Genomic DNA, 576,716 nt, shown 5'->3' with positions numbered 1-576,716 from the left:
ATGTATGTAACCATTATGTCGTTCTGGCAAGGCCAGTGACAGCCAGGAATAGACTGGTTGACGACCATGAACAGAGTGGTGACAGCTTGGAGAGACAGCGGACAGCGCGGAAAGACGGCAAACGGGGCAGGAAGGGCTAGCAACCAACCTGCATCTCCTGAGAGGAAGAACCCAATTTAGCTATGAAAAGTCCCAAAGAGACATACCCCCAGGGGAGCCCGAGAGGGGTGGAGAATGAGTACCCCAAACGGACGGATAACCAGGTAACGACCTATGCAAATGGACAAGTGACAACGAATGCCGTATGCGTATACGGTAAGAGCTGCAAAAACCCACGGGGTCTGAAGATTCATCAGACCAAGATGGGATGTTTGAAGAATGTACAGTTTGAGCAGTGCTCAAGGAATAGCCTCAGAGAGACGCAAGAGGAACTAGGCCGGGGATTATCCCATAGCGGCCAGAACCCCTGTGCTCCAGAGGGCCTTGGTGAGACGCAGGAGGAGCCGGGCCGGGAGTCATCCCACAGATCCCAGAGCCTCCAAGCTCATGGAGTTCAAGCTTCATGCATTCCACATCATCGGCGGGTCAAGTGGCCTCCAGCTAGTAAGGGGTACGAGTGGTGGAAATTTGATGACGATGTTGATGGTATCCTGGAAGCTACCATGAGGGGAGGGGCAGATAGGAAACTCCAAACGATGGCAACTGTGATCATCAGTATCGCCACGGAAAGGTTTGGGTTGGCAGAAAATAGTCATTACAAACCAGTACTCCAAGAACCGCAGGGCAGAAAAGATCTCACAGCTACGCCAGGAACTACGACTCCTGAAGAGGCAGTTTAAGGGAGCAAGTGAGGACGAGAAGTTAGGATTGGTAGAACTTCGAGGTCTTCTTAGGAAGAGGTTGTTGACCCTCCGGCAAGCAGAATGGCACAGGAGGCGGGCCAGAGAGAGCCAAGAGACGTGCTGCCTTTCTGGCAAACCCGTTTGGGTGTGCCAAACAGTTGCTAGGTCAAAAACGTAGTGGCCACCTTATATGCTCAAAGGAGGAGGTAGACTTATATCTCCATAATACCTATAGTGATGCAGGCCGGGAGGAGGACTTGGGTGAATGCAGAGGCCTGATTAATCCGCCTGTTCCGATGACTGCCTTTAACATCAAAATACCTAGTTTGGAAGAAATCCAAGCTGTTGTCAAGGCTGCCAGGTCCAGGTCAGCACCTGGACCCAATGGGGTACCTTACTTGGTGTATACGTATGGATTTGGTTAATTCAATAGTAATTGAATGAAATTGTGCTGCTTTGAATCCGTACTGAGGTAGTACTCACAATGTGTGTCATCTGTACTACTGGTGAATCCGCAGCCTGACTGCAGCGAAAGTTCTGCATGCACTAAAACCTCTACGGCGTGTCTGCGTGCTCCTAAATTCGTACTGAGGCAGTACTTACGAAGTACGGATCTCCAAATTTAGCCCACGTTTTTGCAAGTAGACTGCACGCACGTGCAAGTACGGCGGGTTGTGACCACGGCTTAAAGAAAGTCATTTGCCTGCCTTGAAGCAGTCCCCTATTCATTGATCTTAAACAAGTCTAAGTTTGCCCCCACCTTCATGCTATTGCAGAGTTTTTAACTAAGTGGTTTTCATGACTCTACTACTTGGGTATTATGTCAGTACTGGAGGAAATGGTTAAATTTTATTTATTTTTTTTTTTTTGCTTTGACTCTTGGAACTAGTAAGCTGTAGAGTTATGTAACACTGCAGAGGATTTTTCTTTTCTTTCTTTCCATTTTGCTTTCTTGCAACATTGAGATGCTGCAGGCAACTCTTCAAACAACTAACGATTATTTTTTGGTGGTGAAAAATCCCTCATAAATTCCACCTCTTTTGCATATTTGAATTTTGTCTTTTTTACTGTTGTCTACACTCACACCTGCGTGACCTGTCTTGTGAAACAACAGGTTTCATGATGATCATGTGCACATGTCGACAGTCGCTTTTACAGTACAATCTGTGACTTCATCGCATATTGTGTTGCCTCAGTGATTATCTGATGCTGGAATTCCCTCAGTCACATGGTCACTCAGTAGAGCATATTTGACACTGCAGAGCCTCTGTGTCAGACACACACACACACACACATCAGTGACTCATCATCCTGTTGTTGCTGTGTTTGGAATTCCATTCAGGTTGAGTCACACATTAATTGGTATTTTGACACATCATGATTTTGTCTTTTGTCAGGTTTAGAGGTAGTCATTCATTCTCAGGGTGTTGTAGTGAATGCATTTAGTCTGCAGGATAAAATATGTCTGTTTTTACAGTGGTTTCATTTCAGTGACTATGTAATCTGGAAACAGTCATTTTGATCTCTGCCTGCTTTCTATTGATGTAATACTGTTATCACAAAAAATGTTTTCTCTTCATCAGCCAAATCCAGCTTTGGGCTGGATTTTGATCACCTAAACAGTACAACATGTGTATCAGTTGTTTGATTGTTATTGCAGTGCCTTTAGGAAATTTGTATTCCCTTAGAAAATTGGAAGCTAGTAGATGGTTGTATGAGGCTGTGTTTGAAGGTGGGATGTAGAAAGAGGTGTACTTATGTTATATTATTATTTGAATATAGTAGTTCATATTATTTAAAAAAAAATCTGTTTTATTATCAATTACATGAAAATAATAGAATTCCTATTAAACAGGTTATTTGAAAAAGAGTCAGACAAAATTAAACAACTTTTAGAATATTTGAAACAGCAAATCAGTATCCTACCTCCTGAACAGAGTTATTTTTAATTGAACTCACAGCAAATATAAGATTTTATTCAGCTTATGTACTTAATGAAACGTTGTACAAATTGTAGGAAATTTGTTGGTGTTATCAAAAAGCTGATTTTAGCTAATGTCTCCTTAGTTCTGTCAAGTTAAACTCAGTCGCAAGGAACACTGACAGCATGCCTTTTACAGTAATAATATTTGCTGGGATGCTGGCATTAAACGTTTTATTGTGAAACGTGCGAGCAACATGAATTATCTGATGTTGTTTAACTTTGCTACCAGTAATATCAACGAGCCATGCCATCTTGGAAGTATGAATGTTACCATGTTAATCAAAATAAAGGTTTTAAAAATGAATCCCCAAAGGTTTCATTATAAATAATGCAAATCATTGTGCCATGTCCGAAAGCCGAGGCCGAACTGATAGTCGGAGAGATATGCGAGCCACCTACCCACACACAGACATTTCTTGCTTTATAGATAGATGAAAACTTTAGAAATTGCAGGAGCTGCCCACATGAACAGTTACAGCTTTTTGTACTGAGTATCACCAGCCTGTTCAAACACTGACTAGACATTGTGTGTTTGTGCAAGGCATCACAGAAACTGCAGATCCTACTGATGTAGAATTAACAATGTATGTATGTAACCATTATGTCGTTCTGGCAAGGCCAGTGACAGCCAGGAATAGACTGGTTGACGACCATGAACAGAGTGGTGACAGCTTGGAGAGACAGCAGACAGCGCGGAAAGACGGCAAACGGGGCAGGAAGGGCTAGCAACCAACCTGCATCTCCTGAGAGGAAGAACCCAATTTAGCTACGAAAAGTCCCAAAGAGACATACCCCCAGGGGAGCCCGAGAGGGGTGGAGAATGAGTACCCCAAACGGACGGATAACCAGGTAACGACCTATGCAAATGGACAAGTGACAACGAATGCCGTATGCGTATATGGTAAGAGCTGCAAAAACCCACGGGGTCTGAAGATTCATCAGACCAAGATGGGATGTTTGAAGAATGTACAGTTTGAGCAGTGCTCAAGGAATAGCCTCAGAGACGCAGGAGGAACTAGGCCGGGGATTATCCCATAGCGGCCAGAACCCCTGTGCTCCAGAGGGCCTTGGTGAGACGCAGGAGGAGCCGGGCCAGGAGTCATCCCACAGATCCCAGAACCTCCAAGCTCATGGAGTTCAAGCTTCATGCATTCCACATCATCGGCGGGTCAAGTGGCCTCCAGCTAGTAAGGGGTACGAGTGGCGGAAATTTGATGACGATGTTGATGGTATCCTGGAAGCTACCATGAGGGGAGGGGCAGATAGGAAACTCCAAACGATGGCAACTGTGATCATCAGTATCGCCACGGAAAGGTTTGGGTTGGCAGAAAATAGTCATTACAAACCAGTACTCCAAGAACCGCAGGGCAGAAAAGATCTCACAGCTACGCCAGGAACTACGACTCCTGAAGAGGCAGTTTAAGGGAGCAAGTGAGGACGAGAAGTTAGGATTGGTAGAACTTCGAGGTCTTCTTAGGAAGAGGTTGTTGACCCTCCGGCAAGCAGAATGGCACAGGAGGCGGGCCAGAGAGAGCCAAGAGACGTGCTGCCTTTCTGGCAAACCCGTTTGGGTGTGCCAAACAGTTGCTAGGTCAAAAACGTAGTGGCCACCTTATATGCTCAAAGGAGGAGGTAGACTTATATCTCCATAATACCTATAGTGATGCAGGCCGGGAGGAGGACTTGGGTGAATGCAGAGGCCTGATTAATCCGCATGTTCCGATGACTGCCTTTAACATCAAAATACCTAGTTTGAAAGAAATCCAAGCTGCTGTCAAGGCTGCCAGGTCCAGGTCAGCACCTGGACCCAATGGGGTACCTTACTTGGTGTATAAAAGGTGCCCCAAGCTCCTGCGGCACCTGTGGAGGATCTTGAGGGTGATCTGGAGGAGGGGTAAGGTGGCCCAACAGTGGAGATCCGCAGAAGGGGTTTGGGTTCCAAAGGAGGAGAGGTCAACCACCATTGAGCAGTTTAGAACCATCTCACTGCTTAACGTTGAGGGGAAGATATTTTTCAGTATCCTCTCCCAGCGGCTGTCAGTCTATCTCCTGAAGAATCAGTACATCAACACCTCAGTGCAAAAGGGGGGGATCCCAGGGTTTCCATGATGCCTGGAACACAGTGGTGTGGTAACACAACTGATTAGAGAGGCCCGAGAAGGGAAAGGAAACCTGGCGGTACTATGGTTGGACTTAGTCAATGCGTATTGTTCCATACCTCACAAGCTAGTGGAGGCGGCATTGGAGAGGCACCACGTCCCGAGCAACATCAAAGTCCTCATTATGGATTATTATAATAGCTTTAACTTAAGGTTCACTTCTGGCACAGTTACATCAGAGTATCATCGGCTGGAGAAAGGGATTATCATGGGATGTACTATTTCAGTGATACTCTTTGCCCTGGCCATGAACATGCTAGTCAAGTCTGCCGAGCCGGAATGTAGAGCCCCCCAAACTAAGTCTGGGATCTGGCAGCCTCCTATCAGGGCATTCATGGATGACCTGACAGTAACAACAGTGTCAGTTCCTGGGTGCAGAGGGATCCTCCAAGGTTTGGAAAGGTTAACCACTTGGGCTCGGATGCGCTTTAAGCCAGAAAAATCCAGGTCACTGGTCCTGAAGAGAAAGAAGGTGACTGATCGGTTCCACTTCTGTCTAGGAGGTACCTGTATACCATCTGTCACAGAGAAACCTGTGAAGAGCCTTGGAAAAACCTTTGACTGCTCCCTAAAGGATGCCGCCTCCATTAGGGCAACTAATGAACAATTAGAGAGTTGGCTGACAACAGTCGACAAGTCAGGTCTTCCGGGTAAATTCAAGGTGTGGTTATACCAGCATAGCATCCTGCCTAGAATACTGTGGCCATTGCTCGTGTATGAGTTTCCCATCTCTACGGTGGAAGGGTTTGAGAGGAGGATCAGCAGCCGTCTGCGTCGTTGGTTGGGCTTACCTCGAAGCCTGAGCAGCATTGCCCTTTACGGCAATAAGACCAACCTGATGCTCCCTATCAAAAGCCTTACTGAGGAGTTTAGGGTTATCAGAGCAAGAGAGGTGCTCCAGTATAGGGATTCTAAGGACATGAAAGTATCCCAAGCAGGTATTGAGGTGAGGATTGGCAGAAAGTGGAAGGCACAGGAAGCTGTGGACCAGGCAGAAGCACGGCTGCGTCACAAGGAGCTTGTGGGTTCTTTGGCAATCGGCCGGGCGGGCCTGGGTACTATCCCAACAATCCACTATAACAAAACTGAGGGCAAGGTAAGGCAGGACCTGGTTCAACGCGAAGTGAGAGCTGGGGTTGAGGAGCAGCATGCAAGCCAGATGGTGGGATGGAGACAACAGGGCGCATGGACCAGATGGGAGGGAGCCATAGAGAGGAAGATCTCTTGGCTGGGGTTGTGGAAGGCAGAACCCTACTGCATTAAATTCTTAATCTAGTCAGTTTATGATGTCCTACCCAGCCCGTCGAACCTTTTCACTTGGGGCAAGGCTGATACCTCAGCATGCCCCTTGTGCCAGGGGAGAGGAACTCTGGAGCACATCCTCAGCAGCTGCCCCAGAGCGCTGGGGGATGGTCGCTATCGTTGGCGCCATGACCAGGTGCTGAAAGTAGTTGCTGAGTCCATCAATACTGCTATCGTCCAGTGCGAGAGATTGAAACCATTAAGGCAGCAAATCTCGTTTGTGCAAGCTGGAGAACAACCACTCGCCTGACCGAAGGCCCAGACAGGTCTCCTTGGTGCAGGGAAGGACTGGCAGTTGAGGGTGGACCTGGGGAAACAGCTTCGCTTTCTTGGAAACCAGTCTTAGACCAGACATCGTTCTGTTTTCAGAGTCATCTAAGCAGGTTATTATGCTGGAGCTTACAGTGCCCTGGGAGGAGAGAATGGAGGAAGCCAGTGAGAGGAAGAGGGAGAAGTATGCTGAGCTGGTGGAGGAGTGTTGCAGACGGGGGTGGCATGCGAGGTGCCTTCCCGTCGAAGTTGGAGTAAGGGGCTTTGCAGGAAAGTCACTCTGCAAGGCCTATAGCCTCTTGGGTATCACCGGAGCACGCAAGAGAAAGGCCATCACTGCAGCATTCGAGGCTGCAGAGAGAGCTTCACGGTGGCTGTGGATCAGGAGGGACAAGCAGTGGGCCTGAAGTTGAAAGACCCGAAACCCCCCATGACCCCAGGTACTATCACTGATGATGTGTCCAAGATTTTGCATTATGAAGTGTATGTAACCATTACCATCAAACCCTATCTTTGGACTGAGTCTGAGGAAAGTTCCAGTGTCTGCAGGGAAAGTAGTGCTGACAGCTCTACTCTATCTCTCAAGCTTAGCTGGGTTTGTTCCCCAGTAGCTATGTTCCTTGTTGATTTAGTTTAGCCATTTTAGCTCTGTGTGCCTACGTCCGTATAACACACGAGTTCACAAGGGTGGTGCAGAGCTGCTGGATTTGGTGGGTATGCTGAGATGGTGCTACTCTTGGTCCCACTACACTGCAAAGTGTATTTAAAGATTATAAAAGGAAAAACAAACAAAAAAAAATCCCAACAAAGAAAACAAGGTGGCAGTAACTATGATAACCTAGAAGGTCTGAGCATGATTGAAGGGTGAGTTATTTTTCATTATTGGAGTTTATTTACTTAATGTTTAGGGTATAAAATATCTAAAATTGGAAACGCCGCGATCACAACTTCAGATTTCAGAATGTCTACAAATGCTTTGCTGTGTGGGTGGATAGTCCAAAGAAGTACCAAGGCCTGTTTCCACTGCAGGAATGCAACCTATTCCCCAGATTTCAGGGACGGGTCCATAGTCCATCGACCAAGCAGGTTTTCAGTACAACTTAAGGGAACTAAATGACACCTTAGAATCCAGCCTCAGTGTGCCATGACCTACACAAAAATGTATGATAGCTGTCTTGAAAACTATATCACATTATTTGTCTGAACATAGATTCCAAAAAGGTATAGTTTGGACTATCTATGACTGAAAGTTAATATGGGGTAAAAACAGCAACAACGGTGACAGAGGTCAATTTCAGTTTGTACAGGGGTCAAAAGTTAAAGTTGCTCCAATTTGGATAAACTCTGATGCTAATTATTGGTTGAGTTAATACGGTTTTAAAAAAAATAGTTTTCACCATGTCATGCTTTGTCACGTCATAGACTCCAATGGGTGTCAAGATTGTTTGACCTTTACTTTGCAGACCAAGCATTCAGCACAGTCAAAACTATTCCATTTATTAATCCTATTGCTTCAGCCAGTAATTTGCACCACTTTTTACATTTTTTTTTACCAAAATTAAAGCAACTTTAACTCTTGACTCCTGTGCAAACTGAAATTGGTCTTTGTCACCATTCTTGCTGTTTTGACCCCATAACTCCGTGCGCTATTCTCTCAGCAGGTTGGTCCAAAAATTGTAAATGGAACACTAATGGTTTACAGTGTTTTTTTTTTTTCTTCTTTTTACCTCTTTCATAATAAATGTTTCTATATGTAGCTAGTGGATCAGAGTAGATTTTGTTGCAGCTCATGATGATTACAGCCATTTGATGTCACAAACATGGTCATCTCGGGGTCTGTGGAATGATGCACACACATCTGTTCCGCTGCATCAGTGTTCTGCTGTGCGCGAACACAGACAGCTATGCTTTGTGCCGGCAGAATGCATCATAATTATTCACCACTTTGCTTAAATGCAGTGGATAGAAACAATTAAATCTCTGAAATAGGAGATTATTATTATTTAATTTTTGCCTGCACATGACCATGCTTAGTTATGTGTTAGAGTGCGTGCATGGCAAAGCACATACTGCAAGTGAATGTGCTCCTCATTTAGCATCAGAAGACAGCAGAAGGCATCACAGGAAGGAATTATTTAAAAGAAAGTTATGTCTGGATTTGAGGAAATTCTTGTTTACAGTAAGAGTGGTGGACACATGGAACAGCCTGCCAGAGGACATGGTAACAGCACAGGGCATAATCAGTTTTAAAAATGCATTACACTGTCATTGGAAATGATCTAATGATGATGGTAAAAATAATATATATGTCAGTAAAATGTATTGCTATTAGGATGCTGAGTTGTCTTCCATGTATATTAGATCTGGATAAAGAGCACCCAGTAACTCAAGTGGATGCTTTAATTTCATTTTGCACTTACAGTCATTAACATGGGCAAAATCCTCATTTGCATGCTGCGGTCTACTACCTGCTATCAATTGTGTATTTACTCGTAGTAAATCACCCGCAAAACTGTCTCCGCTCCAACGGGTAAAAATTTGGTTTGCCCGCACAATTTCTCACTCGTTATGTGAGACCTTAGTAAGTCAGGCCCATTGTGTCTTTTCCAAGGACACAGACAGGGAGCATGACCAGGAATTCAATGCAGAGCTACATGTTGGTACCCCAACTCCTATCTCACTAAGCTACCTGGCAGTGTTAATTTCGTCAGACGAAATATGCTTGTTTTTCTCATGACTAAGATGAGATGATGACGAGACTGCACCAATGTTCTAAAAACACTGACTAAAACTGTGTAAATATGCGTTATTGTTGACAAATAAAAATGAAAGTTTAGCAAGAAATAAAAAATAAACAAAAACTCCCTCCTTGTTTTTGTCTACTACACAAGAAGAAACGCAACATCTAGTCCAGCTGTCATGCGTTTGTGCCAGCAGTTCTTCTGCTCTACTGTCTGCTACGTTATGTTGCACGATTCTGTGAAAATTGCCCACCGCTTCATACGAACAGTTTTTATTCATTTGTCATTAACGTGCCTTTTTTGGGGGCAGCCAGCGACGCGGTTCTCTCCCGTGGACTGGAACATTAATATCTCCCACTTCTCTGGTTCATAAACTAAAGTTACTGTCCCTCATGAAAATAATAATAATAATATCGTCCGGTGTGTGTGTGTGTTGTTGTTGTTGTGGGATTTGCTGCAGCTCTCTGCCGAGTAAAGGTGGAAAGCAATCATTAACTTTAAAGCGAATTGCCGTTTTAAATCAAATAACACCTCTTTCCAAACATTGTAAAACAGACAGCATACTACAACTGACCAAAGCTGTTTTCCCCCAAAAATAGACGTCCTCCGTTTCGTCGGGGAGAACTTATCCCAGTGTCAAAGTCTCAATGCTCCAGTCTGAGCACAGCCACGCTGCAGTGCTCCAGTCGCGACTATTGTAGGGGAGGCCGGGGTCAAAGTAACATTTTACATTTATATCCCTCTGAATCTGCTAGGCTGTAAGAGTCATATTATTTAACACCAGTTTTTTTTTTTTTGTGGGTGTTTCTAATAAATATAAAACATCAGAACAAGTGCATCATTTGTAAATGTGTATTGAATCAACAAACATGACACTTTTAGCAAAGTTGCATTGAAGATTCATTTATTTCAATTCATTCAAGATGTTTGTTATTCTAGACATTTAATATTTCAGCTGTGGAACACAAGTCAACTGGAATGAATAAACAAAAATTATCTCTGAAATAAATAGAAAAAGATGAAAATGTTTTCACTAAAACTCGACTAAAATACCTTGAGTTCTCGTTTGACTAAAATGTTGAGACTTTTAGTTGACTAAAACATGACTAACAAAAATGATCTGTGAATAACTAAATGTGACTAAGAATGAACTATGACACAAGACTAAGACGAAATTGAAAAACGGGTGACAAAATTAACACTACTACCTGGTCTGTCCAAAACCCAGGGATAATCATTTTTCAGAACATAAAAGGCAAAGCAAATCATCACATTACAGAAACTGCAATCAGACAGTATTTGTCTGCTGAAAGGTCTAAATGATTACTTGATTTTTAAAAAGCATAGTTGCTAGTTGCTTTTATGTTTATCAATCCGTTAATCGCTTCAGCGAAACCACCCTCTTCCTTTAGTGTGTACTCGTGAGAACACACCTGTCTTTATTTTAGCAAAAGCCAAAGACGACCTTTCAAGTGACACTTTATTAGGCGCACCTTTCCACAATAAAGTGCTTGGTGTGTTAGTGTGTTCTCTGAGCGTTTTCTTACCAGAAATATGTGCGATATACAACTTCAGCCATAGGCAAAGAAACAGAATTGAGCCAAGTGGTAATGGAAACTGATTTCTGGGTTATTCCTTTCATGGGAAGCATGGTGACATTGGCTTACACTTGTAGCATTTATGTGTGGAAAGTAGGGCGGGCTTTGCACCGCGAGCAGTATTCCAGCCTGACTGCTCAGTAGGAAACAGTGAAACATGGGAAAATTTGACCAACAAAAATGACTCGTCTGTGTGATACGTCGTTCTGCTATTTTTACATTCTGCTCGACACTTGAAAGCTTAAAGATATATTCACCAGATGGTTAACAGTCTATGCTGCAGGCAAGAGAGTTTTTAAATAATGATTTTTCAGTTTAAGTGAGTTTTACACAAATCTCTGTTAGGGTAACTTCACCTTAGTCTAAATGGTGTGCAAGCAAGAGGAAGAACAGAGAAAAAGTGCTTATTCTGTGCACACCTACATCTTTGAGTTATTCTAACCATGTTTGTTGAAGGTTGGGTACTCCACAGCAGACACCCAACCCAAGCCCTCCTCAGCTTCAGTCTGACAAAGCTGTTCTTTATGGAGACATACTGAGAGTGATTTTCCTCCCCAAGGTCACCAAGCAGGCAGTTTGTCGTCGTGTTTATTTATTTATTCGGGGGGGGGGGGGGCAAAGACCTATAGAGAATCACTATGTATACAGCAATGAAGGCTGCAGATGTGGTGATACGGATGCACATAAAACGTCACAGGAAGGAGTGGAAACTACGCCCTCAAAGTCAGCACAGGGCGGCTCCTTTTTTTCTTCTTCTTTTTCTTTAGGGCTTCCCTGTCTCCTTCCCTCCCTCTTCGTCTCTGTTGGTATTCCAATTTTGTTTGAGCGTATTTGGTAGGGCGGGCCGAGCGGGTTGCTAAGGAAGACATGAATCACTGGTTGACTGTCAAAGCTGCACTTCATAACCAAGAGGCCTGTTTTTCATGACACCAACCTGCCTGTGTTTTTATTTGTCTGTATATCAGAGAAACTTTGGTCGACATCAAGACTGAGTTTTGTAAAAGGATCTCATTTGTCATTTTGTTAGCTGCCTTGCATTCAGGAAGATTAATTTCCAGTTTAAATAACTATCCAGGTGTTTTGTTCCTTACGAGGTCTGTCAATAAAGTATAGGTCCTTTTTATTTTTTTCAAAAACTATATGGATTTCATTCATATGTTTTTAGGTCAGACATGCTTGAACCCTCGTGCGCATGCGTGAGTTTTTCCACGCCTGTCGGTGACGTCATTCGCCTGTGAGCACTCCTTGTGGGAGGCGTCATCCAGCCCCTCCTCGGAATTCCTTTGTCTGAGAAGTTGCTGAGAGACTGGCGCTTTGTTTGATCAAAATTTTTTCTAAACCTGTGAGACACATCGAAGTGGACACGGTTCGAAAAATTAAGCTGGTTTTCAGTGAAAATTTTAACGGCTGAGAGATTTTGAGGTGATACTGTCGCTTTAAGGACTTCCCACGGTGCGAGACGTCGTGCAGCGCTCTCAGGCGCCGTCATCGGCCTGTTTCAAGCTGAAAACCTCCACATTTCAGGCTCTATTGATCCAGGACGTCGTGAGAGAACAGAGAAGTTTCAGAAGAAGTCGGTTTCAGCATTTTATCCGGATATTCCACTGTTAAAGGAGACTTTTTTAAATGAAAGACGTGCGGACGGATTGCAGCGTCGGCTCGCAGCCGCCGCGACGCTCCGCCACAGGAAAAACACCTGTTGGAAGCCTTAAGGACAAGTTGGAACATGTCCAGCTGTTAAACAATTTCTCATATACTCACTCCACTGAAAGCCATCAAAAGCTGCCTGGATTTTACAAATGGTTATCAACACGGAGGTGTTTTTCCTGTGCCGCCGCACCGCGTCGGCTGTGTCCCGACGCGTGGACCTGTCCACACGTCTTTCATTAAAAAAATCTCCTTTAACAGTGGAATATCCGGATAAAATGCTGAAACCGACTTCTTCTGAAACTTCTCTGTTCTCTCACGACGTCCTGGATCAATAGAGCCTGAAATGTGGAGGTTTTCAGCTTGAAACAGGCTGACGATGGCGCCTGAGAGCGCTGAGCGACGTCTCGCACCGTGGGAAGTCCTTAAAGCGACAGTATCACCTCAAAATCTCTCATCAGCCGTTAAAATTTTCACTGAAAACCAGCTTAATTTTTCGAACCGTGTCCACTTCGATGTGTCTCACAGGTTTAGAAAAAATTTTGAATATACAAAGCGCCAGTCTCTCAGCAACTTCTCAGACAAAGGAATTCTGACGAGGGGCTGGATGACTCCTCCCACAAGGAGTGCTCACAGGTGAATGACGTCACCGACAGGCGTGGAAAAACTCACGCATGCGCACGAGGGTTCAAGCATGTCTGACGTAAAAACATATGAATGAAATCCATATAGTTTTTGAAAAAAATAAAAAGGACCTATACTTTATTGACAGACCTCGTAAAGCGGTTTCATCTGTTTCATCCAGTTTGCGCAAATGGATAATGTAGTATCTAAATTGAATTATAAATGTTTTCTATGAGGTGGTTCTTTTTTCCTCACAGAGTTGATGGTTCTCAAAGTATTCCAGTTTATTTTATTGCCTATAACTGCTAAATGTTGATCATGTGTCCTTCACGCAGAATTTCTGCACTGTGTATCTAGTTTGACAATAGTGTTACAGTATTTCATTGATTAATCAAATGGACATAAATGTTATCACCTATAGTCTCATTGTATTATAAATAAATAACCAAATATCATGGTATTTTGATGCTCTATGGGCACCAGTTCGCCCCCAAGGACCACATGAGTTGCCTGCAGAATGTACCAGAAACACACACGTCTTCCTTCTCTCTCTGTTACTGTCAACAAAGATATGCGTGGTTTTAAAGTTACATATAGGTTGAAAGGTGCTTGTCTGGGGAGCCACCAAGACCAGTGCCGTTTGCCTAATATTTTATGCACAAAAGATAATTAAAAGTGACATTTTAATTGATAGTGAAAACAAGAATGATACTTAAAGTGAATGCCTCTACTCAACTCAAAAATACCCTGTCTTTCATTGTATTAAAAAATTAACCTGTTTGCCCCCCTTTTTTGTGGAGTTGCTTGAAAATGTAGTTTCCATTCCATGTTATGGCCCAGTCACACGGCACTTAACGAAGGGCAATGAAGCCCTGACGAAACAAGAAATCTGGACTTTCGTTGACTTTCATTGGCATCGTTTAACCTTTGTGCAGCTTCATTCCTTTAGCTGGCGCTTCGTCAGGATTTTTAAACTGTTGAAAAATTTTAACGAAGGGTAACGAAAACCTCAATTCGTCTGTTTTGTTTTGCTGTCGTTCTTGACCTTTAATTGTTTGTTTAGTTTTTGTAATGTTATTGTGTAATTTGACTTCCTTGGAGCAGCTGAATGTTTTCACACAGTGCAGAAGCCGGTTTGTGAGCACTGAGGCTGCTGCTGCTTCATGTACCGTCGGAAATTACAGGGCAAACTCAGCCTGCTTGCTTGGATTTTTTTTTTTTTTTTATGTGTGTGTGTGTGTGTGTGTGTGTGTGTGTAATGGGCTCAGGCACCTTACATAGGCCAGAATTAATCTTTTGTGTGGATATAATTAATTATTTTGCCACAAGCAACTGTTGAATTTGAAACAACAAAAACATTGTGTAATTTCTGACGGTACTTGAATGCATCATTAGCAGCAGGAGCAGCTGCTGCGTGCGCTTATTATTTTGTATTAAATATAACTGAGTGTAAGAATGACAATCCAGTCCTTCTGTACATGTGGCAACAGGTAGATGAATCAAAATGATTATATAAAGAGCTGTTCTGGAAGGAAGAATTCACGTTGTGGATCAGTGATCAGCTGGTGGAAATAACTGCACGTGAGTTAATGCGCGCGCGTTCACACGCACTGATTAATTTACTGCTCTGATATATTCAATCATCTTTACACTTATATTTATATTTATTCTCCCTTTTGACAGTTTTCTGTTATAAATCAATATATATGGCTTAGAACATAATACAGTGATACAGCAGTGACCACGGCACACTTTTTTCTTTTTTTTTTAAATCAGTAAGGGTTCTGATGATGATGGAGATGATCCCTCTTTTGTTCTGGACGAGGAACCAGAGCAGGTGGTCCACTGACGTGCACACAGATCTCTACAGCTTCTTTTATGCAGACGTTTCTCCAGGACTCAGGCGCTATGAGCTCCGTCCCAGGGCTGAGTCCTGGAACGCAGAGATGCAGACACACACTGCTCCACCTGTGGCTCCAGGTACTTTTCGTTAAAGCGTCGAGATAGTGATCTTCGGTTTTGTTAAGTTTCTCTTTCGTCCCTTTTGCGCTCTTGCTTCGCAGGCTTTTCGGTGATGAAGCTCTTTCATCCACCTTTTCTCAATGAATTGTGACTTTTTTTACTCTTTCCCTTCGTTCAGGAATCGTTGTGCCGTGTGACTGGGCCATTAGACCTTGAACCTCCCGATCACATTGAGAGAACAATCTTTTTTTGACCTGTAGCTCACTAAAACAACTAACCAAAGTAGGAAGTTTTAAAACCTTTGTAATCCACACTAATTTATTGGTGTGTGGTGTGTTACTACAGGGTGTGATTATTGATGGATTAGAAAAATAGAAAGAAAATAAGATGGGGAAAAACTACATATAGCAGGCCATGGAGTCGAGGAATCCAGAATACTGTCAGTCGCTCCTTATTCTAATATGAGCTGCATGTCATGCTGGCATTCTGACACAAACTGGTTTCACATTTCACTTTTGTTACTATAAGATTCTTGTGAAGTAGAACTGCTCTGGTGTCATGGGTATTACACCTCGTGTGGTTTCCAGCATTCCCTTAGTTGTCTCAGGACACACGTGGAGATCGTCTGCCTGGTCTCATGGGAGCACGAGCACAGAAGCTGCTTTGTATGTCCGGGTCATAGAACTTAAGTTGTCCTCTGTGGACTGTTGAAACACTGACACGAGCCCAGGAAGATTAAGTTTCAGCTGATGAATGCTGGTGCCCGTTGCGCGCGCGTGTGTGTGTGTGTGTGTGTGTGTGTGTGTGTGTGTGTGTGTGTGTGTGTCTGTGTGTGTGTGTGTGTGTGTGTGTGAGAGAAAGAAAGAGAGAAAAGTGGTTAATATGTCAAATCTGTATTTTCCTCCCAAGGGTTGACAAGGACCGGAGTGGAGTGATATCAGACTCAGAGCTTCAACAGGCTTTATCAAATGGTATGTGTTCCAGTTTCCCCCTAATTTTCACTTTCTGGAGTTTTTCTCCCCCCGGCTGTTTTTCCGTGTTTGCTTTCCCATCTCGCTTTGTCAGTCTTTATGGGGCTTCTTCTCCTTTGCTCTCTCTCTCACTTTCCTTTTTGTTTTTGTTAATCAGTCTCCCACTGGCTCTTTGAGTGATCTTTCTCTCTCTCCTATCTCCTCATTACACACTATTGGTCTTTGGCACGCTTTCATTTAAGTAGCTGCCAAACCAAAGCACAAAATGCATTGTGCATTTATTTTTATCCCTGAGTAGTGCAACCAAATAAAAATGAATGAAACTATTTTTGTCCCATTACAACTGACAAAGGAATGGAAAATTTATCAGCTCTTACACTACCATTTATGAGCATCGGCATGTTTCTGTGACGATGACCAATTTATCAGTGCAATAGCTGGTTATAAAAGGGTGATTCTTAGACTACGGGCACTTATTATGTCCTTTGACCATATTGTATGAAAAACAGAAAAAAGGGGAAATTTCACACTTTTATAGTTATCTTTACAATGAAAGTGTGTTAAGAAATTTGTTCTAGTAGTCTATGATGACTTCACCTTTTTTCAGCATCATTATATGCAAATATTGCCGTTTTGTGCTTGTCTCACACCCAGACTTTTGATCTTCAATGATAAAAATGAATGGTAAAGAAACGTTTTTTTCTAATATTTTAAAATATCTCTGAATAAAATATCAGTAAAATAATCAAAACATAATTGGGGTATTCAATGTCATACAACTGTTGTGATTTTTTAAACAAAATGTAGTTGTCCCACACTATTGCCGTAATTTCCACCACAACACTGTAATGTCCCTTTAAACAGTTTGTATGAAAGATTGTTTGGGTAGTTTCTATGGAGAAAAACAGTGACATCAGAGCACATGTATATAGCGCCAAATCACAACAAACAGTTGCCCCAAGGCGCTTTATATTGTAAGGCAATGGTGTGGTGGAAATTACATTTACAAGGCCAATAGTGCCCGTAAAGAATCACCCAAAAACGTCACAAACTGACCAACTTTTTACAGCCCAGTCTGTTTTTTTTTTTGTCCTCCGGTCACGAAATGAGTCAAATTTTCGTTAAAGGGTTTTATTTAACTCACTATTACTAACCCTACTCCTACAGCCAACCCTGACCATAACAGCCCCCGACCCTACCCCCCGCTTCACTTTTAATTTTGTGCAGCCATCACAAAATGAATTAGAATGAATTTTGTGCTGCCGTGATGAAAGTGAGGCGCTTTTGGTTACAATATCACTAACCAATAGATTAATGTATATTTCGTACTGCTGAATCACGACTTGCCGTGAGACCAGGTTGCTAATTTTTAAGGGTCCCGACATGACTGTAACATCTGAGTTGTTTGATAGCTGTTTGATCAAATTGAAGGAATTGCAGTTTACCCACTGAATCTCAAGCAGTTTCGGAACATTTTGTGTTCTTGTTTCATTTTTACTCACTGGGCTCATTTTTTACTGCACCTGCAAGTCTCGCACCTCCATGGAAACAGTAATCATGACTAGAATTAGGTATAACTGAAAAATGTCTTTTGTGCAGTATAATCAGTTATGTAATAAAAGAAGAAAATGTGTGTATAAAAATATATATATATGTATATGTATGTATGTATGTGTGTGTGTAATATTAGGGTGGTCCTCTACAGTATGTCAAAAATAAAAATGTGACTTTCTTGATGTGCTTTGTGACAAAATTGTTTATCTTGATGGATGCGAAAATGTTTTGTGCAAAATTTTATTTCGATACGACTGTTCTAACTACTGCGGCATGCGGGGTGGAAATTGCAATGGTTGAGCATATTAGCTCAAACCAGCAATAGTAATGTACGTGTTTATAAATTAAATGCAGATTGAAACAACAGTCCTTTCTCTTTTAACTGGCGATACAGGAGAGATAAAGTATTACACGTCACTGTCCCCCTATTTGGTGAAAACAGTCATGGTGTCTGGTTCCGATTTTCTTTGCCTCCGGGAACTGATGTCGATTCCACTCAACAACTTGCACAAGGTATTCGCGCTGCTGTTCATCCTTCATTAGGATCTGATTGTAATCCTGGATAAGTGCAACTCCTCGCTCAGAAGAATCATTGACAGCAGCAATGTTATCCAGGACCTGCTGTGACGACTGGAATGACGGGTCATCCTCCCACTCTGAGGGGTCCTTGATGAGGAAGTTCTGGATTAATGTATCCAGTCCATACCTCAAAATGTCACTCGCATGTCACAAAAACAGGGGGCGGGCGTCAGTATTTAATATTTTTCAAATCTCGTGAAATTTTACCCAATTTATTTTTACTCCCAAAGGAACCAAAAAAAATTTTTTATATATATGGGAGAATTTAGTGCGGCTTAGGCATACAGTGAGGGCCGCAGGGGGTTCTGGGGGAGGATGAAAAATTTTTAAATTTATAACCCTCTGAAACAATATTTCCTACAATTTGAGGGCTAAATTTTGTGAAGTAAAGCCAGAGGGTTTTTTTTTTTTTTTTTTTTTTTGTTACAGCTGTACTTTAAAACTGTTTTTTAGGAATTTGTGATGGGTCATGATAAATGAAGTTAGAGAGCTACTCAGCCTCGCCAAATTAATACTCAGACACTGTATATGAGAAGAAATAACATTTTATTCAAAATACTGCCACAATGTTTCCTCTGAGGCACACAAAAATACACTGTTTTCCAGTCAGCTTTACATTTGGCGTACACACTAAGCACTAAAAAAAAGTCAAGAGTACTCGTGTTAATATGCCTGAACATTCACAATTAAGCCTAGCTGAAGAGATTAACTTTAACCCAGTATGTGGCAAGTCCAAGCATGTGAAAAGAAGAGGCTTAAATGAGAGTGGTGATACTGAGCCTCCATTTGCACATGTTGGCCCAGTTGTCACACCGGGATTACTTTGTGCACTTCCGTGACCGGTCTCAACATATACAGCATTCACAACAAACAGCTATGTAGGCTGCCAAAAACAAAGTACTTGTGAGTACTCATCTTTCCGACAGCATTTACGTAGCTTTGAGGAAATGTCCCAGTGCATTGTTGAATGGAATATAGCTGTTAACATTAAGAACAAAGCTGCAGAGTAATTGCAAAGTTTACATAATGTTGTGATGTTGTGTTATGACTTGTTTTTTCAGTGGTAACTGTTCATTTTGGGGCAGTTGTGGTAAAAGCAGCAGTCGCTCTTCACTGAGAAATCCATCATGACTTTTAAAAACAATCTGTGCTAGAGGCTCAGCTTTGTGCACGTGTGTGTTGTCATCAATATAACTGAATCTCAGCAATAAATCTGTGTGATCAGGCAGCCTGAAAAACGGTGAAGAGTTCTGCATGCATGTCCACGATGGGAGCAATAATGGGGTGAAAACAGCATGATGCTCCAGTACAGAGAACAGACTCTGCACACATTGAGATCCAAAATCCAGCAGACTCTCTTAAAGTGAAATAAAAATAACAAAGCCTATCAGTTCTACTGATGAGAACAAAATAAAAAAGGAAGAAAAAAAATGAACAGGACACTCACCCACTTGTAGAATGATTTCCAAGATTAAATATGTAAAGTCCACACCATCAAAGAAGTCATCACGCACTGTTGCCAGCCAGAGAATAACGTCTACGCCTGCTCCATCAAAGAGGTCCCAATTGTCACCGTTACAGATTGCATGCAATTGCCAGTGGGAGAACCATGCCCTCCTGTGGACAGATGTCCTCCATTGTTCTGCACACTCCTCTGCGCAGGGGCTGACCATGGCTGCTAGCATGAAATGTTTTCCCATTGTGGTACTGATTTAGAAAAAAGGATAATCCCAGCTGGTGTGGACAGGTGTGTCCAGCCCACTGACTATGAGCAACGATTTCTGGAGTGTCTCGGCCACTTCCAATAATGGCTCTCTCCTTCGATCATCTCCACTGTTTTGATGTGCTCCCATGGCAGCTCTGCCGTCAGCTTCTCACAAAGTTCTCTCATGATTCTGGCATGTTAGATGGAAAGTCCATTATCTCCTGAAAATGTGTTAAAACCGCGCTCCCCCAAATCACAGTCACCTTGGTTCAATGATTATCTGCGTGACCTCAAGCATAAAGCAAGTGGTCTAGAACAGAAATGGCGTCGTTCAAAATTAGAAGTATTTCACCTTGCGTGGCGTGATGCTATCTTAGACTATAAGCATGCATTATTGGCTACAAAGCGGACATACTACTCTGATTTGATCAACAAAAACAAGCATAACTCAAAGTTCTTTTTCGACACGGTGGCAACACTTTTGCCACCTGTAGCTTGCTCTCCTTAAACAGCACAAGATTTCCTAGATTACTTTGGGAAGAAAATAGAAGACATCAGGTTAAACATATCCCGGCATGCCTTAATCCAGCCACTACACCCTGCTATTGATGTGGGCACCACTACTGAGGTATTACCTAGATTTACAGAATTTGACAGTATCTCACTAGGCATGCTGACAAAACTCGTAATGTCAACAAAAAGCACAACCTGTTTATTTGATCCTATACCAACAGAACTGTTTAAGGACCTGTGGCCCACTCTTGGGCTGACTGTGCTGGAAATTAATCTTTCTTTAACTTCTGGATCTGTTCCTAAATGTTTCAAATCTGCAGTGATTAAACCATTACTTAAGAAACCTAATCTTGACCCTAGTGTATTGACAAACTATCGGCCGATATCAAATCTATCATTGTTATCAAAAATTCTGGAAAAAGTGGTGTCACCGCAGCTCGTAGACTATCTTACTGAGAATAATCTCTTTGAGCCACTGCAGTCTGCTTTTAGAAAATATCATTCCACAGAGACGGCTCTCACTAAAGTGGGATTCGGACACCACTACGGTTCTGTTGCTGTTAGATCTCAGTGCTGCATTTGATACAGTGGATCATCATATTCTACTTGATAGGCTGGAAAATAATTTTGGGATTACTGCGAGTGCCCTTGCATGGCTGACGTCATACTTAACCAGTTGTTCTCACTGCGTTTTGTACAGTAACACTACCTCTAACCTTAGTGACATGAAATTTGGGGTTCCATAGGGGTCTGTCTTTTCTCCCTTTATATAGCACCCCTTGGGCACATATTGCGGCGTTTTGGGATTACCTTTTACTGCTATGCAGATGATACTCAGTTATACATGCCGATAACTGCTGGTAATCTCGTTCACATAAAGTCCTTAGAAGATTGCCTTGCAGCAGTGAGAAGTTGGATGTCTAGAAACGTGCTACTTTTAAACTCTGATAAGAATGAAATGATGGTTCTTGGACCAGTGAGACATCGGCATCAATTTGACCAGTTAACGCTCAGCCTCGGCTCGTGTGTCATACATCACACTGACAAAGTGAGGAACCTTGGGGTAATTTTTGATCCTTCGTTGTCCTTTGGCCTCCACATTAGAAATATTACTAGGACTGCTTTCTTCCACCTGTGAAATATAGCGAAGATTCGTCCCATCCTGTCTATGGCTGATGCTGAGACCCTGATCCATGCATTTATCTCTTCTAGATTGGACTACTGCAATGTTCTATTTTCTGGTTTACCGCAGTCTAGCATTAGGGGTCTCCAATTGGTTCAAAATGCTGCAGCCAGACTTTTGACACGAAGTAGAAAGTTCGACCACATTACACCCATTTTGGCATCCCTTCACTGGCTTCCTGTCCCAGTGAGATCAGATTTTAAGGTTCTGCTACTAACCTATAAAATTATTCATGGACTGGCACCCTCCTACCTAGCTGACCTAATTAAACTTTACGTACCGGCCCGGGCTTTACGTTCTCAAGGTGCAGGACTACTTTGTGTCCCTAAGGTGAATAAGAAGTCTGCGGGTCACAGAGCTTTCTCTTATCGTGCCCCTGTTCTGTGGAATGATCTCCCTGCGTCAATAAAACTCACATTCTGTGGAGACTTTCAAGTCCAGACTTAAGACACACACTTATTTTCCCTTTCATATGGCTAGCATACTGGTACAGTTTTGTTTTACGCTTTTTACTCTTAATTCATTTTATTAGTAATTGGAGTGGGCCGCGGCCTCAACTTTACCTAAATTCTGGGTCTTTTAGTGAAGTTTAGGACTAGTGGCCGGCGATCACCTTAGTATTTCTCTATTTCTTGTTGTTTAATGCTGACAAATTATACAGTATTTTTCTGATGCCTGATTCTGTTTTTTTTCTCTCTGTTTAAAGCCCAGGTTACACATAGACGTTTTTGTCGGTGGGCAGTATGTAGACCGAAGTTCGCGGTAGTTCCGGCTGTTTTCACTGTGGAAAGGGGCAGAGCATTTTGCTGGTGTTTTGAGCGCCGTACTAGCCGCAAATGCGCGGACAAAACGCCGCTAAATCCGCCGAATAAAGTGGCGTTTTGACGCCGTAGCATCAGGCACACGTCAGGCAACGGGGTTTAATACCCAGTTCTATCCTTTACAATCCCAGGTTAAGACGCGCGTGAGAACGGTGGTGTTCTGCTGCCGCCGATAATGCCCTGTGTACCGCTGGATTTATCCAGGCAAATCCTGCGTTACTTCAGGAACTTTTGCATATAGGCACCGCCCCCAGAGTATAATAGGCTGAAGCAGCTGTCACTTCAGGGGGAGGGAGCTCATCTCTCAGCCTTTTATTTTCCTTTCCCCCTCCTCAATGTGTTGCTCGTCTCCACTACAGGGCTCTCCTGTGCTTCTGAACCAGACCTCTTGGTATGTCCTTGCCGCTGCCAATTTTCTTTTAGGAGGCATACTGGAGCTTCTCTGCAAAAATATCTGGAGCTTGCCGCGAGTGAGATGCCTGCATGCAGCGCGCTAGCGTTTTTATATTGACCGCCGCCTATCGGCCGTTTGGAACACCATTAACTGGGAGGTGGCGTTTAGAACGACGTACTGTCTGCTAGCGCCGCCGTTTTGTCTGCCTCTGTCGCCGGTTAAAACGCCTTTGAGGACGCCGATGTGGGCTCTATCGCCGTTTACATGCCGTTGGTTAGGGATATTACGGCGGTGTAAACTGCGGCACTACAGGAAGGAACAGGATGACACGGCGATTTAAAAAGTATCAAACGCCGTTGTTCGCGTTGTCTCCGTCGTCACGCGAATTCTCCGGGAGCGCTCCCGGAATTATTCGACATGTTGAATAATTTTTTCGACGATTCCCGGTAAAGCCAGAATTAAGCCACACCCCCTAGTGCCGATGTTGACAACGGCTTTTGATCCTTAAGACGGCCAAAAACGCTTCCGGGAGCTCTTACCGTCTATGTGTAAACGGGGCTTAAGGTGCAGCTCCATCCAGATATGGGAGTTGTGTTCGTGTTGGCGATCCTCCTGTCCTGTGCGCCAATAGCATTTCTTGTATATTTGTCCGTGAATTGTTCTGTAATTTATGTTTTGTAGCATGGCCCAAGCAGAGGGTCACCCCTTTGAGTCTGGTCTGCTTGAGGTTTCTTCCTCAGAGGGAATTTTTCCTTACCACTGTTGCTCTGGGGGTTGGTAAGGTTAGACCTTACCTGTGTGAAGTGCTTTGAGGCAACTCTGTTGTGATTTGGCACTATATAAATAAAAATAAATTGAAAATAAAGTAGTCTGTCTTTTTCCAATGTAAGAAATACATCTGCATGTTCAGGCAGCCTGTTAAAACAGCGTCTTGGCGACATTCCACATGTGCATTCACGGTGGCCGTAAAATAGCATCCCCCATTATCTATGGGGAATCCCCATAGATGATGGGGGGGGGGGGGGGGTGCCACTCAACCTTGTTGCCCTAGAGCTGCTAAGGGCCGTCATGATGTAATAATATCTTGTGTTGTCTGCAGTGATCTCTGAGTGAACTGCACCTCGGTTTGTGCAAACCAGGCGTCAGTTTACAGAAGTGACTTTGAGCAAGTGTGGAAAAAGTTCCAGCAGCAGCGGACATTTGCGTGTGAACAGTGTTGATCCACAGAGGTGTAATCTATGAAAACAGAAAACCCAGTGTGATCGCAAATGGCTGCATTCTCTTCTGAACAACATTTGAGTCGCTGAATCATGTATGAGACAGTCCTTTTGTGCGTGCGTGTATGTGCATGTGCACTACAACACATCCAAACACTGAATGCATTCATCCAGAGTGAATCAGCTGGAGAGAAGGTAAAGCACACGTGTGTCTGATCCATGTACCCAGCGCCTGTGCGTGCATGATCAGAACTGTTAATCGAACCTGCGCGTGCATGCGTGTGACTGACTGCTTGATCACACAGCCGCAGCCCAGTGATCAGAAACACCAGGGTTTTGAAAAAAAATGCAGAGACCGACAACTGTATCTCTCGCTCTATTCCCCCCCCATCTTGCTCTCAATGCTGAAACAAGAGACGGGAAGTTTTAAGTTTGCTTGTGGCTTTAAACGGCAATATTTTCTACTTTTTTTGGGGTGGGACACATAAGGACTCTGGACTGTGCAATCCCCCCCCCCGTCTGCATATATAGTAATGGTAAATGCCACACTGGCAGAACCATTTCTGAACATTAATACCCATATATGCAATTTATTCTTGCAAGACAGAAGGTATGTAGTGCATGAGTGAATGTGGTGTGTGTGTCTGTGTGTGACCCCCATCCGCCTTTCCCGATCAGCCTACAACATCTATTCAAAGCCAACCGACAACTTCTATCAGGAAGGCCCGACCACCAAAACAACACAAAGACAGACAAGAATGAGAAAGTGGTAAAGACAATAACTGTGACGTGAGACACCGAGGAGACGGGGCCCCAACCATACAACATACCATGACAAACAACCACACATGAACAAACAGTGACAACGACAGTCTGTTGTCTAATTAGTGAGCCTCCATACCCTAATCTAGAACACCGTAGTGAGCACCCAAAAACCAAAGTGTGGTGACGGCCACAAATATGCAACCATCCACACACAGAGACCCAGATCACAGCTAAATATCCGATCACTATTGTGGCTGGTGTGTTGGGCCAAGGCAAGAGTACAGAACCCTACCATATGACATGGACTACTCCGGCACGTCAGAAGCCATACGGCCGGCAGCGAGCACCGATGGAAATGGGTCCAGGACGCAGGGCCCCGGGGGAACCAGGTGAAAAGGGGCAGCGGAAGGGCACAGGGGCCAGGAAGGGCAGCCCCCAGTGCCACTGGGCAGCACAGCAAACCAACTGGGGAGCGGCCCGATGGTGCCGGAACACACCGCCTACACTCCCCCCCCCCACGGAGGCACAGGGAGCAGCCCCATACCCAAGGGAAGCACACAGGGCACCGGCATAGGCCCACCAACAGGGGGAGCCCCAGGACCACACCATGAGGGTCACAGCCCCCGAAGACGGGAGCGAGCGGCGGCAAGGACGGGGGGCAAAGGAGCCACTGCAACCAAATCCAAAGCACAAGGTAGGGACCACCGAGCCATATGAGGGCGGGGCCCGGCCCCCAGACAAGAGGCGAGGCCCAACCCCGGGGGCCAGGAAGAGCACAAGGCCCCCCGACACCCAGACTCCCCCAAACACCAAAGCCCATGATCGGGAGACCGCCCAGCGAGAGCGGGGTCCATCCCATGGAGACCACGGCCCCCCTCCCCCCAGCAGCCGCCAACCTGGACTTTACAATCTGATGTTCCTAGCCCTGACAAGAAAGCAGTGTGTTCCACTGTACATCTGGAAACCTGAGTGCCGTTTGCTTTACCATTTTGGGAACGGAGCCCATTTCTACAACGCAAAAAAAAAAAGACAGGAGTGTGTCAGGAGCTACACACGACAGTGCACATACATTAAAAGCAATCATACGCAGCTGTAAGCAAATCTACGAACGCAACAGTGTACAAAAACGCTGAGTACGTGCACATTTCGGGTGTACAGACTGTGATTAGAGTTTTGGTATTTGAGAGATTTGAGAAATATTTGGTGTGTTTGGAGTGTTATTTTGGTGGAGTATTTACAGTGTGTGGTTAGTGTGGTGGTGTTTTTGTTTTGTAAAAATGAGGCGTCTTATGAATGTTGAGCAAGCACTTCAGTTTGTTTTTTTTTTATTTGGAGCAAGATGGAGCGCGCAGCGTGTCGTCAGTCTGAACCAGACAGTGAAGATTCTGATGGAGATGATCCCTCTTTTGTTCTATATGAGCAACCAGAGCAGGTGGATCCACTGACATGCGCACAGATCTCCACAGTGGGTCGGATCGCGCGCTTCTTTTTGCACCTTCTCCAGGACTCAGGTGCTATAGAGCTCCGTTCCAGCGTCGAGTCCTGGAACACAGAGCAGGATGGAGTCACACACTGCTCCAGCAGTGCCTCCAGACATTAGCTTCGGTTTTGTTTTGTTCCTCTTTCGTTCCTTTTGTGTTCTTGATTCACAGGCTATTCAGTGATGGGAAAAGGCAACAGCTCATTCATCCAACTTTTCTCAACAATTTGTGAGTTTTTTTTTAACTTTTTTTCCTTTGTTCAGGAATCGTATGCCGTGTGACCGGGCCTTAAAGTGGCTGTCTTTGGTTTGCCACATTCAGGGATATGTGTGAACCTTAACGCCATAATACAGTGCAGGCAGCAAGCAGCATTTTGTTAATCATCGCCTGCCTCGTTTAGATGCTGGGTCTGAGTACAGTTTGGAAAAATAAAAGCCCAGGCTTTTAATTAAGGAAATGCAGTACCTACTTTCTTTGAATCGGTGAGTGTCGGTGCTGAACTTCATTTTGTACCTTTGTTACTGGGCACATCGAGACTGCTTTGTCCGGTATATGTGAGGGTTTTTTAATGGAAATGTATTGCGATGGGACAGGACGTTTTGTCCGATGTGAGCGAAAATCTGCTATACAACATTTGGTATATAGAGTGTTTATTGCTTGGAAAATCATACAAAAACATTGGGACTTTTACTTTTGTCTCGTAAGTGTGAGTATCCGATTTATATGATGATGGTTTAGACGGGTTTTACTATACAACATTTCAGTTAAAATATTGCTGAATTTTTGTCATGTCATTTGGTCTTAGCTGAGTCATTCAGCTCCTGTTATTTAGTAAACAAAACTAGTCTGTCCTTGGTGTACATTAAAACCAGCTACAGAAAACAGCAAACCTGTATTTCAGGAACTAGAACAAGTAAAAAAAAAACAAACCCTTTTTGTTAGCGTCTTATTTGTATCCCTCAACCGGTAAGTGTGCTGTCTTCTTCAAACTTTCACATGAGTGATGAAAACAGTGACAAACCTCCATAAACCAATAAAGGTTATTTTATGTCAAATAAATAAAAAATTGAAGTGTGAAATTAAAAAAGATAGAAATGACCCAGAGATTAAACAAAAGGATTATGTACAGCTATTAGTGTGGGAACGCATGCAGCTCAGTACAGATAAGATTAAAGAAAACTGGCAGTTCTCTTCTTCTAAACGAGAAAGCAAACTTGATATTCTGTGAGGCACTTTGGAGACAGGTGTTGAATAAATGTTACAGTGCATCTTCTCCACTCCCATTCTGGCAGATGAAGTATTTTTTTAATACTGGTTTGGACTGACAAGTGCTAAATCTGTTTTTCTTGCCTGCAAAGCAATAAGTCCTGCTTATTGTTTTTGGGCTCAACGTGGCTGGTTGTGATGTACAATAAGGAGGAGGTGGTTATTTTGGGCAGCAATTGGCATTAGAGATGGTGACACACCTTGATGTTTGTTCTCTCATTAAAATGTAATGTTTCTTCCATGAAGTTGGTGGATGAATCACTCTCAGATGCTCGGGGATCTTTTCAAAGACTTTTGAACAGATTACTTTTCTCACAAACCAATTTTTCTGAGCACTTGGGGCAGAGTGGAGTGTCGAAGCCGGCAGCACTGAATGATGCTCTTATCTGGCTGTGCAGTGCTCTGGATCTGCATGCTGATTTTGTGTTTGTGCATAAATGCAAGAACATTTTGTGTGCTTGTTTCAACTGTTTTTGGCAAACTGCTTCAGTGAGGAGCCTGTTTGTCTTACAGATTGGCGTGTGTGTGTTTGTGCATGCAGTGAATGTACGGCTGTGAACAGCAGGTTTCCCGGTTCAGCCTCAACCAGCTCAGGCTGCCTGATGAGAAATAAAGCCAGAGAAGCTGAACACAAACTGCACTACATCTTGTCATCCAGTTACGTCTTTAAAACCATCAACCATAAGACCGTTGGAGAGCTACGGACACTGCAGTTACTGCTTTTATGTGCTTTCAAAGCTAGATTTCTTTCAGCGGATGGATACATGAACACTTTCATCTATCTGATTACGTCTTGGACTTCATTTGCCTCAATCATGATCTCCGTCAAGGAGGTAATGGTTTCAGTGCAGTTTGTCTATCTGATAGCAGAATCACGCAAAAACAACCAAACTATTTTTCTAGAAACTTGGTGAAAGGGTGGGGGTACAGGACAAAGATGAAACAATTGCCTTTTGAAGCAGATTTGATGAAGGTGCACATCCAGGATTTTTTCTTTCATCATGTTTAATGTTGTGAGATGAGGCATTTTTTACTGTTACCTCTTGAATTCATGAAAATGTTTAAAAATATCCTATGTCACAATGTTGAAGTTAAAAACTAAATTCCTGAGTCCTCCAACTTAATCGGATCAGCTGCAAAAGTTATTGGTTTGTTCTGGGACCCATACCCACCCTTACAAGTTTTAAGAAAATTGGTTTGGTGGTTTTTGGGTAAACCTGCTTGCATTCATATTACATTAGCAATATGATCAAATTTGCATTGTTTAGCAAAAAAAAAAAAAAGAAAAAATTCCTCTGTGACATCCTAGGTCATGTGGGGGCTTTCTCAGATTTGCACCCTAAAACATTGTGGAAGATGCTCCAATACCACAGTGTTTGTGTAAATCTAAGATGCTTCTCATTTATTATGTAAAAGCTTGCAAGAAATAAACGCTTTTAAAATGAGAAACACTGTTTTTGTAACCGAATAACACTTCTGGAGTAATTTACAAGACATTTCACGGATGTCAGCATCCCCTGTCACGTCAAGGTAACTTCCAGTCTTTTCAAAAGCTCATGCATGCGAGGGCGTGCGTGCGCACACACACACACACACACACCCACACACACCCTCTCCTGCAGACAGCGTTAAAAAAGAAAAAAAAATCGTTATGAAATTCCTCCCAAATAGATTTTCTCAGCGTAATGGGATGGAAAAATGACCTTAAAAAGCCGGAGGTTTGGGGGATGATTAGGCTTCATGCTCCCCCCGGAGCTTTTGCATTATGGGCTTATAAAGGGCCTTCTTTGTCATTCTAAATATACCAAAATCTGAAGTACAGACGGAAGAAGAGAACATCTCTGCTCTTCAAAATGTGAAGAAAGTGTCTCCAAGAACTCCACCAATTTGAGGTTGAAGCTGCAGAGGAGACCTTCATCTGGTTAAATTTCCTGAGGGTCCAGCTCACCTATAGTCTCTGCAAACTCACACCTGCTTCTGCACTTCTAAATAAAACAAAGGCTCTCAACTATTTTATTCTTTGGGAAAGCTGTTTTCTTTTATATTTTAACATTAAATTAATGAATCATTAAACATGTCCATTCGGCATGTGGAGATTAATTGTTATGAATCAGTCTCTAGATACAAACGTGCGAGATACGAGGGCATTGATTCAGTTGATGGGTTGAATCGTTGCATCGCTCGCTGCCTGCTTGCATCGACCCCCCCCCCCCCCCCCCAGGCTCAAGGGCTTTATTCTTGAGGGTGTTTATCGAGAAAATGATTATTTATCTACGTTGATTGCAGACTGCAGCGGGTCTGCTTGAAGCATTGAACCAGTGCTTCGACCCGCTATTTGCTGGTTCACTGCTTCGCTGGTTTAAGAAGCGGTAAGTCCACTAATGTGAGCACCAGCCAGAGATGTCCATCAGGTAAAGGAAATAATAATAATAATCCTCTGTTTTGTGGGACTAAGTGCACAGCTCCAAAGAGCCGCACAGATTTTGGTTGGAATTAATAAATTCAAAGCGAATCGCTGTTTTAAATCAAATGACACCTATTTCTAAATGTTATTATACAAAACTACAACCGGCCAAAACTGGGTTTCTGACGTCCTGCATTTTTTTATGAATTAAATCCTAACGTGCAGTGCAGCCAAGAGCTCAGCTCAGATTCTATGGATTTAAATTGTTGCCATTAATATCTGAAAGGAAATGCTTTTGACAAAAACTACAGATTTTGTTTATTTCTATTTATGTCCAGAGATTTAGGATCCACCATGTACATCAAGGATCCAGTGACCATGTACAGATTTTATTTTTTATTTATGTCCAGAGATCAAGGATCCAATGACAGATTTCATATTTATTTACTTTAAGACTCAATAAAATGTTCTTGGCATAGAAAACCTGTAAAGCCTACTTTTAGTACACTGAAAAGTCACAAGAGGTATTGATATGGGAATCGATAAAGAATCTGATCGATAAGCAGAATTGATAATGGCAATCTTAGCAATACCCATCCAGTCGTATCGCACCAAATCGCATAGTATCGCATTGTGAGGGATTGAATCGCCATAAAATACATATGAAATTGCATTGAATCAGGAACAGGGGTGAATTGTATCGTCATACAATATGTATTGTATTGAGGTGTGTATCGAATCGTTGTCAGTGATGAGATTCACATGCCTAATGTCCATGAAGATGCAGTCAAAAAGACATTTGCACATGTAGAAGAAGCCCTGCCCCTATTGTGCATAATTTTAAAACATTCACAATCATGAGAAGAGTGAAATTTATTTTGGTAATTACTCTGCCCTGATTACAACATTTAAAGCAATCACATAGTCAATAAGGATGTAATTAAATGTTGAAATTACTAAACTTAAATATTTAATCGAGGTTTATGTCACATTGAGAAATCCTAATTAACAAACACAAATGTGTGTGTGTGTGTGTGTATATATACACGGTGTCTTTTTTTTTCCTGGTTGAAATGCAGATAGGAATGAAGGAATGTATCAGTCTTAAAATATATATATTACTTTTCATGCTATTTTGTCTAAATAAATCAATGCCCAAGGTTCATTATCACGTTAATCAAGAAATCCTCACATCTGAAACAAGAAAAATAGATGGTTTTAATTTACAAACATGAAAGACAAAAAGAATTTTTTTTTTTTACTTAACTACTTTAATTGCAAGTTATTTAATGTAAAAAAAACAAACAAAAAAAACCCTTTTTTTAAACTTCAAAATATAGAATTTAATCTTGAAGTTAAAAAAAAAAAAAAAACTAAACACATGAGGATTTTCTATTAACTGCTCTGTATAAATTAGCAGTTGTGATGTTCCTGACACATGTCTACACGGTTCTGTGTTTTGGCTTGATGTCTCATTTCTTTTGGCTTTAAAGTAAGGCTGTAACAAAGATTAAAAAAAAAAAACTATGGCTTTACTTCACAAAATTTGGCTCTCAGTAACTGTCAAATTTGGCTCTCAAAATGCAGCGTTTCAGAGGGTTATAAATTTAAAAATCTTCTGGGGGCAGCTGCTCCCAATCCTCTATTACAACCCCAGTTCCAATGAAGTTGGGAAGTTGTGTGAAATGTAAATTAATAACAGAATACAATGATTTGCAAGTCCTCTTCAACCTATATTCAATTGATTACACCACAAAGAGGAGATATTTAATGTTCAAACTGACAGACTTTTTTTGTTTTTGTGCAAATATTTGGTCGGTGCGTGGCTCGCTGCAGGAGAACTGTAGCGAGCAGGAGAACTTTTCCCCAGCTCGGTGCGCGGCTCACTGTAGGAGAACTTTAGCAGGCAGGAGAACTTTAGTGGCTGCAGAAGAACTTTTCCCCCAATAACTTTTCCCATAGGTGCATATCGATCGCTGTGGATAAAGTTGTCCCCCATTTCCCACTAGAGAACCTTTGTACACTGTCCCACGGGAAAAGGCACGTTATGAGGAATGGGAAAAAACCTACGTTGTGAAACGGTGGACGATTCTCTTTTCTTTCCCCACAACAGACGAGAATCCAGTAGCGACTTTAATCATCAGAAAAGTGAGTCACGAGTGACATCTTTAAATGGCTTTAACTGAGGTTGACTAGAGGTTAGTAATAACTGTTGCATTTGTACCTTTTTATTAAGATGTCACAGAAGAATTGATTTAGTGTACTAAGCATTTTGTTTTGGATTGACTGTGTGGAGCTTTCTCACTGTGTTGCCCCTGTTTTAAATCTTGTTCAGCCATTTATGTTCAAACCTTTCTGAATCAAATTTATTGCCAAGGAAGTTCTCACATACAAGGAATTTGATCTGGTGTCACTGGTGCATAAACAATAGTAAAAAGGAAAAAATACTTCTGTAAGAAGTAGTTGATGCATAAACAATTAAAATGAAAAGGAAAAAAATATTTCTGTAAGAAGTAAAGGAGTCAAATAGACAAGTAGGCAAAACTATGTTCACTGTCAAATAAATGTAACGCAGTGGAATGGGGCTGTGCAAAGGCATGCGGGTGTACAGTACCTTTCAGTGCAGGGATGATCAATCTGTACTTGGAGTGTTGGGGAGGCAGGGTAAGTGGGGGTCTCTGGCATTATTTATAAGTCTAGCTTTCAACGGATAAGATGTTAGATACAAACTTAACACTGTTGAGCCACTGACTGGAGATGGAGGAAGTGAATCCGCACCAGTGCTGTTTATGACTATTGAATTTCTTGAGTCTACCACTCAACAGCACAGACTTCATTAATGTCTATCTTAAATGAAAAAGGCAGGGATAGAACATGTCTTTGACTAATTATAAAACAAATTAGCAATTATATGATTTATATTTTATTATTGTGAATGACTGTCATGCACAATGTCAGAACCTTTAGTACAGAATTTGAAATATGTAATTTCTACAAATAACTGGAAAATAAAGACTATATAATGTGGTTGACAGACGCAACAACACTTTGAAATTAAGACAACACTAACAAATGCAGAAAACATTATGCCTGCATTAATTCAGCAAGTAGTTGCATGGAAAAATGTTTTGGAAATTCAAAAACCACTTGCAAATACACAGAACACAAACAAATATAACCTGCAACTTTACAGTTTAATTTGGTTTCTGCTTCAGTCAAAATCACAATGCAGACACAAACTCAGACATGTTACAAATCCCCACAACACAACAGAAGTACTGTCAGCACAAAAAATATTCAGTTTGGAGGATTTTAGTGATGGACTGATCAGTACATCGTGGCGCTCTGCTCTTTATTGCTACCTGCTTTGCAGAGTTGAGTAACTTCATTTAGTTGCTGTATTGACTATCTCTAGCTAGGTGTACTTCACATTCTGTTGTATTTGTGATGCATTGAAGAGTAGGACTTTTTGTATGGTGCATTTTCTGAATTTGAAGCAGAAATGATTAAATTATATTACATGTGCTTTAGGTTATATTTGTATTGTCTGCATTTGCAAGCTTTTTAAAAAAATTCTAAGATATTTTTTGATGCAACTACCTGTTGTTGAATTAATGCAGGTAGTTCTATGTATTTGTTTTCTCCATTTGTTCGTGTTTTAATTTTGAAGTGTTGTGGCCTCTCTCAGCCACCATACTATAATTACGTTGACAGTTGTGATAGAACTATTAAGACAGAGGTTACTAAAGGCCCGGTCACACGGCACTTAACGAAGGCAACGAAGCCCAAATGAAACAAGAAATCTGGACTTTCATTGAAAACGTTTAATTTTCATGCAGCTTCGTTCCTGCAGCTGGCCCTTCGTCAGGATATTTAAACTGTCAAAAATTTGAACGAATGCAGCTGAAAACCTCAATTCATCCATATTTCGTTTTGCTGCTGTTGTTGGTGGCTTTTTATTGTTTGATTAGTTTTTGTAACGTTAGCTTTTAGTTCGACTTCTTTTGACCAGCTGAATGTTTTCATACAGTGTAGATGCCGATTTGTGAGCGCTGCTGCTGCCGCTGTGTTCATGTGCCGTCAGAAACTACAAGGCAAACTCAGCCTGTTTGCTTGGATTTTTTTTATCTGGGTGGGGGTTCAGCTTCATTGGACTCAGGCATCTTATATATGCCAGAATTAATCTTTTATGTGGACGTCTTTTATATGACGATTTGAAACAATAAAAAAGTTGTGTAATTTCCGATGGTACTTGAACACAGCGTCAGCAGCAGGCATAACCTCCTGCGTGCGCTTATTTTTTTTTTTATTAAATATAACTATGAATGTAGAAATGACAATCCAGCCCGTATGTACATGTGGCAACAGGTAGATGATTCAGATGATTTTATAAGAGCTGTTCTGGAAGGCAGAATTCATGTTGTGGATCAGTAGCAGCTGGCTGAAATAACCGCACATGGGGAGTCAATGAACAATGTTCATACGGACTGATCAGTTTACTGCTCTGATATATTCATTCATCTTTATATTTATTACCCCCTTTGACAGTTTTCTGTTTAAATCAAAATATATATGGCTTAGTAACATAATACAGCGAAATAGCAGCCACTACGGCAAACCAGCGTTTTTTTCTTTTTTGAATTGGAGCAAGACGGAGCGCGAAGCGCATCACCTGTCTGAACCAGACAGTGAGTATTCTGGTGATAAAGGAGATGATCCTTCTGTTGTCCTGGACAAGCAACCAGAGCAGGTGGATCCACCGACGTGCGCACAGATCTCCACAGTGGGTTGGATCACATGCTTCTGTTTGCAGTTGCTCCAGGACTCAGCCGCTACAGAGCCCCATCCCAACGCCGAGTCCTGAAATGCAGAGATGCAGACACACACTGCTCCAGCTGTGGCACCAAACGCATTTAGTTTAAAGTGTGGAGATCGTTAGCTTCGGTTTTGTTTTGTTCCTTTTGCGGTCTTGATTTGCAGGCTAGTCAGTGATAAAGCTCGTTCGTTGACCTTTTCTCGACGATTTGTGACTTTTTTAAAACTTTTTTTCCCTTCGTTCAGAAATTGTCGTATGCTGTGTGACCGGGCCATATTATTTATTACTTGGTTTCCTTACTTTGTGGAGCAGGTAGCCCAATGAGAGAAGGAGTTAGACTATCTGGGTTCGATTCTTGGACACACTGCCTGTCTGTGTTCTTTGGCAAGGCAAGACACTGTTCCAGTCCACATAGCTGTAAATAGTTGCCAGCCTAGGCCGGGGAAGCAACCTATGTCGGACTTGTTTCTCAGCCAGAGGGAATCAGAGCTTCTCAGATGAGTCACACTGCTGAATTTGGCGAGAAGCATGGTGTTCTTACTTCTTTACTTTCTTTATGTTAATGTACATGTTTTGGTTTCTGTATGCAAAACTACTTCATAGGAGTGTTTTGGATCGATGTTAATATTGTGTTCATTTTTCTAACTACATGTATAAGAAACTCTGTGAACCCCATCAGGGATGTGGTTTGAGTATGGAAATACATTGCTGTCCGTTGACTGCTTTTCCTCCATATGGTCTCTCTTCCTGTATTCTCTCTGTGACCTCCTTGCTTCTCTCTCTACCCACTTCACCAGTGACAGGCTCACCTCTGAGAGAGCCCAGTGTGTGCACAAGACAGGAGGAGCATTGTCACAGCTGGCCATCACACACACCCTCTCACAAACATTACAGCCATACTGACCACCTCGCAGTATACAGCCGCAGTGTGTCTGGCAGGAATTTGCAACCTCATGCTGAGTGTGTGGTTGAAAAACTGTGCATGTGTGTTTCAGAGTGTAGGCTGGACCACACTGTTTTTTGGGTTCCATCCAGCATACATATGGATGTGAATCCCGGGAGCAGTCATTTCTTGCCTCGTGTTCCTGGCGTACTTGAAGCAAAAAATTCTTTGCTCTGACACACCAATCCCATGGTGTAATTGTTTACAATCTGGACTCTTTTCAGAATTCTCTTAAAAGACAATTGACTTCTTCACTTTGAGTGGTGATATGTCTTGAAACAAAAAAGTCATGCATTTTATCCCAGTATGGATTACAATTGTCTTCTGGATCATGCTCATGTGAACACCAACAAAGAAGTCTGTGTGGAGAGTAGGGCTGCAGCCAAGCAGCAACACTCCAGCTCATATTTTGACCCCACCCAGGAAATGCATTTCCTTGGCTGGCTGTTTGTGTCTGGCTCCAAATTGGGGTGGCGGCAGCGGCGTGTTCAGGCTTTTGTCATCACACACAGAACCACCAATGCTCTGCCCCTTAATGTATTGAGTTTGTGAATTCGTGCAGGTGGGGCTCAACATGGCAACGCCCAGAAAAAGGGTCATTTCGGCTTTTCCGCGTATCTATGGAAATCCAATGGGTGATGTCACAGGCTTTGTCCAGTATATAAAGTCTATGGCTGAAGCTAATGATTATTTTTGTTATTGATTTAATCTATTGAATTATTTTATTACTTGATTAATCTAATGTTTTCCATTATTGCATTGATTATTTTGTAATCAGTTGATTAGTACTTTTGTTAATTTTCCAGTATATAACCATAAATTGTACCAATAAGTTTCAGTGTTTATTCAAATATTTTGAGTGTATTTGTTTTGCAAATATAAAAAAATATAATATAAATAATAGTAATAAAAAAATCCAAACACATAATGCTATAGAAGGAAATAAAAAACAAACACCCCCCCCCCCAAAAAAAAATAAATAAATAAATTCACCCCCACCACAACAACAAGAGCATTGTAAGTACATTAGGCTGCTCCCTTGTTTTTCACTCAGGTCACCACAGCAAATATGAGGTGGATCTGCATATTGAACTGGCACAGTTTTTAGACAGGATGCCCTTCCTGATGCAACTCCATGTTACATGGAGAAATGCGGTAGGGGTGAGGTTTGAACCGGGAACCTTCCACACTGAAACAAAGTGCACTAACCCCCAAAAATCATCTGAGGAAAAATATATGAAAAAAAATTCTGCACACAGCTTGGCTTTTCCTGAGACAAAAAACAAAACAAAACAAAAAAAAAAAAACCCACAGACATGACATTGTATATCAATCAATCAATCAATTTCTTTATATAGCGCCAAATCACAACAAACAGTTGCCCCAAGGCGCTTTATATTGTAAGGCAAGGCCATACAATAATTATGTAAAACCCCAACGGTCAAAACGACCCCCTGTGAGCAAGCACTTGACTACAGTGGGAAGGAAAAACTCCCTTTTAACAGGAAGAAACCTCCAGCAGAACCAGGCTCAGGGAGGGGCAGTCTTCTGCTGGGACTGGTTGGGGCTGAGGGAGAGAACCAGGAAAAAGACATGCTGTGGAGGGGAGCAGAGATCGATCACTAATGATTAAATGCAGAGTGGTGCATACAGAGCAAAAAGAGAAAGAAACAGTGCATCATGGGAACCCCCCAGCAGTCTACGTCTATAGCAGCATAACTAAGGGATGGTTCAGGGTCACCTGATCCAGCCCTAACTATAAGCTTTAGCAAAAAGGAAAGTTTTAAGCCTAATCTTAAAAGTACAGAGGGTGTCTGTCTCCCTGATCTGAATTGGGAGCTGGTTCCACAGGAGAGGAGCCTGAAAGCTGAAGGCTCTGCCTCCCATTCTACTCTTACAAACCCTAGGAACTACAAGTAAGCCTGCAGTCTGAGAGCGAAGCGCTCTATTGGGGTGATATGGTACTACGAGGTCCCTAAGATAAGATGGGACCTGATTATTCAAAACCTTATAAGTAAGAAGAAGAATTTTAAATTCTATTCTAGAATTAACAGGAAGCCAATGAAGAGAGGCCAATATGGGTGAGATATGCTCTCTCCTTCTAGTCCCCGTCAGTACTCTAGCTGCAGCATTTTGAATTAACTGAAGGCTTTTTAGGGAACTTTTAGGACAACCTGATAATAATGAATTACAATAGTCCAGCCTAGAGGAAATAAATGCATGAATTAGTTTTTCAGCATCACTCTGAGACAAGACCTTTCTGATTTTAGAGATATTGCGTAAATGCAAAAAAGCAGTCCTACATATTTGTTTAATATGCGCTTTGAATGACATATCCTGATAAAAAATGACTCCAAGATTTCTCACAGTATTACTAGAGGTCAGGGTAATGCCATCCAGAGTAAGGATCTGGTTAGACACCATGTTTCTAAGATTTGTGGGGCCAAGTACAATAACTTCAGTTTTAAAGCAGGAAATTAGAGGTCATCCATGTCTTTGTCTGTAAGACAATCCTGCAGTTTAGCTAATTGGTGTGTGTCCTCTGGCTTCATGGATAGATAAAGCTGGGTATCATCTGCGTAACAATGAAAATTTAAGCAATACCGTCTAATAATACTGCCTAAGGGAAGCATGTATAAAGTGAATAAAATTGGTCCTAACACAGAACCTTGTGGAACTCCATAATTAACTTTAGTCTGTGAAGAAGATTCCCCATTTACATGAACAAATTGTAATCTATTAGACAAATATGATTCAAACCACCGCAGCGCAGTGCCTTTAATACCTATGGCATGCTCTAATCTCTGTAATAAAATTTTATGGTCAACAGTATCAAAAGCAGCACTGAGGTCTAACAGAACAAGCACAGAGATGAGTCCACTGTCCGAGGCCATAAGATCATTTGTAACCTTCACTAATGCTGTTTCTGTACTATGATGAATTCTAAAACCTGACTGAAACTCTTCAAATAGACCATTCCTCTGCAGATGATCAGTTAGCTGTTTTACAACTACCCTTTCAAGAATTTTTGAGAGAAAAGGAAGGTTGGAGATTGGCCTATAATTAGCTAAGATAGCTGGGTCAAGTGATGACTTTTTAAGTAATGGTTTAATTACTGCCACCTTAAAAGCCTGTGGTACATAGCCAACTAACAAAGATAGATTGATCATATTTAAGATCGAAGCATTAAATAATGGTAGGGCTTCCTTGAGCAGCCTGGTAGGAATGGGGTCTAATAAACATGTTGATGGTTTGGATGAAGTAACTAATGAAAATAACTCAGACAGAACAATCGGAGAGAAAGAGTCTAACCAAATACCGGCATCACTGAAAGCAGCCAAAGATAACGATACGTCTTTGGGATGGTTATGAGTAATTTTTTCTCTAATAGTTAAAGTTTTGTTAGCAAAGAAAGTCATGACTGCATGACTGCAGCCAGTGACCCCTTTCATTAATGATTAATCTCATTGTTTTCTGGATTAATCAATTTGGTCCAGTTTGGTCCATAAAATGTCAGGAAATGGTAAAAAAAAAAAAAAAAAAAAAAAAAAAAAATATATATATATATATATATATATATATATATATATATATATATATATATATCAGTCTTACTCAAAGCCCACAACAAAGTCCTCAAATGTCTTGTTTTGTCCACCACCCAAAAATATTAGGGATGTCCCGATCAGGTTTTTTTAGACCTGATCCGATTCCGTGTCATCTGATTTTGAGTATCTGCCGATACCGAGTCCCGTTCCGATACTTTAAAAAACTGAATGAACAATGAACAGATGCTAAATATATCATTTCATTTTAATCACCTTATTTTTATATATCGCTTAAACAGTGCACTTCTCCTTGAGGTATCTTGAACAATCAAGTAATAATCTACCAGACTTAAAAAATGTACAAATTTCCACGTTATTTTATTTGTCTAAAAATAAATGTCAAAGGTTCCTTATGTTAAACAAGAAATTATCTAATCTAAAATAACAGGTGGTTTTAATTTATAGATGAAAGGTTTTTAAAGAACGATTTATTGATTTAGCTGTTTTAATTACAAGTGTTCTAAACTTTTTTTAAACAGTAATCTGAAATTTTGAGGTAACAAACAACAACAAAACATTTCCAAGGATTTTTCTTCAGGCACGTGGTTTCCGCACTGATCTGTGGTTCAAATCCCTGCCTGACTGAAAAAATCACTAAGGGCCCTTGGGCAAGGTCTTTAATCCCCTTTTGCTTCCGGTGTGTAGTGAGCACCTTGTATGGCAGCACCCTGACATCGGGGTGAATGTGAGGCATAATTGTAAAGCGCTTTGAGCGTCTGATGCAGATGGAAAAGCGCTATATAAATGCAATCCATTTACCATTTGTACAGATCAGTGGTTTCTGCCACTAGTCTTCCGTGTTTTGGCCCGACGCGTCGTTCCTTTTGGACAGCGCGAAGCTACGTCACAGCTCAGAGCGTCGAAAGTTCAAAAGTCAAGTTGAAAAGTAAAAGGAAAAAAAACTTACATTTGCGTCCTGACAGTCCTCAGTGTACCCCTCTGATGCTTTATCAGTGTTCACGTTCAGAGCAGCACAGTGAACGTGAATGAAGACGGAAGCTCTTTAAAGTAGACCTGCATTGAAATAAATGTGGTCAGATTTCAGAAACAGCTGATATGTAATAATAATAATAATAATAAGACCCTTGTGAATGCAGTAAAGTAAATCTGTAAGCCCAAATTTGTAATTCAGCGGAGAAATCTTCGTTTAAAAATGACAAATTTGCAGCTAAAATTTAGCCCTCTGTGAAAACAGTTTGTACAGCCGTATCATTTCCATGACGTCAGGGACAAGACGACGCGCTCCCGCCTTCAGTTCGATCCCGCATTGAAATTGATTTTATTTGTTAGTAATGTTACTTATACACGTCCTGGTTTCAGCATCCAAAAGTAAGCTGCAATGAATGTGAGATACAGATCTGTGTGCTCAGATCAGCAACGACATCGACAGCGGGCGCCGTTCTTTCTCTCCCGCTCTCTGCCTCCGCTGCGCTTAAGTCTGCGGGCTCGTTAACAAGCTCATTAACCGCCGACGCGGGCCACTCACACTGCCCGTGTCTGCTTTGCAGCCGGTGTTGTACCAGATTCAGCGCACAACACCGGCATCACCTCTCTGTCTACTGAATGGAGCTGCAGCCAACTTGGAACAAGTCCTGAGATTACGCTCGCTGTTTTAATGCGAAGCGGCCGGTACACCTGTTGCTGCAAGGACAGACTTCTTGCGGCAAAATCCACAGCACCGCACGTCTCGGCAATCAGAGCTCCAGAGCTCCATGGACGCTGAGAGAGGTTTATATATTTTTAATGACTGGGATTCTTTACGGGTCTCGCCTCCATATCCCGCGATGGTACCGGAGGTGAAAGACAGTAGATTTTCATTGCGATACCACTCAATCAAACGGGCGTATGAAAAAGTCCCCCAAAATAATTTTCAAGCACAAATAAAAGAAATGTGTACTCACCAAACGTGCCGCAAGACAGTATGAAGTTTTAAAAAAAGTAGATCCTTCCGTATAAGACAAGAAAAAGGTGCAGATGCAAACTGACGTAAATCCACAAATTACAATTGGCGCAATGCATGCTGGGAGAGGGTCTTGTCCGTGACGTCTCGGCAGCGTCCATGATGAGAGGGACAATTTGCGGAGGGCTAAATGTTAGCTGTAAATTTGTCATTTTCAAATGAAGATTTCTCCGTTGAATGACAGATCTGGGCTTGCAGATTTACTTTACTACATTCAGAAGGATCTCATGTGTAAATGTAAGTCATTTTTTGTTCAAAAAATCTGACTGCATTTTTTTCAATGCAGGTCTCCTTTAAGACGCGCTCCTACATGTGATGAGTGTGCACGTTGCTCGTGCGCACATCATCTCTCGCTCCGTTTTGCAGACAGACGATCACAGGACAAGTTGTTTTCTTTTTGTTAATCAGATGACAGATCATCGTCCTGAGGACTTGGCCAGCACTGGGTCCTGCTGTGCATGGAAGGATGACTAGCAAGAGTTCCGGTGGGAAAGTGTCCATCACCCTCTTGTCATTCCATCGAGGCGTCAGGCTGAGCGCGTAAACACACAAACAGCAGTTCTGCGAAAGAAACTTGGCGCGCGTAACTCCCCCCACCTCTGTCCGGTTGAACTTATGTTTTTTCTTTTGTTCAATTAAAAAAAAAAAAAAAAAAAAAAGATTGGGTTGATCTTTGACCGCGTCAGCCTGCCGACAAGCGGCAATGCACGCTCCCGTCAGAAGCGTCACGTCAAAAGCCGAGCTAAAGCGACGCTTCTGACGCCTCTAAAAAGCAACGCGCCTCATGCCTCTGACGCTTCCGACGCCTGAAAGGCCCATTAATCTGCAATAATGAGCCTGAAATAGCGCTGATCAAAATAATGAGGATAGAATCTATATCAGATTCCTGATCGGGATGCAACGTCAGATTTCGATCAAGTCTGAAACTACGTGATCGGGCCCGATTTCCGATCATGTGATCGGATCGGGACATCCCTAAAAAATATTCAGTTGACTGTCAAGGGAGGAGTGAAGAAAGTACTTAAAAACAAAAAACAAAACTCAAATACATAGAAAATATTTCCATTTCAGAAAACTGAAATTGGAGAATTTGTACTCATAATGATGATCAAAATTGGTGGTGATTAATAATCTGTTAACTGTTGCAACTCTAGTGGAGAGTCTAGTTCTTTTAAGTAAGATAGTGATCGGTTCAAAGTAAAACCTGTCTCACAAACAACAAATCGACTCATCCAAGGCCCAGGGAGCATCTCTTCACTAAATTTCATTCATCGTTACCATTATGAGTTGCATAAAACACAAAAAACAGAACTTGTTAATTGCATAACCTCCATCCCTCTTCCAGATGTGTTCAGAGGTTGCAGCGCCTCCTACCCTCCAGGGGTTGGTCCAACTAAAGACCACACAACAACAATGTAAAAACATCTGATGTTTTGTTATGTACAAAACACACTGCCATCAGTCATTTCATTTTTTTTTTAATGTTGCCAAAAATCACCATTTTATTGGGTTTCATCTCTTTTTCTGAAAATGTTTTCACCGGACAGCAGTGAGCAAACACATTATTCTGGTTTGTTCTACAAATTGGTCTCATATCAGTAGTGTGACAGTTTGTGTGTTGCTTTACACCAATAATTAGTGTCAGAATATAGATTCTGGTCTGAATCCCAGCTTCTCTGAGGGCCTCTGACTCGCTCAGAGTTGGCGTTCCAGCTACAGTCCCACGCAGCCGCGCCTATTGACAAAACAATCTGTGGAAGAAAGAATACAGTTTTCATTTATTCTAACACAGAACCAAAATCTGGAACATGTTCTCTGTCACATAATCATTTATACAAGTCACCCATACATTTGAATATCTTGGATTTTGACTTTGTCATGTTATTAAAGACCTTTTCATGCTGAATGTGGCTAAAATGTCAAAAGGAATCCTCTGTTGAACAGATTTTTTTTTAAGTTGCTCCTGTTGTAAACTTGCCTGCATAGTAAAAGTATGAAGGGAATTGAAAAAACAAGTCATCAGTAGCATTGTGCTGTCAGACAAGCTAATCAGATGTTAAATGTGTACGTGGAGAATGTTAATTAGGAAAAGACTGATTATGTCAAATTACAACAGAACCCCTTTGTCATTTCTTAATGTGTTTTCTGTTGTAATTTATCATGGCCCTGGATTTCTCCTATTTTTTTCTCTTTCATGTTTTCTTGTCTCGTCTGTGCATCTTCCTACACTTTAAAAACAAAAATTATTTCTCTTTCTGAGCAGTTAGCCTTTCTGTAATAATGAGACTGAGAGTCATCGTGGACTTAGACACTCTGGTCAGTCTCACCACCACGAGGGTGCAAAGAACACTCTGATGTACAAACACCATGCCAACTTCAACACCCAATAAGTCAATTTCTCACCAAATAACTGTCACCGTATGTTCACATAAGTATTCACCAAGAGGTGATCATAGCTGTACTGTGTCTCTTACACAATCTCACAGCACCTCCTTATACAGGTGCGTCTATAAGAAATTTGAATATCATGGAAACGTTCAGTATTATCAGGTATTTTTACATTTAAATTTTTACATGTTCTAGCTTCAGTACATAGAAACTAAAATGTTTCAGTCACTTTTTAAATTTTAATAATTACAGCCTCCTGCTCCAAAAAAAACAGAAAATGCATATCTAAAATTTTTATTTCGTCATTATTTATGCAGTATGAATACCATGAATCTCCCAAATTTGGATCAGTGCACACAACCACAATCATGGGGAGGACTGCTGACTTGACAGTTGTCCAGAAGGCACTCATGGACACCATCCACAGAGAGGTTAAATCACAGAAGGTCATTGTTGAAAGCTCTGGCTGTTCAGAGTTCTGGATCAAAAAATATTAATCGAAAGGTGACTGGAGGGGAAAAGTGAGATTGGAAAGATGCAGAAGCAATGGGGATGACCGCAGCCTTGAGAAGATTCTTAAGTAAAGTCGATTCTAGAACTTCAGGGAGCTTCCAGAAGAGTGGACTTATGCTGGAGTCAGTGCATCAAGAGCCAACACACACAGAGGTCTCCAGGAAATAGACTACATGTGCTGTAATTCTGATGCCAAGCCTCTCCTGAACCACAGACAATGTCAGAAAATATCTTACTTGGGCTAAGGAGAAAAAGTTCTCTCATCAGATAAAAGTAAATTTTACAATTCATTTGGAAATTATTTCCCAGAGTCTGGAGAAAGAGTGGAGATGCTCAGAATCCAAGCTGCTTGAAGTTCAGTGTGAACATCGCACAGTCAGTGATGATTTGGCACCATGTCATCTACTGGTGTTGGTCCACTATTTTTTATCACGTCCAACATTAACCCAGCTGTCTACGAGGAGACTGTAGAACACTTCATGCCTCCATCTGCTGATAAGCCTTATGGAGATGCTGATTTCCTTTTGTAGCGGGACTTGGCACCTGATCACATTGCCAAAACTACTGTTAACTGGTTTGCTGACCATTGCATTGTTGCAGTTGATTGTCCCCATAGATAATCCTTCATAAATTCTCTAGGGGTATTGTCAAGAGGAAGATTAAAAACACATGCAACAATCCAGCCGATCTGAAGGCTGCTATCAAAGTAGTCTGGACTTCCAGAACACCTCAGCATTGCCACAGGCTGATCACCTCCACGCCACACTGCACTGATGCAGGAATTTATTCAAAAGGAGCTGTAACCAAATACTGAGTGCATAAATGAACATACTTTTCAGAAGTTATACATTTCTTTATTATAAATCCTTAAAAACTGATCTGCTGAAATATTCTAATATTTTGAGATATATGTATTTTCTATTTTTTGGAGGTGGAAGCCGTACTTATTAAAATGAAAAATTACTGAAAGATTGTACTTCCTATGTATTGAAACCAGAATATGCAAAAATTTCACTCTGAAATACCTGACAAAAAACAAAACAAAAAAAACCCCAAACTTTTTCACAATATTCCAATTTTTTTGTGTGTGACTTGAAACTGGTCATATTAGGAACTGTCATTTTATCTGCATCTCATATTTAAGTGTTTGAGATTTCATGTTAATGTGGTAAAAATCCCACAGTTTTGTTAATGCAGAAACCACCTGGATACTTGCATAATTTAGGCTGAAATGCCTCATTTTGTACCCTTGTGACATATATGACTAGTTCTGTATCTGGACTCTACAGTGATCGTGATGAGCAAAGCCTGGAAAGACGGGCCTTCTCTGAAGGCCAGTTAGATGTGGGAAAAATTGAAATAGAAAATTGAATGGAGCACCTTTCAGTTTAAAGTGACAAGCAAAGAAATTATTTATTTTTAATTATTTATTTTTGCAGATAAATGAAAATTGGGTATTTATTTTTAAGATACCTGTTGGTGTAACTCCTGCATTTTACAGGACATTAACTGCCAGAGATGGAAAGGAAACTTGGACTGTTTATCGAACCTCGGCTTCACGACAAATTATGCAGGTTCCGTTCTTGCCCGGCAGCAGTGGAGCAGCTCATTAGGTGTGGTTTTACCTCACATTGATAAGAATGGGCCAGTATGAGGGCTGTTGCTTGTGTAGGTTGGCACTGTTGCCACATTTGGGCACATCACAGACAAATTCTGAACAATATGGACAACTACGAGTGTGAAAAAAATGCATGTGGACAAATGAAGAGAACTGGAGCAGGAGAAAGTGGGTGTGAGTGTTCTCCAGTGAGCAAACACACAAAGCAGCTTCTGTTTGTGTTCTTCTTTGCATGAGTTTAAGAGTGTGTTTGTCTTGAGAGATGGACAGGGAAAACAAATGCAGTATGACCCTGTAATAACTTATTAAACTCTGCATCTTTTTCTTTACCAAGCCTTTTTGCAGTAAAATGTCAGGCCCATTTTAAAGCCCCTATATCTCAAAAACCAGTAAAGATAAAAGGCTGACATTTTGTATGGTGTTTACTGAGAATAACCTTTTAAAAAAGAATCATCTTTTTTGTAAACAAGAAACAACACACCAGCATATATTCAAAAGTATAAACACAACTAAAACAAAATCAACCAGCTACAACTCAAACATCCAGTCCTACCATACCAACCACAGGCCCCATGAAACAACAATAATAATAAAAACAACCACACACACGCATGACAGTCGGCTTAATCAGGTCCCAAAGTTTACATTGAGCCAAGATAACCGATACAAGGTTGCCATAGTGTTAGAAACTCATCAGCCCTCCCTTTGAGTCTAAACTTGATTCCCCCCCTTCCCCCCCACTTAAAAAAAAAATGAGGGATGGGGGACATGGAGCTTTGCAGGATAATATTCTCAGTGATGAAAGTTTTCTGGAAATTCCCGGGAAATCCAGCTTTTTACTGACATGGTGAATGTTCCCGGGTTATTTTTGATAGCATACATCAGACTCCATTAATGTTCCATGCCCAAACAGTTGGTGGCCATAATACGTGTTGGATTGCAAACCGCCAATAAACTTGAAAGAACGGTTATTTTTGTTTTCCTGGCCCGCGTTCGATGTAGTCTGTGGTCTGTATCTGTATTTTCAAAAGGAGGCTTAAAGTCTGCAGACAGTGCAGCTCTGATTTTTCCAGTAGAAGGCGAGTCTCCACCATAGTTACAGGTGCACAAAGCGGCAAAATTTCTTTGTCTTGTTTGGACTTGCTCTTTGATTTGGACATTTTGCAGGTGGTCAAACAGCGGTAAATAAGAAAAAATAAAACTGATTACAAACAGTGTGAGGTTTGCAAGGCAAAAAAATAAATAAATCAATCAATTTAACAGTATAGCGGACCCAGTAGAATCCGCATTTACTCACTAAATGCCATACCAGAAGTCTCCAAATGATTTATTTTGTGAAAGTATGGAGAGACAAAAATCAGAGATGCCTTGGGAACATTTTCTGAAATCTTCTGATTTGAGGTGCACTTTGCACCATGGAACCACCAACAGTTATGGCTTTGGTGTGCAGTTTTTGTTGTTAATAAAGGAACAAGGAACTGTTGATGTCCAAACACATGGGCGGTCTGTCTTGAACCCACCATATCGTCATGAAGTAAAATCCAAGAGTTAATCTTGTAGGGATCCACGAGGTGCATTCATGTTTACTCATACAGTGTGCACAAGCTTTTGCTGCTTGGTAAATACTTATCTGTTTCAGTGTGTAAGAAAGATTAATTCATGCTTACTTCATTTCTTTCGTTTTCTTGGTTGTGTGTTTGTTTCTAAAAATTAAGGCCAATTTGTGTGTTATGATGTGCTTCTACCTCGTTTCGTCTTTTATTCATGTAATAGAGGCTAGCAGGTGGCGTTATGCAGTAAGTAAACCAAGTAAAGCTTATTCCAAGATGCTAAAAGAGGTTTTCATGACAAATGCAAGAACCCTTGCATTTTAGCCTTGTGGTTAGAATGTCTGCCTCTCATGCTGGTGACTGTGTGGGAATGAATATTTTGAGGGGAGTAGTGCAGATTACATCAGCACCGAACATCCAGTTTTAGTGAAGAATGAGTGTCTAGGCTGCACATGACTCAAAAAGGTTTTGTTGTCCTGATCAAGTCCACAATGTTGTCATCCACATCATAGGTTATGACCAATGAGAGTCACTGGGAGTGAAATATGCCAGAGGCCGTACTAAAGAAAGAGTTGTTGAGTGTTTGACCGAGACCCAGCAACTCACTGTCTAGATGGTGACCGAATGAAATGCCCAAAATATCCGTATGCTTTCAAATGTGATTAACGAAGTTTCGATAGAAGGGTCATCTGCATTTAGGGGAGGTGATGGTCTAGTGGTTAAGCGTTGGGCTTGAGACCAGAGGATCCTCTGTTCAAATCCCACCCTGACTGGAAAATCACTAAGGGCCCTTGGGCAAGGTCCTTAATCCCCTAGTTGCTCCCGGTGTGTAGCGAGCGCCTTGCATGGCAGCAGCCTGACATCGGGGTGAATGTGAGGCATTGATGTGTAAAGCGCTTTGAGCATCTGATGCAGATGGAAAAGCGCTGTATAAATGCAGTCCATTTACCTTTTTTTTTTTTTTGCATTTGGATGTACTGGGCTTGACGTTTTGTTAACAAACCATATTAACCTTCCTTTACAATATTGTATAAAAATTAGGATTGTTTCATCAATTGTCTTAGCCTACTGTTGATATTTAGCTTAATGCTAAATTTTTTTGGCTTCTCCTTTTTTGCTTGGTGTCAGCACAGTGGATCGGCATGTTTATTTGGCACACATTTTACACCAGATGCTCTTTCTCATGCAGTTCCAGGTTGAGATTGACATAGAGAATGGGCATGCAGGTGGCCTTGAACTGGGGACCTTCTATTTTGGAACCAAGCACACTAACTGCTTGTGCTGCTGTGCTGCTCTATTTAGGGTACTGCTAATTATTTAATCTGAATAATGGATCAGTCCATGTAAAATCTCCAGAGATGTTATTGTGGTCTCAGGATTGTCATTTAGTGAGATGGCTTGTCCAGATTCTGTCCTGCAGTCTATTTTTAATTTGGTGGTGTGTTTGTACTGTTGGCCAGTGCCACCCAGCTCTGGGTAATTGTTGGAAAATGGATGATTGGATGTGATGACAACTTTATTACTACAGTTGTTTTTAAACCAGTGCTTTGCTTTCAATTCAAGGTTGTTTTTTTTAATATATATACTGAAATACTGTTAGTAACTGGATTTAAAAGCTTGCTTCATTCAGAACTGATGTGATTTATGGCTTTTGGCTGTGGTTACCCTCTATTCTTTACACTGCTTTGTTGTTGGTGGCTCTTGTGGACAATGAAACAGACCTCTGTCCTTTATCTGCACAGTTCATCATAAAATCAGTCATGCAGCATCATTGTTTACAAGTGAAGCATGCATTGCAGATTTAAATCAAAATTCAACAGTAAACTTTAAAACGATAAATAATTTGACAGGTACACACAGACATCCATTTTATTCCAAGTTATTTTAAATACTTTCAGTCATTAAGCATCCATGTTAATTAACATGCACTGGAAAGTTTTTAGATGAAAGTTTCTTTCCCTTCTAACCTAACCTGGACTTCACAAGCAACAGTTTTTAGTTTATGTGCATCTTTGTCATTAGGTGCTGTACATACCTACACTGAACAAAATAAATAACACTACTGTTTTTACTCCCATTTTTCATGAGCTGAACTTGACCTAAAACATTTCGTACATACACAAAAGACCTATTTCTCTCAAATATTGTTCACGAATCTGTCTAAATATGTTATTGACCACTACTTCGCCTTTGCTGAGGTAAATGCTGTAAAGATCGGTTTGTAGATCCAAAGAATTTCTGCACAAACTGTCAGAAACCATCTCAGGGAAGCTCATCTGCATCTTTGTCATCGTTTTTGGGGTCTCGACCTGACTGCAGTTCTCGTCATAACCACCTTGAGTGGGGAAAATGCTCACATTTGATGGCATCTGGCAACTGATCAACTCTATGCAAAGGAGATGTGTTGCACTGTATGAGGCAAATGGTGGTCACACCAGATACTAACTGGAGTGCCCTGTATTTTTCTTTTATTAGGCTATATGTAAATAATATAAAATGTTATTATATTGTGTACTCATGTTCTTTTACTTCTTAATTTTATAAGATTTTGTACAGTACCTGTTTTGTTTGTATTTGATGCATAAATAAAAAAGGGCTTACATGGACTGCAAATGCTGTACCTACCTGTTTTTGGTTTGCTTTTAAATAAAATAAGTAAAATACAGGCAGAAATAGCGGGGCTTCAGGATCATAACACCCGGGCTTAACATTGATGTGGAAACACTCGCAACTCGATTGTCGCTAAACACAGCACAGTGCATCATGCATTGTAAATAAATTCACAGGTAAACTCTCGTGCTGTCATTGTCCCAAGATCCTGATGACATGAAATTTCCAGCTTACCACAAAATAATGCTCGAAGCACACGTCTGGAGTTGAGTTGATGTGGTGTTCGAGTGAATGCGTAATCCAATCCAACTAAAATCTATCCAAGTAAAAGTCCAAATCAAAATGAACTGTCTGAAAACACAACAGCAGCATGATCACACCGTATCACTTGTAGCATTGAACTGTGCAGTAAACATCGCTTTCTGCCCTCTGCAGAAATGGCTGCACATGCCACTTGTCAGAACATGACCAGGCTTGACTCTGCCCTCTGGTCTTCATATATGTAACTCTGTGATCCTTATACACTTCAGAAGTCATCCATCTGCTTCTGTCACACTGTCAGTAAACACTATTGACCCAGTGCCATTGGAAGCCATGCATGACCATGCCATCACACTGCCTTCATCATGGTTTTCAGAAAATCTTGTGTGTGTTGGATTATGAACTGTTTCAAGCCTTTTCTGTACTTTCTTCTTCCCATTATTCTGGTACAGGTTGATCTTGGTTTCATCTGTCCAAAGAATGCTGTTCCAGAACTGGGCTGGCTTCTTTAGATGTTTATTGGTAAAGTCTTATCTGGCCTTTCTGTTTTTGAGGCTAATGGTTTGGACCTTGTGGTGAACCCTCTGTATTTGCTCTCATGAAGTCTTCTTTTTATGGTAGACTTGGACATTGATACACCTACTTCCTGGAGAGTGTTCTTCACTTGGGTAAATGCTGTGAAGGGATTTTTTTTTTTTGTTTCACATTGGAAAGGTTTTTCAGTTGAGCTGACCAGTGTGCCCCCCTTCCTCCAAATGTACCAAACTGTTCATTTGACCACTCCTATCATTTCTGCTATCTCTCTGATTGATTTCTTCTTTTTCAGCTGAAGGATGGTATGTTTCACTTACATTGAGTGGTCCTTTGACCACATGTTGTGGGTTCAGTGCAACACCTTCCAAATGCAAATGGCACACTTGGAATCAACTTCAGGGCCCGGTTTCATAAAACAGTCTAATCTTGTTTAGAGGACTAAACTCACTTAGCCGACTCATCTTTACGGTAGTCATTGCACAATGTGCTTAGTTGGTTAAAGTTTCGCGTTAGCCTGGTACAGAGGAGACTAATCTTATTTTAGTCGACAAAACTTCAGTGTCTTACTTAAAAAAAAGGCAGCTATCGTGTACCACTTGATGGAGGAGGAAGGAAGGAGACACTTGCGGCGGGAGCTGGTGTTGTGGGACTGGACTAATCCATTGGAGATGTTTACGGTCGCAGAGGATGTGTGCCCTTCTCTGCTGCGGCAGACTCAGCCATGTTTGTAGCAGATGGACCAACCCGAAAGTAAACAAAATTGTCAGGCATTAGAGGCTTTTCTTGGCAACGGCACTCGCAAGGCTGCTTTGACCGTAAAAATCATCAACTAAATTAAAGATGAGTCTGCAAGGGCGCAATTTAGAACTAGAAATTGGGGGAGACAAAGTGCTAGGCCCGCAGGGCTGAAACCCACAGGCGGGGGGTCTGGGGGCCGCTTTAGGCCCCCAGAAGCCAACGGTTTCTAGATTAGCTCAGATGCATTCTGAGCATCCAGAACAGTAATTTTAATGTTTTGAGAAGACCATAAAGTGGACACCATTTGACTTATGTAATTTGAAACTGTAGATATAAGTACGAGTACTTTATTCTGAGAATAGCCAGCATTGATTTTATTAACATCCTGGTGTAAATAAGGTATCACCACATGTGTAGAACTCAAAAAGAATGATAGGTTGAGTTTTCATTAAAAAAAACTGCAATATGATAAAATGTATTCAGAAATATGAAAGAACAGGCTCTTAATAATTATTAAATATCGCATACTGTATTTTTTCCTAAAGATTTGTTTTTGCATAAGTTTGAAAAAACAACAGATCATAAGTTTAGGATAAATTACTTATCATGAATTTAATTTTCAAAGTGGCACTAATGACAACACTCATACTGAACATAATTTTGCTTGCATAGACTGATTTTGGAGATCAAGCAATAATTGCAGATGGGCTTTCTGAGGTCCCAGATAGTTTTTCTGATTTCCTTTTCTAACTTTCAGAATTTAGTAAATTAGCATATGGTCCATTGATACTTATGTGTAGACCTAGTCCCTACAAGCAACTATTTTTGATTTCAAATCTGAGCAAATGCAGTCCCAGAAAATTCTGAATGTGACAAACAAGAAACAGGTGTTGTAAACAAGTCAGTGCTGCTAAAAATACAAACTTGCAGAAACAAAGATACTATTCTGACATGGTTTTGCACATAAGACTGACATGGTTTGCACATAAGACTGACATAGCATGTTTCAAATACACACATATATGTCAGAAGGGGGGGGGGGGGACATGTCCCCCCATCCCCTACCAAATAAGGCCCATGAGAGTCTGTACTTTAAGCCCATGTTGATTATATAACCATATCTTGAATATGTTTTGGTAAACACAGGTCTTGCATATCTATAAAATATTGCAATTAAGGCTTTTTTTTTATTGGACCCAGAAGATTCAGATTTCAAAATGTGCCCTGGCATTAATTTTTGGAATAGCTGGATTAAGAGCTGATGTGATCATTGTGTATTAAATTACTGAAACTTTTAAATATAAAGTACTATAAACTTATTTAAGTGTCTTGAAGTGAACTTGGCAGCAGTGAGAACTTGCTCCTGATATATTAACATTCTTTTGTCTATTAGGTACATGGACTCCTTTCAACCCAGTGACGGTGCGGTCTATAATATGTAAGTCACTGCTGGTGCTACTTTTTCTACAACTGCCTTTTGTATTCGCTCTGTGCAAGTAGATGTTTGTTACCTCTCCACAACTGAATAAGTTGATTTAGTTGTGGTTGGGCATAAGTGCATTCACTTATGTAATTGCTGGTCTTCTGAAATTCTGTAGCCACAAATAACTGGAGCACATACAAGCATTGGCAATAAAATGGAAAAGCAAATATACCAGGCGTTCCTGGCTGTTATAAGCATTTTCATTTACAGTGGTCCCTCGCTATAACGCGGTTCACCTTTCACGGCCTTGCAGTTTCGCAGATTTTTTTAGTGCAATTTTGCATGCTTTTATTTATTTATTTATTTTTATTTTTTTAACAGCACATTGTGTTCTGCGTCCTTATTAGGCGGGCCGGTCACAGCACCGGTCGGCATCATTGTGATTGCTCTCACTGCCTCCGATGCACTTACTGAGTCTGTGGGCTCGGTAAACGCAGCAGCGGGCCACTCACACCGCCCTCCTGTCTGCTGTGCGGAGCTGCACCAAATCTGGCAACATGTCCAGAGACCGCGCTCGCTGTTTTGATGTGGATGTTGACTGCAGCCGTAGAGCTCCGTGTCCACCGAGAGAGGACTTGGATTCTTTGCGGGTCCCGCATCCGTACCTCTGGAGGCAGTGAGCGAAGGGAGAGTTCTGCGTGTGTCTGTTTATAATCTTCTCGCCCAGAAGAAAAAAGTGTTTACACAGGAGAGAAAACTGAGAAAATGTTAATCCTGTTTGAGAGAAGTGTATAAAGTGTGTAGTGAGGGGTTTTACAGCCTTAGAACATCTATAATAATTGCAAAAAATAACGCTGACTAATTTGCGGATTTTGCTTATCGCGGGTTATTTTTAGAACGTAACTCCCGCGATAAACGAGGGACCACTGTATAGAGTACGGTATTTGAATTTGATTTCTGTTGGTAGAAATGGATTTTTTTTTTTTTTTTAAACAAATTGAACACAATTTGAACCCCTGGTGCACCTCATTCTTAGTTCTCAGTTGAAAAATTTTTGTTTGGAGTAGGCAGGATGCACAAACAGAAGCAAGAAGCCAGTTGTCGACTTGTCGTGCTGTATTGTGAGTGTATGTCCTCACTGTCACTTCCTCTCTGCTTCAGCCATGTTTGATAGGGAAAATAAAGGTGGGGTGAATTTCAACGAGTTTGCTGGCGTGTGGAAGTACATCACAGACTGGCAGAACATCTTCAGGACCTACGACAGGGACAACTCTGGCTTCATTGATAAGAATGAGCTGAAGCAGGCGCTGACTGGATTTGGTGAGGAGCCAAGTATACTTTGATATTTGTGTGATTGTTGTGGTGGAGGGCTTCCTGGCTGTTGCTAAGATTGTGCTTCTTTTCTGGGTTAACAGGTTGTGACAACTTTTCAATAGATGTCTGTGCATTTTTGGTAGCCCGTCTGTTACGTGCCACAGTCTAGGGCACTGGCAACGCAACTGACAAATACAAAAAAAAGAGAAAAGAACGATGTTATCCTTCCCCTTCTTGTGTACGATGCGCAGGTTGTAGCTCTGAGCCAGGAGGGCCCACCGCATCAGCCGTTGTTTCTGATTGTACATCTGGGCTAAAAAAAACAAGAGGGTTGTGGTCTGTTGACACAGAAACTGGAACATTAGTAGAACCAACATACACATTAAAATGCTGAAGGGCTAGGAGCATAGCCAATGTCTCCTTTTCAATTGTTGAATAATGGAGTTAGTGCTTTTTAAATCTGGTAGAAAAATATGAGACTGGATGAGGAACTCCAGCCTCGTCCTCCTGTACAAGCACAGCACCAGCACCAATGGCACTAGCATCAACTTCTGAACTGAAAGGTTTAGAGCAATCTGGGGCTAAAAGAACCGGGGCACTACACAGAAGTGACTTAGCTGCCAGAAAAGCCTTTTCACATTCTCCGGTCCAAGCGAATGGTACGGACGGGCTACAAAGAGCAGTGAGAGGGGCAACTAGCACAGAGAAATTGTTGCAAAAACACCGGTAGTAACCGACAAGGCCCAAAAATCAGTGCAACTCTCGACGAGTAGTAGGAGTTGTGTAGGAAAGTATAGCCTCAACTTCTGCATTTACAGGCCGTACCTGTCCATGACCGACTATTTTCCCAAGATAAGACACGGTAGCCCTGCCAAAATCACATTTAGCCAGCTTTAGCGTCAAGTTAGCTTGAGACAAACGCTCAAAAACCTCATGTAGGGTACGAATGTGCTCAGCCCAAGTATCTGAATAGACAACAATATCGTCCAAATACACATTACAGTGAGCTACATCACTTAACACTAAATGCATAAGCCGCTGGAAAGTACCTGGGGCATTTCTCATGCCAAACGCCATCACTGTATACTGCAAGAAATGATCAGGCGTCACAAAGGCAGAGATCTCCGAGGCTCTAGCTGTGAGTGGAACTTGCCAGTAGCCCTTTAACAGATCTAACTTCGTGATGTGTACTGCCGGACCAATACGGTCTATACAGTCCTCCATACGGGGTAGGGGAAAAGAATCTGGTACCGTGACTGCATTAACTTTCCGAAAATCCGTACAAAAGCGTGGGGTCCCATCAGACTTTGGTGCAAGGAGGCAAGGGGAGCTCCAAGGGCTACGACTGGGCTTTGCAAGGCCATTGTCCAAAAGATATTGGACCTCCTTCTTTATGGCCTCACGTTTCATCAGAGGGCAACGATATGCATGATGTTTAATAGGAGCAGTGGAACCAACATCTGTGTCATGCTCAAGTACAGTAGTGCGAGAAGGAATGTCACCAAATAAAGAAGGGTAAGACTGTAGCAGAGCCAAGATATCACAAAATTGATCCTCACTGAGATATGACAGATTGACACCTATACTGGACATAAACTCAGAGTTGGACAGCTGACCACATGGCTGAGCCACACTAGGCTCTTCCAAGTCTCCCTCGAGCGGCACATCTGAGAACATAGGAGAAAGACAAGACACAGCCAGTAAGGACTGCGCTGGTTTCTCATCCCGCACATAAAAAGGCTTTAACATATTTACATGACATAGACGGGTTTTCCTCCTCCTCTCAGGAGTAAGAACAAGATAATTCGTATCTGATACCTTTCTCTCAATGACATAAGGTCCCGCAAAATGAAATGAGAGAGCAGGACCAGACGTAGGAAGCAGCACCAACACTCTATCACCGGGCTGGAAATGTTGAACCACAGCCTTTTTATCAAAACGCTCCTTCATGTCGCCTTGGGAAGAAGAAAGTGCTTCTTTAGCTAGTTTAACAGCCCGCTGTAACCGTTCCTTAGTCCTAAAGACAAATTCTGACACGTCCCCCTTTGGTATTTTCCTGGACAAAAATTTTTCCTTGAGCGTTTTCAAGGGGCCACGAAGGTTATGACCGAACACAAGCTCGGCTGGACTAAAACCAGTGGATTCTTGAGTGGCATCCCTAATAGCAAACAACATAAAGGGAAGGCCCTCATCCCAATCTTTGCCAGTCTCAAAACAAAACTTGCTCAACATAGACTTGAGAGTTTGGTGCCATCTTTGGATGGACCTTGTGACTCTGGATGATAAGCACTGGACACGGAGTGAGTTACACCAAATGACTGTAAGGTCTCCTCAAATGTACAAAAAGTTTGTTCCTTGGTCAGTCTGAACAATCTTTGGGAGACCAAATGTAGTAAAAAAATTAATAAGTGCTTTTATGATAGAGGAAGCAGTGATTCTTCATAGAGGAACAGCTTCAGGAAAACGAGTGGTAACACACATCATGGTCAACAGAAATTGGTTACCAGATTTGGTTTTTGGTAAGGGGCCAACTCAATCCACAATTACATGCTCAAAAGGCTCACCAACAGCAGGCACAGGACGAAGTGGTGCCGGCGGTACCACCTGGTTTGGTTTTCCCACAATCTGGCAGGTGCTACAGGATTTACAAAAATGAGCCACATCAGTTTTCAGACCGGGCCAAAAGAAATGCTGTAGATCACGATTATAAGTTTTAGTCACACCAAGATGACCAGACCACCAATGTTCATGGGCTAGAGATAGCACATGAGGTCAATAACATTTAGGGACCACAATCTGGAACACCACACACCAACCATTGGAATCATCACTGGTCTCTGACCAAGGAACCCACTTACACATCAACACTCCCTGATCCAGGAAGTAGGGGTTGTTATCTGTTGAGCTCTCTAAAACAGAAAAACATTTCATTAAAGTAGAATCAGCTTTTTGAGCTTCAATAAGAGCTTCCCGTGTTAGTGGAGGGGACATAAACGAGCCTGTCCAGAACTCCCCAATGTGCACATTACTCTTTTTGTCCTTCTCATCTTGGCCAGAAGATGGCGAACCATCCCCATACAAAACAGGGGCGAGCACAGAGTCACCTAAACCAACATCACCTTCCGGTGTTCTCTTTGCCTGGAAACACGCCAGGGTGATTTGTGGCCAACTCATTGTTTTCAGATCCTGGAATAGGCTGGCTGACAACTTCAGGAACCGCGTAGACTTTTCCACCTGCAATGTCATTTCCCATGATAAAATCTACTCCCTCAGTGGGAAATTGGTCACGAACAGCCACCGAAAATACGCCACTAACCAACTTGGACTCAAGACGGACATTATGCAGTGGAGCCGGGACATAAGTAGAGAAGAATAAAACAGAACCCACTCCAGCTTTTGTTGGCTTCTGTTTTATTCTTCTCTACAAGAGTCAGACAGAAGTCAGACTTCCAGAGCAAGAATTTTAGCTGAGGAAGCTTCTGCGATTTGAAGCGAAACGTCCTCGCGTCAAGCAACCCAGTCCAGTCGAAGATTCAAGCTTCTCTACAACCATTAGTGAACCAATTAGCATCCACTAAATGTAGCTCCACTAACTTTAAATTGGCTAAAAAACAAACAGGCTAGTGTTTAAAAATGTTTGTAAACCCTAAAATCATACATGGTTTTTCCAGTTGTAGCATATACACAAATCCAATAAACGAAACTGACAGATTATGCAAAGACAACAAGCATCATCTCGAGGAGATGGAGGAGCAGGAGGCCAAGACAGAGTAAATGCATAAACCACATTATTATTATTTTATTTTCTATGTGTATTTTTACATCTTAACATTTCCTATTAATTTAATACTTACTGTACTGTGAAATGTGTATGTTGAATGTATACTATTTTAAGTTAATTTGTTGATTTAATTATTTATGTATATCTTGATCATCTGATCTTGGCTTGCTGAACCTTTTTGAGAACCTTGTTTATGCTAAAACAAAATGTTAACTCTATAGGTCTGTTTTGCAGGTTGTTAGAGCCAACAAAACCAAGCTAAAGTCGTAAGTCAGTTATCTGTAGCTGAACGTTTGACTGGTTTATCTGTTGTCACAGTTAACACTGACACAAAAACACTTATTTCCATTGTGGTCCATTTAAAAATCAAATGACAAAATAGAAGTAATAATAATGATAGTGTGTGTATATGATAAGAACTTAAACAATTTATACATTAAGACAGTAAATTAACATTAAAAAATTACGTTAACTAACAGGAAAAAAAGGGTTGACTTCTAAAAACTGTTGAGGTCTAAGGTTCTAAAACCATTCTGGACTCGCACGCCAATGCAAGTCATAATAACTTTGCATAATTTATTGCCACCCTTGAAAAATGTCAGCTACCTATTTTATTTAAGTGTATGTATGTATATTTTATTTAAGTGTGTGTGTGTGTGTGTGTGTGTGTGTGTATGTATGCATGCAGTGGTGGGCACAGCTAACCAAAAAGTTAGCTTCAGTAACAGATAATCAACTAACTGAAAAGTTATCTTTTATAAAGCTAAACTGATAAACCACCCAAAAATTTATCGGAAGCTACAGCTAACCGATAACTTTCAGTATTGTCTCCAGTACACTTACAACTGCTAACTAGCTGATTTTGAGTTTTAACACGACGATCACTTCTGGTAGCATCAAAGACGACCACAGACCCAAACAATGAGTCAGCATTTCTGTCTTTGTGCGCCCTGCCCACTGCTGGAAGGTCCTGTTTACTACATAACGTGCAGCAGTGAAACAGTTGAGAGGAGCAGCGAAGCTTAACTCTCTACTCAATAGCAGTGTCGCCGTGAGGCGGAGGTCTTGGAAAATAAAGCAGTGCTGACTTATGGTTTGTGATTTATAAATAGGGGGAGGTGATGGTCTAGTGGTTAAGGTGTTGGGCTTGAGACCAGAAGATCCTCGGTTCAAATCCCCGCCTGACTGGAAAATCACTAAGGGCCCTTGGGCAAGGTCTTTAATCCCTATTGCTCCCAGTGTGTAGTGAGCGCCTTGTATGGCAGCACCCTGACATCGGGGAGAATGTGAGGCATAATTGTAAAGCGCTTTGAGCGTCTGATGCAGATGGAAAAGCCCTATATAAATGCAGTCCATTTACCAAATAAAATTAATACGAATAAAATAACTATTATAAATAAATAACAATTCTGTCATTTGTACAAAGTTAAAATATAACACATCTTTTAATTTTAAATAATGCACTAATTCTGAAGTTTTGTAACAAACACAGACAGATACAAAAGGGATTATGGGTAAATGAGCCTCCACTAACACCGATTGGTTGACTCATTCATTCTATGTAAAAACTAACACGTTAATGTGACGTGATGTGTGTGTTGGTATTTCAATGTGCTTTTGTGAAATATGCCATTTTATTTATATGTAAAAAAAAAAAAAAAAATTTGCCATGTGCAAAAGCCAACTAAGTCAAGTTGTGATTTGAAAACCGCCTGATGTAACCAGGGTCAAAATGCATAGAACACTGCCATCTACTGGCACCCAGACGCTCAGCCCCTTACCCATAATCCTTTGCGTACCAGTTTTTTTAACAACAAAATCCACGATAATTGTAAATGAACATTATGCAACCAAAATGTATACTTTTGTTTCTTTAGCTGCAGTAAGAGGCTGCAACAACTCTCAGGCGCCCAAAGAATTATAATTTATGGGATATCTCAAATTAGGGCGAATACTGCCATGAACACTACTGGCCAGTAGATGGCAGTAGAGACCGTAGAGCAAACAGGAAAATATTGGAAAAGCAGCCTGAGCATCTTCTGACATTTAAAACAAACACAATAACAAGTAACAACGTCTATAAACCCAGAGAATATATTCATAAGAGTTTTAGGCACAATATACAAAGAGTTTAATGCTGTTGTCTGTGTGGAGCCTGATCAGAGTGTCTCAAATGCATTTCTCCTGTCGTGACTGTACCCATAATGTACTGGGCAGCAGAGCATGTCCACAGTAAAACCTTCAAAATTGCTGCAGTACTTTAAAACTAAAACATATAGCTGATATTTTCACGTTATAAAACTTCAGAAGTGATGTTAACTTAAATAACATGTCCAAAATTAGTTTGGTTAAAATTTTAACCATAAGTTAAAACTGTGTGCCTCTGGATGACTTGGCTGGTATTGCTGGTGAATTAGATATATATGCTCAGTAAAGTTACTTAGCATTACAGTGCGTCTTAGTCCTTGTTTTGTTTGGAAGGAGATCTATTCATCTCGACACCCAAACATTTTCTATGGTCAGTACTATATATTGAATGTGACTTTAAATGTAAAATACCACAATGCTTTTTAATGTTTGAGGATTTTTGTTGTCATATTGTTGTTTGCAGGTTATCGTCTATCTGACCAGTTCTACAGTACACTGATAGAGAAGTTTGACCGCCAAAGGAAGGGACAAGTGGCCTTTGATGACTTCATCCAGTGTTGTATTGTACTACAGGTAATAGATTCATATTAATTAATGTTAAAATTGTGTGTGTGTGTGTGTGCACCGTAATCTGTCTGTGCACTTGTTTGGCTGGAGCTAGGTAGAATGTAAATACATAGATGCTGTCAGGTCCATAAGTACTTGGGACAGTGACACAACTTGCGATTTTGAATCTGTAAAGTATCGCAATAGAGTTGAAATGAAACATTTCAGGTTGGTGATTGGTAGTGATACGATTTTGTCGATGATTATGCCAGTATCGATTCCACTTATCGCTCCGGTTCTTCACTGCGTCCCTTATCAATACCTCCTGTGAATTTTCTGTGTACTAAAATTAGGCTTTACAGGTTTTCTATGTCAACAACATTTTATTGTCTTAAAGTAAATAAATATGAAATTGGCCACTGTGTCCTTGATCTCTGGACATAAATAAAAATAAATAAAATCTGTACATGGTCCGTGGATCCTTGATCTCTGGACATAAATAGAAATAAATAAAATCTGTAGTTTTTGTCAAAAACATTTCCTTTCAGGTATTGAGACATATTTAACCCTATAGCCCTCAGCTGCGGTCTTGCAGTCGACTGGGCTGCTTGACAAGATCAGTGTATACATTGATGAATTAATTTATAAATGAATTTTTCAATTATAATTCACAAAAAACAGAGATGTCTCACTTTGGGGGAAAAAAACGGTTTTGGTCTGTTGTAGTTTGTTGTCTGTACAGCGTTTGGAAAGAGATGTCATTTGATTTAAAATGGCGATTCACTTTGAACTTATTAGTTCCGACCAGGATCTATCATTCCAACATTTGGAGCCGTGCAGTTAGTCCCACAAAACAATTATTATTATTATTATTTCCTTTACCTGAAGGACAGTAACTTCAGTGCGCTGCCCCACGAAAATTTAATGAGCAACAAATAAAAACTCTGGTTGTGGAAGGAACGGAGGACGATTCTTGTTTCTTGCCCACAACAGGACAAGAGTCCCAGTTAATGACTTTGATCAGCACAAAGGTGAGTCACAATTGACATCTTTCGGTGGCTTTGAGGGGGGGGGGTTAATGAAGAAATTACAGACCTGCTGCTTTTCAGCTTGAAGCAGCGAAGCAGCACTGCGACATACTGCTTCCATCAAGGAAGAGAAATGATCATGTTCCCCAAAATGATCATTTTCCCCGATACACACGTTAAAAACATTCGCTCCAGCATAATGTACATAATGTGAACTGTTGAACCGATAAAGGCATCGTTCAGCAAAAAGGCTATTGATGTCAGTAGATCGAATAATTTTTTTATCGATTCTTAACAGGAACCGGTTTTTGATACCCATCCCTATTTAAGATGTGCTTGTAGTGTGGCCTTTTAGCTTTAATTCAAGAGTTTTAACAATAATATTGCATTAATCATTGAGGTAATACAACCATTTTTATACAGAGTCCCTCCATTTTCAGAGCTCATAAGTATTTAGACAAACTAATCAAGATTGTTAATACAGGTCATCACTTTTACAGCCAGTTTTCTTAAGGCAGAACAGGAACATTTCCAAGTTAATGAATATCTTGAATTTAATTTGCATCAGTCTTAAAAACAAACAAACAAAAAAAGGACTGTAAGGTGCCATGTGATGAGTCAATCTAGAGTCTGCAGCTCTCAAAAACCAAGTTACCACACAAGAAGTAGACTAGTAACAAACAGTACTCAATCTTCACACATCCCTTTGAGTCTGATGAGCTGAAATCAAAGTGAAATTGGTGTGTGTGTGTGTGTGTGTGTGTGTGTGTGTGTGTGTGTGTGTGTGTGTGTGTGTGTGTAAATGTGACATATCATTGTAAAATGTTTTGAGCATCTGCTAGTAGATGGTGCTATAAAAAGACGGTCCATTTGCTGTTCATAAAAGGAATCACTGTAGCTCTAGGAGTAATGGTTAATGTTCTGTAGCACTTTTTACTGCCTGATTTTAGTGAGGGTGTCTCACTATCTGCATGTAAAATTGCATTTAGGTTAAACGAATCAAGTGGTTATATTACTACCCACTGTTGATGCATGGGTAGGTTTGAATGGTCCTTATTCTCTCTGTATTTGTCCTTGTTTGTTGCTCACAACAGATGTATTTCAATCCACCCAGGAGACAGTGGTGCTGTAGCTATTGCAGCATTTCAAAAATGGGGATGAATATCATTTATCAATTGTCAATATTTTATATCAATGAAGGGTAGTTTGACAGCTTCTATGTCAAGTATGCATCTAATATTTTGCTCGTCTTTCCACAGAGACTGACTGATGTGTTTAGGCGGTACGATACAGACCAGGATGGCTGGATCCAGGTTTCATATGAACAATATCTATCCATGGTCTTCAATATAGTATAATGCACATAGATCAACGTAGAAGCACACAACTGGACACAACTGTGCCAAAGCCTTCGGCACCTCCTGGATGTTTGCTATGTTGGACACTATAAGATATTTTTTTAACCCAGTTTTTAGCCTCACTGGTTGCACACAAATTTCTAAATATGATAGAAGGAATCTCAAGGAGGTGCAATTATTTGGGGTTTGAGGACCCTTTTGATGACAGCATTTGCAAGAGTGATTTAAGCTGAGGGGGGGAAAAAATCCTGTAGTGTTAATTAAATGGCCAATCAGAGCAACATCTCTATTGGGGACTGTGGGTTGGAGGATGTACATTCAAATTATAAAAACCTGTCTTTCTGTATGTCAGTCTCTTATTGCCAATATTTTTTAAAATGTCTTAATTCTAATTGATACCATTTAAAAACAGTTCTCTATTGAGAAAAATGATGTATTATAAATATGATTTGATGCATTGCATGCTGTTCAGGGAACTGCCCCCATGTTGAAGCATGTGCTCCCCCCTCCCTTTTTGTTTTGACATATTTTGCTCAAAGCCATGTTTACAAATACTGTGAAAGCAGGTGATGCTCTGCTTTGAGATTCACTGATATGCCAGCTTAAATGCCATATTTGTATCAACTTATTTTTAACAGCAGCTCTTTAAATGTATGATCATATAATATTTGGTAGAGGATAAGTACATGCCTTTAATGTCTTATGTTTTCTGCATGATGCCTTAAAATGTGTAAAAACATGAGGATTCTTTATTAAAAATGAACAATTCTATGTGGCGTTTGCATTTTATATGCTTCATTGTACCCTTCAGTGTCTTTTGGTGCACATAATCTGTTGTACAGTATGAACATTGTTGTATCTTTAAAAAAGGCCCATGTTTAAGAGCTTTAAATAAATTAGGGCAGCATTGAATTCCAACTTCAAGCCACTGTTGCGCCAACCTTTGTTAGGTCCTTACTCTTACCCCAATTATAAAGGTGACGGTCTAATCTGCGAGATTATATTAATTATTTGTTTTTAACTCTAATTCTCGTGACACTGAAAGTGTTGCAGTTTTTTTTTTTTTTTTTTTTCCTTGTTTTGCATTACATAATTGCCTTCAGTGAAAAACTGCCAGGGGGGAAGGAGCCTGAGCTTGTGTGGGAGGTTGAGAGATACCGACTAGAGATAGTCGGGCTCACCTCCACGCACAACTTTGGCCTTGGTTCCCAACTCCTGGAGAGGGGCTGGACGCTTCATTTTTCTGGCATCGCCCATGGGGAGAGGCGGAGAGGTGGGGTCGCATTGCTTATTGCTCCCCAGCTCATTCGCCAATTGTTGGAGTTCACTCCGGTGAACGAGAGGGTCGCGTCCCTACGCCTTCGGGTCGAGTACAGGTCTCTCACCGTTGTCTCGGCCTATGGGCCGAGCAGCAGTGCAGAGTACCCAACCTTCCTGGAGTCCCTGGGAGGGGTACTAGATAGCGCTCCGACTGGGGACTTCATTGTTCTCCTGGGGGATTTCAACGCCCACGTGGGCGGCGACAGTGAGACCTGGAGGGGGGTGATCGGGAAGCATGGACTCCCCGATCTGAACCCGAGTGGTGTTCAGTTGTTGGACTTCTGTGCTAGTCACAGTTTGTCCATCACGATCACCATGTTCGAGCACAAGGGTGTCCATAAGTGCACGTGGCACCAGGACACCCTGAGCCGGAGGTCGATGATCGACTTTGTAGTCGTATCATCTGACCTTCGGCCACGTGTCTCGGACACTCGAGTAAAGAGAGGGGCAGAGCTGTCGACTGATCACCACCTGATGGTGAGTTGGATCTGCTGGGAGGGTAGGAAGCCGGTCAGACCTGGCAGGTCCAAACGTATCATGAGGGTCTGCTGGGAATGACTGGCGGAACCCTCTGTCAGCGAGGTCTTCAACTCCCACCTCCGGGAGAGCTTCTCCCAGATCCCGGGGGAGGTTGGAGACATGGAGTCCGAGTGGACCATGTTCTCCACCTCCATTGTCGATGCGGCTGCTCGTAGCTGTGGTCGCAAGGTCTCTGGTGCCTGTCGCGGTGGCAATCCCCGAACCCGGTGGTGGACACTGGAAGTAAGGGATGCCGTCAAGCTGAAGGAGTCCTACTTATCTTTGTTGGTAGGTGAGACCCCAGAGGCAGCTGACAGGTACCAGCAGGCCAAGCATGCCGCAGCCTGTGCGGTCGCAGAGGCAAAAACCCGGGTGTGGGAGGAGTTCGGGGAGGCTATGGAGGAGGACTATCAGTCGGCCTCGAAGAGATTCTGGCAAACCGTCCGACGCCTCAGGAGGCGGAAGCAGCTCTCCACCAGCACTGTTTACGGTGCGGGGGGGAGCTGTTGACCCTGACTGGGGATGTTGTTGGGCGGTGGAAGGAGTACTTCGAGGATCTCCTCAGTCCCATCGTCATGTCTTCCGAAGAGGAAGCAGAGACTGGGGACTCGGAGGCGGACTCATCCATTACCCAGGCCGAAGTCACCGAGGTGGTTAGAAAGCTCCTCGGTGGCAAGGCTCCTGGGGTGGATGAAATCTGTCCTGAGTACCTTAAGTCTCTGGATGTTGTGGGGCTGTCTTGGCTGACACGCCTCTGCAACATCGCGTGGTGATCGGGGACAGTCCCTCTGGATTGGCAGACCGGGGTGGTGGTCCCTCTGTTTAAGAAGGGGGACCGGAGGGTGTGTTCCAACTATAGGGGATCACACTCCTCAGCCTCCCCGGTAAGGTCTATTCCAGAGTACTGGAGAGGAGAATTCGACCCATGGTCGAACCTCGGATTCACGAGGAGCAGTGTGGTTTTCGTCCTGGTCGCGGCACACTGGACCAGCTCTACACGCTCCATCGGGTGCTCGAGGGTTCATGGGAGTTTGCCCAACCAGTCCACGTGTGTTTTGTGGATCTGGAGAAGGCGTTTGACCGTGTCCCTCGGGGCACCCTGTGGGGGGTGCTCCGGGAGTACGGGGTCCGGGGTCTTTTGCTAAGGGCTATCCGGTCCCTGTACGACCGCAGCAGGAGCTTGGTTCGCATTGCCGGTAGTATTTCAAACCTGTTTCCAGTGCACGTTGGCCTCCGCCAGGGCTGTCCTTTGTCTGCGGTTCTGTTCATTATTTTTATGGACAGAATTTCTAGGCGCAGCCAGGGTGTAGAGGGTGTCTGGTTTGGGAACCACAGAATCTCATCTCTGCTGTTTGCGGACGATGTGGTTCTGTTGGCTTCGTCAAATCAGGACCTTCAGCGTGCACTGGGGCGGTTTGTTTTTAAAGCGGAAGAAAATGGATGGATGGATGGAAAAACTGCCAGACTTTTCTTTCTTTTTGTAGTGGACAACAGGATCTTGTACTAACTGGACCATACTTTTGAAATAAATCTGTGAAACTCTTGTACCTAACAGAGGACAGAAATGCATTGCCTGGTCTCAAGAGGATATGGTGTGATAGCTAAAATAACAAATCTGTTGGATACAAGCAGTGACTGTAATAATTGTTGATTTGGTTATTGTGCAAGAGGACACTATCATGGGCAGGCGTATTTGCTCTCCAAGTACCATTTGTGATCAGCGGCCAAGAATGTATCCTTCGTGGCATTCGTGACTTGCCATCTCGGCTTTCAGTGCTTACCAGTCAAGTGAGTATAAGAGAAATTGTGGAGAGCTGGGCATGTCCCAACTTGTCCTTTAACACTCCGAAACAGAGGTGTTCCTTTGTCTCGCTTCACAGAGAAATTGCACACGACGGTCCCAGCTCCACACAGCCATCCGTTTAGAAATGATGTGGTGGTTTCTGCCTCTCGATGGAGCGCGGAGCGCCATCCGCCATTGTGGGCCATCCTTAAAGCTGTAGTAACACTCGTTATTTTTTGTGAAGCCCGTAAAAGTTTTACCGAAAGCCAGATAAATTTTTCGAATGGTTTCCAGCTGCCTGTCTAACAGTTTCTGAAAAAATTCTGATGGGGAAAAAAAGCCGAAATCATTCCGCCATTTCCTCGCAATGAAACGACGAGAGGGGTGGACCAGTGCTCACTCAAAGCCTGCCCACAGGTGAATGACGCAACCGACAGGCGTGGAAAAACTCACGCATGCGCACGAAGGTTCAAGCTTGGCTAATGTAAAAACATATGAATCAAATCCATATATTTTTTGCATAAAATAAAAAAGGTCGGATACTTTTCTCACAGACCTCGTAGCGGCGTCTTAGTAGTGGATATGTGATAGATGAAAACGTGGGTCATTCTTCGAATAATCACTACACACCCATTCCTGGCTCATTATTCGTGTCTTTTTATTCGGAAGGACTGAGGCTGAAGGGTTTTTAAACTTGACGGGGGAGTTCATCTCGACAGAACACTGACCCGGCTGCAGAGCAGCTACAGAGTATTGTAAAGAGGACGATGAGACAGACTCGATAACAGACGAGCTGACTGCTGCTATCAAAGTAACCTGAGCTTCCATCATGCCTCAGCAGTGCTACAGGCTCATCGCCTCATGCAACGCCATGTTAATGCGTTCATTTGCACAGATGGAGTCCCAACAAAGTACTGAGTGCATAAATTAACATTTTTCAGACATTTGTGTATTATCAATCAAGTTTTATTTCTATAGCACTTTACAAGTTTTCACTGAACCAAAGTGCTTTCCAATAGCACCAGCTAGAGATAATACGAAAAACACAAAACACGATAAGAGCATCCAAAATAGAATAAAAATAGACAAAAAAGTGTCAAAGCAATTATGTGCAAAAAGCTGCCCTGAACAAGTATGTTTTTAACTTAGCTTTAAACAGAGGCAAGCTATTAATGGACCTCAGTTCAGGAGGTAATGCATTCCACAACTTAGGACCTGCTACTGCAAAAGAAGGGTCACCCCATTGTTTGACCTGGGAACTTCCAGCAAGTTTTGGTCAGCAGACCGAAGTGCTCTGACAGGGTTGTGTGTTTTTAACAAGTCACATAAATAAGAAGGTGCAATGCCATTTACAGCTTTAAAAACAAACAACAGTTTAAAATCAACTCTAAAACGGACTGGAAGCCAGTGCAGGGAGTAACGTACAGGAGTGATGTGGCTGTGCTTCCTGGTATTGGTCAACAGGCGAGCAGCAGCATTCTGGACCAGTTGGAGTCGGTTTAGAGAGCCTTGAGTGATACCAACATAAGTGCATTGCAATAGTCAATCTGGGAGCTGATAAAAGCATGCATAGCCTTTTCAAGGTCCTTTAGACTTAGAAAGGGTTTGACTTTTGCCAGGAGTCTCAGCTGGAAAAAACTGGCTCTTACCACCTTGTCAATTTGTTTCTCAAATTTTAAAGAGTCGTCAAACAGCACACCAAGGTTCCTTACCACAGCCCTATGATAAGGAGCCAGGGAGCCAAGATCTGGCTCAGTTAGTTTTAGCGCCAAACAGAATACACTCTGTTTTGGCTTCATTAAGGTGCAGAAAATTCTGAGCCAGCCAGTCCTTAATATCCTTAAAAAAGTTATGTATGGAGTCCAAAGCACTTGTATTATTAGGCACAACTGGCATATAAATCTGGAGGTCATTGGCATAAAAATGAAACTGAAGATTGTGTTTGGTGATGACCGAACTCAGTGGAAGCATGTACAAAGAGAACAAGAGCGGTCCAAGGATACTGCCCTGGGGCACACCAGTGGTCAGAGGAACTGTGGAGGAGGAGAAGTCATTAACCATCACCCTGAAAGTCCTGTTGGTCAAATAAGACTGAAACCACTCCAAGACAGTCCCCCGGAGGCCAACCTGCTGGGACAGACGTTTGAGGAGGATTGAGTGGTCCACAGTATCAAACGCAACTGTTAGATCCAACATCACCAGCAGCACAGGTGTTTTAGAGTCCAACGATAAAAGAATGTCATTTTGTACTTTTAAAAGAGCTGACTCAGTGCCATGTCGAGATCTAAAACCCGACTGAAATTTATCTAAAACAGAGTTGTGTTCTAAAAACGATTGCAACTGATTAAAAACAACTTTTTCTAAAACCTTAGATAAAAACAATAAGTTTGATACTGGTCTAAAATTAGATAAAACTGAGGGATCTAGGTTGGGCTTTTTAAGAAGAGGCATGTTTAAAATGGGCTGGAACTGTCCCGGAGCTGAGGCAGCTATTAATAAAAGAGAGCAAGCTCGGACCCACAGTGTTAAAAACCTCTTTAAAAACCTTTCCTGGAATAGTGTCCAGTGAGCAGTAACTGGGTTTAATGCTCTGGACAACCTCAGTGAGGAATGTCAGAGTAACCGGCTCAAAACTATTAAAAACAGCAGATGGTTCAGGTGGAGTGTAAAGGCTATTAAAAACCGTGTTGCAGTTTAAAATATTCTGTCTGACACTGGCTACTTTCTCTATAAAAAACTTGAGAAATTTTTCACATGTAGCCTGCGAAATGTCAGACAATATGGTGGGTGGGTTTAAAACTGACTTGATTGTGTCAAATAACACTCTGACAGAACTACTGGCTATAATACTTGACAGATATTGGGTTTTTGCCTCCTTCACAGTATTATTACATCTTATACATATTATAATACACTTTTGTGATGGATCTTGTGAAATTTTATCATAGAGAGGTGTTTGTTTTATTTGAGCTCAAGGCCGTAATTATTACAAATTTAAAAAACAAAAGGCTGAATTTGGACAAAAACTCATGGAATGTGTGAGGTTTAAAATGAGGGTTATGTAATGTATGTAATGGTTATGTAATTTGAATTTGAGGAAGAACTTTTTAAACATGAAGGTCACCGTCCAAGCTTTTGCCCAAAAATACAGGTGATATTTCAAAGGGCTATTTTGAAGAACTGGTTAAAAATACCCCTAAAATTAAACACCAGTATGAAATCATCATAAAGGGCAGCACAGAAGGTCCTGGAATCGCTCCACCTGGTCCTTTCTGTGTGGAGTTACATGTTCTCCCCATGTTTGTATGGGTTTCCTCCAGGTGCTCCGGTTTCCTCTCACTTCCAAAAACATGTAGGTTAGAATAATTGGTGACTCTGAATTGATCGTGAAGGTGAATGAGTTTGTCTACATGTGGGCCTGTGATCATGTGAAACTGTGCGTAAGACTACTAAACCCTCTAGGGGCCTATCAATGGCCACAGAGTGGATAGTGGTATATTTAAATTGACTTAAAAATTAGAATATAATTATGTTTAATGGTGTAATTTTGCTGTAATAATTGCATTTATCATATTTTTCCATTGTTTAAAATAAGTGCAGTACATACTTTAAAAAAAAAAAAAAACGTGATTTTGGACGTCTTTGATCAAATTTGCAGAACCACAGAGGACACGTTGCATTGCAGGGGAATGTGTTGATCTTCAACGTGGCTCAGTTGCGTCCTCTGCAGGATGCCTGCGCTTTTTACCACTGCAATGCACCAAGTATGTGTCGGAAGCTTTTGCAACGTTTTATTTGTTTTCGGGGTGAGTTTAAAGTATTACACCTCTTATTTGTAGAGGGTAACAACCGTTTTAGAAATGTGTTTTTGTAGTGAAGCCATACGTGACCCGTTTGTACAAAACTTACTGAAACAAGTTTGATTTAGTCTGACAGTCTCTAAAAGTTCGAAGTTCTGCTACAGTTTTAACAGCTACATGTCGCATCATGCCCCCTCCCTTTTTTAAAAAAAGCAAACCATTGATCAGAGGCAATAAAAAGGCACAAAACAAGGACCAAAGCGCATTTTTACGAGCAAAACTTTTTAAAAAAAGCGCATAAAAATGAAAGGAACAATAAATAATACTGACGTAAAAACAAATATTTTCACACTTATTTTATTTGCAGATGTAATTTAAGTGGCAGTCCATAATTTCTTTTAAACCACAATTTGGATCTCAAAAAAACCTTACATGCCTTAATGGTGAAACAATGAACATAAGTAAAAAAAATAAAAAATATTATTTTTACAGCTGTCTTTGCAGTTCTTTCAACTGCAAACTTATCAGCTTGTAAAATGTGATAAATGAGAGGATCTGGAAAGTGTTGAAATGGATATCTTGTGTTAATCTCTTTATTAACACTTAACTTCTTTCACCATGATTATTAACAGTTTCCACACCTCTGTGTTGTATGTGAGTGGTGAAGTAACTTTAGTTTTTACGTGTTTCGTAGGTCTGCACTTCCCATTCATGGCATGAGCTGCAACTGTGACAGTTATTTGAACACAAGGTTAGACCGGATAAGTCACTTTTCCATCTGATATGTTTGCATTTTTTGTATGTTTATGAAGTTACCAGCATTAGAGTTTTTGCAGATGTCTGTGATATTTGACATTGATATGCACTCATTTCAGATATTTTCTATCTTGTTCACACACACACACTAAAGTCTGTGCATCCGTGTTTTGTTTTCTGAGTTGATAAAGTGAATACATGTTTTGAAACTTTGAAATTCTGACCTTGGGGTTCTGGTATTTATCTGCACCTTGTCCAGATTGCATTTGGTGTCCAACAGATTTCATCTGTATTCGGGTCATTTCACAGTGATTGATAATTTTCCTGTGCAGGAAAAAGATTAAATTTAGTTTATTATTGTTTACCTAAACATGAATTAATATTGACATAAGGAATGTAGATCGAATATTCCATAGCTAAACAGTGCACTTAATGACTTCATACCATAATAATAATTGCAATACCACAACAGCACTGATATTAACATCACTGACAAAACCTTGGAAAAACACATGCCATATGCTTTAGTGTGCATATTTTTGCTTACAACTGGATAGTATCTGTGCCTATAAAGCTAATATAGCAACATCACTGAGTCACATTAAGTATACTGGTCAAAATATCTGTGAAACTTAACCTATTTGAACAAACCAGGCTCTCCTGGCTGTCGTTTTGAACTTCCCTCAAGTGCCAAAGACAGTGAGGACCATCTATTGGCCAAGTGAGGAACTGAGGAAGGTGTTAATTCAGCAACGGAATACTTGTTTGGTAACAGCACTGACATGAGAGCTTAGGGGACATAGGTAACACAACAACAAATAAAAAACTATGGGGGAATTCCATACTTAATCCAGTGGAATGTGAATTAATACCATCTGCTTTCAGCTGCTCCCGTTAGGGGTTGCCACAGCAGACCAGTTGTTTCCATCTCTGTAACTTCCTTTGTCACATCAACCACCTGCATGTCCTCCCTCAACACATCCTCTGTGGCCTCCCTCTTCTCCCCCTCCTTGGTGGCTCCATCCTCAGCATCCTTCTCCCTATATACCCTGGGTCCCTCCTCTGCACATGTCCAAACAATCTCAATCTCTCCTCTCTGACTTCGTCTCCAAACCATCCCACCTGAGCCATCCCACTGATATGTTCATTCCTAATCCTGTCCATTCTCGTCACTCACAAAGAGAATCACAACATCTTTAGCTCTGCCACCTCCAGCTCTGTCTCCTGTCGTTTTGTTAGGGCCACCGTCTCTAAGCCATACAACATAGCTGGTCTCACTACTGTCTTGTAAACTTTCCCCTTCACTCTTACAGATATTCTTTGGTCACAGATCACTCCTGTCACCTTTCTTCACCCACTCCACCCTGCCTGCACTCTCTTCTTGACCTCTCCACCACACTCTCCATTACTTTGGACGGCTGACCCCAAGTATTTAAATGCATCTACTTTCACCACTTCTACTCCTTGTAACTGCTCCACTGGGCTCCCTCTCATTCACACACATGTGTTCAGTCTTGCTCCTGCTGACTTTCATTCCCCTGCTCTCCAGAGCATATCTCCACATCTCCAGGCTACACTCAGCCTACTTTCTACTCTCACTACACAACATCACAATGTCATCAGCAAACATCGTAGTCCATGGAGACTCCTGTCTGATCTCATCAGTCAACCTGTCCATCACTACTGCAAACAAGAAAGGACTCAGAGCTGATCCTTGATTTAATCCCACCTCCACCTTGAATGTTTGTCATTCCTACTGTGCATCTCACTGCTGTCACACTGTCCTTGTACATGTGCTCCACTACCCTCACATACTTCTCTGCCACTCCAGACTTCCTCATACAATACCACAAATCTTCTCTTGGCAGCCTGTCATAAGCTTTTTCTAAATCTAAAAACACACAATGTAACTCCTCCTAGCCTTCTCTATACTGCTCAGTCATTATTCTCAGAGCAAACATTGCATCTGTAGCACTCTTTCTTGGCATGAAACCATATTTTTGCTCACAGATCTTCACCTGTATTCTAAGCCTATCTTCTACTATTATTTCTCATAACTTCATGCTGTAGCTGATTTAACTTTTTGCCTCTGTAGTGACTGCAGCTCTGCACATCACCCTTGTTCTTGAAAGTAGGAATCGGCACACTTTGTCTTCACTCCTCAGGCATCCTCTCACTTTCCACAATTTTATTAAACAATCTGGTTAGAAACTCCTCTGCCAACTCTCCAAGACATTTCTATGCCTCCACTGGAATGTCATCTTGACCAACTCCCTTTCCACTCTTCATCCTCTTCATAGCTGCCCTCACTTCATCCTTACTAATCCCTTGCACTTCCTGATTTACTCTCTCCACATTATCCAGCCTTTTCTCTCCCTCTTTCTTATTCATCAGCTCCTCAAAATATTCCCTCCTCCACTCACCACATTGTCCTTTCTTGTCACCACTTTACCATGTGCATCTTTTCCCACCCTAACCTGCTGCACATCCACTTTCCAGCTCTGTCCCTTTGTCTGGCCAGTCGGTACAAGTCCTTTTCTCCTTCCTTACTATTCAGTTTCTTGTACAGCTTACTAAATCCCTTTTCCTTAGCTTTTGCCACTTCTCTTTTCACCTTATGCTGTATCTCCTTGTATCTCCTGTATCTCCTTTCCTGAACTTCTTCATTCTTCCACCAAGTCTCCTTGTCTTCAACTCAAAAATGGTATTTTTATTTTTTATGTTTTTACAAAATGGATGAAATGCCTGAGTAGGACTCAATTTGCAACCAAGGGTGTTGGGGACATCACTGTTAGCCATTCATCTTTGATTTGAATTTATCATATTAAATGTATTACTCATGTAGAGTGGTCTTTATTTGTGGTAATTCTTAAGAATATGCCTTTTACGTCATATTTACACTGTTTGTGGACCTGAAGAAAAAAACTTATCTTTTGAGGGTTCTATGAGGCAGGACACAAAATAGTCAATTACTACGAAATGACCCATTCACCAGTTCAGGTACTGGTATAGGTTCAGGTTGGGGACTGCACCTCTAGCAACAGGGCTTACTTTATTAATAATGACGTTCAGATGCCTGCCTCTTTTCCTGTCTTTAGATGTTAGTCTGTGGTCTCACAGTGAATGGAACCTGTGCTTCCTGTGGTGATAAATTGGCCTGAGGTGTGAAACAATGAACCTATGGCATTTATTAGATGAGCTGTAAATCTTTGACAGTGACCCAGTCCTCAATGAGATTGTCCTGCATGGTAATGGTAAGAAAATTCATGCACATGAAACTAGAAAGGTACTCAGTAGAGTGGAGTGCATATCTCTGACAAGGCCCCACAGTCACAATAAATTAAGCAGCACAGCAGAATCAGTGTCAGTGGAATAAGTGTTGAACTGATGACCAAAAAGACTGGCATTTGGCATTTTGTCTGTTGGCATTTTGTCTGTTGGTATTTTGTCTGTTGGTAAAGCATGGTTTACACATAGACGGTTTTGTCTGCAGGTAGTATGTAGACTGAAGTTTGCGGTAGTTACGGCTGTTTTCGCGGTGGAAAGGGGCGGAGCATTTTGCCGGCGTTTTGACCACCGTACTAGCCGCAAATTTGCAGATAAAACGCCGCTAAATCCGCCGAATAAAGCGGCGTTTTGACGCCGTAGCATCTGGCACACGTCAGGCAACGGGGGTTAATACCCAGTTCTATCCTTTACAATCGCAGGTTAAGACGCGCGTGAGAACGACGGTGTTCTGCTGCCGCTGATAATGCCCTGTGTACCGCTGGATTTATCCAGGCAAATCCTGCGTTACTCCAGGAAATTTTGCATATAGACACCGCCCCAGAGTGTAATAGGCTGAAGCAGCAGGAATACATGCCTCTGTCACTGCAGGGGGAGGGAGATCATACTCAGCCTTTTCTTCTCCTTTTCCCCTCCTCAACGTGTTGCTCCGTCTCCACCACAGGGCTACCCTCTGCTTCTGAACCAGACCTCTTGGTAAGTCCTTGTCGCTGCCAATTTTCTTTTAGGAGGCATACTGGAGCTTCTCTGCAAAAATATCTGGAGCTGGCCGCAAGTGAGAGGCCTGCATGCAGCGTGCTAGCGTTTTTATATTGACCGCCGCCTATCGGCCGTTTGGAACGCCGTTAACCGGGAGGTGGCATTTAGAACGGCATACTGTCCGCTAGCGCCGCCGTTTTGTCTGCCTCTGTTGCCGGTTAAAACGCCCTTGAGGACGCCGATGTGGGCTCTATCGCCATTTTACACGCCGTTGATTAGGGATACAACGCCGGCTGCCAATTACGGCGGTGTAAACTGCGGCACTACAGGAATGGGCAGGATGAAACGGCGATTAAAAAGTATCAAACGCCGTTGTTCGCGTTGTCTCCGTCGTCATGCGAATTCTCCGGGAGCGCTCCCGGAATTATTCGACATGTTGAATGATTTTTTCAACGATTCCCGGTAAAGCCGGAACTAAGCCACGCCCCCTAGTACCGGCGTTAACAATGGCGTGTGATCCTTAAGATGGCCAAAAACTCTTCTGGGATGCTTCCGGGAGCTCTTACCGTCTATGTAAGAATGACAGCCTCAACACTGCATTTAATCTATTATTAGACTCATTTGGCTTTGCTCAAAATGTAAATGAGTCCACCCACCACTTTAATCATATCTTAGATCTTGTTCTGACTTATGGTATGGAAATTGAAGACTTAACAGTATTCCCTGAAAACTCCCTTCTGTCTGATCATTTCTTAATAACATTTACATTTACTCTGATGGACTACCCAGCAGTAGGGAGTAAGTTTCATTACACTAGAAGTCTTTCAGAAAGCGCTGTAACTAGGTTTAAGGATATGATTCCTTCTTTATGTTCTCTAATGCCATATACCAACACAGTGCAGAGTAGCTACCTAAACTCTGTAAGTGAGATAGAGTATCTCGTCAATAGTTTTACATCCTCATTGAAGACAACCTTGGATGCTGTAGCTCCTCTGAAAAAGAGAGCTTTAAATCAGAAGTGCCTGACTCTGTGGTATAACTCACAAACTCGCAGCTTAAAGCAGATAACCCGTAAGTTGGAGAGGAAATGGCGTCTCACTAATTTAGAAGATCTTCACTTAGCCTGGAAAAAGAGTCTGTTGCTCTATAAAAAAGCCCTCCGTAAAGCTAGGACATCTTACTACTCATCACTAATTGAAGAAAATAAGAACAACCCCAGGTTTCTTTTCAGCACTGTAGCCAGGCTGACAAAGAGTCAGAGCTTTATTGAGCCGAGTATTCCTTTAACTTTAACTAGTAATGACTTCATGACTTTCTTTGCTAATAAAATTTTAACTATTAGAGAAAAAATTACTCATAACCATCCCAAAGACGTATTGTTATCTTTGGCTGCTTTCAGTGATGCCGGTATTTGGTTAGACTCTTTCTCTCAGATTGTTCTGTCTGAGTTATTTTCATTAGTTACTTCATCCAAACCATCAACATGTCTATTAGACCCCATTCCTACCAGGCTGCTCAAGGAAGCCCTACCATTATTTAATGCTTCGATCTTAAATATGATCAGTCTATCTTTATTAGTTGGCTATGTACCACAGGCTTTTAAGGTGACAGTAATTAAACCATTACTTAAAAAGCCATCACTTGACCCAGCTATCTTAGCTAATTATAGGCCAATCTCCAACCTTCCTTTTCTCTCAAAAATTCTTGAAAGGGTAGTTGTAAAACAGCTAACTGATCATCTGCAGAGGAATGGTCTATTTGAAGAGTTTCAGTCAGGTTTTAGAATTCATCATAGTACAGAAACAGCATTAGTGAAGGTTACAAATGATCTTCTTATGGCCTCAGACAGTGGACTCATCTCTGTGCTTGTTCTGTTAGACCTCAGTGCTGCTTTTGATACTGTTGACCATAAAATTTTATTACAGAGATTAGAGCATGCCATAGATATTAAAGGCACTGCGCTGCGGTGGTTTGAATCATATTTATCTAATAGATTACAATTTGTTCATGTAAATGGGGAATCTTCTTCACAGACTAAGGTTAATTATGGAGTTCCACAAGGTTCTGTGCTAGGACCAATTTTATTCACTTTATACATGCTTCCCTTAGGCAGTATTATTAGACGGCATTGCTTAAATTTTCATTGTTACGCAGATGATACCCAGCTTTATCTATCCATGAAGCCAGAGGACACACACCAATTAGCTAAACTGCAGGATTGTCTTACAGACATAAAGACATGGATGACCTCTAATTTCCTGCTTTTAAACTCAGATAAAACTGAAGTTATTGTACTTGGCCCCACAAATCTTAGAAACATGGTGTCTAACCAGATCCTTACTCTGTATGGCATTACCCTGACCTCTAGTAATACTGTGAGAAATCTTGGAGTCATTTTTGATCAGGATATGTCATTCAAAGCGCATATTAAGCAAATATGTAGGACTGCTTTTTTGCATTTACGCAATATCTCTAAAATTAGAATGGTCTTGTCTCAGAGTGATGCTGAAAAACTAATTCATGCATTTATTTCCTCTAGGCTGGACTATTGTAATTCATTATTATCAGGTTGTCCTAAAAGTTCCCTGAAAAGCCTTCAGTTAATTCAAAATGCTGCAGCTAGAGTACTAACGGGGACTAGAAGGAGAGAGCATATCTCACCCATATTGGCCTCTCTTCATTGGCTTCCTGTTAATTCTAGAATAGAATTTAAAATTCTTCTTCTTACTTATAAGGTTTTGAATAATCAGGTCCTATCTTATCTTAGGGACTTCATAGTACCATATCACCCCAATAGAGCGCTTCGCTCTCAGACTGCAGGCTTACTTGTAGTTCCTAGGGTTTTTAAGAGTAGAATGGGAGGCAGAGCCTTCAGCTTTCAGGCTCCTCTCCTGTGGAACCAACTCCCAATTCAGATCAGGGAGACAGACACCCTCTCTACTTTTAAGATTAGGCTTAAAACTTTCCTTTTTGCTAAAGCTTATAGTTAGGCCTGGATCAGGTGACCCTGAACCATCCCTTAGTTATGCTGCTATAGACTTAGACTGCTGGGGGGTTCCCATGATGCACTGAGTGTTTCTTTCTCTTTTTGCACTGTATGCACCACTCTGCATTTAATCATTAGTGATTGATCTCTGCTCCCCTCCACAGCATGTCTTTTTTCTGGTTCTCTCCCTCAGCCCCAACCAGTCCCAACAGAAGACTGCCCCTCCCTGAGCCTGGTTCTGCTGGAGGTTTCTTCCTGTTAAAAGGGAGTTTTTCCTTCCCACTGTCGCCAAGTGCTTGCTCACAGGGGGTCGTTTTGACCATTGGGGTTTTTACGTAATTATTGTATGGCCTTGCCTTACAATATAAAGCACCTTGGGGCAACTGTTTGTTGTGATTTGGCGCTATATGAATAAAATTGATTGATTGATTGATTATGTGTAAACGGGGCTTTAGACAGACAAAATACTTAATCTGCATTGTCTCCTTCCACTGAGCTGTCACAGGTGCCTCTCTGTGTTGGAGAGTAACCTGTGATGGATTAGCCTCTCAAACAGTGGAACGTAGGCTTTCATCTGGTTTGTGGTCTGGAATTTAGAGAAAAGTAGGGGTCTGAGGGGCCTCAGGATGATTACTCTCTCCTTCAAACAAAATTCCAATAGGCATTCCTGTTACAAAAATACATTTTAGGTCACTTGATATGGACGAAAGTACACCTGTGGATGGCCAGTCGTGGGATACTTTGATCCTAATCTTTGTTACTACTGGAGGTAGATCTTGTTCACTTACCCTTTGATCTGGATTTCTGACCTATAGTACTGATTACTTATTTTTGATCCTGATCAATAACAACAACAAAAACAAAACAGAACATTTATTCTTAAGCATTTGTGTTAATTCTTGTTTGTGGGTTTTGATGTACATATTTCATCATTAGCATGTCAATAAAAAACAAAAACAAATTGTCTAAATGTTGACTTTCAAGATGAATAAGTTCCGAAAACATGAAATGTTAGCTCATTTATTTATTTTATTAAAGAATGAGTATTCTAACGAACTTAGAACTTTTGAGGTTAATGAAAATAAAATTATTTTGCAGCTTTACTGTTGCATTTATAATTCTGCAAACACAATAAACATGAAAATAAACAACGAATCAGCATACCAAAACCACGGAAGCATTAAACCAAAATAATTTAGTCAAGAGGAGTCATAGAAAATATTTACTTAGTTTAGTTTTCATGCTTCACACTCTTGATTCTACATTATTTCCTGTTTTTAAGCTTTTGGTTTTATAGCATCTGTGCTTTCAGATTTCTGTTTTTAAAATCATGCTTAAGATTTTTTTCTTGAAATGCTGAACAGAAATCTTGTGCACAGTCATGACAGAAGTGGAAATTTGTCGTCCAAAGGAGACAGGATGACTGCACCGTATTGAAGGGAGGATGGATGGGGTCATGTATCGCGAGATTTTGGCAAACAACCTCCTTCCATCAGCAATGAAGATGGGTCATGGCTGGGTCTTCCAGCATGACAATTACCTGAAACACACAGCCAAGACAACTAAGGAGGGGCTCCGTAAGAAGCATTTCAAGGTCCTGGAGTGGCCTGGCCAGTCTCCAGACCTGAACTCAATAGACAATCTTTGGAGGGAGTTGAAACTCGAAACTTGAAAGATCTGTAGAAGATCTGTATGGAGGAGTACAGCAAAACTCGGTCAAGAACTACAGGAAACGTCTGACCTCTGTAACTGCAAACAAAGGTTTCTGTACCTTAATATTAAGGTCTGTTTTTCTATTGTATCAAATACTTATTCCAAGCAATAAAATGCAAATTTAAAAATCATACAATGTGATTTTCTGGATTTTTTTTTTTTTAGATTCTGTTTCTCACAGTTGAAGTATACCTACGAGAAAAATGACAGACCTCTCCATTCTTTGTAGGTGGGAAAGCTTGCAAAATTGACAGTGGATCAAATACTTATTTGTCTTTCAGTAGGGAGTCCTCTCATGGTGATCCAGTGTAACTATCCTTTGGTGCTGATTAACGATCTGTCTGTTCGGAGATGACCGGTGGGGAGGTTCCATGTTCAAAACTGAGTGAATGATGGAGTCAAATTAGGACCAGCACACTTTATCATGCAGGTCTTGTTTTCCCATCGTGTGTAATTAAGAGTAATTGCCTCCGCCAGGTTTTGAATCTGTTCTTACCAGTGGTGGGCACAGATAACCAAAAAATGAACTTTGATAACAGATAATCAGATAACTGAAAAGTTATCTTTGATGAAGATAAAATGATAAACCACCCAAAAATGTATCGGAATTACAGATAACTGATAAATTCCAGTATTGTCTCTGGTACATTTGCAACTATTAACAAACTTGAATTTGAGTTTTAACACCATGATCACTTGTGGCAGCATCAAAAGTGACAACAGACCCAAACAACGAGCCCACACTTCTGTCTTTGAACATCTTGCCCCCTGCTGGAAGCTCTTGTTTACTACATGGCTTCCAGCACAGAAGCAAGTTGAGAGCAGCCGCAAAGCCCAGCTCTCTACCCAATCACAACTCTCCGGTCAGGCAGAGGTGTTGGAAAATAAAACCATGCTGAGTTATGGTTTGGTGTATAAATAAAATGAATACTGATAGAATAACTCCATTAATGTCAATTCTGTCATTTGTACAAAGTTAAAATACAACATATATCTTTTAATGTTGAATAATGCACTAATTCTGAAGTTTTGTAAAAAAAAAACACAGACAGATCGCAAAGGATTCTGGGTAAAATGTGCCTCTTCTGCTAAACACTGATTGGTTGAGTCATTCATTATGTAAACCAACGCGTTAATGTGGCATGTGTCGTGTGTTGGTGTTTACAGATAAATGTGCTTTTGTAAAATATTCCATTATTTATTTGTAAAAACAAGCATTTTTATGGAGCCCTGGAAGTGTCATTGCAAAATTTTTGCATGTGGAGAGAATGTGCGCTCATTTTATTATATTGTATGCATGTTTTATGATTTTGTGCGCACGTTTTATGATGTTGTAAAACGTACACTCAATATTGTCTTGAGACTTGACATAAATGTTGGTTATTCGCTCTATTGACATTTCAAATCCTGCAAAACTTCGAAGAGGTCGCCGCGCTGCGAGATCTCAGTAACATTGAGAACTGCATTGAGACGCTCTGATCACGCTGCACTTTAACCACTGCACACAGACAACACCATTAACATCGCAACATAAAACTATTTTTATATTGTGCCTAAAACTCTCGTGAATATATTCTCTGAGTTTATAGACGTTGTTATTGTGTTTATTTTTATTTTATGTAAACATGCGAGAATCACAGGCTGTCTCTCTGTTATTTTCAATGGGAGCTGCTGTGAGCTACAATCGCTTCCTGATCATGTCATTCTGGGGGAAAGTGAAGTTTGCTCTTTAACGTCTTGATTATTGTTCTTTACAACACTGTTTGTCCTCTTTGTTTGAGACTAATATATATAATATGTCTGAAATTTGGTTCGCGTTTATTAAATTCCACACAGATTAAACGTAACACTTCGTGTGCACTGAGCCGTCATTTCCAGATGTCAGTGAGAGGCTGGCCGGCAATCAGCTGAGAGGCGCCTTGTTGTGCTGTGTGCATGCAGACATGGCTGGCTGGTCCTCGTGAGCTTGTCTGTACATAATTATCAGCATGTCACGCTCCCCCCCTGTATGCCACGTGTTGGGGGGACACACTGGCACGCCACGTGTTGGGGGGGAGTTTGGCACAGTCACACCCATGTTTGTTGCTTGGTAATGCACACTCATGTCACATTCAGACAGCTTTCACAGACAGCTCGAATGTGAATATCTGCTCTCTACTCTCGTGCCCAGAGGGCGAATAGCCCCGCCTTTTCTAAGTGTCCAGTGAGTGGTGTTAGATGTTCCTGTGTGGCACCTGGAATTTGGCTGACACTTGTCGAGAAGGGGCTGAACGGGCACACGCAGGGCACTTGCTGTCTTTCAGCTGCTGCTGTGCGCGAGTAATTGTGGCAACAGCTATACAAGGCGTTTGAGGCGGCTTCGATTTTTCACAAGTGGCATGCAATTCCTCCATGCGCCAGTCGGCTTCAATGGTGTTATGTGTGAAAGGGCCCTTATGTATGCGTGCACGTTTCTCCATCATTCACACAGGCAGGCGATATCAGCTCATCTAGCTTGGTTTGGGTCCGTGTGTTATACATCATACGGACAAAGTAAGGAATGTTGGGGTAATTTTTGATCCTAGGTTGTCCTTTGACCTGAGCATTAGAGATGATACGAGGACTGCTTTCGTCTATCTGCAAAATATAGCGAAGATTCGTCCCATCCTGTCTATGGCTGATGGTGGGACTTTGATACATGCATTATCTCTTCTCGATTGGATTATTGCAATGCTTTATTTTCTGGTTTGCCGCAGTCCAGCACTAGGGGTCTTCAACTGGTTCAGAATGCTGTTGCCAGACTTTTGACATGAAGCAGAAGGTTTGATCATATTACGTCCATTTTGGCATCCCTTCACTGGCTACCTGTCTCTGTGAGGTTGGATTTTAAGGTTCTGTTACTGGCCTATAAAATTGTTCACGGACTGGCACCTCCCTACCTGGCGGACCTGGTTAAGCCCTAAGTACCAGCTTGGGCCCTGCGTTCACAGGGTACCTGACATTTTTGTGTTCCCAGGGTGAATAAGAAAATCGGCCGGTCACAGAGCCTTTTCGTATCGTGTAAAACAATCTCCCACTCCACATAAGGCAGTCGGACACTGTCGAGACTTTTAAATACAAACTCAAGACCCGCCTTTTTTCCCTGTTTTATCATTAGTATTTTATGTATGTTACTATGGTATTATGTATATTATATTTTAAATTTTAGTATTTTTTATGGGTTGCTTTTTTTTATCATGTTTTAATCTTTTAATTCTTTTGTTGTGTTTTCTGTGGTGTTGTGTGAAGCGCCTTGAGGTGATTTTGTTATGAACTGGCACTATACAAATTAATAAATTTGATTTGATTTGATTTAAGCAAAAAGGCTAATGATGCCGGTGGTTAGAATTTCTTAATGATTCTCAAAATGAACCGGTTCATGAGACCCATCCCTCGCACCCCCCTGAAGAACTCTGGATTGCCTGGCTTCACTGAAAAATTGGCTATCTAGAAATTTCTTATACTTTAATTCTGACAAGACAGAAATGATGGTCATTTTTCCTGCAAGACAGACAGTCCTGCTTTGATCAGTTAACATTAACTTTGGATGTATGTTATTCAACACACTGACAAAGCGAAGAATCTTGGGGTGTCCTTTGATTACATATTGTTCCTTGGCCTATGCATTTGGGAATTCACAAAGAATGGTTTCTTTCACCTCTGTAATATTACAAAGTTTTGAGCTATTCTGTCTATGCAGAGACATTTGATGCATTTGTCTCTTCTAGGTTGGATTACAGTAATATCCTATTTACTGGCTTACTGCAGTCCAGTATCAGAGGCCTCTAAATGGTTGAAAATGCTGCTGCTAGAGTTCTGACTATGAAAAGAAAGTTTGACCATATAACCCTGATTTTGGCTTCTCTTCACTGGCTTCATAAGGTCAGATTTTAAGGTTTTGTTATTAACATACCAAATCCTCCATGGACTCATCACTCATCTTCAACCGCTTATCTGGGATTGGATCATGGGGGCAACAGATCCAGCAGGGGATCCAAAACTCCCCTTTCCTGGGCCACATTAACCACTTCCGGCTGGGGGATCCCGAGGCGTTCCCAGGCCAGTGTGCAGATATAATGTCCCCACCAGTCCTGGGTCTTCCCTGGGGTCTCCCTGAGATGGACGTGCCTGGAACACCTCCCTAGGGAGGCACCCAGGAGGCATCCTTACCAGATGTCTGAACCACCTCAGCTGGCTCCTTTCAACGTGAAGGAGCTGTGGCTCTACTCCGAGCTCCCCACGGATGTCCAAGCTTCTCACCCTATTTTTAAGGGAGACACCACCCACCCTCCTAAGGAAGCCCATTTCGGCCGCTCCATGGACTAATGCCTCCCTATCTGGTTGATCTAATTAAACCTTATGTACTCTGCATTCTCACCCTAAAGTGAGATTAGCTGTAAGCAGCTGCAACTGACAGAAGCTGTGATGAACTGCCATTAACTTTGAATCATCATGAGCATTTTGCAATGACAAGACACAACATTTGCTTTGACGGCAGCTAGACGGGGCCAAAATAGATGAGAAGTTTATTATATGCAAATGCCTAGTGACGCAGTACGGTGACTTCCAATCCGAGTAAAGGGAGCATACGTCAGCTGGTTGCTCACTCAAACAAAAATAATCCAAGTTGGCAGAATATGTGCTGATAACAGCTGTAATTTGGTGTATAAGTAGAAATATGTTTGCTGTTTTTCCTCATTTTGTAAAGATTAGGGATAAATAAACACTTCTAAATCTAAAAACTCCCTTACCAAAAAATAGTACTGATAAGTATATAAAAAGTAAACTAGAAGTATACTTCAAACATACTTGCATATACTACTTTTTGGTAAGGGCTCTGTTTCTGTAACCAGATAATATCGCTGTAGTGATTCACAAGAGTTTGTACGGAGATGTTAGCATGCTAACTACTGATACAGGAACTTCACAGTGAAAGACGTTAGACTGAAACAAAACAAGCTAACGCTGGTTCTGTTAAGCATTTGAGCATGGAGGAAAAACTCATATTGAAAGTGTCGGCTTTCCCCACCCATTAAACAATTGTGTACATTAATGCCAAGCAACCAATTAGCTAGCCACACCTTGGGAACACCCATCAAGTGACAAATACCAACTGCTTGTTGTCGTAATTTGCAGGTAATCTGCCTATAGGGATAGTATGTAGGATTATTGTATGTTACAGAGGTTATAAAGAAGTCAGCTGGTCACAAAGCTGTGCACCTGTTCTGTGAAACAGTCTGTTGAGATAAAACTGATTCAAATCCAGATTAAAGATCCCTAGTGTCACACTGACCTACCTTTCCCTCCATCTTTAATAATGTTAGTAATAACGGAGCTGAAGTCAGTCTCATCATATCTAAATTTTTGGGACTGTTAGGGCTCACATCCGGCAAACACATTAGCCGCCTCCTGTCTGTTACTCTGCGACTGAGAAATAATGTTCTCTGTTGTTCGTTCCAGCTGATTGATTTCTCCTCTGTCTCTCTGTTCAATGTCTTGTCGATGAAGTCTTCACTGATGACTGCAATGGAGAAGAGTGCCCATCTAGGGGTTCCCCGACTGAGCACATGGTGTCTGGACTGAAACCCCTGGACAGTTGAACTTTGCCACTCGTGATGAACTGTGGGTCATGATGCCCACTGGACTTTATTATGGGGATGCTTGTGATTGTAAGATCTTTTATGCATGTTTGACAGTTCTTTGTTGTATTTTGTTTATTTGATTTTTGTTGTTGTTAGTATGAACAAAACAGTTGGTCACCCCTGTGATTCTGGTTTGCTTGAGGCTTCTTCCACAAAATACCTGAGGCAGTTTTTCCTTACTACTATTGCCTATGTGCTTGCTCAGGAGTATTGGTATAGTTAGACCTTACCTTTATGAAGTGCCTTGGGGCAACTTGCACTGTCATTTGGTGCTATAAATTGAACTGTTTAGTTGCAATCTGGATATGGATGCAGGAGTTTACATGTTCTTTTTCCATTTGAGGATCTTTGTCAATTACTGATGCATGCTTTTTCCACCTTGATTAAAGCTGGAGGTCATGTGAGTCTCACAACTGGCTGTGCAGAAAACATAGTTTGGTCCATATCTTGGCAAATATCAAAATATATATATATTTTTACTCTGACAGAGGTCTGTACTCTTGAGTGCTGCTCATTTCCAGTTCTTTGCTCACCTCTTGTGACAGTTCTAACATGACGGCAACTCTGTTTTTGTAACTCCTGGAGACATTTGGTTGCGTTGCGCTGTTGAATGCTTAAAATATCTCGGTCAGTTCACACTGTTGGTTCAATAACAAACCTCATCCAAGTCTGTAGAATACCATGACATCTTAATTAAAAACACCAGGGCCAGAGGTGTAAATGATGTGTACATCCAAAAAAAACCAGAACAACAAAAACATCTCCAAGCCATTTCTCACAGAGAAATTTAAATTTACAAGGAAGATGGCGTGAATGTGCGTACTTAACACCAACTGCACACAGTTTTCCAGCATGACCCAAGTGTGATTATATTTTAGTAGAAAAGGACAGAAATACGGTGACATAGTGAATCCAACATGGGTCGCTAGAATTTTAGTATCTAAACTCATGTGAGTGAGTGTGTATGTGTGACTACAGTCAGTTGTAAGTAAGGCAGTGGCTATAAAAAGTCTGCACCTGTTGAGGTTTTATATATGTTTTTTATTCCTAGGTTTTGGAAAGGTCCAGGTACAGTATGTGTACTCTAAAATGCAGTGATTGAACATACAGATACATGAGCTAATTCTGTTCAGTTTAACAGGATAACTCAGAAACAATAAATGGTACATCTTTTATCTCACCAAATTAAAAGGGCATATAATGACTCGTACGCTCATCACAGTGCATGGAGGGTTCCACCTGAAGTCCAACACCCTCAGGCTGTAGGATGAGTGATAAGAGGGTCTCTGAGGTTAATTAGTATCAAAGCCTCCATCCAAGATGAAACAACATCCACGAGTATGTCAAGAAGCTGGTCCCCAGAAACAAATCAGTAAGTAAGTACCTCTGACAACAGAAGACAGATGTTGTCATGGAAGACAAGACCTGTCCATGGGATCTACCACAGGCAGAGAGAGGATGTAGGTGAGAAGAACAGGCCCATGAGCACCAGGTCCTTAGAGGCTGCCCATAGCAGAGAGGACCTGAGGTGCTGGCTGTGCAAATGCCACAGTGGTCCCAGTGGTAACAGGAGCTCTCAAGGTTGTGATTCTCAAACTGGAAAAATGGCAGCAGATTTCAGGTGCAACATCTGAGGTCTCCCAGGCCACTGGCAGAGGACCAGAGATTAAGGGAGACACACACAAACTGGGGTGAAAGGTTTATATACATCATCCCATGCTTGAGTCATGTTGGATATTTGCCTTGCTGAAACTCAGTGTTTCTTGCTCTGGGTGGTTACTAGAGTCTGTTTTCAGGTGCATCAGCCAATGGGCCTCAGTGTTATGGGATGCCTCCTTCTCCCATATGTCTTTCCAGTATTGTTCCATCTGAGCTCTGGGTGGGTCTGTTTTTGGGCTATTGTTTCTTTGCAGCTGTGAGTGCACTTTGTATGGTTCTCGAGAAAACAAGCACATGTGTGTGTGTGTCTGTGTGTGTGTGTTTGTTTGTGTGAATGAGAAAAGATGTCACCATTTTGGGGTGCACCCACTCCATCGATCCATGCACACATTGCTAGACTGGACATCAAGCGATTTTTGTGATGCAGGGCAGCTCCATTTGAAAGCTGACATTTTGCCATGCAGATGATTTGGTGGGGGGGGGGGGGGGGGGGTGACTTTGGTGTTGCACTATTTGGTCAGTTCTGACACGTGTGTTGTTAGTATTTGGCTCTTCCTCACTGTGAGTACTGTCACTGCACTCACTGCATATGCTGAATTTTCCAGCCTATAAACTTGGCTTTAAAAATAGTTTGGCAGGTCCTGATGCTTTTATATTGAAGCAACATGTATGTAAAAAAATCTGGGATGTAGTGGTACACAAAACTCAGGGTTCAGTGTGTTTTCAGTACTGTCGTAACAAGAAACAACTAAAACTGCTTAAAAAAACAAAACATTAAATAAGAGAGGGGGGTCACTTACTTTTATCATGCATTCAAAACCTGTGCCAGGTCAACATGCGGATCCACCTCAGATTTTCTGTGGCGACCCCGAGTGACGATCAAGGGAGCAGCCGAAGAGACATTACTATATATAGTATACCGTATAGTCAGATAGCCACTGCTGTAAAAAATGCTTAAGGCATTTGTTATTACTTTGGCTGAGTCTGAATTGTCACAGTTGCATGTAGGTGCCTATGAACCACGTCCAATCAGCATAAACCAGACTGGTCAAACTAAGTAATAAATAATAGATAGATGACTTGCAACCACAGCCACATCCTGCTGATTTTACTTCTGCTGAGTGGCACACAGTAACCACATAGAATATCGTCCTGCTGTTTGACGCCGCCTTAGGCAGTGCTAACTGTTAGCTCTCCCATTGAGATCGCTAAAACCTCCATCCGTTGTAGTCATCTGACACAGTTTCATCGCCAAGCCTTCATAGTTACACTCCTCCAAATTGGACAAATTCATGCAGCTTTCTTTTAGACACATATAGAAATAAATCAGTAACGCGAAACTACTCACGGTGTAAATGTGACCAGATGTTTGGTGGACTTAAAAACAAACAAACAAAAAACATTGGATGTTGAAGATGCAATGCATTCTAGGTCCATTCTGCCTATATACGATAGGGAGAATTGTTAACTGCCTGTTCCGTAGATGAACAGTATGGCTAGATAACATTTGTTTTATCAATGTGTCTTTGTTCATTGTTATAATTATTAAATGAACTGTGGCGTTTCAAACAGCACAGGCCAGGCTGCACACATGGCCTATAATAACAACATCCTTCTGTTGCGAAAGTTGCTCACGCAAAATGCATTGTTACAAAGTCAGTTCCAGACAGAACAAAACTTCTGCCCTGCTGTATTCATTTGTTACACGTGTGCCAAACTGAAAGACACGTACTGAATTTCTCTGTACAGTTACACGCACAGCTACACCCCTTATCAAAAATGTTTAACTTTTAAAACGTGGCTCCATGTAAAGTCTTATCTATAGTAAGGAAATGGAAAAGTAAATCATCTACAGATAGTGACAGATTAGATATGACAATTGTTAAAAGAACTATTGACTGCATTCTTAAGCCGCTGACCTATATTTTTAATCTTTCCATACAAACCATTGTTTTTCCTGAGCAAATGAAAGTGGGTAAAGTGATCCCTATTTTAAAAAATGGGGATGAACACAAATTTTTAATAACTATAGACCAGTGTCGCTGCTTGCACAGTTCTCTAAAGTTCTTGAGAAGTGTTTCACACAAAAACTAACTGATTTTTTTGAGAAACATAAATTAATTAGTGAAAAATCATTTGGATTTAGATCTCAACGATCTACAAGCTTAGCACTCATTGAATTAATAGAAACAATTAACAACAGTCCATTAACAGTCATTGTCATTTCAAGCAAATATAAATAAATATCTTTACCAAATAGCAAAACAATAACACCAATGACAGACAACATAAACATTTGTTTTTGCGTGCTGCTAGCACAGATGCTTTGCCAACTCGGGAGCACACACCGAAAAAACAGAACTTTAATAACAGCGATTGATGGTATAGTCCATATTGTAGTAACAGCAGCATCACATCCAAGATAAGTTACAGCAATAACACCTTCACATAGCAAGTCCTCTACAACACTATAGAGATGTACTGAGAATGATCTGATGCCAAAAAACTCTGTTAACTCACTTACTCACACCATTTGCGCACTTCTTTCTGTACATATCAGCACATGGCATCTTTGAACAAAAACAAAATATGCAAGAATGATGGAATGATAGGCTAAAGGATCAGAATGCTACAATGTCAGAAAAATCCATTCAGGTTCTGTGGATTCTGCTTGAGATTCATGACAAAATGTCTAATAACTGCTAGCAGATACTACAACTGATTTATCACAACCATTTCAGCCAAACATCATGTCCTGACTAAAATAGTTTCATATCCACAGCAAAAAATAAAGGTCATTAGAGAAGTAAGACACTGTAATGTGTAGGGCAACCAGTAACCTGCAGGCACCCACGCGTTGGGGCAGTGGAGTTCCCACTAAGTGATTATTAATTTACAGATATATTACAGACTCTCTAAACAGCACACAGCAGGTTAAGATGTGATTATTTCTATCTTCTCTTCTCCTCTCGCTCTCAGACATGCACAAGCCAGAGGGTGTTGTGTGTTGGGGGGTTTGGTTGGACATTTTGGTGTTGTTTTCTTTTCTTTGAAGTTATACTCACTCTGGAGTCTTTATGGTTTGAATGTTTCACTCTGTGTGTCTGTTTCTGTGTGTGTTTGTACTCGTAGATTCACATCATAATCACACCTGTTACTGTTCTCCTCATGTGTCACAGGTTAACCTCCGTGGTATAACTCACAAACTCGCAGCTTAAAGCAGATAACCTGTAAGTTGGAGAGGAAATGGCGTCTCACTAATTTAGAAGATCTTCACTTGGCCTGGAAAAAGAGTCTGTTGCTCTATTAAAAAAGCCCTCCGTAAAGCTAGGACATCTTACTACTCATCACTAATTGAAGAAAATAAGAACAACCCCAGGATTCTTTTCAGCACTGTAGCCAGGCTGACAGAATCAGAGCTCTATTGAGTCGAGTATTCCTTTAACTTTAACTAGTAATGACTTCATGACTTTCTTTGCTAATAAAATTTTAACTATTAAAGAAAAAATTACTCATAACCATCCCAAAGACATATCGTTATCTTTGGCTGCTTTCAGTGATGCCGGTATTTGGTTAGACTCTTTCTCTCCGATTGTTCTGTCTGAGTTATTTTCATTAGTTACTTCCTCCAAACCATCAACATGTCTATTAGACCCCATTCCTACCAGGCTGCTCAAGGAAGCCCTACCATTAATTAATGCTTCGATCTTAAATATGATCAATCTATCTTTATTAGTTGGCTATGTACCACAGGCTTTTAAGGTGGCAGTAATTAAACCATTACTTAAAAAGCCATCACTTGACCCAGCTATCTTAGCTAATTATAGGCCAATCTCCAACCTTCCTTTTCTCTCAAAAATTCTTGAAAGGGTAGTTGTAAAACAGCTAACTGATCATCTGCAGAGGAATGGTCTATTTGAAGAGTTTCAGTCAGGTTTTAGAATTCATCATGGTACAGAAACAGCATTAGTGAAGGTTACAAATGATCTTCTTTTGGCCTCAGACAGTGGACTCATCTCTGTGCTTGTCCTGTTAGACCTCAGTGCTGCTTTTGATACTGTTGACCATAAAATTTTATTACAGAGATTAGAGCATGCCATAGGTATTAAAGGCACTGCGCTGCGGTGGTTTGAATCATATTTATCTAATAGATTACAATTTGTTCATGTAAATGGGGAATCTTCTTCACAGACTAAGGTTAATTATGGAGTTCCACAAGGTTCTCTGCTAAGACCAATTTTATTCACTTTATACATGCTTCCCTTAGGCAGTATTATTAGACAGCATTGCTTAAATTTTCATTGTTACGCAGATGATACCCAGCTTTATCTATCCATGAAGCCAGAGGACACACACCAATTAGCTAAACTGCAGGATTGTCTTACAGACATAAAGACATGGATGACCTCTAATTTCCTGCTTTTAAACGCAGATAAAACTGAAGTTATTGTACTTGGCCCCAGAAATCTTAGAAACATGGTGTCTAACCAGATCCTTACTCTGGATGGCATTACCCTGACCTCTAGTAATACTGTGAGAAATTTTGGAGTCATTTTTGATCAGGATATGTCCTTCAATGCGCATATTAAGCAAATATGTAGGACTGCTTTTTTGCATTTGCGCAATATCTCTAAAATTAGAAAGGTCTTGTCTCAGAGTGATGCTGAAAAACTAATTCATGCATTTATTTCCTCTAGGCTGGACTATTGTAATTCATTATTATCAGGTTGTCCTAAAAGTTCCCTGAAAAGCCTTCAGTTAATTCAAAATGCTGCAGCTAGAGTACTGACGGGGACTAGAAGGAGAGAGCATATTTCACCCATATTGGCCTCTCTTCATTGGCTTCCTGTTAATTCTAGAATAGAATTTAAAATTCTTCTTCTTACTTATAAGGTTTTGAATAATCAGGTCCCATCTTATCTTAGGGACCTCTTAGTACCATATCACCCCAATAGAGCGCTTCGATCTCAGACTGCAGGCTTACTTGTAGTTCCTAGGGTTTTTAAGAGTAGAATGGGAGGCAGAGCCTTCAGCTTTCAGGCTCCTCTCCTGTGGAACCAACTCCCAATTCAGATCAGGGAGACAGACACCCTCTCTACTTTTAAGATTAGGCTTAAAACTTTCCTTTTTGCTAAAGCTTATAGTTAGGGCTGGATCAGGTGACCCTGAACCATCCCTTAGTTATGCTGCTATAGACTTAGACTGCTGGGGGGTTCCCATGATGCACTGAGTGTTTCTTTCTCTTTTTGCTCTGTATGCACCACTCTGCATTTAATCGTTAGTGATTGATCTCTGCTCCCCTCCACAGCATGTCTTTTTCCTGGTTCTCTCCCTCAGCCCCAACCAGTCCCAGCAGAAGACTGCCCCTCCCTGAGCCTGGTTCTGCTGGAGGTTTCTTCCTGTTAAAAGGGAGTTCTTCCTTCCTACTGTCGCCAAGTGCTTGCTCACAGGGGGTCGTTTTGACCGTTGGGGTTTTTCCGTAATTATTGTATGGCTTTGCCTTACAATATAAAGCGCCTTGGGGCAACTGTTTGTTGTGATTTGGCGCTATATAAATAAAATTGATTTGATTTTATTTAACTTTGCCACAGTGCTTCTCTAGTTGCTGGATACACTGCATCTGGAAAGTATTCACAGCAATGCACTTTTTGCAGATTTTTTAAAATTAATTTTTATCCTCAAAATAATGCACACGATACCCAATAATGACAAAATGAAAAGTTTTTTTTTAAAACAACAACAACAACTAAGAACTCACGGCCTTTTCCATGAAGCTCAAAATTGAGCTCAGATGCCTCTGATTTCCAATGATCATCCCTGAGATGTGTGTGCAGCTTAAATGGAGTCCACCTGGGGTTTATTCAGTTGATTGAACATTGTTTGGAAAGGCAAACACCTGTCTACATATAAGGTCCCACAGTTGACAGTGTATGTCAGAGCACAAAGACAGGTTTGCCTCAAGGCACAAATCTGCAGAAGGGTACAGAAACATTTCTGCTGTTTTGAAGGTCCCAATGAGCACAGTGGCCTCCATCATCTGTAAACGGAAGAAGTTCGAATCCACCAGGAGTCTTCCTAGAGTGGGCCGCCCATCTAAACTGAGCAATCGGGGGAGAAGGACCTTAGTCAGGGAGATAACCAAGAACCCGATGGTCACTCTGTCAGAGCTCCAGCATTCTTCTGTGGAGAGAGGAGAACCTCCCAGAAGGAAAACCATCTCTGCAGCAATCCACCAATCAGGCCTGTATGGTAGAGTGGCCAGACAGAATGCCATGCATCATGTTTGGAGGAAACCAGGCATCATCATTACAGTGAAGCATGGTGGTGGCGGCATCACACTGTGGGGATGTTTTTCAGCAGGAAGAACTGGGAGACAAGTCAGGATTGAGGACAATGACCCAAAGCATGCAGCCAAAATATCAAAGGAGTGGCTTCAGGACAACTGAATCCCAGACCTGAATCTGATTGAACATCTCTGGAGAGATCTGAAAATGGCAGTACACCGACACTCCCCATCCAACCTGATGGAGCTTGAGAGGTGTTGCAAAGAAGAATGGGCAAAACTACCCAAAGATAGGTGCACCAACCTTGTGGCATCATATTCAAGAAGACTTGAGACTGTAATTGCTGCCAAAGGTGCAGCAACAAAAGTATTGAGCAAAGAGTGTAAATACTTACGTACGTACTATTTCTTAGTTTTTTATTTTTAATAAATTTGCAAAAGTTTCTAAACGTTTTTTCATGTTGTTATTATGGCTTGTTGTGCGTAGAATTTTGAGGGAAAAAATGATTTCCATAACAAAATGTGGAAAAAGAAGTCCTGTGAATACTTTCTGGATGCGCCATATGTTGTTCTTGTCCATGATGTTTTTCCATGTTCTTCACTCCTGTTACTCATCATCTCTCTGACACTTTTACTGATGAAGCACCTCCTATGCTTCTGACATTTTAGATGGTTCCCCATTTTTTGCTTTAAACAGTAAGTAAGAAACTATTTATTTCTACACTTCCTGTGTGGTTGGCTGTCTGTATTTTGGGTTCCATTTAACACAAATCATAAAAAAAAACATTTAAAACAGTATGAACTCCCATCACAACATAGACCCATTAGCTTCTTCTTTTTTTTTTTGGAGGGGGGGGGGGGGTCTTGCTCTCCCTCCCTGATGGGTCGGGTTTGTGTCCATAATCACTGCACATTTTTGCGTATTGGGTGGTGTGGCTTGACTCCCGTGACAGTTTGGGTGGGTGCATGTGTTGTGTAGGCCGCTGAAGAGGAGGTACTGCTGGCCCACCATCACCAGATGGTGCCCTGCTTGGAGTGCGGGCTTCAAGCACGAGAGGGCGCCGGAGCCACTGGGAGTGACAGCTGTCACTCTTCATCAGCACCAGCTGTCACTCAGCCAACTCATCACCACCTCCATAAAGGCCGGACTGCGACTCCACCTCCTCGCCGAGAAATCAACTACCAATCAGGTAATTTTCTCTGCTGAACAAAACATTGTGTAATAGTCTGAACTTCTTTTGCAGCCGTTATCCTGTGGTGTTTGCCTTATCTGTGGGATTGGCGTTTTGTGTGATCAGCGACGGCTTCGCTTCACACCCCAACCAGATAAGTGGTTAGACAGGAGCTGCACGAGTGTGTGATTGGAGGTGGAGGTGCTCCCTCCTTACTGAATACAGACTGTGGGATTACTGAGTGTGCGACCTCACACTCATCAGGACTGTCTCTGTTCTCTGCCAGCAGTACCGGGTCTGACTGCTGAAGACAGCGGCCACCTGGGGCGCAGGGCTTGGCGGCTCCGGTGTTCTTCAGCTCCGTTGGCGGTGGAAGCTGTGTGGATCTGGCTCTTCTCTCGCCAGGCGTCTTCTATCGTTGAGCCTGCCCACACGTCACCTGGTGTATGATTGACAGTCACTATATTGTTGTTGTCTGTACGTTGTTGTGTGATTCACAACATTAAATTGTTACTTTTGGCTTATCCATTGTCCGTTCATTAACGCCCCCTGTTGTGGGTCCGTGTCACGACACTTTCACAACAGGATTCTCGGCCAGCGTCATGGATCCTGAGGGGCGTCAACCATCGCTTGAACAGCCAATGGAAGAGCGAGGTGCACAGGCGCCAGCAGGAGGCGTGTTGGATGAGCTGCAGCACATCTTAACCGCCTTTACCTCTCAGTTGGACTTAGTTACCGAACAGAGCAGTGTTCTCAATCGTAGGATGGAGGCTCTCACCGCCCAGGTGGAAGCGCATGCTCAGGGCGCTGCTGCAGCACCTCCTCCTGCTGACCGTGTGCCAGAAACAGACATTCCGCTGGTCGTTCAACGAACCCCCCCACCTTCCCCTGAAGCATACATAAGCCCTCCGGAGCCGTACGGAGGCTGTGTGGAGACGTGCGTGGACTTCTTGATGCAGTGCTCACTCGTCTTTTCACAGCGTCCCGTCATGTACGAGTCAGACGCTAGCCAGGTGGCTTACGTTATAAATTTGCTTCGAGGAGAGGCACGCGCCTGGGCTACGGCGCTTTGGGAGCAGAATTCACGGCTCCTAACGGTTTATACTGAGTTTGTGAGGGAGTTCCGACAGGTGTTCGACCACCCTCATAGAGGCGAGACTGCTTCAAGTGTGCTGCTGTCGATATGGCAGGGGCGTTGGAGCGCAGCGAAGTATGCAGTCGACTTCCGCATCGCGGCAGCGCGAGCCGGCTGGAATGCTGTTGCGCTCCGCGCCGCCTTTGTAAACGGACTGTCTCTGGTCCTTAAGGAGCACCTGGTGGCGAAGGACGAGCTGCGGGATTTAGATGGGCTTATCGACCTGGTTATACGGTTAGACAACCGATTAACGGAACACCGACGGGAGCGAGGCGAGGGGCGTGGTCAAGCACAAGCCGTCCCTCTTCCTCCCGGGTCCGAAAGGAAGCCGACTTCCCCACGCTCCACTGCCAGGGCTCTCCACGTGACAACAGCTCCCCCTGCTGACGTTGCTATGGAAACGAGCAGAGCCAAAAAACGATCAGACCAGAGACAAAGGAGGCTGATCCGTGGAGAGTGTTTTCTCTGCAGCTCTACCGAGCACACACAGAGAGAATGCCCCAAACTGTCAAAACAGCAGCACTCGTCCTTAGAGACTGGGCTAAGGGTGGGTCACAACACCCACGTGGGGAGACTCCGATGATCTGCACGTATCCCAGTCACGATCCTGAGTGGGGATCTAACCATTCACGCCCCAGCACTGGTGGACACGGGGTTGGAGGGGAATCTGCTTGATAGCAGATGGGCAAGGGAGGTTGGGCTCCTTCTAGTGGCCTTACCGTCACCATTGTCGGTGCGGGCACTAGATGGCACCCTTCTTCCAATAATCACACACCAGACACAGCCAGTGACATTGGTGGTGTCTGGGAATCACAGGGAAGAGATTGTGTTTTATGTAACACCTTCTACCTCCCGAGTAATTTTGGGTTTTCCATGGGTGTTAAAACACAATCCCCGGATTGATTGGCCGTCTGGGGTTGTGGTACAGTGGAGCGAAACCTGCCACCGGGAGTGTTTAGGATCCTCGGTTCCACCCGGTGTGACAGCTAAGGAGGAGGTTTTAGTCCCCCCCAATCTGGCGGCGGTGCCAGCCGAGTACCACGACCTTGCTGACATCTTCAGCAAGGATCTGGCACTCACGCTGCCCCCGCACCGTCCGTATGATTGTGCCATTGATTTGATACGGGGCGCTGAGTACCCGTCCAGCAGGCTGTACAACCTCTCACGTCCGGAACGCGAATCAATGGAGACCTACATCCGGGATTCGTTAGCTGCCGGGTTGATCCGGAACTCCACCTCCCTGATGGGTGCTGGTTTCTTTTTTGTGGGTAAGAAGGACGGCGGACTCCGTCCATGCATTGATTACAGAGGGCTGAACGAGATCACGGTTCGCAACCGATACCCGTTACCTCTGTTGGATTCAGTGTTCACGCCCCTGCATGGAGCCCAAATTTTCACGAAATTGGATCTTAGGAATACTTATCACCTGGTTCGGATCCGGGAGGGAGACGAGTGGAAGACGGCATTTAACACCCCGTTAGGTCACTTTGAGTACCTGGTCATGCCGTTCGGCCTCACCAATGTGCCCGCGACGTTCCAAGCGTTGGTTAATGACGTCTTGCGGGACTTCCTGCATCGGTTTGTCTTCGTATATCTAGACGATATACTCATCTTTTCTCCGGATCCTGAGACCCATGTCAAGCATGTACGTCAGGTCCTACAGCGGTTGTTGGAGAACCGGCTGTTTGTGAAGGGCGAGAAGTGTGAGTTCCACCGCACTTCTTTGTCTTTCCTGGGGTTCATAATCTCCTCCAACTCCGTCGCCCCTGATCCGGCCAAGGTTGCGGTGGTGAGAGATTGGCCCCAACCAACGAACCGTAGGAAACTACAACAGTTCCTCGGTTTTGCAAATTTCTACTGGAGGTTCATCAAGGGCTACAGTCAGGTAGGTAGCCCCCTGACAGCCTTGACCTCCACAAAAGTCCCCTTCACCTGGTCGGATCGGTGCGAAGCCGCGTTTAGGGAGTTGAAACGCCGGTTCTCAACTGCACCAGTTCTGGTGCAGCCCGATCCCAAGCACCAGTTTATTGTTGAAGTGGATGCCTCTGACTCAGGGATAGGAGCCGTGCTGTCCCAGAGCAGGGAGTCCGACAAGGTTCTCCATCCATGTGCCTACTTTTCCCGCAGGTTGACCCCAGCTGAACGGAACTATGACGTCGGCAATCAGGAACTTCTTGCGGTGAAGGAGGCTCTTGAGGAGTGGAGACACCTGTTGGAGGGAGCATCGGTACCATTCACGTTTTTCACAGACCATCGGAACCTGGAGTACATCCGGACCGCGAAGCGTCTGAACCCCAGGCAAGCCCGCTGGTCGCTGTTCTTCGGGCGTTTTGACTTCCGGATCACGTACCGCCCCAGGACAAAGAGCCAACGGTCTGACGCCCTGTCCCGGGTGCATGAAGAGGAGGTCAAGACCGAGCCGTCAGACCCCCCTGACACCATCATCCCCGAGTCCACTGTTGTGGCCACCCTTACCTGGGACATGGAGAAGACCGTCCGGGAGGCCCTGACACGGAGCCCGGACCCGGGGACACGTCCGAAGGACAAGCTGTATGTCCCACCAGAGGCCAGGGCTGCGGTCCTTGACTTCTGTCACGGTTCCAAGCTCTCCTGTCATCCAGGGGTGCGAAGGACCGTGGCAGTGGTCCGGCAGCGCTTCTGGTGGGCGTCTATGGAAGCCGACATCCGGGAATATGTCCAGGCCTGCACCACCTGTGCCAGGGGCAAAGCCGACCACCACAAGACCCAAGGCCTCCTCCAGCCTCTGCCCGTGCCTCGTCGCCCCTGGTCTCATATTGGCCTGGACTTTGTCACGGGTCTCCCGCTGTCCCAGGGCAACACCACCATCTTAACGATAGTGGACCGGTTCTCCAAGACGGCCCACTTCGTGGCCCTCCCGAAGCTCCCGACGGCCCAGGAGACTGCAGACCTCCTGGTCCACCACGTCGTGCATCTGCATGGGATTCCAGCAGACACTGTCTCAGATCGTGGTCCTCAGTTCTCCTCCCAGGTCTGGAGGAGTTTCTGCAGGGAACTGGGGGCCACCGTCAGTCTCTCGTCTGGGTACCACCCCCAGACGAACGGGCAGGCAGAGCGGACTAACCAGGAACTGGAGCAGGCCCTCCGCTGCGTGACCTCCACGCACCCGACGGCCTGGAGTGACCATCTGGCCTGGATCGAGTACGCTCATAACAGCCAAGTCTCGTCTGCCACCGGCCTCTCCCCGTTTGAAGTGTGTTTGGGGTACCAGCCCCCATTGTTCCCGCTAGTGGAGGGAGAGGTCGGGGTGCCCTCGGTCCAGTCCCATCTGAGAAGGTGCCATCGGGTGTGGCGTACCACCCGCTCTGCCCTGCTCAAAGCCCGGACGAGGGCCAAGAACCATGCGGACCGCCGGCGTGCCCCGGCCCCTGCGTATTAGCCTGGGCAGGAGGTTTGGCTTTCTACAAAGGACATTCCCCTGCAAGTGGAATCCCAAAAGTTGAAGGACAAATACATTGGACCTTTCCCCATACTCAAGATCCTCAGTCCAGCCGCAGTGAAGCTGAAGCTGCCAGCTTCACTGCGGATCCACCCGGTTTTTCATGTGTCACGCGTCAAACCACACCACGTTTCACCCCTCTGTACCCCCGGACCGGCGCCGCCTCCTGCCCGGATCATAGATGGAGAGCCTGCCTGGACCGTGCGCAGGCTCCTGGATGTCCGTCGAAAGGGCCGGGGGTTCCAGTATCTGGTGGACTGGGAGGGGTATGGACCCGAAGAACGCTCCTGGGTGAAGAGGAGCTTCATCCTGGACCCGGCCCTCCTGGCCGACTTCTACCGGCGGCACCCGGACAAGCCTGGTCGGGCGCCAGGAGGCGCCCGTTGAGGGGGGGGGTCCTGTTGTGTGGGCCGCTGAAGAGGAGGTACTGCTGGCCCACCATCACCAGATGGCGCCCTGCTTGGAGTGCGAGCCACTGGGAGTGACAGCTGTCACTCTTCATCAGCACCAGCTGTCACTCAGCCAACTCATCACCACCTCCATAAAGGCCGGACTGCGACTCCACCTCCTCGCCGAGAAATCAACTACCAATCAGGTAATTTTCTCTGCTGAACAAAACATTGTGTAATAGTCTGAACTTCTTTTGCAGCCGTTATCCTGTGGTGTTTGCCTTATCTGTGGGATTGCCGTTTGGTGTGATCAGCGACGGCTTCGCTTCACACCCCAACCAGATAAGTGGTTAGACAGGAGCTGCACGAGTGTGTGATTGGAGGTGGAGGTGCTCCCTCCTTACTGAATACAGACTGTGGGATTACTGAGTGTGCGACCTCACACTCATCAGGACTGTCTCTGTTCTCTGCCAGCAGTACCGGGTCTGACTGCTGAAGACAGCGGCCACCTGGGGCGCAGGGCTTGGCGGCTCCGGTGTTCTTCAGCTCCGTTGGCGGTGGAAGCTGTGTGGATCTGGCTTTTCTCTCGCCAGGCGTCTTCTATCGTCGAGCCTGCCCACACGTCACCTGGTGTATGATTGACAGTCACTATATTGTTGTTGTCTGTACGTTGTTGTGTGATTCACAACATTAAATTGTTACTTTTGGCTTATCCATTGTCCGTTCATTAACGCCCCCTGTTGTGGGTCCGTGTCACGACACTTTCACAACAGCATGTTTAAAATAAATAGATAAATAAATCCTGATCTGTTTGTCAGACGGGCAAGAGAAAGTTTCACACATGTTTAGAGTGAGAGGATGGAGGGAGGGAAGGAGGGACGGAGATGTCTTACTTTATTTGAGGCTCACATCATGACCTTTCTAGAACGCAAGCAGCTTAGAGGACATGTTGCACAGAATTCATAACAACTCAGATTTTGGCTGTTAGCGGTCATGTGATGACACACCTGTATCAATTTGTGCGCCTCTGTGAACCGTCTCTAAGCATACACCAGTCAGAACAAACGGCTGCCAACAACAAAGTATGTACTCACTAGTATTCATTTTTCCGTGTGTTTCTGACCATGTTTATGTCACTCTGAGCAAACGTATCAGTGCGCCGGTGAATGGAGTGTAGAGAAACTGCTGCTAATGTTAAGAACAGAGCTGCGGATTAATTGCAAAGTTTATATGTGTGACGTTGTGTCATGATGACTCATTTTTTTAAGTGTTAATTTTGATACAGTCACACTAAAAAATCAAGCATTGGGAGTGAAGTGTGTCATCTCCTCTCTGTACGGAGCACTAAACCGCGCGGTGTGCTTCTACATCCGTGAGCTCATAGAAAGTCCATAGTTCCAGAAAATAACATATTCCTGACTTTTTCCAGTGTAAGAAATACAGGCGCATTTTCAGGTAGCCTGTAAAGACAGAAAAGAGGCAGAATTTCAAGAGCATTTAAAAGCGCATCGTGGAGAGTTCCACGTGCACGTTCATGGCAAAAGTTATAACGGGATTAAAAGAGCGTCCTGCTCCACTACATACAGCAGACTCTGTACACATCTATATCTGAAATGTGACAGACTCTCTCAAAACATTTAAAGAGTTGGAGGTGAAGGGTGTCATCTCCACTCTGTGCGGAGCCCCCAACCAGCCCCCAACCCCCAACCAGTAGAAAGTCCATATCTCCTGACATGATGAAGCTGCTGGAGCGGACTTTGGGCTGGCAAGAAATCAGCCCAAATACTGAGCAAATCAAGGGTGCGTGCCATCACACCGGTGACTGTCTTCACTATGAAGATGAATGGAAGCTGATGCTTCTGACAGTTTGGATTTTCAAAAACAAGACCATTTATAGCTAAATCCTGTCTGTTTGTTGTAAGTATTGCATGCTGTTTCTGCACTTTGCAGCACCAAAGTTTAAAACACTATTCAGAATAAGAATTGAATTTATTGCCAAGTAAGTTCACACATACAAGGAATTTGATCTGGTGTTATTGGTGCATAAACAATAAGGAAAAGAAAAACCCTTCTATAAGAAATAAAACAAGTCAAATAGACAAAACTATATTCACCGTTAAATAAATAAAATGGAATGGAATGGGACAGTGCAAACACAGGTGATTGGAGTACAGATGTAATGGACCTTTCAGTACCAATCTGTACTTTATGGTATTTGGGAGGGGGGCAGAGTAAGTGGGGGTCTCTGGCGTTGTTTATGAGTCCAGCTGCGGATGGAAAGAAGCTGTTTTTGTGTTGATATTTCTTTATTTGAAAATATTTAAAATTATTAAAAATACTGTCCAAAAAAATTCACATTTTATTTTTTTAAATTTTTTTTTTGTAATTGTAAAATATTTATTTATACCAGTCTTCCCTGCATGTAGCACACAGTAAAAGTGTTCAAATGTGAACTTTTGTAAGATATGTGACAGGCAGAATTGCAGGGCTTTGTGCATGTTTAACATGAAATCTGATCACAACTGTAAAAAGTAATTTACACAATACGAGATCTATTAGAAAAGTATCTGACCTTATTATTTTTTTCAAAAACCATATGGATTTGAATCACGTGTGATTACATCAGACATGCTTGAACCCTCATGGGCATGCAAGAGTTTTTTCACGCCTGTCGGTTACATCATTCGCCTGTGGGCAGTCTTTGAGTGAGGAGTCGCCCACCCTCTCGTCGATTTTTTCATTGTTTAGGAATGGCTCAGAGACTGCTGCTTTGTTTGATCAAAATTTTTTCAAAACTGTAAGGCACAACTGAGTGGACACCATTCGATAAATTCAGCTGGTTTTCAGTAAAAATTTTAACGGCTGATGAGAGATTTTGGTCTGGTAGTGTCGCTTTAAGGACGGCCCACGGCGCCTGATGGCGATCTGCGCTTCGAGGCGGCAACGTCTCGCCGTTTCAAGTTGAAAACTTCCACATTTCAGGCTCTGTTGACCCAGTAAGTCGTCAGAGAACAGAGAACTTTCAGAAGAAGTCGGCATGAGGAGTTTATTCGGACATTCCATTGTTAACGGACATTTTGTAATGAAAGAACGTGCGGGCAGAGTCGCATGTCGGGCCGGACCCGACCGCGGGGGGTTGCGACAGGAAAAACACCTCCGTTGGAAACCTTAACGGGCAAGTTGGAACATGCCCAAGCTGTTAAACAATTTCTCAGTTACTCACTTGTTGAAAGCCATCCATAGCCGCCTGAATTTTACAAATGGTTTTCAACACGGAGGTGTTTTTCCTGTCGCGGCGCACACAGATTCGCCGAGTCGTCACGGAAACGACTCAGCGAATTTGCGCGCACGTCTTTCATTAAAAAATGTCCTTAAACAGTGGAATGTCCGCATAAAGTCCTCATGCCGGCCTCTTCTGAATCTTCTCTGTTCTCTCACGACGTCCTGGGTGAATTAAGCCTTAAATTAGGATGTTTTCAGCTCGAAACAGGCCGACGACGGCGCCTGGAAGCGCTGCAGGATGTCCTGCTCCGTGGGAAGTCTTTACAGCGACAGAAACACCCCATAATCTCTCATCAGCCGTTAAACTTTTCACCGAAAACTAGCTTAATTTCTCGAATAGTGTCCACTCGGATATTCCTCACAGGTCCAGAAAAAATTTTGATAAAGCAACGCGCGCGGTCTCGAGCAGCGTGTGAAACAAAGGAATTCAGCCGAGAGGGCGGGACCACATCTCACTCAAGGCCTGCCCACAGGGAAATGACGTCACTGACACGCGTGAAAAAACTCACGCATGCGCACGAGGGTTCAAGCATGATTGGTGTAATCGCACGTCACTCAACAAAAATATTAACGCAACACTTTTGGTTGTGCTCCCATTTTGTATGAGATGAACTCAAAGATCTAAAACTTTTTCCACATACACAATATCACCATTTCCCTCAAATATTGTTCACAAACCAGTCTAAATCTGTGATAGTGAGCACTTCTCCTTTGCTGAGATAATCCATCCCACCTCACAGGTGTGCCATACCAAGATGCTGATTAGACACCATGATTAGTGCACAGGTGTGCCTTAGACTGCCCACAATAAAAGGCCACTCTGAAAGGTGCAGTTTTGTTTTATTGGGGGGGATACCAGTCAGTATCTGGTGTGACCACCATTTGCCTCATGCAGTGCAACACATCTCCTTCACATAGAGTTGATCAGGTTGTCAATTGTGGCCTGTGGAAGGTTGGTCCACTCCTCTTCAATGGCTGTGCGAAGTTGCTGGATATTGGCAGGAACTGGTACACGCTGTCATATACGCTGGTCCAGAGCATCCCAAACATGCTCAATGGGTGACATGTCCGGTGAGTATGCCGGCCATGCAAGAACTGGGACATTTTCAGCTTCTAAGAATTGTGTACAGATCCTTGCAACATGGGGCCGTGCATTATCCTGCTGCAACATGAGGTGATGTTCTTGGATGTATGGCACAACAGTGGGCCACAGGATCTCGTCACGGTATTTCTGTGCATTCAAAATGCCATCAATAAAATACACCTGTGTTCTTCATCCATAACAGACGCCTGCCCATACCATAACACCACCGCCACAATGGGCCACTCGATCCACAACATTGACATCAGAAAACCGCTCACCCACACGACGCCACACACGCTGTCTGCCATCTGCCCTGGACAGTGTGAACCGGGATTCATCCGTGAAGAGAACACCTCTCCAACGTGCCAAACGCCAGCGAATGTGAGCATTTGCCCACTCAAGTCGGTTACGACGACGAACTGGAGTCAGGTAGAGACCCCGAAGAGGACGACGAGCATGCAGATGAGCTTCCCTGAGACGGTTTCTGACAGTTTGTGCAGAAATTCTTTGGTTATGCAAACCGATTGTTTCAGCAGCTGTCCGAGTGGCTGGTCTCAGACGATCTTGGAGGTGAACATGCTGGATGTGGAGGTGTGGTTACACGTGGTCTGCGGTTGTGAGGCTGGTTGGATGTACTGCCAAATTCTCTGAAACGCCTTTTGAGACGGCTTATGGTAGAGAAATGAACATTCAATACACGAGCAACAGCTCTGGTTGACATTCCTGCTGTCAGCATGCCAATTGCACGCTCCCTCAAATCTTGTGACATCTGTGGCATTGTGCTGTGTGATAAAACTGCACCTTTCAGAGTGGCCTTTTATTGTGGGCAGTCTAAGGCACACCTGTGCACTAATCATGGTGTCTAATCAGCATCTTGATATGGCACACCTGTGAGGTGGGATGGATTATCTCAGCAAAGGAGAAGTGCTCACTATCACAGATTTAGACTGGTTTGTGAACAATATGTGAGGGAAATGGTGATTTGTGTATGTGGAAAAAGTTTTAGATCTTTGAGTTCATCTCATACAAAATGGGAGCAAAACCAAAAGTGTTGCGTTTATATTTTTGTTGAGTGTAGTTTAAAAAAAAAAAGTGTCGATTTCTTATCTAATAGACCTCGTATGTTCCTTTAAGGAACCCAGTCGCGTCACTGCTCCCATTAAACAGCATAACAGTTTTTTTTTTCTTTCTCTCTTTCTCTGATTGCCCTGTGCTGACCTATAGCTGTAATCAAAGCTCCCAGTTGACGAGTGTTACTGACACATTTGTTATAATAATTTTCATTGTGGCGAGAGAGAGAGAAAGAGGGATTTTATGAGCCCCTGCCTGAGCTGTGACATAGTGTGTAGGCCTCTTGGCCAGTGTTGTAATTACCACATGAATCCAGCGGAAGGGGCTGTGGTTTGAGAATGTTAGTCTTCCATTAATGAGAATGTTTTGTATGTGTTTGAGCACATGCATGCCTCTGTATCTGTGTGCATGTGTTGGATTTGTGCTCATGGGGGAAGAGAAGCATTTGTGTGTCTAAATTGCAGCCCTCAGACTTCAGCTCAACTTGTTGTTTTTTTTTCATCCTCATCATTTTCCCTTCCTCTCTGACTTTCCAGATGCCATACCTTGTAATTTTGTGGTTTCTTCCAGGAGGGAATTTCTGCGCTGGATATGATTTGAAAGAGCCGGCCAATCACATAGCCACCCTCAAATTGGAGCAAGATGTCACCAGGGGTCCCAGCCCGATGTTTGAGGAGTGCTTAGGCTGTGCATGTGTGCACCAGTCATTGTCACTGTAAAGTATCTCTATGTTCTCGTGGTGCTATCCAAAGGGTTACACTGAATATGGGCATCAGTGATTGAGGGTATTTGTCGGCGTTAGGGAAGGCAGATAGTGGTGAAGCCTTGTTTTCAGGGAAAGATGTGGATCAGACGGAATGTTACATTTTGTGTGTAGGCCTTATTGTTTTGGCAAGCCACTATCAGCACACACAGAGGAGAGATCATGACAAAAATGATGTGCTGTAATAATATAAAAATGAAGACACCATAAAAGCTTGCACGTTAAATCCAGAGAATTAAGTTGTCCTCCTGTGCAGAAATTTATAGCATTGCATACACTGTGCTTGGAAGATGTACTAAGCTTTTAACATGTTTACACATGAATCATGAACAAAGTGTAAAATGTCTTAGTTCACCCATACAGCATGAAAATAAGTAGATTTTATGAGTAGTAATGTGCAAAATCTTTAGGCAGCCCAAAATACCCCAAAATGCTAAGATATTTACTAAAATTAGTCAATGTAAATTTTATGAGTAAATTAAAATAATTAAAATCTGTCTGTCTGTCTGTAATGGATCACAAACTCATGGTCCAAACTGGATCACCATTTTTAGTCACAGATCATTTTTATGACCACAAAAAAAGAGGGTGGGGGAAAACAAATATAACCTATAGCTTGATATTTTTCAAAAGAGCTTAAAGAAACTTCTGTCCATAGTCTTGAATGAAAACAAAAACAAAAAATACACCTTAATACACGTATCATCTTTATTTAGATTTAATAAACACTTTGATTTCCACGATCAGTCGTATTCAAATTTTTTACGTTCCAGGATCAGGGCTCGTCTTCATTTCTGTAAAGTTTCCTTTCTGCTTGACATGTCATTGTTGTTTTAAGGGGTATGGTTTTAAACGGTCTTCGAAGAGCACTATGCAGTCCATTGTAGATATATAGCTTTTGTTTGGAACCCATAAGCATAAGTGAAATTGTATTTGCACAATTTACATGTCTGCAGTGTCGTGAAAATTCTGTGGTAACGACCACAGCATATAGTTCTCACTGAAGGCAGAAGTTCCTGGTGGCCTTTACACACAACAGATTTTGCTTAAATGGAATTTTCACCCCGAACGTCAGATTTAAAAGGTATTTATCACACTGGCTGATCTGAGTGTGGTAGAGGATAGCACCAACCCTGGGCTTGTTCTGAAACAGTGTAGTTACTTCTGTACTGTAAAAAGTGATCTATAGCTGAACAACTGCTTTTGCGTTACCTCTGCTGAAGAGGTTACATTCCATGTGTATCCATTACTTTGTTAGTACACAGTAAAATCACCAGTGTTATTAACACTGGTGATTTTACTGTGTTGAATTACTTACTACCTAATGAACAGATTTTCACCAAATTTGATAACTCTAGCCACTGGGAGACAAACCACTCCAACTTGGTGTCATTCCTAGCCTGGAGGAATAAACAATGTTTTGACCGATCATTAAGAGAAATGTATTGTGTTCTCTATAAATTATGTCTGAGAGTGCAGCTACAGAATGGTAATTTGACTATTTATAAAATGCTTTCCCATGATACATCACATCTACCATTTACATACAATTCCCTCAAAAAGTATTTGGAACAGAAAGGCCAATTCCTTTGTTTTTGTTGTTCACTTTGGGTTTAAGACAAAAAAGAGAAAAATGAAACAAGAGTTCAGAATTTCAGCTTGCATCTCCTGGCATTTACATTTAGATGTGTTAAACAACTTAGGATATACGGCCTTTTGTATTAGACCACAATATTTTTACATGAGCAAAAGTAAAGGAAAATATAAAGCAATGCTAAAATACCTTCGGCTCTATGAGCATAAAAATAGGAAAATAGAATGTGACCTTTTTACCTCTTAAAATACGTGAGTCAAGGTTAGCCATAGGAAACAAGGTGCATTTTAAAAATACAGTTAGTCATTTTTATACAGTCAGTTAAAGGAAGAGGAACTCAGCCCTTTTATTTATTGTTGAATTTTAGTTCAAATGTTTAGCCTGTCTTCTAGTCCATTGTTTTTCTAGTCCTAATTTTGGTGCTAGATTTGTTGTTGTGTGTACATATCTATAAATATAGAGTTGCTATTTGCATTAATTATTAAGATCTTATTGTCTTTTTTATAATTTGCACTTGTTTAATTGGTATCCCAGTGCAAATGCACGATCCACATTTTTTCACTTCCAATCCGATCCTCATACCTGAATTTGGATATCTGCAGATACCGATACTATTCCGATACCACAACTTTATTTGCTTTAATATTATTATTGTCATTATTCCCAGTCCCAGCAGAAGACTGCCCCTCCCTGAGCCTGGTTCTGCTGGAGGTTTCTTCCTGTTAAAAGGGAGTTTTCCTTCCCACTGTCGCCAAGTGCTTGCTCATAGGGGGTCGTTTTGACCGTTGGGGTTTTTCTGTAATTATTGTATGGCTTTTGCCTTACAATATAAAGCGCTTTGACTGTTTGTTGTGATTTGGCGCTATATAAATAAAATTGATTTGATTTGATTATTGTTGATTTTGATATAAGGATATTTTGTATCCCCAGTTATACAGCTTCATGATGAAGTGCCATAGAGGAGGATTTTCTTAAACAGAAGACCTGAACGTTCAGCTGCAATTTTCCAGAAGATACAGCTAAGATGCAAGCCCAGATTTGATTTTTTGGTGAAAGAATTAAGTACTTTTATTTATTTTTTGGTGGTTTCTTGTGGTATTTTGGAAATGTGGAAATGCTCTCCTTCTTCAAAATGGTACATGTACTCGTACGTCATTTTTGGGGTGCCACTGTGAAAAAAATCAAGTGCACCCAGTGACAGGGTGATGTTTTTTCCCCCCGTCAAGTTGAGCTCCCCATAGCGGAGCACGTTTACATGACCATAATAATCAGATAACTGTTAGTAATTGGATAACTGTAATAATCTGATCTCTTATGTTTACATGCACTTCAGTAATCAGAATCAATAATCAATAATCAGAATCAATAATCAGTAATCAATAATCAGAAAAACCTGATTTACATGATTTTAATTCATAAGTTGGATTTCTTCTGAAGTGGAGAAAAGAGAAACAGTGGGGCTTGAACAAAAGCATAGACTTTATAGAGAAAAGACAGCACTTTCTGTCTGTCTGTCTGTCTGTCTGTTTGTCTGTCTGTTTGTCTGTCGCTCTTTCTCTCTCTCCAAGAAATTAGCTCTTTAGAATGCTGAAATGTGCAAATGTAAAGGAACAAAATAAATCTGATTCATGATATACATGCTTATATGTACATGTAAAAATGCAACAAGAAAGCATCAAAAAATAAATAAAAGTATTTAATTTACTCATATTTGGAGTCAGTCTGGGTAATTCCTCGTACCTTCCCTGCCGGCTCCTTTAGTCTTTCTACCAAACATCGTTGTGCTCGTTAATGTGTTGCTTTTTCAAATGTTTGATTTATCTCACTGTTTTTGTAGGTTGTGAAGGAGCGTCTGCCTCTCGGTACAACGGCTTTGCAAACATTGCATGTTGCTGTGTTGCTTTGCGGTGTTTCAGCAGACATGTTGTGATGAAAAGTTGGTCAGCGACATGACTCCTCAGTCCTCATCTGTTAGCTGGCTGCAAACTGCGGAAGGGATTTCCTGAACGGAGGTGTGTCTCATTAGTCCACGTCTCATTGAGACACACCTGCATTCAGAAACTCCACCCCCACGCACTCTGCAGCCAGCCAGCCAACAGCCAGCAGCACTTGTGGAGACGTTTCAGTACAAAACACACACACACAGATGTGGCTCCAGGTTGTATCCGAAATTTCCGATCCATGAATTACACTGGTATACCAATAATGGATCAGCTCGGCCCATCCCTAAACATTATCTCCACCATGCTTCTGCTTCACAGAAGATAGATAAGCAGTTCCTTTGTTTCTCCATACTTTGGTTTTTTGATCACTTTGGTAGAGATTAATCTTGGTCTCATCAGTCCACAAGATTGTGTTCCATAACTTTTGTGGCTCATCTCTGAAAATCTTTACAAATTCTATTCTGGATGTCCAATTATTACTACTGATGAGTGGTTTGCATCTTGTGGTAGGGCTTCTATATTTCTGCTCTCGAGACTCTTCTTCGAATAGTGGACTGTGATACCTTCAACCCTGCACTGTGGAGGTTGTTGGTGATGTCACTTACTGATGTTTTTGGGGTTTCTTCACAGCTCTCACAATATCAACTTCATCAACTACTGTTGTTTTCCTTGGCCAACCTGTTCGTTGCCTGTTGCTCAGTACACCAGTTTCTTTCTTTTTCAGGACATTCCAAATTGTTGTCCTGGGTATGCCCATTATTTGTCCAGTGGCTCTGATAGATTTTCCTTCTTTTCTCAGCTTCAAAATGACTTGCTTTTCTCCCATAGACAGAACTCTGGTCTTCATGTCATGTTCTGACATCAGTGTGTGAGTGTGTCTGTATGAATGGGTGAATGTGAGGCATAATTGTAAAGCACTTTGAGTATCTGATGCAGATGGAAAAGTGCTATATAAATGCATTCCATTTATTTACCATTTACACCTGGACAACAATAAACACCTGTCAGTTACATGTTCCAGTAGTTTTGCTCACTTGAAAAATGGGTGTGTTCAAACAGAAGGTGGTATGCCCTGAGTTGTTTAACACATCTAGATTCACATACATATACATACATACATACATCTTCAACCGCTTATCCGGGATTGGGTTGCGAGGGCAACAACTCCAGCAGGGGATCCCAAACATCCCTTTCTTGGGCCATATTAGCCACCTCTGACTGGGGGATACCGAGGCGTTCCCAGGTCATTGTGGAGATATAATCTTTCCACCTAGTCATGGGTCTTCCCCAGGGTCTCCTCCCAGCTGGACGTGCCTGGGTCACTTCCCTAGGGAGGCGCCTTGGAGCATCCTTACCAGATGACCGAACCACCTCATCTGGCTCCTTTTAACACAGGAGAGCGGCAGCTCTACTCCTCACGACCTCATGACCGAGCTTCTCACCCTATCTCTAAGGGTCACACTACCCACCCTCCTGAGGAAGCCCATTTCGGCTGCTTGTACCCGCGATGTAGTTCTTTCGGTCATGACCCAACCCTAATGACTTAGGTGCGAGTGAGAATTAAGATTGACCAATAGATCGAGAGCTTTGCCTTTTGGCCCAGCTCCCTTTTCACCACAACAGTGCGGCAAAGTGAATGCAATGCCATCCCTGTTGCGATGATTCTTCGGCCAGTCTCACACAAATTGTCCCCTCACTCGTGAACAAGACCCTGGGGCACTTGAACTCCTTCACTTGGGGCAAGACCTCATTCCCTACCCAGAATAGGCAATCCATTGGTTTCCTGCTAAGCACCATGGCCTCATGTTTAGAGGTGCTGATCCTCATCCCAGCCGCTTCACACTCGGCATGTGAATCGACTCAGTGAGTGCTGGAGGCCACAGACCGATGAAGCCAACAGGATCACATCATCTGCAAAAAGCAGTGATGAGACCCTGACCCCACCAAACTGAAGACCCTCCTCCCCATGACTACGCCTCGATATCCTGTCCATGAATATCACAAACAAGATTGATGACAAGGCGTAGCCTTGGCGGAGGCCAAACCCCACCGGAAACGAGTTTGACTTACTGCTGAGCACCCGAACACAGCTCTCGCTTTGTGAGTACAGATTGGATGGCCCAGAAATGGGACCCCTCCCTCCATACTCCCGCAGCACCTCCCATAGTACAGGAGTATGATCGGGTACCCGATCATATGCCTTCTCCAAGTCCACAAATCACATGTAGACTGGATGGGCATACTCCCAGGTCCCCTGCAGGATTCTTGTGAGAGTGAAGGGCTGGTCAGTTGTTCCACGGCCAGGACAGAGCCCGCATTGTTTCTCTTCAATCTGAGGTTCAACTATTGGCCCAGCCCTCCTTTCCAGCACCCTCGATTAGACTTTACCAGGGAGGGTGAGTTGTGTGACACCCTTGTAATTGGTACACACTCTCTAGTCACCCTTTTTTTTAAATATGGGGACCACCACCCTGGTTTGCCACTCTTTAGGCACTGTCCCAGACCTCCATGCAATGTTGAAGAGATGGCTCATCCAAGACAGCCCTCCATACTCAGAGCCTTCAGCATTTCTGGAAGGATTTCATCAATCCCCGGGGCTTTGCCACTATGGAGTTGTTTGACTATCTCAGTGACTTCCACTTGGGAAATTGATAATGATCCCCCATCAGGTTCCAGCTCTGCCTCTACTACAGAGGGCGCTCCAGTCTGATGCAGGAGTTCCTCAAAGTGTTCCTTCCAACGCCCGATTATCTTTTCAATTAAGGTCAACAGAGTTCCATCCTTACTGTAGACAGCTTGGATGATTCCCCGTTTTCCTCTGCTGAAGTGACTCATGGTCCACCAGAAGTACCTTGGTGCCAACCTTCTCCATGGTTACTCTGAACTCCTCCCACACCTGCTGCTATGCTTCCTTCACAGCAGAGACTGCCACCCTTCATGCCTGACGGTACCTTGCAACTGTCTCCAGAGTTCTCTGAAATAACATATCCCATAAGGACTCTGTCTTCATTTGGACGGCTTTCCGGACAACTGGTGTCCACCATGGTGTTCAAGGGTTGCCGCTCCTTGAGGCACCTAAGACCTTTCGGCCACAGCTCCCTGCTGCAGCTTCAGCAATGGAACTTTGAATGAACTTTGAACATTGCCCATTTTGGTTCAATGTCCGCAACCTCTACAGGGATGGCAGAAAAGCTCTGCCAGAGGTGAGAGCTGAAGATCTTTTGAACAGTGGGCTTCTTCAGATGCTCCCAGTTCCCCTGCACTATCTGTTTGAGCTTACCAGGTCTGTATAAAAGTCCTCCCCCACCCTCTGATCCAACTCATCACAAGATGGTGATCAGTTGACAGCTCTGCCTCTCTCTTCACCCGAGTGTCCAGAACATGTGGCCTCAGATCAGATGATATGATCACAAAATCTATCATTAATCTTTGGTCTAGGTTCCTCTGGTACCATGTACACATATGAGCATCCTTATGTTCGAACATGGTGTTTGTTATGGACAATCCATGACTAGCACAGATGTCCAGTAACAAACAATCTCTCGGGTTTAGATCAGGGAGGCTGTTCCTCCCACTCACAACTCTCCAGGTATCTCTGTCATTGCCCACGTGTGCGTTGAAGTCCCCTAGCAGAACAATGGAGTCCCCCACCGGAGCTCCATGCAGGACTTGCAGTCATTGACTCCTAAAAGGCCGAATACTCTGAGCTGCTGTTCGGTGCATATGCACAAACAACAGTCAGAGTCATGGGGGCCCGTGTGTTGGGGAAAGTGTAGTGACACGGACCCACAACAGGGGGCGCAAATGAACGGTCAATAGATGAGCCAAAAGGTAACAATTTAAAGTTGTGAATGTGCACAACGATTATACAGACAATCACAGAATCTGACAGCAGTCAATACACCAAGGTGACGTGTGGGCAGGCTCGAGGATAGAAGACGTCTGTCCTGAGAAGAGCCGGGACCACACGATTTCCACCACCACAGAACCTGGTGAATACTGGAGCCGCCAAGTCCCGAATTCCCAGGTGAACACCGTCTCCGACTGTCGGATCTGGTACTGCTGGCGAGGAGCACAAACAGTGAGATGTGGGTGTGCGCACACCCAGTAACAAAAACAGTCAGAAGGTGGAAAGTCACCTCCACCTCTAATCACACACTCGTTCAGCTCCTGTTACACCACTTATCTGGTTTGGGTGTGAAGCGAAGCCGTCGCTGTTCACACCAAATGCCAATCCAGCAGATAACGCACACCACAGGAAAGCGGCTGCAAAAAGAGTTCAGACTATGACAGTTTTAGATACAGCAGAGAATATTACCTTCACAGGTAGATGATATCTCGGCAACGAGGTGGAGATGACGTCCGGTCTTTATGGAGTGAGATGATGTAGTGTAGATGGGTGACAGCTGTCAAGAGATAATGAGTGACAGCTGTCACCCCCGGCTGTGTCCGTGGCGGCAGCGCCCTCTTGTGCCTGAAGCCCGCACTTCAGGCAGGGCACCCTCTGGTGGTGGGCCAGCAGTACCTCCTCTTCTGGTGGCCCACACAACAGGACCCCCCCCTCAACGTGCGCCTCCTGGTGCCCAACCAGGCTTGTCCGGCTGATGGCGGTAGAAATCGGCCAGGAGGGCCGGATCCAGGATGAAGCTCCTCTTCACCCAGGAGCGTTCTTCGGGTCCATACCCCTCTCAGTCCACCAAATACTGGAACCCCCGGCCCATCCGACGGACGTCCAGGAGCCGGCGCACCGTCCAAGCCGGCTCCCCGTCGATGATCCGGGCAGGAAGTGGCGCCGGTCCGGGAGCACAGAGGGGTGAGGTGTGGTGAGGTTTGATCCTTGATACATGAAAGACCGGGTGGATCCGCAGTGAAGCCGGGAGTTGGAGCTTCACTGTGGCAGGACTGAGGATTTTGAGGATCTTGTATGGCCCAATATACCTGTCCTTGAGTTTCGGGGAGTCCACCTGGAGGGGGATGTCCTTCGTGGATAGCCACACCTTCTGCCCGGGCTGGAAAGCAGGAGCCGGGGATCGCCGGCGGTCTGCATGGGTCTTCGCCCTCGTCCGGGCCTTCAACAAGGCAGAACGGGCGGAGCGCCACACCCAACGGCACTTCCGCAGGTGGGCATGGACCGAGGGCACACCGACCTCTCCCTCCACCACGGGAAACAATGGGGGATGATACACCAAACACACCTCAAATGGGGAGAGGCCGGTGGCAGAGGACACCTGGCTGTTATGCGCATACTCAATCCAGGCCAGATGTTCACTCCAGGCCGTTGGGTGTGCGGATGTCACACAGCGCAGGGCTTGCTCCAATTCCTGATTGGCCCGTTCTGCCTGTCCATTGGTCTGTGGGTGATACCCAGATGAGAGGCTCACAGTGGCCCCCAGTTCCCGGCAGAAGCTCCTCCAGACATGTGAGGAGAACTGGGGACCACGATCAGAGACGATGTCGGTAGGTATCCCATGCAGACGGACGACATGGTGGACCAGGAGGTCTGCAGTCTCCTGGGCCATGGGGAGCTTCGGGAGGGCCACGAAGTGGGCCGCCTTGGAGAACCGGTCCACTATCGTGAAGATGGTCGTCATGCCCTGGGACGACGGGAGGCCCATGACAAAATCCAGACCGATGTGGGACCAGGGGCGATGAGGCACAGGAAGTGGCTGAAGAAGTCCCTGTGCCTTCTGATGGTCTGCCTTGCCCCTGGCACAGGTGGTGCAGGCCTGGATATATCCCCGGACGTCGGCCTCCAGGGACGCCCATCAGAAGCGCTGCCGGACCACTGCCACGGTCCTTCGCACCCCTGGATGATAGGAGAGCTTAGAACCGTGACAGAAATCCAAGACAGCAGCTCTTGCCTTTGGTGGGACGTAGAGTCTGTTCTTCGGCCCTGTTCCGGGGTCCGGGCTCCGTGCCAGGGCCTTCCGGACGGTCTTCTCCACGTCCCAGGTGAGGGTGGCCACGATAGTGGACTCCGGAATGATGGGCTCCGGTGGATCCGACAGCTCAGTCTTGACTTCGTCTTCATGCACCCGGGACAATGCATCCGATCTCTGGTTCTTTGTCCCGGGGTGGTAGGTGATTCGGAAGTCAAAATGCCCAAAGAACAGTGACCGGCGGGCTTGCCTGGGGTTCAGCCACTTGGCGGTCCTGATATACTCCAGGTTCCGATGGTCAGTGAAAACCGTGAAAGGCACAGATGCTCCCTCCAACAGGTGTCTCCACTCCTCAAGAGCCTCTTTCACCGCAAGGAGTTCTCGATTGCCGACGTCATAGTTCCGTTCAGCTGGGGTCAACCTGCGAGAAAAGTAGGCACACGGGTGAAGAACCTTATCTGTCTCTCCACTCTGGGATAGCACGGCTTCTATCCCTGAGTCAGAGGCGTCCACTTCAACCACAAACTGGCGGCTAGGGTCGGGCTGCACCAGAACTGGTGCAGACGAGAACCGGCGTTTCAACTCCTTGAACGCGGCTTCGCACCGATCCGACCAGGTGAAGGGGACTTTTGGAGAGGTCAGGGCTGTCAGGGGGCTAACTACCTGACTGTAGTCCTTAATGAACCTCCTGTAGAAATTTGCAAAGCCGAGGAAGTGTTGCAGCTTCCTACGGCTTGTTGGTTGGGGCCAATCTCTCACCGCCGCAACCTTGGCCGGATCAGGGGCGACGGAGTGGAGGAGATGATGAACCCCAGGAAGGAGAAAGAGGTGCGGTGAAACTCACACTTCTCGCCCTTCACAAACAGCCGGTTCTCCAACAACCGCTGCAGGACCTGACGTACATGCTGGACATGAGTCTCAGGGTCCGGGGAAAAGATGAGTATGTCATCCAGATATACGAAGATGAATCGGTGCAGGAAGTCCTGCAAGATGTCGTTTACCAATGCTTGGAACATCACGGGGCGTTAGTGAGGCCGAACGGCATGACCAGGTACTCAAAATGACCTAATGGGGTGTTGAATGCCGTCTTCCATTCGTCTCCCTTCTGGATCCGAACCAGGTGGTACGCATTCCTAAGGTCCAGTTTGGTGAAAATTTGGGCTCCATGCAGGGGCGTGAACACTGAATCCAACAGGGGTAAAGGGTATCGATTACGAACCGTTATGTCGTTCAGCCCCCTGTAATCAATGCATGGACGGAGTCCGCCATCTTTCTTGCCCACAAAAAAGAAACCTGCACCCATCGGGGAGGTGGAATTCTGGATCAACCCGGCAGCTAATGAATCCCGGATGTAGGTCTCCATTGATTCGCGCTCAGGACGTGAGAGATTGTACAGCCTGCTGGACGGGAACTCAACGCCCGGGACCAAATCAATGGCACAATCGTACAGACGGTGCGGGGGAAGGGTGAGTGCCAGATCCTTGCTGAAGACGTCTGCAAGATCGTGGTACTCAACCGGCACCGCCGTCAGATTGGGAGGGACTTTAACCTCCTCATTAGCATTTACACCGGGAGGAACCGAGGATCCTAAACAATTCCGGTGACAGGTTTCGCTCCACTGAGCCACAACCCCAGACAGCCAATCAATCCGGGGATTGTGTTTAATCATCCATGGGAAGCCCAAAATCACGCGGGAGGTAGAAGGAGTTACAAAAAACTCAATCTCCTCCCGGTGATTCCCAGACACTACCAGGGTTACAGGTAGTGTCTTGTGTGTGATAAATGGGAGAAGAGTGCCATCTAGTGCTCGCACCCTCACTGGCGAAGAAAGCGCCACCAGAGGCAGCCTTACCTCCCTTGCCCATCTGCTATCCAGCAGATTCCCTTCTGACCCCATGTCCACCAGTGCTGGGGCTTGAAGGGTTAAATCCCCGCTCAGGATTGTAACTGGGAGTCGTGTTGAAAGATGTGTGTAACCCACGTGAATGTTTTGACCCCCCCTCAGCCCAGTCTCTAAGGGCGGGCGTTTGTGTTTTGACCGTTTGAGGCAGTCTCTCTGCTGATGCTCACTCAAGCCACAGATAAAGCACTCCCTGCGGACCAGCCTCCTCTGTCTGAATGTGGCCCTGCTCGTGTCCCTAGCATCGTCAGCAGGGGGAGCTGTAGCCACACGGAGCACTGTGGCTGTGGAGCGTGGGGAAGACGGCTCCCTTTCGGACCCGGGAGGAAGAGGGACGGCTTGTGCCTGACCACGCCCTTTGCCTCGCTCCCATCGGCGTTCTTCTAACCGATTGTCCAATCGTATAACCAAATCGATATGCTCAGCCAAATCCCACGGTTCCTCCTTAGCCACCAGGTGCTCCTTCAGGACCGACGACAGTCCGTTTATGAAGGCGGCGCGGAGCGCAGTCATATTCCAGCCGGATCTCGCAGCTGTGATGCGGAAGTCGACTGCATATTCGGCTGCGCTCCGGCGCCCCTGTCTCATTGACAGCAGCACGGTAGACGCGGTTTCGCCTCTGTTAGGGTGATCAAAAACAGTTCTGAGCTCCCTCACAAACCCAGTATAAGAGGCAAGGAGCCGTGAACTTTGTTCCCAAAGCGCTGTAGCCCAAGCGCTTGCCTCACCTCGAAGCAAATTAATCACGTAAGCCACCTTGCTGGCATCAGACGCGTACATCACGGGACGCTGTGCAAAGACGAGCGAACACTGCATAAGAAAGTCCGCGCACGTCTCCACACAACCTCCGTACGGCTCTGGGGGGCTTATGTATGCTTCAGGGGATGGTGGGGGGGGGGTCGTTGAATGACCAGTGGAATGTCTGTATTCGGCTGCAGCAGCGCCCTGAGCGCGCCCTTCCACCTGCGCGGTGAGAGCCTCCATCCTGCGATTAAGGATGATGTTTTGCTCGGCCATCAGGTCCATCCGAGCGGTAAAGGCGGTGAGGATGTGCTGCAACTCACCAATCACGCCTCCAGCCGACGCCTGTGCACCCTGCTCTTCCATTGGCTGTCCAACAGATGGTTGACGCCCCTCGGGATCCATGACGTTGGCCGAGATATCCTGTTGGGGAAAGTGTAGTGACACGGACCCACAACAGGGGGCGCAAATGAACGGTCAATAGATGAGCCAAAAGGTAACAATTTAATGTTGTGAATGTGCACAACGATTATACAGACAATCACAGAATCTGATAGCAGTCAATACACCAAGGTGACGTGTGGGCAGGCTCGAGGATAGAAGACGTCTGTCCTGAGAAGAGCCGGGACCACACGATTTCCACCGCCACAGAACCTGGTGAATACTGGAGCCGCCAAGTCCCGAATTCCCAGGTGATCACCATCCCCGACTGTCGGATCTGGTACTGCTGGCGAGGAGCACAAACAGTGAGATGTGGGTGTGCGCACACCCAGTAACAAAAACAGTCAGAAGGTGGAAAGTCACCTCCACCTCTAATCACACACTCGTGCAGCTCCTGTTACACCACTTATCTGGTTTGGGTGTGAAGCGAAGCCGTCGCTATTCACACCAAACGCCAATCCAGCAGATAAGGCACACCACAGGAAAGCGGCTGCAAAAAGAGTTCAGAGTATGACAGTTTTAGATACAGCAGAGAATATTACCTTCACAGGTAGATGATATCTCGGCAACGAGGTGGAGATGACGTCCGGTCTTTATGGAGTGAAATGATGTAGTGTAGATGGGTGACAGCTGTCAAGAGATAATGAGTGACAGCTGTCACCCCCGGCTGTGTCCGTGGCGGCAGCGCCCTCTCGTGCCTGAAGCCCACACTTCAGGCATGGCGCCCTCTGGTGGTGGGCCAGCAGTACCTCCTCTTCTGGCGGCCCACACAACACCGTGCTTCCTTTGGGTTGGGTCATGATTCCTCATCCTCATTTTTCCATGGAGTCATTGCAAAGCATTCTTAGTCTGGCCCCTTGCCTGAGATCAATTTGCCATGGGAGACCCTACAAGGAGCACGAAGGCTCCAGACAACACAGCTCTCAGGTTCATAGGGGCACACAAACCTATCCACCATGAAAAGGTGATGGTTCCCGAAGAGGATATCTAGCTGTAAATACCAGCAAATAAAAGCTGAAATTTTGAATTCTTGTGTCATGTTCATTTTTCGATCTTAAATCCAAATGTCAGTGAACAACAAAAACAAAGGAATTGGCCTTGCTGTTCCAGTACTTTTGGAGGTGACTGTATGCATGTATACCAATGTTAGGGTCAGGTTAGGTTAGGTCTGGGAGCATGGGCTGGGGCCATACATTGCCATAGCTACCACTTTGCATAACTGCTTTGGGCCCTGGATGGCACCCACCTGGACAACCAGACCATTGTCACCTCAAAAGTCTAGCTACTTCAGATGTCAACACCAAGGCACTTGTGTGCTGAATGAGATCCCGTGAAATAAGCCACCTGGCTAAAATTTTGGTCCCTCACAATGAAAGTGATACTCCTCATCTAAGTCTCCCTTAGTAGCCATTAATTTTACATGTCATTAAAGCAGTACCCAAGGATCTTCAAAGAGATCCAGTACTGAAGCCATCTATTCATCACCTTATGTCACTAGGTTACCATCCAAGTTTCATAACCATACAGTAAGACAGGAAGTAACAGAACACTAAAGACTTAGGCATTCATTCTCCTGCAAAGATATCAGCATCATCAAACACATCTTTCCAGCAAACTCATGACTCCATCAGCTCTTCACAGGCATCTCCTTATCTCAAAGACTAAAGCCCCAGAGACATGAATATGACTGCTGAGGTGGCAGAGCACTGCCATAAAAAGGACTCAACTACACACCAGGGCCCAGTTTTATAAAGTAGTCTAAGCTTGTTTAGTCAACTAAACTCACATAGTTGACAAATTTTTTGGCTTTAGTCACAAAGTGTTTAGTCAGCTAATGTTTTGCGTTACCCAACTACAGTTTTTAGCCTGGTACAAAGGAGGCTAATCTTATTTTAGTCGACAAAACTTCAGTGTCTTATCTCAAAAAATGGCGACTATCATGTACCATCACTTGAAGGAACACTCAAGAGCACCCCTACATCGCTCATATTCCTCCAAAAGGAGAGCTTCCTTTGCTCTTGGCCATGGTTGCAGCAGATGACAACTGTCATGATGTGTTTGTGACAGTTCTCACATTAGCCACAGGGTGTCGCTGTTATGTTGAGCAGCATTGTGTGCAGAAAAAGGCTTGACCGAAAGTATAGAAGAAGAAACTGAATAGTGAAACTGCTAGACTAAGAGCTAAGCACATTGTTCTGCAGTTCGTATGGGTCTGTAAATATTAATAAAGCAAGTTAATGAACTAAAGCTGGATAGTTCATGACAGCGATCAACATGGAACTAAACAAAACTGTTGCGCATTGGAGGCGTTTCTTGGCAACAGCGTTCACAAGGCCATTATGCCCATGAAAATCACCACTAACGTAAAACGGCTAATCTACAAATTTAGCCGTTGCTGTGAAACGGTGATTAGATGGATAATATTGGGTGACTAAGTGTTGTTGACAAAGTTTAATAGACTAAAAGATTAGGCTGCTTTATGAAATCAGGCCCAGGACCAACTTCAGGATAGTGGACCTTAGTGATAGTAATGAGAGTGAGACACCACCTACATTTTCCTGTCTAGTCAGGGGTTGAACTTACGACTTGACCTTTAGGTCAACACTTCCTCATAATACAGATACAGACCTGAGAAGCAATGACAAGGTGATCAGATTTAGTCAACAGATCTAGTTGATATAAATATCTATTAATTTGAGATGTGTTGTTATATGGGCAGGGGCAGTAAGATTATCTCCACCCTCTTCTGTTGGTGGGTGGATGTAATTAACTGAAGGTTGTCCCATCAGTGCTCTTATTCAGTTTGGATAGTGGTGACTCTTAAGGACACTTTGGATTTACCTCCACTCCCTCTCGCTTTAAGTTATGTTGCTCTCTTTGTCTGTTTGTTTGCTCCTCTAGTTATATCTGTCCATGAAAGTATTATGTTTATCTTCGCCTCTGAGCATACATCATCCGTCTGCAAATGCCAGGAAGTCAACCTTGTTTCTATTTTTCAACTTTGTTAGTCTTTCTGTAATCACTCCAGCCTCCGCTTGTTTGTGTGAGAGGACGGAGTGATAACACCAGTGACCGTGACCTTTTGGCATCATGGCCTAAGTCTGCTGGGCAGCCGCGATAAGTAGAAGAGGAAGCAACCAAGTGCCAGGTTTCCACGACAGGGCTAAACAGATCTTACATATTATTTATGTCTCACAATTTCCTCATAAACATCATTTTCCTTTTATGGCGCCTTGTACTTGTAGCTAACTGACAAAGTTTGCTTCCTGACTAGGCTGTAGTTTTAAGAAAAAAGGTTTACTTTAGCACATATTATCAGTTCAAATAATGTGTTTCACAGCAAGACTGGGTTGGTTTTACAACCCCAAATCAGAAAAAGTTGCAATGATGTGGAAAATGCCAAAAAAGAAAAGAAAAGCAGTGATCGTTACTCTTGCTTTGATTTCTGTTGCAGACAGCATGAACCCAAAATGTTTCATGTTTTGTATGGGTGATCTTTATTTCATTTGTTAATGTACATGAAATGCAACTTATTCCAACAAAAGTTGGGACTAGGGCAATTTATTCTAAATAAAAGGATTAAATAATCTCTTTTACAGCCAGTTTTCTTGCACAGGCAGTCTGCTCTGTGTGAGCCTGATCCTGTCATATCTCAGAAGCTAAGTAGTGTGGGTCCTGGTTAGTACATGGATGGGAGACCCCTTTGGACCACCAGAAGCTGTGTGTGTGTCTCCAGTTAAAACTGGAGGTCCATCAGGAAGGGCATACAGCATAAAATGTGCCAAATACCAATGTGGGTCTGTGTCCACTGTCGCGACCCTGGACAAAAATGGGAGCAGTCGAAAGGACAACAACAGCAACAGCCAGTTTTCTTGTGACAAGTCAGGGGATGGATACATGAACATTTCCTAGTAACTGACTATGTCTTAGACTTCAACTGCACCAATCATTAAGAAATACAAACAGTATGGTAACGTACACTCACCAGCCACCTTATTAACCTTTTAATGTTAAGCTCACCCATTTGTTAGAGCATGTGAGATCTACTGCGTTCTATTGAAAAATGTGTGGATGTTAAAGGGTTAAATACACATTGCTCACCTTGCTAGTACCGGGTTGGACCCACTTTGATTTCAGAACTGCCTTAATTCTTTGTGCCACAGATTCAACAAGGTGTTGGAAACATTCCTTAGAGATGTTGGTCCATACTGATATGATAGAATCACAGTCGTTCATTCAACCAGTCAGCCTGTTCTCATCTGACGTCAACAAGTCATTTTCATCCACACAACTGCCGCTCACTGGATATCTTCTCTTTTTCAGGTCATTCTCTGTAAACCCTGGAGAAAGTTGTGCGTGAAAATCCCAGTAGATCAGCAGGTTCTGAAATACTCAGACGGGACTGTCTGGAACCAAAACACATGCCACATTCAGAGTCACTTAAATCCCCTTTCTTCCCCATTCTGAGGCTCAGCAAGTTGTCTTCATCACGTATAGATGCCTAAATGCATTGAGTTGCTGCCATATGATTGGATGATTAGCTGTTTGTATTAACAAGCAATTGAACAGCTGTACCTAATAAAATGGCTGGTGAGTGTATGTAAATCTATGTCAAGTTGGAAGTTCTCAAAAACTGAGTGACCGTGCTGCAAGGAGACTTGGAAGGGAAGCCACCAAGACACCCAGATATCACTGAAGGACTTATAGGCTTTTGTGGTTGTAGTTGGATAAACTGCACATAGTTCATCTTTTGTCTGTTTCATCACCACTTATACAGGTTCATGATGAAGTGTTAGAGAGGAAGATTTTCTTCAAAAGAACAAGGAAAATTTCGGCTACAGTTTGCCAGCTACGACACACTGAAAACCAGATCTTAGATTTGATCTGTTTTCCTGTATTACAGTCCTCTGCTCCACTCCAACATGAAGCTATGAATGGGGATACAGGATGTAAATGTTGCACCATTGCCTGATATATATATATATATATATATATATATATATATATATATATATATATATATATATATATATATACAAACGCAACACTTTTGGTTTTGCTCCCATTTTTTATGAGATGAACTCAAAGATCTAAAACTTTTTCCACATACACAATATCACCATTTCCCTCAAATATTGTTCACAAACCAGTCTAAATCTGTGATAGTGAGCACTTCTCCTTTGCTGAGATAATCCATCCCACCTCACAGGTGTGCCATACCAAGATGCTGATTAGACACCATGATTAGTGCACAGGTGTGCCTTAGACTGCCCACAATAAAAGGCCACTCTGAAAGGTGCAGTTTTATCACACAGCACAATGCCACAGATGTCACAAGATTTGAGGGAGCGTGCAATTGGCATGCTGACAGCAGGAATGTCAACCAGAGCTGTTGCTCGTGTATTGAATGTTCATGTCTCTACCATAAGCCGTCTCCAAAGTCGTTTCAGAGAATTTGGCAGTACATCCAACCAGCCTCACAACCGCAGACCACGTGTAACCACACCAGCCCAGGACCTCCACATCCAGCATGTTCACCTCCAAGATCGTCTGAGACCAGCCACTCGGACAGCTGCTGAAACAATCGGTTTGCATAACCAAAGAATTTCTGCACAAACTGTCAGAAACCGTCTCAGGGAAGCTCATCTGCATGCTCGTCGTCCTCATCGGGGTCTCGACCTGACTCCAGTTCATCGTCGTGACCGACTTGAGTGGGCAAATGCTCACATTCGCTGGTGTTTGGCACGTTGGAGAGGTGTTCTCTTCACGAATGATGCAAAGGAGATGTGTTGCACTGCATGAGGCAAATGGTGGTCCCACCAGATACTGACTGGTATCCCCCCCAGTAAAACAAAACTGCACCTTTCAGAGTGGCCTTTTATTGTGGACAGTCTAAGGCACACCTGTGCACTAATCATGGTGTCTAATCAGCATCTTGATATGGCACACCTGTGAGGTGGGATGGATTATCACAGCAAAGGAGAAGTGCTCACTATCACAGATTTAGACTGGTTTGTGAACAATATTTGAGGGAAATGGTGATATTGTGTATGTGGAAAAAGTTTTAGATCTTTGAGTTCATCTCATACAAAATGGGAGCAAAACCAAAAGTGTTGCGTTTATATTTTTGTTGAGTATATATATATATGCACCTGCTAAATGACGAACACTGCAATGGCTGTGAATTGTTACTTTTACCTTTCACTCCTTCCTGTTGTGTGGGCCACTGAAGAGGAGGTACTGCTGGCTCACCACCACCGGATGGCGCCCTGCTTGGAGTGCGGGCTCCAAGCACGAGAGGGCATCAGAGCCGCTGGAGTGACAGCTGTCACTTATCAGCACCAGCTGTCACTCATCACCATCACTACAAAGGCCGGACTGCAACTCCACCTCCTCGCCGAGAAATCAGCTACCACTTAGGTAACCTTCTCTGCTGTAATTTTCAGTGATTAAACATTGTTCTGTGTGCAGCCTTTTCCTGTGGCTACAGTCTGAAACTGGATTGGCGGATAGTGTGAGTGCGACGTCTTCGCCTCTCACTCCTTCCAGGGAAGTGACTGACAGGAGCTGCACGGGTGATTCTGTTTCTGGAGGTGGAGATTCTCCCTCCCGGAGGAACTGAGTACGGAGAGATTACTGGGTGTGTATCCACGCACCCACCATTAACTGTTTCTGTTTCTGCCAGCAGTACCAGGTCTGACAGCTGGAGACGGTGGCCACCTGGGACCCAGGACTTGGCGGCTCCGGTGTTCTTCAGATCCGTTGGCGGTGGAAGCCGTGTGGGATCCGGCTCTTCTCTGGACAGACGTCTTCTATCCTCGAGCCTGCCCACATGTCACCTTGTGTATGATTGACTGTACTCCCCAACTGCAACTGTCTGTATTCCGTTGTGCAATTCACAACATTAAATTGTTACTTTTGGCTTTATCCATTGTCCGTTCATTACCGCCCCCTGTTGTGGGTCCGTGTCACTACACTTTCACAACAGGATTTCTCGGCCAGCGTCATGGATCCCGAGGGGCGTCAACCATCGCTTGAACAGCCAATGGAAGAGCGAGGTGAACAGGCGTCAGCAGGAGGCGTGTTAGGTGAGCTGCAGCAAATCTTAACCGCTTTCACTGCTTGGTTGGACTTAGTCACTGAGCAGAATGTTATTCTCAATCGGAGGATGGAGGCTCTCACCACCCAGGTGGAAGCGCATGCTCAGGGCGCTGCTGCAGCACCTCCTCCTGCTGACCGGAGGCCTGAAACAGACATTCCGCTGGTCGTTCAACGACCCCCCCCACCATCCCCGAAGCTTACATAAGCCCTCCGGAGCCATACGGAGGCTGTGTCGAGACGTGCGCAGACTTCTTAATGCAGTGCTCGCTCGTCTTTTCACAGCGTCCCGTCATGTACGAGTCAGACGCCAGCCGGGTGGCTTACGTAATAAATTTGCTTCGAGGAGAGGCACGCGCCTGGGCTACGGTGCTCTGGGAGCAGAATTCACGGCTCCTAACAACATATACTGGGTTTGTGAGGGAGTTCAGACAGGTGTTCGACCACCCTCATAGAGGCGAGACCGCTTCAAGCGTGCTGCTGTCGATAAGACATGGGTGCCGGAGCGTAGCTAAGTATGCAGTCGACTTCCGCATCGCGGCAGCGCGAGCCGGCTGGAATGCTGTTGCGCTCTGCGCCGCCTTTGTAAACGGACTGTCTCTGGTCCTTAAGGAGCACCTGGTGGCGAAGGACGAGCCGCAGGATTTAGACGGGCTTATCAACCTGGTTATACGGTTAGACAACCGATTAACAGAACACCGACGGGAGCGAGACGAAGGGCGTGGTCAGGCACAAGCCGTCCCTCTTCCTCCCAGGTCCGAAAGGGAGCCGTCTTCCCCACGCTCCACAGCCAGGGTACTCCACGTGACGACAGCTCCCCCTGCTGCCGTTGTTAGGGAAATGAGCAGGACCAAAATAAGATCAGATCAGAGAAAAAGGAGGCTGGTCCATGGGGAGTGTTTTCTCTACACGCAGAAAAACTGCCCCAAACTGTCAAAACAGCAGCACACGTCCTTAGAGACTGGGCTAACGGTGGGTCATAATACTCACGCGGGGAAACCCCGACGATCTGCACGCATCCCAGTTACGATCCTGAGTGGGGATCTAACCCTTCATGCCCCAGCACTGGTGGACACGGGGTCAGAGGGGAATCTGCTGGACAGCAGATGGGCAAAGGAGGTTGGGCTCCCTCTAGTGGCCTTACCATCACCATTGTCGGTGCGTGCACTAGATGGCACCCTTCTTCCACTAATCACACATCAGACACAGCCAGTGACAATGGTTGTGTCTGGAAATCACAGGGAGGAGATTGTGTTTTATGTAACACCTTCTACCTCCCGAGTGATTTTGGGTTTTCCATGGGTTTTACAGCACAATCCCCGGATTGACTGACCTTCTGGGGTTGTGACGCAGTGGAGCGAAACCTGCCACCGGGAGTGTTTAGGATCCTCGGTTCCACCCGGTGTGATGGCTAAGGAGGAGGTTTTAGTCCCCCCCAATCTGGCGGCGGTGCCAGCCGAGTACCATGACCTTGCTGACGTCTTCAGCAAGGATCTGGCACTCACGCTGCCCCCGCACCGTCCGTACGATTGTGCCATTGATTTGATACCGGGCGCTGAGTACCCGTCCAGAAGGCTGTACAACCTCTCACGTCCGGAATGCGAATCAATGGAGACCTACATCCGGGACTTGTTAGCTGCCGGGTTGATCCGGAACTCCACCTCCCTGATGGGTGCTGGTTTCTTTTTTGTGGGCAAGAAGGATGGTGCACTCCATCCATGCATTGATTACAGAGGGCTGAACGAGATCACGGTTCGCAACCGATACCCGTTACCTCTGTTGGATTCAGTGTTCACGCCCTTGCATGGAGCCCAAATTTTCACAAAATTGGATCTTAGGAATGCTTATCACCTGGTTCGGATCCGGGAGGGAGACAAGTGGAAGACGGCATTTAACACCCCGTTAGGTCATTTTGAGTACCTGGTCATGCCGTTCGGCCTCACCAATGCGCCCGCGACGTTCCAAGCGTTGGTTAATGACGTCTTGTGGGACTTCCTGCATTGGTTTGTCTTCGTATATCTGGACGATATACTCATCTTTTCTCCGGATCCTGAGACCCATGTCAAGCATGTACATCAGGTCCTACAGCGGTTGTTGGAGAACCGGCTGTTTGTGAAGGGCGAGAAGTGCGAGTTCCACCACACTTCTTTGTCCTTCCTGGGGTTCATAATCTCCTCCAACTCCATCGCCCCTGATCCGGCCAAGGTTGCGGCGGTGAGAGATTGGCCCCAACCAACAAACCGTAGGAAACTGCAACAGTTCCTCGGTTTTGCAAATTTCCTACGGTTCCTAAGGTTCATCAAGGGCTACAGTCAGGTAGTTAGCCCCCTGACAGCCCTGACCTCCACAAAAGTCCCCTTCACCTGGTTGGATAGGTGCGAAGCCGCGTTTAGGGAGTTGAAACGCCGGTTCTCGACTGCACCAGTTCTGGTGCAGCCTGATCCCAATCGCCAGTTTATAGTTGAAGTGGACGCCTCTGACTCAGGGATAGGAGCCGTGCTATCCCATAGCGGGGAGTCCGACAAGGTTCTCCATCCATGTGCCTACTTTTCCCGCAGGTTGACCCCGGCTGAAAGGAACTATGACGTCGGCAATCGGGAACTTCTTGCGGTGAAGGAGGCTCTTGAGGAGTGGAGACACCTGTTGGAGGGAGCATCGGTACCATTCACGGTTTTCACGGACCATCGGAACCTGGAGTACATCCGGACCACCAAGCGTCTGAATCCCAGGCAAGCCCGCTGGTCACTGTTCTTCGGACGTTTTGACTTTCAGATCACATACCGCCCCGGGACGAAGAACCAATGGTCTGACGCCCTGTCCCGGGTGCACGAGGAGGAAGTCAGGACCGAGCTGTCAGACCCTACGGAAACCATCATCCCTGAGTCCACTGTCGTGGCCACCCTTAGCTGGGACGTGGAGAAGACCATCCGGGAGGCCCTGACACGGAACCCGGACCCGGGGACTGGACCCACGAACAAGATGTACGTCCCACCGGAAGCCAGGGCTGCAGTCCTTGACTTCTGTCATGGTTCTAAACTCTCCTGCCACCCAGGGGTGCAAAGAACCATGGCAGTGGTCCGGCAGCACTTCTGGTGGGCGTCTCTGGAAACCGACGTCCGGGAGTACGTCCAGGCCTGCACCACCTGCACCAGGGGCAAAGCCGACCATCACAGGACCCAAGGCCTACTCCAGCCTCTGCCCGTGCCTCATCGCCCCTGGTCTCACATCGGCCTGGACTTTGTCACGGGCCTCCCGCCGTCCCAGGGCATGACTACCATCCTGACGATAGTGGACCGGTTCTCTAAGGCGGCCCACTTCGTGGCCCTCCCGAAGCTCCCGACGGCCCAGGAGACTGCAGACCTCCTGGTCCACCACGTCGTGCGTCTGCATGGGATTCCATCAGACATTGTCTCAGATCGTGGTCCTCAGTTCTCCTCCCAGGTCTGGAGGAGTTTCTGCAGGGAACTGGGGGCCACCGTAAGTCTCTCGTCCGGGTACCACCCCCAGACGAATGGACAGGCAGAGTGGGTGAACCAGGAATTGGAGCAGGCCCTGCGCTGCGTGACCTCCGCACACCCGACGGCCTGGAGTGACCATTTGGCCTGGATCGAGTACGCTCATAATAGCCAAGTTTCATCTGCCACCGGCCTCTCCCCATTCGAAGTATGTTTGGGGTACCAGCCCCCATTGTTTCCGCTTGTGGAGGGAGAGGTCAGGGTGCCCTCGTTCCAGGCCCATCTGAGGAAGTGCCGTCGGGTGTGGCGTACCGCCTGCTCTGCCCTGCTCAGAGCCCGGACGAGGGCTAAGGCCCATGCAGACCGCCGGCGTTCCCTGGCCCCTGCATGCCAGCCCGGGCAGGAGGTTTGGCTATCCACGAAGGACATCCCCCTGCAGGTGGAATCCCAGAAACTAAAGGACAGGTACATAGGACCATTCACCATACTCAAAGTCCTCAGTCCGGCCGCAGTGAAGCTGAAGATACCAGCTTCACTGTGGATACACCCCGTTTTTCATGTGTCCAGACTCAAACCCTGCCATGCCTCACCACTGTATGCCCCTGGACCGGCGCCGCCTCCTGCCCGGATCATCACCGGGGAGCCCGCGTGGACAGTACGGCGGCTCCTGGACGTCCGTCGAAAGGGTCGGGGTTTCCAGTATCTGGTGGACTGGGAGGGTTATGGACCTGAAGAGCGCTCCTGGGTGAAGAGGAGCTTCATCCTGGACCCGGCCCTCCTGGCCGACTTCTACACCCGGCACCCAGACAAGCCTGGTCGGGTGCCAGGAGGCGCCAGTTGAGGGGGGGGTCCTGTTGTGTGGGCCACTGAAGAGGAGGTACTGCTGGCCCACCACCACCAGATGGTGCCCTGCTTGGAGTGCGGGCTCCAAGCACGAGATGGCGTCGGAGCCGCTGGAGTGACAGCTGTCACTTATCAGCACCAGCTGTCACTCATCACCATTACTACAAAGGCCGGACTGCAACTCCACCTCCTCGCCGAGAAATCAGCTACCACTTAGGTAACCTTCTCTGCTGTAATCTTCAGTGATTAAACATTGTTCTGTGTGCAGCCGTTTCCTGTGGCTACAGTCTGAAACTGGATTGACGGATAGTGTGAGTGCGACGTCTTCGCCTCTCACTCCCTCCAGGGAAGTGACTGACAGGAGCTGCACGGGTGATTCTGTTTCTGGAGGTGGAGGTTCTCCCTCCCGGAGGAACTGAGTACGGAGAGATTACTGGGTGTGTATCCACGCACCCACCATTAACTGTTTCTGTTTCTGCCAGCAGTACCAGGTCTGACAGCTGGAGATGGTGGCCACCTGGGACCCAGGACTTGGCGGCTCCGGTGTTCTTCAGATCCGTTGGCGGTGGAAGCCGTGTGGGATCCGGCTCTTCTCTGGACACACGTCTTCTATCCTCGAGCCTGCCCACACGTCACCTTGTGTATGATTGACTGTACTCCCCAACTGCAATTGTCTGTATTCCGTTGTGCAATTCACAACATTAAATTGTTACTTTTGGCTTTATCCATTGTCCGTTCATTACCGCCCCCTGTTGTGGGTCCGTGTCACTACACTTTCACAACACTTCCTCTCCCATTATATTTTAAAAGCTTTTGCAGTGTGCAAATCAGTTATATTTCGATTATGGATCAAATACGTTTGGCAGAAATTCTGCAAATATAACTAACGTTACAACACAGAGTTAAAAAAAAGATGCTCAAATGACCCACAATACTTGGAGGGAAATTGCACATACCGGTAATGTTGGTTTGGAGGTTGATGATTGTATAATGAATTGGAGCTCACTGAGGGAAAAATTGATCCAGACAAACCCAGTGTTCCTGCGGTAAATTGCATTAAGACACCGACCAATGCGACGGAGAACTTTAAAAGTGTCACGCGCACATCAATGTCATTGCTTGGCCACAGACATACAGAGTTGTAGAAGCATAAATCTGGCTTTAGGATTTTAAGATACCACTCCACAGTTGACTTGGAAAAAAGAGTGACTCAACTAAATACAATCTTTTTAATGCACATAAGGACAAGCTGGTCTCACGGCAAGTCATGATTCAGCAGCATGAAATATACAATAATGTATTGGTTCGTGATATTGTGACGAAAAGCACCTCATTTTCGTCACAGCAGCACAAATTCATTCTAATTCATTCCGTGATGGCTGCACGAAATTAAAAGTGAAGTGGGGGTGGTGGTGGTGGTGGTGGTGTGTGTGTGTGTGTGTGTGTGTGTGTTTTGGGGGGGGTCGGGGGTGGTTATGGTTAGGGTGGGGGGAAAGAGTAAGATTAGGTTATGGTTAAGGTTAGGGTCGGGAGTAGCAGTAGGGTTAGGAACAATGAGTTTAAAAAACCCTGTCATGAAAATTTGACTCATTTCGTCACGGGAGCACAAAAAACAAACAAACAAACAAAAAAAAATGTGAGACTGGGCTGCATAAGGACCAACACTTACTTAAGGCAGGTGTTTATTTTTTTCAGAGGAAGTTTTGACCTGGTCATTAAATGAGGCAGGCATTTAATCAAGGAAATACATAAGCCTAATTGGTGCCGGGGATTCCCAGTAGATTGTTCGGCACCTCCTGACTTATACAGTCATATATATATACAGTGCGATTTTGCAAGTTCTCCCACTTAGAAATCATGGAGGGGTCTGAAATTTTCATCTTAGGTGCATGTCCACTGTGAGAGACATAATCTAAAAAAAAAAAATCCGGAAATCACAATGTATGATTTTTTTTAAATAATTTATTTATATGTTACTGCTGCAAATAAGTATTTGAACACCTGTGAAAATCAATGTTAATATTTGGTACAGTAGCCTTTGTTGTTGTCAAACGTTTCCTGAAAATTTTCACCAGGTTTTCACACACTGCAGTAGGGATTTTGGTCCACTCCTCCATACAGATCTTCTCCAAATCTTTCAGGGTTGGAGTTTCAGCTCCCTCCAAAGATTTTCTATTGAGTTCAGGTCTGGAGACTGGCCAGGCCACTCCAGGACCTTGAAATGCTTCTTACGGAGCCCCTCCTTAGTTGCCCTGGCTGTGTGTTTGGGGTCATTGTCATGCTGGAAGACCCAGCCATGACCCATCTTCAATGCTCTTACTGAGGGAAGGAGGTTGTTTGCCAAAATCTCACAATACATGACCCCATCCATCCTCCCTTCAATACGGTGCAGTAGTCCTGTCCCCTTTGCAGAAGAGCACCCCAAGAGTATGATGTTTCCACCCCCATGCTTCACGGTTGGGATGGTTTTCTTGGGGTTGTTCTGATCCTCTAAACATGGTAAGTGGAGATGATTCCAAAAAGCTCTATTCTGGTCTCATCTGACCATGACCTTCTCCCATGCCTCCTCTGGATCATCCAGATGGTCACTGTCACCAGTGACCATCAAACGGGCCTGGACATGTGCTGGCTTAAGCAGGGGGACCTTGCTGCCCTGCAGGATTTTAAACCATGACAGCATCATGTGTTACTAATGTATTCTTTGTGACTGTGGTCCCAGGTCTCTTCAGGTCGCTGACCAGGTCCTCCTGTGTAGTTCTGAGCTTTCTCAGAATCATCCTTACCCCACAAAGTGAGATCTTGCATGGAATCCCAGACCGAGGGAGATTGACAGTCATCTTGTGTTTCTTCCACTTTCTAATAAATAATCATAACAGTTGTTGTCTTCTACCAAGCTCCTTGCCTGTTGTCCTGTAGTCCATCCCAGCCTTGTGCAGGTATACAGTTTTGTCCCTGGTGTCCTTAGACAGCTCTTTGGTCTTGGCTATGGTGGACAGGTTGGAGTGTGATTGATTGAGTGTGTGAACAGGTGTCTTTTATACAGGTAACAAGTTCAAACAGGTGCAATTAATACAGGTAAAGAGTGCAGAATAAGAGGGCTTCTTAAAGAAAAATTAACAGGTCTGTGTAAGCCAGAATTCTTGTTGGTTGATATGTGTTCAAAAACGTATTTGCAGCAGTAACATACAAATAAATTATTAAAAAAAAAAAACATACATTGTGATTTCCGGATTGTTTTTAAAAATTATGTCTCTCACAGTGGACGTGCACCTAAGATGAAAATTTCAGACCCCTCCATGATTTCTAAGTGGGAGAACTTGCAAAATCGCAGGGTGTTCTATCTATCTATCTATCTATCTATCTATCTATCTATCTATCTATCTATCTATCTATCTATCTATCTATCTATCTATCTATCTATCTATCTATCTATCTATCTATCTATCTATCTATCTATCTATCTATCTATCTATCTATCTATCTATCTATCTATCTATCTATCTATCTATCTATCTATCTATCTATCTATCTATCTATCTATCTATCTATCTATCTATCTATCTATCTATCTATCTATCTATCTATCTATCTATCTATCTATCTATCTATCTATCTATCTATCTATCTATCTATATGATGAAGTCAGTCATGCATTTGTGTATCTGTTATTCCATGTGGTAACAAAATAGCAATAATATTGAGAATTTTGATCCAATTTTGACCAAGTTTGTTTGAATGATTATGTGTCAGCCAAGTCTAGGAGCAAGCACTGGCACTGCTTGGCTCCGGAGCCATGTCCCAGGACTGTCCCAGGACCTGGACAACAAACACACAGGAAGGCTTTGGATACATCCACAACTCTTGAAAGTAACTATCTCTCTGCTGCTGCCATGCAAAATAGATATTCTCCGGGCTTTCTCCAGGCTCTGGGGTCCTCAGTACTGAGGCGCCGCACCCCTGTGTGCTGGATCATATCCAGAGAAATTTGCCATCTATTCATCATGTAGTTGTCTTTCCCTCACAATGCAAGTGATAATCCCCATCGTAGTCTCCCTAAGTAACCTTTTGTTTAACAAAAAGCCATAACAGCGGTGCCCAAAGATCCTCCAAAGAGACCCATGTATATGTTGTTTCAACTAAAAAAATACCACTTAAAGGGTTACAGGACTGCTTTAAAATTCTAAGCTGAGTGAACAATAGTTTGTTCTTAGTTGTACATGTCTTTAATCAAGATAACATAAAGTCATGTTAGAAGAACAAATTATTTTGTTCACTCATCTCAGAATTTTAAAGCAGTCCTTTCACACTTTCAATGGTATTTTTGAGTTGAAACAACATGTTTGATTTTACAGTGTAGTACAACTACATCTAGTCATAGCCTTAGGTCAGTTGTTAGCATCCAGAATTTAGAACCATAAGACAGGAAGTACCAGCAGTCCAAAGATTGGAACCTTCATTCTGCCGAGATATCGGCATTGCCAAATACCTCTGTCCGGTGTCCTTGTGACTCCATAAGATCTTCCGAGGCATCTCAGTCTCAAACACTGAGGAAGCACAGACATGAATGTCACTGCTAAGATAAGTGAAAGTCTCTTCACGTTTGACACTTTCATAGGATACGATACACTTTGGACGGCTGAGTCCAGGAAGTCATTGAAAGCATGGATCAGTTTCTTCAGCAGACAAACTACATGTACGTTCAACCGCAGTTGTTTGCAACTTTTCACACTCAATCACACGTAAGTACTCACCATTACATTTTGATGAATACAAAAAGATAAACAACCATTTCAGCTATTAGTGTTTGTGCACTTTGGGATGTAAATGGATCCAACATTCATTCATTCAGTCATCATTCATTTTCTGTTGCTTATCCGGATCCGGGTCATGATGGTAGTAGACCAAGCAGCTCATTCACGCTTCCCCATCCTTGGCCAAGTCCTCTAACTCTTCCTGGTGGATCCCGAGGTGTTCCCATCTTAGTCAGGTGGGAAATATAATGATGCAACAACTCCGTGGAAGTCACTTGGCTAAAAACTGTTTGGGCGGTAGAACTGACCATCACTGTGGTTTTGATTTAATTAGATTTTTTTAAAGGTAAGCTTCTTGATTGCTGAACATTAAAGCCCCCATCACACATAGCAAGAATGTGCAGGAACCAGCCCAACATGGCAAATATTGCCATAATCAGACGCAGTCGGAGGAAAAGAGGTGTGGTCAGCAGTGTCAGAACGCATCCAGATTACCTTGTCCACACCTGCACAATGGCACCCAAAGCATATTTAGACAACAGGTAGATGACACAGACTGCTGTCAGACAGCCATAAAAGGTGCTGAAGACTGCCTGATGTCCAAATGTCTGGATGGCAAACACAGGACCGCAGTGGGAGGGAACGCTGTGTTCATCCCTTTGCACAGTCCCTGCCGGTACTGGACCCCGTAGTACAACCATTGTATGGACCAGACTCACGCCATATGTGTCAAAGCCGGCATGGTGCGGTCACTCACTGAGTCATGCAATCACACCTCCGCTTGTCCTCCACTTCCCAGCGCTACTGACCTCAAGTGCATGTTTGTTTGCGTGTATGTGTGTGTAGAGTAGGTGCTAGACTGATGACATGATTGCTGAGTGTGTGTTCATAACGGCTGAATGAGCAGCTATGCGTGCGCCTGTGTGCGGGGAATGCAGTGCATGCTGTTGCCAGCTGCCTGACACAGCTGGCAGTGGGCCATGGCGTCCCCTGCGTCAGACGCAGTCTTTCCAGGGAACTTTAATTTCTTTTTTTGTGTGTTTTGGCTCACTTCAGCAGCACAACACAACTCTGGACACCACAATGGTTGGATTATCACATGGGATTTATTGTTGTGTGGTTGATTACAGCACACAGCAGCCAGGTGAGAGGATTTTAACCACAGGCTGCGGCCCCGGCTCCATGTCCACTATGCGCTTTGAAACACTCCTGGGCCGTTGTTGGAGGTGACATTTATGTTTATTAATGTTGTCACGGCCTGGCACAACAGTTCTATGGCATATCTCCTACAGAGTTAGAAGGTGATCAAGTAATAATGTGTATATTACAGAGGTGAGATCCATTCAGCTCTGAGCCTGACGCGTGCAATGATGCGTTACCGTGCATGAGACCACAGAGAGGCGCAGCTGCCCGTGGTATATACAGATATGATGGAGACAATAGTTCACATTATTTATGTCGTCCATGAGAAGGAATGGACAAATGTCTGTACTGTAAGGTTTATTGTGGATATAACAGCCTGTTCAGATTTGTGACGGCGTGCGCACAGTAGCGCATGGTGCTTTCTGTTTGATGGCGCACTGTTCACATTCACTGTACGTGATGAAGCGTGCCACATACATATCAACAGTTCCTTTGCGCTCACGGTGAAGGTGGGGGGGGCATTGGAGGTGGACATTATTATAAGTGGCACCTGCAGGTCATACCGGCAGGCTTTGCTGTGCCAGATCCATCTCTAGGTTCCCTCGCATGCGCTCAAATCATTTTGGATCCCACCATCAGAATATGTAAATTGCAGTCAAATGGTGCTCAGATTACACATGGACCGCTGTCACATAGGTGTCCCATCTCAACGGAGACCAGATGGTTTTGAACATGTGCAACACACTCAGGGCCGCCGGCCGATTGGGACCAATTGTGTGGACTCTTCCAGATGTCTCTCAGAACGTTTTGGAACTGCAACTCAAAACTTTTGGGTTGTGGGCCGAATTGTCATTCTGATGCCGTTCTGCGTGATTCTGGCTATGTGTGATGGGGGTATAAGTGTTGTTTGTCAGCACATTTGAGCTGTTTCCTCCAGATTAGTTCAAATTGCTGTGGCTTTTCAATGAGAGTAATTATTGTTTTGGTTTTGAGCATTTTTCACACCCATTCTTTGTGTCGTGCAGCCAGCTTCCTGTCAGCCCTGTAGTTACTGTTGTTTAAAATGTGGGTTAGTGTGAGGGAACATTACAGCTCATTAGCAAAATTTAATAAGCATGTGTCTTTGGATGCTGTTTCTCATTAGAATTCAAGTTAATTAAAAAAAAAAGAAACAGAGTAAATGAATCTGAATTTCTTTTTCTTTGCTAACAAACAAATTTTAAAAATATGCTTTTCTCAACAATTTCATCACAAACAGTGCTGTTCTGTGGGCGCAACCGTTTATCTGAAGATCCGGTTTTCCCCTGAAACTTTGTGTTTTAATGGACACATTTTGAAACATTTTGTGGGTTGGGGACAGATTGGGAACAGCCAGAGGGAATCCCTGGTCGCTTTGGAGTTGAGAAACCCTCAGAGCCTCGCTGCGCCACTCTGATGTGGGCCAATGGCAACCACAAGGATCTGACAGCTTTCTGGCATGTGATTGGCTACTGGACCTGTGGCTTCCTGTCTGAGGCCCCTCTGCCCTGCTGAGCAGGAAATGAGAAGGAGGAGATGGTTGCGTCACAGGGGTTTGGTGCTCTGAGAATGTTAAGAGACATGAATTTATAAAAAACCCACCATGCACCTGATTTCCTGATGTCATTTTGTATCTTAAAGCTTTTGGAACATCACACTAAAAAAGCAAAGTTAGCAGACGAAAGGGGAAAAGCTTTTTTTTTTTTAATGGAAATGATAAATCAAGAAAGTTTGGAGGCTGTGGAGGACGTAAGGGTTCTTTGGACATTTTGACTTTTGTTTTTACAAATGCAGACCACTAACAGAGCCACACATCATCCAGCATTTCTGCTGCACTTTTAAGTCCTGTGTCTTACCTCAGACAAGGATGGATGTGCTGTAGCAGGCCAAAGAAGAAGCCACATGTGTAATGGAAGTCATACCTCAGTCCAAAGATGACATAACAGCAGCCAATCCAAACACCTGCTCAGTGAATTTGAAATGAGGTGACATAGTGCAGTGATTACATCACCTCACTACACAACTGTCATTCCATTTTAATCTTGAGGTTGTCTTTTCTCTGCAGATGGTGCATGCACAGGGTATTAGTGAGGAGATATGGAAAGCAGTCAGCACTCGGACTGGATAAATGTCAAAATCTGGGTCAGACTTGGTACAAACACGAATGACTTCATGCTGGCCCAAAGATAAAGATAAAACAGTTTTATAAAATGTCATTTAAATACTTTCACTTTCAATTGTTTATATTATGGCATGCCAAACAGGAAAGTATGAGAATTTGTGTAAAAATGAGGTGTGGTCTGAGGCTGTGATGCTGCATTGATACAGTCTGTCAAAAGATTGTGGATCACATAGAACCAGATCTAAAGAGCACAGCACTAAGACACGCTGTTGTGAAAGTGTTGGAACACGGACCCACAACAGGGGGCGCAAATGAACGGACAATGGAGGAGTCAAATAACACTGTTTTTACTGTTGTGAAACAGGCACAACAAACACAGCCGATTACAATATTGAAACTGAGTCCAATTACAACGGTGTCGTGTGGGCAGGCTCGACGATAGGAGACATCTGTCCAAGTCGAACCGGAACCAACCCGATTTCCTCTGCCACCGAACCCCGGGAATACTGGAGCCGCCAAGTCCCGAACTCCCAGGTGGCCACTGCCTCTGCTCGTCGGATCCGGTACTGCTGGCAAGGAACAGAAACAGTCAGGTGTGGGTGCGGCTGCACCCAGCAACACGGAGGGTGGAGATTCCACCTCCACCTCTCGTCAACAACAATAAAGGAATGTAGGAAGGTGAGTACTTATCCAAGAGTTGTCCAGTAGTCAGCTATCCTACAAACAATCAACAAGAATTACAACTGTAGTTAATAGCACGTTTGGGCAGAGATTGTTACCTCTTTGATAGGGTGATATCTCGGCAATGAGGTGGAGATGCCGTCCTGCTGATGTACCTCCCTGTTGATTGGAATCAGCTGTCTCAGGTGATGGGTGACAGCTGTCACCCTGGCTGCTCCTGTGAGGCGGCAGCGCCCTCCGGTGCCTGGAGCCCGCACTCCAGGCAGGGCGCCCTCTGGTGGTGGTGGGCCAGCAGTACCTCCTCTTCAGCGGCCCACACAACAGGACCCCCCCCCCTCAACGGGCGCCTCCTGGCGCACGACCAGGCTTGTCCGGGTGGCGACGGTAGAAGTCGGCCAGGAGGGCCGGGTCCAGGATGAAGCTCCTGTTCACCCAGGAGCGTTCTTCGGGGCCGTACCCTTCCCAGTCCACCAGATACTGAAAACCCCGGCCCATCCGTCGGACGTCGAGGAGCCGGCGCACAGTCCAAGCTGGCTCGCCGTCGATGATCCGGGCAGGAGGTGGTGCCGGACCCGGAGTGCAGAGGGGTGAGGTGTGATGAGGTTTGATCCTGGAGACGTGGAACACTGGATGAATCCGCAGTGAGGCCGGAAGCTGAAGCCTCACTGCGGCGGGATTGATGACCTTGAGAATCTTGTACGGACCAATGTATCGTTCTTGTAGTTTTCCAGGCCGATGTGAGACCAGGGGCGATGAGGCACGGGCAGCGGCTGTAGCAAACCCGAGGTCTTGCGGTGGTCGGCCTTGCCCCTGGCGCAGGTGGTACAGGCCTGGACGTAACCCCGGACGTCGGCCTCCAGGGACGCCCACCAGAAGCGCTGCCGGATGACTGCCACGGTTCTTCGCACCCCAGGATGACAGGAGAGCTTAGAACCGTGACAGAAGTCCAGGACTGCAGCCCTAGCTTCTGGTGGGACGTAGAGTTTGTTCTTCGGTCCGGTTCCGGGGTCCGGGTCTTGTGTCAGGGCCTCCCGGACGGTCTTCTCCACGTCCCAGGTGAGGGCGGCCATGATAGTGGACTCCGGGATGATGGGATCCGGGGGATCCGACGACTCCATTCTGACTTCATCTTCATGTACCTGGGACAAAGCATCCGATCTTTGATTTTTGGTCCCGGGACGGTAGGTGATCCGGAAGTCAAAACGGCCGAAGAACAGTGACCAGCGGGCTTGCCTGGGATTCAGCCGCCTGGCGGTCCTGATATACTCCAGGTTCCGGTGGTCAGTGAAAACCGTGAATGGCACGGACGTTCCCTCCAACAGATGTCTCCACTCCTCAAGAGCCTCTTTCACCGCAAGGAGCTCTCGATTGCCGACGTCATAGTTCCGTTCGGCTGGGGTCAACCTGCGGGAAAAATAGGCACACGGGTGAAGGACCTTATCGGTCTTCCCGCTCTGGGACAGCACGGCTCCTATCCCTGAGTCCGAGGCGTCCACTTCAACCACTAACTGGCGACTAGGATCGGGCTGCACCAGAACGGGTGCAGACGAGAAGCGCCGTTTCAACTCCTTGAACGCGGCATTGCAACGATCCGACCAGGTGAAGGGAACTTTTGGTGAGGTCAGGGCTGTCAGGGGGCTAACTACCTGACTATAGCCCTTAATGAACCTCCTGTAGAAATTAGCAAAGCCTAGGAACTGTTGCAACTTCCTACGGCTTGTGGGTTGGGGCCAGTCTCTCACCGCTGCAACCTTGGCCGGATCAGGAGCGACGGAGTTGGAGGAGATGATGAACCCCAGGAAGGACAAAGACGTGCGGTGGAACTCACACTTCTCGCCCTTCACAAACAGCCGGTTCTCCAACAACCGCTGCAGGACCTGACGTACATGCTTGACATGGGTCTCAGGGTCCGGAGAAAAGATGAGTATATCGTCTAGGTATACGAAGACGAACCGGTGCAGGAAATCCCGCAAGACATCATTAACCAACGCTTGGAATGTCACGGGAGCGTTTGTGAGACCGAACGGCATGACCAGGTACTTAAAGTGACCTAAGGGGGTGTTGAATGCCGTCTTCCACTCGTCTCCCTTCCGGATCCGAACCAGGTGATACGCATTTCTAAGATCGAGCTTGGTGAAAATTCGGGCTCCATGCAGGGGTGTGAACACCGAATCCAACAGGGGCAACGGGTATCGATTGCGAACCGTGATTTCGTTCAGTCCCCTATAATCAATGCATGGACGAAGTCCGCCGTCTTTTTTACCCACAAAAAAGAAACCTGCACCCATCGGGGAGGTGGAATTCCGGATCAACCCGGCAGCTAACGAGTCCCGGATGTAGGTCTCCACTGATTCGCGCTCAGGCCGTGAGAGGTTGTACAGCCTACTGGACGGGAACTCACTGCCCGGAACCAAATCAATGGCACAATCATACGGACGGTGGGGGGGAAGAGTGAGAGCCAGATCCTTGCTGAACACGTCGACAAGGTCGTGGTACTCCACCGGCACCGTCCCCAGATTGGGCGGGACTCTGACCTCCTCCTTAGCCTGGGAGCCGGGAGGAACCGAGGAACCTAGACACACCCGATGGCAGGTTTCGCTCCACTGAACCACTACCCCGGACGGCCAATCAATCCGGGGATTGTGCTTCAACATCCAGGGAAATCCTAAAATCACACGGGAGGTGGCCGGAGTCACAAAAAACTCGATCACCTCCCGGTGATTTCCTGACACCACCAGAGTTACAGGTGGTGTCTTATGCGTGATTGGAGGAAGTAGGGAGCCATCTAGTGCTCGAACCTGCACAGGCGAGGTAAGCGCCACCAGAGGGAGCCCTATCTCCCTGGCCCATCTGCTGTCCAACAGATTCCCCTCAGAGCCCGTGTCCACCAGTGCTGGGGCCTTCAGGGTTGATTCCTCATAAAGGATCGTAACTGGGAGTCGTGTGGCAATGTGGGTGTGTCCCACGTGAATGTCTCGGCCCACCCCTAGCCCAGTCTCTAGGGGCGGGCGTTGGTGTTTAACCGCTCGGGGCAGTCTCTCACGTGGTGCTCTATCGAGCCACAAACAAAACATGCTCCGCGGGCCCGCCTCCTCTGTGCATCTGGTGCCCTAAATGTTGCCCTGCTCGTGTCCATAGCTTCGTCAGCAGGGGGAGCTGTAGCCACACGGAGCGCGGGGGCCGTGGAGCGTGGGGAAGGCGGAGCGCGGTCGGAACCGGAAGGGAGAGGGACAGCGCGTGCCCGGCCACGCCCTTCGTCTCGTTCCCGACGACGTTCTTCTAACCGGTTGTCTAGTCGTATGACAAGATCGATGAGCCCATCTAAATCCCGCGGTTCGTCCTTACCCACCAGGTGCTCCTTAAGAACCAAAGACAGTCCGTTTACAAAGGCGGCGCGGAGAGCAGTGCTATTCCAGCCGGACCTCACAGCCGCGATGCGGAAGTCGACTGCATAGGCAGCTGCGCTCCGACGCCCCTGTCTCATTGACAGTAGCACGGCTGAAGCGGTTTCTCCTCTATTAGGGTGATCGAACACGGTTCTGAACTCCCTCACAAACCCATCATATGTTTGAAGGAGCCGTGAATTCTGCTCCCAGAGCGCTGTAGCCCAAGCGCGTGCCTCGCCGCGAAGCAGGTTTATTACATAAGCTACTTTGCTTGCATCAGTCGCATACATGACGGGACGCTGTGCGAAGACGAGCGAACACTGCATAAGAAAATCTGCGCACGTCTCCACACAGCCTCCGTACGGCTCTGAGGGGCTTATGTAAGCTTCAGGGGAAGGTGGGAGGGGTCGTTGAACGACCAGTGGAACGTCGCTGTTACGCACAGGGTCGACGGGAGGGAGAGCCGCAGCGGCGCCCGGGGGGCGCGCTTCCACTTGTGCGGCGAGAGCCTCCACCCTGCGGTTCAGGAGGACGTTCTGCTCGGTCATTAAATCCAACCGAGTCGTGAAAGCGGTGAGGATCCGCTGCAACTCACCGATCACCCCTCCCGAGGACGCCTGCGCGCCCTGTTCTTCCATTGGCCGTTCAACAGCCGGTTGACGCCCCTCGGGATCCATGACGCTGGCCGAGATATCCTGTTGTGAAAGTATTGGAACACGGACCCACAACAGGGGACGCAAATGAACGGACAATGGAGGAGTCAAATAACACTGTTTTTACTGTTGTGAAACAGGCACAACAAACACAGCCGATTACAATATTGAAACTGAGTTCAATTACAACGGTGTCGTGTGGGCAGGCTCGACGATAGGAGACGTCTGTCCAAGTCGAACCGGAACCAACCCGATTTCCTCTGCCACCGAACCCCGGGAATACTGGAGCCGCCAAGTCCCGAACTCCCAGGTGGCCACTGCCTCCGCTCGTCGGATCCGGTACTGCTGGCAAGGAACAGAAACAGTCAGGTGTGGGTGCGGCTGCACCCAGCAACACGGAGGGTGGAGATTCCACCTCCACCTCTCGTCAACAACAATAAAGGAATGTAGGAAGGTGAGTACTTATCCAAGAGTTGTCCAGTAGTCAGCTATCCTACAAACAATCAACAAGAATTACAACTGTAGTTAATAGCACGTTTGGGCGGAGATTGTTACCTCTTTGATAGGGCGATATCTCGGCAATGAGGTGGAGATGCCGTCCTGCTGATATACCTCCCTGTTGATTGGAATCAGCTGTCTCAGGTGATGGGTGACAGCTGTCACCCTGGCTGCTCCTGTGAGGCGGCAGCGCCCTCCGGTGCCTGGAGCCCGCACTCCAGGCAGGGCGCCCTCTGGTGGTGGTGGGCCAGCAGTACCTCCTCTTCAGCGGCCCACACAACACATGCCTTACATAAGTCAGTTCATCACAAACCTACACTCTGTGCACAGCGATGCACAATATCACGTAATTGTTCTATGGAATTGAAGTTTACACAAAAATTAACAATAAAATAAAATTAATGAACAATGAAAAAACACGAATAAGTGGTTTGTCAACTGCTGGTAATCTCATACACATCAAGGCTTTAGAGGATTGCCTTGCTTCAGTGAAAAGCTGGATGTTGACCATTGTTTTACTTTTAAATTTGTAGAAGACTGAAATGATGGTCTTTAGTCCAGTGACACATAGACATCAGTTTGATCAGCTAACACTTAACCTAGACCTGTGTGTCATACATCACTCTGACAAAGTGAGGAACCTTGGGGTGATTTTTTTTTTTGATCCTATGTTGTCCTTTGACCTATATATTAGAGAAATCACAACCACTGCTTTCTTCCACCTTTGTAACATAGCAAAGATTTGTCCCATCCTGTCTATAGCTGATGCTGAGACCTTGATTCATGCATTTGTCTCCTCTAGACTGGACTACTGCAATGTAGTCTCTGGTTTACCATAGTCCAGCATACTTGTCTCCAATTGGTTCAAAATACTGCTGCCAGAACTTTGACAAGAATCAGAAAGTTCGGCCACATTACACTGATTTTGGCCTCCCATCATTGGCTTCCTGTCTCTGTGAAGTCAGATTTTAAAGTTCTGTTACTAAAGCCTGGGTCCCACGGAAATGAAGGATGAATAATGAGCCACGCATGGATGTGTCAGCGATTATTTGAAGAATGACCCACATTTTCATCTATCACGTATCCGCTACTAAGGTGCCTCTATGTGCCTCTCTGTACCCCACATGTGCCATGTAGTAGCCTCTAGTGAGCCACCGACCTGTCATTAGAGCCTCGAATGGCTCGCATCAGCCAACACTAAGCCATGTAGTGCCATGATAGCGCCATGATAACACCATGTTGATGCACGTTTAGGCATGGGTTTGATCCAAACCTCCAGCCCTCCCACACCTGGACCCTTTAAAGTGTGGGTTTTCAATTCACAGATTCATAGCAGCATTTAAAGATGTCACATTTTTTTAAACACAGTCCAAAAATAGACACTCCAGTACAGACCCGCGGTTGTGCGCTGTGCGCCAGGTTGCTGTCGACCTGTAATGCACCAGACCACCTAGAACCTAGAACTCTGGACAGGCAGCTCTGTGCTCCTTGCTGGCTCTGTGGCTTGCTGGCTTTATTTTTTCCCTGGCTTTAAACACACACACACACCGTGATCCCACTTTTAACTTTGTATTCGTCCATTTATTTCTACAAAATCGTTCTTTTGCACACGCTGCTGTTCTCCATTCATGGACAGTCACCTCTGTGCTCCTTCTCACTGGCTTCCTTTCCATCCATGGCTTGCTGGCTTAAACACAGTCATTTTCACACTGTGATCCCACTTTAACTTTGTGTTTGTCGGTTTATTCCTGCCGTTGTGCATACACAATGAGGTGGTCGCTTTAATTATATACACCTGCTGCCACAACTCATGTGGATCACTTAAAAAAAAAAAAAAAAAAAAAATATATATATATATATATCTTTATTTCTTCTGCAGCATATATATTTCTTTATTTCTTCTGCAGCTTACTAGTCACCGTGATACAACTTTTAACTTTGTGTTACAAAATCTGTCTTTTGCGCGCTCTCCTTCTGTGTTGCTGCACAGCTCTGCTCTGCTTTTAGCGGCTTCACTGGAGTTATTTCTTCCGCAGCTTTAAACACACAGCCACTTTCTCATAGTCATCCAAATTTTAACTTTGTGTTCATCCAATATTGATTGAAAAATCACTTTTTGTGAGCTAAGGTTCTGTCTAAGTGCTCATTAGAAGCCTGATGAGTCACTGCCTCAGTGCACAGCAGAGCTCAGGCAATCTATTAACAAGATATTAAATCAACTATAGACATACTTTTACAGCTAGGAGCTGTTTTATCAAGCTATAAAAACATTAAAAATAGTTACCTTAAGATGTTCAAAATACATTCCACATGGAGCAGGAAAGAGAGGAAAAAAAAAGCGTCCAGATGAAACAGTCCTCTGTGATAACAGAAGCCATTAGAGGTGTTTTCAGCATCCAAGGTTTGGCAGAAAATGATTAATCCACTACAAAATAATTATTTTATATATAGCATCCAGCACACAGAGCAGGTGGAATTGTATGTGCAAGAGGGCAGCCGCTCCAAAAATAGCCTCTCAGGTCCTGCGTAGCTGCCAGGTGCACAGATAATGGGCTTTTAGCAGACTTGTAAGCACCACGCACATGCCTCTAAAACCTTGTACACAAACTGTGCCACGCTGTTATTGTTAAATTTTGAACATCTTGAAATTAGCTTCACGCTCAGAGAGGAGCCTCGTTAAAGTCAAATCAAATCAATTTTATTTATATAGTGCCAAATCACAACAAACAGTTGCCCCAAGGCGCTTTATATTGTAAGGCAAGCCCATACAATAATTACGGAAAAACCCCAACGGTCTAAACGACCCCCTGTGAGCAAGCACTTGGCAACAGTGGGAAGGAAAAACTCCCTTTTAACAGGAAGAAACCACCAGCAGAACCAGGCTCAGGGAGGGGCAGTCTTCTGCTGGGACTGGTTGGGGCTGAGGGAGAGAACCAGGAAAAAGACATGCTGTGGAGGGGAGCAGAGATCAATCACTAATGATTAAATGCAGAGTGGTGCATACAGAGCAAAAAGAGAAAGAAACACTCAGTACACATTGGGAACCTCCCAGCAGTCGAAGTCTATAGCAGCATAACTAAGGGATGGTTCAGGGTCACCTGATCCAGCCCTAACTATAAGCTTTAGCAAAAAGGAAACTTTTAAGCCTAATCTTAAAAGTAGAGAGGGTGTCTGTCTCCCTGATCCGAATTGAGAGCTGGTTCCACAAGAGAGGAGCCTGAAAGCTGAAGGCTCTGCCTCCCATTCTACTCTTACAAACCCTAGGAACTACAAGTAAGCCTGCAGTCTGAGAGCGAAGTGCTCTATTGGGGTGATATGGTACTATGAGGTCCCTAAGATAAGATGGGACCTGATTATTCAAAACCTTATAAGTAAGAAGAAGAATTTTAAATTCTATTCTAGAATTAACAGGAAGCCAATGAAGAGAGGCCAATATGGGTGAGATATGCTCTCTCCGTCTAGTCCCTGTCAGTACTCTAGCTGCAGCATTTTGAATTAACTGAAGGCTTTTCAGGGAACGTTTAGGACAACCTGATAATAATGAATTACAATAGTCCAGCCTAGAGGAAATAAATGCATGAATTAGTTTTTCAGCATCACTTTGAGACAAGACCTTTCTAATTTTAGAGATATTGCGCAAATGCAAAAAATCAGTCCTACAGATTTGTTTAATATGCGCATTGAATGACATATCCTGATCAAAAATGACTCCAAGATTTCTCACAGTATTACTAGAGGTCAGGGTAATGCCATCCAGAGTAAGGATCTGGTTAGACACCATGTTTTTAAGATTTGTGGGGCCAAGTACAATAACTTCAGTTTTATCTGAGTTTAAAAGCAGGAAATTAGAGGTCATCCATGTCTTTATGTCTGTAATACAATCCTGCAGTTTAGCTAATTGGTGTGTGTCCTCTGGCTTCATGGATAGATAAAGCTGGGTATCATCTTCGTAACAATGAAAATGTAAGCAATGCCATCTAATAATACTGCCCAAGGGAAACATGTATAAAGTGAATAAAATTGGTCCTAGCACAGAACCTTGTGGAACACCATAATTAACCTTAGTCTGTGAAGAAGACTCCCCATTTACATGAACAAATTGTAATCTATTAGATAAATATGATTCAAACCACCGCAGCGCAGTGCCTTTAATACCTATGGCATGCTCTAATCTCTGTAATAAAATTTTATGGTCAACAGTATCAAAAGCAGCACTGAGGTCTAACAGAACAAGCACAGAGATGAGTCCACTGTCTGAGGCCATAAGAAGATCATCAACTGAAGATAATGCCTCTAAGAGCCACTATTCTCCCACGATAGTTGAGGAAACCCTCTCGTAGCAAAGAAACCATGCTGTGTGGCTCATTATTCATCCTTCATTATTCGGTGGGACCCAGGCTTAACATAAAATTATTCATGGACTAGTGCCTTCCTACCTAGCTGACCTAATTACACCCTATGTACCAGTCCGGGCTGTGAGTTCTCAAGGTGCAAGACTACTTTCTGTCCCTAAGGTTGAAAAAAAGTCAGCAGGCCACAGAGTCTTCTCTTGTCATGTTCCTGTCTTGTGGAATGATCTCCCTGCTGAGATAAAACATTCAGATTCAGTGGACTCATTCAAGTCCAGACTAAAAACTCATTTGTTCTCCCTTTCATATAAGTAGCATACCGGTGTAGTATGGAATTATGTTTCCTCTCCTTTTAATTCATATTATTGGCACAGGAACAGGTCTCAGCCTTACTACATCTAAATTCTGGGTCTGTTAGTGAAGCACAGGGCTAGCTGCTGCCAATCACCTTAGTAATCTCTCCGCCCCCCTGTCAATTTACCTTAGGCAGGGTTCTAGCCACGGCACCGGGCGCCACCACCCAGTATTGCAAATTTCCGCCCGGCTCTCAGGTTCAAATTGGCTGTCCAAAAATGAACTGAAATGAAATCCTTCCGAGATTCCCCTACAAACTGATCTCCTATGCATTCATGGCCATCACATTATGAATCTCCGTTGCATCAGAAATGTTCAGAATGTCTAGCATTGCTACGTGACCCGGATGTGAAATTATGGGATAGTGTAGTCTCTAGCCTTCCCCGAAGCAACACATGTTCGTGTTAAGCTCATAAATTGATTTTGTGAAAGGTTGAACTACAAGAACACGCGTTTGACAATTATTGTCTACATTCACTCATGGATGGGAGAGATAATGGAAACGGAGGACTTTTGTTTGTTTGGATTTTAAATCCTGCGGTGGGTTCTTTATCATGGCACAACAAAAGCTTGAGGACACTTTGGCGAGGGAAACACACAATGGAAAAGAAGAGAGAAGGAGAATGAGGAGATGTGTGGGGATGTTTAGTCGGGGGTTCAGCCATGTTCATCGCAATCATCCGATGCGGCATCACATTCCCGCATTAATGCAGCTAAGACTAAAAAGAAACAGAAGCATCAACATTAATGGACCCCCTCTAAAAGAATTCCCATGCACTGAAGCTGTCAAATTATGGGCACAAAAGAAAGAGAGGAGGTACAAAGTCAGACATGTGTAACAAGTATACAATCGTATATAGGTAAGTTTTACAGAATAAAATACACTCAATAATAAAGCACAAACACCTTCATTTCATGTAGTAACTGTAATTTATTTTATTAACTTGGATTTAGACAGAAACATGCAAAAAGAACTTTGATATTACAATTTGATATTGCACGATGAATACATAATTAACAGAGTTATTCAGTTCTAAAGTTACTCAGAGTTGTGTGCAATATTGTTGAACATCTTGTGCAAATGTCTTAATAAACATTATTCACTGTTTACTGTCACTGTTTCAGTATTCTGGCAAAATAATTTCATTCGGGGTAAATAAAGTTGATCTTATTGTTATTCTTATTCTTTTAATGCATCTGAAACCACTCAAAATTATTTAAATTAGGGCTTGCCAGTAACCTTTTAGAGGTATAAAACCCTGAAGCAGACCCATGGATCCCTGGCCGTGAGCCGAGAGAGCTAGGCTTGCTGTGCTCACTATGCTTTGCAATCACATAATTTATCCCAGGTGGACTCCAGTTAAGCTAAGAAACTTCTCAAGGATGATCAACGGAAACAGGATGCACCTGAGCTTAATTTTGAGTTTCATGGCAAAGGCTGAGAATACTTATGCACATGTAATTCATTAGTTTGTTTATTTTTAAATAAATTTGCAAAAATCAAAAATAAATAAATAAACAGATCAATAAATAAAAACAAACCAAACTTTTTCTACATTGTCATTGTGAGTTATTGTGTGTAGAATTTTGAGGAAAAAAAATTTAATCCATTTTGGAATAAGGCTATTACATAAAAAGTGGAAAAAGTGAAGCGCTGTGAATACTTTCCGGGTGCCCTGCACATCGAATAGCCAACATGAATCACTTGTCACTATGTGGTATTAGTGATGTTATCCAATAAACAGATTTCCTGGATACTTGCAGTATTATGTGCACACATAGAGAATGCATCACCCTTTCAGTGCCTTTTATTACCACTGAGATTTTAACAGTCCAGTTTTTGCTGGGTGCCAAAGTTATGGCTAACTTCACAGCTGCACCTCCACTGCAGCTTTTTTAATGCCACACAGTGATGGTGTTTCCTGATTATTTCCTGACCGAATACAACTGACAGCAGCAGCGAGAGAAAATGTGCAGTGCAGGGGGTCTTTGAGTACCAGGATTTGAAAAACACTGCCTGAGCCACATTTAGTTGCCTTTATGGAAAACCTCAAGAACCCTCCTTATTCCTTCTTAAGGAGATGTCACTTCTAATTTACTGCCAAAAAAGACTTCACACACATACTGAATGCTAGCTTGCCTTTATGTTTCCAACCAGTATAGTTTTTCCATGCAGTCTTTTATACATTCTAAAACCTTTGTTCCATTGCTGGTTTTAGATACCTGATTGTCTACGGTATCAGAAAAAATCAGACAGCCCCTCCCCAAACAAAAAACAAACAAACAAAATAATCCAAATCGGATACCAAATTGAGGCCTGAAATAAGGGGTAATCAGTGGTGAACCTAGCATTGTAGAGCACTGTTAGCAGTTGGGAAAGGTTTAAATTGTTTTAAAAAATTCATATTGTTGAGATGAATTGTGATCCGAAAAAATGAATAATTAGATTTAATTCGTGCAGAGCATGGATAATCTTGTGTAAAAGTGGACAGTTGGGTACAATATATAACAATCAGGATGTCCCCTTCTCTGGACAGAAGCCTTCTTCTGATCCTCCTCTGCGACATGTAACACTCTTCAACAGAAGACAGTTTTGAGATTTTAAAAGCAATTTTGGAAAAGTGCAGATAAAATGCTTTAGCAAATAATGTTTTGCTTACACAATGTTGCATGTGCAAACAAATTGTATAGTGCAAATCGTACTTAACCGATTGTTATCAGCACTAATTGGTTACAATCCTATGTAATCTGATATGAAATAGTTGGTAAAACTAAGAACTATTGATTTTGGCTGCGATTTAAATGCATCAGACCTTATTACCTCAATTTTGAAATCAGGAAAAAATTGGTGCCAAATATCAGTAATGGGAGATGCCCCGAAGAAATGAAATGCTACACTTTCCTAGTCTAGTTATGTCAACCGGTCCCACTTAAGTAGGAACTGCATGATGCACAGTATCACACAGTGTGTGTGTTTCTGTTTCATGCAGTTTTGCACATTCTTATTCGCCACGTAACATGTGTTAATGCATCCTTTTTCATCCTTGTTGTTCTTACAGAATTGTGTGCTCTAAATGATATAACAGACGGGCCTGATAGTAAATCTAAAGACAGGAAGTGGTGCTTTATATTGTGCGGTGCTTATCTTTGTCTCATTCTGTTGTATTATTGTCGGTGCACATTTCAAAGCATGCCTACATTTGAAGTTCTTTTATCCTTCTGCTAGTTTACTTGGAATTTTGTGGAAATGGTTAATCCACATCAAATCATGTTACCCTCATGTGTGGTCACTGTAGTTGGCTTTGCTTTGATGTGGTGAGTTCAACACCTCGGTGTGTCGGGGTCTGTGGTCAGGGTTCTCACTCTGTTCTCATCTTATTAGTCACTGCAAGCCTGTGGAAATCTCTTCAGCTAGAAGATTAGTACCATCAGCAACAAAAAGGAGAATTATGCAGTTTATTTTTTCATTTCTACAAGTTCCTAGATATTTCATCCAATGAGGATTTCAATATCTTGCCCATGGACACACCAACAGGGTGGATACCAAATAGTAGTAGGTTTTAAACAAAATCTGCATTTATTTTTATTTTATTTTAATAAACTGCACTCTTCCATTTTAATTTTTAGCCATATAATAAACATACATATTTTAAATAATCATATAGAGAAAGAATATACTAAATATATGCAAGCAAAACAAATTGACCTGCAACATTTGTTGTTAACATTTCATAAAACACATCTATAAAAAGCACCAGACCCACTGAATGTACATCTTTTGTTGTGTTTTAACATTGATTAAAAACAACAAAATAAATAAAATTCAGCATCTTGTAAAACAAACAAACAACAAAAAACTTTATTCCCCCTGAACCAAAATCTCTACATTGTCTAAAACACAAAATTTAAGAAATATAATAATAAAGTAATTAATCGCTCATTGTATAACTACTCCCTCTTTTAATATTAAATCACTCATTCATTTTTCTGAACCTGCTTCCAGTTAAGAGTCACATGCACTCTTAGTTGATTCCCGGACAGGATGGTGGACGCGGAGATGAATGAACAGGCCCAGTCTTGACTGTTTCTGACTGCATGTGGTTGCTGCAAGATGCTTCTGCCAGTCAGGATCTTGCCCTCTCTCATTCCTCTTTCTACTCTTCTCCTCTGTGTTGTCTACATTTTTTCAAAGACTTCCACTCCCGTGTGGATCATTTCTCACCAGCTTGCTCAGTCCCTTGCTTGTTCTTCCCAGGTCTTCTAGTTGATGGAGCAGGTCTTGAGGTTGTTCTTCAGGAGGTCCTTTTCTTTTGTCCTCTTCTAGATCAGTTTCTTTCGCTCAGCTGGAGCAGAAGATCTGCTTGGGAATCCGGCTGTCATCCATCCTAACGATGTGGCCCACTCACCGAAGCTGGTTATTAATGATGACACACTCGATACTTTGGAGCTTGGCCTCAGCCAGGATGCTGATGCTGGTACGGTAGTCATCCCACCTGACGTGAAAGGATGCTCCTCAGGCAATGTTGGTGGAATCACTCGTGGGTCTTCAGGTGGCGGCAGTAGGTGGCCCAGGTCTCAGATCCATACAGCAGGGTTGATATGACAACAGCTTTATAGACGTCAACCCCTCTCAGCTTCTGCAGTGGTCATCCAGCTAGGTTTTTGGGCGTTGCGATATACACTGAACAAAAATATAAATGCAACACTTTTGTTTTTGCTCTCATTTTTCATGAACTAAACTCAAAGATCTAAAACATTTTCTGTATATACAAAAGACCTATTTCTTTCAAATATTCTTCACAAATCGGTCTAATTCTATGTTAGTGAGCACTTCTCCTTTGCCGAGATAATCCATCCCACCTCACAGGTGTGGCATATTAAGATGCTGATTAGACAGCATGATTATTACACAGGTGTGCCTTAGTCTGGCCACAATAAAAGGCCACATATGCAGTTTTACTTTATTGGGGGAGTCTGGGGGGTCATTTTCCTCAAGCAATGCAACACATCTCCGTTGCATAGAGTTTAACAGGTTGTTGATTGTAGCAAGGAGAATGGCTGTGCAAAGTTGCTGAATATTGGCAGGAACTAGAACACACTGTCGTATACACTGATCCAGAGCATCACAAACATGCTCAGTGGGTGACATGTCCGGTGAGCATGCTGGCCATGCAAGAACTGGGATGTTTTCAGCTTCCAGGAATTGTGTTTTCATGGGTCTCTTGGTGGCTTCCCTCACCAGATCCCTTCTTACATGTTTACTCACTTTTTAAGAGCTGCCTACCAAAGATAGATTGATCATATGTTGCCACAGAGGCTCCATGCTAAACCTTTCAATCACTGTCCTAAATATGACACATCCACGTGTATATGTTGCAGATGTGGACTGATTATCATACTAAGAATTTCACAAGCCAATGCTGCCGGCCTCACCCGGTGGTTTTTCAAACCTAACATGCTTTTTGAGTTCAAACTACTTCAAGGAGATTCCTCTTGGCTCCTACTCATATGGGACAAAGCACAGGTCTGTGCAAATTCCTGCAAATGGGACACACATCAGAGATGAGACTATCAGAGGGAAAGAATAGGAGAAGGGTGAGGGGTGGAGGTGCTGGAGACGAGTGCCGTGGATAAGAGGGAAGATCCTTCCGCTTGCTGATAGCAGTGGTGCCAACAGCAGCAACAAAGGCAGACATACTGTAGGCTGGCCTTTATGCTGTTGGTTTCTTTTTTAAATCACTCCACCAGTACTGTTGTTCTCTGAAACACTCCTCTTTATCTGTTTGCATGCCCATTTATGATATTTATTGCTGTCATTTCTGTACTCCTGCGTGATAATTATAAACGCAGCATACACAGCAAACTGATTGTGTGTCCTTGTGCATGTGTGTTGTGGTTTGATATTTTTTAATTGCATTTCTGCAAAAAGGGCTTTCTCAGACATTTGTGCTTCGTATTGACAACAAACTGCATATATTTTGGGCTGAGATCAGCCATAAGTTTTCTTACAGGGGGGGTGAGAGGTACACCCTAAGAAGCGGGGTACACCGTGGACAGACTGCCAGTCTATCACAGGGCCAAAACTCATATATGGACAGAAAAACATTCACACTCACAGCTCCAGTTAGTTTATAGCCCAGTCTCACAGTACTAGATTGAGATGCCATCATGAAATGTAATTGATTTTGCTGATGGGTTGGTTTAATCCTAACCCTAATGCCCCATGGCGGGTATGTAAAGCAGGCCAGCCTCATGGCAGTTCGGATTTCTTAGATTGTGAAACCACCTTGAAAATCTACACCATCTTGTGAGAGTATCACGATCTAATAGTATACAAATAATGAATGTTTATGAGTTCAATGGTATGAATATTTCAGGAGGTGAAAGATGCAATGTTGGAACATTGCATCTTTCACCTCATGAAATATTTGTACTATTGAAAGAATGTAAAAACAGTCATTATTTGTTTTATATAACGGCTAAAATAGATCCTTGTCATTTGATATAATATTAATTTATAAACAACAGAAAAGGGACTTACATTTTGGTGTGTGTCACTGGTGCTTTGACATCAACAGTGCAACATGAACTTTGAATAGGAGTCCAAAATTGTTCTCAGTCAACTTGGAAAAACAGTTAGTTTAAAATAATTCTGACAATGTAGTCCGTCATACTTCAAAAAAAAAAAAAAAAAAGACTTTGTGTGCTTCCTCAGTCCAGTGAAAAATTTGTGTCAGAAATTTCTTCAGATTTTCATCCTAACAGCTTTTCATGCCTCCAGACGGCTTATCAAAATCAAATCAAATCAAATCAATTTTATTTATATAGCGCCAAATCACAACAAACAGTTGCCCCAAGGCGCTTTATATTGTAAGGCAAGGCCATACAATAATTACAGAAAAATCCCAACGGTCAAAACGACCCCCTGTGAGCAAGCACTTGGCGACAGTGGGAAGGAAAAACTCCCTTTTAACAGGAAGAAACCTCCAGCAGAACCAGGCTCAGGGAGGGGCAGTCTTCTGCTGGGACTGGCATAGTGCTGGGGCTTATGGCATAGTGGATTTGTTTTTGTGTGTGTGTTAGAAGAATTAGCTTCATCAATTAGGTTGTTCAAATTGTCGTCCATCAGCAAAACAAACTCTGCCATGTTTAGCTAAATGCCACCCCTACTAGTGTGTGCATGGGTGGGGTTTGTAGCGTGCAATGGTACAAAACGTATGGAACCATATTTGCATGTTAAATGCAACGCAACACAAATGGGATGAATAATCCATGTTACATGACATAAAAAGCACCAATCAAATGACAAGGATCCACTCAGCCGTTATATAAATCACTTTATGTGATGCTGTCACAAACTGCCATGGGACTGTGTTGATTAAAAAAACAACAACAAACAACTTGTGAACCACCTCGCTATCCAAATATCCAAAACAAAATGTGTGCTTACCAACAGTGTTTTACAAACTACAACCTAATAATGACAAATGCCATTCCGTGCGTGTCTCTCTTACCATCTTGATAGGAGGAATGTGATATTAGTTTTAAAATGTGATATTTTACCATATACTGAAGGACCACTAGGGATCACGGATGACCAGTGGTCCGTGGACCACTCTTTATGAAAGGCTGCTTTAGAGCCACCAATTAATTTAACCTCCATGTCTTTCAAAGTGGGAGGCAACCAGAGCACCCATAGGGAACCCTTCCAAACATGGAGAGAACATGTACTCCTTAAGTTACATGCTGAGAGCTTTAAATTAGAAGTGTCTGACTCCGTGGTATAACTCACAAACTCGTAGCTTAAAGCAGATAACCCGTAAGTTGGAGAGGAAATGGCGTCTCACTAATTTAGAAGATCTTCACTTAGCCTGGAAAAAGAGTTTGTTGCTCTATAAGAAAGCCCTCCGTGAAGCTAGGACATCTTTCTACTCATCACTAATTGAAGAAAATAAGAACAACCCCAGGTTTCTTTTCAGCACTGTAGCCAGGCTGACAAAGAGTCAGAGCTCTATTGAGCTGAGTATTCCATTAACTTTAACTAGTGATGACTTCATGACTTTCTTTGCTAACAAAATTTTGACTATTAGAGAAAAAATTACTCATAACCATCCCAAAGATGTATCGTTATCTTTGGCTGCTTTCAGTGATGCCGGTATTTGGTTAGACTCTTTCTCTCCGATTGTTCTGAGTTATTTTCATTAGTTACTTCATCCAAACCATCAACATGCTTATTAGACCCCATTCCTGCCAGGCTGCTCAAGGAAGTCGTACCATTATTTAATGCTTCAATCTTAAATATGATCAATCTATCTTTGTTAGTTGGTTATGTACCACAGGCCTTTAAGGTGGCAGTAATTAAACCATTACTTAAAAAGCCATCACTTGACCCAGCTATCTTAGCTAATTATAGGCCAATCTCCAACCTTCCTTTTCTCTCAAAGATTCTTGAGAGGGTAGTTGTAAAACAGCTAACTGATCATCTGCAGAGGAATGGTCTATTTGAAGAGTTTCAGTCAGGTTTTAGAATTCATCATAGTACAGAAACAGCATTAGTGAAGGTTACAAATGATCTTCTTATGGCTTCGGACAGTGGACTTATCTCTGTGCTTGTTCTGTTGGACCTCAGTGCTGCTTTTGATACTGTTGACCATAAAATTTTATTACAGAGATTAGAGCATGTCATAGGTATTAAAGGCACTGCGCTGCGGTGGTTTGAATCATATTTGTCTAATAGATTACAGTTTGTTCATGTAAATGGGGAATCTTCTTCACAGACTAAAGTTAATTATGGAGTTCCACAAGGTTCTGTGCTAGGACCAATTTTATTCACTTTATACATGCTTCCCTTGGGCAGTATTATTAGACGGTATTGCTTAAATTTTCATTGTTACGCAGATGATACCCAGCTTTATCTATCCATGAAGCCAGAGGATACACACCAATTAGCTAAACTGCAGGATTGTCTTACAGACATAAAGACATGGATGACCTCTAATTTCCTGCTTTTAAACTCAGATAAAACTGAAGTTATTGTACTTGGCCCCACAAATCTTAGAAGCATGGTGTCTAACCAGATCGTTACTCTGGATGGCATTTCCCTGATCTCTGGTAATACTGTGAGAAATCTTGGAGTTATTTTTGATCAGGATATGTCATTCAAAGCGCATATTAAACAAATATGTAGGACTGCCTTTTTGCATTTACGCAATATCTCTAAAATCAGAAAGGTCTTGTCTCAGAGTGATGCTGAAAAACTAATTCATGCATTTATTTCCTCTAGGCTGGACTATTGTAATTCATTATTATCAGGTTGTCCTAAAAGTTCCCTAAAAAGCCTTCAGTTGGTTCAGAATGCTGCAGCTAGAGTACTGACGGGGACTAGCAGGAGAGAGCATATCTTACCCGTGTTGGCCTCTCTTCATTGGCTTCCTGTTAATTCTAGAATAGAATTTAAAATTCTTCTTCTTACTTATAAGGTTTTGAATAATCAGGTCCCATCTTATCTTAGGGACCTCGTAGTACCATATTACCCCATTAGAGCGCTTCGCTCTCAGACTGCGGGCTTACTTGTAGTTCCTAGGGTTTGTAAGAGTAGAATGGGAGGCAGAGCCTTCAGCTTTCAGGCTCCTCTCCTGTGGAACCAGCTCCCAATTCAGATCAGGGAGACAGATACCCTCTCTACTTTTAAGATTAGGCTTAAAACTTTCCTTTTCGCTAAGGCTTATAGTTAGGGCTGGATCGGGTGACCCTGGACCATCCCTTGGTTATGTTGCTTTAGACGTAGACTGTGGGGGGGTTCCCATGATGCACTGTTTCTTTCTTTTTTTGCTCCGTATGCATCACTCTGCATTTAATCATTAGTGATCGATCTCTGCCCCCCTTCTCGGCATGTCTTTTTCCTGGTTCTTTCCCTCAGCCCCAACCAGTCTCAGCAGAAGACTGCCCCTCCCTGAGCCTGGTTCTGCTGGAGGTTTCTTCCTGTTAAAAGGGAGTTTTTCCTTCCCACTGTGGCCAAGTGCTTGCTCATAGGGGGTCGTTTTGACCGTTGGGGTTTTTCATGGTTATTGTATGGCCTTGCCTTGCAATATGGAGTGCCTTGGGGCAACTGTTTGTTGTGATTTGGCGCTATATAAGAAAAAAGTTGATTGATTGATTGATATTAGTGACTGGGTGAATGTGAGGCATCACATCATCTGCTTCAGACAGAAATTCAGTCCACTTTATCAGGCGTGATGGACAGGAATGGCTGGACACAAATGCACGACTCAACCACAAAGCGCTGCAGATTAAAACGGTTTACTGAAGTACTTAGCTGGGGTCGGTACATGGTCACTGGTATCATTTGGAATATCCCCATCTAAACAGCGACGCATGGACACCGTCCAGACGCACGGAGAACGTCATGACGCAAATATGCGTCATTTCCTTTTCTTCTTCCCCTTTCTACCATCAATAAAAGACATTATATTTGTGTCTTTCACGATACTAATGAAGTATTCGGTTTCCTCCTCTCTCCAAAAGTGTGGTGCTGTGCTGCCACGTCTGGATTTCCCCATGTTTGTTTACCTCTGCTTCTGTGGTGTCCGGTGGGTTGCGCGTGCCGCATACAAGTAGTTGCCGTACTCAAAAGACCAAGATTCCTTGTGGATAGAACATGCGCAGAACACAAAATAATGTTCCTTTCTATGGGGATATTCCGATGCGCGTTTATATGACCTGATATTCAGGTTAGAAAAGGAGTAACCCAGGTGTCATATTTGAGTTTTTAAAAACCAGAATATGAGCATATTCAGGTTTTTGCGGGTGTTTACATGGCCATGTTAATACTAATACTCATACTCCGGTTATGAAAGGGTTATGAAAGGGTTATTGGCTGCATGTAAATGTGGTCAATGTAAAAATAATCAGGCAAAGGCGTGGTCAGGTAAACAGGCAGGTGATCAAAAAACACGATGAGGCCGGCAGGATGAGGAAACACAGAAACAGAGCTTTAGAGAAGGCACAAGGCACATCAATGTGGCGAGAGAGACAAGTGCAACCAGTGGAGCTTAAATACACCCAGGAACAGACAGAGTGAAACGCCCACCACCAAGTACCAGGCAACAGACAAGAGAGATAGGGGAAGAGGAAGCCCAAGCAGGAAAGAGACCAACAAGAGCCTCAAGTGGCCATTCATGCAAATGTAAGATCTGGCACTTTCGTATTGGCTTCATTATTCAGCATCGGACGTTGCTGCATGATTTTGTAGTACTTGGTTATTCTATGTAATTTACAGTTCAGTCAAATGTACTCCAGTAATAGGGGATGACTGAAAAATGGACTGAAATCTCGTATTGCTGGACAGTGTAAGACCACCATCCCCCTCCAGCTAATCAGTCTTCTGCCGTAGCACATGTGCTGACTGTCTGAAACCACAGCCGGCCTCGCAGCCTCTCACATGTATTAACACTGCTATTCTGTGTATTCCAGTTTGATTTATTTGAGCATCGTAGAGTAAGAGTAGCTTGTAGAGTATGAATACAATCATAATATTTCCACGACCAACCTGCGTGCAGCTCCCCACAGAATGAGACGGGAGGAGAAAAGTGAAAGCTAGTATGATGATTTGGGGTTATGAAAACATGTCGGACACATGTGCTCTCAATAAGGGGCGGTCAAACAGAATCAGTGACTCAGAGGAATTAGGGAGTCAGGATTGTGGCGTGGAACTTGGGAGCGCTGAATGGTCTAAAGTATGCCAGTTTCAGCTTGTGCTCTTTAAAAATTAGGACAGGTGCCAGAGACTTAGTGCAGCTCACAGTGCAGTCTCACTCTCGTTCCTCATTTCTCGCTCTCTTTGTCTCTTGTGGACACAATAATAAAGCAGATCTGTCCAGTCAGACAGTTTGGGATTTCAGACAAAGAATGTTTGCAGACTTGCACTTAAGGAGAAAATGTGTTGTTAATCTTTCATCCCCTGATAGCTGAAACAAATGAGTTGTGTGGTGTTTTTCACACACGTTAAGTGGTCTGAACTCAACATCTCAAGATATCCTGTTTAATTTTCTCTGGTACAACGAGTTTCAAACATGACAGCACAGGAAGGTGTTAAGATTTTAAACTGGGAGTGAATATTAATAATAATAAGAAAAAAATATTGAAGAAGTCTGTTATTACAAAACAGAAAAGTAGAGCACTGCACTCGTAGAGTGCAAATCTGTGCCAACATTAGTTTCCAATTCCACAAAATTTTGCCTTGGAAAAATTTTTTAAGGTTAAAGTCCTGTTAGAAGTGGCTTTTCATGAGATAAATTAGATGTGATCAAATGTCAGGAGTGTGTATTTAGTTCATGCACTTGAATCACAGTTTTTTTTTTTCTGGTGTTAGGGTTTTTTCCCCAACGTTTTCAGTTTCTGAATTCTTTTTTAAATAATTTTCACAGAACGCTGGTTTTCTCTGCTATGCACAATTTGTCATTGCTTTTTGGCACTTGGTTTCTGACTGATAACTGGAAGACAGACAAACAGGCATAAAATTGGAGCCTCCATCCAATTTTGGTGGTGTAGGTAAAACTATAATAGAAAAATTAGAGTGACTGAGGCACTTTTGATTGAGATATAATGTAAAATGTACACCAAATGGGCTTTTCAAGATTAAATTAAAATGTCCATATAATACACAGTCTGGATCAGATCTGGATCAAACAATGTCAGGCAACAGTGAGTGCCAGTCTGCACCTCACTTATAAATATGAAAGTGACTGGGGTACGTTTGATTAATATAGAATGTAAAATACGAGGTCTATTAGATAAGAAACCGACACTTTTATTTTTTTTAACTATATGGATTTGAATGACGTGCGATTACACCAATCATGCTTGAACCCTCGTGCGCATGCGTGAGTTTTTTCACGCATGTCAGTGACGTCATTTCCCTGTGGGCAGGCCTTGAGTGAGATGTGGTCCTGCCCTCTCGGCTGAATTCCTTTGTTTCACACGCTGCTCCAGACGGCGCGTGTTGTTTTATCAAAATTTTTTCTGGACCTGTGAGGAATATCCGAGTGGACGCTATTCGAGAAATTAAGCTGGTTTTCGGTGAAAAGTTTAATGGCTGATGAGAGATTATGGGGTGTTTCTGTCGCTGTAAGGACTTCCCATGATGCGGGACGTCGTGTAGCGCTTCCAGGCGCCGTCGTCGGCCTGTTTTGACCTGAAAACATCCTAATTTAAGGCTTAATTCACCCAGGACGTCGTGAGAGAACAGAGAAGATTCAGAAGAGGCCAGCATGAGGACTTTATGCGGACATTCCACTGTTTAAGGACATTTTTTAATGAAAGACGTGCGCGCAAATTCGCCGAGTCATTTCCGTGACGACTCGGCGAATCTGTGTGCGCCGCGACAGGAAAAACACCTCCGTGTTGAAAACCATTTGTAAAATTCATGCGGCTTTTGATGGCTTTCAACAAGTGAGTAACTGAGAAATTGTTTAACAGCTTGGGCATGTTCCAACTTGCCTGTTAAGGTTTCTAACACGGAGGTGTTTTTCCTGTCGCGACCCCCCGCGGTGGGGTCCGGCCCGACATGTGACTCTGCCCGCACGTTCTTTCATTACAAAATGTCCGTTAACAATGGAATGTCCGAATAAACTCCTCATGCCGACTTCTTCTGAAAGTTCTCTGTTCTCTGACGACTTACTGGGTCAACAGAGCCTGAAATGTGGAAGTTTTCAACTTGAAACGGCGAGACGCTGCCACCTCGAAGCGCAGATCGCCGTCAGGCGCCGTGGGCCGTCCTTAAAGCAACACTTCCAGACCAAAATCTCTCATCAGCCGTTAAAATTTTTTACCGAAAACCAGCTGAATTTATCGAATGGTGTCCACTCAGTTGTGCCTTACAGTTTTGAAAAAATTTTGATCAAACAAAGCAGCAGTCTCTGAGCCATTCCTAAGCAATGAAAAAATCGACGAGAGGGTGGGCTACTCCTCACTCAAAGACTGCCCACAGGGGAATGACGTAATTGACAGGCGTGAAAAAACTCTCGCATGCCCACGAGGGTTCAAGCATGTCTGATGTAATCACACGTGATTCAAATCCATATGGTTTTTGAAAAAAATAATAAGGTCAGATACCTTTCTAATAGACCTCGTATACATTAAATGTGGTTTTCAATGATAAATTTAAATGGCTACAAAATCTGTAATCTGGATCAAATCCGGATAAATCTTTGTCAGCCGATAAAGGATGCCATCCTACATAATGCTGTCAATTATGAAAGAAATTTTTGACAGAGTTATGGAATTTTGAATATTGGTTCAATGTTAAAAATAGAGATTTTTCCAATTTTCCAAGATTTTTCCTGACTTTGACCTTTGCCCTATAAGTTTGAAAATCGAATCAGTTCTTGCCTATCAGGATTATGAATCTTCAGTAAAAATGTCATAATCATATATGAAAAATTGTGGATTCCGGCTGTTCACAAACAAACAAACAGACAGACAGACAAACGGGCGAAAACATAACCTCCTCCAACTTCGATGGTGGAAGTAAAGCCCCCGTTACATATAGCAAGAATGTGCAGGAACCAGGCCGAAATGGCAAAAATTGCCATAATCAGATGCAGTCGGGAGTAAAAGAGGTGTGGACAGATGTGTCAGAATGCATCCAGATTACCTCATCCACAATTGCACGATGGCATGCAAAGCGTATGTAGACAACAGATAGATGACACAGACTGCTGTCAGATGGCCATAAAAGGCACTGAAGACTGCCCGATGTTCAAACGTCTGGATGGCAAACACGGGACTGGAGTGGGAAGGAGCACTGTGTTCTTCCCTTTGCACAGTCCCTGCTAGTATTGGACACCAGAGTACAACCAAGATATGCACAGAACTCACACCATATGTGTTATGCTGGGTTTGATGCATGCTGCGACTGCTTGGCCCACTGCCAGCAAACTTTCAGCAAAGGTGTGCATGAGTGCGCAGCACGCGTGTATGCGGGGCGCATGCCACTGGACACCTTTGCTGAAAGTTTGCAGCAGTCACACCAAGCGTCAGACACATCCTTTCCAGCGAACTTTAATTTCTTTATTCTTTTTTGCTCACTTCAGGAGCACAACGCAAGTCTGTGCACTGTGATGTTGGCTGGATTATCACATGTGATTTCATTTTTGGCTGGTTATTTGTGGCACACAGCAGCCAGGTGAAACTTTTTACTACAGGCTGTGGTTTGGAACCTCTGCGCTCTGCGCTGTCCTGGTTCCGTGCTGGAGGTGAGTTTCATGTTTAATAATGTTGTCATGGCCTGGCAAAACAGTTCTGTGTCACACCTCCTATAGAGTTTAGATGTGATCAGGTAACAATATGTATATTACAGCAGTGAGATCCATTCAGCTTTGTGCCTGATGTGCGCTATGACGCATTACTGTCTATGAGACCACGGAGAAGCACAGCAGCACACAGTTCTTTCGGTTTGATTGTGCGCTGTTCACACCCACTGTACATGATGAATGCCTGCCACATACATGTTATTACATATGAACATTTCCTTTGCCCTCCCTGGCCGGGGTCCAGTGGAGGTGGACATCCCACAACATGTCGGCAGGCTTTGCTGTGACCGATCAATCTCAGAGCTCAATCAACTGCAGTCAGATCATTTCAGATGCTGTTTTCGTCAGAATATGTAAACTGTGATCAGATGATGCAAAAACTGCATATAGACTGCTGTCAGATGTACGTTGCATCTCAATGGCACCAAGAATGTACTGAACATGTGCAACACACTCGGGACAGCCGAGCGAATGGTACCAAATATGTAGATGCTCACAGACTGTCGTCTGTTGGTCTTCAAACTGCAAGTCAGTATTTCTCGATTGTGGCCAGATGCATCATTCTGACGCAATTTGGCCTCAATCGGCATATATGTGATGGGGGTATAACAAAACAAAAACATCCTCAGCTCAATTTTAGATGATGGAGATTTGGTTGCCAAAATAATGATGGGCAGGTGAATAATAATCTCTGCAAATTATTAAATCATTCACCGACCTACGTTCATGATCTATGGCATAGGTCATAACTTACATAATGGCATAACTTAGATAATGCAACTGCAATTGCGGTGTGGTGCAGCTTGCTAAGCAGTTGTAATTATTTACTTACTTAATCATGCGTGTGTTTGGCCTGAACATGAAATAAATCTATCAGATTGTCATCGCTTATTAGCTTTAATGCTATGGGATCTAGGAATATTTTCTAGATTGTACCATGCTTTCAGTAATTCCCAAATTAAGGCACTTTTTTAGTATCGTGACCATGTGTTGCATATCAAAATGTTCACAACAGTCTCAACTTTCAGAATATGTGTCACATATTTGTCAAGAATACTGTATATAGAAATATTTTGGCTCTAAATCTGAAAAAAATTAAATGCATTTTTTGAAAATTCTTCAATTTTTTTTATTGAAACTACACCTTTATTCATGTGGACTAACTGTTTTGGTGCTAGAAATGGGTTCACCAAAGTCTTTTGCTCACAAAAGTAGTGTAATATATGAAGAAAACTGTGTATCAGTGTAACATAATGTTAAATTAAATCAAATCACACACCATTTCCATTTGGATGTTTTCTGTTTTCACTCTATGTAGAAATGTCCACAAATATCTGCCATTAGATGAAAAATGGGAAGTCCATCATTTAAAAAAAAAGCCCATTTACTTTTTGGAGGGGGAACTTGTAGTGGAAAAAGAAAATAGCCCATTCTCATGTCTTTTTATGACAGTGTGCATTGTGTGTAGGACTGAATAAGAAGTAAATTGCAGTTTGCAATTCAGTTTTGTTGTGTGTACAAGTCACAGGCCATCATGCCCACTGGTGCACAAATGAGTGTAACTAAACTTACTATTTAAAGAATGTGAACGCTGGGAATGAACATCACAAGTGCCTGGTTGGAAACTAGAAATGGCACCTGTTTTCAGCTGCCCTCTACCTTACGGGCCCCTTCACACATAACATGAAGTTGGGTAAAAGAAACAGGAACCAGCTGAAAAAGAGCGAAAAAAAAAAAAAACTTATTTGGCAAACAGTGAAAAATTCTACCTGCTGTTGGGAGGGACACATGGTCAGACAGGTGTGAACGAACCTGCAGCGGCGGTTTCATGCACTCTTGTGAGCACGTGCACGAACACAGTGCAAGATTGCATATTGCGTTCAGAGAGCAGCAGCAGCATCGATGACATGCTGGACATATTATTTATGCTGTGCATCAATCAACGGAAATGTGTACAGCACAAAATGTGAGTGCACAGAACTTCATAAGAACAATGAACTGTTTAAATGTAAGACAATCATGTTACTGCCCATGATTCACACACACACACACACACACACACACACACACACACACACACACACACACACACACACACACACACACACACACACACACACACACACACACACACACACACACACACACACACACTTTTTTAACATTTAATTCCTGTTATAAAGAGCGGACAATACGAGGTCTGTCCATAAAGTAACGGCCCTTTTTATTTTTTTCAAAAACTATATGGATTTGATTCATATGTTTTTACGTCAGCCAAGCTTGAACCTTCGTGCGCATGCGTGAGTTTTTCCACGCCTGTCGGTTGCGTCATTCGCCTGTGAGCACGCCTTGTGGGAGGAGTGGTCCAGCCCCCTCGTCGGATTTCCATTGTCAGGAATTGGCGAAATGATTTGTGCTTTTTTTTCAATAAGAATTTTTTCAGAAACTGTTAGAGACATGCAGCTGGAAACCATTCAAAAAATTTATCTGGCTTTCGGTGAAAATTTTACGGGCTATCTCAGCTTTCAGTGCTTACCAGTCGAGTGAGTATAAGAGAAATTGTGGAGAGCTGGACATGTCCCAACTTGGCGTCTGGCACTCCGAAACGGAGGTGTTCCTTTGTCTCACTCCATCAGTGAATCGGTCGTGACGCGTGAAGCCTCCGCGCAGCTTTCCATGACAAAATCTCTTGTTAAAAGTGAAATCTGCCGGAAAATGGCTGATGTCCAGCTCTTGTGATAACCAGAGAAATTGCACACGACGGTCCCGGCTCCACACAACGATCCGTTTAGAAATGATCTGGTGGTTTCTGCCTCGTCGTCGCAGCTCGGAGGGCGGAGCGCCATTGTGGGCCGTCCTTAAAGCTGTAGTAACAGTCCTTATTCTCTGTGAAGCCCGTAAAATTTTCACCGAAAGCCAGATAAATTTTTCGAATGGTTTCCAGCTGCATGTCTCTAACAGTATCTGAAAAAATTCTGATGGAAAAAAAGCCCAAATCATTCCGCCATTTCCTGACAATGGAAATCTGACGTGCGCGGTCTGGTGTGGCGGATTTGCGGTGCGCTCCCAGCAGCACAAAACGGTCCGGAGCCAGAACCAGTTCGGACCCAAGGACCCCGCCGACACCCCCCAGGTGGCCGCGACAAACCGAGTCTGTGAAAGAAGAAATCATCATGTGAGTCCACACTCTACACACAGAGGGACCGCTCAAAGGTGTACAAACAGCAAACACTTCCTGGCTTAATTACTAATCAGCTTCCCACCCTGCAGGCATGGAACACCCTGTTCACAAAACTCCACTGCAGTGGAAGCTGATTAAACGACTACATACAGCTCAATATAATAAGGTGTGAGGGACACCACATTTACTGACTGTATAAATGTTAGTCACAAAATCTAACGTACCTCAGGAAGTGTGCTGACGAGCGTGAGACCTCACCCCCTCCTCTTTCACAGACCATGCATCAAACCTGGACGTTCTCTGCATCCACTGATAATGAGATGGCTCTCGAGACGACGATCTCACCCGTCTGGTCACAAGGTCGAGTCTCTGGCAAATACACACTGTGTACTCCAGTCTTAAATGCCACCATGTTCCAATCCATGTAGATGCACCACAGCTGTGAGTCCTGACGAGCCGCAGGTGATCAGGGTGAGGTCCTGATAAACTCAGCTACACAGCCACTCAGTCCCAAATGCGCACCACCTGGAAGGAAAACCAAAAGACAGAAACAAAAGACACACAAAAGCCAGCCAGGCACGCCAGCCACAACACTTGGGCCATGCTACAGACATAAATTACAGAACAATTCACAAAACGAATATACAGGAAATGCTGTTGGTGCACAGGACAGGAGGGTCTCCAGCACAAATACCACACCCATCTCTGGATGGAGCTGCACCTTAAAAAGAGGAAAAAAAAACAAAACAGAATCAGGCATCAGAAAGACAAGAAATACAGTATAATTTGTCAGCATTAAACAACAAGAAAACCAGGAAATACTAAGGTGATTGCCAGCCACAAGTCCTAAGCTTCACTAAAAGACCCAGAAGTCCCAGAATTTAGGTAAAGTTGAGGCAGTGGCACACTTTGTTTCCTAATAAAATGAATTAAAAGAGTCAAAAGCGTAGAACTATACTATGCCAGTATGCTAGTCATCCATCCATCCATCCATCCATCCATTTTCTTCCACTTTATCCGGAGTCGGGTCGCGGAGGCAGCAGCTCAAGCAAAGCCACCCAGACCTCCCGATCCACACACACCTCCCCCAGCTCCTCTGGGGGAACCCCAAGGCGTTCCCAAGCCAGCCGAGAGATGTAGTCCCTCCAGCGTGTCCTGGGTCTTCCCCGGGGCCTCCTCCCAGTGGGACGTGCCCGGAACACCTCTCCAGCGAGGCGTCCAGGGGGCATCCGGAAAAGATGCCCGAGCCACCTCAGCTGACTCCTTTCGACATGGAGGAGCAGCGGCTCGACTCCGAGCTACTCCCGAGTGACCGAGCTCCTCACCCTATCTCTAAGGGAGTGCCCAGCCACCCTGCGGAGGAAACTCATCTCGGCCGCTTGTACTCGCGATCTCGTTCTTTCAGTCATGAGCCAAATCTCATGACCATAGGTGAGGATCGGAACGTAGATCGATAGGTAAATCGAGAGCTTTGCCCCCCTACTCAGCTCTCTCTTCACCACGACGGTCCGATACAGCGACCGCATCACTGCAGATGCTGCACCGATCCGTCTATTGATCTCACGCTCCATCCGTCCCTCACTCGTGAACAAGACCCTGAGATACTTAAACTCCTCCACTTGAGGCAAGGACACTCCACCGACCTGAAGAGGGCAAAGCACCTTTTTGCGGTCGAGAACCATGGCCTCGGATTTGGAGGTGCTGATTTTCATCCCGGACGCTTCACACTCGGCTGCAAACCGCCCCAGTGCACGCTGAAGGTCCTGATTTGACGAAGCCAACAGAACCACATCGTCCGCAAACAGCAGAGACGAGATTCTGTGGTTCCCAAACCAGACCCCCTCTACACCCTGGCTGTGCCTATAAATTCTGTCCATAAAAATAATGAACAGAACTGGTGACAAAGGGCAGCCCTGGCGGAGGCCAACGTGCACTGGAAACAGGTTTGACTTACCAGCGGCAATGCGAACCAAGCTCCTGCTGCGGTCGTACAGGGACCGGATAGCCCTTAACAAAGGACCCCGGACCCCGTACTCCCGGAGCACTCCCCACAGGGTACCCCGACGGACACGGTCGACCGCCTTCTCCAGATCCACAAAACATGTGGACTGGTTGGGCAAACTCCCATGAACCCTCGAGCACCCGATGGAGCGTGTAGAGCTGGTCCAGTGTGCCGTGACAGGACGAAAACCACACTGCTCCTCCTGAATCCGAGGTTCGACCATCGGTCGAATTCTCCTCTCCAGTACTCTGGAATAGACCTTACCGGGGAGGCTGAGGAGTGTGATCTCCCTATAGTTGGAACACACCCTCCGGTCCCCCTTCTTAAACAGAGGGACCACCACCCCGGTCTGCCAATCCAGAGGCACTGTCCCCGATCGCCACGCGATGTTGCAGAGGCGTGTCAGCCAAGACAGCCCCACAACATCCAGAGACTTAAGGTACTCAGGACGGATTTCATCCACCCCAGGAGCCTTGCCACCGAGGAGCTTTCTAACCACCTCGGTGACTTCGGCCTGGGTAATGGATGAGTCCGCCTCTGAGTCCCCAGTCTCTGCTTCCTCTTCGGAAGACATGACGATGGGATTGAGGAGATCCTTGAAGTACTCCTTCCACCGCATGCTAGTCATACAAAAGGGAAAACAAGTGCATCTTAAGTCTGGACTTGAAAGTCTCACACAGAATCTGACTGTTTTATTGATGCAGGGAGATCATTCCACAGAACAGGGGCATAACAAGAGAAAGCTCTATGACCAGAAGACTTCTTATTCACCCTAGGGACACAAAGCCCTGGCGCAACTTCAACTTTGTCATTGATTTATGAATATTGTTCTCAAGAATCTGTTGATATTGACTGGAATCCATGTGACCCTCAACTTTAACAAGATTCCCAGTACCTACACTGGCCACACAGCCACACAGCATGATGGAACAACCTCCAAATTTTACTGTAGGTAGCAAGTGTTTTTCTTGGAATGCTGTGTTCTTTTTCCACCCCTTGTTATGTCCAAATAACTCAATTTTATTTTCATTAGTCCACAGCACCTTATGACAAAATGAAGCTGGCTGGTCCAAATGTGCTTTAGCGTACCTGAAGCATCTCTATTTGTGGCGCAGAAAAGGCTTCCTCTGCATTACAGCATCATACAGCATCTCTTTGTGCAAAGTACGCTGTGTACTTGAACGATGCATAGAGACACTATCTGCAGCAAGATCATGTTGTAGGTCTTTGGAGCAGGTCTGTGGGTTGACTATTCTCAATATCCTTTGCTCAGCTTATCTGAGATTTTTCTTGGCCCACCACTTCGGGCCTTAACTAGTACTGTGCCTGCAGTCTTCCATTTCCTCACTATGTTCCTCACAGTGGAAACTGACAGCTGAAATCTCTGAGATAGCTTTTTGTATCCTTCCCCTAAACCATGATGTTGAACAATCTTTGTTTTCAGGCCATTTGAGAGCTCTTTAGAGGCTCCCATGTTGCCACTCATTTGAAGAGATGCAAAGAGGAGAAACATTTGCAAATGACCACCTTAAATATCCTTTCTCATAATTGGATTCACCTGTGTAAGGAGGTCAAGGATCAATGAGCTTACCAAACCAATTTTGTGTTCCAGTAATTAGTGCTACATGTATTAAAACCAATAAAACAACAAAGGTGCCCAAATAATGTGCAAATAATTATTGTACACTTTCTGTAAATTCTGATCCAGACAACCAATGATTTATAAAGGAAAATCATGAAAATTATCAGGGGTGTCTAAACCTTTGCATACAACTATATATCTCTTCCCAGTATGGCGTACCGCTGCTTTCCAGCTTACTTTCACCTCTGTTTGTTGATGCACCTTTGGCAGCAATTACAGCCTCCAGTCTTCTTGAATATGATGCCACAAGCTTGGTGAACCTATCTTTGGGCAGTTTTGCTCATTCCTCTTTGCAGCACCTAAAGCTCCATCAGGTTGGATGCGGAGCGTCAATGCACAGCTATTTTCAGATCTCTCCAGAGATGTTCAATCAGATTCAGGTCTGGGTTCTGGCTGGGCCACTCAAGGACATTCACAGTGTTGTCCTGAAGCCTCTAATTTGATATCTTTGCTGTGTGTTTAGGGTCATTGTCCTGCCAAAAAGATGACCCGTCACCCCAGTCTGAGGTCAAGAGCGCTCTGCAGCAGGTTTTCATCCAGGATGTCTTTGTACATTGCTGCAGTCATATCTCCCTCAATCCTGACTAGTCTCCCAGTTCCTGCTGCTGAAAAACATCCCCACAGCATGATGCTGGCACCACCATGCTTCACTATGCCTGATTTCCTTTAAACATTACACCTGGTATTTAGGTGGCTTTTGGCAAACTCCAGTCGGGCTGCCATGTGCCTTTTGCCAAGGGCCCCTTCATACATAGCACGAATAAGTAGGAATCAGGGCAAATCACAGTGAAACAGCCGGAATGAGTGAACCCCGAAAACATTGAGCCGACTTTGGGAGGGACACACGGTCGGGCAAGCGTAAATGATCCCGCTTGCAACGGTTTCATGCATGCTCAGTGTGAGCAGCTGGAACTTGTGGAACCACATCGCGCAGCTTATGTGGAGATAAAAAAAATCCAGCTGAAACGTGTGGAACGCGCTGCTGCTGCGGAGATAAAAAACAAAAACAACAAATAAACAGCTGGAATGTGTGGAACCACATAGCACAGCTGCTGTGGAGAATCAAAAATAAAAACTACACACCATAAAAAACACCACAATGTACAATATTTAATCCCTCTTATCAAGTGGACAATACAAGTATGATCCCTCTGTGCCTATATGATCCATGGTCACAGACATACAGTCATGAAATGACATGAATGAAGCAGTGTGCTCTCATTGTGTCTTATTATGTCCAGCTGAGTATATAAATAATTACTGCAATCACTGTACACTGATAGATTAGATATTGATGTATAATTAGTGAAATCACTGGGTTGATATAAATAATAAATAAAAAGGGGGGACCCAATACAGAACCCTGTGGTTAAATAACCCTGGTTAAATAAAAAATAAATGCCACTGGCGGGATTCGAATCTGCAGTTTACAAAAGCTCTGTTTAACAGACAGAATCTTTACCACTGCGCTGCAATTGCTGCATTATAACAGGAGCATGAAATGCTTAGTCAAACTTTATTGCAGACTCCAACGTCCAAATAGACATACCATCACATACAAAACATAAAACAAATATATAGTATAAGAAAAGGTGTCACGTAATATTAAAAAAAAAAAATCAACAAGGAGATAAATGTACGTTTTCAAAAAAGAGAAATTAGATGATGTATGAACACGCGTGTCAGGCCACGGCCTGCAGCCTGCCGAGGTGTGCTGTGTGTAGCCGCTGCAGCCCGGCGCAAAGGCGAAAGATATTTTATGTATTTCCACGTGATTACAGCAGGCAGAGACACGCGTCTCATGGAGGACAGATGTAAGTTCATTTCCTTCAAAACACGGTACGTGTTCCCCAGCTGGGACGTCCAGGAGCAGAGATCTCAACAGCAGCTGCTGCTGGCAGACACGCCCCCCCCATCTGTTCAGCGCCCAGACCAACGTGTCACTCTCTGTTTCTGTGTTGTGCGGTCATTCATTTTAGTTATTTGTTATGTAATTGTGTATGTAGTTATTGTAGTAATTATTTATACATTGTATATTGTCCTGGCAGTGGTCTCTGTGTTTGTAATGTGACACGTCGTGTGCCAGCTCAGTCTCATGTTTTTTATTCGTGCTCCCGTCACGAAATGAGTCAAATTTTCGTGACTGGGTTTTTTTTTAACTCACTATTACTAACCCTACTCCTGCCTCCAACCCTAACCTTAACCATAACCTAATCCTACTCCTTCCCCCAACCCTAACCATAACCACCCCCCAACCCTCCACTTCACTTTTAATTTCGTGCAGCCATCATGGAATGTATTAGAATGAATTTGTGCTGCCGTGACGAAAATACGGTGCTTTTCGTCACAATATCATGAACCAATAGATTAATGTAGATTTCGTGCTGCGGAATCACAACTTGCCGTGAGACCAGGTTGCATGTGCACTGAGCTGTTATTTCCAGCTGTCAGTGTGCTGTGATCAGCTGACAGGCGGCTTCCTGTGCTGTGTGAGCTCAGATGTGGTTGTCCGGCCCCCATGTGATCATGTCTGTACATATCAGCATTTTATGCAAGTGTTCCACGCCACGTGTTGGGGGGAGCAGGGGGGACAAGCACGCTACATGTGTTTCTCGCGGGGGGGGTCGACATGCGCACATGTGCTTTTTGCAATGCCACACTCGTGGGGGTACTTAGACAAATTTCACAGCCAGCTCGAAAGTGATCATCTGTTGACTGTTTTCATGCTAACAGCACGAATGGCCACACATTTTCTAAGTGTCCAGCGAGCTGTGTTGGATGTTCGTGTGTGTCACCTGGAATTTGGCCGACACCTGCCCATGAGCGGGATCGAATGGGCTCTCACAGGGCACTCTCTGTCTTTCGGCCGCTGGTGTGTGCGAATAGTTGTAGTGACAGGTGTACGAGGCTTTAGAGGCGGCTCCGATTTGCACGAATGCCATGCAATTCCTCCTTCATGCGCTAGTCAGCTTCAATCATGTTATGTGTGAAGGGGCCCTAAGGAGTGGCTTCCATTTGGCCACATCTGGACATTAGCAAATCCAGACACTCTGATTCTTCTTGTTTCTTGTATCAAGCACCCGGCCCCGCTGGGTGTGTCTTGCTCTGGGGACAGTGTCAGGTGAGGAGTTTGACTGGGACGGTCCACCTTTCAAACTTACAGAGGACAGAAACCTCCCCTTCCGGTAAACGGTTCAATAATCTTAAGAGAAACGTTGTAGAAAAACAAACAACACTAGTTTCTAACCTCAGGAAGGTAGACAACGAGCTACAACTTTATTTTTATCCATATGAACTGTCCTCTGAGCTGAACAAGCAGGTGGCAGAGAAACGGAAGTGTAGGGACCGTCTACAAAGTGCAAAAATGAAAAGAGACACCAGAAAAATATATAATAAAATCAGGTGTCAGGTGGACTGTCCCTATCAAACTCCTCACCTGACATTGTCCATGGAGCGGGACACACCCAGCGGGGCCGGGCACTTGTCACCTCACCGGCTGTAGCGAGCGACACCCCCCCCCCCCCCCCCCCGCCCAAATAAATAAATAAATAAATAAATAAATAAAAATAATAATAATAAATTTTGTGGTGATCAGGTTTGAGATCAAGATTTCCTGCAGTAATTGATCCATAAACTGAAATCCATAAACTACTTAAACTGAAAAAATATATATATCATGAATGATACTCACATTTTGTGAGGCCCACGTTTACGTTTTGGCAGATATTTTTTCAATATTCATGTTTTGCAAATAACGGTTTGCGGATAATTCACAATTTGCAGCTGATTCACGTTTTGGGAGTTAATAACCTTCCTTGTCAATAAAGGCACCTTGGCCTCTGGTTTCCACAACCCTACTCAACACCCAGTCCATTCAAGCACTGAACAGTGTAGGATCCAAAACTGATCTTGGACCAAAGCTGGTATTCACTGTTAAAAATTCAGTGTCTTCCCTGGTCCATGCAGCAAAGTGTACACATACTGGCAAGGATCAGGCAAAACAAATAAAAATTAATTCCAGGAACAAATAAATTACAGTTCAAAGCAGCACACTTATGGATGCAGTAAATTTACAGCACAGGGAAACTAGTATTTTAGGACATACCAGAACAAATGGTGGAGATGTGAAGACCAGATATACAGATATGGAGGAGGTTAAGGTCCATGTTGAAAAGGAGGAACTACAAATCATTGAACAGACAGACCTGAAATAGGCCTGTGAGAGAATTTCATTCAGGAAGCATTGTTTTTTTTCTTGGACACTTGTAGGGTAAGATCAGGCAGAATCATATATAAACTCAATTAGTTCCACTGAATGTGTTTTCTTTATTTGGCCCCGACACCACTCTGAAGCTGTAACTCATAATTTGAGCTGTCTCCTCCTCAGTCGCTCAAACAGCAGACTGAGGATTAAGCTTTGCATGCGTTTCAGTATGGCGTTTCCTATGTTATGTTAATGCATGAATGCTCCTCTCGCCTCAAAGCCGAAAAAAGCCGTTCCACAAGGTCTCCACGGCTCCATCGCTCCTCTCTCTGCTTACACATCAGAAGAAGATTAGCATAACTCTTTTCGGAAGCTTGTTTCCCACAGTTGAACCTTGGTGTAATTGGTCTCTCTGAGAAATGATCGTGTAGTGGTACTTCAATGTCAGTAACAGATGAAGAAGTACCGCGCACAAAGGCACCAGGCCTGAAATGGTGCAGCTATATATATATATATATATATATATATATATATATATATATATATATATATATATATATATATATATATATATATATATATATATATATATATATATATATATATATATATATATATATATATATATGAACATCTGAATCAAATCATCAACAGGTAGGTGCACCAAAAAACATTTTAATTTGTCTCTACTGCAATTTCAGAGATTGCACCCAAAGCATGGACACACTGCAAACAGTCACAACGCAACGGAAGTACCAATAGCACAAGAGGAATAACTGGCCAGAGGAATTTCACTGACTCCTTTCTCTCCCTGGTTGGCAGAGCTGAGTAAGTTTATTCAAGATTCAAAGATTCAAAGATTCAAAGAAATTTTATTGTCATATGCACAGAAGAACATGTTCCCTGCACAATGAAATGTGTCTACTGCATTTAACCCATCCTAATTGCCAGTAGGAGCAGAAGTCGCCATTAGGCGCCCGGGGAATCTATTTACGCTATTGAATTTATGATTTTACTTCTAGGCGAGCTGTACTGTCACAATTTAGATGTTATGGTTGGAACCACTGGGGACTAGATTGGACCCCAAGATGCAAGTAGACGGACACAAAAAGTGCAAAAACCAAGCTGTTTAATGTTCAGCTAACAGTGATAAATACAAAGCTGACAAAAATACTTTCACGTGACTAAATCCAAAAATGACAGACCAGGTGAAAAACTGCAAAGACAAACAACTGTCAAAAAGAGGCAGTGAGAACACACTTACTGATTAGGATGACAGTAGGTGACGGACAACACGCGTGACTAGATGCAACAACTGACAAGACAGGAAATAAATGACCGGCAACCGGGTAACACAAAGGTGTGTCATAAATAGTAAACTGAACTAATGCGTGACAGGTGTGCACAATCAGGGGAAGGACGAACACAAGCACATGGAGGACAGAAAGAACACAAAGTGACATCACAGAAAATAAAACCATGATCACAAAATTCATAAAAGAAAAAACACAGATGGTCAAAGTGAAAGATAACCTAATCATGGAGCATTAAATCAACACAACACAGTGGTGAACAACAGAAATGCAATAAATGCTAGGACAGACGTCAAAGACATGAAGCACCAAGGTGAGACACAAATAAGAGTGCGATTGGTGAAGCCCTCGTAGCGAACAGTTGTTAAAATGCCGTGCTCGGCAAATGAGCGCAGCCACAGAACAGGAACTAACGTGGCAAAACAAACCAATTTAATCACAGGGGAAATAACTAAAACATGGAGCCACAGTGAAACAGACATGAAGCCTAACACAGCATAACTCATAATGAAGGAAGAACGAAGAAACATAACCAGGGAACGTGACTGGGGCACACAGACACAGCCAGGCTGTCAACAACTGCACACAGCAGCCGACGTAACCATGACAACCGCACTCAGCCGAAGGACAGCAGGACACAAGGATCACACACATGCACATGTACCCATACACACCCCCGCAGACCTCGGGGGAACCAAAACGAACACAGGCCAGACGAAGAGGTGCGCACACGCACAGCAAGTGCGGAGTTCACCCTCCACGGGGAATCGACATCCACACACACACAGATACCCGGGGATCTCACACACACCACTCGCTCTCACCCACATGTGCTCACTTCTTCACACACACACACACACACACACACACACACACACACACACACACACACACACACACACACACACACACACACACACACACACACACACACACACACACACACACAGTTGACAACGAGAGGAAGATACACTCACACATCCGTACCAACACATGAAATGCGGACCGGGGGGGCAGTGTGCACTGGTACATGACAGACAGATGAGGACAGGGTCCAAGGACTCTGACAAGGACACACAAAAAGTCACAGAGACACTTAAAAACCCCGGCCACAAACCAAACCCCAACATTAGAAGCCTCTTTTTTTGTTAGAACTTGTTTTGTGGAGTTGTGAATCATCTCTTTTTGCATGCACTTTCTGAATTTGCAGCAGACAGGTTATATATATGTGTTCTCTTTTTTCCCAAGGGTTTTTTCCCCAATTTGCATGTTTTTAAATTAATGCAGGTAGCCATTGTTGAATTGATGCAGGGTTTTTGTTGTTGTTTTTTTTTTTTTTTTTTTTTGTATTTATTAGTGGGGTTTATTTTTTATGCATTTCCCAGTGCTGTCTTTATACGGAAGTGTTGCGATTCTTATCAGCCACAGTTCATTCTGCAATAGATAGTTGCATCAAAATTGACTTGCAAATTGAAAAGAAAACACTGGCAAATGCAGAGAACATAAACAAATATAACCTACAGAAAATGCAGGAGTGTGATTGGATAATAGATCTGCTACAAGTTCACGCAAAAGATGGAAAAACAGGTGGGCTGCAAAGCACAACTACGCAACAGATGTACTTGCAATACAAAAAGAGGTCTCTGCCCAGAAGATTTGTACTGACTATTCAATGCACTGCAAATGAAATAATAAAATGTGACAATATAGTTCAAATCAAATCAAATCAAATCAATTTTATTTATATAGCGCCAAATCACAACAAACAGTTTCCCCAAGGCGCCTTATATTGTAAGGCAAGGCCATACAATAATTACGGAAAAACCCCAACGGTCAAAATGACCCCCTGTGAGCAAGCACTTGGCAACAGTGGGAAGGAAAAACTCCCTTTTAACAGGAAGAAACCTCCAGCAGAACCAGGCTCAGGGAGGGGCAGTCTTCTGCTGGGACTGGTTGGGGCTGAGGGAGAGAACCAGGAAAAAGACATGCTGTGGAAGAGAGCAGAGATCAATCACTAATGATTAAATGCAGAGTGGTGCATACAGAGCAAAAAGAGAAAGAAACACTCAGTGCATCATGGGAACCCCCCAGCAGTCTAAGTCTACAGCAGCATAACTAAGGGATGGTTCAGGGTCACCTGATCCAGCCCTAACTATAAGCTTTAGCAAAAAGGAAAGTTTTAAGCCTAATCTTAAAAGTAGAGAGGGTGTCTGTCTCCCTGATCTGAATTGGGAGCTGGTTCCACAGGAGAGGAGCCTGAAAGCTGAAGGCTCTGCCTCCCATTCTACTCTTACAAACCCTAGGAACTACAAGTAAGCCTGCAGTCTGAGAGCGAAGCGCTCTATTGAAGTGATATGGTACTATGAGGTCCCTAAGATAAGTTGGGACCTGATTATTCAAAACCTTATAAGTAAGAAGAAGACTTTTAAATTCTATTCTAGAATTAACAGGAAGCCAATGAAGAGAGGCCAATATGGGTGAGATATGCTCTCTCCTTCTAGTCCCTGTTAGCAATCTAGCTGCAGCATTTTGAATTAACTGAAGGCTTTTCAGGGAACTTTTAGGAGAACCTGATAATAATGAATTACAATAGTCCAGCCTAGAGGAAATAAATGCATGAATTAGTTTTTCAGCATCACTCTGAGACAAAACCTTTCTAATTTTAGAGATATTGCGCAAATGCAAAAAAGCAGTCCTACATATTTGTTTAATATGCACATTGAATGACATATCCTGATCAAAAATGACTCCAAGACAATCCTGCAGTTTAGCTAATTGGTGTGTGTCCTCTGGCTTCATGGATAGATAAAGGTGGGTATCATCTGCGTAACAATGAAAATTTAAGCAATGCTGTCTAATAATACTGCCTAAGGGAAACATGTATAAAGTGAATAAAATTGGTCCTAGCACAGAACCTTGTGGAACTCCATAATTAACCTTAGTCTGTGAAGAAGATTCCCCATTTACATGAACAAATTGTAATCTATTAGATAAATATGATTCAAACCACTGCCTATGGCATGCTCTAATCTCAGTCAACAGTATCAAAAGCAGCACTGAGGTCTAACAGAACAAGCACAGAGATGAGTCCACTGTCTGAGGCCATAAGAAGATCATTTGTAACCTTCACTAATGCTGTTTCTGTACTATGATGGATTCTAAAACCTGACTGAAACTCTTCAAATAGACCATTCCTCTGCAGATGATCAGTTAGCTGTTTTACAACTACCCTTTCAAGAATTTTTGAGAGAAAAGGAAGGTTGGAGATTGGCCTATAATTAGCTAAGATAGCTGGGTCAAGTGATGGCTTTTTAAGTAATGGTTTAATTACTGCCACCTTAAAAGCCTGTGGTACATAGCCAACTAACAAAGATAGATTGATCATATTTAAGATCGAAGCGTTAATTAATGGTAGGGCTTCCTTGAGCAGCCTGGTAGGAATGGGGTCTAATAGACATGTCGATGGTTTGGAGGAAGTAACTAATGAAAATAACTCAGACAGAACAATCGGAGAGAAAGAGTCTAACCAAATACCGGCATCACTGAAAGCAGCCAAAGATAACGATATGTCTTTGGGATGGTTATGAGTAATTTTTTTTCTAATAGTTAGAATTTTATTAGCAAAGAAAGTCATGAAGTCATTACTAGTTAAAGTTAAGTTAAGTTCACTTAAGAATAAAATCATCAATAAAGTAAATAAATAAACTTCCTTAACTCTGCTGATCCAACCCAGTCTCATGGGTTTTTTTCATGCTCCTGTCACGAAATGAGTCAAATTTTCGTGACTTTTTTAAACTCACTATTACCAACCCTACTCCTACCCCCAGCCCTAACCTTAACCATAACCTAATCTTCCTCTTTCCACCCACCCTAACCATAACCACCCTGACCCCCCCCCCCCCCCCCCGCTTCACTTTTAATTTCCTGTAGTCATCACAGAATGAATTAGAATGAATTAGTGCTGCCGTGACGAAAATGAGGTGCTTTTTGTCACAATATCATGAACCAATAGATTAATGTATATTTTGTGCTGCTGAATCATGACTTGCTGTGAGACCAGGCTGGCTGACCAGCACTGTGATGATCAGTCAGTCACTAAAGCAGCATGTTTTTGTTTTGCTTGTACTTCCATTGTGTTGTGCCTGTTTGTAAAGCCTTTGTGTTTTTGCATACATTGTGTGAATTTGCAGCAGATGTTATTAAATTAAATTGTTGCATGTGTTGTAGGTTATACATTACTTCTGCTCCTTGTTTTCATTTGTTTTCTCAATTTGCAAGATATTTTTTGATGCACCTACCCGTGGTAGAATTGATACAGGTGTTTTACTTTTATTTGTGATTTCTGCATTTGCTAGTGTTGTCACAATTTTTTGAAAGTATTGTGGCATCTCTTGGCCACCATACCTTTTGAATCAGACCAAAAATATGGGAATCGATAAGTCTCAAAGTAAACAACACCAAAGCCACCTTGTACAAATTTGATCCTTGCACTGGCACACAATCTTGCGTGCTAATGAGTAAACTCGCTGTTAACCTCTGTGTGTAAACTGCGAGGCAATGTGTGCAACGACACGCATTGATCAAATTCGTGTAAGTGTCCAGGTGGCTTAAGATTTCGTTCCATCGCTTGCTTACAGTAAGTGCATCGAGCTTTTGAATTTTGTTTCAATTTGTTTTTTTCTCACAAAAAAATTGAGCGGTCTGGTATAAAAAGTGCTGTGTTTTATGCTGTTTAACACATCGAGATGCAGTTGTCAGGAAATAAATGCAAACATTCTTACTCATCTTCTATTAATCAGTGTTTAGCTAGAAACAAATGGATTCTTCTTGTTCCAATACTTTGGAATGGGACTGTACTTCTTGCGTATGAGATCTGTACATTGCATCTTCTTGCACACTGTTCATTCTGTAAGTTCTAATGTTGGACTCTTCTCATGTTGTCACCACAGCTTTGCAGGCAGGCCTGGAGTTAGCAGAAGCAGATCCGTAAATTCCCTCAGCAGTGCGTGCGTGCAGACATTTCCTCGGCCCAAAGCCTTTACTACCGGCTTCATATTACACACACATAAAAGAGTGTCCAATATATTCTTCTTTCTGTCACTGATGCACTGCTGTATAGTATTCTTGTTCTGAAGAGGAAAAGTCTAGTTTGGTACCCTTGTATAATTCAGGGTATTCGTGGATCTCATTCACTGTGTGTACCCCGCACCACCATCTCCTGTGCTCTTATGGTTATTTTTTCTCCAAGCAATCTTTTTTTGCAGTTTTGGAAATGGGTATCATCCCTACAGACAAGAAGGAAGGACTTGTTGTCCCAATCTGGAGATAAAAAGGTGATCACATGGATTGTAACAGCTACAGGAGTTTCACACTGCTCTTTGTACCGGGGAAGGTGCTTGCAATGGTTATTTTTAATAAGATCCAGTTCCAGCAACTTGCTGCTCAGCAACCAGAACAGTCTGGCTTCATGCCCAAGAAGTCAATCATTGACTGCATTCTAGCCCTGCTGGTACTGATAGAACATAAGCATGAATACTGGCAGTGCTTCTTCACAGCCTGTTGATTTTAGCAAAGCTTTTGATTCAGTTGATCGGACTGCTCTCTGGGACATCCTGAGGATTTGTGGGATCTCCATGAAGCTACTGGACATCATAGCCAGCCTATACTGTGAGTGCAGACACTCTGAGTGCTGTGTGGAGTGCAGGCAGAGATTCTTTTTCCAAGTGAAAACTGGCTCCTACTGTGGAAAATGCCCCCTCTAGTGGACATTTTGTTTGGGTCTCACTCATCCTGTAGTCTGGAACTCAACACGGAGCGGAGCTGCAATTCACAACAATCCTCCCCAACATCAGCCTAACCACCCATTTTTGGTAACAGAGCGTACAGTGCAAAACCACACCATAAGATGCCAGACAGCTGCAATAAATGATCTGGACAAAGACATTGGAGTGATTCATACTGTTCACCTGCTGAGGGCTCTAACATTTCAGATCCAGCATAACGTCATCTGGGACTATTCAGTGTCCCTACAATTACAGTGTACAGTGCTTGCATGGACTGGGTGTTGGGTAGGGTTGTGGGAACCAGTGACTTAGCCGCTTTTGTTGGTAAAAAAAGGTTTACTGACCTTTACTTTACAAAAGATGCTGTGATTTTTGCAGAATAAATGAATACCCTGATTGCAGCACTTGAGAAGTGGAGCCAACTATAGGTTTGTGATTGTCCTGGATCAAGACAAAGATCTAGGCTTTTAATAATTTTCAGGACTCATCCATCAGAAGTGTATCTGTATGTGGTGAAAGTGTTGAACCTGTAGAGGCATTCACTTATCTCTGCAGTGATACTCACGCCTCTGGGTCTTCTGCCTTTGAGATCGAGAAACACGTGGAAAGAGTTCATAGAGTCATGAGGTTGCTGGACAGAGGTGTTTGGCGACACTGATATCTTTGCAGGAAAAGTGAATAGTGGAGCAGATAACTGTAACAATTGTTCATTTCTGGAAACAAGTGCCAAAATTGGAACACATACTCCTCAAACATTACTCTTTTGAAAAAACTGAGTATCCACTTGAATTTTCAGTAGGCGGCCAGGTAGGGGTCAATTGAAGTATTACACAGGGGTCAAAATTTTAAAATGTTTCAATCATATTGAAAGCTATACCACATTATTTGTCTGATCACAACAATACCAAAAAGGTATAGTTTGGACTATCTATGACTGAATGTTATGGAGTTATGGGGTAAAAACAACAAGAATGGTGACAAAGGTCAATTTCAGTTTGTACAGGGGTTAGAAGTTAAAGTTGCTCCAATTTTGGTAAAAAGTGGTGCAAATTATTGGTTGAACTAATAGGATTAATAAATGAAATAGTTTTGACTGTGTTGAATGCTTGGACTGCAAGGTAAAGGTAGAGCAATGTCAACGTCCATTGGATTCTATGACATGTGACATATGTTACCCTGTAACATGATAACTAAGCATGCCACATAGTGCAAACTATTCCTTTTTAAAACCCTATTAACTCAACCAATAATTTGCATCACATTTTACAATATTTAGAGCAACTTTAACATCTGACCCCTGTACAAACTAATGCTGACTTTTATTACCATTCTTGCTGTTTTTACCCCATAACTCCATAGCATTCAGTCATAGATAGTCCAAACTATACCTTTTTGGTATTGTTGTGATCAGACAAATAATGTGGTATAGCTTTCAATATGATTGAAACATTTTTAAATTTTGACTCCTGTGTAATTCTTCAATTGACCCCTACCTGGCCGCCTACTGAAAATTCAAGTGGATACTCAGTTTTTTTTAAACAGTAATGTCTAAGGAGTATTTGTGCCAACTTTGGTGCTTGTTTCCACATCTGAAGGATTCATCTGTAGATATTCTGTTATCTGCTGCACTAGAAGATCCAAATCTTTAGGGTCCTGGTGCTACCTGTCCTACTGATCGACTGTGAGACTTGGATGCGAATCAGTAATCTAAGGTGATGACTGCATGTCTGTGGTACCAGGTCCCTTTGGAGGATCCTTGGCTACTGCTGGAATGACTTTGCATCAAACAAGAAGTTAGCTGAGGAATTTCACTTGCATTGTGAAGGAGCGTCGTCTTCAAAATTTTGGCCATGTGTTGCGTTTCTGTGTGCATGATGCAGCATGCATGCTTCTGTGTTGTGGATCCCAGTAGCTGGAGAAGCCGAGGGGGACACCCACGTTTCACCTGGCTGCGGCAGATAGATGATTATTTTAGGGATGTGAGAATGGACCGATCGTCTAACTGCTCCCAGACTTCACTTGATCGGTAGAAATAACAAAATCCTGCATAAGAAGTATTTTCAATGCCTTAAATCTCACACAATGAAGCAAGCTCTAAGCTCCTTCACTCAAAACCGCCAGCTCAAAACTGCTGCATGTGCAGGGCGTTATGGGAAGTTGCAAAATTGCCAATCATACATGTGGACTATCAAAAGACAATTCAAGGAAATGGACCACGAATCCCCATCTCCAAACGAAGTGAAAACGTAAAAGGATGCAAAATTATGACTGACAATGCCATAATACAGTCTGCAGCCTCACCACACTACATGACGCTAAATACTACACACTGTATCTTTAACCTTTTGTTCAAGTGCATTGTTAGTAAAAGAAACACATTTAAATAAACTGGGAAATGTATAGTCAAACACCATGTTTGACAAATGCAATGCAACTAATAATAATAAAAAAATCCAGCCTGAAAAGCAGCATTCTGTAACCAAAACAGCTCAGTATCATCCTGTTGGCAAGTATTAAAAACACCTGATAATTTAGATAAGCGGGATGTTTATGTACATGTGCGTGTATGAGTGTGACCAAATAACCACAGCAATGCAATCACTGTGGTAGGATTGAGCACTTCGAGTGTGAACATTCCTGTGGGTCTGTAGCACGCATCGCCATATTTTGCCATGATAGAGAAACGTAGGTGTTTGTCACACACAAACAAATTATGACACCAGACTGTGTTTGGGTCACCCTTAACTGATTTATGCTCTTTGGGATGATGAGGGGCAAGGTGTGTCTGTGTAAAACACAGAGACAAAGACCTCATTAGGTCTAGGAGGTGTCTTGTCTAGACAGTGTGATGACAGGACCCAGAGACTCTGTTTAATGTTTCCACCTCCTCCCTCTGCTTCCACTTCACCCAACACACACACGCACGCACACATGCACGCACGCACAAAATCTTAAAGACACATTGATGTATCCCCTCCCTTTTTTATTATAAGCCCTCGTTTCTCTCTGGATCACTGATTGCGATGGAAAACGTGAAATACTGTATGACGCACGCTGAAGGTTAGCGGCCTGTGAAGTGTTTAAAATACGACTTCCACAGTTTGTCACCATGAGATGACTCACAATTAAAAAAAAAAATCCCCTCCATGTTTTTATACTCAGAGTGACTGTTTCCTTTCTATTGTGTCACTAGAATCAACATGCAAACACAAGGCGTGACTTGGCCTGAGATTATGATGGTTTGGAAAAAAATGCCACAGTTTATTGCATTATTGCACACATCCGTGCACACATTATTTCAGTGTTGATTCACTCCCTGACATTTTTTCCTCTTCTGGTCTGTCACTGTATTTCAGGTCAGCTCTGGGAACATGATGCACGTCACTGCATCCACCACACACCTGAATGGCAACCACCCAGGAAGACAAACGGTCCTTTCCAATCTCTCGAAGTATCCATCCATCTACCACCACCAGGTAAAACATTGGTGTCCCTTTGACCTTCTCCAGTCACTGGGGACCTCAACAACTTTATGGTGGTTCATGCCCAGAGAAATAAACCACTATGTCAAAAAGTCATAGGTTGATGCTCCTTCACCATGTATGGTAAATGGACTGCATTTGTATAGAGCTTTTCCCTTTGAAACAGAAGCACAAAGTGACTTACAATGACGCCTCACATTCGCCTACTCACACACACACACACACACACACACACACACGCACATCAGGGTGCTGCCAATCAAAGTGCTCAACTACACACTGGGGGATTAGTTGAGGCCCGTAGTGATTTTCTGGTCTGGCGGGGGTTTGAACCGAGGATCCTCTAGTTTCATGCGCAACGCTTTACCACTATACTGATGTAGTACTGATGTACTACCTCAGTGTCTATGGGGTATTTGGCTAAAAATTTTAGCATATGTAATGCATAGTAGCTAGGTGTGTAATATGATTATTTTAAAATCCTTTCACGCAGGGTACAAGACTATGATTAGGGTTTAACAAATTTTTTAATTGACAAACTCCTAAAAGCCACAGTTCTTTATTTTGAAAAGCACAAATGTGACCTTTAGCTTTGGATGAGAGAGAGTTTGAAGCCACCCAGCAGTAGTTATGTGGGATTGTGCACATGTTTGTTGGGGTTTTGTGTATCTTTGATGCAGGTTGTCAGTCTGCACATCCTGATAAGGGGGATTCCATCAGCACGGTGATGTGAACACCTTTGGCTGTTATCATCAGAACCATCACAGTCATAAAGACATAACACAGGATGGAAGTGCATGAGCCAGACGAGTCTTCAACAAGACCCATCGGCTCTGCTCCTCTTTTAGATATTATCATGCATCATAACAGCTGTTATAAGCGGCTCCGGGGTGGTGTTTAATGAGGCCGTGTCCACCCTGGCTCCAAGAATTACAGTAGCCCTACAATAATCACACCAGAAGACTATTTGTGTTGTGTGGGCCGCCAGAAGAGGAGGTACTGCTGGCCCACCACCAGAGGGCGCCCTGCCTGAAGTGCGGGCTTCAGGCACGAGAGGGCGCTACCGCCATGGACACAGCCGGGGGTGACAGCTGTCGCTCATTACCTCTTGACAGCTGTCACCCATCTACTCAACATCATCTCACTCCATAAAGACCAGACGTCATCTCCACCTCGTTGCCGAGATATCATACTTCATAGGAGGTACTACTCTCAGCCTTTTTTTGAGATTTATAAATCTGTGATTGTGAGTGTTTGCAGGAGAACCGGTCGTTTTGGTGGAGGCTGTGCATGACGGCGCTCCTTTTCCTCTGAGACCACTGCAACGTGTTGAGTGAGAGGTGGAGGTGGCATTCCCACCATTGTTGTTACTGGGTGTACACACACCCACACTTGACTGTCTTTGTTCTTCGCCAGCAGTACCAGATCCGACAGTCGGGGACGGTGATCACCTGGGAATTCGGGACTTGGCGGCTCCAGTATTCACCAGGTTCTGGGGCGGCGGAAATCGTGTGGTTCTGGCTCTTCTCAGGACAGACGTCTTCTATCCTCGAGCCTGCCCACACGTCACCTCTGTGTATTGACTGTTATGATATTCTGTGATTGTCTGTATGTTCGTTGTGCACATTCACAACATTAAATTGTTATACTTTGGCTCATCTATTGACCGTTCATTTGCGCCCCCTGTTGTGGGTCCGTGTCACTACACTTTCCCAACAATTTGCCATTCAAAATCCTGCCATTCAAAATCCTGTGCTTTCAGTCTCAGTCCCTCACATTAGAAGTCCAGTAGTCCCCCTTCACCCCCAATCCAAAGAAAAGATCCTTGAGTACACAATATGGAACACAGATGCACTTATTTTTTTTCGATATACCATTTCCTTTGGCATGCTAGCTTGAAGAAAAAATAGTATGTTTCTTTGTAAAAGAGACAGCTAATACAGACAAAAAAAAGTACAGATGCCAAAATGCAAACATATTGCAAACAAATTGCAATAATCAATACTCTCTCCAGTAAACATCACTAAACTTCTTAATTTTTACAGGGCGGGGATGAACCAGTTGTCTTCCTGGGCAGTTGCCATCAAGGACCTAAGGTGGTTCCATTGTGGTTCCATTAAGATGTTGCTGCAACACTGGACACCAACGCATATTCCCAAACCTGAGGTGTAGACCGTCAGTCAGAGGGGTTGGTCGTTACCGAAAAGTGGCAAAGGACCTTGCTTTTTCTGAAAGTCTGGAATCTCAGCTTTTCAATGATAAGTGATGGCCATCTGAGAAGAGTAGCTGTTACAAGTTATCGCACATAATGTTTAGTAACGTGGTGAAAATTATGTGTACGAACCTAAATGGTAAATGGACTGCATTTATATAGCGCTTTTCCATCTGCATCAGACGCTCAAAGCGCTTTACAATTATGCCTCACATTCACCCCGATGTCAGGGTGCTGCCATACAAGGCGCTCACTACAAACCGGGAGCAATAGGGGATTAAAGGCCTTGCCCAAGAGCCCTTAGTAATTTTCCAGTCAGGCGGGGATTTGAACCCATGATCTTCTGGACTCAAGCCCAACACCTTAACCACTAGACCATCACCTCCCCTAAGCAACCTAACCTAAGCAGAACAGTGAGATAGCTGAAAATCTAACATGGTATAACAACAAATGAGACATGGATTCCTATATTTCTGGGTATGACAAACCCAATTATGACATTGGCATTGCTGTAAAATGTCATGGTCATGACCTTTTGGCATGGTCAGTGACATTTTTTTGACATTTTTGTACAAATGATATATTTTTTCTCTATTTTCCCCATCCATTATTTTTTGAAGACAGATGTATATATTCTTAAAATCCCAACTAAATGCTCTTTCAAATGGTATAAGCATGTGTATAGTAGCCTAGTAGGGGGTAGATACTGGCTTTTTACAACAATGAATATTGCAGAGGTTCAGCGATGCAATATTTTAGTAATGTAGATATGGAATATGTTTCATGTATTTATATAAAAAATAAAAAAATGAGAAAAGGACATTACAGCTATATTCCTGTATTCTGTCTTTGCTGGTATTCACAATCCGTTGACAAGATTATATATATATATATATATATATATATATACAAGGTCTATTAGAAAAGTATCCGACCTTATTATTTTTTTCAAAAACCATATGGATTTGAATCACGTGTGATTACATCAGACATGCTTGAACCCTCGTGGGCATGCGAGAGTTTTTTCACGCCTGTCGGTTACGTCATTCATTGTTTAGGAATGGCTCAGAGACTGTTGCTTTGTTTGATAAAAAATTTTTCAAAACTGTAAGGCACAACTGAGTGGACACCATTCAATAAATTCAGCTGGTTTTCGGTAAAAATTTTAACGGCTGATGAGAGATTTTGGTCTGGTAGTGTCGCTTTAAGGACGGTCCACGGCGCCTGACGGCGATCTGCGCTTCAAGGCGGCAGCGTCTCGCCGTTTCAAGTTGAAAACTTCCACATTTCAGGCTCTGTTGACGCAGTAAGTCGTCAGAGAACAGAGAACTTTCAGAAGAAGTCGGCATGAGGAGTTTATTCGGACATTCCATTGTTAACGGTCATTTTGTAATGAAAGAACGTGCGGGCAGAGTCGCATGTCGGGCTGGACCCGACCGCGGGGGGTCGCGGCAGGAAAAACACCTCCGTTGGAAACCTTAACGGGCAAGTTGGAACATGCCCAAGCTGTTAAACAATTTCTCAGTTACTCACTTGTTGAAAGCCATTAAAAGCCGCCTGAATTCTACAAATGGTTTTCAACACAGAGGTGTTTTTCCTGTCGCGGCGCACACAGATTTGCCGAGTCGTCACGGAAACGACTCGGCGAATTTGCGCGTACGTCTTTCATTTAAAAAATGTCCTTAAACAGTGGAATGTCCGCATAAATTCCTCATGCCGGCCTCTTCTGAATCTTCTCTGTTCTCTCACTGTGTCCTGGGTGAATTAAGCCTTAAATTAGGATGTTTTCAGCTTGAAACAGGCCGACGACAGCGTCTGGAAGCGCTGCAGGACGTCCCACTCCGTGGGAAGTCCTTACACTGACAGAAACACCCCATAATCTCTCATCAGTCGTTAAACTTTTCACAGAAAACCAGCTTAATTTCTCGAATAGTGTCCACTCGGATATTCCTCACAGGTCCAGAAAAATTTTTGATAAAGCAACGCGCGCCGTCTCGAGCAGCGTGTGAAACAAAGGAATTCAGCCGAGAGGGCGGGACCACATCTCACTCAAGGCCTGCCCACAGGGAAATGACGTCACCGACACGCATGAAAAAACTCACGCATGCGCACGAGGGTTCAAGCATGATTGGTGTAATCGCATGTCATTCAAATCCATATAGTTAAAAAAAAAAATAAAAGGGTTGGTTTATTATCTAAGAGACCTCGTATATATATAATGATAATAACATCAATGATAGAAACAACAAAAACAATAACAGTAATAAAAACTGGAAAGTATGTTTTAGGCATTCACTAACTACATCCTCTTGTATTCTAGACTTCCAAAGTGTAAGGTTTCTGTACATAGCATATAAAGAAAAGACTATCAGTTATCAAGTTGTTCACCAATGAATATGGCTTTATACACCCTGAAGAAAACCGTACACCCTGAGGCCTTAAACAACTTGATAACAATTTTATCATATACCTATAAATGATAAATGCATGCAGAACACAATGTGCATGCTCTCCCTTCGCTCACTGTTTGTTTATTTGTTGTAATAGCCAGCACAGGACTGTGTTCAAGTGCTGTGTGTCCTTTATGCACAGCTGTGATGTCCCACACAGACTATGTCTGTTTTTGATATTTTTAAAGAAACATGCACAAAGTGAAAAAATACCCAGTGTTCACGATGAATGAATTTTTCTTTCTTTCTTTTTTATTCTGTGCAGCCTCTGTGCTGGAACAGCATTCTGGAACAGCTGTCTGTCAAGCACAATCACTTAATGCCAAGGTTTCAATCTTGTAAGATACAAACGTAGTTATCACCTTGTAAATCTCCTTTTGACCTTGATTAATAGTGTTGCACGTGCAAACATCACCTATTTGCATGTTTCCTCCCACAGTTTTGTCCACTTGGGTGGACAAACCCCAAATTGGATATTCATGACAGAAAACATGCTAAATTGACATTGTACGCTATTTTGCGCATTTCACAGACACAGTCCTCATTGCACACTCTTAGTAACAGCATTCAGGTGTATTTCTGAATGTAATGGGGTTTGCACACATTTTTTATATGCAAACCTTAAGTAAATCAGGTCCATAATGATGCTGTGTGTAAGTCATAACTCTTCCACTTAATAACACGTGTCACATTATATACATGTACTGTATCATGCATTTAAAAAATAGTGTTGTTTGATGTGACAGTGACCCATAATTATTCCATGTTCACTTGTTAAATATATCCACCTTATTCCTGCGGGTGCTGCTGTAGAAGTGATTATGGGCGCAATTTCCTGTTAGACACCGGAAGTAGCAGTGAGCCATTGTTTTCTAGCAGTTTTCATTTCCCATACTGGTTTATTTGAAGGTTTATTGTTTTCTTTGCTAAACGTTGATCAGTTCCCGTAGCATTTAAAAAATGTCCTTGTGCAACAGGAATAAGTTACGCTGTTCGCGACTGTACTAACAACTAGGCGAAGTTAAATCTGCAGCTACAACAGCAATGTTTTTAAGGTACAGCCGGACTGAGAGAGTTTCCACCGCCGACCGAGGGATGACGAAAAAAACTCATCTTTCAAAGAGCACCTAAAACATTATAGATGTGTTCTTTTCACTTTGTTGACAAAAAACCCAGAGAGGAACGTTTTAGTTTGTGGCCGGGATATAACAGACCACCGGAGAAGATAAAAGATGAGTAACAGCAATGTCACCAGAATAACAGGTATGATTTCATGTTTGTGGAGGACAAATCACTGTAATATTAATAATTAGCAACAACATGCATTATCCTTTTCTGTACAGTTAAAATGTAATGTGCGTTTGGACTGCTGGTCAGTATGAACCTAAAAATACCATAATTTCAGTACAGACATAAAATGTTCAACAGTACAGTATTTTAATCTTAATGTGAGTTTAATATTGTAGCTGTTATCATGTACCAGGTTTTCTCATGGTTTCTGGAGCACAGAAGTGATGCTGTTACCAGTGGGAAGTCGTGGGGTTGATGGAAGGTTAATGGATTAATTAACGTGTTGTCATGAAAACCCTAATGCATCACTTTTTAATAATCATGTCCTGTATCGCTGCTCTCAGATGAACAAGATGAGATGGATCAGGGTGAGGAGCTTGTTTGCGGTAACAAAGTCATCATGTTGTACCCAGAGATGGAGATCACACCTGTTCAAAAGGACCCACCATCACGTGTGAAATGTATCCACCACCAGCACAAGGACCGCCACACCCTGTAGCTGACTACATCTTAGAGAGTGATGCAGACACCCCCGTCTGTATGCAGAGATTCCACTCACAGAATTTCAAACACTTCACCATTAATGCCGGTTGTGGCCGAAATTCTAATGACTTTGATCAAACTAAGACAGAACTTTGTTTTGGTTGATTTGGCACAGCGATTTAAAATATCACAAGATCATGTCAGCAGGACAGTGGGACTGTGGGTAGACATTATGTGTGAACACATGAATGATCTCACTGTGTGGTTGCCTCATGAAACAACTAGAAGCACTCGGAGAGCGCAAAGCTCCGCCAAGACCATAGGGTCACTGACATCACATGGGATACCCTTTGGCAAAGAGACTTATTTGACATCGTTTCACGCATCTACCATCATGTTTCAGATTCAGTGGTTAAACCTTACGATCTTCAGCAAATGTATTTATAAAGAGAAACTGCATGAACTACACGTTTTTTTTAATTTTCTAATTGGTTTATTCAATGAGGAGAAACAAATGCTAAATTATTGGTGTGTCATAACTTAATTTTTGTTCAGCCTTTGTGACCCGTCTTCATGAAGTTAGATGCACAAATGTTGAAATTGGTCCTATCCTGCAATGATAAAGAATCCTTAAAAAAAAAATACTGGATCTGGATCGTGTTCTGGATCATTATCAAAATTTAATGACTTCTAAGTTAGGTCAAGATACACCCCTGGTAAAAATTTCATTGAAATCCGTTGAGGATTTTTTGAGTAATCCTGTTAACAAACCAACCAACAAACAAACAACGGACGCAACCGAAGACATAACCTCCTTGGTGGAGGTAATTAAAGCAACATTGCCAAAAGCTTTTGAAGAGCACGTTGCTAACACAACCTGTGCAATTGACTGCACAGAGACACTTTTAAAAAAGCAAAAAACTTGGATTCAAGAAGTGAGTCATACAGTCACTATTATGCAAATAACACAGTTAAGTACTTAGTGGCTGTTTCTCCCTCTGGAATAATCATGTTTATTTCTTACGCTTATGGTGGAAAATGTGACATGTACATACTCATAACACAGATAATGTTAAAAAAAGATTTGGACATATATTGAAAATGTATTGAAACACTATTTTCCTTGTAACAATAAAAAACAACAAAACAACTGAAAGTGTCTTCTTTCCATTCTTTCATTGTTACACACATTACACTTGTTAAGTGATGACTGTATTTTTAAGAGATTCAGGTATTTGGGGCAGAGCAGAACCTTCTTTGCAACAAATTCATTCAGTAATGTTGGAAGCAGGTGTCCAGCTACAACCAGCTGCAGGCACATCAGTGTCAACTGGACCTGAAGGGATGTAAAAATATGTCTTAGAGTTTATTTTAATGAAGGCTCACATGTATTCTGTTACATTAGTTCATATAATTAACTAAAGTTACCCACCTGGAGATTTGCCTTGAAATGCGCTGCATGAACATCCTGGTGTTTGTATTCACCTGATGCTGAAACTCAAACCCAGGTTCGGTGATGTTGGATTTTAAGGCTTTTGCTGGCCTCTACATCTGTCTTAAAGTAAATAAGTTGTGTTCCAAGACCTTTTTTAACAGAAGAGGACCGACCTTATTACTGTGCAGGTCCTGATATGCCTTCGAGCTTTTCAGACTGTTCATTGCCTCCCCGTCTGAAGCGAGAGCTAAGAAAGGAGCTAAAAATGCTTCCGTATGTTATCTTAGGCCACTTCTTCATATCGTCCTTCCACCGCTCTATATTTGCAGACAGCGGGATTGTAATGTTGTCTCGTTTGAGCCGTGACAGCTGCTGTTTATGTCTCTAAGCCTCGTAGAAAGTGGATTTGCGTGAACAGTTAACATGTAAACAAATGCTGGTTCCGGTTCATACTGGAAGACTCACCCATAATTCACACAAAGCCTCATGGGGGCTTAAAATAGGGTGGATAAGGTGACTCAGATCTTACATCAAACTACATGTTTAATATGTCACAAGTAACCACAGCTGCAAATGAAAATGAATTTTAATAGGAGAGATTTTAGCTTAATAAACACAACTTGATTACATCACAGCAGTGCAAAGGATTCTGAGACAGCTGTAACAATAAATGATTGTCTCATTATTCTGTTAATTGGAAGGATTCATTGTGGTTCATGGGGTGAGCTTCTTAAAGCTTGACAAAGTTAAGAAGCAACATGTGCGAATAGGTGGGTTCAAAGCTAAACTAACTGTTGTGTGGGCCGCCAGAAGAGGAGGTACTGCTGGCCCACCACCAGAGGGCGCCCTGCCTGAAGTGCGGGCTTCAGGCACGAGAGGGCGCTGCCGCCTCAGGAACAAGCCGTGATGACAGCTGTCACCCATCATCCGTGGCAGCTGTCACTAATCAACCAACCCACATCTGGAATAAAAGCAGGAAGACACCTCCACCACACTGCCGAGATATCATCTTCATCTAGAGGTAATATCCTCAGCCTTTTTGGTATTTTCTAAATCTGTTTATTGTGAGTGTTTGCAGGAGTACCGGTCCTTTTGTGGAGGCTGTGCAATACTGCACTCTTTTTCCTCTGAGGACGCGCTGCAAGTATTGAGTGAGAGGTGGAGGTGGAATTCCCACCAGGATTGTTGCTGGGTGTTCACACACCCACACTTGACTGTCTTTGCTTTCTGCCAGCAGTACCAGATCCGACACGCTGAGACGGTGGCCACCTGGGGACTTCGGGATTTGGCGGCTCCAGTATTCCTCGGGTTCGGTGGTAGTGGAAATCGTGTGGTTCCGGTTCGTTTCCAGACGGGCGTCTCTTATCGTCGAGCCTGCCCACACGACACCTTTATTGATTGACTTTTGCACATTCTGAAATCTGCTGTGTTTGGTTGTGTCATTCACAACAGTAAAGTGTTATAATTTGACTCCTTCCATTGTCCGTTCATTTACGCCCCCTGTTGTGGGTCCGTGTCACTACACTTTCCCAACAGGATATCTCGGCCAGCGTCATGGACTCCGAGGGGCGTCACCAGGCTGTTGAACAACCAATGGGAGAGCAGGGAGCGCAGGCGTCTGCAGGAGGCGTGATTGGTGAGCTACAGCATATTCTCACCGCCTTTACAGCTCGGATGGATCAAATAGCCGAGCAAAACATCCTCCTGAACCGCAGGGTGGAGGCTCTCTCCGCGCAAGTGGCGGCGAGCGCTCAGGGCGCTGCTGCAGCTCCTCCTCCTGCCGATCCTGTGCTGGATATAAATATTCCAGTGGTGGTTCAACAACCCCTCCCACCATCCCCTGAAGCATACATAAGCCCTCCTGAGCCGTACGGAGGTTGTGTGGAGACATGCGCGGACTTTCTTATGCAGTGTTCGCTCGTCTTCGCACAACGTCCCGTCATGTACGCGTCAAATGCAAGCAAAATAGCTTATGTGATCACTCTGCTTCGGGGAGAGGCACGCGCTTGGGCTACAGCGCTTTGGGAGCAAAATTCACGGCTCCTTCACATGTACACTGGGTTTGTGAGGGAGTTCAGAACTGTGTTTGATCACCCTAACAGGGGAGAGACCGCTTCAACTGTGCTGCTGTCAATGAGACAGGGACGCCGGAGCACAGCCGCTTATGCAGTCGACTTCCGCATCGCGGCTACGAGGTCCGGCTGGAATAACGCTGCGCTCCGCGCCGCCTTTGTAAACGGACTGTCGTCAGTCCTAAAGGAGCACCTAGTGGCCAAGGATGAACCGCGGGAATTAGATGGGCTTATTGATCTCGTTATACGGTTAGACAATCGGCTGGAGGAACGCCGTCGGGAACGAGACGAAGGACGTGGCCGGGCGCGCGCCGTCCCTCTTCCTTCCGGGTCCGAGAAGGGTCCGCCCTTCCCACGCTCCCTGGCCTATACGTCCCGTGGGGCGACAGCTCCCCCTGCTGACGAAGCTATGGACACGAGCAGGGCCACATTTAGACCCCTGGATGTTGAAACATAATCCCCGGATTGATTTGCCGTCCGGGGTGGTGGTACAGTGCAGCGAGACCTGCCATCGGATGTGTTTGGGATCCTCGGTTCCTCCCGGTTCCCAGGATAAGGAGCAGGTCAAAGTTCCCCCCAATCTGTCGGCGGTGCCAGTTGAGTACCACGATCTTGCTGACGTTTTTAGCAACGATCGAGCACTCACTCTTCCCCCGCATCGTCCGTACGATTGTGCCATCGATTTGTTGCCAGGTGTGGAGTTCCCGTCCAGCAGGCTGTACAACCTCTCCCGACCTGAGCGCAAATCAATGGAGACCTACATCCGGGACTCCTTGGCTGCCGGGTTGATCCGTAACTCCACCTCTCCGATGGGAGCAGGTTTCTTTTTTGTGGGCAAAAAAGATGGCGGTCTTCGTCCATGCATTGATTACCGGGGGCTGAACGAGATCACGGTTCGCAACCGATACCCGTTGCCTTTATTAGATTCGGTGTTCACCCCCCTGCATGGAGCCAAAATCTTCACAAAGTTGGATCTTAGGAACGCATACCACCTAGTTCGGATCCGGAAGGGAGATGAATGGAAGACAGCATTTAACACCCCGTTAGGTCATTTTGAGTACCTGGTCATGCCGTTCGGCCTCACTAACGCCCCCGCGACGTTCCAAGCTTTGGTTAATGACGTCTTGCGGGACTTCCTGCACCGATTCGTCTTCGTATACCTGGATGATATACTCATCTTTTCTCCGGACCCTGAGACCCATGTACGGCATGTACGTCAGGTCCTGCAGCGGTTGTTGGAGAACCGGCTGTTTGTGAAGGGCGAGAAGTGTGAGTTTCACCGCACTTCTTTGTCCTTCCTGGGGTTTATCATCTCCTCCAACTCCGTCGCCCCGGATCCGGCCAAGGTCGCAGCGGTGAGAGACTGGCCCCAACCTACGAGCCGTAGGAAGCTGCAACAGTTCCTCGGCTTCGCAAATTTTTACAGGAGGTTCATTAAGGGGTATAGTCAGGTAGTTAGCCCCCTGACGGCCCTGACCTCACCAAAAGTTCCCTTCACCTGGTCAGATCGGTGCGAAGCCGCGTTTAGGGAGTTGAAACGCTGGTTTTCGACTGCACCGGTCTTGGTGCAGCCCGATCCTAGTCGCCAGTTTGTGGTTGAAGTGGACGCCTCTGACTCAGGGATAGGAGCCGTGCTATCCCAGAGTGGAGAAACCGATAAGGTTCTTCACCCGTGTGCCTATTTTTCCCGCAGGTTGACCCCAGCAGAGCGGAACTATGACGTGGGCAATCGAGAGCTCCTTGCCGTGAAAGAGGCTCTTGAGGAGTGGAGACACCTGCTGGAGGGAGCGTCAGTGCCTTTCACGGTTTTCACGGACCACCGGAACCTGGAGTATATCAGGACCGCCAAGCGACTGAACCCCAGGCAAGCCCGCTGGTCACTGTTTTTCGGCCGTTTTGACTTCCGGATCACCTACCGCCCCGGGACCAAGAACCAAAGATCGGATGCCCTGTCCCGGGTGCATGAACGGGAAGTCAAGACCGAACTGTCGGATCCACCGGAACCCATTCTACCGGAGTCCACTATCGTGGCTACCCTGACCTGGGACGTGGAGAAGACCGTCCGGGAGGCCCTGGCACGGAGCCCGGATCCCGGAACAGGACCGAAAGACAGGTTGTACATCCCACCAGAGGCCAGAGCTGCTGTTCTGGACTTCTGTCACGGGTCCAAGCTGTCCTGCCACCCAGGGGTGCGTAGGACCGTGGCAGTGGTCCGGCAGCGCTTCTGGTGGGCGTCCCTGGAGACTGATGTCCGGGCTTACATCCAGGCCTGCACCACCTGCGCCAGGGGCAAGGCGGACCACCAGAAGGCACAGGGACTCCTACAGCCACTTCCTGTGCCTCATCGCCCCTGGTCCCACATCGGTCTGGATTTTGTCACGGGCCTCCCGCCGTCCCGGGGACACACTACCATCCTCACGATAGTGGACCGATTCTCCAAGGCGGCCCACTTTGTGGCCCTCCTGAAGCTCCCGTCGGCCCAGGAGACGGCGGATCTCCTGGTCCACCATGTCGTCCGGCTGCATGGGATACCAACAGACATCGTTTCGGATTGCGGTCCCCAGTTCTCCTCGCAGGTGTGGAGAAGTTTCTGCCGGGAACTGGGGGCCACCGTAAGCCTCTCGTCTGGGTATCACCCACAGACTAACGGACAGGTCGAACGGGCCAACCAGGAGTTGGAGCAAGCCCTTAGGTGCACGACCTCCGCACACCCGACGGCTTGGAGTGAACATCTGGCCTGGATCGAGTACGCTCATAACAGCCAAGTGTCCTCTGCCACCGGCCTCTCCCCGTTCGAGGTGTGTCTGGGGTACCAACCCCCTTTGTTTCCTTTGGTGGAGGGAGAGGTCGGTGTGCCCTCGGTCCAGGCCCACCTGCGGAGATGCCGTCGGGTGTGGCGCACCGCCCGTTCGGCGTTGTTGAGGGCCCGGACGAGGGCTAAAGCCCATGCAGACCGTCGACGGTCCCCAGCCCCCGCATACCAGCCCGGGCAGGAGGTATGGCTTTCCACTAAGGACATTCCACTCCAGGTCGAGTCCCCCAAGCTAAAAGACCGCTTCATTGGACCCTTCCCCATCCTTAAGGTCCTCAGTCCTACCGCAGTGAGGCTCCAACTCCCGGCCTCACTGCGGATCCATCCGGTTTTCCATGTCTCCCGAATCAAGCCGCATCACACCTCACCCCTCTGTGCACCCGGTCCGGCGCCGCCTCCTGCCCATATTATCGACGGGGAGCCGGCTTGGACAGTTCGCCGGCTCTTGGACGTCCGTTGAATGGGCCGGGGCTTTCAGTATTTGGTGGACTGGGAGGGGTATGGACCCGAAGAACGCTCCTGGGTGAAGAGGCGCCCGTTGAGGGGGGGGTCCTGTTGTGTGGGCCGCCAGAAGAGGAGGTACTGCTGGCCCACCACCAGAGGGCGCCCTGCCTGAAGTGCGGGCTTCAGGCACGAGAGGGCGCTGCCGCCTCAGGAACAAGCCGTGATGACAGCTGTCACCCATCATCCGTGGCAGCTGTCACTAATCAACCAACCCACATCTGGAATAAAAGCCAGAAGACACCTCCACCACACTGCCGAGATATCATCTTCATCTAGAGGTAATATCCTCAGCCTTTTTGGTATTTTCTAAATCTGTTTATTGTGAGTGTTTGCAGGAGTACCGGTCCTTTTGTGGAGGCTGTGCAATACTGCACTCTTTTTCCTCTGAGGACACGCTGCAAGTATTGAGTGAGAGGTGGAGGTGGAATTCCCACCAGGATTGTTGCTGGGTGTTCACACACCCACACTTGACTGTCTTTGCTTTCTGCCAGCAGTACCAGATCCGACACGCTGAGACGGTGGCCACCTGGGGACTTCGGGATTTGGCGGCTCCAGTATTCCTCGGGTTCGGTGGTAGTGGAAATCGTGCGGTTCCGGTTCGTTTCCAGACGGGCATCTCTTATCGTCGAGCCTGCCCACACGACACCTTTATTGATTGACTTTTGCACATTCTGAAATCTGCTGTGTTTGGTTGTGTCATTCACAACAGTAAAGTGTTATAATTTGACTCCTTCCATTGTCCGTTCACTTACGCCCCCTGTTGTGGGTCCGTGTCACTACACTTTCCCAACACTAACAATTGGAATTGTTATTTAAAAATCATCATAATTACCCTTCTACTAGGATATAAATTATGAAGAACAGTAGAAAACTCAACCCCGTCAAGAAAAATTGACTCATTTCATGACAGGAAGATGAAAAAAACCCAACAGCAACAACAACAACAACAACAAAAAATGTGAGACTGGGCTGGGATAACATTTGGTCCCAGTCTAAATAGAGTTAAGTACACTCTATTATAGAGTGAAATCAGCTCTACCATCTTGTCAAATCAAGTATTTCTACTCCAATAAGAGTTGATTTTACATTGTGATACACTCTAAGTAAGAAATAAAACGTTTAATTTAATTGATAAAGTTAAGGTAACTTTTTCCACATAACATTGTCAATTAAGTACAAAACAATGTTGTAGTTGAAATTAATTAAATCAAATGAAACATTATTACTTAAATCCCTAAAATTAACACTTGCAAGTATATTGAAAATAATAGTATTAATTATATTTAAAACCCCTGTGTTTCACTTCTTAGTATATTTAACTCTATTTAGATTGGGACCAAATGTTATCCCAGTAGAGTAAATTTTACTGTGTACCATTCAGCAATGTGTATACAGCCAGTTGGAATTTCTTTAAAAATATTTACACATCTATCTATCTATCTATCTATCTATCTATCTATCTATCTATCTATCTATCTATCTATCTATCTATCTATCTATCTATCTATCTATCTATCTATCTATCTATCTATCTATCTATCTATCTATCTATCTATCTATCTATCCATCATCATCCATCCATCCATCCATCCATCCATCCATCCATCCATCCATCCATCTATCTATCTATCTATCTATCTATCTATCTATCTATCTATCTATCTATCTATCTATCTATCTATCTATCTATCTATCTATCTATCTATCTATCTATCTATCTATCTATCTATCTATCTATCTATCTATCTATCTTTGGGGAGGGGGGCCCTCTGGATGCGCCTCTGAAATCCTGCAGCAGCTTGTCACTCCTAAGATGATTTGATCACATTTAAATGCGTACTGAGCTGGTGCTGGTTGCAGGTTTAACCATAATGTCTGTTAAATTCGAGCAGATTAATGCAGTATTTGTTCAGATCAGATGATTTATTTCGAGTTGAGTTTTCCACTCTATCGTCAGGGGTCGTGCGTCAGCCGGAGAGCGTTGCGCTTTAACTCGGTGTCCACATAATTCTTCTGGATGTGTGAATGTGCAGTTTACTGTAGCAGAAAATTTCACAAAAGTCTTAATTCTGTGTTTCAGTGAAACATCCGTTATAAGAAAAAGTTATAGGAAGCAGGAAAAAAAAGAAGATGGAATTGTTAATATCCAAAATGTAAACTGGGTAGAAGTTTACCGCAACAGTGAATATGATCACAGAGGGAACAAAATATTTGTTACGTCTCACACACTGGTGTTCTGCAGAAAATAACACAGAACTAAGCAGTCCTTGTATTCTGCAGAAGAGCTCCACCTCTGACCATGTCCGCGCGGAGTGGGCGGTTTGCGCGCACATATTATGGACTGCAACCTGCTGATTCCTCAGACTCTCTCCGGAGCAGAAAGGCACCGTCACCGCGCGTCGTTGGAACTTTAACGCATTTCGGAGCCCAAACCTACATCGCAAACATAAAATGACGCACGTCACAGACACTCTGTTTGCACCAGTGAACGCTGCGCTTTGACCGACGCGGACACCGGAGCGCTGAGAATAAAAGTTTCACATGCTGCACTTTATCCTGTGCGCTACGGGAATCAGAAATGAACGCGCCACCGACGCTGTTCTGCGCATTTTGCCCTCGGAAGTATTTCAAATGGCTTGACACACGTTTTTGCTTCTGATCAACGAGCGCGTTCACATACTTTGGTCACCTCTTTTTTTTACGCACGTTTTACATCTGGATACGCGACAGACTCGCCAAGACAGACACACTTGGGACTCCAGCGCGTACAGCGGGGCGACACCATGACCAGCTGCTGGCTTGCCTTGGTTGGATTGTGGTGGAACGTTTATTATTTCGTGCTCCTGGTCGCGGGGAGTAATTATTCACTGGGTGGATACAACGAAGCGCAACCGGGCTTCATCCACCGGCGGCTGAGGACGCACGAGAAGAGGGAGATGCAGAAGGAGATCCTGTCCATTCTCGGGCTGCCGCACAGGCCGAGACCGCATCTGTCACACGGAAAGTACAACTCCGCTCCACTTTTCATGTTGGACTTGTACAACTCCATATCAAGCGAAGAAAAATCCCAAGTGGAGGGTTTGTTGGAGCCATATGAGCCCATGCGGACAACCCAGAGCCCTCACCTGGCCACATATCAAGAAGCGACCTTCTTAAACGATGCCGATATGGTGATGAGCTTCGTTAATTTAGGTAAGACGTTTAAAATTTTGATTTGCTCTCGGTTGGAATTATTGTGCGTAATGGCGCAAGGCTGTTTCTTATATAACGCGGCAGTTAACTGCAAGTAACACTTTTTGCGTGCTTGCGCAAGTGGTGAGCAGGTGCTTGGTTTAATCACAGTGATCCAGCAGGTTAACGACGCACGCACATAGACTAATGCTGATCTTAAATCATTTTTGATTTTCACATCGGAGACGTGGACCACCCCTGGTGCCCCCTTCCCCGAGAAGTACATTAATTTAGCAAAAAAAAACAAAACAACAACAACAACAACAAAAAAAAACTTTACGCACGGTTGCATCATTACGCACAAATTTGCAATGTGTAATTACCCTGCACGCCTTCAAAGCGGTGAAGTAGGGTATTGTAATAGGTCCTGTGTGGCTGTTTGTGAGCAAGATAACTTAAAAACAACAGACATGTCAATATGATTAACTTTTGCAGCAGATCGGACAAAAGTCAAGGTCAACACAAACGGTGCGAAAAACACATTTTCTGTTATATCTCCACAACCAATAGGGAGAAAAAGATGATCCACAGTTTATATTGATCAACAAAATATTGGTGATTGATTGGTATAAGTGGGTGTCATGATGAAGTTACAAAAAAGTCACAAAAGGAAGTCATGTTTCTTAAAAAAATTACATATCCCAGTGTGCAGAGCGCGCGTCTGATGCCTTTCGTTTATTGTTGCGCTCTCCAGTTAAAACGTCCCTCTTCGGCTCATTTCAAAACTCGTAAACTTTGTGGTCTTCTTGCAGGATAAATAGATGCTCACCACCACTGGTATTTGTATGCAATATAAAGGTTATTCCTGCCACAGACCTCCAACTAGCTGCGGGTTTTGTGCGAAAATTGCTTGGCATTTGTGTGTTTGTGTGTGTTTTAATTAGGTCCTATGATGATAAAGAGAGACTCTTTAATCATAACGAGTTTGGAACAGCCTGGGGCTCTTCCTTCAGCAGCTCCAGTGTTTACTGGGAGACTCTAAACAGAGCGCCTGAAGATAAACACCAGAGTCGGATGCTGGAATAAGGATCCTTAAATCCAGATTGATTGGCATTCTTTGGAACGCATTGCTATCCGGACATGAGTCCATTGTGGGTCACTGCTGAAAAATGCCTGTGATGGTTCAGACTTTTAAGAGTTTCTTGAATTCAAAGAGAAAATGCCACTTTTTAAACATTTAAAACCCTACAGTATCCAGACAGTACCACACATGAGGAAGAGGATTAGGATTGGAGGAGCTGAGGTACAAAAAGCAAATGGTTCTTTACTTATTGGTCCTCTGAGTATAGATGTTGCAACATGCAGTGATGAAAAGCAGATATTCAGACAGAAGGAGGCCATCCCCTTGTTCTCAAATAACGGAGCTCCTCTGCTGGCTTCTGTGCGGGGGTGTGATGGTGGCCGCCTGGTGTTTGTGCGTCTGTGGTTTTTGGTCTCCCGGTACTGTGTCAGTTTGGGTTTATATGCTCCTGTGTTATTGCACATCTGGCTCTCCACTTTGATAAATCACGTCCTGTGCATCTTCTGACAATATCCTCAGATTTCTGCGGCGACCTGGGGGATTAGGTTGCCATCTTCTCCAGTTGTACACAGAGTCCTAACCGCCGTGGAGGAGGAGGAGAGACGGCTTCCTCCCTGAATGCATTTGCAATTAATGTGGGACAGGCCAAGGCTTTCCATCTGCTTTACAAATAACACTGTGCACAACTACCGTGTGTCATCACCATCCGATTGGTTTTTAATGCTTGTTCAATCGGAGTGGTTTATGTCGAAGCAAGTAGATGTGAGCCTGGGTGGTCCTCACTTTGAAAACGGGCCGAGAAATCTGGACGTCACGTGTGGCCAGAAGTGAAACTACAAATTAGAATCAAGACAAATGAAAAGAAGAAAAGGAAAGCAGCCAAACAGTCTGAAATGATTTGAAAAGGACGGAACTGACCCGAGCTTTCCTGTATGATCCGTGAATGTGAAACTGATTGGACTCGTGTGTCCACTGAACAGGCCTTACCTTTAAAGGTCGTAAGTTGACCCGACTGAGTAAAGCAACAAGAGCAATGTAAGTTCGTGCCAAATCTGATGTGTTTTATCACAGCCAGCTGCTGCAGTAGCGCAGACAAAGAGCAGGTTTTCTGTGTGTCCTCTCTCTAGATTTAAGAGCCTCTATGTTACATCCAGTCTCAAGTGCACTTTCTGCGAACCAGATGCCTCCACATGATTCATGTAGACCTCTTGTTCAGTTATCCGTCCTCTTTAGCTTTCATCACTTGTTCAGAATGACCCATTGACTCATCAAAAAAAAAAAGAGCAAGTGGTGGAAAACTTAAAATCAGGAGAGCGGAGGCATATTTTTCCAGCTCTTCATTCCTAGAATAGCACGTCCACTGCTGTTTGCCTTGTGGACGTCCTGCTTTCCACTGAGGCCCGGTGAAGTGACAGAGTGTGCTGTGTGACTCATGCTCCGTGACACGCTCCATCTCCCGACGTGTCTTAATGCACGCAGCAGCGCCCCAGTCACACCAGTGGTGACGGTTCACTTTAGTTTAGGATCTGGTCACAACTTGAGAACTGTTTGTTTATTTGTTTGTTCATTCCCTCCTCTGGGGTGCTTGGGCCAGTTTCCACCAAACCTGCTGTGTGCATGTAGGTTGACCACAGAACTTCCCTTAAGGGGTGTTTTTTGACAAAGATCAAGGTCATTGGGGTCAAAGGTCAGCTTGTTAGTTTATCTCTCTGTTTGCTCCCAGGACCTTTGGACCTTGATATGTGGATGACAGCCAACACCAGAGTTTCGCAGTTTCTTTTGGCACAGGTCAAGGTCATTGAGGTCAAAGGTTAAAATTCTTCTTATTATTATTTTTGCTCCAATTTGCATCAAATGTAGCATGCATATGTAGGCAGATTCTGGAACTGTTGGGAAGGTGTCGTAGCACGGACCCACAACAGGGGGCGCAAATGAACGGACAATGAATAAGCCAAAAAGTAACAATTTAATGTTGTGACAACACACAACGAAATACACACAATTTGTAAAGTCAATTAACACCAGGTGACGTGTGGGTAAGCTCGAAGATAGAAGACCCCTGACGAGAGAGAAGCCGCGTCCCACCACCAACGGCCTGAAGAACACCGGAGCCGCCAAGTCCCGAGTCCCCAGGTGGCCTCTGTCTTCGGCTGTCGACCCTGGTACTGCTGGCAGAAAGCAAAAACAAGATGAATGAGTGTGAGTCCGCACACTCAGTAATCCACAGTCTGCACACAGTTAGGAGGGAGCACCTCCACCTCCAATCACACACTCGTGCAGCTCCTGTTTAATCCACTTATCTGGTTTGGGGTGTGAGGCGAAGCCATCGCTGTCACACCAAACGCCAATCCCACAGATAATGATGAACACCACAGGATAACGGCTGCAAAAGAAGTTCAGGTTATCACTCAACGGTTTGAGTCAGCAGAGAAATTACCTCTTCGGTAGTCAATTTCTCAGCGAGGAGGTGGAGTTGCAGTCCGGCCTTTATAGTGATGATGGTGATGATGAACGAGTGACAGCTGGTGCTGAGGATGAGTGACAGCTGTCACTTCTTCTGGGTCTGGCGCCCTCTCGTGCTTGGAGCCCGCACTCCAAGCAGGGTGCCCTCTGGTGGTGGTGGGCCAGCAGTACCTCCTCTTCAGCGGCCCACATAACAGGACCCCCCCCTCAACGGGCGCCTCCTGGCGTCCGACCAGGCTTGTCCGGATGACTCTTGTAAAAATCGGCCAGGAGGGCTGGGTCCAGGATGAAGCTCCTCTTCACCCAGGAGCGTTCCTCAGGTCCATACCCCTCCCAGTCCACCAGATATTGGAACCCCTGGCCCTTACGACGGACGTCCAGGAGCCTGCGGACTGTCCAAGCAGGCTCCCCGTCAATGAGCCGGGCAGGAGCGGCGTAGGTCCCCGAGCACAGAGGGGCGAGGTGTGGTGTGGTTTGAGACGGGACACATGAAACACAGGGTGAATCCGCAGTGAAGCTGGGGCCGGGTTGATGATCTTGAGGATTCGAAAGGGTCCAATGAATCTGTCCTTCAGTTTTGGGGAGTCCACACGGAGAGGGATGTCTTTAGTCGAGAGCCACACCTCCTGCCCGGGCTGGTATGTGGGGGCCGGGGAACGCCGGCGGTCCGCATGGGTCTTGGCTCTCGTCCGGGCCTTTAACAGGGCAGAGCGGGCGGTCCGCCACACCCGGCGGCACCTCCTGAGGTGGGCCTGGACCGAGGGCACACCAACCTCTCCCTCCACCAACGGGAACAATGGGGGCTGGTACCCCAAACATGCCTCAAAAGGGGAGAGGCCGGTAGCAGACGAGACTTGGCTGTTATGGGCATACTCGATCCAGGCCAGATGGTGACTCCAGGCCTCCGGGTGCGCGGAGGTGACGCAGCGAAGGGCCTGTTCCAACTCCTGGTTAGCCCGCTCTGCCTGGCCATTTGTCTGGGGGTGGTACCCGGACGAGAGACTCACGGTGGCCCCCAGCTCCTTACAGAAACTCTTCCAAACCTGCGAAGAGAACTGGGGACCACGATCTGATACAGTGTCCGATGGTATCCCATGCAGCCGCATGACGTGGTGGACCAGGAGGTCTGCCGTCTCCTGGGCCGTCGGGAGCTTCGGGAGGGCCACGAAGTGGGCCATCTGGGAGAACCGGTCCACTATCGTGAGAATGATGGTGTTGCCCTGGGACGGCGGGAGGCCCGTGATGAAGTCCAGGCCGATGTGAGACCAGGGGCGGTGAGGCACCGGCAGGGGTTGGAGGAGTCCCGAGGTCCTCCGATGGTCTGCCTTGCCCCTGGCGCAGATGGTACAGGCCTGGATGTAGTCCCGAACGTCGGTTTCCAGGGACGCCCACCAGAAGCGCTGCTGGACCACTGCCACGGTCCTACGCACTCCGGGATGACAGGAGAGCTTGGATCCGTGACAGAAGTCCAATACGGCAGCTCTGACCTCTGGTGGGACGTACAGTCTGTTCTTGGGGCCGGTCCCCGGGTCCGGGCTCCTTGCCAGGGCCTCCCGGACGGTCTTCTCCACGTCCCAGGTAAGGGAGGCCACGACAGTGGACTCGGGGATGATGTTCTCGGTGGGGTTCGACAGCCCTGCCTTGGCTTCCTCTTCGTGCACCCGGGACAACGCATCCGATTTTTGGTTCTTGGTCCCGGGGCGGTACGTGATCCGGAAGTCAAAGCGCCCGAAGAACAGAGACCAGCGGGCTTGCCTGGGGTTCAGCCGCTTGGCGGTCCGGATGTACTCCAGGTTCCGATGGTCCGTGAAAACCGTGAAAGGCAACGACGCCCCCTCCAGTAGGTGTCTCCACTCTTCAAGAGCCTCCTTCACCGCGAGGAGCTCCCGATTGCCGAAGTCATAGTTCCGTTCAGCTGGGGTCAACCTGCGGGAAAAATAGGCACAAGGATGGAGAACCTTTTCAGCCTCCACGCTCTGGGACAGCACGGCTCCTATCCCTGAGTCAGAGGCGTCCACTTCCACTATGTACTGGCGATCAGGATCAGGCTGCACCAGAACTGGTGCAGTCGAGAACCGGCGTTTCAACTCCTTGAACGCGGCTTTGCACCGATCCGACCAGGTGAAGGGGACCTTGGTGGAGGTCAGGGCAGTCAGGGGGCTAACTACCTGACTGTAGCCTTTAATGAACCTCCTGTAGAAATTTGCAAAGCCGAGGAACTGTTGCAGCTTCCTACGGCTTGTTGGTTGGGGCCAATCTCTCACCGTCGCAACCTTGGCCGGATCAGGGGCGACGGAGTTGGAGGAGATGATGAACCCCAAGAAGGACAAAGAAGTGCGGTGGAACTCGCACTTCTCGCCCTTCACAAACAGCCGGTTCTCCAACAACCGCTGTAGGACCTGACATACATGCTGGACATGGGTCTCAGGGTCCGGGGAAAAGATGAGTATATCGTCCAGATATACGAAGACAAACCGATGCAGGAAGTCCCGCAAGACGTCATTTACCAAAGCTTGGAACGTCGCGGGGGCGTTAGTGAGGCCGAACGGCATGACCAGGTACTCAAAGTGACCTAACGGGGTGTTAAATGCCATCTTCCATTCGTCTCCCTTCCGGATCCGAACCAGGTGCTACGCGTTTCTAAGATCCAATTTAGTGAAAATTTGAGCTCCATGCAGGGGCGTGAACACTGAATCCAACAGAGGTAACGGGTATCGGTTGCGAACCGTGATCTCGTTCAGCCCTCTGTAATCAATGCATGGACGGAGTCCGCCGTCCTTTTTTCCCACAAAAAAGAAACCAGCACCCATCGGGGAGGTGGAGTTCCGGATCAGCCCGGCAGCTAAAGAGTCCCAGATGTAGGTCTCCATTGATTCGCGTTCCGGACGTGAGAGGTTGTACAACCTACTGGACGGGTACTCAGCGCCCGGGACCAAATCGATGGCACAATCGTACGGTCGGTGTGGGGGAAGAGTGAGCGCCAGATCTTTGCTGAAAACATCAGCAAGATCATGGTACTCCTTTGGCACCGCCGATAGATTGGGGTGGACTTTAACCTCCTCATTAGCCGTCGTGCCGGGAGGAACCGAGGATCCTAAACACTCCCGGTGGCAGGTTTCACTCCACTGCGTCACAACCCCGGATGGCCAATCTATCCGGGGATTGTGCTTCACCATCCATGGAAATCCCAAAATCACTCGGGAGGTAGAAGGTGTTACATGGAACACGATCTCCTCCCTGTGATTTGCAGACACAACCAAGGTCACAGGCTGTGTCTGATGTGTGATTAATGGAAGCAGGGTGCCATCTAGTGCTCGCACCTGCAATGGTGCCAGCAGAGCCACCAGGGGGAGCCCTACTTCCTTTGCCCATCTGCTATCCAGCAGATTCCCTTCCGACCCCGTGTCTACCAGTGCTGGGGCGTGAAGGGTTAAATCCCCACAAAGGATTGTTACCGGGATTCGTGCAGATTTGCGGGGTTTCCCCGCGTGTGTGTTATGGCCCACCCTTAGCCCAGTTTCTAAGGATGGGCATTTATAGTTTGACCGTGTGGGGCAGTCCTTCTGCATGTGCTCACAAGAGCCGCAGACAAAACACTCCCTGCGGGCCAGCCTCCTTTGTCTGATGTTTGTCTTTACTTTGGCCCTGCTTGTGTCCATAGCCTCCTCAGCAGGGGGAGCTGTAGCCACACGGAGCTCTCTGGCAGTGAAGCGTGGGGACGACGTCACCTTTTCGGAACCGGAAGGGGGAGGGACGGCTCGTGCCCGGTCACGCCCCCCGGCCTGCTCCCGACGATGCTCATTTAAACGGTTGTCTAAGCGTATAACCAAATCGACAAGCCCGTCAAAATCCCGCGGTTCCTCCTTAGCCAGCAGGTGCTCCTTCAGGACCGGAGACAGTCCATTTACGAAGGCGGCGCGGAGCGCAACGTTATTCCAGCCGGACCTCGCTGCCGCGATGCGGAAGTCGACTGCATACTCGGCTGCGCTGCGGCGCCCCTGTCTCATTGACAGCAGCACGCTCGAAGCGGTCTCGCCTCTGTTGGGATGATCAAACACTTGTCTGAACTCCCGTACAAACCCAGCATAAGACGTTAGGAGCCGTGAATTCTGCTCCCAAAGCGCCGTAGCCCAGGCGCGTGCCTCTCCTCGAAGCAGATTAATAACATAAGCCACCCGGCTGGCGTCTGACTCGTACATGACAGGACGCTGTGAAAAGACGAGCGAACACTGCATGAGGAAGTCTGCGCACGTCTCAACACAGCCCCCGTACGGTTCCGGAGGGCTTATGTATGCTTCAGGGGACGGTGGGGGGGGGGGGGGGGGGGGGTCGTTGAACGACCAGTGGAACGTCTGTTACGGGCCCAGGACCAGCAAGAGGAGTGGCTGCAGCAGCGCCCTGATCGCGCGCTTCCACCCTGGCGGTGAGAGCCTCCACCCTCCGGTTAAGGAGAACATTCTGCTCGGTCACTAAATCTAGCCGAGCCGTGAAGGCGGTTAAGATCTGCTGCAGCTCACTCAACACGCCTCCCGCTGACGCCTGCGCTCCTGGCTCTTCCATTGGCCGTTCAAGCTCGGGTTGACGCCCCTCGGAATCCATGACGAATGGCCGAGAAATCCTGTTGGGAAGGTGTCATAGCACGGACCCACAACAGGGGGCGCAAATGAACGGACAATGAATAAGCCAAAAAGTAACAATTTAATGTTGTGACAACACACAATGAAATACACAAAATTTGTAAAGTCAATTAACACCAGGTGACGTGTGGGCAAGCTCGAAGATAGAAGACCCCCGACGAGAGAGAAGCCGCGTCCCACACGGCTTCCACCACCAACGGCCTGAAGAACACCGGAGCCGCCAAGTCCCGAGTCCCCAGGTGGCCTCTGTCTTCGGCTGTTGACCCTGGTACTGCTGGCAGAAAGCAAAAACAAGATGAATGAGTGTGGGTCCGCACACTCAGTAATCCACAGTCTGCACACAGTTAGGAGGGAGCACCTCCACCTCCAATCACACACTCGTGCAGCTCCTGTTTAATCCACTTATCTCGTTTGGGGTGTGAGGTGAAGCCGTCGCTGTCACACCAAACGCCAATCCCACAGATAATGATGAACACCACAGGATAACGGCTGCAAAAGAAGTTCAGGTTATCACTCAACGGTTTGAGTCAGCAGAGAAATTACCTCTTCGGTAGTCGATTTCTCGGCGAGGAGGTGGAGTTGCAGTCCGGCCTTTATAGTGATGATGGTGATGATGAACGAGTGACAGCTGGTGCTGAGGATGAGTGACAGCTGTCACTTCTTCTGGGTCTGGCGCCCTCTCGTGCTTGGAGCCCGCACTCCAAGCAGGGTGCCCTCTGGTGGTGGTGGGCCAGCAGTACCTCCTCTTCAGCGGCCCACATAACAGGAACTGGTCAGACAGGTTAACCATTGGGGTCAAAGGTCATACATTTAAGTTTTTCACTTTAATTTGCATTGTGATTGTGGACAGCACAGTGGCTTCACAGAAAGACAGTCATGGGATCGATTGCTATGTGTGGCCTTTCTGTGTGGAGTTTACATGTTGTCTCTGTGTTTTCTTGGGTTCCCTCCGGGTGTTCTGGCTTCCTTTCACATCCAAAGACATGCAGGTTAGGTGGATTGGAAACTTTAAATGGTATGTAGGTGTGAATGTGTTGGTTTGTCTATATGTGGCCCTGTGACAGACTGGTGTCCTGTCCAGGGTGAACCCCACCCACCTCACACCCTGTGACTGTTGGGATAGGCTCCAGCCCCCTGTGATCCTTAACTGGAGTACGCGGTTGAAGATGAGTGAGAGTGAGTGAGTTTCCGTTCACATACAGTAACATCTGGAAAAGTGTCACAATTTACTGTTTTGTGAAAAACACACAAATTTTGCAACAAGAAGATGCAGACACAAGTTATGTAACCATCTAACCATCACTTTCTGTAATTTCATGGTTATCTTTGGAAGAAGGAAGAAGCCAGAGTGCCAGGCGGGGCACCCATCACTTGTTCTCTTATCAGATTTTTATTTTATTTTAATCTTTTAATTATTATTATTATTATTATTATTATTATTATTATTATTATTATTATTATTATTGTTGTTGTTGTTTACTTGTTACAAGTTTTCATGGAAAAAAAATCTGCCAGTGAAGATTCACTTGTTGAGATTGCTTGAAATAAGGTCTTGAAATTAGCTAAGAAAAATAATTTTGAGCTTTATTTTATGTCTTTTACAAATAACACCTGCTTAAAAATCTTGTGATCTGTTAAAAACTTGACTTTGCAGTGTATAGTTTGAGTGTTCTTCTGTGTTTGTTCTCCTCCTCCTCCACCTCCCAGTTCCTTTGGTGGATTCCCACTAAACTTGCTACATGTTTCAAGGGCAACCTCAGAATTGCCCTGAAATGGCAATTTCAGGGCAATTCTGGCAGAAATTGCCTCTTTCTGCAATTTTGGCAGAAAGAGGCAGAAAGTTTGGCCTCTTTCTGCCAAACTTGACACATGGAGCACGATCAGTTTCAGAATTGGCCTCAATGGGTCTGTTTTGGCCAAGGTCAAGATCACTGTGCTCAAAGGACAATATTTTGACTTTCACGCCGATGTCCACTGAACTTGGCACATGTACAGAGGTGGGTTGTGGAATTGCTCAGGCGGGTCAAGGTCGTTGTGGTCACAGGTCAGAGTATAAGTTTTTCACTCTGACCTGCACCAGACTTGGCACACATATGGATGCCATTCCTGTCTTTATGCCCATGGGTGCTTTGACTGACCACTGATTAATTTTGGTGAGGTGCATGCCAATGGAAAACCAACACAAATATGCACAACATTAACGTTGTGCATTAACTGTTCAACAAATCTCAGCAGCCACCATGTGAACTACAATAGCCAACAGAGGAAAAATGGCCTGTGATTGCTGTTTCTATCAGGTGTGAGTTTTGAAGCTGCAGTGAGCTGAGGGTGATGCACAGACATGACTCTGGTTTCACAGGTCACAGAACAGGAACTCACAATGTTGATCAAGTGTCATCTGCTTTTAAGTGTGATGACTTTGCTGTAGTTTTCCCGTGTCAGACAGACAGGTGCCGAAGCCCGTCTAAAGCCAGGCGAAGCTCCCCATTGTTTGTTTACTGTCCCGTCCTTCAGTGTTTGTCTGTCTGAGCGGGAAGGTCCTGTAGGAAAATCCATATGGCTTTAAGGATGATTTTTCTTTACTTTTCCTGTGGTTCTAAAAACCGTTTCATGATTCACAGGTGGAATTGACCACACCCATTTTTTTTAGCACTGATTTTTATTTTGAAGCATCTTATTTTAAAGCTATACAGCAAGTCTGGCAACTTCAATCACATGGCCCTTCTGTAGTGCAAATATTTTAAAATAATTATCTGCGTCTTTGCACTTGTCTGTCATCCTGGCTACCCTCATTTTCTTTGTTCCCCACTTCCCCCCTCCTCTGCCCTGCCACCATTAGCCCTCTTACCTAAACCAAACTACCCCTCCCTACACTTTAAAGGCAAACAAACCACAAATCTTTAAGAAGCGTGTTTGGAGGAGATTAGCCCGGTCCAGATAGCCGTGGGCTTATTCTGCCTCTATGAAAAGGCTGTTTGCCTTGTCTTATAATGCTTGGCTATGTTTTTCAGGGTCTAAGCCGCGGTAAGACCATCTTTTTACCGAAACATGTCTCAAAGCCTCCACATGATCAAATATTTAGTTGGTTTTGATCAAAGCATCAATTGTTTGATGCAGAGAGGAGCTTTGGAAAATGTTCACTAAACTGCCTTGAAACACTTCCTGCAAAGCGTTAGATACTAGTGCACCAGACCACCCGCTACGTCACCTCAGTTTTGTACATACTATAAACAGTATTAGCCAGAAGTTAAGCACATACACAAGATATGCTAAATCAGTGTAAGAGATCTGTTCTGAGATGTAAACTTGGCAGCAGATACGTGCTCACAGCAGTGCAACGAATTACTTTAAAAACCCCTGTGTTTGTTTTCTTTTGTTTACTGTATGAAATGAGTTTCTGCTGCTACAAGTTCATTTGAACTTGCAGTGATGTTCAGAATAGCCAATGATATACAAATAGTTGGGCTCATTACATTGCATTGACTTTCTTTTGGATAATATTAGCTGTTTTTGGTCCTGATTGCCATCCCGGACCCTAAGGCGGTTCTACTGTGTGGTGGATGTGGTGAAATCGCAATACCAACGCTTCTTCCTGCATATGGAACCACCATGATGTTTAACTGTAAACCGTCGTTAAGAATCAGTTTTGCACGATACGACCCCTTTAAATGGCATTTTGAGACAAATCAGTATTCTAGAACCGAGTTGTACATTTGTTACTTCTGTGGCTGTGATTGGAGAAAGTGCATCGTGCAACTTCTGTTACCTCACGTTATATATTTTCATGGTGGAATGGAACAGAGAATGATTTCCTTAAAAAGAACATCTGAAATTTCACCAACAGGTTGCTAGAAGGCACATGGGAGGCTCAAACCTAGAATTAATTTTCTTACGTAGAAATCCTTCCCTGTTCTATTCCACCATGATGCTGTGGAACTGGTGATTCAACAGACAAAAACTGCACTGTGCACAAGTTTCTCCAATAACAGCCACAGAAGCCTATAATTCCTACACAGTTGTCATGGGAGCGTCGGTGGCTTCCCTCACTAGTGTCTCTTTGTCAATTACTTATAGCATCTGAAAATGGAGGGACTGTATTTAAAAAAAAACACCACCACCACCAACAACAAAAGAAAACGCCTGTAATTCCAAAGCGGTTGACATGATATTTTTGTTTTGTTTTTGTGCTGCTTTTCCGGGTCTTGTCCATGGTGTCAGTCTACCAAGGAGCTTATCCCACACTTCCCTATCCTTTGCTAAGTCCTTCAACACTTCCTGTGGGATCCTGAGGCACATCCATGCCACCTGGGAAGTATAATCCCTCCAGTGTGTCCTGGGTCTTCCTGGGTCCTCCACCCAGTTGAAAGGTCTCCCACCAGGGGACACCCTCACCAGACACTTCATCTGCATTGTCTTAAGACACCCAGCATAATGGTTTATTTTTGTAAAATGAACAAAACTGGATCTGGTTTGTTAGCTTTTTAAAAGTATTACATTTATTTGTGAACTCTGACATCAGTTTGGGGTTGTAATATACACCATCAAATACAATACATACAAATATATACAAAATATAATACAAAGAGGTTAGGACCGGTGGGCCCTCCCCATCCGGGGTATAAACAGCAACAACGGCCCCCAGGGGCTATATAGGACTTTTTAAAAAAAAAACTTGAATGAAATCTGAAATTCTACACTACAAGCAAATTGCGGTTGTTTCATGCTGCTCTGTCACGGTGGTGTACAATTGTAAAACGGTGTAAATGGTGTTATTGTCCAAATACACATGGGCATAGGTGTACACTTACTATGGCCTATTCTTAAGGGCGCAATTTAGAATTAGAAATTGGGGGGGCAAAGTGCGAGGCCTGCAGGGCTGAAGCACATAGGCCGGGGGTCTGGGGGCCACTTTAGGTGCCCAGAAGCCAACGGTTTCCAGATAAGCTCAGATGCATTCTGAGCATCCAGAACAGTAATTTTAATGTTTTGAGAAGACCATAAAGTGGACACCATTTGACTTATGCAATTTGAAACTGTGGATATAAGTACTTTATTCTGAGAATAGCCAGCATCGATTTTATTAACATCCTGGTGTAAATAAGGTATCACCACATGTGTAGAACTCAAAAAGAATGATAGGTTGAGTTTTCATAAAAAAACAACTGCAATGTGGTAAAATGTATTCATAAATATGAAAGAACAGGCTCTTAATAATTATTAACTATCGCATACTGTATTTTTTTCTCAAGATTTGTTTTTGCATAAGTTTGAAAAAACAACAGATCATAAGTTTAGGATAAATTACTTATCATGAATTTAATTTTCGAAGTGGCACTAATGACAACACTCATACTGAACATAATTTCACTTGCATAGACTGATTTTGGAGATCAAGCAATAATTGCAGATGGGCTTTCTGAGGTCCCAGATAGTTTTTCTGATTTCCTTTTCTAACTTTCAGAATTTAGTAAATTAGCATATGGTCCATTGATACTTATGTGTAGACACTAGTCCCTATAGGCAACTATTTTGGTTTCAAATCTGGGCAAATGCAGTCCCAGAAAATTCCGAATGTGACAAATAAGAAACAGGTGTTGTAAACAAGTCAGTGCTGCTAAAAATACAAACTTGCAGAAACAAAGATACTATTCTGACATGGTTTTGCACATAAGACTGACATAGCATGTTTCAAGTACAGACATATATGTCAGAAGATTCTGTCCCCCTGGTTGAAAAGGTGGGGGGGACATGTCCCCCCTATCCCCCACCAAATTGCGCTCATACCTATCCTTCTTACTCTCGAGCAAACTCTTCGAAGGAACACAGAATCATGAGCTTGCTGATGAGAAAATTATGACGGACTCAAAGAGCAGTTTGCTTTGGTTCTGTACGTGGACGGGGAGCTGCAGGAAACAAGCACGGACACAGATCCAGGGTCGGACGATAACCATTTATGAGTGCATTCCTTTTACACTTGAAGTCATCTCCGACACACTCTGCTCCTCGTACCCCGCCCCCTTACACATATCTCTCCGGCACCCACCACCCCATCCGTGCCCACCCAGCCTGATGATATCTCCCTCTGTCACGCTGGAGATTACGGCTCGTCCAGTGTTTTATTTTCTCTCTGACTACTTTTCTTCTCCTGTCGAACCTCGTGTCTTGTGTTGGACATTCTATTTTCAAGTGATGATTGCTTGGAATAGAGTAGTTTAACAAATGAAGAGATGAAGCTTGCGATCGATCTATCAGCGCAGATAGCCACGAAGGAGCATTTGATTAGGATCCGCTGCTGTCATTTATCATCCGTGCATGCAGGTCCTGAGGAATTTTCTGTTTGGTTTGCAAGGCGCAAGGTTTCACTCCCCTCAGACATCTGTTGTTATCTCTGTCTGTGCCATTCTACTCTGTACAAGTGTACCGTCGAGGAAAATGCAAGTATCAAATTGGGACTGTATCGGCCAACCCAGTCTCACAGCAGTTTGTGGCGGCATTACAAAAAGTATATTAATCTATGGGTTTGTGACTGGGGCATGAAATGTGGGGTGACGGGGGCGCGGGGGGGGGGGGGGTTCTGAGGCAGCTATGGTTAGGGGAGGGTAGACACTTATGATTATGGTTATGGTTAGAGTTAGGAGAAGGGGAGGATTATAAAAAGGAATATTAAAAAAAAGTGTCACGAAAATTGGGCGCTTTTCATGACACGGGTTACAAAAAAAAAAACCATGAGGCTGTGCTGGTATCAGCAGATACTCAACATTAAATGACTCGGATCAGGATCGGGGCAAACAAAATACCTGATCAGGACATCCCTAAAATATAGTCTAGTGTTCACAATCACCATTATTAAACTTATTTGGTTTAAATTAAAAATAAAACACAAAGAAAAAATAAACAAACATTACTGGCATGTTGAAAGTTGTAAACATCTGTGGTTTGTGTTTTGGCGTAGGTGGGGTGAATGCCTCAGGTACCACTTGTGAAAATATGCTCTCGTAATACATTCAGTGTGCTAAGGCTGAACAATCCTCAATTAATTATTAATTAATAATGTTGTAATTCTAACAGCATTTAACTATAAGGGAAATTGATTCAAATTTCACTTATCTATTGTCTGTGGGTATGTATGGCTGAGAGTATTAATTAGGATTAGTGGCTCAATTTTTGAGAGACTAGGGAATCTTTGAAAATGCAGCTTCTTAAAGCTACAGTGTGTATGATTTACTGTCATCTAGTGGTAAGGTTCAAAATTGCATTATTATTGCATCATGTTTTTGTTTCTTTGGTGACTGGGGTTCATGCCTTGTCTTGTGATAACAAATGTGTATGATCCTCTGTTTCACAGAAATGAGGGTTCTCACACTGCACGAGCAAGCAGGAAACAGTCTATAGTGGAGCAACTACTGCTTCCTCTTCTGTTTTCTTCAGTCCTCCAGCCACATTGCAAAATGTAAATGATAGATTAAGTTTGTCTCCTTTGGGTGACTGTATCAATTTCAATTTCAATTTCAATTTATTAATTTATATAGCCCCAACTCACGACAAAGTCGCCCCAAGGCGCTTCACATAATTCACAACAGAAATTAATCTAAAATCAAAATTAAAAGCAAGAGAAGCACAGTAAAAAGATAAAACACAGTAGAATAAAAAGAAATTACAAAGCAAACACAAACAGATTAAAAAATTAATGATAAGACAGTCTAAAAAAGTGGGTCTTCAGTCTTGTTTTAAAAATCTCCACCATGTCAGACTGCCGAATAACAGCAGGTAGATCGTTCCAAAGAGCCGGACCACGGTAGGAGAAGGCTACAGACTTTTTGTTCATCCTCGGAATCGGTATCAACAAGAAGGTGCCCACAATGAAAACATCAGTTCATTATTGCTGGTAATTATACACTGATGAACAAAGGCTTATGAGTGCTATATTCCATTTATATCAAGAAACACCACTAAATCCTGCACACTGTAGCATTAAGGGTATTTTGACACCTATTACTTACATGCTTTGGTCGTTTTGGAAACTTTGCTGTGTGACATCAAGCCAAACCTTGGGAACATTTTCCAAAATCTGTAACAATTACACTTTTTCAGTTATAGTGTTAACAAACTGGAAGAGATGAACTCATTCATTTTTCTATCTATATTCATTCACTCACTGCGTCTTACAAGGTTCATGCCTTGGCTTTTCGAGAAGTAAGTCCTATATAGGCCCCGAGGACTGCTGGTGCCGCTGCTTATCTCCAGGTTCCGGGACATCAAACGAATGAGAGTCTACAACTCCCTGTGGACAGGACGCCGGTCCGACGCAGGTTACTTCTCCAGCTGAGGCTGGTACCTATTTACAGCTGGGTGTCCTGAGACGAAGTAGATTAAGTGTCTTGTCCAAGGACACTCACAGGCAGCATGAGCGGGATTTGAATCCAGGTCTACATATATATATATATATATATATATATATATATATATATATATATATATATATATATATATATATATATATATATATATATATATATATATATATATATATGACGCGAAGCGGAGTGGTGTTACTCCGCGAAGTGCATTCAAACTGTATAATGCACTGTTTCTTGTTGTTTAATCTGCTTATACCATAGTCTCACACAGTGAGGTAACACACAAATATTTATTTAAGTGAACAGAACTTGAAAAAAATGTGTGAGCATTTGGGACTATTTTATACCAGTCTCAAGATATTTTGTCTCTGATGCGCTTACCCTGTCTGCGGGCTCGCGTCGCAGCCGGCCACTCACACCGCCCCACTCTCTGCTGTGTCGAGCTGCGGCTAACAGGTCCAGAAACTACACTCGCTGTTTTGATGCGGAGCACGCAAGGATAGAACCGTTCTCTTCTTCGTTCCCGTCTTCAATCTTGTCCAGTTCGTCCGATGTTAAATCTTTACGCCGTTGCTTTTGCTGTTCTTCTCGTTTGCTCTCCTCCTCTTTCCATTCCTCAAACGTTTTATTTTGGCCAAAAATCTTAAAATTCATTTGGAAATCCATGTTTTATCGCGTTTCTGTCATTCACCTGTCAAAACACAGCTGATCTGCGGCAAATGATTTGTGCGTTGCTATGGTGACGACCAGAGCTGAGTGATTATAACAGTGACTTAACTCGGCGAACTACGTGTGCGTATACATGAAAATAATGCACGCCAGTTAGACATGGAATTCTCACTGACCATGGTATAAATAAATAAATAAATAAATAAATATATATATATATATATATATATATATATATATATATATATATATATATATATATATATATATATATACACACACACCTGCTCTAGGCTTTTCACAGCTTAGGAACTTTTACCACCTCAGAGACATGACATTGTTTTATGAGCTGCTGTGATGAACTAGCGGGCAACCACCTCATGCCAATGTACGCATAGCCTCACTGATTTTTTTAAATAGCATATTTGGTTTATATCAATTACAACTCAAGCATAGAACTTTATTTATTTATTGTTTGTATTTCAGTAGGACTTTATTTTTAAGCTATATTTATTCATGGATGCTGGAATTAATGGGGCCGAGGGACCTGCAGCACCTCTTACTGGCAAGGGGCTGTTGCTGCAATGCAAAAACAAAAACAAACAAACAACAACAACAAAAAACGCTCCTTAAAAAAGCCATTTAAAAAAATATATCTTTTTTTTTTTTTACATTTGCTAGCAGCACAGTAGTAGGCCATATTATTTAATTTTAGACATATAATTTTTTTTTCTAATGAGGAATAAACCTGCATTCCACATGTGAACTGTCTGCACCTGGATATTGTACCATGCTGTTTCACAGCAAGCTGGTGTTCAAATTTCTTTTGTAGTGTAAAATGTTCTAAAACTGGTGTAAAATGTTGTTGGTTATTCAAATTAACACAGAAATCATGAGTGTTGCACAACAATGCAACATTTTATGACTTCATTGTATAACCAAGACTGTCAGACAAGTCTGACAGATGTCTGTGTTTCACTTAACTTTCCATAGTTTACAAATTAATATTGTTTTTTGCATTATTGCATTTTTTTATACAATGAAAAGCAAATTGACCACATATTCTTTCCTTTGATCACTTATTCCTTAATATTTTTTAAATGTGACGATCAGGTTGATGTTATACTGCAGAGAACAGGATGCAGATGATTTTTATTCAACATGGTTGGGTATGCCTTTATAATTTCTGAGTTTAAAAAAGGTTGTGAACCCATGAACCGCTGAACTCGGCCTCTGTGTGGCCTGTGTGCCCGCAAAAGTCCATCCATTACCATAATGACCCCATCGTTTACTCTGCCAGAGAAGCTTATTCTGGTGATGGAGATGACCGCGCCCGGCGAGAACAACATCTAAGTTGCCGTAGACATTCCTGCCATCGCATTCTTCTGTAAAGCCACCGGGAAGAATGCAGGGATTTATCTCTAGTCATTAACAAGAAAGGAAAGAATCAAGGGACACCCAAGATGAGAGGTGAGAAACTCAGAGCCAGATGAGAAGTGGTTTAAGACCTTTGGTGACCATAAAGAAACAAAGGAAGAGGTGTGCGGGTTTTAGAACGCGTTTGCTCTTTGTGCTACTAACTATATACAGTATATTTATTTCTGTACAAGTGGAGAACTCTGTCCAACTGTATGTAGGCCATGAGAAAAAGGCATCCTATATCAAAATCAGTTTTTAATCTACCTTTTACTTTCACATTTAGTTGAGGTTTAATAGTAAACATCTTCAAAGTCCTACAGTTCTCTGCCTGTATGTGTAGACTACCCTGCTATAAACAAAACTTGGGTGTGAACCAGCTCATTTATTGTCTCTTATATGTAGCCCGCTTAAAGCTTTCAGATTTCACAAAATTGACAAAATGTAGTTTCTGCCCAATATTTTTGTAACATGCTGCAAAATTACCGATCATTTTAATAAAGAGAACATTTTTACTGATGGGGGGGATTCCATGGAGAATATTGTCTTTTCCTTTTTCACCATCGTGCAAATGGACTGCAGGAGGAAGCACCTGTGTGCATGTGTGAAGTTTTTAATTTACCTGTGACCTGATCCACTTGCTTTATGTGTGATCCCGAGGCGTGCACGCAAGAATTCGTAAGTTGTCTTTTAAATAATTTCAGAGGTGTTATGTGGAAGCAAAAAGTTTTTTTTTAGATTTAGACGTGTTTATTTCTCACTAGGTTTTACAAATTATAGAAGCTGAAGGTTTTTAGCCATGCTAATGCTGCCCAGAAGCATTTACTGAAAAATAATTCGGAAGGATATAAATGACATGATGAGATGCTGAAAAGCTTTGCTCGTTCATGTCCTTGACATATACATATTATGAGAAACATGTTAGATTTATACAGAAATACGCTCTTTCAGAGTGTTTTCCACCATCTTGGTTTACTTTCTTAGAGCGAGCAGCCAGCTGATGTCATGCTGCCTTTCTTTACTCCAATTGGTAGTCGGCGTGTCGTTCCCAGAATCTATGTGCTGCCTGGGGGTTGTCCCCACATGATGCATGTTGTTGCTACCAAATATAGGACATGACATATGATCGCTTGAATTTCTGACTATAAGGGGTTGAAACTCTAATTTTTTTCCAGACCATGCAAATTTTGATCATATTGTCAGTATCATATTATGAACCCCTTATTTAAATGTTAAGGAATACAATTCTAGTGGTGCCAAAGAAAATTCTTTTTATTAAATCTTAAAAAAACCTGTGGGCGCATGTCACAAAGAGCGGGGTCCATCTCACAACACAGGGGAGGTGTGGCCAGCACCAGCTCTTTTCCATTTAAAACAACAGGTGTAGAAACAGGTCATTTCTTAAGACACCTGAAAATGGGCATTTTTAGTGGAGGTGTTACAATTCACCAATGTGAATCAGAAATCCTTTTTAAAGTAAACGATATGTCTGCATCGATTCACAGACCCCTGAATTGATTTAAATGCACTATGAACCAGCTGATGGTCTGACTTAAAAGTTATGAACTGGTTGAGTGAAGCTTCTGCTAGTTCCACATCTTCAGTCGTAAACGTCAGCGCGAGGCTCTCATGGATCCATAACGGTGGAAAAGTCTGTTTAAGTGCTTGTAGAATAATCATTTTTACTCCTGCACTGCTGCATGCCTTCTGGTTGATGCACCACTGACTCGTTTCTGCTCCACAACAGGCTGGAATCGTAATTAAATAAAGAAGAAATCTGAAGAGTTGAAACATCAAAAATACTGATGAATTTCAGCACAGGGAAATAAACTTTATTAATATCTGGAGGGTGCATGCTCATACAGGGCACATGCAGCAGTTCCTCAGAAAAACAGGTGCTTCTGCAACAGAAAACACATTGATTTGAACTCACATTTATGCTTTCACTGTCCCATTTTTTTTGCATTGTTTTTTCTTGCATCTTTTGCACAATTTTTTTTAATCATTGTTTTTTTTTTGGTAACGTGGATTTGTGCATGCACAAACAATATGACAAATACCATACTGTAGAACAGCAGAAAGCACACCTGTATACAAAGCACAAGTTTAAGTTTGATCCATATGTGTGTGACTGTCCAGTTCATCCAAGCTCCTCACTACATTTGGCTCCACAATGCCAAATGTAAACTGAAAGTACCGGTAATCAAAGTTATATTTCTATTTCAAAAAAGATTCATATGATTTGAATGAATGAAAGTGATATGAAAAAGCTACCTGATATAACATTTCTGCAGAGTCTAAATAATTATTAAGCCTAAAAGACTCAATTAAATCAACCTGTCTGTTAATATCAGCAGTTGTTCATTATTTTCTGATGGGGTATTTTAGATTTTGTTGTTATAATACATCAGTCCCGTCGCCAGATCTCAGTCTTAAGGGGGGCTTATGAAATCCACCAGGTGGGCACTACTATTAATAGCTTATTTTTGCTTAGTTTCATTATTCACGCAGCCCTAATCCCTCACAATAATCATCACATTAACCATGACTGGACCATCTCGCTCTCTCTCTCTCTCACGCGCGCGCGCGCACACACACACACACACACACACACACACACACACACACACACACACACACACACACACACACACACACACACACACACACACACACACACCACCAACTGAGTGTGCACATGACGTATTAGATGACAAGCAGCATCTCAAACTTAAAAAAAAAACGGGTGCATTTCAAAGCAACCAACAGTACCAACTGCAACACACACACACCTGTGGTGGATGCTGGTCCTTCAAGGAGGGGAAGCACAATTTCGGCCTACGTCATAAAATGTGTCGGTTTATTTATATGTAAATTCTACCCTCTGTTCCTTTTCAAGAAACAGTACATTTGTTACAGCACTTCCAGTCAGCCAGCTCATTTTGTCATACCAGGACAGCTGAAAAGACCTGTTACTTTTCCCAACCTTTTGCACCAAATTACTCTGAGGAGTTGATCTGCCCTGCTGTTCAACTCTAAGTTTTTCTTCGTAAGGAAGACTATCAAATGGCTTCGCCAAAATCCGGTCCACAACATTCAAATTGTCTGCCATTATGTGCAGCTTGCTACCTAGCTAGCTTGCTAGCTGGGACTGGCGCGAGGCTAGTGTGAAGTTTGTCCGCCTGTGAGTGCTTTGTGACGGTGGAGGAGCTCAGCAGCACCCGCTGCTCGGTAGGGACAGAAACTGCGATAGAAGTCAGAAAGAGTGATAGAAGTCAGTCTCCAAACACAAACAGCTACAACAACAACAAAAAAACCCCCACCAGAAATAGAAGCTCGATTTGTCGCTAGTTGTTTTTAACAAAGAAAATGCCGCTAAGAGGATTAGGAAAGTCTCCGGTTCAACTCAGAACAGAATGAAAATTAAAAAATGCTCCCACGGATGTTTACACCAAAAGATCGCTGATTCACTCATTTCGCTGTCAATCAAAAAGGGATTCAGCCTCAGACAGATCATCCAATCATCATGCAGAAGCTGAGCATCCGGGCCAGCCGAGGCCAACCCACTGCCCCATAGACCCCCAGACACGCTGAGCGTCTGATGGGCGGGACAAAGCCCAGCATTTATCCAATGACTCGTCTCGTTTCGCTGCACTCTTTGCTTCGCTATTGAAGCTGAGCGTCCACACTGTTTAAAGCACTGTGAAGCTGCGGGTTTGAGTGAGAGGAAAGCCGCATCATTACCAGTGATAAGAAGCTGATTCTGAACAAAAGTTGAGCGCGTTGTAGTGCATATTTAGTCAGTGACGTACACACAACAGTATATATTTGATCACTTATTTTTTGACAATTTAGGAGAAGCTGAGCTTCCCTTGCAGTCTTAGAGCAATCGCCTCTGACACACACACACACACACACACACACACACACACACACACACACACACACACACACACACACACACACACACACACACACACACACACACACACACACACACACAATAAAAATTTGGACCTACTTTGAGTAGAGTGCCAGTGCTGTCCTCTCTTTTGTCCACCCTGTGTCAGTACAGGATCCACGGAGGTAGAAATGGGTCCAGGGTTTTCTTTGCCAACGACATCAAGTGTTGGTTTATCCGAAGTTACAGATGTTGGGGTTTTAAACCAGTTACGTATATCTACATATAGGAAAGCACAAAAACTAGCTGCTGTCTGCTGGCAAAAACTCACACTTCGTTTCCCCCCATAAACGCGGTAACTGATTGTTGCTGGGCAACACTGACGTGATTACATCCGTAGACAAACTTTCCAACAAACTCACATGGTTTTAATATATTTAATGTCTTAGTGATTATGCAACACTGGCCGTTTTAACCCAAAGCAAGTACAATAAAATGAAATTAGGATTTTATTTATCTATTTATTTATTTGAGATCTGTGACTGTGATCTGGCTTGGGTGGGCGGGCCGGGGCGGGCCCAAGCATATCAGTGGGCGGGCACTGCCCCCTAGGGCCCGCCCATAGCGACGGGTGTGTAATACACTGAATTACACTGAATTACACTGAAATACACTGAAATCAGCTGATTTGGTGAAAAGTCACTTGCTGCAAAAACGAGTGACTGGATGATTTGCTCCATGTCAGTCGCAACAGACAGGACTTCACACCTTCACCAAATGATTGCAACAATCCACTCGTGTCCATCACGAATAATATTTACGTTTCAGTAGCTGCAGTGTGAGATAGCAGTGGTGAAATATTAAACACAAGATCGGAGTCACAAATAAAAACAGCAATTTTGTATTTATGATAAAGTACATGTGTAAGTGACGTGTTATTCAGTATAATTAAATGTACAAGTTATGAGTCACTGGCACACAATAGCATTTTATGTGTAACGTTGCCACTCATATTTCTGACTATCTGGTTTCACCATTTCTAGAATGTTTGAATGCACAGTTTGCTTTTATGTACAGTATATATATATATATATATATATATATATATATATATATATATATATACGAGGTCTCTTAGATAATAAACCGACCCTTTTATTTTTTTTTAACTATATGGATTTGAATGACATGCGATTACACCAATCATGCTTGAACCCTCGTGCGCATGCGTGAGTTTTTTCACGCGTGTCAGTGACGTCATTTCCCTGTGGGCAGGCCTTGAGTGAGATGTGGTCCCGCCCTCTCAGCTGAATTCCTTTGTTTCACACGCTGCTCGAGACGGCGCGCATTGCTTTATCAAAATTTTTTCTGGACCTGTGAGGAATATCCGAGTGGACACTATGCGAGAAATTAAGCTGGTTTTCGGTGAAAAGTTTAACAGCTGATGAGAGATTATGGGGTGTTTCTGTCGGTGTAAGGACTTCCCACGGAGCAGGATGTCCTGCAGCACTTCCAGGCGCCGTCGTCGGCCTGTTTCGACCTGAAAACATCCTAATTTAAAGCTTAATTCACCCAGGACGTCGTGAGAGAACAGAGAAGATTCAGAAGAGGCCGACATGAGGACTTTATGCGGACATTCCACTGTTTAAGGACATTTTTTAATGAAAGACGTGCGCGCAAATTCGCTGAGTCGTTTCCGTGACGACTCAGCAAATCTGTGTGCACCGCGACAGGAAAAACACCTCCGTGTTGAAAACCATTTGTAAAATTCAGGCGGCTTTTGATGGCTTTCAACAAGTGAGTAACTGAGAAATTGTTTAACAGAATGGGCATGTTCCAACTTGCCCGTTAAGGTTTCCAACGGAGGTGTTTTTCCTGTCGCGACCCCCCGCGGTCGGGTCCGGCCCGACATGCAACTCTGCCCGCACGTTCTTTCATTACAAAATGTCCGTTAACAATGGAATGTCCGAATAAACTCCTCATGCCGACTTCTTCTGAAAGTTCTCTGTTCTCTGATGACTTACTGGGTCAACAGAGCCTGAAATGTGGAAGTTTTCAACTTGAAACGGCGAGACGCTGCCACCTCGAAGTGCAGATCGTCGTCAGGCGCCATGGGCCGTCCTTACGGCGACACTACCAGACCAAAATCTCTCATCAGCCGTTAAAATTTTTACCGAAAACCAGCTGAATTTATCGAATGGTGTCCACTTAGTTGTGCCTTACAGTTTTGAAAAAAATTTGATCAAACAAAGCAGCAGTCTCTGAGCCATTCCTAAACAATGAAAAAAACGATGAGAGGGTGGGCCACTCCTCACTCAAAGACTGCCCACAGGCGAATGACGTAACCGACAGGCGTGAAAAAACTCTCGCATGCCCACGAGGGTTCAAGCATGTCTGATGTAATCACACGTGATTCAAATCCATATGGTTTTTGAAAAAATAATAAGGTCGGCTACTTTTCTAATAGACCTTGTATATATATATATATATATATATATATATATATATATATATACAGTAGTGTTCAGAATAATAGTAGTGCTATGTGACTAAAAAGATTAATCCAGTTTTTGAGTATATTTCTTATTGTTACATGGGAAACAAGGTACCAGTAGATTCAGTAGATTCTCACAAATCCAACAAGACCAAGCATTCATGATATGCACACTCTTAAGGCTATGAAATTGCGCTATTAGTAAAAAAAAAATGTAGAAAAGGGAGTGTTCACAAAAGTTGTGTGGCATTCAGTCAGTGAGTTCGTCAATTTTGTGGAACAAACATGTGTGAATCAGGAGTCCCCTATTTAAGGATGAAGCCAGCACCTGTTGAACATGCTTTTCTCTTTGAAAGCCTGAGGAAAATGGGATGTTCAAGACATTGTTCAGAAGAACAGCGTAGTTTGATTAAAAAGTTGATTGGAGAGGGGAAACGTATACGCAGGTGCAAAAAATTATAGGCTGTTCATCTACAATGATGTCCAGTGCTTTAAAATGGACAAAAAACCAGAGATGCGTGGAAGAAAATGGAAAACAACCGTCAAAATGGATAGAAGAATAACCAGAATGGCAAAGGCTCACCCATTGATCAGCTCCAGGATGATGAAAGACAGTCTGGAGTTACCTGTAAGTGCTGTGACAGTTAGAAGACGCCTGTGTGAAGGTAATTTAATTGCAAGAATCCCCCGCAAAGTCCCTCTGTTAAATAAAAGACGTGCAGAAGAGGTTACAATTTGCCAAAGAACACATCAACTGGCCTAAAGAGAAATGGAGGAATATTTTGTGGACTGATGAGAGTAAAACTGTTCTTTTTGGGTCCAACGGCCGCAGACAGTTTGTGAGACAACCCCCAAACTCTGAATTCAAGCCACAGTTCACAGTGAAGACAGTGAAGCATGGTGGTGCAAGCATCATGATATGGGCATGTTTCTCCTACTATGGTGTTGGGCCTATATATCGCATACCAGGTATCATGGATCAGTTTGGATATGTCAAAATACTTGAAGAGGTCATGTTGCCTTATGCTGAAGAGGACATGCCCTTGAAATGGGTTTTTCAACAAGACTGACCCCAAGCACACTAGTAAATGAGCAAAATCTTGGTTCCAAACCAACAAAATTAACGCCTTGCAGATGTGAAGAAATCATGAAAAACTGTGGTTACACAACTAAATACTAGTTTAGTGAATAACAGGATTGCTAAAAAAGTAGTTTGAACATAATAGTTTTGAGTTTGTAGCGTCAACAGCAGATGCTACTATTATTGTGAACACCCCCTTTACCACTAAAACATTATTGACAAGCACTATTTTAATTAATTTTGAGTGTTTTTATTTGCATTGAAAGCAAAATGAATAAACAAAAAAATTTATATTTATGGTGTAATATTTGAAAGATCAAAGATCTTTCTTGCACGTTTCTGATATGGTCTAAGTTAATAAATTAAATAATGTTGAAAATGTTAAAACAAATGAATATTTAATGAACATAGCATTTTCGCTCTTCTTCAAAAATGACACACAGTAGTTTTTAATCCAGTGAAGTAGGCAGTTTTTCTGTCATCCTGACAATCTGTTTTTTATGTTTGTTTTTTTTCAGCATGTTTGAGTGGGATTGTATGACATTTCTTTTTAAATAATACAACACCTAATTGTCTTGTTTGAACAAGAGCTGAACATGGACTGATATGTCAAACCTGCTCTTTTAAATAAAAAACTTTGTGAATCAATTTAATTTTCCTCTTTCATTGAAGCTGTGCCCCACCTCCTCTCTCTCTCTCTCTCTCTCTCTCTCTCTCTCTCTCTCTCTCTGTCTGTCTGTCTGTCTGTCTGTCTCTCCCTCCCTCTCCTCCTCCCTCGCTGATCACACCATTTGCTGTTTTTCAAACTCAGAGCTTTTTGGAAAGACAAAGCCTTTCAACTGTAAAATAAACATTAAATTGCTGACTATATCATCACATACGGACACAGAAGGACCTCTGGATTATTTAATGTAGAATTTTCATGGCAAGTCTCACAGGACAAGTTGTGACATGCCCAGCTGTTACACAATTTCTCAGATACTCACTCGACTGAAAAGCCACCGAAAGCCATCTGAATCTTCCGAATGGTTTCCAACACGGACGTGCTTTTCGTTGTGCGCCATTGCCATTTGACCGTTGGGGTTTTTCATAATTATTGTATGGCCTTGCCTTGCAATATGGAGCGCCTTGGGGCAACTGTTTGTTGTGATTTGGCGCTATATAAGAAAAAAGTTGATTGATTGATTGATTGCGGCTCCGTCCCGACGCGCGAATTCCTCTGCACGTCTTTCATTACAAAATCTCCTGTAACAGTGGAATGTGCCGCAAAAGTGCTGATGTCCACCTCAATTTCTCTGGTAGTCACACGACGTCCCGGATCAACACAGTGTTCACTTTGGAAATGATCTGGTCGTTTCAGCCTGTCGATGGCCGCTCGGAGCGCGGCGTGCCCTCCGCCGCTGTGGGCCATCTTTAATCTGGTTGTAATGCTCCTTAATCTGTGTGACGCCCAGAGTATCCTCACCGAAAGCCGTCTGAATCTTCCGAATGGTTTCCACCTGGCTGTCTCTCACAGTTTCTGGAAAAATTTGATTCAGCGCTGCTCCAATCGCTCAGCAATTTCCCTGACAATGACAATCCGACGAGGGGGGTGGACCAGTGCTCCTTCAAAGCCTGCCCACAGGCGAATGACGCAACCAACAGGCGTGAAAAAACTCTGCATGCGCACGAAGGTTCAAGCTTGTCTGATGCAAGCACACATGATTCAAATCCATATAGTTTTCGAAAAAAATAAAAAGGTCGGATACTTTTCTAACAGACCTCGTACGAGGTCTGTGAGAAAAAGGAGATTTTGTTAAAGGAGATTTTGTAATGAAAGAGGTGCGGACGGATTCGCGCGTCGGGATGCAGCCGCTCATGGCCCGAGACAAACAACACCTCCGTGTTGGAAACCATTCGTAAGATTCAGATGGCTTTCGGTGGTTTTCAGTTGAGTGAGTATCCGAGAAATTGTTTAACAGCTGGGCATGTTCCAACTTGTCCTGTGAGACTTCCAACACGGAGGTGTTGTTTGTCCCAGCGTCATGAGCAGCTGCCTCCTGACGCGCGAATCTGTCCGCACATCTTTCATTACAAAATCTCCTTTAACAGTGGAATGTGCCAATAAAGTGCTGATCCCGACCTCTTCTGAAACTTCTCTGCTAGTCACACGACGTCCTGCATCAACAGAGCCTTAAATTTGGAAGTGATCTGCTCGTTCCAGCCTGTCGATGGCCGCTTGGGGCGCGGTGCGCCCTCTGGCGCTGTGGGCCGTTTTTAATCCAGTTTTAATGGTCCTTAATCTGTGTGATACCGATAGAATCTTCACCGAAAGCCATCTGAATCTTCCAAATGGTTTCCATCTGGCTGTCTGGCACAGTTTCTGAAAAAATTTTCATGGAACAAAGTGGCAGTCGCTCCGCCATTCCTAAACAATAAAAATCCGACGAGGGGGCTGGACCAGTGCTCACTCAAAGCCTGCCCACAGGCGAATGATGCAACCAACAGGCGTGAAAAAACTCACGCATGCGCACGAAGGTTCAAGCTTGTCTAATGCAAGCGCACATGATTCAAATCCATATAGTTTTTGAAAAAAATGAAAAGGTCGGATACTTTTCTAACAGATCTCGTATACCAGGTGGGAAGTGAGCCCAGGACATTCTTGTTGTGAAGCAAAAGTGCTAACCACTAAGTCACCATGTCACCCTTGGACAGCATCAGCACTCACAAAAAATTTTCTTTTGACATTGATAAATCATGTTGCATGTGCAAACATCATTTATTTGCATGTTCCCTCCCAGAAGTTTGCACATTATGTTGGACACACCCGAAATTGCATATGTATGAATGCAAACATGCTAAATGCACAATACATGTTATTTTGCACATTTGACAAATGCTATGCTCATTGTGCATTATTAGTATCTCAGCATGCAAGTGTATTTCTGGGTTCAGTGGTGATTGCACGTGCTTTTACACAGGCAAATCTTTAGTAAATCAGACCCTTAATCTGTATTGTCTCAGTACACCTTGGTGTAAAAAGCAATTGGCCTTCTTGGGTTAGTAGCCTACATTGGACTGGTGTCCCCTCCAGGGGGAGTTGTAGACTCTCATTCACTTCAGAATCTGGAGATGAGCACCGGTACCATCGGGCCTCAGGTCAGATAAATCATATTTGTTTATTTAATCAGAATCATTTACAACTCCTTACTTCAACCACAATTCCAGTGAATTTGGGATGTTGTGTAAAATGTAAATACGAGGTGCCTTCAATAAGTTTTGAGACTTTTTTCGTAGGGGCAGTTATAATCATCCCACACTCTTGTAATTTTGATATGTCATTACCATATGTCTAAGGAGATAATCTACAAATTTTTGTTATTCCAGGTTCAAAGAGACAGCTGTAAATCAAGCTCGTCACAGCTGACGTTTTTGCAAAATGCAGTCTGGACGGGAGGACACTTTGGAAAAGCGATACGCTATAAAATTTTGTGTTAAGCTCTGAAAGAACACTACGCAGACTTATGAACTGCTTCAGACAGCTTATGGATTAAATTGCATGGGCAGAGCATCTGTCTTTTGTTGGCACAAAAGGTTTAAGGGTGGCAGAGAGTCTGTGAGAGATGATGAGAGGTGTGAGAGGGGGAGGGAAGTCAGTACACCGGAGCTGTTGGGGAAAATTCGTACTTTTATGGATGAGGACCGTCAAGTGTCAATAGAGACAATAAGTGCAGAGTTTGAAGTCAGTGTGGGAACTGTGCACACAATTATTCATGATGAACTGAACATGCGGAAGATTTGTGCGAAGTTTGTCCCAAGGGTGCTCAGTGACGAAAAGAAGGAAAGACGTGTTGCGTCAGCAGGGAGATGGTCGAGCTTATCAATTCAGAACCAAGGGTACTCATGGCTCTGGTGACCTGTGATGAAAGCTGGATCTACTGCTATGATCCAGAAACCAAGAGACAGAGTTTCCAGTGGAAGCATCCGGACTCCCCCAGACCCAAGAAGGCCAGACAGAGTAAGTCCACCCTGAAACTCATGCTGATCCCTTTTGTTGACAGCAAGGGTATGATCTACATCCAACAAAGAGTACTATGTGGAGGTTTTGAGGGTGTTCCGAAAGAGATTTTGTTGCAAAAGGCCAGAGCTCTTCAAATCGGGTCTGTGGCATTTCCACCAGGACAATGCACCAGTCCACAACTCCATCAGTGTTTCCAACTATTTGCCTGAGATGGGCATCAAGACAGTTCTTCACCCTCTCTACAGTCCAGACCTTGCTCCCTGTGACTTTTTGTTGTTCCCAAAGCTCAAGGAAAACCTTAGAGGCAGTCGTTTTGAAACCATTGAGGAGATGAAAGAGGCTGTGACAATGGTCGTGGACACGTTCACACCAGAGGACTTCCAGGGGGCCTTCCAGAAGTTGTTGAAACGATACAACAAGTGCATTGCATCTGGAGAGGAGTACTTTGAAGGAGACTAGAGTTCTGTGCTTGTCCGAGTAAAAAAGTGTCCCTACGAAAAAAGTCTCAAAACTTATTGAAGGCACCTCGTAAAAACAGAATACAATGATTACAATGAACCGACATCATTGTGTAAAGGATCTTACTGCGTGGGCTCAGGAACACTTCAGAAAACCATTGTCAGTTAACACAGTTTGTCGCCACATCTACAAGTGCAAGTTAAAACTCTACCATGCAAAGCGAAAGCCATACATCAACAACATCCAGAAATGCCGTCACCTTCTCTGGGCCTGAACTCATGTGAAATGGACAGACGCAAATTGGAAAAGTGTGCTGTGGTCTGATGAGTCCACATTTCAAATTGTTTTTGGAAATCATGGACGCCGTGTCCTCCGGACAAAAGAGGAAAAAGACCATCCAGATTGTTACCAGCGCAAAGTTCAAAAGCCAGCATCTGTGATGGTATGGGGTGTGTTAGTGCCCATGGCATGGGCACTAACACATCTGTGATGGCACCATCAATGCTGAAAGGTACATCCAGGTTTTGGAGCAACACATGCTGCCATCCAAGCAACGTCTTTTTCAGGGACGTCCCTGCTTATTTCATCAAGACAATGCCAAGCCACATTCTGCACGTGTTACAACAGCGTGGCTTCATAGTAAAAGAGTGCGGGTATTAGACTGGCCTGCCTGCAGTCCAGACCTGTCACCCATTGAAAATGTGTGGCACATTATGAAGTCGTACATCAAGCAAGAATGGGAAAGAATTCCACCTACAAAGCTTCAACAATTAGTGTCCTCAGTTCCCAAACGCTTATTGAGTGTTGTTAGAAGGAAAGGTGATGTAACATAGTGGTAAACATACCACTTTCCCAGCTTTTTTGAAACGTGTTGCAGGCATCCATTTCAAAATGAGCAAATATTTGCACAAAAACAATAAAGTGTATCAGTTTGAACATTAAATATCTTGTCTTTGTGGTGTATTCAATAGAATATAGGTTGAAGAGGATTTGCAAATGATTGTATTCTGTTTTATTTACATTTTACACAACGCCCCAACTTCATTGGAATTAGGGTTGTATATGAAATCAATATGGATTTGTTTGTTGCTGTGGTACATGTTGTATACTGGATACCTTTCCTAATAGAACTGCAGAATGACTTTGAGTGGAATGACTTTGTGTCAAAGTACTGTTGGTTTGATTGTTGGTCTGCCTAGATGGTTGTTAGGGGTCTATACCAGGTCACTCCATAGCAATACCAAAATAATTCTCAGTGATTAAAAGCTGTGCTCAAATCCAGCGAGAGCAACATTGATGTACAATCTACATCCATGGACATCAACAGATCATTCACCATGTTAGAGAATGTAGTCTCTGCAGAATGAGTCCTAATCTCGACTGCAGGGGCTAAACAGATCATTCTCTGATAGAAAGACAAGGAGTTGGTTAGCCACCACCTTTTCCAACACTTTTGAGAAAAAAAGATGCTTTTGAAACAACACTAAGTGGGTAAGGTTGGAGCTTTCCTTTAAGGCCAACAGCTAAGAGTTAAAGAGGGAATGTACAATTGACACAAAGTCAGAGTCGGCTGTGAATACAAGTCTGTGCCCGACTTTACTTGTCTGTCTGCACTGATCATGTTAAATGTTCACATCAGAAAACCGGGTCTCTTATCTGAAGACACAGTCGAACTTTAGACCTTGGTGCTGCAGGGACAAATGGCACCCCTCAGCCCCTCGTGCAGTATTTTCCCAGGCTGGTCACTTCTCTAAAGAGGACATGCCTGAAACAACAACCACAGGTCCACAGTGAGAAAAAAGGTCCTGGGTGAGCGCCGATGCTCCTGAACCTCCCAGGATCCCAGCTCCCGCCCAACTGTAGTGCCACTGACAAATTTACGAGCCTGAGGGTGACCCACGAGCTGACTTTTCAAACATGATACTGACAGGAAAACAGTCGGAGATGGAAGCAATGGATGGCATCAGGGGCAAGAAAGGGAAAGGCAACAAACAGGAGTAGGAAAGAAAGTGATTGCAAATACAGAAGGGTGTAAAGAGACAGGTGAAGAATTGTGAGATAAAGCTGGAGACGTTTGTACGAGTTGCACTTCCAGTACCGTGACTGTGTCATGGTGAAATGAGCTTAGTGATTACAATGTTTTGAGGAAATGCTGCCCAGTCTTTTCTTGTGCAGGGGTGGTGGATAAGCGGTTAGTGCGCTTGGTCCCAGTGCAGAAGGTTCTCGGTTCAAACTCCACCCTGCCGCATTTCTCCATGTTAATGTGGAGTTGTGTCAGGAAGGGCGTTCGGCGAAAAACTTGTGCCACCTCAACATGCAGAGCCTCCTCGGATCTGCTGTGATGACCCTGAGTGAAAACAAGGGAGCAAGGGAGGTCTTACTTTTTTCATCAGCCAGTCCTTTAAATGTACCTTTTAAGTGTGCACAAGTTATATAACTTTACATAAACCTGCAGTAGGAATCTTTCAGTTTTATTTGTACAGCTTGTGATCATTACTAACATCGTTCCTCTTTTTAATCACTTTAATTTCCATTAAAACAAAACAGAAAATAAAAGTCTACATTGCACAAGCATAAATACAAGGAAGTTTTGCATTTATTTTTCAATCAAGCAAAAACAAAAATGTGAAAAACTGTAATGACCAAAAACATTTTGACATGAAAAGTCATACATTTTTTGCCCCAGGAGAGCAGAAGTCTGCAAAACACCACATTTCTATATCTCATCTAGCTCCTGAGATCATAATGTAATTTGGAAGATGACCTCTGTTTCTACCTTGGCCTGTGAGATGCAGTACAACCCCTGGCAAAAATTATGGAATCACTGGCCTCGGAGGATGTTCATTCAGTTGTTTAATTTTGTAGAAAAAAAGCAGATCACAGACATGACACAAAACTAAAGTCATTTCAAATGGCAACTTTCTGGCTTTAAGAAACACTATAAGAAATCAGGAAAAAAAAATTGTGGCAGTCAGTAACGGTTACTTTTTTAGACCAAGCAGAGGGAAAAAAAATATGGAATCACTCAATTCTGAGGAAAAAATTATGGAATCATGAAAAACAAAAGAACGCTCCAACACATCACTAGTATTTTGTTGCACCACCTCTGGCTTTTATAACAGCTTGCAGTCTCTGAGGCATGGACGTAATGAGTGACAAACAGTACTCTTCATCAATCTGGCTCCAACTTTCTCTGATTGCTGTTGCCAGATCAGCTTTGCAGGTTGGAGCCTTGTCATGGACCATTTTCTTCAACTTCCACCAAAGATTTTCAATTGGATTAAGATCCGGACTATTTGCAGGCCATGACATTGATCCTATGTGTCTTTTTGCAAGGAATGTTTTCACAGTTTTTGCTCTATGGCAAGATGCATTATCATCTTGAGAAATGATTTCATCATCCCCAGACATCCTTCCAATTGATGGGATAAGAAAAGTGTCCAAAATATCAACGTAAACTTGTGCATTTATTGATGATGTAATGACAGCCATCTCCCCAGTGCCTTTACCTGACATGCAGCCCCATATCATCAATGACTGTGGAAATTTACATGTTCTCTTCAGGCAGTCATCTTTATAAATCTCATTGGAACGGCACCAAACAAAAGTTCCAGCATCATCACCTTGCCCAATGCAGATTCGAGATTCATCACTGAATATGACTTTCATCCAGTCATCCACAGTCCACGATTGCTTTTCCTTAGTCCATTGTAACCTTGTTTTTTTCTGTTTAGGTGTTAATGATGGCTTTCGTTTAGCTTTTCTGTATGTAAATCCCATTTCCTTTAGGTGGTTTCTTACAGTTCGGTCACAGATGTTGACTCCAGTTTCCTCCCATTCATTCCTCATTTGTTTTGTTGTGCATTTTCGATTTTTGAGACATATTGCTTTAAGTTTTCTGTCTTGACGCTTTGATGTCTTCCTTGGTCTACCAGTATGTTTGCCTTTAACAACCTTCCCATGCTGTTTGTATTTGGTCCAGAGTTTAGACACAACTGACTGTGAACAACCAACATCTTTTGCAACATTGCGTGTAGATTTACCCTCTTTTAAGAGTTTGATAATCCTCTCCTTTGTTTCAATTGACATCTCTCGTGTTGGAGCCATGATTCATGTCAGTCCACTTGGTGCAACAGCTCTCCAAGGTGTGATCACTCCTTTTTAGATGCAGACTAACGAGCAGATCTGATCTGATGCAGGTGTTAGTTTTGGGGATGAAAATTTACAGGGTGATTCCATAATTTATTCCTCAGAATTGAGTGAGTCCATATTTTTTCCCCTCTGCTTGGTCTAAAAAAAGTAACCGTTACTGACTGCCACAATTTTTTTCCTGATTTCTTATAGTGTTTCTTAAAGCCAGAAAGTTGCCATTTGAAATGACTTTAGTTTTGTGTCATGTCTGTGATCTGCTTTTTTTCTACAAAATTAAACAACTGAATGAACATCCTCCAAGGCTGGTGATTCCATAATTTTTGCCAGGGGTTGTATTTAGACCAATCCTGTTTGTGATATTCATGGACAGGATATCAAGGTGTAGTCAGGGTGGGGGGTCCCAGTTTGGTGGGCTCAGGGTCTCATCACTGCTTTTTGCAGATGATGTGGTCCTGCTGGCTTCATCAGCCTGTGAACTCCAACACTCACTGGATCGGTTTGCAACTGAGTGTGAAGCAGCTGGGATGACGATCAACACCTCTAAATCTGAGGCCATGGTTCTCAGCAGGAAACCGATGGATTGCCTACTCCGGGTAGGGAATGCAGTCTTGCCCCAGGTGAAGGAGTTTAAGTATCGCGGGGTCTTGTTCACGAATGAGGAGACAATGGAGCGTGAGATTGGCTGGAGAATCAGCACAGCAGAGGCGGTATTGCATTCGTTCTACCGTACTGTTGTTACGAAAAGGGAGCTGAGCCAAAAGGCGAAGCTCTTGATCTACTGGTCAGTCTTGGTTCCTACTCTCACCTATGGTCATGAGTGTTGGGTCATGACCAAAAGAACTAGATAGCAGGTACAAGCGGGCAAAATGGGCTTCCTCTGGAAGGTGGCTGGTGTCTCCCTTAGAGATAGGGTGAGAAGCTCGGTCATCCGTGGGGAGCTCAGAGTAGAGCCGCTGCTCCTTTGCGTTGAAAGGAGCCAGATGAGGTGGTTCGGGCATTTGGTCAGGATGCCCCCTGGGCGCCTCCCTAGGGAGGTGTTCCAGGCATGTCCATCTGGGAGGAGACCCCAGGGAAGACCCAGGACTAGGTGGAGAGATTATATCTCCACACTGGCCTGGGAATGCCTCGGGATCCCCCAGTCAAAGGTGGTCAATGTCAATGTGGCCTGGGAAAGGGAAGTTTGGGGTCCCCTGCTAGAGCTGTTGCCCCTGTGAACTGATCCTGGATAAGCGGTTGAAGATGAGACATTTAGACCTGGGTTTGATTCCTGACCATGCTACCTGTCTGTGTCCTTGGACAAGACTCTTCTTCTGCATCGTCCCAATCCACCCAGCTGTAAATGGGTACCAGCCTTGGCTGGAGAAGTAACCTGTGAATGGTGTCTTCAACCACCACTGTGTGAATGTGGGCCTGGACTGTGTGAATGTGGGTCATTGCGCTGCCACTCATCCTGAAAAGACTCAGTTTTGAAAGGTATTTTGAATGTTCATTTATAGTCTTTGGCATAAAGCCGTAAATGTGACCGAAGCTTCTATCTGTACTGACATCATGGAAGGATGTTTTATTAACAACACTGATTAGTTTCTTTTGGTTCTTCTTACGTTGCACCTGCTTTACAGATATCCAGTTGTGTGGTTGCCATCGCTGTTTTTGGAGCTGTGCCTGCATTGAAAACAACCAAAAGGTCTTACATGCAAATCACCCTTGGGGGGGGCGTGATCAGCGGATCAGGTGGTCTGCATCCACGCTGCTGAAATGCATTGTGGCCATTGCAGACTTTGCACATTTCCACAGGGAGTCAGACTTCAGACTGAGGGTTGACTGTCTTCAGGACAGAGAGCAGACGGTAATGAAAGGTGAGCGCAGAGATAAGGAGATGTAGCAGTAGAGGTAGAAGAAGAAAGGAAGTATGGCAAGGCAGAGAGAAGGAAAGACCAGAGAGAGGGAGTGCTTCACAGCGAGAGGGAGGGAAAACATCAGCGTGGAGTGAGCTGATCATCTCCCTCGCAGCGGTGGAATGCAGCGCCACCAATAGTTGGACTTCTCCTTTGGAAACAGCTGTGTTTCCCTTTTTCAAAGATATTTTTTCCTTATTATCAGATCCCTCAGGAGAGATCCATCTCCTGGCCCTGACGCCGGCTTCCTCCTCTAAATCTGGGACCAGACAGACACACACACACACACACACACACACACGTACGCACACCTGCTGCACAACACCAGCAGCAGATCACTGTAGCAGGCTTGTTCCGCGCACCTTCATAGAGACGTTCACACATACACAGAAAGGTTGTGTTGTGTTTGCCGTCTTGTGCGGTGTATTAGAGTTGAATGTGAGTGATGAAGTGAGTGCACGCTTGTTCATCAGTGTGTCACCCTGATTCATATACTGATAGACAAGCAAAAATGTAAACGACAGATCAGAATGAGATGAAATTTAGGAGGTTTCTAAGTTGTGTACTAGTCTCACATGAGTTTTCAGAACTTTTTGCACACACTTTGGAGAGGTTTATTACTAGTTTTATACACAGGTGCTGTGAGTACTATGCAGAGTTATGACAGAGTGACTTCCTCTGAGTGACCTCGGGGGCTCATCACGGATGTTTTCAGTTTCCGACTCCGTTGATTTCTTTCTGTGACTTTGCACCTGACTCTCCGGCTGTGGTGTGTCATGACCTGGCTACCTTTGTTGCTAAGAAAAGGTTCACTCACCTTGACTTTGCAGATGACACTGTGACCTTTGCAGAGTGAACAGATGTCCTGGTTGTAGCACTCAAAAGAGCAGTAAGGAGAACCAGAGTAGGTGTGATACTTTTCTTGTGAGGCAACGGTGGCTTAGTGATTAGCACTGATGCCTCACAGCAAGAAGGTCCTGGGATCGCTTCCTGCCTGGTCCTTTCTCTGTGGAATTCACATGCAGTCCAGTCATACTGAGACTTGACCCAGCACTAATTGCAAGAAACAGAAAATGTTTTATGTGGGATTCTCCTCTGATATACCCCAGGAATAACATGTTAAAAATAGAGAATAATAGAAGGTGTGGAACAGCACATAGTATGCTAATTTATGTTAATTAGGCATGAATATCAAAGGAACCAGTCAAACAACTGGAAATGTATCTGTCACCCAAAGAAGGACTGAAATGCTATCCAAATTCAACTGTACTGTTGTTAGAAATACTAGAAACTGAAATCGGGTGCCCTTTTGTAAATTAACTAATTATGTAATCATAATTAAGCTAATTAAGTATTACCATTATTGAAAAGAACAATTATTTTACCATAATGCTTAGAACTTCGAACAGATATGTATAAGTATCAAATTCAGGAGGTGTTCAAATTACACATGTAAGAATCTTAAAGAGGGTGTAATTATGTAAATATGACTTATGACTTTCTGTTGTGTAGGAAATTCCTGAAAAATAGATAATGCTTCAAAAGATTTTGCATCACTATGTACTAAATACATTTTTATTCATCAGTTAAGGTTAACATGAAAATGAAAGCTCACTTTTCTTGTTTGACCTGATCAGTTACTTTAATAAATGCACAAATGGCACCCCGGAAAAGCACATGTCAGAAGGCCTACACAGACACTTAGGCTTAATTAGGTTTGATATTGATCATTAGCTACTAAGAACCCACCTGCATATGCTACAAATTCGCCATGTTCACCAAACAAAATTCTGCATCAAATAAGAGTGATCTACAGGAATCAATCTGGAAATAATGAACTCTACCAATGAAGGAGAACTCAATGTTTTCATCTTTTAGTTGCCTTTACAAGTTGCCTTTACAAGAGATAGAGGGCACTGGTGCTTCTTACGGGATGCAAAACAGGATAAAATTGGCTTATTCTTAGGTTTCAGTGGAGTTCTAAAAGTTATGGTAAAACAGGTGGGCTTTTTCAATAATTGCGACACTTAATTCACTGAATTATGATTACATAACTAATTGTCAAAAAAGGGCACCCGATTTCAGTTTCTAGTATTTCTAACAACAGTACAGGTGAATTTGGTTAGCATTTCAGTCCTTCTTCTGATGACAGATATAAAATTTCTAGCTGTTTTACTTGATTCCTTTGATGTTCATACCAAATTAACATAAATTAGCATATTTCGGGCCCTTCCACCCCTGCTATTGTTCTCTATTTTTAATATGTTATTCCTCGGGTACATCAGAGGAAAATCCCACATGAAACTTTTTTTTTTTTGCAATTAGTGGTGGGTTGGAGCCTTAAATTGAATCACTTGACTGGACTAATGTTCTCCTTGTGTCAGTGTGGGTTTCCTCTGGGCACTCCAGTTTCCTACCACAATCAAAAACATGCTTATTTAGTGTCTGTTCCTTTCTCTGCCCCTGACCAAGGCAGTGTCTCTACATCTGGGCCGGGGCACGGGATTGTGGCTGCCCACTGCGCCGAGTGGTTGCTTTGTGTCTAACTGTAATTACGATGGGTTAAATGCAGAGAACATATTTTGTTGGATGTATGTACGATCACAATAAAGGCCCTTCATCAGGACATCAGTTACAGTGCATCTGTAAAGTATTTACAGCTATTCACTTTTTCTACATTGTGTTATGTTACAGCCTTATTCGAATGAGAATGAGAGGAACAGTAGTAGCCAGTAAACTAGTATTGATCGGTTTGTCTGCTATTTATATTATGTATTTGTATTTCTATTTCTAAAATGGTTTTTCTTTTTTCACTTTTGATACTCTGTGTGCTTACCCTGCGTGCTGCTATACAATGCTGCTGGAACCCCAATTTCCCTGAGGGAGTCTTCCCAAGGGATCAATAAAATTCTATCTAATGTAATGTAATCTAATCTAAAATGAAGTTCAATTAATTTTTCCCTCAAAATTCTGCTCACAACACCCCATAATGACAACATGAAAAAAGTTTTAAACTTTTGCAAAATTATATATACAATGAGGAAAATCTCAATTGAAAATCTCAATTTGAACACCCTGCGGCTTTGCAAGTTCTCCCACTTAGAAATCATGGAGGGGTCTGAAATTTTCATCTTAGGTGCATGTCCACTGTGAGAGACATAATCTAAAAAAAAAAAAAAAAAAAAAAAAAAAAATCCGGAAATGACAATGTCTGAATTTTTTAATAATTTATTTGCATGTTCCTGCTGCAAATAAATATTTCAACACCTGCCAATCAGCAGAAATTCTGGCCCTCAAAGATCTGTTAGTCTGCCTCTAAAAAGTCCACCTCCACTCCACTTATTATTCCAAATTAGAAGCACCTATTTGAGGTCATTAGCTGCATAAAGACACCTGTCCACCCCACACAATCAGTAAGACTCCAGCTACTACTACAACAACTACTAACATGGCTAAGACCAAAGAGCTGTCCAAAGACACCAGAGACAAAATTGTAGACCTCCACAAGGCTGGAAAGGACTACGGGGCAATTGCCAAGCAGCTTGGTGAAAAAAGATCAACTGTTGGAGCAATTATTAGAAAATGGAAGAAGCTAAACATGACTGTCAATCTCCCTCGGACTGGGGCTCCATGCAAGATCCCACCTCGTGGCGTATCAATGAGCCTAAGAAAGGTGAGGAATTAGTCCAGAACTGCACAGGAGGAGCTGGTCAATGACCTGAAGAGAGCTGGCACCACTGTTTCCAAGGTTACTGTGGGTAATACACTAAGACGTCATGGGTTAAAATCATGCATGGCACGGAAGGTTGCCCTGCTTAAATCAGCACACGTCCAGGCCCGTCTTAAGTTTGCCCATGACCATCTGGGTGATCCAGAGGAGTCATGGGAGAAAGTTATGTGGTCAGATGAGACCAAAATAGAACTTTTTGGTCTTAATTCCACTCGCTGTGTTTGGAAGAAGAAGAATGCTGAGTACCATCCCAAAAACACTGTCCCTACTGTGAAGCATGGGGGTGGAAGCACCATGCTTTGGGGGTGTTTTTCTGCACATGGGACAGGACGATTGCATTGTATTAAGGAGAGGACGACCGGGGCCATGTATTGCGAGATTTTGGGGAACAACCTCCTTCCCTCAGTTAAAGCATTGAAGATGGGTCATGGATGGGTCTTCCAACATGACACTGACCCGAGGCACACAGCCAGGATAACCAAGGAGTGGCTCCATAAGAAGCATATCAAGGTTCTGGAGTGGCCTTGCCAGTCTTCAGACCTAAACCCAATAGAAAATCTTTGGAGGGAGCTCAAACTCTGTGCTTCTCAGCGACAGCCCAGTAACCTGGCTGATCTAGAGAAGATCTGTGTGGAGGAATGGGCCAAAATCCCTGCTGCAGTGTGTGCAAACCTGGTGAGAAACTACAGGAAACGTTTGACCTCTGTAATTGCAAACAAAGGCTACTGTACCAAATGTTACATTGATTTTCACAGGTGTTGAAATACTTATTTGCAGTAGTAACATACAAATAAATTATTAAAAAATCATACATTGTGATTTCCGGATTTATATATATATATATATATATATATATATATATATATATATATATATATATATATATATATATATATATATATCACAAAAACCTAAAAAAAACTTTTTCACATTGTCATTATGGGGTACTGTGTCTTGAATTTTGAGGAAAAAAAACCCCCAATTTCCTCCAGTTTGGAATGAGGCTGTAACATAACAAAATGTGGAAAAAGTGAAGCGCTGTCCAGTGAAGCGCTATCCAGCATGCAGATGCCTCTGTGGTGAGGAGGCATCTGCATGCTGTAACAGGATGAGCAGTTCTATGTGGTGGTCACATTCACATGGTGAATAGTTTCATTTGCAGCACCTGGAAACTATGTTTTATTTCTACCTGTGTCTAGGAGAAAGCTGTTCAAGTGTATCTGATTTGGTAAGAGTGTGACCATGAAGGCTTGGAGATGAAGCGGCATCGGATCAAATTAAATCAAATCAATTTTATTTATATAGCACCAAATCACAACAAACAGCTGCCCCAAGGCGCTTTATATTGTAAGGCAAAGCCATACAATAATTACGGAAAAACTCCAACGGTCAAAACGACCCCCTGTGAGCAAGCACTTGGCAACAGTGGGAAGGAAAAACTCCCTTTTAACAGGAAGAAACCTCCAGCAGAACCAGGCTCAGGGAGGGGCAGTCTTCTGCTGGGACTGGTTGGGGCTGAGGGAGAGAACCAGGAAAAAGACATGCTGTGGAAGAGAGCAGAGATCAATCACTAATGATTAAATGCAGAGTGGTGCATACAGAGCAAAAAGAGAAGGAAACACTCAGTGCATCATGGGAACCCCCCAGCAGTCTAAGTCTATAGCAGCATAACTAAGGGATGGTTCAGGGTCACCTGATCCAGCCCTAACTATAAGCTTTAGCAAAAAGGAAAGTTTTAAGCCTAATCTTAAAAGTAGAGAGGGTGTGTGTCTCCCTGATCTGAATTGGGAGCTGGTTCCACAGGAGAGGAGCCTGAAAGCTGAAGGCTCTGCCTCCCATTCTACTCTTACAAACCCTAGGAACTACAAGTAAGCCTGCAGTCTGAGAGCGAAGCGCTCTATCAATCAACTTTTTTTCTTATATAGCGCCAAATCACAACAAACAGTTGCCCCAAGGCGCTCCATATTGTAAGGCAAGGCCATACAATAATTATGAAAAACCCCAACGGTCAAAACGACCCCCTATGAGCAAGCACTTGGCCACAGTGGGAAGGAAAAACTCCCTTTTAACAGGAAGAAACCTCCAGCAGAACCAGGCTCAGGGAGGGGCAGTCTTCTGCTGAGACTGGTTGGGGCTGAGGGAAAGAACCAGGAAAAAGACATGCCGAGAAGGGGGGCAGAGATCGATCACTAATGATTAAATGCAGAGTGATGCATACGGAGCAAAAAGAGAAAGAAACAGTGCATCATGGGAACCCCCCCACAGTCTACGTCTAAAGCAACATAACCAAGGGATGGTCCAGGGTCACCCGATCCAGCCCTAACTATAAGCCTTAGCGAAAAGGAATGTTTTAAGCCTAATCTTAAAAGTAGAGAGGGTATCTGTCTCCCTGATCTGAATTGGGAGCTGGTTCCACAGGAGAGGAGCCTGAAAGCTGAAGGCGCTGCCTCCCATTCTACTCTTACAAACCTTAGGAACTACAAGTAAGCCCGCAGTCTGAGAGCGAAGCGCTCTAATGGGGTAATATGGTACTACGAGGTCCCTAAGATAAGATGGGACCTGATTATTCAAAACCTTATAAGTAAGAAGAAGAATTTTAAATTCTATTCTAGAATTAACAGGAAGCCAATGAAGAGAGGCCAACACGGGTGAGATATGCTCTCTCCTGCTAGTCCCCGTCAGTACTCTAGCTGCAGCATTCTGAACCAACTGAAGGCTTTTTAGGGAACTTTTAGGACAACCTGATAATAATGAATTACAATAGTCCAGCCTAGAGGAAATAAATGCATGAATTAGTTTTTCAGCATCACTCTGAGACAAGACCTTTCTGATTTTAGAGATATTGCGTAAATGCAAAAAGGCAGTCCTACATATTTGTTTAATATGCGCTTTGAATGACATATCCTGATCAAAAATGACTCCAAGATTTCTCACAGTATCACCAGAGATCAGGAAAATGCCATCCAGAGTAACGATCTGGTTAGACACCATGCTTCTAAGATTTGTGGGGCCAAGTACAATAACTTCAGTTTTATCTGAGTTTAAAAGCAGGAAATTAGAGGTCATCCATGTCTTTATGTCTGTAAGACAATCCTGCAGTTTAGCTAATTGGTGTGTATCCTCTGGCTTCATGGATAGATAAAGCTGGGTATCATCTGCGTAACAATGAAAATTTAAGCAATACCGTCTAATAATACTGCCTAAGGGAAGCATGTATAAAGTGAATAAAATTGGTCCTAGCACAGAACCTTGTGGAACTCCATAATTAACTTTAGTCTGTGAAGAAGATTCCCCATTTACATGAACAAACTGTAATCTATTAGACAAATATGATTCAAACCACCGCAGCGCAGTGCCTTTAATACCTATGACATGCTCTAATCTCTGTAATAAAATTTATGGTCAACAGTATCAAAAGCAGCACTGAGGTCCAACAGAACAAGCACAGAGATAAGTCCACTGTCCGAAGCCATAAGAAGATCATTTGTAACCTTCACTAATGCTGTTTCTGTACTATGATGAATTCTAAAACCTGACTGAAACTCTTCAAATAGACCATTCCTCTGCAGGTGATCAGATAGCTGTTTACAACTACCCTCTCAAGAATCTTTGAGAGAAAAGGAAGGTTGGAGATTGGCCTATAATTAGCTAAGATAGCTGGGTCAAGTGATGGCTTTTTAAGTAATGGTTTAATTACTGCCACCTTAAAGGCCTGTGGTACATAACCAACTAACAAAGATAGATTGATCATATTTAAGATTGAAGCATTAAATAATGGTAGGACTTCCTTGAGCAGCCTGGCAGGAATGGGGTCTAATAAACATGTTGATGGTTTGGATGAAGTAACTAATGAAAATAACTCAGACAGAACAATCGGAGAGAAAGAGTCTAACCAAATACCGGCATCACTGAAAGCAGCCAAAGATAACGATACATCTTTGGGATGGTTATGAGTAATTTTTTCTCTAATAGTCAAAATTTTGTTAGCAAAGAAAGTCATGAAGTCATTACTAGTTAAAGTTAATGGAATACTCAGCTCAATAGAGCTCTGACTCTTTGTCAGCCTGGCTACAGTGCTGAAAAGAAACCTGGGGTTGTTCTTATTTTCTTCAATTAGTGATGAGTAGAAAGATGTCCTAGCTTTACGGAGGGCTTTTTTTATAGAGCAACAAACTCTTTTTCCAGGCTAAGTGAAGATCTTCTAAATTAGTGAGACGCCATTTCCTCTCCAACTTACGGGTTATCTGCTTTAAGCTACGAGTTTGTGCGTTATACCACGGAGTCAGACACTTCTGATTTAAAGCTCTCTTTTTCAGAGGAGCTACAGCATCCAAAGTTGTCTTCAATGAGGATGTAAAACTATTGACGAGATACTCTAACTCCCTTACAGAGTTTAGGTAGCTACTCTGCTCTGTGTTGGTATATGACATTAGAGAACATAAAGAAGGAATCATATCCTTAAACCTAGTTACAGCGCTTTCTGAAAGACTTCTAGTGTAATGAAACTTATTCCCCACTGCAGGGTGGTCCATCAGGGTAAATGTAAATGTTATTAAAAAATGATCAGACAGAAGGGAGTTTTCAGGGAATACTGTTAAGTCTTCTATTTCCATACCATAAGTCAGAACAAGATCTAAAATATGATTAAAGTGGTGGGTGGACTCATTTACTTTTTGAGCAAAGCCGATAGAGTCTAATAATAGATTAAATGCAGTGTTGAGGCTGTCATTCTCAGCGTCTGTGTGGATGTTAAAATCGCCCACTATAATTATCTTATCTGAGCTAAGCACTAAGTCAGACAAAAGGTCTGAAAATTCACAGAGAAACTCACAGTAACGACCAGGTGGACGATAGATAATAACAAATAAAACTGGTTTTTGGGACTTCCAATTTGGATGGACAAGACTAAGAGACAAGCTTTCAAATGAATTAAAGCTCTGTCTAGGTTTTTGATTAATTAATAAGCTGGAATGGAAGATTGCTGCTAATCCTCCGCCCCGGCCCGTGCTACGAGCATTCTGACAGTTAGTGTGACTCGGGGGTGTTGACTCATTTAAACTAACATAATCATCCTGCTGTAACCAGGTTTCTGTTAGGCAGAATAAATCAATACGTTGATCAATTATTATATCATTTACCAACAGGGACTTAGAAGAGAGACACCTAATGTTTAATAGACCACATTTAACTGTTTTAGTCTGTGGTGCAGTTGAAGGTGCTATATTATTTTTTCTTTTTGAATTTTTATGCTTAAATAGATTTTTGCTGGTTATTGGTAGTCTGGGAGCAGGCACCGTCTCTACGGGGATGGGGTAATGAGGGGATGGCAGGGGGAGAGAAGCTGCAGAGAGGTGTATAAGACCACAGCTCTGCCTCCTGGTCCCAACGCTAGACAGTCACAGTTTGGAGGATCCAAAAAAATTGGCCAGATTTCTAGAAATGAGAGCTGCTCCCTCTAAAGTGGGATGGATGCCGTCTCTCCTAACAAGACCAGGTTTTCCCCAGAAGCTTTGCCAATTATCAATGAAGCCCACCTCATTTTTTGGACACCACTCAGACAGCCAGCAATTCAAGGAGAACATGCGGCTAAACATGTCACTCCCGGTCCGATTGGGGAGGGGCCCAGAGAAAACAACAGAGTCCGACATTGTTTTTGCAAAGTTACACACCGATTTAATGTTAATTTTAGTGACCTCCGATTGGCGTAACCGAGTGTCATTACTGCCGACGTGAATTACAATCTTACCAAATTTACGCTTAGCCTTAGCCAGCAATTTCAAATGTCCTTCGATGTCGCCTGCTCTGGCCCCCGGAAGACAATTGACAATGGTTGCTGGTGTCGCTAACTTCACATTTCTCAAAACAGAGTCGCCAATAACCAGAGTTTGATCCTCGGCGAGTGTATCGTCGAGTGGGGAAAAACGGTTAGAGATGTGAACGGGCTGGCGGTGTACACGGGGCTTCTGTTTAGGGCTACGCTTCCTCCTCACAGTCACCCAGTCAGCCTGCTTTCCCGACTGCACAGGATCTGCCAGGGGGGAACTAACGGCGGCTAAGCTACCTTGGTCCGCACCGACTACAGGGGCCTGGCTAGCTGTAGAATTTTCCACGGTGCGGAGCCGAGCCTCCAATTCGCCCAGCCTGGCCTCCAAAGCTACGAATAAGCTGCACTTATTACAAGTACCGTTACTGCTAAAGGAGGCCGAGGAATAACTAAACATTTCACACCCAGAGCAGAAAAGTACGGGAGAAACAGGAGAAGCCGCCATGCTACACTGGCTAAGAGCTAGTAGCTGCGCTAAGCTAGCGGATTCCCAAAAACACACAAAGTGAATAATGTGCAAATAATCCAGAGGTGATTCAGCAGAAGGAGTGCCCCAATCAAGGCCATGAAGCAGCACAGGCAACGCACGACAACGGTGCTAAAATAAAAAATAAATAAATAAATAAAAAATAAAAACGAAAGCGTTAGCAAGCTAGTTAGCTTGCCAACGCTAATGAAAGTTAGCTAATAAAAGTGCTCCGTCGCGATGTTTCGACCGTTAGAGGTCTTCCTTAGGCGTTGGAGCACAGTAAAAAAGTAAAAAAAAAAAAAAAGTAAAAAAGTCTTGAAAAAGACTGTTAGTTCAAGTCCAAAGCAGCAGGTAGCAGCCTCTGTGTAAACAGTCCCAACAGAGAGCCAAAATTCTGATGCAATCTCCAAATTAAATCCCTCCAAATTAAATGCAGACAGGTAGCCTGGAGCACACACCTGGAACCAAACCCCTCTATTGGGTGATATGGTACTATGAGGTCCCTAAGATAAGATGGGACCTGATTATTCAAAACCTTATAAGTAAGAAGAAGAATTTTAAATTCTATTCTAGAATTAACAGGAAGCCAATGAAGAGAAGCCAATATGGGTGAGATATGCTCTCTCCTTCTAGTCCCCATCAGTACTCTAGCTGCAGCATTTTGAATTAACAGAAGGCTTTTCAGGGAACTTTTAGGACAACCTGATAATAATGAATTGCAATAGTCCAGCCTAGAGGAAATAAATGCATGAATTAGTTTTTCAGCATCACTCTGAGACAAAACCTTTCTAATTTTACAGATATTGCGCAAATGCAAAAAAGCAGTCCTACATATTTGTTTAATATGCGCATTGAATGACATATCCTGATCAAAAATGACTCCAAGATTTCTCACAGTATTACTAGAGGTCAGGGTAATGCCATCCAGAGTAAGGATCTGGTTAGACACCATGTTTCTAAGATTTGTGGGGCCAAGTACAATAACTTCGGATGACTACAGCTCTCTTACTGACCTCAGCAGAAGAGCTAATACTGATTTTATGACCATTATTTTTGAATGAAAACATTTTCTTAAAAAAAAGGAAAAAAAAATTGGTCCTCAGAAAGTATATATTCCAAGGGCATCTTGTCCATGGTCCAGTACTGTAATAGGCTATATGTCATCATGTAAAAAAGACAGAAGTCTTCTGGCGTCCAGTGTAGAAAAAGGAGAGAAGAGGAGGAAACATGGGGAAAATCGATAGTGGTAACTACACGATGACTGATGGTAACAAGATGTAGGGCTACTCCTATAACATATTGGTGATGAATGCTAGCTGGAGGGGACTCCTGTGGATTTTTGCCTAGAGCCTTAACCCTCTGGGGCCGACAGCATCGTATACGACGGCTAAGACCAAGCTTTACTAAATTATAAATAACTTTTGAATGATATGAGATAGAAACTTACTTTTTTTTTGCTGAAAAGTTAACTCTGCAGACTTTCGAGCCAGCCATCGGCCATCTTTGTACTCCTCATAGAAGCTGTGTGATGACGTGCGCAATGTGAGTGTTCAATCGGAATTGGTTCACCGTCACATGGTTTTCCAAAATCCAATCGTAGGGCAGATTTACCTCACATGAAAAGCCAAAGATCGTCTTCAAGAGTGATGTGTTACTAGTTGGCCCATTTGAGTAGCCCCCTGGGTGCTCCAATGAGTACATACTATTAGTACATACTCAGTGTGCCCTGCGCCATTACGCACAGCCATCAGTGAAAGCAGGAGCACATGGAGAACCTCTGATGACAATCTCACGTGCTCAAACAAAGAGTGTGTAACTATCAGGATTGCTCCACTAGTTTGCATGTGAATGTTACTGGATAACTCTGTTGCTTTCTCTGCGTAAAGCACTGTTTACCATATCAATGGACAACAAAACGCATAGACCATTTTGTATATGTTGTTCAAAATGTGCATTTGTGTTTATTGTTTGAACCTTTTTGTTGTACAGACTTTCACACAAGACCTCAAATTACCTTTATAAGGTGTCAAAACAGTTGCTTATTATAGTTTGCTGTGTGTTTTGAATAAATGTGTGTGGAAAATAATTTTTTGCTTTATTTTTCCTTGCCTATTTTTGATTGTAAACCTTTATTACACTTATAAAACACAACAAAAACATATATATTCTGAAAGCACAGGTTGTTCTGAAAAAAAAAGAGATGTAAAACTTGATTGTGGGATGAAGGGAGAGCTGTTAACAGCATTAAAAAAACATTTATGCCAGGCAAGTGAACTGTCCAAAAAATGCCCTCGGACCCCAGAGGGTTAAGAGACTTTAGAACAGGGGCGGGTATCGAGGGCCGAGACACTGCAGGTTTTCCTTGCAACCAATCACCTCAGCAGGTGGGTTGCTGATGAGCTTCTCCTCTGAATATAAACACCTGGTCGTCAATGAAATCACCTGCTGAGACAGCTGATCATTAATGAAATCACCTGCTGAGGTGATTGGTAGCAAGGGAAACCTACGTACAGTGTCTCAGTCCTTCATGGCACATGATTGCCCACCCTTGTTCTAGAATCACCACTGGACCTGCCTATGATCCAAAATATACAAACTCTTCTGTGAAACATGGTGGAGTTTGTGTTAGAGCTGTGGCTTATATGGCTGCTTCCAGAACATTCTGGAACACTAAACTTTAGTGATAATGTAACTCATGATGGTAGCAGCAGCATGAATCCTGAAGTCTGCAGGATTTTTTTTCATAGAAAAGTTTCCAAATAAATCGGGTGGAACTTCATCGTGCAGCAAGACAATGATCCAAAACACACCCCCAGCTCAACAAAAGACTTTATCTGGGAGGAAAACTGGAAGGTTGTAGACCGACAAAGTCGATCACCAAATCTTAAGCCAATTAATCAGCATTTCAGTTCCTGATGAGGAGACAGAAGCTAGAATATCCACAGAACTAAGAAGAGGCTGCAATAAAAGTCTGGAAAAGCAGAACAATTGAAGAAACCAACAATTTGGTGATGCCAGTGAGATGAAGGGGTGATATAGTTTCTGCAAGAAGAGATGCAAAACCAAAGACAGTATTGTTATTTAGTTTTAAGATTTATGTGATCCAATATTTTTGCCATGTTCTGTGTTGTTCAGCAAAACTAAATGTCAAAATCAGAAAATGAAAGCAAACATTCTCAACTGTTTATTTTAATTTTACTCTTGAAACTGAGACTTCCATGCCCCAATATGTATCTGTAGTGCAAATTTGGTGAGAATCCGTGCCGTAGTTTTGATGTAATCTTGCTTACAGACAGACAGACAAATAAATAAATAAACACAGATGATTTTATTACATTCTTGGCAGATGTAATTAAACCCAAATATCTTCAGTGTACAAGAGTTAAGTCGACAGTTTTTGATCGTGTTTTAGAAAGTGTTTTAATTGACAAATTAAACAGGAAGTCAGCCCCCCCCAACAAAGTAAAAACTTTTGATTTTGCTCAAAATGGGCTCCTACATAAAAAAGGCAGTACATTGCTGCTGACAGGATATTCATTTTGCTCGAAATGGTGGCAGATCACTAAAGCAGTCAAGGAAGCCGTTCCTTTGACGGTCTCTGGTCGAGACCCAAGAGGAAAGCAGCACCCGTCATCAACCATATATATAAATTGCAGAGGAAATGGAGCTGAACATCAAGGATCTTGATGGAAAGGGTCTTGGGGAAAGAGGGAACAGGATCACAGAGCTTTCAGAACCCCTCCGGCATGTTACGGTCACTGATTTTGCCAATAAATACTAACTTTAATGGTGTCTTTGAGAATTATTACAAGTTTTGTCTGTTATGATGTATTTTAAGTTTCTGTCTTCTGGCCAATCGAAAAAGTTACTTTATTTTGAAAACAGAAAATCCCTATCTTTTTGTCCTTTGTATTATGGCACCCAAAGGACAGCAAATCCTGAAGATCTGATCAACTGTAAACAGTGTGCGTTAGCATGCAGCGTGCGTAAGATTAATTATTCTGGTTTTGGAATTGTTGTTGTTATTCACATATGCTAGACAGTAAAATGTTGGTATCACTGGTTCTGTTTATAACAGCAGAGTTTGGTTGCGTTTATTTTCTTGTTCTTGTCTAAATGAAACAGTCATTTTTCTGCCAAATTATTCCCCAGAGAGAACAAGATATGTGAGAACAGTCAAAATTGACACGACAAAGCCCAGAAAAAAATCTTACTGATTCACTGATCACCTTCTGTGCACACGTTACAATTCACTGTCTTTGTCGACAATGACAAACCACACAGTACTAACTGGGGTTTTAATGATAGTTTTTCACAAATGGTTGTCACTAATACCGAAATGTTCAATGTTCTTTTTTTGATAAGTTGTACATTGGTTGAGATAATCACAGTGGAACAACATTCCAGTCACACAGGTCAACTACCCCTTCATATACCCGAGGCTCTCAACTAATAATGATAGAAGTTCTCTTTGAGAACCTTTCAGTTTAAATATAACTTCACTGATGTTTCACTTCACTGATACTGATGTTTCTTTTACTTTGTTTTTACGAACAGCACATTTTTATTTTATTTTATTTATTTTTTTATCCTTTGGCTTGGTATGACATGTTTTAGACTTTTTAACCTATTGATGTTTTAACTCTTGTTGCTTTTTATTTTATCTTGGGGCCATCCATGTTGTTCTTTTAGCCTTGGCACTGTTGTCATTTTGTCTTGTTCTGTGTTTCTCTGTGTGTTTACAAAACGAGATGACTCACTCACTGTAAGTCAAATTTATCCAAGGGTATTATAATAATAAACTGAATCTTGAATCTTGAATCACTTTTTTTAAAGCCTGATTTATACTGAAGCATTTTCAGCAATTTGAGTGCCCGAATCACTTTTGACAATAGCTTTTTTAAACGAGAAATCCTTTTTTTTTGAAAAATTAGTTATGTAAGGAATACATGGGAGTAAATGGAAAGCCTGCCATGTGACTTAAGAACGCCACATGCTAAAAATACTGTAACAGTGTCATACAAATGAATCTCTATGGGTAGTTAAAATATATTAGTTTTATTAACTAAACCTCATCATACAGAAGCTGGTCGTTGACTATATAATAATACAAATGGATGTTACTCCAGGATAGTAGAGAGGTGCATGCTGTATTGCTTTTGTGTATGAGGTCCTGCAATTGGATCCTGTGTTTTTCAGAGATCAGACTACATTGCAGTAGTTCTAACTTTTTAAACTTCTGCGATGCAAATGGTATCATATTTCCCATATTATAGTGTAACGTGCATTGCATGATGTTATTTACATGTTGTTACAGGCAGAGATAGATTGTTGCTCAAGATTGCACAAACACACTACAAATGTCTGCATGATATGCATTTCATAAATAATTTGTATGACGATGGATGTTTCTGTTGTGCAAACCCTGAGTGAGAGCAACTAAAAGAAAGAAAAGTACTGCTTTATTTGAAAGGACCAGACTTTCAAGGTGCACACATGAAGGTGTCGACACCCAGGGAGCCACAGAGTGGCCATAGAGAGGAACGATAGGAGAGAATTGTACAGCACTATTGCATGCGTACGACTTGCAGTGTATCTGGAAAGTATTCACAGCGCTTCACTTTTTCCACATTTTGTTATGTTACAGCCTTACTCCAAAATGGATGAAATTCTATTTCTTTTCCTCATAATTCTACACACAATACTCCATAATGACAATGGGAAAAAAAAGTTTATATAAATAAATATATATATATATATATATATATATATATATATATATATATATATATATATATATATATATATATATATATATATATATATATATATATATATATATATATATATATTTGCAAATTTATAAATAAAAATAACAACTAAGAAATCACATCTACATAAGTATTCACAGGATTTTTTCATGAAGCTCAAAATTGAGCTCAGGTGCTCAATTAGATGCTACTGATCAGCCTTGATAGCCTCTGCAGCTTAATTGAAGTCCACCTGGGGTAAATTCAGTTGATTGGACATGATTTGGAAATGTACACACCTGTCTACATACAGTGCACCTGGAAAGTATTAACAGCACACTTTTCCACATTTTGTTATGTTACAGCCTTATTCCAAAATGGAGTAAATTCATTTTTCCCTCAAAATTGTACTTACAAATATATTTTTTAAAATGTTTACAAATTTATTAAAAATTAAAACCTAAGAAATTACACGTACATAAGTATTCAAACCTTTTGTTTAATACTTTGTTGATGCACCTTTGGCAGCACTTACAGCCTCAAGTCTTCTTGATATATGGTGCCACAAGCTTGGTGCCCCTATCTTTGGGCAGTTTTGCCCATTCCTCTTAGCAGCACCTCTCAAGCTCCACCAGGTTGGATAGGGAGTGTCTGTGCACAACCATTTTCAGATCTCTTCAGAGATGTTCAGTTGGATTCAGGTCTGACTGGCTGGGCCAGTCACAGAGTTGTCCTAAAGCCACTCCTTTGATATCTTGGCTGTGTGCTTAGGACCACTGGGCCTCATTCACGAACCGTTCTTAAGAACAAATTTGTTCCTAAGTTCTGTTTATGAAGTTTTTATGAAGATTATGGCATTCATGAATGTTACTTATCACAAATTTGTTCTTAGGTAAGAACAAATCCTACAAACACTCGGGATTACTCTTATGCACATTTCAGTGCTGACATGTCACATTAGTTGCATTGTCTGCTTATGTGAACATCATTAAAAAAATAAATTAAATACTGTAAAAAATGACAGTTCCATTAAGTTAAGTGAACTTATGTCTTCTCATTTACTTCACTTATAAATGGCAAGTTTAGGATATTGGACTCAAGTTTATATGTTTTCAAAATTTGAACTTAAAGGTAGCCATTCTCTTTACTAATTGTGAGTTGAAACAAAGCTTATCTTTAAAGTGAGTTAACTGATATTCAGTTGAATTAACTCACATTTTCAAGACAGCTGGTGAACCTCAGTTTTTACAGTGGACCAACACTTTAACATTAATTAAGTGGAATAGCAGCCGCACAGGGAGGGGATGGAAGCATTCCCTTGGAGCCCGGGTCTGTATCCAGACATTTAAGCAGGATTTGCCGAGGTCTGAATGCAAATGTGGCTAGAATCTGGCTAGCTCGGAGGTCATGATGTCATATTTCCTCACTATGTTCATATGCTGACAGCGTCCTCTCCATTGTGGCAGTGTTCAGTGTGGCTGCAACAGTAAAGACAGCAAACAGCATTCTTTCTTTGCAGCACCTTCTCACCAAGAGAATCCACCAGGTGCAATCCAATGGCCCTTATTCTCAAAGATCCCCAGAGTTCTCTCATAGAGCTCCCAATTTAGCCTAAAGATTCCTAGCAAGGAATCCTAGCCTAAAAGTGATCCAGGAAGATTCCAGAGCAACTCTGAGCAAGGAGGGGACAGAAACTTTTATCTTTGTGAGGAGATGTGGTGGATTCCATTGCTTGGTATGACACAGTCCTCTAACAGCTGTGATTGGCTATCACAAAAAGGGAAAGATAAAAAAAATGTGCTCTGTGCTCCTAGTTATGACAGTAAAATCAACTAAACATATAACCTGAACTGTATTAAGAAATGTGTAATTGTGAAAATAATTTAATGTCATGATGATGAAACTCAGCAAAATTAAGTGTTGTTACTCAACTTCAAAATGTTTGAACATACCTCATTCACATGCCAATTATTGTATTTATTAGCTTATTGTTATGATTACTCTCCATGCTAGTAATTGCGCACAAGCGCCGTGTGTGAGAAGTGCTGGTATGCAGTGATGCCGGTAACGCGTTACTCTAATCTGACCACTTTTTTTAGTAACGAGTAATCTAACGCGTTAATCTTTCCAAATCAGTAATCAGATTAAAGTTACTTCTCCATGTCACTGTGCGTTACTATTATTTTTCATTGTGGGTCGATAACAGCATTAAACTTGGTCTGTGGGCAGGAGGTCGGGGTTCGACTGAACTGCCCACTTTAAGCGAGCTGTGAGCTTTTAATCCGCGGTTTTTTGCAGCTGCTCGACTCATCCTCACCTCTTAAAGCGCGGTGATCAGCACACCTGCACTGAACTTTACAAAGACATTTTTATACTTTTTTTCCTCCTTTATTTAGAATTCTGAGCTGAGCCGCTCTGTATCTGGTCATTAAAAACAGCTGATCCTCCGCGACGCGTCAACAACTAACACTATTTTCCACTCAAATACACCTAAACTCTCTTTCTGAGGACCACATGATGTGAAAACGCAATAAAACTTTCTTACCTGTAAATCTGGTCATGTTTTCTGCATAAATAAATGTTATCCATTCTTTGTGCTCAAACGCCAAAGCAGGGGCGAATCTAGATGGAATGGGGGCGTGGGGCAAGGATGTGCCCCCTCCCCCACAACACCCCTAGATTAAAGGTGCAATTTTGAAGCCGTTTTTTACTACAACTAATATTGCTTAAAATAATAATAATTTCGACAAGTAAAATGTTTAGAGAGAATTTAAATGTTAGAAAAATGTTAGAATTTAATAGTTACCTTTATAAACAATGTAGGCTCGAAATTGCAAGTTTTACTGTTACAGTGCTGTCAACAGTTAAATATGAGGTCAAGAAAGACGTCTTTATTTTACTTTTTATAAAACAAGTATTTATTTTCATTGAAGTCAAGAAAGGGTGACTATAAAGTGAGTTTTAGCAAAACAGGTATCATTGTCATGTTGAGGTGGCAGAGGGTTGTTGTCGGCAGCTGGGAAAAGTAACTAAAAAAGTAACTAGTAATCTAACTTAGTTACTTTTACAATTGAGTAATCAGTAAAGTAACTAAGTTACTTTTACAATTGAGTAATCAGTAAAGTAACTAAGTTACTTTTTCAAAGTAACTGTGGCAACACTGCTGGTATGTGCTGCAATCCAAAGCGAGAGTGGAGATTGCAGCATACAAGCCAAATTCTTCTCAAACAGATGAATTTAGGCTGTGGCTGCTGACATCGCTTACTTTGATATTAATAATTGTATGAATATTATAGAATTTACATTCAATTTACATTTTTTCCCATAGCAAAGTACCATAATGTTGTGAAGACCTTCATCTTAGGCATTATTGCGTTACTACGCTGAGTGGGAAAAATAAGCTCATTCCTGATGAGGTTAACCACAAACATTATCCCTGGACCATTAAGCTGGTAGTGTGTTACTGAATCACTGCCATTCATCATACGGAGAATGTCTCTCCTTCCTCTCTGTCTTTCTGCCGTCTTGTCTGTTTAAGACACTCTTAGGCTTCTTAAAAGTCCTTCTCTCTCTTCTTAACAGTTTTTCACCTTAGGAGAGCTCTTAAAGCTTAAGATGCTTTGTGAATAATTCTTATGTTACAAAGGGAATATTTTAAGAAATATCTTATAATTCGAGGAATTGTAAGATTTTTCTTAGAATGCTTTGTGAATACGGGCCCAGATCTTTTTCTTCAGTTAAGTCTGATCTTGGCTAAATGAACAGCTACACTACATCTTGCTGTGTTTGGAACTATCCTTTCTCCCCTGGTGCTGAATTCACACCCTACACTGTAGCTTTGGCCAAGCAGAAGCAACAGACAACCCACAACATATGACTGCATGAGTATTGTAGAAGTAACAAAGCTCTCTGTCTGATGTCCGCTCAATGTTTCAAGCACACACAAAACTTTCTAGCAGACTCGCCGGATATCAGCTGACAAGGAACTCATTTAACAAATGAGAAAAGGACTTGGACAGAACAAAAACAGACACAAATGTATATCAAAATTTGATATCTGTTACTCAAAAGTTTCTTCAATCCATCATCATGTGACAGACACTTCAACAGGGACTGCGATGAACAACTCTTTGAGAAAAGTATGATTTTTGTCATTCACTTAAAAATTCTTTGTTAAGATGATGATGATACATCACTACTGTCAAGGAGAGTTCTATGCGTTTATTCATTGGAAGGATATCATTTTTTTCTGTCTAATGGGTTCAAGAGCGGTATTATCATTTGGAACTTGGACACGTAATTCACTACATATCATTTTTATTCTGTTTTTGTAGGCAGGTATTTGGGACTAACACACTGCAGCCACAATCTGCTATCTGGATTACATATTTTTGGGTCACTGTGTCTTCAAAAATGTCACATTTATGACATTATGTCTCTGTAGCTATAGAAACCTAGCAGCAGCACAGATCCATTTGGTTTTATATTTAAAAGTTAAGCGAAATGGTCATGCTGAAGTTTAATTTACCAGAGAGCTTGTGAAGAATACTTTCTATCTCTTTGGTCATCCATTAAAGTGTTTCAACGCATAAAAAATTACTTGTTTGCTCCTTTCTGTAGCCATGTGGCTTTTCAGTGTACTCATACAGTGTTGTGTAGTGTTGTGTCCTCCACCGTGGATTTGAGAATCCATCTGGTTCTTCAGTACACACGACCAAATATTGTGTGAATAATGTTGGCCTAAAATGACCAGAATCTGTTGTGACAACTGCGCTGCTGATGGAATTACAGTTTTATTAACACTGGAAGAAGCATTTCAATCCATGTTTTCCAGCTCATTTCTTTCCTGATTTCATGGAATTTCCTTGCAAAAGTGAAAAAGATGTCTTTTGTTGACAGCTCACTGGATTCAATTTGTGTGCACTTGTTTTAGCTGGAAGTTGCTACTGTTCAGTAATGTCAATCAGTGCAGTGTTTAAACAGGCACAGGTTATGCTTGTAATGATTAATTGCACACATGAGCATAAAGTATGGATGTTTTTGAGCTCCATAAAACACATGGTTCATCCAGTGCAAAAATATATTAGTTAGAACTGTATGATTAAACAACTCCAAATATGATCCTAGAATCGTGTCACAAAGTGTCACTGGTAGTGTAAAGTAGACACCATTGTTGTTTTCATGCCCGGCAGCTCATATTTTTATGCCCCGTGCGAGGCGGGGCATATAGCATCCGGGTTGTCCGTCCTTCCGCCCGTTCATTTGTCCGGCCGCAATTCGTTCGCTGCAATGTAGCTCGGCACCTATTGCCTTGACCTACTTTCAAGCTCACCAGTGGTCACAACTTTCAAATCCTTTGTCACAATGTAGCTTGGCACCTATTGCTCACAGAAACGTCATATTTGGTGGGTACATGCCTTGGAGGAGTACTTCACATGAGTTTGAAGGCCTGTGACCTTGACCTACTTTTGAAGGTCACCAGTGGTCACAACTTTCAAATCCTTAACTGCAACGTAGCCCAGCACCTATTGATCGCAGAAACTTCATATTTGGTGGGTACATGCCTTGGAGGAGTACTTCATATGGGTTCGAAGGCTGGTGACCTTGACCTCCATTTCAAGGTCACCAGTGGTTGCATTTGTTTTGAAGGCTGGCGGCTGTGACCGACTTTTTATGGTCAGTTTGTCACATCCACTAAATAAATATTATGCCAATCTCCAATTTTTTCATTGTATATCCCAGTTTACATGAAACACATGAGGCTTCAACCAAATACCCACAACATACAAGTACATATTACTGCACTTTGCATGGAAAATAATACTGCGCACGGGCATTTCGTGATGAATGTCTCTAGTTAATTTCAAATCTACATGCACTCATTTTTGCGCTCATGGGCATGTTGGTTTAAAAGTGACATGTGGACAAGTGCATTACAAGACAGGGCACAATCTGATTAGTTTATTTCATGTTATAATCAAAACATGGGAATGACCACTTAGGTGACTAAGTGCAACCTCTTTGTGCACTGCCCCGTATTTTTTCTTTCAGATTTTACTCTGTGTAAATGGCAATGTGGAGTTTTGCACTTCCCCAGTGTAGTTCGACTGTGTACTTGGAGTGTGCACCATGGATCAGCAGGATATGCCCCCTAACCTAAAAATAAGTCAAAATCATCATATTAAATAAGAATTACGAAATATAGAATGAAATATCTTTGGTCCTCTCTCTGTTCTGTGTAAGAGAAGCAAGATGAGCAGGGCACACTGCATGATGGAGAATACAAACTGCAGTAAACAAAAAAACTAAAAATATAATTTCCTCCAACTTCCTTGGCGGAGGTAGCAAACAAACAAAAAATTACTGCCAATTACTGCTGGCATATAGTTATGAAATACATAGATTAAGTAGTCAGTGGTACTGTTCACTATTGATGTTTGTGTTAAAAATTGAAGGAAGGAGTGAGAGAAGACAGACTTGTACAGAGAGCATTTCACATCAAAAGTGTGCAAAGCTTTCTGAACCCTCTTAATGCTGACGCCAGGAATGCATGGAGCCATTTCTGCACTAAATACCGCTGTACAATAATTTTTTTATGCAATTGTCGCACTGTGTGAGGATGAATTTATGTTTGTTTTTAGTCATAGTTTTATTGTAGTAATTTTAGTATCATTTTAGGGTTTATTTATTATGTGTATATGCATCCTGAGGGGAGACTGCACTTTTAATTTCGTTGTGCTCACATGCACAATGACAATATAATATCTGTTTCATAACTTTTTAAAACTCATTCCTAAAATAATTAACAGGCCTTGGAGATGTTTTGCGCAATATGGGCATTAAAATTAACTCCATAAATGTCTCATGTGTTTAACATCTCTGCCAAAATGTAATATCACTTTTGCAAAATCTAAAACCAACCAAGTTATGCTTGACTGGTTAACATAACTAGATTAAGTAGAGAGCATTTCATGTCTAAAAATTGAGTTGTGAAAGATATCATGATTAGGGGTGACTGCATTGTTACACCCCAAGTAACTTGTAGTACTCCCACTTCCTTCTGTGTTACATTACATTATGTGTCAAACATGACGTTATATCTGTGCAAGTAGTGTACAAGCACAGAAATCCAAATAACACCAGCAGGTCTTGATGCACACAGGAAATTTTGCTGAGTAAAATATACTCTGCTGGGATAACATTTGGTCCCAGTCTAAATAGAGTAAAATACACTCTACCAAGGGGCTAAATCAACTTAACATAGTGTAAAATCAACTCTTATTGATGTAAAACCACTTACATTGACGAGACCACACCTGGGCATTTTACGGAAATTAAAGAATAAAATATTTACTATTCTATCAAGTTAGTGTTGTGGGCGACCTTCGTCCACCTCCCAAACCGTTTGTGTCTGCTTGTGCATGTCCTCAGGAGTATAGTAAAGCCTGGCACGTAGAGATCGCCCCACGCCACACAGCCTGGTACTGCGCCATTGCGTAATGGCAGAGCCTGGCACAGAGAGATCACCACGTGCCACACAGCCTGGCACAGCGCCATCACGTCCGCCGCACAGTGTTCACGTGATCCATGGGGAGCTATCTGTGGGGACAGCGACAGAGATGGTGGATGGGGCCATGGATCCATTGCCAGAGACAATTTGGTTTTATCCCCACTTTCGGTCCTGTGATCGTGAATGTTTCATTTTCACACTCACGCACTCTTGGTGCGCAGTCTTTTCGGTGATGGGAAAGGTGCAGATCATTCTTCCACCTTTTCCCAACTTTTTGACTTTTTCTCCTTTGTTCAGCTGTCCTCCTGTCGTCATGTGACCGGGTCTTTATGACTGAACTAAAACAGCATTGCTTTTATTTTGAAGTCTGTTTTTTTTCTCAGAAATGATTAATCCAATCAATGCGCATCGCTCCTCAAAAATATCCGCTCATGACAAAAAGAGAGAGGTGGATGCTGAATGCCAAATTTTGATAAAGTTTAATAAATCCAGGTACAAGTCGTCTCTCACTGATGATCATCTGTCAGCTGTGCTTCACAAAAATGTAAAAAGTGGTGGAAAATACAAACGTAGTCATGCACAGACATGATAAGAACTAGTGAACTGGGATACGTTTCTCTCTTTTTTCTGCACAGTTCAGTGACAGTGATATTGTGACTTGTCTTTAATATCTGGTTTACAATGACAATTGATGTGACGTCTTTAGAAAGTTAAGAACCTCCTTGTTCCAACAGTAAGTTTCAGTTTCCACAGTATATTAAACTCAAAATGCCTTTTGGAGTCAATGTGACTGAAAATGATCACAAATGTAATGAGGCAGAAATGTTTCACATTTTGTTCACTATTGTCTTGGAAATCTGATTGAATAAATTACATTTTTGTAAGGTAGCCTCTTTTTTCATTGCCTCATCAGAACATCTAGTTTGTCAAAACAATGCTATGTACTGCTTTTTATATAGGAATGAAATTACTATTGTGCAGACTTGAGTTTACCCTTTTGGCCCGGCCCTCCACAATATTTTCTGTTTCTCATTTGGCCCTTTGCAAAAAAAAAAAAAAAAAAAAAAAAGCCCATCCCTGGACTAGACAGTGTCATGGACTGAAAGGTCCCCCCCTAAATCTCAGTCCGCACTGTCTTCACTGTGCATGCATCATCAGCCACGGTTCACTGATGATCATCTCGTTTCTGCTTCAAACTGCACTCCAGTCATCATCTATCTCAGCGACAGACAACTGAAGCTTTTGTACAGCAATCATTTCCGCATAAATTCAGCATTATTTCATCAGAAAAGGAGGAGGAAGTGATCAGAGTGCCACAGCTACACGGCTGCTAGCCGTTGCATTCACGGACCGTCCATCATTTCAAAGCGTCACAGAATATTGCCTCATTCCTGCTTAAAACGGCCTCGTTTCTGCTTAAAACTGACTTTAGAATGATTTAAGAGGTTTTACCTTATCATCTGATGATTAATAATCCCATTAATCCTTTTGATTGGTTTGGGTGAAGACAGTCCGTTCACGGAGCAGCTGTGATCCAAAATGACGCATGTGCAGTGGAGGCAGGGTGGGGTGGGGGGGGCCGTTCGGTCGGCGACACCAGTAGAGCTGATTCCACTCTACAATAGAGTGTTTTTACTCTATTTAGAATGGGATCATATGTTATCCCAGTACAGTAAATTTTACTCAGCAAAATTTACTGTGCACAAACATCCGCCTCATAGATTAAAGGCCACCTTCCCGGCTGATAAGTAGTGGGTCCTGTCTAAATCCTGAGTTATCGTGGTTTAAGATGGAATAATACCCTTTACTGACACACAGGTATGACTCATTTGGCTACTTGGAGGCTAACTAGAGACTCAGCGGAGAGTTGATGAGTGCTATCAGTCAGCTGTCAGTCAGTCGATGGAAATACTGATGCTGCTCTGTTTGGTGGTCATACCTCGGATGTCCATCTGTTAGCAAAGCTCCAACAGAGCAGCAATTACACCAAATTATCTGCCTACTCTCGGGGTTAGACACACACTAACCCCCACATGGTGCATTAGTTACAAATCTCCAAATGACAAGAGGTGGATGATTGTGTCCAGACTTTATGGAACGTCAGCCAGCAGTGATTATGCTATAGAAGCAAGTCAAGTCCTCTGTAGATGTGTGTGTTCATATGAATATTGTGGGATTGTGCACCTGACTTTATGTGTCAGGGTTTTGGATGGCTTATAATAAACCCTAATGTTTTTTCAAGGATTATGTGGGAGATGATGACTGCAGATAAATGAGATTACATGGTTCCAAATGGGTCCTTTGTTCCTTTGTAACCAGTAAGGTGATTACTGTATGTAATGTAATCTTTAGACCTTGAACTGTGACACTGAATTTTACCTTTTCATGGGTAGATGTTCAAGTCATCATCTGTGTGTATCCACACTGAACTGTGAGACAGACACTAAGACAGTGTTGTCGATCACACTGCATTTAAATGAACTAATTTATTTATTTATTTATTTTATTGCATTACAGCTAACCACACTTGTACAACCCAAAATAAAAAAAGCTTGGGATGGTATGGGGGGGACAACCCCTGCAGTTATTCTTACATTTAGTTTGGCTTCTGTTTCCTTCCAGATAGTATGAAACCAAGATATTTCATGTTTTGTGTGTTCAACTTCATTTCATTTGTTCATATACTATACATCCATTCCTGCAAAACATTCCAAAAAAGTTGGGATATGACAGCATTTAACGCTTTCTAATGTCATTCTTTCTTGCAAAGCTAAAAAGATGGTTTGGTATTGAGGATACCAACTGATGAAATGTTTCAGGTGTTATTTTGTCCCATTCTTCCTGCAAATACAGCTTAATTTATGTCACAGTACAGGGTTGTAGTTGTTGCATTTTTTTTATTTCAGAATTATCAACACATTCTGTATTGGGGAAAGGTCAGGACTGCAGGCAGGCCAGTCCAGTATCCATACCCTTCTCTTCTGCACCAATGCCTTCGTAATGTGTGCAGAATGTGGTTTTGCATTGTCTTGTTGAAAAATGCATGAATGTCCCCAGCAAAGATGTCATCTTAAAGGCAGCACATATTCTCATTGTACTTTTCTGCATTTAATTCTGCCATCACAGAACTGTAAATTACCTTTGCCAAGGGCACTGATACAGCCCCATACCATGACAGACTCTGGCCTTTGAACTTGTTGCTGACAACAGTCTGGATAGTCTTTTTAGTCTTTAATGTGGAACACAAGGCAGAAATTTCTCCCAAAAAAGATCTGGAATACTGATTCATCTCACCACAGTACACATTTCCACAGTGTCATGGTCTAACCCAGATGCTTCTAAGCCCAAAAATGTTGACTATGCTTGTGGGTAAGGTGAACAAAAGGCTTCTTTTTTGCACAGTCAAGTTTTAAGTAGCATTCATGAATGTAACTCCATATTGTAGTGCTTGACAAAGGTTTTCCAAAGTAATTGGTTGCCTTGATGAATGATGGTTCTTGATGTGTTGCTGTCTGAAGGACTGAAGAACATGGATGTTCATCTTTTGCTTGTGTGATTGCCCTTCATGCACTGAAATTCTCCCACATTCATTGAATTATTTAATTATGTTATTGTTGTGTGGGCCGCTGAAGAGGAGGTACTGCTGGCCCACCACCACCAGAGGGCACCCTGCCTGGAGTGCGGGCTCCAGGCACCAGAGGGCGCTGCCGCCTCACAGGAGCAGCCGGGGTGACAGCTGACACTCATCACCTATGACAGCTGTCACCACTCATCTGATCTGCATCGGTATATCAGCAAGACGTCATCTCCACCTCTTTGCCGAGATATCGTTCTACCGAGGAGGTAACGAACTCAGCCGTTGTGTTGTCTTTCAGACAGTGACTTTGTTGCTTGTGTTTTGACAGTGGTTGGTGAGTACTTGCAGCTGGAGACTGTACTGAACCCTTTTTTGATAAGTACTCACATTTTCCTGACAAGAGGTGGAGGTGGTTTTTTTCACCATCCGTGTTGCTGGGTGCAAACGCACCCACATCTAACTGTTTTTGTTCCTCGCCAGCAGTACCAGATCCGACAAGCGGAGGCAGTGGCCACCTGGGAGTTCGGGACTTGGCGGCTCCAGTATCCCCGGGGTTCGGTGGCGGAGGAAATCGTGTGGTTCCGGTTCTGCTTTGGACAGACGTCTTCTATCTTCGAGCCTGCCCACATGACACCTTTGTGAATTGACTTTATTATTTTCTATTGTGATCTGTCGTGCTTGTTGTGCTTATTTCACAACAGTAAAAGTGCTATTTGACTTCCTCCATTGTCCGTTCATTTGCGCCCCCTGTTGTGGGTCCGTGTTCCAACACTTTCACAACAGTTATGCACTGTAGAGGGAGAAATATGGAAATCACTTCCATTTTTCTAGAAAGATTTCAATAATTTTCTCATGCATGTTTGACAAACTGACGATCCCCTACCCATCTTTGTTCCTGGATACTACTTTTGTACCAAATCCTAATTACAGTCACCTATTGATGTCACCTATTTGATGTAACGTCATTATTTATTTATACCTAATTATTTGTTCCTTCCTGACGTTTTGTCGAGGCTTCATCTAAGTGGCACTGATGAAACCATGTGGATGAGCTGCGAAATACTGCCAGAAGACCAAGAAGTCCAGTTGCTTCCAGTAAACTTTAGGAAGGTTCTGATCTTTACCTGGATGACTGAGAACCTACACAGACTTATTACCCATTCTAAGTGTTAGAATGTTTTGTGGGTATGAAGTGCAGGAATGCACACATATTAAGAAAGCAAATTAAGTCAACCACACAAAACATGAAATATCTTGGTTCACATGGTCTTGGATGAAATAGAAGTCAATGTCAGTATAAGAATCACTGATTTTGTTTTAATGTCCATTTTTCATATCATCCCAACTTTTTCTGGTTTTAGGTTGTATTATAAAATGAAAGCTTCATCCTTCCATCCATCCATCTGTGAATGATCACTATGTCAGGGTTGTGGGGGTGGAGCCGATTCCAGTGCACAATGTGTGCAGTAAAGTTTTAATTTTAAATATACCATATTTTCCAGAGTATAAGTTGCCCCCAAATGCCTCTTTAAGATAACCCCCCACTCCCCAAAAAAAGCCAACAATAAACAAAAACATATATAAGCTGCACCAGAGTATAAGTCCCATTTATCACTTCATGCAAAAGGTAAAATGGATTAAATTGCTGTATTATTCATTTATAAGGCACACTTGTAAAGGAGCACAGCTGACGAGATAATTATTGTCACTATAAGGGCACAAAATTAGAGGAAACTGCTTCTTTCAGCCACTGAATGGACAATCATATCTGAGGTGAACGTACCACACAAAGAAACATTTGAAAACCCAGAAAATCATTTATGTATTTATAACAAAACACTGCTTTAGCCATCAGAAGCTAAGCGCTAATTAATATTTTTGTTACAATGCACAAACGCTTCTTTAAGCCACTGAAAAGACGATCATATACAACCCCAATTTCAATGAAGTTGGGACGTTGTGTAAAATGTAAATAAATACAGAATACAATGATTTGCAAATCCTCTTCAACCTATATTCAATTGAATACACCTCGGCATTGAAGATGGGTCATGGCTGGGTCTTCCAGCACAACAATGACCTGAAACACACAGCCAGGGCAACTAAGGAGGGGCTCCGGAAGAAGCATTTCAAGGTCTTGGAGTGGCCGAGCTAGTCTCCAGACCTGAACTCAATCGAAAATCTTTGTAGGGAGCTGAAACTCCAAACCTGAAAGATCTGGAGAAGATCTGTATGGAGGAGTGGACCAAAAGCCCTGCTGCAGTGTGTGAAAACTTGGTCAAGAATTACAGGAAATGTCTGAACTCTGTAACTGCAAACAAAGGTTTCTGTACCAAATATTAAGGTCTATTTTTCTATTGTATCAAATACTTATTTCATCCAATAGAATGCAAATGAATTATTTAAAAATCATACAATGGAATTTTTCAGAAATTTTTTAGATTCTGTCTCTCACAGTTGAAGTGTAACAATGATAAAACTTATCCATTCTTTGTAGGTGGGAGAACTTGCAAAATCGACAGTGGATCAAATACTTATTTGCCTCACTGTATGAGGTGAACTTACAGCCTAATTTAAATGTAAGTTAAACTTATTTTTTGTATACTTATAAAATAAACTTGCCATTAATTTTCTTCTTGTTGAAAGAGCTGTCCTTGTATTTCCAAATATGTCCAAATAGGTTTTCTTACAAATACAGAAAAAAAGTCCATAAGGAATGGTGCAAGTACATGTCACTTCCGGCGAAGTGGCGAATCCGAAGGTGACAATTTGTACTTCCATGCCTGGCTGCCCGATGAAAACATGCTTGGGCTGTATTGCTTGTCTGCTGAAATCAGCTGGTTTGGGTTTGTCTCTAATGCTTCTATCAGCCAGCTGATAGCTCTCACTGCCTGGAATAATGAGATTTATACAGCAAGCTGACCTGAATTTAACTACTTTAAGTTGACTTTATTGACGAGTCTGACCCTTTTGACAAGTGACCAAATTACATGTATTTGTACTGAGTTTGGTGATGTTTTCATCAGCCAAAAATGGCCACCAGAGGGCACTGGGGTAAAGTCTGCGGCAACCCATTCATACAAAAGTGTGGTCTTTCAGTAAAAAAACATGTTACAGTATTTCTTCAGAACAAAGAACTCCCTCAGCCCTTCTTTCTTTCCTGATCTTACACTGGTGGTTCAGAGGTTGTCCTCCTGAAGCAAAGCATCTTGGGACAGATTTACGCTTAGAAGCAGGGCTAATAAGCCTGTGCTATGGCTGGGAGAGCAGTGGCCCCATCAGCTCCCGTTGACTGAAGGCACGAACTGGCGGTCCCGCGTCATGGGTGGTTTCTCCCTCTAGATGGGCTCCTTCCGTGGATCCTCTCAGCTATGGACCCGCCAGGACCTGTTTTGTGATCAGACGACAGATTGTTTTGAGTCTCTTTCCAGAGCTCAGTCAGCTGTTTTGGAATTTTCCTCTTTCTTGTTTAACGGTGCATTATCTGTCTGATTTTTTGAGCCCAGCGCTGACCTCTTGCGGATTACTTTCTATGTGGAATGTTTCCCAAAGTGACAGAGCAGTCCAATGCAAACTTACAGTGAATTCAGTGTTAAATCAGCTCACAGCAGCATTTATCTGTATACTGTTCACGTTACTGTGGAAATGAACGTCTTTACATTTGCGTCATAACAACGCACACACACACATACACACACACACACACACACACACACACACACACACACACACACACACACACACACACACACACACACACACACACACACACACACACACACACACACAGACATGAGTATCCCGAGGTGCATTTTTACAGCGCAGTTCTTTGTATCATTAGACACTCTTTGCTGTTTGATAAAGACATTTATTCATATATATTTGTTTGAAATGAGCATGACTGATAATTGTATTTTACTGACTCCTTTTTAAACACGTCCTGAAAGTAATGAAGTGCTGTTAGGAAGTTTCCACCTCTCTCATTTTTTTTTTTTTTTAACAAAAAGGCAGCTTAATGGTGTGTTTCTCATTTCAAATGTAAAGTAAACACATTTTGATATCGCTCTCTCTTTCATAGTATAAAATTGTCTCTCAGTATGCCGAGCATCCAGGGTAGGCATCAGCCTTCTGATGCCTTTTATTGAAACTATAATACCAAAACTAATCCTTTTTTAAACTGAATGTTTCTGTAATCAGATTATAGTTGAATGCAGATAACTATTATGCCACATGTGAAGGCAGATGTGGGGGGTTATTTTTGGCCCTGTGTACGCACAAAATAATCCAGAGTTTTCATCTGATTTGGACCACACCTGGTGCAGTACATGTGGATCAGCCAAGCACAAAGGGATTTATTTGAGTTTGCGAAAAACTGGTAAAAGTTAGTGTCACAGGTCAAGGTCTAAATTTTGGCCCAGTGCCTATGTAGAGAGGACACTGTGGATTTACAGAATGGCTGTTTTGAAGAACTGCTTAAACATGCATCTCTGGTTACTATTAAAAACTAAGATGAAGTCATATGTTGTCTTTCTATTGGTTATGTAACTCTGGAGTTTGAGTGCCTTTGAAAGCTAAAACAAATATAGAACGCAATGCTAAAGTTCCCTCGGCTGTATGAGCATGTATTCAATGCAATAGTGTGTAGAAAGGATGTGACCTTTTGACCTCTTAAAATAGGTCAAGGTTAGCCATCTTTGAACTTCTCCAACTTGTCCATGTCTGTATCCCAAGAATGTTCCCTGTGAATTTGAAGACCCTGGCAGTAATAGGACTGGACACTAAGCTGAGCACAGACAGACAGGCAGACAGACAGACAGACGGATGCAAAGTCTTAGCAATACCCGATGGCCATATTTTGAGCTCGGCTAAAAATTTAGAAAGGTGATTTTGAGGAAATGCTTAATAAAGGTCAAACTGGTCAAAGTCAATTTAATTGTTTCACTCTTGATCAAGTGTCCAGGCCACACAAAACCATGTATATTTTGGGATGACTGAACCAAAATATTAATTTGTGTGTATCTGTCAAACCTGAAAGCCACTCCCCATTCTTGTTTTAATTATTGATTTTTTTCGGGGCATTTTATTATTATTAATCAACTCATTGTTTATATTTTCCTAAGAGCAGTAAAGCGGTCAGGTCACATCTGGAAGCATGCGCTCGTGTTGTGTATCATCGCATCCACTGCACTATGGAACCGCCTTGGGTCCTGGATAACAACCACCCATGCACACAATTCCATCCTCACCTTTCAAAAGTAGCCATCTATTTCTTGCAGCAATATGAAATGTGGGTGACTCTTTGACCTTCGCCAGCCACGGGCATATCATTGCTGTTTTGCCTGACCACCAATCCAAAACCCAAAAATGTAGATGCAGAGAATATGTGGCAGTTAACATAGATAAATGAAATAATTTGATTAATTCTAAATGGCTGATTTTTGTTGGACAGTTGACATTGATTAAGTAAACATTTCATTATTCAGATTTCAAACATCATATGAAAGCATGAGCAGCCGTCTCTGTGCTGTATTTCCCAGAGTTCATGCTGTCACTGTGCTTCGTGTGGATGTTAATAGGTCATATTATTTATTCTAAATAAGTTCAACTCGTTCTTCCTGTGTGCTGGTGAACGTTTTCCCAGGAAAGCTACCTCACAGCTTTAGCCAGTAAAAGTTTAGCAAAAGTTTTGCTCTGTATCAAATGTTATTATTAATATTGACAGACTTTCAAAATAAATTCTTGGCTGTTCTGATTCCGCTGTCAGACATGCACATTGGTGATTGGTGACGTATTGTAATCATTGCAGTGATTGGTCTTGGACACGCTGAGGTGAACGCTCCATGCTGCTGTTCTGTTTGCTAATGGGGCTTGACAGTCTGCAAATGGCCCGAGCTCACTGCTTCATATCCTCGCTATGGCCTGATGCTCCTGCCTCGCCTTGAATTCTCACATTACTGACCTGTGGGACTGTGAGTCAAAGCCATGCATTAGAAACTGTGTGGGAACGTGAGTTTTAACCCTTCCAGCATGATAGATGTGAGTTTTAATCCCCTCACATGCAGGGCACTTGCCAGTATCTGCCACAAACACATCATACAATGCCACACGGTTGCCTACACTCATTAGGGTGTCATTCCCTACTCAACTTCACTTGTCCCCCAAGTCGCCAGTAAACACACCATGCGCACACGCCATGCGCACACCTTCTGCATTTGTCATTTGTCAATCTATTTTTTACAAATGTCTAACTGTGTGCTTGAAATCCTCAGACATAAAGGGCCCTATCTTCAACTTCTCACAAAGCAGCATGTGCCACTGCACAAGTGCTATTGCCAATGTTTTTAAATTGTTTATGCTCTCAGAGGCGTGTTGGTCTTAAAATGAGATGTGGGCAGGCACAGAGCTGGAGGATGGCTGTCTTGAGGTGGCAGTAAGCGATGGCACCACAGATCAACAAAAACCTGGTCACACGTTGGGTACATTGTAGTTTTGGTATTTATGTAAGTCCCTTTGGCTGCTCCCTTGTTTGCACTTGGGGTCGCCACAGCAAATCCAAGGTGGATCTGCATGTTGAATTGGCACAAGTTTTACACCGGATGCCCTTCCTGACGCAACTCCACATTACATGGAGAAATGTGGTAGGGGTGGGATTTGAACCCGGAACCTTCTGAACTGAAACCAAGCGCATTAACCACTTGGCCACCACCCCTGCATAGTTTTGGTATTTATAGGGAGCAATATTCAAATTTGCCTTCCACAGTGAAACTAAATTGAAAGCAAAATTTAAATGAAATAAAATAAAATGCATTCTCAGTGTAATATTTTTGACCTGTCATCTACAGATCGTTTTAGCCACCTCTGGTCTTTACATCTTTGAAAAGTGGATGGACACCATACGATGCTGTCGAGGATTTGGTAGAACCAGGCAGCGTGTAGTTCATCTGTTTGGTTTTTATAACTTTACAATGTTTACTGCTAGTGATATGACTTTCCAATGCTTTCACGCCACGTGAAGTGTAACGGCACCTTGACACTTGCACGAATTTGATCTGTTGATCTGTTGAACTGTTGAAAACTGTGCATGAATTGCGCGCGGCTGCGTGCCAGTGCACAAAGAAAATTTTGAAATGTTCAAAACTTCTGGTACGGATTAATTTTGTGAACTAGTCATGAACATTGCACAACCTATTTGAAAACACTGTGTCTCAATGTGTGTCATTGTGCGTAAGGCATCTGAACAATTATGAAGAGATGTTACATCTACAGTATAACAAATATAACTTTACACATACATTATGTAACTCATAAGTAGGAATGAAAATGCAGCTGCTTTACCACCCCATTACACTATATATATTATAAACAATTACCTTTGAGACAAGATTCCAAATGCGTTCTCCACCGCACGATGTGCACAAGACAGCCTGTAGCTATAGATAACTTCTCTGTGATTCTGGGAGCAATGAGAGAATGGTTTCATCAGCCAAGTTCTGACAGCAAATGCATCATTGGCTATGAAATTATTATTTTATAAAGCATGGCATCAAGCGGGACAAAGCGTGGTGTTCAGTGGGACAAAGCAGGATGCATTGGCAAGACAAGTCGCACAGAAGTGCAGGGATCAAATTCGTGCAATTGTCAAGGTGCCTTAACTAACATTAACGGAATCCTCGCAGAAAATACACAACAGTTTTCCAGACACATTGATCTTGCAAAAACATTTGCAGAGGATGCAACCAATAGTCTTCTCACTTCCCGCTAGCTTGGTTTCAGAGGTGTCAAGTAACGAAGTACAAATACTTCGTTACTGTACTTAAGTACACTTTTTAGGTATCTATACTTTACTCCATTACTTATTTTTCTGCCTACTTCTGACTTCTACTCATTACATTTTCACACAAGTATCTGTACTTTCTATTCCTTACATTTTTAAAACAAACAGCCTCGTTACTTTTGGCTTCAGTTTAATGTTTATATATATATTTCACGTCATGTGCACCTGTAATCAACTTTTCTGCAGCACGGCTTTGCTGTGAACCGTGAACCAATCGAAGCAGTAGTTCGCAGATTGAAGCAATGCTACGACCATTGCTTCGTTTATTCTTTCTTTCTTTTGCTTAATTTTCCCCCGCTAAAACCCTAAAGAGCATACTTATGTGAGTATTATTTACCTTTTCTATGTTAAACTGACCTGTTATGGTCTTCTGAAACAGTTGATGGATGTATTTTATAACTTAAAAAACGGGAGCGATGCTAACGCGTTAGCATGTCTATGGCATTTTCAATGTTAAAACTTAGCATTATGCAGTTGCAGCTCTCATCATGTTCGAGTGCATTTGTTTTCAAATTGTAATATTTCTTAAATTTATTTTTGTTTATATATTAATAATCTAATGATTATTATATACAATTCTAGAGAAAGAGGCAAAAAGAACCTGAATAGAAACACAACAGAAAATATAAAAGCAACTAACAATGAACATACGTAAATAAATACATACATAAATAAATGAGTGTTTCCTGTGAACACCTAGTGACTCTCACACCTCCACTTCATCCCTGTCTTATTTAATGAATTTGTTTCGGTCAAACCATATTTTCATTGTGTTAATTTCTTTAGTGATTTCCTCCAGAACTATCTGCCAAACTAGAAAACTGCTACATCCTAGTAAGAGCAGAATACTACTGGAATGAATTTGAATAAGGAAAGTTGTGGTTTTTTTTTTTTTTTTCCCCCTTCACTAAATGGATGCTGCACTCACTGCAGTTTATTGTCTGGAATAGTCCCAGATTGCATTTCAGAGCTTCTAGAATTGAAACATTTTCATGCAGGTAGTGTTGGGGGGTAATTTTGGGTTTTGGGTCTTGGGCCACATGTAGAACGAATCAGTTTTTAAATTAAGCTTTCAATTCATATAGTGGCATCTACCTTTTTTTTTTTTAAAGGTTACTTTATACTTTTATACTTTAAGTAGGTTTTGGAGCACATACTTTTTCACTTTTACTTGAGTAAAGAGGTCAAGTTGATACTTCAACTTTTACCAGAGTGTTTTTAAACTGCAGTATCTATACTTCTACTTAAGTAACAAATGTGTGTACTTTTGACACCACTGCTTGGTTTGCACAACATGAGCAAGCCAATCCCACCTGAAACGATTCTTCACTGTAGAGTTGATTTCTCTAAGTCGCGAGTCATCCAAAATCCAGTTAGCCATTTTGCTATATTACTATTTGGCGAGAAAAAATAACAGAGATGACCTATTTACGGCTGGTTGTTAACAGCCTGCAGACCAAAGGCGCTTGCAACAACATATACATATATATGCTCCCTCATTTTTTTCTCAACGGATTTGCACTAATCTAAAAAATGACCCATGCAACTGGCAAAAAAGTGGAAATCCACCAAAAAGAATAAATGTTTCATCCTTCATTAAAGGAGCAAAAGAAACATGTGAAAACTATGAACATACGTTGGTGTTATGGTTCATTTGCACATTTACCTTGATGTCCGGGGGGTTCACCATGGAGGAATGGGTGTTTAGACGACTCATAATAGCACTGTTTTTTTATTTATTTATTTTTTAATTCACACCCTGTGCCTTGCACGTGCCTTCACCCAACTATGTGTGGGTGGATGGGGACAGGGAGTGTAGGAGCTTAACGAAATAAGTGCCAGCCAATTGCTTCCCTTTCTCTCCGTGTACTCTGTTCTTTCATTATGTCATTGCACGTAGCTGTGGAGCCGCAAACAGAATGGTAACATAGATCTATGGGTCAAAAATAGAGCGGCAACTCCTCCAGCTCTATCTGTTTTCAATGGACACCCCCTCCCCTTGCTCAAGCAAAATGGAGCATGCATCTTTCAGGAGGGCACCATAAAGATGATTTACTGTTATATCCAAAACATGCTCATGAGTATTTAGTTAGCTACACAGAATTCCTTTGCAGACTTTACCTTACTTTGGGCTCAGACTTGGCATTTGACACACACCCAATACACTCATACTATGTGCTGTAGACTGTGCGTCAAATATTGTCATGATAGGGCCCATTGTCAGCAGGCCTTGGGAGGCACTGTAGCGCTCATTATGCCGGCTTTGGTGTCAGCTAAGAGAATAAGACGAGTGTCCAAAGATGCATGTTTACTTTGAGTTAATTACCACAAACTCTCCGTCTACACTCCATCCTGTGTCCTGTTCTGCTGGCTGCCTGAATACAAAACGTTCAGCAGAAGGTGCAAACATACTGCGGGATCAGCCACACGTAGTGGCAACACATCAGGCATCCAACACGGCTGTGGCATCTGTGTGCACCGATGAGCTCCCAGCATTCATCTGCATTTTGAAAATCAACAGAAGTGTTGGTGTTGTGTCTTTGCACACAGCATCAGTGCCAAATACTGAAGAGTTTAAAGTATAACAGCTGGCTCGGCACAGGTTCACACCATCAAGATGACATCTTGATGGTGTTAACGTGTGCCGATGAACTTAAAAAAGAAGGAAATAGAAGCAGTCACTGAAAATATTCAGTTGTATCAACTTCATATATTTCTTGAGGAAGTCAAACTGATGGGCCAAACCGTTAATTAGAAGGTACTGTGGAGAAATTAAGGATAAATGGAAGACATTAAGCTGTCTGACTTATTTTCAGAAACCATCATGTCTGAGAGCAAAACCAGACAGATTGTGGGCTATAATTACATAAACACAAATGGATTCTTCTCATGCTTCAGCCATCCAGAGCATTTTTTTATTGGTTTCATTTGCCACAGAGTCTGTAACAATGCAGACAGGTTCTCAGTGGGTAAAACTTTGTGTTTGTGTCTGCTATTGTCCTTTCGTCAGCTTACTTTGTTCTATCTGTTCTATCTCTCTCGTGGCCTTTTCTCTTCCATCATACACCGTGGGGCAGAGGAAGTAGTAAATCAGATTGAATTACAAAGCAAAGATTTTTATGAGGTCCTTAAAGATCTACTATAAAACCTCCACGGAGGCTGGCAATGGAGGAGATTCTGACATTGTTTCTGTACTGTGGAGAAACTAAACACTTTGATTTGCAGCTACCCTGGCTTTCATTGAGGTTAGGTCAACAAAATCTGTGGTTTCTCTTTCTAATAACCACACTTGTTTTATTTCATATGACACTGTGAGAGGCAAACCATCTACAAGTACCGCAGGCGAGGGAACAAACCGTAATCCAAACATGAGCGTCTGCGCAGAGTCTGATGCAGACTAATAACCTGGGTCGTGACCTGTTGTAAAATGCATTGAAGGATGATTTTGGGGTTTGAAGGAATGTAGAGAAGATGAGAGACTGGCTGTTTTCTCAATAAATCTTCCTTAACAGTTCAGTGGGTTCCTACATTGATGGGGAGGTGATAGTCTAATGGTTAAGCAGTGGGGTTCAGACCAGAAGATCCTAGGTTCAAACCCCAGTCTGGTCAGACAATCACTAAGGACCCTTGGGCAAGGTCCTTAATTCTCAAGTTGCTTCCAGTCTGTAGTGAGCACCTTACATAGCAGCACCCTGACATCGGTGAATGGGTGAATGTGAGCCATCATTGTAAAGCGCTTTGAGCTTCTGATATAGATGGAAAAGCACTATATAAATATAGTCTATTTACCATTTACATTGGGGTGCCTCCTGGACTGTCTCAAATCTGTGTACTGGTCTGTACAGTGCCATTAAAAGTGATTTAATTTAACCTTTATTTAACCAGGTTAGTCCCATTGAGATCGAGACCTCTTTTGCAAGGGAGACCTGGACAATTATAAAGTTTCCAGTCCACCTAACCTGCATGTCTTTAAATGTGGGAGGAAACCGGAGCACCTGGAGGAAACCCACACAAACACGGGGAGAACGTGCAAACTCCACACAGAAAGGCCACAGGTGGGTATCAAACCCATGACCTTCTTGCTATGATGCAATAAAAATCAAAACAAAATAAAAAACTTTAACACCCCCCCCCCCCCCCCCCCCCAAAAAAAAAAAAAATCTTCTGAAGATGCCATCAGAACTGTATTTCATTTAAAATAATGAAAGGCATAAATGGGCTGAGTGTTCTGCACACCACAATATAAATGCACAGCAAACACCACAAAAGCACTAGGTCTATGCATTATGCAAGCTGCATCATTGTAGTTATTTTTTTAATATAATAATTTAATATAATAGCCTACGTGAATTAAGACAATAATTTCTGGCAAAATTTGGAGTATGCAATTTCTTAGCAACATGCCTTGTTTTAGGGCCCCTTCAAACATAGCACGAATGAGGCCGAATGGCGCATGAAGGAGGAATTGTATGCCATTCGAGAAAAATCTGAGCCACCTGTTGCCGCAACCATTCGTGCACACCAGTGGCCGAAAGTCAGAGAGTGCCCTGTCAGTGCCCATCCGATCCCTCTCTTGGCAGGTGTTGGCCAAATTCCAGATGCCACACACAAACATTCAATACCACTCACGGAGCACTTAGAAAAGGCGGGGCCATTCACTCAGCCAGCATGACAATAGAGAGCAGGCGACCACTTTTGAGATGGCTGTGAAAATTGTCTAAATGTCTCATGAGTGTAGCGTTGCCAAGCTACACACGTGGCGTGCCACAGTGTTGGCTCCCTCAACACATGTGGTATGCCTGTGTATCGCATGTGTCACGCCCCCCCCCCCCCCGCAACACATGTGCCGTGCGTGTTTCGCACTCCCCGCAACACATGTGGTGGGGGGGAGCACACTTGCATGAGAAGCATGTACAGACAGGCTGTGCCAGGTGAAACGGACCATCAGATCATGTGTACGTTCAGCTGGTGATCTGAATGTCACGTCAACCATGTGAGCTATGGTCCACATGACGTGGTGTCTGTCCTGTGGCAGGCCACTCACAGGACACACTGGGCTGACGGGCCCGGCCAGACGTGTGTGTCCTGTGCTTTCTAAAGTGCTCCTTAAAAGAAAATGGTCAGCCATTAACAGTTACAATCTGCAAGCAAGCATCTAGTGGAGCCTTGGCAAGGGGGGTCACTTGGACTAATTTGGGCTTCTTAATGACAACTGCATCGAGAGTCTTTAGCCCTGTAGAAGTGGTTCTCTTTTGGTCACCTTGAGTGGATGAGTTCTTGAAGATGTCCAGACACTTTAGCTGAATGTGCCTCTGCAAATTGCCTCTGCGATTTCCTGCAATTTCAGTATCACATCCCTTGATGTTGCATTTGGATTTGCTATTCTCCGGTTTAAACTAAAAATGCTGTTGCATAGGATCCTTGCTATCTCTTCCCATGTAAACATAAATGTTAAAAGGCCAAATATATATCCCTCTATTCCGCTTCTGAAACCTACTTACTTCAGGGATGGCTGTATAAGGCGTTACCAGTGGGACACATCGTCAGTTGTGTACCTCAGCATCATTGGGTGTTTCGGCCAATTATCACAAGACACCCTCTGCTGAGGCAGGACCATCACAGGTTGATCAAGCCTGGGTATGTGTCTCGTGGTTAGCTGTTAGCCTTAGCAGCCCAGATGGTGTCATTTCTCTTTAGCCACAGCCAATGGCCTGTCTATGAGCCTGCCCCTGACTCCAATCTCCCTGAGGATCTTTGATGTCATGCTGGCCACAAAGCCCCTGCGCCCCACCTCTACTGGGCACATCTTTATCCTCCAGCCTCAGTCATCGGCCTCGGCTGCTAAGTCAGAGTATTGCACCATTTTCCGCTTGTAAGCTTCCTCAATGGCATCCTCCCAGGGAACTGTTAGTTTGACGATGTAAGCAAGTCGGCAGGACTCAGACCAACGTACAAGATATGGTTGCAAGGTAGTTGTAGTGATCTCAGTGGGGAAAATAAGTTTCTGATCCAGATCGACTCACATCTGCCAGTCTCTGGCTGCCTGTAGTGGACCCAGGTCAGGTGTTGAGGGGCCAGGAAGTGGCTTGTCCCCCTCCCTGACAAACAATTGTTGCCGACGGCAGGCATCCGGTTTGTGGCAGGGTTGGGTGTTAATGGCTACCCGGTTGCACTCAATTTTCTCTGCTAAACACCTGAGGACCTGGTTGTGTCTCCATGTATATCTGCCCTGAGTGCGAATGGTCCTACAGCCAACCAGGATGTGCTTAAGGTTTGCTGGGGTTGCACACAAGGGGCAGGATGGGTCTTTACTGAGCCATTGATGCAGATTTGCAGGAGAGGGCAACACGTGGCTGCCCTCTCCTGCAAATCTCGAGCCCTCTCCTGGTGGCTCGAACAATAAAGCTCAACCTATTGGTTTCCAGGCCCCAGAGGTGTCCACACTTGAGTTTGCTCTTATCAACACCCTCCCACTTTGTTCAATGGCCGTGTTTGGCTTGTGCTACAGCCTTGGACCATATCATTATTTCCTTCTCTCAGCACACCTCCTCTACCACCAAGGTTTGATGCTCTACCGGAGACGTCTTTCCCCAGGAAGGTGTCACTGTTCCAAGGCAGAGGCCACCTCTCCCTTGTTGGATATGACCCACCACATCACGATGTAGAAGACCACATTTGGCCTGTGTCACTGCTGTTGCTGGGGTCCAGGCCTTTCCTGTCACTAAGGTTGGAGCGGCAGCTCTTACCACAGGATCCCTGGAGTCAGTGAGAGACATGTCCAACCTCACTTTGGCACATTTGAACTCTTCAACAAGACTAGGAATCAGCAGTGACAGAGCTCCATCACTGTAGAGTCCAATGCTGCTGAGGCATTTGGGAAGCCCAAGCCACTTCCTCACATGTGAACTCACCATTCTTTCCAGATGATTGACATGGCTTAATGAGACCTCTTACATGGTTAATGGCCACAAGGGTTTTGGTAGTAGGCTGAACTGGAAACCCCACAGCTTCAGTTTCCCTGGTAGGGCAGTGTTATTGATCTGCTTGAGGCCGTTAGCTGTATCCTGCCGGAGTTGTTCAAGCTGCTGGGTTTCTCTGAGATCTGCATTATACCATTGTCTGAGTCTCTTGATGGGCTTCTCAAGGACTGTTGGAATTGGCTCCTCCCTGATGTGGAAGCGCTCACCTACTAGTTTGCCTTTAATGATGGAAATGCTGCGTGAGCTACTTGGCTTAAACTCCATTTGTGCCCATTGGATGTTTTCCTGCAATTTCTGCAGCAAACATCTGGCACATGATTTAGTTGCTGTAATGAGGTTCATGTAGTCCACGTAGGCTCGAATTGGCGGGAGATGCCAGCAATTCTTGGTCCGCTCACCTCTAACCACCCATTGAGATGCTCTTATTATAAGTTCCATTGCCATCACAAACTCCAGCAAGGAAATTTTGTAGCCTGCCATGATGCCAATTTCCAGATGTTGCTAGGGGGTGGTGGTGTTGTTAGTTGTTATACAGAACTGGAGGTGTTGAAAGTAGCTCTTGACCAGTCTTGTGATATCAGTTGGAACACTGAAGTAGTTGAACGCTGTTCACAACATGTTGTGTGGAACTGAGCCAAAGGCATTTGCAAGGTTATGGTAAATCACATGTAGGTCCCTCCGTTCTTTTTTGCCTACTTGTATTTGATGCCAGATGATATTGGCATGCTCCAGCCACCCGGAGAACCCCTGGATCCCAGCCTTCTGCACTGATGTATCAATGAAGTTATTACTTTGCAGGAAAGAGGAGAGCCTTTGGGCAAGAAAACTGAAGACCTTACCTTTCACATTCAACAGATATCTATCCACTTAATATTCCCACCAAATCTGAGCCATCTAGGTTTCTTGGTTGTTGAGATATACAAGAAAAGTTAATCCAGTTTCAGGGTCAACCTCCACTGACATACCACATTTGGTAGAAATCAGCAAAACGACCTGGGAGGAGTAGGCCATAAAACAAACAACAATAACAAACAGACACGACCTTGAGCTCAGTGTGTTAAACCTTTTGGCAAATATGTATGATTTTAGTGGGCAATTGCAGAACCCATTTCTCTCTCTCTCTCTCTCTCTCTCTCTCTCTCTCTCTCTCTCTCTCTCTCTCTCTCTCTCTCTCTCTCTCTCTATATGCCAAATTTGGTGGAAATTATTTTGGTGAAGGTCCAGGTAATTAGGGTCAAGTGTTAGATTGCATTGCCCTTCTACAGGTACTGTTGCTTAGTTTCTCAAATTACACGACATATTCTCATGATGTGTTTTGTATATCATACTAAAAGTTATGTGTAATACTTCGTGCATATCCCTACAATTTTTCATGTGCATGTACAATCCCCATTTTTGCATTTTATTTTTCACATTTAGCATTCAGAAAAGCGCATTAGTGTTCAGGGTAGGTTTTTCAACCCTTGGCATATAAAACATTTGTAAGCAGTCAGGCCTCTGAATGCTGAACTGAATTTGATGATGGCTTTATTTGAGGTAAACCCTTTTTTTGAAAAAGATTTTTAAGAGGGAATGAATGACAGTGAATGGTGCAGCCACCACAGGAGTTATACAAATCTACCACATGTTCAAAATGGCAGTAACACTAGCAACCTACTTCATAATCATTAACAAATTAGTAGTACAGTGATTGCTGCAGAAATATGGCCAACAAGGTGTTTGGCTTCTACGCTTTGAAAAAGCAGGGAAAGAATTGATAGAAATATAAAGAAGTCCATCCCCTCAAGTGAATTGATCTTTTAATTCAAATTTTGTGACATGATGGGATCAGTTTGTCTTGATCACAACATTTACTAGTATATCTATAATATGTATATGTTACAGACATGAAAGAGCGAAGCTCTTTGGCATCTCACCATGTCATTTAGATCCTTCAGACTTTTTTTGAGCAAATGCTTAGGGGAGCATTAGCATGGCTAAAACCTTTCAGCTTCCAGACCCCCTGCCTTTTTAAGCATTTTTTCTTTTTTTGCCTTTTAGCTTCTGGGTGGGGGGGGGGGCTCCACCACCCAGACTCCCCTAATTACAGTCCTCTTAACCCCCTTCCACTTTAATCTTTTTTTTTTTAAATGTCGATGTAAATTAATATTCAAACATTTCAGCTAACTGACAGTAGGGCTTCATAATATGGCCAAATGATCATATCTCAATATTGTCATATCAATATGATATACGATATGATTTCACACAAAGTGCAGCAACAGTGAAAATTAAACATTCTTAAACAAAACAGTAATACTACCACACTCATTTTGCACTCATCATAAGGTTAGGATACTGTGCCCTCCAAAAATATTGGAACACTTGGTATTTCATGCATTTTGTTTATGCCATTTCAAATACAGTAAATACAAGGAATAAATATAACGAATAAAAATTAAATTAAATTAAATTAAAAATGATCTTCCTCAAACTCAAACTGAAAGCACATCTCTAAAACTTGATAAAACCTGTAAATAATAATCAGTTTTATTGTCAGTTTTCTTCAGACAAGCCAGGGGATGGAAACATGAACAAATACAAAAGCTTCTTTCACCAAACCATCAAATCTTGGCTTTCATCTTAAATGTACTTTCTGGCAAATTGTAAAATGACAAAATAGAAGTAATAATAATAATAATAATAATAATAATAATAATAGTGTGTATGTGATAACAAGAACATAAACAATTTATAAATACATTAAGACAGTAAATTAACATAAAAAAATTACATAATTAATAGGAAATAAAAGAACTGAGTTCTTCTAAAAACTGTTGAGGTCTAAGGTTCTAAAACATTCTGGAATCACACACCATTCCAACTCATTATAAAAACTTTGTACCACCCTTGAAAAATGTCAGCTACTTATTTTATATACACTACCCAATCTGGAGCCCGTGGATCCCCACGGGCAATATACTAGTTTCATTATATAAGAACATGAATAAAAGAAGACTTATTGTATTAGTTAATTTAAACAGTTTCCTATTGTATATTGACTTATCGTGCTATAGTTTAAAACAATATGCATGAATTTTCAGACCATATTATTAACACACAAAGCATTTCATCTACTGTTAAATTGCATTATTTAATGCAGAGAGCATAAATGTCATAGTAAAAGAGTCCCACAGTCTGTGTGTGTGTGCATGTGCGCACATGTGTGCGTACGTGTGCATGTGGGTGGCTGGGTGGGTTGTAATACCTACAGCAGCAACAGCAGAGCCAGATGTTGCGCAGGTGGAAATGAGAGAACACGTTCTATCAAAACATCCAAGTGAATCTGTAACTCGTCCATCGCACTCACTTTCTCGGTCACTTAGTGGAAGCTTTCTGTTGAAAAATGGAAATGAAGCTTTGAAAAAACTATATCCACTTGGAAACATTATTTGGGAATAATGTCATCTTCCAAAACGATTCAGTAATTTCCATCTCTTTTTCATCCAGTAGCTTCTCTGTCAGTTTGCCTGCAGGATTATTTGAGAAGACATCTCTTATCCCTTTCTCTGTCTCTTAGTTCCATCTGTTTTTTGTCTTCTGTCCTTTTCACTAGTTTTGAGTGAGCCATCTGAGGTTTGTCCAACATGTCATTATCAATAAGTATCAGTCTCAGTAAGATTCAGTGCCAGCTACTTGCTGCTTACTTAGCAGAGCACTCTGGTTTCACACCAAGGTTTCCAAGTCCAGTGGGTGATTACAGTTATTTTTGCTGGTGAAGAACATTTTAGTGACTTTGTAGATGATGCCATAATTTTGTTAAATCAGCACTTGAGAAGTTGAGTTAGCAGTCAGAGTGTGTGGGTTTGTAATTTTCATGGATCAAGACTGATCCTGGCTTTCAATGACTTCCTGGACTCAGCCATCAGCAGTGTGTGTATGTGGTGAAAGTGTTGAACTTAACGAGAGGTTCACCTATCTCATTAGTGACATTCATGTCTCTGTGAAACATGGTGCTGTTCCAGGACAATCACAAACCCAAACACTCTGAGTCCTCATGATCAAAGCATCGTTCATGAGGTTAAGGTCGGTAAACCTTTTTTGCTGAGAAATGATCTATGTGCCCAATGCTAAACACCCAGTCTACTGTATGCAAGCATTAAACATAGTTGGAGCAAGAACACATCCCCGAGGAACCATCTGATGCTCTGATATTCTAAGTCTGAATTTCTGCCCTTGCTCTGCACAGCACCAAATCACACACTTATTGAAAACCACTGGAGGCGATTAAAAAAAGACGAGGGAAGTCATTTATTAATGAACACAAATAAATATATAAATATTAATTTTATATCAATTTTCGCCTTTAAAAATGTATAATTTCCTTTCTTGCTCTCCTGCAATTTATAGGAAAAATCAGGTTGTGGTTAATAAAGTTTTTACAATCAATTTATTGAGTGATCATCTGCAATTTTTTGTGTGCTGTCATTAAGTGGAAAAAACACCTTCAAAAAAATGATTTCTTGTTTGATTTCTATTTCATTAGTTGCAAATTAAGTTTGTTTCTTTAATGAAAGAGAAAAAAGTGTGATTTGATTAAAAGTATATATTTTGGGATATCAGTTTATATTTTTTATATATATAAATAAATTAATTTTCTATACCTGCTTATTGCAATCAAGGGTCATGGCATGGCTGGAGCAGTTTTACTGTGAGGCAACAGTGCTAACCACTAATCCATCTTGCCGCCATGTTTTTATTTATTTAATTTTGGACACAGTGATGAAAACGGGAACCATTATATTAAAGAAAATCCCTTGGGCGTCTAAACCTTTTGCACATTTTTGGCCAGTAATGGTAATGGAGGTTTTATAACAGAATCAACACATAAGTTGTTGCTGCATTGTCCGCTCTTTACACCGCATCACTACTACAATCACAGAATTTTCCATCTTCACATTCAGTCTGAATGAACTCATCTATGAATCATCTGAATGTAAATCCCTTTTCCTTTCTTCGTATTCCTGTCTCTAAGCTCACATCATGGCACATTAGTGTGGAGGTTATGCTCCCTGTATGCGCCGTGTGAAGGTTTCGCTTTGATTTTAGAAGCAAATTCTCAGTGGAGTCCAATTGAATTTCAAGCTGAGAAGGTGGAGAAACAGCTGGAATCGTGCTCAGCAGCGAACGCACAGGCTCCCATGCCGCTTCGCAGAGGGCCTGTGATAATGTGATATGTGAGTCTGTGGCTTTCTCCATATTTCTCAGTTGTAGTTGTTTGTCTTCATCTGGATGCCACTCAGAACTGATCCACTTTATGAAATGACAAAAAAATTAAGATGGATTTAGACTCAGAGAAGCTGCTGAGATGTTTGGGGGTGAGCTCAGGAGCATCTCGGGGTCATGCGCCGATGTGAGGAACATAAACGTAAAAAACCTGTGTCCTGTGATTTCCATTAAAGCGTAATGAAATACATTTTTCACCTCTGTGAAAAAACAGTTTTCTCCTTGGACAGAATCTCTCACTTTCCTCTTCTTGGACTGTATTAGGATTTATCAAATTTTACGGGAAAAATTCTTGCACCAGCTGAGTAAATCCAAGCTAAGCAAAATAATAACATTATTCATCCACAACAAGGTTTTAAATCCAGCTCCTGTTCAACTAAAGTACTGGATAAGATGGAGAATGAATGCCTGCAAACACAAAGTATAGAAATGCCTGTAAACAAGCCAGTGCATTAACAATTATGCAACTAGTTTTTTTGACTTTCAAAATATGTGATAACGAGGTGGATGTTGTGATACTTTGATCTTTGTGTCATTTTGTGAAGGTGTGCTTGATGTAAATATATTTTCTAATAGACCTAATGGACTGGGTGTTGGGTAGGTTGTGGAAATCAGTGGCTTAGGTGCCTCTGTTAGTGAGGAAAGTTTTACTGACCTTGGCTTTGCAAACAATACTTTGATCTCTGCGGAATAAATGGACACCCTGATTGCAGGACTTCAAAAACTAAATGAGGAGATGAAGGGTCTGAGTTTGCAGTTGTCCTGCATCAAGACTAAGATCCAGCGTTTCAGCCTGGCATTGACATTCATGTCTTTGGGTTCTCGACCTTTAAGATCAAGAGACTCCTAGGAAGAGCTTATGGAGTCATGAAGTTGCTGTATAGAGGTGTTTGACAATGCCAGTGTCTTTGCAAGAGAATGAAGCCAAGTCTTTTTGGTCCTCGTGCTTCTTGTCTTACTGCATAGTTTTGAGACTTTGATACTAACCATTTTATTAAGGCCATGACTAATGCACCCTTCACACATAGTAAGAATGCGTAGGAACCAGGGTGACACGGCAAAAATGGCCACAATCCGGATGCAGTCGGAAGGGAAACAGGTGTGTAGACTGTGGGCAGATCCCATCCAGACTACCTCATCCACACCTGCACGACTGCATCCAAACTGTATTTAGACAATAGTTAGATGACGCAGACTGCTGTCAGACAGCCATATAAAGCAGCACAACATTCTCTGACACAGCCTTTCCAGCCACGCAACTCTGTACACCGCAATGTCCGGTTGGATTATTGGCATGTCACATGGGATTTATTTGTGCTGTGGTTGTTTCCATCACACAGCAGCTGGGTGAGAGGCTTTTCACCACAGGCTGTGGTCCCTGTCTCCTGTCCGCTCTGTGCTGTGAAACACTCCTGGTTCCGTGCTGGAGGTGAGATTCATGTTTAATAATGTTGTCATGGCCTGGTGATACAGTTCCATATCACACCTCCTACAGAGTTTAGATGGTGATCAAGTAATAATATGTATATTACAGTGGTGAGATCCATTCAGCTCCGAGCCTCTGATGTGTGCAATGATGCATTAATTCGCATGAGACAGCGGTGGGGCACACCTTCCGTGGGGCGCCTCACATTATTTATGTCGCCTATGGGAAGGAATTTAAATATATCTGTACTGTAAGGTCTAATATGGATATAACAGGCTATTCACATCTGCAGTGGCGTGCACTGTGCGATGCATTGAGCTGCAGTGACACACGGTGCTTTCGGTCTGATTGCGCACTGTTCACATCCAGTGCACATGATGAATGTGTGCCACATACATGTTATTACATATCAACATTTCCTTTGCCCTCCCTGGCCAGGGTCCAGTGGAGGTGGACATACGTGGCATAACATGCCGGCAGGCTTTGCTGTGACCGATCCATCTCAGACCACGATAATCCACGATCAGATCATTTCAAATGCTGTTATGACATCGTCAGAATATGTAGATTGCGATCAGATGGCACCCAAACTGCACATAGACCATTGTCAGATGGATGTCCCATTTCGACAGTGCCAAGAGTGTTTTGAACTGTGCAACACAATCAGGACACCTGAGCGAATGGGACCAAATATGTCTTCAGACCGCACCTCAACACTTCCCGACTGTGGGTGGATGTGTCATTCTGATGTCATTCGGCCTCAATCAGCGTATGTGTGACAGGGGTCTAAATGACTTTCATACGAGGACTATTGATTCCTGCCGGAATGACTTTGTGTCAAATAAACGATTACTTAGAGAGTTGAGGACTATCACTTGCATTGTGAGGGAATGTCAGCTACAACATTTTGGTCATGTGATGTGCTTCTCTGTGTATGATCCAGCACACAGGTGCCTCAGTGTTGAGGACCCCAGCAACTGGAAAAGGCCAGTGGGATGCCCACTTTTCACCTGACTGTGGGAGATATTATAGATCATGGGTGCCTAATATGTTAATCACTATTGACCGGTCGATTGCATGGCATAAAAAATAAATTAGATGTTAGCCAATCATCCATCCACCAACCATCCATCCTCACAATGGCATTTGCCACTTGATTGACATACAAGGCAGCCAGTCTGCATGCAGGTCAACGTTTGTGCCATAAACTGTGCGTGCTAATGCAGAGTGAGCTAATTACCTGGTTAGCATTCAAATTTATTTCTTCTAAAAAGAAAGGATATAAAAATGAGCGGGGGAGCTGGACCAAGTAACAAAACAAAAACTTCCCACTTCTATCCAGAATGGGAGGAGGACATTTTTTTCACAGTGTCAGTTTCGTTTGCCTGATCTGTCAATCTACCATCCCTATTCCGAAAAAGGGAACTGTGTAGCAGCACTTTCGGACTGTTCATAAAATCTATGACTTTGACTTCCCTCCTAAAAACGAGCTAAGAAAAACAAAAGTGAAGGAACTAAAATCACAGTTGTCCAGACAGCAGTAATTTTCCTCACACCTGACTTCAAAAGCGAAGGCAGCCACCAAAGTATCCTTCCAGGTGAGTCACTCCATCATTAAAGTACAAAAAGTCCTTCCAAGATGGAGAGATGATAAAAGAGGCATTTGTTGAAGCAGCCAACTCATTGAAATAGTATCTTCAATCAAAGCTCTCCAGCTATCAAGAAGCACAGTTACACAGTTACTGTGAAGTCATGGCTGAGGATTTGACACAGCAGCTTTGGAAGGACATTGCGGACTGTGAGTGTCTCTCATTGGAATTGGACAAATCTAAATGATAGATACTTCCTTTCGAGGGGTGGAGATGGAAGGTGTCTGCCTGGGCTTGGGCCATCAATTATCCAATGTGGTTACATAGTGCGTTTGATGCAGAACCTGCGCATGTTCCCAGACCTAACCTAATACTTGGCAAATAAATGTAATAAACCAGCTTTCTGGCCAACTATAGCAATAATTTAGCACCACAGTTAAGATCTGCAGATAGTGCAGCACAAAGTGATTCAGAGTCTGTGGCCTTGTGACTTCTGAAATTCCAGAACAAGATCCAAGGTTCATTTTTCAGTACCTTTGGTCCAATTACTTTGGTTTCACATTGCAATTTTGTGGTCACACTAAACAACCTTCCACCTTGTACTTACCTCCTTTCGTCATCATCTGTGCATGCTGCACCTCCCTATACACAGTGGTGGGCACAGTTCTGATAATGCGATAACCGATAATTATCGAAGATAATGTTTTCATTATCGGATTATCTTTTCAGATAACTTTGAAAACCATTATCGGACTAATTATCCATCCATCCATCCATTTTCTTCCGCTTTATCCGGAGTCGGGTCGCGGGGGCAGCAGCTCAAGCAAAGCTGCCCAGACCTCCCGATCCACACACACCTCCCCCAGCTCCTCCGGGGGAACCCCGAGGCATTCCCAAGCCAGCCGAGACACGTAGTCCCTCTAGCGTGTCCTTCCCTGGGGCCATAAATTTTTGTCCGATAACGTGGTAAACAAAGCTAAACAGCTACGAACACTTATAAATTTTAAAATCAGTTAAGCACCTACCTGTTAAATGTTTTGTAGCAGATGTATAGTTCTATCCTCTGCAAACAGACAAGAGCTGTTTCTAGAAGAAACCCCTGCATCCTCTGCAGACTAGAGGTGGGCGGATCAATCCTAATATCGATAATATCGATACCAATGCTGGTATTGATATTTAATGATCCTCGTGTAAAAAGATCGATACTCAAGCTTTTTTTCTCTCCCGTACGCACTGACTGCTGTGCACGCAGATTCATAAAAGTCTACTCTCTGTCTTGTAAGAGCAGTGCTGCACTGTGTCACACAACACGGAGCAGCGCACCCTTGTATGGTGGTTTGTCAGCCCTCTACCTCAGGAGATTTTGTTTTAAGTTGTGTTGCGTGATATTTTTTTAAACAGAAATGTTGATTGTGATAATAAAGTACGAGGTCTATTAGAAAAGTAACGGACCTTTTTATTTTTTGCAAAAACTATATGGATTTGAATTATGTGTGATTGCATCAGCCAAGCTTTAACCGTCATGCGCATGCGTGAGTTTTTTCACGCCTGTCGGTTGCGTCATTCGCCTGTGAGCACGCCTTGTGGGAGGAGTGGTCCAGCCCCCTCGTCAGATTTTCATTGTCAGGAAATTGACTAATTGACTGCCGCTTTGCTTCATCAAAATTTTTTCAGAAAGTGTGAGAGACAGCCAAGTGGAAACCATTTGGAAGATTCAGATGGCTTTCGGTGAAGATCTTATGGGGATCACACAGATTAAGGACAATTACAACTGGATTAGAGACGGCCCACAGCTGAGGATGACGCGCCGCACACCGAGCGGCGATCAACAGGCTCAAACGACCAGATCATTTCCAAAGTGAACGCTTTGTTGATCCGGGATGTCGTCTGACTACCAGAGAAATGGCAAGACAGCTGGACATAGCACTTTTTCGGCACATTCCACTGTTACAGGAGTTTTTGTAATGGAAAGAGGAGCGGAGAAATTCGCCACGGAGCCGCTCATGGCGCGGGATGAAAGCACCTCCGTGTTGGCCTCACAGGACAAGCCCTAACATGCCCAGCTCTTGCACCATTCGGAAAATTCAGACGGCTTTTGGTGGCTTTTCAGTCGTGTGGTTATCCGAGAAATTGTGGACGAGCTGGACATGCCACAACATGTCCTGTGAGGCTTCATCACGGTGTTGCTTTTTGTTCTGTGCCCTGCGCCTCCATCCCGACATGCGAATTCTTCCGCACGTCTTTGGTTTCCACTTGGTTTCCACTTGGCTGTCTCTCACACTTTCTGAAAAAATTTTGATGAAGCCAAGCGGCAGTCAATCAGCCAATTTCCTGACAATGAAAATCCGACGAGGGGGCTGGACCACTCCTCCCACAAAGCATGCTCACAGGCAAATGACGCAACCGACAGGCGTGAAAAAAGTCACACATACGCACGAAGGTTCAAGCTTGGCTGATGCAATCACACATGATTCAAATCCATATAGTTTTTGCAAAAATAAAAAGGTCCGTTATTTTTCTAACAGACCTCGTATTTTGTTGTCATGTACAATGTTTGGCGAAATCCTATCCTAGGTCTTTTGGATACTTTGGATCTTTGAAGCTTAAATATGAAAAAGTATCGGTATCAGTATTGGCGATACTGGGTCTGTATTTACTTGGTATTGGATCAATACCAAAATTCCCAGTATTGCCCACCTCTACTGCAGACAAAGGAGAACTGGCCACCAAAAAACAAAACAAAACAAACAAAAACAAACTCATTTCTTTTAACCCTATACTAATATGTGGGCAATATCACCCAAGTCACCCACAGGCATACATTTTTAACTTATGGTTCAAATTTTAACCAAACTAATTTTGGATAAGTTATTTAAATGAAGTTGTATAAATTAAGTTTTATAAAGTGAAAATATCAGATATTTTTTTAGTTTTAAAGTAATGCACTAATTTTTAAGGTTTTAGTGTGGACATGCTGTGCCCAGATGCATTATGGGTAGGATAGGGTAATCTCAGTATGTTTACGACATGAGAAATGCATTTGAGACACTCTGATCAGGCTCCACAGACAACAGTATTAAACTCTAGTGCCTAAAACTCTTGTGAATATATTCTCTGGGTTTATAGATGTTGTTATTGTGTTTGTGTTTATTAAATTCCACGCATTTTAAATGTAGCAGACACAGATTATCTGGAATTTTGTTTTGGCAAGTTTTTAAGGTCTCTACTGCCATCTACTGGCCAGTAGTGTTCATGGCAGTATTTGCCCTGAAGCTGGGCAGATATTTTCAATCACTGTACTCGGTTCCAGCTCAAACTGCACCACAGAACCGCACGGTGTAAAAGTTCAGAGCGCCCGATTTATGTTCTCACACACATTGTACATTCAAAAACCACACATCGGACTTGTGTTTCCAGAAGCAAAACGTAAACAGAAGCTTTTTTTTCAAACTTAATTTACAAAAACTCGCGATGGGAGACATCAAAGTTAAAAAAAGCAAACAAACAAACAAACAAAAACATTACAAGACAGGTCTGTGGTGTATGCACAGGCACAGTGTGAGAGGTTGGATGCTTGTAGCGCTTCAGCAGCGGGATATCCTCACGACGGCCGACCAGAATATCAAACAGGTTTGATTTTCATCTGACCATACGATCGCCGATCAGAAGGTAGGTAGGTAAAAAGCTACTTAGAAAATAGAAAACAGTTTGTTCAGATAAATAATACTAAATCAGAATTGTGTAATATTAAGTGTGGAGTACCACAAGGGTCCGTACTTGGACCCAAACTGTTTATTTTGTATATCAATGATTTTGTGAATATATCTAATGTACTTGGTAGCATTTTATTTGCTGACGACACAACATTATTTTACTCTGGATCAGATATACAGGAAGTAGGAAGAGTTGGAAAAAGTGAAATATTTGTTTGATATAAACAGATTGTCACTTAATCTTAATAAAACAAATTTCATATTGTTTAATGACAGAGTTAAAAAAAATGATGTGTCATTAAAAATAGATGGAATGGACATTCAAAGGGTAAAAGAAACAAAATTTTTAGGAGTTATGATTGATGAAGGTTTTTACATGGAAGTCACACATAAATTACATAAAAGGAAAGATAGCGAAAGCCATTGCTGTTTTGCATAAAGTTAAATAGTCATTAAATAGTTATGGATTATCAACATTGTACAATTCATTGATTGTTCCATATTTGACTTATTGTGTAGAAATCTGGGGATCAACATGTACAACTTATACACAACCTTTATTCATTTTGCAGAAAAGAGCTTTAAAAGTGATTGGCAATAGTCGATTTAGAGATCCATCTAATCCATTGTTTATTAAGTATAGGGTACTTAATTTTCATGATTTAGTTGATTTGAAATTACTACAAATAATGTACCAAGCGAATAACAATACCTTACCAATAAACATTCAAAATATGTTTGAAAAAGAGTAAGTAGTTATAATTTGAAGGGCATAGAAGTCTTTAAAAAACCAAGAGTCAGAACCAAGATAAAGGAACGGAGTACTGCAGTGAATGGTGTAAAATTATGGAACAACCTCAACAAAGAAATCAAAGAATCAAGGTCGCTTAAATTATTTAAAAAACGTATTAAACTTGATGTATTTCGTAAGTATGAAACTATGAAATAAGTCAGTGGGCTGTGACAAAGCCAAAAATGTAATCTGTTAATAATGTTTAGAATGTTTGAAGTTTAAAATGTAATCTATTAGGGATGTAGTCTTTTAAATAATGGTTAAAATTAAGAAAGAAGTCGGTGGCATGTGACAAAGTCATAGAAATGCAATGATGTCGATTGATGATCCTTTGCAAAATTGTATTGTAAAAAAGGGGCAGAATATATAAGACTTGTTCTTCCAAACTGCTCCTTTTCGTTCAATGGTTTGTAATGTTTTGTTAATTTTGCTTTTCTGTTTGTTCTTTTAAATGAATGAAATAAATCCTCAATAAAAAAAAAAAAAAAGGGGGGGGTCGTGAGATGTTAAACACAGCTCGTTACTCCATGTATACTAAATGATGCAGGACACGCGATTAACCTGAAACTCGGTGCGATCCAAAAAATTCTCACACAAATGAAAAATCAGCTGAAAAAGGGCCAAAACTCGCATTGGCACCAGTAGTGTGGCAGTGTTCTATTTATTTTGACACTGGTTATATCAGACAGTTATCTAATTACAACTTGGCGTTTTTTTTTTTTTTTTTGAAAATGCCTTTTTTTTTACAAATAAAAAATGACATATTTTACAAAAGCACATTTATCTGTAAACACCAACACACGACACACCTCACATTAACGTGTTGGTTTACATAGAATGAATGAGTCAACCAATCAGTGTTAGCGGACGCACATTTGACCCAGAATGCCATCTGTCTGTGTTTGTTACAAAACTTCAGAATTAGTGCATTATTCAAGATTAAAAGATATATGTTATATCTTAACTTTGCACAAATGACAGAATTGACATTAATGGAGTTATTCTATCAGTATTCATTTTATTTAAAACCAAACCATAACTCAGCATTGCTTTATTTTCCAAGACCTCCGCCTGATGGCAGCATTGTGACTGAGTAAAGAGTTGAGCTTCATGGCTCCTCTCAGCTGCGTTTGTGCTGGAAGCCATGTAGTAAACTGGAGCTTCCAGCAGGGTGCAGGACGCTCAAAGACAGAAGTGCTGATTCATTATTTGGGCCTGTCGTCGCTTTTGATGCTTCCAGAAGCGATCGTGGTGTTAAAACTCAGAATCAGCTTGTTAGTAGTTGCAAGTCTACCACAGACAATACTGGAATTTATCGGTTATCTGTAACTTCCAAGACATTTTTGGGTGGTTTATTGTTTTATCTTTATCAAAGATAACTAACAGTAACTAATAAATAACAGTTATCTGATTATCTGTTATCGAAATTAATTTTTTGGTTATCTGTGCCCACCACTGCCTATACATAACATTCATTGGTTTGTACACGTGTGTACATCTCACAGTGGCTTGTTTTCACTTTGGCAGGTAGTTCCATTTGAATGGAGAAACATGAATAAATGGATTCATTTTGTTACCGCTCAGTGTTATTATCATTATGGTATTGTTACCAGCAGCACCAAATTAAACTTCAAACTTAAGACCTAGTCTAACTTCTACAATTGAATTTATTGTTGCACAAAAATTATAGAGTCAGATTTGGTGCTACTTTTGTTTATTTTCTTCTACCTTCTGCTGTTGTGAAAGTGTAGGAACACGGACCCACAACAGGGGGCGCAAATGAACGGACAATGGAGGAATCAAATAACACTGTTTTTACTGTTGTGAAAAAGGCACAACAAATACAACCGAATACAATATGGAGATTGAGTCTAATTACAACGGTGTCGTGTGGGCAGGCTCGACGATAGGAGACGTCTGTCCAAGTCGAACCGGAACCAACCCGATTTCCTCTGCCACCGAACCCCGGGAATACTGGAGCCGCCAAGTCCCGAATTCCCAGGTGGCCACTGCCTCCGCTCGTCGGATCCGGTACTGCTGGCAGGAAACAGAAACAGTCAGGTGTGGATGCGGCTGCACCCAGCAACACGGAGGGTGGAGAGTCCACCTCCACCTCTCGTCAACAACAATCAAGAAATGTAGGAAGGTGAGTACTTATCCAAACGCTGTCTGGTAGTCAGCTGTCCTACAGATAATCACAAGAACACAATTAAAGTCACACGTATGTGTAGGCTGAGTTTGTTACCTCTTTGGTAAGGCGATATCTCGGCAAATGAGGTGGAGATGCCGTCCTGCTGATATACCTCCTTATTGATTGGGATCAGCTGTCTCCAGTGATGGGTGACAGCTGTCATCCTGGCTGCTCCCGTAAGGCGGCAGCGCCCTCCGGTGCCTGGAGCCCGCACTCCAGGCAGGGTGCCCTCTAGTGGTGGTGGGCCAGCAGTACCTCCTCTTCAGCGGCCCACACAACAGGACCCCCCCCCTCAATGGGCGCCCCCTGGCGCACGACCGGGTTTGTCAGGGTGGCGACGGTAGAAGTCGGCCAGGAGGGCCGGGTCCAGGATGAAGCCCTTCTTCACCCAGGAGCGTTCTTCGGGGCCGTACCCCTCCCAGTCCACCAGATACTGAAAACCCCGGCCCCATCCTTCGGACGTCGAGGAGCCGGCGCACGGTCCAAGCCGGCTCTCCGTCAATGATCCGGGCAGGAGTGGTGCCGGACCCGGAGTGCAGAGGGGTGGAGGTGTGACGGGGTTTAATCCTGGAGACGTGGAATACTGGATGAATCCGCAGTGAGGCCGGAAGCTGGAGCCTCACTGCGGCGGGATGATGACTTGAGTATCTTGTACGGCCGTGTATCGGTTCTTGCAGTTTTGGGGAGTCCACTTGAAGGTGAATGTCCTTGGTGGACAACCACACTTCCTGCCCAGGATGATACGTGGGAGCCGGGGGCCCGCCGCCGGTCTGCATGGTTCTTCGCCCTCGTCCGGCCCTTAACAAAGCAGAACGGGCGGCACGCCACACCCGACGGCACTTCCGTAGGTGGACCTGGACCGAGGGCACACCGACCTCCCCTCAACCACCGGAAACAACGGGGGTTGATACCCCAAGCATACCTTGAAAGGGGAGAGGCCGTGTGGCTGATGACACTTGGCTGTTGTGGGCGTACTCGATCCAGGCCAGGTGGGTACTCCAGGCCGTCGGTGTGCGCGGCTGTCACCACAGCGTAGGGTCTGCTCCATCTCCTGGTTGGCCCGTTCTGCCTGTCCGTTGGTCTGGGGGTGATACCCGGACGAGAGACTGACCGTGGCCCCCAGTTCCCGGCAAAAGCTCCTCCAAACATGCGAGGAGAACTGGGGACCGCGATCGGAGACGATGTCTGATGGTATCCCATGCAGACGGACGACGTGGTGGACTAGGAGGTCCGCTGTCTCCTGGGCCTTTGGTAGCTTCGGGAGGGCCACGAAGTGGGCCGCCTTGGAGAATCGGTCCACTATCGTGAGGATGACGGTGTTTCCCTGGGACGGCGGGAGACCCGTGACAAAATCCAGGCCGATGTGAGACCAGGGGCGATGAGGCAACGGGCAGCGGCTGTAGCAATCCCGATGTCTTGCGGTGGTCGCCTTGCCCCTGGCGCAGGTGGTACAGGCCTGGATGTAACCCGGACGTCGGCCTCCAGGGACGCCCACCAGAAGCGCTGCCGGACGACTGCCACGGTTCTTCGCACCCCAGGATGACAGGAGAGCTTAGAACCGTGACAGAGTCCAGAACTGCAGCCCTGGCTTCTGGTGGGACGTAGAGTTTGTTCTTCGGTCCGGTTCCGGGGTCCGGGTCTCGTGTCAGGGCCTCCCGGACGGTCTTCTCCACGTCCCAGGTGAGGGCGGCCACGATAGCGGACTCCGGGATGATGGGATCCGGGGGATCCGACGACTCCATTTTGACCTCATCTTCATGTACCCAGGACAAAGCATCCGATCTTTGATTTTTGGTCCCGGGACGGTAGGTGATCCGGAAGTCAAAACGGCCGAAGAACAGTGACCAGCGGGCTTGCCTGGGATTCAGCCGCTTGGCGGTCCTGATATACTCCAGGTTCCGGTGGTCAGTGAAAACCGTGAATGGCACGGACGTTCCCTCCAACAGATGTCTCCACTCCTCAAGAGCCTCTTTCACCGCAAGGAGCTCTCGATTGCCGACGTCATAGTTCCGTTCGGCTGGGGTCAACCTGCGGGAAAAATAGGCACACGGGTGAAGGACCTTATCGGTCTTCCCGCTCTGGGACAGCACGGCTCCTATCCCTGAGTCCGAGGCGTCCACTTCAACCACTAACTGGCGACTAGGATCGGGCTGCACCAGAACAGGTGCAGACGAGAAGCGCCGTTTCAACTCCTTGAACGTGGCGTCGCACCGATCCGACCAGGTGAAGGGGACTTTTGGTGAGGTCAGGGCTGTCAGGGGGCTAACTACCTGACTATAGCCCTTAATGAACCTCCTGTAGAAATTAGCAAAGCCTAGAAACTGTTGCAACTTCCTATGGCTTGTGGGTTGGGGCCAGTCTCTCACCGCCGCAACCTTGGCCGGATCAGGAGCGACGGAGTTGGAGGAGATGATGAACCCCAGGAAGGACAAAAGACGTGCGGTGGAACTCACACTTCTCGCCCTTCACAACAGCCGGTTCTCCAACAACCGCTGCAGGACCTGACGTACATGCCGGACATGAGTCTCAGGATCCGGAGAAAAGATGAGTATATCGTCTAGATATACGAAGACGAACCGGTGCAGGAAATCCCGCAAGACATCATTAACTAATGCTTGGAACGTCGCGGGGGCGTTTGTGAGGCCGAACGGCATGACCAGGTACTCAAAGTGACCTAAGGGGGTGTTAAATGCCGTCTTCCACTCGTCTCCCTTCCGGATCCGAACCAGGTGATACGCATTTCTAAGATCGAGCTTGGTGAAGATTTGGGCTCCATGCAGGGGTGTGAACACCGAATCCAACAGGGGCAACGGGTATCGGTTGCGAACCGTGATCTCGTTCAGCCCCCTATAATCAATGCATGGATGAAGTCCGCTGTCTTTTTTACCCACAAAAAAGAAACCTGCGCCCATCGGGGAGGTGGAATTCCGGATCAACCCGGCAGCTAATGAGTCCCGGATGTAGGTCTCCATTGATTCGCGCTCAGGCCGTGAGAGGTTGTACAGCCTACTGGACGGGAACTCACTGCGCGGAACCAAATCAATGGCACAATCATACGGACGGTGGGGGGGAAGTGTGAGAGCCAGATCCTTGCTGAACACGTCGACAAGGTCGTGGTACTCCACCGGCACCGTCCCCAGATTGGGCGGGACTCTGACCTCCTCCTTAGCTTGGGAGCCGGGAGGAACCGAGGAAGCTAGACACACCCGATGGCAGGTCTCGCTCCACTGAACCACTACCCCGGACGGCCAATCAATCCGGGGATTGTGCTTCAACATCCAGGGAAATCCTAAAACCACACGGGAGGTGGCCTGAGTCACAAAAAACTCGATCACCTCCCGGTGATTTCCTGACACCACCAGAGTTACACGTGGTGTCTTATGCGTGATCGGAGGGAGTAGGGAGCCATCTAGTGCCCGAACCTGTACGGGCGAGGTAAGCGCCACCAGAGGGAGCCCTATCTCCCTGGCCCATCTGCTGTCCAGCAGATTCCCCTCAGAGCCCATGTCCACCAGTGCTGGGGCCTTCAGGGTTGAGTCCTCATAAAGGATCGTAACTGGGAGTCGTGTGGCAATGTGGGTGTGTCCCACGTGAACGTCTCGGCCCACCCCTAGCCCAGTTTCTAGGGGCGGGCGTTGGAGTTTAACCGCTCGGGGCAGTCTCTCATATGGTGCTCTATTGCACCACAAACAAAACAAGCTCCGTGGGCCCGTCTCCTCTGTGCATCTGGTGCCCTAAATGTTGCCCTACTCGTGTCCATAGCTTCGTCAGTAGGGGGAGCTGTGGCCCCATGGAGCGCAGGGGCCGTGGAGCGTGGGGAAGGCGGAGCGCGGTCGGAACCGGAAGGGAGAGAAACGGCGCGTGCCCGGCCACGCCCTTTGTCTCGTTCCCGCCGACGTTCTTCTAACCGGTTGTCTAACCGTATGACAAGATCGATGAGCCCATCTAAATCCAGCGGTTCGTCCTTAGCCACCAGGTGCTCCTTAAGAACCAAAGACAGTCCGTTACAAAGGCGGCGCGGAGGGCAGTGCTATTCCAGCCGGACCTCGCAGCCGCAATGCGGAAGTCGACTGCATAGGCAGCTACGCTCCGACGCCCCTGTCTCATTGACAGTAGCACGGTTGAAGCGGTTTCGCCTCTATTAGGGTGATCGAACACGGTTCTGAGCTCCCTTACAAACCCATCATATGTCAGAAGGAGCCGTGAGTAGCACGGTTGAAGCGGTTTCGCCTCTATTAGGGTGATCGAACACGGTTCTGAGCTCCCTTACAAACCCATCATATGTCAGAAGGAGCCGTGAGTAGCACGGTTGAAGCGGTTTCGCCTCTATTAGGGTGATCGAACACGGTTCTGAGCTCCCTTACAAACCCATCATATGTCAGAAGGAGCCGTGAATTCTGCTCCCAGAGCGCTGTAGCCCAAGCGCGTGCCTCACCGCGAAGCAGGTTTATTACATAAGCTACTTTACTAGCATCAGTCGCATACATGACGGGACGCTGTGCGAAGACGAGCGTTATATGTGTTATGAGGTACACTTTCTGCAGCCATACAGTCTGTGCACTTCTGATCCTGTCAGACCTCAGGAATTAAGCAGAGTAAATCCTGGTTAGTACGTACGTGGATGGGACATGTTTCTCCATGGAGAACTGCAGGAAGGGCATGTGGTGTAAAACCTGTGCCAGATGCTAATGTGAACGTATACTGGATCCGCTGTGGTGACCTCAAAGACCAGGGCAAAAAAAAAAGTTTCCACTTTCTTTGCCATCTAAAACTTCCCCTTTTTTTGTATTTGACATCCCGACCCAAATACCTTAAAATGACCTTAATGTGGGATGGCGTACTTTATCTCTCAACGGCTCATATGGAGTAACCCCTACAGAAACACACACACACACACACACACACACACACACACACACACACACACACACACACACACACACACACACACACACACACACGCACCAACGGGCTGGATATAGTGAACTATGTGTGATTATATTTGGTTGATACACACGTGATGCAACGTGTGATGCTTAAAAGAGACGTCCTTCTGACCTCAGGACCCATCTCTAAGTTGATAATGAGCTGATGTGCTTGAATTTAAAGGCTTATTTAGAAGCGATTAAAAGAAGCCGTATTGTAAAGTCATCGAGCATTGATCATATTGTGATCTGTGCTTAAAGCAGCTCACTCTATTTAATTGTTTCCAGGTTTCATATCTCACACAGTGAGTACAACATCTGCTGCAGTGAGAGCGTGTGGGAAGCTCACCATGATGAAACAGTCACTGTCACAGCTGATAGAAGTCGCAGTCGCACTGATGTGAATAGCATCACATCGCGTAGAGGCGATTTCCTCTGCGTCTGTAGAAAGTGTTTGAAGCACAGAGAGGAGGAACTGGCCTCAGTCGTAAACTGAGATGCTTCAGTTCAGCTCTTATAATTTGTTTTGACCAAGTCACAGCAATAGATGCTTCCGCACTGGATGTTTCTGGTTTTCACTGGAAAAATATAGAGGTGATGCAATGGAGCCAGGAGGAGATGCTGACACTCCCTGCCCTTTTTTACGCTTTTTTTTTTTTTTTTTTTTGTGACTTCTAAATGTCTGGGGATGAGAGAAGCTCTGACCTTCCTGGGTGTGGAGCGAGGTGGAGCTGGCATATTTAGAAGAGTCTGATTGGTTATATTGTGCTCACATCAACACAGTTTTCTCTTCGGCTATGAGATGGGGAACAAAATGTGTCATTGGTCCATTTTGGGTGGGTCACTATATCGTAAAATAGTCTGGCTCATATAAAACCAGAAGTAAATGGAGAAAGATCAAAATGAAATTTGCGCATAAAGTATAATTTTCAATAAAGATAAAAATGCTAATTCATATGTACATATAATAGTTACAAGAAGTTGCTGAGAGACTGGTGCTTTGTTTGATCAAAATTTTTTTAAACCTGTGAGGCACATCGAATTGGACACGGTTCGAAAAATTAAGCTGGTTTTCTGTGAAAATTTTAATTTTAAATTTTAAAATTTTAAATTTCAAAAACATATGAATGAAATCCATATAGTTTTTGAAAAAAATAAAAAGGACCTATACTTTATTGACAGACCTCGTATTTGAATATGGGCAAGGTTGCATAGCGCTCTTGGCTTTCAATAAATTCATAGCATTTGTAAGGCTTCAGTGGTGAATAGATTGGTTGAACTAATAGGTTTAATAAATGGAATAGTTTTGACTGTGCTGAATGTTTGGTCTCCAAAGTAAAGGTCAAACAATGTTGACGACCGTTGGATTCTATGAGATGTGACATATGTTACCCCATAATGTGATAACTAAGCATGACATATGGTGCAAACTATTCCTTTTTATAACCCTATTAACCCCACCAATAATTTGCAAAACTTTTTACCAACATTGAAGCAACTTTAACTTTTGACTCCTGTACAAACGGAAACTGACCTGTGCCACCATTCTTCAGTTTATTTCAGTTTCAATTTAATTTTAATTTATATAGTGCCAAATCACAACAAGGTTGCCTCAAGGCGCTTCACACAAGTAAGGTCTAACCTTACTAACCCCCAGAGCAACAGTGGTAAGGAAAAAATCCCTCTGAGGAAGAAACCTCAAGCAGACCAGACTCAAAGGGGTTACCCTCTGCTTGGGCCATGCTACAGACATAAATTACAGAATGATTCACAAAACGAATATACAGGAAATGTTGCCGGTGCACAGGACGTTTTCTGGAACAGATACCACACCCATCTCTGGATGGAGCCGCACCTCAAACAGAGAGAAAACAAAAAAAGCAGAATTAAGTATCAGAAAGACAAATACAGTGTAATTTGTCAGCATTGAGCAACATAAAAATCAGAAGAATTACTAAGGTGATCACCGGTCACTAGCCCTAAGTTGAGGCCGTGGCACCCTCCATTTCCTAATAAAATGAATTAAAAGAGTAAAAAGCATAGAAACACACTATGCCAGTATGCTAGCCATACAAAAGAGAAAATTAGTGTGTCTTAAGTCTGGACTTGAAAGTCTCTACAGAATCGGACTGTTTTATTGATGCAGGGAGATCATTCCACAGAACAGGGGCATGAAAAGAGAAAGCTCTGTGACCCGCAAACTTTTTATTTACCCTATGGACACTAAGTAGTCCTGCACCTTGAGAACACAAAACGTAGGGTTATTTAGGTCAGCTAGGTAGGGAGGTGCCAGTCTGTGAACAATTTTATAGGCAAGTAGTAGAACCTTAAAATCTGATCTCACTGGGACAGGAAGCCAGTGAAGACATGCCAGAATGGGTGTAATGTAGTCAAACTTTCTCCTTCATGTCAAAACTCTGGCAGCAGCATTTTGAACCAACTGGAGACCCCTAATGCTGGACTGCAGTAAACCAGAAAATAGAATATTGCAGTAGTCCAATCAGTGTGATGTATGACACACGAGCCTAGGCTAAGCATTAACTGGTCAAATTGATGCCAGTGTCTCAGTGGACCAAGAACCATCATATCAGTCTTATCAGAGTTTAAAAGTGGGAAGTTGCTAGACATCCAGCTTCTCACTGATGCAAGGCAATCTTCTAAGGATTTTATGTGGAAGAGATTACCAGCAGTTATCGGCATGTATAACTGAGTATCATCAACATAGCAGTGAAAGGTAACCCCCAAATTCTTGTTGTTTTTACACCATAACACCATAACATTTAGTCACAGACAGTCCAAACTATACCTTTTTGGAAACTTCATGTTCAAACAAATAATGTGGATTCTTTTCAATATGTTTGGAGCATTTTATTCTTCAATTGACCCCTACCTGTCTGCCTATTGAAATTTGAAGTGGCCCGTCCATTTTTTTTCAAAAGATTAATGTCTAAGGAGTATTTGTGCTGAATTTGGTGCTTGCATCACCATTTGAAGGATTCCTCTACAAATATTCTTTTAGCTGCTGCACTAATTGTATTACTGAGTCATCATACTTTTTCCTTTTTTTTTTTTTTAAATTAACCAACCAGAGTTCTAGTTTTTAGAAATCCACCCAAATGCAACTGAGTACAAAACTTTTTAAAGTTAGTCATGGGTGAACTTTTTTGATAAAACAAACAAACAAAAAACCCAAACAACTCCACCACCCCCCAAAACAAACAACCAACCAACCAAAAGCAACAACAACAACAACAAAAAACATTGATTTTCATTGTTTTCTAGCAGAAGCTCATCAGAATCTGGTACAGGACTATGGCGTTGCAAAAAAGCTGTATCCCTAATGCTCATGAGTGTCCCGCAGTTTTATTTGTATTTATGTCTGTACACATATGACACCATACAAACAGTAAAATGGAATGTGCATGTCATTGAAATGCATTCTGTGGCAGTAATAGTAGGTACATACAAGAAATTTATTATAAGACGATTATGACTGGTCCTGAAACATGCATAAGTAAGGGCCCTGTCCCATTGGCGTTTAGGAGGATTTGCGTATGGATTGCGCACAAAATTGGCTCATATTCGCTTAACATCTACAATATGCGTGAAACATGCTTGTATGAGTCGGCTGACACCCGCACACGTCCGCAATTATCCACAGAGGCACGTTTCTCCATTACCAGGATTTTTGAGCTGCACAAAATTTTAGCTGTGGATGACATCTGCCTTACATACTCCATACATACTTTATACATACACAAACATACTCAATCTATGCTCTGTATATTTGCCGTCATCTGCTGATATCCACAACTGATAGGGATTTGCGGCTTGGCAGCGGACTGGGACAGTGTGTAAAATGGATATTTTGCGTGCCCATCATGTCCACATCACGGACTAAAATAAGTTGTAGCGACTGCATACAGATTGGCCACAGATGCATTTTGAGGCCGTCTAAAAAGGTAATTATTTGACTTGTTTACATTGTCAGGCTTGATAAAACAGTTGCGTGTTTTTTCCTTCTTGTCTGCAGCTGTTACAGTATTTATTCCCATGTTTATAACAGATTTAACTTCTTGTTAAATCGTTCAGACGAGGCTGCACTCTGATGCGATCTGCTGACGTCACCACTCGCCCTGTTCACTGCTTCTTTACTCCAATCAACTTGTCCAAGTCCAGCAAAATGCTCCAGAGCCTGTATTGTTGGTGTGAATAGTGATGCCAACGGCCCGAGTGTGCTTCATTTATGACCACAATGCAGATGCCGTGCACGCGCAACACATGCACGATGCATCATAATACACCTGTAATACTGCCGTGATAATCGCAGATGCGTCTGATCCGTTTCCCTCACTACATGCGTTATACAACCATGATTGTTCATCATATATTCACTATATATTATTAATATATCCGTAATTCATACTGGGACATTTGTCATTTTTGGCCAGTTTTGTTGGCGGGCGACAACGAACGCCCGTACTTTGTATACTCATTCATGCGTAATTAATCCTCTCCCCAGTGGGACAGGGCCCTAAGATCTGGCTCTGAGGCTCATTGGTGCTGGTGCTTATTCCTGAATTCTGCAAGATGAAGCAGATGAGCATCTACAACTCCCTCTAGATTGGCTACCATTCCATCGCAGGCTACTTCCCCGGCCAAGGCGGGTACGCATTTACAGCTGTGTGGACTGGAACAATGCAGACTGTGTGTGTTGTCCAAGGAAACAGGTAGCAATGAAATAAGAAATAAGGTTTTTTATGAATGATAGTGCAAATTTCTATGTGTGTGCACAAAGTATGTTTTACGTGTAGTGTTCGAAATGGTTGGCATTACGGTTGGGGTTAGGGTGACAATAACAATAAAAAGAAAAAATTAGAGCACCACGCTCGTGAGTGCAAACCTCTGCCAACACTAGTTTCCAATTCCACAAACTGTTACTTTGGAAAATTTTCAAGGTCAGAGTCCTGTTAGAAGTGACTTTTCATAAGCTAAAATATACAAAACATAGATCAAAAGGGCTTTTCATGTTAAAATAAATATCCGTTAATCCACAATATGGATCACATGTGGATCAGACTTAGTCTGTTCATTGAGAGTGTCAGTTTGGACCTCATTGTCACAAATGAGAGTGATTGAGGCGCTTTTGATTGAGGTATAATGCACAATGTACAGCAAAGGGGCTTTTCAATATTAAATTCAAATGTCCACAAAATCCACAATCCGGATCAGATCCAGATCAAACTTTGTCAGGTGATAGTGAGTGCCAGTCTGCATCTCACTTTCAAATATGATGTGATTGAGGCATGTTTGATTAAGATATAATATAAAATATACATTAAATGGGGTTTTTCAATGTTAAATTAAATGACCACAAAATCTGTAATCTGGATCAGATCCGGATCAAACTTTGTGAGTTGATAAAGGATACCATCCTACATAACACTCTCAAATATGAAAGAAATTTGATTTTTTTGACAGAGTTATAAATTTATGAATATTCTTTCAGTGTTAAAGATAGGGATTTATTCAATTTAACAAGATTTATTTCTGACTTTGCCCTTTGACCTTAAAATTGAGTGAGTTCTTGCCTACTAGGATATGAATCTTCAGTAAAAATGTCATAACGATATCTGAAAAATTGTTCACAAACAGAGAGACAAACAAACAAACAAACGGGTGAAAACATAACCTCCTCCAACGTTATTGGTGGAGGTAATGAGAAGAATGTCCACCTTTTTCTGTGACAAGATTCACCATTTTGTTTTCAATTATGCAATCACAGCATGCCGACTGACATTTACATGGGTTATGTACAACTTTTAGTGCATTTTCATACATTTTACATTTTGAAGATAACCTGTACCTGCTCTGTTGTTCATTGCTCAGAGGTTTGTCTGCACTTGTATTGTTGTATTGTGTTGATTAAAATTGAAATTAGACTGTATAGTGCATCTGGAAAGTATTCACAGCACTTCACTTTTTCCACATTTTGTTATGTTATAGCCTTATTTCAAAATGGATGAAATTAATTATTTTTCCTCAAACTTCTACACACAATACCTCATGAACAAAAGTGTTTTTGAGATTTTTGCAAATTTGCACACACACACACACACACACACACACACACACACACACACACACACACACACACACACACCACACACACACACACACACACACACACACACACACACACACACACACACACACATATATATATACACACACACAACCCTAATTCCAATGAAGTTGGGACATTGTGTAAAATGTAAATAAAAACAATACATTGATTTGCAAATCCTCTTTAACCTATATTTAACTGAATACACCACAAAGACAAGATATTTAATGTTCAAACTGATAAACTTTATTGTTTTTGTGTAAATATTTGCTCATTTTGAAATGGATCCCTGCAACATGTTTCACAAAAGCTGGGACAGTAGTATGTTTACCACTATGTTACATCACCTTTCCTTCTAACAACACTCAATAAGCGTTTGGGAACTGAGGACACTAATTGTTGAAGCTTTGTAGGTGGAATTCTTCCCCATTCTTGCTTGATGTACGACTTCAGTTATTCAACAGTCCGGGGTCTCTGTTGTTGTATTTTGCGCTTCATAATGCGCCACACATTTTCATTGGGTGACAGGTCTGGACTGCAGACAGTCCACTCTAGTACCCACACTCTTTAACTACGAAGCCACACTGTTGTAACACGTGCAGAATGTGGCTTGGCATTGTCTTCCTGAAATAAGCAGGGACGTCCCTGAAAAAGACGTTGCTTGGATGGTAACATGTGTTGCTCCAAAACATGGATGTACCTTTCAGCATTGATGGTGCCATCACAGATGTGTTAGTGCCCATGTCATGGGCACTAACATACCCCCATACCATCACAGATGCTGGCTTTTGAACTTTGCACTGGTACCAATTTGGATGGTCTTTTTCCTCTTTTGTCTGACGGGCATGACATCCAAGATTTCCAAAAACAATTTGAAATGTGGACGCATCAGACCACAGTACACTTTTCCACTTTGCGTTTGTTCATTTCAAATGAGCTCGGGCCCAGAGAAGGAGGTGGTGTCTCTGGATGTTGTTGATGTGTGGCTTTCGCTTTGCATGGTAGAATTTTAACTTGTACTTGTAGATGTAGCAATGAACTGTGTTATCTGACAGTGGTTTTCTGAAGTGTTCCTGAGCCCACACAGTAAGATCCTTTACACAATGATGTTGTTTTTTAATGCAGTGCCGCCTGAGGGATCGAAGGTCACCGGCATTCAGTGTTGGTTTTCAGCCTTGCTGCTTATGTGTAGAAAGTTCCCCAGATTCTCTGAATCTTCTGATTATAATATGGACTGTAGATGAAGGAATCCCTAAATTCCTTGCAATTGAATGTTGAGAAACATTGTTCTTACACTGTTGGACTATTTTTTCATGCAGTTGTTCAGAAAGTGGTGATCCTCGTCCCATCTTTGCTTGTGAATGGCTGAGACTTTTGGGGGTGCTCCTTTTATACCCAGTCATGACACTCACCTGTTTCCAATTAACCTGTTCACCTGTGGAATATTCCAAACAAGTGTTCTTTGAACATTCATCAACTTTCCCAGTCTTTTGTTGCCCCGTCCCAACTTTTTTGAAACGTGTTGCAGGCATCCATTTCAAAATAGGCAAATATTTGCACAAAAACAATGAAGTTTATCAGTTTGAACATTAAATGTCTTGTCGTTGTGGTGTATTCAATTGAATATAAGTCGAAGAGGATTTGCAAATCATTGTATTCTGTTTTATTCACATTTTATAGAACGTCCCAACTTCATTGGAATTGGGGTTGTACTTATTGTGCACGGGATGTGAGACATGGACTAGAGTATATGCAAACTGACTTGCAGTATTTACCTAGTTGTCCTTTGTGTTGTGAACTATCCCTGATTATGGATCTATATGAAGACTTTGGCCCATATCATCTAGGGCAAAGCAGTGCACAGAGTAACACAAGTGTCATTGCTAGTTAGATGCCACTCATTTTCTTGCTCGGCACCCATTGTGCTCATCTGTGCACCCATGGGAATGATGGCCTAAAAATCAGATGTAGACTGGAGCAATCCTGATGCATTGCTGTTTTGTCTAACGTCAAATCCAGTTTACGACCACCTCATTTGCACCATGTGGATGCACATTGGTGCACAACAACAAAGGTCAGATCAAGGTTCTTGTAAGACTGTTCACAGGAAAATTAATTTTGCTAAGTAAAAACAAAATCAGCATACCCTTTTGAACTTTACATTTTGTTCCCAATTTGTTAATGTTCTCATACTGATTTAATAAGGGGAAAGATATCCTATGCTATTTATGCTGTGATAAGAAGAGCTGGCTTCTTCCTCTGGGCATTTTTCATGCTGTACTTTCTGCTGCTTTATGTGGTGCTGCCCCCAGTGGTTAAGAAAAGCTTAACAGAGGCAGTACCAGTGTGCTGAAGTAGAGTATCAAACACTTGAGCAAGGTCCCTGGTTTTTCATGAAATATATGTTTGAAGCTGTAATGTTAACGCACAACTGGAGACCCCTGAGCAGAAAAGAACACAGATAGGAAGTTCAGTTGTATTTGCAACTAAGGTGGCCATTAGCAGTTGACAGCAGGTAGCTGTCATGGTCTGCATTTAATGGGGTAAGAACAACAAATGTCTGGTACACAGATTATCTGTTCAACAAGCAATGGGAGAATCAAATAACATTATCTGAGGGTCATTAAACAGTAATCAAACATACCATGGAGGAAGTCCATTGAACAGGAGACTAAGCTCGTAAGATACAGGAAGACAATGGGAGTCACCAACTTAGAGACCAAATACTAAAAGACAGGATGCAACAAAGCTGATTTAAAAATGAGACAATCTGACACTCAAGTGAAGGAATTGCAGTCGTTAAATATTGTGTAATCCAATTAATCTGGGACTAAGAATGTACATGGACCTAGAAACCAGGTGCCCAGAAAGTATAGCCACCGGCATGCGCTATGAGTTGGACCATCAAAAATAAAAGCATGAGAAGAATAACAATACAGGGGAGATATCACTGGGAGACTAACAATGTGGATTACACACGGAGTACAAACTAGAGATCAACTACAAATATAACGCATAAGACATAACAATACAAGGGACGGCAACAACGAGATCATAACGAACCTTGACAGAAGGTAAGCAGTGCTACTTTCTGCTAATTCTAATTTACCATGGAAAGTGAATGCCTACATTAAGGGCCCCTTTGCACATAGTGCGAATACGTATAACTCAGGGAGACTCGTGGTAGAGCTCGTATGAGCGCACCGCGAAACATTGCACTGATAGGCAGGCATGCACGATGCCGGTGCGATGGTTCATGCACGCAATGATGTCTTTCAAGCAGGAATACAGTGTGTGCTGCTGCAGCTGCTTGCACTGTGCTCCACGTTGAGGAGGTGCACCATATTGAGCTGCTGATGTGGAGGAAAAAAAAAACAGCTGTATAATTAGTGAATATGACTGGGTTGATATAAATAAAAGGGGATGCCATACAGAAGCCTGCCATACAGAAGCCTGTGGTTAAATAAAAAGAAAAAAATGCCACAGGATTCGGACCCACACACCCTGATTACCAGATGGAAACTTTACGACTGCACTACAATCACTGTCTTGTAACAGGGGCGTGAAATGGCTAAAATCAACAAACAGATAAATGTATTTTCTATAAAAAGAAAAAAAAGCACTGTGATAACTGACCAAACAGCATTTGGTAAGGCATATTTCTGCTGATACGTGACTGAAAGTGGCGTAGTTTGTCATACTGTTCGGTTGTCCTGCTCCTGCGGGTGTGCTGCTTATAGCCCTCACAGCCCGACACGTGTGTCCTGTCAGACGTGAATTCAGATCACCTGTTGCGTGTCCAAATGGACTGCCGCTCCGTTTTATGTTTTTGTGTATTTATGTATTTCCACACAAACACACACATGCGCGTGTCCGTCAAAACACGGGGCGCATGCTGCAGCTGGGATGTCTAAACAGCTGTGGGCAGCCAGCCATGCCCCCTGTCCTGTCAGCACACAGACCCCACACAGACACACAGAGAGATGCCTGGCTGCGGGATTGGGGGCGAACCACATGTACACATGTATTGGGGGGAGCTGGGGGAGCACACAAAACAGACACGTGTTGTGGGGGGAGGTGACACTGGCACGCCACATCTACACTCGGCAACTCCACAGTCGTGGGGCACTTAGACAAATTTCACTGCCAGCTCGACAGTGATCTTCTGCTGACCGTTTTCATGCTAATAGTGCAAATGGCCACACATTTTCTAAGTGCCAAACGAGCGGTGTTAAATGTTTGTGTGTCACCTGGAATTTGGCCAACACCTGTCACGAGAGGGCTCGATGGGCTCTGTTGTAGCAACAGTGGTATGAGGCAGCTACACGTTTTGCACATGATTCCTGCTTCATGCGCAAATCAACCAAATTCGCCCTATGTGTGAATGGGCCCTAAGGAAAGATTTTTAGCCTATTGCATTGTATTGGAACACCTCAAGTCACATCAAATTGAATTGTACCATAATAAAAAGTATCTTTCTCCTATTGTATCGTAGCCCATGTGTCTACATACACAATGTATCTCTTTATGAGCGATAGAGGTGCACCACTAATAAATCAGATATGTTGATAAATCTGAACACCATCCTACTGATTTTTAATATTCTGTACTGTAACATTATAAAATTCATTCATTCATCTTCTACTGCTTAGTCCAATTAAGGGTCACAGGGGGCTGGAGCCTATCCCAGCAGTCATAGAGCGCGAGGCAGGGTACACCCAGGACAGGATGCCAGTCTGTCGCAGGGCCACAAATAGACGAACAAACACAGACACACCCACACACACACCTACAAACAATTTTAAAGATCCCAATCCACCTAACCCGCATGTCTTTAGATGTGGGAGGAAACCGGAGCACCCGGAGGAAATCCACGCAAACATGGGGAGAACATGCAAACTCCACACAGAAAGGCCACGGGAATTGAACCCATGACCTTCTCGCTGTGAGGCAACAGTGCTAACCACCAAGCCACCGTGCTGCCCAACATTATAAAATTAATTTATGAATTACATTGACATTTGTGGAGATATGGCCCTGGGACAAGTATGAAAATGAACAAATATATTGTAAATCTTATTGAAAACTTTTTTCTTTGATCATGGCTTTTAATGCGTTACCTGTGATGTCACAAAAAGTCTGATGGTGACAAAAGCCAGAATTGTGACTGTGTTCTCCTGGTTGGCAGAGGGAATCATTGTTGGCATGACAGAGGCACGCACTCTTGGTGCAACTTGTCGTTGTTTTCCATTCGGCTGCTCCCGATTCATTCGGGGTCGCCACAATGGATATAGCCAGACCCGCATTGGTATTTGGCACAAGTTTTATGCCGGATGTCCTTCCTGATGCAACTCCAGTTTTACCTGGAGAAACACACACAGCCGCTGGTGTTCCAAAGAGGCCTCCCATCCAAGTACTAACCAGGTCCTGCACTGCTTCACTTCTGAGATCTGACAGGATCAGGCTGACACAGAGCAGATCAGCTGCCTTTTGGTGCAACTTGTAGATTCTAGAGTTTGTGGTTCAACAGAACAACACACAGGTCTGTGTTGCAGAGTGCATTTAATGTATGTGATGATCTTGTTGCAGAAAAAAGTCTCCCACACAAGTACAGTAAGTCCCACTGTTGTTTTTACTCACGTGATATAAAGGACCACAAAACAACGATATCAAAGACTGCACTGTAGTTTGTATATTTTGCAGAGTGCAAGACAAATTTGATCTTGGCATGCTTCTATTTTATGTAAGCATAGTGGTTACACAGCCCGCTTGTTGCGTTCAGCGTGCACGTCTCGACAAACAGACTCTACACTCCCTTTGCTGTGGCACAAAAACCTCCCAGTCGAGACAGGAACCGACTCCCTGGAGAGGACATAATCATTATACCGCATATTGCGCTCAGAAGCAGAGAAGGGAGCGCATTTGTTGGTTTTTGTCGTTTCGCGGCGTCAGAAGTGGTCACGGCATGTCTCTGACTTTGCGGCTGCAGAAAAGAAAAAAAAGAAAAAAAAATCAGGAGCTTTGATGATAACAGGGATTTATTTAGGGAAACTAGAAGCCATGAAGTCTATTAGGTCTTAAGTATAATTTACATGTGATGGTTTTAAAAGGGTTTTTTCGGTTGACCTCAGCACAGTGCCTGTCAGAAGAATATCCGCTCATCAGTCACTGCATATTTACAGAGAAAAAACTGTTTGTAAATATGCAATTACTGCTCAGTTTTTCTGAAAATGGAGCTGTGCATGTGATGCAAAACCGCTGTGAAGAAAAATGACTGTAGATTGATTACATGTATGACTCCACTTGAACTTAGCTGAAAACATGCACACTCGTGCTTGTATTTATGTCCGAATGATCTTCCCCTGTCTCTTCCGTGTGTCCCACAGTGGAGTATGACAGAGAGCTCTCACCGCAGAGACTTCACCACAAGGAGTTCAAGTTCAACCTCTCGCAGATCCCTGAGGGCGAGGCCGTCACCGCAGCCGAGCTCCGCCTCTATAAGGAGTGTGTGAGCCGTGCCTTTCGTAATGAAACTTTTCTGCTCAGAGTCTACCAGGTGGTCAAAGAGCATCCTGACAGGTAATCTACACACTCAAACAACTGTTTCTGCACTCAGCAAACCACTTTTGTAGCCCAATTTTCCCCCTAAATAAAGCCCTTGTTACCACAAACACAATTTTCTACCAACATCACCGCAACTGTCAAATCGTGGTTTGTCCTGGAGATAGTCTTGCTGAGTCTTGGGCACTCTTGATATGTCATGGTGATAGAAAATATGACAATTTTAAGCTGTCTTAAAAGGTCATGAACTGTTGCAGAATTTTTACAAATTCAAAAAAAACTTGCTTTATCTTCCTGCCAACTTGAAGGCATTCCTGGACATTCTTGGAGAAGTCCAGGTTCTCCAGCAATTGTCATGCTACTTTTACACCAAATCATGTGGTAGGTTCAACTTATTCAGTCTTACAAGAGTCTTGCAGGAGTCTTTATTGGTGTCTTATACAGTCTTAGTACATAGAGTCTTGTTACCAGTCTTCATGGTGTCTTATACAGTCGTAATGGAGTCTTGTTAGAGTTTGAATGTATCTCAGTCTTAAAAACAATTAATGGATATATGGCAGTATTATGCATTAATTCATCACTGTTATTTTCACTGGCTTTATTAACAAAATATTTCTGGCCTGACAGAGGTTGTCTTACGTAATATATAATGTTATATAATATTGGAGAGGAAACACTGATGTCTTATACAATCATACTGGAGTCTTGACAGTGTCTTGATGTTGTAGTTAATAACAGAGGTCCTTGGTTCAGAATTGTCTTCTACATTGTAATAAAGTCAGTGGATTTTTATACAGGATGTGGTCTAGATTAATCATAACACCTTTGACATGGTGTATTTGTGGAGTCATGGTCTAAATTGTGCACTTGTAGGTGGGAACATAGTTTAACAATAACATTTAGCCATCATTTAATTAATTAAACTCAGACTGAATTGATGATTATAGTTCTACCATTATATCCCAGAATGTTTGCTGTAAATTTCTTCTGCATAATCCTTTCAACATTTCCATGCCTTGCAAGAGGTTTTAGGCACAGTTCAACTACCTAAAATGTTTGTGAATAATGAAAACCTGCTAAATTAATAATATCTTACAATAACTATATACCTACATGTGATTTCTCTGTTTTTTAAATATTAATAAATTTCCAAAAATCATAAAATCCTTTATCGCATTGTCATTATGGGGTATTGTGTAAGGGAAAAAAATTCATCCATTTTGGAATAAAAATTGTGGAAAAAGTGAAGCACTGTGAATACTTTCTGGATGCACTGTAAATCAATGAATATGTGACTACGTTTCACCTTTAAAAATCTATAAATTATTTTCAGTAATTTTTTTACATAAATACACAGCTTTTTAAGTGGCTCCATGCAATTCATAAGAAAACTGGGTTATATTTAATCAGGTGTTAAAAATCATTTTATTATTGAGTGATTATTGACAACAGTTATGGTGTGGTTGTGTTTTTGTCTTGGCAAAATAAAATCAATCAATCAGTCAATCGCCTTTGTGTTGTCATGTACAGGGTACCACAACCTAAAAATGAAATTATTAATATTTTTAAATTCAAAATGGAATTTTGGTTTCTTTAATGAGCTGGAAATAAAACCTTTCCTTATTTCTTTAAACCTTTCTTATTTTTAGTAGAATGGAAGCTGGGAGGGTGGTGTGGAGGGCTGATTATACACAGAATGATGTGAATCAGTCTATAGAGAGCATAAATCATTTCTACATTATGTGTCATCATTATAATTTAAAAAGTAATTATTTTAAAATTTTAATGTCAAATTTCAGTTTTTATTATCATATCAGATTCAAAGTCGAAATATGTGTCATATATATATATATATATATATATATATATATATATATATATACTGTCACAGGTTCTAACTGGAGATTTGGAGTTTTCCCCTCATAGTTCTGAATTAGAAAGATGAATTAGAGCTTTTAATCTAATTTTCACACCATTCTATTTGTATCATGTCAGTTGTCAGTGTTATAAACAAGCTTACACAGAATATAAATGTTTGGACAGTTGTAATGTCATTTTCTGTCGACACACTGGCGAAAACCTTTTTTCAACACTGTATCAAATTCTATGCTGTCTAAAACTCGTTCACAGCGATGTACTGGATTGTATTGGAAACACTGGCGTCTTCAGTGGAATTTTAAATGTAGTTCTGTGGGTTTGAACATTGCTTGACCATAAAATGTGCACACGTAATGATGCACGTACACGCGAGTCAATTCGGGCTGCAGAAGAATTGCACAGTGGACATTAAATGGAGCTTTGCTCTGAACAGCGAGTGTGTTCAGTTGGTGTTTCAGGAAACAACAAGTTTTCTCTCTCTCTCTGTGCTTTTCTCTCCGTGATTCTCCACGGCACAGACTCTGGCTTCCTGGCATGTTTATAAAATAAGATCAAGCATAACCGTGACGTACAGAAATAGCACAGCTCTAAAATCCTCCCGTTCCCAGAATGAGCACAGCTAATACATGCCAAACATTTGCATTGCGTCAGCAGGGGCAGATAAATATCCTGTAAGGTTTGTCAATGCTGGCTGTGTTTTATCAGACCTGCCCAGTGATGTGGAGCTACATTGAGTTTTACTTTATTCATAGTTTGACTAAGAGATATGAAGAAGTATCATCTGTGTATTTATTATTTACCACACAATTAAGTATACAGGCATATATGTTACAATGCTACAATTTCATTGAAAATCATGAAGATGCAGGAAGATGTTTCGTTTTTGGTCTTCAACACCAAATGTTCCCAGACTGCTGGTAGTCTCACGCTGATGCTGATCATATCAGGGCCCGTGGATTTAAAACTTTAAGAACCAAAACTATAGATAACAAAGTATATTTTCTATCCGTCTCAAGGTTTCAACGGGTATCAAGAGCTATTTGTTCTCTGCGTTCCTTTAAACTCTCAGTGGGCGGTTTGTGGCCTCCAGTCTTTTGTTTATAGAGATTAATGTGCTATATGCAGTGCCTGGCAACAGCATCTGGATTTTTTTATTGTGCTATGAGTACTTTATACAATAATAATTATAAAACTCACTATGCTACTTAATCTCAATGTGGAAACCCATCTCTAGATGGTGCAAATTAAATAAAAATATGAAATTCAAAAATAGTAAGCCACGTAATATGTCTTAATGCTCATTTAAATCGATCATTAATAGATATAAACAGCACTGTACTTTATGATAAATCTGTCTGTAAAAATAGGTCATCAAAAACTGAGTGACTGTGCAGGAAGGAAGCAAGTGAGGGAAGCCACCAAGACAGCATTGGTCTGCTGCTTCACCTGTTACAGCTTCATGGTGGAGTAGAACAGAGGATGGTTTTGTTAAAAAGTAGACATAAGGAGTCTCACTGAGATTTTGCCAGAAGGTGAAATGTCATAACAATTAATCAGTTCTGCCTGACCACAAATACCATAAATATCACACAAAAAAGAAGTTGAGCAGGAGTGTAAGACAAAGCGCAAATCAGTTAATTAAAGCTTTAATAAATTATTTAAGTGACTTCTTCCATTGTACCTTTAACAAACATGCACTTTGTAATCACCAATCAGCAGGAAGCCAGTTAACTTTCTCATGCCCCTCCTTTCTGTTAAACATCTTCTTTTTTACTCTAAGCTGTAATGACAGACTCCTTAATTACCTCAGCACCCTTTGTACTGTTTATATATTTGGGGCAGCTTGAACTGACAGCATGCAAGGAATGCATGCAATCAGTAAGTCCCTGTGGCTGCTCCCTTGTTCTCACTCAGGGTCACCAAAGTAGAGCCCAGGTGGATTTGTATATTGATTTGGCACAAGTTTTACACCGGATGCCCTTCCTGATGCAACTCCACATTACATGGAGAAAGGTGGCAGGGGTGGAGTTTGAATGAGGAAATTTCCGCACTGAAATCAAACACCCTAACCACTTGGTGACCACCCCTGTTTCAAGGAATGCACGAAATTACAGTGCTAAAAATGAGGCGTGCCTTACATTGTAGGACAAATAAGGTTTCCGGAAACATGTTGTTGGTATTGTACTTGTAATGCTTTAAGAGCATCCTTGTTCACTCAAATGCTAAAAATTCTAAAATTGTGAAGTATTGATTATAAAAAGAATACAATATTTATTCAGTATTAAACGTATAGTGCCACTGTTTTGTTTATTTTTTTTTGGTTTACGTCATAAAAAGAATTTTCATTGGCACCACTATAATTTTATTACTTAGTATTTAGATAGGGGATTCATAATATGATATTGCTGATATGATCAAAATTCATACTGTCTGAAAGCAATTTAGAATTTCAACCCCTGAGGGGCAGAAATTTGAGGGATCAGATGCTATGACCAACTTTTGGTAGATTTGAAAGTGATTTACAAGAAATGGATGTTAATGTAAGATGGATCACAGGTAAATCTCACAAATGTGCACACGCATTTCCTGCTGTAGTTAGTCTGCATGACGTCAATGAAGGAAAAGACAATATTCACTATAGAATTTCCTCCCAAATAAACATGTTCTCTTCATTAAAATGAGCTGTAATTTTGCAACATGTTACAAAAATAATCCTACATTATAATACTTGGATTTCGGTAGTAGAAACTAATTTTCTCAGTTTTGTGAAATTTGAAAGGCCCTATAGCTTTAATATTGATAGGTTGGGTACTGTTGTTTCTAAAGCTTGGGGAAAAGCCACCGCCTGGTCATTTTTTTTATGTTTTTGGTTTATTTTCTAAACCAATGCCAAAGGTGTGTTTTTGTAAATTATGTTTGCATTTTTTTTTTTCTTTCTCATTTGTTTTACCTTATGGGCTTTGCAAAACACAATAATAAATCCAGCCAACCAACCAACCAAATAACTCTTTTTTGTCCAAATTTGTCAAAAACCACTCTGAAGCAGCTGCACATGGTTTGGAATTCCTCCTTTCTCTTATATTTCAAACCACTGCATCCCTTTGTCCAAATGGCTAACATGTGCCATTTTGGTTATCATGCACTGTGTGACACAGTAGCCGTGTCCCAATTCAGCGGCTGCATGCATCTAAGGCTGTATTTGTTGGCTGCATACATCATAAGTGGCTTGACCTGGCTGTCCCATTTTTGAAGGCTCCTTGGAATGCGGCCCACGTGTGCAGCGTTCTCTTCTCAGAAATTTAAGGATACAACAGGTGTATCCTTCACGGCCCAAAAAATCCCATGAGTCAACACGCAATTTTTTTTAAAGACAGGACTAAAACAAAAGGACCCTTTCTTTGTCCTCTTGTACATTTATAAATAAGTACTGAAAAATGATGACTATACTCAGGGTTACACCCACTACACTAGCAAATATTGTGTTCAGTGTTGCTGTGAAACCCAAATTTGACCTTTCAGCAGTTTAAAAGATGAACGCTTGTGAAAAGAGCAGGCAGCAGGGAGGGACACTCGCCCACATTTTTATTAACTGTCACTGACAAGGCTTGCAAGAGATTTATTTTAGGAAATAACAACAGTCAAACCCTTGACTTTAGTATTCCAGTTCATTTGAGCAGTCAGTCAATAAGAAGCTTTACAGTCAGTCGTCCTACTCTGTGACCACGAGGCAGAAATATCAGTGTAAAGTCCCACGCTGTGACAGATGGGTAAACTTGCAGTTGGGTGGAAACAAGAAATCCAGGCTCTTACGGAAGCCTTCAGCAACGGTAATGGCCAATAAAAGAGAGGCTGCTGCCACCGCTGCATGACTGAAGGCGGATTCTCCGAACACCTGGACGATTGCGAGTCTTTCATGTGAATGTGAGAGGAGGGTCCGACAGACTGGACGCTGTGTTATTACCGCGGTGACGGCACAGAGGGAGGACAGGTCTCTTATCAGTCTTTTCCTTACATTTCAAGTGCCTCTTTTCATTAAATACTCTTCACTTTTAAGGTGTAGCTGTTTTTCTTTCGGTTTTGATGCCTTCTTTCAGAGATAGTTCTGTCTTGAAAGCTGATTTCATTCACACAAAATTTAGTAAATGATATTAACATGCATGTAGCCTGATACTGAGACCTTAATTCCTTCCTTTTCTCTGTCCCTCAGAGAGGTAGAGCGTATGGTCAAACCTAGTGTTTTTCAGCTCTTTCCTTTGAGAGCTGCTCTCCATCTTTCTGTCATTTTGTCATGATAATGTTATCCTGATGCAAACCAAACCATTTATTGTACTGGAATTTTATTATTTAGTTGTTTTTAATTGATAGACAGGCTCGGCTGTGCTGGAATACATGAAATGGAGTTATGTAATAAAGGTACAAATAAGTAACTACATTGCATTATGCATGCATAGTTTTGCAGGTTTGCAGGCACCTTGGCTAAAAATTTTCACGCTCAGTTTTCACCAATTCCACATATTTCATAATACCAAAAAAATACATGTGTTAAACCATTTAGAATGTCTAACGTCTAAAGCATTTCGATATAGTCTTATTTTTAAAAAATTATTAGAAAGTCAGATTTTTAGAAGGTCAAAGTTTTACAAACAGCAAGTCAACTGCCTCCTAAAACAGCATGAAAGATGTCAGAAGAATCCAGAAATTGGATTAATGCATTTTAAAAGCTTCTGAATGACAAATTAGAATAATCAGGAGTTAACTGGGGAACCTTTGGCTGTATTTACATTTTCCTCGGAAGTCGTAAATCACGACTTCACACCCAAGGTAAATGTGTTCTATTTTGCACACAACACCGGAAATTGGGAAATAAGCTGGACACCTCCAGAATTTTGGAGTACAGAGAGCTACAAATACATGTGGTACAACTAAGAGACCTCATGGAAGAGGACAGATGGCGCAGAAGTAATAGTGTTTTTGTTTACTGCTCTGTTTGTAGCCAGTCGTTGTTTGCAACATCTACTGGGTTAGTCAATATTAGTGCCATCAGTTGATAACACATTTTCATCCATAAAAATACTGTAGCAATTTGTCACAAGTTGCACAGTACTGTGTGCACAATTTTTTTAAACTGGACACAACAAAAAGACAGAAGTGTTTAAAACAGTAAAACCCCTGTCACACATAGCAAGGGTTGGACATTATTATACGTGGCATGGGCAGGTCATACTGGCAGGCATGCTGTGCCAGATCCATCTCAAGGTTCCCTTGTATGTGCTCAAATCGTTTCGGATCCTGTTTTGCCGCCATTGGAATATGTAAATTGCGGTCAGATGGTCCTCAGACTGCACATAGACTGCCATAGGATAGGTGTTCCATTTTAACCGCGCCCAGAGAGTTTTGAACATGTACATCACACTCGGGGCCGCTGGCCAAATTTTGACCAACTGTGTCAACTTCCACAGATGGCTGTCAGAATGTTTTAAAACTGAAATCTGACACTTTTCGGATGTGCGCCAATTCATAATTCTGACACCATTTTGCGTGATTCCAGCTATGTGTGACAGGGGTATAAAAAATTTGAGCTTTAACGACTGTTGATAATCAGAGCAGCTATCTTTATAATTCAGGGTATGTGGAGTTTGAAGGAGTTGATGAGTCGAAATTCCAACTTCAGAAGGTATAGCTCTGAAATTCCAACCTCCAAGTACAACCAAAATGTGTCATAAGGGCCTACATTTAGAACCAGTTCCTTCCAAACCTAAATGATTTAGAAAAGTTATCTGGAACAACATTTTGGATGTATAAAAGTCAGGTGAAGCTTGGGAACACAGATTTTACATCATTGAGCTTGGAAACCTGAATGAATATCCACAAACTAAGGAACATCCCAATGGTCCAACAATACAGAACCTCAAGATCATAACTGCGGAACTTTTAACAATAAATTTTAAATTACTGACTTGCGGATACGCCTCTGCCATAAAAGTCTCTTTTTACTACTGTTGACCACCATTTAGAGAGTATTGTACAGCAACTGTGGAGGGAAAGGGTTTTGTATACCCTGTTAGGAGTGCTACAATTCAAAAGAAACAAAATCTCACAACTTCACAGTTTTCAGTTGTTATTACACTTTGTGTCTCAGCCAGTTTGACTTGAACAATACAACCTTGTCTTGGGCTTTGTTGTGATTGTTATCTGGACCGATGCTGTGATTATCTTGAATTTTGGAGCTCAGAACTTCAGGCTTCAGTACAGCAAAAGTCAGCGCAGCCAGAGTAGTCACCCTTGAAGTTGAATTTCTGAGTCGGAAAATTAGGCTTGCTTTCTGAACCATGTTATGTTAGTTTCTGCATGGCTCCTCTTCATTGTTAAATGGCAGTTTAGTTTTATTTACTGTATAGCCATTAGTCATTTAAAATACAAGTTGGGTGAACATATAATGATAGAATGTGTAGTTGATTTTAGGGAGTAAAAACAATAGAAATGTTAGGAGCTAGCCAGAACAACTCATCTTTTCAAAGTAGTTAGCCAGTAGCGAGGTAGCTCGCCAGTTACAATTAAAAATTCCATTTTCCAAATGCCTTCTGGCTCAGTTGAGCTTAGACTTGTTTAATCTTTTTAAGCACATTCTTCTCTGTATCACTTGAGTTGTGTTTAGTTAAACATTTTTTATGTGGGGTCAGGGATTTCAAACCTCAACAACTGAAGGTGTCTTGATTACTTTTCTCACGAGTCTCTTTGGTGCAGCAGCACCAAGTTTATGAGGATGACCTGCTCCATACAAACCAAGCAAACACACAACCATGACGTCAGGTTTTCGCCAGGATTTAGATGTCATTATATGACTAAGTGTCTCAAAAAGGTCACAAATTGATGTCAAATCACGACATTGTAGTGACATTATGATATGATGTTATGTGGGTGACATTTTGTTGACCATGCTGTGACATCCGTACATGACATCCAGCAGACGCCATGCAGAATTTTATAGATTGGTTGTTTGTTTCGTATATTTTCTTCAAATAAAAGGATTGGGCATGGAGACATGTAGTCCATACTCCTGTCCGGACAAAAAGGGTCAATCAGTTTGCAGGAGTATAGTAGATAGGCAGGAGTTTGTTATTGTAAAGGAAGTTTAGAATGTAGTTACATGAAGGTGTTTTGGGTCATCACATAGCCATATAAAGGTCATTTTTTTGGTTGTGACGTTACTCCATGATGTAGCTGGGAGTGTACACAATTACATCATGGCACCGCCACTATGTAATGTGAGCACTGTGGTAGCCAAGTGTTCAGTGCTTTTGCTTTCAAAGCAGAAGGTTCACAGTTGAAGACCACTTGTGTTCATTTTCCATGCAGTTGTATCAGGAAGGGCATCCCACATGCCAAATCAACATGCAGATCCAGTGCATCCAGAAAGTATTCACAGTGCTTCACTTTTTCCACGTTTTGTTATGTTACAGCATTATTCCAAATTGGAAATTATTTTTCCCTCAAAATTCTATGATATCTCTAATGATAATGATCATTATTTCTAATGATTCTAATATTTCTTTATTCACAGTTACAGTACTTCTGAGAAATGTCTACACTCTTTAATTTAAGGTTGAAAGTACATCTTTTTTTAATGATGATCTAAAGTTTCATTTTCTTTTCATGCCAGAGAGGCAGACCTGTTCCTGTTGGAGTCTCGAAGGCTGTGGGCAGCCGAGGAAGGCTGGCTAGAGTTTGACATTACAGCAACCAGCAACCTGTGGGTGATGAGCCCAACACACAACCTGGGCCTGCAGGTCAGCATGGAGACCAGCAGCGGTAAGAACTGTGACTGTGTGAAGCTCGCAAAGATTAAAGAGGTCATATTATAGACCTTTTCAGACATTTAATAGGGATCATCACTTGTCTGAGAATGAATATTTACATTTGTCACCAAATTCACCCCATAGTGATTCTTAAAAACAAAGCCAACAACAACAACAACAAGAACAAAACCAAGGGGGGGAGAAGAAAATTTAATGAAAATTTTAAACATGCTTAAGGGCCCCTTCACACATAGTACAAATGTGGTCAAATTGCGCATGAAGTGTGCATGAAACAGGAATCGTATGCAAAATGTGTAAAATCGTAGCTGCCTCCAACGCCTCGTACACCTTTTGCTACAACTATTTGCGCACTCGCGGCTGAAAGACAGAGTGTGCCCTGTGAGAGCCCATCGAACCCTCTCATGGCAGCTGTCGGCAAATTCCAGGTGACACACACAAACATCTAACACCGCTCGCTTGGCACTTAGAAAATGTGTGGCCATTTGCACTGTTAACATGACAACAGACACCAGACGATCACTGTCGAGCTGAATGTGAAATTTGTCTAAGTGCCCCCACAACGGTGGTGTGAAAGCAACACACATGTACCATGTGTCTCACACATGTGTGTTGCACCCCACTCCCCCTGACACATGTGGCGTGCCGGGCGGGGGGGGACATGCATAAAATGCTGATACGTATGTACAGATCTGATCACATGGGGGCCGGACAGCGAGGTCCTGGACACCCCAGCTGGAGAACACCTACCGCGTTTTGAAGGACATGAACCTACAACATTCCTCTGTGAGGCGCGTGTCTCTGCCTGCTGTCCTCACGTGGAAATTCATAAAAACATGTATTGCATTTGCGACGGGCTGGAGAGTGCACACACTGACAGGCTGTTCCAGCTGGAATGGACTGTCAGTTCATGTGGACATGCAGCCGGCGACCTAAATGTCACATCTGTCTGACAGGACATGCGTGTCCTGTGAGCAGCTTGCTGCAGGACCATATGACAAGCCAACTGTGCGACAAATATATCACCTTCAGTCACATATCAGCAGAAATATGCCGTAACAAATGCCATTTGGTCAGTTGTCACTGCGTTTTTTTGCTTGTTGATTTTAGCCATTTTACGCTCCTGTTATAAGACAGTGATTGTAGTGCAGTGGTAAAGTTTCTGTCTGGTAATCAGAGCTTACAGGTTTGAATCCTGTGAGTGGCATTTATTTTTTATTTAACCAGGGTTACAGTATTTAACCGCAGGGTTCTGTATTGCGTCCCCTTTTATGTATTATTTATATCAACCCATTGATATTCACTAATTATACAGCTGGTTTTTTTTTTTTTCTCCACATCAGCGGCGTGATGTAGTGAAACACATCTCAGCTGCTCGCACTGTGTTGCTGCTCACATGACACTGTCACAGCCGGATCATGCATGCCTGACCGTCAGCTTGATGTTTTTGTGGTTCGCTCATACGAGCTGTCCTGCCGCGACTTGTCCTAATTTGTACTTATTCGTACTATGTGTGAAGAGGTTCTAAAACATTCCTGTTTGCTCTAAAAGTTCTATAACCCTACTTTTACCACCAATTTCACTTGATTTCAGGCCCTGATTATGTCTCCTTTTATTTTTTATTTTCCCCAAAATCATAGACAATCAGAAATCAAAAATCTGTTATGGCAGACAGGCTTAACACGAAACCCCAACTAATTTGACTGCAAAATATAGATGAAAGCAGGTTTTCAGACAATATGTTCCTTTAAATATAAATATAAAACACACTGAAATATGTTGAATCAATTCACATATAACTAACACAAAAGTCAGACAAAGTGAATATAACTTTTTGAGCTTTTAAGAATTTAAGGAAACTTAATTCTTGTAAATATAGAGAATGAATATAGAGTAAACCTACAGAAGTAGGCAACTATTTTATAACCGCGAGGCCATTTGTGATTTTACTTGACAACATGCAGGTTGTAGCACTTATCAGTTTCTGCAGGTTTATGGTTGTGTGTCCTCTGAAACAGGTCAGAGCATTAGCTTCAAGGAGGCGGGCCTCGTGGGACGTAACGGCGCACTGGAGAAGCAACCTTTCATGGTAGCGTTCTTCAAAGTCAGCGAGGTGCACATCCGCACAGCACGCTCCACTGGTGGCAAACGTAGGCAGCAGAACCGCAACCGATCCACGCAACCACAGGAGGGATCCAGATCATCGAGCCCAGCAGGTTAGTCCGATGTCAGCTCCTCCGACGCTGAGCCTGAATTGACCCCATCACACAGTGAAACAACCAACACGAATAGACACAAAACTGACCGCAGCATGACCTCGGCGCGAGTGATGGCTAAACTATCAAACTCAGTAAACGTTGAGCATGTGTTTGAAGTCTGGTGGAGGTTTTGCTCTTTGGGAGACTTGAAATATTGGACCTGACTTCTGTTGGATCTTTCTCTAATCAGCCTACATCAGATGGAAATCCTACACAAGCATGATGTCCAGAATCTGTTTTTACTATAGCCTCTACGAGCAGCTTAACCGTGCTACAGAATGGACACGCAGACTCAGTGCTGTATAAATAGAGTATTGTGCATTTTAGAGCTCTCCCACTAATGGATATTCCCTGTTGTGTGTGAAACTATAGGGCGCCAATACATATAGTTAGCTCCATTTCTATTTACACATTGATAGATATTTGGTTATTTTATTGCTCAGCAAAACCGTAGATTGTTTATATACTGGGCAAATACCTATGGGTGACATCACAGAGGGGTATACAGTTCTGAAGAGCGATTTTGAAGCTCAAATAGTTCAGCTCTGGGTGTCGCCATGTTGGCAGTGCTTACTCTGCCCAAGTCCTGGCCAACTCATAAATGAGAAAAAAAAGGTGGAGCGTGGGGAAGTCCCTGTGTGACCGGGTGGGACGAATGAAGCCTGAATACAACCCCATCTTAGAGTTACTCTACAAGCTAAAGGTAAGAGGCCTTTAATAAAACACCCAAACCCATGGTTTGGGTGTTTTATTAAATCATATTTTTGTGGACCTGCAGTGGTTTTCATGACGAGTGACTTGGGTCCACATATTAAAAATTATGTCCAAACTTTTGACTGGTAGTGTAGCTGGGGTCACCAACCCTGTTCTTGGAGGGCACCTGCCCTGCATGTTTTCTAACATGCAGGGCAATTAACTCCATCAGGTGTGCTCAGCAGTGTTGCCACAGTTACTTTGAAAAAGTAATCCAATTACTGATTACTCCTTGAAAAAGTGACTTAGTTACTTTACTGATTACTCAATTTTAAAAGTAACTAAGTTAGATTAATAGTTACTTTTTTAGTTAGTTTCAGCAGCTGCTGAAATGACAACCCGTTTTGCCAATACTCACTTTATAGTCACTCTTTCTTGACTTCAGTGAACATAAATATTTGTTTAATAAAAAATAAAATAAAGACATCTTTCTTGGCCTCATATTTAAATGTTGACAGCACTGTAATGATAAAACTTACCATTTTTAACCTACATTGTTTATAAATGTAACTACTAAATTCTTTCTAACATTTTTCTAACACTTAAATTCTTTCTAAACATTTTTAGTTGTTGAAATTATTATAATTATTTATAGTAATAGTATGAAAAAATGTCTTCAAAGGTGGAACTTTAATCTAGGCCTGTTGTGGGATTTTTTTTAACAGATTCAACTTATACTTGGGTGCAGCTTGTACACTGAAAAATACTTCTGCTCTAACGTTGGACATTTTAACATGGGGATCTATGGAGAGTGACTTTCTTTTGTAGCCAGGCTCAAGCAGCCATTCAAGGAACTGCAAAGTTTGGTTTATTTCAGGCAGCCAGAGGCTGGGGCTTTGACAGATCTGACGTTAAAAAGTGGGCTGACGAGTGAATGATTTAGGATGCAGATGAGGTCACCCTCTGAGCCTCCTCATCCAGTCTGCACCATTTTTTTACCACCCTGCCCATGATGTAATGAGCAGGTATTAAACCTGACACGACCTTCAAACTAAGCTGCTGCTGTGAGGCGTCAGTGTGTGTGTGTGTGTGTGTGTGTGTGTGTGTGTGTGTGTGTGTGTGTGTGTGTGTGTGTGTGTGTGTGTGTGTGACTACGGTTGTAAATAAAGATAGCACTCAGTGAGCTTGCTGCTAATGTCTGTCTGAGCCTTGGATGATGTGACAGATGGGGCATAATTCTGATACTTACTGTAGCTCTCAGAGCTCAGAGCTTTAGGCCGGCTGTGTGTCAGGTCCCAGGTCTCTGCAGCGCAGGAAAAAGCTGAGTAATCTGTGACCTGCAGCTGGCAAACTCCTGCTCCTGTAAATAAGTATTAGTGATGTTATTACAAAAGCAGTGCATGATTCAACCTGACGTTATATATAACTTACAACCCTGACCTGATTTATTTCAACAAATAGAAAAATAGTGTGAGTATCGTAGGATTTGGCACCATAGCATATAAATTTGCTGCATTTAATCTCACCATGTACCTGTCGGCTCAACAGTATTATAAATCTTGGAGGTCTGCTTGCCGAACTTCTGCTAGATTAACGATAAATGATGCACAACATTCAACCGAAGTGCATTTGGCTAGCAAAACCTCAGCAAGCGCAATATAATTCTGAGCCCAAGTCGGCCCAAGCCTCCATCTAAATCTGGCAACTGTGTATGTCCTGAAGCTGGCCCAGCTCCTGTGGACCAGAACACAGCTTGATGAGCTTGTGTCATTTACAGTGAATGTGAATGAGTAATATCTGACCAGGTCGAAATCCTAACAGTGGCTGTAATTCTATTGAATGCCTACTTTCTGGAGTGGGATTGTGGAGCCTGACATCTCAGAAAAGGTCATTTCTTGAGGGTACCGGGGGAGAAATTCTACCAACTTACTCATCCTTGTGATCCAGTTCTTCATTGTTATTGCTTTTTACACATTTGCAGATGAGATCATGTCAGTAGTTGACACTTGCTCCACTAATAAGCAATATTGGGGATGTCAGGGTAATTTGTGGAGAACAACCCTGTTCTTTGTTTTCACTGGAGAGATGGCAGCCATCTGTTTCCACCAATCTGAACTGTGTGTCCAAGGAAAATGTAAAGAGGTTTAGAGGGGACAGAGACTAGCCCTGAAAACAATTTTGAAATCTGAAACAAGTGACAGAAAAATAAGATAAGATAACAAACAGATCAAAATGGTGCTGGAAATACCTCCTTCACCAAGGTCACTATTTTAATAACTTATTGGTTGCTTAATAACAAATTCCTCTTGCATATGTTACATGTTTTAAAGTGAATATAGTATTTTGATATTTTGGAGCATTCCCACAACCTTACAGTTATGGAAATTGTACTATAAAGGTATATAAACAATATATTTAATTTTTTACCAATTTTTGAATATGGTATAGTCTAAATGATGAGCTACAAACAAATACATATTAGTCATTTATAAAATTAATAAGACAGGTGGGAAACAGCCTCATAATTTTTGTGATACCTCATTTATTAACACATGAAAGTTTGAAGAAGTTGAAAATTATAACATTAGCAGGTACGTAGCTCAGAGGGCCATTATGTAGACCTTTGTCAAACTGCCTGATTGTCTGTGTCCTTGGACAAGATTCTTCATTTGCAGTGTCCTAGACCAACACACTGTAAATGGGTACGGGCATTAGCTGGTTAAGTAACCTGATGTCCCATCCAGGGGGAGTCACAGACTCTGTTGCCATCCTGAAATTCCCCATATTAAAAGAACATATGAGGACAAGTCCTACTGCATCTGGTTAAGGCTGATGCACAAACTTGATCGAAAGATGAGTGGAGGTGGCCACCTTCACTAACCATCAATAGATTAGTGGACGCAAGTTAAATTGTTGAACATTACAAATAAGTGTGGTTAAAACTCATGTCGTATGTATGCCTTCTGAACACTGGACACACTGTGTCTGCCAAGCTAATAAGCTAGCATTCATTGGGAGAAACATGAAATTAAATGAAAACTGAAATATACAACAGACAATGAAATTCAATTGGTAAATAAATGATAGATGAAAGTGTGCCTGGGGATAGTGCCAAAACCTTTGGTTGGTTTCAAAAATGCTAACTCAAACACTGCCACAAAGTATTTACAAAACCTGTTTTGGACATTGTTACACAATCCTTATCAAAATGAAGACATTATGAGCTGTGTTAAATGGGCCTCAATATGTCACCAACTGATTTGAATAAAACTCTTTTGGAATGTTCCAGTTGATTTGATGTTGAAACTTTAAGAACACAAGTCAAAGGAATTAGTATTGTACTGTTTATTGGGTTTTTGTATTAAAGTCTACATTCAGCTGTAGCCCGCTAAACATGTTAACCTTAAATTAGCTTTAAAATACAATATAAGCTAATAAAGTGAATCGTTAGATTCAGTGGTAGTGGCTGCAAATGATCTATAAAGCATCTGAACCCTTTTAAATTGATCTACAACCGTTTTAGACTGGCTTGTACCATATAGGCATTGCGTAAGAACAAAGCATTTGCTGGATAAACGCTGAAAATCCTCTGTGTATGTTTTGTTGGCTGTGTTTGCTGTTTGGACAACACATCCACGTGCCCTCTCAGTAGGGTTGTGCTGCGCTGCTGTTAACACAAGAGGTTGTAAGTTAAATTCCTGCAGGGTCTTTTCTCAGTAAGTGCATTAGATGAAAGCGTTTGGCTGAAATAACAGAGAACAAAGACTCATCATTTGTTATGTTACAGGACAGTTGATGAACCACATGTTCAGTTTTGGCCCCCCCGTGCTCGGCGTCTACCCAGCTGTCACCTTGGCTTGACATGATCTTAAATGTATCGAAACTTTGAGCTGAGGGTTGGCTGAAGGACAAAGTGAATCTGGGCCACAAAAAAACAAACAAAACCAAACAAACAAAACAGAAGAATATTAAGCAAACAAACAGTTTGTGGTTATATTTGTTTTCCTTTCTAAGTTTGTGTCGGGAGGATGTGGTCTCTTGGAGAATCTAACAAGACAATCTGTGAAAAATGCGTCCGGCAGGATTGGGACTTTACATAACCCAAAACATCAAGACTTCGCCACCTCGCCACTCGGGACGATGGGGAGTGTAATTTTAGATCCTACGCAGGAAGTGGGGAGCCCCCCCCCCCTCCGTGACAGCCATGTGTTGGTGGCCAGCAGATAGTGCTGCAGAGATTGAAGGAGATGGGAGATCCGTGAGGAATTTAGGAGGGCATATGGTTTCAATACCGCATCACTCACTCCAGCAACGGAGAGGAGGACGGACGGACAGAGTGACTGGTCTGTCTTGCAGAGTGCTCGAAGGGAGAAACAAAATGTGGATGTTGTCTCCGGGTTCTGTTTGGCACAGAGCTCCATCAGGTCAAGCTACTGCGGGCGTCATCACAGAGGAGCATTTCACCAATGTTTCAACCTTGATATTGTTGCATGAAACATCAGATTTAAGCCCTTAAGGTGGCAGAGTGTTTGTTTTAAAATCCTAAATCAAACAGCAGATTTTCCTTTATGAGCTTCTTGGCTCTGAATGTCTCCTAAAAATTACATCCATCCTTTTCCCAGATTGCACAGTCCTGACCTGTGAGGTTACCCACTGCACTCATTTGACTACATTTGTCTTTTAAATGAGTTTGGTGCTATTTTAAGTGTAAACGGCACCTTGTGATTTTTTTTTTTTTCACCTTGACTGCTCTGCTTTGTTTTCTTGCAATACTCAGGGCAGAAAACAACCTGAAAAGTGGGGGAACTGAGTTTCTCAACAGTATTTAGTTACAAGTTATTTTCTCTCTTTTAAAAAAAATATTTTAGCAAGTTGTGTTTAAAATGAGTTTGCCTTCAGTGTTAAGATTTGATAGAATGGAGTAATTGCGGCGCAACTCATAAAATGACCTAACAAATATAAATAAATAAACTAGAAAAGCACTAAGATTAGAGTCCTCCACTAAGAATACAGAATTACCTTTAATTTAAATTAACCCCCAAACCAAACTGCAATCCTTACTCCACTCTTGTGGATGCCACCTGTCCAAAAATATGTTTTTGCTCACTAGATCTAGACAAGTGTTGGCCTACAGACTCTCATGATGTCCTGAACACAGTAACCAGAGGCAAAACAGCAAGCCAAAAGATAGTAAAGGTCAGTAATGTCAACTCAAAAACACAATAACTTGGAATGCTAGACAGCAGAGTGGAACTTAGTACACAATCTGGCAGGTGGGAGACATTTCAACAGCAGCCGCAAGGGATACCAACCGACCAGGGACATGAAAAGGCCAACAAGGGGACGTCAAACCAACACAAGAGAAATATCACAGCAAGACCATCACCAGTAAGTAAGTCCCTTCAGCTGCTCCCTTGTTTTGCACTTGGTGTCTCCAGAGCAAATCCGAGGTCGACTTGCATGTTAAATTGGATGCCCTTCCTGAGGTAACTCCATATTGCCTGGAGATATCCGGCAGGGGTGGGACTTGAACCAGGAAGCTTCTGCACTGAAACCAAGTGCACTTACCACTTGGCCACCACCCCTGCTGAAGCGTCTCATTGTCGGTAGGATTCCAAACTGCGCAGGGAAACCGCAATGGAGTTCTAATCCATCGCGTTAACCGCTCGGCTAAGGATGGAGCAATGGCAAGAGCACCACCAGTAAACGCCACAAAAAGGAAAATTACCAGGAATAAACTGCAAAACAAGACCAGAACTAAAACATAAGCATGATAGTCCTGACCTGTTTTTATGTGTGTGTTTGTGTCTGGAAGTGATGCCACATCTCATGACTCATTGGTAGGTCTTAATTTTGGTGTCAAATTATTTGTAAGATACTGAAGCACTAATGGCTAAAACACCAAAGTTCAGGGAAAAACAAACCTCAAGCTCGAGTTTTAGGTCTTAAATTATTTATTGACCCCACGTTTGTATTTGCTAGAGTTAAATCATTTTTCTTGAAAATGAGATGGGAAACATCTAAATTTGTTCCACTGATGAGGAGCCCTTTAGGGTTTCACCTCTGTGATCTTTGGGGAGTGGAACAGGCGGCTCTGTTCCACGCCAAAAGAACAATGTGACACCTTTAAAGGTAATTTGGGGTTTTGTGGGCGAAGCAGGCTGAGGAGGTAATGGGAGTTGGGCTGGGCTTTGGCTGTGGGGAAGTTAACAACCATCCAGGGAGGGAATATCACATCCCAGCACAGCACAAGCAGCCTGTAATTAGACCTAGCTGGTCATTAGCTGCATGGCTAAAGGACTGGCTGCGCTAACAATATCGCTTAAAGAATTATAATAACACGGCACTCGGCCAGCTGTGTTTTTTCATCTGTCTGTCCTCTCCTCCTCCTACTCATTCTCCTCGCTCCGTACACACCCAGCCTCTTCTTGTTTACCGCTGGAGTAATTAGACATGGCGGAGCTCCCTCGCAGGGTTTAATAACCCCTGTGATGAAAGACAGGAACAAAGATAAACTTCAGCAGTGGCGCTAGGTAGGAGGGGGAAGATGAGAAACATCAGCCACAACATGGCGTTCTCCTTTCATGTCTTCATGGTGTGGCCACTCTCTCCGGGCAACAAGCCAGATTACATAATAAGTTAAACACGACATGTCTAATTTCAATTTTCATGACATCTGCAGGTCTTCAGTGCTACATTATAGTTATCGTCGTCAAGGAGATAATGTTTCAATGATTCAGTTTTGGGGGGTGATTCAGAATACATTCTGGACCAAGGTCCAGAAAACTATTTGGCACATGCAGCTTTTAAGTCAAAAATTTGGGAGAGGATGTTGATTAAATTTGGCAGGGGTAGTGGCAAAGTGGTTAATGCACTTGGTTTCAGTTCAGAAGGTTCCAGGTTCAAATCCCACCCCTGCCACATTTCTGCATGTAATGTGGAGTTGCATCAGGAAGGGCATCCGGCGTAAAACCTGTGCCAATTCAACATGCAGATCCATCTTGGATTTGCTGTGGCGACCCCGAGTGCAAAAACAAGGGAGCAGCCGAAGGGACTTACTATGTTGATTAAATCTGTTGAGCAGATACATATTGCCCTTTGAATTTGATCTAGAACACACACACACTCATCTACAACCACTTATCCAAGATTGGGTCACAGGGGGCTGGAGCCTATCCCAGCAGTCATAGGGTGTGTGTGTGTGGGGGGCGGGGGGGGGGGGGGGTACACCCTGAACAGGATGCCAGTCTGTCTCAGGACCACATACAGACAAACAAACACATTCACACACACCTACGGACAATTTAAAGTTTCCAGTTCACCTACTGTGCATGCCTTTGGATGCCTTCTTTGATCCGTCATTGCTTATTTCAGTCTCTCTCTGTTCTTTCTCTCTTCTGAGCACTCTGTTAGTGTCTCTGTGTTGTTTTGTTTCAGCAGTGCTCTGTGCAGGCCTTCCTGGGTGTTGCTTTCTGGTTTTGCATTTTCCCTCAGAGCATTTTTCTGGTTTCTCTTTACAGTTTTTTGCCCTCTCATCACCCCAGCATCATTCCCAGTGTCCGTGTGTATTCTTCTGTGTCTCCTGTGATCTCTGTCTCTCCCCCACCACTCTCTTTCCACAGGGCACTTAGACACTTGGAGCAGTGTACTGGTGCCTCTAGTTTTACTTTCTGTTTCATGTGTTCTTCCATGTTTGTGTTATTCTTTTGCATTTGTGTCCTTCCTGTTTGTGTTCTTAGTGTTTTTTCCCGCATTTCCTCTGTGATCTCAGCTTTATATTTTTTTCATTGTTATTTTTATCCTTTGTTGTCATCCGTTGTTGTCATTTCTGCATGTTACAAATTCAGGATCTATGGCTCCACTCTCCAATGTGTTGGTGTTTCTGCCATTGATTGTTGAATGGTTGTTAAAAGGAATTTCTTTTATGTGCCCTCTGCCAGTTCAGTGTGGTACCACCCTGTGTTCTTGCCATGTTCCTTGAGTTTCCCAAGTGAGTATCACTCTCTCCAGTGTGAATATTTTCCATTGGTTCCTAGTGAGTGTTCTTCTAGGTGTTTTCTTCTCAGTTTTCACTTCCAGTATTCCTGTATGTGTTCTATGTATTTGGACTTCTGAGTTTGTCAAACGGACATCTCCTGATCTGAACATTGCAACTTATTCTCATCTCTGTGTTTTGTTTCAAACATCAAGGACACCTGTAGCTATTTTCTCCTCATGCTCCCAGTGATTGATCTTAGTGTTTCAGAGACTCCTGTGATATGATCTTTGCAGTGTATCTTTGAGTTTGCCTAATGTCTCAAGGATACATTTGCTATTTTTCTGCTGCCATTGTATTTTGGACCTTTTGCCTTGAGCATTATTTATTTACCTGTTTTATACTTGGAAAGGCTGTGGTAGTACAGAACTTGCCAAGAGTCTTAGTTACGACTGCTGCATTCTTTACTGTGTAGGGATTGGTATTGAAAACCTGTTCCTGTTAAGAATTGATAAGAAATGATTTGACCCACCAACATAAATAGCCTTTTTGCTTCACGATTCCCTTATCAGTTTTTCAGTTCAAAGTGGCCGTTGTTTTTGAGGTGTGTATTGGGAAAATCATTTCTCTACATTGACTGCAGACCCACTGTTTTTGCAGTGGGTCGCGACACTGCTTCACTGCTTGACGCAGTGAAACCTGACCAGAAACAGCAGGTCTGCAATTTCTTCATTAAGCCCCCCATCAAAGTCATTTAAAGATGTCAGTCGTGACTTACCTTTGTTCTGATTAAAGTCACTATCTGGGACTCTTGTCTTGTTGCAGGCAAGAAACGAGAATCGTCCTCCATTCCACACTGGAATTTTTATTCGTTCCTCATGAACTTTTCCTTATAACTTTTCCTTAAAACTTAAAAAAAAAACTTTTTCACATTGTCATTATGGGGTATTGTGTGTAGAATTTTGAGGGGGGGGGGGTTGGAATAAATAAATAAGCACTGACAGTGAATACTTTCTGGATGCACTGTGTATAACACACAAACTATGTTGTAAACCTCTCCAGTAAGCTAGCCAAGGTGAACCATCTAACATACAGTTTTTTTTTCTCTTAAGCTTTAATGAGCATCAACAAATACAGATCAGTGTGTAGAAATGTAATCATATCGCCAGATACATACAATTTTAAGGTCCAGATAAACACAATTTGAGTTAATTTAGAGCCCTTTTGCAGTAGTCCTCTTGACATCCATGTATCTACTTTTCTGCAGTATGTGTGAAAAATAGATTTCTCTCACACAGCACAACTGTCAAAGGCGAGAAGACTCAGAGGGTTGATTACTCACGGTATAAGATTGTAAAATGTTAACGTCTCCTTTACACTGGCACCATTGACTCTTGCTTTTTTAGATGATGTGATAAATACAATTCACATTCTGACAGGTGATGGTGGAAAGTGCTTAAAATAAGCCCACTCAAGTGTTAATATCAGCCCAAAAACAATCTTTTGAAAGTGTTATATGGCCACAGTGCTATATCACTGTTATGGAATAGGGGAACCGGCAGTCAGTGCCTCGGTGAAATGAATTCACTGTGAGTAGGTTTCAGTGCACGGATTTGCTTAGATTTATGTTTGTGTACTTGTGGTGAAGGACTTCCAGGTTAAACACAGTTAGTCACAGCAGTGTGGAAGCAGACCTCCGCTGGCTTGATTCCTGTTACCATCTCCGGCTTTATTTCTGTTTGATATTCCAATATTTTGTCCTGACAAGAGTACAATGGTTTGGTTTGTGAGTTTACTGATGCATAATGATAGTTTTGTAAAATCATCCATGTAAATTAGAGGACAGATGTGGGAGTGGGAGTGCTGTTTCAATTAACAACATGGGAATTATTGGAACATGTTAAAATGATTCTGGATCCATATCTGGTTCAAAATATGAACAATTCTTCTATGACCCAAGGCCAAGATCTCTACTATGTGTTTTTAAGATGCCCAGCTAACAGTTAGGAAAACAAACATGACTGCAAGCATTACCTCTTTGGTGGGGTTAATAAATGATATCTTCAGTAAGATTCAGAATTTTAGAGGTTGTCAGTTTAGGACCAGAAGGGTGCAGATAGTGTGCATTCTTCTTCTTCTTCTTCGTCTTCTGCACATGTCCAAACCACCTCAATCTTGCATCTCTGACCTTGTCACCTTGTAATACAGTGGGTAAAATAAGTATTGAAACATGTCACCATTTTTTTCAGTAAATATATTTCTAAAGGTCCTACTGACATGACATTTTCACCAGATGTCAGTAATTAAGTTATGTGTAATAAAATGGAATGACACAGGGAAAAATGATTGAACAGCCTTAATGAAATTAATTTAATACTTGGTACAAAAGCCTTTGTTGGTAATGACAGCTTCAAGATGCCTCCTGTATGGAGAAACTAGTCGCATGCATTGCTCAGGTGTGACTTTGAACCATTCTTCCACACAAACTGTCTTCAAATCTTGAAGATTCTGTGAACCTCTTCTATGAACTCTGATCTTTAGTTCTTTCCATACATTTTATATTGGATTAAAGTCAGGTGATTGGCTGAGTCATTCCAGCAGCTTTATTTTCATTCTTTGAAACCAACTGAGAGTTTCCTTGGCTGTGTGTTTGGGATTATTGTCTTGCTGAAATGTCCACCCTTTTTCAGCTTCATCATTTTGGTAAATGGCAACAATTTTTCAATTTTTTTTTTTAATCAAGAATGTCTCTGTCCATTATTCTATTTATCCTTCCTTCAATTGTAGGAAGTTTGCCAGTGCTGTTTGCTGAAAAACAGCCCCACACCATGATGTTCCCATCTCCAAACTTCACTGTTGGTATGGTGTTTTTGGGCTGATGTGCAGTGCCATTTGACTGCCAATACGGTGTGTACTCCTGTGGGTTCACCACCTGCAGAGGGGGCCATGGGGGTCAGGTGCATGCTCACAGCCCCTGGCTGTTGGGACATGGAATGTCACCTCGCTGGGGGGGAAGGAGCCTGAGCTTGTGCAGGAGGTTGAGAGATACCGACTAGAGATAGTCGGGCTCACCTCCACGCACAGCTTGGGCTCTGGTACCCAACTCCTGGAGAGGGGCTGGACACTTCATTTTTCTGGTGTTGTCCATGGGGAGAGACGGAGAGCTGGGGTCGCATTGCTTATTGCTCCCCAGCTCAGTCGCCATGTGTTGGAGTTCACTCCAGTGAACGAGAGGGTTGCGTCCCTACGCCTTCGGGTCGGGGACAGGTCTCTCACTGTTGTCTCGGCCTATGGGCCGAGCAGCAGTGCAGAGTATCTGACCTTCTTGGAGTCCCTGGGAGGGGTACTAGATAGCGCGCCGACTGGGGACTCCATTGGTCTCCTGGAGGATTTCAATGCCCACGTGGGCGGCGACAGTGAGACCTGGACGGGGGTGATTGGGAAGCACGGCCTCCCCAATCTGAACCCGAGTGGTGTTCAGTTGTTGGACTTCTGTGCTAGTCACAGTTTGTCCATCACGAAAACCATGTTCGAGCACAAGGGTGTCCATAAGTGCACGTGGCACCAGGACACCCTGAGCCGGAGGTCGATGATCGACTTTGTAGTCGTATCATCTGACCTTCAGCCACATGTCTCGGACACTCGAGTGAAGAGAGGGGCAGAGCTGTCGACCGATCACCACCTGGTGGTGAGTTGGATCCGCTGGGAGGGGAGGAAGCCGGTCAGACCTGGCAGGCCCAAACGTATCGTGAGGGTCTGCTGGGAATGACTGGCGGAACCCTCTGTCAGCGAGGTCTTCAACTCCCCCCCTCCAGGAGAGCTTCTCCCAAATCCTGGGGGAGATTGGAAACATGGAGTCCATGTTCTCCACCTCCATTGTCGATGCGGCTGCTCGCAGCTGTGGTCACAAGGTCTCTGGTGCCTGACGTGGCGGCAATCCCCGAACCCGGTGGTGGACGCCGGACGTAAGGGATGCCGTTAAGCTGAAGAAGGAGTCCTACTTATCTTTGTTGGTAGGTGTGACCCCGGAGGCAGCTGACAGGTACCGGCAGGCCAAGCGTGCCGCAGCCCGTGCGGTCGCAGAGGCAAAAACTCGGGTCTGGGAGGAGTTCGGGGAGGCCATGGAGGAGGACTATCGGTCGGCCTCAAAGAATTTCTGGCAAACCGTCTGGCGCCTCAGGAGGCGGAAGCAGCTCTCCACAAGCACTGTTTACAGTGCGGGTGGGGAGCTGTTGACCCTAAATGGGGATGTTGTCGGGTGGTGGAAGGAATACTTCGAGGATCTCCTCAATCCCATCGTCACATCTTCCGAAGAGGAAGCAGAGACTGGGGACTCAGAGGTGGACTCATCCATTACCCAGGCCGAAGTCACCGAGGTGGTTAGAAAGCTCCTCGGTGGCAAGGCTCCTGGGGTGGATGAAATCCGTCTTGAGTACCTTAAGTCTCTGGATGTTGTGGGACTGTCTTGGCTGACACACCTCTGCAGCATCGCGTGGTGATCGGGGACAGTGGCTCTGGATTGGCAGACCGGGGTGGTGGTCCCTCTGTTTAAGAAGGGGGACCGGAGAGTGTGTTCCAACTATAGGGGGATCACACTCCTCAGCCTCCCTGGTAAGGTCTATTCCAGAGTACTGGAGAGGAGAATTCGACCGATGGTCGAACCTCGGATTCAGGAGGAGCAGTGTGGTTTTCGTCCTGGTCGCGGCACACAGGACCAGCCCCATGCGCTCCATCGGGTGCTCGAGGGTTCATGGGAGTTCGCCCAACCAATCCACATGTGTTTTGTGGATCTGGGAAGGCACTCGACCGTGTCCCTCGGGGCACCCTGTAGGGGGTGCGTCCGGGGTCCCTTGCTAAGGGCTATCCGGTCCCTGTACGACTGCAGCAGGAGCTTGGTTCGCATTGCCGGTAGTAAGTCAAACCTGTTTCCAGTGCACGTTGGCCTCCGCCAGGGCTGCCCTTTGTCACCGGTTCTGTTCATTATTTTTATGGACAGAATTTCTAGGCGCAGCCAGGGTGTAGAGGGGTCTGGTTTGGGAACCACAGAATCTCGTCTCTGCTGTTTGTGGACGATGTGGTTCTGTTGGCGTTGTCAAATCAGGACCTTCAGCGTGCACTTGGGCGGTTTGCAGCCGAGTGTGAAGCGTCCGGGATGAAAATCAGCACCTCCACGTCCGAGGCCATGGTTCTCGACCGGAAAAAGGTGCTTTGCCCTCTTCAGGTCGGTGGAGTGTCCTTGCCTCAAGTGGAGGAGTTTAAGGATCTCAGGGTCTTGTTCACGAGTGAGGGATGGATGGAGCGTGAGATCGATAGACGGATCGGTGCAGCATCTGCAGCTCTTGCTTGCCTCTACTGGTGGTTGGCTCTCACTGCGGTATTGTATCACTTCCTGTTCCGGAGCACAGCTGTGTTTTGCTGCATCGGTTAGCTGTTTAATCTGCGCAGTTAGATTGATCTAGTTACCTAGATAACGATTTGCTTCACAGTGTAATCTTCACGTGCCTTAACTAAAGCACTCCCTCTGCTGAATCACCTCTAAATTATTTACACATTATTCACTTTGTGTGTTTTTAGGAATCCGCTAGCTTAGCACAGCTACTAGCTCTTAGCCGGTTTAGCATGGCGGCTTCTCCTGTCTCTCCTGCACTTTTCTGCTCTGGGTGTGAAATGTTTAGTTATTCCTCTGCCTCCTTTAGCAGTAATGGTACTTGTAATAAGTGTAGCTTATTCGTAGCTTTGGAGGCCAGGCTGGGCGAATTGGAGACTCGGCTCCGCACCGTGGAAAATTCTACAGCTAGCCAGGCCCCTGTAGTCGGTGCGGACCAAGGTAGCTTAGCCGCCGTTAGTTTCCCTCTGGCAGATCCCGAGCAGCCGGGAAAGCAGGCCGACTGGGTGACTGTGAGGAGGAAGCGTAGTCCTAAACAGAAGCCCCGTGTACACCGCCAACCTGTTCACATCTCTAACCGTTTTTCCCCACTCGGCGACACACCCGCCGAGGATCAAACTCTGGTTATTGGCGACTCTGTTTTGAGAAATGTGAAGTTAGCGACACCAGCAACCATAGTCAATTGTCTTCCAGGGGCCAGAGCAGGCGACATTGAAGGAAATTTGAAACTGCTGGCTAAGGCTAAGCGTAAATTTAGTAAGATTGTAATTCACGTTGGCAGTAATGACACCCGGTTACGCCAATCGGAGGTCACTAAAATTAACATTGAATCGGTGTGTAACTTTGCAAAAACAATGTCGGACTCTGTAGTTTTCTCTGGGCCCCTCCCCAATCGGACCGGGAGTGACATGTTTAGCCGCATGTTCTCCTTGAATTGCTGGCTGTCTGAGTGGTGTCCAAAAAAAAAAAAAAAATGAGGTGGGCTTCATAGATAATTGGCAAAGCTTCTGGGGAAAACCTGGTCTTGTTAGGAGAGACGGCATCCATCCCACTTTGGATTGAGCAGCTCTCATTTCTAGAAATCTGGCCAATTTTCTTAAATCCTCCAAACCGTGACTATCCAGGGTTGGGACCAGGAAGCAGAGTTGTAGTCTTACACACCTCTCTGCAGCTTCTCTCCCCCTGCCATCCCCTCATTACCCCATCCCCGTAGAGACGGTGCCTGCTCCCAGACCACCAATAACCAGCAAAAATCTATTTAAGCATAAAAATTAAAAACTGCACCACAGACTAAAACAGTTAAATGTGGTCTATTAAACATTAGGTCTCTCTCTTCTAAGTCCCTGTTAGTAAATGATATAATAATTGATCAACATATTGATTTATTCTGCCTTACAGAAACCTGGTTACAGCAGGATGAATATGTTAGTTTAAATGAGTCAACACCCCCGAGTCACACTAACTGCCAGAATGCTCGTAGCACGGGCCGAGGCAGAGGATTAGCAGCAATCTTCCATTCCAGCTTATTAATTAATCAAAAACCCAGACAGAGCTTTAATTCATTTGAAAGCTTGACTCTTAGTCTTGTCCATCCAAATTGGAAGTCCCAAAAAACAGTTTTATTTGTCCTCCTGGTCGTTACTGTGAGTTTCTCTGTGAATTTTCAGACCTTTTGTCTGACTTAGTGCTTAGCTCAGATAAGATAATTATAGTGGGCGATTTTAAACTCCACACAGATGCTGAGAATGACAGTCTCAACCCTGCATTTAATCTATTATTAGACTCTATTGGCTTTGCTCAAAATGTAAATGAGTCCACCCACCACTTTAATCATATCTTAGATCTTGTTCTGACTTATGGTATGGAAATTGAAGACTTAACAGTATTCCCTGAAAACTCCCTTCTGTCTGATCATTTCTTAATAACATTTACATTTACTCTGATGGACTACCCAGCAGTGGGGAATAAGTTTCATTACACTAGAAGTCTTTCAGAAAGCGCTGTAACTAGGTTTAAGGATATGATTCCTTCTTTATGTTCTCTAATGCAAACCCTAGGAACTACAAGTAAGCCTGCAGTCTGAGAGCGAAGCGCTCTATTGGGGTGATATGGTACTACGAGGTCCCTAAGATAAGATGGGACCTGATTATTCAAAACCTTATAAGTAAGAAGAAGAATTTTAAATTCTATTCTAGAATTAACAGGAAGCCAATGAAGAGAGGCTAATATGGGTGAGATATGATCTCTCCTTCTAGTCCCCGTCAGTACTCTAGCTGTAGCATTTTGAATTAACTGAAGGCTTTTTAGGGAACTTTTAGGACAACCTGATAATAATGAATTACAATAGTCCAGCCTAGAGGAAATAAATGCATGAATTAGTTTTTCAGCATCACTCTGAGACAAGATCTTTCTGATTTTAGAGATATTGCGTAAATGCAAAAAAGCAGTCCTACATATTTGTTTAATATGCGCTTTGAATGACATATCCTGATCAAAAATGACTCCAAGATTTCTCACAGTATTACTAGAGGTCAGGGTAATGCCATCCAGAGTAAGGATCTGGTTAGACACCATGTTTCTAAGATTTGTGAGGCCAAGTACAATAACTTCAGTTTTATCTAAGTTTAAAAGCAGGAAATTAGAGGTCATCCATGTCTTTATGTCTGTAAGACAATCCTGCAGTTTAGCTAATTGGTGTGTGTCCTCTGGCTTCATGGATAGATAAAGCTGGGTATCATCTGCGTAACAATGAAAATTTAAGCAATACCGTCTAATAATACTGCCTAAGGGAAACATGTATAAAGTGAATAAAATTGGTCCTAGCACAGAACCTTGTGGAACTCCATAATTAACTTTAGTCTGTGAAGAAGATTCCCCATTTACATGAACAAATTGTAATCTATTAGACAAATATGATTCAAACCACCGCAGCGCAGTGCCTTTAATACCTATGGCAGGCTCTAATCTCTGTAATAAAATTTTATGGTCAACAGTATCAAAAGCAGCACTGAGGTCTAACAGAACAAGCACAGAGATGAGTCCACTGTCCGAGGCCATAAGAAGATCATTTGTAACCTTCACTAATGCTGTTTCTGTACTATGATGAATTCTAAAACCTGACTGAAACTCTTCAAATAGACCATTCCTCTGCAGATGATCAGTTAGCTGTTTTACAACTACCCTTTCAAGAATTTTTGAGAGAAAAGGAAGGTTGGAGATTGGCCTATAATTAGCTAAGATAGCTGGGTCAAGTGATGGCTTTTTAAGTAATGGTTTAATTACTGCCACCTTAAATCATATTTAAGATTGAAGCATTAAATAATGGTAGGGCTTCCTTGAGCAGCCTGGTAGAAATGGGGTCTAATAAACATGTTGATGGTTTGGATGAAGTAACTAATGAAAATAACTCAGAACAATCGGAGAGAAAGAGTCTAACCAAATACCGGCATCACTGAAAGCAGCCAAAGATAACGATACATCTTTGGGATGGTTATGAGTAATTTTTTCTCTAATAGTTAAAATTTTGTTAGCAAAGAAAGTCATGAAGTCATTACTAGTTAAAGTTAATGGAATACTCAGCTCAATAGAGCTCTGACTCTTTGTCAGCCTGGCTACAGTGCTGAAAAGAAACCTGGGGTTGTTCTTATTTTCTTCAATTAGTGATGAGTAGAAAGATGTCCTAGCTTTACGGAGGGCTTTTTTATAGAGCAACAGACTCTTTTTCCAGGCTAAGTGAAGATCTTCTAAATTAGTGAGACGCCATTTCCTCTCCAACTTACGGGTTATCTGCTTTAAGCTACGAGTTTGTGAGTTATACCACGGAGTCAGGCACTTCTGATTTAAAGCTCTCTTTTTTAGAGGAGCTACAGCATCCAAAGTTGTCTTCAATGAGGATGTAAAACTATTGATGAGATACTCTATCTCACTTACAGAGTTTAGGTAGCTACTCTGCACTGTGCTGGTATATGGCATTAGAGAACATAAAGAAGGAATCATATCCTTAAACCTAGTTACAGCGCTTTCTGAAAGACTTCTAGTGTAATGAAACTTATTCCCCACTGCTGGGTAGTCCATCAGAGTAAATGTAAATGTTATTAAGAAATGATCAGACAGAAGGGAGTTTTCAGGGAATACTGTTAAGTCTTCTATTTCCATACCATAAGTCAGAACAAGATCTAAGATATGATTAAAGTGGTGGGTGGACTCATTTACTTTTTGAGGAAAGCCAATAGAGTCTAATAATAGATTAAATGCAGTGTTGAGGCTGTCATTCTCAGCATCTGTGTGGATGTTAAAATCGCCCACTATAATTATCTTATCTGAGCTAAGCACTAAGTCAGACAAAAGGTCTGAAAATTCACAGAGAAACTCACAGTAACGACCAGGTGGACGATAGATAATAACAAATAAACCTGGTTTTTGGGACTTCCAATTTGGATGGACAAGACTAAGAGTCAAGCTTTCAAATGAATTAAAGCTCTGTCTGGGTTTTTGATTAATTAATAAGCTGGAATGGAAGATTGCTGCTAATCCTCCGCCCCGGCCCGTGCTACGAGCATTCTGACAGTTAGTGTGACTCGGGGGTGTTGACTCATTTAAACTAACATATTCATCCTGCTGTAACCAGGTTTCTGTAAGGCAGAATAAATCAATATGTTGATCAATTATTATATCATTTACCAACAGGGACTTAGAAGAGAGAGACCTAATGTTTAATAGACCACATTTAACTGTTTTAGTCTGTGGTGCAGTTGAAGGTGCTATATTATTTTTTCTTTTTGAATTTTTATGCTTAAATAGATTTTTGCTGGTTATTGGTAGTCTGGGAGCAGGCACCGTCTCTACGGGGATGGGGTAATGAGGGGATGGCAGGGGGAGAGAAGCTGCAGACTACAACTCTGCTTCCTGGTCCCAACCCTGGATAGTCACGGTTTGGAGGATTTAAGAAAATTGGCCAGATTTCTAGAAATGAGAGCTGCTCCATCCAAAGTGGGATGGATGCCGTCTCTCCTAACAAGACCAGGTTTTCCCCAGAAGCTTTGCCAATTATCTATGAAGCCCACCTCATTTTTTGGACACCACTCAGACAGCCAGCAATTCAAGGAGAACATGCGGCTAAACATGTCACTCCCGGTCTGATTGGGGAGGGGCCCAGAGAAAACTACAGAGTCCGACATTGTTTTTGCAAAGTTACACACCGATTTAATGTTAATTTTAGTGACCTCCGATTGGCGTAACCAGGTGTCATTACTGCCGACGTGAATTACAATCTTACCAAATTTACGCTTAGCCTTAGCCAGCAGTTTCAAATTTCCTTCAATGTCGCCTGCTCTGGCCCCCGGAAGACAATTGACTATGGTTGCTGGTGTCGCTAATTTCACATTTCGCAAAACAGAGTCGCCAATAACCAGAGTTTGATCCTCGGCGGGTGTGTCGCCGAGTGGGGAAAAACGGTTAGAGATGTGAACGGGTTGGCGGTGTACACGGGGCTTCTGTTTAGGGCTACGCTTCCTCCTCACAGTCATCCACTGTATCTGTGCAGTTCCAATGATATGTTCATTCCTAATCTGGTCCATCCTTGTCACTTCCAAAGAAAATTACAACATTTTTAGCTCTGTCTCTTTACCATACAGTGAAGTAAAAATGCCCTGATTATAGCCATTGGCTAATTTCCATTTGTTATTACTGGCAGATGTTCCGGTCTGCAGCATATTTTTTGCTTGTGGCAGGAAAATGGAGTGCCCAGAAGAAACCCATGCAGTAGGGGCGCCGGCAGGGATTTTAGGCTCCATGAAAACAAATCTTACTGGGCCACCCCCATAATATTTTGTCAGTATTATAATTATATTAGGGGCCTCTCTGGTCCCCCTAGAATCCTTCTCTTTATTCTCCCCTTTTTGGCATCTCTGCGTGCAGACATGGGGAGAACATGCAAACTCCACACAAAAAGGTCTGGAAGCGATCACATTATGTTCTTGCTGTGAGGCATCAGTGCTAACCACTAAGCCACTGTGCACTTCACATCTCTAACACACTCTCCATTACTTTGGATAGTTGACGCCAAGTATTTAAACTCATCAACATTAACCACCTCTACTCCTTGCAGCCTCACTATTCCACCATGCTTGCACTCATTCACACACATGTACTCAGTCTTGCTCTGACTGACTGTCATTCCCCTTCTCTCCAGAGCATCTCTCGAGCATCTCTCCACATCTCCAGGCTAGACTCATCCTTCTCTCAACTTTCACTCAAGATCACAATGTCATCAGCTAAGATTGTAGTCCAAGGAGGCTCCTGTCTGATCTCATCATCAGCATATCCATCACCACTGCAAAGAAGAAAGGGCTCAGAGCCAATTCTTAATGTAATCCCACCTTGAGTGTATCTGTCATTCCTACCATGCATCTCACCACTGTCACACTACTTGTACATATCCTGCACCACCCTCACATATTTCTTTGCCACTTCAGACTTCCTCAAACAATACCACAACTCTTCTCTTGGCACCCTGTCATAAGCTCTCTCTAAATCCACAAACACAGCCTTCGCTATACAGTACTTTCTCAACAGCACTCTCAGAGCAAACATGTCATGTGCAGTGCTATTTCTCTGCATGAAACCATATTGCTGCACAGAGATCTTCATCTCTTTTATAAGACGAGCATCCACAACTCTTTCCCACAACTTCATGCTATAGCTGATCAACTTTATACCTCTGTAGTTACTCCAGCTTTGCATATCATTTTTATCCTTAAAAATCAGAACCAGTTCACCCTCTCACTTCCAAGATTTCATTAAGCAGTCTGATTAAAACTCTCCTGCTATTTCTCCTAAACAGTTCCATGCTTCCACTAGAATGTCATGTGAACCAACTGCCTTTCCATTCATTATCATCACACTGCCCACACTTCATTCTTACTCATCCATTGTACTTCCTAATTTACTCTCTCCACATCATCTAGTCTTCCTTCTCTGTCATTTTCTTCATTCATCAACTCATCAAAATCCTCTCTCCACCTTCTTAACACACTGTCCTCGCTTGTCAGTTCATTTCCTTCTGCATCCTTTACCACCTTAACCTGCTGCACATCATTTCCATGTTTCACAATTTCCAATTTCACATTTAACTTTGTGCACAGCTCGCTATATGCCCTCCCTTAGCCTTTGCCACTTTTCTAATGGTGTGACAAAATTTAGGGCCCCTTCACACATAACACAAAAGATGTAGAAACCAGAAGAAAATCCGCGAACAAAATACAAAATGGGGAATAGCGAAACATTCCACCTGCTGTCGGGAGGGACGCACTGTCGGACAGGCGTGCATGATACCGCAACGATGGTTTTCTGCACGCTCGTGTTAAAAAAATTTATAAAACACCACAAATTACAATACTTAATTCCTGTTATAAAGAGCGGACTAAGCCTCTGCCTTGACGTACACAAGGAAGCAATGGAATGACGTGGATTACTGTTCTCCCTTTTATGTTTTACATGGATTACCTGATGCGCTCCTCTCATGAATACATCAGCCGGACTCTTGTCTCATGAAGAGTCAGCTCTCGTGTCATGAACGCATCAGCTGGCATGACATGTCCAGCGCGCAGTGTTCCGCTGGTGACCGCGTTGCAAATGTGATATACGTTTTAATTATTACAATGTGGGTAAATCCCACAGTGACATGTGCCTCGCAGTAATTCTCAGCATGGCACAATATTTACCAGTGTTGCGGTGTGCTGATGCGGCAGTCATCTTAAGTGATATGTTTTAATTTATTCCCACGTGAGGACAGCAATCTGATGTCTGCGCTTCACGGTGTAGTTATGCAATGTCATATTCTACCAGCCACTACAGGTGTTCCCCAGCTGTGACTTGCGAGCACAGATATATGAACAGCTGCAGGTCACGGGGAACATCGACCCTTTTGTCTGCAGATGTCACTGCTGTGGGGGAAAAAAACACACACCATAAAACAACACCGCAATTTATAATATTTAATTCCTTTTATTAAGCGGACAATACAAGTATGGACCTTCCGTTCCTCTGTATATGACCCATGGTCATAGACGTACAGTCACGAAATGACATCAATGAAGCAGTGCGCCCTTATCATGTCCACATCTGCTGGCCTGGCATGTCCAGCTGGCCCCATGTGCATGTCCAATCAGTCCTGCATGTCCAGTCAGCGGTGTGCCGAAGGACAGATACTGCGCCATGTGGACCATAGTTCACACGTGGGTGATGTGACATTCAGATCACCAGCTGAGTCTACATATGATCTGATGGTCTGTTTCACCTGGCACAGCCTGTCAAGGTACATGCTACACGGCTGCTGCAGCCTGTTGCAAAGGCGATATATGTTTTATGTATTTCAATGTGAGGACAGCAGGCACACATGCATGTCTCATTGTGGACAGTTGTAACGTCATGTCCTTCAAAACACGGTACATGTTCTCCAGCTGTGAAATCCAGGTCCAGAGAGCTCAATAGCAGCGGCTCGCGAGGACACGGTGTGTTAATTAATGTCCCAGTTTGCAACACAACATCAAAGTATTCATGATTGGAAGTTTGTCTCTGCATATGTGGTAATAATTACTGGTCGCTGATGAAATTATTGACAGAGAAACTGAAGCGTTTTGAACCACTGAATCAATATGAAGCAATGGTTCAGTGTTTTGTAGTTTTTGATACATTTAGATATGGTGACATCTGCTGGCCAATTTTGAACAAAACATTTGCATGGAAAAATAAAGGGCAAGATGTCATGAAACAGTCAGGCTCTGTTTTGTATGTTTAATAATAAAGGTTCTATGTGCTTCTTGAAGTTTTTTTTACATATTTTCATTTAAAAACATATACTTGTAAAAGTAAGTCCCTTTGGCTGCTCCCTTATTTTCACTGGGGGTCACCAAAGCAGATCCAAGGTGCACTGACATCATCTGATTGCCTCAGTGAGTGCACCTGGGCCATGATCATCAGCGATCGCGTGTCATGTCATGTGGCTGTCTGGTTGGCTGGCGCTGTGACACACAGGAAGGCTGGCTTTTTATTTACATTTCTGTTGTGGTGTGGGATTGGGATGTGCCATGGTGTTCCACAGCTGTCAGTTGATGGATATGACAACCATCCAGTGGTGGGCACAATTCCGATAATCCGATAATCCGATAATCGATAATTAGTGAAGATAAAGTTTTCATTATCGGATTATCTTTTCAGATAACTTTGAAAACCATTAACGGACTAATTATCTTCTGATAAATTTTTGTCTGATAATTTTTAGACCGTTATAGTGGTAAACAAAGGAGAACAGATGTGTAGTTCTACTCTCTGCAAACAGAGGAGAACTGCTTCTAGAAGAAACCGCTCTATCCTCTGCAGGCAAAGGAGAACTGGTCACCCCCCCCTCCCCCCCAAAAAACTAATTTCTTTTAACCCCATACTGATATGCAGCCAGTATCACCCAAGTCATCCAGAGGCATACATTTTTAACTTATGGTTCAAATTTTAACCAAACTTATTTCGGACAAGTTATTTAAATTAAGTTTTATAAAGTGAAAAGTGAAAATATCAGATATATATTTTAGTTTTAAAGTAATGCACTAATTTTTAAGGTTTTAGTTGGACATGCTGTGTCCAGGTGCATTATGGGTGATAGGGTAATCTCAGTATGTTCACGACAGGAGAAATGCATTTGAGACACTCTGATCAGGCTCCACGGACAACAGCATTAAACTCTAGTGCCTAAAACTCTCATGAATATTGTCTGGTTTATAGACGTTGTTACTGTGTTTGTGTTTATTAATTCCACACATTTTAAACGTAGCAAGTAGCAACACAGATTATCTGGAATTTTGTTTTGGCAAGTTTTTAGGGTCTCTACTGCCATCTACTGGCCAGTAGTGTTCATTGCAGTATTCAAACTGAAGCTGGGCAGACACTATGATATTTTCAATGACTGTACTCGGTTCCAACTCAAACTGTACCACAGAACCACACGGTGTAAAAGTTCTCACACACATTGTATGTTTAAAAACCACACGTTGGACTCATGTTTCCAGAAGCAAAACGTAAACAGAAGCTTTTTTCAAACTTAATTTACAAAAACTCTCGATGGGAGACATCAAAGTTAAAAAAAAAAAAACAAGACAGGTTTGCGGTGTTTGCACAGGCACAGTGCGAGAGGTTGGATGCTTGTAGTGCTTTGGCAGTGGGATACCCTCATGACGGCCAACCAGAATAGCAAACAGGTTTGATTTTCATCTGACCATACAATTGGCGATCAGGAGGTGGTCGTGAGATGTTAAACGCAGCTCGTTACTCCATGTATACTAACCGATGCCGGACGCACAATAAACCTGAAACTCGGTGTGATCCAAAAAATTTGCACATGAATGAAAAATCAGCGGAAAAAGGGCCACTGGCACCAGTAGATCATAGCAGTGTTCTATTTATTTTGACACCGGTTATATCAGACGGTTATCTAATTACAACTTGGCTTTTTTTTTCTGAAAATGCCTTCTTTTTTTTTACAAATAAAAATGGTATATTTTACAAAAGCACATTTATCTGTAAACACCAACACATGACACACCTCACATTAACATGTTGGTTTACATTGAATGAATCAACCAATCAGAGTTAGCGAAGGCATATTTTACCCAGAATGCCATCTGTCTGTGTTTGTTACAAAACTTCAGAATTAGTGCATTATTCGACATTAAAAGATATATGTTATAGTTTAACTGCATAAGTGACAGAATTGACATTAATGGAGTTATTCTATCAATATTCATTTTATTTATACTGTTATGTTTCGGACGCGGTCGGAGCACCGACCCAGCGTTTGAAAGGACCCAGCATAAAATAAGCAGAGCACGGTTCAAAAGGTAACAGAATTTAATAAACATAACAGTGAGTGATGTGCTAAACAACTAAAAAGTCCGCGGTCTGGTGAGGTGGAAACACGGCGCGCTCTCAACAGCGCAAACGGTTCGGAGCCACAGCAGTTCGGACTCAGAGACCCCGCCGACACCCCCCAGGTGGCCGCGACAAACCAAGTCTGTGAAGAAAGAAAACATGGAGGTGAGTCCAACTCCACACAGAGAGACACAACTCAAAGGTGCACGCAATCAGCAAACACTTCCTGGCTTAAATCTATACATCAGCTTCTCACCCTGCAGGCACGGAACAACTAAGTTCAAATCTCCACTGCAGCAGAAGCTGATTAGACAATTAGCATAACGTGACAGCTCAATACAACAAGGTGTGAGGGACACCAAATCCACTGTCATTACTTCATAAAAGTCACCAAAACCAAATTACCTCAGGAAGTGTGCTGAAGAGCGTGAGACCTCACCCAATCCTCCTTCACAGACTGTGGCGTCAAACCTGGAGCGGTCTCTGCGTCCGTAATGGTGAGATTGTTCTCCTGACATCGATCTCACACGTCTGCTCACAAGGTCGAGTCTCTGGCAATCACACACTGTGCATTCAAGGTTTAAATGCAGCAATCTCTGATCAAGACAAAATACACCACAGCTGTGAGTCCTGATGACAAGCCTCAGGTGTTCAGGGTGAGGTCCTAATGCTCAGCCACTCAGTCCTGAATGCATACCACCTGGTGGGAGAAACAGAAAACAAAAACCAAGCCAGCCAAACACCCCAGCCCACAACAGTACCCCACCCTCACGGGAAGCCTCCCGGCGACCACACGGACCTGGGCCAGAAAAAACAAAGCCCCCCTCCAGGAACCATGGCTGGAATGTTGGCTGGGAACAAAAAACACCTCCTGCAGCTTCAGCTCCTTGTGCTGACGATCCAGCTGGGAAAGGCCCGTCTCCAGGAGCTGTGCGTTACTGTGCTCTGACGACAGCTCCATCATCAGCTGCTCAACCTGCAATGTTAATTTCTTCATGCAGTCATTGATCATCTCAATGTTGAGCTTCTCTAGTTCTTCCTTCAGCTGGATAATGCATGCTTCCAGCCACCTCTTCTCTGTCAACAGAGAACTTTGTGCCGAGACTATCACTCTCATCCTGGAGCTCATCCTTTCTCACCCTGAGCCTGTCTGCAGTAGACTGCTCCGCAGCTGACACTCCAGTGCAGAGATATCCTTTGTTGACTTTATTGGTCTTGCCCTCTGTTTCATTTAGCAAACCTGTTAGAGTCTCCACCTCTGACTGCATCTTTGCGTTCATTCCTGTCGACTCCTACTTTAGTTGTTCACTTTGCATAATTTTGGCCAGGAGTTCTTGAACCTGTGCACTCAGCCTTCTTCCGACTGTGTGTTAAAGTCTGCTTAGTCATAAAACAAAAAAAAGAAAAGACAAACACAAACAACCATACCAACCCCCCCCCCCCCCCAGAGGACTGTCCCATCAAACCCCGGGAAGAGGAGAAAAGAAAAAACCCAAACTTAAGCTTGCAAAAAAAAAAAACTCTAACACCCCCACCCCCGGACGACATGTAGGGACCAACACCCCCCCAGAGGACATCCCGCCAGCTCCAGGAGTAATAACCACAGCCGAGGTCCCTCTGGGATCCAAAGTCACCCACGGGGACTCCCAGCGCCTCCCAGAGGACCATTCCATCAAACCCCAGGAGACGCCCCCCCTCATGACTAACAGACCCAGCCCCGGCCGTCTACGGCTAGATGGACCCACAGTCCTTTCCCCACCCCAGAGGACACCACAATCACACTCTGAGGGCGGAAACTGGGGGAAAAAATAAAAAAACATACAAACAAAACAACAACCCCAACCCCACCCCCTCAGCGCAGTGGAAACTGGAAGTACGTCCAGTGTCACCAACCACAACTATACCCCAAAAGTCAACCGGGAGGAGTGGAACAGCGGTAATGGCGTACGGCACAAGACGGCGCCACCCCTCCGACTTTTAAACCAGCCACCAGCTGCGGGAATATTCCACTGCCCCAAACCTCAGCTACGCCGATGGCATACGGCTCAAAGGCGCGCTGAAGCCGGAGGTGGAACAGGGAATCAACAAAAAAAAAAACAACCCCCCGAACCCCCCCCCCCCCTCCCGGATGCAGAGGTTACCTGGGAAACGCCCAGCACAACCAAACCGCACCACCCCAGCAACGCCGACAACCTACGGCTCACATGGCTGGGGCCAGAGGAGAAGACAGGGAAGTAAAACAAAATAAATAAAAAATACCCCAAACCCCCCCCCCCTCCCGGGTGCAGAGGTTACCCGGGAAACGCCCAGCATAACCAAATTGCACCACTCCAGCAACGCCGACAACGTACGGCTCACACGGCTGGAGCCAGAGGAGAAGAGAGGGAGCAACAAAAACAAACAAAAAGAAAAAACAACCCAATTACCCCCCCATCACCCCCCAGAGGACCGTCCCATCAAACCCTGGGAGGTGAAACCAAAAGAAATAAAAAAGAAAGACCAACAGACAAACATAAAGTCACCTGGGTCCATGCCATGCTCCAGACAGCCTGTATTTCAACTCCACCAGACCACTGACAGTGCTATAATCCACAAAAACAACAAATTAACCCCTGATAAAAACACCACATACTAAAACAAGAAACAGATAATAGACCAATAAAAAAAATTAACATTGGCCTACATCGTCAAGTGCAAAGAATGGAAAATCGTATTTTCCATCCTTTGAACCTAGACGGTAATGTGACTCTGTCACCAACAGAGGGAGCCAAAGTGCCAAATAAGAAAATCCCTGTGGTAACAGAGTAAAAACCAATACACACTGCTGTAAATGACAGCAGGTTATAACAAACAGCTTAAAGTGCAAACTAAATACCACCGGGGCTGCTACAACAGGCGTCGGAGCCAGCTGCACGGGAGGAGACGGGGCTACAGCCGTAACAGCGGGGTGCGACACGACCCAAGCTGTAAACTCCGCCATGCACGCACCAACGCGCACAACCCGGGCGGAGAGCACCCGCAACTGATCCCGGATCAACTCCAACATCTGCTGCAGCCTTCCCGGCAAAGATACCATCTCTGCTTCCGCTGGTCCATTGTTAAATGGCCAGAGACTACTGTTATGTTTCGGATGCGGTCGGAGCACCGACCCAGCGTTTGAAAGGACCCAGCATAAAATAAGCAGAGCATGGTTCAAAAGGTAACAGAATTTAATAAACATAACAGTGAGTGACGTGCTAAACAACTAAAAAGTCCGTGGTCTGGTGAGGTGGAAACACGGCGTGCTCTCAACAGTGCAAACGGTCCGGAGCCACAGCAGTTCGGACCCAGGGACCCCGCCGACACCCCCCAGGTGGCCGCGACAAACCAAGTCTGTGAAGAAAGAAAACATGGAGGTGAGTCCAACTCCACACAGAGAGACACAACTCAAAGGTGCACGCAATCAGCAAACACTTCCTGGCTTAAATCTATACATCAGCTTCTCACCCTGCAGGCATGGAACAACTCAGTTCAAATCTCCACTGCAGCAGAAGCTGATTAGACAATTAGCATAACATGACAGCTCAATACAACAAGGTGTGAGGGACACCAAATCCACTGTCATTACTTCATAAAAGTCACCAAAACCAAATTACCTCAGGAAGTGTGCTGAAGAGCGTGAGACCTCACCCAATCCTCCTTCACAGACTGTGGCGTCAAACCTGGAGCGGTCTCTGCGTCCGTAATGGTGAGATTGTTCTCCTGACGTTGATCTCACACGTCTGCTCACAAGGTCGAGTCTCTGGCAATCACACACTGTGCATTCAAGGTTTAAATGCAGCAATCTCTGATCAAGACAAAATACACCACAGCTGTGAGTCCTGATGACAAGCCTCAGGTGTTCAGGGTGAGGTCCTAATGCTCAGCCACTCAGTCCTGAATGCATACCACCTGGTGGGAGAAACAGAAAACAAAAACCAAGCCAGCCAAACACCCCAGCCCACAACATATACACCAGACCATAACTCAGCACTACTTTATTTTCCAAGACCTCGGCCTGATGGCAGCATTGTGATTGAGTAGAGAGTTGAGCTTTGTGGCTCCTCTCAGTTGCTTCTGTGCTGGAAGCCATGTAGTAAACTGGTGCTTCCAGCAGGGGGCAGGACGCTCAAAGACAGAAGTGCTGACTCATTGTTTGGGTCTGTTGTCGCTTTTGATGTTTCCAAAAGTGATCGTGGTGTTAAAACTCAAAATCAGCTTGGTAGTAGTTGCAAGTGTACCGGAGACAATACTGGAATTTATCGGTTATCTGTAACTTCCAATACATTTTTTGGGTGGTTTATTGTTTTAGCTTTATCGAAGATTACTTTTCAGTTATCTGATTATCTGTTATCGGAGTAAATTTTTTTGGTTATCTGTTCCCACCACTGCAACCATCCAGCTGTGTGTGCTGTGCTGATAGTGATCACAGTATGGCGGGGGGGAAGCACACACTGCACACTCACACAACATCTGTGTTGCTGGGGGGGACTGCATGCTCTCAATGGCACCGGCACTGTGTTGTTTGATAACGGCACACTCGTGCGGCACTTAGAAAATGTGCGGCCATTGGCACAGCGAGCTTGACAGTGGTCTGCCTGCTCTCTGTTTTCATGCTGGCTGCTTGAACGACCCCCAGTGGTGTTGGATGTTCATGGATGGCACCAGGACTCCACCCAACTCCGGCAAGGAGTGGGTCGAATGGCCATTTGTATGGCAGTCTACGACTTTTGACCGCTGGTGTGAAGGCTGCCTCGATGGTGCCATTCAGCCGTGGTTCAACATGGATGGTGATTTCATGCAGCTGCTCAGACGCAGCATGATATGTCCGACCTGTGTACAACATGCCGTTCAAATGCTGCGAACACTATCAGATGGCAGTGCGACCTCATCATGCCCATCCTTCGAATTGGTTTCTGGCACAAGTGGCATGTAAATATAGAGTGCATGTGCTGTGCCCAAATGAATGTGGCTACTGCTGTACAAGGCGTTCAAGTGCGGCTACGATTTCCCATGAGTGCCATTTGACTCCTCCTTTGTGCACCATTCAATTGTGTTATGTGTGAAGGAGCCCTTAGAGTTGTGTTCTGGCTTCTACTGTGTAAAATGCTTGCATGGACTGGGTGTTGAGTAGGGTCATGGAGTCCTGCAACTTGGATGCTGCCATCTTTATGAAACCATTGGCTGGGACAGCCCATAGTTATGGTAGTAGAGAAGCTGACTGAGCAGATGGAGTGTCTGGGTTTATGATTATTTACCAAGTACTTAAGATCCAGACTTTCACTGGCTTCCTGGAATCACCTATCAAAGTGTATCACTTTATGGTTAAAGTGTCAAACTTGTTGGGAGATTCGCTTATCTCAGCAGTGACATTCATGTGTCCATTCCTCGAGAGACATCTGAGATGATCTTATGACGTTAATATTTTTAGACCTGATATCTTTACAGAGGAACAAAGGTCCAAGACTTTAGGGTCTTGGTGCTTCCTGTCTCGCTGTGTGGTTGTGTGAGTTGGGCTTTAAGCAGTGACCAGTGTCTTTGGTGTTAGGTCTCCTCAGACGTCAGCTGTGACACTACAGCCATGTAGCAAACCTCCCTGAGTATGATCCAAATTTGCCAGTGCTGATGACAACCCAGTAACTGGAAAAAGGCCAGCGGAACACCTACTTATTACCTGGCTATGTCAAAGAGACGGCTGCTTTTGGGAGGTGGGGCTGGTCTGGTGGTATGCCTGCATGGTTGCCCATCATGACCAAGGGTGGTTCCATAGTGTGGAGAGTGCAGTGACAGTGCAACACATGCTCCCAGAGCTGTCCCAAAAATGACAAAATATACTTCTAAATATGGTGTTTCCATTTTATGTGGATTACCTCTGAACCTTAACAGTCATTGCAGGCCACACCCACAATTTCAGCAGGTTTTGTGATAATCAGTATAGAGTGGGGCAGATATGTGAAAAAGATGTTCACTTCTGGCAGAAAGTGTGACATTTTGCACACAAGGGTATTTTCAAAAGCTGAATTCAAACATTGCCAGATCCAAGAGGTCTAACCATTGGGTTGGCTGCCATCTTGAATTCCAATATGGCTGCTATGTTGAAACCTTGATAGTCACTATCTTGGGACACACAGGTTCCTGAATTTTGGTACAAAAGGGTATTTTGATATGCTGAATTAATAATGCAGTTATTAATATAGAATCATTAATACATTAATTATTAATACATTAGCTATTAATTATTAGTTATTATTTCATAATACTATTCATTTAATTCTACTGTACATTTTACCCGCCACCAGATACATCACCACAAGTCCTGAAAAATAAAGAACATAAGAAAATTATTGGAAAGAAAAGTATCAGGCCTGTTGTTATCCAAAGCTTCTGTTGCCTTGAAAAATATTATTGTATTATCAACAATCTGAAATAGACTCTTTAACAAGCTTTTCACACAAGAACAGCCACCTGACAATTGAGAAAAATGACAGGTTAAGGTATGTCAGTCAGTCTTAAGTGTAAAATATCTGCCTAATTACCCATAAATGTATTCAATGATATTCTGCACCATCAAAGTACTGCTGCATATAATTTGGATTTCATCAAAACCAACAGATTAAAAACTGTTTGACATTGTTAGCATGTTTACACAGGACTTCTGCTTCAGTTCATTTGAACTGGTCTCCCAGGAGAGCCTGCATTTTACATGGATTAGTGGACCAACACTAACCACTGAGCTATCCTGACTCCTACTGACAAACTGTCCTACTGACATTCAAAGGTGATGAGGTGTCAAAGATTGGAGTATGCAATCTAACGAACCAATAACGAACCAATTGGCAGCCATCTTTAATTCTCATGTTACTTCTGAATCCCTTGGGAAAAGTGCTGGGATCTGGCAAAATCTGAAATCAGCATACTTCAAAGATTCTGTATGCAAATTTACATACTTTCTTCTGGATGTGAACATCTCTGGCAATTTTTTTGTTACGTATCTGCTCCACTAATTTGGCTTCATTCCCATTATAACAAATGCTGCTAGCTCATTTATCAAACTTCACTTTCTTCCTGTCTCAACTTTTGTCCGATCTGCAAAAACATAAATTAAAACAATGGCGTTTCACCACCAAACATCATTAAAAAGAATGTGTGAGGCTTGTGTAAATAATTTATTGGATCAGCTTGACATTTGGAGAATCTAGTATTAACTCTTCACAACAAAGATTAATATCTGCTGTGGGAATAAAAATCTAGAAAGTGTGTACCTATGACACTTTTGTCCAACATTATTTTAATCACTACTCAAGTTAAAAGCTACTTAACCCCTTCTAAGCCTGTATATGCCATTGATGGGAAATTTCCCTTTTGTTTGTGAGATACCGACAAGCCAAAATGAGGCCGGAGGCAGGGGGTTAAATACACTCATAAACAGTGCAGTAACAGCAGACTTCTACAAATACCTGGAGTTATTTTTCACATTTGTTCTCACCTCACTGCTCTGTGAGAGGATGAAAATGAAATCAAAGGAAACCTCATGGGAACCAAAGCTCAGCAGTAGCTTTGTGGCATTAAATTTTTACAGGCAGGAAGGGGACGTGGTTTATGGGCACCACAGATCTGGAATTTTACACTCAATGAAAGCTAACAGTAAATATCAGCGTCTTTCTTCTAAATGCTGATGGCCGAGAGGTGCCAGAAGAAGTGGTCAACACTCTTGCCTCACAGCAAGAAGGTCTGGATTTCAAGGCCCACCCATGCCCCAATCTCTGTGTACATCTGGAATTGTGTCAGTAAGGACAGCCAACATAAAGCTTTTAACAAATCCACATACGGATCTGACCTGCTGTGGCAAACCTCAGGAAAACAGGAGCAGCCACCGAAGCACAACACTGTACAGTACGTTATTACAGAAGTGTCACAATTATTTGACAATTGCATCATTGGTTGTGCATTTTAAGAGTGAACATACTTTTTCAGAAATCAGCATATGGTAGTCTGTTTACTGAGTCATATGTCCTTGAGATCTTCCTTCACCTTTTATAGCTTCAAGGTAATTACAGAGTATATGAATTTTTGATCATTTGATGTCACATGACATCATTTGGTGACATCATCCCGATGCCACAGATACAAGATGCAGATGGTGTTTGCTAATTCATATGTACTTCAAGACATTCTTTTAGCTCTCTTAGTTTTGAAGTTCTTGCTGTTGTCAGTTGCTCCGCTTTTTTTGGGGTTGCCACAGCGGATGCTACCAGATCCACATTGGTATTTGGCACAGGTTTTACACCGGAAGCCCTTCCTGATGCAACTCCAGTTTTACCTGGAGAAACACACACAGCCCCTGGTGTTCTGAAGAGGTCTCCAAGTACTAACCAGGCCCCTCACTGCTTAGCTTCTGAGATCGGACAGGATCAGGCATTCACAGATTAGAATGGCTGTGCCTCTCTAAGGGCCCCTTCACACATAGTGCGAATTTGGTCAAATTGTGCATGAACCAGGAATTGTATGCAATACGTGTAAAATCGTAGCTGCCTCCAACACCTTGTGCACCTGTTGCTATAACTATTTGTGCACACCAGTGGCTGAAAGACAGAGTGTGCACTGTGAGAGCCCATTGAACCCTCTCACGGCAGGTGTCGGCCAAATTCCAGGTGACACACACAAACATCTAACACTGCTCGTTTGGCACTTAGAAAATGTGTGGCCATTTGCACTACTGGCATGACAACAGTCAGCAGACAATCACTGTCGAGCTGGATGTGAAATTTGTCTACTAAGTGCCCCATGAATGTGGCTTTGCAAACAGACACAGTGACACGTTGGTGTGTGCGCTGAACCGACAGGGAGTGTGTCCACTCACAGGAGTGGCTGTGGAGATCTCTGGTTCTGGATGTCTCAGCTGGGGAACACGTACTGTGTTTGGATGGACATGAACTAACAACTGTCCACTGTGATGCACGTGTGTCTGTTTCCTGTCATCACGTGGACATACGTAAAACCATATATCATTGTTGCAATAGGCTACAGCGAACGTGCGCACGCCACGCACATTGACAGGCTACCCCAGGTGAAACAGAGCATCAGATCATAACACGCAGTGGGCAATCTGAATGTCACGCCACCCACATGAGCTGTGTTCCACATGACGCAGTGTCTGACCTGCAATGCGCAGTCCACAAGACACACATGTCGGGTAGGACATGTGCGCGGGGCCGGCTAGACACACCAGCAGATGTGGACATGATAAGAGCGCCCTGCTTCTCATACATGTCATTTCATGACTGTATGTCTGTGATCATGGGTCATCTACAGAGGAACAGATGGATCATATTTGTATTGCCCGGTTGATAAGAGGGATTCAATAAAATACGGTGCTTTTGTATGGTGTGTGGTTTTATTTTTTCATGTGCATGTTCCAACCCCATGGTTGGCAAGTATTTTTTTAATTTTCACAGCAGCTGCATGATGTGGTTATATAATTTATTAATTATGTTGTGCTTTTTTCTTTCCTCAACATTTTGAGGACGCTGTCCCATAGCGCCAATTAGTGACCAGCTACCCCTGTCAATGACCCTGATTGACCTTGACCTCTGACCTTCATATTAATGTCATGAAAACATTCATTCAAATACCTTTATTCAAATCTGGCAGCAAGCATCTTTTTACTAACTACAGGCCTGTGTCTCTACTGTCACAAGTTTCAAAGATACTGGAAAAACTCTATAACAGCAGACTGGATAAATTTATAGATCGACACAACTTGCTTGATGAAAGTCAGTATGGTTTCAGAGCAAAAAGGTACACGACACTGGCATTGCTAGATTCCATAGAAGAGATCAATAAACATGTGGACCAAAGGGTAATAGTTGCAGGTTTATTTATTGACTTAAGAAAGGCTTTTGATACAATAGATCACAATATACTATTTCAAAAGTTGGAACTGTATGGGATCAGAGGAGTTGCTCTGAGTTGGATTAAAAGCTATTTACAAAACCGAAAGCAGTTTGTTAAACTCGGGGAATACTGTTCTTCATATCTGGACATCGTTTGTGGGCTACCACAAGGTTCTGTGTTGGGCCCAAAATTATTTATTTTATACATTAATGATTTATGCAAAGTCTCAGATATGATATGCTCTTTGCAGATGACACAAACCTGTTTTGCTCAGGGGAAAATCTGTAACAACTATTATCTGATTTAGGAACAGAAATGATAAAGTTAAAGAGATGGTTTGATATTAACAAATTATCATTAAATTTGTCTAAAACTAAATTGATGTTATTTGGAAATTATAAAAAAGACATACAAATTCAGTTAAATATACATGGGGTAAACATAGAACGTGTCAAAGAGAATAAGTTTTTAGGTGTCATTATTGATGAAAAAATTAACTGAAAAGCTCATATTCAGCATATTCAAATGAAGGTATCAAAAAGTATTGCAGTATTAAATAAAGTAAAGCATGTTCTTGATTGCAGAGCACTACATACTCTCTATTGTTCTTTGGTTGCACCCTACTTGACTTATTGCGCTGAAGTTTGGGGCAACAATTACAAAACTACATTGCAACCATTATTCATTCTTCAAAAAGAGCATTAAGGACAATTCATAATGCAGGTTATCGAGACCACACCAACCCACTGTTCATTAAATCTCAAATACTAAAACTTAATGATATGATTTTGTTCAAGACTGTTCAATTAATGTACAAAGTGAAAAATAAACAAGTACCACTTAGAATTCAAGAATATTTTACTGAGAGAGAAGGAAAATATAATTTACGGGGCTTGTATCATTTTAAATTGCTGGCGCTCGGACGACCAGGAAGGTTTCTGTGTCTCCATGTGTGGCCCTACATTATGGAATAACCTGACGGATGACCTCAAACGATGTCCAAATATCAATCAGTTTAAAATCAATATAAAAAATGATGTTTTCAGATATGCATCTAATTAAGTACAGTGAGTTTTGTGTTGTCAGTTGCAATTGTGAAATCAGTAACATTCATTTGTGTATGTATATGTGTATATATATGTATGTGTGTGTGTGTAATTATGTATGTATGTGAAGGTGTATGTTGGTGTGTGTATACTGTATATGTATGTAAATATGTATATAGACGAAGACATGGTGTTCACTTGATATGTTTATGATAATGGGATTTGAGTTTGTGTTGTTAAATGTATTGTAGCATGGTCTAAGCAGAGTCTGGTCTGCTTGAGGTTTCTTCCTCAATACATCAGAGGGAGTTTTTCCTTGCCACTGTCGCCTGTGTGCTTGCTCTGGGGGAAGGTAATGTGTATATATGTATGTATGTATGTATGTATGTATATAGGGGGTGGGCGTTTATAAGCCTTGCTTCTGCTCACCCCTTTTTGGTCACATGTCACTGTGGAATTGTCTTGTATATCAGTCTTTGTTATTGACGAATTGTGTGCCAAATAAATAAGTTCAAGTTCAAGTTCAAAGAAAAAGTTTCTCAAGCCTTCATGGGGGCTCTATTAAAAAGCATTACAAATTTTCTTGAAATTATTTTTACCAGTGAGTTCACATATCATGTTTAATTATGCTAATATATGTATGACCACAAACTAGTAACATTAGGGTTTTTCATCATATAATGATGATTTTGTTTGTATTTATTCATTATTTAATTGCTTTTATTTCCTGATGTATTTACACGGTGTAAGTGCCTCCCCCACCTATACTTTTAAAGATACTTCAACATCATGTGTTTTATTATTATTATTGGCTTACGTACAAACTAAATAGTTTATGCCTGTGACAGGCAGCACAGTGGTTTAGTGGTTAGCATTGTTGCCAGACAGAAAGAAAGTCATGGGTTCAATTCCCACCTGGGTCTTTCTATGTGGAGTTTGCATGTTCTCCCTGTGTTTGTGCAGGTTCTCTCCAGGTGCTCCAGCTTCTTCCCACATCTAAAGACATGCACATTAAGTGAATTTGAAGCTTTAAATTGTCTGTGAATGTGTTTGTTTGTCTGTGGGCCCTGCGATAGACTGATGTACCCCGGCTCATGCTCCATGACCACTGGAATAGGCTCTAGCCCCCCTGTGACTCTTAATTGGAGTAAGTGGGTATAGAAAATGGATAATACTCTTTAGACAAAAAAGGAAACACAATTTTATAAACTTTTTTATTTTAAAAAAATGTTACTATTTTTATTAATTTTTTTTTTTTTATTAGGCCTAAAACCTTTACCTTAGAGAACACAGGACATGCTGCCGGGCAGTTTGGTGTTCATGTGGCTGCTTGCGAGTGGATTAAATAAACATAGTGAATGATGACATAAACCACCAATAAAAAGAGAACATGAAACTGCAACAACTCAACAGAGATAGAACCAAACTTTATATAATTAAAGGGATAAGAACACAGCACACAGAATACAAAGCCCAGTCATCTTGTACACACAAGTGTAGTGGGTACGACAACACTCCCACGGAACATTTTATGGCCATGTAATACAGTCAGGTGCAATAATCAACATCCTTGGTCACCATCCTTTTGTTAGCCGAGACAGAAATAAAAGCATCTACAGAAGGTCAAATACTGAACTAGAAGGGCACTCAGGAGAGTGCATCCATTCACCAATGTCCCACAGTCTGCTTTAGGTGACGATACAAACAAAATTCCAGCCCACAAATCCTGACTGAAAATACCATACCAGCATGTTTACAAATAGGTTTTTCAAGTCACTTATTATTCCTCAACTATTCTGAATGAAAAAAACCTACTCGTTTCTTGTTAAGTCAAAGCGGCAGTGTGTCTACTGCAGTGGTACACAGTAAATTTTGCAGAATAAAATTTACTCTGCTGGGATAGCATTTGGTCCCAATCCAAACCGAGTTAAATATACTTGATCACAGTGTAAAATCAACTGTTATGGAGTAGAAACACCTGATTTGACAAGACAGTAGAGCTGATTTCACTCTGTAATAGAATGTATTTTACTCAGTTTAGATTGGGAACAAATGTTATCGTGGCACAGTATATTTTACTCAGCAAAATTTACTGTGTAGTTAGGGGTTGTTTTGGGGGTTTTGCTTGATACTAGAAAGAAATCAATAAAGTTGAGTCTTTTCATATTTCAGCTTATATTATTCTTGCCATGTAAAGAGCTGTGCTGAAGCCCGAATCTAGAAAAGGAACTTCATTAATCAGATTCTGTCACTCTGCCAGCCGTAACCACCCGATTTGGGACTTTCCGGTGTAGAACCAAGTGGGGCCCTGCCCCGACACACCATCCTGACTCTGACCCAGAAATACTAAATATGTGAACATATCATGTCTGTAAAGAGTGTTTTACTCAGTATACAGTAGTGTTCAGAATAATAGTGGTGCTATGTGACTAAAAAGATTAATCCAGGTTTTGAGTATATTTCTTATTGTTACATGGGAAACAAGGTACCAGTAGATTCAGTAGATTCTCACAAATCCAACAAGACCAAGCATTCATGATATGCACACTCTTAAGGCTATGAAACTGGGCTATTAGTAAAAAAAGTAGAAAAGGGGGTGTTCATAATAATAGTAGTGTGGCATACAGTCAGTGAGTTTGTCAATTTTGTGGAACAAACAGGTGTGAATCAGGTGTCCCCTATTTAAGGATGAAGCCAGCACCTGTTGAACATGCTTTTCTCTTTGAAAACCTGAGGAAAATGGGACGTTCAAGACATTGTTCAGAAGAACAGTGTAGTTTGATTAAAAAGTTGATTGGAGAGGGGAAAACTTATACGCAGGTGCAAAAAATTATAGGCTGTTCATCTACAATTATCTCCAGTGCTTTAAAATGGACAAAAAAACCAGAGATGCATGGAAGAAAATGGAAAACAACCATCAAAATGGATAGAAGAATAACCAGAATGGCAAAGGCTCACCCATTGATCAGCTCCAGGATGATCAAAGACCTGTAATACCTGTAATTTATTTGCAAGAATCCCCCGCAAAGTCCCTCTGTTAAATAAAAGACATGTGCAGAAGAGATTACAATTTGCCAAAGAACACATCAACTGGCTTAAAGAGAAATGAAAGAATATTTTATGGACTGATGAGAGTAAAATTGTTCTTTTTGGGTCCAAGGGCCGCAGACAGTTTGTGAGACGACCCCCAAACTCTGGATTCAAGCCACAGTTCACAGTGAAGACAGTGAAGCATGGTGGTGCAAGCATCATGATATGGGCATGTTTCTCCTACTATGGTGTTGGACCTGTATATCGCATACCAGGTATCATGGATCAGTTTGGATATGTCAAAATACTTGAAGAGGTCATGTTGCCTTATGCTGAAGAGGACATGCCCTTGAAATGTGTGTTTCAACAAGACAATGACCCCAAGCACACTAGTAAACCAGCAAAATCTTGGTTCCAAACCAACAAAATTAATGCCTTGCAGATGTGAAGAAATCATGAAAAACTGTGGTTATACAACTAAATACTGGTTTAGTGATTCACAGGATTGCTATAAAAGCAGTTTGAACATTAGTTTTGAGTTTGTAGAATCAACAGCAGATGCTACTATTATTGTGAACACCCCCTTTTCTACTTTTTTTAATAATAGCCCAATTTCATAGCCTTAAGAGGCGTGTATATCATGAATGCTTGGTCTTGTTGGATTTGTGAGAATCTACTGAATCTACTGGTACCTTGTTTCCCATGTAACAATAAGAAATATACTCAAAACCTGGATTAATCTTTTTAGCCACATAGCACTACTATTATTCTGAACACTAGTGTACATATATAATGTCTGTTGTGTTCAAATTATAATGGATACCACACAGTTCCTTTACCCTCAGTTGTCACATCAAAGACGATGTCATGGTTCATGTTTCATTGTACAGACCGATAAATCATTAAACATTAATTCTATGATAGTCTTGTTATTGTAACATGCTACAATTTTGTATTTGTGAAGCACCGTGCTTCTACCTTAACATCACATCAGGTTCATGTCATGTAAATAGCGAAGACACTGCAAATGCTCCTCATCCAAGGAACAGAAAAACCCTTTTGCTTATAATAATTAAAGGAAACATCAGTAGAATCGTGCAGCAGCTGACCTCCATGAGTGTAAAAGTTGTGTCCATGAAAGGTGACAAATCCACACCCTCTCTGGTGGATTTATTAGGCCTGAGCCAATGTGCACGTGACCCTGCATGTTCATTTCTACACTTGTGCACACTTTCTCTATACCCTGTATTTCCAAACGAGTAGACAGCCAGAGCACTGCCCTTCCTTTCGGGAAGGACAGGAACCAAACTGGGGAAACACCTGACCACGTCCGTCATTTACACATCAGCCTTTGACCTCAGTAAATCACGACCTGTCGTGAAAGCCTTTTAGTTTCCTGTCTCTTTCAGAACTAATCAGATGCCTGATTTACTGTATGTCCAAACTATTTACAACCCCAATTCCAATGAAGTTGGGACGTTGTGTAAAATATAAATAAAAACAGAATACAATGATTTGCAAATCCTCTTCAACCTATATTCAATTGAATACACCACAAAGACAAGATATTTAATGTTCAAACTGATAAACTTTATTGTTTTTGTGCAAACATTTCACTCATTTTGAAATGGATGCCTGCAACACGTTTCAAAAAAGTTGAGACTGGTATGTTTACCACTGTGTTACATCACCTTTCCTTCTAACAACACTCAATAAGCGTTTGGGAACTGAGGACACTCATCATTGGGTATAAAAGGAGCATCCCCAAAAGTCTCAGCTGTTCACAAGCAAAGGTGGGGTGAGGATCACCACTTTGTGAACAACTGCATGAAAAAATAGTCCAACAGTTTAAGAACAATGTTTGTCAATGTTCAATTGCAAGGAATTTAGGTATTCCATCATCTACAGTCCATAATATAATCAGAAGATTCAGAGAATCTGGAGAACTTTCTACACGTAAGCGGCAAGGCTGAAAACCAACATCGAATGCCCGTGACCTTCGATCCCTCCTGCGGCACTGCATTAAAGACCGACATCATTGTGTAACACATTTTGTCGCTACATCTACAAGTGCAAGTTAAAACTCTACCATGCAGAGCGAAAGCCATACATCAACAAAATCCATTAACGCCGCCGCCTTCTCTGGGCCCGAGCTCATTTGAAATGGACAGATGCAAAATGGAAAAGTGTGCTGTGGTCTGATGAGTCCACATTTCAAATTGTTTTTGGAAATCATGGACGTCGTGTCCTCTGGACAAAAGAGGAAAAAGACCATCCAGATTGTTACCAGCGCAAAGTTCAAAAGCCAGCATCTATAATGGCATGGGGGTGTGTTAGTGCCCATGATATGGTCAACTTACACATCTGTGATGGCACCATCAATGCTGAAAGGTACATCCAGGTTTTGGAGCAACACATGCTGCCATCCAAGCAATGTCTTTTTCAGGGATGTCTCTGCTTATTTCAGCAAGACAATGCCAAGCCACATTCTGCACGTGTTACAACAGTGTGGCTTCATAGTAAAAGACTGCGGGTACTAGACTGGCCTGACTGCAGTCCAGACCTGTCGCCCATTGAAAATGTGTGGCGCATTATGAAGCGCAAAATACAACAACAGAGACCCCGGACTGTTGAACAACTGAAGTTGTACATCAAGCAAGAATGGGAAAGAATTCCACCTACAAAGCTTCAACAATTAGTGTCCTCAATTCCCAAACGCGTATTGAGTATTAGAAGGAAAGGTGATGTAACACAGTGGTAAACAAACCACTGTCTCAGCTTTTTTGAAACATGTTGCAGGCATCCATTTCAAAATGAGTAAATATTTGCACAAAAATAATAAAGTTTATCAGTTTGAACATTAAATGGCTTGTCTTTGTGGTGCATTCAGGTGAATATAGGTTGAAGAGGATTTGCAAATCGTTGTATTCTGCTTTTATTTATATTTTGACTGAGACTGAGATCCTTTGGAGTGACCAGGCCTCTGCTTAAGACCTTCTATGACTCTGTTGTATCCTCTGCTCAGGAAGTCCAGCTCTGTCCTGGGCTGACCTCTGGACTCTCTGGAGGAGGTGGCTGAGAGGAGGTTGTTAGCCAAGTTCAAATCCATCATGGACAACTCCTCTCACCCTCTGCACTGGACTGTAGTGGAGCTGAGCAGGTCCTTCAGTGACAGACTGAGGCACCCTTGGTGCAAGAAGGAACGATACCGTAGGTCGTTCCTCCCTGCTGCTGTCAGACTGTACAATAACACTGTGAAATAACCACATGCAATAATATGTCCACAAATCACGTGCAATATTAATATGTCCACAAATCATGTGCAATTACAACTCATTTACAAATCCCTGCACTAATGTCTGTCATGATTCACAGGTAGTCAGGGCACAGCAGGTGGTAGGGAGCAAAATGCAGACACACAGGCAGGTGGTGGATTAAGAAAAAGGCTTTATCGATAACTTAGGCAGGGTCTGGTACACAGAATGGCAGTCAGCATTGCGGAGGTACAGGCAGGTGATAAGCAGAGGCGTTGTCAAAAACAGGCGGGGTTCGATACCCCAGCAAACAATGTAACAAGGGCAAAGACAAAAATACAGATCAAGAATACTAGAGAGGTTGAGCAAAACGTGAGGGCAAGAAACTGTGACAAGAGGGCCAGGATGAAGATAACAAAATCAACAAGCAAGCAAAGGAAAAGAGAACATGCAGGGCTTAAATACACTGAGTTAATTAGGAAGTGATATGGAGCAGGTGTGGTGTGCAGTGCAGGAGGAGGGCGTAGCCTAACAGAGGGGAGAGGCTGTGAGACAAGAGAAGCCTGTGACAGGTGGACAAGGAGGTGACAAACCTAACTGGGCGTGGCCAACAGAGCTGAGAAGGTGATGGACAAGAGTGGAGTGATCTGAGGGCGTGACTGTGATCCAAATGAAACTGGATGTGAAAATATGAGAACAGAGACAAATGAGAACTGAGACAAAGGAGTGCTGTGACAAGATGGACATGACAAATGACACTGAAATATCCAAGACAGCATTGAAACTGAACATGAACAGAATCGGGTTGGACAACAAGAAAATCAAAAGCTAAACGGAACTGACATGAGTAATATAACTGAAGACAAGACAAATTAACTTAGTGACACAAGTAATCAAAAGCAATCAAAAACAGTGGATCAAAATTAACGTAACCAGAACAGAACTCAACATGTGACTGAAGTGTGGTGAACCAAAAACAAGCTGTGATAAAAGTGAAATAACCAGACTGTCAAAAAAGCAGGCAAAAGGAAATCAATAAAAAGACTGACAAAAAACATAATGGGTGAGGACCGAGCAGGGGCAAGACCTGACAGTGTCACCTTATCACATCTAAATTCCACTTCACATATATGAAATAAGATGCTCCTATTTTTTCAATTCCAATCATGTTTATATATGCATATACGAGGACTGTTAATAAAGTATAGGTCCTTTTTATTTTTTTCAAAAACTATATGGATTTCATTCATATGTTTTTACGTCAGACAGGCTTGAACCCTCATGCGCATGCGTGAGTTTTTCCACGCCTGTCGGTGACGTCATTCGCCTGTGATGACTCCTTGTGGGAGGAGTCGTCCAGCCCTCGTCGGAATTCCTTTGTCTGAGAAGTGCTGAAGAGACTGGCGCTTTGTTTGATCAAAATTTTTTCTAAACCTGTGAGACATATCGAAGTGGACACGGTTCGAAAAATTAAGCTGGTTTTTCAGTGAAAATTTTAACGGGCTGATGAGAGATTTTGAGGTGATCTGTCACTTTAAGGGACTTCCCACGGTGCGAGACGTCGTGCAGCGCTCCCAGGCGCCGTCGTCAGCCTGTTTCAAGCTGAAAACCTCCACATTTCAGGCCTCTATTGATCCAGGACGTCGTGAGAGAACAGAGAAGTTTCAGGAAGAAGTCGGTTCAGCATTTTATCCGGATATTCCACTGTTAAAGGACATTTTTTAATGAAAGACGTGTGGACGGGTCCGCGCGTTCGGGACGGCAGCCGGGCCTCGGTGCGGCGGCACCATTTGTAAAATCCAGGCGGCTTTTGATGGATTTCAGTGGAGTGAGTATAGTGAGAAATTGTTTAACAGCTGGGACATGTTCCAACTTGTCCTTAAGGGCTTCCAAGAGAGTGTTTATTGCTTATCCTTGCACTACGCTGTTTTGATGCACATTTTCCTCTACTCGCACCCATCTTGTGTGTTTTTTAAGAGCTGACGTAACATGTGAATTTCTCCACTGCGAGATCAATAAGTCTTATCTTATCTTTACTTTGTTTCGCGTAGCTTAGCTACTTGTTTTCTGGCCCTTCAGTTTCACTTGTTTCTGCATGTTCACGTTGAATTGTTTGGTGGCCTTTTAAATCTCTGTTAAAGAATTCCATCGTTGGTCGATTGTATAAATTCATTCGGCTCTCTCCTGTTATTGCTCCCAGTGCTTTTCCAGTGTTTTGACTTCCTCTTATAGACCTTTCCTGCCATTAGGGGGAGGTGATGGTCTAGTGGTTAAGGCGTTGGGCTTGAGACCAGAAGATTCTCGGTTCAAATCCCATCCTGACTGGAAAATCACTAAGGACCCTTGGGCAAGGTCTTTAATCCCCTAGGTGCTCCCGTTGTGTAGTTGATGCCTGTATGGCAGCACCCTCACATCGGGGTGAATGTGAGGAATTATTAGTAAAGCGCTTTGAGCGTCTGATGCAGATGGAAAAGCGATATATAAATGCAGTCTGTGTCCTAAATGCTCCATGTCCTAAATGTTGTAGTATTTATGGGTGATTCTTAGACTATGGGCACTTATTATGTCCTTTGATCATATTGTATGAAAAACAGAAAAAAGGGGAAATTTCACACTTTTATAGTTATCTTTACAATGAAAGTGTGTTAAGAAATTTGTTCTAGGTAGTCTATGATGACTTTTTCACCTTTTTTCAGCATCATTATATGCAAATATTGCCGTTTTGTGGCTTGTCCCACACCCAGACTTTTGATCTTCAATGATAAAATGAATGTTAAAGAAACGTTTTTTCTAATGTTTTAAAATATCTCTGAATAAATATCAGTAAAATAATCAAACATAATTGGGGTATTCAATGTCATACAACTGTTGTGATTTTTTTAAACAAAATGTAGTTGTCCCACACTATTGCCGTAATTTCCACCACAACACTGTAATGTCCCTTTAAACAGTTTGTATGAAAGATTGTTTGGTGGTTTCTATGGAGATAAACAGTGACATCAGAGCACATGTATATAGCGCCAAATCACAACAAACAGTTGCCCCAAGGTGCTTTATATTGTAAGGCAATGGTGTGGTGGAAATTACATTTACAAGGCCAATAGTGCCCGTAGTTAAAGAATCACCCTTATACAATCTATGGAAACTATAGTGATGTTGTCCAGTTCAGTTTGGTGTATTTCTTAGGGTATTTTTTTGTATGACTATTGTTTCCAGCAAAAACTTGGCCAACAAATTCACTTTCTTCTATTGTGACAATTGCAGGGAAGCCAAGATTAATATTTTGTATCATAAGTGAGTATTTTTGATGACTTTTTCTTGGGGAAGGCAAGAACCCAGGGAAATTGTGTGTCTATTGCACCGGAACCATCATCAACAACATCAACAATAAATATTTAATCCTTACATTGGGAATAGTTTGTATGACATTTGAAGCGTGTCTACAAATTTAGATTTGGGACAGGCTATCATATTTCTATTTGTTTGTTTCATTCTATAATATTTGATTTACGAGGACATAGGATATAGGACTCGTATATATGACATTTTTTAATTGGGAGACTGGCATTTTTTAGGTCAGGGAAACCTTTTACTTAGGTTATTTATTTAATTATTTTCGATTAGGCTATTAAAAAAATTAAGCAAATTCTCAATTTGAGTTGATTTAATTTTTAAAACACACATTACACACTCCTCTTCTGAAATATTTACACCCTGAGTTACTTGATGTTGAATTTTAACCTTTATTTTTAGGCCAGGTACTGTATATTCCCCCCCTCAGTCTAAATTTAAATCAAGGAGCAATTTTGTGACATGTTGTGATGGGCATCAATGCCCAGTAATTAATTAAAGCATTTACCAGATATTTTGAATTACTGACAAAATGTGTCACTATGTTTGGTGTGTGCTCATACAAGCATACAAACAAATGTGAGCATTTTGAAAAGTTAGACTTCCTTCAGACTGCTTCATATTTCAACATAATTTCTTGGACTTGGATATTTGGTAGAATGTTCCTTTGTGAAGATCATATTTTGGTGTCATATCAGCAATACTGTAAATAAAAACTGCTGCCAAAACTGAGCTAGTGCTGCGCTCTACTTTTATTCAATCTTTGCTTGCGGTCTCTCCTTGTTTCTTCCAAATTGAGACACATCATAGTTCCACGCTCTCGCTCCGTTTGAGACAGTTTCAGCCCGAAAAGGTGGTTGCTCAAAATGAAAACTGATTTGATAATGAAGGATAATGCAAGGTGTGAATGTTGCTGTTGTAATGAGTGGATAAGTGGATCATTTGTGACGGAGACAAACACAAAGTCGTCTATGTGTCTGTCCTGACACAGTCAAACACGGCAGAAGCTGGTGACTTGGTAAACTGAGCTGATGGGTGGTGGCTGTGACTGAGTGACAAACCCCCATCTGCTCTCTGACTCACACTCTCATAATATATAAGTATGCAATCATCTGAAAAAGCCCAGTTGCTTGCACAGACATTTATTTTTGTGATGTGCAAGATCAAGTGTTTGGGATGGTCATGCCCATCAGATTCTGGAACAGGGAAACCACATATTTTGTAGTTTATGTATACATTTTATTATTTCCGTCAACCTATAACAGCGGGCAGAGTCATTGTTCATTATCATTGTTCCCATTTGTGTGTTTGTGGACTCTAAAGCCCCTTTCACACTGGGCCAACGTAGAGTTGCGTAATGCCGCGTACCGGTTACAACGAGCTAATGCAGTCCTACACCGGGTTTATGTAGCCCTACGTGGCAATATGCTGAAGGACGCAAAGGGGTCCGCGAAATGGACACAAAAAATGAAACATGTTTAACTTTTTTCATGGACTGTCAGAGTAGAGCACGTGTGCAGTGTTCCACACAAGTAAATGGTAAATGGACTGCATTTATATCAACGCACTTTACAATAATGCCTCATATTCACTCCGATGTCAGGGTGCTGCCACACAAGGTGCTCACTACACACTGGGAACAACTAGGGGATTAAGAACCTTGCCCAAGGGGCCTTAGTGATTTTCCAGTCAGGCTGGGATTTGAACCAAGGATCCTCTGATCTCAAGCCCAACAGCTTAACCACTAGACCATCACCTCCCCTAAGTCTACACAACACTCTGCTACCTACACTTTTTTTTTTTTTATCAATACATCAGAGGTGGGACGAAGTCATTGTCAAGTCATAATGACCACCAGTTGTTTGCAAGCTGACTTGAAACTTGACTTGGGACTTGCAGATTGATGACTTGAGAATGACTTGACAGTGACTTTGTCCCACCTCTGTAGTACATAACTGCATTGATAGATTTTATTCACCCCGCTGGACTTTGCTGGCAGTGAAGCTTCAAAACCATAGAAGAAGAGGTGGGCTGCCAAGCTTCCACGTTCACTAACTCCTCATGGATGAATCGCCAGTGAGAAGACATGTCCATGTCCACTCCTCATGGATGCATAGCCAGTGAAAGGACATGTCCACATCCACTCCTCACAGAGCTCCCCACTGCGCACAAGTTTTTTTTTTTCTCTCACGCCCTGTGCGCAACTTATGCAGCCATTCATGCGCACTAGATACGCAGCACAATGCAACTCTACGCGGGCCCGGTGTGAAAGGGGCTTAAAGCTCAAAAAGTGGTTTAAGGATGGCAGTGACATTTTGTGGAGAGACAAACTGCTGCATCACCAGTTATACAGCTTCATGGTGGAGCCGTGAAACTTCATGGAGCTTCACAGGGAAAGATTTTCTTAAGAAAAAAGATGCAAAATTTCAGATACAGTTTGCCAGAAGGTACATGAGAGAGGCAAGCCTAGATCTGTTTTGTTGCATGACAGTTTTTTTCTGTTCCACTCCACTATCATGCTATGAGTGGTGGTGCAACATACAAAAGTTGCACGATGCACAGTTTCTCCAATCACAGCCACAGAAGCCTATCACTTCTTTAGAGTTGTCTTAGGTGTCTTCCCTCACTAGTCTCCTTCTTCACTCAGTTTTAGAAAGTTGCCTCCCCCAGACAGATTCAGTAGCATACTGTTTGTATTTCTTCAAGACTGGTGTGAATAAAGTCCAAGACATATTCAGTGACTTGGAAATGTTCATGTATCCACTCTCTGTCTTGTCTAAAGATAACTGGCCGTAAAAGTGATGATTAACTATAAATTAATCAAAGGGTGCCAATAATTGTGTCAAGCATTCATTTTATGTCACAATTTTTGTTTTACTTAATGAAAGCATTTTGTTTTGTTCTTGTTGTCAATAACTTTAAAAATGTTGTTGTTCATTCGGCTGCTCCCGTTTTTGTTCGGGGTTGCTACAGCGGATACAGCCATATCCGCACTGGTAGTTGGCACAAGTTTTACGCCGGATGCCTTTCCTGACGCAGCTCCAGTGTCACCTGGAGAAACACACACAGTCGCTGGCATTCCAAAGAGGTCTCCCATCCAAGTACTAACCAGATCCTCTACTGCTTAGCTTCTGAGATCTGATGGGATCAGGCTGACGCAGAGCAGACCAGCTGCATATTTTTTAAAAATATTGTGATGAAACAAAATAGCTTTGTTTGCATTTATTTCTGACCATATATTAAAACGTATACATAAAATATAGGGGTACCAATTTTGTCCACGTGTGTAGATTCCTTAAGGATTCAGTTGATGTTCTGCACACTACTGACTGCTCGTTATCCCAGACTTAACTTAATGTCACTGGACTTCACAATCACATGGTTTTACAGAGGTTTGCATGTAATCTTGGTGGAGAATTTCCTACCATGAATACAACTCATGACCTGAATGGAATGTGTAGGTTCTTTTGTGACAAGACTCTGAAAGTTGCCAGGGATTATTCTTGAGTCACCAATACTCAGAGGCAGTGTTGCATCCCTGAGGGCACTCTGAAAAACATCTAGAAGAGTCATAGTGCAAGGGCTTAGTGGAAATGTCAGGCTGTTTAAGGAGCAGAGAAAAGCAGGCTGTGAAGGCCCTGAGGGAGGACAAAGAGGCATTTGTTCGGGGAATCTGTGAGCAGGTGATTCAACATCTGTGATCTAGTGACCCTCAGCCTTCTTATACAGGAATCAAATGCACTGTGTTCATCCAAACCTACATGTGGTCAAGCTGCAGTCATTGCAAATAATGGCACCGTGTTGACAAATGACTTTGTTGTACAGCTACTTTGAGTAGTTGTATAAAGCTGAGCCTTTTTCCAGGATGTTGGACATCTGAGGTGCCATGATTCTGGGAGCTGATCAGTTAGTCAGCTGTGAGCCACCAAATTTCAGTGAGATTGGAAACAGTTGATGGCAGGAAAGCTGCAGCTGTGATATTGGGGTTGAACTTTTCCAGGCAGGTGGGGATATTATTCTGTTGGTGTTGCATGCAATCTTTGCTTCCATTTGGTGGACAAGTACAGTATCATCTCAGAATACTGGAAAAACGAAACTCTTCCTAAAGGAAAAGGTGAATACCTGGATTACAACTACAGCAATGCTGATGATGATTTTTGCAAATTGTTTGACTTGGTTGATCAACTCAGCCACATGGGGTGTGCAGCCTGTACATTATGAGTGCCTGCCCCAGAGCCTAGATAAATGAGTGTAGAAGGAGGCAGGGTAAAGTTTGTCAAATCTCAGCCACATGGGGTGTGCAGCCAGTACGCTCTGAGTGCCAGTCCCAAGCACGGATAAAACAGAAAGGTTGCATCATGAAGGGCATCCGGCATAAAACAAGCCAACCCAACCATGCAGAATACAAATCGAATTTCCATACTACATCAGTCGAGGCCTGGGTTAACAAAGACTGCCACCAGTGCTGTTGCCCGACAGGGTGCTGGCAGAAATGGTGTTGGGGTCATTTTAAAGGAAGAGCATGGTAAGAGTGTGTTGGAGGTTAAGCGAGTGTCTGACAAGGTGATGAGTGTGAAGTTGGAAACTGAAGGGGTGATGATGAATATCATCAGTGCATATGCCCCACAGGTAGGTTGTGAGATGGAGAAAGAAGATTTCTGGAGTGAGTTCGATGAGATGGTGGAGAATGTGCCCAAGCATGAAAGAATGGTGATAGAAGCAGACTTCAATGACCATTTTGGCGAAGGGAACAGAGGACAGATGGTAGTTGATTTGCAAAAAGGATGCAAATGGCTGTGATGAATACCTACTTTAAGAAAAGGGAGGAGCACAGGGTGACATATAAAAGTGGAGGAAGGTGCACACACAGGTGGACTACATTCTTTGTAGAAGATGCAAGCAAAAAGAAATTGGAGACTGCCTGGTGGTGGCAGGAGAGAGTGTAGCTAGACAGCATAGGATGGTGGTGTGTAGGATGACTTTAGAGAAGAAGAAGACAAAGAGAGTCAGAGGTCAACAAAGGATCAGATGGTGGAAGCTGAAGGAGGAAGACTGTTGTGTGAAATTTAGTGAGCAGGTGAGACAGGCACTGGATGGAGGGGAAGCAATTTTGGACAACTGGAAAAGTACTGCAGATGTGGTGAAGGAGACAGCTAGGAAGGCACTGAGTGTGACATCTGGACAGTGGAAGGAAGACAAAGAGACTTGGTGGTGGAACCAAGATGTTCCGGAAAGAATTTCATAAATCCCGAAGGAAAGGAGAAAAGAATAAAGAGAAAGAAGTTGGCAAAAAAAAAAAAAAAAAAAGAACTGGGATAATCAGAGAGATGGAGAGAATAAACAAGAGTACAAGGAGATGTGATGTAAGGTGAAAGGAGAAGTGGCAAAAGCTAAGGTACATATAGTGTACAAGAACTTGAACAGTAAGGGCACCTTCACACATAACACGTTTGAGACCAAATGGTGCATGAAGGAAGATTCGAATGCCACTCGTGAAATTACGGAGCCAACTCAAGCACCTCGAACATTATTTGCCACAATCATTCGGCCACAGCACATGCACTCAACATTTGTGTGTAGCTCACGCTGGAAACCCATTTGAACGGCTGGCAAGATGAGGTCGCACTGCCATCTGATCATGCTCGCAAAATTGGCATGGCATGTCGAATGCAGGTTGGACAAATGGTGCTGCAGAAGAGGGGCTGCACGAAATCATCGGCCATGTCGAACCCTGGCCGAATGGTGCAATCGAGGCAGCCTTCACACCAGCGGCCGAATGACAGCAAATGCTGGGCAAGTGCCCATTCACCCCACTCTCGGCCGGAGTCAGTCGGAGTCCAGGTGCAACAGGATCAGCTGAAAGAAGAACTTTGACTTGGTTGATCAGACTGACTCTATGTGATATCATGAGAATTCACAGGATCACCAGTAGGTTGCTGGACATCACTGACCAGTCATTCTACCATTCATGAGGGATGTGTTCTTGCCTTGACTAGGTAGGTGCTGAGTGGGTTTGTTGAGTCCATTGGTTTGGGGGTCTTTTTTGTGAAGGAAAGGTTCACTGACGGCAGTGATCTTGATAAGCTCAGTGAGGAATCGTGTGTCTGGGTTTGCATTTGTCCTGGACCCAGACTAAGGTCCAAGCTTTCAGCAACTTCCTGGACTCAGCAATTAGAGGTGTATTTCCATGTGGTGAAAGTGTTGAACTGTGATATTCACGTCTCTCCAAACTCAGCTTTTGATATCAACAGACACCTGAGAAAATCTTATGAAGTTATGAGATCACTGGACAGAGGTGTTTGGCGATGCATGTACTTTTGCAGGAAAATGAAGGCTGCCATGCCTGTGTAGCGCTTATAAAAGAAACTGACATTGACATTGACCACAAAATCATCCTCCTATTAAAGTGTATGATGATATTTGATCATACATATTAATGTAATAAACTGTGGGGAGTTGGTCAGAGAATCACCCATTACATTTTGTTTTTTTAAATTCCTTTGGGTTAGACCTTACCCCTGTGAAGCGCCTTGGGGTGACTTATGTTGTGATTTGTCACTATATAAATTGAATTCCTTTAACATTATGAGACAAGTGGTTTGTTTCCTTCTGTTTTGTTTTTTTGTTTTCTCCCACTCCGGGTCACAGTGGCAGTAGACCATGCAGCTCAACCCACACTTCCCTGACCTTGGCCAACTCCTCTAACTCTTCTCGGGGGATCCTGAGGCATTCCCAAGGTATCTGGGAAATATAATTCCACCAACATTTCCTGGATCTTCTCTGGGGTCTCCTCCTGGTTGGATGTGCCTGGAAGACTTCCTCAGGGAGATGATTTTTTTTGGAGGGGAGGGGGCATCCTCACCAGATGCCCGAACCACCTCAGCTGCGTCCTTTTGATGCAAAGAAGCAGTCAGTCTAATCTGAGTCCATCCCGGATATTCAAGCTTCTCACCCTGCCCCAGAGTGTAAGCCCAGATAAACGATGGACGGATCTCATTTTCGCTGCTTGTTTTTGCAACCTTATTCTTTTAGACATAACCTAAAGCTTATGACCACCAGCTCAGGTTGTTCTTCACTATGATGGTCCGTTACAATGTCAGGAGGACCTCAGATGCAGCCCCAATCTATTTATTGGTCTTATGCTCCAGATTACTCCCACTTGTGAACAAGAGCCTGAGATACTTAAACTGCTCCACATGGGGCAATACCCCTCGCCTGACGCAGAGTGGACAGTCCACCATTTTCCAACCCTTTTCTTTTGTCAACTGCTCAAGACAGAATAAGGCATGAAAATAATTCAGCATGGTGCAAACAATTTTGGTATGATTGGCATGCAACTGAAAAAGTTGACATGGGTCCATGACTACATAATCAATGATACCAGGAGCAATCCTGAAAGATGACAGCTGGTGTGTGGCACCAACAGGCCATGTTGGCTTGTGTGTGTGTTTTTTTTTTTTTTTTTTGCTGGCTGTGCCCACAGAGGTCAACTTTGGGTTGCATCTCTTATTTTTATTCACATTCTTTCAGATTTTCCTTCTCTGAAACATTTCCAAAGGGAACAAAAATAAGATCAAAACAATACAATCAATGAACCAGAGAATGAAAGTGAACAAGAGAGAAACAGAGTTAAAATGTCAGTGGAAAGTAGGTGTCACCGTCTTGACTTCAGCATGGTGAGCGATGCCAGCAATGACCTCCTTGTACCTGAGAGTGTCCTTGAGCTGTCTGACCACTGCAGAATGGAAAAGAGATAATTAAGCCCAGCCTGCAGGAGAGTCCGTAAACACAGCTGTCGCCGTGTCACTGCCAGTTGATGTTTAAGTGAATGTGAAGCACGTTCAGTTCAGCTGAGTGATGGTGGTGATGAGCATCTGTGGCTCAGCTCTGGTCGACGCCCACTCGTGTCTCCATCCAGTGAATTGCACGAGTCGGACTGTGTTATTCTTCTTCTGCTCCCAGATTCAAAATGTAATATGTCTCATTTAAAATAAATAAATGAATAAATAAATAAATAAATGAGTGTGGACGTTGGGAGGCGCCCAATGGATGCTGCCCATCTGTATGAGAAGCTGTATTTGTTATTAGAAAGGCGTTAACTACTGCACATCATTTAGACAATTACTCAAAAGCAACTGGTCTTCTTGCTTAGTCTTCAAGACAGTCAAAGTGACGTCTTCCGTTTTAAAGGGTAATGGTGTGATGGTGTGGTCGCCCCACTGGACTAAGTCTGACATCATGTTTGTTCCACATACAATACCATGCTTTTATCATTCGACATATTTCACAAATTCATTAAAGGGATTAAAAAGGCAGCGGCACCCTGGGTATAAGAAGACCGTGGATGCGCTCACAACCACCCAGTTTGGTTTGGACTTTCAGTTTTTATTAAGAGGTGTGAAAACTGCCCCAGACCAAAGAGCTGATTTTGGTTCAAACCTAATGAAGTGATCTTGAGCTGCATCAAAGTGATCCATGGTTTGGTTTGTTTGTGGTATGAAAGCACCTTTGTGGATAATTGGGGCTTTTGGATTAATGATAGTGAGTTCCACGAAAATGTATACTGCTATCACTCACTGTGTTGGTCTCTCCAACCCAGACTGCACTATTTCATCAACATCTGTTTATTTTTTATTTTTTAAAGCCAACATACACACACTTCCAGTAGTATTGATACAGTGGTGATTTTCATTTAGCACCCAGCACCGATATTGCCGACCGAATGGTCCCCCCGAAAAATCGGTCCGCCCTGCCTTCACTGCGCATGCATCATCAGCCGCAGTTCACCGATTATCACCTCGTTTCTGCTTCAAACTGCACTCCAGTCATCATCTATCTCAGCGACAGATATCTGAAGCTTTTGTACAACAGTCATTTCCACATAAATTCAGCATTATTTCATCATTACAGACGGAGGAAGTGATCAGAGCACCGCGGCTACACGAGCTGCTAGCTGATGCGTTCACTGCACATTGGTCATTTTGAAGCATCACAGAGTTTCGCCTCGTTTCTACTTAAGACTGACTCTAGAATGATTTAAGAGGTTTTACTTTGTCATCTGACGGTTAATTATCACATTATTCTCTTTGATTGCTTTGGGTGAAGACAGTCAGACTCAGACTAGCTGTTGTGGTCCAAAATGATGCAAGTGCAGTGAAGGCAGGTGGACAGATTTTTCGGGGGGTACCGTTCAGTCTGCGACACCGGGCTAATATGCGTTATTTTGTAATTATTTTTAGTGTTTGTTTACTGTTACTTTAGATGGCTGAGCTTTATTGTCATTGTCAATACAAGTGCAACAACAACGAGATTACGTCCACACTCAAATTGCCACAAACAAGATACAGCAATTAATCCACAATTATTACTTGTTTACTGTAATAATGGCACACATCAGAATTAAGACAACACATATACATTTGACATTGTTTATGTGCACTAAACTTGAAACGGTACGTTTTTTGAATTGAGGCTAGGCTGTGAGTGTGGGGGGAGCCGCTGCAACAGGAGTCGCGCCACCGTCAGCTTGGGGGGAACGGGGACCTGCCGCAGCTAAAACTGCGCAGCCCCCGGAGGGGAGAAGGGGTGGCGTGAGTGGTGGCCGGGATGGGGTGTGTGATGGGGGCAGGAGGGGAGGTGGGGGGGGGGGGGGGGGGGGGAAGTGGAGCATGCTTCATTCTTTGTCCATGCGTGAGTCAGTTACTGTCCTTGAGTTAGAGAGATAAGGAGGCAGCCAATATTCCCCAAGGCAGTAGAGATTCTTCTGGAGTCCCAAGCTGTTTCACATGCATTATCTCCAAGTCTGTCATCATGGTGAAAATTTCAGGAATATGATGATCCCATAGCTGAAAAAAAATGTTTCGTTGTTTGGGGAGTGTGATTGATTGAGTGTGTGGTGTCTTTTATACAGGTAATCAGTTCAAGCAGGTGCCATTAATACAGGTAAAGAGTGCAGAATAAGAGGGCTTCTTAAAGAAAAACTAATAGCTCTGTGAGAGCCAGAATTCTTGCTGATTGGTAGGTGATCAAATATTTATTGCAATAAAATGCCAATTAATTATTTAAAAATCATACAATGTGATTTTCTGAATTTTTAGATTCTGTCTCTCACAGTTGAAGTGTACCTACGATAAATATTACAGACCTCTACATTCTTTGTACAACCCCTGGCAAAAATTATGGAATCACCGGCGTCGGTGTTCATTCAGTTGTTTAATTTTGTAGAAAAAAAGCAGATCACAGACATGACACAAAACTAAAGTCATTTCAAATGGCAACTTTCTGGCTTTAAGAAACACTATAAGAAATCAGGAAAAAAATTGTGGCAGTCAGTAACAAGTTACTTTTTTAGACCAAGCAGAGGGAAAAAAATATGGAATCACTCAATTCTGAGGAAAAAATTATGGAATCATGAAAAACAAAAGAACGCTCCAACACATCACTAGTATTTTGTTGCACCACCTCTGGCTTTTCTAACAGCTTGCAGTCTCTGAGGCATGGACTTAATGAGTGACAAACAGTACTCTTCATCAATCTGGCTCCAACTTTCTCTGATTGCTGTTGCCAGATCAGCTTTGCAGGTTGGAGCCTTGTCAAGGACCATTTTCTTCAACTTCCACCAAAGATTTTCAATTGGATTAAGATCCGGACTATTTGCAGGCCATAACATTGACCCTATGTGTCTTTTTGCAAGGAATGTTTTCACAGTTTTTGCTCTATGGCAAGATGCATTATCATCTTGAAAAATGATTTCATCATCCCCAAACATCCTTTCAATTGATGGGATAAGAAAAGTGTCCAAAATATCAACGTAAACTTGTGCATTTATTGATGATGTAATGACAGCCATCTCCCCAGTGCCTTTACCTGACATGCAGCCCCGTATCATCAATGACTGTGGAAATTTACATGTTCTCTTCAGGCAGTCACCTTTATAAATCTCATTGGAACGGCACCAAACAAAAGTTCCAGCATCATCACCTTGCCCAATGCAGATTTGAGATTCATCACTGAATATGACTTTCATCCAGTCATCCACAGTCCACGATTGCTTTTCCTTAGTCCCATTGTAACCTGGTTTTTCTGTTTAGGTGTTAATGATGGCTTTCGTTTAGCTTTTCTGTATGTAAATCCCATTTCCTTTAGGTGGTTTCTTACAGTTCGGTCACAGATGTTGACTCCAGTTTCCTCCCATTCATTCCTCATTTGTTTTGTTGTGCATTTTCGATTTTTGAGACATATTGCTTTAAGTTTTCTGTCTTGACGCTTTGATGTCTTCCTTGGTCTACCAGTATGTTTGCCTTTAACAACCTTCCCATGTTGTTTGTATTTGGTCCAGAGTTTAGACACAGCTGACTGTGAACAACCAACATCTTTTTCAGCATTGTGTTGATGATTTACCCTCTTTTAAGAGTTTGATAATTCTCTCCTTTGTTTCAGTTGACATCTCTCGTGTTGGAGCCATGATTCATGTCAGTCCACTTGGTGCAACAGCTCTCCAAGGTGTGATCACTCCTGTTTAGATGCACACTAACGAGCAGATCTGATTTGATGCAGGTGTTTGTTTTGGGGATGAAAATTTACAGGGTGATTCCATAATTTATTCCTCAGAATGGAGTGAGTCCATATTTTTTTCCCTCTGCTTGGTCTAAAAAAGTAACCGTTACTGACTGCCACAATTTTTTTTCTTGATTTCTTATAGTGTTTCTTAAAGCCAGAAAGTTGCCATTTGAAATTACTTTAGTTTTGTGTCATGTCTGTGATCTGCTTTTTTTCTACAAAATTAAACAACTGAATGAACATCGAGGCCGGTGATTCCATAATTATTGCCAGGGGTTGTAGGTGGGAAAACGTGAAAAATCGACAGTGGATCAAATACTTATTTCCCTCACGGTGTGTGTGGTAGAGAGAATTGCCTTGGCTCAATGGATTGCTTTACTTTTTAAAAATTCTCTTCTGCTGGTAGTAAAACACATCTTCTCACAAAATGATATGCGCGTGCGCACACACGCACGCACGCACACACACACACAGACCACCATGACAATACAAGTTCATTCATCATCATTTTCTGCTGCTTGTCAGGGTGGCAGCAAACCAAACAACTCATCACACACTTCCCTATCCTTGGCCAAGTCCTCAGACTATTCTTGGGGGCTCCTCAGGTGTTCCCGAACCCCAACCATACAAGTTGCTTACATGTGTTATATATCAGATCAGTAAATTCTTTGTGAAGAAATATCTGAATTAACAAACATGTTCAAAAATGTTAAGTTTTTGGTTTATGCTTTCAGCTTTGTCCCATTGCAATCAAGCAGCACTCAAGTCTGAATTTTGGCCCTAATGCCACGTTCACACCGGGCGCGACACGAGCGACTGCAGCCACAGGTCACCATGCAATCCCTATGTAAGGACGCGTTTTGGCGCCAAACCGCGCAGCGCGATGCGATGTACGCGAGTGAAGCGTCGCTAGTGAAGCGATTTTGAGCGTTTGGCGCGTTTGTGGCGCAATATGCGTCGCGTCACGTCGCGTTGCCCTCCTCCCCAAGTTGAAAAATCTGAACTTTTTCGTCTCTTCGCACTGCGATGACCAATTAGGGACTGAATATATGTAGTGACGTGGAGATGTCTGGAGTTTGACTGAAGATGTGAACATGTCCTGTCTCTGGTAGCAGCCTGTGAGCAGGACTTATGTCTCTTTTGTCCTTTATTTCACAATTATGAGAGAGTTTTTGGAGCGAGCAGCAGCACCACAGCAGCGGGGAGCAGAATTTTTTCCTTTTCTTTTTTTTTACGTGCGCACGTGAGCGAATCGTCTGTGGAGAATATTTTATTAATTAACTACACAGATGTATAATAAAACAAATGGTGACTGGTTTCTAAACACAATTATGACAGAGTTTTTTGGGGGAAGAGCGAGCTGCAGCAAGCAGCGGAGTATCTTTTTTTTTTTATTGTTTACATGTGTGCGCATGAACGGGACAGTTGGTCCTCAAACTGGGTCCCGCAGAGGCAGAAAGACCGCTGAAAGCGGCCGTCATCCAGACACAGCTCCTGCAGCAAATAATGGTACTCCCTGTATTGGGAGCTTTTCACAACAACTTGCTCTGTGTGATCAAGGTCCGTCATGATGACTTGACGCCGAATGGAATGGAAGCTCCTCCTATTTGATGAGGCACTGGGGCCAATTTTCGCAGCGAAAGTCCACCCAAGCAGAGCGACACACCGGGCGAAGGAGGTGCGTCCGTCGCCTGGCGACTCACACGAATTTGTAGTGTCTGATCGCGCCCAGTGTGAACGCGGCATAGGAAGTCCTTTCTCTTGTAGTTCCTTTACTGTCCACTTGAGGCTGTCTTCAAAACCCAGCACTTTCCCGTATGACTCTGTGTTAAAAAGTCCAACTTTAAAGTAAAAATAAACATGTTTACAGTCTGGTACAAAAAGGTTTTGGTCTTTATGTAGTTTCCACCTCCATGATGACTGTGTAGGGTGTGAATTTTGTTGTAACTTCTTTAAGACATCTTAAGCCATAAAGATCTGCATAATTGTGGGCGTGTTGCTTTAAGTGACAGCTGCTGAGTTCAGCAACTCAACTGTTGTGTTGGTACTGTCTGTTTGGAGTATTTTATTACAAACACCTGGAGTAATACTGCTTGTTGTGTGGTGAAACATCCTAGCGGCTCATTTAAGACGTCTCTGTTGCAATATTGACGCTGGGTGAAACTCTACGCTTGTTTAATATTTTATGCTAACGGTATTTGCACTTTTTGCAGCTGTCAGTAAGTCCACTTAATGTACAATTACTGAGGAAATACACAGTGCTGTCCACACAAAAACAAGACATTACGAGAACCACTGCACAGTCCCCAAAAATATGATTTAATCAACACCTGAACTGAGGTTAGAATGTTAGCTGGTGGTTCGGACACAGATAAAGGGCCGTGTTCAAGTTTTTTTCATCACACATGGAGCCACCCACGCTCCGCCCCTTTATGCATTAATGAGTTCATCATGAATTAGTGTGGACGGGGCTCTCAACATGGCCACGCCCAGAAAAGGGGGTTATTTTGGCTGTTCCGGGTCTCTGCAGAAAACCAGTGGATGGCAGGCTTTTTCCAGTATATACAGTCTATGATTGCAATACATAAAGAACATAGATACTAGGAATAGTGGTAGTGCATGCAGGATTTTGAATCCGTCACGGTTGTCATGGGGCCCGCCCAGCGCCCACAGCAGTCCTGAGTTTATATAAATATCACATCCCTTGCATGATTTCTACCTGCCCCTCCAACACACACACACACACATACACTTGGATGACCTAACACATGATTTCTGTTTTTCTGTTTGCCTGGCAGATTACAACAGCAGCGATCAGAAAACTGCTTGCAGAAGACACGAACTCTTTGTCAGCTTCCGAGAGCTGGGTTGGCAGGTATCAAACACACACTCTTATGCCTTGTCCACACAGAAACAAAACTTTCCCTATACGATCTTTTTCTTTGTGAAATTACTGAAAATGCTGTTACATGCCAGGCCTGTATGTGGCACTGTAACGCCCCCCCCCCCCCCAAAAAAAAACAGAAGATATAGAGCATGCATGTAAAGCTCGATGACAATCACAAATGCTAAAGCAAGAGCAAAAGCTGAGATGTTGGTGTGGACCAGCGACGAAGCCAAATGTCAGCTTTGAGTCACGCTGGATTGTAAGTCACCTAAACGACAAGACGTGATTGTTTGCTGCTCCTTGTGGTAGAAGAGCAGAAGATTTTGTTGCAGTGGCCCCAATAAGCTCAATAGCTTCTGTAGCACAAACACAAGTGCAGTTGTTGTTATGTGACATCTTGTTGCCCGGGTTAAGGCTGAGGTTAGAGAGCTGGGGCTATACATCATCATTTCATAAAAGTTGTGTATTGGTTGTACACACGAAAATGCAAAGGCAATGTTTTGAGATTTATCTACTCTATGGCCCATTTTTAAAAAGTAGCGTTTTTGGGCTCCAAAAAAATGCAGATAAATGCAAAACGTTTGCAGTTACGCCTGACCTCATCTCCATGGTGGTGGGGGGGCTTACATGAAACAAGCCAGCAGAAACATTCAGTGAATGCAGCCACACCTGACTCGAACGTGTAACGGGCCTTTCACACTGAGTGCACAAATGTGATGTGCATTGCTCTAAAACCCATTATTTTCACTGAGAAGCGTCGCACAAATGTTGTGTTGCAATGTAATGCGCAAAAACTCATCAACATCAGAACTGCTAACTTATACACAGCAGTTTTCCAAAGAAAGTCCTTACAAATGCTTTTTTAGCCTCAAGAATAACTGACTGTACATTTTGGAGTTAAAAATGGTGCTTACATTAGAAAACTTGTAGTTAAAATAGCTTAAAAAAAGATCCTTTAGAAATCTTTTATGTTCATCTGAAATTAAAACCATAACTTATTTGTTGTTGTTTCAGATGAGATAATTTCTTAATTAACACTATAAGGAACCTCGGAGGGCAGCATGGTAGCTTAGTGGTTAGCACTGTTGCCTCACAGCAAGAAGGTCATGTGAGTGATTCCCACCTGTGGCCTTTCTGTATTTAGTTTGCATGTTCTCACCGTGTTTGCGTGGGTTCCCTCCGGGTGCTCCGGCTTCCTCCCACATCCAAACAAGGGTGCAATTTAGAACTAGAAATTGGGGGGGACAAAGTGTGAGGCCCGCAGGGCCGAAAACCATAGGCCAGAGGTCAACGGTTTCTAGATAAGCTCAGATGCATTCTGGGCATCCAGAACAGTAATTTTAATGTTTTGAGAAGACCATAAAGTGGACACCATTTGACTTATGCAATTTGAAACTGTGGATATAAGTACTTTATTCTGAGAATAGCCAGCATTGATTTTATTAACATCCATAAGGTATCACCACATGTGTAGAACTCAAAAAGAATGATAGGTTGAGTTTTCATTTAAAAAAACAACTGCAGTGTGGTAAAATGTATTCATAAATACGAAAGAACAGGCTCTTAATAATTATTAACTATCGCATACTGTATTTTTTTTTTCCTCAAGATTTGTTTTTGCATGAGTTTGAAAAAACAACAGATCATAAGTTTAGGATAAATTACTTATCATGAATTTAATTTTCGAAGTGGCACTAATGACAACACTCATATTGAACATAATTTCACTTGCATAGACTGATTTTGGAGATCAAGCAATAATTGCAGATGGGCTTTCTGAGGTCCCAGATAGTTTTTCTGATTTCCTTTTCTAACTTTCAGAATTTAGTAAATTAGCATATGGTCCATTGATACTTATGTGTAGACACTAGTCCCTAGAGGCAACTATTTTTGGTTTCAAATCTGGGCAAATGCAGTCCCAGAAAATTCTGAATGTAGCAAACAAGAAACAGGTGTTGTAAACAAGTCAATGCTGCTAAAAATACAAACTTACAGAAACAAAGATACTATTCTGACATGGTTTTGCTCATAAGACTGGCATAGCGTGTTTCAAGTACACACATATGTCAGAAGATAGGGGGGACATACCATATTCTGTCTCCCCTGGTTGAAAAGGTGGGGGTAACATGTCCCCCCTATCCCCTACCAAATTGCCCGCATGCATCCAAAGACATGCAGAATAGGTGGACTGGAAACTTTAAATTGTCTTTGGAATGTGTTTGTTTGGCTATATGTCACCCTGCGACAGACTGGCGTCCTGTTCAGGATGTCCCCCATCTCACACCCTATGACTGCTGGGATAGACTCCATGCCCCTGTGACCTTTAATTGGAGTAACGGTTGAAAATGAGTGAGTGCGTGTGAGGAACCTTGGACATTTATTTTTAGACAAATAAAACAGTATGAAAAGTAATGTGTACCTTTTTAAGTCTGGTAGATTAATTCAATCAAATCAGCATTTCAACCAGGAAAAAGACACCATAAATAAATACAAATATTTATTATAAATGCAACAGGCGATTATGTAACAATGACTGCAGTGTGTCCATTAATTAGGATTTCTCATTGTGACATAAACCTCATGATGAAATCATTTTTAATTTAGTCATTTCAGCATTTTCTTACATCCTCATTGACTATGTGATTGATTTTAATGTCGTAATCAGGACAGAGTAATTACTAAAATATGAAATTGACTATTCTAGTGACTGTGAATACTTTAAAATTATGCACAATAGGGGCGGGGCTTCTTCTACCTGTGCAAGTGTCTTATTGACTGAACTTTGACTTCACTGGCTTCCTGTCCCTGTGAGATCAGATTATAAGGTTCTGCTACTAACCTATAAAATTGCGCACGGACTGGCACCTCCCTACTTAGCTGACCTAATTAATCGGCCCAGGTTCTGCGTTCGCAGGGTACAGGACTACTTTGTGTCCCTAGGGTGAATAAAAAGTCTGCGGGTCACAGAGCTTTCCCTTATCGTGCCCCTGTTCTGAGGAATAATCTCCCTGCGTCAATAAAACAGTCAGATTCTGTAGAGGCTTTCAAGTCCAGACTTAAGATGCACTTATTTTCCCTTTCATATGGCTAGCATACTGGCATAGTATGTTACTACGCTTTTTACTCTTTTAAATTCATTTTATTAGGAAACGGAGCGTGCCACGGCCTCAACTTATCTAAATTCTGGGCCTTTTAGTGAAGCTTAGGGCTAGTGGCCAGCGATCACCTTAATATTTCTTTTGTTTTTCTTGTTGCTTAATGCTGACAAATTACACTGTATTTGTCTTTTTGATACTTGATTCTGCTTTTTTTTTTCCCTTTTCTCTCTGTTTGAGGTGCAACTCCATCTAGAGAAGGGTGTGGTATCTGTTCCAGAAACCGTTCTGTGCCTCGGCAACATTTCCTGTATGTTCATTTTGTGAATTGTTTTGTAATTTGTGTCTGTAGCATGGCCCAAGCAGAGGGTCACCTATTTGAGTCTGGTCTGCTTGAGGTTTCTTCTTCAAATCATCAGAGGGAGTGTGCAAGGGAGTCTAATGTTAAAATATTAAAGGAATCAGCTTTTTCAAAGAATAAAATAGTTGCTCTTTAAAGAGCCTTTGTTTTATTTAGAAGAGTAGCAGCAGTGGCGAGTTTTCAGAGACATCAGGTGAGGTGGACCCACAGAACATTTAACCAGATGAAGGTCTCCTCTGCAGCTTCGACCTCTTGGTGGAGTTTTTGGAGACACTTTTCTCACGTTTTGAAGAGTAGAGATGTCCTCTTCTTCTGTCTGGACTTCAGGTGTTGGTCTTCAGCTCCATCACTGGACGTTTTGAAGGTTCTCTGCACAGTAAATGCTCCTGATGTGCAACAAGCGAAAAACTATACAGTAGTGTTCAGAATCATAGTAGTGCTATGTGACTAAAAAGATTAATCCAGGTTTTGAGTATATTTCTTATTGTTACATGGGAAACAAGGTACCAGTAGATTCTCACAAATCCAACAAGACCAAGCATTCATGATATGCACACTCCTAAGGCTATGAAATTGGGCTATTAGTAAAAAAAAGTAGAAAAGGGGGTGTTCACAATAATAATAGCATCTGCTGTTGACGCTACAAACTCAGAACTATTACGTTCAAACTGCTTTTTTTAGAAATCTTGTGAATCACTAAACTAGTATTTAGTTGTATAACCACAGTTTTTCATGATTTCTTCACATCTGTGAGGCATTAATTTTGTTGGTTTGGAACCAAGATTTTGCTTGTTTACTAGTGTGCTTGGGGTCATTGTCTTGTTGAAACACCCATTTCAAGGGCATGTCCTCTTCAGCATAAGGCAACATGACCTCTTCAAGTATTTTGACATATCCAAACTGATCCATACCTGGTATGCGATATATAGGCCCAACATCATAGTAGGAGAAACATGCCCATATCATGATGCTTGCACCACCATGCTTCACTGTCAACTGGACCCAAAAAGAACAGTTTTACTCTCATCAGTCCTCAAAATATTCCTCCATTTCTCTTTAGGCCAGTTGATGTGTTCTTTGGCAAATTGTAACCTCTTCTGCATGTCTTTTATTTAACAGAGGGACTTTACGGGGGATTCTTACAAATAAATTAGCTTCACACAGGTGTCTTCTAAATGTCACAGCACTTACAGGTAACTCCAGACTGTCTTTGCGCATCCTGGAGCTGATCAATGGGTGAGCCTTTGCCATTCTGGTTATTCTTCTATCCATTTTGATGGTTGTTTTCCATTTTCTTCCACACGTCTGTTTTTTTTTTTGTCCATTTTAAAGCATTGGAGATCATTGTAGATGAACAGCCTATAATTTTTTTATACCTGTGTATAAGTTTTCCCCTCTTCAATCAACTTTTTAATCAAACTACGCTGTTCTTCTGAACAATGTCTTGAACGTCCCATTTTTCTCAGGCTTTCAAAGAGAAAAACATGTTCAACAGGTGCTGGCTTCATCCTTAAATAGGGGACACCTGATTCACACCTGTTTGTTCCACAAAATTGACGAACTCACTGACTGAATGCCACACTACTATTATTGTGAACACCCCCTTTTCTACTTTTTTTTTTTTTTTTTTTACCAATAGCCCAATTTCATAGCCTTAAGAGTGTGCATATCATGAATGCTTGGTCTTGTTGGATTTGTGAGAATCTACTGGTACCTTGTTTCCCATGTAACAATAAGAAATATACTCAAAACCTGGATTAGTTTTTTTAGTCACATAGCACTACTATTATTCTGAACACTACTGCATTTCTTAAAATATAATGAAACACAAAACAGTGACTTGCTATTTTTTTTAAAGTCTGATTCCGAGATTAGTTAAAAAAAAAAAAAAAAAAACACTATTCAGAGCAGTAAAAATATTGTGGAGGTTTATTTGGTAAAAATAAAAACAGATCAAACAATTTAAAAAATATAAAACATTCAGTCAGCTTGATTGATTGATTCAACATATGGCAGCTAAAGGCTAAAGGTTAAGGTAACGTTAGCTGATGAAACTCCAGTTTTCAGTGGTGCTTTAACATCACGTTTTATATTCAGATCACTCACTCACCAAATTTGACGAAGCTCTGTTGCTCATACTGGGTGTCTGTATATACCCAAAAGTGAAGAATTTTGTACTGAGTGTGTCTGCTCGATCACACCAGCTGCTGGCTCTCTCTCTGACTGACTGGTTTGGCTCTCTGGTGGCCACTTCAGCTCCCTCCGGGCTCACTCAGAAGTCGCTGAAAAAAGCTCCTCCCAGCAGGTTGATGTCCATCACTCATTATTCTGCTTTTTGCTCTTAATCTTGTGGTTATGACTCACAGACTGAGCGATTCATTCTTATTTTTACTTTTTTAGGGAACACGCGACTTTTCACAAACATGGCGACTGTGAGACTTGATCAGCCTCCAGCACAGAAACACAAACTCTGCCCCTATGTGCATTCTGTGCATGCAGACGCGGCAAGTTGAGTGCGCTGTGTGTTTGGTCTGAAAGGCCCTTAACGCAGAAAGATTTTAATTGTTTCATAAACATTTTCTGTAAAAAACAAAACACTGTGTAACAGGTTTATGATAAGCCAAGGACGTCTTTTACAAGCAGCTACTGTGTGATCCATAGAAAACAATAATACTGTGTAATGTAATACTTTAAGTTGTACATTTACATAAAAGTGAACACTGCGATAAATATGCCAAATATTATGTACAAGTAATGCAAATTAACTGCAATTTTGCCCAAGAGATTTTCATTCATTCATTTTCTATAAGGGGGGGAGTTGCAGCAGCATGTCCCAGCAGTCATAGGGGCGTGAGGCAGAGTACACCCTGGCCAGGATGTCAGTCTGTCACAGGGCCACACATAGATGGATAAATCATTTTTATAAGTTGTTTGAGACTTATTTGTAGTCAGCGGTGCTGTAACACATCCAGTGATGATCAGACGCCGTGTGTCTTATTATGAGGCTTGGACCCGGTTGTGCAGGTGTGATCAAAATTCAGGGCTGGAGAATGCCTTTTGTGACAAACGGCTCACAAGGACAGAAGAAGAGCAAAGTGACTGTGTGAAAAAGGAGGCAGAGGAAGTTAGAATTGCCCATCAAACTGTGAATTAACAGCACTGACATCTAGAGGAAGAGTGTCAGTCCTCAGTCTGTCACTTTTCACATAACACAGACCCACACAGACAGATGCACATTCACAACTACAATGACATTTACTTGACTGCATCAGCCACCAAATCCCACCATCTTGTAATGTTGATTTTTTTTTCTTCAAATTTCTCAGCTCCCCCTTATTTTATGCAGACGTGCCAATAAATTTGAGTAGTAACTCCACACCAGGCTCAGCCTTCTTAAGTGTAATGACTCGAGGCGTCCCGATCTAGTTGAAGTGATCAAAATCGAGCCTGATCATGGCATTTTGTTTGACTGGTATTAGATCATTTAACCAGATTAACAAAATCAGTATGCATTCTCTCTCCCTTCATTCCACACGGACGTTGCCAGTGGTGTGAGCCGGCTGTCAGCACTGCTGCTGAGTCCAACACAGAGCCTCAGTGCACCTTTTAAAAATACATGAACTCTCTCCTTCTTTTTAAATACACAACAAGTCTATTTTATTCACATAGATGATCAATATTGTGCATCAGTCTTGCTTTCTTTCATAGTTTGGTGCTGGCTCTGGCAGTGTTGCCACAGTTATTTTGAAAAAGTAACTGTGGCAATTACTGATTAAGCCTTTTAAAAAGTAACTTGGTTACTTTATTGATTACTCAATTTTAAAGTAACTAAGTTAGATTACTAGTTACTTTATTAGTTACTTTGACCAGCTGCCAACAACACCCCCCGCCACCTCAGCATGAAAATGATAACCCGTTCTGCCAATACTCATTTTACAGTCACCCTTTCTTGACTTTAGTACATAAGGGTGATTCTTTAACTACGGGCACTATTGGCCTTGTAAATGTAATTTCCACCACACCATTGCCTTACAATATAAAGCACCTTGGGGCAACTGTTTGTTGTGATTTGGCGCTATATACATGTGCTCTGATGTCACTGTTTATCTCCATAGAAACTACCCAAACAATCTTTCATACAAACTGTTTAAAGGGACATTACAGTGTTGTGGTGAAAATTACGGCAATAGTGTGGGACAACTACATTTTGTTTAAAAAAATCACAACAGTTGTATGACATTGAATACCCCAATTATGTTTTGATTATTTTACTGATATTTTATTCAGAGATATTTTAAAACATTAGAAAAAATGTTTCTTTAACATTCATTTTTATCATTGAAGATCAAAATCTGGGTGTGGGACAAGCACAAAACGGCAATATTTGCATATAATGATGCTAAAAAAAAGGTGAAAAAGTCATCATATACTAGAACAAATTTCTTAACACACTTTCATTGTAAAGATAACTATAAAAGTGTGAAATTTCCCCTTTTTTCTGTTTTTCATACAATATGATCAAAGGACATAAGTGCCCGTAGTCTAAGAATCACCCATAAATACTTGTTTTATATTATATTTAACTGTTGACAGCACTGTAACAGTAAAACTTGCTATTTCTAACCTACATTGTTACCTCCGCCAAGGAGGTTATGTTTTCGGTCACGTTTGTTTGTTTGTTTGTCTGACTGTCAGCAAATTTTTGAACGGATGTTTAGAGAAGTGTTTCATAAATGTTAAAAAATTCATATATTTGCAGTTTAGTTGAATAATAAATTGAATTTTGTCTCATTTGTTTTTGTCGATAAGCACATGCAATATCAATATCAGTGCTCAGATGACAGTAGCTTCTGGGAAAGGTGCAAGTTGCAATAAACTGTGATGCCAAGCGCTAAAGATACATGCTATCCAGTCGCAGCAGATGAAACTTTTTTGTTTTACTACTGAGCAAACATCATTGTTCGACTTTTTTAGGTTCAATGATTCCACGGCGTGTAGGGGTGATTCTTAGACTACGGGCACTTATTATGTCCTTTGATCATATTGTATGAAAAACAGAAAAAAGGGGAAATTTCACACTTTTATAGTTATCTTTACAATGAAAGTGTGTTAGGAAATTTGTTCTAGTAGTCTATGATGACTTTTTCACCTTTTTTCAGCATCATTATATGCAAATATTGCCGTTTTGTGCTTGTCCCACACCCAGTCTTTTGATCTTCAATGATAAAAATGAATGGTAAAGAAACGTTTTTTCTAATGTTTAAAATATCTCTGAATAAAATATCAGTAAAATAATCAAAACATAATTGGGGTATTCAATGTCATACAACTGTTGTGATTTTTTTTTTTAAACAATATGTAGTTGTTCCACACTATTGCCGTAATTTCCACCACAACACTGTAATGTCCCTTTAAACAGTTTGTATGAAAGATTGTTTGGGTAGATTCTATGGAGATAAACAGTGACATCAGAGCACATGTATATAGCGCCAAATCACAACAAACAGTTGCCCCAAGGTGCTTTATATTGTAAGGCAATGGTGTTGTGGAAATTACATTTGCAAGGCCAATAGTGCCCGTAGTTAAAGAATCACCCGTAGATGTTATGGCGTCAGTGACCCCATGGCCTTGGCGGAGGTTTGCACTCTCTGAGTGCTTCTAGTGTATAAATGTAACTATTAAAGTCTTTATAACATTTTCTATCATTTAAATTCTCTCTACACGTTTTAGTTGTTGAAATTATTATTATTATTATTAAGTAGTATTAGTATTAGTAGTAAAAAACGGCTTCAAAAGTGGACCCTTAATAGGGGTGTGTCCACTGGATTCACCCCTGTTTTGGCGTTTGACTAGGAAGAATGGATAACGTTGATTTATGCAGAAAACACGACCAGATTGACAGGTAAGAGTTTTATCAGCGTTTTTTTTTTTTTTTTTGTCATGTCATCCTCAGAAAGAGAGTTTAAGTGTATTTGGGAGGGGAAAAAGTGTTAGTTGTTCAGCTGTTTGGAGCTGATATCTTGGCTGTGTGCTTAGGTTCATTGTCCTGCTGAAAGATGAACCGTCGCCCAGTCTGAGGTCAAGAGCGCTGTGGAGCATGTTTTCATCCAGGATGTCTCTGTACATTGCTGCATTCATCTTTCCCTCAATCCTGACTAGTCTCCCAGTTCCTGCTGCTGAAAAACATCCCCACAGCATGATGCTGCCACCACCATGCTTCACTGTGGGGATGGTGCCTGGTTTCCCCCAAACATGATGCCTGGCATTCACACCAAAGAGTTCAATCTTTGTCTCATCAGACCAGAGAATTTTGTTTCTCATGGTTTGAGTGTCCTTCAGGTGCCTTTTGGCAAACTCCAGGTGGGCTGCCATGTGGCTTTTACTAAGGAGTGGCTTCTGTCTGGCCACTCTACCATACAGGCCTGATTGGTGGATTGCTGCAGAGATGGTTGTCCGTCTAGAAGGTTCTCTTCTCTCCACCGAGGAATGCTGGGGCTCTGACAGTGTGACCATTGGCTTCTTGGTCACCTCCCTAACTAAGGTCCTTTTCCCCGATTGCTCAGTTTAGACGGGCTGAGTCTTGGTGGATCCAAACCTCTTCCATTTACAGATGATGGAGGCCACTGTGCTCAGTGGGACCTTCAAACGGGCAGAAATGTTTCTCTACCCTTCAACAGATTTGTGCATCTAGACAATCCTGTCTTGGAGGTCTACAGACGATTCTTTTGACTTCATGCTTGGTTTGTGCTCTGACATGCACTATCAACTGTGGAACCTTATTATTTAGGCAGGTATGTGCCTTTTAAATCATGTCCAATCAACTGAATTTACCCCAGGTGGACTCCAATTAAACTCTGTAAACATATCAAGGATGATCATTGGAAACAGGAGACACCTGAGCTCAATTTTGAGCTTCATGACAAAGGCTATGAATACTTTTGTACATGTGATTTCTTTTTTTTTTTTTTTTAAATAAATTTTCAAAAATCTCAAAAGTACAACTTTTTCACATTGTCATTATGGGGTATTGTATGTAGAATTTTGGGTGAAAAAATTAATTTACTCCTATTTGAAATAAGGCTGTAACATAACAAAATGTGGAAAAAGTAAAACGCTGTGAATACTTTCAGGATGCACCATCAGTGAAATATTAGATGGCAGTGTCACTAACTGCTGGAATTACCCCAAAACAACCAAAGCCAGAAAGAATAACTGTAGGAGGAAATGTTCAGCCGTCAGTTGGTCCATTCACTGCACTTCCAGACTTAGGTTGCACTTAAAGTAGTTCCATTTTGGAGGCTGTGGGAATATTGCAATGTGCACATACTACCAGCATAATTACCACAACCATAAACTTTCAAATGCACAGCTTTTGTAAGGTTAAAGTAGTTTCAGTTTTACTTTGGGATCCACCCTAATGAGGTCTAGTTTTACCTTCATATTATGTTAAAATGTGGTGCTCAATCCATTTTGCAGTTTATGAAAATAGGCATCATACCTTAGTTCATGATAATTTAGTTGCTTCAATTAATCTGTTGAAGTCCATACAGCAAAACAACAATATACAACAGATTATTATGGTCACAAGCAATTTTGGGGTAAAATTAAATGATTTCAGTGACTTTGACCTTCTAACCCCAGAATCAATAGGATTAGATGCTGATGTTCCACAAACGCTTCCTGAATTTTTCACTTGCGTTTGGAGTCAATCAATCTAACATATATTTTTAGTAACAAGCGGGTATGGACAGCAAAAGTTAGGATGTTCTCAATTCAGTTTGGGGTTTAAAAAAAAGACACTGACTGTTGCCCTTCTAACCCTCAAATCAGTGGAGTTGTTGGAACTAGGTTAAGTGAGATACATACGAAGTTTGATAATCTTGCACATACAGCAGACATTATCACACTAAAACCATTTTTTGGCTAAAAATAATGCTTTCACTAACCTTGGCCTTTGACCTTCAAACCTCAAAAACAATAGGGTTTTTGAGGTCAAGCGAAGTAACAAATACCAAGTTTGGGAATGATCTTGTAATTAGAGCATATGTTATGCTTGCACCTTGACCTTTGATATTCTCATGTCAAAATGTGTGGGTATTTTTGGGCCAGCCTCAGTAACATAAATACATTTGGTAACAAACAAAAATGATCATGCTCACAGACATTTTTTTCCCAATATATAATGATTTTTGTAACCTTGACCTTTGACCTCACTCACTCTTCTTCAACTGCTAGGGATGGGTATTGTTAAGATTTTATCGATACCATTACCGATTCCGCTTATCGATCTGATTCCTTATTAATTCCCTGTGTAAGGCGCCTTGAGACAGCTTTTGTTGTGAATTGGCGCTTTATAAAGAGATTAAATTGAAATTGAACAAACAACATTTTCTTGAGTCTTAAAGTAAATAAATATGAAATTGGTTACTGGATCCTTAAACTCTGGACATAATAAACTCTACATGGTGGATCCTTGATCTCTGGACATAAACAGAAATAAAATCTGTTTTTGTCAAAAGCATTTCCTTTCAGACATTGGCATGAATGTCTTTCCATACATCTGAGCTGAGCTCTTACAGCTGGCTGTGCTGCACGAAATGCAGGACGTCTCATTTTGCGAGGAAAAAATGTTTTAGTCGATTGTAGTTTCTTGTCTGTATTACCTTTGTAAGAGGTGTCATTTTATTTAAAGCGGCAATTCGTTTTGAAGTTATTAATTCTGACCGGACTCTGTCTCAGCAGAGAGCCGCGCAGCGTTTGGTGTGCCAACAGAATGGAGGATGATTCTCGTTTCTTGACTACAACAAGACAAGAGTCCCAGTCAGTGACTTTAATACACACAAAAATGACTCACGCTATTTTAATGGCTTTGAGAGGGGTTAAGAAGCAGACTTAACGCTTCTGAAGAGCGGCAAATCAAAGAACCAACGAGCCAGTGGATCGAAGCATTGCTTCATTGATTCACACTTCAAACTGGAGTCGCGCTGCAGAAACGGTTGATTACAGAGCTGCTGCAGGGTCTGTAGTCAACTTAGAGAAATGATCATTTTCCCGATAAACACACTCAAAAACAACGGCTGCTCTGAAGGACCGATAAGGGAATCGTTAAGCAAAAAAGCTATTGATATCGGTGGATCGATTCATTTCTTAACAATACTCAAAAAGAACCCAACCCTATCAACCGCTTACTCCACTTAAGGGTTACGAGGGTGAGCTGGAGCCTATCTCACCAGTCAGAGGGCATGAGGCGGGGTACACCGTTTGAGCTTCTAGTCCCAAAATCAGTAGTTTTTTTTTTCTTTGTGGTGGTGGTGGCACAGGTCCAGTAACATACATACTATGTTTGGTAATCTTGCAAATACAGCATTAGTTATCACACTCAAAAGCAATTTGTGGGAAGAAATAATGCTTTCCATAACCTTGACCTTTGACCGTCTAATCTCAAAATCAACAGTGTTTTTCAGAATAATACTAGGCAACATAAATACCAAGTTTAACAACAATCTTTCACATACAGCAGAAGTTATCACACTCCAAGGCAATTTTGGAGTTAAAAAAGTGCTTTCAGTAAACTTAAAGGACATGTCACACCAAAATCATAACAATGTAGATTTAGGCTGTTAGTGACCATCCGATGATCCACTGGGATCACTTTGTGCACTTCATTGACCAGTTTCAACGTATATGGCATTCGCAGCAAACAGCTGTGGAGATGTTCAAAAACAAAGTACTCGTGAGTACTCGGGTGTTTCCAACAAGTGACGTCGCAACTAGAAGCGTCCCAGCATGCGCTTCAATAGAATGAAGCTGATAACGTTAAGAACGGAGGCACAGACACACACATACCAGCTCCAAATTTACACTCTGTTACAGTTTAAGGAAAAAAAAAAAAAGCTAGCCACAAAACACAAAAGGGGAGCATGCCACACTCACCGTTGTGTTGTGGATTAATTTCCAAATGTAAACTTCCCGCGATCAAAGAAATGCGCACGTGAGATCGCAGCCACACCCAACCTTAACAACCAAACACCACAAAGACAGAAAAACAAGTCCAAAAAATGCAGAGAAATTACCACAGAAACGGAAGACAGAAGTAGAGCAGCCCAGAGAGGAAGGAAGGAGAGAAGTATTACTTCCCTGAGCGATTTCACAGACAGGAGTGTTTCCGCAGGGATTTGTCCTTGGAGACGGAGTTACACTGAAGTTCCCAGCAGGAGTCACATGGGCAGCTGGAACCTTACAGGCTTTACAAGTGGAGCATCTTTTTATTTATTTATTTTTAGGTTTTCTGTGTTCACATGTACACCTGCTTTTCCAATGGACCGCCTTGTTTTCACTGATTAAACAAACAAACAAAAAAAGATGGCACGCTAATATGTGATTATAAAAACAGACAGCATGTTCATTCTTTCAAAACAAATGGTATTCCCTTTGTAATAAGACATGCTGCTAACAGTTTAGATGAGTATGAATTTGAGGGAGTTTATGTGCATTGACTGCACAGTTTTTTAGCTTGAATTAACTGCACTATGAACTTGGTTAACTTGCAGCAGGTCATGTTTGTTTTTTTTTTTGCACCACACAAACTCCATCACACAAAACAATTATTGGAGCAGCTATTCTACTTAAAATACTAATAAAATGCTCGTAATGTCTTTTTTGGTTATAAACAGGATTGGATCATTGCTCCAGATGGCTATGCAGCCAACTACTGTGACGGCGAATGTTCATTCCCCCTGAACGCCCACATGAATGCCACAAACCACGCCATTGTACAGACACTGGTAAGACTGCCACCACTGGATTTTACAGCAATCAGTCAATAAACAAAAACTTCTACTCAGGTCTCAGATCAATCCATGTTATGTGGTAGATGTCTGTACAATTCTTTTTGGAAACGGTGGAACAGTTTATTGAAACACCTGCAACATCCAGACATAACCCCAGAAGTATTTTGTTGTAGTCTTTCCTAAAATAACCGACGCTTTAAGAACGGCTGTGTATGCGTATGTGTGTTGTTTTTTTTTAACAATTTAAAAAAAAAATTGTATTAATAAATTTTTAAAGATGAAAATAAGGGCAGGCAAAATCAAAACAAACTGTGTACGAGGTCTGTCCATAAAGTATCGTACCTTTTTATTTATTTTTATTTTTTTAACTATATGGATTTGATTCATATGTTTTCACGTCAGACATGCTTGAACCCTTGTGCGCATGCGTGAGTTTTTCCACGCCTGTCGGTGACGTCATTCGCCTGTGAGCACGCCTTGTGGAAGGAATGGTCCCGCTCCATCGTCGGATTTTCATTGTCTGGAAATGGCGGAATGATTTGGGGTTTTTTTTCCATCAGAATTTTTTCAGAAGCTGTTAGAGACTGGCACCTGGAAACCATTTGAAAAATTTATCTGGTTTTCGGTGAAAACTTTACGGGCTTCACAGAGAATAAGGTCTGTTAGTACAGCTTTAAGGACCCCTTTAAGGACGCTCAGCGTGCTGCGCTCCGAGCTGCGATGACGCGGCACAAACCACCGGACCATTTCTAAATGGATGGCTCTGTGGATACGAGACCGTCGTGTGCTCTTTCTCTGGTTATCACAAGAGCTGGACATCAGCCATTTTCAGGCAGATTTCACTTTTAACAAGAGATTGTCATGGAAAGCCGAGCGGAGGCTTCGCGCGTCACGACCGATTCGCTTTGGAAGCGAGACAAAGGAACACCTCCGTTTCGGCGTGTCAGAGGACAAGTTTGGACATGTCCAGCTCTCCACATCTCCGCTTTCAATGCTTACCAGTCCAGTAAGTATCAGTGAAACTGTGGAGAGCTGGACATGTCCAAACCTGTCCTCTGACACGCCGAAACAGAGGTGTTCCTTTGTCTCGCTTCCAAAGCGAATCGGTCGTGACGCGCAAAGCCTCCACGCGGCTTTCCATGACAAAATCTCTTGTTAAAAGTGAAATCTGCCAGAAAATGGCTGGACATCTTGTGATAACCAGAGAAAGAGCACACGGCGGTCTCGTATCCACAGAGTCATTCATTTAGAAATGGTCCGGTGGCTTGTGCCGCGTCGTCGCAGCTCGGAGCGTGGCGCGCTGAGCGTCCTTAAAGCTGTAGTAACAGACCTTATTCTCTGTGAAGCCCGTAAAATTTTCACCGAAAGCCAGATAAATTTTTCGAATGGTTTCCAGGTGCCAGTCTCTAACAGCTTCTGAAAAAATTCTGATGGAAAAAAACCCCAAATCATTCCGCCATTTCCAGACAATGAAAATCCGACGACGGGGCAGGACCACTCCTCCCACAAGGCGTGCTCACAGGCAAATGACGTCACCGACAGGCGTGGAAAAACTCACGCATACGCACAAGGGTTCAAGCTTGTCTGACGTGAAAACATATCAATCAAATCCATATAGTTTTAAAAAAACAAACAAAAAAAAAAACAAAAGGTACGATACTTTATGGACAGACCTCGTATATGAAGGTGGTATGTCCCTTTCCATCCGTACAGGATTCATATTGTGAAATATCTGGTTTTATTTTTATTTTAGTTAAGCCGTGGTCACAACCCGCCGTACTTGCACGTGCGTGCAGTCTACTTGCAAAAACATGGGCTAAATTTGGAGATCCGTACTTCGTACGTACTGCCTCAGTACGAATTTAGGAGCACGCAGACACTCCGTAGAGGTTTTAGTGCATGCAGAACCTTCGCTGCGGTCAGGCTGCGGATTCACCAGCAGTGCGGATGACGCATGCTGTGAGTACTGCCTCAGTACGGATTCAAAGCAGCACATTTTCATTCAATTACTATTGAATTAACCAAATCCGTACGTAGGCAGTACGGATTTGGAGGCCGACAGACTTGCATGCACAACGCAGCTTCTCACTTGAACTTGGACTTTATTTCCAAACGTCAGCAACACACACTCCACAGCTTCAGTCTGATAACTAGCTTTAACTTTTCGAGGCAAGTAAACACTCGTACAACTGACCGCTGCAGGCTGGACATGCTCATGCATCGCCGACGTCGAAAAACACCTGCCGCTCCGGTCCTGCTCATAAAAAAAGAAAAGCGACCCCCCCCAACACACACACACACACACACACACACACACACACACACACTGCATTATTGTCATCTCTCTTTATCGTTACGCTCCTAGAGACGTGCGTTGAACGTACTCCTTCCCTCCTCTTGCTACTGCCTCCGTACGTTTTCACAAAAACGTAGAGGCCGTGGCATCCGCAGAAAACGTAGGGCGAAAAAAAAAAAACGCACTGTGGGTTGTGACCGGGGCTTTACATACGGATGGAGTTTACAGAAGACATACGTCACAGAAGTTCATATCTGGACTCTGGCTTGCTCTACAAGACACATCCATATCATCACTCACTCAGTCATCTTCAACCGCTTATCTGGAACCGGGTCGTGAGAGCAACAGCTCCAGCAGGGGACCCCAAACTTCCCTTTCCCATGCCACATTGACCACCTCTGACTGGGGGATGTCGAGGCGTTTCCAGGTCAGTGTGGTGATATAATCTCTCCACCTAGTACTGGGTCTTCCCCGGGGTCTCCTCCCAGATGGATATGCCTGGAACACCTCCCAAGGGAGGTGCTCAGGGGGCATCGTTACCAGATACTCGAACCACCTCAGCTAGCTCCTTTCAACACGAAGGAGCAGTGGCTCTAGTCTGAGCTCCCCACGGATGACTGAGCTTCTTACCTATGTCTAATGGAGACACCAGCCACACTCCTGAGGAAGCCCATTTTGGCAGCTTATACCCATGATGTAGTTCTTTCAGTCATTTCAGTTCTTTTTAAACCACCAACGATCATGCTTTGCAGGACTGGGGTAGGATTACATAACTAATGAAAACATCCCTTAACTATAATGATAACCATGAGAATTAATGTATTATTGATGTACTTTTAACACGTGTTGAATTCTCCTCTAATGTCAAGGTTAGTGAACTCAGAATCGTAACATTACTTCAGTCAGTACACAACCCTGGCAATAATTATGGAATCACCGGCCTCGGAGGACGTTCATTTAGTTGTTTAATTTTGTAGAAAAAAAGCAGATCACAGACATGACACAAAACTAAAGTCATTTCAAATGGCAACTTTCTGGCTTTAACAAACACTATAAGAAATCAAAAAAAAAAAAATTGTGGCAGTCAGTAGCGGTTACTTTTTTAGACCAAGCAGAGAGAAAAAAATATGGACTCACTCAATTCTGAGGAATAAATTATGAAATCACCCTGTAAATTTTCATCCCCAAAACTAACACCTGCATCAAATCAGATCTGCTCATTAGTCTGCATCTAAAAAGGAGTGATCACACCTTGGAGAGCTGTTGCACCAAGTGGACTGACATGAATCATGGCTCCAACACGAGAGATGTCAATTGAAACAAAGGAGAGGATTATCAAACTCTTAAAAGAGGGTAAATCATCACGCAATGTTGCAAAAGATGTTGGTTGTTCACAGGCAGCTGTGTCTAAACTCTGGACCAAATACAAACAACATGGGAAGGTTGTTAAAGGCAAACATACTGGTAGACCAAGGAAGAAATCAAAGCGTCAAGACAGAAAACTTAAAGCAATATGTCTCAAAAATCGAAAATGCACAACGAAACAAATGAGGAACGAATGGGAGGAAACTGGAGTCAATGTCTGTGACCGAACTGTAAGAAACCGCCTAAAGTAAATGGGATTTACATACAGAAAAGCTAAACAAAAGCCATCATTAACACCTAAACAGAAAAAAACAAGGTTACAATGGGCTAAGGAAAAGCAATCGTGGACTGTGGATGACTGGATGAAAGTCATATTCAGTGATGAATCTGGAATCTGCATTGGGCAAGGTGATGATGCTGGAACTTTTGTATGGTGCCGTTCCAATGAGATTTATAAAGATCACTGCCTGAAGAGAACATGTAAATTTCCACAGTCATTGATGATATGGGGCTGCATGTCAGGTAAAGGCACTGGGGAGATGGCTGTCATTACATCATCAAATGCACAAGTTTACGTTGATATTTTGGACACTTTTCTTATCCCATCAATTGAAAGGATGTTTGGGGATGATGAAATCATTTTTCAAGATGATAATGCATCTTGCCATAGAGCAAAAACTGTGAAAACATTCCTTGCAAAAAGACACATAGGGTCAATGTCATGGCCTGCAAATAGTCCGGATCTTAATCCAATTGAAAATCTTTGGTGGAAGTTGAAGAAAATGGTCCATGACAAGGCTCCAACCTGCAAAGCTGATCTGGCAACAGCAATCAGAGAAAGTTGGAGCCAGATTGATGAAGAGTACTGTTTGTCACTCATTAAGTCCATGCCTCAGAGACTGCAAGCTGTTATAAAAGCCAGAGGTGGTGCAACAAAATACTAGTGATGCGTTGGAGCGTTCTTTTGTTTTTCATGATTCCATAATTTTTTCCTCAGAATTGAGTGATTCCAAATTTTTTTCCCCTCTGCTTGGTCTAAAAAAGTAACCGTTACTGACTGCTACAATTTTTTTTCCTTATTTCTTATAGTGTTTCTTAAAGCCAGAAAGTTGCCATTTGAAATGACTTTAGTTTTGTGTCATGTCTGTGATCTGCTTTTTTTGTACAAAATTAAACAACTGAATGAACATCCTCCGAGGCCGGAGATTCCATAATTTTTGCCAGGGGTTGTAATTGGCCTAATCATTAATGATAAAACACACATACAGTTAAGAGTCCCGGGGGAGCTGGAGCCTATCCCAGCGATCACTGGGCGAGAAGCAGGACACACACTGGACAGGCTGCCAGATTATCGCACGGCCAGCGCACATAGACGAACACACTCTCGCTCACACCTACAGTCATTTTAGAGTCACCAGTTCACCTACCCTATATGTATTTGCAAGTGAGATTAAGCCGGTGTCGCAGACTGAATGGTCCCCCCTAAAAATCGGTCCACCTGCCTTCACTACGCATGCGTCATTTGGAACCACAGCAGCTCGTCTCTTCACCCAAAGCGATCAAAGATAATAATGCGATTATTAACCATCAGATGACAAAATAAAACCTCTTAAAAATCATTCCAAAGTCAGTTTTAAGCAGAAACGAGGTGGTAATTGGTGAACCGCGGCTGACGCACAGAAATGACGCATGCGTAGTGAAGACAGGGCGGACTGATTTTTAGGGGGGGTCCGTTTGGTCAGCGACACTGGAACACCCAGAGGGAACCCACCGAAACATGGCATGCCATCCAGGGGGACTTGTAGACATTAAACAGGACTTGGGGCTAACTTTTTAAAGACTGGAGTACAAATAACCTCTGACTTTTGTACCCCCACCACACATAGCCAGAATCACGGAGAGTGGCATTGGATTTATGAACCTGACACATCTGAAGGCTGTCAGATTTCAGTTCCATCTGCGGAAGTCGATACAGTTGGCTAAAATCTGCAAGCGGCTCCGAGTGTGACGCACATGTTCACAATTCTCTGGGCGGCATTGAGATGGGACACCCGATGGTGATCCATGTATTATCTGAGGACCATCTAACCGCAATTTACATATTCCGATGGCGGCAAAACGGAATCTGAAATGATTTGAGCAGTTACGAGGGAACTTTGAGATGGATCTGGCACAGTATGCCTGCCGGTATGACCAGTCCTGCAGTGCCACATGTAATAATGCCCACCCACGGAGTGCAAAGGAACTTTGAACTGTATGTGGCACACTTCATCATGATAATAATTCATAATTATGATCATGCACAGTGAATTTGAACAGCTATCAAACTGAAAGCTCCTTGCGCTGCTGCGCACATGGTGCCACAAATCTGAATGGGCCGTTATATTCGCAATAGACCTTACAGTGCAAATATTTATCCGTTCCTTCCCATGGGCGATGAAAATAATGTGAACTATTCTCTCCATCATAACACGGGCAGCTGCCTCTCTGTGGTGCACAGTAATGCACGATTGCTTCCGTCAGGCTCGGACCTGAACAGATGTCACATTGTGTGTAATAAACGTTCATCTTCTAACTCCGGAGGAGATATCACATGGAGCTTGTGCCAGGCCGTTACACCATTAATACGTATGCATCTTACCTCCAACAACAGTCCAGGGGTGTTTCACAGCGCAGACGAGGACATAAAGCCAGGACAGCAGCCTGCGGTTAGAATCCTCTCACCCAAAAGAAAAAAATAATTCCATGTGATAATCCAACCATCGCGGTGTACAGAATTGCGCTCTGCTGCTCAAGCGGGTAAATGAGAAAAAAGAAAGTTCCCTGGAAAGGCGCTGCACCTGAGGGACTTGCATGGCCCAACTGCCAGCAAACGTTGGAAGCTGTCCACTTGTCCAGTAGAAGGCGCGTGCACACACACACAGCTGAGTAGTAATTACAGCAGCACGCGCAGGTGTTCCATACACGGACGTGCGCATGAGGAAAACAATGCTCCGGTCTGTCCTGTAGCCATTTGGAGATTGGGCAGTCTTGGCGCCTTTTATGGCCATGTGACAGCAATCTGTGTCATCCACCTGCGTTTTGCATGCCATTGTACAGGTGTGGATGAAGCAGTACGGATGCGTTTGGACCACAGCTGGCCACGCCGCTTTTTCTCCCGACTGTGCCGAATAATGGCAGTATTTGCCATGTCGGAATGACTCCTCCACATTCTTGCTATGTGTGATGGGGGCTTAATGATACTGCTTTTGGAACTATAAAATAAATTGATGTATTTTTTTGCACTCATTCTCTCTGAACTGCTCTTTCTCAAAAGTACAGAAAAAAACAACACTTAAGTGCTGGACTGATAAGCATTACCAGTTAGCGTATTAATACAGTGAAAATCTTGATACACATTCCTACACATCCACTTCATGCTCAGTACCTGAGGTTAAAAACTGACACCAATAGGCTTCATGGCTGATATACGATATTTCTTCACCAGCTGAAGCCATTTAAATCACATATGTACTGATTTTCCATGTACACCCCGCTCCCCTTCCCAGGTGCACCTGATGAACCCAGAGAACGTACCGAAGCCATGCTGTGCCCCCACCAAGCTCCACGCCATTTCAGTGCTCTACTTTGACGACAACTCTAATGTCATACTGAAGAAGTACAAGAACATGGTAGTCCGAGCCTGTGGTTGTCACTGACATCTCCGTGTGGATTCTTCACATAAACATTGGGTTGGCAAGTGACTGTTAGGACGTCTCGGTGAAGTTGGCCTCAGACTGAAGTCTTCCTCCCAAACCCTTGGCCAGCAGGGAAATTCCACTTGCTATCCTTTAGGTTCTGTTCCAGTCACGTGGGCAGCTCAAGCAACGAGTTTAATAACATTCAGTTTTCAGAGTTGATCACGGTGCCAAACTCAGAGGAGAGCGCCATCTACAGGCAGGCTCTATCTACTCCAGTGTCAAACCTCCAAATAAGGTCTGTTCTTGTTGACTGCGGACTCTTGACTTCCTGGTTCTGCAGGTGTAGGAATACATTAGGTTTATTGGCCTGAAAGGCTTCTGCACCCCACCCCCTCACAGAGGGGTGAGGACAAACCTGAACTGTTGTGGGACCAGAGTGCTGCTTTTCTTTTCACCCCACAAAAATGGATCAGTCAGGCTCACTGACACTTTCTTTGAAGATGAGGAACTGCACGCTGTCACCATCAGGTGGTCCAACTGCAGAAAACAGTCTGAAATATGTTTTGCTTCCATTCCCAAATCCAGTCTCCCCCCAAGGACCAAATTCTATTAAACCCATACAGTGCAATACTAAGCAGATTCAGATTTTCTTCCTCTTTCGTAATGTATTTTATCCTGAAAACATATTTGCCTTCTTAAATATGGACTGACCAAAGTGACCGCAGGCTATTTTAGTAGTCAACTCTTCCAAATATTCACTCCATGTCAATATTTGCTGGACACTTGCTGAGCTCAGATTGACCGAGCTGCATCAGCATGATGCATGTTGTGGTTAAAGTGATGTTTTTCTTCAAAGGGCTGAAGAATACTGCCTTATCCCTGAGACACACCGCTGATGGCCACGTACATGTCGCTATGCTCAAAGTTAACAAATGCTTCCGCTCCAGAGAGCCCATCAAGAGATAGTAGAAAAACATTTACTGCGGCACAAACAGCCGGCGGGCGGGATGCGCTGCCAACACTGAAATTAGCCCTTTGCCTTTTCAGGACCGTGGCTGAAATTCTGTGGAGCTCGCTGTCTAGATGAGAGATTTCCAAAGGAAAGTGGTACTCTGCTTCTTCGAATTCAGCTTTTTTTTTTTTGGAATGACAAAGCCTTTAAGCTCATTTAAAATAAATATGAATTCAAATCTCCCTCTACATGCCAATCCCACCCTCACGTGGGGTCGAGTCGTTTATGGATTCAGTGCCTTTCAACACTCAACCTTGCTTGGAGATCAACGCCTTGGTTAGTAGGCATCGTGCTCTAGGTGTCCCTGAAGTACTAATACCAATGAGAATCAAATACCTGATGTGCCTAACCAGTCAAATTACAAAATATACCTCTGGTAAGCTGCTGTTTACATTTGTGATCTCTTTTTTGTAAATACTTGTACATTTTCTGCTTATTTATTGCACTTTTTATTAAAAGAAAAATAAGTCACTTATCTTAACAGACGGACGCAAGAACAAAATGAATTGCAAACTTATTTTTGAGAAGAATTTATTATGAAATCTCATGTTAACAACTTGCCATTATTCAACCTTTTTGTACAAAATTGGTGGGCAGTGCGCAACCTGTGTTTGTTTCACAAGGAAGAAAGACTTATGTCACTGGAGGTTCCTCGACCATGTGTTATCCATAAAGACATTTACTGACAAAAACTGTTGTCTGTGTTCCATTTGAACTGTTAAAAATAAAGAGCGCTGGCACACACTGATAGATGTGTTGATCACGGCACATACACACACACCAGCAAACCTGCTGATATTTTAAGACCCACGTCTGTGTCAAACTTCACAGTACCAAGAATCCAGTGCATGAGGTGCCTAAAGGTGTTACACTTAAAGCTTTGTGTCCCAGGCTTTGAGCCAAAAGGATGTTTGAAATGTTAGCACCAGATTGCGAGAGCAAACACCTGACCAAAGACAAACATGCCAACAGACCACATTCAGAGTCAGAAAGCTGACTTGACACTGGTAATCGCCAAACTCACATCAGTAAATGCTACATTCATTTCCATTTTTTTTTAAAAAAAGGACACGAAAGCAGGTGCCATGTATACTTCCATATCCACCACAGGAACCCTTCAACCATTTTAGGGATCCAATACCTTCTTGAATGTCTGCACCACAGGGATCACCCCTGAAAGGAGATTTTCTGGACCTTTTCGGGGAGAAATAACTCCCTGCTCTTGGGTGGTTGGTGCTGATTGGTCAAACACCGAGGATAAGAAGAACAAGCAACAGGCACATTTTTTTTGAAGAAGAAGAAGAAACAAGAGATGACAGATGGGCTCTTGAAGAGTCACCGGTGTTTTGTTGCCGACTGATGAGGTCTAATGACAATTCCAAGTCCTTGTAGTAGAATAAGAAAGATCTACAATGCATGTCCGTAACCACGGAACAGTGCAGAGGGAAAATTTTAAAGTTGAAGCAGAACGACAAGCATCTAACAGAATGCACCAACAAAAGTTGCTCAGAGCATCAGACACCAGCAACATTGGAACAAAAGTCTGTTCAACCACAGATGCTAAAGTAAACTCCATCAGGTAAACAAATGTTAATTACACAATTAATGAGTCACATGAATTTTAAGAGTCATTATCCATGCATTATGTTAGCAAGCTAGTGGGATGCCAAATAAACCACAAACTTTACTCTGGCTTTTACTTTGACTAGTGTGCCAACATTGCATGCTAGTGATAGTAAAAAAAAAAAAAAAAAAAAAAAAAATCTGTTGTGTCACCTTTGCATCCAAAGTTAAAGCTAATGTTCTCATTAACATCAACATTTAATGTAATTGACGTAAAAACCCAGTGGATATTCATGGGAGGCCAATCATGGGGCTGTTCCTGGAAATGGTCAAGACATCTGGGAAGTAGGTCGAGTTCCTGCGGCTTAAACGGAGCCACACTTTTTCATGCAAAATAATCTCAGTTCTCGGAAATCTTTTTTTTTTTTGTATCAGTTTCTTCCCAATTGCTTTGATTTTTATTATGCCAAACACTTTAAGATATCATGGACATTTCTAAGGGGGACAGGGGTGGCAGCCAAGTGGTTAGTATGCTTGGTTTCAGTGTGGAAGGTTCCCAGTTCAAACCGCACCCCTGCCACATTTCTCCATGTGATGTGGTGTTGTCAGGAAGGGGATCCGGCATAAACCTTGTGCCAAATGGCAACTCCGAGTGAAAACAAGGGAGCAGCTGAAGGGACTTACTATGGACATTTCTAAGGGGACTTGCACTTTGAACTACAGCCCACCAAAATAAGCAAGAGGCATTTGGTTCAATAAAATTAAGTGGTGAAAACTCCCAACAATGGTGTTGGGAGTTGCTGCATGATAGGGAACAGAAACGGATAATCAAAGGAGGCATAAATGGGGCAGGATGTGTGGCCATGTTGACCAGCTCTACCTACTGAATAGGAAATATAATAAAAATCCTGATTACTTAAGAGAGATAAAGCTATGATCCCATGATCCCAACCTGTGGTGATGCTTCCGTTCCAGCTCCTGGTCAGTGTGGGTGTCTCCCTGAGAGTGAAGTCAGATAGGCCATCATGGCGTGACAGAAAGTACCCTCAAACAAGTTACTTCAACCTTTTCACTAACAATTAATTAAATGGCTTATGATTTAACAGCATACCCGACATACAAAATTCTGCATCTAAAGTTTTCAAAAGTAAACAGTGCAGTTAGAAATCAGGATGTCCTTTAACATTAACCTTTTCATAAACTTTTTTCTTCCAGTGAAGAGTTCTGGTCTTACAAAGTGGTTGTCAGGCATTAATTACCAGTACCATTCACCATGAATCAATCTCCAGAATACTTGAGGGTGGAAATCATAAGGCGGGGAGCCCATTAAAATTCAAAGTCTTGCATTTGTGTGGTCTCATTCTATAGACCAGACCAGTGGAGAAAGAACAGATCTGAGCAGTCCATCATAGGCTGACTCCTTTCTGTAGAAAAACCCATGTGGAGAGATAGAGAGAAGCTTTGGCTCTTGTAGAGGAGACAGTTAGTGGCATCCTACTGGCCAGATATGCAGCGTGGGTGAGCACAGTAGTGGAGAACAAGTACCGTTTTGACTGTTTCTACAGTTCGTCTCTCGCCTGTTTCATCACAAAGCTGTGTAGGCTCTCCAGGTCCCGTCCACCGTCATGCTCATCTCCCTGCTCGCCTGCTCTGAACATGATTAAGGTGGGGTAGCCTCGCACCTGAGTAAACAGAGAAGAGAAAAGTTGCCCACTCCCACTTGAACCATTCAGTTTACATGCAGTGTGAAAATATTCAAGTTACAATGACACCCTAGTTGTGCTCTTTGGCACAAAGCAGAATCAGTGCCTTTGAGTGGGATCTGATTCTTAAAGTGTTTCTTGTTATGCAGATTTGTCATGAGGACCTACAACAACAACAAAGCTGTATTTGACAGTTTGTTACACCATATTTTTGGAAAATCTTTAACATAAGCATACCAATTGACCAATCGAGTCTTGAACTACGCAGCATGATCAACTTGAAGGGTTTTTCATGGACAATCAGAATATGGGGAAATGATGGTCTAGTGGTTAAGTGTTCGGCTTGAGACCAGAGGATCCTTGGTTCAAATCCCAGTATGACCAGAGAAAAAAAAAAAAAAAAAAAAAAAAAAATCACCAAGGGCCCTTGGGCAAGGTCCTTAATCCCCTAGTTGCCCTTGGTGTGTAGTGAGCACCTTGCATGGCAGCACCCTGACATCAAGGTGAATGTGAGGCATTGATGTGCAAAGCGCTTTGAGCATCTGATACAGATGGAAAAGCGCTATATAAATGCAGTCCATTTAAACAAACCAGCACATCTACCATTTTGTCAGTGGATGTCAACCGAAAACTCGCTCACTGTCCAATTGGCCTGTCCACAATAAAACAAATCCATCAAAAATGTACAAAGATCAGTGGTGGGTACAGCTAATCTGATAGCAAAAACATTAGCTTTGATAATTATCTGCTATTGGATTAGCTGAACTGTGCCCACTACTGGGTAAGATGATCGTTTTTTACTGAAGAAGCATTTCAATTATATGTCACAGATTAAGCCTAAGCCTTTTAATCCTTAAAGGTGTGCCACACTAAGATATTGAGTAACCTGATCAGTAACAGATTAAAATAATTTTTCTGGTGGTAAATTTCACTTAATCTGTCAGTCTCTGGTGGATTTGGGGCTCTGATAGATGGATAATGTCACATTTCCACTGGCAACACAAAGGACGAGTCAGCAGAATAACTTTCCCGGTTCAAGACATAGTATTGCATGGTGTGGAGAGCTGGGTTTGCTGATGTTTGAATGCAATGCTGGCTAGAATCTGGTTAAACTCAGGAATGATGATGTTCATATTTTGTCACTAGTAGCGTTTTTGCCACTGTGCTGCTGAGGACAGCAAAGAACTTTTGTCTGTGGAACCTGCCGGGTGCTTTCTGATGTCCAGATAAAAATGCACACAGTTGAGGGGTCTTTTTCTTCCACTTGGCTAAATGAACAGCCGCACTGCATGTTTCTGTGTGAGGAACTGTCCTCTCTTTGACCTGATGCTGAATTCACACCCTGTTCTGGCTTTGGACAATCACAAGTTCAGTCTGAAGCACTGGACAGCCACAGGATATGAAAGCATGAGTACTGTAGACATAAACAAGTACAGGACAAACCTGTAAACAAACATGCAACTACCAGCACTAAACTTTCCGATGGACTTGGCGGACATCAGCTGATAAAGCTCCTTTCACACCGGGCTTGCAGACAGTTATGCTAAAATGCGTACGAGTACAGTGGAAAACATCACAGATTTGGCGAAGTCCCTGTGTAGGCTCACATGTGATTCCATATGGTTGCGTTTCTACTCTCTTACAGTAGCTTACAGTGTCACGTATGTAACCCTCACCATTATTTTTCTGCCTTTTCACAGTCCACTCCTGCCTACTTTTTTTGCATTGTGTAAATGTGCTCCGTTCTCAAAACTGTTAAAAGCAAATGCCACTCAGGTTTCCAGATGTACAGCGAGACACTGCTGCTTTGTCAGGGCTGGGAACATCAAATCGCAAAGTTCAGAGTCTGTTGTGTCCCCAGCCCGACAACCGGCCCTGAATTGGCCCAGATACTGGCCTCTCTCCTAGCCTGTGATTGGTTGGTGGCCGAGACGCTGACATCAGCCCATGTGTCAGCCTCACGTTGATGTGGCACAAGCGCTGCACTCCTATTGGTTGTTTAGGAGTGGGAATCTCACTCCAAAATGAAGGCCAGTATTCGGCCCAATTCATAGTTGGGCCGGTTGTCGGGCTAACCTCCCCAATAGAAAATACTACCATTTAAACGCACAAGCATACTTAAACACCCCCGTTTCTTGTTTCTGCATTGAGAACGAGACAGAGGGGGAGAGGGAGAGAGTTCTGCTCTTTCTTTTTTTTTTCCCCAAGACCTGCTGTTTCTGTGCTCTGGATTTCGAAGAAATCCATTTTACGAATTGAAAGAATGTAATCATATTTTCTGAAGTGCATTTTAATGGATGGATCCCTGCCGGCTCATGCACAAGCGCTGCAGGCTGTGTGGATCATTTCAGCACAGACTAGCGCACGTTTGATCACACAAGCGTCGAGGATCATTTTACCACAGACTAGCAGACAGTTTTTGGATGTGTACAGTAGCGCAGTGTTGTGCAGACTGCTTAAAAACGGCGTAATTTCTGTGTCCAGTGCTCTACGCTGAAAAAATTAAACATCTTTAATTTGTTGTGTCCTCTGTGCATCACCCTCCACATACTGCTGCGTAGGGAGCAAAAACACGGCGTAGAGCTGCTTAAGTCGGCATAAACTGTGCACCACAATATGCAACTCTACATTTTGCACAGGTGTGAAAGGGGCTTAAGGAACACATTTAATCAGGGCTCGAAATACACTCAACAAAAACATAAATGCAACACTTTTGGTTTTGCTCCCATTTTGTATGAGATGAACTCAAAGATCTAAAACTTTTTCCACATACACAATATCACCATTTCCCTCAAATATTGTTCACAAACCAGTCTAAATCTGTGATAGTGAGCACTTCTTTGCTGAGATAATCCATCCCACCTCACAGGTGTGCCATACCAAGATGCTGATTAGACACCATGATTAGTGCACAGGTGTGCTTAGACTGTCCACAATAAAAGGCCACTCTGAAAGGTGTGCAGTTTTGTTTTATTGGGGGGGATACCAGTCAGTATCTGGTGTGACCACCATTTGCCTCATGCAGTGCAACACATCTCCTTCGCATAGAGTTGATCAGGTTGTCAATTGTGGCCTGTGGAATGTTGGTTCACTCTTCAATGGCTGTGCGAAGTTGCTGGATATTGGCAGGAACTGGTACACGCTGTCGTATACGCCGGTCCAGAGCATCCCAAACATGCTCAATGGGTGACATGTCCGGTGAGTATGCCGGCCATGCAAGAACTGGGACATTTTCAGCTTCCAAGAATTGTGTACAGATCCTTGCAACATGGGGCCGTGCATTATCCTGCTGCAACATGAGGTGATGTTCTTGGATGTATGGCACAACAATGGGCCTCAGGATCTCGTCACGGTATCTCTGTGCATTCAAATGCCATCAATAAAATGCACCTGTGTTCTTCATCCATAACAGACCGCCTGCCCATACCATAAACCCCACCGCCACCATGGGCCACTCGATCCACAACATTGACATCAGAAAACCGCTCACCCACACGACGCCACACACACTGTCGGCCATCTGCCCTGGACAGTGTGAACCGGGTTTCATCCGTGAAGAGAACACCTCTCCAACATGCCAAAAGCCAGCAAATGTGAGCATTTGCCCACTCAAGTCGGTTACGACGACGAACTGGAGTCAGGTCGAGAACCCGATGAGGACGACGAGCATGCAGATGAGCTTCCCTAAGATGGTTTCTGACAGTTTGTGCAGAAATTCTTTGGTTATGCAAACCGATTGTTTCAGCAGCTGTCCGAGTGGCTGGTCTCAGATGATCTTGGAGGTGAACATGCTGGATGTGGAGGTCCTGGGCTGGTGTGATTACACGTGGTCTGCGGTTGTGAGGCTGGTTGGATGTACTGCCAAATTCTCTGAAACGCCTTTGGAGACGGCTTATGGTAGAGAAATGAACATTCAATACACGAGCAACAGCTCTGGTTGACATTCCTGCTGTCAGCATGCCAATTGCACGCTCCCGCAAATCTTGTGACATCAGTGGCATTGTGCTGTGTGATAAAACTGCACCTTTCAGAGTGGCCTTTTATTCTGGGCAGTCTAAGGCACACCTGTGCACTAATCATGGTGTCTAATCAGCATCTTGATATGGCACACCTGTGAGGTGGGATGGATTATCTCAGCAAAGGAGAAGTGCTCACTATCACAGATTTAGACTGGTTTGTGAACAATATTGAGGGAAATGGTGATATTGTGTATGTGGAAAAAGTTTTACATCTTTGAGGTTCATCTCATACAAAATGGGAGCAAAACCAAAAGTGTTGCGTTTATATTTTTGTTGAGTGTAATACGTGCATGTGCTAGTTTGTGCACGTAACTATAAACACCAGTAAAATGAATCAATAAAGGAATAAATAAGGAAAAAAAAAAAAAAAACAATTTCCGTGTGCTGTCTTCCCCTGCGTTTTATGACTCACACATGGAACGAGTTGCTGTGCTTTATTTGTTGTGTTCACGCGCGCACATGTAAAAGAAAAAAAAAATGGCTGAGGTTCCCTCTCTCTCTCTGCCCTCAAACTATGATGTTTTATTATACATCTGTGTAGTTAATAAGATTATCTTCACGGATGATTAGTTTGCGCACGTGGGAAAAAAAAGTGGTTGTTGCTGCGGTTCCTTTATGGAACCCAGAAGACGGTACTTAAAGTGATTTTTTTTCTGGCCATGATAATTTGTGCACACGTTTTCCTTTAATTGAGCCCACGAATTAATAAAACGTGCACACGTTTTCCTTTCATTCAAAATGAACTCCATAACATGACCTAAATTGTCATCCTCACAACGCTTCAACCTCAGCATCCTTTTTAATGTGCTTAAACTCCAGATGATGCCATGCTGGGCAGCTGGAGTTCTCTGCATGTCCTTGTGCGCCCAAACCATGATGATACACTCTAACCAGATCCATTTCTAATGGGGAAATGTATTATACTGTCTCCTGGTTTGTTGACTAATAGTCAGCATTTATGTGTCAAGACAATATTGAGTGCACGTTTTACAAACTGTGGCCACGTTTAAGTAGATCTTGCCCTTGTTTCACTCAAATGATGCGCAAAATATCATAAAACGTGTGCTCAGTCTCTCCACATGCAAAACATTTTGCGATGACACTTCCAGGGCTCTATAGTTCCTCGCTCTCTCTCCCTTGAAACTCTGTCATAATTGTGTTATAAACCAGTTACCATTTGTTTTATTATACATCTGTGTAGTTAATAAATAAAATAATCTTCACGGACAATTCGTTCTGCAAAAAACTGAGGGGAGAGCAGCAACAGCGGCATGCTCTCCCCAGAGAGGAATTGAGAGTCTGACACATCAGAGGAGCAGTTTTAAGGTTGATATAAGACTAACTTTTGGTTGTGCAAGTAACTTTTTTTTTGACGCAAGTAATTTTTTTGTTACTAGCACCAGTGCAAGTAGGTTAAAAAAAAGCATTTCGACCCCTGTTTAATAAATGAAAAGCTGATTTGTACAGAACAAAAATGGACATGAACGAACTTCAAAATTTCCTATGAGTCACTCATACATTCCCTCAGTTCATCATAGTGTGGCATTCAACTGTGGGAGATTTTATTATTTTTTTGCACCATGGAAAATGACTACTTCAGAGGGCCACTTTATAATGTGGACTGTAAACTCAGATAATAAAAGAAGAAGTCAAACTTTCCACCGCTTATCAATGGGGGGGGGGGGGGGGGGTTCTTTTCGAGAGTCATTAAGAAATGATTCGCTCCACCAACATCAATAGCCTTTTTGGTTAACAAGTCCCTTATCGGTCTTTCAGAGCGGCCGTTGTTTTTGACGCCGTTTTATCGGGAAAATTATCATTTCTTTATGTTGATGACAGACCCTGCAGCCGGTCTGTAATCAACCGCTTCTGTAACGGCTCTGCTTTGAAGCTCGAAACAACGAAGTAGTGCTCCGATCCGCTGCTTCGTTGGTTCATTGCTTCACTGCCGCAGACAGTTTGTGAGATGACCCCCAAACTCTGGATTCAAGCCACAGTTCACAGTGAAGACAGTGAAGCATGGTGGTGCAAGCATCATGATATGGGCATGTCTCTCCTACTATGGTGTTGGGCCTATATATTGCATACCAGGTATCATGGATCAGGTTGGATATGTCAAACTACTTGAAGAGGTCATGTTGCCTTATGCTGAAGAGGACATGCTCTTGAAATGGGTGTTTCAACAAGACAATGACCCCAAGCACACTAGTAAACAAAATCTTGGTTCCAAACCAACAAAAATGCCTCACAGATGTGAAATCATGAAAAACTGTGGTTATACAACTATATACTAGTTTAGTGATTCACAGGATTGCTAAAAAAGCAGTTTGAACATAATAGTTTTGAGTTTGTAGCGTCAACAGCAGATGCTACTATTATTGTGAACACCCCCTTTTCTACTTTTTTTAAACTAATAGCCCAATTTCATAGCCTTAAGAGTGTGCATATCATGAATGCTTGGTCTTGTTGAATTTGTGAGAATCTATTGAATCTACTGGTACCTTGCTTCCCATGTAACAATAAGAAATATACTCAAAACCTGGATTAATCTTTATAGTCACATAGCACTACTATTATTCTGAACACTACTGTATGGAGTTAGATTTGTGCCATTAATGTCTGAAAGAAATGCTTTTGAGAAAAACTAGTTTGTATTTTTTTTTATTCATGTCCAGAGATCAAGGATCCAGTGACCAATTTCATATTTATTTACTTTAAGACTCAATAAATGTTATTGACATAGAAAACCTGTAAAGCCTACTTTAGTACACAGAAAATTCACAGGAGGTATTGATAAGGGAATCGGATCGATAAAATCTTATCAATACCCATCCCTTATTAATTATATTAAAATGTGTTAGTTATGCCAAAGACTTTAAAAACACAAAAGATAAAAATAGAAAGTTCTTTAAAACACGTTTAAAATGTTTACAAAGGCTGTAAAATACTTACTTTGTTACAGGACTAGGTGTTTAAGTCCCTCCATGTTCATGATAGGTGACGGTGGAGTGGGATTTGACATTGATGACCATGCGGCGCCACCTGTGCGACATCATCAGTTGTGTACCCTGGCATCATCGGGTGTTTCGACCATTTCCTCACAAGACACCCTCTGCCAGGGTTGGCCCACCACAGGCTGATCAGACCTGGGTGTGTGTCACACAGCGGCACCACAGTCATCTGGCAGCCCACGTTGTGTCCCTGCACTTGAGCCACAACCAGTGGCTGCTTTGCTCAGCTGCCGTGGACAGTTCTTTTATTGCCCTCCGTTGGGCCTGCCCTCTGATGCCAACTTCCTTCAGCAGTCCTGTGGTACTTCAGGACACAAAGCCTCTGCAACCCACCTCCACAGGCCACACCTTCACATTCCAGCCCCACCCCTCTGCTTCAGCTGCTAGGTCGGCATACCGCAGCCTCTTCCTCTCATATGCCTCCCCGATCGCATCATCCCATGACAGTGAGCTCCACAATGAAGACGCGCTGGCAGGAATTAGACCATAGACCAGGTCCGGGCGCAAGTTTGTCACTGTGATTTCGGGTGGAAAGCTAAGGCTCTGACTGAGGGCCACCCGCATTTCCCAGTCCCGGGCTACGGTCAGTGGGCCCGCCTCCAGAGGAGCTGGCTTGGTCCCCCTTTTCTCCCCTTCCCGGACAAAGGGCGTCTTCCATGGGACAACAGGCTGGGAATTTGGAGGCATGGCATTGGTAGTTACCCTTTTTTCCTCAAGTTTGGCAGCCAAGCATTTCAGCACCTGATTGTGGTGCCAAGTGTATCTTCCTTGAGTCAGGCTGGTCTTACAACCCACCAAGATATGCTTGAGGCTTGCGGGGACTGCACACAGGGGACAGGCTGGTTCCTCTCCATACCAGAGGTGTAAGTTGGTTGGAGAGGGCAGGACATCATATGTGGCCCTGACGATGAAACTAAGCCTGTTAGCCTCCATGCTCCACAGCTCGTCCCATGTTATTCTCCTCCTCTCAACCCCCTCCCACCTCATCCAGCGGCCTTGCTGTGCTTGAGAGACTGCTTTGGCGCACCTAGCCGCTTCCTCCTGATGACACACCTCCTCCACTACCATGTGCCGCTGTTCACTTGGATTGGCCTTTTGCCATGTGGGTGTTGTTACTTGCACGCCAAAACCACTCCTGCCATGCTGGACATGCCCTACTACATCCCGGTGCCTGAGGGCGGGCTTTGCCACTGCAACTGCTGCCGATGGTTTCCATTTTCTTCCCGTTGCTAGTGTTGGAGCCGCACCTCTGACGAATGGATCCCGGGATTCAGTGAGGGTCATTTCCAGCCTTGCTTTGGCACACTTATATTCCTCCACAAGGCTTGACACTGGGAGGGAGAGGGCTCCATTACCGTACAGGCCTATGCTGCTAAGGCATTTGGGCAGTCCAAGCCACTTCCTCACCTGCGCGTTCACCAGCCTCTCCAGCCGGTTGGCATGGGATAAAGTGACCTCGTAGATGGAAATTGGCCACATGAGGCGGGGCAGCAGTCCAAACTGAAAGCACCACAGTTTCAGCTTTCCAGGGAGAGCAGTGCTGTTGATTTGCTTGAGGCCACTGATGGTATCCTGCTTGAGCTGCTCCACCTGCTCCGAGTCTTTGAGATCTGCACTGTACCAGCGGCCAAGACTTTTGATAGGCTTCTCCAGAACTGTTGGTATTGGCTCGTTGTTGACGTGGAACTTCTCATTAGCAAGCTGGCCTTTGACTATAGAGATGCTGCGGGATTTGCTGGGTTTGATCACCATCCGTGCCCCTTGAATGTTTCTCTGGAGTTTATCCAGTAAGCGTTTGGTGCATGCAACTGTTGTTGTTACCGTTGTCATGTCATCCATGTAAGCCCTGATTGGAGGAAGACGCAGCCTGTTTTTTTTTTAAATCGTTCCCCTCCAACCACCCATCGCGATGCTCGGATGATTAGCTCCATTGCCATAGTAAAAGCCAATGGGGAAATGGTGCAGCCCGCCATAATGCCAACCTTGAGGTGCTGCCAGGCAGTTGTGCTAGCCTGCGCTGTGACACAGCGCAATGTGTGTAAATGCAGACAGTTCCTTAAAAACACACAAATACTTTTAAAATGTGTTGAAGATGTGTAAAAGAATAAGAAACACATGAAGATATTGAAATTGTGTCTGTGTGTTGTGTTAGGGTTGAAAACCCCTGCAATAAGGAGTATAATGTAGTGGATTCAATAAAGTACTTCGTCAAAATTTTAAATTCTGACACACACCAACATCCCTGGATTTGCTGTCATGAACACATAATGTTCGTGAGAGCAATAATTAACTCTTAATTAATAATTAACTCTGATTCTTGAACATACAGCATTCTTTTATCCGTGAAGTGGTAAATGCTTTAAAATGATCTCAAAGTATGTGTAGGCTGTATCGCTTTATGGTTGTGATAAACCAGTCACAATTGCTTTATTGCATATGGTAAAGAAGCAAGCTTCAGGAAGTGGAAAAAAAGACACACTGATGGGAAAAGGAAGAGCAGTCATAAAGAATGGTGAGTGAAGTCCAAATACTTACAGAGAACCTGTTGCAGAGCGTGCGCTCCACAGTGCAATCCACTTCAGCTATCGTGACATCAGTGAGGCCAGGAAACTCTTTCCTGGAAAGATCCTCCCACGTTGGAGCGAGGTTCTTACAGTGACCACACCTGCACAGCAGGACATCGCACACACACACATGGGTTACACTGCATAAACCCTCTGACAAGCTAGAAATTAAACTTCAAGGTATGACAAAAACAATCCTGTGATGTTTATCTCCTCACTTGATTCAGTCATTATAATTATGATAATTATATACTCACAAAAATAATGCAACTAATTTTGCAGAAATCCTGCATAAACTTCTGCTGCAAATTACTTTACTCAGGTCAAACATGCAGCAGTTACTCCAGTAACCCAATTAGGAATTAACATCAGTGATCAAACGCTTAACTTAAAACCAAAAAAAAAAAAAAATTTCCATAAATAATTAACTTACCATGGAGCGTAGAATTTGACAAAGGTCAGGCCTTTGGCTATGATCTCATCAAAGTTGTGCTCCGTCAGGACAACCACACTGGACTGTGGGGGAGAAGAACCCAAAAAAAAAAAAAAAAAAAATGTGTCAAAATGTGCCAATGCTCAACTGCCCAATGGCATATGTATATTATATATATATATATATATATATATATATATTATTTTTTTTTTTTGCCATGTCCATAATTTTTGAACTGCATCCATCTTATTCAGTTGTAGTATGACTTGTAAAACACAGATCAGGGGTCACCAATCCTGTTCCTGGAGGGGACCTGGCCTGCATGTTTTCCACGTCTACCTACTCAAATCACACCTGATTTTTTTTTTTTTTTTTTTTTTTTTTAAGTTGTGTTTCCCAGCTCTTGATTGGCTGAGCACACCTGATGGAGTTAATTGCTTGGGAGTGGAACAGGGAGAGTTAGAAAACATGCAGGGCAGATGCCCTGCATGTTTTATATATTGACATCTTCATATGGTGTGCTACCATATGAAGATATGATTTTGGTGGATTTATTTATTTGTAGTTGCATTTACAAGACTCATTGACAGACTGAGTCTTACACTTTTTTGTGTGAGGTGCATTTAACAAAATATCAGCTAACTTTATTGGTATGCATACAACAGAGAACTCAAATGTTCTTTCATGTAGTAACTTTCCACAGAAAACTGTTAAAAACAACAAAACAGACCCACAACTAACGTGTTGACTGATTGGTATGACCAGTCTTGAAATGTTGTCCATAGCTCAGTAACAACTTGTAAATATGTAGTTGTGCTTAAAGTAAGACACAAGGCGACACTAATTTTAGCATTCTACATAAACGACCTTCAAGTAATTCTTGCTCATGGTGTAGAAATTAGAACAGATGATCATAAACAGATCTTTCTTTTGTCCTGTTACTTAAAGGGAGAAATCACTAAAGTTGGTTAAAGCAGAATGACCTGAATGTAGTAGCATGTCTGAGGATATGGCCCATTATGCTGCTGCCTGAAAAAATTAAGCTGCAGTTGGGCCATTACGCCATTTCCGAGGGTGTGGAGCGGGAAAATGATCATTTCTCCAGGTTGACTGTGGACCTGCTGCGGGTCCACAACCAACCTAAACAAATTATAATTTTTTCCCCCCTATCAACCTCAGTCAGACCCATTTAAAGATGTCAATTGTGACTCACTTTTCTGCTGTTTTAAGTCGCTACCGGGCTATCGTCTGTTATTGTGGGCCAGAAAAGAGCATCGCCTGCCATTTCACATCGTAGTGTTTTTTTTTTTTTTCATCCCTCATTAATGTGCCTTTTCCGTGGGACAGCGCACGAAGGTTCTCTGGTGTGGATCATTGCGCAGCTGTGGGAAAAGTTCTCCTACAGCTGCTGAAGTTCTTGTACAGCCACTAAAGTTCTCCTGCAGCGTGCCGTGCTCTGAGCGCTGGGGGAAATGTTCTCCTTCAGCCGCTAAAGTACTCCTCCAGCGAGCTGTGCACCAAGCGCTGCAGGAGAACTTTATATAGGGGAGACCAGGGCCAGCTTCCCCCTGAAGATTTTAAATTTTATAACTCTCTGAAACACTATTACCAGCACTGAGAGCCAAATTTTGTGAAGCCATAGTTTTTTTTAATCTTTGTTACAGCCTTACTTTAAAAGCCAGAAGAATGGAGGCATCAGGCCAAAACACAGAACAGTGTAGACATGTATCAGGAACATCACAACTGCTAATTTATACACAGTTTAGTAAAAGAAAATCCTTGTGTGTATTTTTTTTTTTTGCTTCAAGATTAATTTCTGTTTACGGTACATTTAAAAAGCTTCTGGCGGGGGCAAAGCACTGAGAAAATTTCCTGCTGAGAACCCTGATTGTGTTTCATTTACTGTGCAATTTTGGTGCTATATGAAATGTGCTATTGCACAGCCTGACCACCGTGCATGATCACACTATCGGGGGCGGTGTTTAGCTAAACATAGTGGAGTTTGTTTTGCGGACGATTTGAAGGCGCTAATTGATGCTGCTAATTCTTCTAACACACACACACACACACTAAAAACAAATCCACCCCGCTGTAAGCCTTCTGGAGGCATGGAGCACTAATAGGATGAAAAGCTGCACAAATTTCTGACACGATTTTTTGCTGGAGTGAGGAAAGCAGACGGCAGTCTGCACACAATGTCGGTGCACGACATATCACAGACTACTGAACAATTTTGAACTATTTAAAGTTTGTGTTGGACTGTTGAGCACCAGTGATGAACACCAAAATGTAAGTCCCTTTTCTGTTGTGTATAAAATAAAAATATGAAATGAGAAGGATCTATTTTCTGCATTATATAAAACAAATAATGAATGTTTTTCCATTCTTTCAACTTAATTTGGTGAAACATGGTACATTCCATCTTTTGCCACACATAATATTTGTACCATTGAACTCAAACATTCATTATTTGTATACTATGGTATTGTTGGTTAAGGTTATACTGACAAATCTTGTCAGCCTATGGTCAAACTACCAATAAGAAGAGAATATATGAAAATGTATTTGTATTGTATTTTATACAAATAAAAGAAAAATTTAAATTGAAAGGATTTAGTGTGAAGCATATGTATACTCACTTTTACTTCCTCTTTGGCAGGTTCTTCAGTGGGGATCTGATTTTCTGTTTGATCCTCAGCTGGTTTGTGTTCCTCCTCTGCAACAGCTTTCAACTGGTTGTCCACAAAGTCTTTCAAAGAATCCAGGTCTCTCTTTCCTTTGAACTGCTCTACCTGAATAAAACATCAGCAAACAAGAAATAACACTTTTTGAGGGACGGGGGACTCGACTCCTTGAAGGCCTCCACTGATAGTATGGCCAAAGCAGGTGGTCACCCCTCAGTCTGGTCTACTTAAGGTTTATTCCTACAATCAAAATCCCCAAGGGCGTGTTGGCTATTGTTGTCTATGTGCTTGTTCTGAGGGTTGGTAATGTTAGAACTTACACCTTGGGAAGACCCTTAGGCCAATTTAATGTTGGGATTTGGCACTATACAAATACAATGAAGGACCCAACAGGATTAGTCAGAATCAAAAGGCATCATCAAGGTGACCCACAAATTTTTCTGCATACCAAACATATGAAACACAAGATGCACCAAATAATCCACTGATGGCTACTGACCCACAAAACCCAATACTGAGCAATGCACAATTAGATGCTTAATCCACATATTCAGTGGCAGCTGTTTAAACACTGTATTATAGCTGTTAAGATTAATGTGGCAAAATTATTTTGAAGTACCTCAGTCCAAGAGCTACAGTAAAAGCAGGGTCAGATGCAAAAACAGCAATTACAGCATCAAATGGCAAATACAAGAATTACTTTGGGATGAGTTAACAGCAATCTCAATCATCTTCAATACCTTCTGTCCATTGTAAAAGAAGAGCAGTGTGGGATATCCCCGTACTCCATGCTCAGAACACACCTCATAGTGCTGTGTACAGTCCACCTAGACAATGAATATACAACACGGGTTATTAGTGTCATTGAGAAAGCAGAGGAAAGCCTGGGTCTGCATATCTGTGTTAATTGCTTTATGACCCAGTAAACCAACAGGTAGATTTATATTACAAGGACCCTGTTCAGTCAAACAGATAACAGGATGAACTTAAAATTATGACAACAAATGATGTACTGCTTCACCTTGTACAAGGATGAAAACAAACTTTAAAGTCATGGGGCACCACTGGAAAAGAACAGATTTCTATGTATGTGGGTTTTATTTTTTCCCCTCACTGTTTTTTGGGAAGGGAGGGGGGAGCGCGCACAAAACTCAAAATGTGCATGAAAATTACAATAGCGATGCCCAGACAGTGAGTGGAAAACTGGTTTAGGCAGTTAATGGAACATGAGTTTCAGCTAAATAAATCCCGATTCCTGAGTTCTTTTGTTAAATTCAATGATGACAGAGCGTTTCTTTTGTGCAATTTCTTTTTACACAGTTGTGCAGTGGACAACATGTACCATGTTACATGGTGCATGTAACATTCTTGCTCTGAAGCAGAGCAAGAATGCACCGGTGCGTGTGTGTGGGGACACACACACACACACCATAAAGTGAGAGAAGACCCCTTTCAATGCCTTTATTTAAATTTCTTACTACACTAAAGTTTAAAAGCACAAGTTCAGTGTTTCTTTGCCTAAGCACTTTAAAGACAGCACTGCATTTGCTTCTTTGTGTGTGAACTAGGTGATGACGACACAGGAAAGGTTGATTACTTTGGTGCAATTAACCACGTTTTTAAAGTGTCAAATGTTTTATCACAAGCACACAAAGCAGCAAAGTCAGAGCTATCGAAACACTGACAGACAGATATCTGCAAAACACAAACAAGAAATGAGTTAATATGCCTGTCGAATTGTTTTCAGTGTGGAAGGTTTCCAGGTCAAGGCCACTCCTGCACCTTCATGTAATCTGGAGTTGTATCAGGAAGGGCATCCGGAGTGTAACTTGTGCCAAATCAAGATGGAGATCCACCTCAGCTCTGGTGTGGCAACCCCAAGTGAAACGAGGGAGAAGCTGAAGGGACTTACTATTCAACAGTCATTCAAATCTGAAAATTGCCAACATCTGATTTTTAGTGTTGTTTAACAAGAACAGGTCCGGTGTCGCCGACCGAACAGTCCCCCTGCCTTCACTGTGCATGCCTCATTTCGGAGCATCAGCAGCGATTCACTGATGATCACCTCCTTTCTGCTCAAAACTGCACTCCAGTCATCATCTAGCTCAATGACCGATATCTGAAGCTTTTGTACAACAGTCATTTCCACATAAATTCAGCATTATTTCATATTAAAAAAGGGGGAGCGATCAAAGTGTCACAGCAGTGTCACTGCTGTATCTACATCATTTGAGCATCAGTAGCGATTCACCGATTATCACCTCGTTTCTGCTTAAAACTGACTTTAGAATGGTTTAAGAGGATTTACTTTGTCATTTGATGGTTAATAATCACATTGCTCCCTTTGCTCACTTTGGGTGTAGAGAGTCAGTCTCAGATACATGCGCAGTGAAGGCAGGGCGGACCAAGGGGATTGTTTGGTCGGCGACACCTGTCTGAGAGAATGCATTGGAGTTGTGCATCTCTGCATTTGCTACATGAATGAACCCACCTGGGTATTAATGGAAAGCCACCCAGCAGACATGGGCTTTCCCTTGAACTTTTTCCACTTGCTGAGATCTTCAGCACTAAAGCGCAAGTAATAGCTGAAGTTCCCTCACAATGAAAGTACCACAGCACATTTGAATTTCCCCAAGTGTCAGCTCATTTGACAAAAAGACATTCCACTGGTACCCAAGGACTCTTCCAAAGACCTAGCCCCAATGCTCATACTCTACCATCGTGCTTTCCCTCATCTTGCAGTCAAGTGAATGTACAAACTAATGTTATGCATATGCTGTGAACCTGTACAGAATGGTTTTGTTTACATGGCCTCACCTTTCCAACCTTAACGTCATTAGAGTGTTCAAACGTAGTAGCCAACTGTTCCCAGGTTGGGGCCATGGCTTTGCAGTGGCCACACCAGGGGGCAAAGAACTTAATAAAATGAGCGCCTAAAAACAACACAGAAAACATGTTAGAAGCACACACAGTTGTTCAAGCGCTGGCTATTAAATGAGTTAAGGGCAAGTTAATACATAAAACCCTGTCCTCCTCACCACCAAAATAAATAAATAAGTGAAATAAAAAAAAAACAATCCATAAAAAGATAATTACAAACAAAAGTAAAAAGGCTGTTTTAAACAGATGCAGAATTAAGTTTATAGATTCTTAATGCGATGGAGTGGCATAAAATGTCATTTTGATTATCAAACTAACGCAGCTTTACCGAGTTGCCTTGAGTGCAATATAAAGCTTTCATAGACGTTATGCTCAACCACTTACAGTGTTTATTGCAGCTCTGTTGCCAAGATGTGAAGGTGGGACCTATAAACACCATTTTGAAAAGGCTTATGTCATATCCTGCCTTTTTTTCATCTCCAAACAAGAAATCGTTTATATTTCATAAAACCAAAACTTTCAACTGCAGCAGCATTTAAAAGTCGTAATTTCACCAAGACAATTATCGTGATGACTGCTTATTTTTGTAGTTGTCGTCTGAAAATTCAGAACGGTGAGGTGACAGATGAAGTGTTACGCTGCGTCACTGATGCAGTGGACTGTGACGCCTGTGCTGGTGTTGAAATGTTGTGCATGTCAGTTATGTAAATCAAAGCAGTGATGTATTTGAATTCTTTAACGAGTAATACTGTAGCACTGTACACACAGTGCAAGTGAAAACAGAAATAATTTGCTAGTGGAGGAGGCAGCTGCACAAATACAGTACCTAAAATTAGTCAGTTTTTTAAAACGAAGAGTTGATCCTTTCCTCTATCTTTACCTTTAGCAATGTGGGTTTTAAAGCTGAGCGCCGTGAGCTCATACATGCCCTGTTTGGGCTCTGGGACTTTAGGTGGCTCCAATTCAATTTCAGGTTCCTTGAGGAGAAACAAAATACACCAAGCATTTACTGCACCCCCAATTCTCCACAAAAATAAGTCAATAAACCTGTACGCAGAACAAGCTATACATTAAAGTACTATTCTTTTAAAGTACTATTCTATTGTTGTTACCCGCCTCTAACAATGGCTAATGCACAATAGCTTCCACATCCTAAATGAGGTAGTAAGTTTGTATTTGGAAAATGAACAAAACCAACCGAAAAATCATCCTGGAGTGTCTTCAGCATCCAGGTTTCCAGTGATTGTAGATCTCTTGACCCCTGATATTTAATTGCCTCCTGGTCTGGTTTAAACAATTTCAGCCTGCATAAAACAAAAGACTGATATAGCAGACTCAACTCAAGTGGAAAATGACTGAAGAAGAGTGTATTTAAACTTTTGTGCATGGACACAATCTAACATATCTGTCAATGAAGGGTCTCACTCACCCAGGTGAAGATACTTATTTGTTTACAGAGGAAGCTAACAATTAAAGAGAAACTGTTATAATCTCTTGCTGAGCAGACCGTTTTCCAGAGAATTTCTCCCTCAAACGGTATGATGAGTGATGAAATGCTTTGTTCTGCAGTAACTGGATGTCTTGTTGGTTTTCAAAATTCTAGAAATCTGACAGAAACTAGCAGTTCAATCACTTTTATAAACTGTAAATTCCAGTAAAGTACACTGTAATAAAGAGATACTTCGGTTAATTATTAGTGGATGACAGCTGTGTTGCATGTACTTTTCCAGACAGCAGCAGTATGTGTTAAGAAATATCTTTAAAATGCCTTGCCAATATTTTGTTAAATGTATCTTAAAAGTGTCACTTGGTGGTTGTAATAACTTTTCTTCTTGCATGTGCCAATGAAGTCACTAAACCTGAAGAAAAACTTGAAGTTGAGAATCAAGCCATGTTCACTGCAGTGTAACCAGTACTCACGTGGGGTAGCCTCTGACCCCGTGCACATTTGAGCAGAACTTTGTGTTCTGGACACAGTCTACTTTTACTACATACACTGGGGGGTCATCCATGCCATTGTATTTATCTGCCAGTTCATTCCATGTTGGCTGCAACCTCTGACAATGGCCACACCTAAGAGAAGGACCAAAGAAAAAAAAAAGTTACATTAGCCTCAACCTTTGAAGGAATTTTGAACCCCCCCCCCCCCCCCCCACCACCACCCTCAATGCTCTGACACCATCTGTATGATGCATTGGTGCCGTTTCAGTAACTCCTATTTAATACCAGACATCTTTGCAGCTAACACCCCTATTCTATTACGATCCCCCACGATCCAGAAAGGTGCAAAAACAGGAAAACTGCTTACTCCGGCATGCCTCCTATCAGGCTGGCTTATAAAGTGCATACCTGGTAACTCGCTTGAAAATGAAAGTAAAGCTGTGCCTGGCTGTGTTCTCTGCCAGAACCGCAACAAACGCTTTTGCTTCAAATTTTTCCCCCGATTGAGCACAATCAAACAAGTTTCAAGCTGTACTTACGAGGACTAACCACATTTAAAGAGTTTTGAACAAGCCTGAAGTTATTAAGACCACGAACACCCAGATGTGACCATGTGATGCCAATTTGGTGAATCAGGATGAAATTTTTGAACACCTCAAAAATTTCACCCTGATTTCAAAACTGGTGCTGACGATAGCTGTAACTACTGTGTATACCAACTTTGTTCCAGATCGAAAAAAGATGGATCAAGAAGTTACTGCGATGCTTCAAAAACACACCCAACTTGCTATTCAGGATGAAACAGGAAGGAACGACACTCTGGAATAGGGGAATAAAGGCAAAGGTGCATTTAAAAATGTATAAACGTTTGTGATTCTTAACATGGTCTACATAATGAGTTGTTGCACTGCAACCTGGGCACAGTGCAGCATGAGAGTTACTAACATTTGGCCCATCTGTTTGGGCCACCCGCCTTTTGTGTGGATTTGTTTATACTCGAGTGACTGCGGATTAATGTTGAAGAAAAAAAAAGTGGGTGCACCCAGAGATCTGTCAGTGATGCCAGAATATCTTGTTTACACCCCATACCCTATGGTGTGGAGGGTAGTGATGCTAAAATTGAGTGATACTCGTTTTGTGCATTCTTTAATATGAAAACTGGAAGAAAAAAACAAAACAAAAAAAAAAAACAGTTGTGATCAGTCATTTACACACACTCATGAATTTTATGGAAATTCTGGGCTTTTAATCATGTCGAACAGTTTGCCAGGGTGGAATGATTGTACAGCATACACAAAATACTTTAAAAAAACAAGAACTGGGTACAAGTTTGAATTGATTTGGATTGTGTCTAATCCACACAGGGCCACTCCCAACATATACAGTAGTGTTCAGAATAATAGTAGTGCTATGTGACTAAAAAGATTAATCCAGGTTTTGAGTATATTTCTTATTGTTACATGGGAAACAAGGTACCAGTAGATTCAGTAGATTCTCACAAATCCAACAAGACCAAGCATTCATGATATGCACACTTAAGGCTATGAAATTGGGCTATTAGTTTAAAAAAAAAAGTAGAAAAGGGGGTGTTCACAATAATAGTAGCATCTGCTGTTGACACTACAAACTCAAAACTATTATGTTCAAACTGCTTTTTTAGCAATCCTATGAATCACTAAACTAGTATTTAGTTGTATAACCACAGTTTTTCATGATTTCTTCACATCTGCGAGGCATTAATTTGGTTGGTTTGGAACCAAGATTTTGCTCATTTACTAGTGTGCTTGGGGTCATTGTCTTGTTGAAACACCCATTTCAAGGGCATGTCCTCTTCAGCATAATGCAACATGACCTCTTCAAGTAGTTTGACATATCCAAACTGATCCATGATACCTGGTATGCGATATATAGGCCCAACACAATAGTAGGAGAAACATGCCCATATCATGATGCTTGCACCACCATGCTTCACTGTCTTCACTGTGAACTGTGGCTTGAATTCAGAGTTTGGGGGTCGTCTCTCAAACTGTCTGCGGCCCTTGGACCCAAAAAGAACAATTTTACTCTCATCAGTCCACAAAATATTCCTCCATTTCTCTTTAGGCCAGTTGATGTGTTCTTTGGCAAATTGTAACCTCTTCTGCATGTCTTATTTAACAGAGGGACTTTGCAGGGGATTCTTGCAAATAAATTAGCTTCACACAGGCGTCTAACTGTCACAGCACTTACAGGTAACTCCAGACTGTCTTTGATCATCCTGGAGCTGATCAATGGGTGAGCCTTTGCCATTCTGGTCATTCTTCTATCCATTTTGATGGTTGTCTGTTTTCTTCCACGCATCTCTTTTTTTTTGTCCATTTTAAAGCATTGGAGATCACTGTAGATGAACAGCCTATAATTTTTTGCATATAAGTTTTCCCCTCTCCAATCAACTTTTTAATCAAACTACACTGTTTTTCTGAACAATGTCTTGAACGTCCCATTTTCCTCAGGCTTTCAAAGAGAAAAGCATGTTCAACAAGTGCTGGCTTCATCCTTAAATAGGGGACACCTGATTCACACCTGTCTGTTCCACAAAACTGACGAACTCACTGACTGAATGCCACACTACTATTATTGTGAACACCCCCTTTTCTACTTTTTTTTTTTTTTTTTTAAACTAATAGCCCAATTTCATAGCCTTAAGAGTGTGCATATCATGAATGCTTGGTCTTGTTGGATTTGTGAGAATCTGACTCTACTGGTACCTTATTTCCCATGTAACAATAAGAAATATACTCAAAACCTGGATTAATCTTTTTAATCACGCAGCACTACTATTATTCTGAACACTACTGTAGATAAACTTTATTACAGACTCAAGGTCCAGATAAAAGAACAAAACACCATACATGCAACAACAAAGAAGAAAATAAATAAACAAACAAACAAACATTACAATATAGGGACACGAGACGCCCTTGAATAAAAGACACTTATACCAGTGTTTCCAAATCTGTGACATATACCGTGTGGCACTATAGGAAATATTAATCAATCAGAATTATTTAAACAAGAGATGAACCTAAATATCATTGTTCTTAAAATGGCTTGGAGAGTGTTCACACGTGCCATCACAAACATTTCAGTGGCACTGGTCCATCGGGGCCTTTTTAATAAAATTCTCAAAGAGTCATAAGTAGGGGTACCGTAAAGAAAAGAAAATCGATTCACGTCAGAATCGCGATTCTTATTACGATTCTGAATGGATCCAAAATGTCCAAGAAGCATTTTTTAAACATTTTCTTGCTTAATCGTTGCGTGTACCGTTTGTGAAGCAACGGCCTCCGTACTACAGCATCCCCGCTAGGGGAGGGTCCGGCGTGTTTCAAACATTTGTGAGCTGCAGATTAGCATGGCAGACGAAAAGCTAATTCAGCCAGCACCGTCATCGCTGAAGGCAAATGTTTGGGTGCATTTCGGATTTTATTATTTGCCGCACAAGAAGGAGCTTGACATGACTTATGCAGTGTGCAAACTCTGCAAAATGAAAGTCAAGTAATTCGGGAACACTTCAAATCCTCGAGTCCACATGCTACGCCATCAGCCGGAGCTAAAAGAAGTGGAGCAGCGGCCGCTGCTAACTACTGACCAGCGCACACTCCATCACTTCACTAAACTGCCAGCCAACTCTGAACGAGCAAAGCGGATAAGTAAATCCATCGCATGTTTCATTTCAAAAGATCTTCGCCCCTACAGCGTTGTGGAGAACGAAGGCTTTAGATTCATGCTGCAAACAATTGAGCCTAAATACGTCATACCGTCACGTCAGTTTTTCACAGAGAAAGCCATACCACAACTTTACAAAGAGACAAAGTTAAAGTTGAGGAAGTCTTGGCCAAAGCCCACAGAGTAGCGGTTACCTGCGATGCATGGACTTCCAGAGCAACGCACTCCGTCACTTTCACGGCTCATTACATCACCGACACCTGGCAGATTGAGTCACGTGTGTTACAAACACAAGTGATGCATGAAAGCCACACAGCCACCAAAGTGAATTTGATGTTCCACAGTGTGGCAGGTGAATGGAAACTAAAAATCACGGATGTGGTTATAGTTACAGATAACGCTGCAAATATGCTGGCTGCTGTGCAGCTTGATCATTTAACACATATCACGTGTTTTGCACACATTAAACCTGGCTGCTCAGCGAGCACTGAAGCTTAACCCTGTGTCACGACTTCTTGGGAGGATAAGGCGAATCACTGGCTTTTTCCACCGAAGCCCCATCGCAAGCCATGACCTGCAGGAGAAACAGAAACTTCTCCATTTACCAGCACACAGGCTGAAAACCGACATAGCAACAAGATGGAACAGCGCTTACGAGATGGTCGAAAGATTTTTAGAGCAGCAGCCTGCAATCTGTGCTGCTCTCCTCTCTCTGCAAGTGAGAAAAGGTGGAAGTTCAGGTGACATCTGCACACTCAGTGAAACTGACATCTCCAATGCTGAGGAAATAGCCAAAGCGCTGAAACCGTTAAGGGATGCAACGAACAACATGTCAAAGGACTCCATGCCCACATTGTCAGTGATTGCGCCGTTACATGCTCAGTTGCTTCATGACACCGCAGCAGGCTTTGCTGAGGATGACACACCGCTTGTGCAGGAAATAAAACTGACTATCCATGAAGATCTTGCAAAGAGATACACAAGTGTGCAGACTAAGAACATTCTTCTCACTGCCTCCACATTGGATCCCAGGTTCAAAGCTCTGCCTTTCCTCACCAAAGAGGAGCAACTGGACATCCATGCCAAAGTGATTGCAGAGGCTGCTGCTCTTGAGGTAATTATATTTTTTTAAAATGTGTAGAGTACACATACATATATACATTATTAATGAGGATGAAGCTTAATGAATAAATGTTTAAGATATTTAACAATTAAGGAGCATATTATGCAGTGCATACAATTGATGTTATAGGACTTCCACATATAACAGAAAAAATAGAATGTGGCATCTGCTCTGGCTTATCTGCAGAAAGAGGTGATGCCAGCTGAGGATGAGAATGCAAAGATCATAAAAGAAGAAGACCCTCCTGTTCCTAAAAGAGCATCAGCACTTGTTAACCTGCTCGGAAAGACATTTCAGAATCAGAATCAGAAGACGTTTATTGCCATTGCCAGTGAACAGGATTCACAGACTAGGAATTTGCGTCGGTACAATGGTGTAACATTAAGAAGAGATAAAATGCTAAGATAAAATATAACGTGTGTCAAAATTAGATAAAATCTAAGATAAAAAAAGAAATATGAAATATGAAAGGCTGTGTGCAACAGAAAAACAGAGAAACAGAAAAAAACAGTGCAGTGCGAGGAGTGCAATTAAAAACCAAAGTACACTGTCTAAAGTGACCCGTGATAAAATGATAAAGTGACAGAGTTAAGCTTAAGGTGACTGAGTTATGAGGAGTTTATGAGTCTAACGGCAGAGGGGAATAAACTGTTCTTATGGCGGAAGGTTCTGGTCCGGATGGACCGTAGCCTCCTGCCCGAGGGGAGTGGTTTGAACAGACCGTGTGCAGGGTGAGAAGGGTCAGCTGTGATCCGACCTGCTCGGCCCAGAGTCCTGGAGACGTGTAGGTCGTGGAGAGATGGAAGGCTACAGCCAATCACCTTCTCAGCAGAGGCCACAATGCGCTGCAGTCTGTGTCTGTCCCTGGCTGTGGCCCCGGCATACCACACCGTGATGCAGAGGATGGACTCGATGATGGCCGTGTAGAACTGCACCATCAGCTGGACAGGCAGCTTGGCCTTCTTCAGCTGCCGCAGGAAGTACATCTTCTGCTGGGCCTTCTTGATGAGGGAGCTGATGGTTGACTCCCACTTGAGGTCCTGGGTGATGGTGGTGCCGAGGAAGCGGTGACAGACCACATTTACTGAGATAAGAGCTGTGTCCAAATCTGCCAGCATCAAAACTGAAGAAGAGCTGAGGAAATATCTGGAGGCCCCTACACTGTCACTCTCAGAGGACCTCCTTCAGTGGTGGAGTTCCCATGAGACATGTTTCCCTTACATGGCTAAATTAGCTAAAAGTTTCTTATGCATACCTGGCACTAGTGTTGCAGCAGAGAAAGTTTTCTCTACTGCAGGGGATATTGTGACTGCACAAAGGAGCAATCTAACCCCAGACCATGTTGACCAACTCCTCTTTCTGCAAAAGAACTTAGACATTGCTTCTGGACAATAATCCCTCATTAAAAAAAACAAAAAAAAAAAAAATATATATATATATATCTACACACACACACACACACACACACACACACACACACACACACACACACACACACACACACACACAGAGTGCATGTTCTGTTGAGCATTGTAGCATCACTTGTATTAGTTTATTTGTGTTAATTTTTTCATTTTTACATGGCAGTGTTCTGATGAATTTAAAGGGCTGTTAGCCACAGCCCTACTGGTTTAAGTTAAATTTGCATTGTAGAGAAGCTTGAATCTTCGACTGGACTGGGTTGCTTGACGTGAGGACGTTTCGCTTCAAATCACAGAAGCTTCCTCAGCTAAAATTCTTGCTCTGGTAGTCTGACTTCTGTCTTGACTCTTGTAGAGAAGAACAAACCAGAAGCCAACAAAAGCTGGAGTTTTTAACCTAACCAGACCCCTCCTACCGAGAGGCCGACTGCTATAGGCTAGTGACTAAACAATAGCTCTAATTAGCACCTATTGTGCTCTAGTTAGCACTCTCCTAATGATGGGATGGAAGCCTCCCTGATGGCTCCCTTGACGACTCTCCTGATGACGTGAATGACTCATTACCATGAACAAAAGACTGAAACTGCTTTGACCTGAGTACCCCTTTGTAAACAGGGGACAAAGCGCGTCTGAGTCCCGCCCCCCGGTTAAGGCTGGGTTTCAACTGTTTTACAAAGAATGCTTCCTTGACACCTCTCTCAAACCATTTCTTCTCTCTGGCTAAGATTTTAGCTTCCTTAAATTTGCATTAATTCTTTTTTTTTTTTCCATTTTTACATGGCAGTGTTCTGATTAATTTAAAGGGCTGTTAGCCACAGCCCTACTGGTTTAAGTTAAATTTGCATTAATTTATTTATTTATTTTTCATTTTTACATGGCAGTGGTCTGATAAATTTAAAGGGCTGTTAGCCACAGCCCTACTGGTTTAAGTTAAATTTGCATTAATTTTTTTTTTTTTTTTTTTTCCCCATTTTTACATGGCAGTGGTCTGATAAATTTACACAGTGCATGTTGTTGAGCACTGTAGCATCACTTGTTTTAACAGTTTATTTGCGTTAATTTTTTCATTTAAAAAAGGCAGTGGTGTGATAAATTTAAAGGGCTGTTAGCCACAGCCCTACTGGTTTAAGTTAAATTAGGCTGAAGCTGTAAAATTATGATCAAAGTTGATGAAACTTGAGAAGTAATCAAAATATGTGAAGGAACAGTTAAGTGAAAACTCTGTTTTATGTTGTAGTTGAGATGTACCTGGTTTTCTGTTTCAAGTTATTGATGAGAAATTTGAAAAATAAATGACCTCTGTCAAAAGATTATCTCTGTGTTTACATCTTTAGAATCGCTTGATTAACCTTGTAAAGCTGCATTTTCTTAAACAAAGATTTTTAAGTAATATAACTATTTCTCAGTGCTCTTTCAAGCTTAGAGGAATGTAGGTAATCCTGTAATTGGCACACTTTGTTACAAAGAGTACTGATTGTAAATTGAGAATCGGTTTGAATCGAAAATCGATTCTGAATTGAATCGTCACCCCAAGAATCGGAATCGAATCGTGAGTTGTAAGATTCACATCCCTAATTATAAGCCACTTGTAGTCTCTGAAGGCTCGCTTTCTTATAGTTTATCCACAGATGTGCAGTGTACAGAGATGTACAAAACGCTTGAAACAAAGCCAGCTTCACTTCATCGGAGCAGTAGCCAAATTTTCGAACTAATGTGTTTGCTCTGACATATAGTGTACGACACTGACGAAAAATATCCTCATCATCACTCAGCGTATCTGTAATCACATGACCAAGATACCTCACCTGATTACATACATTCAGCACATGACTTGTCACAGTAAAAATCAGGAAAAACCAAATGTTTGTCATCATTCATTCTGGCAATCATGATCATACTTTTCATATCATTATATTTCTAACAATTTCTACTGCCATTAAACTGCAACTCTCAATGATTTTAATGTATTAACTGGTAGCATATTTAAGTACATACACGGTACAGTTGAAACCTGTTAACTCGTGTATGCGTTAACCTGTGGTCAATTTGTGGAACCTGAAAATTTAGTCTACTGTATAAAAGTCAAGATTTTCATCAAATTTGAACATTTTTGGGAGGGGCGGGGGCATAAATTTCAGACCAGTCTGAAACAAATCACATCATTCTTTCATTGTCATAGCATCCACATCATCTCCAGCAACTTCTACAAAGATTTTCAAGCACGCAAAGTCTGGTTGTTAAAGCAAGCAAGTTTTCAAGTCCACAAGTGGCCATCATGTCCTGTTGCGGAAAAGATCTAAACAAGAAAATCACATCCAGATCCGTAAACAAAAAAAACTCTGAATTGTCCACACTGACGAAGCCCTCATCGCTCAAGTGCAACAGTCCAAGTAAGAAGAAGATCCTGAACCCACTCCAGATGAAGGAATAATTACCATCCAGGAAGGAATCACACTTCAAATAGTCAAAACTATTGTAATATGTCAAGGTAAGCTGATTTTAACTTTTTGGTCATCTTCATTAACTCGTGGGTCGATTTTGTGAACCCCAATTTGCGCAAGTTAATGGGGTTTACCTGTATATAAAATTGTATTTTTCAGCCCAGTTAATTTATTTTTGCAAGCAGCAATATTATATTCATTTAAACAGTATGTTCTGATTGAACTGCACGTTAATTACAAAAGACAAGAAACTGTAAACATCATCTTAATAATTACAAAGAAATTTCCACTGGGTAACAGTTCTTGGTTGATGATCACTTCCTCAGTCACTCCAACAAGTGCCACTTAAGATATGGTCAAATCAGCTACAACTGATGGAGACAAGCAGTCGGTTTCGTCACCAAGATGGCTTGTAAATCACTTCAAAGGTGTTAGGTTACAAAAATAGGGTTTTTAAGGTTTAGAAGTGTTTATGTCTCACCATATTGGATTATTTTGTTTGAGCAAGCAGCCAGTTGATGTCACACTGCCTATTCCACTTGGACTGGCAGTCGCCTTGATGAGTCGCTCAGTATTTGCTTAAAATTCAGGTCTATTTTGGCCCAGCCTAGCTGGTAGCTAGGGGTGAAATGATTGAGAAACTTGAATAATTTGATTACAACAAATGTTCGAGGCAAGGAATTTGCCGCCAACATTTTTTGTCATCAGCTTTTTTGTAAAAGGCTTCGTTTAACACTGTAGTACATACGGCAGGCCTGTATGTGGCACTATAACGTTCCCACAAAAAAAACAGAGAAGACGACCACAGAGCATGCGCATAACTAATGCAGGAGCTAATCAATGTAGCAAGTGATGCCACAAGTTTACAAAGCCACATGCTGATCATCTGAAACGGACTTATTATGCATTTATAGTGAAGTAGTGTGTTTGTATTTTTTTTTTTTTTTTTTAAACACGGTTTGGTGCACTGGCTGCTCTCCACCTCCGCAGATGAAGTGAAAGGACGCGGACTTTAAATGAATCATGTTTAACTATTCAAAAAACTAAACAAAAGAAAACAAAAAAGTCTTTATTCAGATTTTTATCAGAGTTTTTATCAACAGGCTGTACAGTTAATTTATCAGTGCAGTTTTTGTGGAAATGCTGCACTCCACAGCAGTTTTTCAGAGGCTGTTATTTGCCAAGTATCCACAGACAACAAGGAATTTGACTTCGGTTTGAGCTGCACTTTCTCTGTACGACATGTAGAAATATACACTAAACACTGAATAAATCCCAGTAATAAAAAGTGCAATCAGAGGTGGGACAAAGTCACTCTCAAGTCATCAATCAGCAAGTCTCAAGTCAGTTTGCAAACAAATCATTAGGACTTGAGATTTGACTTGGGACTTGCTGATTCATGACTTGAGTGACATCGTCCCACCTCTGTGTGCAATAAGGGGGGGGGGGGGGGGAGAGACCTGTCCACAGACTGAAGAGTTCACAGACTGCCTGGCCTTATGGTTTGGCAAAGTTCCCAAACTCTTAATGTGCTAAAAGAAATAGTTACCTGGGAAAACAGAGAGAGAGGAAACATCCTAAACATAAAACTCTGCATGATGGCACAGTGACATTGTGCCTTCACTTAGGGCCCCTTCACACATAGTCCGAATTTGGTCAAATTACGGCAAAACAGTTCAAATTAGCATCGCCAACGGGCAGGCGTGCACGATCCTAGTGCAACGGTGTCTTTCGAGCAGGAACACAGTGCGAGCAGCTGCAGCAGCTTGCACTGTGGGATGAGCTGCACCACACTGCACTGCTGATATGGAGGAAAATAAAATAAAAACCAGCTGTATAATTAGTGAATATCACTGGGTTGATATAAATAATACATAAAAAAGGGGATGCAATACAGAACCCCGTGGTTAAATAACCCTGGTTAAAAAAAAAAAAAAAAGCCACTCGCAGGATTTGAACCCACACGCTCTGATTATCAGACAGAAACCTTATCACTGTGCCCAAGCAGTTCAACACATTTCCTAAAAAAGAAAAACAAAAAGCGCTGTGATAACTGACCAAACAGCGTTTGGTACAGCGTATTTCTGCCAATATCTGACTGAATAATGTTCTGTTGTTAAATAAAGTGATGGAAGGAGAGAAAAACTGTTTACCTGGCATATTTTTCAAAAATTCCCCACTAATCCGATTAATCGTGTCGAAACCCCATCAGATTAATCGATAACCCAAATAATCATTTGTTGCAGGCCTTGTCAGCATTTTCCTTTTAATCATATGTGTAAGACTGCTGTGCAGTAGGGGTATGTGCAATATTGGTGTGTGTATTAAGTTATGTACAATATGCATGAGTTATGCAATTATACCGTGGCAGCTTTATCTGTGCAGCTCTTGGAGTCCAAGACAAATTTCCCAGAAGGGACAATCAAGTGTATCATAACTTAATGCTCCTCTTATTCATATTTATTCTTGTCTGTGATTAATTTTGTCAGCAACTTCGATGTCAGAAGCATCCTAACCTCAGAGGACAAAGCATTCACTGCCTCAGTCCAGATTTTTTTTTAAAAAACATGATGTTGAGATTCTCTTTGGGAGTGACAAGAATGGACAAGATTAGGAATGAACATATCAGAGGGACAGCTCAGGTGGGACGGTTTGGAGACAAAGTCAGAGAGGCCAGATTGAGATGGTTTGGACATGTGCAGAGGAGGGACCCAGGGTATATAGGGAGAAGGATGCTGAGGATGGATCCACCAGGCAGGAGGAGAAGAGGACCAAAGAAGAGATTCATGGATGTGCTGAGAGAGGACATGCAGGTGGTTGGTGTGACAGAGAAAGATACAGAGGACAGGGTGAGATGGAAACGATTGATCTGCTGTGGCGACCCCTAACGGGAACAGCCGAAAGACAAAGAAGAAGAAGAAGTTGCTGCATATAAAACACTATGGAAGGAACACCTTTGTTTACCATCTGACAATCATTTCTACTTTCCACTGCTGTTAAAATTTTGTTTATATTAACTTTTACAGCTCTTAACAATTGTCTGTTACCATAGTTCTGAACAGTGCTCTTGTCATTAAACACCACACGGATGTTCTTGTGAAGACAAACAGAGGCATGATGGTATGCCAATTCCAGTCTGAGCACGAGAGATTAGAATGATTCAGACTAACAAACATATGCATGGTGGTGAAAAAAATTGGCTGGTAAGAAAGTGTCATGAATCTGGCTGCACTTTTGCACAATTATTTTATACAGAGTGAAAACATTTCTGCACATATTAGTGAATTAGGCCCAGGCCCAGATATTCGCCCTCGTCTAACTCAGGCGAATATCTGTCATTTTGGGCGACTGGGCGTGAACGTTGGGCCTCTGAAAATGCATACCGCCCTCCAAAAGCATGTTATTGTATTATTATACAGTATACCCTTATAGGATGCAATCAAATTATTATATACAGCAATAAATGTCTTAAAAATAAATAAAAATGTGGGATTTTTTTTTTTGCATACTGTCCTACATATGATGTTTCTCAGTCAGATATCATCCGACTTGGATGAGTTTGGAGACGTAATAAGTGGGTGCTCACTGTGGATAGTAAAATAATAATAAAAAATATGTTAAAGCTATTAAGATGGTGAATACTTTTACAATCTCATACAAATTGCTTGCTTTCACTTTCTTGGATGAAGTCTGACTCAAAGCTCTTTAGATAGGAATTACAAGAAACCTCTCAAGTTCACTTAGGGATCCGTAGACCCCATTTTTGAACTTCCAACATCCAGAGAATGCCACGTAAGCACAGCTCACCCGAAACCAGCCATAAAATAACTCTATAAAATGTTTATGTTGCATTATTTAATGCTCCCAGCACATTACCCACTCCAAAGTTTTCCATTCCACTCGCAAGTTATCCATTAGCAACATTAGCTCAGGACATCTAACTGTTTTCCGCTAGCTAAGCTAGTTAGCAAATTAAAGTAGTGAAACCAGTTCGCCAACAGGAACAGCTAGCCAGTTAGCTAACACACCGGTCAACTCCAAACTCGCGCTTAAAGCACCTTATGCTGTTTTGAAAATTCAGAATATATATATACACATTTATATCCGTAACTTACGTTTAACGTCGCCAGTAAAAACTTACGAAGCGTTAACTCACCACGGAGCGTAAAACATGACAAAGTGAGGCGCAGTGGGCACAGCCTCCTTAAACATATCCACCGTGTATGTGTGCTTGGCGTGCTCGTCTTCTTCTTCCGCGTCAGCATCACAAATTACATCGACTACCAGTAACGAAGAATAAATAAAACACAGCAAAAGGAACGAACAATCATATTTCGTACAGGCCATGGTGAAACTCGCAGCAGGACCAATTCTCTGTCAGCGTGCACGCCCCTCCAGCACAAACCTCAAATAACACAGCGCTGTGGATCAATCCTCCTCCACAGAGTCCTGATCTTTTACAAATCTGTGATTCGCACCGCTTCCTGTTGACGTGCTCACATCTACGGGAGTCCCGATGGTACAAATCTTATCGGGAACAGAATGATTAATATTTCATTTTTCTTGCGCGATATTTCATTCATTCATTCATGCGTTGTCTGTACCCGCTTATTCCAATTAAGGGTCACGGAGCGTGCTGGAGCCTATCCCAGCGGACATTGGTCAAGAAGCGGGATACACGTTATGTACATGCACTGAATTTTTTTTTTAAATAAATTAAATCAGTCAGTTTTATCTAAATTATGGGTCTTTTAGTGAAGCTTAGTGGCCGGCGATCATCTTAGAATAACTTCTGTTTTTCTTGTTGCTTAATGCTGACAAATTATACTGTATTTGTTGTCTTACCAATGCCTGATTCTGTTTTTTTCTCTGTTTGAGGTGCGGCTCCATCCAGAGATGGGTGTGGTGTTTCCTTCTGCAACCCTCCCGTCCTGTGCACCGGCAAAATTTCCTGTATATTCATTTTATAAATTGTTTTGTCAACTGTGTCGGTAGCATGGCCCAAGCAGAGGGTCACCCCTTTGAGTCTGGTCTGCTTGAGCCTGCTTTCTTCCTCAAATCATCGAAGAGAGTTTTTCCTTACCACTGTCACCTGTGTGTTTTCTCTGGGGGTTGGTAAGGTTAGACTTTACTTGTGTGAAGTGTCTTGAGGCAACTTAGTTATGAATATAAATGAAAATAAACTGAAATTAAATTAAACAGATCTGCCCCACAATCACCGCTTATCCAAAGCTGTATTTATAATAATTTCACAACACAGTTACAACACTATCAGCAACTATTCCTAGCATATGAACCACAGCATCACAAGACAAAAGAAAATGACTTTAAACATATTTCTTGAAGACAGTATGTCACCAGAGATGTAGACTTGTTGGTAGGACCCAAAGTAAATGATTTGTGTTTAGAGAACTTCCCAGAAGGTGGACCTGGCACAAATTACTGACAACACTTTGATGCCTGCTTATATAAAACACTCAGTACTGAGAGCAAGAAGAATGAAACTGAAAACTGAGAATGAAGGTTGAAAACACATGCAAAAAAGAACAAAGGCAACTGCAAGCAGAGATGTTTGGAGAAAGACAGAAACCATGACTGCACCCTTTGTTAAAATGTTACTTTTGCATCTTCTGTTTTACACAGACTCTATTATTACTTTTTAAAATAACTTTTTGCTTGATGCTTATATCACTGGGATAAATATCAGGTCAGGTTAGTTCAGGTCTGGGAGAATACCACCCAGAACCTTCCTGGGGTCAGGGTGGTAACCACTTGATACAGAAGAATCAGCTCAATGGGAACTCAGCCCCAAGGTGTGAACTGGGCCTGTGGCTAACCCTACTCCTACCCCAGTTATCCCAGGGGACGAGTGGTCTTGTTACCCAACCACCCAGACAGACAGCTGTTCCTTCACTACCCCAAAAGTATCGCAGCAAGGTCAAACATGGGTGCCCCTTTGGCCCTTTCCATCTGCGAAGGTCCTCCACACTGAGGCACCTACACACATAATTATGCCCAGTGAAACACGCCACGTGATCAAAATGTCTCAGGTGAGGTTTCCTCACAATTCGAGTCGTATGCCTACTCTGGCTATGTAACCATTCATTTAATATAAAGACATTTCAGTGGTACCCAAGGATCCATACAGCAAGACAGAAAACGACCAGGATCTGAGTCTTAGACTTTTGTTCTCTTGCGAAGTTATAGGCATCACCAAACAACTGTTGTCCAGTGACCTCATGGCTCCATAAACTCTTCCCAACCATCTCTAAATCCCAAAGGCCAAAGACCCAGAGACAATAATGTCACTGCTGAGAAAAGTGAATCTCTGAAAGTTCAATATTTTCATCATACATAGTTGCACTTCTGATAGCTGAGTCCAGGAAGTTACTGAAATCTTGAGCTAGGATAATCACAAACCTGGACATTGCAATGTCTCAAACTTTCAAGTGTAGTAATCAGGGCATCCATTGAATTCACAAAGATCACACTATTGACCAAAGTCAAGTTGAAGTCATTGTCCAAGTCAAAGTCACTAAACCTTTCCTTGTCAACAAAGATGCTGAAATTACTAGACTCCACAATCTGATCAACACTTAGTCCATGCAAGCATTGAACTGAGTAAGAGCAGAACACATCCTTGATGATCCTTGTTGAATACCAGAATTCAAGGATTCTGCAATTGGTCAGCACAGCAATAGCAGTGCTTGTATACAGATCAGCGATGATGTCCAGCAACTAATTGAGAGCCCTAAAATTCTCAGGCTGTCCCAGAGAACAGCTCGGTCAACCAAAACAAATTAAATGCTTTGGAAAATCAGAGAAGGCGTACTGATCTTCATGTTTGTGTTCAAGGTGACTGATGCATTTAAAAAGTTCTGTGTACATGATTTAAATGGGTACTCTGGTCCATGGTTTAAAACTAACATTTTTTCCTCTATATCCAAACAGTCCCAACAAACCAAAATGCACCAACCCCAAAATAAACAAACACCTTCATAGCAATACACTCTACTGTGTGCCACTGTCGTTTACATGTGCAGCTTAAGTTAAGCAGTATGATGAGTGCATACAGTGATTAAATAAAGATGAAAATTTAACAGACATTGGAGGTTGTTACCTTTTACATTTGCTTCCTCATTTATAGTTTGGATTTTACTGTTACCTTTTATTGGCAAAAAGATTTAGGGTACACTCCTGGGTAGCATAATTTTTTAAGGTGATGAATTGGAATATCTGAAATATGGCTTTAAAAGTTATAGGGAACTCAGTAAAGTCATACCAGGGGACTCAGTGGGAAAGTCATTAGGATATAATTTACATGGCAATTTACTGAACCTCTGGTAGAGTTGAGAAAAGCTGAATAGGTTAATTATAAATGGCCCTTTAAGTTCTGCATGACTGCCGCTTTTTGGCAGGAGCTGTAAGTTTCCTTCACACCTTGAACCCCTCTTTCTATAGAACAAGCTGGCAACCCTTAAGGTACCCAAAAAAAGGTATAAATCTATGAAGACAGCTGTGAAAAAAAATCAAATGCTGTGAAAATAGTCTCACAATTAAGAGAACACAATGTTAGCTTTTTGCTTTAGCTGTAATAATACTGGTACTGAATTGCCTGCTCATGGTGCCCAAGGATGTTTCAGACAAATTTCATCAATCCAGTTTATTACACTGGCTAAACAGACTAGCTCGTCTGGGCAGCTGTATAACAGTGGAAATACAGAGTGACGCAGAATAGAAAATACTTGTGGGTTCATTTGACAGACAGCCATTTGACAAGTCCTCTTCTTTGCTGTCGGCACTTCTAGGGTGGGACTTCTTGGGGCTATAACTTCTGACCCCTCCCCCAAGAATTTCGGTAGCCCCTCACATCCTGTGTTCAGGCTCAGTTTCTCAGTTCCACCACATATTCTGTAACTGGTCTATCTGGTCCTTTAGCACACCCAGTTTCCATTACTCCCATGAGGTACTGGGCCCTGTCTTTCACCTAGCAAGCCCACAGCGCAAGGCAAATGTTCTTGGTCATGTACAACCAATGCAATTGTGATTTTCATGTTCAATGTCCACATCATCCAGGTATAGTATAATTGCAGTCAGCAGTGCATCCATGGACGTGAGGTCAGGTCCAGGTGCAAATAGATTGCTGTTGTGAGGCAGCAGAAATAGTTTACATTTTAACTTCCATCCATCCATCCATCCATCCATCCATCCATCCATCCATCCATCCATCCATCCATCCATCCATCCATCCATCCATCCATCCATCCATCCATCCATCCATCCATCCATCCATCCATCCATCCATTTTCTAAACCCACTTACTCCAGTTAAGGATCATGGAAGGCTGGAGCCTATCTCAGCAGTCGCTTTGCACGTGGCAGGGTACACCCTGGACAGGCCTCCAGTCTAGGTGCATCAGGCAGGTGGCTATCCGTAGATTCTGTCAGTCAATCACAAGTGACTTCTCCAGCCAAGCCAATACATTTTATAGACTGGTGGACTAAAACAACACAGATCATGTCTTCATAATGAAGTAGCAGGACCTTCGTGGCCAAGACGACGGTGGGGGACCGAACGCATGCGGCTCGCACCAAAAGACCGTTCCTCTACCACAGGGGTAGGCAACCTGTTCCAGAAAGAGCCATGAGGGTGCAGGTTTTCTTTGCAGCCACTGACTCCACCAGGTGATTTTACTGATTAATATCACTTTGAGCAGATGGAATCAGTTAATCTTTTCTGGAACAGGTTGCCTACTCCTGCTCTACCAGGTCAGCCAAAGGGGAACTCCCCGTTAGCCAAGCTAGCGGGAACGTCTTTTCAATTGGGACCCAGGAGTTTCATCCCGCTACACATCTCCCCACCATTTTTGACTTCGTCCCGAAGTCACAGGTGCATGTTAGCATACTCTGTGACCCACATCCTGTTCGTGATGCCAGATTGAAGCAGCAGGACCTTCATAGCCGGGACGACGGTGGGGGATCGAACCCACGCGGCTCGCACCAAAAGACCGTTCCTCTACCAGGTCAACCAAAGGGGAACTCCCCGTTAGCCAAGCTAGCGGGAACGTCTTGTCAATTGGGACCCGGGACTTTCATCCCGCTACAATAAGGACACAGGCAAGTAGGCAGCTTTGTGGATCAGCAGTTGGTCTACTCATATATACTGTGCCATAGAGTAGCAAATACCTAGTCTGAAGCCCAGCAGGGTTTTTCCTGCCATTTAAAGGATTCACATGTATACACAGGAATGTGCATAAACACAATTGAATTCAAAACAAAACTTAACAAAATAAAAGTAAAAACTAATGGAAAAATTAATTAATAACTGGCTTGTGTCTTTAAATGCTTATTTTCTTCTTCCCCATAGTTAGGTTGCCAAGGGTTTGGCTGGACAAACGGGAGGATTCAGTTTTTATCGGGGGCATGGACTTTAAAAATGGCTAGGAGCAAAAACAAAACAAAACAAAAAGCAGAATGATCACACAAAAACACATTACCAACACTAATCACAGACTGTAATCTTAACAGGGGAAAAAAAAAAACCCTTACTCACTCTATTTACATATCAGCACAGCTCACACGACCACACAGCATTTCAAGTTTACATCAGAGTGACATCTTACCAATAAAAGTGCTGCAGGCGAAGCTTCTCAGTGTAGAAATACACATGCGGTCAGTGGTGGGCACAGCTTGTTATGTGCAGACGCAGGTTGAGGAGCGGACCAACGTCTGACCGAATCCAGCGCTAAATAACCAGAAAGCGGTTCCACAAACAAAACTATTTTATTTCCCCTCCAGTGAAATAATTAGTGTACAACATAAATATGTGGTTTGTCTGGCGGAGTGAAGGACGGCACACTCTCCAGCGCCCAAAAGGATCGAAGCCTCGGCGCTTCTGGACCCAGACTCACCGCCAAACACCCCCCAGGTGGACACGACAAACTGACTCTGTGAAGGATGGAAAAGGTGAGGTAAGTCAACAGAGCTACAGCAAATCTCTTTCAGAGGCACACACTATCAGCAACACATTCAGGTCTGAATTTAAGCTTTATGTAAATGAGCAGCTTCTCACAACAGGTGGAGGATCATCAGTCCGTATGCCACGGCAGTGAGAAGCAAACTGCACAATTCTCATCAATGTTCAAATATACTGCGTAACAAAATGCCAAATTACTATTAACGATCATTCAGACAATAATCACCTCTGATGTGTGCTGACAGCATGTGTCCCTCACCCGTCCTCCTTCACAGGCACGACGTGTCAAATCCTGGCGCGGTCCTCAGCATCTCACAAACGAACGTCACAAGGTCGAGTTCCCGGCAATTCTGCTTGAACCACTCATGGCTTAAATGCAGAACGCCATCTCATTATCTGCTTCAGCTGAAAGTCTTTAAGTTTACACGTGAGCATCATCCACAGGTGCTGCGAGTCAGTAGGCCTGCACGTGAACATCCTCCACAGGTGCAGCTAATAATGCTGATGAGGGTGAAGTACTCTTCTGCCAGCACCTTCTCCACAGACAAAAACCAGTTTGCATACCACCTGGAGAGCAAAGAAAAGAAAACAACACAAAAACATCCAGCCAAACCCCCCAACACACAACAGTACCCCCCCATCAACGGGAAGCCTCCCGGCGACCGAACAGACCAGGCCCGAGAACAACACCTCCCTCCGGGGTCCATGACAGAAAGCAAACGGCAGGACAGGGCACCGCGGCTGGAAGGCCGACTGGCATCAACAAAAACCCCAAACAAGTCCCATATACAACCCAACATAGAAGAAAAACACAAAACCCACCCAAACCCTCCCCAGGGGACCGTCCCATCCAACCCTGGGAAGAAAAGAAAAACTCCCAAATGCAATAACCCAACACAGCCCCAACAACACAATACAAACATAAATTCACAAAGAAAAATAACAAACAACCCCCCCCCCCAGAACGATATGCAGAGCCCCCCCCCCAGAAGACCTTTACCGCCAGTTCCAGGAGAGAACAACCAAAACCGGAATCTTACAGAGGTCCCCAGGTTTACACGGAGGAACAGCGCCCCCCAGAGGACCGTACCATCAACCCCAAGAGGCACCCTCCCCACAACCCAGGAACCCCAGACCCGGCCACACTTGGTTAATCGGCCCCACAATCAATTCCCCCCCAGAGGACCGTCCCATCGACCCTGGAGGTGGAACCTGGAAGGAAACATAACCACACAAAAATACAACCCCCGGCGGACTTCATTAAAACACCCCGGGGGCAAAAGAAAACAACTGTCAAACCCTGTTACCCCCCCCCCCCAGTACCCCAAAAGAACCCAGATCACTCTCAGAGCCTATCGTTAGCCCAATTTTGGCGAACGGCACAAAACTACTAAGCTGGGGAAGGAAACAGGAAAAACTAACCCGGTCCCATCCCCGAAGCGCAGCGGAAAACCGGAAAGACGTCCGGGGCCCCAACCCGACCATACCACCAGCCTATCGGGAGGGGTGGAACTACCGAAATGACGAACGGCAACAGATCGGCCCACCACTCCGACTGAGGTATGTTCCCGCTGCACCACACCCCAGTAACACCAATGACGAACGGTCAAAGGCCCACCGGGGCTGGAGAGGAACCGGGCCCTAACCAAACCCAAAAAAACGCCCCTGACAACCCCCCCCTCTAGGTGCAGAGGTCTTCTGAGAAACGCTCAGCGTGACCAACCTGCACCACCCCACAACCCAAAACACAAAACGGTCTCAGAGCAATGTGAGGTTGGGGTTAGGGAAGCACGGAAATAAAAAACAACAAAACAAAATGACCCAATCCTCAAACGGAAAATACCTAAGTCCAAATAATGAAAACAAACGATTACCTGAGTCCAGCCGAGCTCCGAACTGCCAGTCGTTCACTCCTCCGGAACCACCTCTAAATCCCCAAACAATTTATAACCCCTTACAAAAAAAAAAACAAAAATAGCCCAAATAACTAAACAACCAAAGGGTTTTTTTTTGTGTGTGTGTGTCCATTTTTATGCCTGTCCCAGAACACCTGGAGATACGTCATCACTATCTTTCTTGACGCTTATGTGACCGGGGCAATATGGCGGCTTCAGCTCGTCCGAGCTGCATGGGCTCATCCGCAAGAGGAGTCAGAAGTCCCGTCGGAGGAGTCTCAGTGGGGCGAAGAAGAGGCAGCCCAGATCTGTGTCAGGGAAAGCCCCGAGATGAAAAAAACCCGCTCTGAGGTCCATCCTCTCTCGCGTCCACGCTCCTTTATCCGATCATCTACACGAATAACCAAAGATATTAGTTCATCTAAATCTTTTGGTTCGTCACGGACTGCTAGCTCGTCTTTTAATGGATCGTTCAAACCATCTACAAACACTCCTCTTAAAGCTGCGGCATTCCAACCGGACTGAGCAGAAAAAATTCGGAAATCCACGGAATAATCCGCCGCACTCCGCCTCCCCTGCCTGAGATTCAGCAACCGTTGGGCAACGGTATTTGTTTTCACCGGATGGTCAAAAACCAAGCGGAACTCCCGGGAGAAATCCTTAAAGGATCCTAACAATGGAGAGTTATTACTCCACAACGCAGTGACCCAAGCTAAAGCGTCACCTCGGAGCAAATTTGTCACATATGAGACACGACTACCATCAGAAGAGAAGGAAGCTGGTCGCTGAGCAAAAACCAGAGAACATTGCATCAAAAACGGAGCACAGGCTTCAACGTTTCCCGCATAAGGCTCCAGATGACAAATGATTGGTTCGGAAGCCGAATCTCTGGGTGACGGAGTTATCTGCACCGGTATCGATGGTGCCGCAGCTGGAGCAGCAGGAAGCGGAACGGCTTGCACTGCAAGCTCCGTAACGCGGGCATCTGTTTGTTTAATTTGGTTTGCGAGATGCTGTAATTGCTCCCATATTTTCTCCAAGTGTTCTTGAACTCTTTCGGCAAACGGAACCGCTTCTGCCGCTGGGTCCATTTTGGAATGGCCGGGAACTACTGTTATGTGCAGACGCAGGTTGAGGAGCGGACCAACGTCTGACCGAACCCAGCGCTAAATAACCAGAAAGCGGTTCCACAAACAGAACGATTTTATTTCCCCTCCAGTGAAATAGTTAGTGTACAACATATGGTTTGTCTGGCGGAGTGAAGGACGGCGCGCTCTCCAGCGCCCAAAAGGATCGAAGCCTCGGCGCTTCTGGACCCAGACTCACCGCCAAACACCCCCCAGGTGGACACGACAAACTGACTCTGTGAAGGATGGAAAAGGTGAGGTAAGTCAACAGAGCTACAGCAAATCTCTTTCAGAGGCACACACTATCAGCAACACATTCAGGTCTGAATTTAAGCTTTATGTAAATGAGCAGCTTCTGACAACAGGTGGAGGATCATCAGTCCGTACGCCACGGCAGTGAGAAGCAAACTGCAGAATTCTCATCAATGTTCAAATATACTGCGTAACAAAATGCCAAATTACTATTAACGATCATTCAGACAATAATCACCTCTGATGTGTGCTGACAGCATGTGTCCCTCACCCGTCCTCCTTCACAGGCACGATGTGTCAAACCCTGGCGCGGTCCTCAGCGTCTCACAAACGAATGTCACAAGGTCGAGTTCCCAGCAATTCTGCTTGAACCACTCATGGCTTAAATGCAGAACGCCATCTCATTATCTGCTTCAGCTGAAAGTCTTTAAGTTTACACGTGAGCATCATCCACAGGTGCTGCGAGTCAGTAGGCCTGCATGTGGACATCCTCCACAGGTGCAGCTAATAATGCTGATGAGGGTGAAGGACTCTTCTGCCAGCACCTTCTCCACAGACAAAAACCAGTTTGCATACCACCTGGAGAGCAAAGAAAAGAAAACAACACAAAAACATCCAGCCAAACCCCCCAACACACAACACAGCTAACTAGAAAGTCAGCTTTCATAACCACTAATCCGCTAACTGAAAAATTAACTTTTTAACGCTAAACCTATAAACTCCTAAAAAATTTAGCAGAAGTTATAACTAAGGTTTAACTTTCAATATTGACTTTGCACACTTACTGTCAGCAATTTTTAGCACCGCAGAGGCTTCTGAGTAAATTAAATGCAGCACTTGTGTCTTCAAACACGCTGTCAGCTGCTGCAAAACCATCTCACTTACCTTTCATGGTGGCAGTGTAGCTCAAACGCAAGGCACTTTCACTCATGGTTTCATTTATAAACAGACTAATTCCAGACAGTTTATCAACACATTAACAGCAACTCTGTCATTTTCACAAAGTGAAAATTCACACTTTTAAAGTAATGAAGAAGAAAGAATAAACTTCAGACTTCAGACAACTTTACTGATCCAAAAAAGGGCAACATTTATGTTTGCACTCCAATTACCGCCGACAAGATACAGTAATTAATCCACAATTATTACTTGTTTACCGTAATAATGGCACACATCAAAATTAAAGACAACACATATACATTTGACATTGTTTATGTGCACTAAACTTGAAGCAGTCCGTCATCCGAATTGAGGCAAAGTGGGTGAAGGCCACTGCAACTGGAGTCGCGCCGCCGTTAGCATGGGGGGAATGGGGACCTGCCGCAGCTAAAAACCGTCCAGCACCCAGAGGGGAAAGGGGTGGCATGAGCGGTGGCCGGGATGGGGTGTGTGATGGGGGGCAGGAAGGGAGGTAAACTGGAATGGGAAAAAATGGAGCATGCTTCAGTCTTTGTCCATGTGTAAGTCTGTCAGTTTATTGTCTTTGTGGGTTAAGATAAGAAAGGAGCCGAATAATCTCACCAAGGCCTGAAAACATTCCTCTGGAGGAAAACAGTCGGGCAATTTGTCCTTCAGGCTTGATAAGCTTGGCGTGTTGTGGTTTGAGCGGTGAAAAACACTTTTTACAGCTTCACTAGAACAACCAAATCCCAATTATGAATTAAGAATATTCCCAATTGTAAATTAAGAATATTCCCCGGCCTCCGAAATCTTCAACTTAATCTGCAAGGCACGCATCTGCTCCAAGATGTCATCCAAGTTGTGTCTGTTCAAGAGTCATCACAGTCTGAGAATGCACTACCTTGCCAACCTCGTTAATCATGACGGACAAGCGAGGGGCCGTGGTTCTTGATGCCGCCGTCTTGCCAATTTTCCAGTAGATCAGGGCAGCACATAAGCCAAAAAGTACCAGCCCTGCTACCATAAGACCAAAAATGAATAAATCCTCGACATCCTCAATGGAGAAAGGCACCAAGCATGCAAAGAAGGTCTGAGTGTTAAACCGCCACACATGTCAAAAGGCATTATGGGAAATCAGACTCGTCTTGTCACCCCCCCATGGTCAAAAGGCATAGAACACTGCCATCTACTGGATGGGAGTGTGAAAAGCGGCCAACATGCTAAGTCATACATCACAAACAGAATTTTCAGTTTTGCAAATGTTTTTTTTGTTTTGTTTTTACAAATGGAAAAAATGACGTATTTACGAAATACACATCTATTTGTAAAAACCAACACATACGTTACAAATCAGAAATTTGTGTTTGTGGATCACCAAGGACTATTTGTAGGTCACCCTCTGTGCATTTGCAGGTAGTAATGAGACAAATTTAACTCCATAAATAAGTGTCTTTTCTCTTAAAATGTAAAGGTTTGCATGCACATGCTGTCTTTTAAAGGGGAACAAAAACACCCACGGATTATTTATACCATGAATAAACACAAAAATGCATTCTTTTGATAGTTCAAGAAACACTAAAGACCGTAAAACATCTACAGAAAACCTTGTTTTAGTCGTGGTCTGAGAGGATTTGACATCGACCGGCTGCCGCCATTTATGCAGGTCAGGCGGGTGACATCACTGGTTGGGGGAAGATGAGCCTTGTTCTGAGATTCCTTGCCAGAGGCACCAACAAAGAGGTTAAATATGACTACTAGAGTCCGCACTCCTAATGCTGCCCACTAAACGTGAACGCCCCTTCATGGACAGCGACATGACGCCTCCTAAACTGGCAAAATATTGACGAAGTTCCCAAATGTTAATGCATTTTCAGTGGGGATTCGTGACTGAACACACTCAGAAAAACACTTGCAAAATACGTGTTAAAATGCCATTCTGACCTGGATATTGAGCCAGTAAAATTAATTAACAATAATCATGTCAGGAAAGTATTACATTTACTCTGACACCCACACATTCTGAAATATTAGCATTGAAAGTTACACGGATCTCCACTGTTAAGCTGAGATGCTGGGCTGAACCGAGCTGCTGTTTTCAGCATAGCGTAGCTCCTAAAACCATTACGAAACATATATATATATATATATATATATATATATATATATATATATATATATATATATACACGAGGTCTGCGAGAAAAATAACGTACCTTTTTATTTTTTTCAAAAACTATATGGATTTGAATCACGTGCGATTACATCAGCCAACCTTGAACCCTCGTGCGCATGCATGAGTTTTTTCACGCCTGTCGGTTACGTCATTCACCTGTGGGCAGGCTTTGAGTGAGGAGTGGTCCACCCCCCTCGTCGGAATTCCTTTGTCTGACTTCTTCCTGAGAGACTGGCGCTTTGCTTTATCAAAATTTTTTCAGAACCTGTGAGGCAGATCAAAGTGGACACCATTCGAGAAATTCAGCTGGTTTTCGGTGAAAGTTTTAACAGCTGATGAGAGATTATGGAGTCTTATTGTCGCTTTAAGGACTTCCCACGGAGCAAACGTCGCGCCGCGCTCTGAGGCGCCATCGTCAGCCTCCAAAATTTAAGCCTCTGTTGACCCAGGACGTCTTGAGAGAACAGAGAAGTTTCAGAAGAGCTCGGGATCAGCAGTTTATCCCGACATTCCACTGTTAAAGGAGATTTTGTAATGAAAGACGTGCGGACGGATTGGCGTGTCAGCAGGCAGCCGGCGCAGCGTGCTTCCACAGGAAAAACACCTCCGTGTTGATAACCATTTGTAAAAACCAGGCGGCTTTTGATGGCTTTCAGTAGAGTGAGTATCTGAGAAATTGTTTAACAGCTGGACATGTTCCAACTTGTCCTTAAGGCTTCCAACGGAGGTGTTTTTCCTGTGGCGCTGCGCCGGCTGCCTGCCGACGCGCCAATCCGTCCGCACGTCTTTCATTACAAAATCTCCTTTAACAGTGGAATGTCCAGATAAACTGCTGATCCCGAGCTCTTCTGGAACTTCTCTGTTCTCTCACGACGTCCTGGGTCAACAGAGGCTTAAATTTGGAGGTTTTCAGCTCGAAACAGGCTGACGACGGCACCTCAGAGCGCGGCGCGATGTCCCCCTCAGTGGGAAGTCCTTAAAGCGACAGTAAGACTCCATAATCTCTCATCAGCCGTTAAAATTTCCAACGAAAACCAGCTGAATTTCTCGAATGGTGTCCACTTCGATCTGCCTCACAGGTTCTGAAAAAAGTTTAATAAAGCAAAGCGCCAGTGTCTCAGGAAGAAGTCAGACAAAGGAATTCCGACGAGGGGGGTGGACCACTCCTCACTCAAAGCCTGCCCACAGGCGAATGACGTAACCGACAGGCGTGAAAAAACTCTTGCATGCCCACGAGGGTTCAAGCTTGTCTGTTGTAATCGTACGTGATTCAAATCCATATAGTTTTTGAAAAAAATAAAAAGGTCCGATACTTTTCTCACAGACCTCGTGTATATATATATATATATATATATATATATATATATATATATATATATAAGTATCAGACCTTTTTATTTTTTTCAAAAACTATATGGATTTGAATCACGTGCGATTACATCAGACAAGCTTGAACCTTCGGGCGCATGCCTGAGTTTTTTCACGCCTGTCAGTTGCGGCATTCGCCTAAGAGCAGGCTTTGTGTGAGCAGTGGTCCACCCCTCTCGTCAGATTTTTATTGCAAATAAATGTCTGAACGATGTGGAGCTTTGCTGCATCAATTATTTCCAGAAACTGTGAGAGACCTCCAGGTGGACACCATTCGGAAAATTCAGATGGCTTTCAGGGACCATTTTATGGGGATTACACAGATTAAGGAGTGCTCCAGCCGGTTTAAAGACCGCCCACAGCGTCTGAGAGTGCGGCGCACTCTGAGCGCCGATCGACAGGCTCAAACCCCGCTGAAACAACCAGATCATTTCCAACGTGAAGGCTTTGTTGATCCGTGAGGTCGTCTGACTTCCACAAAAAAGGCATAAGGCGTGGACATCAGCACTTTTTTGGCACATTCCACTGTTACAGGAGTTTTTTTCATGGAAAAAGAAGCGGAGGGATGTGCCACCGTGCCGTTCATGGCGCGGGACAAAACCACCTCCGTGTTGGTCTCACAGGACGGCTTTGAGATGGATTTCAGACGGCTGTCAGTGGCGTTTTAGTTGTGGGACTATCCGAGAAATTGTGCATGAGCTGGACATGCCAGAACATGTCCTGTGAGGCTTCATCACGGCGTTGCTTTGCGCCATGCGGCTCCGCCGCGATGCGCGGAATTCCTCCGCTCCTCTTTCCATGACAAAAACTCCTGTAACAGTGGAATGTGCCGTTCATTTCTAAACTGGACGCTGTGTTTTATCCGGGACGTCCTCTGACTAGCACAGGAATTGCGGAAGACGTGGACATCAGCAGTTTTTCGGCACATTGAGACAGACATGAGGAGGAATGCGCGCTCTCAGACGCTGTGGGTGGTCTTTAAACCAGCTGGAGCACTCCTTAATCTGTGTAATCCCCATAAAATGGTCCCTGAAAGCCATCTGAATTTTCCGAATGGTGTCCACCTGGAGGTCTCTCACAGTTTCTGGAAAAAATTGATGCAGCAAAGGTCCAAATCATTCAGACATTTATTCGCAATAAAAATCCAACGAGAGGGGTGGACCACTGCTCACACAAAGCGTGCTCACAGGCGAATGACGCAACCGACAGGCGTGAAAAAACTCACGCATGTGCACGAAGGTTCAAGCTTGGCTAATGCAATCACACGTGATTCAAATCCATATGGTTTTTGCGAAAAATAAAAAGGTCTGATACTTTTCTAACAGACCTTGTATATATATATACAGTATATATATTTACACAATTATCCTTTATTGACTGAGTTTCATTTATGAAGTCAGTGGTGTGTCATCTCTGTGTGTGAGTGGCGTGTGTAAGTGTCATCTGTGTCCTCGGACTACACACGCCCAGGCAGGAAACATACACCTGTTTATCAACCAAATGTCACGGACAAAGTGACAAGAATAACCAAAACCACTTACTTCCTTACCACTTAACCACTTACAATTATTATTGTAGTACATGTTAGTTTAGGACTGCTGTTAGTGTTATAGATTTGTTGGATTTTTATAGTTCAAGGAATGTAGTTAGTTTGGTGATGAGTTATGTTGTGACCATGAGTGAAAACGACGTTGCGATTCACCTCTTCTGCCACTGTCTAAGCTGCTGCATGCTGAAAGTAACTGACATTTTTTTTCTTTTTCCTCCAGCTGTATCGGGTGTCCCGATGAGATGCCATTCCTGTCAAGAGGCCAGCCGCATGTGCAGTTCTCTCTACCCAGACTTTCACCCACCCCCCCCATCGAGTTTACGTGCCTGTTTTTACTGCACAACTGCTCATGTGCATTTCTTTCTGCAACGGACTTGAAGAGCTGAGTTGTTTTAACAAAATGCAGTTTTGAGAAGTGTACACTGTAATTTACAATTACAATGATTTCTCTGTTCAATAAAGTCCAACAGACACCAAGGCACAAATAATTGAGGATTATAGGAGGTTTCAGTCTCGTTTGAACCCTCCGTGATATCGCAGGATTTGACCACTTACAGGGACCTCCATTTAATATATACACAGCATAATATCACATGGATAAATGGTGTACTGTTTTGTTTTCCGCTGAAATCACTGAAGCAATCGCAAAAAGTATTTTTGTTTTTTTGGTTCCCCGTGAAGAAAAGACGAAGTGAGTGGGAGACATTGTGTCGGTAAGTGTTAACCTACACAGCTAACCAGAGCTAATCTCCATTCTCTCACCTGAAAAACTGCCTTGACACGTTTGAGCTCTGGATCATAAACTAACTGCAACACATCGTCACTTTTTCTTTGCATTTTCACTTTGTTTGCGTGTAATTTGCCCAAAAACCCATTGAAAATGCAATGGTTGGTCCCCCAGAAGTAGAGAAATTACGTCATATGCGTCATATTTTACCCCTTTAGCACCCGCCCCCAAACGAGACAGCGGTCTCCTATTGTGATAACAATTTATCCATTCATTTATAAGCTAACTTGGTCAAGAATCATTCAGTGAATGAAAGTGAAGCGTGACAAGGCGCACAACCCGGCGGGGTTATGTCATCCTGACCCACGTAACTGTCACTTTATGCTACAAGGCACACAATTCCACAAGACCGCACATCTCAACAGAACACTGGCCCACCTCCTTCTGCTGGGGGGAGGGCAGAGGGCAGAGCTGGAGCAGATGGGCTTCACATGGCTGACATGGAATGTGCGGTGAATTCTCATGGACCTTGGCAGACATAAATGAGCAGAAACAGGATTAATAACCTTGGAAACAGGGAATGGACCAATGAACCTGGGAGTGAGTTTTCTGGGCAGTCCCCAGATGGGCAGGTGACATGTGGAAAGCCAGACCTTCTGGCCCAGGGTGTAGACCGGCGCTGTGGATCTTTGTGTATGCCATGAAATGGGGAGTAAAGAGTAGAAGATGAAGGCAAGCAGTTATGTGCAACTCCTGATCGACTCTTTTAGTCTGTCTATTAGCTTGAGGGTGGTAACCCAAGGTGAGGCTGGAGAAAACCCCCAGTAGACGTCAGAACTCCTTCCAAAACTGAGAAATGAACTGAAGTCCTTGGTCGGAAACAATGTCCTGAGGGAAACCATGCAATTTAAACACATTGATCAACAATGCTTCAGCTGTCTCTTTCAAGGTAGGCAGTTTAGTTAGGGGCACAAAATGTGCCATTTTAGATACTCTATCAACCACAATAAGAATTACAGTCTTTCCCTTAGAGGGCAGTAGGCCAATCACAAAATTGATGGTAATATGCGACCATGGTCACGTGGGAACAGGTAACGGCAGAAGGTTGCCAGCCGGTGAGCGAGTGGATGACTTATGCATGGCACACGTTTGACAAGCATTAACATAGTTAGTAATATTGGGTACCATAAAGTGCCACCAAAATCTCTCCTGGATGATCTGCATGGTATTCTTAATGCCTGGGTGACACGTAAACCAGCTGTCTTGTCCCCAACGAATGACCTGCCCCCTTAACATGTCTGGTACAAATAAGTTCTCTTTCGGACACCCTGGAGGGATAGGAATGTCGTGAGTGGCGGACCTGACCTTTGTCTCAATATCTCAGGTAATGGCGGAAACAAAACATGACGGGGAAGAATGGTACTTGGTTCCAATGGAACATAAGAGGGGTCCCCTTGCCAGGGGAGTGCTTCCGGTTTACCATTTTTAGAGCCTGGGTGGTACAAAAGTACAAAATTAAAACGGCTGAAGAAAATGAGAGGCAGGGGATAACGGTTCTTTACTGTTATGTCAATGTCTATGCATGGCTGGAGGGACTTGTCCTTTTTCTCCACGAAGAAGAATCCCACCCCTGTGGGTGAAGATGAGGGCCGAATCAAGCCTGCCTCTAAAGATTCTTGGATATAATCGTATATTGCGACGTGTTCAGGTGCAGACAGAGAGAATATTTTCCCCCGAGGGGGACTAGTTTTGGGGAGTAACTCGAGAGCACAATCATAAGACCGATGCAGAGGTAGAGATTTAGCTTTGGCTCTGCTAAAAACCTCAGCAAGGTCGTGATAACAAGGTGGGACTCCGGTGAGATCTGGATTAGGCATCAGAATCTTAATGGCAGAACTGTCCAAACAATGGCCCACACAGGTGGGTCCCCATGAATTAATTTGTCTTTTAGAACAGTAAATGTGTGGGCTGTGTTTCTTAAGCCAGGGGTGCTCCAAAATAGCTGAATGAGTTATTTTGTCAAATACACAAAAAGTTATAGTCTCAGAATGATTCCCTGCAATAATTAGCCAGACTGACTGTGAACAGTGGGTGATTTGACCGAGCTCGTGGCCACAGCATGCACAACCAGAGGGTGCAAGAGATGGCACAATTTAAGGTGCAGGGACCTGGTGAGAGAAGATAGTAGCAGATTAGCATTAGAGCCCGAGTCAATAAAAACCAGACTGGAAAAAGATGAATGCTCTGAGACAAATTCAGCAGAGATTATGTTTTATGGTGTATTTCAAGAAATGGAGTTTTGACTTACCTGTAGTACCAGCTTCGACCGCGCTGGGGCACCCCTGACCTGACAGTACATGATCACATGCCCAGTCTGCCCACAGTAAAAAGGCAGAACCTTGCCCCTACGGTGCTGACGTTCCTCAGTGGACAACCTGGTGTGTCCCAGCTGCATGGGCTCATCTGAGGTGTTGTGAGGAGAACTGGAGCTGAGATGGTTCGGGCCGGTGGCTCGAGCAGGTGGCAGAGCGATGAGCTTGTCCAGATCTTCAGGGAGATCTATGGCGATGAGCTGGTTCTGGATGTGGATGGACAGACCCTGGAAGAACACATCCTGGAGGGTGGTGGGATTCCACTCACTCTTGGATGCCAGGATGCTGAAGTCGATAGCATAGATGGCAACTCGTCTGCTGCCTTGCTTGAGCCTCATAAAGGAACATGCTGCTTCATGTTCCGGCAGCACATGCTGGAAGACTTGCAGGAGAGCGGTCTTGAAAGCTTGGAGAGAGCTGCACGAAGGTGAATACCTGCTCCACTCTGCCCACGCCGCAGCCTGGCCGGTAAGGTGAGTTATCATGAATGCTATCATCGTCTGATCGGATGAAACCATTAATGACATAAACTCAAAATGCAGTTCACACTGGGTGATGAAAGGCTTGACATCTCCGGACTCTCTGGAGAAACGTTCAGGTTGTGACAGCTGAAAACAAGTGCAGCAGTAGACACTGGCAGGGCTGCACTCGGACCCGGAAGTGACTGACTGGATTTGGCGGGTGCCGAGTCAGTAGAGGCCTGATGAGACAGTTTAGCAAGAAGTTGTTTCATCTCCGAACTCACGGATGACATGAATGCGTCTTGTCACTTGGCAAGGTCACTGAATCCGGCGCTCAGAGGGGTAAGATGGTCCTCTTGCTGCGCTAGCTGGCGGCTATGACGGCATACCACCAACTGGAATGCATATGAGTCCACTGTGTCCATTGCTGGCCAGATTATTCTATCAGGATTGGTGGACAGAGACACCTGGACACAAATGCTGGAGTCGACAACACAGCTTTGGCTTTTAAGATCGTTTACCAAATGAATCAGTGGGGTCCGGTACACAGAAAGGCAATCCAAAATCAGCAAACAAATCAGAATCATTAGGCGTTAGGTGTAGTCAGATAAACAGGCAGGTGGTCAAAACACAACGTGGAATCGGGACTAGAAAACGCAGAATACAGAGCTGGAAATGAAGGCACAAGGTGCACCGATCTGGCCGAGAATGAGTGCAACCAGTGAAGATTAGAAACAGGTGTGTGGAAAGCTTCAGAACAGTGTGGCCCAGACAGTGTGCACTGCCCACCACCAAGCACAAAGAGAGACAGACAAGAGAGATAGATAAGAGAGATAGATAAAGCTCAAGCAGGAAAAACCCAACAAGAGAAATCACACACAGAAAACCAAATCAAACTAAACTACACAGAACTGAATGGAACAAAACATAATACAAAAGTCCAGATCATAATAAAAAGAATGACCCCCCCCCCAAATTTAAGTGCTGACCATTATTTCAACTAAATGTTTTGTTCATACACTGAGGCAAATAAGTACTTGATAAACTGTCAATTTTGCAAGTTTTTCCACCTACAATGAAGAGAGAGGTCTGTAATTCTTATCGTTGGTACACTTCAACTGTGAGAGACAAAATCCAAAAGAAAATTAATTAATTAATTTGCATTTTATTGCATTAAATAAGTATTTGATACAATAGAAGAACAGACCTTAATATTTGGTACAGAAACCTTTGTTTGCAATTACAGAGGTCAGACGTTTCCTTTCGTTCTTGACCAAGTTTTAACACACTGCAGCAGGGATTTTAGTCCACTCCTCCATACAGATCTTCTCTAGCTCTTTCAGGATTCGCGTTTCAGCACCTGTTCAGTTTCATGTTCTATTGGGTTCAGGTCTGGAGACTGGCTAGGCCATTCCAGAACCTTGAAATGCTTCTTACAGAGCCACTCAGTTGCCCTGGCTGTGTGTTTTGGGTCATTGCCATGCAAGAAGTCCCAGCCACAACCAATCTTCATGCTCTTACTGAAGGAAGAAGGTTGTTTGCCAAAATCTCGCGATACACGACCTGTCCATCCTCCCTTCAATACGGTGCAGTCATCCTGTCCCCTTTGCAAAAAAAACACCCCTAAAAATTATGTTTCCACCCCCATGCTTCATGGTTGGGACGGTGTCCTTGGGATTGTTCTCATCCTCCAAACACAGCGAGTGGAGTTGATACTAAAAAGCTCTATTTTGGTCTCATTTGACCACATGGCCATCTCCCATGCCTCCTCCTTAACCATGAAGTAGTTTGTCAGTAATGTAATATTTGCAACTGTGGTCCCAGCTCTCTTCACATCATTGACCAGGTCCTCCTGCATAGCTCTGGGCTGTCTCAGAATCATCCATATCCTACGAGGTGAGATCTTGTATAGAGCCCCAGACCGAGGGAGATTGACAGTCATCTTGTGCTTCTTCCATTTTCTAATAATTGCACCAACAGTTGTCTTCTCACCAAGCTGCTTGCCAATTGTCCTGTAGCCCATCCCAGCCTTGTGCAGGTCTACAATTTTGTCCCTGGTGTCCCGAGATAGCTCTTTGGTCCTCGCCATGGTGGATAGGTTGGAGTGTGATTGATTGAGTGAGTGTGTGGACAGGTGTCTTTTATACAGGTAACAAGTTCAAACAGGTGGAAATAATACAGGTAATGAGTACAGAATAGGAGGGCTTCTTAAAGAAAACTAACAGGACTGTGAGACCCAGAATTCTTGCTGGTTGGTAAGTGATCAAATACTTATTTCATGCAATACAATGCAAATTAATTATTTAAAAATTATACAATGTGTCAGGCTCCTGAGTCATGGGGGTGGTTTTGGTGTTTGGTTTGTCTCTTTTTCTACTTTTATGCTTGGGTTTATGCTGTCCTGCTGTCTCTTGCCTTTTTCTCTTGGTTCTTCGTGGTGGGTGTCTCCTTCCATCTGGCAACGCCTCGGTTCTGGGTGTTTCCCTACACACCTGTTCTGTGTTGCTGTTAATCACTTGGGTGCTTTATAAGCTGCACGGTTTGACTCTATCCTTTGCCAGTTCGATGTGCCTTGTGCCTTCTTACCAGCTCTATTCTTGTATTCTTGCCTTGCTTTGTGTGCCTCATCAGTTTATGACGACTACCTGCTTGCATTTTGACCATGCTTTTTGCCTGATGTTCTGGATCCTATTGCTTTGTTTGGACTGCCTATCCGTGTACTGACCTAAGCCTGTTTACCTAGGAAACGTTTTTCCTTCACTGAGCTATGTACCTGCTTTGTGCATTTGCGCCAGCCTGTCCTGCCTTTCAAGCCTGATAGATCGAACTGGCCAACGATGGATGCAGAAGACGCAGATTTGCTCCAGCGGGCGGTACGCCACCACAGCCAGCAATTAGCACAACAGGAGGACCAACTTGCTGCTCTGAATTCTGGACTCAATGCGCTAGCCAAAAGACAAGATACGTTCACGGACACAGTAAGTGCTCAGATGAAGCAGCTACTTATTGCTGTAAAACATCAGGCTACGACCCGAAGGACTCCCGCAACGTCAGCACATTCGGGAGTGTCAGCTGCCCCACCGGCTCCCATTCCTGTACCAGAGGTCTGCAATCAACTTTTGCAACCGGAACGTTTTTCTGGTGAGTCAGGGGATGTCAAACCCTTTATCACACAATGTGATTGCACTTTGAACTGATGCCACCAATGTTTCTGACTGAGCGGTCGAAGATAGCATTTGTCATCACGCACCTTGCCGGTCGGGCGTCAGCGTGGGCTACTGCTGAATGGAGCGGAGACTCACCATCTTGCTCCTCCCTGGCAGCCTTTACCAAATCCCTGCAGCAGGTTTTCCAGCGCTCCTCTCATGGACGTGAGGCGGCACGTGAATTGTTGAGGCTGAAGCAAGGCCATCGCCGAGCGGCTGACTACGCAATCGAGTTCTGCATTCTGGCCGCAAAGAACGAGTGCAACCCCACCGCCCTCCAAGACGTGTTTTTTCAAGGATTAAATGAAAGCATCAGGAGCCAGCTCATTGCAACAGATTTGCCTGAAGACCTAGATGACCTAATAGCCTTGGCCATCCGCACTGATCGCCGACTGTCGAAGCACCCTCGTTGGGAACGCCATCACGTTGGGACCACGATGGACCGGCCGCCCACTTCCCGTCATCCTAGTGCCCTCCCTTCCACTTCCACCGAGGAGCTAATGCAGGTGGGAAGGGCCCGACTCACCAACAAAGAGAAGGAGTGCCGCTGCATGGAAGGACTGTGCTACTACTGTGGTCAACCCGGTCATTTGCTTGTACATTGCCTGGTCAGGGGTGCCTGGGTGCAGTCAAGAGCGGTAGTGCGGGTGAGTCAAAGCTCAATTCTCCCCTCATCTCAGAATATGATTAATGCTGAACTTAAGTCTGATTCGTCCTCCCTAGTCTGCCCAGTATTTATCGATTCAGGTGCTGATTCTAATCTCATGCAATCTTCTCTCGCCAGGTCCCTCCATCTTAAGTGGTACCAACTCTCACGGCCTTTGGTGGTCCATGCGGTGGATGGCAGCCCGTTGGGCCAAATAATATTCCGGACACAGTCAGTTTGTATGACCATACCTGATAATCATTCAGAAAGCATTAGTTTCCATATCTTTGATAAAATGACTCACCCGGTTATCCTGGGGCATCCCTGGCTACAGTGCCACAGACTGGACTGAGCAGTCTGGACTGGTCTCTCGGAAGGATAGAGTCCTGGGGACCAGCTTGTACAAATGTTTGTTTAACTAAGCATGTCAAGACTTCTGGTTTACATAACTCAGATTTGGAGGAAGCTCCTACATGTTACCAAGATCTTGCTGATGTGTTTAGTAAGACAAAAGCTAATTCTCTACCTTCTCATCGTGAGTATGATTGTGTGATAGATCTTCTCCCAGGGGCTACGCCTCCCCGGGGAAAGTTATTTTCGCTCTCGGCCCCCGAACGCGAGGCCATGAACACTTATATTCAAGAATCACTAGCGGCTGGGCTAATCCGTCCGTCGTCCTTGCCTGCTGGGGCTGGATTCTTCTTTGTAGAAAAGAAGGACAAAACACTCCATCCCTGTATTGATTATCGAGGCCTTAATGATGTCACAGTCAAGAACCGATATCCCTTGCCGCTGATCTCAACCGCCTTTGAGCTTTTGAAGGGAGCTAAAATCTTTACAAAGTTGGACTTGCGGAATGCTTATCACTTGGTTCGCATTTGTGCCGGGGATGAATGGAAAACTGCCTTTAATACTCCCACGGGTCACTATGAGTATCTGGTCATGCCATTTCATCTCACTAATGCTCCCGCAGTATTTCAAAATGTTGTGAATGATGTATTACGCGAATACCCCAATAGGTGTGTTTTTGTTTGTCTTGATGATACAATATTAATTTATATTATATTATTATATTAATTTATTCCCCAAATCTAGAGACGCACATTCAACAGGTACGATCCATTCTATCGACCTTATTACAAAATAATCTCTATGTCAAAGCTGAAAAATGTGAGGGTCGGCCCTTGGGGGGGGGGCACTATCAGGCTCCTGGGTCATGGGGGTGGTTTTGGTGTTTGGTTTGTCTCTTTTTCTACTTTTATGCTTGGGTTTACTCTGTCTTGTTGTCTCTTGCCTTTTTCTCTTGGTTCTTGTTGGTGGGTGTCTCCTTCCATCTGGCCATGCCTTGGTTCTGGGCGTTTCCCTACACAGTTCTGGTTTGCTGTTAATCACTTGGGTGCTTTATAAGCTGCACAGTTTGACTCTAGCCTTTGCCAGTTCGATGTGCCTTGTGCCTTGTTACCAGCTCTATTCTTGTATTCTTGTCTTGCTTTGTGTGCCTCATCAGTTTATGACGACTACCTGCTTGCATTTTGACCATGCTTTTTGCCCGATGTTCTGGATCCTGTTGCTTTGTTTGGACTGCCTATCCATGTACCGACCTAAGCCTGTTTACTTAGTAAACGTTTTTCCTCCACTGAGCTGTGTACCTGCGTTGTGCATTTGCGTCCAGCCTGTCCTGCCTTTCAAGCCTGATAGATCGAACTGGCCAACGATGGCCGCAGCAGACGCAGATTTGTTCCAGTGGGCGGTACGCCACCACAGCCAGCAATTAGCACAACAGGAGCATCAACTTGGTGCTCTGAATTCTGGACTCAATGCGCTAACCAAAAGACAAGATATGTTCATGGACACAGTAAGTGCTCAGATGGAGCAGCTACTTATTGCTGTAAAACATCAGGCTACAACCCGAACGACTCCCGCAGCTTCAGCACATCCGGGAGCGTCAGCTGCCCCATCGGCTCCCATTCCCGAACATTTTTCTGGTGAGTCAGGGGATGTCAAACCCTTTATCACGCCTTGATTTAGCGCCTTGGGGCAACTGTTTGTTGTGATTTGGCGCTATATAAAAAAAAAGTTGATTGATTGATCACACAATGTGAATTGCACTTTGAACTGATGGCACCAATGTTTCCGACTGAGCGGTCGAAGATAGCATTTGTCATCACTAGGGATGGGTATTGATAAGACTTTATCGATATCGATGCCATTATCGATTCTGCTTATCGATCCGATTCTTTATCGATTCCCTTATCGATACCTCGTGAATTTTGTACTAAAAGTAGGCTTTACAGGTTTTCTATGTATTTCCTTGACTCTTAAAGTAAATAAATATGAAATTAGTCACTGTATCCTTGATCTCTGGACATAAATACAAATAAACAAAAAGGTGTTTCGCTTTGAAGTTATTAATTCTGACTGGATTCTATCGTTCTATCTTGACTTGTCAGAGAGCCGCACAACGTTTGGAGCTGTGTGAAAAGAACGGAGGACGATTCTCGTTTCTTTCTCGCAACGACACAGGAGTCCCAGTTAGTAACTTTAATCCACACAAAAGTGAATCACAACTCATATTCAGGGATGAAAGTGGTGAAAAACAAAAAAAACTGAAACCCAAAATTACCCCCCAACACCACCTGCAGGAAAATGTTTCAATTCTAGAAGCTGTGAAATGCAATCTGGGACTATTCCAGACAATAAACTGGAGTGAGTGCAGCATCCATTTAAGTGAGAAAAAAAAAAAATACAACTTTCCTTATTCAGATTCATTCCAGTAGTATTCTGCTCTTACTAGGATGCAGCAGTTTTCTAGTTTGGCAGATAGTTCTGGAGGAAATCACTGAAGAAATTAACAAACTGAAAATATGGTTTGACCGAAACAAACTGTCATTAAACTTAAATAAGACAGGGATGAAATGGAGGTGTGAGAGTCACTAGGTGTTCACAGGAAACATTTATTTCTGTATGTATTTATTTATGTTCATTGTTAGTTGTTATTATATATTTTCTGTTGTGTTTCTATTCAGGTTCTTTTTGTCTCTTTCTCTAAAATTGTATATAATAATCATTAGATTATTAATATATAAGCAAAAATAAATTTAAGGAATATTACAATTTGAAAACAAATGCACCCGAACGTGATGATGGCTGCAATTGCTAAATGCTAACTTTTAACATTGAAAATGCCATAGACATGCTAACGTGTTAGCATCGCTCCCGTTTTTAAGTTATAAAATACATCTATCATCTGTTTCAGAAGACCATAACAGGTCGGTTTAACATAGAAAAGGTAAATAATACTCACAGATGTATGCTCTTTAGGGTTTTAGCGGGGGAAAATTAAGCGAAAGAAAGAAATAAATGAAGCAATCGATCGAAGCATTGCTTCAATCTGCGAACCACTGCTTCGATTGGTTCAAGGTTCAAAGCAAAGCCGCGCTGCAGAAAAGTTAAGGACCCGCTGCAGGGTCTGTAATCAATGTATCATTTTCCTGACAAACACCCGCCAAAACAACGGCCACTCTGAAGGACCGATAACAGAATCGTTAAGCACAAAGCTTATTGATGTCGGTGGATCGAATCATTTCTTAACAATACCTGAAAGGAAACCGGTTCTCGATACCCATCCCTAGTCATCACGCACCTTACCGGTTGGGCGTCAGCATGGGCTACTGCTGAATGGAGCCGAGACTCGCCATCTTGCTCCTCCCTGGCAGCCATTACCAAAATCCCTGCAGCAGGTTTTCCAGCGCTCCTCTCCTGGGCGTGAGGCGGCACGTGAATTGTTGAGGATGAAGCAAGGCCATCGCCGAGCGGCTGACTACGCAATCGAGTTCTGCATTCTGGCCGCGAAGAGCGAGTGGAACCCCACCGCCCTCCAAGACGTGTTTCTTCAAGGATTAAATGAAAGCATCAGGAGCCAGCTCATTGCGACAAATTTGCCTGAAGACCTAGATGACCTAATAGCCTTGGCCATCCGCACCGATAGCCGGCTGTTGGAGCACCCTCGTTGGGAACGCCATCACCTCGGGACCACTTCCGGTCATCTGAGTGCCCTCCCTTCCATTTCCGCCGAGGAGCCCATTCAGGTGGGAAGGGCCCGACTCACCAACGAAGAGAAAGAGCGCCGCCGTGTGGAAGGACTGTGCTACTACTGTGGTCAACCCGGTCGCTTGTACATTGCCCGGTCAGGGGTGCCCGGGTGCGGCCAAGAGCGGTAGTGCGGGTGAGTCAAAGCTCAATTCTCCCCTCATCTCAGAATATGATTAATGCTGAACTTAAGTCTGATTCATCCTCCCTAGTCTGCCCAGTATTTATCGATTCAGGTGCTGATTCTAATCTCATGCAATCTTCTCTCGCCAGGTCCCTCCACCTTAAGTGGTACCAACTCTCACGGCCTTTAGTAGTCCATGTGGTGGATGGCAGCCCGCTGGGCCAAATAATATTCCGGACGCAGTCAGTTCGTATGACCATACCCGATAATCATTCAGGAAGCATTAGTTTCCATATCTTTGATAAAATGAGTCACCCAGTTATCCTGGGGCATCCCTGGCTGCAGCAGCCACAAACCCCATCTGGACTGGTCTCTCGGAAGGCTAGAGTCCTGGGGACCAGCTTGTTCAAATGTTTGTTTAACTAAGCCTGCCAAGATGTCTGGTTTACATAACTCAGATTTGGAGGAAGCTCCTACATGAAGTTCCTACATGTTACCAAGATCTTGCTGATGTGTTTAGTAAAACAAAAGCTAAATCACGACCTTCTCATCGTGAGTATGATTGCGCGATAGCTCTTTTCCCAGCTTTTGACAGCTCTTGCTTGCCTCTACTGGTGGTTGGCTGTCACTGCGGTATTGTATCACTTCCTGTTCCGGAGCACAGCGGTGTTTTGCTGTATCTGTTAGCTGTTTAATCTGCGCAGTTAGATTAATCTAGTTACCTAGATAACGATTTGTTTCACAGTGTAATCTTCACATGCCTTAACTAAAGCACTCCCTCTGCTGAATCACCTCTAAATTATTTACACATTATTCACTTTGTGTGTTTTTAGGAATCCACTAGCTTAGCGCAGCTACTAGCTCTTAGCCGGTTTAGCATGGCGGCTTCTCCTGTCTCTCCCGCACGTTTCTGCTCTGGGTGTGAAATGTTTAGTTATTCCTCGGCCTCCTTTAGCAGTAATGGTACTTGTAATAAGTGTAGCTTATTCGTAGCTTTGGAGGCCAGGCTGGGTGAATTGGAGACTCGGCTCCGCACCGTCGAAAATTCTACAGCTAGCCAGGGCCCTGTAGTCGGTGCGGACCAAGGTAGCTTAGCCGCCGTTAGTTTCCCTCTGGCAGATCCCGAGCAGCCGGGAAAGCAGGCCGACTGGGTGACTGTGAGGAGGAAGCGTAGTTCTAAACAGAAGCTCCGTGTACACCGCCAACCCGTTCACATTTCTAACCGTTTTTCCCCACTCGACGACACACCCGCTGAGGATCAAACTCTGGTTATTGGCGACTCTGTTTTGAGAAATGTGAAGTTAGTGACACCAGCAACCATAGTCAGTTGTCTTCTGGGGGCCAGAGCAGGCGACATTGAAGGAAATTTGAAACTGCTGGCTAAGGCTAAGCGTAAATTTGGTAAGATTGTAATTCACGTCGTCAGTAATGACACCCGGTTACGCCAATCGGAGGTCACAAAAATTAACATTAAATCGGTGTGTAACTTTGCAAAAACAATGTCGGACTCTGTAGTTTTCTCTGGGCCCCTCCCCAATCGGACCGGGAGTGACATGTTTAGCCGCATGTTCTCCTTGAATTGTTGGCTGTCTGAGTGGTATCCAAAAAAAAAAAAAATGAGGTGGGCTTCATAGATAATTGGCAAAGCTTCTGGGGAAAACCTGGTCTTGTTAGGAGAGACGGCATCCATCCCACTTTGGATGGAGCAGCTCTCATTTCTAGAAATCTGGCCAGTTTTCTTAAATCCTCCAAACCGTGACTATCCAGGGTTGGGACCAGGAAGCAGAGTGTAGTCTTACACACCTCTCTGCAGCTTCTCTCCCCCTGCCATCCCCTCATTACCCCATCCCCGTAGAGACGGTGCCTGCTCCCAGACCACCAATAACCAGCAAAAATCTATTTAAGCATAAAAATTCAAAAAGAAAAAATAATATAGCACCTTCAACTGCACCACAGACTAAAACAGTTAAATGTGGTCTATTAAACATTAGGTCTCTCTCTTCTAAGTCCCTGTTAGTAAATGATATAATAATTGATCAACATATTGATTTATTCTGCCTTACAGAAACCTGGTTACAGCAGGATGAATATGTTAGTTTAAATGAGTCAACTCCCCCGAGTCACACTAACTGCCAGAATGCTTGTAGCACGGGCCGAGGCGGAGGATTAGCAGCAATCTTCCATTCCAGCTTATTAATTAATCAAAAACCCAGACAGAGCTTTAATTCATTTGAAAGCTTGACTCTTAGTCTTGTCCATCCAAATTGGAAGTCCCAAAAACCAGTTTTATTTGTTATTATCTATCGTCCACCTGGTCGTTACTGTGAGTTTCTCTGTGAATTTTCAGACCTTTTGTCTGACTTAGTGCTTAGCTCAGATAAGATAATTATAGTAGGCGATTTTAACATCCACACAGATGCTGAGAATGACAGCCTCAACACTGCATTTAATCTATTATTAGACTCAATTGGCTTCGCTCAAAATGTAAATGAGTCCACCCACCACCTTAATCATATCTTAGATCTTGTTCTGACTTATGGTATGGAAATTGAAGACTTAACAGTATTCCATGAAAACTCCCTTCTGTCTGATCATTTCTTAATAACATTTACATTTACTCTGATGGACTACCCAGCAGTGGGGAATACGTTTCATTACACTAGAAGTCTTTCAGAAAGCGCTGTAACTAGGTTTAAGGATATGATTCCTTCTTTATGTTCTCTAATGTTGTGTGGGCCTCTGAAGAGGAGGTACTGCTGGCCCACCACCTCCAGATGGCGCCCTGCTTGAAGTGCGGGCTTCAAGCGCAACCGGGAGTGACAGCTGTTACTCGTCATCAGCACCAGCTGTCACTCATCCACATCACCACCACCTTAAAGGCTGGACTGCAACTCCACCTCCCCGCCGAGAAATCAGCTACCTTGGAGGTAATATTCTCTGCTGTATTTAACGCTGACTAATAGTCTGAACTTCTTTGCAGCCGTTTTCCTGTGGTGTTGCCTTATCTGTGGGATTGGCGTTTGGTGTGATCAGCGACGGCTTCGCTTCACACCCCAACCAGATAAGTGGTTAGACAGGAGCTGCACGAGTGTGTGACTGGAGGTGGAGGTGCTCCCTCACAAAAGAACACAGACTGTGGGATTACTGAGTGTGCGTACTCACACTCACCTGTGCTGTTTCTGTTCTCTGCCAGCAGTACCAGGTCTGACAGCTGGAGACAGTGACCACCTGGGGACCCAGGACTTGGCGTCTCCGGTGTTCTTCAGATCCATTGGCGGTGAGGGCCGTGTGGGATCTGGCTCGGTTCTGGACGGGCGTCTCCTATCCTCAAGCCTGCCCACACGTCACCCAACGTGTAATTGACTGTAGTTCCAAAGTGATTGTTGTCTGTATTCCGTTGTGCACAATTTACAACATTAAATTGTTACTTTTGGCTTATCCATTGTCCGTTCATTAACGCCCCCTGTTGTGGGTCCGTGTACCTACACTTTCACAACATCTAATGCCATATACCAACACAGTGCAGAGTAGCTACCTAACCTCTGTAAGTGAGATAGAGTATCTCGTCAATAGTTTTACATCCTCATTGAAGACAACTTTGGATGCTGTAGCTCCTCTGAAAAAGAGAGCTTTAAATCAGAAATGCCTGACTCCGTGGTATAACTCACAAACTCGCAGCTTAAAGCAGATAACCCGTAAGTTGGAGAGGAAATGGCGTCTCACTAATTTAGAAGATCTTCACTTAGCCTGGAAAAAGAGTCTGTTGCTCTATAAAAAAAGCCCTCCGTAAAGCTAGGACATCTTACTACTCATCACTAATTGAAGAAAATAAGAACAACCCCAGATTTCTTTTCAGCACTGTAGCCAGGCTGACAAAGAGTCAGAGCTCTATTGAGCCGAGTATTCCTTTAACTTTAACTAGTAATGACTTCATGACTTTCTTTGCTAATAAAATTTTAACTATTAGAGAAAAAATTACTCATAACCATCCCAAAGACATATCGTTATCTTTGGCTGCTTTCAGTGATGCCGGTATTTGGTTAGACTCTTTCTCTCAGATTGTTCGGTCTGAGTTATTTTCATTAGTTACTTCATCCAAACCATCAACATGTCTATTAGACCCCATTCCTACCAGGCTGCTCAAGGAAGCCCTACCATTATTTAATGCTTCGATCTTAAATATGATCAATCTGTCTTTATTAGTTGGCTATGTACCATAGGCTTTTAAGGTGGCAGTAATTAAACCATTACTTAAAAAGCCATCACTTGACCCAACTATCTTAGCTAATTATAGGCCAATCTCCAACCTTCCTTTTCTCTCAAAAATTCTTGAAAGGGTAGTTGTAAAACAGCTAACTGATCATCTGCAGAGGAATGGTCTATTTGAAGAGTTTCAGTCAGGTTTTAGAATTCATCATAGTACAGAAACAGCATTAGTGAAGGTTACAAATGATCTTCTTATGGCCTCAGACAGTGGACTCATCTCTGTGCTTGTTCTGTTAGACCTCAGTGCTGCTTTTGATACTGTTGACCATAAAATTTTATTACAGAGATTAGAGCATGCCATAGGTATTAAAGGCACTGCGCTGCGATGGTTTGAATCATATTTATCTAATAGATTACAATTTGTTCATGTAAATGGGGAATCTTCTTCACAGACTAAGGTTAATTATGGAGTTCCACAAGGTTCTGTGCTAGGACCAATTTTATTCACTTTATACATGCTTCCCTTAGGCAGTATTATTAGACGGCATTGCTTAAATTTTCATTGTTACGCAGATGATACCCAGCTTTATCTATCCATGAAGCCAGAGGACACACACCAATTAGCTAAACTGCAGGATTGTCTTACAGACATAAAGACATGGATGACCTCTAATTTCCTGCTTTTAAACTCAGATAAAACTGAAGTTATTGTACTTGGCCCCACAAATCTTAGAAACATGGTGTCTAACCAGATCCTTACTCTGGATGGCATTAGCCTGACCTCTAGTAATACTGTGAGAAATCTTGGAGTCATTTTTTATCAGGATATGTCATTCAAAGCGCATATTAAACAAATATGTAGGACTTCTTTTTTGCATTTACGCAATATCTCTAAAATTAGAAAGGTCTTGTCTCAGAGTGATGCTGAAAAACTAATTCATGCATTTATTTCCTCTAGGCTGGACTATTGTAATTCATTATTATCAGGTTGTCCTAAAAGTTCCCTGAAAAGCCTTCAGTTAATTCAAAATGCTGCAGCTAGAGTACTAACGGGGACTAGAAGGAGAGAGCATATCTCACCCATATTGGCCTCTCTTCATTGGCTTCCTGTTAATTCTAGAATAGAATTTAAAATTCTTCTTCTTACTTACAAGGTTTTGAATTATCAGGTCCCATCTTATCTTAGGGACCTCATAGTACCATATCACCCCAATAGAGCGCTTCGCTCTCAGACTGCAGGCTTACTTGTAGTTCCTAGGGTTTGTAAGAGTAGAATGGGAGGCAGAGCCTTCAGCTTTCAGGCTCCTCTCCTGTGGAACCAGCTCCCAATTCAGATCAGGGAGACAGACACCCTCTCTACTTTTAAGATTAGGCTTAAAACTTTCCTTTTTGCTAAAGCTTATAGTTAGGGCTGGATCAGGTGACCCTGAACCATCCCTTAGTTATGCTGCTATAGACTTAGACTGCTGGGGGGTTCCCATGATGCACTGTTTCTTTCTCTTTTTGCTCTGTATGCACCACTCTGCATTTAATCATTAGTGATTGATCTCTGCTCCCCTCCACAGCATGTCTTTTTCCTGGTTCTCTCCCTCAGCCCCAACCAGTCCCAGCTGAAGACTGCCCCTCCCTGACCCTGGTTCTGCTGGAGGTTTCTTCCTGTTAAAAGGGAGTTTTTCCTTCCCACTGTCGCCAAGTGCTTGCTCACAGGGGGTCGTTTTGACCGTTGGGGTTTTTACGTAATTATTGTACAGCCTTGCCTTACAATATAAAGCGCCTTGGGGCAACTGTTTGTTGTGATTTGGCGCTATATAAATAAAATTGATTGATTGAGGGCCTACGCCTCCCCGGGGAAAGTTATTTTCGCTCTCAGCCCCTGAACGCGAGGCCATGAACACTTATATTCAAGAATCACTAGAGGCTGGGCTAATCCGTCCATCGTCCTCGCCTGCTGGGGCTGGATTCTTCTTTGAAGAAAAGGACAAAACACTCCATCCCTGTATTGATTATCAAGGCCTTAATGATGTCACAGTCAAGAACCGATATCCCTTGCCACCTATCCGTGTACCGACCTAAGCTTGTTTAACTAGTAAACGTTTTTCCTCCACTAAGCTGTGTATCTGCGTTGTGCATTTGCGTCCATCCTGTCCTGCCTTTCAAGCCTGATACATTGTGATTTTCTGATTTTTTTTGTTTGTTTGTTTTATATTCTGTCTCTCACAATTGAAGTGTACCTGTTATGTGCCGACGCGGGTTGAGGAGCGGACCTGCGTCTGACTGAACCCGGTTCCAAAAAACAAAACAATTTTATTATCCCCCTCTTGTGCAACACTCGGTGTACAACATAAAAGTGCGTTTGTCTGGCGGAGTGAAGGACGGCGCGCTCTCCAGCACCCAAAGGGATCGAAGCCCGGTGCTTCTGGACTCACATTCACCGCCAAACACCCCCCAGGTGGACACGACAAACTGACTCTGTGAAGGATAGAAGAGGTGAGGTAAGGCAACAGCTACAATTAATATCCTTCAAAGGCACACACTATCAGCAACACATTCAGGTCTGTCTTTAAGCTTTATGTAAATGAGCAGCTTCTCACAACAGGTGGAGGATCATCAGTCCGCACGCCACGGCCGTGGGAAGCGAGCTGCACAATTCTCATCAATGTTCAAACATACTGCGTAACAAAATACCAAATTACTATTAACACTTATTCAGACAATCAATCACCTCTGATGTGTGCTGACAGCATGTGTCCCTCACCCGTCCTCCTTCACAGGCACGATGTGTCAAACCCAGGCGCGGTCCTCAGCGTCTCACAAACGAATGTCACAAGGTCGAGTTCCCGGCAATTCTGCTTGAATCACTCATGGCTTAAATGCAGAACGCCATCTCATTATCTGCTTCAGCTGAAAGTCTTTAAGTTTGCACGTGAGCATCATCCACAGGTGCTGCAAATCATGCTGATGAGGGTGAAGGACTCCTCTGCCAGCACCTTCTCCACAGACAAAAACCAGTTTGCATACCACCTGGAGAACAAAGAAAAGAAAACAACACAAAAACATCCAGCCAAACCCCCCAACACATAACAGTACCCCCCCCATCAACGGGAAGCCTCCCGGCGACCGAACAAACCAGGCCCGAGAACAGCACCTCCCTCCGGGGTCCATAACAGCAAGCAGATGGCGTAACGCTCCCAAGGTCCACAGCAGACAGCAGGACAGGGCACTGCGGCTGGAAGGCCGGCTGGCATCAACAAAACCCCAAAAAAGTCCTATGTACAACCCAACATACAAGAAAAACACAAAACCCACCCAAAACCTCCCCAGGGGACCGTCCCATCCAACCCCGGGAAGAAAAGAAAAACTCCCAAATGCAAAAACCCAACACAGCCCCAACAACACAATACAAACTCAAATTCACAAAGAAAAATAACAAACAACCCCCCAGAATGACTTGCAGAGCCAAACACCCCCCAGAAGACCTTTACCGCCAGTTCCAGGAGAAACAGCCAAAGCCGGAATCCCACAGAGGTCCCCAGGTACACATGGAGCAACAGCGCCCCCCAGAGGACCGTACCATCAACCCCAGGAGGCACCCTCCCCACAACCCAGGAACCCCAGACCCGGCCACACTTGGCTAGTCGGCCCCACAAGCCAATTCCCCCCCCAGAGGACCGTCCCATCAACCCTGGAGGTGGAACCTGGAAGGAAACATAAGAAACACAAAAATCCAACCCCCGGCGGACTTCATGAAACTACCCCGGGGGCAAATAAAACAACCGACAAACCCTGTTACCTCCCCCAGCACCCAGAAAGACCCCACATCACTGCCAGAGCCCATCATCGGCTCAATCCTGGCGAACGGCACAAAACTATCAAGCTGGGGAAGGAAACAGGAAAAACTAACCCGGTCCCAACCCCGAAGCGCAGCGCAAAACCGGAAATACGTCCGGTGCCCCTACCCGACCATACCACCAGCCTATCGGGAGGGGCGGAACTACCGAAATGGCGAACGGCAACAGATCGGCCCACCCCTCCGACTGAGGTATGTTCCCGCTGCACCACACCCCGGTAACACCAATGACGAACGGTCAAAGGCCCACCGAGGCTGGAGTGGAACCGGGCCCTAACCAAACCCACAAAAAAACGCCCCTGACAACCCCCCCCCCAGGTGCAGAGGTCTTCTGAGAAACACTCAGCGTGACCAACCTGCACCACCCCACAACCCACAAGACGAACGGTCTTAGGTCTGAGGTTGGGGTTAGGGAAGCAGGGAAATAAAAAACAACAAAACAAAACGACCCAATCCCAAACGGAAAATACCTAAATTCAAATAATAAAAATCAACGATTGGCTGAGTCCAGCCGAGCTCCGAACCGCCAGTCGTTCACTCCACCAAAACCGCCTCTAAATCCCCAAACAATTTATAACCCCTACAAGAACACAAAAACAGCCCAAATATTTTTTTTCTTTTGTGTCCATTGTTATGCCTGTCCCAGAACACCTGGAGATACGTCATCACTATTTTTCTTGACGCTTATGTAACGGGGCAATATGGTGGCTTCAGCCCGTCCGAGCTGCATGGGCTCATCTGCAAGAGGAGCCAGAGGTCCCGTCGGAGGAGTCTCAGTGGGACGAAGAAGAGGCAGCCCAGATCTGTGTCGGGGAAAGCCCCGAGATGAAAAAACCCGCTCTGATGTCCGCCCTCTCTCGCGTTCATGCTCCTTTATCCGATCATCTAGATGAATCACCAAAGATATTAGCTCATCTAAATCTTTTGGTTCGTCACGGACTGCTAGCTCGTCTTTTAATGAATCGTTTAAACCATCCACAAACACGCCTCTTAAAGCTGCGGCATTCCAACCGGACTGAACAGAAAAAATTCGGAAATCCACGGAATACTCCGCCGCACTCCGCCTCCCCTGCCTGAGATTCAGCAACCATTGGGCAACGGTATTTGTTTTCACCGGATGGTCAAAAACCAATCGGAACTCCCGGGAGAAATCCTTAAAGGATCCTAACAATGGAGAGTTATTACTCCACAACGCAGTGACCCAAGCTAAGGCGTCACCTCGGAGCAAATTTGTCACATATGAGACACGGCTACCATCAGAAGAGAAGGAAGCCGGTCGTTGAGCAAAAACCAGAGAACATTGCATCAAAAACGGAGCACAGGCTTCAACGTTTCCCGCATAAGGCTCCGGATGACAAATAATCGGTTCGGAAGCCGAATCTCTGGGTGACGGAGTTATCTGCACCGGTATCGGTGCCGCAGCTGGAGCAGCAGGAAGCGGAACGGCTTGCGCTGCAAGCTCCGTAACGCGGGCATCTGTTTGTTTGATTTGCTTTGCGAGATGCTGTAATTGCTCCCATATTTTCTCCAAGTGTTCTTGAACTCTTTCGGCAAATGGAACCGCTTCTGCTGCTGGGTCCATTTTGGAATGGCCGGGAACTACTGTTATGTGCTGACGCGGGTTGAGGAGCGGACCTGCGTCTGACTGAACCCAGCGCTGAATAACCAGAAAGCGGTTCCAAAAAAACAAAACAATTTTATTATCCCCCTCTTGTGCAACACTTGGTGTACAAAATAAAAGTGCGTTTGTCTGGCAGAGTGAAGGACGACGCGCTCTCCAGCACCCAAAGGGATCGCAGCCCGGCGCTTCTGGACTCACATTCACCGCCAAACACCCCCCAGGTGGACACGACAATCTGACTCTGTGAAGGATAGAAGAGGTGAGGTAAGGCAACAGCTACAATTAATATCCTTCAAAGGCACACACTATCAGCAACATATTCAGGTATAAATGTACATTAAACACTGAATTATTCACAGTCATAAAATGTGCATTAAGAGAGAAAAAAAAATGTGTGAAACAGACAATCATTGTTGGTCTACTCCTTCCAGCATGTACCGGAAGGCTCATCAGGTTACAGAAAGTGATTTATTACATAGATGAGTACAGACTCATAAATTTGGTTTGGTCTCAGTCCCCATCACCACAGTGGGATAAGCAGAGACTCTTGAATCCTGTTGATGGAGGAGGCAGGGGGCAGGCAGAGCCTATCCCCTGCAGAGGACAAGGACCAACTGGTGGTGGTAGAGGGAGTGTTTGGCAGAGAATTAAAAAACAGCGAGAGGTGAATAAGACATTGAAGCTTTTAAAGGACATGCCTGCGTCTTATTGGTTTATGGTGATAATTAACAGTAACACCTGTTAGGATTATGTACGTGGCTGGAGTGAATTAGGTGATTGTAAGAGACTGTGAATTGTGAGTTTCCTGGTTGAACCTTCGCTGATTTCTACCAAACTTGGTATGTCGATGAAGGATGGCCCCCAAATTTCTTATATTTATATATTCATATCCTGCTTTTTATCTGCTAGGATGTTTTTTTCTTTGTATTTTACATACAGTACTTTCACTGATCCTTGTCTTTTAGGATGAAGCACTGTTATCACTCTTTGTGATCATGTTTTAAGTGTTATCTGCATGTGTGGAGAAAGCTGACTCACTTCGCTGTAAACCAAATCTACCTTTGGGTACAAATGAAGTTACGTTGACTTGGACCTTGATGTGCAAAGGCGCTATTACTTAGTTTGCAACAAATACCACCACAAAATATTAATGTCCCCAACAAAGAAAAAAATAAAAATAAATAAATAATAATATGCAAAGCCTCTGGAAACGCCATGGCTCTTCATTCCACTGTCTTTATTTCATGAAACCTAATAAAGACCATCTTGCAGTACTTCCCTTTCTTTCATCCTGCTCTTTGCTTTCATCTGGACAACAGGAAGAGTGGGATTTGGAAAGGAAGAGGTTACAGCATGGAAAGAGGCAGAGGTGTCACCCTCAGCAGCACGGAGGTTCTGTATAGAACACTATTCCAGACTGTCGCAGAGCAGCAGACTTTCCATAAAAGCAGACCCTCGTGAATGTCTGTATTCTATAAGTGGGTGAAAATGACTGTGCCATACACAGCCAGTGTCCCATGTTGGGTATACTCTGTATTCATGGTGTAATGATCATAGTTGATCTGTGAGCCGTATGGATCCCCCCACCCACCCACCAAGGTTCAGCATACATATCAGCAGCAGATTAATTGTAAAGTTTGCACAACAGTGTGAAATACACATTTATTTTCTTGGAGAAGTAATAACTGCAGAAATATTGATGCTGAGTTGCAGTGAATTAAAACTGAGTGGGGAAAAGCATCTGTGTGTTCACATGAATGGAGCACGCTAACAGCAAAAGGCCTCTGCCACCCGCAGATTGTATTCACCTTTTTCAGGAAGTCAGATGTGGGCGGCTCCATTTTGTCAAGCAACTTCCGGTTTCCCACTGCGTCTGATGATTAGCTACGTGGGAACACAGTATTCTAGAAGTGCCCAAACATGAGCAGCATTAATTTTTTAGTTTATGAGTGCCACAACAACTGGAAGAAGAGGAAGCTATCGCTTTCAGAACGATGTTTTGAACATGGAAAGGAGACATCTGAGTGCTGTGGATGAGCATTTAACTTTTTTAAACCATCGAAAGACGAGGATCTCTGGTGCTGGCTAAAGGTGCTGGATTGAAACATCATCCAACAGCCCTATGTCTGTTCTTTTATTTATGGATAAAAAAACCCACACCACTGGATCCTTACCAGAGAAATGGTTGGACTAAAGCGCTTCATTGAAAAAGCCACGGCAATGCTAGTGAGAACCAAACGGGTAAGCTGTGTTTGTAAGCAATTAGCTGCTATCTATTTACTCATTTTCTGGCACTTGATACACCATCACTGCATGAATTAACACCATATACGTATATTAATGTTACATAATCTTGGCATTAACGTTGGTACTACTTGTCGGGTAAGTATTTGATTCAAGGGATATTGATAGGCTTCAGTGCTTTTATAGTTCCTCATAGTCAAAATCGTCCACACAAAGTAGTTAATGATATCGGCATACATAATCGAGGGCCACTTTTTCATATCATCTTCCCACTCTGTATGACCCGTGGGTGAGCCAGGAGTCATTCCCTTTGAGCTTTTCAAAAAGGGTTTCGTTTCTACCCATGTAATACTTCCATTTTCTATCACAGTTTTAGAGTATCCCAGAACCCTTTGTGTGCTGGGAGGGAGGCTTGATAATGGCTCAGCTTAATGCTAACTTTACATTGAAAATGCCATAGACATGCCAACGGCGTTAGCATCGTTCGGTTTTTAAGTTACAAAATACTTCTATCAACTGTTTTCAGAAGACCATAAAAGGTCGGTTTAACATAAAAAAGGTAAATATTACTCACAGACATATGCTCTTTAGGGTTTTAGCAGGAAAAATTAGAAAGCGAAATAAAAACAAAGAACCAACAAGCAGCAGATCAAAGATCAAAGCACTGCTTCATTGGTTCAAAGGTTCAAAGCAAAAGCCGCGCTGCAGAAACAGTTGATTATACAGACCCTCTGGCAGGGTCTGTAATCATTTAGAGAATGATCATTTCCTGACCCCCAAACCCACACCCCCAAAAACAACACCCACTCTGAAGGACCGATAAGGGCATTGTTAAGCAGAAAGGCTTTGATAGTCATGGATTGAATCATTTCTTAAGGATACCCAAAAAGAACCAGTTCCCAACACACAACCCTAACAGCACACACTTTTTTATTTATTATTATTGTTATTATTTTAGATTTATTTATTTATTTTTAAAACTCACATTAAAGACTCACATGATCTTAATTAAACCCTAAATACTATTTGGTTGAACTCACCTCCATAACAACACGTTGTTGCAACAAGTTACTTGTTGCTTGTTCCACTCCACCACATGCAAACGCTTGTTTACACTGACAACGAACTCTCAGGCCTCCCCAGCGAGAACATGATTCCATCGAGATTTGACACCATAAAGGCGTCTAGATGAAAACACCGCTCACCGGAATAGTAAGAGTGGGGCGGGGCTGATAAAGTGATACTGTATATATGCCGCTGCCTTGTGCTCAGCGTGAGGCAGCTTATGGCTTGATGCACAGTGTACCTCCAAGCACAGAAAAAAACACTCGGAGTATCAGAACAGAGAGCAGATTGTAGCACACAGTTTCCAAATTTTTTCCTCACAGTCAGCTCACCAACAATTTCACAATTACAAACATATACTTTTTTAACATCCTCTGTCATTTACAGAGCCTATCAGCAAATGGACCAACTAAATATATTATTGTTCATATTGATCATATGTCCATCATTTTTTCAGACAGGTTTTGGAGATGGACACACGAACCATTTCCAGTCACTGAAAACAGATCAAATCTAGGCTGATCTTTTATCCTGTAGGAAAATCCTTCTGCATTACATTGATGTTGATCATGCGAGCATTATCAAATTATATCATTATGGAATGTATGGCGTGGGATTAGAGTGAAAATGTATTTTTATATGACAATGATTTTGTACAAATATTACACTCAACATCAATACTCCACACAGTCTAAGAATCTGTTGGAGTGACTTGTACTGTAGCTGGTTGTGTATTGGAAAGATTTTGGCTGGATTGGGCATTCATTTTGTTAGATGAAAAATGTCCTGGTCAAATTCTATCCAACATGCATTTTTCTGTTCAATAGCATTCCTCTCAGGGACAAATCAAAGGTCACTGTTTACTATCTGCAGCTGTGGCGCTTGGTCAATAGGGGGTGCTGGGGCGCTGCCCTCTCTGAAATTTGACAGGAAAATCTACATAAACATCGCAAAATTTGTCATTATATTAAATAATTCAGGGATGAAAAATCTCTGCTTTTTGGTGGATTTCCACTTTTTGCCAGTTGCCTGGGTCATTTCTGAGATCAGTGATCAGGAGCGTTCATTGCTGAATTTAGTGTTTTTTACATCGGGCAGCTTGGGCAGCTATTTCTATTAAGGGTCCTAATCAGGTCATTGAACACATGCTTGCTAACCCAATTGCATCAATTACCATATAAATGCATGTATGATCTTTTCTTGATGATATTTTCTTTTGATTCTCCTTCCCTTATTTACAGTCAATCCAATACATGTGTATTGGTATGAGTTGCTATGGCAACAAGCTTGTGAACATGGCCTATTCAATAGAACATAAGAATTTTCCTGAAGTTATTTTTCTCATACCTATATCCTCAAGTTTGCCAAGGGAAAAGGCAATTTGAGGCATATCCAAGTAAGTCAAGCATGAACTCTTGTACTGCAGATGACGCAGATCAAGAGACAAATGTCTGACCAATGACCTGATTTTAAAGGGGTATCAAATCAATATGAGGAGTCCCCAAAATTCTACCAACTGTTATATAAAGTAGAGATGTTGGTTTATCTACTCCTGCAAATTTCGTTAAAACAATTCATTAAACCGTTCCAGAAATTTACCTCTGCTGAGCCGTCTGTACAGCAGTCCTCCAGCTGCACATGGAATAACGAAAAAATAAAATAGAAAATAAAACCACAAACACTGTCATCTTTATCAAAAACAGTAAATCACAGTAATATATATATGTCACAGACATGAACGAGCGAAGCTCGTCAGCATCTCACCATGTCATTTAGGTTCTTCAGACTTTATTTTGAATAAATGCTTCAGGGAAGCATTAGCATGGCAAAAACCATTCAGCTTCTGGGAGGGCTCTGCCCCCATACTCTCCACCTTTTTAAACATTTTTTCTTTTTTTCTTTTTTTTTTGCTTTTCAGCTGACCCCCCTAATTACAGCCCTCTTAACCCCCTGCCACTTTAAGCATTTTTTTAAATGTAGATGTAAATTTATATTCAAAGTTTTCAGCTAGTTGACAGTAGGGCTGTACAACATGGCCAAATTATCATATCTCAATATTGTCATATAAATTGTCGTGTAAATGTCACTTAAATACATGCTGTCCATATTCTTGAGCCCCTTAGGTGAGTAGGGAGAGTTTCCATGGGATAAAAAAGCTTTTCAACCTTCAACCATCCCTGGTTCTCAAGACCAGGCACCTAAGTGGCTCTACTCTCCTTTTTTTTTTTTTTTGAAGATATTTAGGTGTACCTTAGTAAACACTAGTAGAGTTGCACCTTAGATTTGGAATGTATAACAGAAGATATACCTTACTGAATTTTCATATCAATATGATATATGATATGACTATGATTTGACACAAAGTGCAGCAATAGTGAAAATTAAACATTCTTAAACAAAACGGTAATAATACCACACTCATTCTGCACTCATAAGGTTAGGATACTGTGCCCTCCAAAAGTATTGGAACACTTGGAATTTCACACAGTTTATTTTGTTTATGCCATTTTAAATACAAGCAATACAAATAAATAAATAAAGAATAAAAATTTCTAAAATTAGCTTCTGTTGGGAAGGTGTCGTGACACGGACCCACAACAGGGGGCGTTAATGAACGGACAATGGATAAGCCAAAGAGTAACAATTTAATGTTGTGAAGCGCACAACGAAGTACAGACAATAACAATATTGCGGAATGTCAATCATACACAAGGTGACGTGTGGCAGGCTCGAAGATAGAAGACGTCTGGATATAGAAGAGCCGGATCCCACACGGCTTCCACCACCAACGGATCTGAAGAACACCAGAGCCGCCAAGCCCTGTGCCCCAGGTGGCCACTGTCTTCAGCAGTCAGACCCGGTACTGCTGGCAGAGAACAGAAACAGTTTTGATGAGTGTGAGTACGCACACTCAGTAATCCCACAGTCTGTGTTCTGTAAGGGAGGGAGCACCTCCACCTCCAGTCACACACTCGTGCGGCTCCTGTCTAACCACTTATCTGGTTGGGGTGTGAAGCGAAGCCGTCGCTGATCACACCAAACGCCAATCCCACAGATAAGGCAACACCCACAGGAAAACGGCTGCAAAGAAGTTCAGACTATTTGTTGTGTGGGCCGCTGAAGAGGAGGTACTGCTGGCCCACCACCACCAGTGGGCGCCCTGCCTGGAGTGCGGGCTCCAGGCACCAGAGGGCGCCGCCGCCTCACAGGAGCAGCCAAGGTGACAGCTGTCACCCATCACCTGAGACAGCTGACAGCAATCATCAGTGGGGTATATCAGCAGGACGGCATCTCCACCTCATTGCCGAGATATCGTTTCTACCTATGAGGTAACGTATCAAAGCTGACGGAGTGTATCCTTTTGGATTAGTGCATAGCTTGTGGATTACTGTTCCAACGAGAGGTGGAGGTAACTTCCCTGCTGTTCGGAGTCTTGGGTGCAAACGCGCCCCCATCTAACTGTTCTTTGTTCCTCGCCAGCAGTACCAGGTCCGACACGCGGAGGCAGTGGCCACCTGGGAGTTCGGGACTTGGCGGCTCCAGTATTTCCGGGGTCCTGTGGCGGAGGAAGCCGTGTGGTTCAGGTCTTACCTTGGAGAGGCGTCTCCTATCTTCGAGCCTGCCCACACGACACTTTTGTGAATTGACTGTTGTCCATTTCGTGATTGGTTTGTATTCGTTGTGCACGTTCACAACAGTAAGCCTTGTTATTTGACTTTCTCCATTGTCCGTTCATTTGCGCCCCTGTTGTGGGTCCGTGTACTGACACTTTCCCAACAGGATACTCGGCCAACGTCATGGATCCCGAGGGGCGTCAACCGGCTGTTGAACGGCCAATGGAAGAACAGGATGCGCAGGCGTCCGCAGGAGGGGTAATCGGTGAGTTGCAGCGGATCCTCACCGCTTTCACGACTCGGTTAGATTTGATGACCGAGCAGAACGTCCTCCTGAACCGCAGGGTGGAGGCTCTCGCCGCGCAGGTGGAAGCGCGCCCTCCGGGCGCCGCTGCGGCTCTCCCTCCCGTAGACCCTGTGCGTAACATAGACGTTCCACTGGTTGTTCAACGACCTCTCCCACCTTCCCCGGAAGCATACATAAGCCCCCCAGAGCCGTACGGAGGCTGTGTGGAGACGTGCGCGGATTTTCTCATGCAGTGCTCGCTCGTCTTCGCACAGCGTCCCGTCATGTACGCGACTGATGCTAGTAAAGTAGCTTATGTGATAAACCTGCTTCGCGGTGAGGCACGCGCTTGGGCTACAGTGCTCTGGGAGCAGAATTCACGGCTCCTTCTGACATATGATGGGTTTGTGAGGGAGCTCAGAACAGTGTTCGATCACCCTAATAGAGGCGAAACCGCTTCAACCGTGCTACTGTCAATGAGACAGGGGCGTCGGAGCGCAGCTGCCTATGCAGTCGACTTCCGCATTGCGGCTGCGAGGTCCGGCTGGAATAGCACTGCCCTCCGCGCCGCCTTTGTAAATGGACTATCTTTGGTTCTTAAGGAGCACCTGGTGGCTAAGGACGAACCGCGGGATTTAGACGGGCTCATCGATCTTGTCATACGGTTAGACAACCGGTTAGAAGAACGTCGGCGGGAACGAGACGAAGGGCATGGCCGGGCACGCGCCGTCCCTCTCCCTTCCGGTTCCGACCGCGCTCCGCCTTCCCCACGCTCCACGGCCCCTGCGCTCAGTGGGGCCACAGCTCCCCCTGCTGACGAAGCTATGGACACGAGTAGGGCAACATTTAGGGCACCAGATGCACAGAGGAGACGGGCCCACGGAGCTTGTTTTGTTTGTGGTGCAATAGAGCACCATATGAGAGACTGCCCCGAGTGGTTAAACTCCAACGCCCGCCCCTAGAAACTGGGCTAGGGGTGGGCCGAGACATTCACGTGGGACACACCCACATTGCCACACGACTCCCAGTTACGATCCTTTATGAGGACTCAACCCTGAAGGCCCCAGCACTGGTGGACACGGGCTCTGAGGGGAATCTGCTGGACAGCAGATGGGCCAGGGAGATTGGGCTCCCTCTGGTGGTGCTTACCTCGCCTGTGCAGGTTCGGGCACTAGATGGCTCCCTACTCCCTCCGATCACGCATAAGACACCACCTGTAACTCTGGTGGTGTCAGGAAATCACCGGGAGGTGATCGAGTTTTTTGTGACTCAGGCCACCTCCCGTGTGGTTTGAGGATTTCCCTGGATGTTGAAGCACAATCCCCGGATTGATTGGCCGTCCGGGGTAGTGGTTCAGTGGAGCGAGACCTGCCATCGGGTGTGTCTAGGTTCCTCGGTTCCTCCCGGCTCCCAAGCTAAGGAGGAGGTCAGAGTCCCGCCCAATCTGGGGACGGTGCCGGTGGAGTACCACGACCTTGTCGACGTGTTCAGCAAGGATCTGGCGCTCACACTTCCCCCCCACCGTCCGTATGATTGTGCCATTGATTTGGTTCCGGGCAGCGAGTTTCCGTCCAGTAGGCTGTACAACCTCTCCCGGCCTGAGCGCGAATCAATGGAGACCTACATCCGGGACTCATTAGCTGCCGGGTTGATCCGGAATTCCACCTCCCCGATGGGCGCAGGTTTCTTTTTTGTGGGCAAAAAAGACGGCGGACTTCGTCCATGCATTGATTATAGGGTGCTGAACGAGATCACGGTTCGCAACCGATACCCATTGCCCCTGTTGGATTTGGTGTTCACACCCCTGCATGGAGCCCAAATCTTCACCAAGCTCGAGCTTAGAAATGCGTATCATCTGGTTCGGATCCGGAAGGGAGACGAGTGGAAAACGGCATTTAACACCCCCTTAGGTCACTTTGAGTACCTGGTCATGCCGTTCGGCCTCACAAACGCCCCCGCGACGTTCCAAGCATTAGTTAATGATGTCTTGCGGGATTTCCTGCACCAGTTCGTCTTCGTATATCTAGACCATATACTCATCTTTTCTCCGGATCCTGAGACTCATGTCCGGCATGTACGTCAGGTCCTGCAGCGGTTGTTGGAGAACCGGCTGTTTGTGAAGGGCGAGAAGTGTGAGTTCCACCGCACCTCTTTGTCCTTCCTGGGGTTCATCATCTCCTCCAACTCCGTCGCTCCTGATCCGGCCAAGGTTGCGGCGGTGAGAGACTGGCCCCAACCCACAAGCCGTAGGAAGTTGCAACAGTTCCTAGGCTTTGCTAATTTCTACAGGAGGTTCATTAAGGGCTACAGTCAGGTAGTTAGCCCCCTGACAGCCCTGACCTCACCAAAAGTCCCCTTCACCTGGTCGGATCGGTGCGATGCCGCATTCAAGGAGTTGAAACGGCACTTCTCGTCTGCACCTGTTCTGGTGCAGCCCGATCCTAGTCGCCAGTTAGTGGTTGAAGTGGACGCCTCGGACTCAGGGATAGGAGCTGTGCTGTCCCAGAGTGGGAAGACCGATAAGGTCCTTCACCCGTGTGCCTATTTTTCCCGCAGGTTGACCCCGGCTGAACGGAACTATGACGTCGGCAACCGAGAGCTCCTTGCGGTGAAAGAGGCTCTTGAAGAGTGGAGACACCTGTTGGAGGGAACGTCCGTGCCATTCACGGTTTTCACTGACCACCGGAACCTGGAATATATCAGGACCGCCAAGCGGCTGAATCCCAGGCAAGCCCGCTGGTCACTGTTCTTCGGCTGTTTTGACTTCCGCATCACCTACCGGCCCGGGACCAAGAACCAGAAATCGGATGCCTTGTCCCGGGTACACGAAGACGAGGTCAAAACGGAGTTGTCGGATCCACCGGAACCCATCATCCCGGAGTCCACTATCGTGGCCACCCTCACCTGGGACGTAGAGAGAACCGTCCGGGAGGCCCTGGCACGAAGCCCGGACCCCGGGACTGGACCAAAGAACAGACTTTACGTCCCACCAGAAGCACAGGCTGCAGTCCTGGACTTCTGTCACGGCTCTAAGCTCTCCTGTCATCCAGGGGTGCGAAGAACCGTGGCAGTTGTCCGGCAGCGCTTCTGGTGGGCGTCCCTGGAGGCCGACGTCCGGGACTATATCCAGGCCTGTACCACCTGCGCCAGGGGCAAGGCCGACCATCGCAAGGCTCCGGGACTGCTACAGCCGCTGCCCGTGCCTCATCGCCCCTGGTCCCACATCGGCCTGGATTTTGTCACGGGCCTCCCGCCGTCCCAGGGAAACACCGTCATCCTCATGATAGTGGACCGATTCTCCAAGGCGGCCCACTTCGTGGCCCTCCCGAAGCTCCCAACGGCCCAGGAGACAGCGGACCTCCTGGTCCACCACGTCGTCCGCCTGCATGGAATACCATCAGACATTGTCTCCGATCGCGGTCCCCAGTTCTCCTCGCACGTCTGGAGGAGCTTCTGCCGGGAACTGGGGGCCACGGTCAGTCTCTCATCCGGGTATCACCCCCAGACCAACGGGCAAGCAGAGCGGGCTAATCAAGAAATGGAGCAAACACTACGTTGTGTGACAGCCGCGCACCCGGCGGCCTGGAGTACTCATCTGGCCTGGATCGAGTACGCCCACAACAGTCAAGTGTCATCAGCCACCGGCCTCTCCCCCTTTGAGGTGTGTTTGGGGTATCAGCCCCCACTATTCCCGGTGGTTGAGGGAGAGGTCGGTGTGCCCTCGGTCCAGGCCCACCTGCGGAAGTGCCGTCGGGTGTGGCGTGCCGCCCGTTCTGCTTTGTTGAAGGCCCGGATGAGAGCGAAGACCCATGCAGACCGGCGGCGGACCCCGGCCCCTACGTATCGCCCCGGGCAGGAAGTGTGGTTGTCCACCAAGGACATTCCACTGCAAGTGGCCTCCCCAAAACTGCAAGATAGATACATAGGTCCGTTTAAGATTCTCAAGGTCATCAATCCCGCCGCAGTGAGGCTTCGGCTTCCAGCCTCACTGCGGATCCATCCGGTATTTCATGTGTCAAAGATCAAGCCCCATCACACCTCGCCCCTCTGTGCACCCGGTCCGGCACCACCTCCTGCCCGGATCATCGATGGCGAGCCGGCTTGGACAGTGCGCCGGCTGTTGGACGTCCGACAGATGGGCCGGGGCTTTCAATATCTGGTGGACTGGGAGGGGTACGGTCCCGAAGAACGCTCCTGGGTGAAGAGGAGCTTCATCCTGGATCCAGCCCTCCTGGCCGACTTTTACCGTCGCCACCCGGACAAACCCGGTCGGGCGCCAGGGGGCGCCCGTTGAGGGGGGGGTCCTGTTGTGTGGGCCGCTGAAGAGGAGGTACTGCTGGCCCACCACCACCAGTGGGCGCCCTGCCTGGAGTGCGGGCTCCAGGCACCAGAGGGCGCCGCCGCCTCACAGGAGCAGCCAAGGTGACAGCTGTCACCCATCACCTGAGACAGCTGACAGCAATCATCAGTGGGGTATATCAGCAGGACGGCATCTCCACCTCATTGCTGAGATATCGTTTCTACCTATAAGGTAACGTATCAAAGCTGACGGAGTGTATCCTTTTGGATTAGTGCATAGCTTGTGGATTACTGTTCCAACGAGAGGTGGAGGTAACTTCCCTGCTGTTCGGAGTCTTGGGTGCAAACGCGCCCCCATCTAACTGTTCTTTGTTCCTCGCCAGCAGTACCAGGTCCGACACGCGGAGGCAGTGGCCACCTGGGAGTTCGGGACTTGGCGGCTCCAGTATTTCCGGGGTCCTGTGGCGGAGGAAGCCGTGTGGTTCAGGTCTTACCTTGGAGAGGCGTCTCCTATCTTTGAGCCTGCCCACACGACACTTTTGTGAATTGACTGTTGTCCATTTCGTGATTGGTTGTATTCGTTGTGCACGTTCACAACAGTAAAGCCTTGTTATTTGACTTTCTCCATTGTCCGTTCATTTGCGCCCCCTGTTGTGGGTCTGTGTACTGACACTTTCCCAACACTATTAGTCAGTTTAAATTCAGCAGAGAAATTACCTGTATGGTAGCTGATTTCTCGGCGGGAAGGTGGAGTTGCAGTCCGGCTTTTATGGAGGTTGACGTAGATGAGTGACAGCTGGTGGTGATGATGTGACAGCTGTCACTCCACTGGTTTCAGCGCCCTCTCGGGCTTGAAGCCCGCACTCCAAGCAGGGCGCCATCTGGTGGTGGTGGGCCAGCAGTACCTCCTCTTCAGCGGCCCACACAACAGCTTCCTCAAAACTCAAACTGAAAGCAAATCTCTAAAACTTGATAATAGCTGTAAATAATAATCAGCTTTATTGCCAGTTTTCTTTAGACAAGTCAGGGAATATAAACATGAACATTTCCAAGTCACTGAATATGTCTTGGACTTTATTTACATCAGTTATGAAGAAATACAAATCTCAAATGTACTTTGTCAAATTGTAGCTGAACTTTCAGGTCTTCTTTCTAAGAAAATCCTCCTCTACACCACTTCATCAGGAAGCTGGATTTTATATTTATTATTATTATTATTATTATTATTATTATTATTATATTTTATATTTTTATTATTATTTTCTATCAAGTTGTAGAGATTTGCTTTCAGTTTGAGTTAAGGAAGATTATTTTAGAAAAAAAAACTATAGAAATGTTTTGAGGTCAAATGAGAAACACTGAGGATCTTACATCCGGGTCTGTTAGAAAAGTATCCGACCTTTTTATTTTTTACAAAAACTATATGGATTTGAATCACGTGTGATTGCATCAGCCAAGCTTGAACCTTCGTGCGCATGCGTGAGTTTTTTCACGCTTGTCGGTTGCATCATTCGCCTGTGAGCACGCTTTGTGGGAGGAGTGGTCCAGCCCCCTCGGCGGATTTTCATTGTGAGGAAAATGTCTGAACGGCTGGAGCAGCGCTGCACCAAATTTTTCCAGAAACTTTGAGAGACAGCCAGGTGGACACCATTCGGAAAATTCAGATGGCTTTCAGGGACAATTTTGTGGGCATCGTGTTATGTGTACTCGCGGGTTAGAGAACCGAACCAGCGTCTGACTGAACCCAGCGCTAAATAACCAGAAAGTGGTTCCAAAGAACAAATTTATTTTCCGTCCTGTGCAATAATACAAGTGCAAACACAAATGTTCAACGGCCTGGCGAGGTGAAGGACGGCATGCTCTCCAGCGCCCAAACGGATTGGAGCCCGGCAGTTCTGGACTCAGGAACTCCGCCGACACCCCCCAGGTGGTTATGACAAGAACTGGCTCTGTGAAGGACGGAAAAGGTGAGGTAAGTCAACAATGCTACACAACACACCATTCAGAGGCACACATCATCAGCAACACATTCAGGTCTGAATTTAGGCTTAATTTAAAAGAGCAGCTTCTCACAACAGGTGGAGGATCATCAATCCATACGCCACGGCGGTGAGGAGCAAACCACACAATTATCACCAACGTTCAAGTATAGCTGCGTAAAGACGCCAAATTATTATTATCAATCATTCCAGCAATAATCACCTCTGAAGTGTGCTGACTGCATGTGTCCCTCACCCGTCCTCCTTCACAGGCATGATGTGTCAAAACCTGGCGCGGTCCTCAGCGTCTCACAAACGGTCGTCACAAGGTCAAGTTCCCGGAAATTCTGCCCTGATCACTCATGGCTTAAATGCAGTGCTCCATCTCATAATCTGCTTCAGCTGAAAGTCTTTAGGTCTGCACGTGAGAATTATCCACAGGTGCAGCCAATAGTCCTGATGAGGGTGAAGGACGCTTCCGTCAGCACCTTCTCCTCAGAGAGCAGCTCGCACACCACCTGGAGAGGAAAGAAAAGAAAAGGCAGTACCAAAATGTCCAGCCCAACCCCCCCCAACACACAACACATCGCAGAGATTAAGGAGTGGTACAGCTGGTTTAAAGACGGCGCACAATGGCGGAGGGCGCGCCGCGCTCCAAGCGGCGATTGACAGGCTGAAACGACCACATCATTTCCAAACTGAATGCTGTGTTGATCCGGGACGTCGTCTGACTACCAGAGAAATGGCAGAAAAGGTGGACATAGCACTTTTCCAGCACATTCCACTGTTAAAGGAGATTTTGTCATGAAAACAGGAGCGGAGGAATTTGCCATGGAGCCGCTAATGGCGCGGAACGAAAGCACCTCCGTGTTGGTCTCACAGGACATGTTGTGACATGCTCAGCTCTTCGACAATTTCTCGGATACTCACTCGACTGAAAAGCCACCCAAAGCCGTCTGAATCTTCCAAATGGTGGAATAGCTGGACATGTCCCGTGAGACTTCCAACACGGAGGTGCTTTTTGTTCTGCGCCATTAGTGGCTCCATCCTGACGCGCAAATTCCGCCGCACGTCTTTCATTACAAAATCTCCTGTAACAGTGTAATGTGCCGAAAAAGTGCTATGTCCACCTCTCTTGCCATTTCTCTGGTAGTCAGACGACGTCCCGGATCAACACAGCCTTCACTTTGGAAATGATCTGGTCGTTTCAGCCTGTCGATGGCTGCTTGAAGCGCGGCACACCCTCAGCCGCTGTGGGCCATCTTTAACCCAGTTGTAATGCTCCTTAATCTGTGTGATACCCATACGATCTTCACCGAAAGCCATCTGAATTTTCCGAATGGTTTCCACCTGGCTGTCTCTCACAGTTTCTGAAAAAATTTTGATGCAGCAAAGCGGCAGTCGCTCAGCCATTTTCCTGACAATGAAAATCCGCCGAGGGGGCTGGACCACTCCTCCCACAAAGCGTGCTCACAGGCGAATGACGCAACCGACAGGCGTGAAAAAACTCACACATGCGCACGAAGGTATTTTGATTTGTCTATAGTTTGTTTTTTTGTATGAAGTACTTTTTAATTTTGTTTCCTCCAAAGGTGAGATGTCATTGTTGACTCTCTACAAACCATAAAGACAAATTTCATTCAGATTTGGTGGATAACCTCAGTGGATTCAATCAGTCAATCAATCAATTAATCAATCAATCAAACAACATTTATTTCTATAGCCCTTTACAGTAGTGGACGGGATAGGTGAAAAAGTTGTGCACTTTTGGAACCAAGCGTGAAACTTTGTGTATTGGTGTTTTTTGGTATGCTGATTTCAAATAAAGATGGACCAACACTTTTATGTCTAATTTGCATAAATCCAATATGGTGGTTTTCTGCCATTTTCAATATCCATATCACCTTGCTCACATGAGGAGGCTAAACATGCCCACAAGATGGGGTACAGAGAAACTGAATTACAAGCATCAGACACTGATGTTGTGGGTCTGGCTGAAGTGGCAGCCAGGGCCCTAGATGGTTGCAATATATGGGTGGCATTTGGCTCTGGTACATCTCTGCATTATTTAGCTGCCCATGACATTGCAGCCAAGCTTGGGCCAGCTGCAGATGGTCTACCATACTTGCATGCAATTAGTGGCAGTGATACGGTATCTGCCATATGTGGTGTAGGCAAAAAGCCTGCCTGGGACATCTGACGTTCAGTACATCAAATGGCTGAGGTGTTCAGCAAACTGTCCAAGCCCGTATCTGAGATCAGCTCCACTGACTTCACCCAACTTCAGTGCTTTACTGTACTCTTATACAGTCAAACATCAACATTCACAACAGTAAATGAAGCAAGGAAGCATTTATTTTCTTATGGAAATCATAGTCTGGAGCCCATTTCACCTAGTGCTTGCACCAGCATCTCGAGTGGGCAGTATGTCAGTCTAGGCCGACATTTTAAATTACATCTAACCATGTTCCATCTGTGCCGGGGGGGACAGGCTATGATCCCATGTCCTGTACTCCCATCCAGGGGCATCAGACTGGGGTGGGGGGGTAAAGGGTACTATGTACCCAGGGCCCAGAGCATGGGGGGGGCACAAAAAACTGGCATTAAATTCATTTTTGTGTTGCATGTTATTAATGTCCATACAATTCATGTTGTAAAAGAATATAATTAGAATGCATGTACAAATGTTGCGAAACATAATTCTGCTCTAACAATAATATTGAAAAATTTCTGAGGGCCCTTCCCACCCCTGCACAGTTGTACACTGGTTTAGCCCAGGTGCACAGGCAGCACACTGCCACACACACATCCAAAACGGGATCTGACAGCATGAGGAGAGGTGTTTAGACTGAAATAAGACATGTCTTTCCTAAAAAAAAAATCAAAGTCCAGATTTCAAAAAAGAAGAGGGGAAAAAAACAGGGAAAAAAACTGGCTTAATGACCACACAGGAAATTTGCTAATATCAGCACTGAGGACATATAAACTTCACAATATAAAAGGGAAAGACACAATAAACCTACGCAGGTTTTGGTGGCGAAATAACTAAAACATAATCTGAATGAATGTCAACAAGCAGCCGCAGCTCTCCTCTCTCCCCACGGGACACACAGTTCGCGCGGGAGGGAGAAAAGGAGGTAGGGGGACACAGAGCAGCGCTCGGCTGCTGCTGTGACGACACACAGGACAGGAGCAGGGCAGCTTGATTCTGCTGCAAGAAAATCAAATGTCTTGGCCCAATCTCCCCTGACTTGCCACTGGTTGTTAGCGCATTTATGGCAAATTAATTATGCAAATGTTAAAAATAACTGTGTGCATATAGTGCTGTCCCTTTCATTATGTATGCACAGATTTGGAAAAGTCTGTTTTATTACAAGGACAAAAAAACATCCATTAGCCTGCCTATCTTCTGTGGGATATACAACCCCAATTCCACTGAAGTTGGGACGTTGTGCAAAATATAAATAAAAACAGAATACAATGATTTACAAATCCTCTTCAACCTATATTCAACTGAATACACCACAAAGACAAGATATTTAATGTTCAAACTGATAAACTTTATTGTTTTTGTGCAAATATTTGCTCATTTTGAAATGGATGCCTACAACACGTTTCAAAAAAGTTGGGACAGTGGTATGTTTACCACTGTGTTACATCATCTTTCCTTCTAACAACACTCAATAAGCGTTTATCAGTTTGAACATTAAATATCTTGTCTTAATGATGGAGCTCCTGCAGCTGATGCTGGCTCACAGATCTGGCAACTTGGTTCCGACGGATTGTTTGTTGTGACGTGACGCTATTCTGAACTTCACATGGTTGTATATGTTTCTTTTATTGCTGTTTAGCGCTCTTCTGGTTATTAAGTGTATCTACTCTGAACATTATTTAACTACAGTCTTGTTGTGAATCGCTAGCAGTTAGCATTCGCGAGTGGTTAGCTTTCGCTAGCTAGGTCGACTCCTTCCCTCCCCCGTCGTTACTTTTATAGCTGTTTCTTTTTTACCTGTTTAATACTTCTGTTAGTTTTTCAGTGTAACTGCTGTGAATTTTAGGTAATTATTTTACTCCTGTGTAAAACAGCCACATGGGGTGTGCAGCCAGTACATTCTGAGTGCTGGTCCCAAGCGCGGATAAATGAGGAGGGTTGCGTCAGGAGGGTATCCGGGGTTAAAACAAGCCAACCCAACTATGCAGACTAAGAATCGAATTTCAATACCGGATCGGTCGCGGCCCGGGTTAACAAAGTCCGCCACCGGTGCTGTTGCCCAACAGGGTGCCGGTGGAAATTGGGCTACTGCTGGGCGAAGATGATGAAGAAGAGGAGGCGAACGTTCCCACAAACAGCGGGAGAAGAAGAAAACTAGAAGGGTGGAAATGAGAGTGGGGACTTTGAATGTTGGTAGTATGACTGGTAAAGGGAGAGAGCTGGCTGATATGATGGAGAGGAGAAAGGTAGACATATTGTGTGTGCAAGAGACCAAGTGGAAGGGAAGTAAGAGCAGGAGCATCGGCAGTGGGTACAAGTTGTTGTACCATGGTGAGGACAGGGTTAGGGTGGTAAAAGATGCACATGGTAATGTGCTGACAAGTGAGGAGTGTGTGCTGAGAAGGTGGAGGGAATATTTTGAAGAGCTGATGAATAAAGAAAATGAGCAAGAGAAAAGGCTGGATGATGTGGTGAGAGTAAATCAGGAAGTACAAGAGATTAGTAAGGAAGAAGTGAGGGCTCCTATGAAGAAGATGAAGAGTGGAAAGGCAGTTGGTCCAGATGACATTCCAGTGGAGGCATGGAAATGTCTAGGAGAGATGGCAGTAGAGTTTCTAACCAAATTGTTTAATAAAATCTTGGAAAGTGAGAGAATGCCTGAGGAGTGGAGACAAAGTGTGCTGGTTCCTATTTTCAAGAACAAGGGTGATGTGCAGAGCTGCAGTAACTACAGAGGCATAAAGTTGATCAGCCACAGCATGAAGTTAGGGAAAGAGTAGTAGAAGCTAGGCGAAGATCTGTGGGCAGCAATATGGTTTCATGCCGAGAAAGAGCACTGCAATGTTTGCTCTGAGAATACTATTGGAGAAGTACAGAGAAGGCCAGAAAGAGAAGAGAAGAGCTGTGGTATTGTATGAGGAAGTCTGGAATGGCAGAGAAGTATGTTAGGGTAGTGTAGGACATGTACAAGAATAGTGTGACAGCGGTGAGATGCGCAGTAGGAATGACAGAGTCATTCAGGGTGGAGGTGGGATTACACCAAGGATCAGCTCTGAGTCCTTTCTTGTTTGCAGTGGTGATGGACAGGTTGACGGATGAGATCAGACAGGAGTCCCCATGGACTATGATGTTTGCAGATGACATTGTGATCTGTAGTGAGAGTAGAGAGCAAGTTGAGTCTAGTCTGGAGAGGTGGAGATATGCTTTGGAGAGAAGGGGAATGAAAGTCAGTAGAAGCAAGACTGAGTACATGTGTGTGAATGGGAAGGAGCCCAGTGGAATAGTGCAGTTACAAGGAGTAGAAGTGGTGAAAGTAGATGAGTTTAAGTATTTGGGGTCAACTGTTCAAAGTAATGGAGAGTGTGGTAGAGAGGTGAAGAAGAGAGTGCAGGCAGGGTGGAGTGGGTGGAGAAAGGTGGCAGGAGTGATTTTTGACCAAAGAATATCAGCAAGAGTGAAGGGGAAAGTTTACAAGACAGTAGTGAGACCAGCTATGTTGTACGGTTTAGAGACGGTGGCACTAACAAAAAGTCAGGAGGCAGAGCTGGAGGTGGCAGAGCTGAAGATGTTGAGATTCTCTTTGGGAGTGACGAGAATGGACAAGATTAGGAATGAACATATCAGAGGGACAGCTCAGGTGGGACGGTTTGGAGACAAAGTCAGAGAGGCAAGATTGAGATGGTTTGGACATGTGCAGAGGAGGGACCCAGGGTATATAGGGAGAAGAATGGGGATGGATGGAGCCACCAGGCAGGAGGAGAAGAGGGAGGCCAAAGAGGAGGTTTATGGATGTGTTGAAGGAGGACATGCAGGTGATTGGTGTGCCAGAGGAAGATACAGAGGACAGGGTGAGATGGAAACGATTGATCGGCTGTCGCGACCCCTAACGAGAACAGCCGAAAAACAAAGAAGATTTTACTCCTGTGTAAATCTTAGGAGTGGCTAGCATTTTTGCTAGCGTTTAGCTTGCGATAGCTAGTTTGACCCCCCTCCCCCCAGTGTTTCATTTTTTTTCATTTCTTTTTTTTATACTTCTGTTAGTTAGTTTACTGTTTAGTGGAACTGTTGTGATTTTTAGCTTAGTACTTTATTCTTGTGTTATCTTGGAGTGGTTTACTTGTAGGAGTTAACTTTAACATTCATATAAATAAGCCTTCTGATCCCCTCTGCAAATCATTTATGGAAATTGTGGATGTATTAGGATTTCAGCAATGCATTCGGGACTTGACGCACATTAGTGGAAATACCCTGGATTTGGTTCTCGCACGTGGTATTTGCTGTCACGAATATTGACATCATGCCTCTTACATCAATGGTCTCTGATCACTCACTTATTAAGTTTACAGTTTTGCTGCCATGTTTAGTGGAACAACAACCTTATATATCACTACGGCGATGCATCAACTCCTCAACTAAGACTGAATTTAAAGCTAAACTGCCTGATGTCTTAGCTTCACATTTGGCAAATACCCAATCACTAGACAGTCTTGTGGATAGTTTAAACTCAGTGCTCAAAACTGCACTTGACATGATTGCGCCACCTGTGTTAAAACCGCGCTCCCCCAAAACAGTCACCTTGGTTCAATGATTACCTGCGTGACCTCAAGCATAAGGCAAGAGGTCTCGAACGGAAATGGCATAGTTCAAAATTAGAACTTTTCCACCTTGTGTGGCGTGACACTATCTTAGACTATAAGCATGCATTACTGGCTACAAAGCGGAACTATTACTCTGATTTGATCAACAAAAACAAGCATAACTCAAAGTTCTTGTTCGACACGATGGCAACACTTATTCATGGACAACCACCTGTAGTTCACTCTCCTTTTACAGCACATGATTTCCTGTATTACGTTGAGAAGAAAATTGAAGACATTAGGTTAATCATATCCCAGCATACCTTAACCCAGCCACTACACTCTGATATTGAGGTGGGCGCCATGACTGAGGTATTACCTAGATTTACAGAATTTGATAGTATCTCACTAGGCATGCTGACGAAACTCGTAATGTCAACAAAAAGCACAACCTGTTTATTTGATCCTATACCAACAAAACTGTTTAAGGACATGTGACCCACTCTTGGGCCGACTGTGCTGGAAATGATTAATCTTTCTTTGACTTCTGGATCTGTTCCTAAACGTTTCGAATCTGCAGTGATTAAACCATTACTTAAGAAACCTAGTGTAACCCTAGTGTATTGAAAAACTATCAGCTGATATCAAATCTATCATTTTGCTCTAAAATTCTGGAAAAAAGTGGTGTCATGGCAGCTCATAGACTATCTTACTGAGAATAATCTCTTTGAGCCACTGCAGTCTGCTTTTAGAAAATATCATTCCACAGAGACGGCTTTCACTAAAGTGGTGAATGATCTTCTGCTTACGATGGATTTGGACACCACTACGGTTCTGGTGCTGTTAGATCTCAGTGTTGCATTTGATACTAATTGATAGGCTGGAAAATCATTTTGGGATTACTGGGAGTGCCCTTGCATGGTATACTTGACCAGTGTTTTGTACAGTAACACTACCTCTAACCTTAGTGACATGAAATTTGGGGTTCCACAGGGGTCTGTCTTAGGCCCCCTGCTTTTCTCCCTTTATATAGTGCCCCTTGGGCACATATTGCGGCATTTTGGGATTACCTTTCACTGCTATGCTGATGATACTCAGTTATACATGCTGATAACTGCTGGTAATCTCGTTCACATAAAATCCTTAGAAGATTGCCTTGCATCAGTGAGAAGTTGGATGTCTAGGAACTTCCTACTTTTAAACTCTGATAAGACTGCAATGATGGTTCTTGATCCAATGAGATATCGGCATCAATTTGACCAGCTAACGCTTAACCTAGGCTTGTGTGTCATACATCACACAGACAAAGTGAGGAACCTTGGCGTATTTTTTTTATCCTACATTGTCCTTTGACCTCCACATTAGAAATATTACAAAGACTGCTTTTTTCCACCTGTCTATGGCTGATGCTGAGACCCTGATCCATGCGTTTATCTCTTCTCGATTGGACTTGTTATGTGGGCCGCTGAAGAGGAGGTACTGCTGGCCCACCACCACCAGAGGGCGCCCTGCTTGGAGTGCGGGTTCCAAGCATGAGAGGGCGCCAGACCCAGAAGAAGTGACAGCTGTCACTCATCCTCAGCTCCAGCTGTCACTCATTCCTCATCATCACCATCACCATAAAGGCCGGACTGCAACTCCACCTCCTCGCCGAGAAATCAACTACCGAAGAGGTAATTTTCTCTGCTGACTCAAATCGTTGAGTGATAATCTGAACTTCTTTTGCAGCCGTTAATCCTGTTGTGTCTGCCTTATCTGTGGATTGGCATTTGGTGTGATCAGCGACGGCTTCACCTCACACCCCCAAACCAAGATAAGTGGTTAAACAGGAGCTGCACGAGTGTGTGATTGGAGGTGGAGGTGCTCCTCCTAACTGAGTGCAGACTGTGGATTACTGAGTGTGCGGATTACACACTCATTCATCTTGTCTTTGTTTTCTGCCAGCAGTACCAGGGTTGACAGCCGAAGACAGAGGCCACCTGGGGATTCGGGACTTGGCGGCTCCGGTGTTCTTCAGGACCGTTGGTGGTGGAAGCCGTGTGGGGACGCGGCTCCTCTCTCGTCGGGGGTCTTCTATCTTCGAGCCTGCCCACCGTCACCTGGTGTTAATTGACTTACTGATTTTGTGTGTTTAGTGTGTGTGTTGTCACAACATTAAATTGTTACTTTTTGGCTTATTCATTGTCCGTTCTTTAGCGCCCCCTGTTGTGGGTCCGTGCTACGACACCTTCCCAACAGGATTTCTCGGCCATTCGTCATGGATTCCAAGGGGCGTCAACCCGAGCTTGAACGGCCAATGGAAGAGCCAGGAGCGCAGGCGTCAGCGGGAGGCGTGTTGAGTGAGCTGCAGCAGATCTTAACCGCCTTCACGGCTCGGCTTGATTTAGTGACCGAGCAGAATGTTCTCCTTAACCAGAGGGTGGAGGCTCTCACCGCCAGGGTGGAAGCACGCGATCAGGGCGCTGCTGCAGCCACTCCTCTTGCTGGTCCTGGGCCTGTAACAGACGTTCCACTGGTCGTTCAACGACCCCCCCCACCGTCCCCTGAAGCATACATAAGCCCTACGGAACCGTACGGAGGCTGTGTTGAGACGTGCGCAGACTTCCTCATGCAGTGTTCGCTCATCTTTTCACAGCGTCCTGTCATGTACGAGTCAGACGCCAGCCGGGTGGCTTATGTTATTAATCTGCTTCGAGGAGAGGCACGCGCCTGGGCTACGGCGCTTTGGGAGCAGAATTCACGGCTCCTAACGTCTTATGCTGGGTTTGTACGGGAGTTCAAACAAGTTTTTGACCATCCCAACAGAGGCGAGACCGCTTCGAGCGTGCTGCTGTCAATGAGACAGGGGCGTCGCAGCGCAGCCGAGTATGCAGTCGACTTCCGCATCACGGCAGCGAGGTCCGGTTGGAATAACGTTGCGCTCCACGCCGCCTTCGTAAATGGACTATCTCCAGTCCTGAAGGAGCACCTGCTGGCTAAGGAGGAACCGCGGGATTTTGACGGGCTTGTCGATTTGGTTATACGCTTAGACAACCGAATGAGCATCGTCGGGAGCAGGCCGGGGGGCGTGACCGGGCACGAGCCGTCCCTCCCCTTTCCGGTTCCAAAAGGGTGACGTCGTCCCCACGCTTCACTGCCAGAGAGCTCCGTGTGGCTACAGCTCCCCCTGCTGAGGAGGCTATGGACACGAGCAGGGCCAAAGTAAAAACAAACGTCAGACAAAGGAGGCTGGCCCGCGGGGAGTGTTTTGTCTGCGGCTCTTGTGAGCATATGCAGAAGGACTGCCCGAAAACAGTCAAACTACAACGCCCGTCCTTAGAAACTGGGCTAAGGGTGGGCCATAACACGCACACGGGGAAATCCCGCAAATCTGCACGAATCCCAGTGACAATCCTTTGTGGGGATCTAACCCTTCACGCCCCAGCACTGGTAGACACGGGGTCGGAAGGGAATCTGCTGGATAGCAGATGGGCAAAGGAAGTAGGGCTCCCCCTGGTGGCTCTGCCGGCACCAATGCAGGTGCGAGCACTAGATGGCACCCTGCTTCCATTAATCACACATCAGACACAGCCAGTGACCTTGGTTGTGTCTGGAAATCACAGGGAGGAGATAGTGTTCCATGTAACACCTTCTACCTCCCGAGTGATTTTGGGATTTCCATGGATGGTGAAGCACAATCCCCGGATAGATTGGCCGTCCGGGGTTGTGACGCAGTGGAGCGAAACCTGCCACCGGGAGTGTTTAGGATCCTCGGTTCCTCCCGGCGTGACGGCTAATGAGGAGGTTAAAGTCCCCCCCAATCTATCGGCGGTGCCAAAGGAGTACCACGATCTTGCTGACGTCTTCAGCAAAGATCTGGCGCTCACTCTTCCCCCGCACTGACCGTACGATTGTGCCATTGATTTGGTCCCGGGCGCTGAGTACTCGTCCAGTAGGTTGTACAACCTCTCACGTCCGGAACGCGAATCAATGGAGACCTACATCCGGGACTCTTTAGCTGCCAGGCTGATCCAGAACTCCACCTCCCCGATGAGTGCTGGTTTCTTTTTTGTGGGCAAAAAGGACGGCGGACTCCGTCCATGCATTGATTACAGAGGGCTGAACGAGATCACGGTTCGCAACCGATACCCGTTACCCCTGTTGGATTCAGTGTTCACGCCCCTGCATGGAGCCCAAATTTTCACAAAATTGGATCTTAGAAACGCGTACCACCTGGTTCGGATCCGGAAGGGAGACGAATGGAAGACGGCATTTAACACCCCGTTAGGGCACGTTGAGTACCTGGTCATGCCGTACGGCCTCACTAACGCCCCCGCGACGTTCCAAGCTTTGGTAAATGACGTCTTGCGGGACTTCCTGCATCGGTTCGTCTTCGTATATCTGGACGATATACTCATCTTTTCCCCGAACCCTGAGACCCATGTCCAGCATGTACGTCAGGTCCTACAGCGGTTGTTGGAGAACCGGCTGTTTGTGAAGGGCGAGAAGTGCGAGTTCCACCGCACTTCTTTGTCCTTCTTGGGGTTCATCATCTCCTGTAACCCCGCCCCCCTGATCCGGCCAAGGTTGCGGCGGTGAGAGATTGGCCCCAACCAACAAGCCGCAGGAAACTGCAGCAGTTCCTCGGCTTTGCAAATTTCTACAGGAGGTTCATTAAAGGCTACAGTCAGGTAGTTAGCCCCCTGTCTGCCCTGACCTCCACCAAGGTCCCCTTCACCTGGTCGGATCGGTGCGAAGCCGCGTTCAAGGAGTTGAAACGCCGGTTCTCGACTGCACCAGTTCTGGTGCAGCCTGATCCTGATCGCCAGTACATAGTGGAAGTAGACGCCTCTGACTCAGGGATAGGAGCCGTGCTGTCCCAGAGCGTGGATGCTGATAAGGTTCTCCCTCCTTGTGCCTATTTTTCCCGCAGGTTGACCCCAGCTGAACGGAACTATGACGTCGGCAATCGGGAGCTCCTCGCGGTGAAGGAGGCTCTTGAAGAGTGGAGACACCTGCTGGAGGGGGCGTCGTTGCCTTTCACGGTTTTCACGGACCATCGGAACCTGGAGTACATCCGGACCGCCAAGCGGCTGAACCCCAGGCAAGCCCGCTGGTCTCTGTTCTTCGGGCGTTTTGACTTCCGGATCACGTACCGCCCCGGGACCAAAAACCAAAAATCGGATGCATTGTCCCGGGTGCACGAAGAAGAAGCCAAAGCGGGGCTGTCGAACCCCACCGAGACCATCATCCCCGAGTCCACTGTTGTGGCCTCCCTCACCTGGGACGTGGAGAAGACCGTCCGGGAGGCCCTGGCAAGGAGCCCGGACCCGGGGACCGGCCCCAAGAACAGACTGTACGTCCCACCAGAGGCCAGAGCTGCCGTATTGGACTTCTGTCACGGATCCAAGCTCTCCTGTCATCCCGGAGTGCGTAGGACCGTGGCAGTGGTCCAGCAGCGCTTCTGGTGGGCGTCCCTGGAAACCGACGTTCGGGACTACATCCAGGCCTGTACCATCTGCGCCAGTGGCAAGGCAGACCATCGGAGGGCCTCGGGACTCCTCCAACCCCTGCCGGTGCCTCACCGCCCCTGGTCTCACATCGGCCTGGACTTCATCACGGGCCTCCCGCCGTCCCAGGGCAACACCATCATTCTCACGATAGTGGACCAGTTCTCCAAGGTGGCCCACTTCGTGGCCCTCCCGAAGCTCCCGACGGCCCAGGAGACGGCAGACCTCCTGGTCCACCACGTCATGCGGCTGCATGGGATACCATCGGACATTGTATCAGATCGTGGTCCCCAGTTCTCTTCGCAGGTTTGGAGGAGTTTCTGTAAGGAGCTGGGGACCACCGTGAGTCTCTCGTCCGGGTACCACCCCCAGACAAACAGCCAGGCAGAGCGGGCTAACCAGGAGTTGGAACAGGCCCTTCGCTGCGTCACCTCCGCGCACCCGGCGGCCTGGAGTCACCATCTGGCCTGGATCGAGTATGCCCATAACAGCCAAGTCTCGTCTGCTACCGGCCTCTCCCCTTTTGAGGCATGTTTGGGGTACCAGCCCCCATTGTTCCCGTTGGTGGAGGGAGAGGTCGATGTGCCCTCGGTCCAGGCCCACCTCAGGAGGTGCCGCCGGGTGTGGCGGACCGCCCGCTCTGCCCTGTTAAAGGCCCGGACGAGGGCCAAGACCCATGCGGACCGCCGGCGTTCCCCGGCCCCCACATACCAGCCCGGGCAGGAGGTGTGGCTCTTGACGAAGGACATTCCTCTCTGTGTGGACTCCCCAAAATTAAAGGACAGATTCATAGGACCCTTCAGGATCCTCAAAATCATCAACCCGGCCGCAGTGAAGCTCCAACTCCCAGCTTCACTGCGGATCCACCCTGTGTTCCACGTGTCACACCTCAAACCACACCACACCTCGCCCCTCTGTGCTCCGGGACCTACGCCGCCTCCTGCCCGGCTCATTGACGGGGAGCCTGCTTGGACAGTCCGCAGGCTCCTGGACGTCCGTCGTAAGGGCCGGGGGTTCCAATATCTGGTGGACTGGGAGGGGTATGGACCTGAAGATCGCTCCTGGGTGAAGAGGAGCTTCATCCTGGACCCGGCCCTCCTGGCCGATTTTTACAAGAGACACCCGGACAAGCCTGGTCGGACGCCAGCAGGCTCCCGTTGAGGGGGGGGTCCTGTTATGTGGGCCGCTGAAGAGGAGTTACTGCTGGCCCACCACCACCAGAGGGCGCCCTGCTTGGAGTGCGGGCTCCAAGCACGAGAGGGCGCCAGACCCAGAAGAAGTGACAGCTGTCACTCATCCTCAGCTCCAGCTGGCACTCATTCCTCATCATCACCATCACCATAAAGGCCGGACTGCAACTCCACCTCCTCGCCGAGAAATCAACTACCGAAGAGGTAATTTTCTCTGCTGACTCAAATCGTTGAGTGATAATCTGAACTTCTTTTGCAGCCGTTATCCTGTTGTGTCTGCCTTATCTGTGGGATTGGCGTTTGGTGTGATCAGCGACGGCTTCGCCTCACACCCCAAACCAAGATAAGTGGTTAAACAGGAGCTGCACGAGTGTGTGATTGGAGGTGGAGGTGCTCCCTCCTAACTGTGTGCAGACTGTGGATTACTGAGTGTGCGGATACACACTCATTCATCTTGTCTTTGTTTTCTGCCAGCAGTACCAGGGTCGACAGCCGAAGACAGAGGCCACCTGGGGATTCGGGACTTGGCGGCTCCGGTGTTCTTCAGACTGTTGGTGGTGGAAGCCGTGTGGGACGCGGCTCCTCTCTCGTCGGGGGTCTTCTATCTTCGAGCCTGCCCACACATCACCTGGTGTTAATTGACTTTACTGATTTTGTGTGTTTAGTTGTGTGTTGTCACAACATTAAATTGTTACTTTTTGGCTTATTCATTGTCCGTTCTTTAGCGTCTCCTGTTGTGGGTCCGTGCTACGACACCTTCCCAACAGGACTACTGCAATGTTCTATTTTCTGGTTTACCGCAGTCCAGCATTAGAGATCTCCAATTGGTTCAAAATGCTCCAGCCAGACTTTTGACACGAAGCAGAAAGTTCGACCACATTACACCCATTTTGGCATCCCTTCACTGGCTTTCTGTCCCAGTGAGATCAGATTTTAAGGTTCTGCTACTAGTCTATAAAATTGTTCACAGACTGGCACCTCCCTACCTAGCTGACCTAATTAAACCTTACGTACTGGCCCGGGCTTTGTGTTCTCAGGGTGCAGGACTACTTTGTGTCCTTAGGGTGAATAAGAAGTCTGCGGGTCACAGAGCTTTCTCTTATCGTGCCCCTGTTCTGTGGAATGACCTCCCTGCGTCAATAAAACAGTCAGATTCTGTGGAGAATTTCAAGTCCAGACTTAAGACGCACTTATTTTCCCTTTCGTATGACTAGCATACTGGTATAGTTTTGTTTTACGCTTTTTACTCTTTTAATTCATTTTATTAGGAAACTGGGCGTGCCGCGGCCTCAACTTTACCTAAATACTGTGTCTTTTAGTGAAGCTTAGGGCTAGTGGCCGGCTATCACCTTAGTATTTCTTGTTTTTTCTTGTTGTTTAATGCTGACAAATTATACTGTATTTCTTGTCTTTCTGATGCCTGATTCTATTTTTCTCTCTGTTTAAGGTGCAGCTCCATCCAGAGATTTGGGAATTGTATTTGTGCTGGAAAACCTCCTGTCCTGTGCACCAACAGCATTTCCTGTATATTCGTTTTGTGAATTCTTTCTGTGAATTGTTCTGTAATTTATGTCTGTAGCATGGCCCAAGCAGAGGGTCACCCCTTTGAGACTGGTCTACTTGAGGTTTCTTCCTCAGAGGGAGTTTTTCCTTACTACTGTTGCTCTGGGGGTTGGTAAGGTTAGACCTTACTTGTGTGAAGTGCCTTGAGGCAACTCTGTTGTGATTTGGCTCTATATAAATGAAAATAAATTGAAATTGAATTGAAAATTGTCTTTGTGATTCAACTGAATATAGGTTGAAGAGGATTTGGAAATAATTGTATTCTGTTTTTATTTACATTTCACACAACGTCCCTACTTCATTGGAATTGGGTTGAAGATCTTACTTTCACCCCTGATTATTTCCCATCTTTAACTTCATAATGAAATTAATTAAGGATCAGACTAGTATCTTGTGTCATGGCACACATAGTGTGTTTGACAAACTGAAGGTATTATTACATCCACCAAGGACGTAGTAAAATCACATGCATTTATGTCTTTGTCTGTCTCGCTGTTAGCAAGATTACGTCAAAACTACTGCACGGATTTTTACGAAATTTTCACCACAGATACATATTAAGCCATGGAAGACTCCATTAAATTTTGGAGATGATCTGGATCCAGATCCGGATTCTGAATTAAGTTTCACATTATATAGGCTTTGAAGGATTACGTCAAAACTACTTCACAGATTCTCCCCAAATTTTTTTTACCACAGATACATATTAAGCCATGTAAGACTCCATTAAAGTTTGAAGGTGATCTAGATCCCAATCCAGATTCTGGATCAAGATTTCCCTTTATATTCACTTTGAAGGATTATGTCAAAACTACTTCACGGATTTTCACCAAATTTGCACCACAGATAGATATTATGCCATGGAAGACTCCACTGAATTTTGGAGGTGATCTGGACCCGGATTCTGGATCAAGATTCACTTTATCAGCTTTGAAGGATTATGTCAAAAGTTATTCACAGATTCTCATCAAATTTTCAACACAGATAGATGTTAGGCCATGGAAGACTCCATTAAATTTTGGAAATGATCTGGATCCAGTTACGAATTTTGGATCAAGTTTCACTTTATATAGGCTTTGAAGGATTACATCAAAACTACTGCACGGATTTTGAAGAAATTTTCACCACAGATACATATTAAGCCATGGAAGACTCCATTAAAGTTTGAAAGTGATCCAGATCCCAATCCAGATTCTGGATCAAGATTTCCCTTTATATACACTTTGACAGATTATGTCAAAACTACTTCATGGATTTTCACCAAATTTGCACGACAGATTTTAGGCCATGGAAGACTCCACTGAATTTTGGAGGTGATCTGGATCTGGATTCTGAATCAAGATTCACTTTATCTGCTTTGAAGGATTACGTCAAAACGTCTTCACAGATTCTCACCAAATTTTCACCACAGATTCATATTAAGCCATGGAAGACTCCATTAAAGTCTGGAGGTGATCCAGATCCCAATCCAGATTTTGGATCAAGATTTTTCTTTATATACACTTTGAAGGATTACATCAAAACTACTTCACGGATTTTCACCAAATTTGCACCTCAGATAGATATTAGGTCATGGAAGTCTCCACTGAATTTTGGAGGTGATCTGGATCCGGATTGGCGGACGTTCAGAAATCTCTGATTGCTCAGGTTTCAGGTGCCTTTTGGCAAACTCCAGGTGGGCTGCCATGTGCCAGCGAATGAGCGGATCGCCCTGGTTCTCCATCTAGTGAGTAAATAGAAATCGATGGGTCTCACTAATGTATCACACCTCTGATGTGAATGACATATGCCATTCTGCAAAGCTGAAGAATTAGCTGGTGACAATAAGCTGGTTTCCATTACTCTCTAAATTGCACCATTTGAAGAATTGAATTTAAAAAAAACCCTCAAATACTGCAAAAATAATAATAAATTGTCTGCATGAGGTAGCTTTCAGGTGATTTGAAAAAGCCATGTTTCGCAAAACTGCAGTGGAAATTTTTTTTTGCGCTACTACAGGTCACATGACATACAGAAAGAGTCACGTGACATGGAAGAGGAGGAGGAGACGGAGAGCTTTTTAAACCTTATAAATGATGATGTTACAGCAATATTGGATCAAAAAAACAACCAATAAAATGGGAATATTTGAGGGATTTATCCTTCTGTTGTCATGGCTATTGGAATTGCTGTTCTCATGAGAGCCTTGCTAGGAACATATTTATTATGAGAGGACAAAAACCAGCAATCGCATTTCATCACTGAATGGAAATGTCATTTAGCTATATTGTTTTGTTGACATTCTGAAAATATTCCTTACCTTTTGTGCAAATCTGTGATGGAAGATGGCGAGGCACTCAAGTCCACTGGATGCCTTTTTATTTTAATAATTCATGGCTCTGCAATTTTATTTAGATCTGTCAATGAGGCTAAAGTGCAAGACAAATCCAGTTTTGCAACAAATTTGTGGGAAAAATCTTGTCATAATGTGCAAGGATAACAGAGTTTAATAAACATAACAGTGATGTGATAAACAAAAGAGTGCGCGGTCTGGCGTGGCGGATTTGCAGTGTGCTCCCAGCAGCACAAAACGGTCCGGAGCCAGAACCAGTTCGGACCCAAGGACCCCGCCGACACCCCCCAGGTGGCCGCGACAAACCGAGTCTGTGAAAGAAGAAATCATCATGTGAGTCCACACTCTACACACAGAGGGACCGCTCAAAGGTGTACAAACAGCAAACACTTCCTGGCTTAATTACTAATCAGCTTCCCACCCTGCAGGCATAGAACACCCTGTTCACAAAACTTCACTGCAGTGGAAGCTGATTAAACGACTACATACAGCTCAATATAATAAGGTGTGAGGGACACCACATTTACTGACTGTATAAATGTTAGTCACAAAATCTAACGTACCTCAGGAAGTGTGCTGACGAGCGTGAGACCTCACCCCCTCCTCTTTCACAGACCATGCATCAAAGCTGGACGTTCTCTGCATCCACTGATGATGAGATGGCTCTCGAGACGACGATCTCACCCGTCTGGTCACAAGGTCGAGTCTCTGGCAAACACACACTGTGCACTCCAGACTTAAATGCCACCATGTTCCAATCCATGTAGATGCACCACAGCTGTGAGTCCTGACGAGCTGCACGTGATCAGCCTCAGGTGATCAGGGTGAGGTCCTGATAAACTCAGCTACACAGCCACTCAGTCCCAAATGCGCACCACCTGGGAGGAAAACCAAAAGACAGAAACAGAAGACACACAAAAGCCAGCCAGGCACACCAGCCACAACAAAAATGCCATCAATAAAATGCACCTGTGTTCTTCATCCATAACAGACGCCTGCCCATACCATAACCCCACCGCCACCATGGGCCACTCGATCCACAACATTGACATCAGAAAACCACTCACCCACACGACGCCACACACGCTGTCTGCCATCTGCCCTGAACAGTGTGAACCGGGATTCATCCGTGAAGAGAACACCTCTCCAATGTGCCAAACACCAGCGAATGTGAGCATTTGCCCACTCAAGTCGGTTACGACGACGAACTGGAGTCAGGTCGAGACCCCGATGAGGACAACGAGCATGCAGATGAGCTTCCCTGAGACAGTTTCTGACAGTTTGTGCAGAAATGCTTTGGTTATGCAAACCGATTATTTCAGCAGCTGTCCGAGTGGCTGGTCTCAGACGATCTTGGAGGTGAACATGCTGGATGTGGAGGTCCTGGGCTGGTGTGGTTACACGTGGTCTGCGGTTGTGAGGCTGGTTGGATGTACTGCCAAATTCTCTGAAATGCCTTTGGAGACGGCTTATGGTAGAGAAATGAACATTCAATACACAAGCAACAGCTCTGGTTGACATTCCTGCTGTCAGCATGCCAATTGCACGCTCCCTCAAATCTTGCGACATCTGTGGCATTGTGCTGTGTGATAAAACTACACCTTTCAGAGTGGCCTTTTATTGTGGGAAGTCTAAGGCACACCTGTGCACTAATCATGGTGTCTAATCAGCATCTTGATATGGCACACCTGTGAGGTGGGATGGATTATCTCAGCAAAGGAGAAGTGCTCACTATCACAGATTTAGACTGGTTTGTGAACAATATTTGAGGGAAATGGTGATATTGTGTATGTGGAAAAAGTTTTAGATCTTTGAGTTCATCTCATACAAAATGGGAACAAAACCAAAAGTATTGCGTTTATATTTTTGTTGAGTGTATTTCTGCTCAGTGCAGAACTCTGTGGAAATATGACAAAATCTGTCCATAAAAAAATCACAATAAATAAATAATAAAAATTATTCATGGTAAAGATATTGAACTTTATTTCATGCTTGTTTCTTTAATAATAAATGTCTCCATGTGTAACAGGTACATCAAAAACAGATGTGCATACAGCACGTTTGGAAAGTATTCACAGCACTTCAGTTTTTCCACATTTTGTTATGTTACAGCCTTTTTCCAAAATGGATGAAATGCATTTTTCCCTCAAAATTCCCATAATGACAATGTGAAAATTTTGTTTAAATTTTTGCAGATTCATAAAAAATTTTAAAAATGAAGAAATCACATGTAGATAAGTATTCACAGCCTTTGTCATGAAGCTCAAAATTGAGCTCAGGTGCCTCCTGTTTCCACTGATCATCCTTGAGATGTTTCTACAGCTCTTTGGAGGCCACCTGGGATAAATTCAGTTGATTGGACATGATTTGGAAAGACACACACCTGTCTACATATAAGGTTCCACAGCTGACAGTGCATGCCAGAGCACAAATCAAGCATGAAGTCAAAGGAATTATATGTAGACCTCCAAGACAGGATTGTCTCCAGGCACAAATCTGGGGAAGTGTACGGAAACATTTCTGCTGCTTTGAAGGTCCCAGTGAGCACAGTGGCCTCCATCATCCATGAATGGAAGAAGTTCAGATCCACCAGGACTGCCCGTCTAAACTGAGCAATTGGGGGAGAAGGGCCTTAGTCAGCGAGGTGACCAAGAACCTGATGGTCACTCTGTCAGACTTCCAGCATTCCTCTGTGGAGAGAAGAGAACCTTCCAGAAGGACAATCATCTCTGCAGCAATCCACCAATCAGGCCTGTATGGTAGAGTGGCCAGATGGAAGCCTTTTGGCAAACTCCAGCCTGGAGTTTGCCAAAAGGCACCTGAAGGACTCTCAGAACATGAGGAACAAAATTCTCTGCTCTGATGAGACAAAGACTGAACTCTTTGGTGTGAATGTGAGCTGTCATGTTTGGAGAAAACCAGGCACCAGCACTACAGTGAAGCATTGTGATGGCAGCATCATGCTGTGTGGATGTTTTTCAGCTGCAGGAACTGGGAGACTAGTCAGGATTGAGGGAAAGATGAATGTAGCAATGTACAGAGACATCCTGCATTAAAACCTGCTCCGAGCGCTCTTGACCTCAGAATGGGGCAATGGATCATCTTTCAGAAGGATAATGACCCTAAGCACACAGGCAAGATATCAAAGGAGTAGCTTCAGGACAACTCTGTGAATGTCCTTGAGTGACCCAGCCAGAGCCCAGACCTGAATCCAACTGAACATCTCTGGAGAGATCTGAAAATAGCTGTGCACCGACTCTCCCCATCCAACCAGATGAAGCTTAAAAGATGCTGCAAAGAGGAATGGGCAGAACTGCCCAAAGACAGGTGCACCAAGCTTGTGACATCATACTCAAGAAGACTTGAGGCTGTAATTGCTGCCAAAGGTGCATCAACAAAGTATTGAGCACAGAGTGTGAATACTTAAGTATACGTCATTTCTTAGTTTTTTATTTTTAATAAATTTACAAAGGTTTTAAACAAACTTTTTCATGTTGTCATTATAAGGTGTTGTGAGTGGAATTTTGAGGGGAAAAACTAATTTACTCCATTTTTAAATAAGGCTGTAACATAACAAAATGTGGAATAATTAAGGGACAAACACTCATTCAGGCACAGAGCAGGAGAATATTTTAATTTAACCAGGTTAGACCCATTGAGATCAAGATCTCTTTTACAAGGGAGACCTGGACAATTATAAAGTATCCGATTCATCTACCCTAAGTGTCTTTAGATGTGGGAAGACGCCAGAGCACCCAGGAGGCACCCATGCACACATGGGGAGAACATGCAAACTCCACACAGAAAGACCACAGGTGGTAATCGATCCCATGACTGTATTGCTGTGAGGCAACAATGTTAACCACTAAGCCATCGTGCTTCCCGACACACAAGCAACACACAAATTTAGGCTTTCTGGCAATTTGTGTCTGAACTTTCAGGTCTTCTTTTTAATAAAACCCTCTGTACCATTTCATCATGAAGCTGTATAACGTGATACAAAATACAAAACATGCACTATGCACAATTTTTCCAGTCACAACCAGAGAAGCCTATAACATCTTCTGGGTTGTCTGGGTGTCTTGGTGTCTTTCCTCACTCTTCTCCTTCTTGCACAGTCACTCAGTTTTTGAGAACTGTCTACTCCACACAGATTTACCACAGAGTGCCATACTGTTTGTATTTCTTCATAACTGATGTAAATAACATCCAAGACATATTCAATGACTTGGAAATGTTTATGTATCCATCCCCTAACTTGTCTGAAGAAAACTGGCAATAAAAAACAATTATTTAGACACATTATACCAAAGTGTTCCATTGGTTATGCAACCCATCATCTTCGCTTTCATATTTTTAATTAATTTATATCAAGTTGTAGAGAATTACTTTCGGTTTGAGTTTAAGGAAGATATTTATTTTATTTTATTTATTTATTTATTTTGGTTTTTTTGTGTTGCATAAACAAATTAACATGTGTAAAATCTCAAATGTTCCAATACTTTTGGGGGGAATTGTAAGTCCCTGACATTTCAACAAGTCTTCAATTCTGTTGAATCACTGTCCCCGTATGAGGTCAGTGTGATCATTCGAATTGACAGACAATGCCACCAACTTATGACAATAGTTGACATTTTATACGAATTAGTGTAAAATCTTACGGATGAGATGGCCGCCAAGTAGCGAAACTGCGTTCAGTGATTTAGGTGGTTTTATGAGATGCCATCATTTGTACACAAAGCCAACAAACAAAATGGACAAAATATTGAAGCTGCGCTACATAAAAACAAACAAATAAACAAATTCATCCTAACGCAATGCGTTAGCTTTATACAGATTAAAACTACTGCATGGAAGCAATTACAAAAACCAAAATCGTCCTGAACCATGATGTCTAATCTCAGGTGTGAAATGAACTGTGCTTTCTGTGTACCATGAGACCACTAAAATAAATAAATTAATATATACAGTTGTGCTCAAATGTTTACATACCCTGGGAGAATATTTATTTATTTATTTATTTATTTTATTTTATTTTTGGACATTCATTTTTTCAGAGAATATGAAAGATAACACAAAATCTTTTTTTCACACATGGTTAGTGGTTGGGTGAAGCCATTTATTGTCAAACAACTGTGTTTACTCTTTTTAAATCATAATGACAACAGAAACTACCCAAATGACCTTGATCAAAAGTTTACATACCCCTGTTCTTAATACCATGTGTTGCCCCCTTTAACATCAATGACAGCTTGGAGTCTTTGTGGTCGTTGTGGACGAGGCTCTCTGTTGGTGAAGCTGCCGCTGAATATGTCTTGGACGTTATTTACATCAGTTATGAAGAAATACAAACAGTATGGCACTCTGTGGTAAATCTGTGTGGAGTAGACAGTTCTCAAAAACTGAGTGAATGTGCAAGAAGGAGAAGAGTGAGGAAAGCCACCAAGACACCCAGACAACCCAGAAGACATTATAGGCTTCTCTGGTTGTGACTGGAGCAATTGTGCATAGTACATGTTTTACATTTTACATCACCACTCTTAGCTTCATAGTGGAGTAGAGCAGAGAAGGATTTTCTTTCACCAACACAGATCAAATACGGCTTGTTGTGTGGTGACATGTCCTAACAGATCATCTAAGACATCCCTGTTGCAGCATTCATGACAATGCAGATGAAATGCCTTGTTGATAGAAACAGACAGGCAATGTGACCAGGAATCAAACCCAGGTCTACATACTGGCAGCCCAACTCCTTTCCCACTGAGCTGTAAGAGAATAAAATTGTTTGATGATGTAGCAACATTGTTTGATTGTATTATTGTTCTCACATTACACTGGAAGTGACAGACTATTTTTGGTCATGCACATCTGTCATTTTACATTATCACAAACAAAACCTGTTTTTAACAAATGTTTTCACCTGTTGGAAATTATTCTAAATTTAGATTGTCCCTCCTCTGGCTCCTCTCAGAGAGCCACAGAGGGCCTTTTATTAACAGTATCCATTTCAAACTGGGGTCTGCTTTTTCACGTTGCCATGGTCCACACTGCCAAACCCTTTAAGAACAGATTTCTGGAACATACTGGAGACTATTTCTGACTGTCTCTAATCCTGTCTTGCAGGCTAAACATGTGGGAATTGCCATCTTGGAAGCTGTTTTGCTCTGTGAAAATGATTTTAGCTACAGCGTAAGCATCGTCTTCCCATAAATGAACATCACACGATCTGAAGCCTGACGCATTGGGAACAGACTCATGGCAGTATCATATCCGGGACACAGGATGTGACCAGCTGAGGGGAACCAATGTCATTAGCAGACAGGACAGTAAAGACACTACAGCAGGCACCTGTGCTGGGAAAAAACAGTCAGGAAAGGGCTCTCCCACATGACTGGAAAAGACTCAGAAACAAAGAAACAAAAATGGCAATGGGAAACCACCCTAAGCTGTTTTCATACATGCACGGCAAGTCAAGTCTGCACTCTAAAAAATGAACAGCTGTCTCAATGAGAAAAAGTGATGTAACAATTTGCATAGATTTTTTTAAAGTTATTTCAACTTAACTAGAGATGTCTTGTGGCATTAACTCAGTTGGAAGTTGAAATAACTAAGTTGAAATAACTTAAACAAATCTATGTACATTTTTACATCAATTTTTCTCATTGAGACTGTTGTGAAAGTGTAGGTACACGGACCCACAACAGGGGACGCAATGAACGGACAATGGAGAAAAGTAAAGAACAAGTTTTACTGTTGTGAAAAGAGCACAACTAATACAACAATCAATAATTTGGAGGTGTAAGCTGAAATCTGCTGGTGTCGTGTGGGCAGGCTCGAAGGTAGGAGACGTCCGTCCTAGTCGAACCGGAACCACCCAGATCTCCTCTGCCACCGAAATCCAGAAGTACTGGAACCGCCAAGTCCCGAATTCCCAGGTGGCCACTGCCTTCACTCGTCGGATCCGGTACTGCTGGCGGGAAAGAGCACAAACACACAGGTAGGGATGCGACCGCACCCAGTAGATGGAGAGGGGCAAAGCCGCCTCCACCTCTTGTTACACAGAAGCAGGAAAGGTGAGTACTTATCTGAGCAAGTTGCTTTCTGTAATCAGCTGTCCTGAAAAGGTTTAGCAAGGTTTATCTTTAGTATACGTTTGCAGAGAAGGATTACCTTAAACTCAAGGCGATATCTCGGCACTGAGGTGGAGACGCCGTCCTACTGATATACCTCCGTGCTGAGTGGAACAGCTGTGTCCAGTGATCCCTTCCGGATCCGAACCAAATGATACGCATTCCTAAGATCAAGCTTGGTGAAGATTTTGGCTCCATGCAAGGGGGTGAACACTGAATCCAACAAGGGCAACGGGTATCGGTTGCGAACCGTGATTCGTTCAACCCCCTGTAATCAATGCATGGACGAAGCCCGCCATCTTTTTTACCCACAAAAAAGAAACCAGCACCCATCGGGGAGGTGGAATTCCGGATCAACCCGGCAGCTAATGAGTCCCGGATGTAGGTCTCCATTGATTCGCGTTCCGGCCGTGAGAGGTTGTACAGCCTACTGGACGGGAACTCACTGCCTGGAACCAAATCAATGGCACAATCATACGGGCGGTGGGGAGGAAGCGTGAGAGCCAGATCCTTGCTGAACACGTCAGCGAGGTCATGGTACTCCGCCGGCACCGCCTTCAGATTGGGCGGGACTCGGACCTCCTCCTTAGCGTGGGAGCCGGGAGGAACCGAGGAACCTAGACACTCCCGATGGCAGGTCTCGCTCCACTGTACCACTACCCCGGACGGCCAATCGATCCGGGGATTGTGCTTTAGCATCCAGGGAAAGCCCAGAACCACACGGGAGGTGGCCTGAGTCACAAAGAACTCGATCACCTCCCGGTGGTTACCTGACACCACCAGAGTTACTGGAGGTGTCTTATGTGTGATCGGTGGGAGTAGGGAGCCATCTAGTGCCCGAACCTGTACAGGCGAGGTAAGAGCCACCAGAGGGAGCCCTATCTCCCTGGCCCATCTGCTGTCTAGCAGATTCCCTTCAGAGCCCGTGTCCACCAGTGCTGGGGCCTTCAGGGTTGAATCCTCATACAGGATCGTGACTGGGAGTCGTGTGGCAATGTGGGTGTGTCCCACATGAATGTTTTGGCCCACCCCTGGCCCAGTCTCTAGGGGCGGGCGTTGGAGTTTAACCGCTCGGGGCAGTCGTTTGCAAGATGCTCACTCGAGCCGCAAACAAAACAAGCTCCATAGGCCCGCCTCCTTTGTGCTCCAGGTGCCCTAAATGTTGCCCTGCTCGTGTCCATAGCTTCGTCAGCAGGGGGAGCCGTAGGCGCACGGAGCGCAGGAACAGAGGAGCGTGGGGAGGGCGGAGCTCGGTCGGAACCGGAAGGGAGAGGGACGACGCGTGCCTGGCCACGCCCTTTGCCTCGTTCCCGACGGCGTTCTTCTAGCCGGTTGTCGAGTCGTATGACCAGATCGATGAGCCCATCTAAGTCCCGCGGTTCGTCCTTCGCCACCAGGTGCTCTTTTAGGACCAGTGACAGTCCGTTTACAAAGGCGGCGCGGAGGGCAGTGCTATTCCAGCCGGATCTCGCCGCCGCGATGCGGAAGGCGACTGCATAGGCAGCTGCGCTCCGACGCCCCTGTCTCATTGACAGTAGCGCGGTTGAAGCGGTCTCTCCTCTGTTGGGATGGTCGAACACCGTTCTGAGCTCCCGTACAAACCCATCGTATGTATGAAGGAGCCGTGAGTTCTGCTCCCAGAGCGCTGTAGCCCAAGCGCGTGCCTCCCCGTGAAGCAGATTTATTACATAAGCTACTTTGCTAGCGTCAGTCACGTACATCACGGGACGCTGTGCGAAGACGAGCGAACACTGCATCAGAAAATCCGCGCACGTCTCCACACAGCCTCCGTACGGTTCTGGAGGGCTTATGTATGCTTCTGGGGACGGAGGAAGGGACCGTTGAACGACCAGTGGAACGTCACTTTCACGCGCAGGGTCCTCGGGAGGGAGAGCCGCAGCGGCGCCCGGAGGGCGCGCGTCCACTTGTGCGGCGAGAGCCTCCACCCTGCGGTTTAGGAGAACGTGCTGCTCGGTCATTAAATCGATCCGAGAGGTGAAAGCGGTGAGGATCCGCTGCAACTTACCGATTACCCCTCCCGAAGCCGCCGACGCGCCTTGTTCTTCCATTGGCCGTTCAACAGCCGGTTGACGCCCCTCGGGGTCCATGACGCTGGCCGAGATATCCTGTTGTGAAAGTGTAGGTACACGGACCCACAACAGGGGGCGCAATGAACGGACAATGGAGAAAAGTAAAGAACAAGTTTTACTGTTGTGAAAAGAGCACAACTAATACAACAATCAATAATTTGGAGGTGTAAGCCGAAATCTGCTGGTGTCGTGTGGGCAGGCTCGAAGGTAGGAGACGTCCGTCCTAGTCGAACCGGAACCACCCAGATCTCCTCTGCCACCGAAACCCAGAAGTACTGGAACCGCCAAGTCCCGAATTCCCAGGTGGCCACTGCCTTCGCTCATCGGATCCGGTACTGCTGGCGGGAAAGAGCACAAACACACAGGTAGGGATGCGACCGCACCCAGTAGATGGAGAGGGGCGAAGCCGCCTCCACCTCTTGTTACACAGAAGCAGGAAAGGTGAGTACTTATCTGAGCAAGTTGCTTTCTGTAATCAGCTGTCCTGAAAAGGTTTAGCAAGGTTTATCTTTAGTATACGTTTGCAGAGAAGGATTACCTTAAACTCAAGGCGATATCTCGGCACTGAGGTGGAGACGCCGTCCTACTGATATACCTCTGTGCTGAGTGGAACAGCTGTGTCCAGTGATGGGTGACAGCTGTCACCCAGGCTGCTCCCATAAGGTGGCAGCGCCCTCTGGTGCCTGGAGCCCGCACTCCAGGCAGGGCGTCCTCTGGTGGTGGCGGGCCAGCAGTACCTCCTCTTCAGCGGCCCACACAACAGAGACAGCAGTTAATTGTTTACAGTGCAGTAGTACCCAAGGATCCTCCAAACAGACCTAGTACCAAAGTAATACAGTAAGAAATAGACTCGACAACAAAAGAAAGACATCACAAGCTATGTTAAATGGGGTGTCAGTACATCAGCAACTGATTCAAAACATACTTTGAAATGTTCCATTTGATAGGTGCCCGTTGGTGATAAAACATTAGAAAAGTGAATGAACTGGGATTGCGCAGTTTTTGACTTTCTTATTTAAAGGCTACAGTCAGCACAGGGTCTGTTTCTGCAGCAGCATGTGTTGCTTGTTTGGATGTCAAGTACTGAAATCAGTGCGTCATCATTATGGATGAATCAGTGGACTCGCCTGTCATTTTTAATGTGCTGTAAAAAAACAAATTTCCATCGCATACTTTATGCACCGTGCTCTGCTCGCTCTACCTAGGCACCACGTCTCGCATTAACCAAACAGACTATTTCCCAGCGGATGAGAATGTGTCTGACAGTCTACTTTTGTGTTCTACGCACATGAAAGGGAAACTCTGGGTGAATTCAGGACCAGATTTTCCAGACATTCATATACAAAAACAGCTCAAGTCTCTTTGATCTGGGAGGCTGAAAGTGGAAAAAGGAAGGAAACAACTGGGGGAGAGGAAATGTGGGAATGATATCAACTAAACAGATAAGGTATGAAAACCTCACAGTAATGACTATGGAATGATGGACTGACTTAATCTACATTTATTTGCACGACCCACATACAGCCAACAAATATAATACATTTTGTAAAATTTTACAGTATGCATTCCACCTGTTTGTCTGCATGCACTTTCCTTGAATGTTATAAGATTTCTCAGGAACAGCTGTTTGGTTGTTGTAAGGGATTCATTTTATATGGAATTTTTTTTTTTTCCGAGACAGACTGTTTGCAATGCCAGGAGAAGGGCATCTCTACTTGAGTGGAGAAGGTCAGCTCCAGTGCTGTAGATCTCTGGAACTTTCTTTGCCCTAAGCTGTATCACAGTCATTGCAATCTCACCAACATTTGGTGGTTTGCATTTGATTGGCGAATCAGCCACAACAACCATGGCACTGAAGATGTTGACCATTCCAGCAGGAGCACCAGTCTTGTATAACTGTTCAAAGTAGCCGGCCCAATGGAACAATACAGCAGAAGCATCTGTTAGGTCTGAGCTGTCATCTGCCATAACTGTGACAGATTGGAGTGACGGGTTGTAGGATCGAAATGCTTTGACTCCTTAGTAAGCAAGCTGAGGTCCACTTGACCACACAAGGTTAGTTGCCTGATCACAGATTCCTCAAACATATGCCTCCTTATCTACATTTGAGGACCGTACAGAGTCTCTTAGCACCAAATAGAGCCTGGAATTTCAGCCAAGACATGCCCTAAGACTATCCAGGGTGCCGTCAAGCTATGCAACACCTCCTCCAATGGATGTTGGCAACTCCAATACAATCCACAGCAACGTTCAGGGTTTGGTCATGAAAGAACTTACACATTCTATTCGGATCACCAGGTGTGTCCATGTCTACAAGCTCTCCAGCCATATTTCTTGCACATTTCAGACAAACAATCTGATCTTGAACTTTGCCCAGATTTAATCTTGGGTACTTCAGCTGAATCCTCAAGGAAGCTACAACAAGTCTGTCCCCAGAATTCACAAAGTGTAAACTTCTATAATTCCTGGAGTTCTGGAGAAATTTCTTGCATGGTTGCATTGAAATCAGCCGTGACCAGTACAGTGTCAGATCTGTGGCAGTTGTCAATCACAGAGTGATGCTTTGAATAAAAAGGAGCTGGTATGCCCTAACAACTGCCAGACCCTCACTGCCAAGCCAGCCACTGGGGCAACCATTCTAAAAGTAGCTTTATTTACTCATTGACATGTGGTCTTTGACAGGTCTTTGCACTTCAGACAGTACAGCCACTGCAATGTGTAGTTTTCCAAGCTCCCTCCACAGCAGTGGAAGATGGTCATACTTGTTCAAGAAAATTATGTTCTAGGTGCCCAGCTGCATGAGCTGCCCCAGGTTTGGAACCTCACGGGACTGTGCTGTCACCATCTTCTGTATTTTGGTGCTCTCCTGTGGTTTAATATTTCCAGGGAAGAGGTTCCAAACAGCTCTCCTCTATCCCCTTCATAATGAGCGCTATCGTCCGATAGAAGGCAGCTGCAGAGTTACTCCCATGGAGTGCAGAGTAACTCTAAGGATAATATATTATTACATATATCCTATCTGTCACATAAATTTATGTTTAGAGTTTACAACGGCCAATTCATCATTTTCACTTCAAAGAAACAACAACTCAGTGCACTAGGTTTTGAAGATGTGGACATAATACACAGCATCTTTCAGATGCACATATGGCCACTGCCAATCCAGGCCAATAGTTGAGGAGCGCTGACTGTCACTCCTTGCTTCCACTCCCAGTGTTGTCAGGCTCTACATCTGTCTGGAAAACCAAAGTGAGCTGTGCTGCAGTATTGCAATTGCTGTTTTTTTGTTTGTTTGTTTGTTTGTTTTTTTGTTTTTTTTGTAAAAGAACTGTGCATTAGCAGCAACTTCAGCATTGGAATCTGTAACAGAAGCAGGGATAACGTTATGTACACTCAACAAAAATATAAACGCAACACTTTTGGTTTTGCTCCCATTTTGTATGAGATGAACTCAAAGATCTAAAACTTTTTCCACATACACGATATCACCATTTCCCTCAAATATTGTTCACAAACCAGTCTAAATCTGATAGTGAGCACTTCTCCTTTTCTGAGATAATCCATCCCACCTCACAGGTGTGCCATATCAAGATGCTGATTAGACACCATGATTAGTGCACAGGTGTGCCTTAGACTGCCCACAATAAAAGGTCACTCTGAAAGGTGCAGTTTTATCACACAGCACAATGCCACAGATGTTGCAAGATTTGAGGGAGCGTGCAATTGGCATGCTGACAGCAGGAATGTCAACCAGAGCTGTTGCTTGTGTATTGAATGTTCATTTCTCTACCATAAGCCGTCTCCAAAGGCGTTTCAGAGAATTTGGCAGTACATCCAACCAGCCTCACAACCGCAGACCACATGTAACCACACCAGCCCAGGACCTCCACATCCAGCATGTTCACCTCCAAGATCGTCTGAGACCAGCCATTCGGACAGCTGCTGAAACAATCGGTTTGCATAACCAAAGAATTTCTGCACAAACTGTCAGAAACCATCTCAGGGAAGCTCATCTGCATGCTCATCGTCCTCATCGAGGTCTCGACCTGACTCCAGTTCGTCGTCGTAACCGACTTGAGTGGGCAAATGCTCACATTCACTGGCGTTTGGCACGTTGGAGAGGCGTTCTCTTCACAGATGAATCCCGGTTCACACTGTTCAGGGCAGATGGCAGACAGCGTGTGTGGCGTCGTGTGGGTGAGCAGTTTTCTGATGTCAATGTTGTGGATCGAGTGGCCCATGGTGGCGGTGGGGTTATGGTATGGGCAGGCGTCTGTTATGGACGAAGAACACAGGTGCATTTTATTGATGGCATTTTGAATGCACAGAGATACCGTGACGAGATCCTGAGGCCCATTGTTGTGCCATACATCCAAGAACATCACCTCATGTTGCAGCAGGATAATGCACGGCCCCATGTTGCAAGGATCTGTACACAATTCTTGGAAGCTGAAAATGTCCCAGTTCTTGCATGGCCGGCATACTCACCGGACATGTCACCCATTGAGCATGTTTGGGATGCTCTGGACCGGCGTATACGACAGCGTGTACCAGTTCCTGCCAATATCCAGCAACTTCGCACAGCCATTGAAGAGGAGTGGACCAACATTCCACAGGCCACAACTGACAACCTGATCAACTCTATGCGAAGGAGATGTGTTGCACTGCATGAGGCAAATGGTGGTCACACCAGATACTGACTGGTATCCCCCCCCAATAAAACAAAACTGCACCTTTCAGAGTGGCCTTTTATTGTGGACGGTCTAAGGCACACCTGTGCACTAATCATGGTGTCTAATCAGCATCTTGATATGACACACCTGTGAGGTGGGATGGATTATCTCAGCAAAGGAGAACTATCACAGATTTAGACTGGTTTGTGAAAACTATTTGAGGGAAATGGTGAAATTGTGTATGTGGAAAAAGTTTTAGATCTTTGAGTTCATCTCATACAAAATGGGAGCAAAACCAAAAGTGTTGCGTTTATATTTTTGTTGAGTGTATTTAAGTATGGATGAATGTACATTTGTCGTGGGCCAGTGACAATTATAGTCCCAAAATGAATGCATTAACCCTTAATTGTTGTGTGGGCCGCTGAAGAGGAGGTACTGCTGACCCACCACCACCAGATGGCGCCCTGCTTGGAGTGCGGGCTTCAAGCACGAGAGGGCGCCGGAGCCTCTGGGAGTGACAGCTGTCACTCTTCATCAGCACCAGCTGTCACTCAGTCAACTCATCACCATCTCCATAAAGGCCGGACTGCGACTCCACCTCCTCGCCGAGAAATCAGCTACCGTTCAGGTAATTTTCTCTGCTGACTTAAAACATTGAGTAATAATCTGAACTTCTTTGCAGCCGTTTTCCTGTGGTTTCCTTATCTGTGGGATTGGCGTTTGGTGTGACCAGTGACGGCTTCGCTTCACACTCCAACCAGATAAGTGGTTAGACAGGAGCTGCACGAGTGTGTGATTGGAGGTGGAGGTTCTCCCTCCTCATTGTGTACAGACTGTGGGATTACTGAGTGTGCGACCTCACACTCATCAGGACTGTCTCTGTTCTCTGCCAGCAGTACCGGGTCTGACTGCTGAAGACAGCGGCCACCTGGGGCACAGGGCTTGACGGCTCCGGTGTTCTTCAGCTCCATTGGCGGTGGAAGCTGTGTGGGATCCGGCTCTTCTCTCGCCAGGCGTCTTCTATCGTCGAGCCTGCCCACACGTCACCTGGTGTATGATTGACAGTCATCATATTGTTATTGTCTGTACGTCGTTGTGCGATTCACAACATTAAATTGTTACTTTTGGCTTATCCATTGTCCGTTCATTAACGCCCCCTGTTGTGGGTCCGTGTCACGACACTTTCAGAACATTAATCATGCATTACAGCCATTTTCAGAAGCCATAAATAATTTTACAAATCTGGGAGCATGCACTGATGACGCAAGTCACTGCATCCGCCTCAATGGATGTGCCTTGGGTCCTGGATGATCAACACAGGTAGACAACCAATCTACACTCACTTCTCAAAAGTAACCGTCTGTCACCGCAGTCAGGTGAAACATGGGCGTGTCCATGGGCTTCTCCAGGAACTACAATCCTCATCGAGTCACCAGATTGTTGGATTTCCTCCAGAAAAATGCACCACATGGCCAAAATGTCATAGCTGACTTTTTCACACAATAAACATCAAATCAAATCAATTTTATTTATATAGCACCAAATCACAACAAACAGTTGCCCCAAGGAGCTTTATATTGTAAGGCAAAAGCCATACAATAATTACAGAAAAACCCCAACGGTCAAAACGACCCCCTGTGAGCAAGCACTTGGCGACAGTGGGAAGGAAAAACTCCCCTTTAACAGGAAGAAACCTCCAGTAGAACCAGGCTCAGGGAGGGGCAGTCTTCTGCTGGGACTGGTTGGGGATGAGGGGAGAGAATCAGGAAAAAGACATGCTGTGGAAGAGAGCAGAGATCAATCACTAATGATTAAATGCAGAGTGGTGCATACAGAGCAAAAAGAGAAAGAAACATTCAGTGCATCATGGGAACCCCCCAGCAGTCTAAGTCTATAGCAGCATAACTAAGGGATGGTTCAGGGTCACCTGATCCAGCCCTAACTATAAGCTTTAGCAAAAAGGAAAGTTTTAAGCCTAATCTTAAAAGTAGAGAGGGTGTCTGTCTCCCTGATCTGAATTGGGAGCTGGTTCCACAGGAGAGGAGCCTGAAAGCTGAAGGCTCTGCCTCCCATTGTACTCTTAAAAACCCTAGGAACTACAAGTAAGCCTGCAGTCTGAGAGCGAAGCGCTCTATTGGGGTGATATGGTACTAAGAGGTCCCTAAGATAAGATGGGACCTGATTATTCAAAACCTTATAAGTAAGAAGAAGAATTTTAAATTGTATTCTAGAATTAACAGGAAGCCAATGAAGAGAAGCCAATATGGGTGAAATATGCTCATGAAGGGTAAGATAAAAAAAATAGTTCTGTCACAATATGTGGAAATGCGTGTGCAATGCTGTATGTGCGCTCTGACACAAGTGAGTTTTTAGCATATGATTACTGTTTGGAATATGTCTTTGTTTCAAAAACACAGCTTGTTGTACATCACAATGATGAATCGTCAGCAGCAATCTACATTTTTGCGCCAAGCCAGGTTCAACGTCTGGACACCTGTGAAAATGAAATCCCCCTCTGTGCTACATTTTAAACCAGATTTTGTGTTATATGGCTGGGGGAGCCTGGCTGCCGGTTTGTTTGTCTTTTTGTCTGGTACTGTTATATGGCTGGGGGGGCCTGGCTGCCGGTTTGTTTGTCTTTTTGTTTTCCTCCCAGGTGGCGTGCATTTGGGACTGAGTGGCTGTGTTGCTGAGGCTGTCAGGACCTCACCCTGATCACCTGCGACTCGTCAGGACTCACAGCTGAGGTGCATCTGGATGGATTGGAGCATGTTGGCATTTAAGACTGGAGTGCACAGTGTGTATTTGCCAGAGACTCGACCTTGTGACCAGACGGGTGAGATCGTCGTCTCGGGAGCCATCTCATCAGCAGCGGATGCTGAGAAACGTCCAGGTTTGATGCACAGTCTGTGAAAGAGGAGGGGGTGAGGTCTCACGCTCGTCAGCACACTTCCTGAGGTACGTTGGATTTTGTGACTAACAGTTATACAGTCAGTAAATGTGGTGTCCCTCACACCTTATTGTATTGAGCTGTATGTTAGTCATGTATCAGCTTCCACTGCGGTGGAGTTTTGTGAACGGGATGTTCCATGCCTGCAGGTTGGGAAGCTGATCAGTAATCAAGCCAGGAAGTGTTTGCTGTTTGTACACCTTTAAGTGTTCTGTGTGTAGAGTGTGGACTCACATAATGGTTCCTTCTTTCACAGACTCGGTTGTTGCGGCCACCTGGGGGGTGTCGGCGGGGTCCTTGGGTCCGAAACAGCTTCTGGCTCCGGACCGTTAGCGCTGCTGGGAGCGCACCACGCCAGGCCGCACCTTTCTGTTATTACATTTTCACTGTTATGTATTAAATTCAGTTAGCCTTTGTACCGTGCTCTGCTTATTTCATACTGGGTCCTTCAAACGCTGGTCGGTTCTCCGAGCTGCGTCCGACACATAACAGTAGTCTCTGGCCAAACATCACGGACCCAGCGTTAGCAGAGACGGTAACGCGCCGGGAAGGCGGCAGCAGACGTTCAGTGGTTATCCGGATCAGTTGCGGGGCTCTCCGCCCGGAAGGTGCGTGTTTGAGACCCATTACTGGATACTAATTTGTGCTCTCTTGCAGCCGTGTTCCTGTGTTGTGCCTCATCCGTGGATCGTGGTGGAGTGTGACTGGCGACGGCTTCGCGTCACACTCCGACCGGATGGGAGGTGTAAACGGGAGCTGCAAGAGTGCGTTTGTAATGGGTTCACGCGCACGGCGGAGCTCTGTTAGCACGGGTCGCTGGGCTTCCTGTGTTACAGTCGTAGCCCCGTTTCCCCGGATAAAGGTAACTACTGCGTCTGTTGTATCAGCTCCGGCGTTATTTAGTTGAGCACATTTTGGTTGTGTGTTGCACTCAGCTGCGCACACAAAAGCAGCTCGTTTGTTTTTTTCTGTCGCCCAAGGGGTTTTTTCATTTTTAGCACTCTGGTTCCCCCTTGTGGTGACTGAATCACGGTACCGTCAAGCTCTGGAGTAGGAACAGGTGTGTTCCATTTGGTTGAGCTTGACGGTATAACTCACTGATTTGTTTTGTGTTAGTTCATTTTGTGTGGGTGTTTTTTGAGTTGGTTTTTGTGTGGGCTTTTCTTTTTTGTTGTCCACTATTTGTCTGGGGGTGTGACCCTGTAGCCTTTGCTAAACGAGAACAAAAAAAAAAAAAAAAAAAAAAAAAAAAACGGGGACCCAAACAACTGTGTGTTGGTCTGTTTTTTTTTTTCTTTTGTTTCTTTTTGTTTCACATCCCCAGGGTTAGATGGAACGGTCCCCTGGGGGGTGATGGGGTGGTATTTGGGTTGTTTTTTCTCTTTGTTTTTTGTTGTGCCCTCTCTTCTCCTCTGACTCCAGCCGGGTGTGCCGTAGTGTCGGCATTGCTGGAGGGGTGCAGTTAGGTTGTGCTGGGCGTTTCCCAGGTGGCCTCTGCACCCGGGAGGGGAGGGGGGGGGGGTTTGGGTTTTTTTTTTTGTTTTCCCTCCCCCAGTTTCCGCCCTCAGGGTTTGACTGTGGTGTCCTCTGGGGGGGAAAAGGCGTTGGGTCCATCTAGCCGTGGACGGCCAGGGCTGGGTCCATTGGTCGTGAGGGGAGGCGTCTCCTGGGGTTGACGAGTGGTCCTCTGGGGGGCGCTGGTAGTCCCCGTGGGTGACGGTGGATCCCAGAGGGACCTCGGCCGTGGTTATTACTCCTGGAGCTGGCGGGTGGCCCTCTGGGGGGTGTTGGTCCCTGCGTGTCGTTTGGGGGGGAGGAGGGGGGGTATTTTGGCATTTTTGTTTGTGAGCTTACATGTGGGTTGTTTTTCTTTTCTCCCCTTCCCTGGGGTTTGATGGAGCGGTCCTCTGGGGGGGGGGGGGGGTGTTTTAGTATTTTTGTTTGTAGGCTTGGGTTTGGGTTGTTTTTCCTTTTTCCCCTTCCCTGGGGTTTGATGGGACGGTCCCCTGGGGCGGGGGGGGTGTTTTGGTTGTTTTGTGTTATGACTAATCACACATGTTTGGTTAAAGGCTGACCGCACAGGTGTAGGAACTCCTGGCCACACCTGTGCTGAGACTGTCAAACAAGGGCAAAGATGCAGCCAGTTCAACCAGTCTGTTGGAGGACGAACGCAGACGCGGTTTCCAGCCATGGTCCCTGGAGGGGGGTGTTTCTCCTGGGCCAGGTGTGTGTGGTCGCCGGGAGGCTTCCCGTGAGGGTGGGGTACTGTTATATGGCTGGGGGGGCCTGGCTGCCGGTTTGTTTGTCTTTTTGTTTTCCTCCCAGGTGGCGTGCATTTGGGACTGAGTGGCTGTGTTGCTGAGGCTGTCAGGACCTCACCCTGATCACCTGCGACTCGTCAGGACTCACAGCTGAGGTGCATCTGGATGGATTGGAGCATGTTGGCATTTAAGACTGGAGTGCACAGTGTGTATTTGCCAGAGACTCGACCTTGTGACCAGACGGGTGAGATCGTCGTCTCGGGAGCCATCTCATCAGCAGCGGATGCTGAGAAACGTCCAGGTTTGATGCACAGTCTGTGAAAGAGGAGGGGGTGAGGTCTCACGCTCGTCAGCACACTTCCTGAGGTACGTTGGATTTTGTGACTAACAGTTATACAGTCAGTAAATGTGGTGTCCCTCACACCTTATTGTATTGAGCTGTATGTTAGTCATGTATCAGCTTCCACTGCGGTGGAGTTTTGTGAACGGGATGTTCCATGCCTGCAGGTTGGGAAGCTGATCAGTAATCAAGCCAGGAAGTGTTTGCTGTTTGTACACCTTTAAGTGTTCTGTGTGTAGAGTGTGGACTCACATAATGGTTCCTTCTTTCACAGACTCGGTTGTTGCGGCCACCTGGGGGGTGTCGGCGGGGTCCTTGGGTCCGAAACAGCTTCTGGCTCCGGACCGTTAGCGCTGCTGGGAGCGCACCACACCAGGCCGCACCTTTCTGTTATTACATTTTCACTGTTATGTATTAAATTCAGTTAGCCTTTGTACCGTGCTCTGCTTATTTCATACTGGGTCCTTCAAACGCTGGTCGGTTCTCCGAGCTGCGTCCGACACATAACATTTTGCAGGTCTAAGGCGCAATCACATTCTGCTGCTGCATGATTGAGATGCACCATCGCTATTCCTCACCACATCTGATTTTCAGACCAACATGTCCATATGCTTGCCACAAATCCATTTGTGGCAAGCATATGGCTCCAAAAGGCAATCTGACTGGTGTCGTTCATGTTCTACTGAAAACACACCTGTGATTATTTAAGAGACTAAACACAGTCCCTTTGCAATCTGCACATTATTTTGCACTCAGATTACACGAAGGTGGAGTTTCTCCATGTAATGTGGCGTTTCGTCAGTAAGGGTATCCGGCGTAAAACTTTTTCCAGTTCAACATGCAGACCCACATCAGATCTGCTGTAGGCAACCCAGAGTGAGAACAAGAGAACAGCTGAAGGGACTTATTATTACATGAAGGTGGAGATGCCCCAAATTACACTATGCACATTAGACAATGGGTCAACCAAGATGGGTCACTGGATACAACAATGGCTTCATCCCCTCCACAGGTATGTACCTACATCTGGCCTTTGAAATACAGAAGATAATTTCTTACAAGGCTGAAATACAGTATCATGTGTCCAAAATGAGTAAATGAAATAAAGATGTGGCACATCCAGACATCACTGACAAACTACAAATCAAGCAGCTGCCATGAAGGCTCGAAGCTACAAGGAAAGTAGAGCTCCAAAGTGCTGTTTCAGCAGACAGTATTTCACAACGCGAGCCATAAATGTCATCCACAACCAAGGAGGCTCCAACTTTGCCAGAACTAAACACAGATTGTCTGTAGTTTTATTCTTTCACAACATGTTGCAAGACACTTTCGGACAGCAGCAGAACCTGTCATCATTGCATGGTTTGTTTTTATTTTTCTCCACTTAAAAAAACCTTAGAGATGCTGTCACCCTCTTACCGCTACTCTGCTTGGTCTCGTGGAAAAAGTAAGAGGGGCCCAGCCTCAGTGAGAGGTGGCCAAGTCACAAAACAGATGTTTACTGTTTTTCTAAGGATGATTTGTACTCTGCTCAATATTGATACCTGTCCAAGGATAATCCAGCTCTGTTTAACAGAACGCTGCGTTACAGCGAGCAGGCTGCGCGGACCACAATGCACGGCTGTAAATGTGTTATTGTGAGCTCTTGGATGTGTCACCCTGTGGAAGTAGTGAATGTGAAAGAGTTTTAGAATGTCTTTGTGTGTTTAGCTCGGTGTACAGTGAGTGTCTGCAGAGGTAGTTATGGACCCGGTAAAGGTCTCTCCACAGAAGCCATTAAGCAATGCGTCTGCTGGAATAATGTGTATGACTTGGCTGGAGAGCAGCAGCAGGTGCTGGGAGGACCAGCCTCCAGCCTCTGCTCACCATCTGCTTTCATCTCAAGGCTGGCCTTTGCTTCTCTATATCCCCCCCCCCCCCCCCCCCCCAATCTTTTGCATTGTCTTTACCATTAATGTTAGATTTCCAAAATTCTTGTTTAAGGCTGAGTTATGCAGGAGATGAAGGTTTGACACGGCTCTACTGAGCGTGGGTTGAACATCTGTCAGATGCATTCAGATCAGAGCGTTGGATGATGGTCAAACCCACTTAGGAGTCGTTCACATTGGGCTTAGGTTTGTCCCACGTCCACAATCTGTATTTCTTTGTCATGACTACTGGTCTATTTGCACATTTATCCTGGAGACTGTGAAAACTTCTGCCTTGAGGGACACATTATAGTATACACAATCCAATAACAAAACCACAAGTATGACATTGTGAATTAAAATTAGGATGATCAAGAATTTAAATATATATATGAGAATATATATATGAGTACATGTCAGAAAATTTGAATTTCATGAAAAAGTTAAATATTTTTGGTCAGGTATTTCAGAAAGTAAAAAATTAATAAAAAACAAAAAAAAATACATATACTAGACTCACTATATACAATCTAAAATGTTTCAAGCATTTTTAAACTTTTAATAATTAGCTACAGCTTCAAAAAACAGAAATTGTGTATCTCAAAATATTAGAATATTTGATCAAATCTATTTTTATTCTTTATAATACAGGGTGTTTCAAAAATTGGTATCATTTGAGATGTAAATATCTGAGTAACTATATAGACCAGGCAAATTAAAGTTAACAGGCTTAATGTTGATCTCAGTAAGTATATTCATCAAACTTTGAATGGAAAATTCAAATGTATGCGGATTTCATGAATGATTTCACAAGTTTTATAAAAAGTATGTTAATTTATGCACTCTATACTTGGTTTGGGCTACAAGGACCTCCTGAAGAACAACCTCAAGAGCTGCTCCATCAACTGGATGACCTGGGAAGAGCAAGAGAGGAACTGAGCCTGCTGGTGAGCAATGATTCACATGGGAGTGGAAGTCTTTGAAAAAATTCAGATTAACAACACAGAGGAGAGGAGGAGAAAGATGAAGTTGAGAGAGCAAGATCCTGACCGGCAGAAGCTTCCTGCAGCAACCATATGCAGCATTTGCCAGAAACAGTGCAGTTCAAGACTGGGCTTGTTCAGTCATCTTTGCATGTGCCATCCTGTCCGGTGTCACCAACCGAAAATCATCCCCCCTGCCTTCATTGCACGTGTCATTTCGGAGCGTCAGCAGCAATTCACCGAATATCATCTTGTTTCTGCTTAAAACTGCACTCCTGTCATCATCTATCTCAGCGACAGATATCTGAAGCTTTTGTACAACAATCATTTCCACATAAATTCAGCATAATTTCATCATAAAAGACGAGGAAGCGATCAGAGCGCCACAGCAGCACGTCTGAGTTTGACTCTCTATACCCAAAGCGATCAAAGGGGATAATGTGATTATTAACCATCAGATGACAAAGTAAAACTCTCTTAAATCATTCTAAAGTCCATTTTAAGCAGAAACGAGGCGATAATCAATGAATCGCTGCTAACGCTCCGAAATCACGCATGCTCAGTGAATGCAGGGGGGATGGATTTTTAGGGGGGACCGTTCAGTTGGAGACATCGGAAATCGATGAAGAGACAATCTTTCTCACCACCTAAGGATTGCCAAGAGACCTGGTTGAGGCACCTTTTGCAGGAATTATTTCATCAATGTCGAGTGGCATGGAGGTGACCAGCCTGTGGCACTGCTGAGGTGTTATGGAAGCACAGGCTGCTTTGATAGCAGCTTTCAGCTCATCCGTATTCTTCCTCTTAACAATACCCCATGCTGAATTGAAAAAGAAGAAGAGCTTTTATTGTACATATATACTATGAAATTTGTCTTCTGCATTTAACCCTGCATTTAACACAATCCAACCACTAGGAGCAGTGGGCAGCCACAGTCCGGCACCTGGGGACCAACTCCAGATGCCTTGGTCATTGGCAAAGAAAGGAGCAGACCCTAAATAAGCTGTTGTGATTGTGGGAGGAAACTGGAGTGCCCGGAGGAAACCCACGCAGACATGGAGAGAACATGCAAACTCCACACAGAAAGGGCGGGAAGCGATCCCATGACCTTCCTGCTGTGAGGCATCAATGCTAACCACTAAGCCACCCTAATGGGATATTGGTTATGGAGCCAATCATGTATAGCAATACCATGGACAATAAAGCAAGTACTGTACTTGTAGTTTTGTCACTGTGGGCAGGTTCCTGCTGGAAAAGGAAATCAGCAGATGACATGGTGCCCCAAATCATCAGTAACTATGGAAACTACACACTGGACTTCAGGTGACTTTGATTCTGTGTCTCTCCATTCTTCCTCGACTCTAGGACCTTAATTTTCAAATGAAATGCAAAATTTGCTTTCATATGGAAAAGAGGACTTTGGACCACTGAGCAACAGTTAAAGTTTTTTTTTCTCCTTCGCCCATGTGAAACGCTTCTGACATTGACATTGTGGATACATCTATGTGTGGTGGCTCTTGATGCACAGACTTCAGCTACAGTCCACTCCTTGTGAAGCTCCCCCAAGTTCATGAATCAGCTTTGATCGACAAACTTCTCAAAGCCTCATCCCTGTAACTTGTGCTCTTTTTCCTACCACACGTTTCCCTTCCAGTCAACTTTCCATGACTATGCTTTGATACAGGACTCTGTAGAGCCAGCCCTTTTCTCAGTGACCTTCTGTGGCCTATCCTCCTTGTGGAAGGTGTCACTGAGTGTCTTCTTTACAATTGTCAAGTCAGCATTCTTCCCGTGATTTTGGTTGTATGTACTGAACCAGACCAAGAAATTTGTGGTATCAAAGCTGCATAAATATTGATTTACTCAAACTTTAAATGAAATACTCTAATATTTTGAGGTACATTTTTCAGAGCTAAAATTAACATTTTTGGTTATATGTAATGGGCGTATAAGATGAAAATTTTAACTTTATTTTCATGATATTTTGATTTTTTTGCAGGCATCACACTCATTCTAAAATAATAGAGTATGAAGGACCCAGCAAAGCGTAACATGCATTGGATTCAGGAAATGAGTTTGCTTTGTGGGTGAAGTGAGATCATGTTTGAACATGTCGATTTGCATTATGAAAGTTGAACTGGCACTCAGAGAGTTTAACACCTGTGCCTTACATGCCTGATACCGATCCAGGCAAATTAATTTTTGTGATTCAATGACACCATAATTACCTCCGCAAAGAGTTTGCTTGTTTGTTTTTCTTAGCGGGATTACACAAAAATTACAGGGCCAATTTTCTTGAAATTGGTGGAAGGGTGGGGAATGGGCCAAGAAGGAAACCATTAACTTTGAGAGTGGTTCTGGTTAAGGGGGCAGAGTTCAGGATTTTTTTAGGAAGGATGAAGAGGTTTCGTTTTGGAGAGAATTGATCAAATGTCAATAAGGCCACAAAGAACAGGAAGTTGTCTGAAAGAACATATCTCTGTCAAGACTTAAGTGCTTATTTTAAGAGAAATATGCCAGTGAGCCCCCTGTTTCATATTTTGCTGTTGTGAAATATTGATCCTGTGAGTTGTTCGTTCCGACTGCTTGATTTCTGTCCTTTTGTTCAAGGTTTTGGGGCCAATGAAGCTGCAACAGCAACATCGTCGATGGCCTTGGAGGTGTAACGTGCCAGAGGAGCATCACACAGATCTTCTGTCAGTCTCCTCTATCCGAGTATCAATTCCCTCAATTTGGAAAACACTGGATTACCGGAGTCTGTCCTTTCATTGGACTGTGAGTGGGGCAGGGATGGTTACGACTTACCCTTGTGAAGTGCCTTGGGGAAACTTATGCTGTGTTTTTGGCATTATATAAAAAACTGAAATCAAAATCTGAGGGACAAGAAAAATACAGGATGTTTTTTACACTCTCATGCCCAGTTTGTCATCTTACACTCAGAGTGTGGTGCCAGTATTCAGGGTTTTCATGTATCCCATAATCCCTTGCGCACCAGAGAGTCGCTGCAGTCAAAACAGCATAAAGAATCCACATGATGACAATTGTAAATGAATATTATACTACAAAAATGTAATTTTTTTATGCTTTTCGTCACGTTATTAAGAGACTGCTGCATGATACCCTGAAAACTTGCTAAAACAATTATAACAAATAATCCGTGTCTGCTACGTTTAATCTGCGTGGAATTTAATAAGCGCAAACTGAATTTCAGACATATATATTAGTCTGGAACAAAGAGGGCAAACAGTGTTGTAAAGAACAATAATCAAGACGTTAAAGAGCAAACTTCACTTTCTCCCAGAATGACAGGAAGCAAGTGTAGCTCACAGCAGCTCCCATTGAAAATAGAGAGACAGCCTGTGATTCTCACATGTTTACATAAAACAAACGCAATAACAACGTGCAGCGGTTAAAGTGCAGTGTGATCAGAGCCTCTCAATGCAGTTCTCAATGTTACTGAGATCTCGCAGCACGGCGACCTCTCCGAGGTTTTGCGGGATTTGAAACCTGAAAAGCCTCAATGGATTAAACATGGTGAACATTGCAAGAATGGACAACCTGGTTTCCTCACTTATACTAGCTGAGTTAAACTTTTCTGACCTTGAGTCTGAGCTGTCGGCGCCAACCAAGGTCAAACATTTGTGTCCAATGGAAAGGTGTTATTATTTCACAGTAACCGTAGGTGCACCTTTAACAAATGCCTTGAAAAGCCACTCAAAATAGCCCCTATTATGGCCTTGACTTTTAACCGATTTCTCTTTGAATCAAGCCACTCTGTCCTTGGCTGACCCTCAAGTACTCCAAGTTTGGAACAAAATTGAGTTCACAACCTCTGCACGCATGAATTTTTAAAAATAAATAAATGAACAAAAAAAGGGGGCAGTGCAGTCTTGCTTGAGGGCAGGCGCGAAAGGGGTCAAATATGTTGCATATGACGTAATTTCCCTACTTTCGGGGAGAGAAACACAGGATTTTTTGGGCAAATTACATGCAAACAAAGTGAAAATGCAAAGGAAAAGAGATGATGTGGTGGAAAGTGGACAAGTGTTGCGGTTTGTTTATGACCCAAACATGTCGAGGCGATTCTGCAGGTGAGAGACTGCAGCTACTCTGGTTAGCTGTGCAGGCTAACACTTACCGACACGACTTCTCTCATTTGCCTCGTCTTTCCTTCTAAAGCAAAAAAACAAACAAAAAATCCCTCAGTTTTTGCGACTGCTTCGGTGATCGCAGCTGAAAACAAAACAGGACACCATTTTCGTGTGTGAACTTATGCTGTGTATATACGTATTGCGCAACGGCATTGGCTGTCCCCATAAGTGGTCAAATCCTGTGATATTACGCAGGGTTCAAACAACACTGTGCTACCCTATTAAAAAAGTAGTTCCTTTTTGTTTTTATGATGGGTCGCTTCAGTTTGAAAATCTGCAGATCCCACTGCAAATGTGCTGTAAGTTCAGCACAATCATTCTGTTTCTGCCAGTCATTCCACACGCTGTCGACAGAACACACTTCATCTGCATTAGCTACTGAATGTAAGAAAAAATAAATAAATAAAAATAGGTTGAGCTGTAACTACATGTTGTAATAACATGAAACACTTTTTAGCTCTGGACCTCTCTGAGAGCGAAACCATTACACCTGAAATGAGGCAGTGGCCTGCACGGTTTCAGACACTGAAAGGGGAGGGAAACAATGAAAACTAAAGGCCAGGGCCCTGAAAGAGAGGTTAGCTTCATTAAATGATCCCACTCTCCTGCATTCCTCAGCCAAGAGCACGGGCCTCCCTGGAGAAAGTCCGGACGAGAAGATGACTCACATCAGAACGGGGCTCAGGTGCTGCAGCTGCACACAATCACATCTACACACTCACACAAACAAGCATGTGACAGCACACACACACGCACACACACGCACACACAAAATTACATTCCTGCCCGCTCTTTGCAGTCTCATTGTTGTGTCAGTCAGGGTGGTTTTTAGCCGTATCCACAGCAGGGGGCTGTCTATTTCCTGAATGGGTGAAACACACAGCTGATTGATTTCGTCTCAGTGAGTGAGGCAGGTGGGATATTAGACGCTTTGTAGATGTCACACTGAGATCATTCAGAGAGACTGAAGGGGCTGCTGGGAGAACAGTGGGGGTAAATTCCAATGTTGGGTCAAGGTAGCCCAAAACTGACAATATAGGACAAAAGCCCCCCCCAAATTATGTTAAATCAGTTTGCTTCTTAAAAATTTCACTATTCAAGAACATTTTCTCTTTATCTGTTTTGATTAATGTTTGGAAAAAAATGTTTTGCAATAATTCGCAAAAGCTCCGTTATCATTTGTGGTGTGCAAACAGTCCACACCAGGAACAAAAACAACAACACATATTGATTATATTACATCATATTGTTTGATGTAATGTCAAAAATAAAGTGCCTGTTTAAACTTAAAATATTTATATATCTTTATTATATATAAATATTTCTGGTACTACTGATGTTTCCTTCAGGTGATGTTTGATGTTGAAACATCTCCATACCCAACGGCACATGAACAATGCCGGCATAGAGCTTGCATCCCATCCGCCTGTCTTTGTCCAGCATTATAATTGCTAAATGAGGGACTGTAGTTCCCAAACAGCAGAGGCTGCGCACACGTGCTGAAATAACAACATCTGGTGCTTTTCTAAAGTTGCTCTGGGGAAATGCGTAGTTACAAAGTGAGTTCCGCACACAGAAAAACAGTTCTACATGTGCAGTTGCTGTATCCGTCCAGTACACGTGTGCCAAACCGAAAGACTGGTACCAAAATTTTTCATAAACTAACGCATAACATTACACCACTACTGTTCATATGCAAAAGTATTATTACTTTGGTGATATTTAATTCTACACACAAAGACTTGAGTTCAAGCCCACAACCTTCTAGCTATGAACCCAATCACTGAAAACTGCACTGCTTCTTCTCGTCTCACAGACTGCATGGTAACATGGAACCTAAAGAGAGTTAAACTACACCAGGAGAGTGGTGAATCAACGTTGATATGAGCAAGTCTGAGAAGCACCTCCAGCACTATGTGCTGGACTCATCTCTGACAATCGTACTTCATGAGAGGAACATTTTTTTCTATAAATGCTGAATTTCAAAATTACATTGTGGTTGATATTTATTCAATTGAAAACGCACACAAAACCCTGTGGGCCTGATCTACTAAAGTTTTGTGTGTGTAAAAATGTACACAAACATCATAATTCTCGCAAGGAAATGTGCATGATGATTGACTATGAGTCTGCACGGCGGGCTGAGTCTTTCTAATGGGGAGAATAGTTTGTCTATTTAACACATATTCAAATAAAGTACATTAATACCAAGGACAGCAAGACTACTGAAAAAGGAAATCAGCATTTCCACAGAGCAGATGGAAGCATGAAGTACTCTAAAATCTCTTGGTAGATGGCTGTGTTGACTTTGGACTTGATAAAACAATGCATCAACACCAGCAGATGACACGGAAATTTAGTTCTCATCTAAAAGAGGCCTTTGGACCATTCAGCATCAGTTCTTTTTGTCCTTAGCCCATTATTGCAGCAGATAACAGAATATTTACAGAGGAATCCTTCAAATGGTGACACAAGCACCAGATCTGGCAAAAGTACACCTTAGATATTACTCTTTTGAAAAAAAATGACGGGCCACTTGAATTTTCAATAGGCAGCCACGTAGGGGTCAATTGAAAAATTACATAGGGGTCAAAATATAAAAATGCTCCAGTCAAATTGAAAATTAGACCATATTATTTGTCTGATTGTAAAGATTCCAAAAAGGTATAGGTTGCACTATCTATGACTGAATTCTATAAGTTATGGGGTAAAAACAACAAGAATGGTGACAAAGTTCAGTTTCAGTTTGTACAGGGGTCAAAAGTTAGAGTTGCTCCAGTTTTGTTCAGAGGTGATGCAAATTATTGGTTGAGTGAATAGTGTTTCAAAAAGGAATAGTTTGCACCATGTGTCATGCTTAGTTATCATGTTACAAGGTAACATATGTCACGTCATATAATTCAATGGACAGCAACATTATTTGACCTTTTCTTTAGAGACCAAGCATTCAACACAGTCAAAACTATTCCATTTATTAATCCAAGTAGCTCAATCAACAATTTGCACCTTTTTTTTTTTTTTTTTTTTTTTTTTTTTACTAAAATTGGAGCAACTTTAACTTTTGACCCCTGTACAAACTGAAATTGACCTTTGTCACCATTCTTAAGGTTTTTACCCCATAACTCCATAACATTCAGTCATAGATAGTCCAAACTATACCTTTTTGGAATCTTTATGATCAGACAAATAATGTGGTAAAGTAAGTCCCTTCGGCTGCTCCCTTGTTTGCACTCGGGGTCGCCACAGCAAATCCAAGGTGGATCTGCATGTTGATTTGGCACAGGTTTTACGCCAGATGCCCTTCCTGACGCAACTCCACATTACATGGAGAAATGTGGCAGGGGTGGGATTTGAACCCAGAACCTTCCGAACTGAAACCAAGCGCATTAACCACTTGGCCACCACCCCTGCTCAGACAAATAATGTGGTATAGTTTTCAAAATGATTGGAGCATTTTTATATTTTAACCCCTGTGTAATTCTTCAATTGACCCCTACGTGGCCGCCTACTGAAAATTCAAGTGACCCATCGTTTTTTTTTTTTTCTTTCTCAAAAGAGCAATGTCTAAGGAGAATTTGTGCTGGATTTGGTGCTGAAGTATTGTTTCAGTTATTTCAGCCCACTCTCACGTTTTTTTTTTTTTTTTTCGTGCTCCTGTGACAAAATGAGTCAAATTTTCGTGACTGGGTTTTTTTTTAACTCACTATTCCTAACCGTACTGCTACCCCCAACCCTAACCTTAACCATAACCTAATCTTACTGTTTCCCCCCACCCTAACCATAACCACTTTTAATTTCGTGCAGCCATCACGGAATGAATTAGAATGAATTCATGCAGCTGTGTTGAAAATGAGGCGCTTTTCGTCACAATATCACGAACCAATAGATTAATGTATATTTCGTGCTGCTGAATCATGACTTGCCGTGAGACCAGGTTGGTTATTTGCTGCGCTACATGTGAGACGGTTCTGACGCTGTCTGTGGTTCAGGAGTGGGTTGACACTAGGAATGCGACACTATGCTTCTACTATTTCACAACTCTGTAACCACGCAATCGCTTCAACGCTGTCATGAACCTTTCAAAGTTCTCCGTCAGGGTTGGTGGGTGTCACAATACAACTCATGGCCAGAACAGTAGGGGCCATGTCATTTTTCATGAAGACTGGCATATTGTCACATGAAAGTCGTTAATAGTGAAACCAGAAAAGTGACATTCTGGAAATGATGTAGTTAGCGGTCCATGTCATTTCGACATGTGGTTATGATTTTTGGGAGGTGCATGTTGGAAAGGGGCTCTGAGGGGGTTTGCAGTGACACAGAGGGCTCTGTGTGGCTACGGAGTTGTGGATATGGAGTATTATAAATTGGGCTTTAAAGCTATGCTTGACAATCTTCTCAAGGCTGCAGTCATCCCTGTTGCTTGTGCATCTTTTCCTACCCCACTTTTCCTTTTAGTCAACATTCCTTGAATATGCTTTGATATAGAGTTGTGTGAAGAGCCAGCACTATCAACAATGACATTCTGTGGCTTTTCTTCTGTTAGTGAGTGTCTTCTGGACAACTATTGTCATGAGGTTTCATGTTCCACATGAGAAAACATTCTATGAGAATTAATAGCAGCAGGTTTTAACAGATGATAGTGTTTGCAAAGACCACCTTGCAGAAATAGGAACTGTACAGATGACTGCAATAACATGAACAAAATGTTGATTATCACAGGAAGTTCAGATTACAGTTGAAAAGACAGTAAAAAAGTACCCTAATATAACATGTTATCCTAACCTTGGGTTAAGAATTTGTTGCTGGAAAATTCACTTCCAAAGCGGTAAACCACCACTTTTAATTAAGTGAGATTGGTGTCATATTTAATAGACACATCCATGCATCCATTTTCAAAACCCACTACTCCAGTTAAGGGTCATGGGGGGACTGGAGCCTATCCCAGCAGTCATAAGGCAATGAGGCATTGTATACCTTGGATAGGATGCCAGTGTATCACAGGGCTACATAATATAGACAGAAAAATTCACACTCACACCTACGGACAATTTAAAGTTTCCAATTCACCAAACCTGCATGTTTTTGGATGTGGGAGGAAGCTGGAGCACCCGGAGAGAACCTGCATAAACACGGGGAGAACATGCAAACTCCACACAGAAAGGTGGGAATCAAACCCACAACCTTCTTTTCTGTGAGGCAACAGTGCTAACCACTAAGCCACTGTGCAGCCTTTTTTAATGAGTCAAATATTTATACACTCATAAATATTAGAATTTTTGCACCACAATCAGTTTTATTTTATAGCTTTGCTAAAAGCTCTGAAACAGACAAAACAGATCTAGTTGGGAAAGTGTTGTGAGTATGAGATGTGCTGAACAATTTGTTGTGCATTCTACTCTGTCCATGGCTAATGCAGAGACTCTGACCCATGCCTTCATCTGTTCTGGATTGGATTACTGTAATCTCCTATTCTCTGGTTTAATTTCATTAGAGGTCTCCAACTGGTTCAAAATGCTGTGACTAGAACTCTGACTAGAAACAGAAAGTTTGACCATGTTACCCTGTTTTTGGCCTCCTTCACTGGCTTCCTGTCCTTACAAAATCCTTCATGGACTAGCGCCTCGCTCGCTACCAGACCAACCTAGTTAAACCTCACGTCTCGCAAATGGTCTATGTTCTCAGAATGCAGGATTACTTTGTTTCCCTAAGGTCAAAAAGAAGTCAGCAGGCCACAAAGTTTTCTCTTATCGTACACCTGTTCTGTGGAACAATCTGCCTGCTGAGATAAATTTGTCAGATTATCGTCGTTGAAGTCTAGATTAAACACTCATCTATTTTCACTTTCTGGGACATTCCATAATTAGAGGACATTTTGGCATATACACTTCTTAAAAATAAATTTTCAGTTTTAGCATCTCATGTTGTATATTTAAGAAATATGGGTCATAACCTATTAAATTATATGATTTGTCAAGCTCAGCCATCAATGGTACTTTTTCCACCGCATATGTTTTATTTGCTGTGTGTATGTATCCGTGCAACCCTGTTACAAATACAGTATGGTCTGGAAAAAGGATTATAAATATATATATATATATATATATAAAATTAGAAATACTCATATTAGGCCTATCTATTGCAAATAATAATAATAATTACAACAATCTAACCAAAATGAATTTATTTTCAGATGTTATTTACTCTCACCATGTATTGTGGCACACTATGCAGTAATGATGCTGTTCTAACTGAAGAAACGTAAATTCTGGCTATTTATTTTAAAAGATAAAAGATGTAAATACAAAAAAGTACACAAATAAATTCATTTTTATCATTTAACTAAACATCTTTAACCATAAACACCCTGTGAACTATGATAATAACCATGTTATATAATTTTAGTAACAGGGTTGCATGTAACAGGGTTGCAAATCAGTGCTAATACAGCATCTACCTAATGAACAAAAGCTAGCTGCTTAATTTAGCTATTTTACCAAGGTCAAGGACCAGTGTAGTTTTACGAATACAGAAAATAAAAATTGAAATTATTCAACATTATTCTTAAACTATGAGTAACAGGGCTGAGTCGTTTATCTTTACGCACTCAGTTAACCCAGAAAGTTTGAAAATATATCAAAGATGCAAGAGGGCACTCACCTTTGGTCTACCCATGGATTTTGAAAATGTTTGGATGATGTAATTTATTGTTTGTAATATGACATAATATTTTAACCCTTCATCAGCCAGGCAAAAATGGTATGGGTAAAAGGGTTGCGTGCACATTCAGGGACACAACTTCAAAGCACAATAAATAGTATTCAAAATATGTTTTATTAATTTTTTGTTGTTGTTTTTTACAGGTACAACAGATTCATGTAATGAAAATACAACAGAAGACAATTAATTCAAGACTTATTTTAAATGATTATTAAAAATGATGTAAAAGCTTGTCACCAGGAGGCAGGGACAAGAGAAAAAACTCATTTTTAGGGGTATTTTACACCTATTCAATATATTTAATTATGTAAAGCCACAATTTCTTTCCAGCAAATTATTATATTTTGCTTTATGACAGTTTAATTGGCAGGTTATGTGATATATGTTGTTATTTTAGACTAAAGTATTTTAAATATCAGGTGGGGGACAGCAAATGTCCTGTAATTCTGGAATGTCTCTTCCATTGACTAGCATACTTGCCTTGTACTGCATCTAACCATTTTCCCTCTCCTTCTTAACTGTGTCACTAACAATGGAGTAGGTTTATGCCTCATTATATGTAAATTCTTGGTCTGTTAGTGAAGCAAAGGTTGAGCTGCCATCAAGCACATAAGTACCCTCTGTGCTACTCTATTGGTTAACAGCTGGAAACTAGTGCTTTATATGCTGTTAGTTCTAGTCGATTGATTCTGCTGTCTTTTCTATGTTTGACGTGCTGTTGCAGTGACTGATTGATGCCTAAAGTTCTCCATGCTGGATCCCTGGCTGAAGGCTCAGATGCATATTTCCCCTTGACCCCTGCCCAAATGGAAGCTGTTTTATAACATTTAAACCAACCTACAATTTGGACTTTTTGAACCTGATTTAAGCTGGATTTTATTTTGAGTACTTGATGATTCTTGGTCTGTACTTTATATGTTACAGTGAGAATGGTCTAAGCAGTGGGTCACCCTTTTGAGTATGGTATACTTGAGGTTTCTTCCTCAAAAGCCACCAGAGGGAGTTTTTCCTTACCACTGTCATCTATGTGCTTGCTCAGGGGTTGTTGTGTGGGCCGCTGAAGAGGAGGTACTGCTGGCCCACCACCACCAGATGACGCCCTGCATGGAGTGCGGGCTTCAAGCACGAGAGGGCGCCGGAACCAGTGGAGTGACAGCTGTCACATCATCACCACCAGCTGTCACTCATCTACATCAACCACCATAAAAGCCGGACTGCAACTCCACCTCCCCGCTGAGAAATCATCTACCATACAGGTAACTTCTCTGCTGAATCTAAAGACCCTGTGTAATAGTCTGATCTCATTTGCAGCCGTTTTCCTGTGACGGTGTCCTTATCTGCGGTATTGGCATTGGTGTGGACTGCGACAGCTTCGCCTCACACCCCAAACCAGATAAGTGGTTTCACAGGAGCTGTACGAGTGTGTGATTGGAGGTGGAGGTGCTCCCTCCTAACTGAACACAGACTGTGGGATTACTGAGTGTGCGTACTCACACTCATCAAACTGTTTCTGTTCGCTGCCAGCAGTACCGGGTCTGACTGCTGAAGACAGTGGCCACCTGGGGTGCAGGGCTTGGCGGCTCCGGTGTTCTTCAGATCCGTTGGTGGTGGAAGCTGTGTGGATTCCGGCTCTTCTATCACCAGACGTCTTCTATCTTCGAGCCTGCCACACGCCACCTTGTGTATGATTGACATTCCGCACTATTGTTATTGTCTGTACTTCGTTGTGCGCTTCACAACATTAAATTGTTACTTTTTGGCTTATCCATTGTCCGTTCATTAACGCCCCCTGTTGTGGGTCCGTGTCACGACACCTTCCCAACAGGGGTGTTGGTAAGGTTTTACCTTACCCATGTGAAGCACCTTAAGCCTGATTTATGCTTCTACAACTCTGTAACTCTGTGGCCAGGCAATGGTGTTGACATTGGTGTGACCCTTTCAAAGTTCTCTGTCATGTTCGTAGCTGTTGTATTGCATTTTGCTGAAGGAATAGTAGGGGGGTGAAATATGATGAACAAGTAAGAGACTTTCTTTCAGTCTGCTCCAACATTGTTCCTGGTTGTGTTGTGTGTGTCTGTTTTTTCTCCTTTATCTGGACTAATTTGTCTCTCAATGACCTCCACTTCTTTACGGTGCATCCAGAAAGTATTCACAGCGCATCACTTTTTCCACATTTTGTTATGTTAAAGTCTTATTCCAAAATGGAGTAGAGTCATTTTTTCCCTCAAAATTCTACTCACAACACCCCATAATGACAACATGAAAAAAGTTGTTTTGAAATTTTGTAAATTTATAAAAAAATAAAAAAATATACATTATACACCTGTCTACATTATATGTAGACAGGTGTGTGTGTTTCCACTCAACTTAATTTACCCTAGGTGGATTCCAATTAAGCTGTAGAAACATCTCAAGGATGATCATGGAAAACAGGACCTAAACCTGAGCTCAGTTTTGAGCTTCATGGCAAAGGCTGTGAATACTTATGTACAAGTGATTTCTTAGTTTTTTTTATTTATTTTTAATAAATTTGCAAAAACCTCAAAAAAACTTTTTTGACACTGTCGTTATGGGGTGTTGTGTGTAGAATTTTGAAGAAAAAAAAGAATTTCATCCATTTTGGAGTAAGGCTGTAACATAATAAAATGTGGAAAAAGTAAAGCGCTGTGAATACATTAATAAACCAAAAAAATCAACCTTATGTCCAACTTTGCTCCATGAATTGTCGGCCATTTGAGCGTCTTTGTAGTTTTTCAACTCTGTGCTGTGAAGTTGGTCATATTTGTGGCCTTTTCTGTCACATGTTCCTCTGTTTGATCCATGATCGAAATGTAATCGGTGTGAGCACTGCAAAAATTTTGAAATCTGATAGCAGAGGAAGGAAAAACTGGAAAAGTGACCAATCACAGCCCTTGTGATCTGTTGTTTTGACATGCAGTTTCAGTTGTTGGGAGGTGCGGGTCAGGCTATGGAGAGGGGCTCGGAGAGGGTACACAGCAGCGCAGAGCCCTCTGCGTTGCTATGAAGCTGCGGAGACGCAGAGGCATAAATCAGACTTTAGAGCGATTTATTTTGTGATTTGGTGCTATATAAACAAACTGAACTGAATCTTTAATCTGTATTCAAGAATATGCACTTATCTGGTAAACACTGTTGGATGGGGTTGTAATGTGTTTCACTGACATTATCAATTTGTGCTGAGATAAAGGAGGAGAAAAAAATCTGTTTCTTCACTCACCCAAAGTATAAAGGCTGTAGCCACTGCACAAAGGCCTTGAATCATCCCTGATGTAGTGGTCCTTTCTCATCTCTGCTCCATGACTTATTTCCAGAAATAAGTACCCAGACAATGAGTTATAAATAACCGATCAAAAAGGCTCAGAGCAAATGGTTTTCTCATGTCTGCTGGAAAACATTTAATCATTCTCTTTATTTCATAATGGCAAAACAGGAACATTTCAAGGGAAGAAGTTATAAATCTGGTGAGCAATGAGCTGGAAGGACGTTCAGTAGTAGACTTCGGGGTAAATAATCTGAAGCAAATCTCTCGAGATTATCGTAACTGTATTTCCAGAGAATTGCTTAAGGGCAAATTCACCTGATGGAGTACATAAACTTTTAAAAACTTGCTTAATTAAAATGCCACAAAGGCACGGTGCATTCGGAAAGTATTCACAGCATTTCACTTCTTACACATTTTATGTTGCAGCCTTTTTCCAAAATGGAGTAAATTAATTTTCTCCCTTAAATTTCTACTCACAACACCCCAAAAAGGGTTTGTTTTTATTTTTGCAAATTTATTAAAAATAAAAAACTAAGGGCCTGGTCCCACTGGGGAGAGGATTAATTGCGCATGAATTGAGTATACAAATTATGGGCGTTCGTTGTCATCCGCAACAAAAGTGGTCAAAAATGACAAATGTCCCAGGATGAATCATGGATATATTCATAATGTATAGCGAATATATGACAATCACGGATATATAATGCATGTATTGAGGAACGTATTGCGATTATCATGGCAGTATTACGGATGTGTTGTGAATGCATCATGCACATGTTGCGCGTGCGCGGCATCTGCATTGCGGTCATAAAAGAAGCACACTCGGGCCTTTCAGGATCACTATTCACACCAACACCACAGCCTCTGGAGCAATTGCTGGACTTGAACAAGTTGATTGGTATTGTAATGATCATAGAGTTGATGTTCATGTTGTCATACAAGGGTTAACTGTTCATGAGTTTGGGGAATGGGAGGGGGGAAGCCGCTCAGGGTTGTGAGATGGTGTTCTTTTTTGAGAGAGTCATGAAAAAAGAGCATGAGTTGCGGCTGTAACAGCAACTCTTCCTTTTGTTGGTGTTAAATAAAAGTCCTGAAAGGGAACTGAGGTCCACGGCTGACGTCTCTGCAGCTGGGGATTTACAGTATGTTGTTGGATGGCAGCAGCTATTAACATCATACGTCTCCACAGCTGGACTGGCACTGACTGGCAGGTATGTCGACTTCTGCCACATATAGTACTTTGGGTTTACGTGACGTGTTTGCTACGCAATCACAGATTGTCCGCAAATCAGATGCAAAGCAGTGGTAATACAAACGCTTTATCCGTGGCCAATCTGTATGGATTCTGTACAACTTATTTTAGTCCGTGATGTGGACATGATAGGCATGCAATATATCCATTTTACACACTGTCCCAGTCCGCTGCCAAGACGCAAATCCCTGTCAGTTGTGGATATCAGCGGATAACGGTGGATATACAGTGCATAGCTTGAGTATGTATTGAGTATGTAAGGCGGATGTCATCCGCAACCAAAGTTTTGTGCAGCTCAAAAATCCTGGCAACAGACAAACGTGCCTCTGCGGATAATAACGGATGTGTGCAGATGTCGGCTGACACACAAGCATGTTTCACGGATATTGCGACTGTTTAGCGAATATGAGCCAGTTTTGTGCACAGTCCATACGCAAATCTTCCTAAACGCCAGTGGGACCAGGCCTTAAGGAATCATATGTACATAAGTATTCACACCCTTTGCTCAGTACTTTGTTGATGCACCTTTTGCAGCAATTACAGCCTCAAGTCTTATTGAATATGATTCCACAAGCTTGGTGCCCCTATCTTTGAGTGGTTTTGCCCATTCCTCTTTGCAGCACCTCTCAAGCTCCATTAGGATGGATGGGGAGTGTCGGTGCACAGCCATTTTCAGATCTCTTCCAAGATGTGAAATCTGATTCAGGCCTGGGCTCTGGCCGGGCCACTCAAGGACATTCAGGTATTGACCCCTCTCCCACTTGGAATACAATATTCATACCCTTCACAATTGCATTTTAGAGGCTAATATAGTCTCTGATCAAGAATGAGGTTGAACGACAATATATATTTCTGGCTTTTCCCACGTTGAGAGCCATTAGATCTGTCAAAAGGCTCCAACTGGCATTTCTTCTGCTCCATGTAGAGGAGGGAGGATTGGGAGGAGTATCCAAAAATAAAGGCTTTGTTCTGAAAATGGAGTTGGTGTGATATCTACTATGCATTCAGAAAGTATTCACAACGCTTCTCTTTTCCCACATTTTATGTTCCTGAATTATTCCAAAATGGAGCAAATTCATACTTCTTCATATTCAATACTTATGTACAAGTGATTTCTTATCTTTTTTATTTATTTTTAATAAATTTGCAAAAACCTCAAAAAACCTTTTTTGACATTGTCATTATGGGGTGTTGTGTGTAGAATTTTGAGGAAAAAAAGAATTTCATCCATTTTGGAGTAAGGCTGTAACATAATAAAATGTGGAAAAAGTAAACCACTGTGAATACTTTCCAGATGCACTGTATACATTAATAAACCTAAAAACCAACCTTACGTTCAACTTCGCTCCATGAATTGTCGGCCATTTGAGCGTCTTTGTAGTTCTTCAACTCTGTGTTGTGAAGTTGGTCATATTTGTGGACTTTTCTGTCAAATGTTCCTCTGTTTGATCCATGATCGAAAGACTTCAGGTAAATAATCTGAAGCAAATCTCTCAAGATTATTGTAACTATATTTCCATGGAATTGCGTAAGGGCAAATTTACCTGATGGAGTACATAAACTTTTAAAAACTTGCTTAATTAAAAGGCCACAAATATGCGGTGCATCCGGAAAGTATGAATGAATGAATGAATGAATGTATTCACAGCGCTTCACTTCTTACACATTTTATGTTGCAGCCTTATTCCAAAATAGAGTAAATTAATTTTCTCCCTCAAATTTCTGCTCATAACACCCCATAATGACAACATGAAAAAGTTTTTTTTTTTTTTTTGTTTTTTGCAAATTTATTAACAATAAAAGACTAAGGAATCATATGTACATAAGTATTCACACCCTTTTCCCACGTAGAGAGCCATTAGATCTGTCAAAAAACTTCAACTGGCATTTCTTCTGTTCAGTGTAGAGGAGGGAGGATTGGGAGGAGTAGCTAAAAATAAAGGCTTTGTTCTGAAAATGGAGTTGGTATGACGTCTACTGTGCATTCGGAAAGTATTCCCCACGCTTCTCTTTCCCCACATTTTGTTATGTTCCCAACTTATTCCAAAATGGAGCAAATTCATTTTTTTTCAAAATTTTACTCACAACACCCCATAATGACAATGTGAAAAAGTTTTTTGAATTTTTTGCAGATTTATTAAAAATAAAAAAAACAAAGAAATCACATGTATTCACATGTAACCCACTTTTATTCACTGGCTTTTAACACAGTGTTAGACTTCGCTCTGTTTTAGTTCCTTTTAATTGTTCACTGCTGTTTTTATTGTTGGTGGGTTGCTTTTTTGTTTTTGTAATGACCCCATGTACAAAGCTTTGTTTCAGATAGTTGTTCGAAAGTGCTTGATAAATAAACTTGAGTTGAGTAAGTATTCACACTCTTTACTCAGTACTTTGTTGATGCACCTTTGGCAGCAATTACAGCCTCAAGTCTTCTTTAATATGATGCCACAAGCTTGGTGCACCTATCTTTCGGCAGTTTTGCCCATTCCTTTTTGCAGCACCTCTTAAATCAGGTTGGATGTGGAGCATTGGTGCACAGCCATTTTCAGATCTCTCCAGAGATGTTCAATTGGATTCAGGTCTGGGCTCTGGTTTGGCCACTCAAGGACATTCATAGAGTTAGAAGCGTTAGGATTTTCAAAGCCAACTATAACTGGTTGTTCTGTATGACTCTTTCCAAACCTGCATTGACTTAATACACAGTTAATTTTGCTGAGTAAAATATACTCTGCCTGGACAACATTTGGTCCCAGTCTAAATAGAGTAAAATACACTCTATTGAGTGAAAACAGCTCTACTGTCTTGTCAAATCAAGTGTTTCTAGTCCAATAAGAGTTGATTTTACACTGTGATAGAGTTGATTTAGCACTGTGATAGAGTATATTTAACTGTATTTGGACTGGGACCAAATGTTATCCCAGCAGAGTCAATATTAATCTGCAAAATTTACTATGTAGTAACTTACTATTTAAAATTTAAGCTATGTTACAGAAATATTTGTTAAAATGGTCAGCCACCTCCGACTTAGTAAAATTAATTAATTCATTAATATCCAGACTGACGTTTAAAGATTTTGTCAAACAAGATTTGCCTGTACCTATTAATTAACCGAGTAGTTTCCAAAGTTTGTGTGGCTGTGATTCACTGTCTTACACCTTGTTTGCATAATATTCTGATTTAGCCTTTGCCAATTTGTACCGTACTTGATTTCTATAATATATAAATTTACTATACTATTCAGGATCTTTGGTTTTCATAAACGCACAATTGGCGTTGTTCTGCTCGTTTACAAAGTGGATGATCTTGCCATCAATCTATGGATCCGATCTGGATGTAATGCAGAACGACCTCACCGGGGGAACCTCATCAATCACACCAAGAAACGTACACTTGAATAATAACCAGGATTCTTCCACTGACTCACAACATAACACATTACTCCAGTCAACATTTTGGAGTTTTTGTTAGAACAATTCTGTGGTATGATTTTTCATGGACCTAATGGTTTTAGCCATATGTTGATTAACAACATTTTTATGTACCTTTCTTGTACAAGAGACAAGGATAAATGAATGATTTATTCAGCACACAAAAGTCCATATAAAAAAAAAAAAGATTTTATAGGAACACGTGGCTGAAAGGGTGTAGGCAGAAGCAAAAGCTTATATACACCCACCCCTTTTATCATATATATATATATATATATATATATATATATATATATATATATACACACACACACATAAAGGGCTACGTCTGTCTGTCTATAGTTTTATATATATAAAACTATATATATTCTGAATCCTCATGACATGGGGAACAAACTGGTACTCGTACCATTTTTTTAAAACGTTGAACTGAAAGTTATCCCCAAAATAGCCATTTATGTAAGACCATACAGTGTTGTACCATGTGCTTTTCATGCTGCCACTTCTGTCTCTTTCTGTCTGTCTGGGATAAACTTCCAAACTATAACAAGTAGCCCTAAAAACTATATATATTCTGAATCCTTGTGTTCGTGGGGAACAAACTGGTACCATTTTTTAAAAAGTTGAACTGAAAATTACCCCCAAAATAGCGGGCTGTGGGTATGACCAGGCAGATTAAAATTTCCAGCCCTATATATGTGTTGGCTGTCTCTGTTTATTTAATCCCTTCCTTCAGCTACTTTATGTTCTCTTATGTTCTTTATGTTAAGCACCTGACTGTCCTGTACAACCCAGTTTGCCTTCCTGTCTGAATACATTAATTTTATGTTGATTCATTTATTTATATATATATATATATATATATATATATATATATATATATATATATATATATATATATATATATATATATTTATTTATATATATATATATATATATATATATATATATATTTATATATATATATATATATATATATATATATATATATTTATTTATATATATATATATATATATATATATATATATATATACCTACACACACACACACACACACACACACATATACCTAATACATACGCATAACAACAAATACAAAAGGAACAAAGCACAGATCTTTGAGATAAATCAATGAATGGAATTTTCTCATCACAACAAAATAAATAATAATGCATAATCCAAAGGAAATAATACCAAATAAATAAACTTAATTGTCCATACTGTAACGAGAGATTATATTCTTTTTATAAAGTGTTTTAAAGTTGACTAGAGTAGGGCGTAATTTAATATGTTCAGGACAGATGTTGCAAATGTTTACACCTTTTACAGAAACACAGTGACTTTTTACAGTAGTTCGAGTATTTTATCAAATAATAATGTTCCTCTCAAATTATAACTAGAGTCCTTCATTTTAAACATATTTTGGATATGCTGAGGTAGACGTTTGTTTTTTTGCTTTATACATGGATTGTATTGTAATATAATCAACTAAGTCCCTGAATTTCAGAATATTCAAACAAATAAATAGTGGGTTTGTTGGCTCACACTAAGGTTTAATACTGATAATTCTTATGGCTTTCTTATGCAATAAAAATATTGAATTCGTGTTTGTTAGTGTTAGTGTTTCCCCAAACCTCAACATAGTATGTCATATATGTAACTATTAATGAATAATATAACGTAATTAATGAATATTGAGGCAGTAATTTGTTTTTGTATATCTTGTATATCAGGTTGTGATCACTGACTGCAATTGGTGACACACAGAGGTGAATGGTGACACTCTTGAGAAAGTGAGCACAGACCCACGTTAGGGGGGCATAAATGAACGGTCAATAGGAATTACAATAAATAATAATTTATTATGCCAAAAGGTGCAAACAGAGTCCAAATATGCTGAGTCCAATTAACAATAATGGTGACACGTGGGCAGGCCCGAGGGTAGGAGACGCCTATCCAGAGAAGAGCTGGGACCCACGAAGTTCCACCACCAGCCGGAGGCCTGCAACACACCAGAGCCGCCAAGTCCTGGTACCCCCAGGTGGCCACCGCCCGAGGCTGTCGGACCGGTACTGCTGGCAGGAGCAAAAACAGATTAAATGGGTGTGTGTACACCCAGCAAACAGTCAGCAAAAAACCCAGTAATCCTCCTGAAGGAATAAATCCAAATACTCCCAGAGTGCAGAGGAAAACTGGAAAACGTGCAGTGTCAATTGTTATACTTAGCGAGTAAGAAGTGAGGAGTGGAGACGCCAACTCCTCCAACTTTTACAAACCCAGCTACAAGCTGCAAGTATAAGTCACAACTGCAAAGACTTCAGTACAATGAATGTGCGTACGGCACAAAACGGCTAAGTAGGTTTACCTGTTGGTAAGCTGATAACTCGGCAGAGTTATGGTGTCTCGCCCAGGCTTTTATGGAGTGGATGATGAGGATGAAAAACAGCTGACAGCCTAAATGGTGCGCACCTGGTGGTGCCAACAGAGGCCAACAGGCCAAAACGCCCTCTTCTGGGCAAAAAGGTGCCCACATGGCAGGGCGCCATCTGGTGGTGGGCCAGCAGTACCTCCTCTTCCGTGGCCCACACAACAGGACCCTCCCCCTCAACGGACACCTCCTGGCATCCGCACCGGCTTGTCTGAGTGCTCCCGGTAGAAATCCGCCAGGAGGGCGGGATCCAGAATGAAACTCCTCTTCACCCAGGAGCACTCTTCTGGGCCATACCCCTCCCAGTCTACCAGATATTGATACCCCCGGCCCCTCCGACGAACATTCAGGAGTTTCTTGACTGTCCAGGCCAGTTCTCCATCGATGATTCAGGCAGGAGGTGGCGCCGGTCCAGGGGAGCAGAGGTCCGATGTGTGATAGGGCTTGATACGTGACACGTGAAAGACCGGGTGAATCCGCAGAGAGGCCGGAAGTTGAAGCTTCACTGCGGCTGGGCTGATTACCTTGATGATCTTAAACGGTCCAATGAAATGGTCAGTCAAATTGGGAGAGTCTGTTTGCAGGGGGATGTTTTTGATGGATAGCCAAACCTCCTGCCCGGGCTGGTATGTTGGGGCCGGGGCTTGTCGGCGGTCCGCATGGTCCTTAGTCCGCATCCGGGCCTTCAGGAGAGCAGAGCGGGCTTTCTTCCACACCCGACAACATCTCCTGAGGTGGGCCTGGACCGAGGGCACCTCGACCTCTCCCTCGACTGCTGGAAACAACGGGGGTTGATACCCCAAGCAGACCTGAAATGAGGAGAGGCCGGTTGCGGATGACACTTGGCTATTATGTACATACTCGATCCAGGCCAGGTGTTGGCTCCAGGCCATTGGGTGCGCAGATGTGACACAACGTAGGGCTTGCTCCAGGTCCTGGTTAGCCTGCTCCGCTTGACCGTTGGTTTGAGGGTGGTACCCGGACGACAGACTCACCGTGGCCCCAGGCTCCTTGCAAAAGCTCTTCCAGACCTGCGAGGAGAACTGAGGACCATGGTCTGAGACGATGTCCGTAGGGATACCATGCAGACGCATGACGTGGTAGACCAGGAGGTCTGCAGTCTCCTGGGCCGTCGGGAGCTTCGGGAGGGCCATGAAGTGGGTCATCTTTGAGAACAGGTCCACTATCGTTAACACGACAGTCTTCCCCTAAGATGCAGGGAGGCCCGTGACGAAATCCAGGCCTATGTGGGACCAGGGGCGACGAGGCACGGGCAAAGGCTGGAGGAGCCCCTTCTCCGGCTGATGTACTGCCTTGCCCCTGGCGAGGTGGTGCAGGCTCGGATGTAGTCCTGAGTGTCCGCTTCGACTGACGGCCACCAGAACTGCTGCCGGACCACTGCCACGGTCCTTCGCACCCCTGGATGGCAGGAGAGCTTGGAACCATGACAGAAGTCCAACACGGCAGTCCGAGCATCTGGTGGCACATGCAGTCTGTTGGTGGGTCCAACTCCCGGATCCGGGTGTCGGGTCAGGGCCTCCCTGATAACTTCCTCCACGTCCCACGTGAGGGCACCGACGATAGTGGACTCCGGTAAGATGGTGTCCGGTGGGTCCAACAGCCTGTTTTTTGTGTCCTCTTCATGCACCCGGGACAGGGCGTCAGACCGGACGTTCTTAGTCCCAGGGCGATAGGTGATGGTGAAATTGAAACTTCCAAAAAACAGTGACCACCGGGCCTGCCTGGGGTTCAGCCGTTTGGCGGTCTGAATGTACTCCAGGTTCCGGTAGTCGGTGAGAACCACGAACGGGACCACAGCTCCCTCCAATAGATGTCTCCACTCCTCAAGGGCCTCTTTCACTGCCAGGAGTTCCCGATTGCCAACGTCATAGTTCCGTTCAGTGGGGGTCAACCTACGGGAGAAGTAAGCACAAGGGTGGAGAACACCATCGGACTCCCTGCTCTGGGACAACACGGCTCCTATCCCTGAGTCAGAGGCATCCACTTCAACTATAAACTGGTGGCTAGGATCGGGCTGCACCAGAACTGGTGCAGTCGAAAACCGGTGTTTCAACTCCCTAAACACGGCTTCGCACCGATCCGACCAGGTGAAGGGGACTTTGGTGGAGGTTAGAGCCGTAAGGGGGCTAGCTACCTGACTGTAGCCCTTAATGAACCTCCTGTAGAAATTAGCAAACCCTAGGAACTGTTGAAGCTTCCTACGGTTCATCGGTTGGGGCCAATCTCTCACCGCAGCTACCTTAGCCGGATCTGGTGCGATGGAGTTGGAGGAGATTATGAACCCCAAGAAGGACAGAGTGGTGCGATGGAACTTGCACTTCTCTGCCTTCACAAACAGCCGGTTCTCCAATAACCACTGAAGGACCTGACGGATATGCCTGACATGGGTCTCAGAGTCCTGAGAGAAGATGAGGATGTCGTCTAGGTAAACAAAGACAAATCGGTGCAGGAAATCCCATAGAACGTCGTTTACCAAGGCTTGGAAAGTAGCGGGGGCGTTAGTGAGGCCGAACAGCATGACCAGGTACTCAAAGTGACCTAAGGGGGTGTTAAATGCTGTCTTCCACTCATCTCCCTTCCTGATCCGAACTAGGTGATAGGCATTCCTAACATCCAATTTAGTGAAAATTTTGGCTCCATGCAGGGGCGTGAACACTGAATCCAATAGAGGTAACGGGTATCGGTTGCGAACCGTGATCTCGTTCAGCCCTCTATAATCAATGCATGGTCGGAGACTGCCGTCCTTCTTGCCCACAAAAAAGAAACCTGCACCTAACGGGGATGAAGAATTTCAGATTAGCCCGGCAGCTAATGAGTCCTGGATGTAGGTCTCCATTGATTCGCGTTCAGGACGTGAGAGGTTGTACAGTCTGCTGGACAGATACTCAGCGCCTGGAACCAAATCAATGGCACAATCATACGGTGGATTCGGGGGCAGGGTGAGTGTCAGATCCTTGCTGAAGACTTCAGCAAGGTCATGATACTCAGCCGGCACCTCCGTGAGATTGGGGGAGACTCTGACCTCCTCTTTAACTTCATCGCCAGGTGGCACCGAGGATCTCAAACACTCCCGGTGGCAGGTTTTGCTCCATTGAGCCACAATCCCAGACGACCAATCAATCTGGGGATTGTGTTTTATCATCCATGGCTAACCCAAAATAACTCTGGAGGTAGAAGGTGTTACATAAAACACAATCTCCTCCCTGTGATTACCAGAGACAACCAAGGTTAAAGGCTGTGTCTTGTGTGTAATTTCTGGTAGTAGGGTGCCATCTAGCGCCCGCACCTTTAATGGTGAAGGAACGGCCACCAGAGGGAGCCCTACAGCCTTAGCCCACCTACTATCCAGTAGGTTCCCTTCCGATCCTGTGTCAATCAGTGCTGGAGCGGTAAGGGTTAAATCCCCACAAAGGATAGTGACTGGGAGTCGTGCGCATTTGCGTGGGACACCCATGTGGTTTGTATGGCTCACTCTTAGCCCAGTCTCTAAGGTTGAGCTTTGGTGTTTAACTGTCTGGGGCCCCTTATTCTGTGCATGCTCATTCAAGCCACAGTAAACACACTCTCCACGTGCCAGCCTCCTTTGTTTTACTTTCACTTTCGCCCTGCTCGTGTCCATAGCAACGTCAGCAGGGCGAGCTGGTGCAACGCAGAGAGCCTCGGCTTTGGAGCGGGGAGAGGATGGCGCTAACTTGGATCTGGAGGGGAGAGGGACGGCGTGCACCCAGCCATGCCCTTCGTCTCGCTCCCACTTGAATTCCTCAAGCCGATTGTCTAAACGAATAACCAGATCAATAAGCCCATGTAAATCCCGCGGCTGATCCTTAGCCACCAGATGCTCCTTTAGGGCCGGAGACAGCCTGTTTACAAAGGCAGCACGGAGTGAGAATGAATTCCAACCGGACCTCGCTGCCGCGATGCGGAAGTCGATTGCATAATCAGCTGCACTCCGCCATCCCTGTCTCATTGACAGCAGCATATTTGAAGCGGCCTCGCCTCTATTGGGATGATCGAACACCAGTCGAAACTCCCTTATAAACTCAGTATAAGTAGAGAGGACCCGTGAATCTTGTTCCCAGAGCGCCGTAGCCCAGGCGCCGTAGCCCAGGCACGTGCTCTGCCCCGAAGTAAATTGACTACGTAAGCCACCCGGCTGTGCTCTGACGCGTACATAAAGGACCGTTGTGAAAAAACGAGTGCGCACTGCATCAAAAAGTCCACGCACATTTCAACACAACCACCGTACGGTTCCGGGGGACTTATGAAAGCTTCGGGCGACGGGGGGGGGGGGGGGGGGGGGGGGACCTCTGAACGACCACTGGAATAACTCTGTTTGGCGGCAGATTCACTAGAGGGGGAGCAGCTGCAGCCGCGCCTGACGCGCGCGTGTCTACCTGCGCGGTGAGAGCCTCCATCCTACGGCTTAGGTGAGCGTCCTGCTTAGTTAACAAATCCAACCGAGCAGTGAGGTTAGACAGAATGTGCCGCAGCTCACCCAGCGATCCTTCTGGTGGATCCTGCGCACCTTGCACTTCCATTGGTCGGTCATTAGGTGGTAAACGCCCCTCGGAGTCCATGATGTGGCCGAGTTATCCTGTTGAGAAAGTGAGCACAGACCCACGTTAGGGGGGCGTAAATGAACGGTCAATAGGAATTCCAATAAATAACAATTTATTATGCCAAAAGGTGCAAACAGAGTCCAAATATGCTGAGTCCAATTAACAATAATGGTGACATGTGGGCAGGCCCGAGGGTAGGAGACGCCTATTCAGAGAAGACCCACGAAGTTCCACCACCAGCCGGAGGCCTGCAACACACCAGAGCCACCAAGTCCTGGTACCCCCAGGTGGCCACCGCTCGAGGCTGTCGGACCGGTACTGCTGGCAGGAGCAAAATCAGATTAGATGGGTGTGTGTACACCCAGCAAACAGTCAGCAAAAACCCAGTAATCCTCCTGAAGGAATAAATCAAAATACTCCCAGAGTGCAGAGGAAAACTGGAAAACGTGCAGTGTCAATTGTTATACTTAGCGAGTAAGAAGTGAGGAGTGGAGACGCCAACTCCTCCAACTTTCACAAACCCAGCTACAAGCTGCAAGTATAAGTCACAACTGCAAAGACTTCAGTACAATGAATGTGCGTACGACACAAAACGGCTAAGTAGGTTTACCTGTTGGTAAGCTGATAACTCGGCAGAGTTATGGTGTCTCTCCCAGGCTTTTATGGAGTGGATGATGAAGATGAAAAACAGCTGACACCACCAGGTGGTGCGCACCTTGTGGTGCCCACCTGGTGGTGCCAACAGAGGCCAACAGGTCAAAACGCCCTCTTCTGGGCAAAAAGGTGCCCACATGGCAGGGCGCCATCTGGTGGTGGGCCAGCAGTACCTCCTCTTCCGCGGCCATGGTGGAAGAGGTCGGGGTCACTGTAGTAGGATCAGTGATAATTAGATTAATTAGATTAAACATTGATCACTCATCACTCACTCATCTTCAACTGCTTTTCTGGGTTCGGGTCACGGGGGCAACAGCTCTAGCAGGGGACCCCAGACTTCCCTTTCCCAGGCCACATTGACCACCTCTGATTGTGGGATCCCGAGGCGTTCCCAGGCCAGTGTGGAGATATAATCTCTCCACCTAGCCCTGGGTCTTCCCCGGGGTCTCCTCCCAGATGGACGTGCCTAGAACACCTCCCTTGGGAGGCGCCCAGGAGGCATCCTTACCAGATGCCCGAACCACCTCTACTCCGAGCCTCCCATGGATGACCGAACTTCTCACCCTATCTCTAAGGGAGACACCAGCCACCCTGCTGAGGAAGCCCATTTTGGCCGCTTGTACCCGTGATCTAGTTCTTTCGGTCATGACCCAACACTCATGACCATAGGTGAGAGTATGAACGAAGACTGACCAGTAGATCAAGAGCTTCACCTTTTGGATCAGCTCCCTTTTTGTCACAACAGTACGGCAGAGCGAATGCAATACCGCCCCTGGTGCGCCGATTCTCCGGCCAATCTCATGCTCCATCGTCCCCTCACTCATGAACAAGACCCCAAGGTACTTGAACTCCTTCACTTGGGGCAAGGCCGTATTCCCTACCCGGAGTAGGCAATCCATCAGTTTCCTGCTGAGAACCATGGCTTCAGATTTAGAGGTGCTGATCCTCATCCCAGCCGCTTCACACTCGGCTGCGAATGGTGGGTGTCCGCAGATGAAACCTGGGCCTTTTGGTGGGTGTCTGCAGATGAAACCTGGGCCTTTTGGTGGATGGCTGTAGATGGACCCTGGGCCTGGCGGTGGATGGCTGTAGCTGAAGCCTGGGCCGGATGGTGGGTGGCTGTAGCTGAAGCCTTGGCCTGGTGAGTGTACATGTGCACTAGTGAGTGTCCGTCGGGGTGTTATTTTTCCAATAATGAAAAAGCCTTGGTTCCTTATAGTTTGGTGTTGCCTGGTTTCCTCCAAACATGATGCCTGGTATTCATGCCAAAGAGTTCAATCTTTGTCTCATCAGACCAGAGAATTTTGTTTCTCATGGTCTGAGAGTCCTTCAAGTGCCTTTTGGCAAACTCCAGGCGGACTGCCATGTGCCTTTTCCTAAGGAGTGGCTTCTGTCTGACCACTCTACCATACAGGCCTGATTGGTGGATTGCTGCAGAGTTGATTGTCCTTCTGGAAGGTTCTCCTCTCTCCACAGAGGAATGCTGGAGCTCCGACAGAGTGACCATTGGGTTCTTGGTCACCTCCCTCACTAAGGCCCTTCTCCCCCTATTGCTCAGTTTAGACAGTGGACAGCACTAGGAAGAGTCCTAGTGGATCTGAACTTCTTCCATTTATGGATGATGGAGGCCACTGTGCTCATTGGGACCTTCAAAGCAGGAGAAATGTTTCTGTACCCTTCCACAGATTTGTGCTGTGGGACAATCCTGTCTTGGAGGTCTGCAGACAAATCCTTTGACCTCATGCTTAGTTAGTGTTCTGACATGCACTGTCAACTGTGGAACCTTATATGTAGACAGCTGTGTGCCTTTCCAAATCATGTCCAATCAAGTGAATTTGGGACGTTGTGTAAAATGTAAATAAAAACAGAATACAATGATTTGCAAATCCTCTTCAACCTATTTTCAATTGAATACACCACAAAGACAAGATATTTAATGTTCAAACTGAACTTTGTTGTTTTTGTGCAAATATTTGCTCATTTTGAAATGGATGCCTGCAGTACATTTCAAAAAAGCTGGGACAGTGGTATGTTTACCACTGTGTTACATCACCTTTCCTTCTAACAACACTCAATAAGTGTTTGGGAACTGAGGACACTAACTGTTGAAGCTTTGTAGGTGGAATTCTTCCCAGTCTTGCTTGATGTACAACTTCAGTTGTTCAACAATCCGGGGTCTCCGTTGTCATATTTTGGGCTTCATAATGCACCACACATTTTCAATGGGTGACAGGTCTGGGCTGCCTTTTCAAATAATGGCCAGTTGCCTGATTTTACGCCAGTTGGACTCCAATTAAGCTGTAGAAATATCTCAAGGATGATCAGTGGAAGCAGGATGCACCTGAGCTCAAGCTGAGCTTCATGGTGTGTCTGTGTGTGTGTGTGTGCGTGTGTGTATATATACGAGGGCTGTCAATAAAGTAAGGGTCCTTTTTATTTTTTTCAAAAACTATATGGATTTCATTCATATGTTTTTACGTCAGACATGCTTGAACCCTCGTGCGCATGCGTGAGTTTTTCCACGCCTGTTGGTGACGTCATTCGCCTGTGAGCACTCCTTGTGGGAGGAGTCGTCCAGCCCCTCGTCGGAATTCCTTTGTCTGAGATGTTGCTGAGAGACTGGCGCTTTGTTTGATCAAAATTTTTTCTAAACATCGAAGTGGACACGGTTCGAAAAATGAAGCTGGTTTTCAGTGAAAATTTTAACGGCTGATGAGAGATTTTGAGGTGATTCTGTCGCTTTAAGGACTTCCCACGGTGCGAGACGTCGCTCAGCGCTCTCAGCCGCCGTCGTCAGCTTGTTCAAGCTGAAAACCTCCACATTTCAGGCTCTATTGATCCAGGACGTCGTGAGAGAACAGAGAAGTTTCAGAAGAAGTCGGTTTCAGCATTTTATCCGGATATTCCACTGTTAAAGGAGATTTTTTTAATGAAAGACGTGCGGACGGATCCGCGCGTCGGGATGCAGCCGACGCGGTGCGGCGGCACAGGAAAAACACCTCCGTGTTGATAACCATTTGTAAAATCCAGGCGGCTTTTGATGGCTTTCAGTGGAGTGAGTATATGAGAAATTGTTTAACAGGCAGGACATGTTCCAACTTGTCCTTAAGGCTTTCAACAGAGGTGTTTTTCCTGTGGCGGAGCGTCACGGCGGCTGCGTCCCGACGCACGGACCCGTCCGCACGTCTTTCATTAAAAAAATCTCCTTTAACAGTGGAATATCAGGATAAAATGCTGAAACCGACTTCTTCTGAAACTTCTCTGTTCTCTCACGACGTCCTGGATCAATAGAGCCTGAAATGTGGAGGTTTTCAGCTTGAACAGGCTGATGACGGCGGCTGAGAGCGCTGAGCGACGTCTCGCACCGTGGGAAGTCCTTAAAACGACAGATTCACCTCAAAATCTCTCATCAGCCATTAAAATTTTCACTGAAAACCAGCTTAATTTTTCGAACCGTGTCCACTTCGATGTGTCTCACAGGTTTAGAAAAAATTTTGATCAAACAAAGCGCCAGTCTCTCAGCAACTTCTCAGACAAAGGAATTCCGACAAGGGGCTGGACGACTCCTCCCACAAGGAGTGCTTACAGGCGAATGACGTCACCGACAGGCGTGGAAAAACTCATGCATGCGCACGAGGGTTCAAGCATGTCTGACGTAAAAACATATGAATGAAATCCATATAGTTTTTGAAAAAAATAAAAAGGACCGTTACTTTATTGACAGCCCTCGTATATATATATATATATATATATATATATATATAAATTTGCGAACAACTTTTCCACATTGTCATCATGGGGTATTGTGTTTGAGGGAAAAAAAAAAATTTCATTCATTTTGGAATAAGGCTGTCACATAACAAAATGTGGAAAAGTAAGTGCTGTGAACACTTTCCGGATGCACTATATTCAGGGAGCAGAACAGTCATATTTCACGAAAAAAAAAAACTGCTTCCACAAATTACTACCTTTGTCTCACAATAATAATTCCACAGCACAAAGGAAATGGAGTTCCTATATGATATGCCAAGTTGCAATTTCATTTGACAACCACTTCTACCTCCCAAGGGAATTTCCTCAAATATTTGTCGCGGTGTTCTACATCCACCCCAAAGCTGACGTCAGATCTGCTTCAGACACAATCTTTAAAGTGATACACGACCTGCAATCTATTTCTCCTGATGCTCCAAATTTTATTTTGGGGGATTTTAATCACTGCAATCTTAAGAAATCACTGAATAATTTTTATCAGTACGTCACCTGTCCTACAAGGCGTAACAGAACTTTAGATCTTTGTTATGGATCTATTAAAGGGGCGTATAAATCTGAGGCAGGACCCGCACTGGACTCTTCAGATCTTAACATTGTTCACCTCCTTCCCATGTATAAATCTGTGCTGAGGAGGGAAAAGACTTGCAAAAAGCAGGTCAAAGTCTGGAGCAATGACAGTTCACTTGCCCTACAAGGATGCTTCGATTGCACAGACTGGTCTCTATTCCAGGAGGACTGCTCAGATATTGATGAACTCACCGATGTTGTGTGTAGCTATATCTCATTTTGCAGAGACTCCGTGATTCCTTCTATGGAGGTAAAAAGTTTTCCTAATAATAAACCATGGCTCTCTAAGGATATTAGGGGACTTATTCACAAAAGAAAAATTGCCTTTGATATGGGTGATGTCCTTACAGAAAGAAAACTAAAGAAGGAAGTGAGGTCTGAAATAAAAAAGGCAAAATTAAGGTATAAAGATAAAATTGAGGCTGAACTGAGCAGTAACAATTTGAGGAAAGCCTGGAATGGAATGACAACAATGACAGAGGAAGGGGAATGACAAAATTTCATTGGATGGTTTTACTTCAGATAAAGAGTTAGCAGATGATTTAAACAGTTTTTATCTTCGATTTGAAAGTCAGAATTTTATTGCACGGACAGGTGTTTTTTAAAGATACGTTGACAATGTCTCCAGCATTTTCTATTGATGTGGCAAATCTTTTTAAGAAAACTAAGGCTAAGAGCCCTGGACCTGATAATATCTGTGGTAAAGTATTAAAAACTTGTGCGGATCAGCTGAGCAGTATTTTCCATTATATTTTTTCACGGTCTCTTGAGCTGCACAAAGTACCTAAGCTTTGGAAACATCCGGTTATTGTTCTAATAGCAAAGAGTGGCTCCCCCAAGTATTTAATGATTTCAGGCCTATAGCTTTGACTTCTTTAGTGATGAAGACTTTTGAGAAGATTATCAGATCAGAAATTTTGTTGCATGTTGAACAACAGCTTGGCCCACTGCAGTTTGCATACCGAGCTGGCAGAGGTGTCGAGGATGCAGTGGTAACATTATTGCACTTTTTGTTTAGGCATTTGGAGGGGCAGAAGACACATGCCAGACTCTTATTTATAGACTTTTCCTCAGCATTCAATACCATCCAACCTTTTTTGCTTGCTGATAGGCTCCTCCATCATGTTAAACTTGATCCTCACCTGATTAGTTGGATAACTGACTTTTTAACTCATAGGTCACAGTGTGTGAGAGTCAACGGTGTTCTTTCTCGTGTGCTCTCCTCTTCTACTGGCTCTCCTCAGGGTTGCTGCTTGTCACCCCTGCTCTTTATTTTGTACACTAATGAGTGCCGCAGCAGTGTCAGTAACAGACACATCTTAAAGTTTGCTGATGATACAGTTATTGTTAGTCTGCTTCAGGGAGATGAGCAGGACCATGGGCCTCCTGTTGATGACTTTGTCTCTTGGTGTGAGGAGTCTTTTCTGGAATTGAATGTGTCAAAAACTAAAGATATGATTATTGATTTTATGAAGTCTACCTGTTTTCCATCACCAACTGTTATTAAAAATGCTGATGTTGAGATGGTGGAGAGCTATAAATACCTGGGTGTGATGATAAACTTTGCTTTGAACCTCATGTTGATGTTATCTCCAAAAAGGTTCAGCAAAGATTGTTCTTTTTGAGGAAGATGAGAACCTTCCAGGTTTCTTCTGAGATGATGACTCTTTTTATAGAAGTTTTATTGAATCAGTCTTGACTTTTTGTATTGTTGCTTGGTTTGGAAATTTGAATTGTTCAAATAAGAGTCATCTTGGCAGTCTTGTCAAAACTGCTGGAAAAATCTCAGGTAGTCAGCAGGCCGAGGTAATGTCCATCTATAACAGACAGGTCCTGAGAAAGGCTAATGCTGTTCTGGATTGTTCTAATCATCCACTGAAAAAAGAGTTTGAGCTTCTGCCCTCAGGCCGTCGTTTTAGGGCTCCTATGAGGAGGACTAAAAGATTTCAGGTCTCGTTTATCCCTAGTGCAATTTTATTACTCAGTGGCTATTAGCCTTTTGATGTTGTTTATTTTGCACTACTATTGCTTATTTGCACATCCACATATTGCATTTTTGCAGTACTTTTGTTTTTGGCATGGACTCTGGATTGAATATTTGACATTGTATGGGTATTGTTTTTATTGTTTTTATTTTATTTTATTATTATTATTATTGTTATTATTATTATTATTATTATTTTATTTTATTTTTTGGGGGGGGGGGGGTATTTTCACTGTTGATATTGTTATCTTTGTGTACCTTGTCCTTTGTGTGCTTCTGCCGCAACATTAATTTCCCTTTACGGGACAATAAAGAAATTCTGATTCTGACTTGGTGGTGGCACAGTTGTGCTGTTAATGTTGGCTATTAACCCTATTGACGTATCCCATAATTCCTTGCGTGCCAGAGAGTCGCTGCAGTCAAACAACATATAGAGAATCAACACGATGACAGTTGTTGTGTGGGCCGCCTGAAGAGGAGGTACTGCTGGCCTACGCCAGAGGGTGCCCTGCCTGTTGTCGGGTTTCAGGCACTAGAGGGCGCAGTGGCCACCCAGGAGCCAGGACTGACAGCTGTCAGTAATCATCATCAGCTTCACTATAGAAGCCTGGAGGAGACACCACATCTCTGCCGAGATATCAGCTTACCTCACAGGTAAACTGCTCAGCCGTTTATTGAGTCTTTCACAGACAGTTTTTGCTTCTGTATTGTTTGCAGTCGGTTCTGTGAGTGCTTGCAGCTGGAGGCTGGGTTTGTGGTACGTGGAGGGCTGACGTCTTCGCTCCCCAAGCCAAACTTTGATAAGTACTCACTAATACTGCACGTGCCGGGTTTCTGGATTGGAGGTGGAGGTTTTTCCCTCCGTTGGAAACTTAAGACTGTTTTTTGCTGACTGTTTGCTGGGTGTGTGCTCACCCCCACCCTTAACCTGTTTTTGTTCCTGCCAGCAGTACCGGATCTGACAGCTGGAAGCAGAGGCCACCTGGGGACTCGGGACTTGGCGGCTTCGGTATACTGCAGGTCTTCCTTGGCGGCGGAACCTTGTGGGCCCCGGCTCTTCTCTGGATAGGCGTCTCCTACCCTCGGGCCTGCCCACACGTCACTTATTGTATCTTGTGATTGATTGTCTAAAAGCAGTATTCGACCTGTTGTGCACATTTTCCGCAATAAATTGTATTATTGGATTATCTATTGACCGTTCTTTGCGCCCCTGTTGTGGGTCCGTGCATTACACTTTCCCCAACAGAAATATCTCAGCCAACGTCATGGATCCCGAGGGGCACAACCCACCCGTTGAACAGTTAATGGAGACGCAAGGTGCACAGGCTTCTGCAGGAGGAATAATGGGTGAGTTGCAGCAGTACTTGGCTGCCTTCACTGCTCGGTTGGATTTGGTAACCGAGCAGAATGTACTACTCAATCGTAGGTTGGAGGCTCTCACCGCACAGGTGGAAGCGCGTGCACAGGGCGCGGCTGCTGCTCCTCCTCCTGCTGACCTGTTGCAGAACAGGGACCCTCCAGTGGTCGTTCAACAGACCCCTCCCCATCCCCTGAAGCATACATAAGTCCCCCGGAGCCGTACGGAGGCTGTGTAGAGACGTGCGCGGACTTCTTAATGCAGTGCTCACTCGTCTTCGCTCAGCGTACAGTAATGTATGCATCAGACTCCAGCAGGGTGGCTTATGTTGTCAATTTGCTTCGAGGTGAGGCACGCGCCTGGGCTACGGCGCTTTGGGAGCAGAATTCACGGCTCCTAACAACATACACTGGGTTCGTACGGGAATTCAGACAAGTGTTTGAACACCCTAATCGCCATTCAACAGGGGCGTCGGAGCGCTGCAGAGTATGCAGTTCACTTCCGTGTCGCGGCCGCGAGGGCCGGATGGAATACGGTAGCGCTCCGCGCCGCCTTTGTAAATGGACTGTCTTCGGTCGTGAAGGAGCACCTGGTGGGTAGAGATGAGCCACGGGATTTAGACGGGCTTATTGATTTAGTCATACATTTAGACAACCGATTGGAAGAACATCGATGGGAGCGAGACGAAGGACGCGGCCGGGCATGCGCCGCCCCTCTCCCTTCCCAGTCCGAAGCAGCCCCGCCTTCCCCATGCTCCAGAGCCAGAATGCTCCGTGTGACGACAGCTCCCCCTGCTGACGAAGCTATGGACATGAGCAGGGCCAAAATAAAATTAGAAAACAGACAGAGGAGGCTGGCCCGCAGAGAGTGGGCTAAGGGTGGGCCATAACACACACACGGGTAATGCACGAAAATCCGCACGAATCCCAGTTGTGATCCTCTGGGGGGATTTAACCCTTCAAGCCCCAGCACTAATCGACACGGGGTCAGAAGGGAATCTGCTAGATAGCAGATGGGCTAAAGAAGTAGGGCTCCCTCTAGTGGTCCTTCCTTCACCAGTGAGGGTACGGGCACTAGATGGCACCCTCCTTCCACTAATAACACACCAGACACAGCCCTTAATACTGGTTGTGTCTGGAAACCACAGGGAGGAGATCGTGTTCTTCGTAACACCTTCTACCTCCAGAGTTATTTTGGGCTATCCATGGATTAGTAAGCACAATCCCCGGATCGATTGGCCGTCTGGGGTTGTGGCTTAATGGAGCGAAGCCTGCCACCGGAGTGTTTAAGATCCTCGGTCCCACCCGGTGTGACTGCTAAAGAGGAGGTGCTTGTCCCTCCCAATCTCACGGCGGTGCCAGTTGAGTACCACGATCTTGCTGACGTTTTCAGCAAAGACCTGGCACTCACGCTTCCCCCGCATCGACCGTATGATTGTGCCATTGATTTGACCCGGGCGCTGAGTTTCCGTCCAGCAACCTCTCACTCCCCGAGCGCGAATCGATGGAGACCTACATCCGGGACTCTTTAGCTGCCGGGTTGATCCGGAACTCTTCCTCCCCATTAGGTGCTGGTTTCTTTTTTGTGGGCAAGAAGGACGGCGGACTCCGTCCATGCATTGATTTTAGAGGGCTGAACGAGATCACGGTTCGCAATCGATACCCGTTGCCCCTATTAGATTCAGTGTTCACGCCCCTGCATGGAGCCAAAATATTTACAAAATTGGATCTTAGGAATGCGTATCACCTGGTTTGGATCCAGAAGGGAGACGAATGGAAGACGGCATTTAACACCCCGTTAGGTCACTTTGAGTACCTGGTCATGCCGTTCGGCCTCACTAATGCCCCCGCGACGTTCCAAGCATTGGTAAACGACGTCTTGCGGGATTTCCTGCATCGGTTCGTCTTCGTATACCTAGACGATATTCTCATCTTCTCCCCGGATCCTGAGACTCATGTTAAGCATGTACGTCAGGTCCTGCAGGGGTTGTTGGGGAACCGGCTGTTTGTGAAGGGCAAGAAGTTCGAGTTCCACCATACTTCTTTGTCCTTCCTGGGGTTCATCATCTCCTCCAACTCCATCGCCCCCGATCTGGCCAAGGTAGCGGCGGTGAGAGATTGGCCCCAACCGGCAAGCCGTAGGAAGCTGCAACAGTTCCTCGGCTTCGCTAATTTCTATCAGAGGTTTATCAAGGGCTATAGTCAGGTTGTTAGTCCCCTTACAGCCCTGACCTCCCCAAAAGTTCCCTTCACCTGGTCGGATCAGTGCGAAGCCGCGTTTAGGGAGTTGAAACGCCGGTTCTCTACTGCACCAGTTCTGGTGCAGCCCGATCCTAGCCGCCAGTTTGTTGTGGAAGTAGATGCCTCTGACTCAGGGATAGACAGCCGTGCTGTCCCAGAGTGGGGAGTCCGATAAGGTTCTCCACCCCTGTTCCTATTTCTCCCGCAGGTTGACCCCGGCAGAGCGGAATTATGATGTCGGCAATCGGGAGCTCCTGGCTGTGAAGGAGGCCCTGGAGGAGTGGAGACACTTGTTGGAGGGAGCTGTGGTTCCATTCACGGTTTTCACTGACCATCAGAACCTGGAGTGTATTCGGACCGCTAAGCGTCAATAAACTGTATTTATTGGATTATCTATTGCCCGTTCATTTGCGCCCCCTGTTGTGGGTCCGTGCATTACACTTTCCCCAACAGTTGTAAATGAATATTATACTACAAAAATGAATTTTTTTATGCTTTTCGTCATGTTAATAAGAGACTGCTGCATGAGGCCCTGAAAACTTGCTAAAACAATTATAACAAATCCGTGTCTGTTACGCTTAATCTGCATGGAATTTAATAAACACAAACCAAATTTCAGACATATTATATATATTAGTCTTGAACAAAGAGGACAAACACTGTTGTAAAGAACAATAATCAAGACGTTAAAGAGAAACTTCACTTTCCCCCAGAACGACATGATCAGGAAGCAAGCATAGCTCACAGCAGCTCCCATTGAAAATGACGGAGAGACAGCCGGTGATTCTCACGTTTACATAAAATAAATGCAATAACAACGTCTATAATTGGCTTCTGGGGAAAACCTGGTCTTGTTAGGAGAGAGGGCATCCATCCCACTTTGGATGGAGCAGCTCTCATTTCTAGAAATCTGGCCAATTTTATTAAACCCTCCAAACCGTGACTATCCAGGGTTGGGACCAGGAAGCAGAGTTGTAGTCTTACACACCTCTCTGCAGCTTCTCTCCCCCTGCCATCCCCCCAATACCCCATCCCCGTAGAGACGGTGCCTGCTCCCAGACCACCAACAACCATAAAAATCTATTTAAGCATAAAAATGTTATGTGTCGGATGCGGTCGGAGCACGACCCAGCGTTTGACAGGACACAGCACGAAATAAGCAGAGCACGATTCAAAAGATAACAGAATTTAATAATCATAATAAGTGCAGTGATAAACAACCAAAAATGTCCGCGATCTGCAGCAGTTTGGACCCAGGGACCCCGCCAACACCCCCCCAGGTGGCCGCGACAAACCGAGTCTGTGAAGAAAGAAAACACGAGGTGAGTCCAACACTCTCCAACCAGAGAGACACAGCTCAAAAGGGTGCACACAATCAGCAAACACTTCCTGGCTTAAATATATATCAGCTTCTCACCCTGCAGGCACGGAACAACTCAGTTCAAATCTCCACTGCAGCAGAGGCTGATTAGACAATTAGCATAACGTGACAGCTCACTAACACAAGGTGTGAGGGACACCAAATCCACTGTCATTACTTCATAAAAGTCACCAAAACCAAATTACCTCAGGAAGTGTGCTGAAGAGCGTGAGACTTCACCCAATCCTCCTTCACAGACTGTGGCGTCAAACCTGGAGCGGTCTCTGCGTCCGTAATGGTGAGCTTGTTCTCCTGATGTCGATCTCACACGTCTGCTCACAAGGTCGAGTCTCTGGTAATCACACACTGTGCATTCAAGGTTTAAATGCAGAAATCTCTGATCAAGACAGAATACACCACAGCTGTGAGTCCTGATGACCTGCACGTGAAAACAAGCCTCAGGTGTTCAGGGTGAGGTCCTAGTGCTCAGCCACTCAGTCCTGAATGCATACCACCTGGTGGGAAAAACAGAAACCAAGCCAGCCAAACACCCCAGCACACAACAAAAAATTCAAAAAGAAAAAATAGTATAGCACCTTCAACTGCACTACAGACTAAAACAGTTAAATGTGGTCTATTAAACATTAGGTCTCTCTCTTCTAAGTCCCTGTTAGTAAATGATATAATAATTGATCAACATATTGATTTATTCTGCCTTACAGAAACCTGGTTACAGCAGGATGAATATGTTAGTTTAAATGAGTCAACACCCCCCAGTCACACTAACTGTCAGAATGCTCGTAGCACAGGCCGACGGGGAGGATTAGCAGCAATCTTCCACTCCAGCTTATTAATTAATCAAAAACCCAGACAGAGCTTTAATTCATTTGAAAGCTTGACTCTTAGTCTTGTCCATCCAAATTGGAAGTCCCAAAAAACAGTTTTATTTGTTGTTATCTATCGTCCACCTGGTCATTACTGTGAGTTTCTCTGTGAATTTTCAGACCTTTTGTCTGACTTAGTGCTTAGCTCAGATAAGATAATTATAGTGGGCGATTTTAACATCCACATAGATGCTGAGAATGACAGCCGCAACACTGCATTTAATCTATTATTAGACTCAAATGGCTTTGCTCAAAATGTAAATGAGTCCACCCACCACTTTAACCATACTTTAGATCTTGTTCTGACTCATGGTATGGAAATTGAAGACCTAACAGTATTCCCTGAAAACCCCCTTCTGTCTGATCATTTCTTAATAACATTTACATTTACTTTAATGGTCTACCCAGCAGTGGGGAATAAGTTTCATTACAGTAGAAGTCTTTTCGGAAAGCGCTGTAACTAGGTTTAAGGATATGATTCCTTCTTTATGTTCTTCAGTGCCATATACCAACACAGTGCAGAGTAGCTACCTAAACTCTGTGAGTAAGATAGATTATCTCGCCAATAGTTTTACATCCTCATTGAGCACAACTTTGGATGCTGTAGCTCCTCTGAAAAAGAGAGCCTTAAATCAGAAGTGCCTGACTCCGTGGTATAACTCACAAACTCGCAGCTTAAAGCAGATAACCCGTAAGTTGGAGAGGAAATGGCGTCTCACTAATTTAGAAGATCTTCACTTAGCCTGGAAAAAGAGTCTGTTGATCTATATAAAAAAAAGCCCTCTGTAAAGCTAGGACATCTTACTACACATCACTAATTGAAGAAAATAAGAACAACCCCAGGTTTCTTTTCAGCACTGTAGCCAGGCTGACAAAGAGTCAGAGCTCTACTGAGCCGAGTATTCATTTAACTTTAACTTGTAATGACTTCATGACTTTCTTTGCTAATAAAATTTTAACTATTAGAGAAAAAATTACTCATAACCATCCCAAAGACATATCGTTATCTTTGGCTGCTTTCGGTAATGCCGGTATTTGGTTAGACTCTTTCTCTACGATTGTTCTGTCTGAGTTATTTTCATTAGTTACTTCCTCCAAACCATCAACATGTCTATTAGACCCCATTCCTACCAGACTGCTCAAGGAAGCCCTACCATTAATTAATGCTTCGATCTTAAATATGATCAATCTATCTTTATTAGTTGGCTATGTACCACAGGCTTTTCAGGTGGCAGTAATTAAACCATTACTTAAAAAGCCATCACTTGACCCAGCTATCTTAGCTAATTATAGGCCAATCTCCAACCTTCCTTTTCTCTCAAAAATTCTTGAATGGGTAGTTGTAAAACAGCTAACTGATCATCTGCAGAGGAATGGTCTATTTGAAGAGTTTCAGTCAGGTTTTAGAATTCATCATAGTACAGAAACAGCATTAGTGAAGGTTACAAATGATCTTCTTATAGCCTCAGACAGTGGACTCATCTCTGTGCTTGTCCTGTTAGACCTCAGTGCTGCTTTTGATACTGCTGACCATAAAATTTTATTACAGAGATTAGCGCATGCCATAGGTATTAAAGGCACTGCGCTGCGGTGGTTTGAATCATATTTATCTAATAGATTACAATTTGTTCATGTAAATGGGGAGTCTTCTTCACAGACTAAGGTTAATTATGGAGTTACACAAGGTTCTGTGCTAGGACCAATTTTATTCACTTTATACATGCTTCCCTTAGGCAGTATTATTACAAAGCATTGCTTAAACTTTCATTGTTACGCAGATGATACCCAGCTTTATCTATCCATGAAGCCAGAGGACACACACCAATTAGTTAAACTGCAGGAATGTCTTACAGACATAAAGACATGGATGACCTCTAATTTCCTGCTTTTAAATTCAGATAAAACTGAAGTTATTGTACTTGGCCCCACAAATCTTAGAAACATGGTGTCTAACCAGATCCTTACTCTGGATGGCATTACCCTGACCTCTAGTAATACTGTGAGAAATCTTGGAGTCATTTTTGAACAGGATATGTCCTTCAATGAGCATATTAAGCAAATATGTAGGACTGCTTTTTTGCATTTGTGCAATATCTCTAAAATTAGAAAGGTCTCATAGTGATGCTGAAAAACAAATTCATGCATTTATTTCCTCTAGGCTGGACTGTTGTAATTTATTATTATCAGGTTGTCCTAAAAGTTCCCTGAAAAGCCTTCAGTTAATTCAAAATGCTGCAGCTAGAGTACTGACGGGGACTAGAAGGAGAGAGCATATTTCACCCATATTGGCCTCTCTTCATTGGCTTCCTGTTAATTCTAGAATAGAATTTAAAATTCTTCTTCTTACTTATAAGGTTTTGAATAATCAGGTTCCATCTTATCTTAGGGACCTCATAGTACCATATCACCCCAATAGAGCGCTTCGCTCTCAGACTGCAGGCTTAGTTGTAGTTCCTAGGGTTTTTAGGAGTAGAATGGGAAGCAGAGCCTTCAGCTTTCAGGCTCCTCTCCTGTGGAACCAGCTCCCAATTCGGATCAGGGAGACAGACACCCTCACTACTTTTAAGATTAGGCTTAAAACTTTCCTTTTTGCTAAAGCTTATAGTTCGGGCTGGATCAGGTGACCCTGAACCATCCCTTAGTTATGCTGCTATAGACTGCTGGGGGGTTCCCATGATGCACTGAATGTTTCTTTCTCTTTTTGCTCTGTATGCACCACTCTGCATTTAATCATTAGTGATTGATCTCTGCTCTCTTCCACTGCATGTCTTTTTCCTGATTCTCTCCCCTCAGCCCCAACCAGTCCCAGCAGAAGACTGCCCTTCCCTGAGCCTGGTTCTGCTGGAGGTTTCTTCCTGTTAAAAGGGAGTTTTTCCTTCCCACTATCGCCAAGTGCTTGCTCACAGGGGGTTGTTTTGACCGTTGGGGTTTTTCTGTAATTATTTTATGGCTTTTGCCTTACAATATAAAGCGCCTTGGAGCAACTGTTTGTTGTGATTTGGCGCTATATAAATAAAATTGATTTGATTTGATTTATAAACCCAGAGAATATATTCATGAGAGTTTTAGGCACAATATAAAAATAGTTTTATGTTGCAATGTTAATGGTGTTGTCTGTGTGCAGCGGTTAAAGTGCAGCGTGATCAGAGTGTCTCAGTGCAGTTCTCAATGAAATCTCGCAGCGCGGCGACCTCTCCGAGGTTTTGCAGGATCTGAAACGTCAATAGGGCGAATATTTCAGAGTGGAATATGTGGGACTTGGGACAATTGCCACTGTTCTAATGCTACAGGAAGTGAATGTGCTGGCACCCCCCCCCCCCCCAAAAAAAAACCTGGATGTTGACAACACAATGCATTCTGGGTTGATATTTCCTATATGTGATTGACTGAATTGTTTCATAAAGATCGTATTGTTTTGCTTACAATTTGTACATAGGCCGTCTATCAATCAATCAATCATAAACAATATTTACGTTTATGAGCTTTTGACAAGAGTGGAAGTTAGCTTTGAGTTAGCAGAAGTTAGCATGCACGCTGACGTTTGCGAAATGCCTTGTAAATCACTCCAGAGGTGTTATCGGGTTTCAGAAACAGCGTTTTCAATTTTAGAAGTGTTTATTTCTTACTAGCCTTTACATAATACATGATAAAGGTGTTATATAAAGACATAAATGAAGCAGTTTTGCAGAGACCTGACACTGATGTCACGGTGCTGCACTGCACTACTCTGACTGGCTGTCACCTCCGCCACTCAAAAAAAAAAAAAAAAAAAGGAACATATTGAAACAGAATGTGACTTTTTAACCTCTTAAAATACCTCTCAAAAGAAGTCAAGGTTAGCCATATTTTAAACTGTCCAACGCTTGTGTCCGAAGAATGGTCCCTGTGAATTTGAAGACCCTGGCAGTGATAGGACTGGACTTATGCTGAGCACAGATCAACAGACAGAAGGACGGAGGGACGCAAAGGCTTCACAATACGTGATGACCATATTTGATAGCCTTGGGTACAAATGGATGGACTATTTAAAATAATATTTTTTTCCCTCCTGCTTTATGCTAGATTTGGCATAAGTTTTATGCCGATTCCCTTCCTGATGGACCTCCAGATGTAGACAGAGAGTGTGGCACGAGTGGTCTGAAATTTGGGACTTTCTGCTTTGGAATCAAACTCACTAAGTGATTGTGCTATTGTGCTGGTTCTCACGGTTTCAAAATGGTAAATTAAACAATTATTTCGTACAAGGATTCAGTGTTTCAAAAAGCTTGAGACACTACAACAGCACCATCTAGTGGACAGTGGGACACTCCCATCCCAATGAATGCCCCGGCGGCACCACTGAAAGATGGGTTTAGCATAGCTGGAAGCACAAAATGCAAACAGAGATAACAATGGGGAAATACCTGCCTAGTACAAAAAACATGGAAACTCATGCTGCTGGCAGCGAAGCCAGACATTTGTCTAACATCCAGGAATCTCAATGACAACAAGTTTCGCTGCTGCTGGTGTCCAGAGGCCAACGGCGGCCCGTTCTCCATGTCCTCTCTGGCTATTGTCTGGCCTGTAACTGACTGAGGAAGGTGTTTGTTGTTGCTGGACTGTTATCGACATTTCTTGGATGTGGCAGGAACACAGTCACTGTATTAGCGAGGCTGTCCAATGAAACTCAACAGACCCAAAACATCAGAAGAAACACTGCCCTACAAAAGATGGCAGTGGAATGCACGTGTCAGTAGAAAAACATAGAACTTTGGCCCTCTTTATGAACAAAGTCAAGACTGTTCTGGTGATTGTGCTGTGAATAAAACCTGACATGTTACAGCTTATCTTACTACAGTAACAAGGGAAGACTGACATTTATGGAGAAAGGTGGGACATTTAATTTACAGCTCTTTTCTTTCCCATGATTGCTTTTATATGCCACCCACTGCTCATTTTCTAAGCTGCCCGGGCCTGAGACTGCACAGCCTGCCTTCCAACCTTCCCTTAGAGGAATATCAATTTCTTAATTTGTTTTACTGCAGCTCTGAGAGCTCTCTCTTTCTTATAGTGATCCACTTGGTGAACATTTACCCTTGCCAAAGAATTCATATCACCACTTGCTTTAACGTCCGCTCAGGACCCATCGCCGACTCCCTATGGGGTTGTTATGCTCGGTTATTAACTTGGAAGTACAGCGCTTTTGTTCACTGGCATTTTCATTTTGGACCCCTCAGTAATTGAGGAACGGAGCACATCACTTAGCACAAAAGAAAGTGAGTGAGTGTGCAGAGGGTGAAAATTCTCTTAAGCTGTCAGGAGAGCTTGGGTGAATAAAAACCTTTTTCACTTTCTTTTGTCACTGAACAAAATCCTGAAATTTTTGCTTTTGACCTGCATGTTCTCATTGCTCACACAAGTTGAAAGGTGATCGGTCAAAAGGGAAATATTTGGTAATTACCAAGTTAATATTCTTTCCCCCTGACCACTTTAGTCTGTACTGGTGTTTTATTACTTTTTCAGACAGACCCATAAGGTGTTTTTTAACACTATGCAAACAACAACTTGGCACCCTAAAAGAAAATATTACAGATATATAGTAGAGAAGCTTGAATCTTCGACTGGATGGGGTTGCTTGACGCGAGGACGTTTTGCTTCTAATCGCAGAAGCTTCCACACCAAAAATTCTTGCTCTGGTAGTCTGACTTCTGTCTTGACTCTTGTAGAGAAAGGAAAGGAGGTTTAACTAATGGTTTTGATTTATAAATCAAATTAATCCAGATAGAATAACTACACTGTCAACTCTTAAAATGTACAAAGTGAAAATATACCACATATTTGTTAATTTTAAAATAACACACTAATTCTGAAGATTTGAACATTAAAACACACAGATGCCTAAAGGGATTACAGGTAAACTCAGCCTCTGCTCACACTGATTTGTTGACTATTTCATTCTATGTAAAAACCAACACAAGTTAATGTAACGTGTGTGTGTTGTTGTTTACAAATAAATGGGTTTGTAAAATCTGTCATTTTTTTCATTTGTTAAAAAAGGCATTTGCAAAACTGAAGAGTCTGTTTAGTTCTGATTCAGGTCAACAACCATGTGATATAACTGAGGTCAAAATACATAGAATACTGCCATCTACTGGTGCCCGGTTATATCACACGGTTGTCAAATCACAATTTACCCATAATCCCTTTGGGCATCTGTGTGTGTTCACATCTTCAGAATCTGGTTAATTTTCCCTTGTCATTGATCACATTTTGCTTTCCTCTCCAGAATCTTCTATCTTTAGTATTATCAGTGGTGGGCACAGCTAATCAAAAAGTTAGCTATGAAAACTGCTAATCAGCTAACTGAAAAGTTATCTTTTATAATGCTAAACTAATAAACCACCAAAAAATTTATTAGAAGCTCCAGCTAACCAAAACTTTCAGTATTGTCTCCGGTACACTGTCAGCTACAAACAAGCTGATTTGAGTTTAAACAACACCAGCACTTCTGATAGAATCAAAGGCGATTACAAACCTAAACACAGCCAATGAGTCAGTGCATCTGTCTTTGTGCACCCTGCCCACTGCTGTAGGGAAGCATCATTTACCTTGACAGTAGACAGGGGTTCAGCCATGAGGCAGATGTCTTGAAAAGGAGAGTAGGTTTGACTTATGATTTTGATTTATAAATCAAATTAATCCAGACAGAATAACTACATTAATGCCAACTCTTAAAATGTACAAAGTGAAAATATAACACATATCTGAGTTTGTGTTGTTAAATGTGTTTGTAGCATGGCCCAAGCAGAGGGTCACCCCTTAGAATCTGGTCTGCTTGAGGTTTCTTCCTCAATACATCAGAGGGAGTTTTTCCTTACCACTGTCACCTGTGTGCTTGCTCTGGGGGTAGGTAATGTGTATATATGTATATGTATGTATGTATGTATATATGGGGTGGGCATTTATAAGCTTTGCTTCTGCTCACCCCCTTTTGGTCACACGTCACTGTGGAATTGTCTTGTATATCAGTTTTTGTTATTGACGAGTTGTGTGCCAAATAAATAAATAAGTTCAAGTTCAAATAACACATATCTGTTAATTTTAAAATAATGCAGTAATTCTGAAGATTTGAACACACAGATGCCCAAAGGGATTATGGGTAAATTGTGATTCTACAACTGTGTGATATAACCGGGTGCCAGTAGATGGCAGTATTCTATGTATTTTGACCCTGGTTATATCACACAGTTGTCGACCTGAATCAGAACTTAACAGACTTTTCAGTTTTGCAAATGCCTTTTTTTAACAAATGAAAAATGACATATTTTACAAAACCCATTTATTTGTAAACACCAACACACACACGTTACATTAACTTGTGTTGGTTTTTACATAGAATGAATTAGTCAACCCATCAGTGTGAGGAGAGGCTGAGTTTACCAGTAATCCATCTGGGCATCTGTGTGTGTTAATGTTTAAATCTTCAGAATTAGTGCATTATTTTAAAATTAACAGATATGTGGTATATTTTCACTTTGTACATTTTAAGAGTTGACATTAATGTAGTTATTCTATCTGGATTAATTTGATTTATAAATCAAAACCATTAGTTAAACCTGCTTTCCTTTTCAAGACATCTGCCTCATGACTGGACCGCTGTATGTTGTCAAGGGTAATTACTTTCGGTTTTATTTTTTGTGGCAACCTGGCCTTACTGCTGCAAAATACATAGAAGACAGGAGCCAACAGGGTTTATAAATGTTTTTCACATTACTATGTTAAAGCGGTCTAAAAGTTATCGGAACTAAATTTATCGGAAGCTAATTGGTCTGCTGATGGTTTTTGAAGTTAGCTGAAAAGCTAATCTGCTAACAAAAAGTTATCCTTAATAATTAGCGGTTAGCAGATTAGCGTAACTGTGCCCACCACCTCTGGATTATCTAGTTAATTTTCCTAATTGTTGCCATGGGTCACGTTTTGATGTTTGAGTTTGGGCTCCACATTATCCCATCTCTGTCATTGTATGTGTGTTGTACTGTTCCCCATGTTATCTGGCAAATTTCTTCTCATAGGTGATAGTTTTGTCTTTTTGTGATTCCTGTGTTTTAATTGTCTCTAGCATGTCATCTTTCCTGTATTTTAGTTTTTTTTGCTCCCTCTCACTGTCTGCTCTCTGGCTCCCCCTTGTGTCCTCTGTTTGCACTGCTCCACCTCACATGTTCATTCTGGCTTGTTGTCACAGGTGATCCCAATTGTCCCAGTATTTTGGCAAATTATTTTTCCAGAGT

General features: G+C 43.4%; 3 protein-coding genes and 1 long non-coding RNA gene across 7 annotated transcripts in view; 2 read left to right on the top strand and 2 right to left on the bottom strand.

Moving 5' to 3' along the window:
• Positions 1 to 63,367, top strand: part of pdcd6 (programmed cell death 6) — an 80,413-nt gene extending 17,046 nt beyond the window's left edge. The window contains exons 2-6 of the mRNA XM_034171119.1: positions 16,039 to 16,100; positions 52,915 to 52,959; positions 54,106 to 54,264; positions 60,651 to 60,760; positions 63,021 to 63,367. Coding sequence (XP_034027010.1) covers positions 16,039 to 16,100; positions 52,915 to 52,959; positions 54,106 to 54,264; positions 60,651 to 60,760; positions 63,021 to 63,119 — 475 coding nt within the window. The 3' untranslated portion in view covers positions 63,120 to 63,367. The remainder of the gene's footprint in view (positions 1 to 16,038; positions 16,101 to 52,914; positions 52,960 to 54,105; positions 54,265 to 60,650; positions 60,761 to 63,020) is intronic.
• A 136,997-nt stretch (positions 63,368 to 200,364) lies between these two features.
• Positions 200,365 to 406,523, top strand: bmp6 (bone morphogenetic protein 6). Its single transcript, XM_034171072.1, has 7 exons — positions 200,365 to 201,173; positions 311,847 to 312,039; positions 321,560 to 321,708; positions 323,732 to 323,929; positions 383,893 to 383,969; positions 398,111 to 398,221; positions 405,437 to 406,523. Exons 1-7 carry the CDS (start codon positions 200,765 to 200,767, stop codon positions 405,584 to 405,586), a joined length of 1,287 nt encoding a protein of 428 aa, XP_034026963.1. The 5' UTR covers positions 200,365 to 200,764; the 3' UTR covers positions 405,587 to 406,523.
• LOC117511132 lies at positions 300,664 to 311,098 on the bottom strand. The gene is made up of 3 exons (XR_004560894.1): positions 311,085 to 311,098; positions 310,902 to 310,903; positions 300,664 to 300,880 (listed from the first exon to the last, which is right to left on the bottom strand). It is a non-coding gene; the product is annotated as an uncharacterized LOC117511132 (long non-coding RNA).
• Positions 406,524 to 407,082: 559 nt separating the features above from the next.
• txndc5 (thioredoxin domain containing 5) lies at positions 407,083 to 440,445 on the bottom strand. Of its 4 annotated transcripts, XR_004560891.1 has the most exons (12): positions 440,228 to 440,444; positions 427,358 to 427,510; positions 426,636 to 426,741; positions 426,318 to 426,414; positions 425,375 to 425,490; positions 423,298 to 423,384; positions 422,513 to 422,665; positions 419,874 to 419,956; positions 419,412 to 419,541; positions 409,692 to 409,825; positions 409,494 to 409,581; positions 407,083 to 409,441 (listed from the first exon to the last, which is right to left on the bottom strand). XR_004560891.1 is itself a non-coding variant. In XM_034171089.1 (11 exons), the coding sequence occupies exons 1-10, from the start codon at positions 440,416 to 440,418 to the stop codon at positions 409,703 to 409,705; spliced, it is 1,239 nt and encodes a 412-aa protein (XP_034026980.1). In that variant the 5' UTR covers positions 440,419 to 440,444; the 3' UTR covers positions 407,083 to 409,581; positions 409,692 to 409,702. The 4 variants fall into 4 exon arrangements, 3 of the variants coding, with proteins under 3 accessions (XP_034026980.1, XP_034026990.1, XP_034026973.1); XM_034171089.1 differs by having other exon boundaries at positions 407,083 to 409,581; XM_034171099.1 differs by having other exon boundaries at positions 407,083 to 409,825; positions 422,519 to 422,665; positions 440,228 to 440,445.
• Positions 440,446 to 576,716: the final 136,271 nt, after the last annotated feature.

This window comes from Thalassophryne amazonica, chromosome 1 (genome assembly GCF_902500255.1).
Source record: "Thalassophryne amazonica chromosome 1, fThaAma1.1, whole genome shotgun sequence".
NCBI classification, from domain to species: domain Eukaryota; kingdom Metazoa; phylum Chordata; class Actinopteri; order Batrachoidiformes; family Batrachoididae; genus Thalassophryne; species Thalassophryne amazonica.
This window is presented reverse-complemented; position numbering and strand designations above follow the sequence as displayed.

Bases quoted from the DNA above. Each gene is read 5' to 3' on its own strand.
- bmp6 (XM_034171072.1), top strand. From the start codon at position 200,765: ATGACCAGCTGCTGGCTTGCCTTGGTTGGATTGTGGTGGAACGTTTAT. The intron at 201,174-311,846 runs GTAAGACGTTTA...TGTGTCCCACAG, and splicing joins GATGAGCTTCGTTAATTTAG to TGGAGTATGACAGAGAGCTC. The intron at 398,222-405,436 runs GTAAGACTGCCA...TCCCCTTCCCAG, and splicing joins ACGCCATTGTACAGACACTG to GTGCACCTGATGAACCCAGA.
- txndc5 (XM_034171082.1), bottom strand. From the start codon at position 440,418: ATGGCCTGTACGAAATATGATTGTTCGTTCCTTTTGCTGTGTTTTATT. The intron at 426,415-426,635 runs GTTGGTTTTGTT...TTTCTCCTCAAG, and splicing joins CACTCCAGGATGATTTTTCG to GAACCTGAAATTGAATTGGA. The intron at 419,957-422,512 runs GTGAGTATACAT...TCTCCCCCACAG, and splicing joins CTGCCAAAGAGGAAGTAAAA to TCCAGTGTGGTTGTCCTGAC.